We start from the raw sequence: 488,746 nt of genomic DNA on the forward strand, positions 1-488,746 counted from the left end.
AAAAATTATTTAAACTTAATTATATAAAAATAGCTACTAGTTCTATAAAATAAATATAATAAATTAGATTTCGAATAGAATTAGACTAATTATAGGCTAATTTCTCGATTTTTAATAAAGCCAAGAAATATTAGAGATTTATATAATAAATAAGTTCTAATAAAAGCTTAGAAAAGCTAAAATTTTATATATAAAATCAGATCCGGTTAATTTCAGAATAATATATAATAGTTATAAATAATAGAGCTAGTATAGAAATAAAACCAGACTAATTCTAATAAGTAAGTAATTATAAATAATTATCTAAGCCTTTTAATTTCCTTTATTAAATATTTTATATATATTTAGACTAGAATTCTCTTTATTTACTTTATTTTATAATAGCTGCTTTTAAAAATATATAATTTAATTAATTTATATTTCTTTTATTAAGCCAGCTATTTTATAATAATAATATTCTTTAGTTTTTTAAATCTTGCTTTTCTATTCTTTTACTTAATACTAGTAATAACTAGAAAATATATAAACCTATAGTTATTTCTTTTTATTTAAATTAAAATAAAATAAATAGAAATATAATAGTAAAAGCTAAAAGTATATAAAAGAGCTATATTAAAAATAAAATTATTCTAATTTATTTAATCTAGATTATAAAAGTACTTTTACTAATAATAATAATAAATTAGATAATAATTATCTATTTCTTAAGGAGCTTTTTTAGACTATTCTATATCTAAAGGTTTTAACTAAGGCTTTAAAAATTAGACTCATTTTTTAGTATCTAGAATAGCTAGCTTTTTAGAGAACTAGATTATAAGTTAATTAAATATAATTCGAGTCGGATAAATATTAAAATAGAAATTAAAATAAATATATTATTTGCTTTTTATATTTAGAAGTATTTTACTAATTATATATAAATTAACTAGTAATTCTTAATATTAATAATAATCTAGATAAGGCAAATATTAAGAATAAGACTAAAAGTACTTCTAGTAATATTAATACTAGATATTTTAAATAAAATACAAATTTATATAATATTTTTATAATTTTAGAACTTGCTTTTATATTAACTATATTTATAAATATATTCAGACTATAATTAATTCCGGAACTTGAGCCTTATAAATAATATAATATGTTTTCTATTTCTATATAAGCCTAATTCTCCGAGCTATAATAAGATCGGGCTAATTAGTAAGATATTAATAATATTATTCGAAATATATTAATAGAATTTATATTTTACTTCTTTCCTAAGCCTTTTAATAATAGTAATAATAAATAAACTAATAAGGAAAAGACTAAACTAGAGAAAGAACTAGAATTAGCTTTAGAAAAGTAATAAATAAAGTTCTTATTATCTGATATATCTATTTTCTCAAGTTCCTATTTAGTTAAGGTACTATAAAACGAAATCCAGAATTAATAATATAATAAAAGTATTAATAATATACTAGAAAAGCTATAAGATACTTCTCGATATAATATTCTAGCTTAGGACTTTAAATAAGAGTAGCTAGAGATTCGAGTAAGAATAAAAAAAGAAGTTATAGTAATATAATAATAAAAAGAGCTTAGATAGCTAGCTATAGGTTATTAGTAGAACCTAATCGAGATTAATATTACGAATAACTCTAAAAATAAAGAAGCTATCGAGAATCTACTAGCTATATAACTCAAGATTCCTAAGATTAATAAATACTATTTTTAATTATATAATATATAAGCCCGGCAGCTTTTTAGATACTAGATAAAAGTAATCTAATATTGAGTTATATAGAGCAAATATCTAAATAGGTCGGGTTTTTAATTTAATAAAAATAATATATAAATATTAATATTATAGCTATTATACGAACTATTCTTTTAAAGCTTGACTTTATAAATAGAAATATATATTTTCGGAGTTTGAGAGATATATTCTAGCTAGTATAAAGGCAGAAAAGTTTTCAAGTACCTGGTTAATATACTCGATTTTAATAATAGTACCTGGATTACTAAAGATTAGTTAAGAATCTTGCTTAGTCCTATATAGGTTACTAAGTTTAAAGGTAACTAAATACCCCGTTTTAGAAATCTTAAGAAATAGATTACTAATAAAATATATCTCAAATAGCGTTTTCTCTCTATTTCTTAAGTAAAGCATAGTATAAGGTCCTTTTTAGACATTTAGTAACTCTGATTAGAAACAAGTACTACTATATATTACGAGCCTCTTAAGGCTCTTTTACTCTAGCTAATCCAGTACTAGAGGCCGAGCCTATAATACGGAAGTGAGGGCACCAAGATATATATACAGAGATTAGTAGTAATACCTACTATTCTACAAATACTAATAATAATCACAATGCCTATAATACAAGTAATAAGGACTTATAACCTGCAAAGCAATAAAAGCCATACTCAGTGCCTGCCACGACTCCAACTACCTCCCGAGGGCATACCCCAGAGCTCTATATCGGAAAGCCTGGCCCCCTTATAATATTATTGACCGCTATACCTGAGATTAATAATATATAGCCGCAGGCTAATGACTTATCGACCTTTATTAACAAGAGCTAGTACTAAATCTCGCCTTCTTCCCAGAGCCTGTTTATAGTATTAAAGGCGCCACTAGTTATTAAGTATTAGTAGCCCTTTAAAGGTCTCCTCAAACGTACCAGGATTAGAGACGATATAATATATAATCTTGAGTTCAAATTACTATTAACCTCAGAATACTCTTACTTAATAATTAACCCTGTAATATTAGGCATTAATTATAATACTAGTATATATTCTAAGATATATCAAGTACCGTTAAAGCCAAAGAGGAGCAAGGTTTCATAGGTAGAAGACGATCTTACAAGGCCAGGCCCGTTCGAGCACGAGGAAGCACCGCCGATGGTCAGACCTAGACGAGCAGCGTATTATTGTATCGTACAATTTTCCCCCTTTGTAAGCAAAAAGAAAAGAAAAAACCCGTTAACAAAACGCTGCACAATCCTGACTCTCAGTCCTCGCATTCACCTGTGACTCCTTTCCCAATCGGCTGATAGCCTTGTTGAATGCACAGCCTCAATTGGACCACCCAGATCCCAGATGGTAGCAACATCATACACAGTACATACGCTTGGAGCGTACTCCTCCTTCTGTTCCTCCATTGTCCTCACCAGCGACTCGACCAAGTCGGTGAGCACTTTTATCTGCGCATTCGCACTAGCATTCGCCTTCTCGTGTGCCAGCTGATTCGGGGTCGATGTCACTGATGCGGGACGTTCTTCTGCCTTCGCGGTGAGGGCCTTAACCTTCGCCGCAACGATGCGCTCCTTGGGGCGCGAGCTGATCTCCGTTCGTTTTGATTGCGGTGCCGCGGGGGCCTCAATTACTTCAATCGTATCCTCTCTATCACTTGACACCGCTCTAGACCTCCTTTTGTTCCATTCCAATGCCTTCTGCGTCTGGACGCGTTCTCGGGGAAAGACTAAAACGCCCCCTTTCCAGGCGGAGACGCCCATGTTCCAGAGTCTTGTTCGCATTGTGGGGGGAAAACGAAAACGACACTCCCCCAACCCTCCCCCCCACACCCCCCCCCATTCCCCGGTGTCGATTGGGGCAGGGGTATTTAATTGGCTATCTGGGCTCTTTAAAAATCTGAATTAGATTTTTCAATATAAGTCTAAGCTAGTATATTATAACCCCTGTATTGTAATCACGTGCTCTCTAATTTATAATAAAAAGATTCCTTAAAATACTATTTCAATTTTAGGGAGTCTATATACTAATTTATTAAGTTTTAGTTTTTGAGCCCTATAAGGCCTTATAAATTATGGGCTTATAGGGCTCTTAAATCTGGTTTTAGGGACTTTTTCGCTAAATTTCTAGGCTTACTTAAGCTCATATATAGGCTATAAAATATAAAACTTTTAACTTCTTTAATTTAAAGAGCTATTACTAATCCAAATTTTAGAAAAAGTTTATATTTAAATAGCGCTTAATTAGCGCTATAAGAAAACGAAACAAGTATTAAATTATATTAATTTATTATAAAATTAAATTAAAATGAAGAAAAAGCCAGAGTTTTGGTGTTCCTGTCCGAGCGCCTAGCCTGCTCCCAATCGACACCCCTAATCCTGGTAATCGACACCCCTAATCGACACCGGGGGGGGGCGTTTTAGTCTTTCCCCGTTCTCGGCTCGACTGACGTGTCAAGCTTGCGCCCTCCATTGTCCTTCCTCCTATCCACTACCGACTCGAATGCTGGCTGACTTGGATTGCTGGCTGACTTGGATTGCTAGCTGACTTGATTGCTGGCTCACTGCGCCAGACCACAGTAGCGCTCTGATTGGTTCTAACAATACTGCACGTGAAAAAATTGTGGCAACTCAGCTTGACGCCCAACGACTTCGCCCAATTTGTCGTACAGAGCCAAATAAACCTTGGATCAAGGTTTGCTCTGGTCTCTATATCATCGCCTTGAACATTGTGATTTGAATGCGACATACCGAACTTGGCTATCCATCCTTACACACCGAGTTTGTCACCTAAGGCACGCCGACAGACATCGTCCATGTTATCAAAATAATCAAGAGTGAATAATTCCAAATACACGGTGACAAATGGGCCATCCAGCTGTTGATCTTTATGCTAACGAGTGGCCCTTTCCAACCAGAACCTCCACGTTGACCGACACATTTACCGGCTTCTCCCCACCATATCCCTCCCGTCCAACTCCCTCACTAGCACATAGACTCTGCAGTCAACGCAGCTACACCCGCGGCCGTAACGAAAACCATCACGGCGCCACGTACGAAGAAGGAGCATCAAACCCCTGGAACTCAACAACTGCTCTGTCGTGTGTGGACTCTTCATTCCTCCCCGCCCGCCTTCCTGTCCAGGATGGTATACCTCCTAAATGCAGAAAGCAAACGCATCTCAAAATTCTCCGACGAGACGGTCCCACATTATGCCACACTGTCTCATACGTGGGCCTCAGACGACTCAGACGAGATATCCTTTGAAGAGATTCAACAGTTTTCCCAGAATCCCAACCACTTCTCTTCTCTGTTTGACGGCAGAAGTGGATTCAAAAAGATCCAGGGATGCTGCGAGCAAGCTTTGCGAGACAATTTGAAATGGGTATGGGTCGATACATGTTGTATTGACAAAAGGAGCAGTGTTGAGTTGTCCGAAGCCATCAACTCCATGTTTCGCTGGTACAGAGAGTCACAGGTGTGCTATGCATATCTAGTGGATGTGCAAGCTGAAGAAAGACCGGAGGATCCTGATTCCTCATTCCGGAAGAGTAGATGGTTCACGAGGGGCTGGACCTTACAAGAGTTACTTGCTCCCTCGAGCTTGAAATTCTTTGCCGAATCATGGGGCTTTATCGGAGAGCTGACGGATCTATGTGGTGTTATCGAGGATGTCACTGGCATTAAGCACGAAATCCTAACAGGGGACCCCATCTCCAGCGCCAGCATTGCCCAGAGAATGTCTTGGGCGGCAAGAAGGACCACCAAAAGGAAGGAAGATATTGCCTATTGTCTTCTAGGGATCTTCGGTGTCAATATGCCCCTTGTCTACGGTGAAGGCGAAAAAGCGTTCCAACGACTCCAAGAAGAAGTCATCAAGCAGAGTGATGACCAATCCATTTTCGCGTGGGGCTTTGGTCTGCCATCAGGCCTGAACCGTACTGCAAACGAAATCAATCTTCTCGCGAAATCGCCAGCAGATTTTGCAGAATGCGGAGATATTATTCCATGCGACCCTTGGAAGTCGCAAAAAGAGTTTGAGTTGACCAATACGAGACTTTGGATTGAAGTCCCACTCATCACCAGCAAACGAGAAACTTTTGGTCTCCTCAAATGTCGTCTAACTCACGATTTCCTAAACCTTATCGCCATTCCGTTAGAGCCCGAAGTCAGTGGTGTGGAAAATGGCAATCTGAAGAGATCTCCAGATCGCCAGGCGGTCCTATTTCCAGAAATTCGCCAAGCAAGTGCCAAATTCCGCACTGTTCACATAAGAACGGGGAACAAATCCAATGATAGCCTTGGCTGGAATAGCCTCCAATTTCGTGTCCGGTTCAGACAGGCAAGGGCAGGCACTTTCCGCTCTTATTCCGCTTTGATTCAAGCCCACGAAAACCTGTTTTGCTGCTCTCCGTACATCGATACATCCTTGGAATATTTTTCCTACGGGTACAACACCGTTGTACATGAGCGGGACGAGTTGGACGAGTTATATGAATATGATAAGCCGCAAACGGCGTTCTTCCATTATTCGGAGTCTCGTGAGGAACGTGGCTTCATTGTCAGACTGGACTTTTTGCCGGAGACCGCCTGGAGACAGTTGTGGTTCATAAGAGTATGGCGTTTGTTGCGCCATTCTACCTGGACCCTAGATCGAACAGTCTGGTGTCGAGTCGCTAGCGCTCCTAGAACAGAAAAATCAAACTTGCACAACTTCGAATATCTTTGTCGACTTGCATGGGCACCAAGCATTACGGTGGCGGGTTGCAAGGTCGCTGTCAACACTCAACGGAAAAAGGTGATGGGAACAGTCATGTTTGTCGTGACACTGGCAAGCACACCAACAGAGCAACCAAATCTGTCAACATTACTGGGGGACATGTGCAAGACTCTCCGCGACTGGGGCTATACAAGATTAGTCCTACCACGTCTCTCATATGGTGTGACACAGCTTATCAAGGGCCTTTCTGCATTTGTGGTTGGGTTCGTCGTTTTGGTTGTTAACAGTTTGCCCGGACGGATTCCTTTTTACCCTGTGACGAATTCAATAGCTCTCGCTATTGGCGCGGCTTATCTTGCAAAAGCTCAAGCTTACCTCACACCTAATGGCACGATTCGTCAAGAATTTTACCTCTTTACTACGTATGCTTTGGTTTTCATGGTTTCTTTTCTATCTAGACGCTAGCTCCATACTGAGATGTCGGGTCAGTCTGGTATTGAAGATAGAAGGAATTTAGAATACAAGGAATTTAAAATTGAAGCATTTACAACATATGCTCACACAAAAGGCCAAGCGATAGTGCTAACTGTTTAGCTCTGAGACGGGATGGAACTACCATATGAGAGCATTCTCAGCCAAGCGGCCGCAAAGACGCTGCTATCGACCACTACACCTGAGATTGACGACGCGCAGCCCCAGGCTGATCACGGATGTTCGTCGACCTTCGTCGATAAGAGCTACCACCATGCCTCGCGAACTTCTCGGAGTCCGTCTGCGGCATCAGAGACGGCACCAGTTACTGAGTATCATGAATGGCCCTTTCAAGGCTTCCTCAAGCGCATCAGGATCGGGGATGATGTGACGTATAATCTTGAGTTCAAACCGCCATTGATCTCGGAACAACTTCACTTGCCGATTGATCCCAAAGCATTGGACACCTGTTCTAGCAAGGAGGCGCCAGCAAAGGTTCCGACCCATCACAACACTGCTGCACATTCCAAGATATATCAAGCACCGTTGCAGCCTAAGAAGAAGCGGAAGCATGTTAAATGGACAACAGAAGAGGATGCGACGGTGCTCAAGATAAGGGACGAGGATGGCTGCTCGTGGGAAGAGATCTATAAAGAGCTCTCCCACCGGACCCCAGGGACGATCCAGACGCACTACTATACCATCCGAGCGGGTGTTGGTGAAGCCGATATCTCGGGTGGCCAGTAGCAGAAGAGACGGCGAGGCCGGCCCCGGAAGCAAACGTGAGGCTGGGTATCAAGAGCAATGCCGTCAAGCTCTATGTGCCTACCTGTCCCTTTGCATCCGCTGGGATGAACGTCTGAAGGAATCTTGTCCTTCTGTTGGCCAGTCCCCATGCGGGAGCAGGTACGGTCGAGGGAAGCGGCGTACTCAAAGCTATTGGTTCCCGAATGCGGAGACCAAAATTACAGAGACTTGCGTTATATACCTCTCACTTGACGAGTTCGAAAGTGGAATTTGCCTAAACGACGAGCATCGAGGCAAGGGACAAGGTCGGCAATACGCCGCTATTGTATTGTTTTGCTGTCGAGAAAGGGGCCAATAAAGGAAATTCGGTAATCTTATCGTATTAGCAATGTCAATGAAATACACTCGTTGCAAGGTGAGTACAGAGCCTGCACCTCTGATTTCCAATATCGATATCCTTTCACCAGTACTATACTTTTCGACACCTTGACATTGCTGCTTCCTGCATCATCTAATGCTCGTTAGCTTCAAAGTACGTGTTACCACATAGATAAGAGGGTAGATGTACGTTAGCACATGTCCGAGGCTTGTCTTCCCTACTACTATCAAATGTTTGGGACATTAAGTATATTGTATTCCTGTATCGAACGAGCGCCGATAACGAGGTATAGCTAAGTTACACTGATTTGGCGCTGATTTGGCTTGGCACACAGCACGTGCCACTAGCTTTGCTGACCAGTTTGCCAATACCACCAAATCGGGCAACTATAGCCATATTTTTGGCTCCTTGAGTATGTCCTCCACTTTTGCGTTTGAGCAGCCGCGTGCCCCATATATTGTCGTACGGTTCCTAAATTTACCACACGATGCACCTCAGAAGGAAACTGATTCATGGCTCAACTGTACATGAGACTCACTCGAATGGTCCAGCCGGCCACGACCCTATGCAGTTGCTGGCTGCGATTGGATGGGCTGGCGCGCTTGTAGTAATGTTACACTACGTTACAAAGCCGCGAGGCTCTCGTTTAGCTTAGCCATACGAGTACCAAACCTCTATCTAACCTTTACTCCTAACTCAATAACGACATATATACCTAGTCTATGACAAGTATTTAACCGACATTCTTTTATTCAAGTACTCTCTCGGGTCCTATCTAAATCATGCGTCTACTAGAATACAATAACGATAGGGAGTTCAGCCTAACGCAATTTGTCGACGATATTCCTCCGTATGCTATACTCTCACATACATGGGGACTGGAGGAGGTTACCTTCAAGGATATAATGGAAGGGAATGGGACGAGCAAGGCGGGTTTTGACAAGATCCAATTCTGCGGAGAACAGGCCAGACTTAATGGCTTGCAATACTTCTGGGTCAATACGTGTTGCATTAACAAATCGAGTAGTGCTGAGCTTGCAGAGGCTATAAACTCTATATTTCGCTAATATTAGAATACGGTCAAATACTATATCTATCTCCTAGATATGTTAACAAAGAAGCGGAAAGCAAGTAATTCGTTTACTAAGTATACTTGGGAACTAGTATTTCGGTCAAGTAAATAGTTCACGCAAGGCTAGACTCTCTAAGAGCTTATTACTCTAATATTAGTTAAGTTCTTCTTAAAGAACCGGGAGCTTCTAGGTAACAAGAAATCGCTAGAGTAATATATTTGCAAGATAATAAGAATTCCTAGTAAAGCTCTCTAAAGAAGTTCTTTAGCCGGATTTAGTATAATTAAATAAATATTATAGGTAAAAACTCGTTAGACTATTTATATAAAAAATATAGTATATTTATTACTTTATTTATATTAAAGAAATAGATATTAAATAGAAGAGAAAATATTTTTTTAGCTTTCTTTTAACTATTAACTAAATTATATAATTATTTAAAACAAAATTATTATCTTAGGATACTTATTTAAAAAATATCTTTTATTAAATTTAAGGAAAAATTAAAGCTTATAAAATAGTAATATTTACAAGTAATACTTTCCTTTATTTTAATTATATTATTATAGATTATATATCTAAAATTCCAGATATTATATTTTCTAATAAATATCTAGTATTATATTATATATTTTATATCTGAATTCTAAAAAAAATATTATTAAAAAAAAATATATAAAATTAATTTCGGGATAATATTATAATAATTAAAATATTATTAAGTTTCGAGCTAATTAAAAATTTAACTAATATTTATAACTTTAATTCGAATTCTTAAACTATTTATTATAAATTATTAATACTCGAATTATCTAAAGAATTTTAAATTAATTATTCTCGAAATTATATATAAGAATATAATAAAGTAAGTATTAATAGTATATAAATATATAATTAGAAGAATAAAAGTAAAAGTAACTAGAATATTATAAATAAAAGACTTAGAAATTACTTATTAGTATTTGAAATTATAAACTTTAATTTCCCTAAGTCTTTCTTTATTAAAGTTATAAAAATATATATAGTAAAAAAGTAAATAATTAATTAATATACTTATTTATAATAGTTCTTAATAATAGTATTTAATTATATTTATTTTTTATATTAATATTAATCTTATTTATTTTATATAATAGCTTAATAATAGCTTTATATTCTTTTTTAATAGCCTTTAATAGTAGTATTTAGTACTTATTATTCTTTAGCTTAATTTTAATACTTTTCTTAAATAAAAACTAGATAATAGTTTTTTATTTATTTATAATAATATATAATAATAATATATAATTATTATTAGCCTTAGCCTTAATATTAGTATTTTTTAAATAATAGCTATATAATAGCCTTATATTTATTTGAAATAGTATATAATAATAGTATTTAATAATATTTATTTTTTAAGTTTATATTAATATCTTTCTTAAATAATTATTATATAATATTATTATATTTATTATAAAGAGCCTATAATAATATTATTATATTACCTTTATTCTTTACTTTAAGATTAATATTCTTTTTAAATAATAGCTATATAATACTCTTATAGCTATTTTAAATAATCTATAATAATATTATAATATATTAATTCTTTATTTCGAGATTAATATTTTTTTAAATAATAATTATATAATACTCTTATAGCTATTTTAAATAGCTTATAATAATATTATATTATATTAATTCTTTATTTTGAATTTAATATTTATTATAATTTATTAAATATCTTTTAGATATATATAATATAGCTATTTTATTAAAGAATATATTTGAAATATATTAAAGATATTTTAAAAAAATAAAAAAACAAAACTAAGCCTTTTTAGAACTAATATATTATAAAATATATATTTTTTTTTATAATTTCTTATATTCTAGTTTTTTCGTTTTTAGCTTTAAATTATTTTTATAAAAAACCCTTTTATTTTACTTTTTAAGTTCTAAATATTATATTTATAATAGTATTTAAAGCTTATTTCTTTTAATTCTATAAATAATTTCAAATAAACTAATTTAAAACTTTTAGAAATATAAGTATTATTAAAATAATAGAATCTTAGAAATATAAATAACAGATTTTAGAATAATAAAAATAAAAAGTTTTAAAATTCTTAAAAGAATTAGATATTTATATTTTTATAAATATATATTAGTAATTTATTAGAAACCTTTTTTAAAACCCCGAAAATTAAAGAACTTTATATAAAAGCTACTTTTTAATTAAATCCTAGAATAATAAATACTTATAAGCTAATAATCTAACTATTATTCTTAAGCCTTATTTTATAATTTTATAGGCCCTATATATATACTAATAATAAAACTATTAAGGAAAATATAATAAATTAATATCCTAAAATATTATATAATCCGAAATAATATTAATTTCTTTTAAGGCTTCTATTAGTTTAAATTATTTTATTAATAGCTTTTTTTAAATCGAATTTTTTATTAATATTTCTAGAAGTTTTTTTTAGATAAATTTATTAAAAAAAAGGCTTCTTTTTTTATTAAAAAGCTCTTATATATTAATTAGCTTATTATTACCGAAAAATTATATAAATAGGTTAAGGAAACTAATTATTTATTTTTAGATATTAATTCAATTATTATTAGCTATTAGAAAAATATTAAAAAGACTATTTTATATAAAATAAATTATAAAAATATTAAGGGCTTTTTAAAAATATTAAGTTCTAGAATATAAAACTCGAAAAAAATATTAAATATTATATAGCTATAATAAATTAGCTTATAGTAGCTCTAGCTATTTCTATTTTATTTATTTCTATTATTTCTATAATTCTAGCTATTTTAAACTTCTTTCTAAAAAACTTCAAATTATTTCTTATTTATTTCTATTTAGGATTTCTAATATCTTATATTTCTTTTAGAAATACTAGAATTACTAAGCTTTTAGATCTAATTCTCTTTATTAGAAATTATATTATTTTTAATAATTAGCTAGTTTAGATTAAAAATAAACTATAAGAAAATACTAATTTATATTTTTTAGAAAATCTTAAAATTATTTATATTTCTAATAAATTTACTAATAATACTCTTATTTTAATTAACTTTTATATAAATAAAAATAGTTTAAATTAATACTATTAGCTTTTAGAATTATATTCTTATTTAAAGAAATTATATTCTAATTTTAATAAAATATAAAATATAAAATACTTATTATAACTTTAATAAACTTTAAATATATTTTATATTTTCTTTTTATAATTATTTATAAAAATTAATATTAGTTTTTAAAATATTAAATATAAATTAAATAAAAAGCCTTTATTTAAGTTCTAGAAATTAATATATATATATTATAATAATTCTTTTATTAATATTATTTACTTTATTTAATATTATATTACTAATAATTAGTAAATTAAGGCTATATATAAAAAAACTAAGAAATATAATAAAATAAAAGCTATTTTAGCTAAATTTATTTCTAGTATTATATTTTTTTATATTTCTAAAAAATATATTTTTAAAAAGAAATTTAAAGAATTTATATTAACTACTTTTATTAAATATATATTCTTTTATAAATATAAGTAATATTTTATAAAAACCGAAGATCTTTTAATTATTAAATATTATAACTATAATAAATTTAGCTATTATATTAAATATTATCCGGTTAGATATAATAAAGAAATTAAAATAGCTTTTTCTAGAATTAAGCCAGGCTTAGTTCTTGTTTTACTAAAATATCTAGTTTTTATTCTAATAAAATATTTAGAGAATTTAGTATCTAATTCTAATATATAACTAGAAAACTATTAGTTTACTAGTAATATATAGTACTATTATATAGTTATAGAAGTACTATTTATATAAGGTTAGTAAAGTTATTATTTAGAAATAGGGATTATAGTATTATAGTATTAATATATGATTCCTAAATCTGCTAAGCCTAAAAGGGTCTAGTTTACTAGTCGAGTTACTAATAGGATACAAGGTTATATAACTATATCCCGTATTTCATATCTTATTACTTATGTCTTATTACTTATATCTTATATCCTATATCCCGTAACTATATATATAACTCTCAGAGAAATAGCTATACTAATACTAGAAACTCTCTAAAAATGCGAAAAATAGTATTTCTTTCTAATTATATATAAATTCCCTAATCCGGCCTAGTATTAGATTTCCCAAATATTCTATATATTTATATTACTTCTGAGGTTTTGGTTATATATTAAAGGCTATGGCCTTTTATATATAACTTTCCTTCCTATAATATTCTCCTATCTTATATATCTATTTTCTGCCCTATTTATACTTGACCTATTCCTCTATATCTAATTATATAGTATTCGTATTAATTAGGTACTTAAGGGCATTTATTAGCTTTGATTTCGTTATAGAATTGGCAGGATTTAATTCTTCCTTAATCTACTTGATTTCCGCGATTTCTTATTATTTATATACCTGGCAAAGGTATATTATATTAATTATTAGGTATTTTTCTCGAGTAGTATCTAATTTAATAAGGCATTTATATAACGACTTTGAATTCGTATAAATAACTAGTAGTAGTTCTATTTCTAGTACTTTATTAATTATAGATTTAACTAAAGTACTTATATTAAAACCGTAAGCCATACTATAGAGTTCCGAAGCTAGAATACTTCTAGTAACTCTCTTATATTTAGTAGAGAACTAGTAGATAATATTAGTATATCTAGTTCTATTTACTAGAACTAGAATATATCTGATTTAGGAAAAGAGATCTCTATTATTTGTAAATAAAGCATTCGTAAAAACGATTAAATATAAGGACTTTTTTACTAGCTTTATAAATCTTAGTCTTCTAGCGGTATTCTTAATTTATTATTAAATATACTTATTAAATATCTTTATATTAGTTTCCGAGAATTTAATAGCTTAAGTAGTAATTAATAGGTTATATAAAGCTTCTGGTTAATAGACTAATATAATATATACTCCTTTTATATATTAGGTAATATATTAGTCCTTAATAGAAAGATTTTAATAAATAGTACTCTTACTACTTATAGTAGTAACATTTTTTATAGAAATGATTCGGAGATTCTTATACTAGTATTCCTATATAAGAGTAATTCTAGTAGTATTTATATAAATAATACCTCTATTAAATTTGAGATTATAATTAAAAGTAAGGGATTTATATTTCTTAGCCAAGAACTTAGCCTTATAAAGCTTTAGTTACTTTGCCTTTACAAAATTATTAGTTCTAATAAATAGGGTATTATTAGTTTAAAGGCTAATAATTCTAAAGGGTTACTTACTATAAAGTAAACAAGAATTATAAGTTAATTATTTCATAAAAAGCTTATTAATATAGTAGGAATAGTAAGTTTTAAACTAGTAGTTTCTAGCTTCTAATATGCCATATAGTAGTTTTATAACCTTTAGAACAGAATTATTCTTTAGATTTAGTTCTCTAGTAAGCTTATAGGGTGAGTTAATATAGAAATTGCAATTAAATAAGGTTATTAATTAGATATAAGCTTATAAGATATTATATAAATATAATTCTATAGTATTTATTATTATAATAGTAATATTAAGGATAATTCTCTAGCTAATATATTAGATAATAGATAATTATATTAATATTATATATTTCTTACTATTATTATAAGCTTAGATAACTAGTCTTGACTTCTTAAGCTCTTTCTCTATACCCTTATTCTTGATCTCATTAATGAACCGGGAGTTAAAGATATATATCTCCTTTAGTACCTGAGATCTGGAAGTAACCTTAAATATGCCCTTTTCTAAGAGGCTAGTAACTTTAACTTAACGGGAATCCTTATATAGTTTATTGTCTTATAGAAATACCGTAATATCCGGGATCTTATAAGGATATCCTCTGCTATACTTTAGTAAAATAGTAGAAGGAATTATACCCGTATTACTTTTGGCCTTACTATTAGGTTCGGAAACAGGTTTAGGTTTAGGGCTATTAGTAATAACCTTAATATTCCCTATATAAAAGGGCTTTATAGAGGTCGAACAGAAGATAGTATTACTATATAGTAGAGCTAGTATATAGTTCTCTCTATTAATAGCTACTAGCTTATGTAATTTATTCTAACTACTAGATTAACTAGTATTTCCTTTATACTAAATGAGAATATTTGAATTCAGGAATAGTTTATAGATATTAGTAGTACTAGAACTATTTCGGGTATTTAAAGCATTCATAATTTAATATCTAGCTTAAAGCTTCTGAATTTCTACTATTGCCTTCTTAAGTATCGCTAATTACTATAATATAGTAGGTAATAGGGTATTATATTTAGTTATTTAAAATAAAGTACTATAAACTAAAAGAATTAGGATAATACTATTAGGTCCCATAGAGTTATTAATAGCCTTAAAAGTTATTTGAAGTATGGTATTCTTATTAATTCTATTAATTTCGGCCATAATAATAAAGTAGGCATATTAGATTAGGCCATAGTAGTATTCTATAATTCCGACGGAGTTATAAGCTTTTACGGGAATAATCTTGACCTTGGTTCCTATAGTATTTATAAGCTAAGCGAACTTCTTACTAGTAAACTGCTTTCTGGTATTTGCTATAATCTAATTAGGAGGGCCTAAATAGTTATTAATCTAATATTACTTAAGTATATTCCAGGTATATATTATACTAATATTCTAAAGCTATTAGCCGGCTTAATATTAAGTACCTTTATTAATAATATAAAGTATAGGCTTACCGGAAATATAGAAAATATTAATAATAATAGAGTAATTAAAGCTAATATTATTTCTTAGATTAAACTTGAATTATTTGAGTAATTAGCTATATTTCTAGTATTATTTATAGTATTTTATAAGATACTTAAGGGCTTCTATATTAATATTATAGCCTGCTTATTCTAGTATATTTCGGAGCTTACTAATAAATAAATAACTAAAATAATAATATAGATATTATAATTTGATTTTTATAAGAAAGCAGGAATTATAAGTAAAGAATTCGGAAATAAAGCCTTATAATATAGTATTCTAAAGCAAGAAAGAGTATCCGAAATATTATACTATAAATATGTATTTTCTAGTAAAAGTAATAAGATAATTAGTAAGATTATTAAAATAGATCCCTAGCTTGTCTATATTAGCTAAGCTAAGTAAAAATAAAGTCTTTAAAGGTATAATATAGAATTATACTTGCCTAATTAGTATACTTACTATTATAGATCTAATAAAAGATATAGATCTAATACTAAACTAGATATTAATTTAATCTTTAGTAATTTCATTAAGTTTAATATTATTATTAGTTTACTAAAGAGCTTGAAATTAGTTAGAACTAGTAATTAAGTATCTAGAGGCTCCGGTATTAATTATAACTTTATAAAAGTAATAAGTATTATATCTTAATATATTATTAATTATAAAAGTTTAGGTATTTTCTATTAAGGGTTTAATGGGCTTTAAGGTATGGTTTTTGCCTATTATCTAGTATATAAGGGAAAGGGAAGTGAGGTTATCTATAAGAGTATTAGCTATGGTTATTAGTAAAGCAGGAGCGGTAAGAATAGCTAAAAAGCTCTTAACTAAAGTAAAGTAGGAATCTGGGTAGTATTCTTTTTCTTTATCTATTTCTGCTAATAAAGCCTTAAAAGTATTATTTACTAGTTTATTCTTATTACTCTTATTACTCTTTTTGCCTTTAGCTTTAGTAATATACTATATATAAGTATTACTAAAGCATTTATTAAAGTTATAGGTATTTCGGGATCTAAACTAATAGATATTTCTATTCCTAAATCAAGCCTTTTTAGCCTCTTATTTCTCTAGTATATATTTCTATAAATAGTATTCGGGTTTCTTATATATAAAATATGATTTCGGGATATAATTATTATAATTACGGGGCTTAGAGTAATTATTACGGATTCCGAAGTTATAATTAGGTCCGTATTAATAATTTCCGGAGGAATAATAGCTTGGAAAGTTCTAAGAGTAATATTATTAATTAGTAAAAAAAGTTTCGGGATTAGCTTATTATTTGCTTTTATATATAGTAATAGATAACTAGAGCTTATTAATAAGCTAGCCAAGATTTATAAGAGAGTCTGAGATTATATATTTATATATCCGGGAGCTTTAGTAAGAGGTAATAATCTTATTATAAAGGAATTCGGTATTTTACAAGTTAGGTATAAGACTATACTATAATTAATATAGTTTATTAATTAGTAATTAAATAGTCTCAAATATTATCTTTTCCGGAAATTTAGTAATTATAGAAGCTAATATAATAGTATTTTACTTATCTAAATTTCGATATTCGAATTCAGGGCCTTTAAAAAAGCTATAAATATTAATATAAGCCTCTTTATATATATATTAAAAGAGCTAGTTACTATAGAAATAGTCTTGAACTAGTTCCTTTAATATAATAAGAAAAGCTCGTATTAGTACCTCTTATAAAAGCTCTATATATTAGTAAATATTAAGGAAAATAGTAAGTTTATAGTCAAAATTACTATTAGATCTATTATACTTTTACTTTTTAATATAGATCTTGGCAACTTCCCTAATAAGTCTTATAATTAAAGGAAATTAGGGGTTATTCGAATATAATTGCGGTAATAGTAATAATAAGAATATATTATTTATTTCTAGAGCTTTTATACTAGTATATAAATCTGGTAAAGATATAGGATATAGTAGTAGAGAAAGTAGTAGAAAAGGTAATAGTAGTATAGGAATATTAAAGATAATAGGTTCTAGGTACTTATTTTTTATAAGAGTAATAAAGCCTAATAGGATTAGTTCTTTAATAAGATCTAATCTGGCCGCTAATATATTCTCGTTTAATTATATATATTATTTATTTTCCTTTATAATAGTATATAGGGTATTTATAATAATATTAGTACTACTATTCTATTATATAAATATACTACTATACTAAAGAATCTTATATAGGTATAGTATCTCCGGGAGTTCGAATTTATTAAAGTTTCCTTAATAAGTAAAGTTCTTAAAGTTATATCTAAATAGCTCCTAAAGGTTATTATTAATTATTTTATAGAGAATATATTAAAATAGCTTAGTATTTAAGAACTTAGTTATTTTATCTATTTTAGTAAAGTTTAGATTAATTCCATATCTCTACTTTCTTACTAATTCCTTAAAATTATTATTATTTATAGAATAATTAGATTAGATAGATCTAATAAAGGAATTATTTACTATAGTATATTCTACTATTATATATTTTATAGACTCGTACCTAGTTCAAGATATAGTAGTTTATAAGGAGAATAGGTTTATAAGAAGAAGAGTAGTTTATAAGATAGGTAGTTTATAGTAAGTATTATATTCGAGGTAAAAATTTCGTTTATAACAAGAAATTTAGGAAGTGAAATTTAAGAAATGAAATATTAAGATTCCGGGAGAACTTAATAGTTCTAAAGCTCAAGAGCCCTAGGGATTTAAAAAAAGGTGGTTTTTAAAAGGGTTTTATAGGAATTAAATAGAAATAGAATAGGATAGTTAAATAGCTAACCGTTTTAGTACTTAGTAAGATTAAATGCCCTTCTTGCCTATATAACCGAATTATAGGTAATAGAACTAATAGATATTTCCCCCTTTAATATAGTATAATCGGGCTTTAGTAAGATTAAGTATCTTTCCTGCCTATATAACCGAATTACAGGTAATAGAATTAATAGTTATTCCCTCTTTAACTAGAATAATGGCTTTGCCCCTAAATAACCGAATCTTAGGCAAATATAGCTTAATTCTTTCTAATCTATAAGTACTAACTAATTAGTATTAGTTTATTAGTAATATATGGCACCGTTATATAGTTATAGAAGTACTATTTATATAAGGTTAGTAAAGTTATTATTTAGAAGTAGGAATTATAGTATTATAGTATTAATATATAATCCCTAAATCTACTAAGCCTAAAGAAGTCTAGTTTACTAGTCGAGTTACTAATAGAATGCGAGGTTATATAACTATATTCTATATCCCATATCTCATTACCTATATCCTATTACCTATATCCTATATCCTATATCCCGTAACTATATATATAACTTCTAGAGAAATAGCTATACTAATAAAAACAAATACTTTTAAAAAAAAGTTTCTATTTTAGGAGCTTATAATATAGATTTAGTAATAATTAATTTAATTTATCTAATAAAAGAAAATACTTTTATAATATTCTATATTATTAATATAAATAAATTAGAAATCAAGTTTTTTTCTTTTATTAATATAAAACTTATTTAATTTATAAAATAATTTTTAAAAATAAAACTATAACTCTTTCTTTTATTCTATATTATATACGGTTTTAATAAAAAGCTAGCTAAATTTACTAAAAAATATATAAAAGTTTTATTTCTAATTAATAAATAAAATATTAATATATTTATAGTTATTATAATTCTCAAATATCCGATATCTGAAATATTTAACTAAATATTAAATACTTTCTAAATATATATAATATAACTGCTTTATTAAAGAAATATATTTGAAATATATTAGAAATATTTAGAAAACTAAATTTCTTTAAAACTAGTATATTATAAAATATATATATTCTTTTATAGCTTCCTATATTCTAATTTTCTCTTTTTTAGCTTTAAATTATTTTTATAAAAAATCTTTTATTTTATTTTCTAAACCTTAAATACTATATTTATAATAATATTTAAAGTTTATTTTCTTTAATTCTATAAAGGATTTTAATTATATACTAATAATAATAAAATAAAAGTCTAAAGTATTTCTTTAATAAGTTCTAATAAGAAAATAGAACTTAAGAATATTAGAAAACTAATAATTATAAGTTTATAAAAGTAATTTATTTATTTCTTTATAGTTTTAATAATATTATATAATAAAAAATATTAAATATAGGCTTTTTTTTATCTTTAATAAATCAAAAATAATCTATAAGATTTAGTATTTACTAAATATTAATATTAGTAATATATTTTATATTTATTATATTAAAGACTTTTTCTAGTTTTATTTAGTTTATTAGAATTAGCTTATAATAAAAATAAGCTACTAAAAGAAGTTCTAAGGCCCTATATTACTAAATAATAACTATTTAACTAGTTATATCTTAAAGTAGCTTACTAATATATATTATTAACTAAAGCTATATAATTAGATTAATTATATAATAATAAAGTTTTATATCTGGTTTCTATATTATAAAACTATTACTCGTTTTTAAAATTAAGATATCTTATATTATTTCCTGATTTTCTTTAGCTTTAAGCTACTATATAATATTATAGATATTTTACTAAATATATAATAAAGTTTTATTATTATTATACTAGTATATAAATTAATATTATTTCTTAAAATAAATAAAATAAGAATTATCTAGTTCTAATATAAAAGAATTTATATTAAGACTATTATTTCAAAATTGGATTATAATTTCTTACTAGCTTAAAAGAAAAAAACTAAGGTTTTTAAATTAGTATATTATTCAAATATTATTATAGTTTAATCTTTTTCTAAAATACTAATTAGAGTTTATTAAAAGTAAGATTTTAACTTATTAAAATAAGGTTTTAATTATATATAATAAGCTAATATAGTAAAAAACTTATATAATAGAAAATATTACTATTATATAACCTAGAGAAATATTTAACTAGTTATTAGAAATTTAAAAAAAGAAATTTAAAAGAGCCCGGACTTCTTCTAAAATTATAATATACTTTTTTAAAGAAAGAAAATCCGGCTTTTATTATTTATATTTATATTTACTAATATAGCCTCTAGTAATACTATTTTATAATTATAAATTTATATTTATAAAGTTTTATTATAATAGCTTCTTTTATTATTTATATATAATATATTTGAATTATAATATTTTATAGTTTAGTTCTAGCCTTAGTCTTATTTTAAAATAAAATAAAAAGTAAATATATTATATAATAATTTATTTTCTAGACTAGTAATAATATATATATAATATATTATAAGATTCTTAGGTCTTGAAATTATTTTTATAAGCTTATAGTAATATTATAGCTATTATAAAATTATATATTTTATAAATATTTAGATATAATAAAGTTTTATAAATAAGAATTAGAATTAGAATTAAGAAAAAGTTAATTTCTTATTATTTAATTTATATTCTTAAAAACCTTATATATTAGAATAATATATATAATAAAATTCTTTAGAATTTCTATAATAATATAACTATATAAATTATTATTAATAGAATCGAAAACCTATAAGCCCGAGTTTCTTTCTTTTATAATTTATTAATATAAATAATACTAGATAATAAAAAAATATATTTCTATTTCTATTTAATTTAATATTTTATATTTCCTGAAATTTATTATCTAGTAAAAATCATATTATTATTATATTTAGAAATAGCTATTTTATTAAAATATTATTATAGTTCGTAATTATAATAATATTAGTTTCTTTTAATAGTTTTAATAAAATCTTTTAAAATAGAATAATATTATTTAGCTAATAATTAATTATTAAGCTTATATTATTAGTAGTAAATAAATTACTAATTTTAATATAGCCTAATTAAGTTCTAGATCTTTTTCTAAAATTAAAGAAATTATTAGCTAGATTATTTTCTTTTTATTTTAGATTTAATTCTTTATTAGAAAATTAAGTTTCAAGAATTTTAATTCTTTATTATATCTAGAAATAATAATATATTTCTTATTTATAAGTATTTATTAGTCATATTTTAAGTTTAGTAAATTATTATTTATCTTAACTAATAATAGTAATTAAAAATATATTAGCTTAAGAATAATTCTTTTTATAATTATTATTAGAAATAAAATTATTAAAGTAATTATTATTTAAAATAAACTTAAAATTATTTCCTTAGATTTTAAGAAATATTACTATTTGCTTTATTATTATTATTAGAAATAATTTATTAAAAATATAACTAATAATTAGATTATAATAATAATTATTAATATAAATATTATTTTTAATTATTATATATTTACTATTTAATATATATATATATATATATAATAGATATTTTATAATTACTAGATATAAGATTATTCTTAATTATAAACCAAAAATTATAAGCTATTTATTTAATAAACTTTTATTTTTATCTAGAAACTAGATTATTAACTAGATAAATACTAATATTAATATTTATTAGAATATAAATTATTATATTAGTATTAGTAAAAAATAAATAATTCGAAAGTATTAATACTAATATTAATAATACTAGTATTAGAACTAGTTAAATAAAGATCTATTATATCTTTTATATTAGAACTAGTATTAAAATTTTATAATTTTATATTAGATCTATTTCTAAAAATATATTATATATTTATAAATTATATAAAAGAAATAATAAATAGAAATTAATGTATTTATATTTTATATAAATTTATAAAATTATTAATAATATAACTATTAATTTAAAAATATCTAGCCTAATACTAATATTTAAAATAAGCTTATTAGATAATAATAATCTAGTTAAAAACTAAAGAAATCTTTTATAAATTACTAAAGAAATAATAAAACTTCTAGCTAGAGCTATTTCGAAATATTTCTTTAGAATTTTAGTTTTTTTTATAAATTTTATTATTTATTATTAAGATTTTATAAACTAATAAATAAAAAGTACTATTAAATAAATAATAGCTAGTATTTTACTAATTATATATATTCTAAAAGTTATAGAATTATTATTTATAGGCTTGTCTTTTTCTAATTTATTAATTTAAATATTAAAAATAGTTCTAATTTTTATAGTAAGTTTAAAAAAAAACTTCTTATATTAGACTAATAGTTTTCTAATATTTATTTACTCTTAAATTATTATATTTTCTATTAAGAGATAATTAAGAATTTAGCTATAGTATTTTTATTTAGAAAGTAAATTATTATATTAGCTTAGATTAGAGCTTTTTATTAGTAATCTTACCGGAATTCTTAATAATTAAGGCTTTATTATTATTTAGTTATTTAGAGGGGCTCTTTAGAAGTTATTATTTATCTATAATAACTAGAGGAAATATAGAAATTACTTTATTAATTATTAGTTCTATAATAATAATACTATCTAGTACTTTAGGCCAGTCGGAGATATAGTCTGGGACTTTATATACCGGCCAGAGTTATTCGGTTACTAGAGTGGCCATAGTTAGTACTGCTGCCTAGATATAGAATTTGGTCCCTGTCGTTTCGTTGAGTACTGGTTATGCAAGCTTGGCAGTCGATGCGGACGACTCGAGATGTTCTGCGCATCGAGAGGGTGAGGCTGGATGCCTAGTTATTCTGGTGCATACGAAGTATGTGCACATTAGGGGGCAGGGGCAAGGATCAAAATTACGCGATGTTGTAAGGTTACAGAGGTCGCACGGCCAAAAATCTTTCAACAGGCACCAAGAACGAACAATATGGAGTTGACCAAGAATATTCCCCCGGAGGACAAATACATGACACGGAAGACTCCAGAAAATCTGTACTGATCACGGCAGTGATCAACGAGTTCCTCCTGCCGGACGAGCAACTTCCAAGTCACTATGCATAGTCCCCAGCTCTGCCCTACTGGGCGAAATGTCTCACCTTTTCCGCACACCTTTATTACTGTATATGAAATACTGTGGAATAACGGATGTTTAGCCCTCAGTTTTAGGCCCTTAATGAGGAGATTCTGTAGCATTGAGTAATTAAGCAACTTTTGATTCTTCCATCCAATTTCCCGACGAGGTCTGTGAGAGGTAAAGAACAGGGTAGCACCAGGCATTGCACTGCAATTTGTGAGCAACATCAAAAAGTTCCAGCAGGAGGGGAGGAAGTCTTGAAGCACGAGGAGGATATTTCCGGGCTCTCTTTCATTTATTTTATTTATTTATTTAGAGGGCTGCGTAATACTGTAGATATCCCTGCGTGACGGAAGTTATACTACTGTAGAGTACTTCAAGCGCTGCAAAACACAAATATTGTCTTTTCTTGAGTGATTCTGCACTTGCTTCCTTCACTTTAAAAATGATCCGGAGGAATTTCGCAATAAATGCTAATATTCGGGCTTGATTGAATGAGGAGGGCTTCGATTATGGGATCGATTTTGGTGATTGGAGGGTGGGGGGTATTTTGATTGGGACGGGGGATGCAAGATGTTGAGTCCGGAGGGCTGAATGAGGTATCCCGGCGTCTTGGTCTTTCGATTCCCAACGGCTTGAGTTAAGTCAAAGTTGAGCAACGGTGGGTATCGAAGAAGAGGCTCGCTGCGGCAGTTGGAGACAATAAAAAACCTACTCGTGGGGTTGCCGTCGTTGGAAGTGGGGGCCTGTGTTTGGCGTGGTCTCGGCTCAGAAATGCTCCAAATTTATTCCGGCGCCAACGTGCCAACCAAGCGAGGAATCATCCAAAAATAACTTCGGGTTCGCAACCTCCATCATCAACGTCCCAACAATCACCTCTCTTCCCCTCTTCCGCTTCATTGACGTATGCCGCATGCCAGCTCGTATTAAGCTCGAAAGCCAACAACACCCCTCAAACAATCGTATCTCTCGAAAAGAGGCATCTCCTGAAGTGAGACCGACCGGAAGGACACCTTGCCATCATACCAACGACTCCCTCGATGATCTGCAATAAAGCATAAGTGTGGAAGGCTCAATGTAAACCTCCAAGCGTAGGGGCTGCCGATATCTTGCCAATGTGCCAACCATGACCCCGGCAATACCGTTGCGCTAAGGTGCACCGAGCTCTTTCGAGACTGGAAGTTTTGGATCGACTTGCAGTATACTCGGGGGTACCGAACATGGGGCTGGGCAGGATGCTGGATTGAGCTGATATTGGATGCATACGTTTCTGCAAGATGCGATCGTCAAGTGGAGATACCCATTCGGTGATACGAGACAGAATCAGAGTATTATGAGCATTAGGTGAAGTTTAGTGGACAGGCATCTACACGTCCACGGGGAGCGGAGTGAGACCACCGTGCTGCCCATCTCTGCTTTGTCTTCTCTCAGCACATGGTACGATACAGTATGCCCTAGCACTGGTGGTAGGAAAATCAATCCCCTTACCAAACGTAGAGGCGAAAAGCTCCGATCAATTCTTGCGCTGAGTGGTGCGAATTGCGCGTTTCATGTCAAAACTTTCAAGTTAAACGATACTTTAATTCCGAAAAGACAGAATATCAAAACTTGGTCAATATGATAATTAATTTTCCTTCCAAGTAACACACTTTTAGTGTTGCAAATTACAAAGATAAGTTCTTGGTGTTCTTAAAACCCCCTGGCAGTAACAACCGGTGCCGTTACATCTGCTTTTCTTCAAGTTCGAGGTACAGAGACCATTCAGGCCCTATTGGGAGGTCATTGGCAGCTAGTGTTTACAAACTTTTCCCAGTTGAATACGGTATAGACACCTGCAAGTGGAGTTTCAGACTTCTTCCATCAATCTAAGATGCTGTACACATGCTTACATTTCCTCGGATATCATTTTCTGCACAGCCTGCTGTTGTGCAAGTATTGGTTCCTTTCTTGACGCCGCTTGAGAGGAGCATCATACATAGATCAGGGATCAAGATATTTCGCCCGACCTTGGCCATCGCAATTATCGGCTGCAAACAAAGCAACAACAAAATGCAGCTCGATCAGGTGATTGAACAAGGTTCAGCCGCCCAGAAGGGATGTTGGTGGCTGCGCTCAGTGTATTACACAATCAATTGTGGAATGGAGCTTCTTGTCACGAGACGTTCTCTATCACAATACCCTGAGCTAACAAATCATCAAGGGCTCACGGCTCTTCCTGGCAAGCAGACCATGCACAGGCGGGAGCAATCATTCCAGGGATAACTGGGGACTAATTACTTACTCGCTGCTACTCTTTGGTGGTGTTTCGCAATCTGGGATTGAGTCGCGCAAGAGGCGGATAAATTTCGCACAGCACAACCAATTTTTACAGATGGAACAAAATTTTCCAGTCTTTACCATATCTTGGAGCTAATTCAATTTCTTTTCTTGAAGCCTTTGATATTTGGTCGTTATTTTATATACTTGTATCAGCTCAACACTCTTCGTAGAGTTGTTTCTAAGTTTGTGAATTGGTCTGTTGCCCCATCTTAAACCTCTCATTAAACCCTGCTGTAGTTATGGCGAGAATGGCAATTTCCACAAGAGCTGCGAGGATCTAAGGTTTGTCAGCACCTTCGTTTTAAGCGTAATCTCGTACCAAACGTTTGTTTCCCGCACTTCAGCATACGCCGTGGAGAATGGAGTCGCCGCATTTTGCTAGAAATTGCCCAGAAATCGTAATCTTCTGGTAGAGAAGATGGCTCGTCCTGTGCTAGACCTCCCAAGTCTCTCCAGAAGCCAACATTCAGGATCGAGCCTCTTACAACTACTGTAAAGTCCATTTAGTGTTCATTTTCATTACATAATCCTTCGAGAAGGTCCACCAGGTCCCTTTCTCGAAGTCTATCACATGATCTACCCCTCCATCACGTCAATCGGCAGCGCTACCAGCCCCCTGTCGCGACACGCGAGTGGCGCTTGGCATTCCGAAGCATCAGGAGCGGCCAATGATCTTCGCTATCACACTGCATCTGCGGCTGACAGGGGCCCTACCCCACGTACAAGGCCAGTGACTCGCTGGCGGCAAAGCAAGCCAAATCTATGAATAGCTCTCTGCGCGCTATCGCCATCAGATGCTCACTGCTCCGGGACAATTTCTTCTGCAGGCGCTTGCTATTATCGGACGGGAATAACGCACGAGAAGCTAGAAAATGTATAACTGGGTTCCTGTCCTCTGGGCTCGAAAACCACGGCCCAAGTACGGACCTGGTACTCTTGGTAATTAATTGTTCGAGGCAGTATCCGGAATACCTTGCCACTCTTCACCATGTCTGATAAGCCAGTGCCCGATAAGCCGAGGAACATGGGATTATCACTTTTTCCTCCCGAGCCGAGAAAGACGACGAACGCGTCGAGGAACCCGAGTACTCGTCGACACGCAGTCACTCCTCAGTCACCTCCTGAATCCACAGTTGAAAGATCCGCCACGCCTGCATGGCCCTTGGATGAAAGACAATCTGCTCCTGATGGCCGACAGTCAGCGTTGGGAGATCGGCAAACCGCGCAACCTCGAGGCGTGTCTCCCGCTCCAAAAGATACACAACCACAATCCAGTTCAGGGCGTCAGACTCCCCAGAGCAGTCAACAGACTACCCTGAATGGCAGACAGACTCCCTCACAAGCCAATGCGAGCGCAGGACGGCAAACGCCACAATCCTCTCCTCCAAAAGGCCGACAGACTCCCCAAAGTGGCCGAGAGACCCCTCAGCAGGGACGACGACAAGCAGATCAAATCTCTCCCATCACCGTCCCTTCACAAGCTGTTGGCTTGTCGATACCACGCTCCCACACCTCCTTTTCCGAAGCCCCGACACTTGTGCGAAGAGACAGCAATGCGTCAAACACCGAACCCACGAATAATACCACCTATAACACTTTACCGCGAGAGGAGCCTATAATTCGATCAATATTCCCCACATACCATCCTGAGATCCCCCTTGAGCACCAACCATACTTCCCGACCCAGACGAGTCCCGCGCACATCCCCAAGACAGTCATCAACAGAAGACCATACTCTCCGAGTATCGTCAGCGGCAGGAGTGCTGCAGGTCTCCAAAGCCCTTTAGCTCTAGGGACTTCCGCAGGGCGCTTTCCCCGAGGAGTCCAAGATGAGACGATTATGGAACCATCAAGCTCGGAGGAGCTGAAGGAGCTATGGAAAGTCGTCAACGGCTGGAGAGTTTCCGCCTCAGAAGGCCGATCATTCTGCCTCCGAATGACCAGTGCTCTCGAAGAGCCGGTCCATACTCTCTCCTCCGCCTCACAACCGTTCTATACTCTCCGTCTCGACCCAACATCCACTTCCGCACAAATGACAATGACGCGTCAAGATCCCAACAAACCAATCAAGGAGAACGGGTCCCCGAAACTGCCCACATCCTCGAAACCAAACACTGGAGTGGACGTAATGAGCACTACACTTGAAGAGGAAGCTCGGCGCTTACCTCCTAACGATGGGCTAGTAGCGCTTCTCTACCCTCGGGCAGCATCGAATATGGCCATCGACCTCATCAACAAAGCGAACCGCGCAGACGCTGAGCAAGTCCTCGCAGCAGCAGAGCGGGAATGTGGGCGCTTGGTCTGGGACGAAGATAGCCGGAAATACTACCTCGTGCACCCCGCCCTCAGCACTCCCTTCGTCGTATCCATCTCTACATCACCCGCTTGGTCACGAGTGGAATACGTTCTCGAGCACTCTGAATTACCACGCAATCTCGTCCGCTTGGTACGAGATGGAGCTGGTTCGGGATATCTGGAGGTCGATACCGCCGTGGCCAGTCGAATTGACTGCTTCTACGTCGTTGATGTTGCAATTTGTGCCATCATGTTGGTAGTAATTGCAGAAGAGAAGAACAAAAACGTCGAATGGTTCGATGCTCCGCCTTCAGTCGGGCCAGCGTCTCCTCTATCGCCTAAGATACCCAAAAAGGCGAAGAAAGCTGAGAAGAAATCCGTGAAAATGGAGGAATTCGAAATGGACCTGGAGAGTCAGAATAGTGTGAGCTTGAAGAAAGAGAAAATTAAAAAGAAAGAGGGGGATGAGAAGGTCCCAGGATTCTTTGGTCTGTGCTGGATGCTGGTCAAGTGCTTCTTTTGGGTGATCGGGGTGTTTTTCAAGGGGCTGTGGAAGTGCATGGTTCTGATGGGTAAAGGCATGACCTATTGCTGTAGAAGCAAGAAACCATGATTCTCCTAAATTGGCGCTGGGAGCTGGAATGGGTTGGATTTCTCTTCCTCATATAATTTTCGCTGCAGATCTGAGAATGGTCTGGCGCTGGAACAAGAATTGGTCGTATAAAGCTCACCATGCAATTTTCGTCATGCTCTGAGGACCAATTAATAGCATTTATCTCTTGCGTTCTCGCACCTTGAATTTGACTCCTTGCTTTGTGACTCCTCCAACCGTTGGTGACTTCGCCATCTTCGCCCGCTGCAACTCCAACGCTTCTTCTGCATCCGTTAAAGCCTTTAATCTCTCCCTCGCAACTGTGAGTTTGGCTTCTAATTTGTCCGCCTCCTTTTCTTGCATCTTTCTCAGTCTTCTTGCCGCCTTGTCGTCTTCGTCTTGGTCCTCGTCCTCATCCATGTCGACATCTTCCAATTTCCGTCTCTGTTCCTCCTCGTCACCAACAAAAATCATCTTCTTTCCCTCTCCTTGAATGCCCTTACTCCTCTTCTCCAGCTCCTCGACCTCTTTAAGGGCCTTATTCCTCATCGTCCTCACATATCCCAAATCCTGCGTCTTGAACAACCTCGCGGCATTTTGACTCAACACCTCGTTCCCTCTATCCCCGTTGACCGTCCCGGTTCTGTTCTTTCCCATCGTAGCAGGTCCCTTCCGGGACATCATGCCAAAGTAGAATTCATCTGGGTTCTTGTCGAGGACTTTTTGCCGGAGGGCTTTGAGCTTCGATTTTTTCTGGTTGAAATCTCGAGCGCGGGCGGAGTAGTCCTGGGAGCTTTGTTAGCAGGAGAATTGATAGATACTGGAAGGGCATACCTTATGCTTCTCTAGCAGCCCCCATTTCGCTCGTTCTTCAGGCTGCCCACGCTCGCGGTGGTTCCGTCTTTGGACGGCATTTCGCATGGAAGACATTATGCGTTGCACTCAGAAGGTTGTGGGAAGAGGGAGTCGAGTGTCGAATTGGCTGGTTTCCGAATATTTTGAGGCCCGCTTGACTATTTGTGCGGTGCAATCGCCGGGTCGTGGTTATCTTGAAGTTGTGTGAAGAAAGATCGATAGCAGGACGAACTTTCTTCAGCCTCGAGAAATTTCGCGGCGCCACTCCGCCAGGGAAGCTAGTGCGCTAGCCCCAAAGCTTCGCCTCAGCCTCAAAACATCCGACTTCCTACATCTCCACCAGCCGTCAATATCTGGTGCTTCCTTGTGTGGTTATTTGATGGCAGCTATGGCACCTCCACCAGCAGAGGTGGAAGAAGTTCCACGCTTGCCTATGCCCTCACGGAATCCTCTCCCACTTTCCGCTGCACAAGAAGCTCAAGTTCGAGAGATGTATCATTCACGAGTGAGAAGTTACTGTGCTGCTGAGATAAAACGTCTGTATTCTCCATTGCGATTCTCATCCCTGTGCTGAATCTTGTTCATGTAGAATTCGCAGACTGCGCCCTGGGACGAACCTTCACCGCACCCTTCAAATGCCGGCAACAGAATCGCGCCATGAACAATTGTATGATTACCCACGCTACACAAACCGAACAAGATGCAGCGAGAGAAGAGTGGTTCGCGACGAGGTTAAAGAGACAGAGGGAGCGGGAAGCGAAAGAGGCGAGGAGGATAGAGCAGGAGAGGTTCCATAAGGAATGGTGGGGGTTGCCAATTGAGGATCGAGAAGGTGATAAGGGGAGGGATATTATGAAGAAAGCTGAGAGAGTGGGCGGGTTTCCGAAGAGGGATGAGGGCCAGCTGAGTAAGGATCGACATAGATGATATTCGTGGACCTTGGGATGGGCATCGCTGGGAGTTTGGGCATTTGCATGGTGTTCGGGAGACACTTGGGAAGTGTGTTTGTAAGTTAGGGTGTATGAGACTTGTGGAATCGCCTTTCTGGTCAGAGATGGCATTCGTCCTCTATCCATCCTCAATACTTACAAGAGCTTAGTGCCGGCTGCGTCTTGGCAATCCTTGAGGCCCGAGATTGAGACCAAATACTGTCAAGGCCTCCCAGTGGGCAAGGAAATTTTAAGGGAAACGCCAGTTCCCACAATTGAGCAGTCGAGGAACTCGCCATTGCTGGTAGAACAGTTTCATTCCTCGACTTGGCCGTATTCTTTTACTATTTCACCATTCTTATCTTCCGTTGACTCTTGCCTGATTGCCTGCTTTTGGTTGTTGCGGAATCAATTACCCTGCGTTGCGTTTGCGTTTGAAATTGAGACGAAATGCACGCGAAGATAGGTCCTATCTCCCTGCGACCCTGATTATGCTTTGCATTTAAGAAGGCGAGTGTTGAGGGATCCTTGTTGCAGAAGTGCAAGACGTTGGTTCGAACCCAACCGCCTCCACAACACGCGTACGACTTATTGTTTGTGCATCCGGATTGTGGGAAATGAAGCTTCTTATCTTGCAGCTGTTTTTTTGGGGCGGTTGTTCAAGCTAGGAAGTGTCAACTCGAGGACACCCTCTGCCGAAGTTTGGCTCGATTACTGGCAGTCTAATTTGATAATTCGAAATAAGAGATTTTGAGCTTAAATCAATTAGCCGGGGTCGTAGTTAAGTGGCTTAACATGCATGAAAAAGGATTAATCCTACTACTGCCTAGACGTCTCTGAAGCCGACTGGGAGTGGTAGGACTTCCCAAAAAGTGCAAGACGCTGGTTCGATTCCAGCCGATTCCAACTGTAGCCTGTCCTTTCCCCTCCTTTATTTACTTAGTATCGGTTCAAGGTTTCTTCTCTTATTTCATAACTCTATTAAAACTCGCTTATCAATTAGGACAGCCTCTCGATTCTGCAAACGAGGCTTTTTAGTGTCTCTTCGACTCATTGGCTTCTTCCGCTTTTACTCTTCTTGGGTCATGGCCATCTTTTCTAAATTAGCCTTACCACTCCAATCGTCATCTTGCCAGAATTGGTGAGCAATGGTAAGTAAAGTGCTACATGCTGTTGCCTGGCCGCTACTGCATCTTCCAAACACCGGCACTGAGTCTTCATCTTCTCGCAGTTGAGGAACACATGCTAATAGGCTTTCTCCAATAGCTCAATGATTCCAGACCAGTCTGAATCTGCCTCGATGGCTCCCACCGAAGCACCAAACACACCTACCACTCCCACCCTTCGACCTGAGATCCTCGATATCACGATCTCACTCTCCCCACCAATAGGACATGACATTACACCCCCCGCGACACCGGAGGGACATCCAACGTCTCTCTCTCCTGTCCCGCTACGCTACCCGGACACGTTGGGCACTGTCATCGAGATCCGAGACACCGAAGCAAAAGGTCTTGGAGTCTTCGCGCTACGCGATATAGAACCTGGCACTATTCTCCTCAGCGAGGCACCTCTTGTCACCCTCATCGACACCGGCTCACGTGCCGATCCCCTGGACATCGCAGTCAACGCGCTCTCGCCTCCCAAGAAAGCCTCATTTCTATCCCTCCATCACTTCTCACGCAACAAAAACGAATCCGTGAGTCGAAGCATCGTCTATAGCAACGGCTATTCCATCAAGGTTGACCTCGCAACGGGCGTCTTTGAGACAGCATCACGCATCAACCACTCGTGCGTCCCAAACTCGCATTATCTGTGGAAGGAGAGCATTGGCAGGATGGTATTCTGGAATCGATTTAAGTTGTTGGAGGGTGAAGAGGTCACAGTCGATTATGGACATAAGAAGAAGTATTTGGAGAAGATTTATGGATTTGAGTGTCAGTGTGGGGGATGCACTGATTCTGGTTCCGATGCGAGGAGCAGTAGTGGGAGCGAAAGTGGTGGGATTGAGGACATGAGGAGTCTGGACGCTGCCATTCACGAAAGTTTGGAGGGAAAGGACGGGAATTGAGTTGGGGATCAAATGTGCTTGCCCATCTAAATTAGCAAGGCACGAGAAACTTGCACCCCCGTTCTTTCCATTCAGGATGATTCCTGCACTTGGAGTACTGAAAAATTGGGCCTGAGATTGCAGTACAGTCCTTGCAAAACAGCTTCTAGCAGATGCCGAAGACTAACAACATCTGAAAGATAATTCACAAGTGAGACTTTCATCCCGAGATTGGGGATTGGTGAATTGTTTCGATCTCGGATTTTGAGTTTGCCCCGTTTCGCGAGACCACCAACCTCCCTGTTTGCTCTGTTTGCACTCCTCCTACTCTAATTGGTCTAGATATTGTGAGGCATTTCGTCGAATCTCTATTGTCTGCTATTGTCATCTCCTATCGTGTCATCATAATTGTCCCAATTTCTGTTATTGGAATTCACTGTTGTCCGACTTTTCAGAAAGCTATTGTGCTACCTACTCCCCCTTTCCCTATTGTCCCACCTCTATTGCACAATAGAGCTTCAAGAACTATTGTCCCGTCCAATCCTCCAGATGAGTATATAAATATTTGTTTCCTCCCATCCGCTCTCCCTTTCCTTCCTTTGGCATCATTCGAACGTTTACACGGACACTTTTCGTACCACCACTCTCTCCAAACTTCATTCACTCGTCCAAAGATGGATACCACCACTCTTGGTGCCTCGCCAGCACCCCCTTCTTCACCTTCCTCAACAACCTCCTACTCTTTCCCGGGACTGAAGAAAATCTGGGAGAAGAAGTTGAGAGACGAATCTGCCAAGAAAGCTGCTGGATCAGCAGCAACCTCCGCCTACGAACCAGTTATTGATACACAATTCGAATATTCGGGAGATAGCCGCTTGCCTGAAAAGTTTAGAAGAGAGCCTGGTATCCCACGGATGGTAGAGCTCGGTGTCATTCTACGCTATCAAAAGAAGTATTTGCACCATGCTCTCAATGACGCTAACTTCTCGGTGGAACTTCTCCTGGATCTTGTGCATCAAGCTCTCAATCCTCAACCCGGAGATGATCGTTGATTGAAGCAATGGGGAGGGTGGACTGCCTTCGTGGTGGAACCTCTTTCTTGTGGATTTTTTCCGTCACAACTACTATGTAAGTGTTTCTTGTGCAGAAAAAGTCAACCTTGCCTGATACTAACGAGCCCCAAGCACGCGGTCACGTTCTTGATCCAAATCTTCTTTCGACTCTTTGTTTTCAACGTGGTTACTACTTCAAGGTACGTCCATTACGGTTAGTTATTGAAATGTAGACTAACAGGCCTCAAGCATGCCGTTACGTTCTCGATCCGGACTTTTTTCGACTCTTTTTTTCCTTCAAAATGGCTGGTATTTCCAGGTACGTTCTTTGCAGTTAATTATTGAGATAGACGCTAACCCGTGTGAGAGACGCCCTTGTTTTCTCGATTTTTCGACTTTCTTTTCATGTGTACGACTACAACAATTTATAATTGCTTCCGTGTGCTGCTGCTGGTGGTGGATGGACGGATGGATTGTCGCCGGAGCGAAGAGAAAGTGGCGAGACGAACGAGAAGCAGCCAAGGCAAGCCCTCCGACCACCTCCTCAACCTCCCCAGAATCTCGTCCGGTGGCAACACCAGCCTCCAGACAAAAGCCCGGCCAAGGACTGAACGAGAACGACCCAATGGATTGGGAGGACGAAGAATGGGACATGATGGACACTAGGGACGACTACCCCTGGCTGGGAATGGTCGGGTCCTGCCAAGCTGCGTGGTAAGTTTTCCTCCCATCTCGAGACAAGAGAAGCAAGACTGACAACAACACAGGGTTTACGAGAAGATCATCTTCCCCAGCATGATCGCTGCTGGTATTCCTCGCGATCCATACGCCTATCCATTCGTCCGATGAGCACCACCACCACCACCAACTCTTCGGGGAGGATATTTTTTAATAATTTTTCATCCTGTACGTGGTCTTCTTGCCTGCACTCACTCTCGTCTTGTAAATAGTACGATTAGATGACACTATAGTCATCAAAACGAACCTAAATCGGTTGCACTGCAGCGAGAACACTAAGAAGGCGAGGGCTTCGCGAGTGGAAACGAGACCGTCGACCTTCAAATCGAACGGGCGGAAATTTTGATGTGTTTTGACTTACGAAGTGTTGCGAGAAGCGCACGTGATTTTGTTGAATTGGGGGGGTCATATGTATTGAAATAAGCATTTTTCGGGTACAGAATAGGGGGCATGGGGAGAGGAGAGGCGAATAGTTGGCACTGCGTGCCGGCGAAGGCTAAACCATGGTTTCTCGATTTCTTCGGCGGAATCCCAGCAAACCGGCCTCGAGGCATTACAACAATAATCAACTTTCCTTTTTTTTTGGCTTTTTTTGTGCCCTCGCTTGCTGGCATTGACTTGGGGTCGCTTTCGAAAATTTTGCGGAATTCGTTTATTTACTTCACTCCCCTATTCATCTCATGCTAAGCGAGATCGGACCAACACGCTAACATATCGACGTCGCGTCCTGTCAAAGCCTGTGTTCATTGAGCTGGCACAATAAACTTATTTCTCAATCGAAAGATCTTCTCGGAATGTCAATGAGCTTTGTTATGGATCAATAACGAATTAGATGTCTTTAACGTAAGGCGTGCGTAGACCGGATACGCAATATCAATTGTCGAAAAGTGCGCCTTCCCCTAGATTAGTATTTGCCCAGAAGAAACCACCATAACACCACAGACCAACAGCCGTCCCGAGCTTGAACATAGACACAAGTTCCGCATCACTCGCTCCCTCAACTTTCGGCTTAGAACCGCCAGGATATTCCTATACAGGTGGCGGGGTTGCAGTGTTGACTAGGGCAATACGATTTTACAGGGAGGCCCCCTGTGAGAAACAGTACATCCAAGCCCGCGGCAGTATTATTCACATGCAACAAACTTTTGAAGAAGCTTGTGGTGCTACCAAGTCTCCAGGGTCGGGGCTGGAACAGATGTGTATATAGTCAACCAGCATTACTATGGTTATTAAAGTTGGTGGGATGAAGCTGTAGATGAAGATCCTGTCAGGCGTTCCAAAACATGTCAGTCAACTTCCTCGATGCTATGCCGAAATCTAAGGGACGAACCAGCTCATTGAGTTATTCATTCGCAATACTTAATTAGCCATTGCGAGACAGTCATCGACGAGACAGGCGATGATGATACCATTGCAGCCATTCACTTGAAGTACGTCTCTGAGTGAAACATGCGAGGCGCAAACTTGGGAACGACCCCAGCATGCCGTGGCCATCGAGATTGTTGTGGCCCCGACTCTAGGAGGATTAAAGGCTCTGTCTCTGAAGATCTTGATGAATTGTTGTCGGTCAGCAGGTCTTCGACGTCGCCATCGCCGTCAGTCATTTCGAGCTTAAGATTCCGGCAGTTAGCCAACTCCTCCGATGCCTCGAGAGCTAGCTCAATGATCTTACTTATATCATCGTATAGACAGGATATAATTGCTCGCTAATTGACCACGATCCATGAAAGAAGGGGAAGGGAAGTTCGTTCAGATACCTCTCGGGCCTATGGCATGACCGCGTCCGCTATGGCCTTCTATGGATCGACAGGGACAAGATGCATCAATGCTTCCGCAAATGCAGGACGGGCGGTGCACCCTTATGGTTGTGGATGTTTTTTGGTAGCCTCGTCAGCTGGCCAAATTGCCACGTCGGACCCGGTACTATACCCGCGCTGGAAATTGTCGACGCAAGGACTGAAGAGGGCGAGCATAAACAAATGGTTGTGATGGTCACCCAGCTCACGATCAAGACCAAGCATCTGCCAGTCCTGGTTTTGGCTGAATTGGTTGACGAACGTCAGAAAAAGCTCGCCAGAGAGACCTGGATGGCATCACTCAACACCGACCGGCCAGGGAGCGTTCAAGAAGAGCTCCAAGGAAAATACTATGCCGTCTGCTCGTCAGTAACACCTGCGGTGATCGCTAGATGGGCGACGTTCGAAAGACTGCAACTTCCAGCTACCCAGAAGCCAGACAAGTCTGGAACGGCGGCCCTCGACGCGGCCACTGCATGCATACTAGTACACGTTGCGATAAGAAAGAATGTATGCGGGGTCCCCGGTGACTTCACCCTTGGTCATGATGTCTACGAGGTTCTCGTTCTAGAGCCCACAGGAAACAATTCGTTCAGGAGAATAGGTATGGGTATGGTCTTTGATAGGATCATGAAGGACTTTGAGCAAGAATAACCAAGCACTTTCCACCTGGAGTAAGCCGGCGTAATTTTTTGTATCTGGGAAGGCAGGGAGGATGGGGCCTCAACAACGTAGTTGGTAACGTGGCACGGGCAATGAGTCTAAGTCCGCTCGCCCGCACCTTGCACTCTACCATCCAGCACCTCATCGGTCTTCTCTTTCCCATGAATATTTCGTTATACTCCACATCGCAGATCAACCAAGCAAGCCACAAAAATGCAAAGACTTCGAAAATGCGATCGCTCAACCAAGGATAATTATATAGCGGTATTTGACACTTCAACGGCCATTACCAAGCGCAGAGTAGGGATTTAGATATGGAAATATCAAGCATAAAGAGACACATATTAGTGGAAGGGAGTTAAGTTCGGGAAGTTTGCTTGTCGGCACTAACCCGGGATCAAGCCTGGGCCCTGCGGGATGTAATAAATGATAGGTTGCAAGAGGGATCGAAGAGAAGGTATCTGTAATTCATCAGGGAAACACACTCGTAACCAGGTGCTCGACCGATCGATATATCCGTCTCGCGGCCAAATCTTTACCGACACCTGCAATGCCCGATGACACCCATGAACGCCGTCGAATTACTCCAGTTTATCCTCCACCAACAGGCCCCTGCTTCTTCAACTGCATCCGTCTGAGTTGAAGATGCATACTCCTCGCATCATACGATCTTGTCTTCGGATCCCAAGCAGCCTTCACATCGAAGACTAACCAGGCTTTCGGCGAGTCCAATTCCACCAATCCGGACACTAAAATACTTCCTTTCGGTGGGTAGTTCGGTGCAGGCCGCCAGGTTTGGGCCATTTTGGCCTTGAATGCCATGATGGCACGGAAGAAATGTCCGTGAAAAGCCATCGCAGCAGCTGAGATTTCCATTTCGTTTTCGTTTTCTTTTTTCCCGGTAACAGTGGATTTCTCGGCTGGTGTGGCTGCAGTGATCGCCTTCGTGGCATCACCAGCAGGTTGAGGTAGTGCTGGAGGGCCATCCTTTGATGGGATCTGAGACCCTTTCATGAGTTGTTGGTGTCGAGCAAGCAATTGCTCGAGTGAAGGCGGTGGTGGACTAGATCTAATTCCGAGTATCCCTGCGATTCTTTTTACATCGTCGACAATCATGACTTTGGTGAAGCTCCAAAACGATTTGATCAACGCCGATGGCCACAAAGCTTGACGGAGTCTGAACACGGTGAGGGAGTCGACAGGCTGTGTTCCCCAGGTAATATAATCGTCGCCAACTTCTATCCCCGATCGCTCAAACTCGGGAGGGGCATGTTGAGGGAAATCAACATCCAGCCAATACCGCCTTAACTTCATCTGTTTTCCACACCGTATTGCTAGAACTGGATGCCGAAGCGCAACTTGCTGAACATAGTTTGCAAGTTCCTCTGCATTGTGTCAACATGGCCCAGATGCTAGGAAGCCTTCACTAACCTCTGACTCTTTGTGCAAGTTTCTGGTCCTTGCTGAATTTAATAAACTCCTGCCATTCTGGATCGCTTCCACGATATGGCTTTGGCTTCAGCTGTTTCGTAGTCCCTGGAAATGGAATAAACATCGGCTTGTGATCTTCCTCTGTAAGTTCTTCGGGGATATCCTTCATCGCTTCAACGGCAGCACGCTCCAACGGATCAAGCACAACCTTGGAGTAGATGTGATAGCAGACATATACGGCGATGGCAGTTGTAGCGACGGTCCTTGAGGAGAATTTAGCATTTCTTCACGGGTTTGATCATCGTATTGACATACCTGAAGCGGATACGTGGTTTCCGGAACTGGACTCTCTGCACCTGTGAGATCTGGCCCCTCTGTTGCTGCGCTTCCAGTTTCAGCGGCAGTCTACTCATCGAGAAGATGCTCCTTCTCGGTCTGATAAATCGGAACATGATCGGAGGTTGTCCAGGCTCGCCAGCAAGGCGAGCCTTGGATGGGCGTTGGTGGCTCTGTTGGGATGAGCGTGGTTTATACTCTATCGCAGGAGGATATCAATGCGTCGACATGCGGCCGATGGCTCCTAAACTCATAGATATTGTCGCTGAGATTATCCTCGAGGTCGTGGTTCCGGCTCATACATTTTGGGCGGCGACCGGCAGAGTGACCCTTTAGGAAGGCGGTAACCGAGAATAGACTTGCGGCTTCACATCCCGTCAAGCTCAAGCTTCACAGGCAGCAGAGCAAATCCACAACAGTGACGATGAAGCTCTCAACAAGCTTGCTACTGCCAGCCATTGTTGGCGCAGCAGCTGCTTCGTCGGATGCGAGTGTCTACATTTTCCAGCGGGACGAATTGCCCAGGTCCTCGAATCCCCCAACCCTGACCCCGGAGCAGGCAAGATTGGTCTTCGCACAACGGTTAGCCACCTCACAGTATCATGGATTGGGAGATGCGAGCGAATCCACATTATCGTATATCAACAGCTTCGGTGGCCGAAGAGGGTCGTTCTTTGAGGATGCTGCAAACGATACGCCGGCAGAGCTGGTGTTGATTGTGGAGGGTGTATCTTCAAAGACGGCACAACCTCTGATTGATGAGTTGTCAACCATAAAGCCTGCTTTTGCTATTTCAAAAGCACCATCGATGACTGCGAACAAGGAGTTGGTGTCGGATATCAACCAGCAATGTGGACAGGGGAAGAAGAAGTGTGCACTGCAGGACGCTATCAACCCGTTCGATGTGTCCTGCTGGAATGGAAATTTAAAGATTATCCACTTTGACTTAATCAAGGAGAAGGTTAGAATTCTGCACAATAGAAGCCCTATATTTGCTAACAAATCTTCAGAACGGTATCGCGGAGTTGATGTCTGCCAAGGAAAGATTAATTCGATTTGCCAACAAAGGAGAGATGAATGTGGTTGTGGTTCTCATGCCAGAGTCAGCGAGATCAGCCAAGAGCCCATCGAACCCATACGGAAGATACGAAAAAGTCTCGCAGAGTCCAATTGGCCGCAGACAGACTGAGGAGCCGATGATCGATGGTGTTTTCACCCCTCCTGCTTCCCGCAACAAACAAGTCATGGCCTCGAACTCATCGGACAACTCGACTGTTGAGCCTGCTGAGCCCATTACTGGTGTTCCCCCGCTCTGTCACTCCTCTCACGATGCTTGCGTATCAGCTACAAACAACTGTTCGGGTCATGGAGCGTGCTACAAGAAGTATGGGAATGCAAAAGATGTGGGAGATGCTCCAAGCGCATGTTTTACCTGCGGTTGCACGCCGACAAACAATTCCTTCACCTACGCAGGTGGTAAAAAGAAGGGCTTTACACTTGAATACTGGGGTGGATCGGCTTGCCAGAAGAAAGATGTCAGTAGCCCATTCTGGCTGATTACCATCTTTAGTGTGGTTATGATTGGTGTTGTTGGCTGGGCAATTGGCTTGCTTTTCAGCATTGGAGAAGAGAAGCTTCCTGGAGTGATTGGTGCTGGTGTTTCAAGCAAGACGAGATAAGTGAGATGTGTCTGTTGTATGATTTTGACGGAATGGGCTCGTTTCCGTGAGCTTTGCTCTGCGACGGTGGACGGCGTTTAGAAGATTGTACTTATTTTAGGCTTGATGCATGTATAGAAGCGGAATAGGGTCAATGGTATTTTGAGTGTTGCTGATGAGCAGACCAACATAATCGTTCCACAGGCCTCATTTGGATTCTGAATCTGTGGACAACGAAAGCTTTGGGGAGCACGTGGCCACCACCAATAACCCCCTTTCCCACATAGCTATCGCCCTCTCACTCGTCGACGAACACGATGTAATTTCGCCCATGATTAACAAAAATTCCAAATCTCTCTCTAATAGTCACAATCTGGAACGGTATCAGATGCCAAGTAAAGCGGATAAGTCGGTCCAAGCAAGCTTTCCACAATCAACAGACCACACCCCCTTCCCGCGCGCACCCACATCCCCTCAAAGCCAGCATTGGTCAATCCATACGCACAGAGAAGTGCAAGTGCAACTCGCAACTCTACTTCCGCGGTTAATGTGTTCTAGACTTCTAGAAGTTCGTCGAGGAACGGTCTAAAAAGTGCTTGCGACTTTGACGTCACTGGCCGAGGGTCTCGACGTCCCGCTGCACCCGACTCAGGGCATGTTATGATACACACATGCATCCTCCTTTGCTTCATTGTCTTTATGCATTTTCTCTACCAGATCACTTTCTATCATCTACTTTTCATTATACTTGGCGTTTCCCGGATTCACAATTGTATTTTGATACTGGGGATTCCATCTTCATAACACTACCACAACCATCTAGGCCCCGTCCAGAACCAGCCCTTAACAACCTGGAAGCGTGCTAGAAGCCCTCAAAATGGCAACCTCGTCCACCCCCAACAAACCAGACACTGTCCCCACCTCCGCCAAACAACCTAAATCCCGGCCCCCCTCCGGAATCAGAGAACACATCCTCCGGACTCCCTTGCCCTACTACTCCGGTCCCTACAGCGTTGGAGTAATGGACATCGAAGTGCCCGCTCGCCAACCACGATACTTCTCCGAGATCAAAAGATATCACAGGCATCTCCTCGAGCTCGAGACGGTGCTGTTTTCCGTGTTCTATCCGTCGGGATTTGGGAGCGGACACGGCAAGGGTCCAGGAGGGGAGAAGAAATGGAGTCGGCCGACTTGGTTACCAAGGCCGAGGATCGAGGTTGCGAAGGGGTATGGGAAGTTTGCGGGGATTCCTTCCTGGCCTATTGTTGGATGGTTTGGTGGGTTTTCTAAGCGGGATGTGGAAAGGGGAAGAATTGACAGTTTGTAGGTTTAACGACGGCCTTTACCAAGATTCCGGCTTTTCGGAACGCGAAGCTGGCTGAACATTGGCCTCCTGATAAGAATTCTAGGGAAGGCGGGTATGAGACGAAGAATAGTGCCGGGACGCCTCCTCCTGGCGAGCCTGAGAAACCTTGTTTTCCACTTCTAATTTTCAGCCATGGGCTTGGAGGGACGAGAACGACGTACAGTTCTGTTTGTGGGGAGTTCGCCAGCTACGGATTTGTGGTGGTGAGCATAGAGCATAGAGATGGGAGCGGACCGAGGACCTTCATAAATCTGCCTGAAAGGGGGGTGGATCAGGCCACTGGAGATACGGATGTCAGTGACGAAGATCGGAAGAAGGGGTATTCGAGGATGGACTATGTGTTTCCCAAGGACAACGCGAAGGATACTATGCCTGGCAACAAACAAGGGGTTGACGCTCAACTGCGATCTGCTCAGATACAATTGCGACTGGCTGAGATCGAGGAAGCCTACCATGTCATGACACTTATCCATGATGGCAAAGGGGAGGTTGTTGAAAGGGGAAATTTACGGGACCAGGATGAAGGAAGAGTGGGTGGCAGTTCGAGAGGACTGAAAGGAATTGATTGGGAATCTTGGAAGGGTCGTTTCCATCTGCAACAAGTGACAATGCTTGGACACTCGTTCGGGGCTGCGACCACTGTCGAAGTCCTCCGACACAAACACCGATTCCAATACATTGGCCAGGGCATTATATACGACATATGGGGAGCTGCCATCCAGCCTCCAGAGGACGAGCCAGATCGTCGAATCAGTACACCATTACTTGGTATCAATTCAGAAGCGTTCATGTATTGGCCCGATAACTTCGAGTCAGTAATGGCGCTTTGTCGCGAAGTGAAAGAGCAAGACCAGCTGGCCTGGCTCATGACTGTTCGGGGGTCTGTCCACATCTCACAGTCCGATTTTTCAATACTGTACCCTTGGATAGCCAGCGTCTTGCTCAAAATGACAGTCAATCCACGACGAGCCATTGATTTGAACCTCAATGCTTCCCTCGAATTTTTGAAACAGGTCATGGTAGGTAGAGGGAGAAACCACTGTTTCCCTTTCTGACAGTCTCACGATGTCTCTCCCGGACAGCGTCCTGGTTCTCCCGAAGCATCTGTGCCGAGCTATTGCTGACTTTCCTGTTTCCCAGCCTGCTCGAATCTCGAAAATGAATCGTGGCACCAACGAGCATCTCCTTGAAGTTAGCACCTTGGATAAATTGCCCACAGAGCATCGCCCGGCTGACAAGTGGACTGCGGTCAGACTTCATATCCCGCATGAGTTGCGCATCCGCTTGACGCCTCAATTTTTCCGAAGATATACAAGGAACAAGGAGCGGCGCGATGCCGAGAAAAGACTTCCGAGAGATCCAAGAGGCAATGTGCTGGAAGGACTGGAAGATTTGGGGCTTGGCGAGGAAATCTGGATGCACGTTGCGCCAACGAAAGAAGAGCTCTTGAGACACGGGCTCAAGCCCAGCAAAGGATTGGAGACAAACCAGTCCAACGGCATGGTGGAGGTCAGTGGACGAGAGGGAAGAAGGAGAAGCGCCCATAGAGGCATCGAACAGAAATACATGGAGCGCGGCTGATTGAACTTGTGCGGAGAGCGTGCATTAGTGGAGTCCATGAAGGAGGCCCCCCTTCCGTTCAGACCGTCATACGATCTCATGTCCATGGCGAGAAATCGTAGCAGTAGCCCAGAATGGGGCCCTATAATTGATGTGTTAAGCAAAGAACGGTGGCTTCAGTCCCGAGAACGCCTCTAGGAGTGCTTCTCAGCTTTGATGCATGCTGTGAATGTTGGCACTGAGACTATGATTGGGCTTTGCCCCTGGGCGAACGGAGGCGAATATTCCCCCAACCTCGTGATTTCAGATCTCGAACACGAGAAACATGGCGACTCGCTTGCTCGAGCAGAGTCGTCCCATCCAGAGTTGGGCTTGCGATGAAGCTGCTTGTGCTAGCCTCAAACTCTGAGATCAGACAGTGAATGTTCGCGATGCTGGCCCGAAGAATGGAAGATGTTTTCGCTGCGTTTCAGTCATAAAACTAGGAATAAAACTAAGACCGCGTGATGGGGGATTTGTTTCTCCACACAGCCTCGGCCCGCCTCTGGTGCCGTACTGACGATGGGAGAGCCGTCCCGATGATTGATGCCACCGGGCTGGGTGTTGATCTGCGATGGGAATATCCTTGGAGGTTTGGAGCAAAAGCTGGTGCGCTGTACCTTGGCGTCTTTTGGCGTGAGCGCTGCGTTCCCTCCGTTCGAATTGCCTCCCGACACGAACTGCCAAAAGGAAATCCCGTCGACTCCAGAGCTGATCGACATGACAGGTACGAAGCAGCGAGCAGCAAGATGTGCGGCGAAGAATTGGCGATTCCCTCATACCCCCTGAGCCCTTGGCGGGTGATTGGACTGGGGAAAGGAGTTATCGAATTTGAGATGATCGTGGAGATGGCGGCTGGCACGACTCGGCAAGCTGGAGAGGGTGATGGTCAGGGTGAGGGTCTGTCTGGTGCAAATTGCAAATCGTAGACGATCTGGACATCTGGTGCAATGCAATCCATGCCGAAGATCGTCACCGCCGTCAGAGCAGAGCTCGGGCGTCAGCCAGGGGTTGACCGCTGAAAATAGCATCGTGGTCTGTTTCTCTGTCCTGTTCTGTTCGTGCCGTTCCATTCTGGTGCCCACGCGCGCAAACGAACGAGGCCGTGAGCCTTAAACGACCCTGGTGCTGCACGCCCTGGAGCGCCAAAACGTCCCAAAGGACATGCTTTACTCCGTCTTCTCGTGCATGGCGGTGTCCTCGCGTGGTCTGGTGTCCTCTAGTGCCCTCTCTACCCTCTCTACCCTCTCTACCCTCTCTGCCCTCTCTGCCTTCTCTGCCCTCTCACCTCAGCCACCTGGGGCGTGTTCGTCCTCCTGCAGCTGGCTCGCATCTGCAGGCCAGTCAGTTGGCCTTCCCTCGCCACCTTTCGCGTCTGCCAAGACACCAAACACCTGTTTAACAGCTGCCCATGTGCTGTGCTGGCCGCCTCGCCTCGACCTGTGCGAAGTCTAGTCTGCAGCAGCAGGGAGCGTATTCCGATGCTCCGTTGTTGGGGGGAGGGGGCGCGCGGGGCACGGAGAGGTTCGCAGCGTCTTTCTTTGTGTGTCACTCTGGGGCAGCAGTAGTAGCAGCAGCAGCAGCAGCCAGCGGGACTGAGTCGCAGCTCGGTTCTGCAACTAGTACGGCACCGTATGTCCAAACGGACGTACAGTAGCAGCTCTTGCTCAAATCCCCGCCCAATCTATTTTGTTCTTTCTTTTATTTTCTCATTCCTGACTTCGCTTTCATCAGCATCATCAGCATCATTCACTTTCCGCTTTTCCTTTTCTTGCCTTGCCTCTGATGCTGAGCCCCGCCTCGAGCTACAGTACTTGAGGCCGCAACCTCCACAATCTTTTTATTTCAAATACACGCCCATCCCACGCTTCTAGACTTTTTTAGGAGCTCGAACTTGTACACTGGCAGATCTTGCCGGTCGTGCGAACATCGTGGATGACGCCGCCGCTTTCCAGGGCATTCAGTTGCTCTTGATGATCTCCGCGCCACTCCATAGTATGCTGGCGCTGCCAATACTCTGAATATGGGTTCGACCGACCGAAATGGCCGGCCCGAGCAGCTCCTCTCGCGCCGAAACACTTTCCAGCGGATGCTCGACTTGGAGAAGAGAAACAAGGTGCGCCTCCCGTCCTCTCCTGCCAAATCACAAGAAGCAATTATGCCACCCGTCTTGCCAACATTGGGTCTCGGCTGACAACTCCCCTATGCAGGTGAACCGAATGCAAGCCTCAGCCACAGCAACAGCAACAGGTTTTCCCCCAGCGCGTACAAGTACACCGCAAGGCCGAGATTCGAGTCACAATCAGCATCAACAGCTCGAATTGCGGCCGGCGATGCTAAAGCCAACGGGGAGAGCAATGACCACTCCAGCCTTGTCTCTCGCAATTCCTCCCCCGAAAGTCTCCTTCGGCGGGACCACAACGACGAAATACATCATAAGGTCTGATGGAGATGCCGTGCCCCAGGAGGAGGAGGAGACTGAGGAGGACTCTGACGCCTCGTCAATATGCCACTCACCCGGATGGGAAGATGCCGCCAGCAAGAAACGAAGGAAGGAGAAGCGGGAAGCAAGAGAGCGGAGGAAGAAGGAGAAAGCCAAGGTTGAAGCTGCCGCCGCCAAGCAGGATCAAAAGGGCAAGAGTCGACTCAGCAAAGCCCAACCAACGACCGACAAACGACTTAGTAAGATTGCGGCAGTTTCGGTGGATCGGTCAACATCTGAACCTGCTGTGCCAGTAGTTCAACCGCCACCGGCGGTACAGGAAGTAAAGAAGGAAACTAAGAAAGCTACCGAGGGCCGCGCGAGAAGGGGGAGCGTGGACATTGGGATAAAGGGCCTTAAACAGGTCAAGAATGCTATTCCGGTACCCTGGAAGTCCTCCAATGGGACTCCAGTTCAGATCACCCAGACACAAGAGACTGCCTCCCCACGAACATCCTTATCAAAGGGCGCTGGGGCATTCATTGGTGGGTTGAAGCTTAGGCAAGCTGACGAGTCCGCGATCCAGGAAACTATTCGAAGGGTCAAAAATACTTCTGATGATGACGCAAGGGGTCTCCTAGACAGTGACAGGGACTTGACGAAAAGAGGTCCCGGGAATTCCAGCAGCAGTACGTCAATTGCGGAATCGTACAGGCCGGTTTCTATCTATGAAGAGTCGATCCGGTCTCCGGAGCAATGGGACTCGATATACGCCCAAGCGGCTGTGCTGGCCAGGAACAATGGAGCTACTCCTAAGGACGACGATGACAAGACTCCTATCATGGAGAGGAACATACGGAAGAGCCGAAAAACCCATCCGCCAACATCGAGATATTTTCCATTGGCAATTGATCCCGACTCGAGCTCGTCTATAAGAGAGACTTCAGCTGGAAGTACATCGCGAACGTCCATCAGGTCGAGCCAACATAGCGGGGAAGCTCAGGGCCGTCGAGAATCGAATGTCTCGTCGGGCCAGTCCGGTAATACTCGAGACGCTTCTGCAGATAAGCCTGAGGTGAACGAGTCGAATCGGGGCAGGGCAAGCAGTAGTTATGTTCGCCATCAACGCCGACAAAGCGAGGACCAGGCTGCAGCCGTGATCCAGGATCGAGACAAAGTCTCAGAAGCGATGACCAACACCGAGACTGAAGATAGAACCAATTCGTTTCAAAGGTCTCGAAGTCGACTTCGAAGCCTGACAGATAGTATCCAATCCACTGCTAGGCCACCTTCCGGAGATAGCGCCAAGAAAGCGAGTGAGACAAAGTCCGTTCAGTCCTCCCGTGGTGAAAAGTACAAAGCCCCTCCACTATCGCATAGGTCCCCCACAGATGGGAGTTTCAAGCATGAACGAAAACGTTCAAGGTCACGCTCGGCTGTGCGAGGCTTGATAGATCTCAAGAATGCCACCATGGCTGCTTTCTCGAGGCAACCAGCCTCCCAAAATTCGCCAACTGATAGCTTTGTAAGTGCTGCTGAGGTACAAAACTCAACACCACAGAGAGCTCAGTTGGCGCAACGCGCAGCGACTACTGGAGTGATTGACGAGAAACTCAGCAAGGCCGAACGTATTCTCGCGGAAAATTTCACCAGTTCGCCTGTTGTGCACGATTTCGCAATGCAGAACCCTCCCAGCGAGCACCCTCCAGGCCAAGTATCGAACATTGGGATGCCCCATCGCCAGGCAAAAGTTAGAGGACACCATGGCCGAGCTACGCATTCGAGGTCTACCACAGGTTCAAGCGAGGATTACTCGGTCTACGATCAGTCTTCAAGTATTACAACACCGACTGCTTCCAGACCACAGTCTCACAAGGATTATTCCCTCTCAACTCAGCAGCTCAATTCGAAAGGTGGAAATAAAGACGGGGAAAAATTGGCGCAGAATGGATTTGCTATGATGTCTGGTGGCCTTCTCGATGATGGGGCGAGTGGACGTGAAAGTTGGTGCAGAACAGCGATGCCAATGGAACTGACCGAGGACGACACCTCCATGAAAACTCCGACAGCCAAGCGATCCGCTACGGACTTCACGGCTTCCCAACCAGAATTGCCCAGACCGTCCAGAACTGACCCGTCCAGTTCCTCGAGTTTGAAGCGTGAGCCCAGCCTCTCTCGATCCATCTCAACTCCTGAAATGCAAGATCTTTCCTTCCTTCCCACACTCAAACACCAATCGCTTGCCCGCCCCTTGAAAGGAAAAGGCAAGGGAGTTGTTGGCAAAAAAGGAAAACAAGCGTCTGTCTCTAAAGAACAAGAAAGCCACTCTCCCACAGGCCTCGTCAGACCTTCGCCCATCCCTATCTCCGACTCAATCACAAAATCCGAAGGCTCATCCCCGACCTCTCCGCATTCTTCCCAGTACCTACAAAATGCTCGCCTCAACATTCCCCGTGGCTCTCGCTCGCCGATGAAGTCCGCATTCCCACCAGCACACCTCCCCCTTCCACAAACGGGAGGTACGGAGCCGATTGCTAAGATGTTCGTGATATGCTGCTCTTGCAAGTACTTCCATGACATGCCGAGCAAGGTTTATGAGTGTATGGCGAACCCGGATAATATTGTCAAAGACACCAGCCTCGGAGTTAGTGGCGTGATTAGTACGAGTGTGAAGTGTCCTTGGTGTGGGCATGGAATGAGTACTAGTTGTTGTGCCGGTTATGCTTCTGTGGTGTTTCTCAGAGAACGGTTACATTAGGTATTTGGAACGTTTTAATTTTTGGAGTTTAATGGACAACAATTCACTGCAAGGCCAACGAGATTGGATTGCACTCTAGATGGATATGGTAACATGCGAGCATGGATCTATATGGGATCGAAGGCGTACTGGGAGAGCAAAATAAAGGCCCGATATACGAGTCACGTTAGAGTATAATGAAAACACGCAATTTAATTCGATTGAATTTCAGACTCTCCGGAAGCAAAAGGCTCTGCAGTACTTGCATCGAAACTGCTATCAAACGAGAATCACCGTTCCAGCACTGACAACTGTAACCTCACCTCCTCCTTCAATACATCCCGCCAACATGCGGTACCCCAAGTCTATCCTCCCCATTATCCCCAGGCTTCTCTCCAAGCCAATCCAAATAAGCAATCCACCCCTTCTCATGCCACTCCCTCAAATCCAGCCCCTCCTGTCTTGCGTCCAACGTCGCAGCATTAACACTCAAATACCCATTGTCCGTCCCCTCCACCCACGGCTCCTTCGGTGCCCAAACATTCACCTTCTCCCCCTCAATCTCAACCTCCTTCACCTGCGACTCCCCCGTAAACGTAAAACACCGAACCCCACACTTCGGGCAGAAATACCAGTGTACCCGCGCTGCAAAGCACTTATAATCGCTCAACTCCTTCTGCGGATCGAGAGGGGAGAGGAGGCGGAAGTCGTTCACGGGGTCCGGGACGCGGACGTGGAAGAAGGACATCTTGTGGCAGGTCGTGCAGTTGCACTTTCGCAGGCGCGGCGTCTCGTTCGTGGGTGGCTTGGCGGAGATGATTGGCGGAGGCAGCGTGAGGTAGATTTGGTATTTTTGGAAGCCGCAGTGGCAGGAGCCGTTGTACAGGCGGCGGGTTGGTGGGGGAGCTTGGGAAGACATCGTGGCGGTGGGGCCGGTTGTGGGTGTTGGAGGAGACAAGAGAGGACTTGAGGTTGTTGCTTGGGTTGTGTTTGAGTGGTGCAAATGAGTGATTTCTGAATTGCGGTCCGGAGGTCTCAGGGGGAGATGTGAAGACAGAAAGGAGCAGACTTGTTTTGTGAAAGAAAGAGGAGGGGTAGTCTGCGTTATTTATCTTCCATGCTTACATCAGGATCAGCATTGCATGACACGCATTGGGTGCATTACATGACACCCAGCCAATAGTGAAGCCTGCACATTTGCTTTTATGTATATCCTCACTTGCCGAGCTTCTGCCTGCAGCAGGGCGCGAAAGGCGTGGGATATCTTGGCAAAAGTGGGAGAGGGAAGGATAACCCCACTTCGCGGTGCACGAAGGCACGTGACGAAATGATGAGCCGAACCTTTCTTCTCTCAATTCAGCTTTCTCCCAGCTCCAAATTCGAAAGTGTTAAGAAAACACCTACCAATTGGGCTGTGGACATCAAGCGGAGATAACACCCAACTCTAAAAGTCTCCGAGTCCCATGGCTGTTGTCAAATTATGCCGCCTTGACTCTCTCCGCATCCGCCAAGCATCTTCATTCTTTCCGCGACTTCAGGGATCTTTACAAATTTCATATATGTCTAAAAAATTCAGAACCAGGTTGGGGCTAGAGTAATGGCCATCAAATCCTCAAAACATCCCATGGCCGATGCCTTGTCGGTCGGAGCGAGTCCTTCAATGGGAACGACGCAACAAAAGCTCATGCCCTAGTCATCGGAAGTATGGGAATTAGGATGTCTTAACTCATGGGTAACTTAAATCGACTCGATATTGCGGTGTTACTTCTACAATATCGCTTTCTATTTTCCTGGGCCCTGCCTCTAGAAATCGGAAGTCATAGATCTTCCGCAGCTTAGGGGTTCTTTTCTTAAGCGAGCGAGATCTCGGCAATTCAGGGGTTGGCTCAGGGGCTCGTTTAGCCGGCTGACAACTCATCGTCATGTTTACAATGGCCCAGGGTTCCTTTCCCTCCATTCGTTCTCAGTTCAGTATGACCCACCTTGAATTGAATCAAATTGTCTCCCAGATCCGCTGTGATTCGTCTTCAATAGCCATTGGTTCAAAAAGGCCCTTGTTGCTTACGTCGGCTGACTATTTTCATCAGAAGCGGCATTTCAACGTACTCTCCACCTCATCGTTTACTCTGTTCGGCCGCTTGGTTTTGCGGTCCACTTTTCTCCTTTCGAAGGACCTTAATTTTTAACTTATGTCTCTCCATCTTGTCTTGCTCGCCGCCGCCGCCTTTCAGGCTTTTCGCTCGTTCTTGAACTGGAGTACTTCGTAGGCTCAGCTCTGCCCCAGGTCCTTTCCTGGCTGCGATAACAGATATTTGGCGTGCTTATTATCAGTACGATTGCCTTCTCCAATAGAAGTTCCTGTAGTTCCATGAGGAGCAGGACCTATTGTGCGATACGGGATCAACAGTATCAGGATCAGTGATCCGAGTGCAATCAGTGTCATTTATGGGTCTCGGACAGGTTTCGTGAATGTAATAATTCACCAATCCGATAGAAGCAGATCAAGAGTTAATGGAAAGACATGGACAGACTCGTACCCCTTCGTCCGCTGAGACATTGCCAGGCGCTAGCAAGGAGCCTGGCTCAGGGCGAAAAGGAATAGATGACTAATAATTTTATAAGGAAAAGTACGCCTGCACAGTCTGAGCCAGGCCCCCTTGCTAGCGCCTGGCAATGTCTCAGCGGACGAAGGGATAAGACCAGGCCGATGCCTCTCGGGGGTGTGCAGACAACTTTACGGTCGTTTTCTAAAGAAGCGGTGGCCATTCAGTACGAAGATTGCGGCATAAAGTGACGGGATTACAGGGCATTTGTATCGCAAGTCCACTTTCAGGCCACTTTCTACTACACTCACCCACTAAAGTCCCCTATATTTCCAGGCTACCCTCCTGTAAGCACGCTATAAACTATAAACAAGGGGTACCACACCTTTAGAAGGCATATCCCCTGTACTTACAAGGGCAATGTCGCTAAATAGTCCTAAAATAGCTCTCTCACAGCGCCCGAGCGCTACAGTTGCTCCGCCAGCAACACCATAACCCTTGAAGATCTTCCACCACCTTGGAAATGTCTCACAGCCCTTGTTTTAGGGGTTCAGGCCTAGAGTTACAAGGCTTATAGCGGGCGCAGTACCTTAAGCCACACCCTGGAGTCCGCTAAGACCCTTACGCGAGCGTAAATGCCCTGTAATCCCGTCACTTTATGCCGCAATCTTCGTACATCGTCCACACCTCCGAATCCGCCGCGAAGACGTAAATTTTGAGAAGGAGTTCTTTACTATCGAAAGAGCACACAGGAATGGCGGATAGGTAAGTGGATTCCATTCCCCTGCATTTTCACAGTAAATTGGCCGTGGCCGAAGGTACAGGGGCGTGGGCAACAGTAATATCCAGAAACCGTAAAAATTCACACGGGTTCATTCTGACTAGTGTCCACACAGAACCAAAACCAAAACCAGGGCGACAGGAAACTGATGTTGACTACGGATGATGAGGGAAATTGATCTGCTTTGTTTCGCACCCCGAGCAGAACTTGGTTGCAGGACGTTCGGGAGATGATCCGAATGATGTAAAGTGATGCGGTTTTAACGTATTTGGTAATTTCAAACTAAGACGCGAGATAAGAATAATGCCTGCTTATTCTCAGCCTTCCTCCTCTCACCCTACATTTCCTCATGCGCTTTTGTGAACACGAAAATTCCGTACGTCAATCCCTTTTTGGCGTTGTGGAGGCGCAGGATACGGAGAAGATGCCGAGTAGGGCTACCAAAGACCCACAGCCAACTGATGTTGACACTGATAGTGGAAGCTGAAGAATTTGTCTACCTCGTCTTGCACCGCGGGCAGATCTTTGGTTGCAGGCTGACCATTGTTGAGAGGTTCGGAAAGAATGTAAAGTGGCGCAATTTAGTGTATTTTGTCTTTTCAAACTTAATTGAGAAATGAGAGTCCGTACGTTCTCAGCCCGCATTCTTCCGACCTACATTTCCTCATGCGCTTTATCTGAACACGAAAAGTCCGCACAGCATGAAGGCGCAGCATCTTACGGGTAGCAGACGAAACCGTGCAGCGCTATCAATGGCCCCAGCTGGCTGGCCAACAGGAGCTGCAGGCATCGAAATGAAACTCGGTAGAGAAGATTGTGATTGGCAACGCTTCCAGAACTTTCACCCAGGGTGCATTAAAATCCTCTCGATGCCCTGCTGCCTACGTGTCGTAGGAGCATATTGACGCTAATCTGGAAAGTGACACCTGAAAATCGCATTCTTCCACCTACGTTGTTGAACTTCCGAAACAGAATCTCACATGAAGATCACAACTCCAATTGATCTCGGTTCTATCTTGAACCACTGTGGCACAGTTCGTTAACGATATATCGCAAGTTCAAATTACGGAGCTGGTTCCCTTGGGCTCTGTTGACGGGATCGATTCCCCATCATTTCATAGCTCAGCTTTGAACTCACTTATTCCTTGGAAGGAGAACTCTTGGTTAGCACCAACCCCCCTCATGGGAGACGTATATGGCGTAACTGTACTCCACGATCCTGGCCAGCAAACCAGATTTGAGTAAGCGCTCCAGGCTCTCTTCTTACTTTGCCGTAACACAGATCTAATGCCTCCAGCCTCGTTGCTATCCATGGCATCAATGGTCACCCGTTCAAGACATGGACGCATCAAAACGGCGACAACTGGCTGGAATACCTCTTCTCGGATTTGGCAGACACCCGAATTATGACGTTTGGATATAATGCTCAGGTGTTCACATCAAGCAAGGGTTGCGTGTCAGATTTCGCAGAACAGCTGCTACAGCATTTAACAAGCATTAGGAGATCAACGGATAGCATCGTAAGCTGCTTTGGTTAATGTATCCTGACTCTAAAGTCGCACTACATGCTAATGAGATCAAGGAGCGACCGATAATATTTGTGTGTCATAGTTTAGGCGGCCTTGTCGTCAAAAAGGGAAGCAACTCCAAATTGATGCAATCAATATGCTAACAATTTATTTGCAGGCTCTCTTATTAGCACAAGAAGCGCACGATGCGAGCGCTATCAGAAGAGCAACTCTACTGGTGGTTTTCATGGGTACACCTCACAGAGGCTCTCAACTGGCGTCTTATGCCGACATTGCAGTTACATGTGTCAAGGCAGTAGGGTTTAAGGCAAACACAGTGAACCTTCTTCAACTTAAACTGGACTCCGACGACCTTGAGGATTTAGGTTCACAATTCGGGTCACTTTTACAATCAGAGGGACTGAAAGTGCTGGCGTTTATGAACTTAAACCTATGAAGATTGCAGGGGTTACAGATGTTGTGGTAAGTTACGTCAATGTTATTCTACTAAGAACATATGCATTGAGCTAAGATTCGTGCATATAGGTAGTACCTAAGGGTTCAGCAAAACTGGGTTTAGGGCCACCCCTAGAAACTATAATTCCCGTGGACGCAAATCGTCGTCAGATAGCCCAATTCTCCAGCAGGAACTGCAAGCAATATGGGATTGTTAGGTCGAATCTTGCATTCATCCTATCATCACAAATCCAGACCTCACGAAATGATAGTAAGAATCCAAACGAAGTTTTCAACCCCTTCCTCTACTGAAACTTCTCATTTTGTGTCTGTAGTTTCAGAGCCCAAATAACATCCAGCATTCATTTGTTGGCCTGCCGACGCTAACAGTTTATTCAGGTAACTTCTCAAAGGAAGCTGGATGGAATGAGATCCTACTATGGTTGGATGCGCTTCGAAGCCAACCAGGAGCAGTTCTAAAAAAAGAACGCGCCAACGGAACGTGCAAATGGGTCCATGAAAAGGGTTCCTATGAAAAGTGGAGAATCTCAGAAGGCTCCGATAGGCTTTGGCTAATTGGGAAACCAGGTACTTTAATGATTCAACCTCCTAGCCCCTTGAGACTTAACGACCTGATCTAATCTTGTCAATTTAGGAGTCGGCAAGAGTCAAGACCGTCTTATCAAATTATATTTCAGAAACACTGAAATCCCAAAACGGCAAGGTAGTCTTTACTATACACTGTCACTCATATCGATCATTGAATGATCCGGTACACATTCTTGTTCGGGATATTCTTTTTCAGGCTCTTCAAACTCCAGTCTTATCGGCCAGGGTCAAAAAGCGACTTCTAGATCTCAAGTCCCAAACTAACGCCATGTCGGATCTTGCCCTCGAGACCCTTTTGGAGGTAGTCGATGATATATTCCGTGGCAATTCGAGCCTTTACCTAATCGTTAATGGTATTGATGAGCTCAATCAACAATCCTTGGAGCTGGAGTCCTTCTTGTACAAAGTGGGAACTCTCTCGGAACTAGGAGGACCTTGTAAGGCGCTGATCGTGAGTCGCAACGCTCCGTTATTGGAAAAGCTGCTTGCATCCTAGAGGACAATGACAATATCCAGTCACGATTCACTGCGTGATATCACTATTTTCTTGGATCAAAAGCTCGATGGCGCAACTCATCTAGGGCATCGGCGAGACGAAGTTATCCAGAGGCTGGTTAACGGGTCGAAGGGCTTATTTCTTTGGGCAGATCTTGCTGTGAGTGAGCTTGACCATTTGAGGACCTGGAACGAGATTTTGGCGCTGCTTGAGAATGGAAACCGTGGTTTGGACTCGACCTATGCGTCTATTATCAAACAATTGGACACATCCTCTGAGGGACTTTGCCGGATTCGAGCCAAAGCTCTTCCCCTGGTTGCGGTTGCATGCCGCCCTTTTCGTCTGGAGGAAGTTCATAAGCTTCTTGCGGTTGAGGTTTCCAAAAAAATTGTTGATCCTGGAAATAGACTGCTGGGCGGATGGAGCACTTTGTCTCTAGCCTGCGGGCCTTTCCTCCAAATCAATGAACTCGGCATCATAGAGCTTATCCATGTGTCCGCCAAGGATTTTCTGATGTCTCACCCATAGGCACTGTCTTTAGCACGCGATAATCTCATAGGTGGCTCAGCTAACATAGAGATGGCGTGCATATGCCTCTCATATCTAAGTTTTGCTGTCTTTGGGAGGCTTCCAGGGGAGGAAATCGAAGCCATGGATGTCAACAGTCTCACCAAACAATACCCGCTACTAGAATACGCTTCAAATTTCTGGTCAGGTCATTTCCTAAGGTCTGAGAAGATAACAGCTTTACAATTGACTCTTCTAGAGCAATTTCTCAACTCACCCTGCAGTGTCACATGGATGACAACCTTCTACCCGTACTTCTGCCAAAAATTGGGAGAAAATCACAGAAAAATTTTCAGATCTCAACAATCTATTATCGCTAAGCTGAAACAGAAGCTGCGAGTCTCTGGAAATGTTGACCCAACTCTCTATAAGCTTTGCATGGAGAAGTTCGACCGAATCTTGCTAGAGTCGGTGCAGTACTCTTTGCGGATGGAACAATTTGGCTCAGGCCCGCTCGCAAAAAGCACCCTTGAAAAGAAACTACGACTTGCGGAGTGCTACTCTGTTTATGAGATAAAGGCAGCCAAGGAGATTGCTTCCGAAACACTTGAATCTTCGCAGGAGCTCCTAGGCCGTATGGAACCCCTAACCCTGGAACTCCAACACACGAAGCTTCGTACAGAAATGCATATTCAGCAAAGGAGCCCGACAATAGATTCCCGCGATCTCATTCCGAATTTCATCCAATTAGTCGAAGATCACACTAAAGTGTTTGGTCCAGACCATGTTAGAACCCTGGACTGTCGCCATGGCCTTGCGCTGATGCACTTCAGACGCCGGGACATTGCAAAGGCCCAATACCTCCTAGAACCTGTCTATCGAAAGATGGTAGAAATACTGGGTAGCACATCACGGGCGACCCAGTCAGTAGCCAACAACTTAGCATCTTGTGCAAACATGCAACAGCAATGGGACTACGCGGAGAAAATTCTTCAAGCCATTCCAGAGCTTACGAAAGCCGCTGCCGAGCCTTTGGAAATCGATATTACCGGTTTTCATGCAAACACTCTCCATGCTTTATCCATCCTGGCAGCTATCCTTGCCGCTAGAGGTGAAGATCAAAGATCAGAAATACTACACCAGCGTGTGATTGATGGCTTCACGGTTCTGGAAGGCCCAAAGGCGCACAGAATATATGAAAGTGCAATAAACAAGGGCCAGGCCCTACGAGACCAGCACAAGTACGGCCTTGCTCGAAAGCACTACCAAGAGTGGTTGAAAAGGTCAGATCAGCATCTAGGTCCAGAATCAAAGCACTCTCGTGAGATACGAAAAAGGATAGCTGACTTGGACTCCAAGGAGAAGAAATGGAGGGAAACAGCGCAAATCATGAAAGTTCCTATGGTTCAAGCTCTGCCCTTTGGACAGGGAAGGACTATGACTATATTTGTAGCTATTGCGATATTGATTTCGGTGGTATTTTCCTTTGGGGCTACCTATTTTAGGAAATAGACCTGCGCAGTTGGTTTCGAGCCTTGCGGCCATCGGAATGTTGGACGAAACCTTTAAAATGGGACACCTTTCTCAACTGCATTTGTCATGCAATCGCCCTCGTTCTTTCACAGCGACTCAATATCTAAACCACCTTACCGAGTACGTGCTTCATTACATGCTGAAAGCAACGGCAGGCAACTCCTCGCCAAAGCGCTATGGCTTGTACTCGGCGATGAAGGCTGGGGGTGCCTTCATCAATCACAACGACGCCGCGGACAAGCACAGCCTTGATAAGTCGTTCAGTACTGCAGAGGCGCTTTTCCGCGAGCGCTTCGGTCGCGAGTACTTGGTCTGCGTCGATCTTAGTTCTCTGAGCAAGAGCTGAGGCTCGAGAAAGAGCGATTTGTCAAGTACAGAGGCACCGCGCGTGTCAGGCTCGAAGTGCTTGATTTCCAGTGGAACGAGCCAAGAGAGCTCAGTCGAAAGAATGTCGAGAGGATGAAGGAGATCTTCCGAGGAGACAAGAGGTCATATGGGGGCATTTGTCGGCTGGGCCCTCGAAACCATATTCCTGCTGTGGTTGAGCAGTCTGACCTTGACGATGCCATCCTCGCTTCCGAGGTATCGGCGGAAAGATTGCTGAGTAATCCCGACAATGACCCGGTGGGGGTGAGCTGACTAATCCTGTGGTGATTTTCTGCAACGCAGCAAAAGACTGACCAGGTCTTATTTCGTCCCCACCTCCAAGACGAATATACCGTTGATAACCTTTGACTCACGATGCCTCTCTTCTCCGCCCTCACAGACTTCCTCAGCGCCCTCTCCCTCACCCTCTTTATCCTCATTATAGCCTACGTCGCCTTCCTCTGCTTCACCCCGCCGATCCAAATCCCCGATAACCTGAACGAAACCAACCGCAACAGCTTCGCAAACAACCTCCTTGTCTACTACGGTTGCAGCGCCATTGTCATGCTCATCAACATGTACCATGCTTTACTCTGTTTCACGTACCCGGCGCCTCCGTCAATACTCTGCCCGAATCCTTTCAATCTCTCCCCCAAACTCTTCACCTGGAGCCCTCACACAATTCTCTGCATCGCCCTTATCTTACTCTCGGGTCAAGTAATGCTGCTATGCTTCAATCAGCTCGGCCCTATCTCGAACTTCGGACTTACCGTGCCCAAAAAACTAATCACAACGGGTCTATACAGCTGGCTTCAACATCCTTACTACGCCGCTAACTTCGTTATATTCCTCAGCAACAGCGCGTTAATTCAAAGACGGGATGGCGTGGCTGCATGCTGGCTACCGAAAAGCATCGTTGATGGTGATAAATTTGGGATGTTCTTCCAGATTGGATATTTGTTCACGGTAGCCGTTGGATGTTGGGCGCTGGCTAAGAGGATCAGGAATGAGGAATCCATGCTGAAGAGAACATTTGGGACAGAGTGGGAGGAATATCATAGACGGACGAAGCCATTTCTCCCTGGTGTGATTTGAGGCAGCGTGCTGGAATGGTATCGATTATCCTTCCCTTGTGCAATGTCCGATGTATTGCTCCTCTCCTGGAAGCCTTCAAGTGTTGTTGGGACTTACTTCTTTATTCTCTCGTCTGACTAACTTGGGAACTAGCTACTTAGGCGGCGGCATTGGAGGGAAATATATTACGTATATCTTCATCATGTTGCGCCGAGAAAAGGATTTTTTTTTTGACAGCCTGGGAACCGGTTAGATACAATAAGATAGTTTGCGGGAAAGTTACTTTATTTAGGACGATCTCCTGAGGCCTTTTTCTAGGGATATATTCTTCCCATGAAGTAAAGCTACCTCAATTTTGGCAAGGTCCGTCTTGTTGTTGCGTGAATGATGTTCCTGAGAGCATTCTTCCTACAGGCACGTGACCAGAAATTTCAAATATCGGCTTCGCCTGCAACGCACCACAATACGAAGGTATACAACTTCAGGAGAATGGAGGGAGAGAATAGAGGGAGTTAAGTCCTTAGCTGCAATATCCCGGTTTGGAAACTGTATCAGGAGTACTACATAGGAGAAGGAATTTGGAGTCGCGTGCTTCAGGATACAACGAGCAATGGATTCTTGAGGGGCGGGTTAGAATATATTGGAGCATCCTAATTTATGATGTGAATTCATGATACGCTCTGTCTTACTTCCCGCCGCACATGCTACTTTTGGTGGTCAGCTGCGCCTCAGTTTCGGTATCCCTTCGTCCGGTGAGACATTACTAGCGTATCAGCCACAGGGGGCTCTCTGGCTTGGCTGGCGGGGCAGAAAATTATGTGGCTTCAGGAATTTTATTGGGTGCCACAGCTGCCCACGCTAGTAATGTCTCACCGGACGAAAGGCTACCTCTACTCCGGGGTGACTAAGCTCGTTTTAAGCCACGAAATCATTGATGCTTGCGTCTCCGAAGTCACTGAAGCAACAACCGTCCACACCCCATCGAAACTTGAGAGTCCAAAATTCCTAAAAACAATTGAGAAGATACAACTGGCCCCAACATGCTAGATCCATTCTACCCACCTCCGCCTATTCTGGTCAGGGCTATCCAACCCATAGCGGACCTATTAAGCTTGTCGACCCTTCCGCTTCACATTCATGAAGTTGTAATTGGATGGATTTGCTATCATCTCATTTACACAACTATATCACCTATCATCTCAACCTGGCTCTTCCCAGCAATCTATCCTCACCTCTCAGCGCGAACAACAATAAGCTGGAATGTACACGTCACGTCCTTTATACAATCCTCGCTCATAACGATATTCGCCCTGTTCGTAATATGGAGTGACGAGGAGAGAAGTGAGATGGATTGGGCAGGGAGGATATGGGGATATACTGGAGCTGGAGGAGTAGTTCAAGGGTTTGCCGCAGGGTATTTCTTGTGGGATTTAGTAGCCAGCACAATGCACCTCAACGTGCTTGGTTGGGGCTCTTTAGCACATGCCGTCAGTGCATTGCTTGTTACTAGCCTAGGATTTGCAAGTTTTCTCCCTTTTACCCCATCATAACAGCTTGATTTTCTACTAGTCTAAGAGCGTTTGGCTGATTTATAATATAGCGTCCATTCGCAAACTATTATGGCCTCAACTTCATCCTCTACGAGATCTCTACCCCGTTCTTGAATATCCACTGGTTTTTCGATAAGCTCAACTTGACCGGGTCTCGTGTGCAACTATACAATGGCATAGCCCTTCTCACAACCTTCTTTGTATGTCGAGTTCTATGGGGGAATTACCAATCTATCTGCATCTATTCGGATGTGTGGACTGCCTTACACACACCAGGGTTCTATCCTCAGATTGTGAAGGACAATTCTATATTTGCCTACCGAAATATTCCAGGTTCGAGATCGAACTCTGAGTATGGTTTTGGCAAAATGGGCCTACCAATGTGGCTCGTGTATGCGTATCTGGGAAGCAATACGATATTGAACTTTTTGAACATATACTGGTTTGCGAAGATGATTCAAGCTCTCAGGAAGCGATTTCAGCATTCAAATTTAAGCATTAAGAAGGAGAGGAATTCTGAGGTAGACATCGGGCAACATGTAGATTAATTGAGAGAAAACTGTGGGTGGGTGATAAAGGAAGGCTTCAGGAGACGTTTGAAGAAGAGACTTTGCTCGTTGCAATGAATCCGATCTCAATACCGATTCGGTGTTCAAGTTTGCGTGCTCGATTGATCATATTCAAAATATAAATTTACTGAGTTTCTTTGGTCTGCTAAGGGATATCTTGTCAAAAGGAGAAGTATAAGCAATAAGATCCATATACGCCATCACTTCCTTGTGTCGCTCCTTCAATTTGAGATCCAATCCATATACGAAGTACTGCGTTCGCCTCCATATCAAAGCCATATCCTCCTCTGATACTCATCCAGCAAGCCAAGCATGGGAAGTGTGATCACATGACTGACCAATGAGGTTTTAGCCTTCTGTCAAATTCAATATGAGTGAACAAGGCCATCGGTCATTCCCCTTAAAAATGAGGAATAATTTGTGTCCAGTCAGGAGTTCTGTAGGCCGCAATTGGCAGCTGCCTAATGCTGATAATTGCTTCGACAACCAGAAATATTCTGGCAAAAACGTAAGCTATTCCGCAGATCGAACAAAGTGACCCTAAGATGAGGTAGCTGGACCAGTGTGCCTGACGCGCTAAAACCTTGTCCCAGTACGCATCGATCGCTTTCGACTCGTGGGCAAGTAAATTTATCACTAGCCATAGCAAGGCAGATGCGGCCATGTAGATGGACGATGAACGCCACATCCACGCTTCGACATTTGACGGGAAGTAGTCGTTCCACGCAGCAATGTGAACACCTCCGTAGGCCATGCTGGCAAACCATAGCACCATAACCATCACGAGACCTGCGGTTCCTCTCAGAAGGTCCTCACCTGGCCAATTTGTTGCGGACCACGTCACAAGTTCCTCGGTCATAGGCTCGAACCAGTCACAGCCATCCTTTTTTGCCTCTGTATTACATCTCGTAGCGAAGCGTTGTCTTATCGCGGGATACATTCTCACAGCATTAGCAGCCAAGCGCCGTCGATTAAGCTACATGGTGCTTGGACTGTGAGCCTGCTCCGATCTACCTGAAGAGATAAAGCCTTCTGTTGGACTCAAGGGGCGTGGACGAGGTCCAAAATAGCTCGAGTGGAGGCCATTTCCACACTCAGGAATCGATGTGCCAACCACATCGCATATTTGACCGGAGATACTTATGGAACCTTGGCTCGCAGTATCGATAGGATTCTTTTCGTTCTTAGTGTTGTCAAGTTTACCTTGAGATCGAGGCGTAAAGAGTGCAAGAGCTGATAGTTCTGGGTCGACCCAGGTCCGCCGAAGTATCCCAGCATGAGTGCCACTCCACCCACTAACTTGGCTGCTCATGTACATATACGCACACAAAGGCTCGACGCAATCCCCTTCGAGCTTCGTTGATTCGTGTACCAATCGGGGTTTATGCCACCACAAGATGTAGATGACGAGCGCACAAAGGACATGTCCCAAGATATTGACTTCCAGTAACGTTACTGGAAGACCAAGCACAACCCGTGCAATAACTTGCACCAACATCCATCCAACCTGGAGACAGACCAGGAATTTCGCCAAACCATCAGCCTTGCTCTTGTCAGCAATATCATCCTCCTGAATGTTGGGAAGATGGCCACATCTAGCCAGTAATGCAACACCGCGAGCCGACAGTGTCAGACGTTGACTGCCAGGAACGAAAGGCAAGCCCCCATCTGCGGAAGAGACATCCGCCTCGATGAAAAAGCCACCTATTCCTGCATAGAAGCTGTGCACCATCGTCCACGGGTAACTTGACTCCATCGATGCGGATTTGGTTTCCAGTGATATATCCTATGACTGGTGAGCATACTTTACAGATAGTGACGGCCAGTATCGATATCTTGAACTACCTTGGCTCGATTCTCTACTTCGTCTCTTCGTGGTGGCATCAGGATCTCAGCCTGTCTCTTCACTTCTGCATGCAATTCTTTCGCTGAATTGTACTGCCTCCAAGCCGCGAACACCACCAGCTCTGGGCCAACAACTCCTATCAATCCCCATTTCAAGTGTCTCATCAAGGTTTGTGCGGGTAGTTCGTCGTGTGGAGGAATATTGAGATGCATCGCAGACCATACACACAACCCCAAGGTAAGCAGGCAGGAGAAGACGAGAGAAATCGTCCCTCTGCCGGTCGGATCCGAGACCCAGCCTACGGTAGAAGCTGTGGCGTTACTGGTAGCAATAGCAACTGGTGTGCTCGCTGAGAGGATAGACATGGCGATTCCACAAGATAGATCTGGGGTTTTATGCGGATGGTGTTGTTTAGTATTGGAAGTCTAAACATGCGATAATGATGAGGAGAGCCAGGCGACACTGAGAACATTCTGTAGTAGATATGAGACGCTTCAACCCCCTCTCATTGACTTGCGCCATCCTGATATACACAGCTAAAAGACGGATTCCCTGACCTTGCTGCGAATCCGCGTCTGGGTTCGTAAGCCGGCGCCCCGATCCGCTCTCACGACAAGGGCGCTATCGGCGTTAGAGAATGGCTGCAGAAGTGGACTGAACGACTTGTTCACCATAATTTGAAACCATATCCATGTTCATCTTCCAAAGCTTGCCATTTTGTTGGGTTGGAGGAGGGACTTGCGTCCCAAGAGTTCGGATGAGAAAAATTTCCGTTTCGAATGGTTTACGGAAAGCGGTAAGGATCAGATGCACCAGCGGAACTTTTAACTTACGACTTACCCCCCCGCCCCTAATTAAATATAACAGTGGATCAAAGTGCAGGGGTTTTTTTGTCTGGCAACTGGACCGTGCCAGGCTGGTTTTGTGGGGACCTACTATTACATTTATTTAGGGGGGGAGAGTATGACTTATGACTTATGACTCAGCACGCGCATGCTTCTGGTGCTTTACCCCTGTGACGGCGGGATCGAGGCAATGGTACAAAGGCTCAAAGATCCAGGAAAATCCCATGTATTGAGAATACTAAGCTAAGGAGAAGAAGGAGAGAGAGAAGGAAAGGGGATAAAAGGAGGGAAATACTAGCTAAAACCACTGAAACGCCGGCTAGCTAGGTGAAACCAGTCATGTGATAGCCACCCCCCTTTGGCCCCCAGCCAGCGCCGTCACAACCCCACCAAAAATCGCCCACATACCACGCCCCCTCTCCCTATGCCTCTATTACTACTTAGAATATTACTCTCTCTTTAATTCTTATTTATATATATAGGAGAGAGGGGTGGGCGGGGGGTGGGCGGGTGAGGAGGGCGAGCAAGCAAGTTAAAAGTGAAAAGTGAAAAGTGAAAAGTGAAGAGTGAAAAGTGAAAAGTGAAGAGTGTAATGTGTGTTAAAATGAAGCTTGATTTCTTGTGTTTTCTATGAAAGCTCCAGCTTCCTTAAAACTCTGGAAATTACGTCCCCACTTAAAAGTGGACCACAGAGCGCACGGCGCCCTGATTTCAACAATGTGAAATGTGAAATGTGAAATGTGATGAGGCATGCGAGATTGCGAGAGGAAGCCTTATAATTACAGGCTTCTTATCGCTAAATTTTAGGGTAATAGTCGCTAAATTATTACTAAAAAATTGGTACGTAACTGTTTTATACTATAGGGTGCGGCACAGATTTTTAGTAGGGTCCCCTTATTTTGCACTTACCCCCTTCCCCCTACTTCGTATATCCCCCCTCTCTTACCCCTATACTTATAGAGAGAGAAAAGAATTAAAGACAGTAAATATTTTAAGTAGTAATAAAGGTATAGGGAGAGGGGTATAGTATATGGGCGTTTGCGATTTTTGGTGGGGTGAGCACGTCCCGTGCCGAGTCATAAGTCATAAGTCGTAAGTTACTGTAAAAGTTCGCTGGCACATCACGTCCTTACTCGTTACGGCTTTCGGTAGCTGATGTGCGCACAAAACCCCAATAAAGGTGAAACGACAACTTTCCAATAACTCTCCATCAAATATTCTCACACCAGTTAATACACCAGGTCGGAGTTATGGCATCTGAATCGATATTACAGTCGCGCAAACGGGCCTCCCCTCGCCAAGAAGTTAATATTGAGCAAGTCACCATCAAGGCTTGCCCCAGCCGACCTTTCCAGGTTGACGAGATATCGAAGGTACAGGCAGGCAGAAGAGCCCGACTTACGCTCTTACTCTGGCACGAGCTGGGTGAGTACTTTCCATACAAAGGCCGCATCTCCCTCGGTAGAGTAGACAAGCTGAACAAACTGCTCTGAAGCGCCGTGGCAACAGTTAGTCCTTGTGTTTCAATAATCCTTCAAGAAAATGCTCAAAACTCAGCAGAGATAATGAATTCATCATCTCCGGCTACCGGTAGGTCACCCAACACTGCTTACATTCAAGGACCATGATTCATAATGGCACAAACAGTCCTGCATCTGGATCTTTCCGCCAATCCATGAAAAGCTTGAGACACATACATAACGAAACAGGTACGTACCTCTCTTTGGACACTCCCCAGTGATCTAACTAGATTAAAAACTTTTAGTGAATATATACTCCCACCTGTTCGGGGCGGTCCTCTTCGTCACTCTTCCGTTTTATGTATATGCCAAGGTTTATCCTCGCTATGTCAGCGCTCAACTGGGCGACATCATCGTTTTCTCCACTTTCTTCTTTGGAGTGGCCATATGCTTCTTTCTCTCGGCGTCGTATGTCCTTCAATACTATGATTCTCCATTCCCCCATTAATAGATGGGATGTTGCAGCTTCCATATTGTGGCGAACCTTAGTGAGTGTGTAGCAGCACGAGGAAATCAACTTGATTATGTAGGTGTTGTGGTTTTGATGTGGGGATCCACCATTCCTTCCATCTACTATGGGTTTTACTGTGACCCAAACCTCCAGGTACTATACTGGTTAGTGGTCAGTGACTATCTCGTTTCATCTCCCTCTTCTTCTCCGAATATCTGAGGGGTTAAGAACACGGAGGCTAACAAACTGCGTATGTAATGCGCACAGCGGTACAGGTCACCATATTAGCAGCTGCTTGTGTTGCTGCAACTCTCGATCCACAATTCCGCCATCCGCGTCTTCGGCCGTATCGGGCAGCGATGTATTCTGGCTTGGGTCTTTCTGCGATCATATTCATCAGTCACGGGGTTGCGATTCATGGCTGGGAGATCCAGAATCATAGAATGAGTCTGGGCTGGATGGGATTGATGGGTGGATTAAACCTCATAGGCGCGTCAGCTTATGCCACCAGGGTTTGTTGCTCACCTCTTTCGAGTTACATATTTTGACCTAGTCTAGATTCCGGAAAGATGGTATCCCCGGAGACATGATATATATGGCAGCAGTCATCAGATTCTCCATTTCATGGTTATCTTCGCTGGACTGACACATATGATCGGCTTGCTGAGTGCATTCGATTATCTGCATACTCAGATTAGTCCCTGCACATAGGTGGAACATTGGCTGTGGGGAAGATGACTTTGACCTATGCACATTTATGAGCGTCGAGCTCGCCAGTAGACTCATACTTCCGCGGGGAGTATAAGTGACAGGGAGAGAGATAAAGCGTTATGTCGATAGACGAATTCTCTCTCAAAGTCAAAGAGGTAGTCAACCAACTTTCTTCCTGTGATACTAGACCGTTTCCAGTATGGTACCGAGATTTCTTCATAGCAACAGTATTGTCGATTGTAGATACAGGATATCTGGCGCCACTGATTGAGAAAGAGAAGGAGCATGTACAGTGCCCTAGGATGATCTTAGAGGATAGTGCTGCCAAGGGCTTCAAGAACGCATTGAAGCATAAATTCAGTAAGCTGTTTCGGCCAATGTCGAGATGCTGAGTTGTTCTGACCGTATATGACTCTGTAGAGGTCTCCTAGAGACTTTTGAGAGCTGACATGATCAGCGTTGAAGTCGATGGGTCGGAATGATACATTACCAGTTGACATCGCCTTGTTGAGTTACATCAGAGCTGCCGGAGCCATTGTCATTATTGAGATTCCGCAAGCTGAATTCCTCAACACAACATCGAGCAAGAGTCTCTGTTCAAAGCCCTTACTGGCTGGATGCGCCTTCGGTCAGCCTCGAGGCTCGTCCGGAAACTCGCATAGACAATTCTGTACTTCGAACTTCCCACTTCGGCTGGGGGTCGTCATCTCGACCGTCCGCCTATAGAGTACGTGATCCGAGAATGGAGAGTGAAGGAAGAGAGAACATACCAGACAATGAGCACATGGTGTAGTAGTCACCTATACCCAGTTTGTGCAGTTGTAAGTTAGCCAGTACTTGCAGCGCTACTTGTAATACCCTCCTGAGCCAGACATTTTGGACAATGAGATGTGCAAGAAAGAAGACTCAAATAAATGATCAACTGGACAGGACTCTCACGTTACGGAGGGTATACTTGTAGTCCCCATGGACATTCGACCTGATGATGGCTCCCATTCCACAATATTTGGAGCAATTGGCTAGGACGTTGACGAATCCACTCAGTAGGGCTATCCGTTGAGCTGCAGCAGCGCCCGCCCTTCCATGATCAAATATACCGCAAAATTGCAGCAAATCAGAAGCCTTCGATCAGGAATTAGAGATTATGATTTGCTTAAAAATGTCGCTTACATCGTAGCAGGGCAAAATAATATAGCGAGATTAAATTTGCTAGGGTATCCAGCCACAATGGGTTGTCCCAGCTAGGCCATATTGGCCTGGCCCCTCCATTTTTATATTATAAAGCTTCAATTTTACCATAACGCGTCTGCAAAATGGACCATCATCTCATTCTCAATGTCCCTACTCCCAAAGCTAAGAAGCAAACGTCAAGGAATAACCGCTTATATATCCAGACCTTATTCCACTACGCTGGCTTTACCGTCGATTAAATCCTCCTTCAACTTTACAATCTTATGCGCCGACAAGTCGAATGCGCGCTTGAAAATCCTCTTATACCAAAGAAGAATTAACGTGGGCGAAAACCATTCCTTAATATATCTCGGCAAAAGCTCCTTATCGATTAGGTATATGCATTAAAAGTCTATTGTCGAATCCCGTAAGATAAAATACCATTTATATCTGGGTAAGACTGTGGAGTTAATGCGATTCGGGCTGCTTTTAAGAAAGGCTTTGCAAAGCAAGATGCAAGGATAAGGCCACTAATCTCTGAGAAGAACCGTATTCTTTGTCTTGAATTCGCGCGAGAGCATATTAATTGAATAGACAAGCAGTGGGCAAGTGTCTTATAAAGTAACGAGACGTGGGCTATACCGGGAAAAAATAAGAAGACAAAGATTATACGGCGAATTGGCATGTCAGAGCTCTTTTACCTGAATTACATAAAACCATATTAGTAAAGAAGAATCGGGTAAATATTTTGGGGATATATAAGTAAGTTATACGGCAAAGGGCCTTACTTATTCTGGGAGAAGAGCTAGGGGAATATTAACTCGGCCTCTTATTGCGAGTAAATCCTTTATTTATTTAAGAAGTATATGCAATTGCATTCTAGGCTCGTTTTTTAATAAGATAATATAGGAGAACACGCAATTACTATAATAACCTTATAATTTATTTACTATAATATCTACCTGATTAAATAGCTTCCCTACTCTCTAGATCTTAATTCAATTGAGATTATATGAGACAAGCTAAAGAATTATATCCAAGCAGGAAACCCTTTTATTTACAAGTGTAATAGGCGCACGTAATAAAGCATGAGTGAATATTAGATACCGTGAATTTGGTTTCTTATTTTAGGTAATCCTTGCATCGGGATCGCACAAATCGCGCAGGATTATATTTCCTAATTAAATAAAGGGCTTCGTATACTTGGCTAAGCACTAGATGTTACAATTCAGCTTTCCACCTGGTCAGCTGACATAATTGTATAACTGGCATTACCCATATCTCGTTGCCCATATCCCGCCATGTCCCGTTACTTCCAGGTCACATGACTACGCACGTAACACGGCCGCATTGCTAAGGAAACATGCTTGGAATGCACTAGAGATATTTAGAATACTAAGCCCCTTATAGGCTAGTATATTATAGAATATATACTTTTTCTTATAATTTCCTATATTCTAGTTTTTTATTCTTTAGCTATAAATCGTCTTTATAAAGAATCTTTTATTTTATTTTTTAAGTATTAAATATTATATTTATAATAATATTTAAAGCTTACTTTTTTAAATATTATAAAGAATTTCAAATAAATTAATTTATAATTATTAGAAATAAAAGCATTACTAAAATAATAAAACCTCAGAAATATAAGTAATAGGCTTTAGAATAATAAAAGCAAAAGCTTTAAAACCCTTAAAAAAAATTAGATATTTAAATCTTTATAAATATATATTAGTAATATATTAGAATTTTTTTTCGAAAATTCGAAAATTCAAGAATTTTATATAAAGGCTATTCTTTAATTAAATTCTAAAATAATAGATATTTATAAACTAGTAATTTAATTATTACTTTTAAGCTTTATTTTATAATCTTATAAGCTTTATATTAATAATAAAATTATTAAAAAATATATTAAAAAAAAGTATAATAAATTAATTTTCTAAAATATTATATAATTCGAAATAATATTAACTTTTATTAAGGCTTTTAAGGCTTTTAAAGCTTTTATTAGTTTATTTTATTTCATTAATAGTTTTTTTTATATTAAATATCTTATTAATATTTCTAGAAACTTTATAAATAAATTTATAAAAATAAAGCCCTTTATTTTTATTATAAAACTTCTATATATTAAAAATCTTATTATTATTAGAAAATTATATAAATAGGCCAAGAAGCCTAATTTCTTATTTAAAAATATTAATATAATTATTACTAATTATTAAAAAGAATTAAAAAGCTATTATATATAAAATTAATTATAAAAATATTTAAAGCCTTTTTAATAATATTAAGCTTTATAATACTAAACTCGAAAAGAATATTAAGTATTATATAGCTATAATAAATCGATATATAATAACTTTAATTATTTTAGCTTTATTTATTTCTATTATTTTCGTTTTTGTTTTTTAAAATATTTTTTAAAAATTTCTCGAATTATTTTATTTTTATTTTTATTTAAAATTTCCTATATTTTATATTTTCTTTAAAGATATTAAAATTATTAAGCTTTTAAATTTAATTCTTTTTACTAGAAATTATATTATTTTTAATAATTAGTTAATTTAGATTAAAAATAAATTATAAAGTAATATTAATTTTTTTTTTTTAAAAAAAATTTAAGATTATTTATATTTCTAATAAATTTATAAGTAATATTCTTACTTTAACTAACTTTTATATTAATAAAAATAGTTTAAATTAGTAATATTAGCTTTTAAAGTTATAGAAATTAATATATATATATATATATTATTATTAATATAACTATTTTTTTAAAAGTTATATATATAATTATAAAACTAGAAATATAAAATATAAATAATAAAATATAAATAATAAAATATAAATAATAAAATATAAATAATAAAATATAAATAATACTAATTAAATAATTATATTAGCTAATTAAATTAAAAGCTAAATTATAATAATATTTAAAAAGCTAAGCCCTTTATAAGCTAATATATTATAAGATATATATTTATATTTATATTAGTTTTTTCTTTTTTAGTTTTTCTTTTTTAGTTTTAAATTATTTTTATAAGAAATTTTTTATTTTATTTTTTAAGCTTTAAATATTATAAAATTTATTTCTAAAAATATTTATAATAGAATTAATTTTAGAAAAATATTTATTATAAAATTAAAATTAGATTTTAAAAATTACTTTTAAAAAAAATATAAATTAAATATTCGAATTTTAAAAAGTTTTTTTTAATTTTTAATTTTTTTAAAATATTATATAATAGCTTTTAATAAATAATATTAAGTTTATTTTTAAAGCTTATTATATAAAAAAAATCTAATTTTATTTTAGAAAGTTTTTATTATAATTTAGCTTTTAATTTTATTAGCTAATATAATTATTTAACTAGTATTATTTATATTTTATTACTTTCTAGTTATATAATAATATATATAATATAATAATTTTATTATAAAAATATATTAGAAATATTTAAAAAGCTAAGTCTCTTATAAGCTAATATATTAAAAAAAAATTTATAGCCTTTTATATTCTAGTTTTTCTTTTTTTAGCTTTAAATTATTTTTATAAGAAATCTTTTATCTTGCTTTTTAAGCCCTAAATATTATATTTATAATAATATTTAAAGCTTTTTTTTTTAATTTTATAAAGAATTTCAAATAAACTAATTTAGAATTATTAGAAATATAAGTAATAGATTTTAAAATAATAAAAGTAAAAAGATTTAAAATTTTAAAAGAATTAAATATTTTTATTTTTATAAATATATATTAATAATATATTAGAAATTCTTTTAAAAACCTAAAAATTAAATTTTTTTATATAAAAACTATTTTTTAATTAAATTCTAGAATAATAAGTATTTATAAACTAGTAATCTAATTATTACTTTTAAGCTTTATTTTATAACTTTATAAGCCTTATATATATATTAGTAATAAAATTATTAAAAAATAATAATAAAAGAAAAATATAATAAATTAATTTCCTAGAATATTATATAATTTGAAATTATATTAACTTTTACTAAAGCTTTTAATAAGGCTTTTAAAGCTTTTACTAGTTTAGATTATTTTATTAATAGCCTTTTTTTAAATTAAATATTATATTAATATTTCTAGAAAATTTATAAATACATTTATAAAAATAAAGCTTTTTATTTTTATTATAAAGCTTTTATATTTTAATAATTTAATTATTATTAAAGAACTATATAAATAAACTAAAGAATCTAATGACTTATTTAAAAATATTAATATTATTATAACTAATTACTAGAAAAATATTTAAAAGGCTTTTATATATAAAAATATCTATAATAATAATAAAAGCCTTTTTAATAATATTAAGCTTTATAATATTAAACTTAAAAAGAATATTAAATATTATATAATTATAATAAATCGATTTATAATAACTTTAGCTACTTTTACTTTATTTGCTTTTATTATTTCTATTTTTTTTATTCTTACAAATTCTTTTCTAAAATTTCCCGAATTATCTTATTTTTATTTCTATTTAAAATCTCTTATATCTTATATTTTCTTTAGAAATACTAAAGTTATTAAATTTCTAGATTTAATTCTCTTTATTAGAAATTATATTATTTTTAATAACTAGTTAATTTAGATTAAAAATAAGCTAAAAAGAAATACTAATTTATATTTTTTTTTAGAGAATCTCAAAATTATTTATATTTCTAATAAATTTATAAGTAATACTTTTACTTTAATTAACTCTTATATAAATGAGAATAATTCGAATTATTATTATTTGCTTTTAAAATTATATTTTTATTTAAAAAGAGCTATATTTTAATTCTAATAAAATATAAAATACTTATTATAATTTTAATAAACTTTAAATATATTTTAATTAAATATTTCAAGAGTTTTATATTTTCTTTTTATAATTATTTATAAAAAGCAATATTAGTTTTTAAGATATTAAATATAAACTAAACGAGAAGCTTTTATTAAAGCTTTAGAAATTAATACATATATATTATAATAATTTCTTTATTAATATTATTTACTTTATTTAATACTATATTATTAATAATTAATAAATTAAGGCTATATATAAGAAAACCAAGAAATATAAGAAAATAAAAGCTAATTTAACTAAATTTATTTCTAGTATTATTTATACTTTTTTATACTTTTAAAAAGAAATTTAAAGAGCTTATATTTATTACTTTTATTAAATATTTTTTTTTTTAAAAGTATAAATAATATTTTATAAAAACTAAAAATTTCTTAGTTATTAAATATTACTTATTTAAATATAATAAGAAAACCAAAATAGCTTTCTTTAAAATTAAGCCGAGCCTAGTTCTTATTTTAGTAAAATATCTAATTTCTATTTTAGTATAGTATTTAGAGAATTTAGGCTTTAATTCTAATATAAAACCAGAAAATAAGTACTTTTAAAAAAGTTTTTATTTTAGGAACTTATAATATTAATTTAATAAAAATTTATTTAATTTATTTAATTTATTTAATAAAAGAAAATACTTTTATAATATCTTATATTATTAGTATAAATAAATTAAAAATTGAGTTTTCTTTATTTATTAATATTAAAATAAATAATTATACTTTTATTAATATAAAACTTATTTATCTTATAAAATAATTCTTAGAAATAAAATTATGACTTCTTTTCTTATTTTATATTATATATGATTTTAATAAAAATCTAATTAAATTTATTAAGAAATATTTAGGAATTTTGTTTTTTATAATAAATATATTAATAATAAATATATTAATAATAAATATATTAATAATAAATATATTAATAATAAATATATATTTAGTAATTCTAATTTATATACCAAATTACTAATATATTTAAGGATCTTAAATAGACCTATAAATTTTAGCTTAAGCTTTCTTATTTTAAGTTTAATATTTCTTATTAATAATATTATTTAGGCTTTTTTAAAATAGTATTTAGCTAACTAGTATTTATTATAATAGATTTCCTAGTTATTTTATATATAATACTATAAGTTTTTAAGCTTTTCCTACTTTATTTTAAGGGTTTCTAGCCTTTTATATATAGCTAATATTTTTTCTATAATTCTATTTTCAGGATTTTATAGAAATTAAGAATAATATTTATAATATATATAGAAAAATATATCTTATAAAATCTAATATTTTAAGTTATTATATATAAATTCTATAAAAAATAATTTCTTAAACTAGTTATTCTTTTAAATATTATAATAATATTTCAGGTAATATTCTAGGGCCTGATTTTGCCTTTTTATTTAATTATTTATCTAAGAATAATAAGCTATATTCAAATACTATTTATATATTAAATAAAAGTAGAAAGCAGACTAGAACTAGCTAGTAAATACTATTTCTTAATCGGAAATAATTCTATTAGAAGAGTTAAAGATTAAGAAAATATATTTCTATATAATCTTAGTAAGTTCCGGAAAGTTAATTATTTTATAATATATAATATATCTTGCTATTTTAGAGTACTAGTTAATAACTATAAGAATTATATTAAAATCGGGACCTTTTACCGGGTTTTTATATAGTAATAAACCTATAATAAAATTTATAGAGATCTTATCCCAAAGTCTTTTAAGCTATAATAAATTACTAAGCAAATTATATAGTAAATGCCTCTTGGCCTTAATTCTCTAGTAAATATTATATTCTTAATAATACTTGCAAATATTTTCTTTTATATTTTCCTAATACTAGAATCTTCTAAAAAGCTTAAGAGTTTTCTCTATTCTATAATATCTGGCTATTAGGTTATTATAATAAAACTTTATAACTTTTTAATATAAAGCAGGATTATTAGATATAATAATACTTAAATAATACCTAAATAAGCCCGAATTATTTTTCCAGATTTCTTTTCTCTTAATATCTCTCTTATTAAGCCTCTATTTCAAAATATTCTAATATTAAGAATTATTTCTTTAAGTTATTTAGATAATATCTAGAAGGAATTTAGATAAAGAGGCTAGTACTATAGCTCTTTTAGTAGCCGTATATATTTATATATAAAGAATTAGATATTTATAATTATCTAATTTAAAAACTCGAAAAACTAAGAAATCTTTAATTCTATTAAATAATATAGTTATAAATACTTCTATTACCTTAGCTATAGTAATAAAATCTTTAAGGCATTTTTCTATATCTTGCTTCTTAACTAATTCTATAATTAAGGAATTTATAAGATAATCTATTTATTTGTTTTATAATAAATATTTCTTTTTAGCTATTATAAATATAATAAATATTAAATAATACTTATTCTAAAAAGAGAACTCTTTAGATATTTATAAGGACCTCTAAATTATAATTATAAAAGCTTTTTTTAGCTTATTTTAAAAAGCCGGAAATCAAGTTATATTAATAGAACCTTTTTTATAATTAGGCCTTTTACTAGATCTATTTACTAGGTTTAAGGTATTTCTATAATAAATAATATTAAAATTATATATTATAAAATATATTATCTAATATATTTAATAGCTCTCTAGATATTTTATTTCTATAAAATATTAGAAATTATTATAATTTATAATAATCTTAATTATAAACCTGAATTCTTTAAGGTAATAATATTAATATTTAAAGGCTTTAATAATTATAAGTAGCTCTCTATTATAAATATTATAGTTATATTTAATTCCGGAGAATTTCTGGAATTAAAATACTATTAGATATTAGTATTTTTTCTGGCTATTACTAAAATTAACTTATTATAAAATAGTATTAGTAATTGCGAATTTTAATATATTAGTTTTAATACAAATTTTCTTAAAAGAATTAAAATAAACTAAAATAGGTATTATAGTAAAAGCTTTTTTTAAAGTCTTAAAGCTTTTAGCTATTTTATTTATCTATATAAAGAAACCGGATTTCTGGCTCTTTTCTATTTCTTTTAAGAGATTTATTAAGCCTATAATTACCTGAGAGTAATAGTAAATAAACCTATAATAGAAATTAGTAAATCTAAGAAATATTTAAATATTATAAAATAATTCTGGTTCTAGCTATTTAATAATATTATAGATCTATTTAGGATTCGTATAAATATCTTTTATTTTAATAAAAAAGCCTAAGAATTCGATTTCCTTAATATTAAACTTATATTTACTAAGTTTATAAAATAGGTTATTTTTATATAGCCTAGTAAGTATCTAGCAAATATAATTATAGTATTTATTTTTATTTCGGGAATAAATAAGAATATTATTTAAATAAATAATTATAAAATAATTTAGAAGTTCTATAAATATAATATTAATATATATTTAAAATATAATTACTTTAGTATATTTTATAGCTAGCCTAAAAAACATTATAAGATATTTAAAATAGCTATAGCGGGTCCTAAAAGCTATTTTCTACTCGTATTCTTTATAAATTCTTATTTAATAATATATATCTTTAAGATCTAACTTTATAAAAATCTTGGCTTTTTAGAACTAGTTAAAGGTTTTATTAATAAAAGAAAGCAAATACTAATTCTTAATTATAACTTAATTAAGTCTATAATAATTAATATAAAAGTATAGCCTTTTATTTTTCTTAGAAATAAAAAGAATAAGTACTTCTATTAGTTAGGTTTTTAATAAATTATATAAAGGTCTATATAGAATTATACTATCTATATTAATAGAGTATTTAATATTATTAAGATTAGGAAATTCCAAAGCTTTATTAGAATTAAAAACCTTTAAGAAATTTTTATATTTATTATTCCAGAAATAAATAAATACTTCTAAGGCTTCTTTCCGGAAAATATTAATTTATTATATTAAAAACTTCTATTTAGTATTACTAGAACCATATAATAAAGCAGAAATCTAGTAATTATTATAAATATATAAAGTCTATTATTTAGGATAATTATATTTGCCTTTAATTAAGAATAAGACTTGAGATACTAGTTTAGAATACTGGTTAAGCTTTTTATTAAACTCATTTAGTATTAGGATCTTAATATTATTAGGCTATTATAATATAACAAGTTATACTTTCTAAAAATCATATTATTTTAGCAGTTTTAAGATTTTGGTTATATAGTAAAAACTGCGGCCTTTTATATATAACTTATAGAAATTATATAAAAAAGCTAGTTTTTCTATAATTCTAGAAAAGAATCTTTTCTAAGTATTTAATTAATTAAGCTTTTATATATTATATACTATTTATACTTTACTATTTATACTTTTGATTTATTATTTTACTATTAAGTTATATTTTATATTCTAGTATACTTTATATAGGTTTTTGTTTTATTATAGTTTCCCTCTTATATTATATAAGTATATATATCTATTATTTCTTAATATAGTTTATATATTATATAAGAATTACTTTATAAAATTCTATATTAAAGATAAGGCTATAAGAGCTAATATTCTAATACCTATAGAACCAGAGCTTAAAAGAATATATCTCGCTATAATTATTTATAATAAATATCTTAAGATTATATATTTAATAGATTTTAAATTAGTTCTTATAAAAGATTATAAATTCTTAATTATATTTAGCTAAGGTAATAAAGCCCCGGTTTTAAATCTAATTATTATTAAAGAAATTATAATCTAATTCGGTATTATTAAATTTGCTATATATTTTTAAAATACCTATTTCTAGCTATATTAATTTTATTTAAATAGTTATATAAAATAATATACCTTTTTTATTATAGCCAAAATTATTAATATTTAAAATTTAGCTTTTCCTTTTTCTTTTCCCTATTTATTTCTTAGGAAAATCTCCTCTAAAGTATTCTTTTATAGTAATAGTATTAACCTGCTTTTATAAATGCCTTAACTATTTTATAGTTTTGGCCTTATTAGGGTTCTATTAAGCCTATTTAGTATATTTGAAATATTTCGTATTTCCTAAGAAATATTTTTTCTATTTATAAGTCTAATAAACTATATCTAAAATAAAACTAGTATTTTATTAAGGCTTTAAAAAGGCCAAAATACTACCTGAGGATTTCTTATATAGTTTTCGGAACTTTTTCTTTCTTTTTTAATAGCCTTATAAATCAGAATTTACTAAATCAGAATCCTTAGAAATAGAATTACTCTTATTAAACTTCTCTGTTTTTATTTTCCTTAATTTAGAATAAATAATATATTCTACTTTCTAAGCTTTTTTAAGTTATTTAGAAATAGATACTGCTTTATTTTCCGAGAAAATAAATATAAGTATTTAATAAATCTTATAGTTAGATAAAGTAGTATTAAGAGTCCGGATCCGGTTTCTTTTAGAATATAGGTTCTAGTTAATTTTAAAACTAATTATTTGAATATATAATTCGGTAACTATCTTATTATTTTTTTAATAAAAATCTCGGAGTTTTTTAAAAGTATTTTACTAATAGATTTAAGATACTTAAAATATATTAGCTAAATAAGCCTTGAATTACTTCTAATAAACCTTATATAATAATAGACTTTATTTTATTATAGCCTTTTAAGTATTATAAGATTTGTTCTTAAAAGCATTTATAATAAAGTTAATTCTAGAAAAGTATTTATTATAAGTCTAAGATTAGATTCTAAAAACCATTTCTTAGAAAAATATAAATATTCTCTATTTTTTAAGGAACTTTCTATAATATAAGTTAGATATCCGAACTTTAAAAAGCTTTTCTCGGTTTAAATATATCTTTAGGATATTATATAATAGCTTCTAATAAATAATATTGAGATTACTTTTAAAGCTTATTATATTAGAAAAGAAAATAAGTTCTAATTCTATTTCAGGAAGTTCTTTAGTAGAAATTACTAAAAAAGATAAAATAAACTTATAAATAAAGTTTTTATAAAATATAATAAACCGCAAGATATTTCTAAAAATACTCTTATATTATTTTAATTATAAGATATATTAGTTAATTATATTTACTAATTCTTGCTTTTATTAGAGTACTTTGACTTTAATATACAAGCCCTATTTTATAGCTTAGGTAATAATAACTCGAATATTAATCTCGGTATTTTAATTATTACCGGGATTATTTCCGTTATTATTACTAGCTCTCGGAGGCTCTTAAGGGGCTCTATTAAAAGTATTAGACAAGCCTTTACTATTACTTATATTAGAATTAATTTAGTTAACTTTTTCTATAAAAATAACTTTAGTAAAGAATTATATATTTCGCAGATTTCGAGATATAATTATTTATTAAACTATTTTTTTTAAGAATAGAGAAATTAGCTTATAAGGTATTTATTAGTAAATAATAAAATAAATTATAAAACCATAGTATTAAATTTAATATAGAACTAATCTCTATTTTTCCTATAAGGTTTAGAGAAGCCTTCTCTAAATAGGAGGCCCTAATAATATATATATAATTAGAAATTTATAAGCCTAATACTTATAATATAAATAATAATTAGTTATAATATTAAAGAGCTATTAATTTCTCTAATTAATACCCGTAATATCCGAGGTTTATTATATGTCCTTAAGTTACGTGCGACTCTATATATATTATAATTATATAATTCTAGCTATTAGGGTTTTAATTTAATATAATATTCTAAATATAGTTTATATTCTAGTTTCTTAACTTTATTAATTTTAGTTCTTAGAAAAATAAAAAAGGTTTTTACTAATTTAAAGTTATTTATAATAATAGTAGTATTTAGCTTAGCTAATATATTTATTTTTTCGTTTCTTATTATATTTATATATCCTGAAACCTAAATTAGTTCTATATTAGCCCTTTTAGTTTTACGGGCTTTAATAGCTAATATAACTCTAATTTATTAATTTTAGTCTAATTTATTAGAAAAAGTCTTTAATTAAAATAAACTAGCTTAGTTATTTATAAAAATATTAAAAAGCTTTTCTTTTTTTATTATATTACTAGTATATTTAATAGCTTTAATAATGCCTTCTAGTTCTTTATTATAAACTATAATACTAGCTCTTATATTATAGCTTTTTCTATATTTAGCTATAATTAATATATAAGAAGTTTTATAATTATGAATTATAAGCCCTAGACTTCTTTTAGTTTCTTTTTTAGTTTAAGATTTATTTATATATATAAATAATATAAAACTATTATTATATAAAGTTTTTAAATAGAAATTATATAATATAATAGTTTTTTTCTTTAGTTTCTTTTATATAATAATTTTATAAAATACTTTTCTATTCTAAAAAATAAAATAAAAGTATTTTATAGTTTTTAAATCTTTAAGATTTATTAGATTAATAATAGAATTTACTATAATTTCTATTTGAGACTTTTTAATTATATAATCTCGCTTTAGATTAATATTTAGACTATAAATAGAATCTATATCTAAATTCTATTATTTTTGAATTCCTAGATTTTTAAAAGAACTTTTCGAACTCTAGTTTAATAAAGTATTTTAGATTTAATTTAAGAATATAAAAGATATATTAATAATAACTATAATTTAGTCTTATAATAAATAAAATTAAAACCAGTTTAATCTTTATAGAAATAATAGAAGTAGTTTTAAATACTTCTAAGGTTTTCTTTAAAACTAGGTTTTGAATTATTTAAAAAGGCTAAATTTGAGTTTTATTTTTAGTTTTCTATTATAATATAGAATTATAATTTATTATACTAGTAATATAAATTAAATATAAATATCTAATTATAAAAGAAAATAAATTATATAATATATTTATAAGTTTTTATATTCTATAAAAGGCTTGTTTTGCTTTAGAAGCCTTATAGGCTATATATTTCTTAAATCTGAGATTTTTATTAAAATAGATCTCTAGTTATTTAATTACCTTATTAGAGAAAACTAGTTTCCTATTAAATAGTTTTAAACTAGGCTTCTTTTTAGAATTATTAAAGTAAATAAGCTCTATTTTATTTATATTAAAGCTAATAATATTCTTTTTCTTTAGATTAATTATATTTTCTATTTCTTATTCTAAAGTTTTTTTTTTAAAAAAAAAACTATTAAAAGTAATAATAAAAGATATATTATTTAAATAGAATCTGAATTTAATATTTATAAATTAGAAGTAATATAAGTAATATAGGGTTTTTTTATATAAAATACTAGTAAATATAAACTTAAATACCTTACTTTAATATTATTATTAAAAACTAGTTATAATACTTAGTTATTTAGGAATAATAATACTCAGAAAATAAGGCTAATAAATAATAGTAAACTAATTATAATTTATAATAGCCTATTCTTAAATATATAATTAAAAATATATTTAATATCTAGAAAAAGAGTATTAGTTTTTAGCTTATAGAACTTATTAGTTTTTATTTTATTTTATAATAATAAAATAGTATTAATAATTAATTTATATAGCCTGTCTTTTATTTAAAAGAAATATAATAAATTATTAGTCTTAGCTAAATAACTAAATCTCTTAGCTAGTATTTTTTTTAGAAACCTTTTCTAGGTAATTAAATAGGGAAATAATTTAATATATTTTAGATAAAAAATAGTTTAGTTTTTCTAATTTCTTTAGAATAAAGCTAATAGCTTATTTCCAGATTTTAGAATAGTATTTCTTATTAATAAATAAGAAATATAGCTTATAAAAATATCTAAAAAAGCTTTATAAATATAAATTATAATCTTTTAAGTAATTAAATCTAGTTCTGGAGTTTTATTCTTTATTTTAGATATATATATTTATTTTAGTTCTATTTTAAATAAAATAGGCCTATAGTTTATTAGATTAATAAATTTAGTATTTAGAAATAATAAAAAAAGCTTAATTTTAAAAATATTATATTTCTTTTAAAAAATTAATTTTAGTTTTTTATTATTATTTAAAATATTAGAAATAAATTAATATATAATATTTTTATTATATTTTATAGTTTTAAAAATTAATTAAAAGTTTTTATTTTTTAAGAATTTATTCTAATATATTAGCTTAATACTTTTAATAATATTAAAATAAGTATTTTTTATATTTTAGAGTTTTTATTTATAAAAAATATATTTTAAAGCTTTAGATTTATAGCTATAATATAGTATTAATTTATATAAAGTCTTTAAGTTTTTATTTTATTAGAATTTAAAATATAAACTAGTAATAGATTTTGAAATATTATTACTAGCTATATCTATTATTCTATTTATAAAGTTTTTTATTAATAAATCTAGTTTTTAATTTATATTATTAAATAAAAAGAATATATTTTTAAAACTATTAATAAAATAAATTATTAATTATAGCTAAATATAGAAAAAGCCAGAATATAGGAGCTAGTACTATAGTTTATAATAGAGAACTAGAAGGCGTTACTAGAGCTATTAAATATACTAATAGTAAAGTAAAAAAAGGAAAGCTTTTTAATATCTATATAAATAACTAAGCTAGTTTACTAAGACTAAAAACTTCTTTTAATAAACTAGAATAAAGTTAATAAATTAGAGCTATATTAGCTACTAAAGCCCTTATAGCTAAAGGAGCTAATATAGAACTAATCTGGATCCCAGAATATATAAATATAATAGGGAATAAAGAAATAGATATACTAGCTAAAATAGGTACTACTTCTCTTATATTAGAACCTGAATTAATAAAAACCTTCTTTGCTTTTCTAAGAGTTCAAATTAATAAAGTTAAGAAATAAAAATATAAACTACTTTTAGAATCTTATATTAAACTAAAGACCTAGCTAGAATTATATAATAATATATATTTATAAAAAGTATCTAAGAAAATATAGCTACTTTTAGAAATACTAAGGCTACTAGCTAGTATCTTCTTCTAATTAAAGCTAAGTTACGGATACCTAAAGTCTTATTTATATAGGCTAAATATAGTATCTAATAATAAATGCAAATGCGGGAAAACTAAGAATATAAAACACTTTCTTTTATATTATATATTATATAAGAAGGAATATATTAGACTATTTAGTTAATTTAAAAGTAGCTTAAATACTAGTACTTTTAATCTATAATTACTATTATATACGGAAGTTAGAATATTAAATATACTAGTATTCTTAAAAGAAAATAGTATATGAACTAAAGTATAGAAATAGAGAAAGTAGAAATAAGAGAGGAAATAGAGAAAGAAATAGGAAAAGAAATAAGAGAAGAAATAGGAGAGGAAATAGGAATAAAAATAAGAGAAATAGAAATAGAAGAATAGAAATAGAAAAGTAGTAATAGAAATAAAGTAGTAATAGAAATAAAGTAGTAATAGGAATAAAGTAATAATAGAAATAAAGTAATAATAAGAAAGAAATCGTGATTTATATTTATTTTCTTTATTTCCTTATTATTATTATTCTAGAAATATATCTTTAATTATTTATTATACCTATATTAGAAATTGGGCCTATATATAAATTACTAAGATATATACTAGCTTAGTTAGCTATATTATATAGTTCTAAACTAATAAAGTATATTAAAAGAATTTTTTTTAAATTTTACCTAATTTACTTTTTTAATATTAAATCTAATTAGATTTAAACTAGAGCTATAAATTAATTTACTAATAATAATTAGAATCTAAATCTAGTAATATTTACTAGTTTTTAATCTTAATTACTATTTTACTAATAATAAAACTTAAATCTAATATAAAAGAAATAAATATATTTAATTTATAGAAAATACCTTTTTCTGATTTATTTAATAGCTTTAAAAGTAGTTTTCTATATAGCTAATTAAATGAATTATATAAGTATTAAGAAATTTAAGAGAATTTTACTAAAAGATAATATATATTAAAATTATCTAATAATAGTAAGCTATTATAGAAAATAATAAATAAAATATTTTCTTTTAATATAATTAATATATTATTAGAGTTTTTTAAATAAATTATATTATAGAAATTAGTTAATTATATTTTTAATATATCTAGATTTAAGTTTATAATTAAATAATTAGAATTACTTAATAAGTTTTAAGCTAGACTAGCTTATAATTCACGAGCTATATAAAATAAAATTCTAGGTTTCAAAATATTATAATTCGGAAATATTTAAAAATAGCTAAAATATATAATAGAATAATATTTCTGATTATTATTATTTCTTATTATTATTTAAAGCTCCTGAATTACTAGAACTTTAATATCTAATTCTATAACTATTTATAAAACGGTTTTAGTAATAGGATTATTATAGTTTATATTAATTTATAATACTTTAATATAATTATTTATTAATAGTAATAACAGAAATTATAATAGTAATAGCTTGTTTTATTATTAAATAGATTTCATATAGCTTGAAATTAGCTAAATAAATAATACTTAAATAATTAGAGTATTTAGTAATTATATAAGAGTATTTTTTATTTTTCTTTTTATAAATAAAGCAAAAATAGTTCTTAGTTATATAACTCTTATTATATAGTAAATATTTAGGTTCTTTTTATAAATAGAATCTAAATACCCGTATTTTATATATTTAGTATATTATATAATATTAGAAATAATATAGTATTTTACTATTTTAATAGAGATTCCAGCTATAAAAAGTCTATTTTTAATAGCTCTATTAGCTTAAATCTCGATAGAAAATACTATTATTACTAAACTAGCTTATTAGAGGCCTAAATTTTTCTTTTTCTTAAAAGTAGCCTAATAAGATTACCTATAGTTAATAAATTCTAGTTTCTTATTAAAAATCTTGATTTTTTCTAGAATTAAGTTTATTTCTTCAAATATATTAAACTTATAAATAAATATATTATAAATAATAACTTTATACTAGGGTTTCTTTTTTTATAATTACTTCGTTTTAAATCAGAAAATTAGAATTAAACTCAGAAATAATATTTATTATAATATTATTCTTTAAAGAAAGAAAAACTATAGAAATTACTAATTTCTTAATTCTTTTAAAGCAAAAAGTAGAATTAAGTAAATTATAAATAGAAATAGCTAAAAAAGAACTAGCCTGCTTTATATAAGCTAATAGGAAAGTACTTTTCCTAGAGAGGGCTTTTAATTTAGTATTATAAGTATTATTAGTATTATAAATACTATTATTACTAATATAATAGGTTACTAAAAGAGTAGCGAGTCAGGAAGTAATCCAAAGTAGTATTATAACTGAAACTTGAGGAAGTAAATAAGTTATAGGAGGCATAAAGCCTTATGAGCTTATATACGGACTATAGATATATATATATACTTGCTAGGATACTTAGACACTTTATAATACTGCCCTTTCCTTTTATGGCTTACTCTCTTCCGAGATATTCCCGGATCCTAATAAGAAAATAAAAAGGAAAGCATTTTATTCTCTTTTCCTAAGTTCTTATAACTTTCATATAACTTCTTAGTAAAATAAAGCAAAAACCCCTACCCTTAACTTCTTATCTTTTCTAATTACTTAAGACTAGGAACTTAATATTTTATTAAAAGATCCTTAAAACCTATTCCCTAAAAAGCTTCCTGCCAGAGAATTAAAAAGATTATAAGGTTTCTTCTTTCTTATTTCTAACTAGTAAAAGCTAGAAGCGAGATTCCGTAAACTAGAATAAGTATTTCCGGGGCTTTCCGGGGCTTGGCTTAAGATTTATCTAGGTCTAATAAGCTATCTTCTAACTTATCTAGTATAAAGGTATTATTTATTTTAGCTTTATTTACTTTAGCTTCCTTATTATTTATCTAATTATTATCTAATAGGCTTTTAATTCCGACTATATTAATATTAATAGATAATTATCTTAGTCTATCTATTATCTTCTTATTAATATTTATTATTACTTTCCTAAATATATTCTTCTCTTAATTATAGATCTAGAGATCCGTTATTACTTATACTAGTTCTACTATTTCCGATCTATATACTTTATTTAGTATATTTTTATCTAGGTCTAGTATTAGACTACTAGTAATTCGGAGGCTTATTAATAATATAAATCCGAATATCTATTAGGTTATTTAGAGGAAATATATTAATTTAAAGACTTCTTCTTTAGTAATATTATAATAAGTAATTTCTTAGTTCTATAGTCTTAATTCTTGAATTATATATTAAGAATATAATTAGAATTATACTAATTATATTAAGATTTCTTTATTTATTTACTAGTATATATTTATATTATATTTATTATAATTTATAAGTATAATAAGTAAATAGTTACTAAATACTTTATTATCTTTTAAGCAAATATCTTTATTTCTATATTATTACTATTTTTAGTATATAAATTTAGATTTTATATTTAATTATAAAAGAAATATCTTTAGATATACTATTTATTTTTTTCTTTATTTTAGAAAAAGCTTATAGCCGAGCTCTTTTAAGGTTTTTCTAGTCTTTTTTATAACTTTCTACTTTACTTTATTATATATATTATAAATAAAGACTTTATATAAAATACCTATATTAGTAATAACTCTTCTCGGCTTTATTAGTCTTTTTATTAGGCTTACTATAGTATTCTAATTACTTATAAAGATTTCTTATAAGAAGTCTTATTTATCTAGATTTATATATTATTAGACTAGATTAATAAAGTTATTATTTCCGTAATATAGGTATTCTATATTCTATTATATTAGTTATATAATATTTCTAAATATAAATTAATTATATATATTATTATATTTTTAGAATTATTATTATAAGTCTTTTTTATATTTAAAAGCTAGATTAATATCTTATTATAGGATCTTGGCTATTAATTCTATTTATGGCTCTTATACTTTATCTTAACTATTAATATCTATTCTATTATTAAATATATTATTCTAGTACTTAGCCCTAAAAAGTTTCGAATTACTATCTAATACTTGCTTCTTTCCTTTATTTTTATTTAACTTATAAAATTTATTTAGTAATAACTTATTAAACTAATATTAAATCTTCTTTATTTCTTTTAATTCTTTCTAGCTTATTTATATTAGTTTTTTTATAAAGTTAGTAATTTAATATAGCTTCTAAAATATATATTACTATAGGTTAGCTTTCTTTACTTTCTTTTTTAATAATATCTTAGTTACTAGGTAAATAGTATTCTTTATTAATATTACTAGTATAAATATTATTAGCTTAAGTCTAGTTTTTAGGCTTTTCTTTAACTTTAGGAAGATTTATAAAGCCTAGTCTTTTGCCTTTACTTTCTTTATTAATATTAAGACTTTCCTAATCTTTCCCGGATTATTATTTAGGCTAGGCTCTAGTTTCTTTAATAATATTAGTTTCTTTTCCTTTTTCTTACTTTTATTCTTATTATTACTTATCTTATTCTTTATATCTTAGTATTCCGGGTTATTCTTTTATAGCTATTTTCTAAATTATTTCTAACTAGTATAGTATTTTTCTAGATACTAGTTATAGATTTATTAAATAGCCTCTGTATTTATTATTAAAGCTATTATATCTAGGCTTTTTTTTTCCCGAATTTTTCTTTTTTTATAAAATATATTAGAAATCTATAATTATCTGGCTTATTAAAATCCGGACTTTATATAGTAATTTTTTTATTTATTTATTATAGGGCCTTAATAGCTACTTCTTTTATTATTTTATTTTTAAAATCTATATCCGGTTCCGGCTTTTTAAATATACTAAAAAGATATACTATTACTATAAAGTTATTAGATTATATAAATAGTTCGTTTTTTAAGACTATTTAATATAAGAATTATTATATTTCCTCTTATATATAAGGTGGCTTATTTCCTATTTAAGCTATTATTTTTTCCCGGGAAATTTCCCGGTTATTATTCTATTACTTTTATTATCCGGATTTAGGAAGTATTAAGCTTATTAATAGTTCTTATTATAATACTTTATAATAAGTTATAGATTATAGAAATAAAGGTTTATATTATCTTTTCTTTTTTACTTAGCTTTAATCTAGAATTAGTAAAAGTAAAGATTTATATTATTTTCTTTTTATTACTTGACTTTTTACTTATATTTACTTATAAAATTTTGAGTTTTAATTAATTCTTATTTTTAGTATTTTCGGGTCTTTTTTAGAATAAATATTCCCGTCTTATTAAAACTTATTTATAATTATAAGTATAAATATACTAATTCTCGGTATTAGGCCTTAGCTTAAAAAAATATTTCTTATAAAATATTATTACTATTTCTTATATATATTCTAGGTCTTTAGCTTTATACTAGCTATTATAATCTGCTATCTAGCCCTTTTATTATATTAGGTAATATAGTTTTCTTTATTATATTTAATACTAGAAGTTTATAATAGCCTTAATTTCCTATTTCTTAACTTCTTTTCCTTAGTTATTTAAAATAAGTTCTATTCCGGGTTCTTCTAAATTAGTATTCTCTTGCAAATCCCAAGTAAATTCCTAGTACTTTATTAGAAGATTTATATAAAAGATATTATAATATTTCTAATTTTCTAGTAATCTGAGCTAGTATACTTAATAGCTAATTTTCTTATTTACCCTAAATAGTTCTATTTTCTTTAGTTCTAGCTTTTTATAGAATTAGTTTAAGTTTATATTCTTTATATTAAATATTACTAGTTTACTAACTTTAAACTTTATTCTCTTATATTTTATATTATAATACTTTATTTATATATCTTATATATAAATTAATATCTTCTTTAGCTAATTATATATCTTTTAAAGTTTTCTTATTAGGTTCTTTACTAATTCTAATTTATAGTTTTATAGTTTTACTAGCTAGAAAGATTTTATAATCTTTCTATTTACTTTAAATAAAAATAGCTTTATTAATAAAAATAGGCTATTTCCCTATATAAATTCTACTAGATCTAATAAGTCTGTCTAGTTTTCCTAGTTAAAGTCTATAAATATTCTCAGAAAATCTTCTAATACTATTTTTTTTTTTTAGTTTAGTTATTTATTTATAAATAAAATACTATAAAGGTTTTTCTTTTTATCCTAAGAGTTTTTATAAATATCTTCTAGAATATTAAGATAAATAGCTTTACTTTATTTATTATAATATTATCTAGTATTTTATATTTTAAAAATATATAATAAAGAAATATATATATAAATTATTTTAAGTTTATTTCTTTTTAAACTAGAATAAAGTTTCCTTTCTTTATTAACTTATATACTATTACTAGAATTATATTATATATTATCTATTTTCTTTCTTTCTTATAAAAGAAGTTTACTAATTTTTTAAATAATAGTAGGTCTATAATAAGATCTAGTATAATAGAGCCCTAGAATTTTCCTAGAACTAGAAGTAGTTTTAATTTACCTAGTATTAGTATTCTTAAGAACTTATTTCTTTAATATACTAGATATAAGCTAATAAAGTTATTTATATTAGTATTTATATTTATCTAGAATAATAGCCTTTTTATTACTAGAATTATTTTATTTCTTCTAAAATAGCCTATAGTTAGGCTATTATAGAACTTTTTTAAAAGGTATTTTCTTAGTTTAGTATTTTCTAGTACCTATAAATAAGTCTTTTTATAAATTTATAGGCTATTCTCGAAAGTAAAGTTCTTTTCTTCCGGATTTATATATTTCTTTTATATATTTTAGATCTCGGTTATTATATTATTAAATAGTTATTTCTTCTTCTTAATTTCTTCTGGGATTTCTTTTATAAGATTATATATTATATATATATTTTTATAGCTATTACTTTATATTTATATTTCCGCGATTTTTCCTAGCTCCTATAATATTTCTTCTTTTTCTTATTTTACTTATATATAGGTATTTTAAACTATTATATACAGATTTCCCCCCTTAGAACCAGAAAATCAAGTACTCGAATAACACATTATTCTCCGGTTTTTTTACCCCCCTTACTTTCACACCCACACTTCACCCACCTTCAGAACTCACTCAATACACCTTAGCCCTTTGGCCCCAGGCTCTAGAACCTACTATAAGTAGAGCTAGAACAGGCTAAATGGCCCCCCCTGACCCCCCGGGCTCTAGCCCCCCTCCCATCGACTTTCAAGAGCTCGGAGAGCTTCCAGAGGGCCCTAGCGAACAGCTAGACCTACCCACTAGCTCCCCACTAGCTCGGTTCAGCCAGGGAGCTCAATTCGCATTCGATTTAGCTACAAATCCCATCTCTTCAGACGAACTCGCAGCCCCTTTTCCTCAGCCTAATTCAGCTAGTGCGGCTCGACTGAGCCGCCTCCAGAACGGGCTAAAGCGTGGCCCTAGCTTGAGCGATATTAATAGAGATATCGATAAGGAATACCAAAACCACGGAAACCACCACCAATATCAGAATCAAGCTTCGAATAAAGCTAAATTACTAATTCGTCAAGCCCGGGACTTAATAGTCAAAGCTATTACTATTACTCCGTTACATGACCAGTAATCTCGACTACTAGATTTAGTAGAAATCTTCAGAGAATACACTGAATTCGGCCGTATCCGCCATACTAGTACTTTACTAGCCTCCCAGGTAGCGAACCTCGAAAATGCCACTAAACGGATCGAAATTCAGTCAAGAACTCAAGCCAAACTAGCTACTCAAGCTAAAACTACCCCCGAAAAGCCTACTTGGGCTAAAATCGCTACTCAAGAATCACAATCTCACTCGGAAAAGGACTGGACTATAGTATTACATACTAAGTCCAAAAATCAGGGAGGAAAAGGCCCTAGTACACTTACTAGTAGCGGTAGTGCTCGTAATACTAATAAACCACTTAGTGCCCGTAATACTAGTAGTTCTAGTACTCGTGATACTAGCTCGAAATCTACGGCCCTCTCTAGGAAAAGCACCTTCCTACTAGCTTATATGGAGCAGGCTAGCTCGTTCTCTGCTATTTCTACTTGCAATTCGCTTAATACTGCTTTCCGCTCTAAGGGAATCAAGGAACTAGTAATCTCTACGGTCTCTCTTTCCTCGAAGGGTAATATTATAGTTAATACTACTCCCGAATTTAACTCTGACTTTCTGGTTCAAAATCAAGCTATTATAAAGGGAGTGCTTCCCTTAGTTACAAGTATACAAAAAGGAGAACCTTGGTATAAAGTTATTATCTACGGTCTACCTATTCGTGAGTTCGATATACCCGAAGGAATGGACTTAGTCCTAGAAGAAATCAAGACCTTTAATAAGGGACTAGAGCCTATTGGCCAGCCCTATTGGGCTACTTCTAAGGAGAAAAGAGACTCAGGCCTCTAGCGAGCCGGTTCAGTAATAGTGGCATTCCCTACCGAGATTCAAGCTAATAGAGCTATTAAAAATAGACTCCTTATAGCCGGGATCTCTGCTAAAGTAGTAAAATACCATACTATTTCTAGTACTATACAGTATACTAGGTGCGCAGGATACGGGCACTTAGATTCTATTTGCAAAAAGGAACCTAAGTGCTTACTATATAGTGAGGGTCACGTGACTGAGAACCATTTTTGCTCTATCTGTAAGAAGAAGGGCAAAAAATGCCCCCACGTGACTACTAAATGCTCTAATTGCTTAAGTACTACCTATTCAGCTAGTTCTAAGCTATGTGAGGTTTACTTAGCAATTAAAAAAGCTACTACTACTATAATTCCTACTATTACTATTAATGAGTAGCTATATTAAAGTACTACAAGTTAATGTGAATCGTAATAGCTCTACTACTAAAAACGTCTTGCAAACAGTTATAGAACTGGATATTAAAGTCCTAGTAATCCAGGAACCATGGGTAATAGCAAGGGATAGTAATAATCGGAAATATCGTTCTATTATATACTCTAGCTATTTCCAAATACTCCCGAATTACGGTACCCTGAGGCCTAGAACCCTATTTTATATAGCTTGCGAACTGCAAGCTAGTCTAGCCTCAAACTTACTAAGTAATCCTGATTACTTAATTATAGACTTAAGTCTAGGTGTACTAAAAATGCAGCTAATTAATTTCTATAATATAATTCACCCAGAAGACCCTAATAGTATATTAACTATATTAAGAGAGAGCATTTTACTTACTACTCTCTATAATAGCTCTCTATTACTAGGTGATTTTAATATATATTATCCTTGGTAGGATCTCCTTAAACCTCAAAGCAGTTATACAGTTTATTTAATTAGCTATATAGAGAACCATTCTCTAAGACTATTAAATAAACCAGGGGAAGGTACCTTCTATAGACCTAATATGTCCATTCCTTCCGTATTAGACTTAAGTTTTACTACTAGTGGAATAGTAACTAAGATTAAAGACTGGCAAGTACTACCAGACTTAGGTTCTAATTACTTCGGGGTTCTATTTACTATTAGTAAGTCGACTTATAGCTCTAGTTCTAATCTAGTCAGATTTAATACTAAGAAAGCGGACTGGGCTAAATTTACAAGCTACCTTATTAATAGCCTTGAGAATATACCCTTTCCACTTACTAGTATACCTGGAAATCATAAACTAGACCTATTAGCAGAAGACTTTACTAATAGAATAGTAGAAGCAGCTAGTAATAGTATTCCAAAATCTACTACTAGTCCGTATTCTAAACCCTGGTAGAATAAGGACTTAAAGACCTTATATAAATCAATACTATACTATAGCCGTAAGTCTAAAGCTTCAGGGTATACTCTCTATAAACAAGAACTCCAAAATGCAAAAAACACCTATTTTAATACTATTAAGAGTACTAAGCTAGCGTACTAGAACAAGTTCTTAGAGAATAAAGACTCCCAGTCGATTTTTAAAGCTATGAAATATACTAAAGATACTATATATTAATCTATTCCTAGTATCTTAGATAATAGTTCAAATGAGCTAAAATCGACTTTCCAAAAGAAATATAATATCTTTAGAACTGTGCTTTTCCCACTCCCTCCTATTATAGCACCTATTAGTCTAATAGACTATAGGCCTAGCTCAAAGTGGGACTGGCCTATTTTATCTAAAATAGAGCTAGAACAAGCCTGTATCTCTAAGATAAAAGGGAAAACCCCTGAACCAGACTTAGTTACTTAAGAGATTATAGTTCATACTTATAGAGCTTCTCTAGATATCTTTTATAGGCTATACTCCTTATTTATTAATAAGGAATACTACCCTAAAGTCTGGAAACAAGCTACTGGCTTTATTCTAAAGAAATCAGGGAAACCAAACTATTTCCTACCCAAAGCATATTAAGTTATTTCCCTACTTAATTGCTTAGGGAAGGTTTCTGAGAGAATACTAGCTAGGCGACTTAGCTATTTAGCCGAGACTAGTAACCTACTGCACTACTCCCAAATAGGAGGTAGGCTCTATAAGTCAGCTATTAATACTGCTTTACTATTACAAAATGAAGTAGAATCAAATAAGTCCTATAAGCTGAAAACTAGTACTCTCTTCCTAGATATTAAAGGCGCCTTCGATCACGTATCCAAGAATAGGCTATTACAGATCATGATTAGTTTACTACTACCTACTAGCCTTATTCTCTGGGTATTATTATTCCTAGACGACCGAGTATTATGACTAGCTTTTAATAATAGTACAGAAGCATTTAGGTCTATACTTACTGGTATTCTATAAGGTAGCCCTATATCCCCTATATTATTTCTTATCTATATCCGAGACTTATTTAAGTCGGCAAATATTAAATTCAGATCCTATTTAGACGATATATCCCTTACTACTGCTTCTAAAAGTCTTAAAAAGAATATAAAGACCCTAGAACGGGAAGTAAAGGATATAGTTAACTTAGGGAAAAAGAATATTATTAGCTTTAATATAGATAAAACAGAGCTTATTCATTTTAATAATTCCAAAAATAAGCCTAGTCTAAAACTACCTAATAGGGAACTAGTTTCCCCTAGTAAAGTAGTCAAATGGCTAGGGATCTATTTCAATGAAAATCTCAGATTTAAGGAACATATAGCCTATAGGGCTTCCAAAGCAAAACAAGCCTTTTATAGGATATAAAGACTTATGAATATATTACGTGGCTTATCTCCTTTTGTAACTAGACAGCTATATTTAGCCTGTGTTACTAGTATAATAGACTATGGTTCTATACTATAGTGGAAGACTGAAAGCAAAGCTCAAATTCGGCCTTTACAGGCGATTCAAAACCTAGCCCTAAGGAAAACCCTAGGAGTATTCAAAACTGCTCCTATTATTCCTATAGAGGTCGAATCAGCTTTAGTTCCACCTATTATAAGGCTAAACCATAGTTGATATCAATATGCCTTCCGTATCCTTAAACTAAGTCTAAAACACCCTATTAGACTAGAGTTCGAGAAGTCCTTCTAAAGATCTAGAGATTTAGAAGTAATAGAATCTGATATAGACTCTATTTATAGTCTAAATACTAATCTAAAGCGAGATCGCTTAGCTAAAAAGTCTCAAATAGAAACTATAGTAGATTCTATTAGTAATCTAGTAGACCCTAGAGATCTAGAGATTATAAGACACTTCTATTTCGCTCCCTGGAATAGAGAAGTGCCTTATAAAATTACTATATTAAAAGAGCCAAAGAAAGAGACTGCTATATTATATAATTTCTACCTAAAGACTTTATATAATAGTAGCTCTATACTATCTATATATATAGATGGATCTCAAACTGAAAAAGGAATTGGAGTAGGCCTAGAGCTCGTGGTTTATAGTCACGAAACTCCTTATATTCCGGTCATAGCTAAATATAGAGAAAGCCAGAATATAGGAGCTAGTACTATAGTCTATAATGGAGAACTAGAAGGCGTTACTAGGGCTATTGAATACGCTAGTAGTAAAGCAAAGAGAGGAGAGCTTTTTAATATCTATATAGATAACCAAGCTGGTTTACTGAGACTAAAAACTTCTTCTGATAAGCCCGGTCAAAGTCAATAGATTAGAGCTATACTAGCTACTAAGGCCCTTAAAGCTAAAGGAGCTAATATAGAACTAATCTGGGTTCCAGGGCATACGGACATAATAGGGAACGAAGAAGCAGACATACTAGCTAAGCTAGGCACTACTTCTCCTATATTAGAACCTGAATTAGTAAAAACCTTCTTTGCTTTCCTAGGGGTTGAAATCAATAAAGTTAAGAAACTAGAGTACAGACTACTTTTAGAATCTTATACTAAACCGAAAACCCAGCTAGAATCATATAGTAATATATATACGTAAACAATAATCTGCGATAAAAATCGAGAGAGTGTCTATCACTGCAAATTTAATACTGCACCCATACGGGATCGAAATCGACCTTCTATCACTTAGTGATCGATACATCCGGATTACACAAGGGGTATGGTACCATCCAAAAGTAAGACGAAAGACCTACTAGAGATACACTAGTATATGGATGACATATATATCATGCTATACGAAAAAAAAAAAAAAAAAAAAAAAAAAAAAAGAAAATTATATGAAATAATCAAATCTTGATATATCATTGCGATCGATCGATCGCACACAACAAGAGTCATCGATTATATGTCCGGTTTTAGGGTTATATCCACATTATTTATCAACCTGCATGGGATCTTATTTTTGAATTCCTTTATTTTCTTTTTAATTTTTTTTTATTTTTTTTTTTTTTTTTTTTTTTTTTTTTTTTAGGAGAGGATAAGGGATTAAGGGGGAAAAGGGGATAAGGGAAGAGAAAATAAAGGGAGGGGACTAAAGAGGGATAAAGGAGGGATAAAGGAGGGGATTAAAGGAGGGGATGTAAAAGGAGGGGATAAAGGGTGAAGAGAGTCTGAAGGTGCCCGAAGCACGTTATACGTAAAAGAATATATCATTGGAGTCAAAGGAAAAATCTTATGACATTACAAAAAAAAAAAAAAAAAACTATTATATATAGGAGATTCAGGGCCCTATTTAGCTTAATTAGGCTATTTATGTCTTATTTCCCTAAGTTTAGTAGCGGCTTCTAAACTACTACTAGTTCTCTTATATAATTAGGTTTTTTTAATAGTATATTAGCCGGATTTTTTAATCTTACTTTATATATAATTTCGAAATTAATTATAAATAAAGTTACTATCTAATAGGCTTATTATTATAAAATACTTTAAATTATTATAATCCGAGATAATTATAATCTTTTCTTATATTTCTTCTAAGAAATACTTCTAGTATTTAATACTTTTTACTATTACTAATAGTTCTTAATTAAAGATTAAGTAATTAATCTTTACTAGAATAAATTTTCTCGAGTAAAATACTATTAGATATAAATAATAATTATCCTATTTCTATAATATAATTCCTGCTAGTATAAAAACTAAAGTATTATATTTGAGCTATTATTTTAGTACTAGATTAAAATATATAAGAATTAGGGTATTCTTAAATCTTTTCTTTAGGTTCTTAAAAGCTCTTATTACTTCTTCTATTTATTTAAATTATTATTCCTAATATTATTAAGCTATATTAGTAAATAAAATATTTATAGAAATTATAGAAATTTAGGAATACTAAGGTTTTTCTAGCTATTTCCGGAACTAGCTAGTATTAGATTATAATAACTCGGGCCTCATTTATTTTTATTTCTTTATATAAAATAATATATTCGAGAAATTTTACTTCTTTTATATTAAATTCGCACTTTTCTAGCTTATAGAATAGGCTATATTTATCTAATTATTCTAGGACCTTATATATATATTTTATATAAAATTACTCTTTCTTTAAGAAAATTAGGATATTATTTAGATATATAATTATAAAAATATTAATTAATATATATTTAGAATATTACGAGTTTATTACTTAGGCTAAATAGAAGTATTAGATATTTAAATAAACTAAACCTTATTCTAAATACTATTATTTATTTATATCTTTCTTTAATTCTAATTAAGTAATATATATTTTATAAGTCGAGCTTTATAAAAACTATTACTTAGCCAAATTAGTTCAGGATTTCGGAGATTAGTAAGATTAGATATCTATTAGAAATAGTATTATTATTTAGGCTATAATAGTCTATATATAGTTTATAGCTTCTATCTTTCTTTCTTATAAATAGAAAAGATATTATTACTAGTAATTTAGATCTCTGAATTATTTCTAGTCTTAGTATTTTCTTTAGATATTTCTTTAGGATTTCTAACTTTTCTTTTAATAAGTTATAAATTAGTTCCTATAATAGCTTAAAGCCTGGCTTAAGAAATATCTTATAATTAAATCCTAGCTAATAAAGTAAAAGCTTCTCTACTTTAGTTTTATTAAAAACATATTTATATCTCTTATATTTTATAAATAATTTCGTTCCTATTTAATATTTTTCCCGGAACTCTCTAGAAATATTCTTAATTAGGTTTAGAACCTTAAAGTATATTTATAGTTCTTTATTTACTAATAATTTATCCTTAATTCCTCTCTTATTATTTTCTTCTAATAAATAAAGCATATCTAGAGCTATTACTATTTAAGCTAGTATTTCCGAGTTATACTTATTATTACTTCTTATTAGTTCTCTAGTATATTAATTAATCTTCGGATTATATTTCTTTAGCTATAATAGCCCGAATATAATATTTACTATCTTTAATTTTATTTCCCTAAATCTTATTAGTATTAGTATATATATTTAATTATAATTAATATTAATTTTATAAGCCGTAATTAAAGAAGCTAAAGCTAATACTTTATTTTTTATATTCTTTATTACTAGGTAATATTAGCTCAAGTTACTATACTAAAGGGTTTCTTGGAATTTATTATTAATAAAATTTACTATAGCTACTAAATTAATAATTACTTTTACTTATATCTCTTTATTACTTTGGCTTTTTATTTTTAGTTATATTATATAGAAGTTAGGATATGTTTTTATAAGATTAAGTAGGTTATTTTCCTATAAAGCATTTCTTTATAATATAAGTACTTTAATATCTAGTAATTATATATCCCTAGATAGTTCTAGGTTTATAAGTTCCTAGCTATTTAATCTATTTATTTCTCTTTCCCAGATTACTATAAGTATACTATTTTTATTCTTTATTTTTTTATAATTATTTCCTAATAGTAATATAGTACTATTAATAGGAAATATTACTATAGGAGATATATAATAGAAGTTAGAGTTATTAATAATCTAATACTAATATAAGATATATTTTATTAAATTATTAAATAATAAGAACTTCTTCTATACTTCTATTACCTTAGTTATTAGAGAGGCTTGTCTTTTTCCGGGCATTTATTTATAAAATATCTAGGCTATTAATATTTAAAGTATAGCTTTTTTCTCTATATCTTTTTTTTCTAGTCTATAGAAATATCTAGAAATAAGGTTTTCTTATACTTATTATTTGAATTCGAATTTCCTAAGGCTAGTTTTAAGAAGTTCCGAAAAGCTTAAGGTATTATATTTAATTCAGATACTAATAAATTAAATTCTATCCTATAGTTTTAGTAAGATTATATTTATTCCGGTAAGAGACCTGGTATAGTATTATTAACTAGGAAAAGTCTAGCTATTAGATATAGGAACTTTTTTATAATAAAGACTACTTACTTAAATCTAGTATATATTTAGGGAATTATTTTATTTAAGCTAATAAATATTCTTTCGAGAATTAGCTTTATAAGCTTTAATTAGTAGTTTAATTATATAGCCCTTTTCTTATAGTTCTATAATATATCTTATATCTTGAGTTTAAAATAATTTATAAAGTCTTAAACTAATTAGTTTTTAAATATTTTATATTTTTATATTCTTAGGTTAGCTTTAATTATAGTATTTCTTAGTTTATATTTCTCGAATAATTATATTTTAAGTTAAATCTAGTTATTAAACTTTACTATATCTTAAGATAATTTATTAAATCTAGCTATTATTATTCTTAATTTAATAGATTATACTAGGTAATCTCATATTATAAAGGCTTGAATTATTGAATTAGTAATATACTTAGCTACTAAGTAATTCTTTATTTTTATAATTTATAAATAGATATTATTCTTAGGTAAAATAAAGATAAATAGTATCTTGGCCCGGAAGTAATTCCGGGTTATAATAAAGTAATAGCTATAGTTAGTAGCTAGTATTCTAAGGTCTAGTCTAATTATAGTATTAAAGAATATTAAGAAACCTCGGATACTTAATAGTAATTATCTAATTATCTAGTTTCTAGGATATTAGATTTAGGCTAGTAGGTTTTTATTTATAAAAGGAAATATACTATTTAGATATCTGCCTTTTATTTATCTCTATTCTATTACTAAAATTCTTCTTTCTAATTCCCGATTTATTTCCCGAATTACTATAAGCTCTTTTTTCTTTTTTATAATTAATTATAAAAATATTATTAATTATAAAGAGAAGTAAGAAAAGCAAGAAATATAATAAACCTTAATACTTAGTCTGAGAAATCCGGAGGAAGTATTTATTATATTATCTCGGACTTAATTTATACTATTTATATTACTTATTATTCCGGATTATATTATTTAGCTTTCTAGTATATCTTCTTTAAATCCTTTTATTACTTTTTTAATTTACTATAGACTTTCTAGCTTGCGGGTCCTCTGGGGATTTGCTTCCTGGCTCTTTAATTACTAATGCCATAAAGCTAGTATAATTATTCCGAAGTTTATATAACTCTTCTTTAATTTATAGACTTCTCCCTTAATTATTTGGTTTCTCCGGGAAGTATTCCGGGAAAATAAAGTAAATCTAGTAATTTTCTATAATATATTACTATTTATTATACTTGGTAAATTAAGTAATTATATATAGGTACTAGATTACTATACTAACTCTAAAAAGGAAGTTTTAGAGTATAATAGGTTACTAAAAGGGCAGCGAGTTAGGAAGTAATCCAAAGTAGTATTATAACTAAAACTTGAGAAAGCAAGTAAGTCTTGGGAGATACAAAGCCTTATAGGCTTATATACGGACTACAGGTATATATATGTACTTATTAGAATACTTGGGTATTCTATAATAACTAGTAAATATACTAGGGCTTTTATTTCTTTTCTAATTTTTAGATTTAGTATATAATATTATAGTCTAGTTCTTTTTTATATATATAAGTTCTTGACTAGTAATACTAGCCCAAGTAGGCCTAGCTTATATAGTAATAGGCTTAGTTTATATAGCTTTTATTAGGGTTTTTATTTGGGTTCTTATTTAGAATTTAATTTTTTTTTCTTTTAATATACTTTATTAGTTTAGAACTATATAGTATAGCTAGCTAAGCTAGCGCGAGTCTTAGTAGCTTATATATAGAACTACTTTCTAATATAGATATAATAAATAATTAGAAACGAATTCTAGAAACAAAAACTTAAGGAAATAAAGAAATAAATATAAATCGCAATTCTATTTCTAATTACTATTTTCCTTTATTATTTCCCTTCTCTTATTTCTACTTCTTCTATTTCCACGCTTCTCTTAATATACTATTTTCTTATATATATACTAGTTTCTTTTAAGAATACTAGTATATTTAATATTCCGATTTCTATATATAATAGTAATTATAAATTAAAAGTACTAGTATTTAAGCTATCTTTAAATTAACTAAATAGTCTAATTTCTTTCTTTTTATATAATATATAATATAAAAGAAGATATTTTAAATTCTTAGCCTTCTCGTATTTGTATTTATTATTAGATATTATATTTAGTTTATATAAATAGGATTTTAAATATTTGTATTCTAGCTTTAATTAGAAAAAGATACTAGAAGACTAAAAAGCTCTGGCTAGTTTATAATACCTATAATCGTATGTTAAGACTTGTACTAAATCCCCTATATCCCTGCGGGTTTAGTATATATTAGTAATATAGTCAAAAATTAGTAATACGGTTATTTTTTTAGAATACTAATTTTCGGAATTTTAGTAAAAATCAAAGAAAAATATTTTATAGTTTATATAAAGTTTATACTATAATTAATAATTGAAATTCTCTTACTTTCATATTACATATATATATAGTATAAAATACTGGAAATATTATATACTTTACCTTATTAGCAATCTCCCCAAAATGCTTTGATTCTAAGAAATTAATTAATTACATAACTACCATGTCTTAATTCGTATACCCAATAATTATTTCCTTCCCATTAGTAGCTAATCTAACTATATTACTAAAGCTATTATTATAAAATGAAGGGGGAAGGGGGGAGTAGCTTAATAAAACCAAGCTCTCTATCTAGTATTTATTATTATACGCAAATATATGTTGTCTGGTGGGTAGACGTGCTCTCTCCCAGAATCTTATTAGCTATCCCCGTACTCTCTTGAGGTTAATATTATGGCCTAAACAGATTAAAAAATCGATAAACTGCTTTAGGGCATTTTCCTGATTATGATACAGGGCCTTATTAAAGCCCCCTTTGGTATTTTGTGGTAATCGGCCAGCGAGCCGTGCTTTCCAGAGGCGTAATTTGACCCTGAATTAACGCATAATCGCAGATTTTTGATATGTGGGTTCCTGGCATAGAAATCGGAGGCCTGGGCTATCCTTTTCTCTTGTTCTGGGTCGAATTTGGCTATGGTATTAATATTTAATTAATTAAAATTAATATAATAGTAAAAAAAATGACCGTATTACTAATTTTTGACCGTATTACTAATACGCACTAAACCCGCAGGGATGTAGGGGATTTAGTACAAGTCTTAACGCACGATTATTAAGAAAATTACTAAGAAATTCAGGGTAATAAATAGAAAATGCTCTAGTATTTTATTACCTGAAATCGATTTTTAGAAATATAATAATTAAGTTTATTTATATTAAATTAAAGTATATTAAAAAAAATTAGATTATTACTTTATATTATAATTATAATTAAACTAAATATAGCTTTTACTATTTTAATACTTTTTTAGTTCTTAATAAACCCTGCTTTAGAATACTTTATAACTATAAATTAGATTCTTTAATACCTATTTAAAACCCGGTTTTTAGTAATTTAATATAATAGAAAATACAGAAAAATATAATTATAAATTATATCTAATACTTTATATATAAATAATCTAAATATATAATAATTAAGCTATAAATATATAATTTCTTTATTTAGAGATTTAATATTATAAGAAGCTACTTAATAGAATATTATAACTATTTCTTTAATTAAATTAGAAATATATAAAATTACTTATATAATAAAGAAAACTATAGCTTTTTAGAGGCTATTTAGAAATCTATAATTAGATCTTAGAAAGTTCTGAATTATATTTTATAATAATAAGTAAACTATTTAATTAATTATTAGAAAAAAATAAAAGAATTATTATAAAGCTCTATTATATTAATATTTAGAATATATAGCTATATTAAAAATATAATAAAAGCGTTTTTCAAGTTATATATCTTTAAATAAATAGTATATTTATAAATAAATTTACTAAAAATCTATTCTAATTTAAATTCGAGAACTTTAAAGCTTTATTAAATCTTTAGAATATTAGAATAAAAATAGAAATAATTAAATAATATAAAAAAAGGCTTTTATTTATATTTATATTTATAAAATCTATTAAAATAATAGAGCTTAAAAGCTAATAATAGAAGATCTAAAGGTACTTTATTATAATATTAATAAGCTTATATAAAAGGCCCTTTATTTAATTAAACTACTTCTTTTTCTTAGTTTAAATATTAGTAAAAGAGCTTTTATTACTATTCTCTTTATTAGATTTAGTAATTTTAAATATAATATAAATAGAATATTTAAAAGTAAATAAATACTTTAAAAAAATTAGAATTTATAAAAAGAATTAAAAAAAAGAAGCTTATAATATTTTTAGTAATTAGGAGTTTAATAAAAAAGAGCTATATAATAGAAATATAAGAAATCGGAATAATAATATAAAAATAACTAGAAATATATTTCTAATAATAAGAACCTTTATTAATAATATTATAATAAGAACTATTACTTTTACTTTTTGGAATAAAAGAGATTATATTAAGTTAAAGCAAGTTTTAGAATAATATAAAGAACTTATAATAACTTATATAAGAAATCTCTTTAAAACTAATATAAGTAAAATAAGAAATATAAGATTTTTATATAGCCTTTTTTATTTTTAATAAAGAAATACTAGAAATATTAGAAGATATAATAGAGATCTAAACCTTAATATTTTATTAAATATAAGCTTTATATTAATAGTTAAGAACTATATTTATAATAAACTTGTAATAGTAATTACTAAAAGAGTAGCGAGTCAGGAAGTAATTCAAAGTAATATTATAACTAAAACTTGAGAAGGCAAGTAAGTTATAAGAGGTATAAAGCCTTATAGGCTTGTATATAGACTATATATATATATGTACTTGCTAGGATACTTGGGTACTCTATAATACTGCCTCTCTCTTTTATGGCTCACTCTTTCCCGAGATATTCCCGGATCCTAATAAGAAAATAAAAAGGAAAAAATTTCTTCTCTCCCAAGTTCTTATAACTTCTATATAACTTCTTAGTAAAATAAAGCGAAAACTCCTATTCTTAACTTTCTATCTTTCCCGATTACTTAAGACTAGGAAACTTAATATTCTATTAAAAAATCTTTAAAACCCGTCTCCTATAAAAAACTTCTTGCCAGAGAATTAAAAAGGTTATAAGATTTCTTCTTCCCTATTTCTAGCTAATTAAAGCCAGAAGCGAGGTTCTATAAACCAGGATAAGTATTTCCGGGGCTTTCCGGGACTTGGCTTATAATTTGTCCAGGTTTAATAAGCTATTTTCTAACTTGCCTAGTATAAAGGCATTATTTATTTTGGCTTTATCTACTTCGGCTTCCTTATTATCTATCTAACTATTACCTAATAGGCTCTTAGTTCTAACCATATTAATATTAATAAATAATTATCTTGGTCTATCTATTATCTTCTTATTAATATTTATTATTACTCTCCTAAATATATTCTTCTCTTAATTATAAATCCGAAGATCTATTACTACTTATACTAGTTCTACTATTCCCGATTTATATATTCCGTTTAGTATATTCTTATCTAGGTCTAGTACTAGACTACTAGTAATTCGGAGGCTTATTAATAGTACAGATCCAAATATTTATTAGGTTATTTAGAAAGAATATATTAGTTTAAAAACTCCTTCTTTAGTAATATTATAATATATAATTTCTTAGTTTTATAGTCTTAGTTCTTGGACTATATACTAAGAATATAATCGGAATTATACTAACTATATTAAGACTTCTTTATTTATTTACTAGTATATGCTTATATTATATTTATTATAGTTTGCGAATATAGTAAATAAGTAGTTACTAAATACTTTACTACTTTCTAAGTAAATGTTTTTATCTCTATACTATTACTATTTTTAATATATGAATTCGGACTTTATATTTAATTATAAGAGAAATATCTTTAGATATACTATTTATTCTTTTCTTTATTCTAGAAAAGGCTTATAACCAAGCTCTTCCAGGGCTTTCCCGGTTTTTTCTATAATTTTCTACTTTACCTTATTATATATATTATAAATAAAGACTCTATATAGGATACCCGTATTAGTAGTAACTCTTCTCGGCTTTATTAGTCTTTCTACTAGGCCTATTATGGTATTCCAGTCGCTTGTAAAGATTTCTTATAGGAAGTTTTATTTATCTAGGTTTATATATTATTAGGCCAGATTAATAAGGTTATTATTTCCGTAGTATAAATATTTTATATCTTATTATATTAGTTATATAATATTCTTAAATATAAATTAATTATATATATTATTATATCTTTAGAATTATTATTATAAGTCTTTTCTATATTTAAAGGCTAGGTTAATATCTTATTATAGAATCTCGGTTATTAACTCTATTTATAGCTCTTATATTTTATCTTAGCTATTAATATCTATCTTATTATTAAATATATTATTCTAGTACTTAGCCCTAAAGAATTCCGAATTACTATCTAATACTTATTTCTTTTTCTTACCTTTATTTAACTTATGAGATTTATTTAGTAATAACTTATTAAGCTAGTATTAGATCTTCCTTGCCTCTTTTAATTCTCTCTAGCTTACTTATATTAGCTTCTTTATAATGTTAGTAATTCGGTATAGCTTCTAAAATATATATTATTATAGGTTAGCTTTCTTTATCTTCTTTCTTAATAATATTTTAGTTACTAGATAAGTAGTATTCTTTATTAGTATTACTAGTATAGATATTATTAGCTTTGGTTTAGTTCTCGGGCTTTTCTTTAACTTCGGGAGAATCTATAGAGCCTGGCCTTTTGCCTTTACTTTCTTTATTAGTATTAAGACTTCCCCGGTTTCTCCCGGGTTATTATTTAGGCTAGGCTCTAGTCTCTTTAGTAATATTAGTTCCTTTTCCTTCTTCTTACTCTTACTTTTATTATTATTTATCTCGTTCTTTATATCTTAGTATTTCGGATTATTCTTTTATAGCCATTTTCTAAATTATTTCTAATTAGTATAATATTTTTCTAGATACTAGCTATAGATTTATTAAATAGCCTCTGTATTTATTATTAGAGCTATTATATTCAGGCCTTTTTTTTCCCTGAATTTTTCTCTCTTTATAAGATATACTAGAAATCTGCGGTTATCTAGCTTATTAAAATCCGGACTTTATATAGTAATTCTTCTATTTACTTATTATAGGGCCTTAATACCTGCTTCCCTTATTACTTTATTTTCAAAATCTATATCCGGTTCTAGCTCTCTAAATATACTAGAAAAATAGACTATTATTATAAAGTTATTAGATTATATAAATAATTCGTTTTTTAAGATTACTTAATATAAGAATTACTATATTCTCTCTTATATATAAGGTAGCTTATTTCCTATTTAAGCTATTATTTCTTTCTAGGAGATTTCCCGGTTATTATTCTATTACTTTTATTATTCGGGTTTAGGAAATATTAAACTTATTAATAGTTCTTATTATAGTACTTTATAGTAAGTTATAGATTATAAAAATAAAGGTTTATATTATCTTTTCTTTTTTACTTGGCTTTAATCTATAATTAGTAAAAGTAAAGGTTTATATTATCTTCTCTTTATTACTTGACTTCTTATTTATATTTACTTACGAAATTTCGAGTTCTTAAAGTTTTAATTAATTCTTACTTTTAGTATTTTCGGGTCTTTTTTTAGGATAAATATTCTTATATTACTATAATTAGCTTTTAGTAAGAATAAATATTTTCGTCTTACTAAGACTTATTTATAGCTATAAGTATAAATATACTAATTCTTAATATTAGGCCTTAGCTTAAAAGAATATTTCTTATAAAATACTATTATTACTTTTTATATATACTTTAGATCTTTAGTTTTATACTAGCTATTATAATCTATTATCTAGCCCTTTTATTATACTAGGTAATATAGTTTCCTTTATTATATTTAATACTAGAAGTTTATAATAGCCTTAATTTCCTATTTCTTAACTTCTTTTCCTTAATTATTTAAAACAAGTTCTATTCCGGGTTCTTTTAAATTAGTATTCTTCTATAAATCCCAAGTAGATTCCCGGTATTTTATTAGGAGATTTATATAAAAGATATTATAGTATTTCTAATTTTCTAGTAATCTGAACTAGTATACTTAATAGCTAATTTTCTTATTTACCCTAAATAGTTTTACTTTCTTTAGTTCTAGCTTTTTATAGGATTAGTTTGAATTTATATTCTTTATATTAAGTATTACTAGTTTACTAACTTTAAACTTTATTCTCTTATATTTTATATTATAGTACTTTATTTATATATCTTATATATAGATTAATATCTCTTTTAGCTAATTATATATCTCTTATAGTTTTCTTATTAGGTTCTTTACTAATTCTAATTTATAGTTCTATAGTTTTACTAGCTAGAAAAGTTTTATTATTTTTTTATTTATTTTAAATAGAAATAGCTTTATTAGTAAAAATAGGCTATTTCCCTATATGAATTCTGCTAGGTCTAATAGGTCTATCTAGTTTTCCTAATTAAAGTCTATAAATATTCTTAAAAAATCCTCTAATACTATATTTATTCTTTTAGTTTAGCTATTTATTTATAAATAAAATACTATAAAGGTTTTTCTCTTTATTTCAAGAATTTTTATAAATATTTTCTAGAATACTAAGGTAAATAGCTTTACTTTATTTATTATAATATTATCTAATATCCTGTATTTCAAAAATATATAATAAAGAAATATATATATAAATTACTTTAAGTTTATCTTTTTTTAAACTAGAATAAAGTTTCCTTTCTTTATTAACTTATATATTATTACTAGGATTATATTATATATTACCTATTTTTCCTCTTTCTTATAAGAGAAGTTTACTAATCTCTTAAATAATAATAGGTCTATAATAAGATCTAGTATAATAGAGCTCTAGGGTCTTTCCGGAACTAGAAGTAATTCTAATTCACCTAGTATTAGTATTTTTAAGGGCTTATTCCTTTAATATACTAGGTATAAGCTAATAAAGTTATCTATATTAATATTTATACCTATCTAGAATAGTAGCCTCTTTATTACTAGGATTATCCTGTCTTTTCTAAAGTAGCCTATAATTAGGCTATTATAGAATTCCCTTAAAAGGCATTTTCTTAGTTTAGTATTCTCTAATACTTATAAATAAGTTCCCTTATAGATCTATAAGCTATTTTTAAGAGTAAAGTCCTCTTTTTTCGGGTCTATATATTTCTTCTATATATTTTAGATCTTAATTACTATATTATTAAATATTTATTTCTTCTTTTCGGTTTCTTCTAAGATTTCTTTTATAAGATTATATATTATATATATGTTTTTATAACTACTACTTTATACTTATATCTTTATAATTCTTCCTAGCTCCTATAGTATTTCTTCTCTCTCCTATTTCACTTATATATAGGCGTTTTAAACTATTATATATAGGAGGTCCGGGACCCTATCTAGCTTAATTAGGCTATTTATATCTTGCTTCCCTGAGCTTAGTAACGGCTTCTAAACTACTACTAGTTCTCTTATATAATTAGGCCTTCTTAATAGTATATTGGCCGGATTTTTTAATCCTACTCTATATATAATTTCGAAATTAATTATAAATAGAATTACTATCTAGTAGGCTTATTATCTTATAAGTATTCTCGTTATTATAAAATACCTCAAGTTATTATAATTCGAGATAATTATAATTTTCTCTTATATTTCTTTTAAGAAATACCTCTAGTATTTAATGCTTTCTACTATAGCTAGTAGTTCTTAATTAAAGATTAAGTAGTTAATCTCTACTAAAATAAATTTTCTCGAGTAAAATGCTATTAGATATAAGTAATAATTGTCCTATTTCTATAATATAATTCCTGCTAGTATAAAAATCGAAGTATTATATTTGAGCTATTATTTTAGTACTAGGTTGAAATATATAAGAATTAGGGTATTCTTAAATCTTTTCTTTAGGTTCTTAAAGGCTTCCGTTATTTCTTTTATTTATTTAAATTATTATTTCCCTTTAAGTAATACTATTATTTCTAATACTACTAAGCTATACTAGTAAATAAAACGTCTATAGAAATTACAGAAATCCAGGAATACTAGGGTTTTCCTAGCTATTTCCGGAACTAGCTAGTATTAGATTATCGTAACTCGGGTTTTATTTATTTTTATTTCTTTATATAAAATAATATATCCGAGAAATTTCACTTCTTTTATATTAAATTCATACTTCTCTAGCTTATAAAATAGGCTATACTTGTCTAGTTATTTCAGGATCTTATATATATATTTTATATAAAGTTACTTTTTCTTTAAGAAAATTAGAATATTATCCAGATATATAATTATAAAAATATTAATAAACTCCCTAAAATATTAATTAATATATACTTGAAATATTACAGGCCTATTACTTAGGTTAAACGGGAATACTAGATATTTAAATAAATTAAACCTTATTCTAAATACTATTATTTATTTATATTCTTCTTTAATTCTAATTAAATAGTATATATTCTATAGATTAAGCTTTATAAAAACTACTACTTAGCCAAGTTAGTTCAGGATTTCAGAGATTAGTAAAATTAGGTATCTATTAGAAATAGTACTACTATTTAGGCTATAATAGTCTATATATAGTCTATAGCTTCTATCTTTCTCCCTATAAATAAGAGAAATACTACTACTAGTAACTTAGATCTCTGAATTATTTCTAGTCTTAGTATTTTCTCTAGATATTTCTTTAGAATCCCTAGCTTCTCTTCTAATAGGTTATAGATTAGTTCTTATAGTAGCTTAAAGCCCGGCTTAAGAAATATCTTATAGTCAAGTTCTAGTTAGTAAAGTAAAAGCTCCTCTGTTTTGGTTTTATTAAAAACATATTTATATTTCTTATACTTTATAAGTAATTTCGTTTCTATTTAATATTTTCCCCGGAACTCTCTAGAAATATTCTTAATTAGGTTTAGAACCTCAAAGTATATTTATAGTTCTTTATTTACTAATAGTTTATCCTTAACCCCGACCTTATTATTCTCTTCTAATAAATAAAGTATATCTAGGGCTATTACTATTTAAGCTAATATTTCCGAGTTATACTTATTATTACTTCTTACTAGTTCTCTAGTATACTAGTTAATCTTCGGGTTATATTTCTTTAGCTATAGTAGCCCGAGTATAATATCTATTATTTTTAACTCTATTTCCCTAAATCTTATTAGTTTTAGTATATATATTTAGCTATAATTAATATTAATTTCGCAAGCTATAGTTAAAGAAGCTAGAGCTAAGACTCTGCCTTTTATATTCTTTATTACTAGGTAATATTAGCTCAAGTTACTATACTAGAGGATTTCTTGAAATTTGCTATTAATAAAATTTACTATAGCTACTAAATTAATAATTACTTTTACTTGTACCTCTTTACTACTTTGGCTTTTTACTTTTAGTTATACTATATAAAAGTCGGGATATGTTTCTATAAGATTAAGTAGGTTATCTTTCTATAAAATATCTCTTTATAATACGAGTACTTTAATATCTAGTAGTTATATATCCCTAGATAATTCCAGGTTTATAAGTTCCTAGTTACTTAATCTATTCGTTTCTCTTTCTTAGGTTATTATAAGTATACTATTCTTATTCTTTGTCCTATTATAATTATTTCCTAATAGTAATATAGTACTATTAATAGGAAGTATTACTATAGGAAATATATAATAAGGGCTAGAATTATTAGTAATCTAATACTAGTATAAGGCATATTTCGTTAGATTATTAGATAATAAGGGCTCTCTCTATATTTCCATTACCTTAGTTATTAGGGGGGCTTATCTTTTCCCCGGTATTTGTCTATAAAGTATCTATCTAGGCTATTAGTATTTAAAGTATAGCTTTTCTTTCTATATTTTCTTTCTCTAGTCTATAGAAATATCTGGAAACAAGGTCTCCTTATACTTACTATTCAAATTCGAGTTTCCTAAGGCTAGTCCTAAGGGATTCCGGGAAGCTTAAGGTATTATATTTAATCCAGACGCCAGTAGATCAAATTCTACTCTATAATCTCGGCGGGGTTATACTTGTCCCGGTAAAGGGCCTAGTATTACATTATTAACTAGGAAAAGTCTGGCTATTATATATAGGAACTTCTTTGTAGTAAAGGCTACTTATTTAAGTCTAGTATATATTTAGGGAATTATTCTATTTAAGCTAATAAATATTCTCTTAAGAATTAGCTTTATAAGCTTTAATTAGTAGTTTGACTATATGGCCCTCTTCTTATAGCCCTATAATATATCTTATATCTTGAGTTCAAAATAGTTTATAAAGTCTTAGACTAATTAGTTTTTAAATATCTTATATCTTTATATTCTTAGATCGGCTTTAATTATAGTATTTCTTAGTCTATATTCCTTAAATAACCATGTCTTGAATTAGACCTAGTTATTAAATTTCGCTATGTCTTGAGATAATCTATTAAGTCTAGCTATTATTACTCTTAATTTAATTAATTATATAAGGTAATCTCGTACTATAAGAGCTTGGATTACCGGATTAGTAACGTGCTTAGCTACTAAGTAATTCTCTACTTCTATAATCTATAGGCAAATATTATTCTTAGGTAAGATAAAGATAAACGGTGCCTTGGCCCGGGGATAATCCCGGGTTATAATAGGGTAATAGCTATAATTAGTAGCTAGTATTCTGGGGTCAGGTCTAATTACGGTATTAAAGAATATTAGGGGGCCTCGGATACTTAATAGTAATTATCTAATTATCTGGCTTCTAGGATATTAGGTTTAGGCTAGCAGGCCTCCGCTTATAAAAGGAAATATACTATTAGGATATCCGCCTTTTATCTATCTCTATTCTATTACTAGAATTCTTCTTTCTAACTCCCGATTTATTTCCCGAGTTATTATAAGTTCCTTTTCCTTTTCTATAATTAATCTCTATAATATTATTAATTACGGGAAGGAGCGAGAGAAGTAAGAAATATAGTAAACCTTAATACTTGGTCTGGGAGATCCAGAGGGGATATTTGCCATATTATCTCGGACTTGATTCATACTATCTATATTGCTCATTATTCCGGGTTATACTATTTGACTTTCTAGTATATTTTCTTCGAATTCTTTTGCTACTTTTTTAATCCGCTATAGACTTTCTAGCTTGCGGGTCCTCTGAGGATTTGCCTCCTGACCCTTTAACTACTAATGTTATAGAGCTAGTATAATTGCTCCGAAGTTCATGTAACTCTTCTTTGACTACTCGATTTCTCCGGGAAGCATTCCGGGGGAATGGGATAAATCTGGTAATTTCCTGTAATACGTTACTATCTATTATACTTGGCGAATTAAGTAATTATATACAGGTACTAAATTACCGTACTGACTCCAAAAGGGAAGTTTCAGAGTATAATAGTAGTTACTAAAAGGGCAGCGAGTCAGGGAGCAATCCAAAGTAGTATTATAACTAAAACTTGAGAAGGCAAGTAAGTTATGGGAGGTGCGAAGCCTTATGGGCTTGCATACGGACCATATATACGCACGTGCTTGCTAGAATGCTTGGGCACTCTATAATAAAACTTATAAGCTATTTAATATTATCTAAAATTAATAAAAAATAAAATAAGAATATATTTTATTTTAAAAATACCTTGAATTTATAAGCCGGAATTAATTTAATAATAATATAAAAAGAAATAGAACTAGTATAAGCTATATTTATAATAATTAGAAGCTTGAGAAAAGAGCTTTAAAAGAATATTAAAGAAAAGTAGTTTAATTAGAGATTCTAAAGTTAATAGAAAAAAGAGCTTTATATAAAACTTTCTGAAATTTAGTAATTTAGAGAAATAATATATATTAAATCTATTATAATATAGTAAGTCATATTTTATTAAAATTGCTTTATTTTAATAATTTTAATATTTTAGTTATATAATAAAGGCTAGAGCCTTTTATATATAACTTATAGGAATTATATAAGAAAACTAGTTTTTTTTATAATTCTAAATAATACTTCCTTTTCTATATTTAATTAATTAAGCTTTTATATATTATATATTATTTATATTTTACTATTTATACTTTTAATTCTATTATTTTACTATTAAGTTATGTTTTATACTTTAATATACTTTATATAAATTTTTATTTTATTATAGTTTTTCTTTTATATATTTTATAATAAATAATATAAAGAAATTAAAACTTTATAATTAAAGTAATATTTTTATAAAGTTCTAAAGAATTTCTATAAGGCGAATTATTAGCTTAATAAATTTAAAGAAAAAAGAGTTATTATAATATTTTAAGTCTAAAGCTAAAATATTAAGAATATATAAATATTAATATTAATATTTTATATTAATTTCTAATATATTTAATATTTTAAATATAAGTTAGTTATAAGATATAGTTATTAGTATAATATATAAAAGTAATAAGAATAGAAACTAATTATTAAAAGATAATATATATAACTAATCTTTTTTCGGATTTTTTATTCTTTTTATTCTTATTTAAGAACTTTATTTACTTTTAGAACTTATTTAATATATCTAATTTATATTAAATACAGTTATATAATATATTATATATATATAACTATATATAAGGCTAACTAGCCTATATAGATATATATATAAGGTGGGCTTTACCTATTTTCTATTTTATAAGAAATTAATTAAAATCTAACTTACTTATATATATATATTCATTTAATAAGTTCTAAGCCCGGCGACTTCTATAAAACTAAGTTACCTAATTCAATTATTATTTTATAAACGGATAATTCTAATCTAAAGATATTTAGCTTTATAAGCCTCTATATTAAATTAAATTAAGGATATAAATCCTTTAATTACTATTAAAATTACTGAGATATTAGATTCCTTTCTTATTTCAGGAAATAATAAATATAATTCTCTAGATATATTCGGATTTATTTAGTAATCTATATTTTATATAAAAAGAATTAATACGAGCTTTCTCTTATTTCCGAAGCTAATAGATTAATTATTCTTATAAGCTATTTTATTTCCTAACCTCCCGATATTAGAGTTTTCTATTAGTTTAAGAGCTATATAAATACTAAGATACTAGTAGACCTAATAATATAGTTCTAGTAAACCTTAATTAATAAGAATTCTAATATTTCAATTTCTAAACTTATTTATTTCTTTTATTAACTAATTTCTCTATCTCACTTAACTAATAATAGAATAAATAGTTAAAAAGCTAATAGCCCAAGAGTTATAAGTAGTTTTAAAGCGGGTATTTCTTATAGATAAAATATTTATCTTATTAAAAAATACTTGAACTTATAGAATTATTTAATTATAAGATATATTTCTTTTCTAACCTGACTTATTTCCTTATTATATATATATCTTTATTAATACTCTAATTAAATCCTTTAATACTAAATCTAATTAAAACTCTAATTCTAATTATACTAATTTAGAAATTGAATCTTCTTCTTCTAAATATACTTATCTAGATACTAAGGCCTTAAGCTTTCCGAGCCCTAGATCTCTATTACTTATATTCCTTTTTAGTTATTAAGTTAAGACCTGAAATATGAATATATAAGAAAAATTTAACCAAAAAATTATTAAATATTATATAACTTTAACTAAACCAGATTAATAATACCTCTATTAAATACTTTATATCTAATTATTTAACTAAACGAGTAATATTTAGTAATAGCTTTAGAAACTAGATTATTTGCCTCTTTAGCTCTTATTATTATTCCGGAACTTAATAAATTTAACTAGATTAACTAGTATTAAAGAATTAATAATGCCCTTATTAATAAGAACTATTTTTACTAGAAGCTCCTAAATAGAATTCTTTCTAGACTAGTTAGACTTATAGAACCTCCTGCTAAAATATAGGAAATTTACTAAGCCTAATTTAATAAATAAAAGAAACTTTAAGTTTAAGAGAAAAGTATTATAAGTAGTAAACTTAGTCTAATTATTTTCCTTTATACTAAAATAAAAAAAATATAATCTTATAAAAAATACATAAGAATCTAATCTCAAGCTACTTTTTATCTTTTTTAAAAAGTAATTTTACTTATAAAATATTATTACTTTTAAATATCTTTAAAGTAATTTTCTTAATTTTTATTTTAATAATTATACTAATATTATAAAATATAATAATATATTTATAAAACTTAATAATAAACTATTTCTCTTTTCTAAAAGCACCTAATTACCTATATTCTAAATAATAGAGCTATATCTAAATAATCTCCTATTTATATATAATATCTTTAAATTATACTAGATCTCTTATAATAATTTTTATTAATATAGCTAAAATAAATATAATTCTCTCTAAACTCATATAAGTTATATAAAGAAAAAAAGCTCTAATATAATAACTATTTAGCTAAACTATCTTTCTATTATATATAAATTAAAGAGATAAAACAGATATTAAGTATAAATATTAGGGAAAACTATATTATACTAAAATAGAATATATAATTAAGTATTCTTATTTAAAAACTGCCTTTAAGAAACGTTTTAAGAAGAAACGAGAATATTAAGAAAAGAAACGAATAGAATAGAAATCAAAATTATTCTCTAGAAACTAATTTACTCCTAAATAAAAAGAGCCCTTAATAATTACTTATAAATACCTGGCTATTTATAGATATACTATATTATAATTCGAGCCTATTTTCTAATTTAATAATTAGTAATTATAGAAGCTATAGTAGCTCTTCTTATAAGTTAATTATATCTAATAAAATAAGACTATTCTATAGCCAAAGCTAGTAACTAATATATATTCTTAATTATAGTATAAAAACCTATAGACTCGAGCCTATATATATATTTTAGCCCTGCTTTAATATATGGCTTTACTTATATTAGGTATTATTTTACTAGTACTTTTACTAGCCTTAATTATATAGAATAGCTATAAGACATTTTTCTAAGTCTTACTTCTATTTATATAGCTATATCTTTAAATATCTTTTCTTTAGACCCCGGAGTTCCCGCTATTTATATTCTTTAATACCTTAATTATTAAGTTCCTAATACTCTCTAGTAAAACCTACCGAGTATTATAATCTCTTATACTTAGCTTACTTACGGCTGTATTTATCCTTAATAGTAGCTATATCTAATATATATTCTATAAATAAGAATTCTTTGAATTAATTAAATTACTAGATAATAGAGAAATTAATTAAATTACGGGTATTAGTAAATATAGCCTAGTATTATAAGAGAAAGAAATAGTAGTTCTACTAGTTCAGATAATAAAAGGGAATTTTAGATAGCTATAAATACCTAATATTATTTTCTGTTCGGATCTTGAAATAAATTTCTTATTATATCTTAACTTTATTTAGAAGAATATAAAGATATAGCTTAATAAATATAAAGCTATTCTCGAGATTAAAAAGAATAGACTAGTTATATTTATAGCCTCTATCTTATATAACTTCTTCTGCCTTAATATTAATCTCTTAATACTTAAGAAACGAATCTAATAGCCCGGATATAATTAGAAAATCTATAATCTATACTAAAAGTAATAAGCCTATATTATTTATTTTAAAGAAGCCTTCTATTCACTCAAGCTAGTATAGCAAATATTCTAGTATTAAGTACTTATAGTATTTATTATAAAATAAGTATATATTATATAATATAAATAGCTTAGATATTTTAATAAAGAAAATCTAGTTAAACTTAAGAATATAATAAAGAATATAGATTTTTATAAGCCTCTAATACTTTATATTTATAAAGCTTGCCTTAAAAGCCATATAATAAAAATATCTTATAAAGGGTATTATATTATAAAATATAAATCCGAATTACTAGCCAAATTCAAGTTCTTCTAATAATTTTACTATAAATAAATTATATAATTACAGATAAATAATAGGAGAAAATTTATTTTTAAGGCTTTTTAGCTTTATCTTATAAAAACGGGAATCTACTTTAAACTATTTATATTATATAACTCGGAAATAAATAGAGTTATAAAGAGAATTAGATAAATACTATAAACTAGGTATTATTAAAACACTTTTAAAAAGCTCTAAATTCTCGAGTAAATAATAGCCCGAACTACTCTAAACTATAATCTATTTCTATATATAATAACTCTATAGTACTTTTAATATAATACCTTTCTAAATAAAGAACCTCTATAAACTATTTATTAATTACTTTTATATTATTAGGTTCTATACCTAGTTTATAGCTAGTAAATAAAATAAAAAGAAGCCAAAGAAAAATTAAATAATAAAGAAATATCTTATTAGATATAAAGGTAATAATATTTACTAGATTCTTATAAATAATAATTATATATTTAAGGCCCATATTATATATATTATAGAAAAGCGCCCTATATTTATCTAGAAGAAGTTTCTTGAATTCGGGCCTAATATTTATTCTAATATAATATTATATCTATAATTCTCTAAGCCTATAACTAGCTTTTTTTTTTTTTTTTTTTTTTCCTTTTAACGTACTTTATTAGTTTAGAACTATGTAGCACGGCTAGCTAAGCTAGCGTGAGTCTCAGTAGCTTATATGCAGGCCCAAATTCCAATATAGGTAGTAAATAGTTGGGGACATACCCCTGAAATAAAAACTTAAGGAAATAAAGAAAAAATGAATATAAATCGCAATTCCTCCCCTACTCCCTATTTCCCTTTTCCCTTTTTCCCTATTCCCCTTCTCCAATTTCCTCCCCTATTTCCTCCCCAATTTCCTCCCTTATTTCCACTTCTTCCACTTCTTCCACTTCTTCCACTTCTTCCACTTCTTCCACTTCTTCCACTTCTTCCACTTCCACGCTTCGCTCAATATGCCATTTTCTTGTGCATATACTAGTTTCTTTTAAGAATACTAGTATATTTAATATCCCAATTTCCGTATATAATAGTAGTCATAGGTTAAAAGTACTAGCTTCTAAGCTCCCTTTAAATAGACTAAACAGTCTGAGTCGTTCCTCCCTATATAGCGTGCAGTATAAAAGGAGGTGCTTTGCATTCTCAGTCTTTCCGCATTTGCATTTATTATTAGATATTATATTTAGCCTATATAAATAGGACTTTAAATATCCGTGGCCTAGCTTTAGCTGGAAGAAGGCACTAGCTAGGGGCCTAAATGTTCCAGAAGGTAGGTTTATCTTTCTGGATACTTTCCACGGATATATATTACTATATGATTCTAGCTAGGTTTTCGGTTTAGTATAAGATTCTAAAAGTAGTTTGTACTCTAGTTTCTTAACTTTATTAATTTTAATCCCTAGGAAAGCAAAGGAGATTTTTACTAATTCAGGTTCTAATATAGGAGAAGTAGTGCCTAGCTTAGCTAGTATATCTGCTTCTTCGTTCCCTATTATGTCCATATACCCTAGAACCCAGATTAGTTCTATATTAGCTTCTTTAGCTTTAAGGGCCTTAGTAGCTAATATAGCTCTAATCTATTAACTTTGACCGGGCTTATTAGAAGGAGTTTTTAGTCTTAGTAAACTAGCTTGGTTATCTATATAGATATTAAAAAGCTCTCCTCTCTTTGCTTTGCTACTAGCATATTTAATAGCCCTAGTAACGCCTTCTAGTTCTCCGTTATAGACTATAGTACTAGCTCCTATATTCTGGCTTTCTCTATATTTAGCTATAACCGGAATATAAGGAGTTTCGTAACTATAAACTACGAGCCCTAGGCCTACTCCGATTCCTTTTTTAGTTTGAGATCTATTTATATATATAGATAGTATGAAGCTACTATTATATAAAGTCTTTAGGTAGAAATTATATAATATAGTAGTTTCTTTCTTTGGCTCTTTTAATATAGTAATTTTATAAGGCACTTCTTTATTCCAGGGAGCGAAATAGAAGTGTCTTATAGTCTCTAGATTTCTAGGGTCTACTAGATTACTAATAGAATTTACTATAGTTTCTATTTGAGACTTTTTAGCCAAGTAATCTCGCTTTAGATTAGTATTTAGACTATAAATAGAGTTTATATCAGATTCTATTACTTCTAAATCTCTAGATCTTTGGAAGAACTTCTCGAATTCTAGTCTAATAGGGTATTTTAGACTTAGTTTAAGGATACGGAAGGCATATTAATATCAATTATGGTTTAGCCTTATAATAAGTAAAACTAAAGCTAATTCGACCTTTATAGAAATAATAGGAGCAGTTTTGAATACTCCTAGGGTTTTCCTTAGGGCTAGGTTTTGAATCGCCTATAAAGGCCGAATTTGAGCTTTGCTTTTAGTTTTCTACTATAGTATAGAACTATAGTCTATTATACTAGTAATACAGGCTAAATATAGCTGTCTAATTATAAAAGGGAATAAGCTATATAATATATTCATAAGTCTTTATACCCTATAAAAGGCTTATTTTGCTTTGGATGCCCTATAGGCTATATGTTCCTTAAATCTGAGATTTTCATCGAAATAGATCCCTAGCCATTTGACTACTTTACTAGGGGAAACTAGTTCCCTATTAGGTAGTTTTAGACTAGGCTTATTTTTGGAATTATTAAAATAAATAAGCTCTGTTTTATCTATATTAAAGCTAATAGTATTCTTTTTCCCTAAGTTAACTATATCCTTTACTTCCCGTTCTAGGGTCTTTATATTCTTTTTAAGACTTTTAGAAGCGGTAGTAAGGGATATATTATCTAAATAGGATCTGAATTTAATATTTGCCGACTTAAATAAGTCTCGGATATAAATAAGAAATAATATAGGAGATATAGGGCTATCTTATAGAATACTAGTAAGTATAGACCTAAATACTTCCATACTATTATTAAAAGCTAGTTGTAATACTCGGTTATCTAGGAATAATAATACCCAGAGAATAAGGCTAGTAGGTAGTAATAAACTAATTATGATCTATAATAGCCTATTCTTGAATATGTAATCGAAGGCGCTTTTAATATCTAGGAAGAAAGTACTAGTTTTTAGCTTATAGGACTTATTTAATTCTATTTTATTTTATAATAGTAAAGCAGTATTAATAGCTGACTTATAGAGCCTATCTCCTATTTGGGAGTAATATAGTAGGTTATTAGTCTCGGCTAAATAGCTAAGTCGCCTAGCTAGTATTCTCTCAAAAACCTTTCCTAAGTAATTAAGTAAGGAAATAACTCGATATATTTTGGGTAAGAAATAGTTTGGTTTCCCTGATTTCTTTAGAATAAAGCTAGTAGCTTATTTCTAGACTTTAGAGTAATATCCCTTATTAATAAATAAGAAGTATAGCCTATAAAAGATATCTGGAGAAGCTCTATAAATATAGACTATAATTTCTTAAGTAACTAAGTCTAGTCTAGGGGTTTTCCCTTTTATTTTAGAGATATAGGCTTATTCTAGCTCTATTTTAGATAAAATAGGCCAGTCCTACTTTAAGCTAGGCCTATAATCTATTAGACTAATAGGTACTATAATAGGAGGGAGTGGGAAAAGCACAGTTCTAAAGATATTATACTTCTTTTAGAAAGTCGATTTTAGCTCATTTGAACTATTATTTAAGATACTAGAAATAGATTAATATATAGTATCTTTAGTATATTTCATAGCTTTAAAAATTGACTAGGAGTCTTTATTCTCTAAGAACTTGTTTTAGTATACTAGCTTAGTACTCTTAATAGTATTAAAATAGGTGTTTTTTGTATTTTGGAGTTCTTATTTATAGAGAGTATATTCTAAAGCTTTAGACTTATGGCTATAGTATAGTATTAATTTACGTAAGGTCTTTAAGTCCTTATTTTACTAGGGTTTAGAATACGGACTAGTAATAGATTTTAGAATACTATTACTAGCTGCTTCTACTATTCTATTAGTAAAGTCTTCTGCTAATAGGTCTAGTTTATAATTTCCAGGTATACTAGTAAGTAGAAAGGGCATATTCTCAAGGCTATTAATAAGATAGCTTGTAAATTTAGCCCAGTCTGCTTTCTTAGTATTAAATCTGACTGGATTAGAACTAGAGCTATAAGTCGACTTACTAATAGTAAATAGAACCCTGAAGTAATTAGAACCTAAGTCTAGTAGTACTTACTAGTCTTTAATCTTAGTTACTATTCCACTAGTAGTAAAACTTAAATCTAATATAGAAGAAATAGACATATTAGGTCTATAGAAGGTATCTTCCCCTGGTTTATTTAATAGCCTTAGAGAATGGTTCTTTATATAGCTAATTAAATAAACTATATAACTACTTTGAGGTTTAAGGAAATCTTACTAAGAATAATATATATTAAAATCACCTAGTAATAGAAAGCTATTATAGAGAGTAATAGGTAAAATACTTTCTCTTAATATAGTTAATATACTATTAGGGTCTTCTGGGTAAATTGCATTATAGAAATTAATTAGCTGCATTTTTAGTATACCTAGACTTAAGTCTATAATTAAGTAATTAGGATTACTTGGTAAGTTTGAGGCTAGACTAGCTTGTAGTTCGCAAGTTATATAAAATAGAGTTCTAGGCCTCAGGATACCGTAATTCGGGAGTATTTGGAAATAGCTAGAGTATATAATGAAATAATATTTCCGATTATTACTATTTCTTACTATTATCTATAGTTCCTGGATTACTAGAACTTTAATATCCAGTTCTATAGCTATTTGCAAGACGTTTTTAGTAATAGAGCTATTATAATTCACATTAACTTATAGTATTTTAATATAGCTACTTATTAATAGTAATAGTAGGAATTATAGTAGTAGTAGCTTTTTTAATTACTAAGTAAACCTCACATAGCTTAGAACTAGCTAAATGAGTAGTACTTAAGTAATTAGAGTATTTAGTAGTTATATAGGGGCATTTTTTGCCCTTTTTCTTATAGATAAAGTAAAAATAGTTCTCAGTTACGTAATCCTTATTATATAATAAGTACTTAGGTTTCTTTTTGCAAATAGAATCTAAGTACCCATATCCTATATATCTAGTATACTATATAGTACTAGAAATAGTATGGTATTTTACTACTTTAGTAGAGATCCCGGCTATAAGAAATCTATTTTTAATAGCTCTATTAGCTTGAATCTTAGTAGGGAATGCTATTACTACTAAACCGGCTTACTAGAGGCCTGAGTTTCTTTTCTCCTTAGAAGTAGCCTAATAGGGCTAGCTAATAGGCTCTAGTTCCTTATTAAAGGTCTTGATTTCTTCTAGGACTAAGTTCATTTCTTTGGGTATATTAAACTTACGAATAGGTAGACTATAGATAATAACTTTATACTAAGGTTCTCCTTTTTATATACTTATAACTAAGAGAAGTATCTCCTTTATAATAGCTTGATTTTGAACCAGAAAGTCAGAGTTAAATTCGGGAGTAGTATTAACTATAATATTACTCTTTAAGAAAAGAAAGACTATAGAGATTACTAGTTCCTTAATTCCCTTAGAACAGAAAGTAGTATTAAGCGAATTACGAGTAAAAATAGTAGAGAATAAGCTAGCCTACTTTATATAAGCTAGTAGAAAGGTGCTTTTCCTAGAGAAGGCCATAGATTTCGAGCTAGTATTATAAGTACTAGAACTACTAGTATTACGGGCACTAAGTGGTTTATTAGTATTACAAGTACTACTACTACTAGTAAATATACTAGGGCCTTTTCCTCCCTGATTTTTAGACTTAGTATGTAATACTATAGTCTAGTCCTTTTCCGAGTGAGATTATGATTCTTGAGTAGTAATTTTAGCCCAAGTAGGCTTTTCGGGAGTAGTTTTAGCTTGAGTAGCTAGTTTAGCTTGAGTTCTTAACTAAATTTCGATCCGTTTAGTAGTATTTTCGAGGTTTGCTATCTGGGAGGCTAGTAAAGTACTAGTATGGCGGATATGGCCGAATTCAGTATATTCTCTAAAGATTTCTACTAAATCTAGTAGTCGAGATTACTAGTCATATAACGGAGTAATAGTAATAGCTTTGACTATTAAGTCCCGGGCTTAACGAATTAGTAATTTAGCTTTATTCGAAGCTTGATTCTAATATTAGTAGTAGTTTCCGTGGTTTTAGTATTCCTTATTAATATTACTATTAATATCGCTCAAGCTAGGGCTACGCTTTAGCCCGTTCTGGAGGCGGCTCAGTCGAGCCGTACTAGCTGAATTAGGCTGAGGAAAAGAGGCTGCGAGTTCGTCTAAAGAGATGGGATTTATAGCTAAATCGAATGCGAATTGAGCTCCCTGGCTAAACCGAGCTAGTAGGGAGCTAGTGGGTAGGTCTAGCTATTCGCTAGGGCCCTCTGGAAGCTCTCCGAGCTCTTGAAAGTCAATGGGAGGGGGGCTAGAGCCCGGGGGATCAGGGGGGGCTATTTAGCCTGTTCTAGCTCTACTTATAGTAGGTTCTAGAGCCTGGGGCCAAAGGGCTGAGGTGTATTGAGTGAGTTCTGAAGGTGGGTGAAGTGTGGGTATGAAAGTAAGGGGAGTAAAAAAACCGGAAAAAATACTATTAATAATAAAGAGTAAGATATAGTAGAGTAATATATATACTATATATATAATATTAATTATATGTATTTACGGATACTTACGGCCTGCCTTATGAACTATAAATACCAGATTACAGCGGCTTATATTCATATACTTGTCCGGAATAAGAGCTATAACCTTATTACTTATTAGGAGGTTCTTATAATAATAATTAATACCCGATTCAAGAATTAAGTATATTTACAGGTTAAGTAAGATCCGGAAATCGGTTTACTAGCTCGCAAGACGCTTATAGGCTATCTTATAGACTATAATAAACGGATTATAATCCGTAAGCATATCTATAAGCTATAAAAGAACTATATAATCTAAGTAAGAGAAATTAGTAGCCCGTATATTAGTTATAAAAAGCGGATTATAAAAGAAGAGCTATATAAAGAAGGATTCGGTATATAAAGCAGGCTATAGCAGGCCTTAGAAGTAGAAGAGCTTGCTATAGATCTGAAAGTACTAGATCCTATAAAAGAAGTTAATCCGGGTATTCTTCTTATAGCTAATTAATATAAAGGCAAAAGCATAATTATATATCCGGATATTTGTCCGGAAGGCCTAGTAAAGCGGGTTATTACCCGTAAAGAGATAAGAGAGGTATAGAGGAGGCTTACGGATTAGAGGAAGTATTATATTACTCTTCTTATAATAGGCCTCAAAGCAATTATCTATATAGCCAAAATAAAGGGCTCCGTAAGCTATATAGCGACCCGTAAGCAGACCGGTTATATATACGGAAGCTGGCCGGAAGCGGGAGAGGAAGGCAGGAGGCCATATAGTTAGTAGGTCGGCAGGAGGGTCCTCTATAATATAAACTAGGGCCGTAATAGACGGTTAATGGATCCGTCACTAGTATTATAGGACTGGCTCGTCCGCAGAGACGTCTGTAATCGACCGTTATTATTACCGGAAGATAGGGAGGGTATTCGGATCGAGTTCTTGTAAGGCAGAATGCTACTGGATATAATTAGTAGCTAACCGGGCCTATTAACTAGTTAGTCAAGCCAGAAAAAGAGGCAAATACAGACTCGATAGTAATTATAGCTCTTATATACCTTAGCCCGTTCTATAATAAAGTCAGAAGCAGGCCGATTTTGCCTATAGGCAGTATAAAAGCGGGGAGGATCCATAGTAATAAAGAGAGAAAAGAGAGAAAAGTAATATAAGATCAGGTTTCCTTTTCTTAGCGCTTTCTATAGAACCGCTAGCTTAAGATTTTCTCCCAAGCTTTAAAAAATCGTAATAAAAGCCCCTTGCATTCCAGAACTACTAAAATGCAAGGAAAGATACTTGAGCTTCTCTTCTCTTATCCTAAGCTAAGCCCTAAGGATTTAAACGTAATTGCATTCCAATGCGCAATTCCCTAGAAGAGGGAGATTCTGGTATTCCTCACATGACCAGTATTTTTTAAGAAGCCCTGCAAGCCAATCGCTTAAGGGTAGTCCAAATATACGATAATATAAAGAAGTAAATAAGTGAATAAGTAAATATTATTAGCTAATTCTTAAAGAAGTAAAATACTATTACTTTCTTTTCTTATAAATCCGAGACTATAGCCCAGATATAAGTAGCTAAAGAAATAATCTAGCTAAGCTATTTCCTGGTTTAGGCCCTTTAGAAAAAACAGATTATTATAATTATATATTATAATAACTAAGAAATAATTATATTTATAAAAAATAACTAGTTTTATATTCGAATAAAATATATTAATATTCGGGAAAAGTAAATATAAGAGGCTATTATAGTAAAATAAATAAAACTAGAATATATATTTATTAATCTTTAACTAATAAATAGACTTATAAAACTACTTATAAAAAACAAGTTCGAATTCTTTCGGAATATAATTAGTATTAAGAAGGTATTCTAATTATAAATAGTAGAAAATAAAAAGAATAATATAAGAGAATTTATTTAGATACGTGATTTTTATATAATTTTCCTAAATAAAAATAGCTATAACTATTATATATAACCTTATTCTTAATAATTCCGGGTAATTTTTAAAGCTTTTATATTTTACTTTAATTTCTTATAATACTTTATATAAGATCTGAAAGAAATTAAGTATAATAATATTAAGAAAAGGAACTTTTTACTTAAAACTTCATAACCTAACCTTCCTATATTTTAGTTATATACTAATTCCCCTTATATTAGTTTATTACTAGTTACTAAATAATTATAAATAAATATCTCTTATTTTCTAGAACTCTTTCTTTCTTTTAGTAAAACTCTAATTAATTAGAAAACTCCTCGAAAAATTCTAATTCTATAACTTATAAGTCCCTAGCTCTTAAATATCTCAAAACTCACTTCTTAATAATCTATTTTCCTAAAATAGATATTAATATTATATATAAAGAGCTTTTAGTAATAGAATAGTTATAAAAAAATATTAATAATACTAAAAAGGCACGAAATTAGATTATAATAGAAAAAGAGAATTCTAATATATTTACTTCTAATTCTATAGAAAATACTAAATCCCGAAGCTATAATAAACTTAAATCCTATAAATATATTTCCTATAGCTTATTCTATAATCTAAAGAGATTATTTAAAGGCATTAGATATATTAATACTAAAAGGGCTATTTATAATATATCTTAGTAAACCTAATCTAGCTCTTTTTATTTTTACTTTCGGAATTCCAAATGAATTTAACTTTTAATAAGATCTAGGGCTACCTGGGCCTTATTATAGCTAGTATATAAGTCTAATATCTGGTATTTTCTTTAAATAAGTAAATAATATCCAAATTTTAATTATTTAAATAATTCTTTACTTATTAAACCGGTATAAAACAGACTAATTAAAGAGAAAGTAATATATAATACTTTAATATTTTTTTAGCCTTTATTAAATATATCTAGAGAACTAATTACTTTCTCAAGTATAATAATATTAAAATTACTAACTACTTTAGACTTTTTATTATAAAAATAACTAACTAAATAAGAATAGAAAAGAACTATAGTAAGTATTCGTTTTATATATAAGTAATATAGCTCTTTAAGAAAAAGAGGTATATTCGGCTTCTTATTTTTAATTCTAATAATACTAAAGCTCCTAGTACTATAATTTATAAGAATAAGCTAATTCTAACCCAAGCTATTTTTATTAAAGAAATTCGGAAATACTATAAATTAATAAATAATAATAATTTGTTTTATATTACAAATCTCGATAGAAACCCGAATGGCTAATATATGAAACTATATTTCAAATAGCTTTAGAAGACTTTACGAAATAAAAACTAGCGGAATTTCTTCTTAGTAAATAGAGAAATACTAAAATTAGTAATCCGGATTAATATAATAAATAGGGAACAGAAACCTCTCTCTTACTTTACTTCTTTTACTTCTTTCTCTCTTAGACTATAATAAACTCGCTCTAAATTATAGTTCTTCTTTAAGTTCCGCTCTCGTTCTATTTCCCTTATAGGGCTAGCCCCTCCTACTCTTTGCCAGAAAACAAGCCGCCTGAATATTATTTTAATACTAGTTCTAGATTAGGTAAGTAGGAGATATTATAATAGCTATAATAGATAGAAAGTATAAGCTAGTCTCTAATAATAATATAATTACCTATTAACTCGAATAATTAGAAGTAAATATAAAAAATATAAACCTGGACTTACTAATACTTTTAATAGAACTATCCGAACTACTTTCTATAGATTACTTTCCTATACCTATATCTAATAAATCGGATATAGAAGAGAAGATTATAATAGTTCTAGTTCCTGCCTCTCCTAACTTTACTAAAGGCTTATTACCTACTTTGGAAAATCTAATACTTATTTCTTCTTATATTTTAATATACTTCTTATAGCTTTAATTAGTTCTTAACTTCCCTATATCTTATATATCGAGTTTTCCGAGTTCTTTTATTCTTAAAGTACTAATATCTCTAGCCTTTAAATTATTTATTATTAGACCCTTATTTACTAAACTCTTATTTATTATTTCTCAGAGCTCTTTACCTAATATCTCTCGAAATCAGTTTAATATAGAAAGATATATAAGAGAAAGAAATTAGAAGTTAGTAGCTAAATAAGAGAAGAAATATCTAGAGAAGAAGAAAAGAAAGATAATAAAGCAGGCTATTAAGGAAATAAGGAAAGGTATTATCTGAGCTACTTTTATTTATTTTATTTTTATATTCTATAATTAGAATTATTTAAAGATATTAGTTTCGTCTAGTATTATTCTTAAATAGAAGTATTAAATATAGTTATATAATATATCATATATATATAACTATATATAAGGCTAACTAGCCTATATAGATATATATATAAGGTGAGCTCTCTGCCTATCTCTTATTCTATAAGAAATTAATTAAGATCTAATCTACTTATATATATATATATATATTCGTTTAATAATTCAATTAGTCTCAGGCTTTAGAACCTATTATAAGTAAAGCTAAAATAGGCTAAATGGCCTCTCCTAACTTCTCGGGCTCTAGCTTTCTTTTTATTAACCCCCAAGAGCTCAGTAAGCTTCTAGAAAGCCCTAGTAAATAGCTAGACCTATTTACTAGCTTCTTATTAGCTTGCTTTAGCTAGGAAACTCGTTTTATATTTAATTTAGCTATAAATCCCATTTCTTTAAACAAACTCGCAGCCTCTTTTCCTTAGCCTAATTCGGCTAGTATGGCTTAACTAAGCCGCTTCTAGAACAGGCCAAAATATGGCCTTAGCTCGAGTAATATTAATAGTAATATTAATAAGAAATATTAAAACTATAGAAACTACTACTAATACTAGAATTAAGCTTTAAATCAAGCTAAATTACTAATTTACTAAGCCTATAACTTAATAATTAAAGCTATTATAGTTACTATATTATATAACTAGTAATCTTAATTACTAGATCTAGTAGAAAGCTTTAGGAAATATATAGAATTCGGCCATATTTAATATACTAGCATAGTACTTTACTAGCTTTTTAAATAATAAATCTCGAAAATATTATTAAATAAATTGAAATTCAGTTAAGAACTCAAGCTGAACTAGCTACTTAAGCTATTTAAGCTCAAGCTAAAACTACCTCCAGAAAGCCTATTTAAACTAAAATTACTATTCAAGAATTACTATATTTGGAAAAGAACTAGACTATAGTATTATAAAGTTTTATATAATAGTATAGGAAATTAGGCTCGTGAATTAATAGATCTAAAATAATAAGTATATATATAAGTAAAGACTTAATTTCGAACTCAAAAAGAGTTCTAGTTATAAGATAAAGTATTCTTATATAGCCTTAGGGCTTAGTTCTAGGATTTTCTAATAATAAGTTATATATTTACTAATTAGAATTTTCTAGATATTTTAGCTTATAAATAAAAGCTATATGAAATATTCTAGAATTAATAATTACTAATATTTACTAATACTTATATAAGCTTATAGTAAGTTCTAGAATATACTAGAGAGTACTTATTACTAATATCTTTTAATAAGTATTATATATTAAATCCAAAAATTAGAAAGAAAAAGGCTCTAGTATATTTATTAATAATAATAATACTTGTAATACTAGTATAAAATCTATAGCTCTTTCTAGGAAAAGCACCTTTTTACTAGCTTATATAAAGCAGGCTAGTTCGTTTTTAGCTATTTCCGTTCGTAATTTGCTTAATATTACTTTCTATATAAAAGGAATTAAGGAACTAGTAATTTTTATAGTCTTTTTTTTTTAAAGAATAATATTATAATAAATACTACTCCTGAGTTTAATTCTGATTTTCTGGTTTAAAATAAAGTAATTATAAAAGAAGTACTTCTTTTAGTAAAAAGTATATAAAAAGAAAAGCCTTAATATAAAATTATTATTTATAGTTTACTTATTTATAAATTTAATATATTTAAAGAAATAAACTTAGTTCTAAAAGAAATTAAGACCTTTAATAAGAGACTAAAGCTTACTAGCTAGCTTTATTAGGTTATTTCTAAAGAAAAGAAAAATTTAGGTCTCTAATAAACTAGTTTAGTAATAGTAGTATTTCTTATTAAGATTTAAGCTAATAAAGTTATTAAAAATAGATTTCCTATAGCCAGAATCTTTATTAAAATAATAAAATATTATACTATTTCTAGTATTATATAATATACTAAATATATAAAATACGAATACTTAGATTTTATATATAAAAAAGAACCTAAGTATTTATTATATAATAAAGGTTATATAACTAAAAACTATTTTTACTTTATTTATAAAAAGAAAAATAAAAAGCATTTTTATATAATTACTTAAATATTATTTATTTAGCTAGTTTTAAGCTATATAAGATTTATTTAATAATAAAACAAGCTATTACTACTATTATAATTCCTATTATTATTATTAATAAGTAGCTATATTAAAGTATTATAAATTATAATAAATTATAATATCTTTATTACTAAAAACGTTTTATAAATATCTAGTTATAAAACTAAATATTAAAGTTCTAGTAATTCAGAAGCCTTAAATAATAATAAGAAATAATAATAATTAGAAATATTATTTTATTATATATTTTAGCTATTTCTAAATATTCTCGAATTATAATATTTTAAGGCCTAGAACCTTATTTTATATAGCTTATAAGCTATAAGCTAGTCTAGCCTCAAACTTATTAAATAATTCTAATTATTTAATTATAGACTTAAGTTTAAATATACTAAAAATATAGCTAATTAATTTCTATAATATAATTTATCTAGAAAATCCTAATAATATATTAATTATATTAAAAAAGAATATTTTACTTATTATTTTTTATAATAGTTTCTTATTATTAGATAATTTTAATATATATTATTTTTAATAAAATTTCCTTAAACCTTAAAGTAATTATATTATTTATTTAATTAGCTATATAGAGAACTACTTTCTAAGGCTATTAAATAAATTAAAGAAAGATATTTTTTATAAATTTAATAAATTTATTTCTTTTATATTAAACTTAAGTTTTATTACTAGTAAAATAGTAATTAAAATTAAGAACTAGTAAATATTACTAGATTTAGGTTCTAATTACTTTAGGGTTTTATTTATTATTAGTAAATTAACTTATAGCTCTAGTTCTAATCTAGTTAGATTTAATACTAAGAAAGCGAATTATACTAAATTTATAAGCTATTTTATTAATAGCCTTAAAAATATGCCCTTTTTATTTAATAATATATCTGGAAATTAAGAACTAGATTTATTAGTAAAAAACTTTATTAATAAAATAATAGAAGTAGCTAATAATAGTATTTCAAAATCTATTACTAGTTTATATTCTAAATCCTAGATAGTAAAATAAAGACTTAAAAACTTTATATAAATTAATACTATATTATGGTTATAAATTTAAAGCTTTAAAATATTTTTTTTATAAATAAGAACTTTAAAATATAAAAAAAATTTATTTTAATATTATTAAAAGTATTAAGCTAATATACTAGAATAAGTTCTTAAAGAATAAAGACTTCTAGTCGATTTTTAAAGCTATAAAATATACTAAAGATATCTTATACTAACTAATATCTAGTATCTTAAATAGTAATAATAATAATAATAGTAATAATAAATTAAAATCGACTTTTTAAAAGAAGTATATTTTAATATTTTTAGAACTAAACTTTTTCTATTATCTCCTAATATTAAGCCTATTAGTCTAATAAACTATAGATCTAATTTAAAATAGAACTAGAATAAATATATATTTCTAAGATAAAGAAAAAAATCCTAGAACTAGACTTTTTTTTCTTTTAATATACTTTATTAGTTTAGAATTATATAATATAGCCGGCTAAGCTAGTATAAGTCTTAGTAGTTTATATATAGAACTAATTTCTAATATAAATATAATAAATAGTTAGAAACGAATCTAGAAAATAAAAACTTAAGGAAATAAAGAAAATAAATTATAATTATAAATTCTTTTCTAATTACTATTTCTCTTTTACTATTCTCTCTCTCCTATTTCTATCTATTTCCTTTATTTCTTTTATTTCCTTTATTTCTTTTACTTTTATACTTTACTTAATATACTATTTTCTTATATATATACTAGTTTCTTTTAAGAATACTAGTATATTTAGTATTCTAATCTTAATATATAATAGTAATTATAGATTAAAAGTACTAGTATCTGAACTATTTTTAAATTAACTAAATAGTCTAATTTGTTTCTTCTTATATAATATATAATATAAAAAGAAATACTTTATATTCTTAGTTTTCTCGTATTTATATTTATTATTAGATACTATATTTAGCTTATATAAATAGGACTTTAAATATTTATAGCCTAGCTTTAATTAGAAAAAGGTATTAGCTAGGGGCTTTTATATTTCTAAAGATAAGTATATCTTTTTAGATACTTTTTATTATTAAAAAAGTAATTTATAAGCCCGGTATATATATATATAAGTATATATACTAGCTACCCGATTTATATATATAATATATATAAGAGAGCTTTACTTCTTTATTTATATTATATACTTAATATATGCTTTTATTCTCTTAATAGATTATAATACCCGGATTTCTATTAGAACTTAGTTTTTTCCTCTTATCTTATATACTAAGTTCTATTTACTTATAAAAGCATGAAAATTAATCTTTTATAGCTTCTCTTATACTAATTTCTGGTATATAAGAACCTCAGGTATCTTTCCCTTTCGAAAACTATCTCTTGCTTTCGAAATCTGGTATAGAATACTCTATCTCTTTACTCTCTCTATTTTCTCGCCTCACTCTCTTGCTTTGGCCCCTCCCAGCCTCCCTACTTAGTACATATAAATAGTTCGGCCAAAGCTCATTTATAAACGAGTTATATAGACTCTCTGGAGATTAATTTCCTATTCTTCCCTTTCTTTCTATTATATTTTATAAATATAAAGCCTCTAAAAGGCGTTTTTCAGCCTTCTTATTTCTGTATCCAGGGCTATAGGCTTACTAGCCCCGTACCTCTCGGTTACTACCTTATTAAGTACTGATTTATAGGCTCTAAGCTCTCGTATTACTATAGAAACTACTATACCCTCGTATAATAGACTAATTCTCTTAAATTATATAGATAAAAACCTTATTCTTAGTTTCTAAAAGCTATTAATTATAAAGCGAGGCCCTCTTATTAGCTCTTACTTAGTATAGCAGTCCCGGAGAACGTCCGGTAAGCTATATCTTAATTTTTATATTATACTAAAGTAGTAAGAACCTTATTTCCGAGCCTATACCCGTACTTGTATGGTTTATATAATTTATTTACTTAATATTTACTTCCAAGTATAAGGAAACTAGTAGAGAGGAAAGAGATAAAAGGCAGAAGAAATTCTTTATTATTCTCTCTCACCTATAACTTACCAAGTAAACCCTTCTTTAACTTAAGTAATCTTTACTAAATTATTACCTTATATAGTATAATCTTAGCTATTAGTTCTTCTATATTAAGAGTACTATTTAAGATATATTTAATATATATTATAGCTTTCTAGATCCCGATTTCTATTTATTTATATTTAACGGGCCATACTTCTCTATTTCCCTCTCTCAAGCGGATTTCCAAGAAAGTTACTACTTACCTGCGGGTTCTTTAGATCTCTTTAGTTTTACTATCCGTTCTCCTTAAGAGATTTAAGTAGTAATTTCCTTGCGGATTTATTCTTTCTCTTAAGCCTTACCTTCTACTTAACTAACTATTATATAGCCCCGCTTTCCGTTTCTCTTATTAAATATAGTTATGTGACATATCACATATATATGACTATATATAAGGCCAACTAGCCTATACGGATATATATATAAGGTGGGCTCTGCCCACTTCCTATTCTATAAGAAATTAATTAAGATCTGACTTACTTATATATATATATATATCCGTTTAATAGGTTCTGAGCCCGGCGACTTCTATAGAGCTAAGTTACCTAATCTAATTTATTACTTTATAAACGGATAATTCTAATCCAAAAGTACTTGGCTCTATAAGCCTTTATATAGAATTAAATTAAGGATATAGATCTCTTAATTACTATTGAAATTACCGAGATATTAGATCCTTTTCTTATTTCAGGAAATAATAAATATAATTCTCCGAATTTTCTCGGATTTACTTAGTAATTTATATCTTATATAAAAGAATTAATACAAGCTTCCTATTATTTCCGAAGCTAATAGATTAATTATTCTTATAAGCTATTCTTATTTCCTAATCTCCTAATATTAGAGTTTTCTATTAGTTTAAGAGCTATATAAATACCAAGATACTAATAAATCTAATAATATAGTTCTAGTAAACCTTAATTAATAAGAATTCTAATATTCTAATTTCTAAACTTATTTCTTTCTTTTATTAACTAATCTCTTTATTTCACTTGACTAATAATAGAATAGATAGTTAAAGAACTAATAGCCCAAGAGCTATAAGCGGTCTTAAAGCAAGTATTTCCTATAGATAAAATATTTATCTTATTAAGAAATACTTGAATTTATAAAATAACTTAATTATAAGATATATTTCTCTTCCGACCCGATCTATTCCCTTACTATATATATACTCTTATTAATACTCTAATTAAATTCTTTAATACTAAATCCGATCGAGACTCGGATTCTAATTATACTAATTCAGAAATCAAATCTCCTTTCTCCAAATATACTTATCTAGATACTAAGGCCTTAAGCTCTCCGAGCCCTAAATCTCTATTATCTATATCCTTCTTTAGTTATTAAATTAAGACCTGAAATACGAATATATAAGAAAGATTTAACCAAAAAATTATTAAATACTATATAGCTTTAACTAAACCAGATTAATAATTTCTCTACTAAGTACTTTATATCTAACTATTTAACTAAACGGGCAATATTTAATAATAGCTTTAGAGACTAGACTATTTGCCTCCTTGGCTCTTATTACTATTCCGGAACTTAATAAATCTAACTAGGTTAACTAGTATTAAAGAATTAATAATACTCTTATTAATAAGAATTACTTTTACTAGAAGCTTCTAGATAAAACCCTTCCTAGACCGGTCAGACTTATAAAGCCTCCTACCGAAATATAAGAGGTTTACTAAGCCTAATTTAATAAGTGAGAGAAACTTCGAGTCTAAAAAAGAAATATTATAAGTAGTAAGCTCGGCTCGACTACTTTTCTCTATATTAAAACAAAGAAATATAATCTTATAAAAGATATATAAGAGTCTAATCTCAAGCTATTTTTTACTTTTCTTAAGGAGCAATTTTGCCTATAAGGCATTACTATCTTTAATTACTTCTAAAGCAATTTCCTTAATCTTTACCTTAATAACTATACTAATATTACGGAATATAATAATATATTTATAAGACTTAATAGTAAACTATCTCTTTTTTCCGAGAATATTTAACTATCTATATTCTGGATAATAGAACTATACCTAAATAATCTCTCGTCTATATATAATATCTTTAAATTATACTAGATCTCCTATAATAACTTTATTAATATAGCTAAAGTAAATATAATTCTCTCTAAACTTATATAAGCTATATAAAAAGAAGAAGCTCTAATATAATAATTATCCGGCCAAACTACTTTTCTATTATATATAAATTAAGAAAGAGATAAGATAGATATTAAGTATAAATACTATAGAAAACTATACTATATTAAAGCAGAGTATATAATTAAGTATTCTTATTTAAAAACCGTCCTCGAGAAATATCTCAAGAAGAAACGAGAATACTAAGAAAAGAAATAAGCAGAATAGAAATTAAAATTATTCTCCGGAAACTAACCTGCTTCTAAGCAGGAAGAGCCCTTAATAATTACCTATAAATACCTGGCTATTTACAGATATACTATATTATAATTCGAGTCTGCTTTCTAACTTAATAATTAGTAACTATAAAGCTATAGTAGATCTTCTTATAAGTTAATTATATCTAATAAAATAAAACTATTTTATAACTAAAGCTAGTAACTAATATATACTCTCGACTATAGTATAAAAACCTATAGGCTCGAGCTTATACTTATATCTTGGCCCTGCTTTAATATATAACTTTACTTATATTAGGTATTATTCTACTAGTACTCTTACTAGCCTTAATTATATGAGATAGCCATAAGACGCTCTTCTAAGTCTTATTTCTACTTATATAGCTATATTTTTAAATGTTTCTTTCTTAGGCCCCGAAGTTCCTATTATTTATATTCTTTAGTATCTTAATTATTAAGTCCCTAATACTCTTTAGCAAAACCTATTAAGTACTATAGTCTCTTATATCTAGCTTATTTATAACCGCATTTATTCTTAATAATAGCTATACCCGATATATATTTTATAAATAAGAATTCTTTAAGTTAATTAAACTATTAGATAATAGAGAAATTAACTAGATTACAGGTATTAGCAAATATAGCCTAGTATTATAAGAGAAAGAAACAGTAGTTCTACTAGTCTAGATAGTAAGAAAAGAGCTTAAATAGCTATAAATACCTAATATTATTTTCTGTCTAGATCTTGAAATAAACCTCCTATTATATCTTAACTTTATCTAAAAGAATATAAAAGTATAACTTAATAAATATAGAGCTACTCTCGAGATTAAAGAAAATAGACTAGTTATATTTATAGCCTTTATCTTATATAGCTTCTTCTGCCTTAATATTAATCTCTTAATACTTAAGAAACGAATCTAATAGCCCGGATATAATTAGAAAACCTATAACTTATACTAAAAGTAATAAGCCTATATTACTTATTTTAAAGAAGCCTTCTATTTATTTAAGCTAGTATAGCAAATATCCTGGTATTAAGTACTTATAGTATTTATTATAAAAGAAATATATACTATATAATATAAATAGCTTAGAGACCTTAGTAAAGAAAATCTAGTTAAACTTAAAGATATAGTAAAGAATATAAACCTTTATAAGCCTCTAATACTTTATATTTATAAAGCTTGCCTTAAAGGTTATATAATAAAAATATCTTATAAAGAATATATTATATTAGGAAAATACCCGAATAAGCTAATTTATATAAATATAGTTAGCCTCTTATATATAGCAGAGAATAGTATAGAATACTTTATTTACTTCTATTATAATAAGACTAAGAAGGTCAAGTATTATATTATAAAGTATAGATCCGAGTTACTAGCCAAATTCAAGCTCTTCTAAAAGTTCTACTATAAATAAATTATATAATTACAGACGGATAACGGGAGAGAATTTATTTCTAAGGCCTTTTAGCTTTACCTTATAGAGACTAGAGTTTACTTTAAACTATTTATACTATATAACCCGGAAATAAACGGAGCTATAAAGAGAATTAGGTAAATATTATAAACTATTATTAAGATACTCTTAAAGAGCTCCAAATTTGCAAGTAAATAGTAGCTTAAATTACTTTAGACTATAGTTTACTTCTATATATAATAATCCCATAGTATCCTTAATATGATTTCCTTTTAAATAAAGAACCTCTATAAATCGTTTATTAACTACCTCTATATTATTAGGTCCCGTACCTAGTTTATAGCTAGTAAGTAAAATAAGAAGAAGCTAAAGAAAGATTAAGTAATAAAGAAATACCTTATTAGATATAAAAGTAATAATATCTACCGGATTCTTATAAATAATAATTATATACTTAAGGCCTATATTATATATATTATAGAGAAATGCCCTATATCTATTTAAGAGAAGTCTCTTAAATTCGGGCCTAATACTTACTCTAATATAATATTATATTTATAACTTTCTAAGCCTATAGCTAGCTTAAAATACCTAGTAATACCTGATTTACTTAATTTCTTTAAGAAATATATCTATTATACTAAAGCTAGTTATAATAGTAATACAGATACTTTACTAGACTCTTCTCGGCTATTACTATATAAGCTAAGAACCCTATAGCCTACTACTATACTAAATTCTCTAAATCCTTCTCAGGAATAATTCAGGTAGTAGGCCTGACCTACTATTAAGATTTTGCTAATAAGGAACTAACTAGAAGACTTTGCCTCCATTTCCCCTAAACCCTTAATATCCCGTAAATTAATTCTATTATTTATTTCTTTACCAGATAGTTAGGTAAATAAACGTCCTATAACCGAATACTTCTTATTATCCCGAGTAATAATACTAGTTAATAGCCTAATAAATAAATACTCGAAGCTTAATTACCCAGACCCTAATTCTCTAGACCCTATTTCCTTTATAGTACTACTAGTTATATAAGATACTGGCCTAAAGGTCTATAATAATCCCAAGCTTAATTAGCTCTTATATCTTATAGCTAAGGTCTCTTTTATAGAAGCTAACTTACTAGAACTATTTGAGTTATAATACTTTAAGAAAGCTATAGTAGATCCGGGCTCTAATAAATAGATAAATATAATAAAGAAGAAGTTCTTGTTCTTATAAGAGAATAAGACCTAAATACTAGTTGACTATCTAATAAATTAGTAAGTCCTGTCTAGTAAATAAGTATATAAGTATAAACGAGAACTATATAGCCAGATTATCTAATATAAGGCCCGATAGGTAATCCGGGGAGATTAGTAAAGGAAGGGAATTAACTTTAATAAGACCTTTACTATAATTATTAAATTAATAAGCTATAAGCTTATTTTTACTATTATAACTGCCCTTAATTAGGAGATTAATTAAATAGATATTAAAACCGCATTTCTATATAGGAAAGTAGAGGAAATAATCTATATAGAATAACTAACTAGTCTTAAAAACAAATTAACTAAGGTTTATAAGCTTAACTATATACTTTATAGTCTAAAGCAAGTCCCCTAAATATAATATAATATACTATTAGAATTTCTTTAATAGCTCGATTTTTAATTACTAGATACTAATACTAGTATCTTTTATAAGAAAGATATTATTATTACTATTTATATAGATAATTTACTAATTACTAGAAGAAATTATAAAGAAATTAATATACTTAAGTAAGCCCTTAGTAAATAATTTCAAATAAGTAATCTTAGAGCTATTAATTTCTATTTAGATATAATAATTATATGAGACTATTTAAATTATATACTTTATCTTAGATAATAATCCTATATTATAAAAATACTCCGGGATTTTAGTATAGAAGACTATAAACCGGCTATAACTCTAATAGACCTAAACGGAAGTAATTTTATTCCCGTACTAAAAGGTTACCTGGCCTCTTTATTTGAAATTAAGGAATACTAGAAGCTAATTAGCTCTCTTATATATACTATACTTGAATTCTATTCTAATATTACTTTTATAATATCTATAGTTAGTTAATTTACTATAAACCTAATAGCTAAATATATTATTATAGTAAAGAGAATCCTATAGTACTTATAGGATATACTTATATACTAACTTATATATTATAGAAATCTTTAAGTATTAATAGGCTATTCGGATACGAACTAGGCAAGTAATAGGGATACTTAATAGTTAACTAGTAGTTTCGTCTTTAATATAGGTAGTAGTATTATTAGCTAGTTCTTAAAAAAGCAAAATACTATTACTTTTTTCTCTTATAAGTCTGAGACTATAGCCTAGATATAAGTAGCTAAAGAAGTAATCTAACTAAGCCATTTCCTAGCCTAGGCCCTTTAGAAGAAATAGGTTACTATAATTATATACTATAATAACTAAGAAGTAATTATACTTGCGAAAAATAACTAGTTCTATATTCGGATAAAGTATATTAATATCCGGAAGAAGTAAATACAGGAGGCTATTATAGTAAAATAAGTAAAACTAGAATATATTTTTACTAACTTTTAATTAGTAAACAGGCTTATAAAACTACTTATAAGAAATAAGTTTAAGTTCTTTCGGAATATAATTAGTATTAAGAAAGTACCCTAATTACGAGTAATAGAAAATAAAAGAGGTAATATAAGAGAACTTATTTAGATACGTGATTTTCACGTGATTTTCCTAAATAAAATAGCTATAACTACTTAGTTACGTGCCTCGGGATAACAAAATCGGATTTGAGCCTAGTTTAAATATAGTTTAAGTTGAGTTTATAATTTAAAGCTAATTTGAAGCTAATTTAAAACCGATTTGAGTCCGATTTAGGATCGGGTAGTCTAAGTACTTGGTCCGAGCACCAAGCGAATTCCGGAATTTAGCCGAGTCAGCCGCATTTCGGCTTCAGCCTTACCCAGCTACTCGGTAAACCACTATATACTATTTATATATAATATTACGATATATAGTCTTTAGGGTAAATAGTTACCCGTTTTTATATATTATTACCGTCTTATTAGTACTAAAAGTAGACATATCATACTATAAAATCGTATATGGCTAATATATAGGTACCAAGGTATAATAATATATTATAATTAGGTTATAAGGCATTTTCTCGTATTAATTATATAGGTCGGTACCGGGCCGCTGGTATTACTAATAAGGCTTTACCGAGGTTTAAAGTAAGGTATCCAAGGCTAACGAAATTAATAAGGAGTTATATTATATAATAATAGAGTTTAGGGAATATATTATATAATATTAGCTACTAAGGAAAAGGACTCTAGATAAACTAGTTTGAATTAAGAGTTAATATCTATCTTCTAGCCATTTACTAAGACTTATATCTATATAACCGATATCTATAAAGTAATAAAGATACCAAGTAGAAAGCCATAATTATAATAACGCCTGATATAGCCTTTTCCTACTACCTGTAATATTATACTATTTAAGAAAAATGGGATCCCGACTTCTATAATTATATAACTATAATAAAATAATATAAAAGAACAAATCTATAATATATAATATATCAAGCCGCCAAATCCCTAGGCCAAGACGGGTATTAATAATAATATAATACTCAGAATAATTAATATAAGGAAAAAAAACAGCCATAATACTTTAAGGCTAAGACAGGTTTAATTACCCGTATATTAAAAATCTGTAAATAATTAGATTAAGTATCTATATAGGTTAAATTACATATACCAGACAAATAGGTTACTCTAGTTAATATTAGAGAAGTCGGTATAGAAATTATCCTTAATTTTCCTATTACTATCTTTATAGGAATTAATAAATATATAATTAATATATTAAGTAGTACTAGGAATTAAGTCGAGTGAGAAATTACTCAAAGACAGGCGGCTAATAAATCGCAAATAGAGACTATTATAGGTTTATAATATATATTTACAAGTATACTTAGTATATCTCGGCTCCCTAAATATTTTATTAATTTTCTATATCCAAATAATAGCTATTATCTAGCAAGTAATATCTGTTCTAGATTAGCCTTATCCAGATTATGTATTAAGTAATAACTTATACTAAAGCCATTTATAACCGACATTTGAGATACTACGCCAGTTAATAATATCCCGAAAGACAGTTTATAATTACGGAATCCAAGAAATATTAAAGCTATCCCGGATTATATATTAAATCTTAGTAATAGTTCATAACTTATTTCCCCTAAGCTTGCGATATAGTTAATCCTTTGCCTAGTTCTTAATATACTCAGAAAACTTATTTAAAAGAACTAATTTCCAGTTCTTGAAATCTCTTATGGTCTTCTTAAAAGTAAGAATAAAGATTAGATTAGTAAAAGACATATCTATAAAGACTTTATAAGCAGGTAATTGAAAATCTCGGTAATTAAGGCTATAAATATAATAATAGCGATTTTGGATCTCAAGCTAGTTAAAAGCCTCTTACTTGGCTATAGTATAAGTCTCAATAACCGGTATAGCAGAAGTATTAGCTATAATAGCCTTTTCCAAGCAAGCTCCCTTAGATATAGATAACTTCTTCTTTTTAGAAGTAATATAAGTAATTACTTAGAAAAACTCGTCTTCGTTAGTATTATTAAGAGATAAGTAAGAGTAATAGCGAGATAGTCCCGGTAATATAATATAAATAGGAGATTAGTAGTATTGCTTTTGCTTTCTAGTAGACTTAGTACTAGGCTTTATAATAATTAGTATAAACTTGGGATTAGAATTTATATTATAAAGGGCAGATTTGGTAGTCTAGAAAAGCCTTTCTTAGTATATAATTATATAAAGCAAAGAATAAATATACCTTTAACTTATTAACCTTTATAGCCTTTTTGACTTGTAATTTCTCGCCTTTAGATTTCTTATAAGGAAGCGGTATAGGAGTATATTCCTTTTTAGCAGATTACTTATTAGAAAACAAATTATTAAAGTCAAGCTATAATTTGCACTTATTAGTATTTCTACTATATATAAAAGAATTAGTCTCTCGAGAAAAGTCGGACTTATGGCCCTACTAGGAAGTTAGTAAGTTATTATTAATAAGATTAAGTATACTAGCAGGGTAATATTAAAATACTTGTAAAGCCATTATATATTAATTACTAAATAGAGAATATATTAGTATTTAGAAAGATATATTAGATATATTTAAAATAATATTATAATAATATAGTATATAGTATTTGACTTACTATAATAATAGGGTAGGTAGGCACTAGTCTTATAGTCTAGTAAAGTATATTAGCTAGTTATAGTATAAAAGGCGGGGCTTGGATTAGCCTTTTCCAGGTTACTTGCTTATAATTAGCTAAGATTTAACGGGTAATAATTACCTAATACCTCAATAGTCTTACTAATAATAGTCAAAATATTAATAAGCAAGTATAGGTTAATAATAAGCGAAACAAGAAGTAGAAGTGAGGCTTAGATAAAGGAAAGAAATAATAGATTAGTTATATACCTATATAAGGCTATAGAGCTACGAAGCTATAAGGCTCGCTATTACGAGTCTATAATATTAATAAATATAATTCTATAGTAGTAAATATAATAAAGGTAATTTATAAATAACGTATTATACTAGGCTATAGACTACTTATTACTTTTAATTACGGTATAACCTTCTCGTTCTTCCTCTAATTTATTCTCTATTTTTAACTCTAACCTAACTAAATCATAATCTATTATAATTATCTACCTCTTATATACCTATTATATAATCTACTTTCTAGTTATCCGTAGCCATATTATAAGCTTATTACTAGCGGGAGTCTAACCATATATAGTTAGTAAGTTATTATTAACTCCTTTATATTAGCTCTAGAAAAGCCTTTTCCAAAATACACTTTTCTATAATTATAGTATTCTATCCTACTAATATACTACTAATATACTTGTAAACAGGCTTTCCTAGCTAGTAGTACTATAGTAAAGAATAGGAGATTATTTAGTAATGTCCTTATTACTAGTCTTAATATATAAGAAAAGAACCTATTAAAAGGTCTCCCGCCGGCTAATATTTATAATATATATCCGAAGTTAGTATAATACCTTGGTTTATTAATAGCTAATAATATTAAAAAATAGCTCGGTTCGCCCGAGTTTCTTCTTATCTATAAAGAACTCTATAATAAAATCATTATACCTAAGTATACTAAGGGAGACAAATCTCAGAGTCTATAATATCTTAAAGTTTCCGCTATAATTTATAAAGACAAAGCATTTAATAATCGAAAATATAATAAATAATTTTAAATATTTAATATAAATAGTTAATAGGATATAGATTACTATATATTCTGTTTAGTCTCGCTCTGTAATAAAAATAAGCTTTCTTATAATAGTATCTTTTATAAGAAGATTATAAATAATAGCGAGATTAATAGCAGATTATAGAAGGCTATACTAAAAATAACTACTTCCTGTATACCTACTATCTTAGAAAAGAAGTATAAGAAGTAAAAGGAAAAGGCCCAAAAGAAAGCAGGTATATAGGCCTGTATTAATACCGTTTTTTCTATATAATAATCCAAGAAGGCCTCCTTATTTACTAATAATAAAGAAAGTCCTCTATATAATCCCAAAAGACAAAGCCTTAAAGTAGTAATATCTGGTCCGGAAAAGCCTTAATTAGTATTATTATTCGTACTAAGACCCACTATTAGCTAAGAAAAAAAGGAAGAAAGCCTCTTTATTTAAGATAATATACCAGGTATTAAAGATATAGCAAATATAAATATAAGACAAGACTACTATAGAAAGGATCCGGAATAGCCTAAACCAGATAAACTGCCCGTTAGAGACTAGTTTAATAGCATGGAGTACTTATATATAACCCGTAACCCTAATAATCCTATAGATATTACGACTTTATATAGTACTTATATTACTATTCAGAATATTCTATATAACTTTAATAATAAGATATCTCTATAAAGATTAGTATCTGGCCTAATAATTACTCTCGAGATAATTATTTAAGAAATATTAGAAGTAATTTATTTTTGGGAAAAAGAACTAGAGGCAATTATTAATTATATACCAGAACTAGACCTTACTTCCCCTACTAATAAAGATCTAGAATACTATATAAAATACGAAAAGCTTTTTAATAATCCCAAGTACTAGCCAAAGGATTTCAATAGCTCTTATAAGCATCTTTACCTTAATCCAGAATTCCCTAACTTCCTATTTATAAACCCAATAATTAAGTTAGAAGAATAGTAAGTAATAGAAATTAAGAAGATCTGGGATATATATATAAAGAAGCAAACCCGTAATGCGATTTTGGCGGATATTATAAGTTTAGGCAAGATATATTAGATATTTGGTTTCTAGTTATTTATAAGTTCTCCTTAGTTTAGCCTTCTCTAGATAATTAAAAGCTAACCTTTCTTAGTACTACTTCGAGGTTTACCGAGCCGAAAATAAATACTAAGCCGCTCTAATAGCTAGATCTAAAGCTATTATAGTATATAATACTTGGGAAAAAGATCCTAATAATTACGAGATAGCTCCTGAGAAGCTATCTAAATATAAGAATTAGGCTAATCCAGATAACCTTAATTTATATATTATCCCTCTATAATCTCAGCTACCCTATAAAGTATTACCAAAGTTAATTATAGTCCTATCAGAGTTAATTATATAAATATATAACTCCCTTAATAATTTTTCAAGTAATCTCAAAGGCTTAATCTATTATAATAATAATTAGTTAATAAAATCGGTAAGAAAGTATAGGATTAAAAGTCTTTTAAAGAATACTAATATACTATTTAATAGTAATTTTATAAACGAGAATTACGGTATTATTATAACTCTACTAACTCTCTATAACCGCTATAGACCGCAGGCCTTATATAAGTAGTATAAGGAAGTCTTAAATATAACTAGCTAATAAGTAAAGGCAATTTGAAATATTCCAGATCCTAATTAGCCAGGCCTACTTTATAATTACTTCGAGATTATCTATATTAATAAGGCTTATATTATTAAGAATATGGATACTATAGGCCATACTACTATTATATAGATAAATACGGAATATTATCTTCTTATTATAGCCTCGGTATTAGAGAATAGACTAAGTAATTATATTAGCTTTACTTGCCTAATTTAGCCTTTTCCAGACTAGCTAGCTACTAATACCAATTTCTAGTAATAGGGCATTAATAAGACTACTAACTCTTTTAAATTAGCTAATTATTATCCCGGTATAATTTTGTAACTATCTCTTGGCTATATTAATAAGTATATTATATTAGAGAAAAATAAAAACTATACCAAATATAATTTGCTTTATCTATAAAAAGTTTAGAAGCAAGTTCTTATCTATTATACTTATACCTTACTAAATCCTATAAAGCCAAATCAAAATATTAGTCAAGATCTCCCTGGCTTATATACTTAATATATAGTCTATTTATTTACAAAATAAGAGTAAGATATTTATAATAAGTTAGCTAAGCTTCTAATAAGAAAGCTTATTATTAAGCTTCCCTAGACTAATTAACTTATATAGAATTAAAAGTTTAGTAGGCTCCTAACTCTCTTATTAACCTGGATAGGTTAATACTATATAGAAAAAGATTATGGTACTAAGACTATTAAGGAATAGAAAAGCCTGGATTACCTTTTCTAGAGATTCTATATTATATTCTATATTAGAATAAGAAAACAAGGCAAGACCCCTAATTAGGACATTCTAGTAAAGAATAATATTTCTATCTAGCTATTAATTCTATATATAGGCAGCCCCAAGATTAGAGCTATATTAAGAATTCTTACTAAACTTATTATCCTTAATAATTATAAGTTAATTATATAGTTATCTCTGCCTACTAATTAAGTTCTTTTATATACTATTCTCGAAGCTTTAAATATTAGTTATATTATCTTTACTACAGACTTGGATTATAGTAAATAAGATAAGAAAGTATACTAATTTACTGAGAATAAAAGCTATATAGTCTAGAATAGCAAATACTATATAGATAGCTATAATCTCGACTTATAGCCTCAAGTATACTATTCTTGCAAATGGAATAGCCCCCCTATAAAGATATATAAGAATTAGGCTATTAGCTATCTATAATATTTCGGTTAGTATTTCAATATCGAGCATTTCGAGCTTTATATTACTAATAGCTTCTAGATACATATTATTATCTCTACTATAAAAAAGACTATTTCATATACCCTTACTAAATTATTTATTAATATTAGTAAGAAGTATAATAATATTAATAATAAGAATATTAAACTAGAAATTAGTATTTAATATCTATTATCTAAGGGTAATCTTATTTCCGAATTTAATAATAGTATTATAACTCTTCCCGCTACTAATTAAACTTCTCTTTTTCCTAATAAGTTTATTTATACTCTTTAAGAAATAAATAGAGAAGAAGCCTTCTACTTTAAAACTTACTTTTCTGAGATCTGGGAGAATAAATTAATTAATCTAGCTCTGGGTTTACCTAAAGAAGCCTAATCTAATAATTTCTATTATACCTATTATAGCTTTAGGATCTTATAGCCTAATATAATAATTTATCCGATTTATTACTTATACTAAAGAATAGTACTAGTAGAGCTATACTATACTACTCGCCCCTTTTCTCTTATATTAGATCGTTTCTTTAATAATAAAGTATTTTGTCTTTTACTTATCTTAGCCTTAAGATATTACGGCTATTATTTACAACTTATAAAATCTCGCCCTAGCCTGGCTTTCTACTTATCTTAGCCTTGAGATATTATAGCTACTATTTATATTTCCCGAAATCTCGCCTTAGCCTAGCTTTCTATCTATTATATATACCTTACGAAATCTCGCCTATTACCTGACTTTCTATTTATCTCAGCCTTAAGGTATTATAGCTATTATATATTTCCCGAAATCTTACTTATTACCTAGCCATCTTACCTATCTTAGCCTTAGGGTATTACGGCTATAAAAAAAAAGTCCTTTACTATTACTTTTTTGAATAAGCCTTTTCCAGATTAATACCTAGAAATTAAGTTAACGAATTCCCTATAGTTATATCTTTGGTCGGCTACTAGTCCTCTTTAAAGATTAATATCCTTTAGTTAATATTTACTAGCATCCTTTTAGTTATATCTCTTCCTATAAATATTTTACTTACTTTTAGTTATTCTTTTATATTCGTTTTCCTTTATATTATTATTTTTAAGAGACTTAAATAGTAGTATTATAGTATTCCGGTATTTAGGTATTATATTATTAGTAGTATTTAAATTAGGCTTTTATAGATATCTATTTCAGTAGTTTCTCCTTTATATATATAGCTAACCAGATTAGTACTTAATATATTTATAGTCTCCAAATTTCTTCTCTTTCTATTCTATATATATTATTATAACTCTATTACACGTAATTGCCCTTTTAAGCAAAGTCGTATTAATCTACCTTTTTTCTTTCTTATTAAAATACAATACCTTAAAATTTTTCTATATAATATTTAGCCAGACCCTTAGTAATTAAGTATATAGTATAATATAGGTTATTGCAAGCATTCCGACCTCCTCCTGGGCTAGTATAGTACCTCTGGCCGTCTCGTACTCTCTCTAGAAATACCGACAAAATCAGATTCAGATATAGATATGGCTCTCTTATCTTTATAGGCCGGCCTTTTAATAATAGATAGTAACGGGAATATCCAGATAAGCTTTGGGGATAATTTCCCAGGCTACTTTCAGGATAATAATAATAATTACTCTATAAGTACTAAAATAGTAGGAGAAAATAATATAGATAATAATTCTAATAATAACTCGGAATTATAGTTTCTTTATAGTAATATAGGTTAATCTTTAGTATCTGGAAAAGCCTAATCTAACCTTTTCCAAGATACTTCAAATATACTAGACCAGATTAAAGCAGCCCCAGATTATATATACGAAGCAGATCTTAATAGTAAGGATAATATAACTATAATTATAGTATCTTTTATATTTCCTTCTTTTCTAGACTCAGATACTAAGTCCATTAGCTTTATACCGTTTAAGGAACTACTTTCCCTATTCCATCTTACTTTTGAAATATGGCTAGAAAAGGCTTTAATTTCTCGGTTAGAATATAAGTAACTTCGAGAATTATAGATAATAAGGCAATATATATCCAAAGATAAAGGTTCTAATATAGAAAAGATAGAGGATAATTAGTAATAAGAGCCTAAGTACCTCTATCTTTCTCTAGATATTAATATTCTTAAGTACTACCTTTAAAGTTAGCTTCCTATACTATATCTCCTCCGGAGACTAATTATTATAACTCTAGAAAAACAGGCCTTACTTCAGGCCCTGGAAAAGGGTAAACTAGTACGGATAATAATTACTCGAACTACCTAGTACTATTAGTATAATCCTATTAATCTTATAACTCGGATCTTAAATACCTCTAGCCTTAGTTTAAAGATATATTTCGGAATAGCCTAATATATTAACTATCCGAATAAGATTTGGTATTCTTGCTTATAGGAATCCTCTACTTTAATAATATCTAGTAAATATACTCGGACTACTAATAGGGATATTATCTTACTTAGTAATATTATCAGATTTATATTACTTATATAAGGCTTTTCCAAGGGCCGTATTATATTTATTAGTATAAAGTATAGGAATAAAGAGTATTATATTACCCCAGAAAAAGAAGCCGTCTTTATAATCCAGTTAGTAGCCTCAGAAAGTGAATTATTAGACTAATTAGATATTAATATAGAATTAGATAAAGGCAAAATAATCTTAATTAATACTATTATTAATATTACTAAATAAGATATCTGCTATATTATTAATATATTTATATAATAGGAGTATAACCTATTAAGTAAGAAAGGTAATTTAGTCTATCCCGATATTAAGTTCTTTATTAAGAAAATTATAAATCCTAATACTTATAAATAGAAATCTATCCGGTTTATATACCCTATCCATAGTAATTTGGAGATCTCTTACTATAGCCAAGAAATAATCGAGGCATTTATATTTTCAGACAACCTTCCTTATTATTCCCTTTTACTCATTCTTTTTATTAATAATTTCGGTATATATAGAAATATATATTAAGCCTTTAAGGGCTTTTATATTATACCTGTAAATATTAAGTATATTAACTACCGCAAACCTAGTAACTAATTCATACTAATCTTAGGTCCCTATAATATAAATATTAGTAATATTATTCATAATCTGGAACCTGGAATAAGCAAGTATAGAAGAGGTATAATAATTAATATTAATAGTAGAAAGACGCTTATAAAAGCCTTTCCTATTACAATTACCGGGGATATACTAGCCGGTACTAATAATAATAGATTTTACTAATATAATACTAACCTCGGGTACCATATATATAAAATACCACAATTAAAATATAGAAATATCTATTTTAATATTATTCTTAATAGCAGATACTATTTCAATACCGTTTTTAAGAGAGACAAAGGCCAAGATAAGAACGGAGTATAAAAGGCCAAGTTCTTTAAGGACTTGGGATTATATAAAGAACCTCCTGCTATTATTACTATTACTTCTATTCTAGATTTAATTCTTGGCCATAAATATAATATTCCCTATTTAGAATAAAGAGGAATTAGCCGGGTTTTATTTAGTATTCTCTTTAATAATACTCTTACTAAGTATGGCCGGAATAGCTTTATTAAGAAGTTCCAGAAATACCCTTTTCTAGCTAGCTAGTCAAAAATCCAGAGTTCCCTTTATTTCTTCTTATAGTCTCTCTCGGAAACTAAAAGAGCCATAGTTATTATCCCGCTACTACTATAATCTTATATAAAGCCATTATAATTTCTAATACTATATATATAAGTACTATTACAAGTTACTAATAGGGAGAACTTTACCTAGGTCCTAATTAATTACTATAAAGCCATTACCGAGTATATTAGTATAATAAGCTCCCGATCAGATAATATACTAACTGCGGAACTTGCTAATAACTTCATTTATAGGTTCCGTACTATATATAGAATTCTTATTAAAGCAGTAGCTATTTCTAATAGCAGGGTAGATGGTTCACTTATAAAAGAAGACCATAATAAGGAGTCTAGAAAAGTGTTTTCTAATTCCTTAAATATAGAGATTAAGAGGCTTAATACTAATAATAAAGCTAAAAATAGAGATTTGAATAATAATAAGAGTAAAGATAATACTCGGAATAAAGATACTAGTATTAAAGATACTAAGGCAAGTATTAAGGAAAGCCAGCCTCTAGAGATACCAAAGATACTAAAATATTATAAGTCCAAGTAAGAAAAGCTGCTTTGCCTCCCAAACTTCTATATTAGGCTATATTTAGTAAATAATATTCGCAAGTATAGTTATATTATAAATTATAATATTCTTAGTAAAGAATTAATATACGGGTATATAACCTGCTCTGAAACAGCCTTTACTAACCATATTTAGGAAATAGAAAGCTTGGGTAGATACTACTTTACTACTAAACTTAATAGTATATCTCTTTATAAAAGATATTATATAGTAGTCTTTATAACTAGGCTTTACTAGTATATAGGATTATACTAATCTGGACTTGGCCAAGCCTTTAAATATAATTAAGAAGTATTACCCTTTTCTCCTAAGAAGTTTTATACTACTATTAGAGAGATTTGGAGATCTGGACCTTAATAAAAAGAAGCTAGCGAATATTCTAGAAAACCCCGGATATACTTGTATTATTATTAATATAAAAGGCTTTATAGTAGATAGAATAGCCTCTATCAGGTATTTCCAGATAGGTAAGAATATTAGCTTACTTGGGAAATTCAAAGCTTTATTACTATTAAGTATATATTTTCGGGATACCTTTTAAGATAATATATTCTTATATATATTCCCATTTATTACTACTATTTATAATTATTTATATAATATTTACCTAGTTCGCTTAATATCTAGGGGCTTTATACCTATAAAGTACTCGTTTACGTTTTATATATATAAATATTTATCCTACTCTATTTCTTATTTACTACTATAATATATATATAATTATTATAATATGGCTAGTTTAGCTTTACTATATACCTTACAAATCCCAACCATTTTTGCCAGTTACTTTACTAGCTTATAAATCACCTTTACTATTCCATTTTATTAGCTTTACTATTTCATTTAATGAGCTTTATTATTTTTATCTCTTATTAGCTTTACTATTTCATCCCATAAACTTACCCCACTATCCCTATCCGTTATCTGGAGAAGGCTAATTTATATTACAGACTATAGCATTCGCAATATCCTTATTTTTAATCGCAAAGACCGAATCTGGTAGTTTAAGCGATTATCTTATATATTCCCTCAAGGCAAGCGGCGGACATTCAAGATTAGGGACTTCTCCTGTTTTAACCCAGATAATATCCTTTATCGAATCGAGTAACTTGCGGTCATACGGTTCCAGGGAAGGAAATACGCTTTTCTCTTTACTAATAGGGTAGTCGAAACTGGAGATAAGGATCCAGTACTAGACTTAGCTATTTACAGGATATCAGGTAAGACAGCGATATTTGGGTTAATAAGCCTGGGAATAAAGAGGGATTATCTAGTACCTATACCTGACCATGATTCCTGGCTAGATAAACTAGAGGATAGGGATACTAGAGAAGGCTTTTTCTTAGAGTGCAAATGGAGATTAGAGTATTTGTAGTTTAATTAGTTATATAAAGAATATAAGTGGCTTTAATATAAATATAATAGTAGTATTGAGTATATTTTAATATAGACTTAAACGGGAAATCGGGCTCTAGCTAGTTCTGAACCTATTTGGAAACCACTTCAAAACACTAAACCAATACCTGTTTTATTATAGTAAAACGGGTTAAAATCAGTTCTGAGCTTAACTCAAACCTAGCTGAAATCACGATTTAAACCTTATTTAAAACCATCTCAAGCTAAATTTGAAATAGCTTTAAACCAGTTTAAAATACTCTATAGGGCCAGTGAAGTACTATAACCCTATCCTTAATAATTCCGGGTAATTTTTAAAGCTTTTATATTCTACTTTAATTCCTTATAGTACTTTATATAAAATCTAGGAGAAATTAAGTATAGTAATATTAAAAAAAGAGGCTTCTTACTTAAAACTTTATAACCTAATCTTCTTATATTTTAGCCGCATACTAATTCCCTTTATACTAGCCTATTACTAGTTACTAAGTAATTATAAATAGATGCCTCTTATTTTTTAGAACTCTTTTTTTCTTCTAGTAAGACTCTAATTAATTAGAAAATCCCTTAAAAAAAAATTCTAACCTTATAACTTATAAGCCTCTAGCTCTTAAATATCTCAAAACTTATTTCTTAGTAACCTACCCTCCCAAAATAGATATTAATATTATATATAAAGAGCTTTTAGTAATAGGATAATTATAAGAGAATATTAATAATACTAAAGAGATATAAGACTAGATTATAATAGAGAGAGGAGATCCCGATATACTTGCCTCTAATTCTATAGAGAATATTAAATCCCGAAGCTATAATAAACTTAAATCCTATAAGTATATCTCCCGTAGCTTATTTTATAACCTAAAGAGATTACTTAAAGACATTGGATATATTAATACTAAAAAGGCTATTTATAATATAGTAGACCTAACCTGGCCCTTTTTATTCTTGCCTTTAGAACTTTAAATGAATTTAATCTTTATATTACGGGAATAGTATTTAGGGCTTGAAAAGCAAGATAGAAGGTCTCTTATAAAGACAATTCAAAGCTAAGAAAGGGAAAACTAGAATATAGGAGGCTGCGAGGGAGTATATATACCCCATAGTATACTAGTCCCAAAGGGGCTTAGCCTTCTAAATATCTCTAGTATATTCCAAGCCTACTTCCCTAGTAAGGCGGCCGCATCACGTGTGTCTAGGAGGCAATGGGACATGAGTAACGGGACATGAGTAATAGGATATAAGTAACGGGATATAGGTAACTATATTAGCTAATTATATTAGCTAATAAGATTAAAAGCTGAATTATAATATTACTTCTCCCTTCGGAATAAGCTCGTTCCCGAGCTTTATAAAAGCCATTAATTCATCTAATTTCATATTATTTTCCTTCCTAAAATAAACTAGTATCTCGGATATAAACGTTATATATAAAAGGCCAGGGCCTTTACTATATGACTTAGGAGGGTTTATTATTATTTCCGTATAATTCTAGACAAGTATTATTTTTTATATAGTCTAGCTAATATTATAGGTTTTATAGAGATCCTAGTATATTAATATTATTATTATAGAAACTCTATAAAACCAGGAGGCTATTACTTAGTACTAAAGCTAGATACTATACTAGATCCTTATCCTAACTAACCTAATAAATTCTATACTTTAGCTTATTTCTTACTAGCTTGACTATAATAACCCGCTTAATACCATACTCTTATTTGCTATTCTCTAGTATTAATAGGAGCAGTTCCGGATTTGCTTAACCTGGCAAAGAATTCTAGGGATCTTTTTATAGCTTCTCTATATAAAAAACTAGGTATATCTTTATAATTTCCGGCAGTTTCAGGAGAAACAAGTAGTTATACTATTCTAGGATCTCAAATAGGCCTTCTATTTGGTTCCCTAGCTTCCGGCTCGGATAATCGGATTTCTAGTACTTTATAATAACCTATACCTTATTTCCGACTTTGAAATTAATTAGATAGCGGTATTTATTAGCTTATACTATATATTATTCCTGTACTTATTTTATATAACCTTAGGCAAGTTACTATAATTCATATAATCGATTTACTAATACTTTAGCTTTATTCCTATTTAGCTTCTCTTTAAATAAGCTAGCTTTAATAGGAGAGTTCTAGTCCAGAGAGGTATAAGGTTTATAGCCTTTTTTAGTTATAAATAGGGACTAGCTAATAGTTTCATACTAAAGAAAGGCTTATTAATAATTAATTATAGTAACCCATTTGTCCTAGTTATCCTAGTAATAGTTAATATACAAGTGTAATCTCTAATTAAAGTACTAATTAATAATCTCTATTTATTTGTCTATTTGGGAGTAATTAGTTATAGAGAGCTTAAGCTTTATACTAATTCTTATATAGAATTTGCTCCAAAAATCAGATATAAATTAGGATCCCTAATCTAATATAATTATTTCTGGAATACTTACTTAGTATATTATATAAAGTAAAAATAGAGGTACTAGCTACTTGGCTATAATTATATCTTGTACTAGAATTATAATTAGGTACTTAGACAAGTAATTCACGAATATAATAACTATATTATGGGCCGATTTGCTTTCTGGATAGCTCTTAAAATCTATAATAATATATTATTAGAAGTAATTAGGAACTAGAAAGAAATAAAGCAAATCAGGCTTCTTATTTCTAGGTATATATAATCTCCTATAAATATAGTAATTACTATAGTATTAATTAATACTCTTGCCTATAGATAGCTAGTAATATTACTTCTTTAATAGCTAATAAAACTTTATATATCTAGGATATCTAGAAAGGAGTTTATTATATACTTTACGGATTAGGGCAGTTTGCAAAAGTAGTTCGGGAGTTATTTCATTCTCCGTAATATAGAGTTTTCCATAGTATAAAAGGAGGCTATCTTATAGTATCTAGATATTACTTTTGGCTTGGGCTATTATATATAGCTTCTCTAGATTAGGTAATATATAATTATCCTATAGAATCTTATCTATAAGTTATAAACTATTATACTCGGCAGGAGCTTCTAATAGTGCTTTTATAGGAGCCATTATAGCGGAGTCTACTAATAAAGCTTCTAAGAAAATACCTTCTTCTAGGGGAATTATACCTCTAATAGGAATATTTTTCTCCGGAAAGTCTTTAGTATATACTTAGTTTTCGGGGCCAAATTCCGGATTAAGTAAGCTAATCTTATAAAGTATTATTATAAGCTATAAGTTATAGATAATCTCTGGATTAATCTTATTTTTAGAGAGAAGTACTTGAGTTTATAGCTTCTTCTTAATCTGGCCCTAAGTATCTACTTTATCTTATCTTTATAATAAAGTATCTACTTACTTATTTGATTTTCTAGAGTAATATATAAGCTTAAAGTAATAGCGGGATAAGAGCTTAGCCTATTTACCTTAGCTTATTAAAAAGAGAGCTTTTTAGTAATTATAAAATATTCTAAGGTATAGTAATTAAAGTAGACCTTAAAAGAAGCATTCTAAAAGCTCTCTAGCTTAGCTCTCTATTTCTCTAGTACTTATATTATAGTAAGTATTTCCTTATTATATATATTATAATTGAGCTCTATTAGGAATATAGTTTTAGAAAAATAAGCTATAGGATACTAAAGGCCTATTTCCGGGTTTTATTAAGAGAATAGGCCAGTAACTACTTCTTTGAATATATCTATTTCTATTATTATAATTAGATCTGAATTATAGTATTATAGAACTAGGATAGAAATTATAGCTTTCTTTAGATACGTAAAAGCCTCTTAATATTACTCGGACTACTTAAAGGAAATACCCTTTTTTATAAATAAGATAAGAGGTCTAGTAATTCGTTTATATTCTCTAATAAAGTATTTATAAAAGTTATAAAAGCCGAGAAAGAACTATATATCCTTAATTATCTTTAAGAATTACTAGTTATATATTACTTTGACTTTATTAGGATTTACTTTAATACCAGATATAGAGATAATAAAGCCCAAGTACTTTATATATGTGACTTTAAATTCCGATTTCTTAATATTTACTTAGAGGCTAATAAGATATAAATAATCTAGTATCTTTCATATATATTATTTGTACTTTATTAGGTTCTCTAAATAAATAAGAATATTATTAAGATATATTATATAAAAGTTATCTAGATACTCAAAGAATATATTATTTATATAGTATTAATATATAGCCGGGCCATTTATAAGGCCTTTCTAGAGAATATTACATTTATATGCTTTATAGCAGGTATGGAATATTATTAGCTCCTGAGAGTCCGGGTCTATAGCTATATAATAGAAAGCTTAATAGATATCTAATTTGGTATAGATTTTGGCTTTAGATAATTAACTTAAAGTCTTATTAATAAGTAAAAGGAAATATTAATTCTTCCGGATAATATTATTTAGATAGCGGAAATTAATATAGAAGTATAAACCTCTATTTGCTTTCTTTATAAAAAGAACTAGTAAAGTAAAGAGAACCTAACTAGCTTTAATAAAGCCCTTAGCCAGGTTATTTTCCAAGAAATACTTGATTTCTAGAAGCTCTTAAATAGACTATTACCAGAGGAATTAATATCTAATACTCTCGGTTCCCTTTAGGCCTTTAATCTAAATCTTATAATTATATAGTCTATAGAGAGAAAGGATATTAGATTTCTTTTTAGAGAAAACAGAGGCATATTTCTTAAGTTCCAGGAATAATATCCTTTATAGCTACTAAAGCTCTATTTCTTCCGGCTATTAATTCTCTAGGCCAGGGATAGCTTCTTTTTTCCGGGCTTTAAGCTCCTTATTAATCTTATAAATAGAGATTTAACTAATAATATTATCTTCTCTCTTAATTATATAGTTAAATACTATAGAAATAAGAATAGCTAGGTCTAATATTTATTCTTTATTAAGAACCTTTTCCCGCTTCTTTGGCTTTTGCTTGGGTATTATATCTTAATTAGGTTATAAAAGCTCCTTTTCTATAGTCTTATATAATTCCCTCTAGTTAGTCCGAAAAAAGAAAGACCGCTTTAGAATAGAAGGTTTCCAGGAATAGCTTATAATAGAATCTTATTAATTAGTATTCTTTTAATACTTCTTATTGGGTTACTTCTCTAGCTATTACTATAAAGTATTAATAATATAACTAAATCATATAGATTTAGGCTTATTCTTTGGTTATATAAGCCTATATCTTCTATAATTAACTAGAATATTAATATATACTACCTATTTTCTACTAAGAATAATATTATAATCTCTAAGGTTTAGGATAATTATAGGTATATTAATACTTTATTTATTAATTAGAAGTAAGACTTCTATATATTTCTTAGTAAACTCAGCTAGCTTTCTATTAAAACCACATATAGTATAGGATAAAGAAAGAAGTTATAGTTCTATTTCTAAGAATTACTCTATAAGCTAAGTAAGCTTTATATTAATAAAGACATAACTATTAGCTCTAGTATTAATAAGAGAAGAAGACTTAATTCCTAATCTATTTATACTAATAATATAGGATATTATAAGAATATTTCCTCTTATTAGACAAGTCAAGTCAATTTCTATTAAATTCATATTATAAGCCCCTAAAGTAGAGACTTTCTTTAGGGATACTTGTTTCCCGGTTCTATACTAGAATTAAAGCTCAAATCCTCTAAATACTTTACTAGAATAATATATTCCGGTAAAATAGGAACTAAGCCCGGCTTAATTCTAGAAAGAGCTACCTTAGTTTCCTTACTATATAGAACCAGATAATATCTAATATAGTAGCCAAACTCGTTATAGTTATAGTACTTAATAATTAAGAGATCCTTAGTCTTTATAAGATATTACTTGTATTTATAAGGAGATATATACTTAATAAGAGTAGTTAATATAGGCTTCTTAGGCTCTTTCTTAGGAGTATATTTCTTAGGAATATACGGGAATATAGTACTAGAAATAAATTTGGCTAGAATAACTCCTGCCTTCTTATATTCCTTAGTCTTTTTATATATAGCCTTAATCTACTAATTATTAGTAGTATAATATTAAGTAAAGCAAGTAATATTAATAAATAAATTATTATAGTATATATATACTAATTCCTAGAGCTTTAATAAGAGCTTCTTATTTAGTTTATACTTAATGTTTTAAAGACTAATACTACCTTTTATAAATAGTTATAAGAAGAAAGTATAGAACTCCTAAAATACTTAACTAGAGTATATTTAAAGCTTACTAAAGTCGCAATAAGTATTCTATATCTTATTAGGATTAAAGTATAGCTTCTTTAGGTAAAAGTAGAGCTCTAAGAGCTAATAGTACTAATTTGAACTATCTTTATTTATATAAGAATTAGTTAGGGCAAGAGTATTACTAGTAAGTTTACTAGAAATATAGATAATCTTGAAATTCTCTAAAGAATATAAATTAGTATTTCCTTATAGCTTATTCTTAATCTAAACTAGCTAGTTATTAAAGATAGTATAATCTCTAGTAAAGAGAGTTAGATCTAGAAGCTTAGTAACTTTAGTATCTCTAAAGAAAGTATAAGATATAGGGGATCCTAAACGGGAATAAGCAGATAATAGTTCGGAATTCTTTTAAGAAAAGTTCGGAGTAGCTAGAGCGAATAGAGCAGAAGTAGTTAGAGCTACTATAAGCTAATCTACTATGGCCATATAGTATTTAATATTATCCTTGAGCTTAGTATTATAGAGCTTAGTATTCTCGAGAATAGCTTTATTATAATTATAGGTATTCTTATATAAAATAGCTCTTTAGATATTCTCCTAATAGCTCTTTATAATAATATTAATATCTGAGAGCAAGATATTAGGTTCCTTAGCCTATTTATATAACTCTCTAGTAATAATATAGTCTTTAGTCTCTAGAAGCTTTATATTAAAAACAGAGAATTCTATTTCTATAAACTTATCTATAAATTCTCTAGGAATACTAATGAGATATTCGGTTCGGGAAAGGCCGCTAATAGGATAACCTGAACTAATAGGAGCTTTACTAGAAGCCTTGGCGAAAATTAATATAATTCCTAGTTATATAATATTCTAGGAAATTAACCTATTATACTTTTCCTCTACTATATCCTTCCTGGCAGTCTTATTACCGGTATATATATAGGGCCTATAAGATTATAGGATAGGGCTTGAGAATAGTAATTAGGTTACTAGCCTATAAGTGCCTATTACTCTAGGACTTGATTAAAAAGTAGCCTTTATTCGAGATTTTTCGATTTTCGGGTTTGAGAGAGGGTTTCTAATATACTACTAGTATATATTTATAAAGATATAAATACCTGATTCCTCTAAGAATTCTAAAGCTTTTCGCTTTTATTATTCTGGAGTTTATTACTTATATTTCTGAGGTTCCGTTATCTTGGCAGCGCTTATATTACTAATAGTTCTGAATTAGTTTATTTGAAATCCTTTATAGGATTAAAGAAAGTGAGCTTTAAATACTATTACGGGTATGGTATTTAGGGCTTAGAAAGCAAGATAGAAGGTTCCTTATAAAGACGATTTAAAGCTAAGGAAGGGAAAACTAGAATATAAGAGGCTATAAGAGAGTATATGTACTCTATAATATACTAGTCCCGAAGGGGCTTAGTCTTCTAAATATCTCTAATATATTTCAAGCCTACTTCCCTAGTAAGGCGGCCATATTACATATGTCTAGGAGGCAACGGGACATGGGCAACGGGATATAAGTAACGGGATATGGGTAACGGGATATGGGTAACTATATTAGCTAACTATATTAGCTAATAAGGTCAAAAGCTGAATCGTAATACTTTAATAAGATCCAGGGCTACCTGGGTATTATTATAGCTAGTATAGAAGCCTAATATCTGGTACTTTCCTTAAATAAGCAAATAATATCCAAATTTTAACTATTTAAATAACCTTTTACTTATTAAACTAGTATAAAACGGACTAACTAGAAAGAAAGTAATATATAATATTTTAATATTTTTTTAGTCTTTATTAAGTACCTTATACCTAGAGAACTAATTACTTTCTTAAGTATAATAATATTAAGATTACTAACTACTTTAAACTATTTATTATAAAAATAACTAATTAAATAGAAATAGGAAAGAACTATAATAAGTACCTATTTTATATATAGGTAATATAGCTTTCTAAGAAAAAGAAATATATTTAGCTTCTTATTTTTAATTCTAATAATACTAAAGCTTCCGGTACTATAATTTATAAGAGCGAGCTAATCCTAATCTAAGCTATTTTTATTAAAAAAGTTTAGAAGTACTAGAAGTTAATAAATAATAATAACTTATTCTATATTATAAATTCCGGTAGAAATCCGGACAAGTAATATATAAAACTATATTCCGAATAGCTTTAGAAAACTCTATAAGATAAGAATTAGCGGAATTTCCCCTTAGTAAATAGGGAAATACTAAAATTAGTAACCCGGATTAATATAATAGATAGAAAGCGGAAACTTCCCTCTCGTTTAGTATTTCTTGCTTCTCTTAAGCTATAATAAACTTGCTCTAGATTATAATTCTTCTCTGAGTCCTGCTCTCACTTTGCTTTATTTATAAGGCTAGCTTCTCCTGCCTTTTACTAGAAAACAAGCCGTCTAAATATTGTCTTAATACCGGTTCCGGATTAAGTAGGAGATATTATAGTAGCTATAGCAGATAGAAAGCATAAGCTAGTTTCTGATAATAATATAATTACTTATTAACTCGAATAATTAGGAATAGATATAGAAAATATAAACCTGAACTTATTAATACTCTTAATAAAACCATCCGAACTACTCTCTACGGATTGCTTTCCTATACCTATACCTAATAAATCGGGTATAAAAGAGGAGATTATAATAGTTTTAGTTCCTGCTTTCCCTGATTTCACTAAAGGCTTATTATTAGCTTTGGAAACTCTAGTACCTATTTCTTCTCGTATTTTAATATACTTCTTATAGCTCTAATTAGTTCTTAATACTTCCATACCTCGTATACTAAGCCCTCCGAGTTCTTCTATTCTTGAAGTACTAATACCTCCGGCCTTTAAATTATCTATTACTAGACCCTTAATTACTACTTCTCAAAGCCCCTCTCCTAATACCTCTCGAAATTAGTTTAATATTAAAGGACATATAAGGGAAAGAGATTAGAAGCTAGTAGCTAAACGAGAGAAGAAGCGTCTAGAGAAGAAGGAAAGGAAAGTAGTAAAGCAGGCTACTAAGGAAGTAAGGAAAGGTACTATCTGAGCTATATTTATTTATTCTACTTTTATATTCTATAGTTAGAATTATTTAGGGATACTAGTTTCGTCTAGTACTATTTTTAAATAAGAGTATTAAATATAGTTATATAATATATTATATATATATAATTATATATAAGACTAACTAGCCTATACGGATATATATATAAGGTAGGCTCTGCCTATCTCCTATTCTATAAGAAATTAATTAAGATCTAACCCACTTATATATATATATATATTTGTTTAATACCTCTTAGCCCCTTAAGAAGAGGCCCTATTTGAGTTCTTCTACTTTAATTCCGAATTTTCTTCTTTATAAAAGCTATTAAGTTCAGATTCGGACTCTCCTTATTCTCTCCTATAAAGAGCTTCTCTTTTAAAGTTCCCGTTACTTTCCTCTTATTCTCTATAACTTACCTATTTATATTTATATAAGTACTATAAACTATTTGATTTCTTCTTTATTAATACTAAAATTATCGAAATTCTAGACTTATAATTAGATAAATAAAATAATTAAAATTATATTATCTAATAAAAATAAGCTAAATAGGATATCTCTTGGGCTAATTCCTTAGCTTAAGGATAATAGATTAAATTAGTAGAACTTTTTCTATTAACTAGAGGAAATACTTATAATAAAAAGCTTTACGGATATAATATAGTAAGTAAAGAAGTTATATTACCTGCTTTCTTTAGCGGATTTCCTAGATAGTATTATAGAGGCCTAGTAGGTAGTATATCTCGCTCGGTATATGAACTATATCCTGCTTAAGGCAAAGTATAATAGAGTACTCCTAATCTAGATAGAGAAGTAAGGTTATATTTATATAGTAATCCGGAATAAGTATAAGTATAATAATTACTAAAAGGTTAAATTAAAGACCCGGATATATTAGATATTTAATATCCTTCGGGCTAGCTATAAGAAGGGCTTTAGAAAGCTAATAGAGCTTATAACCCGGTTCTATATTCTTTATTTTAGGAATTATAAGAGTATTACTAATTTCTCGGGCTAGCTTTTGCAAATTAATTACGAATTATAAGATCTTTACTTATCTATTATATTCTTAGAGATTTAGTTCGTTCTCTACTTCCTCTAAGGCCTTAGCTTTATATATAATATCTTTATTATTATACTTACCTAATCTATAGCCCTAATTACTTCTACTAATACCCCTATAATTACTGGCCCTAATTACCTCTACTAATACTCCTGTAATTATATTTAATACTATAGTTTAGAAGGCTTATAATAAGAAGAAGTAGTAATCCTCGTTAATTACTAGTACCGGAATAGTTTTTATGGCCTATAGCTTCTTTTATTTATCCGGTATAGTCGACTATTATATTTACTATAATAAGAATCATTATATAAAAGCCAAGTATTTCCTAAAGTACTTATATCTCAAGAAGAATTTCAATAATAAGTAAAAGGCCCGAGATAAGAAATAGAAGCGGATAAGTAAAGGCAGGAGAGACTTTAAGAAGCTAAAGAACTCTTCTTTACCCGAGCAAACTGCGGATATTACGGATATAGGTACCCTAATAATTAATTATATAGCTATTAATAATTTTATATCCGGAAATATTACTCCTGTTCTAATAAATAATTAAGCCTTCTTAGCCCTGCCTTACCTGCTTTAAAATAAGTAGATTATTAATACTAGCTATATAAATTATACTACGGGTATTCTGGCTAATTTCTCCGAGCTTCAGAAGAACTAGTATAGTACTTGCGGTAGTATTAGGGGTAGTATATATTTTAAAGGAATTAGAATAATTAAAATCCTAATTCCTGGCCCTAGTAACTATCTAATACTTCTTTACTTAACTAATATTAAATACTATTTATTTATAGGGCTATTTAATCTTATTTCTGTATCCCAGATCTTTAAGAAAAAGAAGATATAGCCTGTTCTTATAGAAGAGGCTATTTATTAGACTATAAGTAAGGTTAAGATTAATATATCTATAAAATACAGGCTCTGGCTCCTGAATTAAGTAAAATAACGGCCTATCTTTACCCGTTTTACTATAGAAGCCCCTTTTCCGGTTCTTTCTCTAGCCTCTTCTCTAGTTCTATAGCCGTCTATTCTAAACTCTTTCTTACTAAGTACTTATCTATAGTAGTTTTCTTTCTCTATCTTATATTATCTACTAGTTCTATAGATTTCCTTTATACCAAGAGCTTTCCCGGCTATTAAGAAGCCCCCTATTAAGAAACCTACTATTACTTAAGCCTATATAATTCAAACTAATATTATTTAGTAATATAATTATATGAGATACCTGAATTTATAAAATATGGCCCGTTTATTATTTATATATAAGGGTACTTAGTCACGTGCCTAGGAGAAATAAAATCGGATTTAAATATAGTTCAAATACGATTTAAATTAAGCTTTAAAAACTTTTTTCCGGTTTTTTTACTTCCCTTACTTTTACACCCACACTTCACCCACCTTCAGAACTCACTCAATATACCTCAGCCCTTTGGCCCCAGGCTCTAGAACCTACTATAAGTAGAGCTAGAACAGGCTAAATGGCCCCCCCTGACCCCCCGGGCTCTAGCCCCCCTCCCATCGACTTTCAAGAGCTCGGAGAGCTTCCAGAGGGCCCTAGCAAACAGCTAGACCTACCCACTAGCTCCCCACTAGCTCGGTTCAGCCAGGGAGCTCAATTCGCATTCGATTTAGCTACAAATCCCATCTCTTCAGACAAACTCGCAGCCCCTTTTCCTCAGCCTAATTCAGCTAGTGCGGCTTGACTAAGCCGCCTCCAGAACGGGCTAAAGCGTGGCCCTAGCTTGAGCGATATTAATAGCAATATTAATAAGGAATACCAAAACCACGGAAACCACTACTAATATCAGAATTAAGCTTCGAATAAAGCTAAATTACGAAGTCAATTAACTTTTTTTTTTCCGGTTTTTTACCCCCCTTACTTTCAGTTACACACTTCACCTACCTACAGAACTCACTCCATATACTTACTCCCTTTAGCCCCAGGCTCTAGAACCTACTATAAGTAGAACTAGAGCCGGCTAAATGGCCCCCCCTGACCCCCCGGGCTCCAGCCCCCCTAATATCGACCCCCAGGACCTCGGAGAGCTCCCTGAGAGCCCTAGCTCGGAGCTAGAGCTACCTACTAGCCCCCCATTACCTCGATTCCCCCCAGGTTCCCAGTTCGCCTTCGATTTAACCACGAACCCCATATCCTCAGACGAACTCGCAGCCCCTTTTTCTCAGCTTAATCAGGCTAGTGCGAATCGACAGAGCCGCACACTAAACGGGCTAAAGCGTAGCCCTAGCTCGAGCGATATCGATAGCGATATTAATAAGGAATACCAAAACCACGGAAACCACCACTAATATCAGAACCAAGCTTCGAACAAAGCTAAATTACTGATTCGCCAAGCCCGGGAACTAATAGTCAAGGCTATTAGTATTACTACTTCCTATAATCAATAATCTCGACTACTAGATCTAGTAGAAATCTTCAGGGAATACACTGAATTCGGCCGTATCCGCCATACTAGTACTCTACTAGCCTCTCAAGTAGCAAACCTCGAAAATGCCACTAAACGGATCGAAATTCAAGCAAGAATACAAGCAAAAACTGCCCCTACGAAGCCTATACAAGCTATACAGGCTAAGCCTACTTGGGCTAGTATAGCTAGTCAAGAACCCACAAACTCAGCATCGGACTAGACTTTAGTATCACATACTAAGTCCAAAAATCAGGAAGGGAATGGCACTAGTACACTTACTAGTAGCGGTAGTACTCGTGGCACTAATACTAGTACTCGTGACACTAGTCTATATAGCATACGTAATGCTAAAAACACAGCCCTCTCTAGGAAATGCACCTTCCTACTAGCTCATATAGAGCAGGCTACTTCCTTTTCAGCTATTTCTACTCGCAATTCGCTTAATACTGCTTTCCGCTCTAAGGGAATCAAGGGACTAGTAATCTCTATGGTCTCTCTTTCCTCAAGGGGTAATATTATAGTAAATACCACCCCGGAGTTCAACTCTGATTTTCTGGTTTCAAATATTGAGATTATAAAGGGGGTGCTTCCCTTAGTTAAAAGCATACAAAAAGGAGAACCATGGTATAAAGTTATTATCTATAGTATACCTATTCGTGAGTTCAATATACCCGAAGGAATGGACTTAGTCCTAGAAGAAATTAAGACCTTTAATAAAGGACTAGAGCCTATTAGCCAGCCTTATTAGGCCACTTCTAAGGAAAAGAGAGACTCAGGCCTCCAGCGAGCCGGTTTAGTAGTAGTGGCATTCCCTACCGAGATCCAAGCTAATAGAACTATTAAAAATAGACTTCTTATAGCCGGAATCTCTGCTAAGATAGTAAAATATCATACTATCTCTAGTACTATATAGTATACTAGGTGTGCAGGGTACGGGTACTTAGATTCTATTTGCAAAAGAGAACCTATATATTTACTATATAGGGAAAGTCATGTGACTGAGAACCATTTTTGCTCTATCTGTAAAAAGAAGAGTAAAAAATGCCCCCACGTGATTACCAAATGCTCCAATTACTTAAGTACTATACATTTAGCTAGTTCTAAGCTATATGAAGTCTACTTAGCTATAAAGCAAGCCACTACTTCGATTCCTACTATTACTATTAATAAGTAACTATATAAAAGTACTATAATTTAATGTGAATCATAATAGAACTACTACTGAAAACGTCTTGTAAATAGCTATAGAACTGGATATTAAAGTCCTAGTAATCCAGGAACTATAGGTAATAGCAAGGGATAGTAATAATCGGAAATATTATTCTATTATATACTCGAGCTATTATTAAATACTCCCGAATTACGGTACCTTGAGACCTAGAACCTTAATTTACATAGCCCGTGAATTATAGGCTAGCCTAGCTCAAAACTCACTAAGTAATCCAGATTGCCTAATTATAGACTTAAGTCTAGGTGTACTAAAAATGCAGCTAATTAATTTCTATAATGTAATTCACCCAGAAGACCCTAATAGTATATTAACTATATTAAGAGAGGACATTTTACCTACTACTCTCTTTAATAGCTCTTTATTACTAGGTAATTTTAATATATATTATCCTTGGTAGGATCCCCTAAGGCCTCAAAGCAGTTATATAATCTATTTAATTAGCTATATAGAGAGCCATTCTCTAAGGCTATTAAATAAAATAGGGAAAGGTACCTTCTATAGATCGAATATATCTATTCCTTCCGTATTAGACTTAAGTTTTGCTACTAGTGGAATAGTAACTAAGATTAAAGACTGGCAAGTACTACCAGACTTAGGTTCTAATTACTTTAGGGTACTATTTACTATTAGTAAGTCAACTTATAGCTCTAGTTCTAATCCAGTCAGATTTAATACTAGGAAAGCAGACTGGGCTAAATTTATAAGCTACCTTATTAGTAGCCTTAATAATATACCCTTTCTACTTACTAGTATACCTGGAAACCATAAACTAGACCTATTAGCTAAAGACTTTACTAATAGAATAGTAGATGCGGCTAGTAATAGTATTCCAAAATCTACTATTAGTCTATATTCTAAACCCTGGTAAAATAAGGACTTAAAGACTTTATATAAATTAATACTATATTATAGCTATAAGTCTAAAGTCTCAGGATATACTTTCTATAAACAAGAACTCCAAAATACAAAGAATACCTACTTTATTACTATTAAAGGTACTAAGCTAGTATATTAGAATAAGTTCTTAGAGAATAAAGACTCCTAGTCAATTTTTAAAGCTATGAAATATACTAAAGATACCTTATATGAACCGATTCCTAGTATCTTAAGTAGTAATAGTAGAAATAGTAGTAATAGTAGTAATAGCAATTTAAAGTCGACTTTCTAAAAGAAGTATAATATCTTTAGAGCTAAGCTTTTCCTACTACCCTCTAATACTGAGCCTATTAGCCTAATAAACTATAGGCCTAGTTTAAAGTAGAACTGGCCTATTCTATCTAGAATAGAGCTAGAACAAGTATATACCTCTAAGATAAAGGGGAAAACCCCAGGACCAGACTTAGTTACTCAAGAGATTATAGTCTATACTTATAGAGCTACTTCAGATATTTTTTATAGGCTATATTCCTTATTTATTAATAAGGGGTACTACCCTAAAGTCTGGAAACAAGCTACTGGCTTTATTCTAAAGAAATTAGGAAAACCAAACTATTCCCTACCTAAAGTATATCGAGTTATTTCCTTACTTAATTACTTAGGGAAGGTTTCTAAGAGAATATTAGCTAAGAGACTTAGTTATTTAGCCGAGACTAGTAACCTATTACACCCTTCCCAAATAGGAGGTAGGCTATATAAGTTAGCTATTAATACTGCTTTATTACTATAGAATAAAGTAGAGACTAATAAGTCCTATAAGCTAAAAACTACTACTTTCTTCCTAGATATTAAAGGTGCCTTTAATTACATATCCAAGAATAGGCTATTACAGATTATAATTAGTTTATTACTATTTACTAGCCTTATTTTCTGGGTATTGTCATTCCTAGATAACCGAGTATTAAGACTAGCTTTTAATAATAGTATAGAAGCATTTAAGTCTATACTTACTAGTATTCTATAAGGGAGTCCTATATTACCTATACTATTCCTAATCTATATCCGAGATCTATTTAAATTAGTAAACGTTAGTTTTAAGTCCTATTTAGATAATATAACTCTTACTACTGCTTCTAATAGCCTTAAAAAGAATATTAAGACTTTAGAGCAGGAAGTAAAGGATATAGTTAATCTAGGGAATAAAAATGCTATTAGCTTTAATATAGATAAGACTAAGCTTATTTATTTTAATAATTCTAAGAACAAACCTAGCTTAAAACTACCTAACGGGGAACTAGTTTCCCCTAGTAAAGTAGTTAAGTAAATAGGAATATATTTCGACGAGAATCTCAGATTTAAGAAATATATAGCTTATAGGACTTCTAAAGCAAAACAAGCCTTTTATAGGATTTAGAGACTTATAAATATATTATATAGTTTATTCCCATTTGCAATTAGATAGCTATATTTAGCCTGTATTACTAGTATAATAGACTATGGTTCCTTACTATAGTAGAAGACCGAAAATAAAGCTCAAATTAGGCCTTTATAAGCTATTTAGAACCTAGCTTTAAGAAAAACTTTAGGAATATTTAAAACGGCTCCTATTATTCCTATAGAAGTCGAATTAGCTTTACTTCCACCTATTATAAGGCTAAACCATAGTCGTCGCCAATATGCCCTCCATATCCTTAAATTAAGTCTAAATCATCCTATTAAACTAGAGTTTGAGAAGTCCTTCCAAAGATCTAAGTAATTAGAATTAGTAGACTCTGATATAGACTCTATTTATAGTCTAAATACAGATCTAGTTCGAGATCATACGGCTAAAATATCCCAAATTGAAATTATAGTCAATTCTATTAAGGAACTTATAGTCCCTAAGAACTTAGAGACTATAAGACACTTTTACTTTACTCCCTGGAACAGAGAAGTACCTTATAAAATTACTATATTAAGACAGCCTAAGGAAGAAACTACTATATTACATAATCTCTATTTAAAGACTTTATATAATAATAGCTCTATATTATTTATATATACAGATAGATCTCAAACTCAAAAAGAAATCGGAATAGGCCTAGAACTCGTAGTCTATAGTTACGAAACTCCCTATATACCGGTCATAGCTAAATATAGAGAAAGCCAGAATATAGGAGCTAGTACTATAGTCTATAATAGAGAACTAGAAGGCGTTACTAGAGCTATTAAATATACTAGTAGTAAAGCAAAGAGAGAAGAGCTTTATAATATCTATATAGATAACTAAGCTAGTTTACTAAGATTAAAAACTCCTTCTAATAAGCCGGGACAAAGTTAATAAATTAGAGCTATACTAGCCACTAAAGCCCTTATAGCTAAAGGAGCTAGTATAGAACTAATCTGGGTCCCAGGCCATACAGATATAATTAGGAACGAAGAAGCAGATATACTAGCTAAAATAGGTACTACTTCTCCTATATTAGATAATCCCGAATTAGTAAAAACCTCCTTTGCTTTCCTAGGGGTCCAAATTAATAAAGTTAAGAAATAAGAGTATAGACTACTTTTAGAATCTTATACTAAACCAAAGACCTAGCTAGAATCATATAGTAATATATATCCATAGAAAGTATCCAAGAAAATACAGCTACCTTTAGGAACTTTAAGGCTACTAGCTAGTGCCTTCTTCTAATTAAAGCTAGGCCACGGATATATAAAGTCCTATTTATATAGGCTAAAAATAGCATCTAATAATAAATGCAAATATGGGAAGACTGAGAATACAAAGTACCTCCTTTTATATTGCAAGCTATATAAGGAGGAACGAATTAGACTATTTAGTTTATTCAAGGATAGCTTAGAGGCTAGTACTTTTAACCTATGAGTTCTATTATATACAGAGATTAGTATACCGAATATACTAGTATTCTTAAAAGAGACTAGTATATATACAAGAAAATGGCATATAGACCGAAATATAGAAGTAGAAGAAGTAGAAATAGGGATAGAAATAGGAGAGGAAATAGGGGAGGAAATAGGGGAGGAAATAGGGGTGGAAATAGGAGAGGAAATAGGGGTGGAAATAGGGGTGGAAATAGGGGTGGAAATAGGGGTGGAAATAGGGGATATAGAAATAGGAGAGTGGAAATAGGGGATAGGAGAGGAATTGTAATTTATACTTATTTTCTTTATTTCCTTACTATTACTATTCTAGGGGTATGTCCCCAACCATTTATTATACCTATATTGGAAATTGGGCCTATATATAAACTACAGAAATACATACTAGCTTGCTAGCCGTACTATATAGTTCTAAACTAATAAAGTACGTTAAAAGGAAAAAAAAAAAAAAAAGCTAAATTACTAATTCGTTAAGCCCGGGACTTAATAGTTAAAGCTATTACTATTACTCCGTTATATGACCAGTAATCTCGACTACTAGATTTAGTAGAAATCTTTAGAGAATATACTGAATTTGGCCGTATCTACTATACTAGTACTTTACTAGCCTTCTAGGTAATAAACCTCGAAAATGCCACTAAACGGATTGAAATTTAGTTAAGAACTCAAGCCAAACTAGCTACTCAAGCTAAAACTACTCCCGAAAAGCCTACTTGGGCTAAAATTACTATTCAAGAACTATAATCTTACTCGGAAAAGAACTAGACTATAGTATTATATACTAAGTCCAAAAATCAGGAAGGAAAAAGCCCTAGTATACTTACTAGTAATAGTAGTACTTGTAATACTAATAAACTACTTAGTGCCCGTAATACTAGTAGTTCTAGTACTCATAATACTAGCTCGAAATCTATGGCCTTCTCTAGAAAAAGTACCTTCCTACTAGCTTATATAGAGTAAGCTAGCTTATTCTCTGCTATTTCTACTTGCAATTCGCTTAATACTGCTTTCTGCTCTAAGGAAATCAAGGAACTAATAATCTCTATAGTTTCTCTTTTCTTAAAGAGTAATATTATAATTAATACTACTCCCGAATTTAACTCTGACTTTCTGGTTCAAAATCAAGCTATTATAAAGGGGGTACTTCCCTTAGTTATAAGTATATAAAAAGAAGAACCTTAGTATAAAGTTATTATCTATAGTCTACTAATTTATAAGTTTAATATACCCGAAGAAATAGACTTAGTCCTAGAAAAAATCAAGACCTTTAATAAGGGACTAGAGCCTATTAGCTAGCCCTATTAGGCTACTTCTAAGGAGAAAAGAGACTCAGGCCTCTAGTAAGCCGGTTTAGTAGTAGTAGTATTTCCTACCGAGATTCAAGCTAATAGAGCTATTAAAAATAGACTTCTTATAACCGGGATCTCTACTAAAGTAGTAAAATACTATACTATTTCTAGTACTATATAGTATACTAGGTATATAGGATATAAGTACTTAGATTTTATTTATAAAAAGGAACCTAAGTATTTACTATATAGTAAGGGTTATATAACTAAGAACTATTTTTGCTCTATCTATAAAAAGAAAAGTAAAAAATACCTCTATATAATTACTAAATACTCTAATTACTTAAGTACTACTTACTTAGCTAGTTCTAAGCTATATAAGGTTTACTTAGTAATTAAAAAAGCTACTACTACTATAATTCCTACTATTACTATTAATAAGTAGCTATATTAAAGTACTATAAGTTAATATAAATCGTAATAGCTTTACTACTAAAAACGTCTTATAAATAGCTATAGAACTGGATATTAAAGTCCTAGTAATTTAGGAGCCTTAGGTAATAGCAGAGAATAATAATCGGAAATATTATTCTATTATATACTCTAGCTATTTCCAAATACTCCCGAATTATAGTACCCTGAGGCCTAGAACCCTATTTTATATAGCTTACAAACTATAAGCTAGTCTAGTCTCAAACTTACTAAATAATCCTAATTACTTAATTATAAACTTAAGTCTAGATATACTAAAAATACAGCTAATTAATTTCTATAATGCAATTTACTTAGAAGACTCTAATAGTATATTAACTATATTAAGAGAGAATATTTTATCTACTATTCTCTATAATAGCTCTCTATTACTAGGTGATTTTAATATATATTATCCTTAATAGGATTTCCTTAAATCTCAAAGTAGTTATATAGTTTATTTAATTAGCTATATAGAGAACTATTCTCTAAGGCTATTAAATAAACCAGGGGAAGGTACCTTCTATAGACCTAATATATTTATTCCTTCCGTATTAGACTTAAGTTTTACTACTAGTGAAATAGTAACTAAGATTAAAGACTAGTAAGTATTACTAGACTTAGGTTCTAATTACTTCGGGGTTCTATTTACTATTAGTAAGTCGACTTATAGCTCTAGTTCTAATCCAGTCAGATTTAATACTAAGAAAGCGGACTGGGCTAAATTTACAAGCTACCTTATTAATAGCCTTGAGAATATGCCTTTTCCATTTACTAGTATATCTGGAAACTATAAACTAGACCTATTAGTAAAAGACTTTATTAATAGAATAGTAGAAATAGCTAGTAATAGTATTCCAAAATCTATTACTAGTCCGTATTCTAAATCCTAGTAAAATGAGGACTTAAAGACCTTATATAAATTAATACTATACTATAGCCATAAGTCTAAAGCTTTAGGATATACTTTCTATAAATAAGAACTTTAAAATATAAAAAACACCTATTTTAATACTATTAAGAGTACTAAGCTAGTATATTGGAATAAGTTCTTAGAGAATAAAGACTCCTAGTCGATTTTTAAAGCTATGAAATATACTAAAGATACTATATATTAATCTATCTCTAGTATTTTAGATAGTAACTCTAATAAGCTTAAATTAACTTTCCAAGAGAAGTATAATATCTTTAGAACTATACTTTTCCCATTACTCCCTATTACTAAGCCTACTAGTTTAATAAACTATAGGCCTAGCTCAAAATGAGACTAGCCTATTTTATCTAAAATAGAGCTAGAATAAGCCTATACTTCTAAGATAAAGGAGAAAACCCCAGGACTAGACTTAATTACTCAAGAGATTATAGTTTATACTTATAGAGCTTCTCTAGATATCTTTTATAGGCTATATTCCTTATTTATTAATAAGGGATACTACCCTAAAGTCTGGAAACAAGCTACTAGCTTTATTCTAAAGAAATTAGGGAAACTAAACTATTTCCTACCTAAAACATATCGAGTTATTTCCTTACTTAATTACTTAGAGAAGGTTTCTGAGAGAATACTAGCTAGATGACTTAGTTATTTAGCCGAGACTAGTAACCTACTATACTACTCCCAAATGGGAGATAGGCTCTATAAGTCAGCTATTAATACTGCTTTACTATTATAAAATAAAATAGAATTAAATAAGTCCTATAAGCTGAAAACTAGTACTTTCTTCCTAGATATTAAAGGCGCCTTTAATTACGTATCCAAGAATAGGCTATTATAGATTATAATTAGTTTACTATTACCTACTAGCCTTATTCTCTGGGTATTATTATTCCTAGATAACCGAGTATTATAACTAGCTTTTAATAATAGTATTAAAGCATTTAGGTTTATACTTACTAGTATTTTACAAGATAGCCCTATATTTCCTATATTATTCCTTATCTATATCCGAGACTTATTTAAGTTAGTAAATATTAAATTCAGATCCTATTTAGATAATATATTCCTTATTACTGCTTCTAAAAGTCTAAAGAAAAATATTAAGACTCTAGAAAGAGAAGTAAAGAATATAGTTAATTTAGGGAAAAAGAATACTATTAGCTTTAATATAAATAAAACAGAGCTTATTTATTTTAATAATTCCAAAAATAAGCCTAGTCTAAAACTATCTAATAGGGAACTAGTTTCTCCTAGTAAAGTAGTCAAATAGCTAGGGATCTATTTTAATAAAAATCTCAGATTTAAGGAATATATAGCCTATAGGGCTTCCAAAGTAAAACAAGCCTTTTATAGGATATAGAGACTTACAAATATATTATATGGTTTATCTCCTTTTATAATTAGATAGCTATACTTAGCCTGTATTACTAGTATAATAGACTATAGTTCTATACTATAGTAGAAGACTGAAAACAAAGCTCAAATTCGGCCTTTATAGGCGATTCAAAACCTAGCCCTAAGGAAAACCCTAGAAGTATTCAAAACTGCTCCTATTATTCCTATAGAGGTCAAATTAGCTTTAGTTCCACCTATTATAAGGCTAAACCATAGTCAATATCATTATGCCTTCTATATCCTTAAACTAAGTCTAAAATACCCTATTAGACTAGAGTTCGAGAAGTTCTTCCAAAGATCCTGTAATTTAGAACTAGTAGAATCTGATATAGACTCTATTTATAGTCTAAATACCGATCTAAAGCGAAATTACATGGCCAAAAAGTCTCAAGTAGAAACTATAATAGACTCTATTAGTAATCTAATAGACCCTAAAGACCTAGAGATTATAAGACACTTTTATTTTACTTCTTGAGATAGAGAAGTACCTTATAAAATCACTATATTAAAAGAGCTAAAGGAAGAGACTACTATATTATATAACTTCTATCTAAAGACTTTATATAATAATAGCTCTATACTATCTATATATATAGATAAATCTCAAACTGAAAAAGGACTTGGAATAGGCCTAGGGCTTGTAGTTTATAGTCATGAAACTTCTTATATTCCGGTTATAGCTAAATATAGAGAAAGCCAGAATATAGGAGCTAGTACTATAGTCTATAATAGAGAACTAGAAGGCGTTACTAGAGCTATTAAATACGCTAGTAGTAAAGTAAAGAGAGGGGAGCTTTATAATATCTATATAGATAATTAAGCTGGTTTACTAAGATTAAAAACTCCTTCTAATAAGCCAGGATAAAGTTAACAGATTAGAGCTATACTAGCTACTAAGGCCCTTAAAGCTAAAGGAGCTAATATAGAACTAATCTGGGTTCCAGGGCATATAGATATAATAGGGAACGAAGAAGCAAACAAACTAGCTAAGCTAGGTACCACTTCTCCTATATTAGAACCTGAATTAGTAAAAACCTCCTTTGCTTTCCTAGGAATTAAAATTAATAAAGTTAAGAAACTAGAATATAAACTACTTTTAGAATCTTATACTAAACCGAAAACCCAGCTAGAATTATATAGTAATATATATCCGTAGAAAGTATCCAGAAAGATAAACCTACCTTTAGGAACTTTTAGGCCCCTAGCTAGTGCCTTCTTCCAGCTAAAGCTAGGCTACGGATATTTAAAGTCCTATTTATATAAGCTAAATATAATATCTAATAACAAATGCAAATACGGAAAGACTGAGAATGTAAAGTACCTCCTTTTATACTATATACTATATAGAGAGGAACGACTTAGACTATTTAGTCTATTTAAAGGGAGCTTAGAAGCTAGTGCTTTTAACCTATAACTACTATTATATACGGAAATTAGGATATTAAATATACTAGTATTCTTAAAAGAAACTAGTATATATACAAGAAAATAGTATATTAAGCAAAGCGTAGAAGTGAAAGAAGTAGAAATAAGGGAGGAAATAGGAGAGGAAATAGGAGAGGAAATAAGGGAGGAAATAGGGGAGGAAATAGGGGAGGAAATAGGAGAGGAAATAGGAGAGGAAATAGGAGAAGGGAAATAGAGAAAAAGGGAAAAGGGAAATAGGGAATAGGGGAGGAATTGCAATTTATACTCATTTTTTCTTTATTTCCTTAAGTTTTTGTTTCAGGGATATGTCCCTAACTATTTACTACCTATATTGGAATTTGGGCCTGTTTTTTTTTTTCCTTTTAACGTGCTTTATTAGTTTAGAACTATATAGCACGGCCAGCTAAGCTAGCGTGTGTTTCAGTAGCTAATATACAGGCCCAAATTCCAATATAGGTGTAATAAATGGTTGGGGACGTACCCCTGGAACAAAAACTTAAGGAAATAAAGAAAAAATGAGTATAAATCGCAAATTCCTCCCCTATTCCCTATTCCCCTTTTCCCTTTTTCCCTATTCCTTCTCCTATTTCCTCTCCTATTTCCTCTCCTATTTCCTCCCCTATTTCCACTACTTCCACCTCTTCCACTTCCACGCTTCGCTCAATATGCCATTTTCTTGTGCATATACTAGTTTCTTTTAAGAATACTAGTATATTTAATATCCCAATTTCCGTATGTAATAGTAACCGTAGATTAAAAGCACTAGCTTCCAAGCTCCCTTTAAATAGACTAAATAGTCTAAAACGTTCCTCTCTATATAGCATATAATATAGAAGAAGGTGCTTTGCATTCTCAGTTTTACCACATTTGCATTTATTATTAGACGCTATTTTTAGCCTATATAAATAGGACTTTAAATATCCGTGGCCTAGCTTTAGCTGGAAGAAGGCACTAGCTATAGGCCTAAGTATTCCTATAGGTAGGTTTATTTTTCTAGTTACTTTCCACGGATATATATTGCTATATGATTCTAGCTGGGTTTTCGGTTTAGTATAAGATTCTAAAAGTAGTCTATACTCTAGTTTCTTAACTTTATTAATTTCGACCCCTAGGAAAGCAAAGGAGGTTTTTACTAATTCAGGTTCTAATATAGGAGAAGTAGTACCTAGCTTAGCTAGCTCGTTAGCTTCTTCGTTCCCTATTATATCTGTATGCCCTGGAACCCAGATTAGTTCTATATTAGCTCCTTTAGCTTTAAGGGCCTTAGTAGCTAATATAGCTCTAATCTATTAGCTTTGGCCAGGTTTATCAGACGAAGTTTTTAATCTTAGTAAACTAGCTTAGTTATCTATATAGATATTAAAAAGCTCCCCTCTCTTTGCTTTACTGCTAGCGTATTCAATAGCCCTAGTAACGCCTTCTAGTTCTCCGTTATAGACTATAGCACTAGCTCCTATATTCTGGCTTTCTCTATATTTAGCTACGACCGGAATATAAGGAGTTTCGTGACTATAAACTGCGAGCCCTAGGCCTACTCCGATTCCTTTTTCAGTCTGAGATCCGTCTGTATATATAGATAGTACGGAGCTATTATTATATAAAGTCTTCAGATAGAAATTATGTAATATAGCAGTCTCTTCCTTTGGCTATTTTAATATAGTAATTTTATAAGGTACTTCTCTGTTCCAGGGAGCAAAGTAAAAGTGTCTTATAGTCTCTAGATCTCTAGGGTCTACTAGATTACTAATAGAATCCACTATAGTTTCTATTTGAGACTTTTTAGCCAAGCAATCTCGCTTTAGATCAGTATTTAGACTATAAATAGAGTCTATATCAGATTCTATTACTTCTAAATCCCTAGATCTTTGGAAGAACTTCTCGAACTCTAGTCTAATAGGGTGTTTTAGACTTAGTTTAAGGATTCGGAAGGCATATCGACGTCGACTATGGTTTAGCCTTATAATAGGTGGAGCTAAAGCTGATTCGACCTCTATAGGAATAATAGGGGCAGTTTTAAATACTCCTAAAGTCTTCCTTAGGGCTAGGTTTTAAATAGCCTGTAAAGGCCAAATCTGAGCTTTATTTTCAGTCTTCTACTATAGTATAGAACTATAGTCCATTACACTAGTAACACAGGCTAAATATAGCTGTCTAATTACAAAAGGGGATAAACCGCGCGATATATTTATAAGTCTCTATACCCTATAAAAGGCTTGTTTTGCTTTGGAAGCCCTATAGGCTATATGTTCCTTAAATCTGAGGTTTTCATCGAAATAGATCCCTAGCCATTTGACTACTTTGCTAGGGGAAACTAGTTCCCTATTAGATAGTTTTAGACTAGGCTTATTTTTGGAATTATTAAAATAAATAAGCTCAGTTTTATCTATATTAAAGCTAATAGCATTCTTTTTCCCTAAATTAACTATATCTTTTACTTCCCGTTCTAGGGTCTTTATATTCTTTTTAAGACTTTTAGAAGCGGTAGTAAGGGATATATCATCTAAATAGGATCTGAATTTGATATTTATAGATTTAAATAAGTCTCGGATATAGATAAGGAATAGTATAGGGGATATAGGGCTCCCTTGTGGAATACTAGTAAGTATAGACCTAAATGCTTTAATATTATTATTAAAAGCTAGCCTTAATACCCGGTTGTCTAGGAATAACGATACTTATAGAATAAGGCTAGTAGGTAGTAGTAAACTAATCATAATCTGTAATAGCCTATTCTTGGACACGTAATCGAAGGCGCCTTTAATATCTAGGAAGAGAGTACTAGTTTTCAGCTTATAGGACTTATTTGATTCTACTTCATTTTGTAATAGTAGAGCAGTATTAATAGCTGACTTGTGAAGCCTACCTCCCATTTGAGTATGGTATAGTAGGTTACTAGTCTCGGCTAAATAGCTAAGTCGCCTAGCTAGTATTCTCTCAGAAACCTTCCCTAAGCAATTAAGTAGGGAAATAACTCGATATGCTTTAGGTAGGAAATAGTTTGGTTTCCCTGATTTCTTTAGAATAAAGCCAGTAGCTTGTTTCCAGACTTTAGGGTAGTATCCCTTATTAATAAATAAGGAATATAGCTTATAAAAGATGTCTAGAGAAGCTCTATAAGCGTGAACTATAATCTCTTGAGTAACTAAGTCTGGTCCAGGGGTTTTCCCTTTTATCTTAGAAGTATAGGCTTATTCTAGTTCTATTTTAGATAAAATAGGCCAGTCCCACTTTGAGCTAGGCCTATAGTCTATTAGACTAATAGGTGCTGTACTAGGAGGGGATAGGAAAAGCATAGTTCTAAAGATATTACACTTCTCTTGGAAAGTCGATTTTAGCTCATTTGAGCTATTACTATTTAGGATACTAGGAATAGGTTAATATATAGTATCCTTAGTATATTTCATAGCTTTATAAATCGACTGGGAGTCTTTATTCTCTAAGAACTTATTCCAGTATACTAGTTTAGTGCTTTTAATAGTATTAAAATAGGTATTCTTTGCATTTTGGAGTTCTTGTTTATAGAGAATATACCCTGAAGCTTTATACTTACGGCTATAGTATAGCATTAATTTACGTAAGGTTTTTAAGTCTTCATTTCACCAGGGTTTAGAATACGGACTAGTAGTAGATTTTGGAATACTATTACTAGCTGCTTCTACTATTCTATTAGTAAAGTCTTCTGCTAATAGGTCTAGTTCCTGGGTTCCAGGTATACTAGTAAGTAGAAAGGGCATATTCTCAAGGCTATTAGTGAGATAGCTTGTAAATTTAGCCCAGTCCGCTTTTTTAGTATTAAATCTGACTGGATTAGAACTAGGCCTATAAGTCGACTTACTAATAGTAAATAGCACCCCAAAGTGATCTGAACCTAAGTCTGGTAGTACTTGCCAGTCTTTAATCTTAGTTACTATTCCACTAGTAGCAAAACTTAAGTCTAATACGGAAGGAATGGACATATTAGGCCTATAGAAGGTATCTTCCCCTATTTTATTTAATAGCCTTAAAGAGTGGTTCTCTATATAGCTAATTAAATGGATTACATGAGTGCTTTGAGGTTTAAGGGGATCCTACCAAGGATAATGCGTATTAAAATCGCCTAGTAATAGAGAGCTATCTAAGAGAGTAGTAGGTAAAATATCCTCTCTTAGTATAGTTAATATACTATTAGGGTCTTCTGGGTAAACTGCATTATAGAAATTAATTAGCTGCATTTTTAGTACACCTAGACTCAAGTCTATAATTAGGTAATTAGGATTACTTAGTGAGTTTTGAGCTAGACTAGCCTGTAGTTCGCGAGCTACGTAAACTAGAGTTCTAGGTCTCAAGGTACCGTAATTCAGGAGTATTTGGAAATAGCTAGGGTGTATAATAGAACGATATTCCCGATTAGTACTATCCCTTGCTATAATCCAGGGCTCTTGAATTACTAGGACTTTAATATCCAGTTCTATAGCCATTTGCAAGACGTTTTCAGTAGTAGGGCCACTACAATTTATATTAATTTGTAGTACTTTAATATAGCTACTCATTAATAGTAATAGTGGGAGTAGTAGTAGCTTGTTTAATTACTAAGTAGACCTCACATAGCTTAGAACTAGCTAAGTAGGTAGTACTAGAGTAGTTGGCGCATTTAGTAGTCACGTGGGGGCATTTTTTACCCTTCTTTTTATAGATAGAGCAGAAATGGTTCTCTGTCACGTGCTCCTCACCACATAGCAAGCACTTAGGGTCTTTTTTGCAAATAGAGTCTAAGTACCCGTACCCTATACACTTAGTACACTGCGCAGTGCTAGAGATAGTATGGTATTTTACTACTTTAGCAGAGATTCCGGCTATAAGGAGTCTGTTTTTAATAGCTCTATTAGCTTGAATCTCGGTAGGGAATGCTACTACTACTAAACCGGCTCGCTAGAGGCCTGAGTCTCTCTTTTCCTTAGAAGTAGCCCAATAGGGCTGGCCAATAGGCTCTAGACCCTTATTAAAGGTCTTGATCTCTTCTAGGACTAAGTCTATTCCTTTGGGTATATCGAAATCACGAATAGGTAGACCGTGAATAATAACTTTATACCAGGGCTTTCCTTTTTATATGCTTTTTACTAAGGGAAGCACTCCCTTTATAGTAGCTTCGTTTTGAACCAAAAAGTTAGAGTTGAACTCAGGGGTAGTATTAACTATAATATTACCCTTTGAGGAAAGAGAGACTATAGAGATTACTAGTCCCTTGATTCCCTTAGTGCGGAAAGCATTATTAAGCAAATTGCGGACGGAAATAGCTGAAAACAAGCTAGCCTGCTCTATATAAGCTAGTAGGAAGGTGCTTTTCCTAGAGAGGGCTATAGATTTTATACTAGTATTACGGGCACTAGAACCACTAGGTAGTTTCTTAGTGTCACGAGCACTACCGCCACTAGTAAGTGTACTAGGGCCTTTTCCTCCCTGATTTTTGGACTTAGTATGTAATACTATAGTCCAGTCCTTTTCCGAGTATAGTAGTTCTTGAGTAGCGATTTTAGCCCAAGTAGGCTTTCCGGAGGTAGTTTTAGCTTAAATAGCTTGAGTATCTGGTTTAGCTTGAGTTCTTGCTTGAATTTCGATCCGTTTAGTAGCATTTTCGAGGTTTGCTACTTGGGAGGCTAGTAAAGTACTAGTATGGCGGATGCGGCCGAATTCAGTGTATTCTCTAAAGATTTCTACTAGATCTAGTAGTCGAGATTACTGGTCATGTGACGGAGTAATAGTAATAGCTTTGACTATTAAGTCCCGGGCTTAACGAATCAGTAATTTAGCTTCGTTTGAAGCTTGATTCTGGTACTGGTAGTGGTTTTCCGTGGTTTTGGTGTTCCTTATCAATATTCACTATTAATATCGCTCGAGGCTAGGGCCCCGCTTTAGCGCCGTTCTGGAGGCGGCTCAGTCGAGCCGCACTAGCCGAATTAGGCTGAGGAAAGGGGCTGCGAGTTCGTCTGAGGAGAGGGATTTGTAGCTAAATCGAATGCGAATTGAGCTCCCTGGCTGAAACGAGCTAGTGGGGAGCTAGTAGGTAGCTCTAGCTGTCCGCTAGGGCCCTCTGGAAGCTCTCCCGAGCTCTTGGGAGTCAATGGAGGGGGGGCTAGAGCCCGGGGGGTCAGGGGGGGCCATTTAGCCTGTTCTAGTTCTACTTATAGTAGGTTCTAGAGCCTGGGGCTAAAGGGCTGAAGTGTATGGAGTGAGTTCTGAAGGTGAGTGAAGTGTGGGTGTGAAAGTAGGGGGGGTAAAAAAACCGGAAAAAAGGTGTGTGAATTTGGGCCTGTATATAAGCTACTGAGACTTATACTAGCTTAGCTAGCCGTACTATATAGTTCTAAACTAATAAAGTATATTAAAAGGAAAAATAAAATAAAATAAAATAAAATAAATTAAGCTTATAATTTAAAACTAATTTAATATTAATTTAAACTCGATTTGAAATCGATTTAAGATTAGATAATTTAAGTTCTTAAATTCGATTTTAAGTTTAAGCTAGCTTATAACTATTTTAATGTTTTATAAGTAATTTGAAAAATGATTTAGCGGTTAATAAGTAATTTGAAAATGTTATATAACTTATATATATCGTTCCTTCCTCTTTAATTTACCTTTCTAATTAAATCCTATTACTTAAATTTCGCTAGAGTACTAATAATTTAATAAGCCACGCTAGCGTCTTATAACCCTTAAAATCACGTGATTTAGCATAACATATATATAAAGGCGCTATAATATATAAAGATAAAGATATATATTAATTAATTTAAAAATAAAAATAAAAACTAGATTTTTTTAGGATTTTTAAATAAAAGTTTTAAATCTAGTTTAAATCTAGTTTAAACTATTAAGCCAATACCTGTTTTATTATAATAAAATAGGTTGAAATTAAATCTAAGCTCGATTTAAACCGGTTTAAAATCAGGACTTAAACCTAGCTTAAAAATATCTTAAGCTTAATTTAAAATAGTTTTAAATTAGTTTAAAATATTATAAGAAAGCAGTAAAGTATTAATCTTATAGAAAAATACTATTTATTAGATTATACTATTTATAAGATATATCTTATATCTAAGAGCTATTAATTATTATATAATTACCTAATTAAGCCAGGAAAATATAAGATAGACCTAATCTACTCGAATATAGTAGGCCTAATACTTGTACTAGGCTATAATAAGAGCCGGTACCTAGTTATCTTTATATATAATTACTCTAAACTTATAGTAGTTTATCTAATTAAGGCTAAAAGCAATATAATAGATAGTTTTATTTACTTTAAGAAATACTATAAATAGCCAGACCTGGGCTAGGTTATTAAGTATCTCTATAATAATAATAGAAGGAAATATATTACTAGTAAGTTCTAGAAAGTACTTTTTAAAAGAGAAGTCAGGTAGAAGCTAACCGAGCCATATATCTCTCAGATAAACGGTTTCATAAAGTGCCTTAGATAGACTATTTACTATAAAGCGGCCCCGCTCTTTAAGTATACTAGTCTTAACCTCAAGTTCTGGCCCGAGGCTATTAAGTATATTATATATCTTTATATATAGAGCCCCTATTTCAAGATTAAGAAAACTTTATTTAAGGCATAATATGGCTATTACTTATATATTAATTATCTTTATATATTTGGCTTTACTATTTATTATAATAACCCTGGGAGATTATAAAAGCTCATTTGTAATAAGGCTAATAAGAGAATTCTTATTAGATATAAAAGAGATATCTTATATTATATCCTAAAGCCAGATAAACGGGTTTGCTATATTATAATTTTATAAATTATTAAACGAATACTTTAGTAATAATTTAATCCAGAAGATATCTAGGAAAAAGACCCGAATATAGATTACTTTACGGATCTTATAAGACCCGGAATTCGCTATATTTTTAAATATATTAAGCCTATTCGAGTTTTAATTATACTTAGCCTTATTTAAGGAAAGAAATATCTACTAAATAAAAACTAGTTTATTTAACTTATAGCCAAGATATAAGTATTATTTTATGAGTCTTAGCTATATTTAAGGGCTCCTGTCTTATATCTACTAGTTCTAATTAGCTCTGGGCCTCTCCTAAGCTCTCTTTAGCTACTAAGCCTTAATATCTCACCTTTTTATTCGTTTACTAATTAAGGAGTCTGCTCGCCCGTCTAATTATAGGCCATACTATTATTAATTTACTAGAACCTCTAGTAAGCTTCACCTATTTCTTATAATAACTTTTAATACGAGTTTAGTAGTTCTTTTCCCGAGAGAGTAATATATTCTTCTCCTAAACCTCCTCTTATTCTAACGGCTTCAAGCTATACTTCACTTATCCGGAACCCGCTATTAGCTTAGCTACTAGCTCCAGGAATATCTTAGCTATAATTCTCGCGATTCGTATTTATTAAATACTTCCCAGAAGCCTCTCTAGTAATTAATTCTATACCTTCTCGCTTATAGACCATCTATAGCTTTGCCTAGTAAGGCTCATTTATTAAGCTAAGTCTATAGGCTTTCTGGGAAGATATCTCGCCAGAATAAGAGCCTTATTTTCTATAAGCTATTAAATAAGAATACTTCTAGTATCCGGAGCTCGATTCTGACTTTAAGGAACTAGAGAATCCGGAAAACTTATACTAGGCTTCCTTATATCTATAACCTATAGTAGAAAATAAGCTTATCTATAATTTCGAGAATATCTTCTCTCTAGAACTATTTATAAATCCAGACCCTGATTTCTACCTGCTCTTAGAGAATAGGAATACTAATTCTTTTAAGTATATCCGTTACCCAGAACTCTATTTATAAACTCTTCTTTCTTTAGTTACGGATATAAATAAACCAGAACTATAAGCTTATGAATTCTCCTTTTATAAGTTCCTCTATTAAGTATCTAATTCTCCTAACTCTCTTATATTCTATCTTTTCCTAACCTATTTCTCTATATTTAATAAACCTTCTCTTCTTTTATTCTTTAGTTAAGCTAATTCCTATAAGCCTTTCGAGCCACGAATATTATAAGAAGCTAAGAATAATAGATAATAGAAATAGTAGAAATAGGTAATTCAGGAGAAATACTAGTTTCTAATAAAGAACGGGACTTGAATTAAGTAAAACTACCTATTAAATTACTAAGTACTTATAAATAAATAGGTCTTTAAAATCAAGTATAAAATATATAAAGAGATTCTCTAATATAAGGCCCGCTAGGTTATTTATAGGTTTGAGTAAAAAAAGAGCCTGAACTTTTATAAGACCTTTATTTCTATAATTAAGCCTATATCTTATAAGACTATTTTTGCTCTTATAATTATATATAACTAGGAAATCAAATAAATAGATATTAAGACCGTATTCTTATATAAAGATATAGATAAGAATATCTGGATTAAATTCCCTATAGGCTATAGGGTCTTTAAAATAGCAAAGCTAAGGAAAGCTTTCTATAGTTTAAAGTAATTCCTATAAGTCTAGTATAATATACTTGCTATTTTCCTGGCTTTACTTGATTTTAAATCTCTTAATACTAATTCCTCTATCTTTTACTAGAATAATATAATTATTATAATCTATATAAATGATTTCCTAATTACTAGGGCCTCTAAGCCAGATATTAATAGAATTAAGGCCGCTCTAAATAAGCGGTTTAAGATATTAGATCTTGAAATATACTACTTTTACCTTAGGATAGAAATTATTTATAATTATCTATAATAGATCCTCTGGCTCTTATAGAAAGCTTATATAGAAAAGGTATTTTAGGATTATGGTTTTGGCTCCTATAAGTCTGTCTCTATACTAATAAAAACCTCTTCCCGGCTTATATCTATAAATAATCAAGCGGATTAAATACTTTGCTATAAGTATTAGTTTATTATAGGCTCCCTAATATATATTATACTCGGTACTCGTTCGGACCTTGCTTTTACGGTCTTAATAGTCTTATAGTTCTCTTTAAATCCTAATAAGACTCATATAAGAGCCATAGAACGAATTCTCTGATACCTCTATAATATAGCGGATCTAGGGCTGGTTTTTCGCAGTACTTTATAGCTACTTTCTGGTTATATAAACTCGGATTAGGCCGGGAATTCAAATACTCATTAATTAATATCCGGATACGTTTTTAGCCTTAGAAATACTACGATCTCCTGGTTCTCTAAGTAATAGCTCATAGTCTCTTTCTCTACTTATAAGGCGGAATATATTAGTTAAATAAATACTACTAAAGAAGCGACTTGGTTATAAGGTTTTCTTAAATAAATTAATTCGGGAGATCCCGGCCTTAGTATTATAATTATTTATAGGAATAATTAAGGGGCTATTATACTTACTAAAAATAATTAGTTTTATAAACGAGTTAAGTATATTAATATCTAGTACTATTTCATTCGTAAAAAGCTTATAGAAAGACGAATTAACCTCTGCTATATTCCTATATTAGAGTAAGTAGCAGACGGGCTTATAAAGATACTATACCGGGATAAATTTATAGTATTTAGAAAGGCTATAGGAGTGAAATGAGATTATAAGAGCTAGAATTCTCGGTATCCAGAGGAGAGATATAGTAGTTTTACTATATAATATTTATATAATTCGAATTCCGCTCGGATAGTTTAATTTATAGCTATCTAATTAGCTTAGTTTATCCGATTACTTTCTGTCTTTTTCTTTATTATGGTTTATTATTCTTCTATAAATTATCTTTTCTCCTATAAAGGGTTTTAGCTATAGTTTACTAAAGATAGCTCGTTCTATTTATATATAAGAGCTAGTCTCTGCTTTCTTATATATATAGATCTTATAGGAGCTTTTAATTATATAAGAGTATTAAAAAAGTAATATATAAGCCTAGTATATATATATAAATATATATACTAGCTACCCGATTTATATATATAATATATATTAAAGAGCTTTATTTTCTTATTTATATTATATACTTAATATATACTTTTATTCTCTTAATATTTATAAATATATATTATTATATAATTCTAGCTAGGTTTTCGATTTAATATAAGATTCTAAAAGTAGTTTATATTCTAGTTTCTTAACTTTATTAATTTTAATTTCTAGGAAAGTAAAAAAGATTTTTATTAATTTACGATTTAATATAGTAATAGTAATAGCTATTTTAGCTAGTTTATTTACTTTTTTGTTTTCTATTATATTTATATATTTTAAAATCCAGATTAGCTCTATATTAGTTCTTTTAGCTTTAAGGGCCTTAGTAGCTAATATAGCTCTAATTTATTAACTTTATTCTAGTTTATTAAAAGAAGTTTTTAGTTATAATAAACTAGCTTAGTTATTTATATAAATATTAAAAAGCTCTTTTCTTTTTACTTTATTACTAGTATATTTAATAGCCCTAATAATGCCTTTTAGTTCTTTATTATTAATTATAGTATTAGTTTCTATATTTCGGCTTTTTTTATATTTAGCTATAATTAATATATAAGGAATTTTATAATTATAAACTATAAGTTCTAGGCCTATTTCGATTTCTTTTTTAGTTTAAGATTCGTTTATATATATATAGATAATATAGAGCTATTATTATATAAAGTCTTTAAATAGAAATTATATAATATAATAGTTTCTTTTTTAGGCTATTTTAATATAGTAATTTTATAAAGTATTTTTTTATTTTAGGAAATAAAATAAAAATATCTTATAGTTTCTAAATTCTTAGAATCTATAAGGTTTTTAATAAAATTAATTATAATTTCAATTCGAGATATTTTAGTTATATAATCTTATTTTAGATTAGTATTTAGACTATAAATAAAATTTATATCTAATTCTATTACTATTAAATATTTAGATCTTTAGAAAAACTTCTCGAATTTTAGTTTAATAAAATACTTTAGACTTAATTTAAGAATATAAAAGGCATATTAGTAATAACTATAATTTAGCCTTATAATAGATAGAACTAAAGCTAATTTGACCTTTATAGAAATAATAGAAGCAGTTTTAAATACTTCTAAGGTTTTTCTTAGAACTAGGTTCTATATAGCTTATAAAGACTGAATTTGAGCTTTATTTTAAGTTTTTTACTATAGTATAAAACTATAGTCTATTATATTAGTAATATAAGCTAAATATAGCTATCTAATTATATAATATATTTATAAGTCTTTATATTTTATAAAAGGCTTGTTTTATTTTAGAAGCCCTATAGGCTATATATTTCTTAAATCTGAGATTCTTATTAAAATAGATCCCTATTTATTTAATTACTTTACTAGGGAAAACTAGTTCCCTATTAGGTAATTTTAAGCTAGGTTTATTTTTAGAATTATTAAAGTAAATAAGCTTAGTCTTATTTATATTAAAGCTAATAGTATTTTTATTTCTTAAATTAATTATATTTTTTATTTCCTGCTTTAAGATCTTTATATTCTTTTTAAGACTTTTAGAAATAATAATAAGAGTTATATTATCTAAATAGGATTTAAAACTAATATTTACTAACTTAAATAACTCTCGAATATAAATTAAAAATAATATAAGTAATATAGAACTATCTTATAAAATACTAGTAAATAAAGTATAGATTTAAATACTTTAATACTATTATTAAAAGCTAGTTATAATATCCGATTATCTAGAAATAATAATATCTAGAAACTGAGAATATAAAATATTTTCTTTTATATTAGATATTATATAAGAAGAAATAAATTAGATTATTTAGTTTATTTAAAGATAGCCTAGATACTAGTACTTTTAATCTATAATTACTATTATATATAGAAATTAGAATATTAAATATACTAGTATTCTTAAAAGAAACTAGTATATATATAAGAAAATAATATATTAAGAGAAGTATAAAAGTAAAGAAAATAGAAATAAGAGAAAAGAAATAGGGAAAAGAGAAATAGGAAATAGGAAAGAAATTATAATATATATAGGGTCGCATGTGACTTAAGGGCATATAACAAATCTCGGATATTACGGGTATTAATTAGGGAAATCGGAGGCCCTTTAATTTTATAACTAATTACTATTTATATTATAAGTATTAGGCTTATAAATTACTAATTATATATATGTTATCGGGGCCTCTTATTTAGAGAGGGCTTCCCTAGACCTTATAGGAAGAATAGAGATTAGTTCTATACTGAATTTAATACTATAGTTTTATAACTTACTAATTTATTCTATTATCTTATTACTTACTAATAAATACCTTATAAGCTAATCTCTCTATCCTTAAAGGAAATAGTTTAATAAGTAATTATATCTCGAAATCTGCGAAATATATGACTTCTTACTAAAGCTATTCCTATAGAGGAAGTTAATTAGATTAACCCTAATATAGGTAATAGTAAAGGCTCGTCTAATACTTTTAATAGGGCCTCTCAGGAGCCTCCGAGAGCCAGTAATAATAACGGAAATAATCCCGGTAATAATTAAGATACTGAGATTAATACCCGAATTACTACCGTCTAAGCTACGAAATAGGACTTATATACTAAAGTCAAAGCACTCTAACGAAAGCAAGAATTAGTAAATATAATTAACTAATATATTCTATAGTTAGAGTAATATAAGAGTATTCTTAGGGATATCTTATAGTTTATTATATCTCGTAAAAACTCTATTTATAAGTTTACTCTATTTTCCTTATTAATTCCTACTAGGGAACTTCCTGAAATAGGATTAGAACCTATCTCTTTTCCTAATATAATAAGCTTTAAAAGTAATCTTAATACTATTTATTAGAAGCTATTATATAATATCCTAAAGATATATTTGGATTAAAAGAAGCTTTTTAAGATTTGAATACCTGATTTATATTATGGAAAATCTCTTAAGAAATAGAGAATATTTATATTTTCCTGGAAAGTAGTTTTTAGGACCTAACCTTGGATTTATAATAGATACTTTTCTAGAGTTAACTCTATTATAAGTGCTTTTAGGAATAAACCTTATAATACTTAGGAGGCTATAATAAAGTAAAGCCTACTATTATATAAGGTCTATTAGAAGTAATTTAAGGCCTATTTGGCTAATATACTTTAAGTATCTCAAACCTATTAATAAGATATTTTTAAGGAACTTCGAGATCTTTATTAGAAAGATAAGGAGATAGTTACTAAGTTATATACTCGGATAATTAGTCTTAAAGTTAACTAGAACCTATATCCTAAAAGAGACCAGATCCGGATTCTTAATACTATTTTATCTAACTATAAGACTTATTAGATACTTATATCTATTTTCTTAGAAGATAAGGCAGTATCTATTTCCGAATAGCTTAAGAAAGCTCAGAAAGCAGAATATATTACTTATTCTAAATTAAGAAAAGTAAAGACAGGAAAGTCTAGTAAGAGTAACTCTGTCCCTAAAGACCCTAACTTAGTAAATTCTGATTTATAAGGCTATTAAAAAAAGAAGAATAAGTTCCGAAGATTATATAAGAAATTCTTAGATAGTACTTTAGCCTTTTTAAGGCCTTAATAAAGTACTAGTTCTATTTCAGGTATAATTTATTAGACTTATAGATAGAAAGAATACTTCTCAGGAAATATAAAGTATTTCAAGTATACTAAATAGGCTTAGTAGAACCCTAATAAGGCCAAAACTATAGAAGAGTTAAGGTATCTATAAAAGCAGGTTAATACTATAGCTATAAAGAAGTACTTTAGAGGAAACTCTCCTAAGGAATAGGGAAAAGGAAAGGCCAAATCTTAAATATTAATAATTTTGGCTATAATAAAAAAGGCATATTACTTTATATAATTATTTAAGTAAGATTAATATAGCCAGAAGTAGGTATCTTAGAGATATATAGCAGACTTAGTAATACCGGATTAGATTATAACTTCCTTAATAATAATTAGGCTTAAAGCCGGGGCTTTATTATTTTAGCTAAATATAACTAAGAATTTATAATCTTTTATAAGAACTAATTTAAGATCTATTAAGCCTATAATCTTAAGGTATTTATTATAGATAATTATAGTAAGATATATTCTTTTAAGCTCCGGTTCTATAAGTATAAGAATATTAGCTCTTATAGCCTTATCTTTAGTATAAAATTTTATAAAGTAACTCTTATATAATATATAGACTATATTAAGAAATAATAGATATATATACTTATATAGCCTAATAATATTAAGATCCTAATACTAAAAGAATTTAGTAAAGAGCTTAACTAGTATCCTAAACTAGTACCTCAAGTCTTATTCTTAACTAAAGGCAAATATAACTATTCTAGATAGTAGGCTTTATATATTTATAATAATTATTAGATCTCTACTTTATTATATAATTCTAGTAATACTAAATAGGAGTTTTTAATATAGCAAATTAATACCTTCTGGAAAGGGGCCTTAGAAATACCTATTTATCTCCGGAATAATAAATATAAAGATTTCTTAGAGGTTTTTAACTCTAATAAAGCTTTAGAATTTCCTAATCTTAGCAATATTAAATACTCTATTAATATAGATAGTATAGTCCCGTATAAGCCTTTATATAATCTATTAGAGACCTAACTAGAAGTATTATATCTATATTTACAGGATATATTTTATAAATATTAGATAAGGCCTAATAAAAGCCTAGTAAAAATGCCTATTCTTTTTATTTCCAAGAAAAATAAAGGACTATATCTTTATATTAATTATTATAGACTTAATTAAGTTATAATCAAGAATTAGTATCTGCTTCCTTTTATTAATAAGATTCTTAACTAGCTCCAAAAAGCTAAGATTTTTATAAAGCTAGATCTTAAGAATATATATTATTAGATAAGAATTCGTAAAGAATATAAGTAGAAGATAGCTTTTAGGACCTGCTATAGCTATTTTAAATATCTTATAATATCTTTTAGGCTAGCTAATATACTAGTTATATTTCAAGTATATATTAATATTATACTTATAGGGCTTCTGGATTATTTCATAATTATTTATTTAGATAATATCCTTATTTATTCCCGAAATAAGAATAAATATTATAATTATATTTGCTAGGTATTTATTTAGACTATATAAAAATAATCTGTTTTATAAACTTAGTAAATACGAGTTTAATATTAGGGAAGTCGAATTTTTGGGCTTCCTTATTAGAATAGAAAATATTTATATAAATCCTAAATAGGTCTATAATATTATTAAATGGCCAGAACTAGAATTATTCTATAATATTCAAGTATTTCTTAGATTTACTAATTTCTATTATAGGTTTATTTACTATTATTTTCAGGTAATTATAGGCTTAATAGATCTCTTAAAAGAAATAGAAAAGGGCCGGAAATCCGGTCTCTTTATATAAATAGATAAAGCGACTAAAAGCTTTAAGATATTAAAAAAGCTTTTACTATAATACCTATTCTAGTCTATTTTAATTCTTTCAAGAAGATTTATATTAAAACTAATATATTGAAATTTGTAATTACTAATACTATTTTATAATAAGTTAATCCTAGTAATAGCCCGAAAAAATACTAGTATCTAGTAGTATTCTGGTTCCGGAAACTTTCTAGAGCTAAATATAACTATAATACCTATAATAAGGAGCTACTTGTAATTATTAAAGCCTTTAAGTATTAGTATTATTACCTTAAAGAGTCCAGGTTTATAATTAAGATTATTATAGACTATAATAACCTCTAATATTTTATAGAAATAAAGTATCTAGAGAGTTATTAAGTATATTAGGTAATATATCTTATAATATATGATTTTAATATTATTTACTATAGAGGCGCCTCAAACCTAGTAAACGGACCTAGTAAAAGACCTAATTATAAAGAAGGTCCTATTAATATAACTTGGCTTCTAATCTTTTAGAATAAGCTAAAGAAAGCTTTTATAATTATAATTCAGAAGTTCTTATAAATATCTAAAGAGTTTCCTCTTTAAAATAGGTATTATTTAATACTTACTATATTCGTAATAGCTAAGAAGAAATATTTATTATAAGATAAGTAAATAGATTATCTTATAGATTTCTTAATTATAAAATTAATTAAGAAACAAGATATAGGAAGATGCCTTAAAGGCTCTATTACTATAACTAAGGTAATAGGAATATCTATAACTATATTACTTAATAGAACTAAAGATTTCTTAATTTCCCGAGTTTTTAAATTAGATAATTACAAATACCTAATTCCCTGTATATAGATATATATAGCTACTAAAAGAGCCATAGTACTAGCTTCTCTATCTGAATTCCTTCTAGATATTATCTAGATAGCTTAAAGAAATAATTCTTAATATTAGAATATTATAAAATAGAGGCTTAGTAAGAAAGATACTAAGGAAAAAGAAATCTAGAAAAATAATTCGGGCCTACTCAGGTATTATTCAAGAATTATTATACCTAATAATCCCGCTTTATATTAAGAAGTCATAAAGCTTTATTATAATAACCTAATAGCCGGATACTATAGAGTAAAGAAAACTCTCGAGTTTTTTAGAAAGTTCTAATATTAGGAGAATATAGAAAGAGATATTTATAATTATTATTAAGAATATAATATTTACTAGAGAATTAAGGCAAAGAGGCATTTACTATATAATCTGCTTAGTAGTTTATTATAGCCTAAGAAACCCTAGAGTAAGATCTCTATAGATTTTATTATAGATCTATTACTATATAAGAATCCGGTAAGAGATCCCGATTTTAATATAATTCTTATAATTATTAACTAGTACTCTAAAATAGCAAGGTATATTATATATTATAAGACTATTAATTCTCTAGAGCTTATTAAGATTATATAAGAATATGTTTTCTTAATCTTTGGCTTTCCTAATAAAATTATTTCTAACCGAGAAATAGTATTTACTAGCTAGTTCTAGTCTGCTTTCTGCTTTTATTTAATATATAAATAGTATTTAAATATAGTTTATTATCCTTAGATAAATAGTTACCTAAATAAAAAGGCAAAACTAGGCCCTAGAATATTACCTGAGATATTATTATAATACCTAAAAGAATAACTAGTTTAAGAAGTTATCTTTTATAAAATTTATATATAATAACTCAAAATATTAGATTTTATAAAATATATTTTTTTATATATATTATAAATACTATTCTTAATTTCTATAGAATCCTAAAAACAGGATTATAGAAGAAGTACTAGCTATATATAAGAGGCTAGAAACTCTTAAAGTAAAATAGAAAAAGCTTAAGAATTTATAGTATTATATATAAAATAATTAGGAAATCTATTATAATAAGTACTAGTTAGCTAAATACTATTTTAAAAGAGCCTAGATAATACTATTAATAAGAAATATTAAACTTAAAATAGGAAAGCTTAAGCCAAAATTTATAAGTCTATTTAGGATTCTTAAATATATTAGTAATTTAGTATATAAGTTAGAACTATTAAGTATATATAATTATTTATATCTAACTTTCTATATTTCCTTTTTTAAAGAATATATAATAAAAAAGAATTAGAAGCTATACTTATATTTTTCCGGAGAACTTCCGGAATTAGTAAATAATAATAAAGAATAAGAATAGGAAATAAAAGCTATTATTAATTACTAATAAGATAATAGAAATAAGAAGTAATAGTATTTAATTAAATAGAAAGCCTGGTTTAAAAATTATAATACCTAGTTACTTACTTTCCCTAATTTTAAAAATTTCAAGAAACTTCTGAAATTATATAACTAAAACTATAGCTTAGAATCTAAAACTATCTTTTAATAATCTTTTAAGATTAAAAAGAATTCTGGACTACTAAGAAAAAGGCTACTTAAAAGAAAGAGAAAACCTAAATAGCCAAGAAAAGGCCCGGAATAATAATAAAAATACTTTTTTCCTAGATTTTTTATTTATAAAGGTTTTCTAGGGTTTTATTAAGGCTTATAAGAATTATATTTAAATTATTAAAAAAAGATTTAGAATTAAGAAAGATTTATTATAAGTAAACTAGCTATAGGTATCTTAAATAAATAAACTCTAATTTCTATAAATTCCTAATTCCTATAAATTCCCAATTCCTAAAGTAAGAATATTAAATACCGGCCCTATTTAGGACTTAGTAAAGAATTAGCTAATACTTTCCGGAATCCGCTTATTTCTTAATAAGATATAGTTATACTATAATAATATTAGTATTAAGGATATTAAGAAAAGCAAGTAAGGAACTTATAATAGCTATATATATTTTATAAAAAGCCCGAACTTCTGAAATCAGGTCCTAAATAGCTATAAGTATTATATTATTAATACTTAAAGTACTAGTAATAGATTACTTAGTAATTTCGATAATAAGCTTAGTAATAAGATTAATGCCTTAAAGATAAATATTATAATATTTCTTTAAGAAATTAGTAAGTACCTAAATATATTAGAAAAAACTTATTTTTAGGATACTAATTCAAGTAATATTATTATCTATCTTATTAAGATAGGAAGAAGAATTCCGAAGCTTATTAGTATCTTTCTAGTTTTTAAAAACCTAATTAATAGTATTATTCTTATTAGTATAATACTATTTAGGATATACTTTAAGAAATTTCTTAAAAGTTATAATAGTATTTTCCCAGAACTAGTAAGCCTCTAATAAGTAATAAGGAATCTAAAATTATATTAGCTTTAATAGATATTAAAGCTAAAGAACTTACTAATATATAAGACTTAGAACTCTTATTATAATAGTTATAATTCTTCTTACCAGATACTATAATATATAAGATAAAGGAATTAATAAGCAAATACTTGAAATATTTCAAGTATCTACTAGTAATAGGAAAAGAGGCTATAAGATTATCTTTATACTTATTATTATATAAGCGGATAATAAAGCCAGAAGAAGATATTATAAAATTAATTAAAATTAATTAAAGAAGGCTTAGAGAAAAGTAAAAGAAAAGGCTAGAAAGTAATAATAGAAAAAGTTATTATATATATGATTATTAGAAAGAAAGAGAGTATATAATAATATAAAAAGGTCTTTTTATAAAGATAGAGAATTACCTGGATTAACTACTAGTTTTCGTACTAGTCCTAATTAGAAACTAGTATAACTAATTAATATATGCTCTCAGAAGCCCGCAAATAATCTTTAGGACCTTAGAAATATTTATATGGGTTTCTTATATAAATATTTATTAAATTCTTTCTATATAGCTATTTAGATTATTCTAATACGAGATCTAATAGGTAGTATTAATTTTATAGAATAGTACCTTAGTACTTTAGATTAAGCTAATTAGGACGCTCAGATCCCAAACGAAATTGCGATTACTAGCTAGCCCCTATATCTGGGATATAATTACTCTTTCTTCTTGCTTACTTAGCTCTAATCTAATTAGATAATTTTTATATCTATTATCTAGATTATATTAGTAAAACCACCTCCCAAGATACTAGAAGTTTGTCTTAATTAAATAATTAATTAATTAAATATTTACTAGGATAAATTAATAAATTTTGGGGACAAGATCCTAGGAGAGAAGTATAGTTATAATATATATAAGGTTATATGTAACTTAAGGATATATAACGAATCTCGGATATTACGGGTATTAATTAGAGAGATCGGAGGCCCTTTAACTTTATAACTAACTACTATTTATATTATAAGTATTAGGCTTACAAATTACTAATTATATATATATTATCGGGGCCTCCTATTTAGAGGGGGCTTCCCTGAACCTTATAGGAGAGACAGAGATTAGTTCTATACTAAATTTGATACTGTGGTTTCATAACTCACTAATTTATTCTATTATCTTATTACCTACTAATAAATACTTTACAGAAATTATAATTATAATTTATTTTATTTATTTCCTTAAGTTTTTGTTTTATAAAATATATCTCTAACTATTTATTATAACTATATTAGAAAATAGTACTATATATAAATTATTAAAATATATACTAGCCTAGCTAGCTATATTATATAGTTCTAAACTAATAAAATATATTAAAAGAAAAAAAAAATCCAGAAAAAAAAATTAATAAATAGTAATAAACTAATTATAATTTATAATAGCCTATTCTTAAATATATAATTAAAGGCGCCTTTAATATTTAGAAAGAAAATAGTAGTTTTTAGCTTATAGAACTTATTAGTTTCTATTTTATTTTATAATAATAAAGTAATATTAATAGCTGACTTATATAGCTTATTTCTTATTTAAGAGAAATATAATAAGTTATTAGTCTCGGCTAAATAATTAAGTTTCTTAACTAGTATTTTTTTTAAAAACCTTTCTTAAGTAATTAAATAAAGAAATAACTTAATATATCTTAGATAAAAAATAGTTTAGTTTTTCTAATTTTTTTAAAATAAAGCTAATAGCTTATTTCCAGACTTTAGAATAGTATCTCTTATTAATAAATAAAAAATATAACTTATAAAAAATATTTGAAATAGTTTTATAAATATAAATTATAATCTCTTAAATAACTAAATCTAGTTTTAGGGTTTTCTTTATTATTTTAGAAATATATACTTATTCTAGTTCTATTTTAAATAAAATAAACCAGTTTTATTTTAAATTAGGTTTATAGTTTATTAGACTAATAGGCTTAGTATTAGGAAATAATAGAAAAATCTTAGCTCTAAAAATATTATATTTCTTTTAAAAAGTCGACTTTAATTTACTATTACTACTATTACTATTATTATTATTTAAAATACTAGATATTAGTTAGTATAAAATATCTTTAGTATATTTTATAGCTTTAAAAATTAACTAGAAGTTTTTATTTTCTAAGAACTTATTCTAGTATACTAGTTTAATATTTTTAATAATATTAAAGTAAATGTTTTTTATATTTTGAAATTCTTATTTATAAAAAGTATATTTTAAAGCTTTAAATTTATAGCTATAATATAATATTAATTTATATAAAGTTTTTAAGTCTTTATTTTACTAGGATTTAGAATATAGACTAGTAATAGATTTTGAAATACTATTACTAGCTACTTCTATTATTTTATTAATAAAGTCTTTTACTAATAAATCTAGTTCTTAATTTCCAGATATATTATTAAATAAAAAGAATATATTCTTAAGGCTATTAGTAAAATAGCTTATAAATTTAGTCTAGTCTGCTTTTTAAGTATTAAATCTAACTGAATTAGAACTAGAGCTATAAGTCGATTTACTAATAATAAATAAAATCTCGAAATAATTAGAACCTAAGTTTAGTAATATTTACTAGTTCTTAATCTTAGTTACTATTTTACTAGTAATAAAACTTAAGTCTAATATAAAAGAAAGAAATATATTAGATTTATAAAAGATATCTTTTTCTGGTTTATTTAATAGCCTTAGAAAATAGTTTTCTATATAGCTAATTAAATAAATAATATAATTATTTTAAGGTTTAAAGAAATTCTATTAAGGATAATATATATTAAAATCGCCTAGTAATAAAGAACTATTATAAAGAGTAATAAGTAAAATATTTTCTTTTAATATAGTTAATATACTATTAGAGTTTTCTAAATAAATTATATTATAAAAATTAATTAGTTATATTTTTAATATATTTAGACTTAAGTTTATAATTAAGTAATTAGAATTATTTAGTAAGTTTAAGGCTAGACTAGCTTATAGCTTATAAGCTATATAAAATAAGGTTCTAGGCCTTAAGATATTATAATTCGGAAGTATTTAGAAATAGCTAAAATATATAATAGAATAATATTCCCGATTATTATTATTTTTTAATATTATTTAAGGCTTTTAGATTATTAAAATTTTAATATCTAGTTTTATAACTATTTATAAACCGTTTTTAGTAATAGAACTATTATAATTTATATTAACTTATAGTACTTTAATATAGCTATTTATTAATAATAGTAATACAACTTTTTTTCCGGTTTTTTACCCCCCTTACTTTCACACCCACACTTCACCCACCTACAGAACTCACTCAGTACACCTGATCCTTTTAGCCCTAGGCTCTAGAACCTACTATAAGTAGAACTAGAGCCGGCTAAATGGCCCCCCCGGACCCCCCGGGCTCCAGCCCCCCCAATATCGACCCCCAGGAACTCGGCGAGCTCCCAGAGGGCCCTAGCGAACAGCTAGAGCTACCTACTAGCTCCCCACTAGCTCGGCTTAGCCAGAGGGCTCAGTTCGCATTCGATTTAACTACAAATCCCATCTCCTCAGACGAACTCGCAGCCCCTTTTTCTCAGCCTAATTTGGCTAGTGCGGCTCGACAGAGCCGCTTCCAGAACGGGCTAAAGCGTGGCCCTAGCTCGAGCGATATCGATAGCGATATTAATAAGGAATACCAAAACCACGGAAACCAATATTAATTCCAGAACCAGGCTTCGAACGAGGCTAAATTACTGATCCGCGAAGCTCGTAGCTTGCTACTTAAAGCTATTAATATCACTCCGTCACATGACCAGCAATCCAGACTACTAGATTTAGTAGAAATCTTCAGGGAATACACAGAATTCGGCCGGATCCGCCATACTAGTACTTTACTAGCTTCTCAAGTAGCGAACCTCGAAAATGCTACTAAACGGATCGAAATTCAGTCAAGAAATCAGCAAGCTACTCAAGCTAAACTAGCTACTCAAGCTAAAACTACCTCCGAAAAGCCTACTTGGGCTAAAATCGCTACTCAAGAACTACCACACGGAAAGGACTGGACTTTAGTATTACAGACTAAGTCCAAAAATCAGGGAGGAAATGGCTCTAGTATACTTACTAGTAGCGGTAGTACTCGTGGCACTAATACTAGTGCTCGTGACACTAGCTTATATAGTATACGTGATGCTAAAAATATAGCCCTCTCTAGGAAATGCACCTTCCTACTAGCTCATATAGAGCAGGCTACTTCCTTTTTAGCTATTTCTACCCGCAATTCGCTCAATACTGCTTTCCGTACTAAGGGAATCAAGGGATTAGTAATCTCTATGGTCTCTCTTTCCTCAAAGGGTAATATTATAGTAAATACTATCCCTGAGTTCAACTCTGACTTTCTGGTTCAAAACATTGAGATTATAAAGGGGGTGCTTCCCTTAGTTAAAAGTATACAAAAAGGGGAACCGTAGTATAAAGTTATTATCCACGGTATACCTATTCGTGAGTTCGATACACCCGAAGGAATGGACTTAGTCCTAGAAGAGATCAAGACCTTTAATAAAGGACTAGAGCCTATTGGCCAGCCTTATTGGGCTACTTCTAAGGAAAAGAGAGACTCAGGCCTCCAGCGAGCCGGTTTAGTAGTAGTGGCATTCCCTACCGAGATTCAAGCTAATAGAGCTATTAAAAACAGACTCCTTATAGCCGGAATCTCTGCTAAGGTAGTAAAATATCATACTATCTCTAGTACTATATAGTATACTAGGTGCGCAGGGTACGGGTACTTAGATTCTATTTGCAAAAGAGAACCTAAGTATTTACTATATGGGGAAAGTCATGTGACTGAGAACCATTTTTGCTCTATCTGTAAAAAGAAGAGTAAAAAATGCCCCCACATGATTACCAAATGCTCTAATTGCTTAAGTACTATACATTCAGCTAATTCCAAGCTATGTGAAGTCTACTTAGCTATAAAGCAAGCCACTACTTCGATTCCTACTATTACTATTAATGAGTAACTACGTCAAAGTACTACAAGTTAATATGAATCATAATGGAACTACTACTGAAAACGTCTTGCAAACAGCTATAGAACTGGATATTAAAGTCCTAGTAATCCAGGAGCTATGGGTAATAGTAAGGGATAGTAATAATCGGAAATATCGTTCCATTATACACTCGAGCTATTACCAAATACTCCCGAATTACGGTACCTTGAGACCTAGAACCTTGGTTTACGTAGCCCGTGAACTACAGGCTAGCCTAGCTCCAAACTCACCAAGTGATCCTGATTGCTTAATTATAGACTTAAGTCTAGGTATACTAAAAATGCAGCTAATTAATTTCTATAATGCAATTCACCCAGAAGACCCTAATAGTATATTGACTATATTAAGAGAGGATATTCTACCTACTACTCTCTATAATAGCTCTTTATTACTAGGCGATTTTAATATACATCATCCTTGGTGGGATCCCCTAAGACCTCAAAGTAGTCATACTATTCATTTAATTAGCTATATAGAGAACTACTCTCTAAGGCTATTAAATAAAATAGGGGAAGGTACCTTCTATAGATCGAATATATCTACTCCTTCTGTATTAGACTTAAGTTTTGCTACTAGTAGAATAGTAACTAAGATCAAAGACTGGCAAGTGCTACCAGACTTAGGTTCAGATCACTTTGGGGTACTATTTACTATTAGTAAGTCGACTTATAGCTCTAGTTCCAATCCAGTCAGATTTAATACTAGGAAAGCGGACTGGGCTAAATTTACAAGCTACCTTATTAGTAGCCTTAATAATATGCCCTTTCCACTTAATAGTACAAATCAAGAACTAGACCTATTAGCAGAAGACTTTACTAATAGGATAGTAGAAGCGGCTAGTAATAGTATTCCAAAATCTACTACTAGTCCATATTCTAAACCCTAGTGGAATAAAGACTTAAAGACTTTACGTAAATTAATGCTATATTATAGCCGTAAGTCCAAAGCTTCAGGGTATACTCTCTATAAACAAGAATTCCAAAATGCAAAGAATACCTATTTTAATGCTATTAAAAGCACTAAGCTAGCGCATTGGAACAAGTTCTTAGAGAATAAAGACTCCCAGTCGATTTTTAAAGCCATGAAATACACTAAAGATACCTTATACCAACCGATCCCTAGTATCTTAAGTAGTAATAGCGGTAATAGTAGTAATAGTAGTAATAGCTTAAAGTCGACTTTCCAAGAGAAGTGTAATATCTTTAGAGCTGAGCTTTTCCTACTACCTCCTAATACTGAACCTATTAGCTTAATAAACTATAGGCCTAGTTCAAAGTGGGAATGGCCTATTTTATCTAAAATAGAGCTAGAACAAGCATACACTTCTAAGATAAAGGGGAAAACCCCAGGACCAGACTTAGTTACTCAAGAGATTATAGTCCACGCTTATAGAGCTGCTCCAGACATTTTTTATAGGCTATATTCCTTATTTATTAATAAGGGATACCACCCTAAAGTCTGGAAACAAGCTACTGGCTTTATTCTAAAGAAATCAGGAAAACCAAACTATTCCCTACCTAAAGCATATTGAGTTATTTCCTTACTTAATTACTTAGGGAAGGTTTCTGAGAGAATACTAGCTAAGAGACTTAGTTATTTAGCCGAGACTAGTAACCTGTTACACCCCTCCCAAATGGGAGGTAGGCTATATAAGTCAGCTATTGATACTGCTTTATTATTACAAAATGAAATAGAGACTAATAAGTCCTATAAGCTAAAAACTACTACTCTCTTCCTAGACGTCAAAGGTGCCTTCGATCACGTGTCCAAGAATAGGCTATTACAGATCATGATTAGTTTACTACTACCTACTAGCCTTATTCTCTGGGTAACGTCATTCCTAGACGACCGAGTATTACAGCTAGCTTTTAATAATAGTATCGAAGCATTTAAGTCTATACTTACTGGCATTCCACAAGGTAGTCCTATATTACCTATACTATTCCTAATATATATCCGAGATCTATTTGAATTAGCAAATATCAGCTTTAGGTCTTATTTAGACGATATAACCCTTACTACTGCTTCTAATAGCCTTAAAAAGAATATTAAGACTTTAGAGCGGGAAGTAAAGGATATATTTAATCTAGGGGACAAGAATGCTATTAGCTTTAATAAAGACAAGACTGAGCTTATTCACTTCGATAATTCCAAAAACAAACCTAGCTTAAAACTACCTAATAGGGAACTAGTTTCCCCTAGCAAAGTAGTTAAGTAGATAGGAATGTATTTCGACGAGAATCTCAGATTTAAGGAACATATAGCCTATAGGGCTTCCAAAGCAAAACAAGCCTTGTATAGAGTACAGAGACTTACGAATATATTACATGGTTTATCCCCATTTGCAATTAGACAGCTATATTTAGCTTGTATTACTAGTATAATAGACTATGGTTCCTTACTATAGTGGAAGACCGAAAGTAAAGCTCAAATCAGGCCTTTATAAGCTATTCAGAACCTAGCTTTAAGGAAAACCTTAGGAGTATTTAAAACTGCTCCTATTATTCCCATAGAGGTCGAATTAGCTTTAATTCCACCTATTATAAGGCTAAACTATAGTCGTCGTCGATATGCCTACCGTATCCTTAAATTTAGTCTAAAACACCCTATTAGACTAGAGTTCGAGAAGTCCTTCCAAAGATCTAAGCAATTAGAATCAGTAAACTCTGATATAGACTCTATTTATAGTCTAAATACAGATCTAGTTCGAGATCATAAGGCTAAAATGTCTCAAATTGAAATTATAGTCGATTCTATTAAGGAACTTATAGACCCTAAGGACTTAGAGACTATAAGGCACTTTTACTTTACTCCCTGGAACAGAGAAGTACCTTATAAAATCACTATATCAAGACAGCCTAAGGAAGAGACTGCTATATTACATAATCTCTATTTAAAGACTTTATATAATAATAGCTCCGTATTATCTATATATATAGATGGATCTCAAACTCAAAAAGGAATCGGAATAGGCCTAGGACTCGTTGTTTATAGCCACGAAACTCCTTATATTCCGGTCATAGCTAAATATAGAGAAAGCCAGAATATAGGAGCTAGTGCTATAGTCTATAATGGAGAACTAGAAGGCGTCACTAGGGCTATTGAATACGCTAGCAGTAAAGCAAAGAGAGGGGAGCTTTTTAATATCTATATAGATAACCAAGCTGGTTTACTGAGACTAAAAACTCCTTCTAATAAGCCAGGACAAAGTCAACAGATTAGAGCTATATTAGCTACTAAAGCCCTTATAGCTAAAGGAGCTAGTATAGAACTAATCTGGGTCCCAGGCCATACAGATATAATTGGGAACGAAGAAGCAGACGTGCTAGCTAAAATAGGCACTACTTCTCCTATATTAGAACCTGAATCAGTAAAAACCTCCTTTGCTTTCCTAGGGGTCCAAATTAATAAAGTTAAGAAACAAGAGTATAGAGTACTTTTAGAATCTTATACTAAACCGAAGACCCAGCTAGAATCATATAGCAATATATATCCGTGGAAAGTATCCAAGAAAATACAGCTACCTTTAGGAACTCTAAGGCTACTAGCTAGTGCCTTCTTCCAATTAAAGCTAGGCCACGGATATTTAAAGTCCTATTTATATAGGCTAAAAATAGCGCCTAATAACAAATGCAAATGTGGGAAGACTGAGAATGCAAAGCACCTCCTTTTATATTGCGAGCTATATAAGGAGGAACGAATTAGACTATTTAGTCTATTCAAGGGTAGCTTAGAGGCTAGTGCTTTTAACCTACGGATACTATTACACACGGAGATTGGAATACCGAATACACTAGTATTCTTAAAAGAGACTAGTATATGTATAAGGAAATGGCATATGGACCGAAGTATGGAAGTGGAAGAAGTGGAAATAGGGGAGGAAATAGGGGAAGAAATAGGGGTGGAAATAGGAGAGGCGGAATAGGGAAATAGGGAAATAAGGGAATAAGGGAATAGGGGAGGAATCGCAATTTATACTCATTTTCTTTATTTCTTTACTGTTACTGTTTCAGGGGTACGTCCCCAACCATTTATTACACCTATATTGGAAACTGAGCCTGTATATAAGCTACGGAGACACACGCTAGCTAGCTAGCCGTACTACATAGTTCTAAACTAATAAAGCACGTTAAAAGGAAAAAAAGGAAAAAAAAAGAAAGAAAAAATAATAGTAATAGGAATTATAATAATAATAATAGCTTGTTTTATTACTAAATAAATCTTATATAGCTTAGAATTAGCTAAATAAGTAATACTTAAATAATTAGAATATTTAATAATTATATAAAAATATTTTTTCTTTTTCTTTTTATAAATAAAGCAGAAATAGTTCTTAGTTATATAATTTTTATTATATAATAAATACTTAAGTTCTTTTTTATATATAGAATCTAAATATTTATATTTTATATATCTAATATATTATATAATACTAGAAATAATATAGTATTTTATTATTTTAGTAAAGATTCCAGCTATAAAAAGTATATTTTTAATAGCTTTATTAGCTTGAATTTTAATAAGAAATACTATTATTACTAAACTAGTTTATTAGAGGCCTAAATCTCTTTTTTTCTTAGAAATAGCCTAATAAAATTAGCTAATAGGCTCTAATTTCTTATTAAAGGTCTTGATTTTTTCTAAAATTAAAATTATTTTTTCGGGTATATTAAACTTATAAATAGGTATTTTATAAATAGGTATTTTATAAATAGGTATTTTATAAATAATAATTTTATATTATAATTTCTCTTTTTATATACTTTTAATTAAGAGAAGTATTTCTTTTATAATATTAATATTTTAAACTAGAAAATTAAAGTTAAACTCAGGAGTAATATTTATTATAATATTATTCTTTAAAGAAAAAGAGATTATAGAAATTACTAATTTCTTAATTCTCTTAGAATAGAAAGTAATATTAAATAAATTATAAATAGAAATAGCTAAAAAGGAAATAGCCTATTTTATATAAGCTAATAAAAAGATACTTTTCTTAGAAAGAGCTATATTCTTAGTATTATATATATTATATAAGCTAGTATTACAAGTACTAGTATTAGTACTATAAGTATTATTATTATTAGTAAATATACTAATATTATTTTCTTTCTAATTTTTAGATTTAATATATAATATTAAAGTCTAATTCTTTATTAAATATATAGGTTCTTAACTAGTAATACTAGTTCAAGTAGGCTTAGCTTATATAGCTTGTATAGACTTTATAAAAGTAGTTTTTACTTGGGTTCTTACTTGAATTTTAATTCATTTAATAGTATTTTTAAGGTTTATTACTTGAGAAGCTAATAAAGTATTAGTATAATAAATATAGCCGAATTCTGTATATTCTCTAAAGATTTCTACTAGATCTAATAGTTGAGATTACTAGTTATATAATATAATAATACTAATAGCTTTAATTATTAAGCTTCGGGCTTTATAGATTAGTAGTTTAGCTTTATTAGAAGCTTAGTTCTTGAATTAGTAATAGTTTCCGTGGTTTTAGTATTTCTTATTAATATTACTATTAATATTACTCAAGCTAGGGCTATGCTTTAGCCCGTTCGGTATACGGCTCTATTAATTCATACTAGCCGAATTAAGCTAGAAAAAAGAAGCTGCGAGTTTGTCTGAGGATATAGGATTTATAGCTAAATCAAAGGCAAACTAGGAACCCGGGGAGAACCGAGCTAGTAGGGGGCTAGTAAGTAGCTCTAGCTATAAGCTAGGGCTTTTAGGGAGCTCTCCAAGATCCTGGGGGTCGATATTAGGGGGGCTAGAGCTCGGGAGGTCCGGAGGAGCTATTTAGCCGGCTCTAGTTTTACTTATAGTAGGTTCTAGAACCTGGGGCTAAGTAAATTAGGTATACTAAGTAAGTTCTATAGGTAAGTAAAGTGTGGGTATAAAAGTAAGAGAAGTAAAAAACCGGAAAAAAAAGTTATATTAAATAAAGATTATAAAAGCTCCTAAATACTTAATATTCTGATTTTTTAAAATAATTTAATTAAATACCTGGCTATATTATTTAAGTATAAGAATCGGAAGCCCTAGTTCGTCTTTATTATATAAATTACTAGGCTATTTTATTATCTAGATTAATATAAGTTTTTACTAGAAAGCTATTAAAAACTCAATTATTACTAGAATACTTTTAATTTTAGTAATTTTAAAAGCTCTAATATAATTAAGTATCTTTTCTTAATTAGTAAACTAGTATTTTAGGCTTATTTCTCTTTTATTTACTTATAATAGAACTAAACTATATATTTTCCGAATAATAATAATTTATACTATATTTATAGAATTATATTTTATTAATAAAGCCTTAAAAGCCTTATAAATAGAGCTTTATTTATTTATTTTAAATTCTAAAATAAAGTTTATAAGAATTTTTATATTAATTATTTAATAGAACTATTATCTAATTATATAATAATATATTAGCTTATTTATCTAGTTCAATTTCTTGATTTTATAGTTCTATAAAAATACCGAATAATAATCTCTAATATTATCGAATATTATAAGCTATAGAAATACTAGTTTTAATCTTTTTTTAATTATAAGTCGAGTATTTTTACTATAATTTTTTATTTTAACTTAGTATCTAGTATAGTAATTCTTTATTTCTTTTAATATAAACTCGTTAGGTAATTATAAAAAGAGGTTTAGAAAGAGTTATTATATTTATTTTAATTATTTTATTATTAAATAAATTAATTTTATTCCAGATATCTTTATTACTAGCTATTTTATAAAAGTATTAAACTAGTTTATTTAGGAATTATAATTCTTTAGAATAATAATCTTAATTATAGCTTCTAATATAATTATAATTAAATTTATAAAAATAATAGAAATTATAGAAATAATTTCTATTAATTAGTTAATAATAGAAATATAAACTAAAATATAATTTTTAAAGAAATAATTAAATAAGCTCTTAAATACTCTTTATAATATACTAATTAGAAAGCTTATTAGTATAAGGCCAGGCTTATAACTAATATATATATAAATTATAAAATAGAAAGTTATATTAAATAATAAAAGAATTAATTAAACTAGCTAGAAAAGAGCTTTAGTAAAATATAAAGCTTTAGGAAATAAATATATAAATTCTAACTAAATAAAGTAATTATACTAGTTTCAAATTAGTAATTCTTATTATAATAAAATACTATAATAAAAAATATATTAATATAAAGTTTAAAATATATAATAAGGTTATATTTTATATAAAAAATATTTAATAGCTATATTTTAATATAAAGCTAATAAATAAATATTTTGGCTCTTTTAAAATTCGAGAAATTATAGAAATATATAAATAGATATATTATTTGGAATTATTACTATTATATTAAATTTATAATATTTATAATATTTTCTTTTTAGAACTATAATATTTATAAACTAGTTAAAATAAAAATTAAAAAAAGTTTAAAAAAATTTTTTATTATAGCCTATAAAAACAGAAAAGAAAAAGAAAAATCTTATTTATTAAAAGAGCTATTTACTAGTAAATAATATATAGAAATTACTAAATAATCTAGAAAATATAATTTAAGAATTATAAAAATATTTAAAAAAAATATTATTATAATATTATTAGCTAAATAGAAATATAAAAAATAAATGTTTTTATTAAAAATTATTAAAAACTTTAAAAACTTTAATTTCTATATTTTATAAATATTTTATTTTTATAATTAATTTCTATTATTCTTATTAGAATTTTTATTGGAATTTTTTCGAGAAATAAATAATAAATTAGCCTAAAAAACTATTAGCTATTAATAAAAAATAAGAAAGAAATAAGTTTATTTAATACTAAAAAATATTAATTATATTTTTAAGAGTATTTTATATTTATATTAAATTAGTAAAAATTATTTAATTTATATTTTAGATTATTAAAGAAATTTATTAGCCTTAAATAATAACTTTAATATAAGAAATATATAAAATTTAATATTAAAAAAAATAATAGCCTTTTTTTATTAAAAAAAATAATAGCCTTTTTTTATTTAAATAAAAAATAGAGAAAATATTTATATATATTTATAATTAAAAAAAATAGTTTAACTATATTATATATATTTAAAAAACCTTAAATAATATTAGAATAAGAAATAAAAGAAAGAAATTATAATTTATAAAATTATATTTCTTATTTTTAAAATAATAATAATTATATATTAAGTAATTATTATTTTTAATATAAATAAAATTAGGAAACTTAGTAATATTCTTAGAATATTTAAAATAATAAAGGCAAATTAAGATTATAGAAATATTAGCCAAATAATTAATAACGGGCTAATAAGTATTAAGAAAAGAATTTATTTTAATAAATAAAGAAATAAAAGAGAATATTAAAAAGAAGTTTAAAGAAGTTTAAAAAAGGTTTAAAAAAAACTTGAAAAAATAAAATAAAATAAGAAAAAGCTAGATATAATATTATAATTAAAGAAAAAGAAAATAAGTTAATAGAAAAAAAGAGGCCTTTTATAATATTCTTTTCCCGAATAGTAATTATAAATTCGAAACCAGTTTTATATTAGAAATATATAGAAAATTTCAAAAAAAGAAATTTATAAATAAATTAAAAAATTAAATTAACTTTTCTAAACTTTTAAGTTTATAAAATAATAATTTATTTATAAATAGAAACTAAATTAGAATTTATAAACTAATTAGAAAATAAAATAAGTTTTATATCTAATAATATGTATTATAGCTATATTATTTCTATAAAAAGAAATTATTAAAAGTAATTTATAAATTAATTAAATAGAATTAGTAAATTATATTTTTAATTTTATTATCTAATATAATAATATAATAATAGAATAATTATAGAAAGTTTTTAAAGAAAACTAATAATTAGAAAAGTTTCCAGAAATATTTATAAAACTATTTATAATTATTTTAAGCCTTTTAGAAATAAGAACCTAAAAAAGAAATTAATATAATAAATAAATATTAGATATTATAAATCTAGTTTTCTATTTTAAATAAAGCTTATAATTAGAATTATATAAATTATATAAAATTATATTTCCTAATTAAATAAAGAGCTTTATATATTTAACTAAATATTAGGAAATATATAAAGAAATATTAATTAATCTTTTATTAGAATTAATTCTTGAAATTAGTTATATTTATAAGTATTATTTTATAGTTTATTTATTTTAATTATTTATATATTACTTTATTATTATATATTTTATATTAGCTTCTAATAAATATAAAAATAATATATTTTTACTAATTTCTATAATATTCCTGTTTTATTTATATAATATTTCTAAAATATAAATATATATTTAAAAGAGAAATAATAAGAAATTAATTCTAATTAGAATATATAAATACTTTTTTTTAAATAAATTCTAGAATAAATATTTATATAATTAAGAATTAAATTCCTTTTTAGTCTTTTATTCTTATATTTTATAAGCTAATTTTTATAATTTTATTATAAAATAAGGCTTTCTTTTTTGGCTAGTTTTTTAGCTTTTAGTATATATATAAAAAATAAATAAAATAAATATTTTTCTGTTTTTTATTTATAATTATTTAGGAAATGTATTCTTAAAAATATATATATATTTTCTATATTTAATATATACTTTTATAAAGTATTAAAGATATTAAATAAAGTACTTCTAGCCTATTAAGGTTCTAATATTAATAAAGAAATAAGCTTTATATATATATATTATTAATTAATATCCAGGGCTATAATTAGCCGATATCTTAAAGAATATAGGAATATACTAAGCTAAGGATTTAATATAAAGTCTTATTAAGAGAAGGTATTAAAACTATAAGGGGAAAAAGGCCTCTCTTCTCCTAATAGCCCCGGGTTTCTTATCCTATAGTATTTTAGTACTCTTATAAACTTTCAAGAAAGCAGTTTATATTATAATAGTATATAACTATAAGAACTTATAAGAGCTAATCTTCCCTAATAAATAAGATAATACTCCTCTTATATTCTATTATCCAAGTTCTCTTATAACCCAGATATTCAAGCCCGACCCCTTTCCTTATTCTCTTAATACCCTATACTTCTCTTTATATTTATAGAAATACCGAGTTCTTGGGCCTGCCTCTATAAGAGAATTCCTCTATTATATAGCTAGTCCGAGAATAAGGTCTCGTCGAGTAAAAGTTTGAGCTCTTATAGAGGCACTATACCGCTGGCTTATATAAAACCGAATTGGGCAGTAAAAGAAATTCTTCCTATATTCGCTCGTAACTCAATCTTGGCCCTATACTAGAGTATAGGTTAATAGCCTATATTATAAGGAGATATTGAGTTATTATAGGCCAGAAATAAGCTTTGGAACTCCCAGAACTAGTATTTTATTTAGTTAATAGTAAATATAAGCCTTAGTATAATTTTAATATAATTTTAAGCCTAATTTTAAATACTATTATAATAGGGTTTTTTTCTTTCTTATTTTATAATTATTATTATATATCCTATTTCCCAGATATACTAGTACTAGTTTAAGGAATTATATAAGACTTTTATTTATATATATAATTAGCTTTCCTAATATATTAATTTTTGAAGCCTCTTATTTTTAACTATTTATATTATTTTATTACTAGTATTAAGAATCTGAAAATTATTACTTTTATTTATTTAGTTTTTTATTCTTTTTATTTTTATTTATATATCTAATACTTATATATAATCTAAAATTCATATAATAATTAAATCTCTATTATATTAATAATCTAGGGAAAATTCAAATTATAATAGCTAATATTTTTAAATTATATAAGTATTCTTTAGATTCTAAAAATATAATTACTTTTAGTTATATTTATATATTTTAGCTTTAATTATATAAGTTTTCTAAAATTAAAATATTAGCTAATTAGCTATTAATTCTATTTATTTATAATTATTAAAATATATCTCTTTATATTAATCTTATAAATAAAGTAGCTTATAAAACTATTTCTTTTATTATATCTTTTAATTACTAATTTCTTTATTATATTTCTTTATAATATATATATAATTATTAGGAAATATAAAGATTTCTTTATACTAGCTTCTTTTACTAGAAAATTAATAGCCTATTCTAAAGAAATTAATATAAAGTTAGCCTATATTAAGGTTATAGCTTTAGGAATCTATAATAAAAAACCTTATATTTAGTAATTCTTTATATAAATAGTTAGATAATTTATATTTTATATATTTTATATAAAAAGTTCTTTTACTAAAGCTTTAAAACCGGTTTTTAGAATTAGGGCAATTATTTATATATTATAATTTCTTTATAAAATTAAGTAATTATTATAAAATTAGAACTTACTATTTCTTTTTATAATATTATTAATTTTAATTATTTAAACTATTGAAATTACCTTATTTCTAATTATAAAACTATATTTATTACTATTATTACTTATTTTCTTTATTATATAAATTCTTATTTATAATCTAGACTTTATTATAACTAATTTCTCTAGCTTTATTTCTAATTCTAAAATAGATATTATTACTTGCTTTTGAAATAATAATAACCCGGCCTTACCTATAATACTAATAGATTTTTCTATTAATAAAACTCAAATTATATATTTTATATAAATAATATTATTTATTACTATTTCTGAAATACTTTATTTTAAAAGCCTAATATTACTAAATTTCTAAACTAATATAAAAGCTAGTACTAAAACTATTATATTATTAGTTTAGCTATAATTTCTTGCCTTTTCTAGTATTATTATATAACTATTATATAGTATATTTATATAATACTAGAGTGGGTTTTAAATAATTAAATTATTTTTAAAATTATCTTATATTAGAAGTATTAAAAAAAGAATACTTATTAAATAATAAGAACCCGAAGATTTATAAAGGCTTTAAAAAAAAGCTATATTAATAGAATTAACTTATAAAAGTTCTATTAATAATATATTTTCTTTTCTTAATATCTAATAAATAAATATTTATTTAAAGGCTATATTTAAGTATTTTAGTTTCTTAAAAGAATTTCTTTATTCTTTTATAAAAAGATTATTCGGAAATATAATATAAAGCTTAATATTTCTTATATAATAAATTTCAAGGGTTTTATTTTAATAGCTATAAAGTATTATAAGTTAAATTAAGCTAATAAGGAAATAACTTATTATTAAAACTATTTTTACTTTTATAGTATTTTTATTAATAGATTCTAAGCTCAAATAATTATAGAAATAAACTTTATTTACCTTATTTCTATTTATATAAAGCCAGACTATTACTAGTTATTTATTAGTATATAGCCTATAAATACTAAAGTTCTTATATTAGATATAACTAGATTTATTTAAGCTATATAAGTATTAGTACTATTTCTTAGTAATATTTAGAGCTCTTTCCTAAATAATAATATATTTAACTCGAATATATAAATAGTATTTACTAGATCTGCTTTTCTAAATATAGCTTAATTCTTTTAGTTTTATTTACCTGTTTTCTAGCAAGAATTATTAAAACTTACTAGAGCTAATACCGGATATTATTTCTTATATTTCTTTTTTTTTTACTAGTTTATTTAATACCCGGAAACTACTAGTTCTTTATATAACAGGAATTATATATTTTAATTAAATAAATTAGATTTATACTAGCTCTATAAATTCGGGAAATATAATATTCTAATTTACTTTTAGAATTAATAAAATATAGTATATAAATTAGAATATTTATTCTAGCTCAGAAACTAAGGTCTTTTCTTTTTCTTTAGTTATAAAAGCATATAACCTATATATGAATTCTAATAATAAAATAAGAAATTTCACCTAAACTAATAATAAAAATAAATAAGTTATAATTAGTATTTCTAGAATAAAGAAAAAGAAAAATAATAAGCTATATAGAAAACTAAAAAATAGTTATAATTAGTACCGGATATTAAAGAATTATTAAGAGAAAGAAACTAGTATTATTATAATATAATATTTTAAAAATAAGAAAAAGATATTTATTATAGCTATAAATAAAAAGAAAGAAATAACTTAATAAAATAGTTTTATACTAAACTAGCTATAGCCTATTTTTATATATTTAATTTCTTTAAGGAATTTTATTATTAAATCTATAGCTTTACTTATAGCCTTTATTTATTTTCTATTTAATTATTATTTGAGAGTTTAGTATTTAGTAAATAAACTTTAGAATAAGGCTAAATTAGAGCTATTATTAAATAAAATCCTTAATTAGAAAATAGAAAATATTATAATTTAAAAGCTTTTATTAAAGTCTTTAGCTTTTCTAAAGCTAGTTTTCTAGAATTCTTAATATAATTTATTATAATCTGGCCCTAATATTATTATTATTTTCTATAATCTAAAAAAAAGTAAAAAGAATCTATATTATATAATATTTATATTTAAGCTTAATATATATTTTAATAAAGCTATTTAAATTAAAGCTATAATTAATACTAGTACCGAAATTAATATTATAATTCAAGGCCTTATAAATAACTATAGTCTTATAATTATAGGAAATTCTTATTTAATTTTAGTTTCTTATAATAAGAAATATTACTTTTTTAAAGAATTTTATAAGAATATTTAAGTTAAAATTAGAAGTATATTATTATATATCTAGATTTTCCTTATTAAAGAAGCTAATTATTAATTTATTTTCGGGTAATTCTTTATTTTATAAACTAATCTTATTATTAAATATATTTAATTAGAAGCTATTTATATAATTATTTTTAATATTAGATAAAATAAGTTTTTTATAAGCTAAATTATAAAAGTATTCGATTTATAGAACCGGGTTTAAAAGAATATTTTTCTTTTAAATAACTAGAGAATTCTAAAAAAGATATTAGAACTAGAAAAAAAGAATTTTTAAATAATATTTTTATTTCTTTTTTAAGAGTTCGGAAAAGAATTATATATATATTTAATTCGAGACCTTTAATAAATGCCTTTTATAATATTTTTTTATATATAAATATAAACTATTATATTTCTTTATAGTTTAATACTTATTTTTTATATAATAATAAAGTTTTCCCTTAATAGTATTAGTTAATAGGCTATATAAACCTGTTATAAATAAATAAAAATTTGGTTAGTAAACTTAAGCAAGAATATTATCTTAGTTTAGCTTCTAGGAAGCTAGGTAATTAAAAGAAAATACTAGAAAAGAAAAAGGATATTAGTATATCGGGAATTAGATACTTTTTTTTAGTAATTAATTTCGAAGTTTTCTTATATTATTTCAGGTTTATATTTAATAGAAAAGAGAAAAAAGGCTTTAAAAATTAGCTCGGAATTATTATATAAAAAAAGAGATTTATTATTTATAATATTAGATAATAGAGAAAAGGCTCTAGTTTAGAATTTTAGTTATCTAAAGCTATTAAAACCAGAAATATCTCTATTATTAGAAATTTATATTATTTTATATAAAACTTAATAAGAATCTAGCTTTTTAATATTAAGAATATTAGTTCTAGTAATTAATAAGTTTATATAGAAATAACTAGATATAGAAATCTTTAAATATTATAACAGGCTCTATTAAAATCTTTATTTTCTAGTAAAAAAGAAAAAGGCTTTTAAATATTATATAATATAAATAGCTTTATAAATAAATAAGATTACTATTAGAAATACTAATTTATTCCCGAATATAAACGAGTTTTCGAAGTATTTTACTAGTTATATAATTATAAGTTTAGTAAATTACTTTTTAAGTTATAATTAACTTTTTTTAGTTAATAAATATAGGAATATAACGGGATTTATAACTTTATATAGGCTTTTTTAAAGAAATATAAATTCAATTATTTAGTTTATTTGAATTATATATTATATTTTCCGAGATTTAATACTATTAGTTTATATAACTTATTTTAATAATATTAGAATCCGGAGTTCTATTACTATTTATAATAATATTAAAAACTTACTTAGTATTTAAAGATTTATATAAGAATATATTTAAAATTTAAACTAGATTCTTATATTACTAGAATATACTAGATTAATTATATCCGGCCCAAAATTATAATAATATATAAATAGTATTTAAATTATTAGTTATATTTGTTTTTTTTTAAAAAAATTACTAGAAATTCTAAAAATTCTAAAAATTCTAAAATAGCTAGTCTTTTGAGATATTATGTGAGCCTATACTTTTATTAGTATTTATATTTATTATTAAATCTAAATTACTTACTTTATTAAAATTATAGCTTCTATTTATAAACTTTTCCGGAAAATTAGATATTTATCTAGATATATAAATACTAGCTTATAATAAATATTCTTAAAACTCTTTTAATTTCTTTTCCTATATTAATTATACTAGATTTCTTACCGGATACCGGATTAATTATTCTTATAATAAATACTAGTTTTACTAGATAAAATATAGTTTTAATATAAATTAGCTAATATAATAGAAAATACTATTTTATATAATATAAGAGTAATTATTAGAATTAAGTTAAGGTATTTTATAATATTATAAAGTATAAATATAGGAGGGTTTTAAAAGTATTTAAGAAATATTATAGCTAGCTTTATAAAATAAAGTTTCTCTTAGAAATTAATATAAATATTTTAGTTATATAGCTTAATAATATTACTTTAAATCTATTCGAATTATTATTTATAAAATAAATTACTTGAATCTGGCTATTTAATTTTAATATTAAATATATATTAGAAAAGAAATATATAATAGCTAATAGTTTATTATATTAACTATATATAATTATAGAAATAAAAAATATAAAAAATAAAAAGAATATTAAAAACTTTATAAATATCTAATTATTTTTTCTAAGAATTATATTTATTTATATTTCTAGCTTAATATTACTTATTTAAAATATCTATTTTTATTTAATTATTATTATAAGAAATAATCCGAAATAAACTTCTATTTAGAAGGCTTTTATTTCATATATTATTAATAATATATTTACTAGCTTATTATATTTATTTGGCTAGTAAAATAAAGTATTATAAAATATTAATTATTTAAGAATAATATTATTAAGTTTCTTATATAAAATAAAATGCTTTTCTAGTAAAATCAAGATATATCTAAAAGAATTATTAATTTCCTGAAAAAGTAAAAAGATATTAAGATAATAGCTTATAAGATTAGAAGTTATAAGTCTAGAAAGGCTACTTTTTATAAAATTATAAACCGTTTTTAGTAAAATAAATAATATAAAAATATAAAAATAGAAAATAAACTATATTTTATTTAAATATAAGTACTATAATATAAAATAGCTTTAAATATAATTTATATACTTTTATATTCGGGTAAAAATAGGCTAGTACTAGCTAGAAAAAAAGGCTCGGGGTAAGTTAAAGAGAAAATACTAAAGAATACTAATATTTAATTAATTATCTAATTTATTTTCAAAGATATTATTTATAAATATAAAGTTTTTCTAGAGCTAGTTATAAATGAGAAACTAGAAAATAATAATACTATTATAAAAGAGCTTATAATAATATATAAAATCCGTTATATTATTATTTCTGCCTTTAATTTTCTAGCTAATAAAATAATTAAAAAGAAATATAAGCCTGTAATTATTATTCTAACTAAAGCTATTAAAAGTAATATTAATAATTGGGTTTTCTATTTTTTAGTTATATTTTAAACTAATTAAATAATAGCTAAAGTTATTATTAATTATATATTCTTTTATTTTAAAATAAATTAAGAAAGTCTTTTATTAATAGATCTAAACTATTTAACTTGAAATATATTACTATAATATAAAATTTCTTTTATATTTGATTTACTTATTATATATATATAATAGCTCAAATAAAGAAATTTAAATTTAAATAAAGTACTTTTAGTAATATATTATTATTAGAAATATAAAAAGAAAATATTTAATAATATTTATATTTTAAAGCTATTCGAGTATTTCTTTATTAAGAATATTATTCTTTTTATAATACTAGGCTAGAAAATAACTATTTATTAAAGCTTTATTATTACTAGAAAGAATTATTTAGGATCTTTAGAACTAGTTAGGTAATTAATACTTTTATAATTATAGAACTAGATAATATTTTCTAAATAGGAACTATAATTATAAGCCATTTTAAAAAATTTGTTTTTATAATACTATTCTAGAAATATTATATAATTTATATTACTAGAATAAAGAAGTATTAGAATAAATCTATAGTCTAGTTTAAAAGAAATCTAGTATTTATAAAGAAATATTATTTCCGGATATAGAGATTAGTATTTTAAAAAAAGAAAATATTAATTTAAACTAAAAGAACTAGATTATAATTTAATAAGAGTAATAAAGAAAAAAGAAAGAGATTATAAGAGAATTAAATTTATATTTTAGCTAGAGCTAGTTTTATAGTAATTATTAGGCCTTAAAAAAAGAATAAGAAAAGTAAAAAGAAAATACTATTAAGGAAAGTAGCTATATATAAATCAAGTATTTCTTTTATATAAAAGAATATTTCTTATATTTATTATAATCGGGAAATCTTAAAAATAATAGAAGTATTAAAAAAAAGAGATATTATATTACTAGTTAATTAAAATTAGGAAAAAATAAGAAGAAGAAAGAGTTTAGAATTAATATATAAGTATTTATTTATATATATAATAGCTATAAATTGGATTTTATAAAAGAAAGTTAATAAAAAATACTAGTAAATAAAAGATTAATATATTTAATTATTAGAAAATATTATAAGTTTCTTAATTTATAGTTCTAAATTCTTAAAAATAATAAAGTAAGAAATAGTTAAAAATAATATTCTTATTTAGCTCCGTTTTATTAGCTATATTTAAAGCTCTTATATCTTTATAATAGCCGGGATTTAATAGAAAAGTAAATTACTTTTACTAGATACTAATATATAAGAATTAGAAGTTAGAATTTACTATTATTAAAACTTGAATTTAAATAGAATTTGAGAGAAAAAAGTTATATAAAAAAAATTATTATTTTTATAATATATTTAGAAATAATTAGTATAAGAAAGATATTAATAATAAACTTTAAAGTATTAGAACTTAGTAATATTTTAGTATCTTATATAGGCTTTATTATTAAATTAATTAACTTTAAAGCCCTATATAATTACTATATTAAATTCTTAAATATTAGATAAATTATAATTACTATTTATAAAAAAGTACTTATTATTATAATTATAAAAAATATAATTAGCTTTAAAATAAATATTAGAGGCTAGAATAAGATTTATAAATATATAAGATAAGATTTATTAGAAAAGAAAAATTATAAAAGAAAAATTATATAAAAATAAAAACAAATATACTATTTATTTATTTAATATTATAATACTATTATTTATTTTTATAAGCGGCTTATAAGCTAGTAAAATAATAGAAGAAGTATTATTAGGGTTAGTTATAGTAAACGAAATATTAGAAAAAAGAGCTTAAGTAATAAGGAAGCAATAAAAGTAGTTAATAAATATAGAAGCCGGATATAAATAAAAGTATTTAAAAAAAGAAGTTATTATAAGAAAAATAAAAAAATAAAAAAATATAGGAATTATATTATAAAAGAATTAATTTAAAAGAATTAAAAAATAAAATAAATATAATAGAAAGCAGGAAATAATATAAAAGAATTATATAAGAAAGAAAATAGATTATTCTAAAAAGAAATAAAAGAAAATATTAAATAAATATTAGATAAAAAAGAGAAGCTAGATTTTTTTTTAATTTATTATAAAAAGAATAGATAATTCATTAAAAAAGAAAGAAAAAAGAATTAGAAATATATAAAAGACCGGGAAATAAGGGAATAATACTTAATAGCTTATTTTTAAGTATTAGAAAAGAAGTAATAAAATGTTTTTTATTTAAAAAAAGTTAATAATTTTATATTTATTATCTAATATATATAAAAAAGAGTTTAGTTATTTAGAAAAAGAAAGTATTTTATAAAAGATTATTATAAGAAAGAAAGCTAGATAAAGCAGAAATTAAAAAAGAAAAAGAAAAATTATATTATTAGTTAAAAGAAATTAGAGAAAAATAAAAGAAAAGAAGAAATTATAAAGTATTTATTTATATATATAATAGTTATATCCGGGATTTTATAAGAAAAAATTAATAAAACTAAAGAAAAAATACAGAATTAATAAATACTATTATTTTAAAACTTAATATTAATTACTAATTTTTGCTACTAAAATACTAGCTTTCTTTAGGAATAATAAATAAAAAAATACTTAAATATATTATTTCTATCTAGAATAATACTATTTATAAGATTTATTACTCTCGTATTTTTATAATAGCTAGAACTTAATAAAAAAGAAACCTTAAAAGGCTAAGAAACTAAAAGCTTATTTTTCTAATTAGGATTTATTACTATTAGTATTTGGATCTAAGTAGGATTAGAAAAAGATAAGTTATATAAAAAGAATATTTATAAGAGTTATATTTCTAGAAATATTTATTATAGCTAGAACTAAAAAAGTAATATTAATAATATTTATTAAAATAGGATTTATTTTTTTAATAGCTTATATAGACTTAAGTATTAGTATATATAACTTTAAAGCCTATAATAGTTATAGCTTTAAGTTCTTAAATATAAGAATAAATATAATTACTATTAGTAAGCTTATTAGTATTATTATTTCAGGTATTAGGAAAATAGAACTTTTTAAAGTAATTAATAATAGTAAAAGAAATAGTAAAATAATTAGAATAATAATTCAAGATTTATTTAAAGAGAAAAATTATAAATAGAAAATTATATAAAAATAATTAAAGATATACTTGCTATATATTTAGCTAAATAATACTATTTTTAATTATTATTAGAAAGAGAATATTAGGTATTATATTATAAGAAATATAACTAAAAGCGGATTTATTAATTTTTTTAGCTTTTAAAGATCTAATAATATTAAAAGAGGCAAATATAAATAAAGAATAAAGAAAGTTAAGGTTATTATTAGAAGAAAGAGAAAGTAGTTAGAAATAAAGAAAAAAGGCCTTTTTATAATAAAGAAATTTATCTAATATTTATTACGGGATTTCTTTTTTTTAGAAATAGTTATATAAAGATAATTTAGAAATAATTTATATAAAGATAATATTATTATAGAAAAAGTAAGAGAATTAGATAAGATATTAGATAAAATAAAAAGAAAGGCTAGAAGGCAAGATATTTAGCTCTATTATATTAGAAATAGTAGCGTTTTTAGAAAAAAGAGATAAGAGAATTAAGAATATATAAAAGACCGGAAAATAAAGATATTATATTAGAATATTTATTTGAGAAAAAAAAAAAAAAGAATTATATTACGGTTATTATAATATAGTACTAGTAGGGGTTAGACTAGAGCTAGCTAGGTATCTAGTATCTGAATATAATATCTATAGTTACCTAATAGTTATATATAACTCCATACTTAAGTTAGTATATAGGCCCGTATATAGCTTATAATTATTTAGATCCGAGGCTCTTTTGAGATTCTTTTCTCTTTTTAGCTTTAAATTATTAAAATAGAAATAGTCTAATTATATCTTTTAGGCTCTAGATCTTATATTTGTAATATAATTTAAAGCTTACCTATTTCTTAATTCTATAGAGGATTTAAATAATATCTATCTAATTGGTTTTTAATAAGTATATATATAATATACTATGGCTACTCCTATACTAGTTAACTAATATTAAAATAAAAGAAAGCCCTAGAATAACTAGGCAAGAAAGCCCTGGACTAGCCAGGTAAGCGAATAGGCTAGTAATCTTATTACTAAACGAAAACCTATAAGAAAGCAAGTTCTAGAATAACTAGGCAAGTTAGAAAGAGCTATAGTACGAGATACTACTAGTATATTACTAGAAAGTAAACCAGAGTCTCTTATTAAGTTTCCTAAAGGGTCCAAATATTCTATTAATATTTATAATAGAAAAGATTTTTTTTTTTAGAGAGCCGAGAAAAAAGAGAAACCTGTTCTATTAAAAGCAAACTTCTAAGAATTACTCCGAAGCCCAGAGGCTCTATATAAGGAGATTATTAAGCTAATTTTGAAAATATATAATATTCTTATCTATAGCAAGAATTATTATAATTAGCTAAGAGAAACTAAGTAAGCCCTATAAAAAAACGAAGTCATTATTAAGAAGCTTATTATATAGCCTATAGAAATAACTAGTTCCCCTATTCTAGAAAGTAGATATTTAATTAAATTCCCTAATTCTCTTATTTTTAAAGATATAACTAAGAATAGTATTATCTTTAATAATTAGTTAGTTTAGATTAAAAATAAGCTCTATAGTAACTCTAATATTTACTAGATAGAAGACCTTAAGATTATTTATATTTCCGGCTATATAAATAGCTATATCTTTATACTAATCTTTCCTTACCTAAACTAGAATAGTTAATATATATATGAGATTATTAGAGAAGTATATACTTACCTAGAAAAGCTATATAGTAACCCAAATAAGAAGTATAATACTTGGTAAGCCTTTAAGAAGCTATTTATAAAGAAAGGCTAGACTTTTTAGGAGTTTTATATCTTATTCCTAAAATATATAATAGACGGAAATATTAACTTATAGAACCTTAAGAATAACCTAAATAATAAGCTTATCTGGAAGCTCTAAGAAGCTATAGCTATATATTATAATAACCCGGCTATTTATATTATAAAGTTCGTATAATATTATACTATAAATAACTAGTAGATCCGAGCTTATTATAAAAAGAAAAACCAGGTATTTAAGAAAACTAATAAAGATATAAATAAGCCAAGTTCAGGAGGCGTCTCTTATATAAAGCCCGCTCCCAAAACTCTAGTAATAGATAAGCCTATTACCCCGAAGCCCGGATTCTTAGATCTCAAGTACTATAACTATAATGGATTTAGTTATATATCTAGAAGCTATCTAGAGCCTAAGACTAAATATATAAAGTAAGTCTTAGTAGCCAAGCTAGTAGTACTTACTATAAGTAAGCTATCTAAGAATATAGAATAGGGAAATAAAGACTCCTAAAGAAAGTTCCTTTTTTAGAGCTATATTATATAGATATAGTAGAAGTTAATTTAAACTAGCTATTAGGAAATAAAGTATTTATATTTTTTTATATAGTTAGTAATAATAAATTAGGTATTAAGACTTTTTCTCTTATTAATACTAGAGTAAATAAATATACTTTTATTAATTCCAAGTTTATAAGAATAATTAAATAATTTCTAAATATTAAGCCTATTTAATTAGTATTACCCTATAATATAAGAGAGTTTAATAGTAAGTAGGCCATACCTATTACTTACTATATTAAGCTTATACTCTTAATTAATAAGTAGAAGGTTTTAGTATTTGTATTTATTATAGGATTAGGAAAATATAATATAATATTGAAATAATAATAGTTTATAAGTACTAGTATCCTAATTAATTATAAGAATAGAAGATTAATCTGGCTAAATAATTAGCCTAGAAAGAAAAGTTAGGATAAGGTTCTAATTACTATATATAAGAACTTGAAACCTGGAAAAAGTAACTAGTACTAAAAAGATATAAATAGAAGAAATAAAGCTATAGCTATAAATAAGTTCTAGAGACCTTAGCTTATAAAAAGGAAACCCTCTTATTTTTTTCCTAATCCGGGCTTAGAAAGCCATATATAGTAAAAGAATTAAGCTTAATACTATAGAGAAATATAGGTAGCCTTAGGGAATATAGAAGTTTCTCTTAAGCCAGAAATAAGGATATTAAAACCATATTATCTAAAAAAAAGCTATAAGAGCTAGTTAAGGCCTATAATTAATATTATAGATATCTTACTAGCCGCTTTTTAAATAAACCTATAGAAGAAAGAGAAACTTTTTTTTATAATAATGTTTTTTGAGATTAATAAAGAACTAGAATTATAGTAAGAAAACGAATTTATTCCGGGTAAGTAATAGCCAGGAAAGATAAAGCTATAATAGCTAGTAAGAGTTTTATTAGAGAAGTTTAAGGATTTTATAAATATTTTCTTAAAAGAAGTATTAAATATTTTATTCCTATATTAATTATATAACTATAAGATTTAGATTAATAATCCCAAAGGCCCAGAGAGCCTAGAATATTTCCTGCTTTATTAATAGTTAATCTATAAGCTATAGGAGATTAAATATTTCTTTAAAAAAAAATCTCTAATAGGGCTTTATTAAACTAAGCTAGTTCCTTTTTGCATCTCTAATCTTTTTTATAAAAAAGGCTAATAGAGCTCTCTAATTCTATATTAATTACTATAAGCTAAATAACTTAATACGAAAGAATTATTATTCTTTTTTTCTTATTTATAAGACTCTTATATAGCTAGCTTAAGCCAAGGTCTATATAAAGCTAGATATTTAGTAAGTGTTTTATTAGATCTAAATAGATCTAGAATTAGAAGAACTTATTATATTTCGTATGAGATATAGGGCCTATAAGTATAAAGTTCTTTAGGAAAGCCTAACTAATAGCCCTATTATATATTAGAGATATATAAATAATATTTTCTTTAATTATCTTAATGTTTTTTATATAGCTTACTTAAATAATATTCTAATTTACTTAAATAATTCCCTAAAATATAAAGACTATATATAAAAGATTCTTTAGTAGCTATAGAATACTAGCTTTTAAGTAAATATTAAGAAATTAGAGTTTAAGATTACTTATATAAAATACCTAGACTTTATTATTTTTATAGGAAATATTAAAATAGATTTAGATAAGATAGTAATTATTAAGAACTAGTAATTACTAAAGATAATTAAAGAAATATAAGGCTTTCTGGGTTTTTATAACTTTTATTAATACTTTATTATAAAATATAGCCATATAGTAAAGCCTCTAATAGCCCTAATATATAAGAGAGTTTTATTTAAGTAAATAGATTAGTATTAAGAAGATTTTACTAAGCTAAAATAAGCTATACTCTTAGTATTAATTCTATATTACTATAACTTAAATCTTTTTATTATAGTTAAAATAAATATATTAAATAAAGTTATAGCTAGTATTTTCTTATAATAAGATCTCTAGATAGGACTCTAGTACCCGGTAGCGTTTTTCTCTAAAACTATATAGTTAGTAGAGCTAAACTATAATATCTATAATAAAGAAATACTTATTATTATTTTTTTCTTAACTAAATAATAAGCAGAGCTAGAAGGCCTATAGGAAGTATTCTTTATAATTTACTTAGATTACCGAGCTCTCAAGTACTTTATAATTATAAAGAAGTTCTTAGTAAGATAAGCTTATTAGGTAAAGTATTTTTCCTACTATTATTTTAAGCTTATATATTAGATAGGTAAGTCAAATAAATAAGCGAATGCTCTAAGTAAGAAATATAAGAATGTAATTGCCTAGAATAAGGTAATAGTAGCCTACTAAACCCAAATTCTTTTCTTATAATAAAAGATTAATAATAATATTATACGGGATCTCTAGTTAGCCCTAATTGAGATCTTAATAAGCCTGGCTCAGGAAAAAACCTAGTATAATAGTATCTAGCTAGTAGATAAGCTATTAAGCGAGAACCAAAAGTTACCGGAACTAGAAGAGCTATAGGATAAGGCAAGAAATAAGAAGAAAGGTATCTAAATATTATAAAATAGCTTTCTCTTATAATATAGTAAACTATTTATACCTAATAGTATAATAATACCCGAAATACTTTTATATATTATTCTTATTTAGGAGAGATATATATAACCCCTAATAGGATATTCAGGATAAGCTAAGCTTTAATAGCTTTTTTAGGCCCGCTATTACTAGCTAGGCCAAGATATAAATATTAATTAATATAGGAATAATTACTATACTTACTAATAATTCCATATTTCTAGAAATAAGAAGCTAGGATTCTTATATTTATTACTAGTTCCTAACTACTTCTAGTAATATATATTAATAGATTTTAAGAAATGCCTAGAAAGTAGAAATAAGTATAATATAGTAATAATCTTTATTAATTACCTGGATAAGTATTCTATTATAATTCCTATTCGAGATATAATAATAGCTAAAGAGTTAGTACTTCTATTTCTTATTTATATAGTTTACTAAATTAGTATTCCGGAGATTATAATATCTAATTAAGGCCCCTAGTTTATATTAGATTTCTGGAATAAGTTTTATAAGTATATTAGTATAAAGCTTAAGTTATTAATTACTAATTATCCCTAAACTAATAGCTAAATAGAGATTATTAACTAGTACTTTAACTAATAGCTATATTCCTATATGAATTATTACTAGAATAATTAGAACAAATAAGTAATAATAATTAACTACTAGTAGGTAGCTCTAGTCTATAAGACTATAGGCTAATTCCCGTTTCTTATAGAAAAGGGCTATAAACCGCAGATATTATTTAATTAGGAAACTCAAGTATAATTAGATACCCTAAAGAAAAAGCTAAATAGGCAAGAAGTAAAGGCCCTAGTAATATAGCTCTATGAATTATAATAAAAGATATAGGAGAATATAATACAAGTATAAGAGTATTATATTACCTAAACTAATAAGTACTACTAACCGGTAGACTTTGAAATAAGAGATAAGATATGAATTATTACTAAGTACTAGAAGAATAATTATTTGAGCTATAAGTTAGTATACTAAATAGAAGAACTATATGAAATCCTGGAATAAGTAAGATATTCTTTAGACTTAAGCTTCCGGAATTAATAAGAATATATCCGGTATTTTATATAGAGAAGCTATATAAGAACCCAGATAACTTTTTTCCCGAATAAGCAAATCCGGAGCCTCTACTATTAGAACTATAAGACGGGGAAACGGAATATAAAGTTTAAGAGGTACTAGTAATAAAGCTACTTTATAGGAAGCTCAAATACCGAGTCTAGTAGAAAGAATAGAATTCAGATCCGGAGTAATATCCTATATTCTTATTAAATAATAGTATTCTGGCTCTTTAGAGCTTTTATAATAAGAATCCTAAATAGCCAGGACTATTCCAGAACCTCTCCTATTAGTTAGACTATACCAAGAATAATAGATTACCAGAATTATATAATACGAACGGAAATCCTTATAAGTTATATATAAAAGGCCCTGGCCTTTTATATATAACTATAATTTGAGAATTTAATAAGGACTTTTAAAGCTCGGGAATAAGCTTATTTTAAGGAGGAGGGTAATATTATAATTATTATAATATAGTACTAGTAGGGGTTAGACTAGAGCTAGCTAGGTATCTGGTATCTGAGTATAATATTTATAGTTATCTAATAATTATACGTAATCCCGTATTTAAGCTAGTATGTGGGCCCGTATATAGCTTGCAATTATTTAGATCCGAGGCTTTTTCGAGATCCTTTTCTCTCTTTAGCTTTGAATTATTAAAATAGAGATAGTCTAATTATGCCTTCTAGGCCCTAGATCTTATACTTGTAATAAATTAGATATTTCGGATATAGAAAGAAATAAAGCTAATATTATTTCTTTATAATTACTAGAATATAGCTTTTTATTTTTATTATAAGCTTCTACTAGTTATAAAAGATATATATAATTCCGTTATAATTATTATTACTATAGTTTTTATTTTTTTTAGGAGAAAATAGAGGAATAAGAAAAGTAGAAAGGGTTTTAAATATAGGCTATAGGTTTCTTTAGAAACTATTTGAGTTTCTAGGTTCTAATAGGCTTTATATTTATATAGGCTTAATATTTTCTTTATTATAATTAGGAAATAGTTATAAATAATAGAAGGAAGCTATATAATAGGGTTTTTTCTCTCTTGTCCTATAACTACTATTATATATCCTGCTTCCCAGATATACTAGTACTAGTTTAAGGAATTATATAAGACTTCCGTTTATATATATAATTAGCTTTTCTAATATATTAACTTTTGGAGTCCCTTATTTTTGATTATTCATATTATTTTATTACTAGTATTAAAAGTCTTAAGATTATTACTTCTACTTATTTAGCTTCCTATCCTTTTTACCTCTACCTATACATCCAATACCTATATATGGTCCGAAATCCATATAATAATCAAATCCCCATTATACTATATGATTCGTAGCTTTGAATTCCATAACTTTAGTATTCTGGTACTCGAGTGTTTTAACCACTTACCGCCTAAAATCCTGCCCTATCCTGGCTCACTTCTCTAGGAAAGTACAACCAGGTCATAAGGGAGCCAATTCCTACCTATTACAGCGTCGCTGACTCATTCATCACGTGTACTTCCTGGGGTTCGTCGATATTCAGAAATGCAAATCTCGAACTCCTCCTCTTCTGAGGCCTCGATTGGCGGCTATCGAGCCCAAGCTCGTGAGCAATAGTAGGGATTTAAAGTTGCAGCGAGCGGCATGCTTGTATCCTGATTCATTATTAGACGACGATTAAGTGGTGTCGCCAGGTGGGGGTTTTCATACAGAGGCCCACATATGCCCTGATGGGGTGAATGTACTGTTTCGAATAGCTACTGTTGTTCTTGCTTCGCTAATAAAGCAAGGAGTAAGTCGTACTATTCTCGGTGTGGATGAAAGTTCTCCTCGCTGCAGGCATTACAACCGTACTACAATGACTCTCGCTAGTCATTATCAGCGGATTCGATGGATCTAATTAAGTAATGGATTGAGATGTTGTGTAAGGAGACAGATTTCTCTTTGCACAAGAGAAGCAAAGTACAAAGAGACGCGCTTTAGTCGTGTCTTCATTAAGGAAAGGCCGCGCTATCTGAGCACGGCCACGTAACTCAAGTTACTGGGTAATTCGATGAGTTGGCCGGCTGGCTCATCTGCTCGATCATGCCTCGCTTCCCCATTTCTTGCAAGGGCAGCATTCTAATCCCTCAATAGATATCATTATTATAAACAATGACCTGCTGTTTCAAACCTAGACCATAGTCCGAATACTGGTCCCAAGTCTCACTGACGCTCAATCCATTGACGGCGGCTCCACTTACGTGAGCAAGTGTCGAAGTTGTCAGCTCGGTTATGTATAGGCTTCCCCTGTGAGAGATTATACGATGATTCGAGCTCCTCTGGGTGGGCAACACGATCGTGTTTTGTATCGCAATTCTCGGAATTGCGGTGCCAATTGTCGATATATCATCAATTTTCACGGTGAATACGGCATTGAGAGAAGAGGGGGAGGCAATCGATGACCCCAGTAGCCAGAATCGCGTTGGATCTTGGTCAAATGCCAGGTGGATAAGAGGTGCAGTACTGCCGATAGCAGAGGACATGGTGAACCAATCGATAGAGGCGTTTTTGTTGATGCGTCCAAATGTACCCGTGCCTGTAGTCTCGTTACCCAACAAGACGACCCAGACGTTACCATCTGCTCCGGCAATCAGGCCGACGGGTGTGCTCCCTTTCTCTGGAGGGATCGCAATCTCCTCGCCATTCCCTCCATCGTTCTTGTAATGCCAGATCTTGCTACTCAGGTCCAGACTAGCGAAGACGTCCCCACTAGTAGGGTGTACAGCAACAAAGATTGGCTGTCTACTGACAGCCCAGACTTGGTAATCATTCGGGTTGTCGATGTTAATTCTGACCACGTGAGAGCTGTCTTTGCATGATATCCATAGGTTTCCCTTGTTTCCCAATATGCCGTGAGGCCCGAACGCTGGCGAAGGTATGGGGATGGTGTTTATGACCTGCGGTTCCGAGTTGATATCGTGGACTTTCGGGTCAATTTGGAGAATAGCATTGTCGAACTGGACAGTTGCCCAGACGGTGGGGACATGGCAATTTCCTCCGGATCCCCGGTATAGTGCCAGTCCGTGTAGACCGGACCATTGATTTGTTGGGGTCCATTTGTGGGCATCGGTAGGTTGTCCATTTTTGTTAAGCGTTACTTTGACCAGACTCCCATCAGTTTGCTGAGAGATGAATAAAAGCCTATCGCCCACAGCGAGGACCTCGTGGGTTTGGGCAGCAGGTGGGAGAGGATATTCGACGACAGCTTTGACAGGTAAGGAGCTCGCCATGGTGACTGGGAGAGGACATTCGACGACAGCTTTGACAGGTAAGGAGCTCGCCATGGTGACAGCGACCCAGTAGCGATAATTGCAATTGTAATACTGTAAGAATAGACAAAAGTGTGAGACAGATCTTATATTGAATCAAGAACAATCTCTCAGGTGCGGGATTTTCATTTCATCTGTGCAGCTAAGACGCAAGGCGAAGCGCATACACGTGTATCATTACGTGTGGTTCTGTGGTTTAGGGTGTATATAAGGGAAAGACTAAAACGACCCCCCCCCCCCGGTGTCGATTAGGGGTGTCGATTGGGAGCAGGCTAGGCGCTCGGACAGGAACACCAAAACTCCGGCTTTTTCTTTATTTTGATTTAATTTTATAATGAATTAATATAATTCAATACTTGTTTCATTTCCTCATAGCGCTAATTAAAGGCTATTTAAAGATAAACTTTTTTAAAAAATTGGATTAGTAATAGCTCTTTAAATTAAAGAAGTTAAAAGTTTTATATTTTATCCGTTCCGCTGCCGCCAGGGACGAATTGGTCCGTGCACACTGGTTTTCGCTTAATTATGGCCAATCAGAGGGCTGGATTTCCCCCTCAATTGCTTCAATTCTACCTCTCTCTATGAAATACATCAAAATAACCACGATTTTTACATAGGTGGACATCGCATTACTTGCACCCATAGAAGCTATCTCTCCTATAGCTCTCTCGCCCCTAATTGGCCGTAATCTGAGCTAGTGTAATTCGTTTTTGTGGCCGGTCCCCCTTACAGCATATACACTTCCCAATTTTACTGAGCTTTACTCGCTCATGCGATTCCACAGGCACCTGTTTAGCTCCCTGGCTAATCTGTAATATTCTTCTCTTTGGACAGATCTCACTGTCTCTCCCTTTAGCTAGTAAAGTACTGACTAGCTATCTTGTAAGGCACTTAATAGCAGGGTAATATATAAGTAGTCAAGGTAAGTAAGCTATAGAGTAATGCTTGCAAGTATAACTAATTCCAAGAATTAATTCTAATAAAAAACTAATTAATACCCCTTTCTAAAGCTAGAAGCGTCTCCTTATATATTTCCTAGTACTTAGCCAAGCCTATAAAGTACTTTACTTAACTAGAAAACACAATCTCATATAATTTATATAATTCCGATTACTTATATAATTCTAATTATAAGCTTTACCTAAAATAGAAAACTAGATCTATAATATCTAATACCTGTCTATATATTATTACGTGTGCCTATTATAGTATTATATCCTTTTTATCCGATTTCTAAAGATTAAGAAGCTCTTTAATAACTCCTCTAGTTATTTTATAAGTTCTAGTAATTATAACTTCCTAAATACGAATATATTAGATAAAGCAAATAGAAATAAAGAGATTATTAAGGTAAACGTAATATCCAGAACCTTTATAAGGTTTAGGTAATTTTTTAATTAAGTATAGAACTACTACTTATATCTTATTTCTACTATTTCTAGCCTTAATTATTCTACTAAGCTCCCTGGAAATATATATTCCTATAGGGCTATTTCTTTAGCCAGGAATATACCAGTTTCATATAAGTAAGAACCCCCTCTAGGCTGCTTTCCATATCTTATATCTAGTAAGTATAGGCTTATTTGAAATAGTAATTATTTCCTTTAATTAATCTTTAAATTATATAATTATCTCGTCTATTACTAAGTTCTTCCCAGGCTTCTAAATACTTAAATTAATTTCCTGGATATATATACTAAAAGCTTCTACTTACTCGGTAGTTTATTAGCTAGTTTCAGGTAAAATAAATAGAGATCTGGGAACTACTTTTATATATAGGCCTTATTCCTGATTTCTATAGAATTACATATATATAGAGCTCCTGAAACCGATTCCTATTTAGAAACTTTGTAATTAGGTACTCAGGAGTTATATTCTTCATATTCTAATAGTCTGTAATCTTATTCTCTATATATAAGCTTATATATATCCGAATTATAAGATAGATATATATCTTTCTATAATATATTAGATACTAATTATTTGCTCGTATATAAGGAGTAGAATCGTCTTGAGGTTTTCGCAGATAGGTATTCGTCTTCTCGACTATTAGATTAATGATTTCGGAAGTATAGTATATAGTAAATAAAGTAATAGAATTATCTGGAGAGACGTCTTTAGGTAAGGTAATTTCCCAGCCAAATGGGGGTAATTGCATAGGCTTAAAAGTACTTCCCTGCTTGCGCAGTGGATCCTCATTAGGCCAAAGGATCCCTTTATTAGTGGAATCAAATACAGTAGCGTCCGGTATCGTGGTTATAGTATAATTAATCAATTTGGTGGTTTATTTACATGTAAATATTAAAGCGTGGTTTTGGTGTTCCTCCGGAATAATAGTTATTCCGGCCCCGGAAATTCGTCCCTGGCGGCAGCGGAACGGATAGCCTATAAATAAGCTTAAGAAAGCCTAGAAATTTAGAGAAAAAGTCCCTAAAACCAGATTTAAGAGCCCTATAAGCCCATAATTTATAAGGCCTTATAGGGCTCAAAAACTAAAACTTAATTAATTAGTATATAAACTCCCTAAAATTAAAAACTATTTTAAGGAATCTTTTTATTATAAGTTAGAAGGTACGTGATTATAATACAAGGGTTATAATATACTAGCTTAGACTTATATTAAAAAATCTAATTTCAGATTTTTGAAGAGCTCAGATAGCCAATTAAATATCCTTGCCCCAATCGACACCCCTCATCGACACCCGGGGGGGGGGGTCGTTTTACATTTTCCCGAATCTGGACCCATCATGGAAGGTAATAACGCCCCTGAAATTGTCAACGATTGGCGTATGTGTGCCACGTATGCGGGATCCCGGGCTTGGAGCAGAAATGCTACAACTGCTACAACCAACACCTGTTCTGCGCTGGTGTGTGTCAGCAGTGGCGCTGGCATACCAGAGAAGAAATGTGTGTAGTTGATGAACGGGAGAACGTGAACCAGAGCGACACGGAATGAGTAGCCTCTGCATACCTCAGATTCTCTCAAAAAAAAATTATACTAACGGCGAACCATTCACTATTGGCAAGAGCAAGTGAACACGCATAATTTTTGGGTTTGTTGGTTCTCATAACCTCAGTTGTTGGAGAGGCAAATACGTGCCAAGGCCGACTCAGCACGACCATCACCCCCAGAGCGGAAGAGTTTACAGAGTTTACAGAGCTGCTTTCATTTCTTTCGTAATATCATAGAGTCATCTGCTTATTCTATAGTACACAAAGGCCCTATTCGTCCCAAGAAGGGGAAGTCAATAACCAGACCCATATAGCACCCCGATCTTACAGGGAGGATGGGGATTTATTGCTGAGTGGCATCTGTCTCAACAGATCTACCAGCCATAATGGTGGCATACTCTGCAAGCGAGCTGGTTGCCGCAAGCAGACATTGGTTTGCGTCGATGAGAGCAACAATGGCCGCGGTGTTGGTGCCTGCAGCCTAAAACACGGAAAATTGGATCAGCATTGCACAGAAACGAATGACTTGGGAGTAGAGACAGTATAACATGAGTTACTTGCGCCCAGGGCTCGCTAGGGAGTAAGAAACTTGCAAGAAACGCGAGAGAGAAAATAATGTTCCGAGAAACTGAGACTTACCAGAAGACTCTCACCCACAGCCTCAAGAAGAAGAGAGACACGGCTTCTCGCCTCTGCATCACCAATTCGTCTAGCAACCAATGTGAGCAATGATATGATACGTTGTCCTTGGGTGTGAAGCTCGTTGAGTTGGACATGGAATCCGGGAGGGACGGCCATAGCAGTTTGGCGTAGCATCTCCAAATCGCGGAGCAACTCCTGTTGAGTACTCCCATCTTGTTGCTCGCTCTCATCAGAATAGTGTCCTTGTGGACCAGCACGAGTAAGATGCGGGGTTGGTGGCTCGTCGCCACCCTGATCACAGTCTCGTTGCTTATTAACTGCCCCACGAGCATGACCAGTATTAGTTCCGATGCGGTTCTCTAAGGCGTAGACAGCTGCAGCCCGATGCTCCTTGTTGTCCCGCTGCCTTTGTTGAAGGGCAACCTCGTCAAATTGTCCGCCCTGGGCTACTGTCAGTTGTCAACATTTGAAATTGGTTCGTAGGGTTTCCTACCCTGAGAGTTACGTCGACATCGCCAATGAAGCCGGAAGGCAGCAACTCCGTGCCAATATTCTCGGAAGCGGAGAGCAGGCCGCCATCATTTGCAGAAGATCCATGATTGGCATTGTCTGCGTTGGCCTCGACGGAGGCGGTGTCCGTGCTCTTCGACTTGTCAACGGAGCCCGGGACACCAAAACGGCCACGAACGGGGATTATGGCAGAAAGACGACTACCAAACTTCTTGACCGACGTCATAGTACCGGATTTGCCCAATGTCTTGGAATTTGCTTCGGCGCGCGCAGCACTGGCTTTGGTTGGACGAGCTACGCGGGATGCAACCTCGTTGGGCGATACTTGGAGCGACGAACCGCGGGGAGGATAGGTACCTTCTTGTCGCATATGAGTTTCGTTCTTTGAGCTGAAAACCTAGAGTCAGCAATGGATTCTGTCAGACATGAAGGCAACACTGACATCTGCTGCTTTGAGGGGCCATCGGTGCTACGAATAACAGAAGTTAGCCTTCAAGATCTGGCTGCAATTACATCTACCTACATTGCAACTTTAGTGGAAGTGCTGGCAGATTTGTTCAACGAGTTAGAACTGTTTGTGGTTCATTAGAGACACGATTCCATCTTGACATACAAAGTAACTTACAACGACCGATCTCCCATGATGATTTGGTGAGCATCCTTGGCATATTTAACCGTTGGGCCAATGCCGTAGTCTTGGTAGCGCCGAGCGATGTCCTCAATTCGCTGCGGGCTGCCAAAATCGGAGGAGTTGGCCGAGACTGCACGGAAGACATCGTCCACGACTTTCGCCTCTTGCTTTACGCTGGACTTGATCTGTTGGACACGTTTAAGGGACCCATGTGGCGACTTGAGGGCACCCCGATTGCCATTGAATTTGCTCTTCGGGAGGTGCTTGGAGACTGGGCTACCAGTTCTCATAGAAGCAATTTGTTCGGTAGTGGGAAGATGGCGAGCAGGGTTTCGTGGCTCAGTAGCCTTCAGAGGAGAACTGGCTTGATCGAAAGCAAGGTGACCGGACGTATCGGAAGCGGTTCTAAGGTCTGCAGCGGTTGTTGAAACCTTACGGGTTCTGACAACGGTTCCAACTCCAAGCGCGGGGCGAGTATGTAGATCGAGGCGTAAAGAAGGGCTCGTTTGAAAACCGACCTCATCACTTACAATCGAGCTGAGAGATACAGTATCAGGAGGACTTGGCAAGAGGACAGGATATTTGACTTTGTGGGAGCCTCCATCGAAGGCGTCTGAAGAGCTATTAGTATTGAGCAACGTGGGGCTGAAGAAATGAGAACCTGAACTCACCATAGATGCCACGTCTCTCCGGAGACTCGGAAAATCGAAGGACTGGCTTTGGGGGCAATTCCTTGTCCAAAGGGGACGAGGCAAAATTCTGCGGGTTCTACTATCAGTCTTGATTGAACCTGAGCAGCGTGATTATGAGGAATCGCTGAGAAGACGCGCCATATCGTGCTCCTTGACATTTCGCGCGTTGGGACTAGGCACTGGGAATGCGACTTACAGAAGCAAAGCAGTCAGCAGTGGTAGAAGCCATGTTGATGAGATCAGTCGCAGAAATCTGCTCCTGAGAAACGGTAGAAGTGTCGCGAGCAGAAGCAAAGCTGTTGGGAGTGGTCGAAGCCTCTATGCCGACTTCAAACATAGATATCTCTTCCCGAGCAACAGTAGGAGTGTTGCACGTAGAAGCAACACCGTCAACGGAATTGATTGGGGTTGGAGTGCGAGGAGCCTCGATCGGAGGGGACGAGGGAGCTTCTTGTACCGTAGCCATTGGCGCAAGGTTTGAATTCTTCCGGATGACTTGATTTTCGTCGATATAGTAGCCCTTTAGTGCCAGTAATTTTGTTCGGTGAGGAGAGGCCAGCACGCGGAACGGGGACAATTTGTCACACAGAGCGAGGCTTCCCGCCAACGGCTGAGTCTGATGCGACTTCACTCGAGAAGAATTAACACTGATGTCACCAAGACCTCCAGTGTGATGGACTCGCATCATAGTGAACCCAGCCATTGTGAAGTCCCCAGCCATCGTGGGGTCTGATGCTAACTCGACACTTTGCTACACGGTCAAGATCAATATAATAGCTGTGAAGTCAGTATAGACAGGCAATTGGGACAGGAAAGGTACGGTGTTCTGGGTGTTCTGACAAATTGGCTCCAGCTGGTCACTGCGAGCTTCTCGGGGCTATGCAAGAAAGTATAGCAGACGATGCTATGAAGTAGTAGTATGGTGCTCAGAAGACAGATGGAGCGGAAGATAAAGATTGGACCAGATGGAGGCCCTATTTTAGCGTCTTTAATTTACTGTAGACTCACATGATATTGTTCAAAACTCGGAACGGAATTAATATTCTTAGCTTATAGGTCTATCGATAAGGATCCCAGGTAGGGCTTGTTCCGGGCAATTCACAACTGTATGAGATAATTGAGAACAAGGGGAAAGTGTCCTTTACTTTAACCACAAGCTTGAAAAATGATTTAACAGTGAAAGTCTAGCTAGACCAAAGAGCTGGAAACAATGAGCAAACGAGGATGAAGTCATCTGGATACAGGACAAGTAAACTGTAGTCTCCAGGCCCAACGTGGCGGATGCTCCTGGAAAGTTGCAACAAAAATTTGGTACAACTCCACATTTCCTAAAGCAATTGTCTTTTGGCTATACAAAGCAGGAGTGCCGGAGGATATCTCGGACACTCTTCACGAGCCCTCCCCAGTGACATCTCAACCTGCATCACAAGGCGTACCTGGAGGAACTACTCTTTTGAAGTCCTGATTCTATGTGACAGCACTCAAGACGTAATATCAAAGCGCAAGTGAGATGTCTTTTTTTAATTGCATATGGAACTGGACCTCAAAGGATGGATGCAGTCAAGACAAGAAGAGTACAACCTTGTTTGTGACCTGGACATTTGAAATGGCTTGCGGCTCAAGGCATTCACATACTGATCAGCAACTTCACAGTGTAATGATTTATTGGATGATATCCAAGGAGAGAGAGAAGCACAGAGAGGCAGAGTGAGAGTGAGGCAAAACACGATTGAGATGTCGTTGGAATGTTAGTCAGCACAACACTTGCCCACTTTGGGGCATCCAACCGATGCTGCAGGGGTTTGTCTTGCCCCCATTTCGCCCCTTTCTTCGCAGCTTGTAGCACAAAATACGTACGTGTATGGATGGACGGATTGCTGCTTCCATGGACAAACACCTCTCGACGCCAAGTCAAGCCAGATGCAGGGCCTGTGCAGATTTGGGGCCCTGTTGTGAACTCTCCGACCTTCGGAACAGAGCAACGCCCCGAGTCGGCACGAATACCAGAAGAGGGGGACTCTGAATGCAGCCTGATTTATGGACAGTGTGTATCACAGGACCAAAGGACCTTGGGTACATATTCGAAATGCTTTCTAAACATCCAACGAGAGATGCTACCGAGTCCGCAAATCTGGCTTCACTCTGTCTGCGAGATCGCGCAATTCATCACCCCGGATGCGCGGCACAAGAGAATCAAGGCATCAGGCGATACCAGAAAAGCCTACCAACCTCGGTGCAATCTATGTTCTGCATCAAGCCGTGTCGCATCAAGTGATGCACTTTCCATTTCGAGGTCGAGGTTGGAGGACTTGCGCCATCCGGTCCCTGATATTTTCAATGCAGTATTTTTTCAGCTTCTCCGAGCATTCTCAATCAAGCAATTGCTAATTTCTCGTTACTCAGCTCGTCTTATGGCACCTTGCCTTTGATCTTCGAGTATCTCGACAGCCTCATCACGCAAGAGACCCGTAGCTACTTCCTCAACGAAGTTGATGGTTCGGAGTCAAACGATCGCATTCTAATGATTGGCTCAATAAATAACCTAAGCAAGTTTGACCCCTCCTTGTCCAAACGACTAAGCCGTTTCGATCACAAGTATCACTCTAAACTGCCAAACGAGGACGAGAGAACTGCATATTGCCAGTTCTGAGACGCAAGTGGGTCAACGGGTCAATAATGATGCAGTTAATTTTCACGAGAATCTTTGTCCCATTATTGCGAAGCTCTGTGAAGGATTCAGCTTTGCGTACTTGGTAAGCGCCTAGGGAGGAATTTTTACCAGTTCTAGATCACCTATGACTTTCTTTATAGACAATTTCCTAAAGTCTCAAATTGAAACAGAGCACAGATGATCGAGCAGTTACTGACTCGAACGTTTCGACAGAAAGAGTTGTCCGCCATCCCGCTGCCAGTCATTGCCCCTGGTGTTTAGATTGAGGAAAAGGAAGATCAGCAACAAAATGAGACAGGAAAGTGTCAGCCGAAACCCAAGCAATTGTGGTTGAACACGAATCTATCATTCAGACTAGCAAGACGGAGAAGCCAAAAGCAGCAGCAAAAAGAGTCGTACCAGATGTCAAAACGCCGGCACACCTTAAAGATAATCTTTTGTTGAGGTTGTGTGTAAGCAGTTGATACTTTTGGATGAAATGGATAACACGAAGGGAGAAGATTGGCCATTGGAGAGGATCCCCGTACGGCAGTGTGTGGTTTTCATTTATATGAAGACTACCGATGTTATTAGTATCTAGAATGAAGAAGGGCTCTGTTGTATCTCTGATTTACAAATGGCAGAATCGTACACCAGTTATGAGAAGGATGCTGAAGAGAAGGCACCAAACACGTAATATTAGGTTATTTGAGGTTGGTTTGGTAACCGGGCAGGAGAACACTCGCTGGTAGTTGGATAATTTGCATGCATTCATTCATCAAGTTTATTTTGCCATCTAACCAATCTCTTGCCTTCTCTAATCCTGAATGCCTACGTATTCCAGAGAAACCATAAATGCCACAATCTGAAGCTATCACTTTGTCGTGTTCTTCTCCACAATTCCCATCGCAAACTCACCAAAACTGATGCCCTGCTCCGAATCGACAATCTCCCCCAAGTTTGGCTGTGTGAAGACTGCAAGAGTGTTACGGGCAACAAGCCCTCCCTGATTCTCCTCATCCGTCACACTAGGTCTAACACCTCTGACAAAGTGAGGAACAGCCTTGAACTTTCCCTTTGTGATTCTTTCCAGTGCCTCTCCTGTCTGAAATGCAATACAGTCTCTAGGTATCTTGACTTGAACAGTCTCCCCGCTTCGAGACTGGATATACAGGCCTGCTGTTGGGTCTGGTGATGAATCGAGTTCACCCAAAACGGGGAGATACTTGGGGCTGTACGCGTATCCCATGGGTATGGCCGGAATCTGACGCCGCTCGTTAATGAACATTGCTGAGGTCAGCCCAGTGAGACAGCTGTCCAGTCAAGTCAGCACTGCAACAAAAATGTTTAAAGGATCCAAGAAATTCGGAGCCGTTTCATCACCTCTAAAAATGACAAAGGGGGGTTATAGCGGCTCCTGAGGGAGTCCCTGACTCTCGGCTCCCTTCCGAGAAAACAGTAAATTAGTATGAGAATAAGACTTACCCGTGGTCGAGATGCGTTGCACACCAGTCATCATCGGTCTTCTCATCTTGCGCAGTCTCAACTTCCACTGGAAAGTAATGGAGCAACCGAGCTTTTGTGGTTGTCGATGTCTTGACTACATGCTCGAGGTAGCCGGATTTGTATTCTGGTATCTCCTTTTCAGCATATTTGTCACATGCTCGAGCCACGAGAACCGCAGTGTCGATGATAAGACGACAGAGATCCTCGAAAGTGTCCTTGAAGCCGGGAATAGTCGTGTCAGAAGGCCAGATGTTAGGGCTAAGATACTCAGGGAAGTTCTCGGGCGAGAACTCCGCTGTAGGTTTGGCACAAGAGAGCGAGGGGTCAACGTAGAAAGCACAATTTGCGTAAAAGGAGCCTTTATTGGTGTCGACCTGGCCATTTCTGAGTGCCTCCTTGCCGCGGGACCAGCCGGTTAAGTATTTTGCGGCAGCATTCTCGATTTTTGCTATTGGGTAAGCTTTATTTTTGAGGATAGGAGGTGGAATTACCGAGTCGGAACTCAGGGAGGTTTCCAAGGTATGAGGAATATGAAAGTAGTCGGTGTCTCAGTTGCACGAACTCAGGAGCGATATTTTTGACAATTATGATTCCCAAAGAATTGGGTCCAAAGGCTTCTTCCAATGTCGAAAATGCAACACTTCCTAGAGATTTGATCAGCAGATCATCCCTTGAACATGTGATAGGAGAGTGACCATTCTTCAAGTCATCAAGACTGACAGTCACAGCCGTTGAAGACATCCCAACTATGCGAGATTGTGAAGGAGTAACCGCAATGTCGAGTGCCTTTACTTTCAATTTCAGAAGCAGTTTCCTTGAGGATCGGACGCTGCCGAATAGAATAGGGGAGGGGTAAAATAACCCCTCGGCTTTATACACCGCCCGGCAGAAGATTTTTGGGTTTAGCTCCATTACATCAAAGTACCCCGAGCTTCTTCAAACAAAGTCGTTACCAAACAGATCACTCCCAAGAAGCCTAGCGACTTCCCAATATGGTCAAAGCATTAACATTCAAAGGCGACAAGAAGACGAAGAAGCGGAAGCGAGTCGATGTCGCCGAGAAATTCGGAGAGGATGAAGGTTCGACTTCGAAGGAGGTAGCAAAGACGGAGAAGGAGGACCCCTCAGTCGACGATGATAGCTGGGTTACGGCAGAAGCTGTAGGAGATGTAGTAGGACCTATTGTTATCGTCATGCCCTCTGAACCACCAACTTGCATAGCATGCGACACGAATGGCAAGGTCTTTCCAAGCCTGCTGGAGAACGTCGTCGACGGCAATCCCGCGACTGCGGAACCACATGATGTAAGGCAAGTTTGGGTTGCGAACAAGGTGGCAGGGACAGAGACGTTTAGCTTCAAAGGTCATCATGGAAGGTCAGTCAATACGCATCTCGAATAGACGATTCCACTGACAACCCCAATAGGTATTTGAGCTGCGACAAGTTCGGCCAGCTATCTGCCAATACAGAAGCCGTTTCTCCCCTCGAATCATTCCTCACAATACCCACAGCCGATGCACCTGGGACTTTTCAGATACAGACCCTGCGCGACACATTCTTGACCATCAAGCCATCGACGTCTTCAAAAGCCAACGCTCTGCCCGAGATCCGTGGTGACGCGGAAAGCATTACATTCAATACTACATTCCGAATACGAATGCAAGCAAGATTCAAGCCAAAACTCAAGGCATCAAAGGAGGAGAAAGCGAGTCAAAAGATCAGCAGGAAGGAACTCGAAGAAGCTGTCGGGAGGAGGTTAGACGATGGCGAAGTTAGAAGGTTAAAGAAAGCTAGGAGAGAAGGTGATTATCATGAAGCACTGTTGCTCATAAAGGTCAAGAATAAGCATGATAAGTATAGTTGAGCGGAGAGCAATCGAGGTGGGGGCTCAGCCACGAATAGCATGGCGTTGCATATTTGGCGTTACTGGTTGTGGTAAACTGGGAAACTGGGCGAAGCATCAATGATGAACGGTAGACGGTCATCAAGCACTGGAAGAACCTGTCAAAGTTAGGGCGTTCATCATCTTAAATTGTCCGAAGCCGACGCAGTGGAGATTCAGTCACGTGATCACAGACCTAAGGAAGTCTAAGGTATGTGCCTAGCTAAATGGGATATGAGTTCGTGTTATTCTTTAGAGAATGACTCACGAACCGAAAAAAAGACTGAGGAAAGGCAAGAAAGAAGGCCCAAAATTTGAACTCTGGAACTTATATTCCGGGAACCCAAATTTGCAACCAAGAAAATCTTTCTCTTTTCAATACCACACCAGAATTCTACCTTCGCTAAAAATGTACGCATTGAATGCCGTGGACGCATTCCACATATCTGAATCGAAAGATACCTACGTTTACGACATTGTTCCTCTTGCAGCCGGCCTCGCAGCAATCTCCTCCGACGACAGCCTTCGGCTGCTTGATCCGCTGACTTTGAGCGGCGCACCTATAAATTCGATCCGGCGAGTCAACACAGAGGTTACTTGTTTGAAAGCTATCAACAATACGACGGAACGAGGTGCGTTGCTTGTCTGTACTGCAGGGAGGGATGGAAGGGTCTGCTTGCTAGATCCTAGGACTGCGGTCAAAATCGGCGAGGTTAGAACCGGTGAGTTACGTCGGCCTGAATTGTGCTCTTGCAAGGTTATTTTAATATTTGCAATATCCTTGACTCCATTTTTCTTGTCTTTTCGTGCTTCCCAGAAGTCTGTCGTCTCGTTATCCAGGGAGGCAGAGGACCAAAATTTCTCATATATTACCCTGGTTATAGAAACCGAGTCTTGAATAAAGGAATGCTGACCTACTTGTAGAGCAGAATGCTCCGGTTTTATCTTTGGCATTCTCACATCCGTACGCTCTCGCGGCGGGAACAGAGTTGACCAATCATCAAGCTTCTATTCTGATATGGTTGGCACCCTCTTCCCCTTTCTTCAGCAACTATCCTAACTTTGTCAAGGGACATGCGAAATTTTGGCGACCCAGTTGTACAGTATATTGAGAGTCATAGTGACGATGTCACTGAAGTAGGTAACTCAACTACTTCATTATCTGCTAGCTACTGATGTCTCCCAGCTCCAATTCCATCCCTCTCGGCCTCAAATCCTGCTCTCAGGCTCAACGGATGGCTTGGTGAATATTTACAATACTACCATCATGGACGAGGAAGAAGCACTGCACCAGACCATCAACCATGGTGCATCAATCCACCACTCTAATTTCCTCAGTGACGTTGACATCTTTGCTCTGTCTCACGATGAGAAGTTTTCCATGTATGAATTGGTGAGAAATCCTGAAGAAGGGGTTGAGGAACCTGCCCCAACTCACTTTGGAGATATGAGAGAGAAACTGGGAGGGGAATACGTTGCAAATGTTCTGAGGAGGCCGGATGGTGGCTCAGTTATTGGCGTCGGAACCCACAGGTATGTTCTCACCAGCTTGAGATATCAAAGACGGTGCTAATGGTGCTAAAGCCGAGAAAATTTCGATTTGATCCAATTCAAGAATAATCCCCCTTGGTCTTTTGCGCTGGACTCAAAGGTCTCTCTGAGAGGCGCCCATGGATCTGAGATCGTACGGTCTTTTTGCTTTTTAGATTCTGTAAACCTGTTGATTCAACTTGTTTGATGACGAGCTAACGAAATACAGCATCAAACTGTGTTGACTTGTGGAGAGGATGGGCAGATCAAAGCTTGGAGAGGGAATTGATGGTAAGCCAGGCGTGGAGGGCTGCACCAAAGTTGCATGGGTTGAAGGTCTGAAAGACAGAAATGCGATATTTTCAGAGCACGCCAATAATTGAAAACATTGTTCGAGCTCTTCATGCTAATTCGTACCTAAGAATATGTGATCGAAGTCAAGGAAGTAATTTGTTAAGGGCAGGTGCTGCGGAGGTCGTCAGCAAGCTCGGCTGAGTCGCGTGTGGGTCTCTGCTTCCCGCCGAAAGGACAGCTTGGAAATCAGTCATTTGAACAACTTTCACAAAAGCTCTCCACCACCGCCTCAAACTCGATGTGACCGGGCCTGTATTCATGAGACGATGACTAGGTTATTTCCAGCTGCTTCTTGGACGAAGTAATTGCTACTGCGCAACGCTCACAATATGAAGTACTGGGGCAAACGGCTCTCGTTCCTGATCTGTAAGTCCATGTTGCCAGACTCCATGGGCCATAGCTAATGGTCATCACGAAAGTTTCCTTGCAAATTCTGCTTGCCATATCGTATGCGAAGATCCAGGATGATACAGAGGCGACTTTCAGTGTGGAAGGGAGTCCAAAGCCATCGATAGCAGCACAGTCTCCCACACCACAGCAACCGATTCGAGAACAAGAGGACGGTCGGAGAAGGATAGATGGTAAGAACTAGAAGCTGTATTTGTACCAATATACTGACATTTCAAAGGTACGGAGCAAGTCGACAAGGCTCTCTTCTTCCTTCGCCGATACGAACGTTTGAATCCACGCCCTTCTCGAAAACCATCGGGAATCTTGGGAACAGCAGGACACTATGTCTTGGCACTCCTTCCACGGCTGTACATTCAAGGTCCACCAGAGGAAGCGTCAGGAAGTGAGGCAAAGGAACACAAGCAGCTGCCAGGACCAGTAGCTGAGGCGGTGCGGCTTTTGGAGGAAGCTGCACAGATCAACAATCCCGATGCGATATTTCTTCTGGCCGAGATGAATTTCTATGGCAATTACACACACCCAAAGAGCTATTCTGAAGCTTTCAGGAGGTACCACCAGCTGGCCTCGTTGGATGGGAATAGCTCTGCGCAACATATGGTCGGATTCCTGTACGCGACGGGAATAGGAGAGGCTGTCGAACGCGATCAAGCAAAAGCTTTGCTATATCATACTTTCGCAGCCGAAGGTGGCAATACGAGATCCGAGATGACTGTTGCGTTTCGATACCACACAGGCATTGGGGTCGCCCGTAACTGTGATGTCGCTGTTAAGCATTACAAGAAAGTTGCCGACAGAGCAATTGAGTGGTTTCGATCGGGTCCTCCAGGAGGAATGGCTTGGGTGTCCGATTCGTACCGACTCGCAGATGATGACGGTGGTGTGTACGGCGAAGGTGCGAGTTATTCCAGCTCTGGACAAAATGCGAACAAAGCCAGCCCAAACTCCGATGCCCATGCAGCACTTGATGATGTTCTGGAGTACTTGGACTTGATGTCCAGGAAGGGCGATTTCAAGGCCACATTTAGCTTGGGGAGGATCCACTACGATGGGCAAAGAGGGCTCGCACGAAACATGAAAAGTGCAAAATGGTACTTTATGAAGGTTGCAAAACTCTACTGGCAGAGAGAGGGACGTATCATTGAGAGCGACAAAGCAGGACTGGAGAAGGTCGCGACCAAAGCTGCTGGTTATCTTGGCCGGATGTTTATGAGAGGCGAGGGCGTGGAACAGAATTTCGACAAGGCCCGGACCTGGTTTGAGCGAGGGATCAAGAGTGGCGATGCTGGCTCTCAGTATGGACTGGGACTTATGAACCTGGAAGGTCTGGGCATTCCAAAGAACACGATAAAGGCGACGGAGTACTTCAAAGCCGCCGCTGATCAAGACTATTCGCCAGCTCAGGTTGCCTTGGGCGCCCTCTACTTAGATCAAGGCACCCCCAGTGATATAAGCGTTGCGAACCGTTATTTTGAACTTGCAGCAAGATATAGCCATATCGAAGCCTTCTACTTCCTGGCAGAGCTCATCGATCAAGGCATTGGACGCGATAGAAGCTGCGGACTCGCTGCAGCGTACTACAAAAACGTCGCTGAAAAGGCCGAGCCTCTTCTTTCATCCTTCGCTGAAGCCAATCAAGCTTATGAGGAGGGCGACCACGAGCTTGCCATGGTTGATTACATGTTTGCCGCTGAACAAGGCTACGAGAAAGGCCAAGCAAATGTGGCATACATGCTCGACAAACAAAAATCAAGATTGGCTCTCTCTTCATGGCTTCCATTTTCCAATCCCCGCCCACTATTGCTGCAAAATTCTGCTCTCGCTCTAATATATTGGACAAGATCGGCCAAGCAGTCAAATATTGATTCGTTAGTCAAGATGGGCGACTATTACCTCGAGGGGATTGGTACGCAGATGGACTTGGACAAAGCTGCTTCCTGTTACACAGCGGCTTGCGAGTATCATCAGAGCGCTCAAGCTCTATATAATTTGGCTTGGATGCACGAGAATGGAGTCGGTCTTACTCAGGACTTTCATCTTGCCAAGAGATACTATGATCTAGCCCTGGAAACAAACGAGGAGGCGTATCTACCAGTGACCTTGAGTCTACTAAAGTTGAGGCTTAGAAGTGCTTGGAACACGCTAACTCATGGGAGAATCAATTCGATCCAGGATGAGCCAGGTAAATCCCCCATATACCATTCCTATTACCATCTTGACACTTTAGTAGCACCGAAGAAGCAGTGGTCCATGTCAGAATGGATCAGCAACTTCCTCCGAGACGATCATCTGTACTATGGAGATAATGGCTATGACGATAACTATCTTCCCGAAACTGATCCAATGCCTGGAGGAGATGTCGACGGTCTGTATGAAGACATTATTGACGACGGGATCTTGGAAAGCATCATCATTCTTGGATTGGCTGCGGTGTTGGTGGTCCTCATATACTATAGGCAGCAGCATCAATTAGCACATAGGAGGGGCGAGGAAGCTGCCAGAGGACAGCAAGTAGACCAGGCTGCGCAAGACGGGCAACGACAACAGCCCCCGCACGAAGATAGGGGCGTGTTTCCCCAGCCTGGAGACCTCGAATTTGGGCAATGGGTTGCTGGTGGGGTAGGACATTGAAAAGATACAAATGAAATTTAATTGAGCATGTAAAAGAAACCAGAGGGATGAATTGACTTCTCTCCGTAGAAATGATAATAACGATAAAAATCATTTTCGCCTTCCTTCCCCACCCAAATGCGGCCCTGTTCCGCATCGTCATATCTCGCGAGGTGAGGCTACAAGTTCCTCCATCCAACATCAACAATGAGATGCCTACGCTAATTGATACATGACTGATATCTCAACAGCACTAACACAATCACAAGATGTCTACTCCAGCTGCCAAACGTCGAAGAATCGATACCGCTTCCCAAACACTCTCCAAGCCCTTTCGCTCGCCCTTTAAGACGCCCTTAAAGTCGCCAGAGAAGACTTCAGCATCGCAAGACAGTACCTTGACAGCAACCAAGAGCAGCGTTCCTCTCACGCATAAGAATACGAACTCCCTCCTCTACGACCCCTCAAAAACTACCAGCCTCCCAGCTCCGTCAACCTCGTTGGCAACGCCGAATCGTTCAAACCGAGCAAAGAAGATCTTCTCATCGCCTGTCCAAGCTGCTGCGCTTAATACCGACCCTGATATAGCTCCACTATTACGCGCTCAGAGAGAAATGGAAAAGCAATTACGCGAGTTGAAGGAAGAATTAGATACTGCCGAGCAGGCGGGGAAGATTGAGGCTGATAGTGCGAAGAAGGATCCTAGTGGAGAGATTGATGGCGAGCTGGTAGAGCTGATTGAGAAGTGGAAAACTGCTAGTCGACAGGCCGCAGAGGAGTTGTTTGGGAAGGTCAGGGATAGGGTCAATTGGTTGGTCATTTCATGGATCTGGTCGAACACAAGGCTAATCTGATAATAGGATGGGTGGCCCAAGAGCTTGGAAGGAGATGCAGAATAAACAGCAGGAATTTCAAAACAGTTGGGACCAGGAGGAACAGACGAACAATGACTCCCAAGATGACGATGGGGAGGGGAAAGATATGGAGAAGAGGGATCTCTATGCGGAGTATGATATCGAGCCTGAGACTGAGAACGAAAAATCACAGCGTGCCAAGGGAGTTGGTGATACCGGAGAGTTGCCTGGACAAGAAGACGTACTCCATGTCCATTCATGCCTCACTGTCAAAGACTTATACTGATCGTTATCAGGAATTTACAATGGCTATGATGCTGAGAACACTCAATGTGGATTTGGACATCATTGGTTATGATAGAGAGCAACAAAGATGGATTGACTGATAGACCCACGAAGAAGAGAGAGGAGTTGAGACACAGTATACCGCGGGGAGCTTTGCAGCATAGCTGAAAGATTTCTCCTTGCATCTTCACGACTTGATACCCACTTTTGTGCACATTGCATTTAGAGCGTAGCTGCCATTACAGAAATAAACCAAAGATTATGTTGAAAGCAGTACTTTTGACGGCCATTCTTGAGTTCAATAGTCACGATCCCAACCAGCCCTCCCTTCAAGGGCTTTCGAAAGACACTTCGGGAAAGCTCTTGCTTGGCTTGTCTAACAACGCACTACTCTCTCCTTTCATCACGAAATCAAAGAAAGCCTCCACATAGGTGGTGATAACCTCGAAACCCCGTGCTCCACCAATTGTACCTAGCAAATCCGTAGCTTCGGGAGGTAAACTTCTTCTAATGCCAAGTACATCAACCACATCAGGCAAATCGGTGAAGGTATTATGGGCACTTCCTGCCAGCATCAGCTCCCGCTTCCAACCTGTGAGGTTAGGCCATATTGCTTCCCAAGTGGGATCAATTTTCCCCTCGTGTGCTAGCATCAGAAACGGCTTATCCAAACCTTTCTGGATTACGTCGCCCCAGAAAGAGCCGTCGAGATTTATTCCCGCGATGAAGCGGGAATCGCGGAGCATTGCTGTAGCAGCAGTAGCTCCGCCCAGCGAATGTCCAATGATTCCCGTGTTGGACACATCCAGTCTGCAAGCGAGGCTTGGAATGATTCTTGCGGTTGTGGAAGGCTCGGAAAGCTTGTCCAAGACAAACGAAACGTCCTTCACTCGAGCATCGAGATCTAGCAGAATTTGTGCTTCTGTCGTAATGTTTGCTGCTAGTATGGTTGAATTGTCCGGGAAGGTAACAATGGAGGCATCGTACGCATGGTCGATTGTAACGACGGTGTATCCTCTGCTCGCGAGCTGCTGAGCAATGGCGTTGTAAAAAAGCCGGGTTCCAGCCAACCCAGGAGAGAACAGAACCAGTGGATAATTCCGTGATGTTGAAAGATGGTGGGGATTTGCTCTGGAATGGCAGACTTGGAGGTCCAGCGACTCGAACGTGCCTGGTTGAACACCAAATTGCGCAAGTGCGGCGTCTTCGAAGGCGGCCGTGATGGGGTTTAAATCTAGAGTGAGGTACGGGGAGCATTCGGCTGGAGAAATAGGGTGAAAGACGGAGATCATGAGCCTTCTTGGTTGTTTCGTCGGAGCGAAGGGGTCCAGGCGAGCATCATCGGTGAGCTCTGATATGAGAAGCGTGGTGTTATAAGATCCTGTGGGTGGAGGGAATGGGATTGCAGTTACGAATTGAGCAACAAGTGCCAGAAAGAGGCAGGCTTTAACTGGAGAGGTGAGCATATTGAGCTGCAGATTGAGTTACGAGGCTGCATATGCTGCATGTTGAGGCACGTTACTCTTATATGCTGCTCGAGAGTCCCTCGACGGAGTCTCCTGCTCGGGGAACCGCGTTATCGGGTCAGCTTTATTTTATTCTGACCATAGAACGACGTTCCAGAGATGAAGTTCTCCCGGAGAACATGGATGGAAAAGAAATTTGCTGATTCATGAGATTTGGAAAGACGTCAGAAGTTATACGATGACTGGTCAATTTTATACGGCCACGATATTGGGCATGCAATGGCTGTAGTTTTCCTAAAATTGGAGCCATCGACTCTATCAGCGCACCTGCGCTCAATCGCTTCCTCATTGGGAATAGCAGTGGAACAAAGCTGCCGCCTAAGAGCCCTACCCGTCCACGACCACCTAGAATCAACAAATAAATGAGCCTTTGGATCCTCCACGCATTTTGAAATATGATAGTTTTATGCAAGTTGTGCTGGATCTGGTCACAGTCTCAAACTCACGATAGTTGCTGTATTCATTCCGGGCGATGCAGACTTCCTCATTATCAGCTTGAATTTTGACGGATGAAGCCGAATCCGTGAGTAGGTCCTTGGACTCGACCGGTATGGTCCTGGGCCCTCTTGACAAGCGTGTTCGCAAAAGCCGATGCAAAGCATGTGCTAGGAGACGAATTAAGGTACCAGAGCTCAAACATGAAGCCTCTTGATTTGCTCAAGCCTTACTATTTACAGTGCGAAGGCGGCTCTCCTTGTCTTTACTGCAGGAGAAGGAAGTTCACGTGTACGCCTCAGTTTACAGAAAGTCAACCAAGCTTAATTTTCGTAAATCAAGCTCCGGTTGTCGATATTGAGCAACCTCCGTCCACGTTGTGGCCAAATGTACCTCAAGACACCATAAGCCGGTTCGCAAATCATTTCTTCACAACCTTCCTAGTCCACAACGACTTCGCGGGAGCAAGCTTGGATTTAGACGCCATTAAAAGCCAATTCCAGTCAACCCCGAGCTTTTACCATGCTGCGATTGCAGTTGGTGCTCTTGATCTTGGCAGTCCCCATCCGTCTTCCATTGTACGGAAGGGGACATCCAGATTGGAAGCCTTGAATGCCTATCGAGCATCCATAGTTGAATTCCAGAAGGAAATCCAAGGCACAGCAAGCATAGAAAGCAATGCATGTTTATGGACCACCTTCTTCTTGGGCCTTTTCGAGGTTTCAACTTCCTTTTCTCCTCTTGGAGCCTCTGACTAATTATGAGCCAGTTAATGTTTGACAACACAGGGGATGGCTGGGTGAAACATATCTTCTATGGAACTTCCAGGATCATGCAGATTCGTGGTCCAAAAGCACATCTGACGGGCCCTGGGCGTTCATTCTTCTTGACCGTTCGGCTATTTGAGATCTGCCGCTCTTTCTTCTACCCAGAGCCCACGTTCCTTGGAGAGGCGAATTGGATCTTGCTCATGGATCGAATGTGGGAAGGCGACCTAGCAGAAGAATGGCACCCAAAGGAGAATCTTCTGGATCTTATGACTTCTTGTTCATCACTGAGCCATCGGTGCGGCCTCTGAGAGATCCTCGTGTGCTTTGCCTGCTGACTTCAGGTAGTATGGCTGCTCTACTCAACCCAGGCTCAACTCGCGACCAAATACCGGAGGAAGCTCTTCTTCATCTGGCTTCGGAAGGCATCGACTTACGCAACGCTCTTTTTCGATGGTCGGAAACCTTTGCGGCGTGGCGGAATCTTGATTCAACACACAAGGAAGATGCACGCTCAACTTTAGCAAACATATACTTCCACGCCATTTCGATCTACCTATCAGGACTATACGACTACAGATACCAGTTCAACCAGATCCTCTCGGCATCTCTACCATCAGATAACATCCAAATTCATGTCTGCGAAATCTTGCATCATACCGAGGACGCGATGAAAACGACACGCCTCGCTGGGATCCTGTTCTTCTTCCCGTTAAGAGTCGCTGGTGCAAGAGCAAGAACTTCGGCGCAGAGATCAGCAATTTTATCAATGTTGGATAGAATTACACAAAGAAGTTTTGTGGTTGCACAGGCCTTTTCTCAAGTCCTAAAATCTCTATGGGGAGACAAGGCATTGTAGCAAACCCCCGGGAATTAAAGTATGACATCTCGCTGTTATCTTGGGCGTATCAATTTATCACTTCAAAAACAGAATGTGGGTGACTGCGCAAAGCCCGTATATGCGTATATACCACTGGGACTGATACTGAGGGATATGGATAAATCAATCCGTCGATCTGACCGAAACGTCTCTGATCATCTTTCCTTTCTCACATCAATAAACATAGGCGGCTTGTGTCAGGGGCAAGCTAGTTGCTGCTTCGCAGGTAGCATGCACTCCATCGGCCTCCACCCGATAGTTTTCTGGATCAACTTTCATCTTTGGCATCACGTCATTGAATTTCATATCCTTCTTCCCAATCTTGCGACAATTCTTGACGGCTGCAATCTTCTTCCTCAGCCCGTACGAAGCGATGTTGCCCGAAGTGATTGAAGCTTCAGAGACGAAGAGTACGGAGGTGGGTGGCACAAGAGGTGCGAACATTGGACGAGCAATGATGGGCTGTACAGTTGGGATGGAGGCATTGGGGTCACCCTAACGAGAAGGTTAGCCGAGAATGAAAGGAGAAGAGGGGCTCGGCTACCATCTGTGCCCACGCGATAAATCCGCTCTTGATAACAGTCATGGGCTTTGTTCCAAACCAAGCTGGATCCCAGACTACGAGGTCGGCCAACTTCCCTACCTCGACGCTTCCAATGACGTGGCTCATGCCTTGCGCAATGGCCGGATTAATAGTATACTTGCTCACATAACGTTTGACACGGAAATTGTCAGCTCCTGTGCCCTCGTCTTCCTTCAATGCTCCGCGCTGGGTTTTGTTCTTGTGGGCTGTATTCCAGGTTCGGAGGATCACTTCTCCGCAACGACCCATGGCCTGCGAATCAGATGACATCATACTGATGGCCCCAAGATCGTGGAGAACGTCTTCGGCGGCGATTGTTTCAGCTCGGATACGGGACTCGGCAAAGGCAACGTCCTCGGGAATATTCTTGGACAGATGGTGACAGACCATAAGCATATCAAGATGCTCATCAAGGGTGTTCCTAGTATATGGTCTTGTTGGATTTGTCGAAGATGGAAGAACATTCGCATGCTCAACCACGCTGATAATGTCAGGTGCATGGCCGCCTCCAGCACCTTCAGTATGGTATGTGTGAATTGCTCGGTCTTTGAATGCAGCAATTGTTGATTCGACGAAACCTGATTCGTTGAGAGTATCAGTGTGGATGAGACACTGAACGTCTAGCTCGTCGCAAACTGTAAGGCAGGAATCAATGGCTGACGGAGTAGTTCCCCAATCCTCGTGGAGCTTCAGACCACAGGCGCCAGCGATGACTTGCTCGCGTAGAGCCAAAGGAGAACTATCGTTTCCTTTCCCCGTGATTCCGAGGTTGACCGGCAAAGTATCGCAAGCCTGAAGCATATCACGCATGTAATTCTTGCCGGGCGTGCAAGTTGTAGCACTCGTTCCAGCACTGTCAAACATTAGCAGGAGCATCTTTGCGGGGGAAAATCGTGCCTTGGACCAGTTCCACCTCCTAACACAGTTGTGATACCAGATGAGATAGCCTCGTAGACTTGTTGAGGGCAGATGAAATGAATGTGGGTATCAAAACCACCCGCAGTGATGATCTTGCCTTCTCCGGCAATCACATCTGTGCAAGATCCGACGACCATATTGGGGGAGACCCCCTCCATCATATCAGGATTACCAGCTTTTCCAATCCCAACAATGACACCATTCTTAACACCAATATCGGCTTTATAGATACCACTCCAGTCTACAATCAGGGCATTCACAATTGCCAAATCCAATGAAATTTCATCAGATACGCCGGTCGCTTGACCCATGCCTTCTCGGAGAGTTTTCCCTCCACCAAACTTGCACTCGTCTCCATACGAAGTCAAGTCTTTCTCCACCCTGATCCAGAGATCAGTGAAACCCAACCTGATAGTGTCTCCTGCAGTCGGACCAAACATTGTAGCGTAGGCTGCCCTATCCATCTCAAACATATCGATATGTGCTGCATCGCCGTGTGGGTCCTGAGTATGTGCGAAGCCTGCTTGTTGTAGCTTGGCTAGTATCTCTTCTGCGCGAGACAGGTCAACCCGGCCAGTTGCCAGATGGTTTCCACCACGAATGACTTTGTGCCCACCAATTGCAACCAAGGTGACTGCCTTGGTGTCTCCAGGCTCGAAACGAACAGAAGTTCCAGCAGCAATATCCAGACGGTAGCCGTATGCTTTGATACGATCGAATTCCAACTGAGGATTTGTCTCGATGAAGTGGTAGTGAGAGCCAATCTGCCACGGTTAGAGCTTTTATATCACGACGAAAGACTGAATGTACCTGGATTGGTCTGTCTCCCTTGCTCGTAACCTTCAGCTTGATCCGCTTCCTGCCCTCGTTGAGCACTATCTTTCCCTTGACTGTAACAACGGCTCCTGGCTGCTTCGTTGGCTCATATTCCTCCCTCTGTGGCAACGGGAATATCTCTTTGTCGGGGATGGGCAAGAAACTGCCGTATAATGCTTTCGCAAGATCACCGTCATCGCTGCTAATCGGGTGATGCACTGTGACAAGGTAGGTCCCTGTTGGAAAGGTACCTTCCACCATTATTTCCGTGAGAGTTGACGAGACAGAGGGAAGGACATGGCGGCGGCCGAGCATAGTGGCCCCAATGGACATGAGGTCTGCAACGGAGTGGTTTCCATCGCGGATGAGCTTGCGATTGTCAGTGAGGATTGGGAGATATTATGGGCATAGCTGAGACTTCTTGAAGGTTATTTGCAATCAGAGCCTATCTCAAAGATTAGTACAGATTCTTCCTTCTACGGACCGAGCCAGCATACGCAAGCTTCAGAGTGATTGAGCTTCACCCCACGAGCAAGTCGTCTCTGGGCGAGAAGGCCGACCTGGGAGATGACCAGCTTATCGAGCTGTTCGGCAGTGTCAGTTACATCGCCCAGCGCAATTTTCGAGTTCAGGACACACTTCTTTCGGTACGAGATGCATCGTGGATGGGCAATTGCTATTGCTCGTTGCGGTGGAGAACCTGAGCTTGAGCCTGAGCTTGAGCCCGGCGTGCAACTGATTTGATCTGATCTGATCTGGGGGTGAAGGTTGGATCGCGGAGCACAACCCCGCAGCGCCAAAACCGGCCGTTTCCCCAGCGATACAGTAAGTGGGCGCAAGATAAGACGCCCCTGCCACTGCCCCTGCCACTGCCGCCACCAACCGTTTGTCCTGCGCCCTGCGCCCTGTCACCGTGCTGTCAAAGTTGGGTAATTCAAGCCAACGCATGTTTTTGTCAAGGTAAGAATGTAATCGTCTGCATTCATCCATCTCCTTCCATGGTCGTGCTCCCACTCGAACCGGAAGAAGTTGCCATAGCTATGGCTATGGCGATGGCTACGCTGCCACCATCTATCACCAACATATTCATGCATGCATGCTCCTGCTGTGAACGCCGTCCATATGCCAAAATGCAACCCCGCAAATGCCCCTTCCGATTCCGTGGTATATGTAACTCCGACTTAGATCCCTTCCCAATGCAGCGCTAAATGCAAAAATATATATCAACTACTAGAAAAATCCAGGAAAGACTGCCAGTAGCGTTTTCTTCCCTAACAAGTGTGTAAGCACGGCCGTCTCCGCATGAATGGGAGCTTACAATGTGGCCGTTCACGCTCTTGAATCACGTCCGGATCTTGAATTGGAACCCGTGTGGTTGCCAGTTCTCGGATCCTTTGCTCGACTAATTCTTGTCGAGCCGCCTCCATCACCTCGGCTGTTGCGTCGTCTTGTACCTGAAAACGAGATGGCATGGCGTTCGTCATGAAGACTGGCTGTGGTTGAAGTGGCACTGTATAAGAGATTGCAGCTGGCGGAGGCGTTTGGCTGAAGAGATTTCTCTTAACCCAATTTTGCATCCGTGATCTGGTACGCTCACTTTCTGCGTCCAGCTCCTCATCATGTACCATAACCGTCGATCTTATTTCTCTGAGGTTCCGCTCCGCGCGAACCATGGCGTTGGTGACCTTGGTGGGGCAGTATCCGATGGGCAAGGCCGACTTCTTACATAGAGGGCAGAGCGAGCTGTTGCTGCCTAGAAAGAGATCGATGCATTCGGGATGGAATATATGCCCACAGGGAATCTCGCGGATTTCGGTTGTCCCAGGCTCAAAGTTATCAAGACAAATGGCGCAAGTTGGCTGGGTATATGGCAAGAATTTATGAACAATGAAAGAATCTGGGTTCGACGTGCTGTCATCAACCATGATGATTTGTGCTGTTGGATTATTCAGAGGCATGTATGATCCGTCACCCGTATGACGGGTCCACACGGACGACCCTCCCTGGCAACCGGGCTGTCCGCTGATAGTTTCTGTGGGCTTCTTCTTTGGCTCTGGAGATGCTGGCGGGGATTGCTCCTCTGACGTATAGATGAACAACGGTAGTTGGTCAATGAACTGTTGAGGCACAGTAAGGCGTTTGATCCCTAGGGCTTCGAGGTTGACCTCTCCACTAGCCACACGTCGTTGCAACGATTTTCGCCGGGACCGTTGAATCAGATGCATTGATGCCGAAATAGTTCCAAGCGTGAGAACAGCTATCACCAGAACGACCACCAAGAATACCCATAAGCTCGGAAGGGTCGAAGAATTAGACGTAAGAATCCTGGTGTATAATCGAACGTAGTCCCTCGGGTCTATCTCAGGCAGCTCTGATATTTCATGACCCCAAGGAACGCTCGTCATATTTCCGGAGTATAAACTTAACTCGTGCACCAACCCTTTTCCTATCGCGCCAGGGACGGCATAGACCGGGTATTGGAACTTGGACTTCCAGGCGCCGTCATCATTAAGGACCCATACGTCAGAGTCTGCAGAAGGAGGTTGGGTAGTGTTATTGTCCGGAAGATAAAATATTAGAGCTCGGCACGGGTCCAGACGCGCAGCAGCTAAGTACTCTAGGGTGCATTGGGTGTTGATCCAAGGCACAATGCCTATCAGGGTGAAGTCCTGGAATATAGAGTTAGCAAGTTGATAGACTAGTATTTGTAGGTCGAAGCAGCGTTTCAGGAGTCAGTTTTCTTGAAAATAGTCATAGAACAGACAGTTCTCGAGACATTAAAACCCGGACGAGGCGCTTCGGGGCCTAGGAGAGTACATACTGTTGGGGGAAGGTTGGCTTGCCGAGTAACATTGGCTGGAATATATTGCTTGGAAATGTTGTAGCATTCATCGTTTTTGAGGAGGTCCGGGACATAGAGAAAGCCGTCGATACGCCCATCTTGGTCAGAATTGTGTGTAGAGAGTGTTTGGAGGTTATCTTCGAGGTGTTGCGAGAAGGAGATGTTTGACTGCGGAGGCCTAATCAGAATCGGGATCTGATGCAAGGCGGGGAGACACCTACGCTCAATCGTGCAACCCTGGCATTGTGCTGCGTCGCGGCGGTGGCGGCGTCACTCCATTCTTCGTTCTGGACGAGTAAACTGTGCAACAATCAGTATCCACTTGATGGACTGTCGTGGCCACGCGTGCGAGATTCTCGAGTCGCGGATTCGATCGATGGTGGGACGTGACCGCGACGACGGTACGGTTGGGTGGGAAGAGGAGGGACAGAACATACACGAAAGTATTTATGTCAGTCACCGCTGCACGGAGGGCCAAGTCAGCATATGTATATCCTCGGCAGGAGCGCTACGATGAGGGCCAAGAAGGCAGACAGCTGGGCGCCAAGAACGATGACACTCATCTCAATTGGCAGGCAATGGAATGGGGTGAGACCTACACATTCTAAGGAGCGACCGGCGGTGCGCCGAACGGTCGTGCACCTGGCAACAGCCGCCTCGCGCAGACCGAGTCGTGGATTAACATATGTACAGACAGGGTGGGAAGGGGAGGAGAGTTGTGATCTCTCGAACAGCGCTGGTCTGTGAGGGCTGAAGATGGGTGGAAGAGAAGCCTTTGCCAAGAGATTGGCGGTTGGGGGACGGCTTCTGCTGGGACCGCGAGATCTTGGCAAAAGCTTGTGCCCAGGGCTGACTCACGTTCAGTACTACTTGTACTCTTCCGCCCTTGAATAATTACGGTACAGTACGAGTGGGTCCTTTGGTAACGCCACACTGAAACTTCGTTAATATCCCCGAATTAGGAAATATCAGGGTGCTTTTGAGAGCTACGATTCGCTATCCCCTTGATTGCGTGCCTTTAGTTGGGTGTAAATCGTGGCATGAGTGTGGCGAATATTGGACCCACCCGTAATTATTCAAGGGAGAATAGTAGTAATTTACTACGGTACTCTGTGGTATCCAACCCGAATACTTACTCCGTACAAGTACAGTGGGTCCTTTAGTAACGCCACCATGAAACCTCGTTTATAACCCCCAACTAGGAAATATCAGGTGCTTTCCAGAATCGCTATTGGCTACCACCCTTGAGATGGCCAGTGCTTGGGTGGTGTTATTCTTGGACCCACTGTAATTTTTAAAGGGGGGAGAGGAGCAGGGGTGTGAGGCGTGTCTCGAACAAAGTGGACTGTGCTGGGATTTGGGCCGAGGGAGCTTAGTGGAAGAGTGAAAATACCTTACAGTACTGTACGAAAGGGAAAACCAAGAATACCCCGTCCAATTTGCGGGGAAGGGAAGGGAAGGGAAGGGGAGGGAGGCCAGGCAGATTTCGGACGGTGGCGCTGGCCTGAATACTTACAGGATTTTGAAATAGCAAAGTCACGAACTTTGAATTGGATCTGATAAGACATGGCCGTGACTCGCGGGTTGAGAGTGAATTCTGAAACGCTTTGGGGGGGAGGGCCGATGCCGACTTGCGAGATACGCACTAGCGGCATGTTCGTTCCACATTTTGAATGGAGCTTTTCTATCTGCTAAGGCTGAACATAATTACTGTCCCAAATTACTCCACCAGCCCAGTCATTTCTCCTTGCTGTGAGCTGAGCAGAGCTGCAGCAAGAAGGGCCAGGCGAGGAACAGCTCGCGGCGTTCGCCGCCGCTGAAGCAGCTACAACAGTGAGAAGAAAGGAATAGGTAGACGAAGAAAAGCATAGGTGTATACCGATTGGGCAAGGACCGAAAAGCGCAAGTCATATCTACTGTAATATTCTGCACGCACCAGCAGCGACACCAGTGGCAGCCACCACTAACTCCGGAATCAGAGACAGGATCACAAGAAAGTCCGGCACCCCAGGGGCTGTTGAATCTTAGTCAGCGACAGAACCAAAGAAACATCACTCATTGCAATTCAACACTCACAATCCCCACGAACACACCCTGTTCACCAACAACGCGCGATGCCTCCTCTTCCGAGTCAGAAGAGCCAGAAAGGCACAGGCAAGAAGGGCCGCGATGTGCGCCAATCTCGTAGTCGCAACACGACCCCGAGTTTGGTCAGCGCAGGTGCTCAAGGCGAAGCTGGCTACACCGCGTACCTCGAGCTACCTATTACGCAGTTTCGAACAGCAGATGACATTACCGAGCATTACGGAAGTGCGATACCCAGTTCCAAGGATTTGGAGGCCCTTCTGGATCGACTGAAGCGGCTGGTCGAGGTGGTTGAGGGTCGTGGTGCGGTATGCGACAAGGGCATGCGGATGTTAGCGCAGATTCGAAAAGAAAGAAATGAGGAAATTGAAACCGAGAGGAGAGACGAGGAGCGGAAAGTGAGGGACGCAGCAGAGGAGGAAGAACGTGGCAGAAACAAGGCAAATAAAGTGAAGAAGAGAAAAGAGCTGAGTTCGACGAGAGAAGAGAGACCTTTGACCCATGGAGCACATGGCCTGGCACCGCAAGACGGAAGCAACATAGGTAAAAAGAAAATTGATCCTACCCATCATGCTTCCGCGCACCACTCGGTCCCCAAAGCTGACGGTATACACTCAGAGCCCTCATCCCCTGCGCGAGATAAATCAGCACGGAAGACGTCCCCTTCACGAGACAACGATTCTGCTAGCTCATCGCTATCACCAGTCGCAGTCGCAACACCCGCTGCTACAGGCATGGACATCGATGAGAAGGATGCGGCAGAGGATTCTGATTCCAGCATGGATGAGCGCCAACCCCCTCCGGCACCCGCAGTTCCACATCTCCAGATATTCGGGGACGACCCTTCCACTTTTCCAGATCCGACGGTCTACGAGGTTCCCGATACCGAGACCACGAAAGACTTACCTCGATCGAGGAAGAAGGAGATTTATTCAGTTTCTTATTTCCCAAAGGAGGATCTAGAGGACCTGATTCCCGGCACGCCTCCTGACAAAGATTTCAGCAATGCCAAGCCCACCAATCAAGTACAAGCCAACACCTTTGCAACCTACCTCGAGCCCTACTTCCGCGCTTTCTCCGAGGAAGATCTTGCATTCCTTCGGGAGAGAGGTGACCGAGTTACCCCATTCGTTATCCCCCGCCGTGGCAAGAAGCATTATACGGAGATTTGGGCTGAGGAGGATGGCGCCTTGTCGGTCGACACCCCGCAGCAAGCTCGTGACAGACTCCCTGCGAATCAAGCCCGTGGTGATGTTGAGTTGATGGACGATCGCATCGCGGAAACAGACCAGGTCTCAGCTGGCCCAATTCTCTCCAGGCTTTTGGCAACGATGAGACCAGAACATAGGGCTCCGCCTGCAGAGGAGAGGCCAACTACGAATGGTCTCACCAACGGTGAAGCCAACGTAAACGGTGAGGCTAATGTTGATCTCGGTGACCCATCCCAACCTCTCAGTGATGCTCCCGCTCCCATCCCACCTGCGACTTTCATGCCAGAATCAAATTCCGAATCGTGGAAGAAGGCCACACACCCAAAGCTTGACCATGCTCAAGTCGATGAGCGAATCAAGCAAGAACTTCGCCACATCGGATTCCTGCCTCCTGATACTGAACCTGACTATGACGCCCACTACGACGACGAAATTGCTGCTCGCTTGCGCTACCTTCAGGGCAAGCTCAAGGAGACCTCTATCAAGAATGGTGCTCGCAAAGCTAGACTCCAAGAACTCGTCAACGAGCGAATGGCCCACCAAGAGTACAGTACGATTTTGGAGGATCTCGATGGCCAGGTCCAAACTGCATACCTCAAGCGTACACGTACCCTAGGTAAGAGCAAGAAGACCAAGAGGCCTGGTGGGGCCGGTGGAGGAAGCCATTTCGTTGGTGGAGTGAACACTGGAATGGCGAGACCCGGTATTGGTGATTTAACGAAGACAGTGATGGAGAGAAGAAGAAAATGGATTGATACTATTGGTGGTGTTCTAGATAAGGATGCAAACCAAGTTCGCCGGAACAAGGATCCAGGAAGCTCTATTTTCAAGCCGGAGTGTATGTCAGATTTCATCAGAAAGGAAAAGGAGAGCTGGGACGACGATGCCGAGGAGGACTAGATGTCTCAATGGCTTGATCATCTGGCATTGTTAGCTGGCAGAGACGGGGGACAACTGGAGGGGCGATCATGAAACCTCCAAGCTTCTTGGATGCAAACTCGTTATTGCGAGGAGCGAGTTGCGCTACGCACGAAAGTCAACTTCACACATATTACGAGCCATGTCCATCGAACCGGTCTTTGATGATTGGACCGATGGTGCCATTACGGGTTCGCGGGTTCGCACCTGTTTCATACTTTACTGATCTTGAGTAGTCGGCATGTTGGTCTTAGGTGATTTGCATAGTACTGAACAGGGGCGAACGAATGTGATTACTCCCCTTCCCAACTTGTGCAGAGTACCATTTCCTTGATATGATCCTGAGCGGTAGCAAAGACAGATCAATGGGGCAGGGGGGACGATTGGTGAAGAGATCTCTTCGGGGATTGAACCACGGGCAACGCACCGGTTTGCATGACCTAGCCATGCCTCCTCATGCACGTTATGGCCCTTTCAAGGTCATCTATACATACCAGTGTAATCTAGATGATAGTAGGCCACGCTGTAATTGAAGCATGAAATTGACTTTTTGTCCTTCTATTGCCCGAGTCATCCAATCTCCTTGTTGAAATAGAAGGCTGCAGAAGTTCCTACTTTTGCAGTTCCGCTCCTGATTCCTTTGTAGTTCCGTGATTTAAGGGTTTGAGCTCAAGAAATTGCCCCTGTTTTTGCCCTATGAAGATACTTCATTCATCCGATGCAAACAGATGGCTTCAGCCAGTGTGCAATCCCATCCTAAATTTAAGAAGCTGAGCGGAGACATTTGAGGTGAGGCGAGGCTTTGCTTCAGTTCGTGCTCTTTGTGCTGCTCTCGCTTCGCTGTCCGCACCTTCCAAACTAAACAACGAACTCCTCAACTTGAACTAGGAGCAACCTTGATCTTTCGTCCCACGTCGAAAGGCCGATATTGCGCTCTCACGAGATTGCCTATTCCCCGTGTAAGTACTGCATACGCAGGTTCAGCCATTGATTTACGCCGAGGTTTCCTCTGTTTGCTTCAACAGCTCTGGGATATATCTTCCCACATCGTCCGCACACGTCCAGAAACACCCCCCTTTTTGCTGGTTTGATTCTTCTTCCAGCGTCCACAGGGCAATAGTTTTCTCCCACGAGTGCCAAGGATAATCATGCTAACGATGTCGCAGTCGCGAGGGCACGGAAGATCACAGCGCCGCCACCTTCCGAGCAGCGCTCTCTATGGACGCCAGCGAATACAAATCCCAGCAGCAAGCCATCTCCCGCAAGGCAGAAGAGAAGGGGATTGCACTCGACGTTTTGAATGCCGTGTTCGATCAGAAGATCGACGCCATTGTTAAAGATTACCCCGGGACGCGTCCGAGTTGGAGACTTGGACGCGCTGAATACTTGTAAGAACCTCCCCCCACCCAGAACTCAATCTTAGAGATCTCTTCTGACGGGTGGTTACAGAGTGTGGGCGCATTTTTGTAAGTGGTAATGGGCGGACATTATCCAGCAACTTACAAAGACATTGCCAGTTCCCAATGAGCCGTTCCCTGGCAGTTTAATCCCATTGGACAGTGAATTAACCAAGATGGGCCCGAGCATTGAGAAAAACACTGATAGTTATCGACCGAAAGAAAAGAGGGATATGACCATGGATTGGGTCCACGACAAGTATCGAGCCGATTCCCCCGACCACAAGGGGGAAATTGTTGAGAGCAGGCGCGGTGACCACTACGATGGACCGGGAAAGAGGCGAGTGCGCTCAACCGATTCTTACAAGCCGGGTATTGGTGATTTCAGCAACCACAGAGGCGACAGCCGGGATTCGTACAGGCCATTGTCCAGGGATAGTCATGAACACCCTAATGACGGCCGTCATGGCGTCCATAAATCCAATGCCTACTATCAGTCGGTCCTTGGCCATATGGTTGACAAAGCGTTTGCTGCAGGCATAACTGCAGAATCCTTCTGCGGTGCTTATTATCGGTGCGGTGGGAAGGTTAAGAAGGACAAGCCAGCCGCCAGCGCCTACTGGCTCTTGTGGAGACAGGAATGCATGATCTGGAAGCAATTCTGTATGTGATTTGAATCAGCTTGCAAGTCGAATACTGATTGTTCTGAACAGTTCCAAGCCAAGGGTTTATTGGAGCCGAACCTAAGCTTAAACCCACAACACGGGACACAGAACCAACCAACTTTTCCTTGTTGGATGGTTCGAAGCTCTGGAGTGTATTTAGGGCATCACCGACCTATGGGAGATTGACAAAGGAGACCCATCTTGGCTCGTCTATTCCGGCTGACGCATCCTCTCTTCCCAAGAAGCCTCAGCCTATCACGACGGCGTCTTCTTCTTCTACTCACGAGTATAAAAACAATCCGCAGCACCCTTCTCAACCGGCCAGTTCAAGCAATTCTACCCACAATGACCAGAACAATATCCAGATATTGGAACTACTCAAGACTAAAGCTATAGCTCGCAAAGTTTCAGCCGGGAATCTTCAAGCCATTTATCAAGAGAAGCAAAGATTAGCGAAAGACCACTACTCTTCAGACCAAAATGAAGAATGGCAGAATTGGTTCGTAGAAGCTACTGTATGGGGTCGTCTCTGTAAGTCAACTTACAACTCATTTTGAATGTACTAACTTCGAACAGTCAAAGATGTTCCGTTCCCAGGTCGAGAGCCTAGATTTTATCATCGCTCTGGAGACAGTGGACAAATCGCAAATCCTGCACTTGACAAGCATTTTGTGTTTTTGTATGCACCCCAAGAAAAGGTGATGGAACAGATGGCAATCAAGCGAGGCATTAGGAGGGAATTTTTTCAGTACCTCAACAGGACCAGACATGATGCCATAGCCGTCCATCCACTGTGTACCTGTTATGCTCGGAACTTTCTCGCTGACCGCCTCACTTGGCGCAAATTCTGTAAGTTGTTTTCTTCCATTGCATACTTTAATAACTGAGATCCAGTAGTCAAGGAACAATTTCCAGTCGCCTGGCCTTCCCAGGATCACAGCAAAGAGTGCCCTGCCAATGCCCAAACTGGCCCCTCCCCCCCCCAAACACAGGCCATCACGGCGCCTCCAACGTCGCCGACTGTAAGAGTTAGAGAACGCGAAGCTATGGCTCAAGGACTACAGCGCCACGTTGCTACTATCGAGCTGCCTCCGAAGTCAACAATTGTCGAATCTCAAGAGCCGGTAGCTGTAGTTCTGCCAACCCAAAGCTCCACCGCTATTGTCAAAGCATCGGCGGAGTCCCAATGTGCCTCTTACTCGCCGGGCTTTGCTTCAACTCAAGCCCCGGCGCCAACTTCGAACCCGCAAGGTCAGAGAATCAATATCACAGTCCCGCCGGGAAAGCCGTCGCAGCCGCTCCAGGGTAAAAGCTCAACTTTGGCTGGCGTACGAGTGGGAGAGAGCCAGGCTGAATCCGCCCCAAGGGAGGTAGCTGCGTCTCCAGCTCGAGAATTTCGGGAGATACCTCCCCCAATGAGCGTCCTGACCGCTTTAGCCCAAGCGAGGAATAACACGCAAATCCCGGATGGTGCTCTGGTGATGCAAGATATGGATGTGACGATTTGTAACAGTGAATCTGTAGCGCAGATGTTCCGATGTTTGCAGGCCGAGAATGCTGCTTCTATTTTATCCATCAGTGATGGCTTGAAGTGCCACTTCCGCTATAGGCGACAATGGAATGGTGACCTCATACTCTGGATTGAGCCATATATGCTTGGAGATACTGCTGCTTTCTCTGGAGGGCATTTCTTCCTCAAAGGCTGGGTACAACGCAATCTAGGATTCGGTGTTGTGCAACCTTCTTTCTACCGGAATGAGATCTACAGCCACCTCAACTTTAAGCAAGCGGCGACGGCTTCAACCCGAGTGCACGATGGAATGTCTCCCATCAATTCTGACACTGGAAACGGCATATCGTCAGCCAGGAATATCGACGGTGCTACGGATAACACAGAGCAGAATGTTAACGGTGTCCTGATTGTTCGAGGTGCTTTCCTCGAAATTGTGCCTTGCTCTCGTGCGGCTCTCAAGAATCTGGCCTATTCATTTGTCATCGATAGCTCCAAGGAAAAGGTAGAGCAGGGATTACGATGTTCATTCTCTTTGAACGAATCCAAAGGATCCAACAAGACCGGCGGAACGGAGCTCGACCTTGCAGTGAGGCGACCTGTGAGCACAGAAGATAAGGATTTTGAAAAGGCAACACGGTTTCTACGAGCTTGGGCGTTACGTGCGATGCAAAATACGCCATGCAAGCCTTCCACGTTTCTAGTCTGTCCCGAGGGCTTGTTTATCCTAGGGAAATCACCACCTGTCATACCAGCAAATGACGTCTCGGAAAAGCGTTCGGGCGACCGAGAAAACACTCGGTCGTCCTTCAATGCCTCCGATCTAGATCTTTTGCTTAGTGAAGAGACTGCCAAGGTTTGTCCCAGCTTGTTTGTCAAGTCGAACTTAAGTACTGACTGGGTTTAGGCAGAAGGATCTTCACGTCTTGTCCTGGACGAAGTCACTGGCGAAGTAGCCAGCCTACGAGAACTGCTGAAGAAGACTCTTCACAGAGCCTCTGCTAAGATATTAGAGTCCTCGACCATAGTCGATGGCGAGGACGACGATGAAGAAGAAGAGGAGGAGGTAAAAGTGTTTGGTACAGATGGACAAATGAAGGATATGGGAGGAGGAAAGTTTGTTGTGGTCAAAACTCAGAAATGTTTCGAAGTTGCTGGTGTTGTCAGTGGAAAGCGTAAGATGGAGGAGGATGCAACCTTCGGCGAGTGCGCTGAGAAGAGGGTCTGCACCTCTAGCGACACGGTTCCTGAGTACCAGGATTCTAGCGAAGGTATGTTCGTTACTCGATCCTTCACTTACATCCTCTAACAAGGTCCTATAGGCGTAGTTGTAGCAGTGGAAGGTGTTACCGGAGGAACAAAGCAAAATGGCGTTGATGAGCCTGCCACAATCCCGATGAAGAATCACTCGAGGGCCGTAGAGACCTTTGAGCTTGCTAATGGGAAGTGCAAGGCTGAGGAGGTTTCGCTGGAGGACCATGCAGAGCAGAACGGCGTTCATGAGTCTGCTCCGACTCCTTTGGAGAATGGCTCTGGGGGTGTTGAGACCTCTGAGCATGCCAACAGGAAGCGCAAGGCAGAGGAAGTTGAGCCGGAAGACCGCGACGAGAAGAGAGTCTGTGTCTAACTCGTCTCCTTGCCCTTTTCGGGAAAGATGACGGGCGATGGGATCTGCACGATGTGTATCACGGAGAAGACATTGGACGTGACATTTACGTTAGCTCGCATCAGTGAGTGGATATTGAGAGAACGATTAGCCTGTAGAGTAGATGATTCTGTTGAGATGATCCTTTAATGTGATCGGACGGTGCTGGACATAGCCTCCACTCATCCCTCAGTCCAGACACACAATAAATACTAAGGAAGCAGGGTAGAAAATTGGTATAACTCATCGTTTCATTTCACATACGTATGATGCTGCCTACACCCTGCGATTAAGCTCAACAAATCAACTCCATGCAAGCAAAGCATAGAATATCGTAAGAAGAGCCCAATGCAACCCGCCTGCCCGTCTCCAGGAACGGCACAATCCTCATTAAGTCCATGCTCCGCTCCATGCTTCAAACCATTCCCTTGCCTTTCCATGCGAAACCCCCATCTAGAAAACAACTATCCCTAAGCTCTTTCTGTCTTGCATGCCCATATGTACCGTCATCAACGCCAGTTCATCTGCTATCCACAGCTACTACTTCCGAATGCAAGTTTGAAGCCTTTTTTCCCGCAAATAAAACATGACTTTAATCATTCAAAGCACCGTATCAGGGGGTTAAGGAAATCATCGATGATCGCGATATCTGATCGCTGGAACGTAAAGCCCGGTGGAACGCCTTGCTAAAACAACGCCAGTGTGTAAAACAACAATAAGCAATGGTAAATGGCCCAGCCAGTTCTTCCTTTCGTGCATGAAAATTTCGCCGCTTTCCGGAACCCGAGTAGAGAGGAATCAAGAACTGCTGCCTTGTTGGGGGGTTCTTGTCAAACTTAATCTGACGCTCTGATTTGGAGTGGTGGTGGAGCTTGCAGGCATGGGACGCCGCGAGAATTGCTCTGCGAAGTGATTGTCGAGTCTTGATACCATTCTTGTGTCGAGTCTTCCTGTAGAGCTTGTGGCTCGGGCGCGAGGACTCAGGCTTGGTCTTGAGAGCCAGGGGGAGGTTGTACTACTCGTTGGGGTGGACGAGGTGGACGATGTAGCTGCTGGTGTCGTTGGGGTAACTGCTGCATCTTGTGTACGACGGTTATTGGCCTCGATGTTTTGACGAACAATGTTGTGCAGGAAATCGGGAATCTGTTGCCATTGGCCCAATCTCGCCGCATTCAGTAACCTGGGGTGCATGGCTGGGCTTTCTGTGGCAGGTCTCGTGCCCGGAATATTGGCGTCTGGGGAGAGATCTGAGGAGAGGAATGGTAGACCACCAGCCTCAACGGCTTCCTTCAGCCATTGCTCCCATTCCTCATCCATAACGGTAGCCACATTGCCTGCTTCTCGTTGCGCAACAGCAGCCCGCAATCGCTCGTTCAGCTCAACACCCACGCTCTGGATCTCTACGTCCGAATCATCACCGTCCTCATCCATTTCATTGTCGTGCCCCTCAGTCTCTGCAGCCTCCTGAATATCTTCCATGTCCTCCACATCGGCACGTTGTGCTTGAGGAGCCGCTGGGACTCGCATTTCAGGGGGAACCCAGGGTTCGATACCATCCTGCCCAGCAAATTAGCACTATGAACCCGGGGAGAGAAAATTCAAGGGTTGCTTTGGCTTTCAAGACACAAAAATAATGGAGGCCGCAGCAGCCCCCGAAACGGATCCTGGGCTCTCAAATCTCAGAGAAATGCAGGGGAAAAAGCTCACGCTAGTAGTATCCCGAATAACAATTCCCTGTTCTCGCTCAAACCTCTCCTTTGCCCAACGCGTACCCTCCCATTTGGTCAAGCTGGCGATCTCCGACTTCGTGAGGCCCAAGTTGTCGAATGCGCGGAAGAGTCTCCGGTGCCAGGTGTAACGCGAGAGGCGAACCCGATGCGGTTGATACGAGTAGTCGAGGCCGGGATACTTAGCTTCTTGCGAGGAGAGATGTCCATAGAATGCTTGCGTCTCGAGACGGACTTCAGGAACGAGCTGGCGTTGAAGGAGTCCTTGGAAGTTTTGGGGGTCGGTGGCTTTCGGCTTGGGGAACATGCACGCGTAGACGAGCTGATCAATTGCTGGGGCCTTCATCTTGTAGATGGGCAGTTGTATCTGCAAGTAGGTCGTAGTGCTGTGTGACGTAGAAGGTTCGAGTTGAAGGTAGAGACCTTGAGTTATAGTGAATTCGTATTCCCTGGCCAGCTCCCCCTTTATGGCAGTGAATTCGAATCCACTGGCTGCGAATCAGCGTGATTCACAACCATGCAAAGTGACAGCGTCCCCCTTTCGTTGCGCAGGTGGATTGCACGGAATTCCAACCAACTCGAAGTCTGCTCTCCTGGAAACTCCGAGGGTGAAGGAACACGTTGGTTGGCAGCAGGAGGCGCGGCGCGGCCTTCTAAATGTGCGGCGAGGGAGGAAGGAGAGAGGATTCCGTGGTGGCGAGGACGGAGGGAGGTGAGGTCTCGCAAGAGGACGTGGGATGAAGTGTGGGTGTGGTTGTGGGTGCAGTTGTGGTTGTGGTTGGGTTGTGGTTGCGGTGAGCGTCGTGGTCGAGAGCGTTAATGGCGTCGGCACGGTCTGGTTTCGCCAACGGGTCAAGGACTCAAGCCATCACCGAACTCCAGAATTAGCGGGCCGGCCTGGGACGTATGATTGTGGGCCGGAGAATCGAGTGCTGTACGTACTGTATGTCGATTTGCGAAGCGTGGGCTGGAGCGAGTGTTACAAAAGAAATGAAGAGCTGCCCGGCAGGTCCTTGCTTTCTTCTGTGGCTCTGTCGCGACTCGCGGAATCTTGATATTCCTCCCCCCCTGGTTCAGACTGCCCTCCTTTCCTTCCTTGGATCGGCCTCCTGGATCGGCCTCCTGGATCTGACAGGCCCAGCAAATGGGCAGCTGCGACTCTGGGCCACTCAAACCGTTTTTGGGGAATGCTTAAACTCACGCGAGATGGTTCGACTGCGAGAAGGGGGAGGGGAGTGGAAGGGGGCAGAAATATGCGCAGCGAGCCTGCGTTTTGTGAAAGACCGACGACGCAGAGTCAGCAAGCAGCTTGGTCCGTCGTCATCTCATCACTCCCCTCTCACGCATGGCATCCCCAGCCAGAGCCACATCCGCAGTGGCCAGACCGCAGCGTGTCCGTCCAGGTGTACATCGGAAATGCACCGCCAATGCATACAGAGAACCTCCTGTGATGACACGTCGTGACCGCTGACCCACCAAGCGTCCCCTCAGCAGCGCTGTCTGCTCCGTCAATATCCTCCTCTTCACTCCTATCCTATCCCGGGAGATCATCCAGCTCTCCGCCAGAAGCCCCTCCGAGTTTCCCATCTGCGTTCCAGCTGACTTGGAGAGAAATCCGGATGGCTTCAATGCGAGCCAATCCATCGCCTTGCAAGATACCAATGAGAGGCATCAGCCTGCAGCCTCTTCCACTTCCATCACCCGCATCACCCCCCTCCTGCACAAGCCGTCCAAACCCTGGGCCAATCGTTCCTGGGCCGGATTCTGGGCTGGAGACCCAGCGGACGGCTCCCTACAGCACGTAATCAGAGACGAATCGACGATTCGCGACGTTCCTTGCAGCCGGGGAGACGAGCCTGTCAAAGCCCAGCACTTCCCTGCCGCCCAGCAGCTGGCCCCTATGACTGATTGGCTGCTGTTTTCACCGAGGAAAAGGTTAATATATCGACGCCTGCCACAATGCAAAGTTCCTGGTACAGTACGAACATGTGCCAGCGCATCTGAGTATATCTTGTTTATTGTCCGTCCATCGACCATGCTAGTTTCATGAAGTAATTGTTATGATGAGCTAAAAGTAACAGCAAGGTCAAAGCAAATCCCATGGGTATCTTTGGTCATAGTAACTCCCCTTGAATGCACCGATGTCATAACCATGCAAAGCAGCCACTCGTGCCCCAAAATCCGTTTGAAACCTCCGCTACAACTCTACCTCTGGATGGGTATGGTTGTCCTGAGTGGAAACCATGGTAATGTTATGCCACCCATCGACACTGCTTGCAGCCTCACCTGCTTCCGCGCTGTCCCGGAGCCCGCCAGTGGTGATCTCTGACTCCTGAGATTGTTCCCGCGCTTGAGAAAGGACGAGTTCCGTCACAATGGGATCAGGAACACTGACATCGATAGCCACCATCCCGTTATCGTCGCTATCCTCCATATCTGATCCGCTATTGTAGTCAGATCCAAGAACGTCCCTCCTGAAGTTATCATATTCCTCGGCAAGACCGCCGTAGTCATTCAGAAGCATGGTATGTGTTGCTTGAAGCAGATTGTACTGTTCCTTCCAATTTGTCTCTCCATTACTTGACGACGAGTCATCAGGTGTGTCGGAGTCTGGTTGAGATTCATCATCGATAAAACTGTCTTGCTCGTCATATGCTTCGTTGAAATGTTGGTCTGCCTCGTCTTGCGAATCATAGGCCGATGAATCGTCATCGAGGTAGTTACCAACGACGATTCTTCGAGCGGGACCTTCGATCATCTCTTCCGAATGCTCGGTCGCCGAGATCGCGGGGCGGGGTCCGTGAGCCTCTGGATATAGCACCTCAAAGTATGGATCTGTGGCTAGCCCATCTCTGCAGTATCCCTTTTCGATGCCAGTGCAGAAGCCCTCGGACGTCCAAATCTCATGGCCACAGTATGCACAGCGAAGGATCTGATCGTCGTAATCGAAGAATGTGTATCTGCTACCCACCTGAACCGGGTTGTCCTCAATGTCAAATATTTCAGGTTCTGCATCATCGAGAGCTACTGAAATAGCTGAACTCTGATCGTCCGGGACTTCATAACCATCGCGGTCGCTACCTACCTCCGAGCCTGGGCCATGGTTCGGCACCGGCGTGTCTAAATCGAAATCCCCACGATATTCGAGTACATTTCTGTTTTGAAGAGTCATACTGCTGTGTTCGCCAGAGCCCCCCAGTGGTGATGAGCCGTGGCCGTCCACTTGCATCCGCGCACGCTTCGCATCTCTTTCGCCAAGACCATCCAGGATGGCTTTGCGGCGCAAACTTTGTGACTCTGAGCCCGGTGAGACAGCCGATATGTTTCGCGGTGGCGTGGCCTTTCGTGCCACTGGTACTTCATTTCCAGAAGCACCAAAGGGTCCCAGTAAGCCCTGAGAGTTTCGCCGGACAGTCACGCCGGAAGCTGGTCTGGGGGGAAGGGCGGCAGTTCTGTTTGTATGTTTCAATACAGGGCTTACATTCGGGGACGACTGAGCACTGGCAGTGGTGCGAGTTTGCTGGTCCTCATGATCGGATGAGTTCTCAGCAATAATCATTCGCATTTCGAAGTCATGCCGGAAGATCGAAGCAGAGCAATGCTTGCCAAAGAGGTTTCGGATGCTGACTCCTGCTCAACATAGATCAGTAATCGAATCTGGGATAGATTTAAGACGGAAACAAACCCTCGTGCCAAGTATCTGCGTCCACCGTGCATGCATAAACATCCTTTGGGCGGAACACTCTAACCAGGTCGCAGAGTTCGGCGTAAGAAGAGTGGCGGGAATATGGAAATGTGATAACGCGAGGAAGACCTTGCTCCTGTTGCTTGTTCTCGGTGACCTTGGCATTTCGCTTGTTGGTTAATGATCGCAAGATGATCTTAGCGAGTTCCGACAGAGACAGGTCATCTTCTTGACGGTCAAGTCCCATGTCGTCAAGAGATACAGCTCGGGTAGTCGATCGAGAACCTGCCTGAAGCATACTTTTGATATCATTCAAGATGGCGTCCTCGATATTTGCAAATCTGCAATGGCTTCAGACTTTATCCAAATTTTAATTTGCGAAACTCACAGGTCAAGAAGCTGATCGATAGCCAAGTCGCTGTCGACTTCCAGCTCCGGCCGTTGTGCTAAATCGCCTCCTCCCCCGCCAACGCCAACCTCAGCAATCTCTCCGCGCTTTGTTCTGGTGATGATTGGCTTAATCCAGACCGTCTTCTTATTTGTAGTAGGACAATGCATTCCCTTCTCGCAGCTGTGCAAGCGAACGTTCTGGTCGTCTGTAAGACATCCTTCCTGAGGCGTATTTCCACATATATAACCAGCCAAGACTGGACCTTCGTGCGCAAGGAAAGCAGCTGAAGTTTTGTCCTGCTTGGTAGACTCGCCTCGAAGAGATTGGTAGAGCCGCAGCTTGTATCGATCGACGTGGATCTATTGCACTATTAGTGTGGGTCGTAGGATTCTACAAAGGGGATATACTGGAGACTGCAATGCTTTAGATAGAGCCATCCAAACTTCCTCATAACCGAAAGTCCAAGCCGCAAAGTGGAAGACTGTATCCTGAGGATACTTAGATACCTTCTGCAAAAGCTCCTTGATTCCGTCGGCTTTAGTCGGGAACTCGATAGGCGACGTGTTGCTCGTGTCCAGATAAATACAGTCCAGGGTCTTCAGGTCACTTGTATACTCGATTAAAAATGGATTCCGTGTCAGTGAATTAACAAACCATGGCTCTGATCTGATGTCGCCAGTGTATAGCACCGCCTTTCCATCACCCTCGAACACTGGAATAACGTCAATAATTTGACCACAAAAACGGGGCAAGATATACAGACAGAACATAACTGCTCCTGTACAGTGATTTGCATCAAATAACGTGACTTGGATATCCTTGCCAGGTTGCAGCTCGATCCGAGTTGGCGTTTCCAGAGGAACCGGCTTCAAGAGCTTTTGGAGATGCTTATACGTCTGTTTGCGGGATTCAAGAATACCGAGCTCGAAGTTGAGTCTATGCGGATATCGCTCAAGCCGTAGAAGAAGCTCTTTCGTTGCCGGGGAGCAGAAGATACTGTCCACGTGATTAGCACGTGAAAAAGTAAGAGCATAGGAGTCGTACAATGGAGACTTGAACGACTCAAGGCCAGCCAAATGATCGCTGTGGACATGACTCAAGAAGCATGCAAGAGGCGGGCGATGGCCTAGAACAGGTCGGAAGAAGTCAACTGTGATTCTCGTCAGAACTGTCCATCGTGGTGTGGCAGGATGGCAAACCTCGAACGTCAGGAAACTCCACCATTACTCCCCCAAAGGTTGACATCTTGTCGCATGCTCAACTTAAACGTCCACGATTGAGACAGTGCCTCGCGGGTTGGGTTCTCAAGGTTTGGAAGAGGAGGGAAGAAGCTAGAATGATAAGGTTGAGGTTCGTAACTTGCAATATCCGGCGCGCTAGCGACGCGTGACCACGTGCTTTGCGCCTTGGAAGGAAGGAAAGACCGGCAAGGTCACACACAGTACTTAAGCAGTTTCTGGCATCATACTTAGGAGGAAAGAGACTTCTGTGGACTCATGAATTTTTGAGTTCTAATTTTCTGGGGAATTGCAGCGCATTGTAACTTGTCTTCTCACGACCCAGCAAGTTCTCCCAGCTGATTGACAAGTACCAGACAGAAATGAAGGATCGAAAGTATTCGTTGATTGAAATTTAGGGAACTTTATTCTGAGGGTCTCTTTTTATGATCTAATACTTTCATGATAATTCAGCGCATTTTACTATTTACTCCACGTACGCCAATCAAGCCAACCTTTGTCTCACAAGAACTGCATGGCTCGAGACTCGATCCAACAGTCGTTTAATATTGTTGAGAACCAGTGCAAAGTCATAAAGACAGCTCCGCCACCATCTCAGAATGAGCCCTGTATATCGAGATAGATCCCTTCAAAAATGAGGTACATTTCGGGGCCTTTGTCTTGGCCTTCGGGGAACCCTGGCGCCCTCCGCAAGGTCCCGGATGGAACACTTCCATTCATCTATTCCCTAGAAGACATCCGCGCTTCCAATGTTGTAGCCACCCAGAATTCCAATATCTTTTACACCCACCGGCAATCGTCACCATCTGAACTCCGCCACTCTAACCGTCTCATCCGTGCCTCGGACGTAGTGAAACCTGGACCATCGTTGCTCCGGATGAACAATCTCATCAAGCTGCCTCACTCTCGCTCTTGCTGGTATGTAGTCCATCTCAACACCTTCCTCCTCTAGCTCCATTGATTTTGTAGCCAATGCAGCGTAGTATTGCTCGTCATGATAGCCCTCCCTTGTCCTGAACATATGCATAAGTGATATAGCCTCACGCCGAATCGTCCGCTCTCTGCAAAACCTCGCGACTGTGAAAAGAACAGAGTTGACGATCAAGTCAAATGAATATTGCCAAGCAGGATTTTGTACTTTTCTATAAAGAATTACGTCTCTCTCAAGATCAAGTACTTCCTGGAAAACAGAGGTGAGGTGGTCGCAGGAGCAGTTGTCCGTGTCGAGGCTCACCGCAATGGTAATGTCGAAGGCTCTGGTCAAGGCAACTAGATCGGTCAGTAATAACTTAATACGGATTAATTCGAAAGATCTGTGATCTCGTCTCCGCAGAGATCGTAAGACTATTAGAATGAAAAAGATATTTCTTCCCCACTACTTACTAAGTGATTTTGCTGCAGCTTGTTCGCGCTTGTCGGTCGACAACATAATTCTCTCATAAAGACCAGAAAAGGCGGAGCGCCACCGAGAGAGCTCCAACGAACACTGCCCTTGCTGGACCGCGAACGCGTATGGATCTGCTACTTGAGGCTCGGGAGACTGGTCTTTCCCGGGTGAAATTGACAAAGCAGACACCCCTTCTTCGAGAATTTGAAAGTTCGAGTTTGTAGAAATTCGGCCATCTCCGGCAAGTTCAGCAACTTCACGAATAGAGTGAATAATTCTCCTGAACATGAGCATGGCGTAACGATGAGCGTCCCTCATAGTTTCAAATTTATGGGGCATGTGTGCCATCGTTTCATCGCCTTCATGTCGAAGCCTAGCATGCTCTGACGCCGGTCTTGGATCAAGGTATGCTGAGACCTGACAATTGAAAAAGTTGGCAGCCTGGATGATGTCGTCTTCAATCAAATGACTTGCTGGGGATGCGATTCCAATCTCGAGGGGGTTCTTGTAGGGGTGTTGGACGAGCCACTGCTCAAGGAGTCTCTGCCCGCTGATGGCTGCTCAAAACATTAGTACTACAAATCCTGACAGGTGTGAAGGGCCTGAAAGCTACTGGGCTGTCACCACTTCCTAAGACAAAAAGCCAGAGAAATCATGACGGTCCCTTAGAACGTTCTCAGGCTCTCTGATCTTACAAGAAATATACCAATTTGACACGAGAATAAAACGTACCATGGGCGTGAGCAGAAGCCGTGTTCCCCACAAGACTTTCAAAACAACACACCAAAATACAGCCTATTAGGGCCTTCCTGCTGTCTCCGGCCTTTTCCAGGGCATTCCTCATCTCTTGAAGCGCTTTTTGATATTGCTTGTACGCAAACTCGGTCTGCTGGGCGACGATGGCACGATGAGATGTATCTGTATCGGTATTGTGTAAAAGCTTCTTCGAGGTGCTCATAGCGGCCAAGGCCGTAACCACCTTCTGCGTAAACGGCTCCTCGACACAGGCCTGTAAAATGAGGCGATGCCAGAATGAGCTGTCGAACCAGCCTTCGAGCTCTGCTGCTGTTTCGTTCTGAAAAGTCCTGAAGTAGCGTTCTTCGGTCTCATCTGCGAACTTTAGTGGCGAGGAAGGGACAACCATCAGTTTGGGCCGCGCGTAAGGCCCGGCCAGGACTTGGGAATAGTTCGGTCTTTCTACTATTGCTGTTGAGGGTATGACCAAAATTTTCGGGTTTACGTTCTTTTTCGGAGGAGGCGGATAGCCATCGCACTTGATACCGAATTGGATGCACCGTAGGCAATTTGCTGTTTAGCAGTGAAGTCAGCAATTTACGTGATAAAGATTGTTCAGGTGGGGATGCTGCTGCTGCTGCCGCCTCGTGGAATGCTCATGGCAGATCACATAAAGAGTCATGGGGTCTCGTTTCCACTACCTACGTCGATTTTCATCGCATTTGACCCGTCGCTTCCTTCATTGTTCAAGTTGGTTAGCAAGCTGGAGTCTCCTTCCCCTTCTCCTGCCTGGCTTCATACTTGCAACAGAAACAGCCCGTCCTCGTCTTCTTGGTGCCACGCCGTGTGTGAACCTTCCTGAATAATTCTTGCCCGAGACCGAACCCTATCTGCGGTTTGCTGGCCATAGTAGCCATCCTCGAGGTCTGGCGCAAAATGTCGTGGGGCGAGAGGAGCGTGTCGTGAAGTGGACGTTGTCTATTTATGATAACGCGGCTATGATCTACTCGGTAGGATAAAAATGTCGGAGCCTTGTTCTTACTGCAGATAATGCTCCGTTATCTGATTGTGATTGGAGCCCTCGTAAAAGTATCCATGTTTTTATCCCCACCAAAAACGCCCGTGGTAACGTCGGGGAAAGCCAACTTGACGAAGGCGGCTAGATTACTGAGAACTTGAATTGAGTTCGAACCTGGTAAAGCTTCTCTGGTAAAGGTTGTAAAACGCTGTTAGGAGTTGTGAACGATAGCAGCTGTGGGTGAAGTTCTACTGAAGCATCTAATGTATCCTGGCCACGGCGTCTGCCCAGTAAGCGAGAGCTCGGCAATCCCGAGATCATTTCAGGGGTGTCACGTGTTTCGGGGTGTGCTTAATTACCATGGTCCCAACATTCTTAGTTAACGTTTTCACAGGAAAGCAGTTGAGAGTCTTGCGAAGGGCATTTACATTCAGAGGATTAAACGCCTACCGCTCACCGCCATGCCAGACTAACCCTCCAACGCCACGTGAATTCCACCCAACCAAAGATGTTCCCGGCCAAACGCCATTCCCATATAAGCCGAAAACTCTAAATCGCCATCATCTCCCTCTACCGTCCTTCTAAGATTCCAAATGTGACCATTCGGGGATGGTCTTGATCTGCTGCCACATGTACTTCTCCAACTTGTTGGCACACTTGGCATACGGTGTAGTATCATTATTGTACTTTCTGCAGTTGTCGAAGATCAGCTTCGCATCCCTGATGAAGTCTTCAGGTGTTGCGTAATTGTCGGCTTCTAGCTTGACCTCCATGGTGGACAGATCCATGGGTTCCTTGATCACTTCGTAGTAGTCGGCCACATCGTCCTTGTTAACGGGCGTCAAGAAGGGCCAGGAGGATTGGTGATTTTGCATATCGTTTAAGAGGTGTAGAAGTTGGCTGTAGTTAGGGCCATGACGAGGCTGTCTAGCCAGCTCGTCCATATCACGGGACCAGCCAGATGCTCGAATAGCTGGAATAGACATCGGATCGATCTTGCAGATGCCATTCTTCCACTCCCTTGGTGGTTGGTGGACTTGGTGACTCTTGCTGAAAGCCCGAATCTTGGCGTGTACGGCTTCCTTCTGCTTGAGTAACATGCGGCCCATCTCAAGATACCTCACTCGTGGGAGCATCGAACATTGCATTATTGTTCCGCCCTCATAATCCTTAATATAGCCCATCCAAACTGGTTTGTCGAGAGTGATATCCTTGGTGAAGCCTTGTTTCTTGAAGTACCCGATGGCATAGTTGTCAGCATAGGTAAGGAAATGCATAACGTCGGAAGTTGCTTTGACATAATCTTTCAAGTGGGACATGAGATGTGCTCCATAGCCCTTGACCTGCTGGTCAGAGGAAATGGCACAGAAGACGATCTCAGCGAACTTGCGACCTTTGAAGGGGCGGTATGTGATTCCTCCAACGACCTCAAGGGGCTTTTTGACAATAGCCATTGACAAATGTGTGCGATCGTACACCAGGCGGGCTATATAGTCCTTGGGCATCTTGGGAAGCTGCTTCTGAAAGATACATTTGAGCCCTGTAAGGATAATAAGACTCTCTCGTTGGTTGTCATTGTTGACCACGCGGAATTCGATCTCGCCATTTCGTTCCTCGATAACTGCGGGCTTCTCAGGGAAAGGAATTGCTGGAGCCTTGCTTATCTTCGGCGTTGGCTCTGGCGAGTCGCTGCTTGTCTTGATTCTCTTTCTGTCGGAGGGGGTGTTTGGTTCTTCCGTCGCCTTTCGCTTGGAAGCTGGACAAGATTTAGCAGGGCGGGGTAATACTAAAGCGGGTCGTGAACTCACAGTTCTCTTTTATAGGGCCCATTCTGGTGGGCGTGCTGGGTGTCCGCGTGGCGAAGTCGCTGCTCGATGCTATCGTGTTCTCCTCTTCAATCCCTTCGCTCGACTGACCAGAGGCGTCGCTGCTGTACTTGCGGGTACGACGTGTTGGGCTTAGATCGCTCCAATACCTCCCAGGACTCTCGAATCTTAGCTTCTTGGGAGCGGCCATGTTAGCTGACACGGAACAAGAATGTGACGTATAACGATAGGTGACTGTCATAATGTTGATTGAAGACTTACCAGCTAACCTCTAGATGCAACGCAGGACCAGAGTCGTGCCTGCCCCTCTGGACGTTGTGAACTTGCGTCGTGGTTTAATTAGGTTGTGAGTGATGTCTGAAAGATGGGGTAAGGGCAAGTGCCGCTTCAGGCGACGTTGTCAGCCTCACCAAGAAATATCGGAGCTCTTTTCGCCGACGCTACTCCATTTTTAGACCCCTGTCAAAGAGAAGGCCAGCGAGGCCAAATCCGCGTGCACCTTCAAAACTCACAATCTCAAAGCTCGACTATTGCACCTTCCAACACAACCTCCATTTTCCTCCACGCAGTAATTGAACCCATTCGAAGCTTATGGAGTCACCATTGCATCAGGTCTGGGAGAGTGCCGTTGGCAATCCCTTCGTACCAACTGTTGGAAAAGGCAGCCACTTCTTCCTGGGCTTCACGTTATTAACGATTGGACTTCTGCTCAGTGGCCTTTTCGGCCTCAGTACGTCCTCCCTATTTTCATTGATGGAGCCATAGCTGATTACCGTGATAGACCGGTCCATCGCCAACATCGGAGCTCTTGGAATACCTGCTTCGTTAGCCATTGCGTAAGATGAAGCATGCTGCTATTCTCCCGCTTTCACTGATATTCTGCAGGTTCGGTGCGGTCTACATGATCTGTGCAGTCGGCGTTTATGTATAAGATCTCGATTCCCCACGAATTTCTTTCCACCGCATAAAATTGTACACTAGTAGGAGCATATAAAAGCAAGGCGTTCAGATTCTCCCACTGTTGGAAGAATCATTCAAGCTCCATATCAAGACGAACAAGCACAAGACCAAGTGATTTTACCTGCCGCAGAAATTCTCCTCTCCTTTCGATCGTCCCTGTCACCTACTTCTACAATGTCTACAATCGGCGAGCTGGACCATGGTGCACCTATCTTCAAAGCTGTGTCGAGTTCCGCCAGACAGCTATTCCAACTTCTTAACTGCATACGTTTTGCACCAAAGGCTCAGGTGCAGATCAGCAATGAAGGACTTCGGTTCGCGGTAGAGGAATCGAGAGTGATGCAAGGTATGTTTGCTGGGCAAACAAGTTATGGCTCAAATAGTAATGTGCTCAGGGATTGTCTTTCTCGATAAAGCACTCTTCACCACCTTCAATTGTACTCTTCCAGGACCGGAGCCTTCTGGCGATGACCCTGATTCTGCCACGGCCGACCTTCCAAACTTCTCTATCTCTCTCTCCGCTCTCCTCGAGACTCTTCAAATCTTTGGTGCAGCAGATATTGCCACTACTCGATTCTCAAAGCCCGATAGTGATGCTTACGGGAGCAACATCCGTCCCGGCCGTCCAAACGCTTTCAGCAACCAAGCTCTTGGCATGGCAGGAGTGTGTCGACTGTCCTACGCCGGCATCGGATCACCCTTCAGTATCATTCTTGAAGAATCGGGGGTGACGACGACATGCAACCTCAACACATATGAACCAGAAGGTGCGGAGGAGATCCCATTTCAACGAGATGCTATGCAAGTGAAGATCATTATGCAAGCACGTTGGCTTTTCGATGCCGTCTCTGAACTTTCGTCGACATCGCCCAGTCGGTTGGATATCACAGCTCATACAGGCGCTCCGTATCTAAGCCTCTCCGCTGCTGGGCCACTTGGCAGTGCTAGTGTTGAATTCGCCAAAGGCAGAGACCTGTTGGAGACCTTTACCGTGGCTGAAAAGTGGACGCAGAGCTACAAATTTGAGATGATCAAGGCAGCTGCAGAAGCTATGAGGTTGGCGAGCAAGGTCAGCGTCAGGGGTGATGAACAAGGTGTTTTGAGCTTGCAGTTTATGGTTGAGGTTGAGGGGGGTGGGATTAGCTTCGTTGATTTCAGATTTGTTCCCTTTATCCGCGACGAGGATGAGGAAGATGAGGGTAGCAGCCAGGAGGAAGAAGAGGATTACGAGGATGAAGACGCTTGAAACAAATATCTGACCTCGCCCAGTATTTTTCCTTCCAATTATAGCTGCTATGCTTCAAAGAGCTTCCTATGCCCAATTTCACAATCCAGCAGGTAATTTGCTCTCACAGTATTTGCATATTACACCAAGGGAGTTGAGATCGCTATACAGTCTTTGGTTCTTCCCTCACAGTCTAGACTAAGTCTTAGTGGCGTTGCAGATCTGATAAATGCAGTTCCACAAACAATCATCCCTCTTATGCTCTTTTGAAAAAAGGTCCAGCCAATTGCCTAGGAAGTTTTGGATAGCTGTAACGTTCCGGATTCTTGGAGACAAGAAGAGTATACAGAGTGTACTTTAAGGAGTCTAGACGAATTAGTTGAGGGGGGGGCGAAATCACTCACAGCAGCTACCCGAACGCAAAGTCAAATATCATCCGAAAAGAGGGAAGAAGAGGCAAACGAAAAGTATCATAGAAATCAAATTCAAGAGCTCATGGTTCTTTCCCACTTTCCAGATGTGGATACGCCTTCGTTCTGAAACCCGAAACATACCCAAACGGCAGCAACTCATCCACAGTTGCAGTCCTCAACCCCTCACTATCCTTAATGATCACCTTTATATCAGGGTAGTAATCAAACATGAGCTGGCGGCAGCGCCCACAGGGGGTGATTACGCCTCGCTGGTCGTTTGCCACGGCCACGACGTGTGTCAGCTTTGCTCCATCTCCAATTCCTGGGCTTGAAGCAGATGCCACTCCTGCCGCCTAGCTCAAGGTTAGTGTAGTTTGAGGAGAAATATTGAGTTTGGGGGTGTATACTGATGCGTTTGCAAATGCGACGTTCTCTGCACAGGGGCCTCCTGAGAAATGGAAGACGTTGATTCCGGTGAAGACTCGCCCGTCAGAGCAGAGAGTCACGCACCCCACAGTATGATCTGTTATTCTTCGCTCGGCTGTGCCTCTGGGAACGGCATCGATGACTGCGTTTGCAGCATCTATGAGCGAGTTTTCGGCTGGAGTGAGTGGCATCTTGAGGGGATTTGCGGCCAACAGCGTGCAGGTCACGGAATCAAATGTTCCAATTTATACAGGCATTTTGAATCCGAAGAGTCGTGATTCATTTCTTATTTAGACAGTGTGCTAGCATGAATTTAGGCAGCATCCTGAGTCATCACCGCACTGTCCCCACTTTCCGCCCGTCACATTGAAAATCGAGCCTTCCTTTTGCAGAACTTGCACAAGTCAGTACATTGTACTGTACAGAGAGGCTCCAGAAGAAATGTAGACAGCTCACAGTTTGATATCACAGTCCTCCGCCAATGTTCCTCCATCCTCACGTACAACCACCCCTAGCTGTGCTTCTGGCGCTTGTGTGGTGGTTCCTCCTCATTATCGGACCATATTGCGTCGTTGTCTTTCTCGGCGAAGTAGATTGGGTTGTCCGGATTCCAGTCAGCTTCTTCTTCTTCGTCTTCCTCTTCGGTCAATGGTCGTGGCGTGCTCGTCGGTGTAGTTGCAAGAGTCGTCAAAGTCAAAGCTGGGTTTGTGGTTGGTGTAGAATCAGACTGTATTGGTCGAGTAGATGGGCTTGGTAATGGTGCCGAGGTGTCCCTAAAGACCAGCTTCTCCAAGTGGTAGTTTTCGACGATCTGGGGACATGTATAGATGAGGGAACCCGTAGCTGTATCGAGCTCAAGTTTCGGTCGGAACGGGAACGGAGGGTTCTTGAGCCATTTCGCGAGTTGAGGATCGTTCTCGAGCTCTTTTTTCACTTGCTTGAGGACGAGTATCTGAGATTTGATGCAAGCAGCGAGGCGCTGGTATGGAGTGGCTGTTTCTTGTTGGAGCTCATGAACTGCCTTCTTTTGTGGTTGTGCTCTTGGTGAGGGTCTCCAGGTAAGGGGGATATGTCTCTTTGGTAGTCGTTGTGGTCTTGATGATCCTCTCCAGAATTTGTCCTGATGTTTGAAGCTCAGGATGCGTGCAGCCAATTCTCCGCCAAGTGCAGGGGTTTGACTTGGAAGACAGTTCTTCCAGATCTCGTCGCGCAGCTCCCAGGGGAGCGTGGGGAAGCCTGGGAAGGTGGTAGCCATAGTTCGTGGTTGATGTACCGAACGTACGTAGGGGAATGTACCGTGGGTTTGTGTAGCGTGCGTAGTAGCAAAGTACGAGATGTGTTCGGGGCAATGAGGCGCACTAGCGAGCGTCGTTGCAAGCGCAAAGTATAAAAGGCGTCAGGAATAATGCTCAGAATTTCATCGTGATTGTTCCACTTATGCTGGGAACAATCACGTTTATGTGCGAGCGCGGTTGGGATCTGGACTGTGTTGCACTGGGACCGAGCTAAGGTTAACTCGGAAGTTGAACCAGACGCCAGCAACTTCACCAAAGAATAAGTTATTCAAAGGAATTCTCATAGTTCGAACTATCACGAGAACATTCACAATTTTGCAGTTCTGTTACGTTACAGCAGGAGTGGTATGCAACTAGGACATGGCAGCTAAGCTAAAACAGAGAACAAAGCTTCAAAGGAGATTTGCCCATATCTAGAACTTGACATCACAAACTATATATAACACAGGCAAGTGGTACATTTCACGCTCTCTTAATGAATAAGAATGAATTTTCAAATCTCCAGCTGACATCTTTCAAGTGAAATTTAAGCATATCCTGTGAAGCTGGAGTGCCATGACACGTTATACCACATCGAAAGCAGGAGCCAGGAGTCTAATAATCTAGGGACGGCCCGTCCCGCCGCACGGTCCACCTTCCCGACCCTGTTTTCATCGTTTCTTCTGACTTTCTTTAGAGTTTCCCGCTCTCAGATATTGATCTGCTACTTTGAAGCTTGGGAAGCAAGGACTCGGACGTCCCTTTAGATTGTTTGAGCTTGCATCAATCACAATTAACGGGAAGGTGGAATGAGGTCAAGATCAAGCACGCCCTTCAAAACAAAATTGATTACTGTTGGTGTCCAAATCAACCGCGACTATCCGTACGCAACCCAAGTAGCGAATTTCTCGCCACTTCTATCACCCCAAATGGCTTCTTAGACCCTTCACTGTCATGCGTAACACCCCCATTTTGGACCCCCTGTTCTGTCTCGCTCTTCATTGACCTCCCCTCGGATCCCCCGTGAAAAGTCTCAATGCTTTCTATTCTATCAAACCCCGAGTTTCGAGCACTCTGCTCAAGCCGCCCTAATAATATTGAGTGTGGAGAGAAAGTGGTGGGGGATAATGGATCTTCTTGTGGTTCATCGGCTTCGAAGTTGAAGAACATGCGACAACAGGCGCACATGATGCTATGAGGATGCTGTAACTTTCGATCCTGGAGGAAGGAGTTATCGGTCAGTTGTGTTGTGTATAATGGGTTTAGTGCGACTTACTTGATCCAGAGAGTGAAGGGGGCAAGTGCCCCTAGAAAAGAATTAATTTGTGATCTTTTGATTTGACAACGGACCTACAAGTAACGTCTATGGTTCTGGGCATTGTGCCCATCATTACCGTCTTAATGATTGAAGCAGCTCCTGATCTGTAATTCCAGACCGTCATCAATAGTTATTCTCTTTGTAATCTTGTGAAGAATAAACATACAATACGAGAGGGCCGCCCAAAGTTGTAGTCTGCCACAGCCTTCTCTTTATGAACGTAGGATTCATGTCTCGAAATTGATCTTGAATAGGACATGGTTTACGTTTCATCGCCATGATTGAGTATTGCCAGATCTCGTAGGTTTCAATATATGCAATGGCGAAGTCGGCAAACGCATTGAAGGCTGTGAATTATTAGCTGCAGCAGATTCTCCGTCCAGAGATACTTGCCTCCCGATAAATATCCAACACCCGAAGTTGCCACAATGAAAGGCTGACAAATGGTCGAGCCGTCTTCTGGTGGCCCTTCCCAAGCATAATGGGGATATAACAACCGATTTGAAGGTCGGTAAGGGTTGGGACCGCATTCAAGAACTATTTCGAGCATCATAGTGACGTTTATGAGGAGATGAAGAATCATGCTGCCCATGAGGAAGAATCGGACTTTGTCATTCCATCTCCCATAGATCTTGTAGAGGAACCACATCATACCAGTTCGCGAGAGAGTGGTTGATGCAATGACTATCATTGATCAGAGAGGTATTCAAGTTCAAGTAGAGAACCTACTCAATATTTGGGGAGCCACCTGCCACTTAAGAGCTTCGGAGAACTGTGGACGGCTAAGGAAATAAAATGCCTCCCAAAACCAGCATTATAGGATTTCTGCAGGCATGCCATGTGAGCAACGTCGAGAACCTAGAGTGTATTCTTAGCATCCACCAGATTCAGGGACGGAGTGGACAAACCCATGCAGCAGCGAAGAGACAGTCTTCAAAACCCCAAATTCGATCAGTCGCTTTAACTTTGGGAAAATGAAGTGATACCCAACCCTTGGCGGAATATCGGAAGATAAGACATAGTCCGGTGATGGCTGTACATATCCAGCAAGCAAGGACGATCCCGGTTGCTGTGAGGTTTAGAAGTTAGATAGTCCCATTTTCGCTAGGTCAGTGTGAGCAAATTTGTAAGAAACTTACCACGGTCAACGTCTGCTCCTATCGGAACAGGAATATCCATCTTTAGTCAGAAAGAATAGTTTAATCTGGTTCAAGTTTGTCATGTGACCGTGCTCTTTCAAATCGAAAATCTCGTTCCGTCCCCAAATTAGATCTCTCAAGGACGCTCTCTCCTACCGTTTCGTTACATCAATACACATTCAAGATTTACCCCCTTCAAATGCCTAGGAAGTTCTAGAATTCTAGAGTCCTTCCCCTCTGAGTTCGGAGAAATGTCAAACTGTGACTGGATATTGGGAATCGGTGGCCATGTTCTTATCTAGCGAGTCTGATTTTCACATATACAACCAACTTCAAGGTGACATGAATACTCTTCCTCTAAATCCATAGTTAGGCAGAATTGTAAGTGTATCTCCCAAAGAATCTCCAATCACTTTGAATCTTCCCCTTCATATCGATCATCAAGACTCACTCCCCAATAAGTATCATCACTAGCATAGAATTCCCTCCCCGCAAACTGCAAAGTAGCAGCCCCAACATCAAACAGCGTAACTACATTCTTCTGAAATGTATCCCCCAGAATAAACACATCCTCCGTATTGCTTGACCCACCATCCATCCACCCACTTATACAGATCCCATCCCCAGCATCAAGAATCATGTCCAGCGGATTAATCGCGAAGAGCGTGCCTGCGATATCGATGCTAACAGCAGGAGCCTTGGCCGTGCAGGATACAATGTACACGCCGTCAGCGGAAGAATAGGTTGCGGCTGGGGAGAAAGCTTTGTTGATTGCGTTGGCGACGGACGCGGGGACGTAGTTTAGAGTCGTGCCTGAGTCAACGATATATTCTACTGCTGAGCCGCCGGAGTTTGAGATGGCGACACCGTTGAGCTCCATGGAGACGATGTTGATAGTGTAGAAGTCGTAGCTGTCAGGATAGCCTTCAATCGTGGTAGTGATAATAGGCGTGGAAGTGAAGTTCTGCGTGAATGCAATATCTGGAACACCACCGAAAGCGAGGTAGCCGGAAGGTCCTGAGGTTTGTCGTTCGATGAGGAGGGAGAAGTATTCATTGGCGATGAGACCTTTGGAGTACATCCTAGGGAACGGAGGAGTCAGCAACTGCCCAATACAAAATGTTCCAAGGGAACTGCGGACACTGTCTCGGAGAAAATCATGAGATGGTTAGAAGTAGAAAGGGGCTTCTCCCCAAAAACCCACATGGTGAAAATTGGATTGTAGACTTCTTGAGTACTTCCCTTGTACGCGCTCGTCCTGAGACAACGTCAGTTTCAATATTGCCTGAGGCTTGGTTGAGAAAGAACACTGACAGAGCTGGGTACGCAAGACCCATGAGACCAGAGGTTGTGCCATCACCCTCCCAGGCGGCAGCAGTCACGAGAGCTACCTCTTGATCGACTGTAATCCCCGCGACAGTGACTTCCTCGGTTCCCGTGATTCCAGTAAGATACTCGCCATCCCCATATTCAATGGAGAAGGTTTCACCAGAAATCGCCGCGAAGGTGCTTGATTTGGTATAATATGGACCGAAGTCGCAGTAAGCTGGGTACGGAGAATCAGCGATTGCTGAGTGATGGTGGTTGTCCCAGGAGATTTGTGACGTTGGAGTTCAATACCTTCGGTTGTCGTCTTCCCCGTATCGAGATCTGTGCAAACAAAACCGGCCTCAACGACCCACGTATCACTGGACCCAGTGTCAACAATCATCTCAAAAGTCTGCGTGCCGAATTCGACTTCAGCAGCAAATTCCTCGCCGGTAAAGAGAGAAGTAAGAGTGGTTGTGCTGCCATTGGCAATGAGGAGTTTGCTGAGACGTTGACGACGTGCTGCAGAGGCACCGGTAGCTGCCATTTTGGTCAGGGGCAGGACAGCGGTGGTAGCTATGATTTTGCTTGGAGCACGCTTTGCAACTGCCTTTCTGCTGAAGATGGTGAGGCCATTGTCTCTCTTGACATAGCGAGCTTGGGATCCAGCAGCCAAGAAGCCAACGGCGGCAACTGTTGAGAGGGTAATTTTGGGGTTCTGCAAAAGAGTATATAATTGATGGAAAAAGCTAAGGTTTACAAGTGCCCAAAAATCAGAGTTTTACCCTTAGCGCCATCACGTGCAAAACAGCCCTTTCAACAGCAACTAAGGACGAGAACAACATCATGGGGTATGAAAAAGTTGGGCTTGTTGATCCGAAAAGCTTGAGCACGAGGGGAACGGGGATCTGGGGAGCCAAGACGAGGAAATATATACTTCTCGTGCATCTTGCGCGTGCCTGTCTTCCCCATCTCTTGACCCCTCTTTACCCTCTGCCTTGCAGAGCGCTCCGAGATTTCTGGGTCTGGAGTCGAGCAGCCCCACTGCAGTCACGGCATTCGAAGCAGAAGAGGAATGCGAGCAGGAGATGTATACCCAGCTGCTGTTTCAAGCTTAGGATCATCGGAGATGGAGCTCAATTGCGGGGTTAGTTCAGATAAGACTGCATAAGGTGTCGTCTGCCCTGGGGATGGCGCAACGTTTTTGCGGGTCCCCGTTATCTCCAACGGATAAAACGCCCATGCTCTGGCCTTCCGCCCCACCAAAATACAAGAACAGACAGTAGTGAAAGCTTGTTGTTGCGCCGTGGCTGGCAGTGAAGTTTATCAAGTGCCACTTCGTATGTGTGATCGAGCGAGAAACTTACAGCAGGGAAAAGGAGCCGAGCGGCGGACACGGGTGCGGGGCTGACGCCTTCGCTTGTCGACCCCCTTTCTTAGCGAGAACATCCAGTACAGTAACCAATCACGAGGGCAACGCGCTCGCTCGCTGTCTAACCCTTCGAGATTTCGCGGCCTAGCTCTTGATGTCCCGAGAGCTGGGAGTTCAAAGAATTTTGCAGCAGAAAACCGAAAAGAGAACCGAAGATGCACAAAGGGCAAACCCCCGGGGAAAATATTACGATTGCAATTGATATCTTTTCCCACCACCTAATCATCATAGATACGAAACCCAGAGCTCCATCCACCTCTCCGCCATTCCACAACCAGTAGATTCGGCCACAATTCTTTCATCCTCTTTCTTTGCGATCACTCGATGCTCGGTATATGCTCAGGGACGGGCTCAAGCGAGAATTCGGTAAGTCCTCCACACATAGAGCGCCCCTCGACCGCCTAACGGCTTGGAAAACGAATCATGAAGTATATGAAGGAAATGATAGGAAGCAAGATTTACACGCCTGGGAGCGTAAAGCCAGGGAGCTTAGGCCAGTTTCCTAATTGTGCAGGATCACCACCAATGCGGACGAATACACCAACAGATGGTGTTGGGCCGTTCAAGATGAACATCATAAACCATCCGGGAGGGCTCGTATGCGCATCGGGGGGTGCGGTGACCGTACAGGCGTTGCCGTTGCATGTGAATGCTGGGAAGATTGTTCTTTGGCCCATCGAGTTGCCGTGGGTCGAGACTGTTGATCCGAGGAGTGAGACCTTCAAGTTTGCCGTTCCGCCAGAGGTCACGGTGAAGGCAACGGTCTGACCATAGCTCCAGTCCTTGTTTGTGATCGTGAAGGTTGGGCGGGCGAGACCAGACAGCAGATATGGTGGAGTGAAGACTTCCATGCGGTATTCTTCTGGCCAAGTTCCAGCTGGGGTGGGGTATTGTCCTGACGGATCAGATCCAGAGACGAGAACACGCCCATCAAGGAGGGTGGTGGCTTCGGAGTGATACAGGCGAGCAACAGTGGTGTTGGCCATAATACTCATGCGCTGATTGACGGGCTTGGCAGGATCATAAAGGACTGCGTTGAAGTTCGGGACGCCTCCAAGACCGAATCCAGCGACACCGTGTTCACCGCCATTGAGAATGAGATAGGTGCCATCAGGGAGACCAGCCATGCAAGGCATGACACGTCGGGAAGGCATTCTCTCGATCGTCCAGGTTGGGTTTGCCGCACCAGGTTGTGTTGAAATGCAGTTGTCGATAGCGTACCCACCGCCTTCCGTCGAACCGCCGCAAATCAATACGCCGAGAGGAGCAGAATATGGAGCGTACTGGGGTAAGAGGACCATCGCTCCTTCCAACTGATAAGTTCTTCCACCATTGGGGTTGTTGACCGCACCAGGCATGTTTGGTAGAGTCTTGATCGTGGCAAATGTCTTCTCATCCAAAATACGTGCTTCGTTGTAGTATGCAATGAAAATACCTTGAGGAATAACGGCTATGAAGGGATACAGATTGAATGGCCATGTTCGTGCAAGGAAGTCCAAGTACACTGTCGTGTTAGAATAGCCGCTTGAGGTAGTCTTGGTTGGCACGCCAGTCGCAGGAAGAATTTCCAGTGTAGGTTGCTCGGCTGCGTTCTGTCCAACCTCGCCGCCTACAATAAGGACGGACCCGTTTGCCATGATCAAGCCCGAAGGATACCAGCGCGGGACCTGAAGCTGGAGATTAACGGTGTCCTCGACCCATTGATTCGTTCCATTGACACCTGCGGAGCCATCTGGGATATAAAGTCGGATACCATAATTGGATTCACCAGCCCAGCCTCCAGCTGTCAATTGTCGTCCTGCCTTATCGGGAAGGGTAAGCCCCGCGGCACAGAACACATCACTTTGAAGACCGGTCATCTCTCTCCAGGCGTGCTTGTAGTCACCTACGAGAGACAAATCCAACTCATAAGCACCGGTTCCATTAGCTTCACCAGTTCCGTGCTTTTCGAGGAAAGAGACCTTGCCGTTAACGCCTTGAGAGACGATCAACGGTACGACTACACCACCAATCAACAGGGAGTAGGATCCTGCAGCATTCCCGGTTGGCATGCCGAAATTGTAGAGAGGTGTGGCCCCAACCCAAGAGTAGTAACTCAACAAATTTCCAGCACCGCAATAGTACTGTGGCATGCCCGCGCAGGGGACGTTGCAATTGCCGTCTGCGACAATCTGAGGCACAGCACTTCTGGTGTAGCGTTGGATTTTGGTTGGATCCGTAAATGTGGATGGAGCCGACGCAACATAAATGTTTTGGACATCACCACAGAAACATTGACTGCCATATTCCAGACCAGCCGCATTGAAGCCGAATTTTTGGCATTGAGCAATGCAAGCGGATGGATCGTTCAAGGTTTGATTCTCCGAAACCATGTAAGGAAATGTGTTGAGCATTTCTCCAGGGTCTTCTTTAGAAGCAATGTTGTCCCTGATAAGGTTAGTTTTGATCTCCGGAAATATACCGCACACTTACTGAAGACAACCCTGGTATTTCCAATTTGCCGGCAAGCCACTTGTTTGAGGTCCAGGTGGTGCATAGACTGTAGGCATGCCAAATGAGTACATTGATATTCTTCCTCCAGCTCCACACATCTCAGTTGGTGCGCCTGGGCATGGCATGTTACAATCGGCTTGGTTCGTTGCCAAAACAGCGCCATTGTAAACGAAGTTGTCACAATAACATTCCACGCCGTATTCAGTTCCAGCAATTGTATAACCGGCAGCCTTGCAGGTGGCAACGCAAGATTGCAGACTATTCGTGGTCTGCTGATTTGGCTGTTGGTGAGTCAAGATTTTGCCAGCCGCGCCATCAACCCAGCATCCTTGGTAAGTCCAGCCGGTAGGGAATCCTGTCTGTGCAGGGCTGGTTGTGACAGAGACCTTTGTCGTCGTGGTTGAGGTAGTACCCTTGGTCGTCCCTTTGGTCGATGATGTGCTGCCGGTGACCGTGCCAAGCTTGTAGACTGAAAGCCGATTGCCCGCGCCACACAGTTCGGATCCCTGGGGAGCAGGTAGTCAGTAACTGCCCAGTTAAAACTTTCGGAGAAGTGGAGCATTGAATTTTGAGAAAGGTCAACCCAATGTCGGACTTACATCTGCTGGGCAGGGGAAACTGCAGTCAGCTGGGGGAGCAGCAACTGATCCTGCTGAAAAGCTGTTGCCGCAATAACCTAGAATGATTCTTAGCCTGGTTTAGGAGAGCAGGGGAGAATACACATACACTCGCGTCCATACTCAACGCCGAAATAGGTAAACCCGGTACAGAAGGCCTGACATACTTCAAGAGTCATTGTATCAGCCGCGGTGGATGTACCAGCAAGTGCTCTGGCATTGGTTCCTTCAGTTTGGCAACCAAAGTACGAGTATGGTCCGACAGCTGGCTTATTCGCTGGGCCAGTCGAGGTTGGTCGAACCGAGGTTGCTGTAGATGTCGGTTTTGTACTTGTGGCCGCGGTGGTCGGTTTCGTAGATTTGGCTGTTGTCGTCGGTTTTGTCGTCGTCGTAGAGGTTTTGGCCGAGGTTTGAGATGTAACGGTTGTGTATGGAGGCAAAACGACTTTGCTGTTGAAATCATACACATCTAATCGACTCCCGGCCCCACAGAATTCGGACGCATTGCCGTTGCAAAGCATATTGCAGTCAGACAAACCTCCTGGAGCCAGTTTGCCGCCGTTCTGAATAGCATTGTCACAATAACATTCTCCGCCGTACTCTGCACCTGCGAGGTTAAAACCCGCAGTCTGGCAAGCTGAAAGGCAGTTTGCGATGGTGAGGTTGGCTGCTCCCCCAGCCGTAGCAGGGGCGATGGTAAGCGCGCGTCCGGTTGTCCCCTCGCTGTATATCCTATCAGCAGTTGCATAACAGCATGCTAAATCCACTTACGCATAACAACCACTAAATTTCCATAGACCCACACCGGGATTTGACTGCGGACCAGATGTACCACTCCAAAAGAGATTCAATCTGCTGGGGCCACCACATGCCTCTGTAGCATTTCCTGTACACGCCATACTGCAGTCCGCCGCAGGGGCTGCAACGCCGCCAGTGGCAAGAGTAGCGCCACAGTAACATTCTTGAGAGTACTCAGTGCCGGCGTAAATGTATCCAGCCTTCTCACAATAAGCAATGCAAGACTCATCAGTCATTGCAGTGGCCGACGTGTAGCCACCACCGGTAAGTGTGCGTCCCACGTCTCTTGAGGCATGTCAGCTGAGGGTCTTTTAACAGTGTTTGAGGACTTACACATAACATCCTTTCGACACCCAAGTCCCTGGGAGTTTCGACGGAGTGACGAGAGCACGCTCTTGGATGATTGCAGCTTCAATTGTAACGAACTTTGTTTTTCAGCGCGAGCACCAGGGAAGACAAGCATCAAACTCACTGAACAGAGCAATGCTCTAAGAGCAGAGCCGAATTTTCGAACCATTTTTGCAGTTTGAAATTCTTAAACGAATGTGATGACGAAAACGTCGATTAGATAGATTATTATTTACTGGTACATAAAGGGCCACTAGGTCCTGAACGAGCGACAGCAGTGGGAAACGACAGTGTGGGTAATGCTGGGCTTCAAGGAGCGAGGGAGCAAAGCTATAAGAGAAAACGGAGAAAAAGAAGGTGCCTTCTATCGACCAGGAACCAGGGGCAGATGCACGACTTCGGCTCTGAGGGCTAAAATTTGCTATCTTCGTATCCCTGGGTGCCATGCCGAATGGCCAGATGCTGACCCCAAAGCTCCGATTCTCAGCACACCTTGCCGTCGGCCGAAAGACCTCTGGTCCCTTTGAGCCGCCAAGAACCCCCCTTCGCTTGGTAGAGAAATCGTATGAGGGACTAGGTCATCAATACGCGAAAGGCGTTTCCATCTGATAACGCGAGTGGCTGCTCTAGCCCGGGCCTCCAACTAGCCCTGCAGGAACCGTGTGCGCAAGGGCTGTAAAGCGCCACCAATGTTAAATTCTGCGCTCTCCTGAACGCTTTGGCAAGAAGCTTGCCCGTGTTGAGGCACCCCTCGTGTGGGATAGCAGCAATGGGCTTAGCAAAGGATCAAAAACCTCATGGGGCTCTGCCAGGCTGCTACTCCGCAATTTGCAAGGGATGTTGGAATCGTGAGACTTCGGGACGCTGGGAAAACGTGGGCATTCGCTGGAGAACCGAGATTCCACGGGTCTTTTCGTCGTATGACAAAAGCCATGGCCCCTGAGAAAGCTTCATCGAGGAGGGTGCCCACAAATAACAGCATTGATGGGCAGCAAGCATCAAAATAAGCTTCGCCAATCAGCACCGCGCCAGGAGGGGTGAAAATAACCTTCGCTGTCTGCCAAGGGACTGACCCGCGATATCGAAATTGAAGTCGGATCTTGGTATTTGGCGCGCGCAGATCAGAAGCAGAAACACGGTCTAGCGTTCCATCCCGCCTAATCCAAACGCGCTTGTCTTCCTCGAGCCTCGAGGGATGTGAGGGCTGGAATTCGGACAGCCAAACACGGCTCGACCACGCCATGCACTAGCACAATACAATGATAAATAATAATGCGGCAAGACGTCGAGCCGCTTCTGCACAAATGTATTGGGGGTGAAGTGTGTTCTGGTCCCTCGATACGAGGCTCTGGGTCGAGACTCGGTGCATTTGCGCGTTAAGGTGCTGACTCTGCAGTTGAGAGAGACGTTTGGTGGCTGGATGCGAACGCGAGTCATTTGGGGTTGGCATGCGTTGGAAACCCAGAGGTGGAAATTGAGAAGGTGGAGGTGGAAGTGAGACAGACGGTGGAAGAGGCGCGTAGATAGCTATTGTTGTTACTTGACAAATGTGATTGCAGAAAGAGAATAATGGAAGGGTCTGGAATTTGGGTTTTCTGACATTTTTTTGACAGCTGTAATGTTGAGTCAACATTGTTGACCCACACTATCGAGAGCCTGCAGAAGTGTCGAAGCCGGCTCGGGGGATTGCTCCGGTAACTATCTAGGCACCTTCATTACTTACTCACGTGGTGCCCTCCCTTATGTAGGTATTTGCTTTTTTCCAGACCTGGAAGAGCCAATGTGTAGCAAGTGAAGAACTATATCTTCCTCCTACATCAACTGCTTCTGTGAATGTATGGATCATGTATCACCACATGTCGACCTCGTATCAATACCTCGAACTTTCAAGAACTAAGTTGGGTTTGTTCAATAATGGGCTTCCCCTTAAGAGCCAAGCACCAGGTTGTCCTCAATTATTCCATTGCCTGTTTGGGCATCCGCGTCGTACGACTCGTATCTTCCAGCAGGCCAGCGCTACTCAATGAACCCCTGTCTCGAAGAATAATGGGACCATTTGATGGTAATATACCCGCTCAAAGGTTCCAGCCATCTCGCTTTCTATCGTCCATCTACACCCGCCTCATCCCGCTCTCCTTTGGCCTGGAAATTCTAACTCCCGGAAGCGATCTCTTCCGTTGAAAAGGGAAGACTAGCCAGAAAGCTAGTTGCTCATTGAGGCTTTCATAGTCAACCACACACTTGTGGAAGATCGACATTGTTGCGCGAGGCACACCACAATGGCTAGTTCAAGAGGGACTTGGGGGTCTTCTCTGAAACATAACAGTAGCAAAGAAGTAATACATTCGTAAGCACAGGGTTTTGTTGGTACATAAGGAACCTGCCCCTTTCTCTGTGCACGTCGTTAGGCAGAACAGTGCTCAATACCTATTCCTTTCTTGTCGCTGCATCTCGTCCCTGAAATGGTTAGCCCTCTCCTCTGTTGGGGTGCCAGCCAGGCTACCCAGCGCATCTGAGTCCGCTCTCGCATGCCCAAAAGGCCGTTCCCTCTCCTCTGGAAGTGGTGCATCTCGGTATTCGCCTCCAGCAGTCAACTCTTGATCTCGCAACTGAATTGCCCCATCCTTCTTCTTTCTCAGACCCAACCGCTGACGCCTAGATTTGCCAACTCCATATCCGTTTCGTCGTCCCATTACGTTCCCAAGACCAATCTTCCTGTGCTTTCGGTTGATTATGGCCCCACCACAAACACAAAGGATGATAAACCCAAAAACAGATGGAAGAGCGATATACAGAGACTGGCCCGTTGGCACTGGTGTCGGCGGCGGGTGATAATACTCTGCGGGTTTATTGGTCACCTCAAGGTTCAAACCTCCCAGGCTATGAGGCTCGCCATCGATGGGATTCAAAGGGTTCATCCATAGTGTGACACTGTTAGAGGATAGCCCTTGCAGCCAATCTTTTTCAATGGTCCAAACATAAAACCCTGCCGCTGCGCCAATGATTTTCGATGAGAACGCAACCTGCCCCCCGTTTGAGGAATTAAAATAGTTAGCGACTATGATGACGGTGGCATTTTTCTCTGCGAAATACGCCGAGTCCCACGTAACTGTTCGCGGTTAGAACAATTGCTCCTCAGACCTCCAATCAGATTCCTACCATAATACGTCTGTCCCACGTATATCGCAGTGCCATTGTCGGGTTTACACATGGGGGCAAAATGCCCATCAAGGTTGTGGCAGACTTGAAATGACCCCCCTCCCGACGGCACGGATGTTTCAGTCGGCTTCGAATCGCTTTGCGATGTTGTTGTGGTGGCAGTCAAGCTCGCAGGTGCCGCACTAATAGTAGTTGCAACTCCATTTACTTTTGAGACGAAGGGAGTAATCGTGGCCACCGGGTTTCCGCTGGCGTCGACGGATACCCATGGATCGAGAGGCGATTCAGTGACTAGGCGCACAACGATGATTAGAATATCAACCGCCACATATTAAGGAGGGAACCTTACCAGCTCGGCGAATTGCAGGTCCCGCACATAATGTGTTCCTAAAAAGAAGGGCAGCAACCGCGAGGAGGCTGCTGGCCCTCGACGCGTGCATTTCGTGTAGCTCGTTCGAGACGGCTGCGCGAATTGGCGACAAGAGGAGGGATAGATTGCAATTTGTTTGAGAAAAGACAGGACGGACAAAGCCTGGAGGAGAACGTGTGATTGAAAAGAGCGTTTTGGTTTCACGAAGTCGGGAAACGAAATACAGTGAGCTTGGATGAAAGCCAAGCGGAGGATGCGGAGAAAGTGCAGGGATCCACGATGCTGCGCTGTGATTGGCAGCGTCAGCTAAGGGGAGCTTAGTGGACGATCTCCAAGATGGCGTGCCAGGAAACTAATTCTGACAATGCACATTTCGAGCTCCCCATTGATTTGAATAATTGGAGAAGAATTGAATTTAGGGTCCTATTTCAGGAGAAAAAACCGAGGAGATGGATAAGTTCAAAGTTCAGATGATTTTCCAGTCTCGAGAATGTCGACACGGGAGGGTCGCGACTGACAAAGTCAGTATGTCAATATTTACATTAGGACCTGGCAAGGCCGACTTTCACTTGACAATAACACACCGAATTGTTACAGTATACTCTACATCATCCAACATTTATTCAAGAGTATTATTGCCAAGTCCTCGCGCGTTTTAGGCTGCCTGCCTTCCCAGTGACTAGAACGGTCAGCCCGATCTCTCTCCTTGTATCTCCCAACCGCGGTTCAATGACTGTCCAGCGGACATATCTCGCCCCGCCAATGTCTCTCGGAAGTATTGACGACCTCCGATAACTAGAAAACGTCGTCAACTGGAAGCTTCCTACGCCGTTTATCTCTCGAGCAAGAGCAAGAGCAAGAGCCTCCATCTTCAGTCATGGCCTCTTCAACTACGTCGACAAATGTGGCCATGGGCACGAACCAGCCCCCACCGATCCTTATCCCGCTTCTCCGAACTTCCTCCCGAGCCCCGAATTCAAATCTGGGAGGAGGCAGCCCGAGCGGATGTACGGATTTTCGAAGTGCATTGAGACAGGCTATTTGGGTTCACATTCCACTGCCACCCACCTCTCTGCCTAGCAATAATGTTCCTGGGGGAGGAGACCCAATAGCGAAAGAATTGAATGTCCTAGGACTGCCTGGGGCACTTGTCCCTGGGAGACAAGTCAAGATAAGAGGGCTGAATGTACCAAGACAGTCAGGGACATCGAAGAGGAGAGTTGAACAAAACTCGAGCCTCCTCCTACGGCAGAAAAAGCTAGCAGTGTTCCCTCAAAGTACCCCAACTCTCCACAAAACTTCTGCTTCACACACCCACACCTAACCCATTGCGAGAGGACAAGTCCCCATTCACCCCAAGATTGGAATTCTCGCTCAAGAGGCCGTAGGAAGCTCGTTATAGAGACGTCTCTCAAGCTCGAAAGAAGAGTCTCTGAGAATTCGCGTTCGCTAATTTGGGAGAATTGTTGAAATACCGTCAATACTTTTGAATATATATAAGAAACCAAATTTCTCGCAAGCCACGTATCTACGGTTCGCCTGACCAGACATCGTCAGCAATCGCTCTTACCAGCGCAAGCTTATTCTTCATATCCTCCCATCCCAGCAAGTTCCCCTCCTCATGACTAGCAAATCCGCATTGAGGGCTGACACCCATTCGTTGCAACGCCTGCTCTCTTGTCTGGCTGGCTCCTTTGGCAATCACGTCTGCTCCAGCGAGGATCCGCTCTTTCATTTTCTCTTTGTCCTCGAGCTCGGGGAACTTGGAGGTGATGACGCCGAGGATGACGTTCTTGTGTGGTTGTGGGGGGGTGGAGCAAAAGGGCTCGAAACCGCCTGCGCCGGGCGGGGCGTGTCGTATTCCAGGTAGTAAATAGCGGAAGGGAGTCTGATACACCAAGTTTAGGAACAGTGGCGGATGGAGTCTGATACACCAAGACGTTTAGTTTTTGGAAGAGCTTGATGGCGATGCGGTCGTAGCCTCCTTCTGAGAAGTGGCGGGAGCCCATGAAGTTTCCTGTGGGAAGTTAGAGGTGGGAGTTGCAAGCCTGAGGATGACATTTACCTCCGCAGATGTGGAGACCAATGTGCATCTTCTCGGAGTGCTGGGCAGTGCTGTCATTGTAGCATTGGATATATGCATCCAACAGCTCATCGGGAGTCTTCTTATTTGACTTGTCTTTCGCCCACCCAGCCAACATCTTCTCGGAGCAGAAGTCTGAAAGTCAGCGGTGGCGCCGGAGGTTCTCGAGACTCACAAGCAAAATTTGGGTTATCAAACTGAATGCTCCTCACTCCAGCGGCATACAAGATATCTAGTTCCTCGCTGGCAGCCTTCGAGATATCCGCCAAGTACTCCTCATCGCTGGCATAAACTTCAGGAGGAAATGCCAAGCCATTCTTGTACCGTAAATGATACCATGGAGGAGCAATCATAGTCAACCTGATTTCTCCCCATCGCTCTTCTGGAATTAAAGTCTTCAGGTACTCGAATTGCCCAATCAAGGTGCTCTTCCCCTTATGGCGAATCTTCCCAGTGCAGATGCAAGACTGCCCAGGCTTGTGTCCTTTCTCAATGAAGCCTGCAATATCTGGAACATAAGACCGGAAGAGATCCATGGGCGGGTTTCTGATCTCGGTCATGCCTTCTAGCTCTTCAAAGAAAGTCCCCCAAAACACAGCGCGCCTGGAATAAGCATATCAGAAATAGTGGGGATGGTAGGGGGTAGCTCGCAGAGGATTTCTCAATTCTCACCTGTACTCTCCATCTGAGACAGCACCAAAGCCAGAGGCAACCTGGACTTTGACAACCTTGTTAACTGCCTCGTCTTCTGCCTTGGTGCACTCCGCCTGGCTCAATTCGTTCTTCTCGACTAAAGCGCGCTTTTGCAGAAGCTCCTTGGGTCTGAGCAGACTACCAAGATGCTCGGCGCGGAACGGGGGATTGTGGTGGATATGCGTCATTGTGAAGGAAGCTCTGCTGGCGTAGTTTGAAAGGATTTATTCCGATCTCAATTTAAGAGAAAGAAGACCGAAAAAAAAAGAAGTGTGAGAGTGAGAGGAAGGTGGGAGTAAGTGATGCTTGCCGCCCCGCTCGGCCGCTAGTTCAATACCCCACATTTAGGAGAGGACCCTTGTTCCACCCCTTAACCATCAAGACTCTGAAGGTTTAGGCTAATTCTGGTGCCAACTTTTCCAAGTAAACGTGACCGTGAAAACCTTCATCTTTCGCACTGTTTATTGTGTTGGTGGCTCAACTATCGAGTAGGAGAATCCAATGACGGCTTTCCACTTAGTGGTGGGATGTGCGGGTCAATTCAAGAACATCCAGTTCTCTTCAAGGAGGAGCGGGATAGACTTTTGAGTGCCTCTTCCAATTTTCTGAGATTTAAGCATTCCTGTTCCTATTTTTGGAGCCGGACGCTTCCAGCCAGTGCTGCAAAGAACAAATTGCACCCGCCACCCTCCTCTGCCGTCCTTCACTCCCGCGCTCAGTGGCGTATAAACCTCCTAAGACCTGAACTATCATTGGAAATCCGTTCTATCCTTTCTGCATTAACGGTACCGCCTAATATGTTTGACATTTTTCAAAAAGTCTAGAACTGCAGCCTGTTGCTGCATCTGCTGGTACGTGCTCCTTTCCAATCTCGGAAGACATGAAATGCTACAACCCATTTTCTCAGATCATCTCATCTGATCTGATCTTGCTGCCTGCTTGTTGCACATCGCACTCAGAGATCTCCTGTGGGATCTATTAATTTCAATTGATAATCTCAGAGGGGCTGATCGGTGCGTGGCTGTTTGCCAACTAACAAACACCAGACGTTGGGTTTCTCATTTTCTCCGCAAGACAATAACCTCATCATCCTTGGCTCTGTATATCATTATTATGCTGTATCGTTATTTCCCTAATATTCTAAGTCCATTCCTTGAAGTTTGCAACTCCATAAAGATAATTTTTGGCCCCGGAGGTCAAACAAAACATTTAGGAGGAATTGTCATTCTCGACACAGAATCCTGGTTCTTCCAATTCACACACCAGATGGCTTCTCCAAAACAATTCAGCATGTCTCCTCACTTGTCAATCAATTCAAGAAAACGCATTCTTACACGTATCTCCCCCAAATAAAGCATTCATGACTTGTCAAAACCCTCGGATCTGGTTATAAATATGCACCCCTGACTCCCCACCAAAACAAGATATCCGGAACCAAGTAGTTTCCATTCTCACAGGACCAGGATAACTCAAGGCGTCACTCTTCACCTCACATGATTCGATATTCCCGGAGATGGATGGAGAAGCTGCGAACCTTGGTGCTGAAGTTCTCCAATAGAACGTGGTGTGGATGGGACTTTTGCTAGCGGTGAGCGGGTGAGGACGTGAGGAGGATGAGGCAGTGGAGGCGTTGGGATTTTTTCTTTTTTTGATTGGGGCATATGTTGCCCCAAAGGATGAGCACGAGGTTGTACTCATGCTTACAAGAAGGAATTGATGCAAGGGAAATATAATCAAGCTGGAGATAAGGAAGTGTCGGTAAGGGTAAGACATCAGATACCTATGAGAATCTGGACCAACGTATGTGGATGAGACAAAGAAGAAAAGGATACAGGTATTTGTACTTGACGTCTTCTATGGGCTCTTGGGTATATAAATATCCCTATCGTTAGTACATAGCCTTTACTCGTACATTTCTATCAAAGGAGAACCGCCCTGTGGGGCGGCAACATTTTAGTCGGTTGCGGACTAAAAATTGAAAATTCTAAATCTCATTATGATTACTATTATACATAATTGAAAGCTTCTCAGGTACGCGTTCAGGATCGACATTGCCAAAAGGCCACAAAATCTTAGGCGCCTAATATTTGCACGCTCCGCTCCGCTCTCCATATTCGATTCCTCCCCCTTTATTATAGCCCCACGTAGCCCCACATAGAAACTATCCCTCCTCTCCGTAAGGCAGTAAACGCAACACCTAGCAGGATAGGAAAGAAAGAAAGAAAGAAAGAAAGAAAGAAAACAAACATGGCGCATTCGATATACAAGGAACACACCCAAGACGCTAATCCATCGCCAGAATCCCAGGATACTAGGAAAAGCCTCTCGCCCTAACCAATCCCACCGGTTTCTGAACCCTCCTTGAGTGCATCAGGAACAGTGGCCACGTCGGCTTTGATTTCATCATAAGTCCCGGAGAGCTCTCGACTTGTAGCCGAAATCTTTACCAGAGTACATCGTGTCTCGTCTATCTAGCGTGGATGACTTTGGCCCAGGTCCCGCCGCGATACGATTGAGCTTTGCAAGGACGGCTTCAGGTTCGACATATGCGCTCTGCTCCGGGACTTCTGCTCCCTCGTCGTCTGGTTTAGGGGGATCCGTGATCTCATTCTGGATTGCACCCATGGATTGTGGTTTACTAGATAAGCTTGGCTATAAGACCTCTGCGGCATTGGTAGGGGTAGATGGAGCCTCTGGTGAAGTGTTGAAATCATTCGAGCTTAGGGCTCCCTCATCATCTGCTTCGTGAGTTTCTGCGGCACTATTATGGAGCCCAGTAACGTCTTGTAGCTCAACAGATGAGCCTTGCAGCGCGTCTTCTTGAACAGCGATCGAGGCAGGTGATTCACTCGGTGGTGTAATCTGCCCAGCTGGCGAGGTCTTGGCAATGACGGTCTGCTACGACACTTCTTTGGCATTGTTTGAAGCAGATCTGCCCGGAATGAGTGGCATTGGCGACAGTGGGCTTTGAAGAAACTTGCTCGAGTCATGGTGTGCTTGGCTGGGACCTTTCTTCGCTGATTACAGACTGGGCTGTGCGTACTGCTACTGGGAATAGACAATGGAGCGTAGTGGAGATGATTAATTTGGAGACTCAACGGAGACGTTGACCTCAGCAATTCGATTTGTCTCGCTCGATGAGCTCCAAGTGCCTTTGGGATTCCCACTCCCACCCATCGAACAGTAATGTGACTTGTCATGAGATCTGGTCGAATAGAGAGGATAGCCTTCTTGGTACTGGCAATTTTCTGAGTGACACTGACAAATCGGAACCCTTCCCATGGGTGGAGAGGCAGGAAGTTTTTCTTGACCCTTTGTTTTACTAGCTTCCCTTCTGAGGACGGCAAGTTCCTGATGGTGCAATAGTAGGGCTAAGGCGCACCCTGCTTCGGTTTGTGGGCAGAAGGCTTGCAAATTGTAGAGCTTCTCCCCGGTCAATTGCCAATCTGTCAAGGGCTTGGAAACTCGGCCTGCAAGGCGATTGAGAATAAACTCCTTCTTCTTATTACTCCAAGTCGGTTTTCTCTCCTCTGACCTTGATTTGATCCACTCTTCCGCCCAGTCGCTTTCACGTTCCACATGCCGGACCTCGGGGATCCTGTCGAGGTTGAGTCCAGGTCTGACGGCTGATATGAAATATCGGGCTGCTTCCAATGCTTCGAGAGGCCTAGAAAGTCGGTCATTCCCATTGCGTGTGGAGTTGACCAAGAAATCCAACCACGGCCCAAATTCCGCAGCGCGTTTGTGACCTTCCTGGGTAACCGCAGTTACATCTGTAATCTTCATTTCCGCCACTTGTGACATCAACATGAGATGCCCAAGCTTGCCACGGATGTGACATGAGAGCTTGCTCAGCTGTCTTTCGGTACATTGATGACGCTGGCAGAACCTTCGGAGAGACATTGGTGAACCATTATTGAAAAACGCCATCCTTGCATCGTAGAATTCTTCTGTGCGTGGGATGTCAATAATTCTCTTCAGGTGGTGCATCCTTGTGATCCAGATCCAATTTCTTTTCAGCAAATGGTTTCTCAATATGTCCTTATTACCATTCGCATGTAATGCTGAACCCGTTTCTGGCGGGGAACTCAGCATCTCAAAATCCGAAAGGATTGGATGGTCGTCGTCAATCCAAATGCTAGCACGATCAATCATGTTTTCAGAGATAGCCGGACCCCATGAAAGTCTTTTGCAGCCGCCCCAATCTAGATCATCAACCGCCATGATTGATTCTGGAAATTGGATCCCGACAAGGGGTTGAGGTCCATGCAGTTTCCCGCCGCTGACAATGATTGCGTCGAGAGTTGGGTATGAAGCGGCATAACCAACATCCGCCCAGGACTTTTGAATGGAGTCGTGAAGGGTTGCGATATTCCTGAGCCTTTTCATTCCTGCCTTCTTCGTGAAGTCATTCCTCTTGTAAATTATCCGGAGAGAACTAGAATTCTCGTTGGTCCCCCTCGGAAAGCCTTGAAGGATCACCCGATCGAGGCACAAACGTGTAACCCTCTTGCTGAACTCCAAGCGGCCATCCGGGAGGTGCGTCACATGGTCCAGGAGAACGTTCAGCTCCGGAATAAAAGCTTGGAGGTCTTTTTTGGGGAGTTGTGATGAACGAAAGAGACAGACTGGCGAACGCCGAACAGTTTCAATGCCAGGTGGTGGTGTGGGTCCTGATTGAGGGGACTCGTCCGAGAATCGGTGAGTGAGCTCCTCAACAAACTCGCTTTCTCGGATGCTCTCTTGGAGCGTTATCTCACTTTGGGGATCGTTCAGATCCCATGCTGGTTGTAGCTCCCGGAGCACTCGAATGTTTTCTTGGATAGTCATCTCACGAGGCGGGCTCTTCGACTGCCTTGCTGGTTGTCACGCTGGAAGTCCGTTCGGTTCACCGTGTGATCGATCCAATTTCAATACATGACGACGAGCTCTGGCAAAACAAAATATATTGCTAGAGCGTACGAATATCAAAATAGCTCTTGACTGAAGTACAAACGATGACTGGCAAGGAAGAATATGCGTGTCGACGAACCAGTTGAGGCCTTTTCGGTTTTCCTAGAGACGGCAGCGGTGGGGATGGAATAATGGTAGTTGCTGAAAGCTTAGCCAGAAGCATATCCTTAATGGATATTGCGCAGTGCGACAGGTGACTTGGAGATAGTCTTGAGCGGGAAGGTGCAAGCACTGAGGGTCCAGGTGTGGCTCACGTGACCATTTGTCGAGTGTATCGAGGAAGAGTTTCGCACCAACAACGTAGTGGATAATTCTGTGTTCGGTTAACTCGGGAATTGAAATTGACCTGGGGGGAGATGGAGAAGCAACATGGCTTTACATGCTAGTGTGAATGGTTGTGGGAAGAAATGATATACAAGGACTCGAGTAGTAGTGAGAAATCCCAGGGAAGGAGCAATCAAAGAATAGATTTCCAATTAAGCATAATATGGCACTTGCTGGGGAATAGATGCATACGAAGGACTTGAGAAGGTTCTGGAAGATGCAAGAAGAGGCAAGGTTGAAATGAAGAGGAATGTGGGAGGCGAAGGAAATTCAGAGAAACCGTTGTGGTACGCGCTTTTTGATTCAAGATATCGAGCCTCCATGCACCGGTCGTTACTTCGTCATAGTTCAAACGCCGGACCTGAGAATGACAGCATGACGCCTGTCAACTGAATCGACCGTTACTCACCACTAACTCCCTATACAAGCCTGGGACCCGAAATATTTAGACCATTTATCCGTCGATCATAGTGCCTTCAAGACGACCCCGCTCCAGAGTCCGCCTGATATGCTCGTCCTCCAATTTGCGAGCATTCTGTCGACCTTCCTCCAATCTCTCAACACCTTTCTGAATATTCTCGAGGTGAACAGACAATGGGATGTCAATGCGGTCACGCAATAACTCAGGAGAACCAACACGTTCCCGCAAATCCTCGAGACCAGCGCCCATGGCCTGTAGGCGAATTATGGTCCCAGAAACATGAGCGTAGGCGTTCTTTCTGTAAATGCCGACTTGCTGCAGCAAGTTAAGCTGTCGGTCCATCTTGTTTAGCTTGCCTCGGTTGCCACCGACCATGGTCCAGAGCTCGGAGAGGATCTCATCCTTCAGAGCTTTGGCATGCATATCCTCTCTAGTGGCGATGCCGTGAATTACTTCTAGCCTGTCTTCGAGGTTATTCAGCACCAGCAAAAGAGCTTGGGCTTCGGCAATCAACTTGTTAATTTCTTCCTCGACAACATGAGTATGCTGGATATATTGGTCCAAGAGGATACTTTCAGTGAACTTTACTGGCTGAAATGGTGCAAGTACTCTATCATTGATGAACGCACTGATAGATCCCCGCGATGCGTCTCGTTCTTGGATCCCATCGAGGACGCGGGTAGTCCAACGAGTAGTTGCTATTACGCTGTCCACGGCCTGCAGTTTTTAGTACTTAGCTCTTGGGCCCAGACACCCACCGCTTCTTTCTGGAAACGACATAGAAGTAAATGTAGATAGAATCAGACTAGACTACGCGAATCAGAAGATGAGACTTACTCGACCAACATGACTACTGAATTTCTGTAGATCGTATGACGCGATCCGGGCGGTCTCGATGAATCCGTCAAATTCGAGCACCAACTCGTTCCTGATGATATAATCAGTAACAAGACAAAAAGGAAAGGTCTAAAATCTGCAGTCGAATCGACTTCCAGGATATATTCTAACTCACTTCGAATGCAGCTGACTGTACCGAACAAGCTGACGCAAGTCTCGAATAGATGCCTCTCCCCGTTTCATATCTAGCGGCAGTGAAACGCTACCAGCGCTCTCCTCCAAAACCTCCTCGAATTTCGACTGAACCACCATCAATTGGTCGAATTCGACGGACGGAGGTGGCCCATGGCTGGTATCCACGTTGTAGACAGGGCAGAAAGGCAGATTGAGCAACGAAACTCCTGGAATCCGGCAAACAGGTGACAACGAGGCGTATATTGACGTCGTCACAAAGTTCCGAACCACGACGAGAAGCCCAAAGAGCAGCCATATGGCGAGAAAGTAGGACAGCGGTGTCTTCAGAACTTTGAGGGCACCACCAAGTACATCCAGGAGCCACGACAACATAATCGTTCTGTGGTTAATATCAACGTCCAAGTTATCTTGAATGCCGTTGGAATCCTCCTGGTAAGTTGATTGAGGTGCATTTCCTGATGAACTGGTCGTATTCACCTTGGTTCGGACGCGTTTCTCTGGACTTCCGTTGCTCACGCGTACGCTTCTTCTACGCGCCTCGGGTGCCTTTCCTGAGGATCGCGTTCCTATAAATTTCGTGTTTCTGCTCGCTTCCGCCCATGATCCATTCAGTGAATCAAGCTCTAAAGATGGCGAGGGCATAATGAGTTCCGGCTCAGGTGATCTCGTACTCCCCCTCGTTTGGCGTCGTGGAGGGGTAGCTCTCGTCGTTGGAGGCCTGTAGTCATCGTCCGTCGGCGAGTGCTCTGGGCTCTCACTTTCTCCTTCCACCACCCAAGACTCGCCCAGCTGCAATTTGCCCCTCCCAGGAGCCATGGCACATGTATGTTGTCGGTGGTAGTTGTGTTTGAGATGACGCGTAAATTTTGGCTGGCAACGGTGGAGCGGAAGCATTTAAATTGGGGGAGGACCGTGAATACAAAGCAATTTGAAGAAGTTATTCACAAGGGGGTAGAACATATTTATAGAAGAGACAACGCAGAATACTTGTCACAGGGGGGGGGCAATGGAATGACGCCCCCTCGTGATTCGATCCTTGTTCCCCCACGCCACGGGCGCCTAACCTTAACGTGCGCCTTGCTTCTCAATTCGACAGGGATTCATGAAATGCGAACCATTTTGGGCAATCAGCTGCAGACAACACTCTCAAGCATCTGCAACAGTCACGACGCCATGCGCTCGTCGACAGCCTTGCGATTACTTCGGACCAGTTCAAGGGGGTCACATGCCATCTACAGAGATCGTCGAAAACCGCTGCTTCTTCGCAATGGCTACTGCTCAGCATGCGAGCCTGCAACCGCAGTTCCGCGGACAGACAGTGCAGCTACGGCGACCACAAACCCTCCGGTTCCTCCAGCCGATCATCGACAGCTAGCCATCGAGCAAGAGTTGTTCATTACATCTAAATACAGTCCGGGATCACCTCTCTTCCTTCCTAATGGCGCTAAGATGTTCAACAAGTTAACGAATTTTCTGCGGACTCAATATGTGGACTTCGGATTCGAAGAAGTCATCACGCCCACAATATACAAGAAGTCTCTCTGGGAGAAGTCAGGCCATTGGGAGAATTATGCAGAAGACATGTATGCCGTCACAGGGCGAGGAGCGTCTGGAGAGAAAGAGGGCCGACAGGCCGGGGAGGATGAGGAGTATGGATTGAAGCCCATGAACTGTCCAGGGCATTGCTTAATTTTCGCCTCAAAGAAGCGAAGTTATCGAGATCTGCCAATACGATATGCCGACTTCAGTCCGTTACATCGTAATGAGGTACATGGCGCATTGAGTGGGCTCACCAGAGTTCGGCGGTTTCATCAGGACGACGGTCACATTTTCTGCCGACCCTCACAGATCCAGGAAGAAATATCGAGGACGCTGGAATTCGTGCAGTTGGCGTACAAAACATTTGGTCTCGGCCCATACAGACTTGCTCTGTCAACACGGCCAGTGGATCATTTCATTGGGACCGTTGAAGAGTGGGACAACGCTGAGGCAGCCTTGAGGAAATCTTTAGTCATAAGCGGGCAGCGTTGGACGGTCAATGATGGAGATGGAGCTTTTTATGGTCCAAAGATTGATGTCATCCTCAAAGACTCCGACGGCAAAGAACATCAAACCGCCACGATCCAACTCGATTTCCAACTCCCTAAGCGATTTGAATTGGAATATCAAGCACCAGCCCCAGAACTCGAAAGCCGCGGCCGCGCCACCACAGATCCTGGCTTACTTGAGGTTGAGGGTCCCGTTACGCCTGTTCTCATTCATCGAGCTGTCCTAGGTTCAGTCGAAAGAATCATGGCTCTCCTGATCGAGCATTACAACGGCCATTGGCCTTTCTGGTTAAATCCTCGACAAGTGATTATTATTACAGTCAACGACTCTCAGCCAGTCATAGATTTCGCGGAAAACTGCCAAAAAATCATCTCGGGCATGAGGCAATTACGGGGCCAAAAGACGGCCATACCGCCATACGAACACATCTCAGTCGACATCGATGCCAGTCCTCGATTTTTGACGAAGAAGATCGCGGACGCCAAGCGAAAGCGATACGCAGTAATTGCCGTAGTTGGCAACCGAGAAGCTGCCGCGAACCGTCTGATCATTGACTTTACTGCTTTCCCTGACTTCGAAACAAATCTTGGCAAGCATCTCGCTGTCCGGCATGCTTCTGTGACCTCGGAGGGGAGCAAGTCTGAGTCTGCCGATGAAGGTCGGCAGACAGATCAGACCCCGTACTTGACTGCCAAAGAATTGAAAAGCTTAGCTGTCAGCCCCAAGACGCTGGCTTCATGCCTTGCTGATCTTCAGAATCTGTATAAATAGAACAGCTGTAAATTGGGCCCGTTGCAATGCTAGAATATACCTCTGTGGCGCAGCTCAATTGGAAACTCTCCTGTGAGATAAAACTTTTGGTATCGGAGAAGATTGCCTTCCACACCTCCATTGAGCTCCTCGAATTCAAACCACAATTGCATAGCTCCTTGACCTTGCGCCCATAACTTTGTGCATCGTATCCATATCCATGCTCGTGAACCGTACAATAAAACTGTCCACAGCGCCGCCAATTGTCGTCACCATCATCGCCTCATTCCATCCTCAACCTGCCCGCCCAACTCATCAAGCCTCCCAACTAGTCTCCTCCTCTCGTCAAGTTGTGCCCGCATATAATCAACCGTTTTCTTCAGGACAACGCTTTCGCTTCTGCCTTGGCCTTCCAATCCAGGGACCAATTCGGTAAGTCGGTCGAAGCCTTCGCGGATTGCTTGTCTACGTTTCTGCTCTGCATTGCAAAGTTAGCTGCAGCCAGACCAGATAATATAAGGGGCAACGGAGCCGAGGGCTTCTTACCAGAAGCAATATGATTCGCCTTCTTCTCATGCTCGGAAAGCCTTGGCTTCTCCTCCAATCCATTTGACGATCCCGCGTTCGCAGACCCTTCACGTGGAGAAGTAGACATCTTGAATTCGTGCACTGGAAGCGTGTATCATTCGCTCAACAGTAATGCCAAATACATGACAGCGCACGAGGTTGTTGTCCCCCTTCTTGTGATCGCCCGTCGTCTGTCACATGCGCCGGCTGATGCACGAGGCTTTGGCGCACCGTTGACCTTCCCCGTTTGAGACAAGCCCAGAAGCCCCTGCATTTCAGTCAGCCTTGCCGTCTCCAATTGCCAAGTATTTCAACCTCAACTACATGCTAAAGACGATCTATTGATCTTCAAGATGTCTGAAAAACTGGGACCATTAGCCGGTGAGTATTTGAAGATTGCTCTGCCAACATACGAAGCGGCTGCAACTCAACATGGTGCCCTCCCATCGAGGAGTGGCCCACCAACTCCAGGGTCAAACCCCCTGCCTCGCGGCCCATTTCCCCTCAATATTCCAGTGCTTAATCAGTTGCGAGGCAAAAGAGTAATTCTCGCGTCTGCAAGTCCTAGAAGGAAGCAGATACTCTCTACCGTATTCTCTCCTGCCCCTTTCAAGCCAATGTCTAACGCCACCAGATTGGCCTTCAAAACCTCGAAATCACTCCTTCCACAAAACCAGAGAATCTCTCGAAAGAAGAACTAGGACCATTCGACTACGTATTACAGACCGCTGTTCAGAAATGCCTAGATGTATACACAGTTGCTCTCGAGAACTCGTTGAAATCAATCCCTGATCCGGCACTTGTCATTTCCGCCGACACGGTCATTGTTACGAATACTGGGAGGATTCTAGAGAAGCCGAGGAGCGAGAAAGATCATATTGGGATGCTGAAGATGCTGAGAGATCAGAAAGTGCACAAATGTTACACTGCCGTGGTTGCTTTGGCGCCGAGGGAAGATGCTAGGGCTCCGGGGTATAATATTGAGACAACAGTGGAAGAGACAAAGGTTATATTTGCGGCGGATGTGAGTGATGAGTTGATTGAGGCGTATGTGAAGACGAGAGAGGGTGTGGACAAAGCGGGAGGTTATGGACTGCAAGGTATGGGGAGCTTGCTGGTGGAGAGAATTGAGGGAAGTTGGGATAATGTGGTTGGATTGCCTTTAAGGGCTACTTTAGCTTTGATCGAGAAGGCAGTGTTGAATCAAGAGGACCTGGAGATTGATGAAGACGAGGATTGATACGCATGAAGGGCAATTGGGCATCGTTGCAGGACAAATAAGAGAGATTTGGATTGCGCAGTGCCATCCACAAGTATATAATTCTTGTGAAAGTTTACAACAAATTACATTGGGAGAGGAACAGACATGCACTTTTTGGAAAGGTCGATCATGTAGACTTTTCGACAGTGGTTCGTGCCGGTTAGGCGCTTTGATGGTGTAGAATTGGGGTATGCACAATCTCCCAAAGCAGGTGCGCATAACCAGTTGTTCAAAGCAGTTTCATTCTGTTATTGATATCTCTTTCCCACCCTGACTTCATTTTATCGATAAATCACGGGTTCCCCCTTCGTTTGGAAGATCCTTGATCCGTGCCGATCGCTACGTTGCCCCAAAGAGGCATCGCGTATTCGGTTCGTATCTAAACGACATCAGGGGCTGACCCTTTTTTTCGACAAACAATTGGATACTTGCACAATGATCTCTTCCTTTCATATGTTCCCCATGCTTTCAACCGAAGTCCGGATCCAGTTCGGGACTTTTCCATAGTTCTAGGCCACTTTCCATGTATAACCCCGTTGTCCTCACACACGATGAAGGTGACCTTGGCAGCAACGAGAGGCACTTATTACCCTCTCAGAACCCCAAATTCTTCATGATCGAGTTAGAGAGGCCCCGGAGATCCTACGTGTCTATCAAGAATCTAAGAAACTGTGGTTGGAATGGTACTCGCTGAGGTTTCGATTCTCCCACTTGCTAGGTCAGTTGGATCATGATCGAAGTGGTCCAGTAAATTCAGCGATCAAAGGGGTATTTTATAATAACTCGAAAGATCTGGTTTTCTTAGGTGATTACGAGAGGCTGTATTGGAACTGTGTCAGTGCTGATTTCTTCTGGGGTGTTGCCTGCGGTCAAGTCAGCCTCGAGTTTCTCGTTCGCTGAAGCCTACTCTGGTTGACATACATATCTTTGATAAGCTGTTCAATCCCGACTAGTGGGTCTCCTTATTGCCGCAAGCGTACTAGTTGTTGCTTCTACGGCGGAGGACCGTGACCATTTTACGGTCGCTGAAGTGGCTCTGGCTGACTTTGCCTCCGAGTGCAAGGTAGGAGAAGCCTGGTGAAGTAAGGATATTCTACCAGGCCACGTGAACAAATCTCTTGTAGTCGCAAGACCCCGTGAGGCCGTATTGAACTCTCACACCCTTTCATCGACAGAACTGTGGGCCGAGTCGGCGGATCTTGATCATGATATCTTGGACGCTCTGGACGGGGTGGGATGTCCGGAACCGCGAAAGCTTTCCATCGAGCGGCACTGTCTGGGTCTAATGGTTAATATTGAAGCTGCGGGTCTTTTCAATACTCCGGTGTGCCTATGGTCGCTGCTTTGAGAAAGAGGCTCGTGTATTTCTGGGACATCCAGATCCCGTTGCTAAGAAATTCTAGCGTTCTATTCTCCTTTCCTTCTCATCTAAACCAACCTAAGCGCCCCCTCTTCATGAATCACGGGGAACACGCGAGTTTCCGGTACACTTCCGCCTTCGGAGTAGCACCCCTCCTTCCCCCTCTTCCAGAAATACTTCGTTAACCTCTCCTCAACCTTGCGATCCTCAACTTCCACAACACAAAACAACATTGCACTTGCATCACTTGCAACGATGCCATTTGCAGTGGATCATGAAGGCTGGGGATACGAGTCGCACCTGCCGCTCCTGTACGAGTTGCTAAGTCGCGAAACACCTAGTCCTCACTTCGTCCGAGATGGTTTGACCTTCCTTCAACGAGAATTCTCGCGAGTTCTGGATGGAGTATGCCAACAAATGATGTCTAACTCGGAATGCCTCCGTATGCCCTCGGCTGTCTTTCAGTACTACCTTGAGCTCGACATGTGGGCAACTTTCTGTAAGAATTCTCTGTCTCTCTCCTGACTGCGACTAATTGATCAGATGACGGGTTTTATGACTTTCCTGGCCAATTCCCCGAGTATATAGGTCATGGGGTCGAAGAATCTGATGAGGTTAACCACGGGGAAGAAGATCAGGCTCCTTCTGTTCAGCTTCCCAGCATCAAGTCCATCGGGCAAAATTCCTCATCGCAACCCTCCACCCCTAGACCAACCCAGCAGGTTTTGATCCCTCAGGGCTCCGCAGTAAATTCAATGAATCTCACTGCTACTGAGCCAACCAGCGCTCCAGCTTTCACCCCTCGAAAAGGTATCCCTACAGGTCCAGCAGCTATGAGAAACAGGCTCCACCAAAAGCCTATTGCTCGCAAGGATTTTTTTCAAAAGAACCACCTTCAAGGCGCAGCAGCTGTGCAAGGCAAGCCTCACCAAAAACCTATTCTCCGCAAGGATTTCTATCCGAAGGACTTCCCTCAGGGTCCAGCAGTCATGCAAAACAGGATCCACCAAAGGCCTAGCGCTCGCAAGAACTTCCACCCGAAGGCCTTCCCTCAAGGTCCAGCTACCATGCAAAGCAAGTTCCACCAAAAAGCTGTTCCCCGCAAGGCCTTCCATCCGAAGGACTTCCCTAAAGCCCCAGCAGGTCCCATCAGATCTACAAAGCACGCACACGGGGTGCGAAAATCCTCTCGACCTTCCCCGCCTTCGAGCCCCATCGCCAACAAGTTCTCTCAAAGCGGTGCAGCACTCAAGATCATCAACCCGGGCCGGAACTCTAATGCACCAAGTAACAACTCACGATTCTCTCTTGCCCAAAATCTTCATCCACGTGGCCCCGCAGCTTTCAAAAACTCGGCCAACAACACTAGCTTCTCCAATCTGCAAGTTTCCATATCCCCCAAATCAGTCCCAAAAGGACCCGCAGTTCTCGGCAACGCGGTACTTGTAAGGATGACTGGATCCGTTCGGGATGAAGCTATTCGCGCTATTCTTCACAAGAAGGGAGCTAGCTACGTACCATCGCACGGTTGGGACAACGACGGATTGCCCAAGTACTCGATCCCCTGCTTTGCCATCAACGGACTTCAGGCTCTCCTAGGTGTTGACGGTATGGACAACTCTTATCCGGCAATCCGAAACGCATTCCCAAGTTTCAAGATCATGTTCCAGAAAGTCAGGATCGGTCTCAGTAAGCACCCCTTTGTCGCATTGCCCCTCCCTACAATATATATTCCTTCGAGTTACTTCCGTTTACATCATGTTTGCTGTAAAACTATTTGGAAGTTGCGGTATCTCGAAATATCACAAGTAGTATATACTAACTGGGCTTAGTCATTATTTGGCCGGAGGTGAAAGGCAATAATGGTAACGCTATGCTGGCTGCCAGTGATGAGCTGTGGAAAGAGTTCACACGGTGCTGGAGATTCCTTAAGAGCTGGGCAGATCAAGGCCGATATGTCAACGATATCGTCACATTCATGAAGAATTATAATGATGATGATGCGAGGGCTATTGTTGACGCGTTCAAGCTTGAGCGACCTACAGTTAGGGCATAGTGGTGAGGGATGATGAACAGGCAATGGCGTGTTAGACTATGTTTGTTGAGTTGGAGAATGCTTTTTTGTGAGTGCCTTGCAGTATCAATGAAACGAGTGGAGCGAGTGGGCAGTCTATTAGAAGGTGCAATGTAGGTATATCAACTCAATTCCTCCGACTATAAGGAGAATAGCAATGTATGGTCGCACTTTAAGTCTTTAATTGTTGATGTGATTGCCATATAAGTATCAGTTGTTCCGTTACACAATTGTATATTCGTAGGCTCGCTCTTATCCAACGTCCCTGAAGTTCTCGAACATGGAAATCCGCCCTACCCAGTCCAAGTCAATGTTCTACGTGATCGGCGCCCCATTGACATTGATAGAGTACCTTTCAGTGTTGTGGACCTGAAAATGCATCTCTTCATTCCGGGAGTCTTGCTGTTGGTATGCTGTGGGAACGGTTCACGGCATGTGAAACATTGAAAAGAGGGAGTTCGTAATATTGTGATGATCCTTGGGAGCATTGATTTCACTCTGTTGTTTGGAGATCTTGGGAACTTTATGATTTAACTCTTCCGCAATGTAGGTATCTCCCTCCGCTCCAGCTGCTCTACGCTATGGGAATGTTCTTCAGTCTGTTGAGCCTTGAGAACGAGAGTTTTCGTATAACCTATGGGACCACGGACATGGCTTAATTGTTCGGAATCATTGGAACATGGCATTATCCAGAGCTATTAGAATGTTCGAAGGTGCCGAAATTTGGAGAACATCAGAAAGAGAGACTTTGTAAGATTAAATCAGCCCATGGGTACACTGTGGTCAATAGATTCTTCATTGATCCTTGAGCATTGGAAATTCAGCTGTCACCAATGTCTTAAGTTTCCTTGGAACCAGTCCAGGGGTTATCACATTCCCCTCTCCAGGGCAGGGTCCAGAGATATCAACATCTGCCAAAGCAAGGTAATCAGTGCCAGAAAATGCAGTCACCCCAACCGTAGTGTAAATCCAATCCAGTGCAGCTGAAAGTGCGTCGACTGAGCACGGAGTCGGAGGCTGATCATGTACGATGGACAGTTTCAGTTTTCCTGGTAGAATTTACACCTTAAAAGCATTTCCCAATACCATGTCCTCTCAAATCATGCTTGCCCAGTTTCCTCAGCGAAGTAAATTTGTGATTGTACTTGAGGTCCCGCCATGGTTCATCACCCTGAATTTGGCCGACTGGCTACCTTATCACAAAAGAATAAACAAAAATCGAACATTAACAATCCATCAACCTCTGTCATATTCCCACAACACATACACACCACAACCACATTGAACCACGCATCCAAGAACAGCGGCGCTTATTTGCAAGACAGCCTATGACCAGTGGGTGAGATAGATCGCCGAGCCAGACTCAAGATTCGGTGTTCCCAACGAGACAATGTAGTGACGGTAGACTGTGTGAACCAGTCCTACTCGCATTAGGTCGATAAGTTCAACGACTGTGAGAGATGGAGACACCGTGAAGATGCAGTGAAGAAGAATCGAGTGGAGAAATACGTGTGGAAATGCCTTTGTAAGATCAAACATCTTTGAATACCCACCTGTGCTAAATGGTTGCAGACAGCATTGACACAGTGCCATTACTGGTTGTGGGCCAAGAGATCGCCAGGATCGAGGCAATATTCTCCGAGGAACCCAGATTCTCTGCGGCAGCACAGTACCTCAGATGAGCAGAACTCCTCCAGTGCAACAACAACGCCTCTCTGCAGCTACGCCACAGGCTTCGTCATTCGCCCAAGCTGATGTGGAAGAATTCAGTGCCAGTAGCCGAGCCATCATTCAAGGCCACGCCGAGACCTTGCAGATGAAACGCAACTCAGTGGACGCAGTTGAGAGACAAGTTGCCGTGTCGAGGAATAGTGCAGTGGAACAGCAGCGGCTTGAGGTTTCTCAGGGCGAGGGGAATGTTCCGGTATGCCACGTTCAATGACATTCGTCTTCATACGGGTGCCAGCAAGCTAACGAGAATCCTTTGCAGGATCATGTGCGGGGTGACAGTGCAGAAGACCTCATCACCTTCTCGGATGACGAGGATCCAAAGCTCGGATGAGGCTCCCTTTTCTTTGTTTTCCCTTTGCACTGTTGTCCATCCAGCTGAGCTCTATCTTCGTCACGGTTGTGACCCCAGTCGTTGTTGCGACCTCTCCTCCAACCTTGTATCTGTCACTGTTGTGACCCTTGCATTCCATCAGAGAGAAAGTCGCTGTTGCGAACCTGGCCGATCCATGGAGGCCGCCACCGTTGTGGTCCCAACCACCTGTAAGTTAGACAAAATGGAGACTCTCCTCCTGCCCATCTGAGCGTCTCATATGGTACATAGCCCCTCGAGCTTACTTTCCAAGGCCTGACGACAAGGCACTTTCCCCGAAGTCTGTCACCATCGGAAAAGGCAAGTGCATTCATCACTCGTTCTGCGTGGCACATGGCGCAGAACAATACCTGTCCCTCCAATTTGCAGTCTAAGCAGTACAACCACGCACTTGAATTCAGGTGGCAGCGGGAGGATTCGCGGGAGACAATTTGCTCGAGCCGCGTGTGATCAAATGGAGTTGGTTTCCATCTGACGCCAAACTTAACAAATTTTGAGCTACATGCAATAAAACCGACAGTTCTCCATTGACATGACTCAGACTCGACATCTGAACGGACGCGGCTATCCTCGGCCATTCAAAAACTCGAGCTGGAGATTCGAGGAAGGTGCAGCCCTGGCGACTCATTCTCCCTTTTACTTTGCTTGATCATAGAAGAAACGGGAAGAAAGACGAGGTTGCTTCTGTCAGGCATTCCGAGCCTTTGCCGCAAGATATCCATAACACACTAAACACGCTCCTTCCACATTGTGAGAATGCATCAAGAGCAGGAGGAACATGTACGGTACAGGACAGGAACACTAGTCCTCTCAATAGAAATTAAATCCAAATGCGTCACATATCATGAGCGGTCAGCATCAAACACACTCATTTCTCAGCATCCAACCTCATCCATTCTCTCCTCAGAGCAAGCACCTATATACTTGTTCTCCTCTCCCTCACTTCACTCCCCTCCCCGCAACTCCTCCGCCATTCTCCAATAATTACACATCTCAAATGATAGCCGGCCAATCGCCGCCATGCCGCAAAGTAGAAGGGTAGAGAGAGAAAAAGGGTGTGCGAGCGATATACACATCCCATGTCATGTTGTCCAAAGCACAAAACGCCATGCCCATCCGTATCCCTCGTTCTCCTCATGCACATGCTAATGCAACACACGCAACGCATCTCAAAGCACGAAAAGGGCGATTAATCGACCCCGAAGCTGACCGATGCTGGCAAAAAACACAGATCCGCTATGCAAAATAAAAATTTCCTGGTCCACTTACTCTCGTGAAGGAATATCTAAGGTCATGAGAAATCATCATCCCCACTTCTGCCACCGTTCTGCTGTTCCCCGTCAATGACATCCACTCTCAACACCAGCTCTTTCGTCTCCCGTGCGATCTCGAACGCGATGGGTGGCAAGGATTGATTCCACTGTCTCCACGTCCGTTCGCCCTCGTCGTCTTCTCTTCCTTCGTTGGCGATTGCTCGGCCCTTCTCTCCTGCGTCGAGGATACGCTGTCTTAACGTCGCTAGTTTCCGCACGATTGGCTCGCCTTGATTTCTTAATGATGAGTTGCCTGTAGATGACATAGCTGTCTCGGTCGAGGACACGACGGTGCCGACGACATCAGCAATAGCGGTGATTTGGGTGGAAATCGCTGTAATCCCTGCTTCTGAGCGGATAGATGAGACAAGTGACTGGATATTCTGGACCAACAAGGCTGTCTGATCGTCGAGGTAGATCTAAATCTGGTCAGAATATGGAAAGATAGGGACTTGATGATGGTATCACCTTGAGTTCTTCGACATCACTGTCTTGGGTTCTGATGCCGAAACCGACGCCCATTGGTGCAGGAGGCAGGTTCTTGTTCACTCCGTTCATCATACCATTCTGGCCTCGAGACATGGAACGATTACGTCCGGCCCAAGACTCCTTTCCTGAGCTTCTGGGTCGCATATTTGTTGATTCACGGGGCGAGTTTACGGGGCTGTACATTGAAGAGTCGGCGCTGATGCGGTTGCTCCGCAGCCCTTGGAATGGTGGGGGAGGGTTGTCTTGTCTTGGATCACGGACAGGGAAGAATCCTGTTGTGTCTACAGGTTCTAGTTGTCCATCATCATCATCTTCGAGTTCTCCCGCCGGGGTAGGCCGTATCTTGACAGTTCTGACGAGCTCAACCACTGCTGCCGTGAGATGCGAAGCTGCAGCATCAAGCAATGAAACTGGAGAAAGTCCACTTGCTGCAATGAAATTCTTCGAGGCTGTGATTAAGTTGTTTGCCGTCGCTGACACCCTTGACTTCAGTTTAGCTTGCTGCAGAGCCAATTCACCGCTGCTGGGTGGTGCTTCGTCAATGTCTTGTGTTATCCTCCGTACATTGACAATAACAGAGTTCATGAACTCGTTGACTCTCCCCGGATCATCGGTGCGTGCTGTTCTCAAGAGCTCGTCGATCGAAATCTGGAATTTAGTGACATGGACATCCTTGACCATACCGTCATCTTGGGTGAAGCCACTGTCCTTGGCGTACTTCGCCACATCTTGCTGAATCGTGAGACCAATGGACGATGCCCTTAGAGAGCGGAGTTGCGTCTTCGTCCTGGCGTACCGATTTCTCCAGTCCTTGACTTCCTCTTCTAACTTGTTGACAGTATTCGAGAGTTGATCCTCTCTTTCATACGACTGTCCACTTCGTTCTGAAAGAACACGCATTTCTCGGAGAAATTCTTGAGCTTCCTGTCGAACTTCTTCAGTCACTCTTTGTTGTCGATCAAGTTCTGATCTCAGCTCGTCATTTTCCCGTTCCAGATCAGCGTTGCCGCCCATGCCCCTTGATCCAGCCCCACTAGAACGAAGATCCTCTAATTGTGCGCGTAGTTCCCTCTCCGTATTCGTTTGTTGCGTTTGAGTGCTTCGGACTCGATCTAATTCTGACTGCAGAGACTCGTTGAGATTTTGTGCATCCGCAAGCTTGTTCTCCAGGTCCATTCTCATATCTGACCATTCCTTCTTTTCCATATTGGCTGCCGTTGCTCGACTTCTCTCACCATCCAGAACGCTGTTCAGTTCGTCATCTTTTTGCTTGAGCGAGTCTTCCATGGCGTCGAGCTTTTCTCGCAGCTCGGCAACCTGTTGTTGGTAATCATCAATGAGCTTCTTGTCGGTCTGAGCATGATATTAGCAAAATTCAGAAAAAAGAGACCTTCAGCACATACTTCAGAACCTCCCGTGCTCTTCTTCCTTTCCCTATTTTGCGCAGCCCCTTCTAGGCCAAAGGCATCTCCATCATCGTCATCATTATCCTCCCCACCGGTCTCATCGTCTTCCACCATTGTGCTCTTGTTGGGGACAATCGTATTACTCTGAAATGTCTTTGGAGTTGGTCGGCCGTAATCATTAGGAGGCATTCCAGGGGACGGTGGTATGCCCTGTCCTCCATTCCCATTCAATGGAGGTCGTGGCCCGTTTCGTGATTCGCTTCTCATAGAGTATGCTGCTATAGAACTTGCATCTGAAGGTCGGCGCCGTCCTCCCAGCCCGTTAACGGGAGTTCCATTTCCATTTCTACTCGGTGGTCCTCGCATAGATGCAGGGCTTCCCATGCGACTCATATCTCCTGCTGCAAAGCGCGGGAATCTCCGCTCCAATTCATAGAAGACATCAGTTGCCAAGTCGCGAAACCTTGGAGGTGGTAGGGTCGAGAGCTTTTGTCTGGCCTGGTTCCGCTTTGGATGGAATGAATCCTTGGGTAGGAGATATGGTGGTGGGCCTCCACTGTTCCCATTTGGCGTCCTCCTTCCACTGTCTTGTCTCCGCAGCAACTCGTCGAAGACGTCTGTACTCAGTTCTTGGAACTGGACAGGTGATAGCCGTAGCAGCTTGTCCCTTGCTTTGTTCGGCCTCGGGTTGCCCTTCTCATCGCGCAGCGACGCTGCCAGATATCTCTTGAGCGCGACATAATGTTCTGAAAGCGTGGCTTCGAATGATTCGTCCTTCCTGCTCCTTCCACTCTCACTCTGTGCGTATAATCCCGTACCAACACTCGATCGCGCTATCGAAGCTGGGGGTGAAGGTCCTCCTGGACTCCCACCAGAATCTCCTCTGGGAGGGAATCCGTTCATCGTGCCGTTGGAGCCACTCGAAATTGGCGGTGAAATAAGCTGTCCACGGTTGTTGGGAGAGTAGGGAGAGTCGTCGCCGTTCTGGTATTTTGAAATACCTGACCATTCGCTCCCTCCTCCTACAGAAACAGGCGACAAGGGGCCATTTCGACCATTCATTGTAGATGTCCCGAGGTATGTGGTGGCTTTTCGACTAATTGCTTTCTCCTCCACCGCAATCCTCGCTCAACGTTATTGAATGCTGGGCCCTCAGAACATTCACCAGAATTGGACAGGATAAAGTCGAAAGGTTATCGTTCGGCGCATACAAATCTGCCGCAGCTTGCAACGACTTAGAGTCCTTGAAACCGTGAAACGTCGAAGGACTGGCAGGGTTGTCAAAGCGAGCGCCAGCGGTTCGCTCACCGTGCGACTGGGCCGTGATTAAAATTATCGTGGATTATTGTACTTTCGTGAGTATGGCTGGTAAGGACCGTGGACTGTGATGCTGCACAGTTGACAGTGGTGAGGCTGGAGTGGGAGATGCGCTGTCTGTTGGATGCGTTTCCTTGATTCCCCCTTTGAGGGCTGTCGGGTGGAAGCGGCGCGTAGAAGTCTAGGATTCGTTTAAAGGGGAGAGCCAGGCCCAGGCAATCGATAAGCTTTTTTTTCCAACGGATTTACGCTTTTGATCGCAGGCAGCATTGAAACGGGAAGGGATCGCCAGTGAAGTCAGTCTCTCATTGCCTCAATGTCGTTGGGTGAGGAAGGAAGAAGTATAGTTTGAACACTGAAGGAAGAGCCGCGACTTCCTTTCAGCATGTAGTCAGTTCACTTAGCAGCATTGTTCCAACCCAGCATACCTCATCTCTCCCAATCCAAATTATCACTGGCGTCAAGTCCTAGTCCGGCGTCCGCAAGGCACAATCGCTTCAGGGGGTAATTGGCTCAGAGTGGCTTTGCGTCGCAACCAGCCCACAGCGATTGGCCAGAGGCGCTGAGCATTGAAATATCATCTCTGTCAAAAAGAAGCGAGAGTGATCTTTCCGCGCCCATGACGACGATAGCTTCGTGAGCATCCTGGAGCGTCGTTACTCTTCGATTTGGCATCCCGATGCTGTCATATGGCGGGGACCTGCGTTGGCGTTGGCCACTTGGCAAGCCATCACCCGAACGTTTGCATTCTGTGACCTTTCGTCGGGAAATGCTGCTTCTCGGCTTCCGGGCTTCTGGAATATTCAATTCAGGCGGGTCCAAGGAGTGACCCCCGGACTCCAACAATTTCCAAGGATCATCGGTCAGAGACCATATTCATCTGCTCGCCGAGATTCTTAGATTCGCAGCCCTATGCGGCTCACAGCTCACACGACCTGATGTGTTGGCATTAAATCGCCAAGCAAGGGCACAGTACCATTTATCACCTCGTAGCCTCATGACTTCCCCATTGAGACATTCGCTAGCACTTACTGTCTTAGATAAATGGGATAATGCCCCTTCCCGAGAACTTCAACTCCTTCCTTTGAATGGGTATCCCGGACCAGAACGCCAGACCATGATGCAATTCCCATGCAATTTTCAAAACCACGCCAAAGTCCATACCGCTGGCAAGTTTGGCCATCTCTCCTGCCACTCTCCAATTATCTCCGGTACTCGCTCATCAAACCCAGATCTACTAGCCGCGTTTCCACTGTCAAACCCTACCGGGTCCAGAGTTCTCTCTTCTGCCGCTGCCTTGTTCAAAGAGTCTGCGAGGTCAAGAATGGCCCGGCCTCCGGTCAACGCTTCCTCATGATTATCCTTGATATCGACATTGATGACATGTACTGGTCGATTCAAAGGGGATCCTCGGCTGAGAAGATCGTCGATGACAGCGTCCCAGCATCTTTCTTCACAAGTAATGACCACATCCACAACCCCTCCTTCCACGCCTTCGCTGCCTCTGTCTGCACTGTGCTCCAACCTAGGCACCCCAATCTGCCAGTCCTGCCATCTTTCTGGACCCCATTTGACCCCTCTGTTCCGCCCTAACATATTCAGTATACCATTCGCCCGGTATAGACGTGGGTCTTTCGCCTCTAGTTCCTTGTACATGCTGTCGTAGGAAGTTTTGTTGAATTGGTAGACATTGGGCTGGGAGATTGAGGGTCCCGGAAGACGGACTAGAGATCCTGTACCAAACGAAATGACGGGATAATTCGCTGCTGCAAGTCGGAGATGCGATTCCATAGATCTGTAGCACAAAGTCAGCACTTTGCCGGCAGAAGCGTGCCATGCAAACTGACCTGTTCTGATTGCTGGCACAGACAGTGCAGAACTTGAGCTTGAATCCACCTTGATCTGGACCACTTCCATTCGATGAAGTGCCATTCGCTGCTTGTGCTTGTGCTAGTGCTTGAGCCATGATTGCCGGTGTTGTTTCGTGGATGTTCGAGATATGCTAGTTGGGAAATCTACGTGTTGCCTCAGCAGGACGTGGCTACATTCGCAGGCAGTCTGTGGTCTTCGTCACCGTGGCGTAACTTCTCGTAGTCAGCTCTCTGTCAAAGTGAAGGTACGGTGTGAAAGCGAGGGAGCTTGACAGCATTCAGGAATATAAGTTGCGTAAAAAAGATTGTGTCATCACGAAGAATAAGACAGCTCCAATAAATAGTATTCATCACGTTGCGGGTTGGAAGGAGTACAGGAGGTGAGTACGTACCAGGCGTTACTTCATGGCAGTCATTGAATTTGTGAGGGTTGTTGTTGTGGGCCCCAAGCTTGAAGTTGCACGAGATGTTCTTGGGAGAAAAGGCAATTTGTTCTAGAATTCGCTTAAGCACGACATCAAAGCCGGCTCGTTTACCTAGACAAGCCATTTGTGCATAAATATCTTTCAGCTGGAATGTTTAATAATCTTCACAATGGAACTATGAAGCACAGTGATCTATTCATCAATGAGACGAGTGTATATCAGAAATTCCTTATACGCTTCTTGCAAAACGTCACTTCGTCGAAGCAAGCTTCTCAGGAAATCCCTCACGTGATCGACCGTATTTCCACGATATTGCAGGATATGTTTGTAGAAAGAGGGTTTGCTGAACAATTATTGAATTCCATTTCTCAAAGGGAAACCCTCGGGGCATCCGCCACCAGACAGCCGACCTCAATTTCCATCTCGCTAGCGTGCCGCCCCCTTTTCTCCTAGTTTTGGCAATCGGATGAAAATAGGGCAGGTGTGCAAGCACGAAGCCGATGATTCTTGCCCCTAAGCCTGTCAACATGTGCTAAACTGACCAGCAGACCTACGCGGCGCTGACGGCTTTAAAGTTTCCCACTTGTGCATGCGTTAAGGTTAGTCGTCGGGAGGGTTGTAGGGTGCATGATATCGAGCTAAAAAAGGGACACCAGGGAGATCACAATACCACGAAACTTAGCACGAGCGGATGGGAAAATTCACTTATCTCATTAGTATTGATCTGATCGCCGTAGTAAACATTTGAAGGTTACTGTATTCTCTTGTGATTTTTTGGGGCGTCCCCCTTGCAGCCGTTTCTGGCCCGTTGGTTGTTGGGCGCCACAGCAGCCCTGCAGAGAAGCACAAACAGAGGCCTCTCTTGATTGGCCATGCTGTGAATCGTCCGCATGTGTCCTGGATTGTTTCAAGTCCTGGCCGCCCCATTCTTCTGCGCCGTAAATAGATCTTGGCCTGGATGAGATATTGCAGCCCGTCCCCAGAAGCCGGCCAGGGATTTTCAGATCGTGGGCTTTATGAACTCCGCCCAGTCGCCAACAGAGTCCCATTATCGACGAAGGATCTCCCACGTATTCCTCCCTTCCTGGCCAGCACCCTCTGCCGTCACGTGTGCTCAACCAAACAGACAGACAGAAAGAAAGAACAGAAAGAAAGATACACGGCCACAGACGTCGGCGCGCCATCGCTCGCTGCGGGGTCCTTCCCTGTCCATATCGAAGACTTTGAGGCGCTTTGTGTGTCGGGCGCTTGCACTGCACCCACGAATCGAGGAACGAGAACTCGAAGCTGCTCAAGCGACCTGAGCGCGTTCCCAGTCCAGTTCAGATTCTTGTCGATTCACCGCTGAAGAACACCCCCTAGCGTCTGACAGAAGGGGACCCATCGCTGGTTCTCTTGCCTCTCCGAAGCCCATTGCGTGCTTACCATTGGGTGCAACGGTGGCCGTGGGGTCAGCGTGCTCCTTGGTCTCTTCGAGGATCTGAATAATCTGATCTTTTCGTGTCCGAAGCGTCAACCTGGTTGATCGACTCCCAGCCGGCATCGCCTGCTAATCCTCGAATTTGCACTGCCTTGGCCGGATTCGTCTCGAAAGCGCGTCTGTCGCGCCAAACTGAACGTCCTGTCGCAACAACATTCAAACATTCATCACCGAATCCGAATAATCGCAGCTGCCCAGTCACCGCTGATCAACGGCTCCACGTTGGTCGATCTCGAGGCGCAGCGATTCGAGCTGTCTCCGAGGGGTTTCGAGTGCTCTACAACAACTCTTGTGCGAGCGTTTGCACTGGTGCAATTCCCAAGGCTTGCTGGCAAGCTTCCGCCAGTTGGTCATCATCGAACGAAACAACATCAGTTGACACGGACCTTTCGCGCCTGTTATAGAAGATCCCCACAAGCCGATTCTCCAAAATGGCAGCGGTCATGTCGCCGACGATGGAGACGGTCTCTCCAGCGACTTCTTCATCACCGGTATCCTCCCCGTCCTCGAATCCAAACCATCCGCCATTACCGCCGCTGATCACATCACCGCCTTCGCGCCGGTCAATCTTGCAACGACCTACCTCATATGCGTCGAAAAACAGATTATCACAATATTCGACTAATTCCATCCCTTCAAGATCACGGCCACCATCGCACATATTCCCGGTGTTCCATTCGAGTTTACCTTACACAACCGTCCGAGACTTTGCCTATCCAGTAACACACCCTATGCACTATGGCCCGCCCCCAGAGCCATCACAACCGCAGTCTGGTTTCTCGACACCCGCGAGCGAATCGAAGCGACTCTCGGATCCGCCAACTCCATGGGATAGCAGGGGCGGCTGGGCAGCTGGCCCATGGGGAAGTGATGATCGCCTCTCGAGAGGGGAGCAGTTAGCGCCTATACATTTTGGCGACGGCCCGCCATGGAGTGAGGATGAAGATCTTCAAAGCCCTGTTGTTGTCAGTTCGCGGCACAGAAAACACAAATCATCAAGCAGTGCATTTGGAGGAATTGGCCAGGGACGCGGTAGAGGACGGGCTCGCAGAGAAGACGGGGAGAGGACTGCGAGTATGCTGAGCCAAGAAAATTATGAGCATGACCGAGGCTACTTTGTTGGTACTGGTGGCGACGGCAGCGAGAGATATTACGTGAATGAAGGTGACGAGGCTGATGGACCAGGAGGGGATATTGTGACATATCCTCCAGAACAGGCTCGACACTCCACACTGGCGCCATATAATGTACCAGGACAGCGAGATTCACATTTTGCTACAACGCTACCAAGCAGATCCTATACCGATGAAGCGGGTGTCGAGTTTCGATCAGAATCAGAGACCTCGAGCCAAGCATCTTCTCCAGGATTAACACGTAATGATGAGTCTCGATACTCGAGGGATTACCAATTTACCATTGCATCACCCGACGAAGAAATGCATGGGAAGGCTGTGGCACTTTTCGATTTTCAGCGAGAAAATGAGAATGAGCTCCCATTGGTAGAAGGACAAGTGATCTGGGTATCTTATCGACATGGTCAAGGTTGGCTGGTGGCTGAGGATCCAAGAACTCGAGAAAGCGGATTGGTCCCAGAAGAATATGTTCGATTATTAAGAGATATTCAAGGAGGATTGAATAGTCTGGTGGCAGCTCAACCAGGAGAGCAGTTGTTAAGCCCCGTAGGTCCTGACTCTGGAACGCCTACACAAGCAGAGCATGGCCAAGCACAAGCACACACACCAGACCCCGAGCAAGCTCAAGCACGCGGGCACGCACCTCAGCCTAGTAATGGGGCAAACGGATATCAGCAGCCTATCGTCTCTACGTTTTCGACCTCTTCTGCGGATCTACACCCTTATCCACAACATCTGTTGGGCACACAAGCCGGCCAAGCTCCCCCTCAAGTTATCCATTATCATGGGCAACGCGGGGGAAGCCAAGCCAACACTCCGACCCTACCAACATCTCAGGAAGGTTCCCACGATCGAGCCAGCAGCCAGGACCCAAAAAATCGGAGGAAAGATGACAGCTCTAATACCACGCCTATTGCCACTCTTCCAGGTGCCAAACTGGAAGCCACAGCTTTACGAGAATCCGACAGTCCGGAAAGTGATACAACTGGTGAATCAGTGGGGGAGGAGAAAGAAGCTGCGACATCCTAGCCAGTTCATGCTCTAGTATACGAGAGCGCACGAGAGGGGAGGAGATCTCATTTTCAGCGGGAGGGGTTTGGGGTCTGCGTTTTGCTCGGTTATTGCATTTCGAATACCCATTCATCGTCGGTTTGTTGCATTTTCAGGGGAAAGATACACTCGCTTGATACACTGTTCCTGAACTCCATTGTATTATTGGGGCATGGGAGGGAGCACTTTGTACGAGCTGCATTGGGTGCATATAAGGTTGTTATGAACTCAATGACGGGTGGCATATTTTGCGTTGGTGGGGGTGTTATTGGGTATATTGCATGATTGTACGAGTTGACATTGAATATTATGAGCGAGTATGACTAGAATGGCGGTAGTCAATAAATAGGAGACTGGAAGAAACGATTGAAAGATGAAGCTTGTCTTCGAAGGACGCTATGTCTCCGGGCTCACCATACGTCGATACCTTTACCAAGTGGTAATTTAAATATTGGCAGAGGAGAGGCTTCATCTCCTGGGATTCTATTTCTAATTTGCACAGTGAAGCTCTATTCCAGCATTTCGGGAAGGGCTTCTCAGGTACCTCTTCTGTACATAGATAGATGCCTTTTCTCGAGCACTTGTGGAAAGGGTGGGTAAATACCGCACCTGATCGGGAACGCAGATCTCGGCGAGCCCAATCAGGACAAGCTTCACTCTCACGTTGAACATTATTTCATCCTCCCGAATTTCATCCCAGCTTCAACAGCACCTTCAAAGTACGATATCCGTACACCCTCAACCATCTTCCCAGATATCAACAACGGGTCAGCTGGGCCCGTAGAAACAATACAGTCATGTCTGGCGCCACCCCCACAAGTGAAGCAGTGCCCAGCCAGTTCAGAGCCATCTTCTTCCAACCATGTCAAGGACCTCTCCCAAAGAAACCACCTTGGCTGCGAGACCTCTGATTTTCTTAATTTATTTCCTCCAGAGTTAAATCTCGATCCAAGCAGCTTATATGTCACTTCTTCTGGACCCACTAATGGAACCGACATATCACCCTTCGAGTGTGTTGAACATGATTTCTTTGGGGATTTTAATCCCCTCAAGTTCGATATGTCTTGGAGCCCGTGCCCAGCGTACAACATGACGTCCAATTATCTTCCAATGGAGGAGCGTCTTCACAGCGTTTCTCGTCCCAACGACCTGTTCCGACTCGGGTCTTCAAAAGACGACTTAACCGGAGCTTTATATCCTCAACCTAACCCTTATACGAATCCAGAGAGCCGAGCTCTAGCCCATCTGTCTCAAGGTGTGTATCCAACTGCCCTCTCAAGCCTTCTCTAACCCAATTTAGATCATCCTACCTACCCTCAACAGCCTTTTACTTCAACGCCCTCCACCTCCATCCACCATCCACCATCCCTCTCTCCTCCCACGAACGCCCCTCCCTCGCGCATCCAAAAACGCAAAGTCAACACCCTAGCAGCTCGCAGGTACCGCCAGAAACGAGTCGATCAGATGAGTGACCTTGAGACGAAGCTGAAGGAAATCCGGGCTGAGAGGGATGCATTGAAAATGAAAGCTGCAAGGTTGGAGGGTGAAGTGGAGGTTTTGAGGGTGTTGGTGGGGAGGTGAGGGGTTTGGAACTGTGTTCGGCTGCGCTTGAGGGATGACGGTAGAGAATGAGGAGGGTTAAAACCGTCATATTTCAGCCGTTACGGAATCATGTGAACAATTTGTACTCCTTTCTTTCTTTAGTTCAACAGTCTTGATGTTATCTACCGCTCCTACATCATCCATCGCTTCAGCGCTCAGCAGATCCCTCCATCCATTGCTCTCCCCAATAGCTCATACTCTCTCCTAGCCACGCTACCCACTCCACTCATCAGCCATCCTGTGCAAAACGCTCCCAATCCCCCCGAGCGTAGAATGCTCAGACGGGGAGAAGTATCTGCGTGCATAGCCGCCCGCCACGTTTGAATCGCACTTGCGACGAGGAGGAAGACCAAGCGAGGAGGTTGTTTACCTAGTGTAGTGCTCGTGCCTCTCACGTGCTCCGCCTTGCCCTTTTTTGTGGGTGTTATATAACCAAATAAGCGATTTCTGTTCAATAGAGGTCTCCAGTCACAAACTCTAAGTGAGTTTGAGTGAACGCAACTTGTAAATCCTTGCACTAGCTGCTCAAGGTTAAGGATGTTAGTAACGCCCTATGTAACCGCGAGGTTCGACGATAGGGAAAGGCGGCTTAGAAGAGATATGCTCTGCCACAAGTAAACCAAGCGAAAGCTGAGTTTCTTGGTCCGAAAGGATTTCTTTTGCTTCTTGATTCTTCGTTTGTGCTGTATGTCGCATTTTACACTTGTTTTTGCCCAGAGCTCGCGAAAGGGGTTGGATTCGCTAAGCGAGGCCATGGTCGCATTTCCCAATTTCTGCCCAACATTGAACACACTAGCTTGCTATTCTTTTACTTTCACATGTAATACGGGGAAGGCAATTGGGGTTCAGCTATTTGTGTTCTCGAATTTCAAAAATGGGGCAGGCAAGTGACAAGTGCCGTCCACAGAGTGGAGAAAGCCTCTACAGCCACGACGGTACAGAGAAAGGTGATATCCAGATCAAGCAGAGTTCCTCTTCTTCCAGGTTCCCATTCTAGAATCTAAGCACTTTTCAATTCAGCTTTCCCGGTCCTGGTCTATTCACGGATCTACTCTGTGCGCTCTCTCATTGAGGCTGGGGGAGATCGCAGCGATTGGGCCAACTTCTCTCACAGCCTGACCTGCTCTTTCAACCAAGAGTAACCCCAGGGGCCATGCCTCCTAATGCCAGGCGAGAACTTGCTTGAGATCTTTCATTGAACTAACAATACAGACCTAGGGTTCGCGAGTCTCGAGCTCAAAGAGGCTCGCGGTAAGCCATAGCAACAAGAACAAAAATTAACCCTTCTTTCTATCCTTCAACTCCCCCCTCTCCTCCACAGTCCTTGCAACCAGCTCCCCCTCCTCCGTCCCCAGCTTCCTAAACCCCTCAACCACTCCCCTCCGATCCCCTCCCGCCAGCTCCTGACTCATCTTGAACTTCCCCGCCAACCCCGTAACCTCAATCTCAATCCCAATAATCGCCTTCTTCAACAAGTTCACATAACTCTCCGGCGCCTCGCCTACATTCCACGCTTTCTGTGCTCCGTCTTTGCCTGTATATCCAAAGACTTCCTCCTCACTCTGCTTGGAGAGATCGTTGATTTGCTTAGACAAGAACTCCTGGTGTTCAGGGTTTGAGGAGTCGTGGAATATGGTTGCGGTGCCGTAGACCTGGACTGCGGAGTAGTCCCATGTGGGAACTACTTTCCCGGTGCTTGGTTTGGTCTCGATGTAGAATTTTGGTGTTACGTAATGGTGAACTGGGCCGTTGAAGAGGACCATGATTTCATCTTGGAATTTGTTGGAAGAAGATTTGGTGGCTGCTTCTATGAGGGCTTTTGTTTGGGGATTTGCTCGCGCGAGGTGGCCTCTGAGTCTAGCTCTTGGCTCGTCGGTTGCATTTTCTTCGTCTTCGACATCGAGCACCCACGGCACATGACTGCTTTGGATGGTATGATAGTTGGGGGAATGGATTGCTGTTGTGACGATACCCAGCGGATTGCTCCGGATGAACTTGTATAGTGTCGGGAAGTGAAGATCTGTGTGAACAGGTCGTAGATACATGATGGAAGTTTGTTTTTGAGAAGGGCCGCAACGTTGCCGGGCACCTTACCACGTCCAGGACCAAAATTTTAGGGAGAAGGTGACGCTGAGATCCCAAGACAGGAAATAATTGACATTAAATATGTGAAAGCTGAAAGGTGAAGCCGAGGCTCAAGAGTGCTCTTGAGTCACGAAAGAAGTGTAATCAACTTTGACTCGGATCATTTGCAAAAAGAGTGGAGGTCCACAATCTTGTGTGGCTGCGCCCTGTCGGTTGGACTCTCCACTTTAGGAACACTAGTTGTGAGAGTCATTGGGCCACTGCTGTAAGTGGAGGGAGGAAGTCAAGGGGCGGCCGCATCAAACGACAGGTCGTAAGGTGAATTTTCTCATACAAAATGACAAGTTCATTCTTCAGGAACCTAGTCATTACTATAAATTGTAGACTGTTGCGACTTGAGGGTTCTCGCCAGATCACATCTCCTCCCATCGAATGAACCTCACAGCCCTCCATCCTAGACTCCATCTTCGGAGTCTTGCTCCCCAGAAAAACATTGGGATAGCAAGGAGCAAAACAAAAGCTGTAACAGCAGCCATTTCGCCCAGTGCAACATCTTCACCAGCACCTGCGATCCAAGAATTGGTCGTTGCTGAGAGCCCGAAGCCGATGATTGCTAGATGAAATTAGAATGGTGGAGGCTTCACTTTGATTGACGGAGTGACTTACACTTGAAAGCAAGTTGTGCAATTGTTACTTCACCTGAAACGGGCCCATAAGCGTCGAGGGTGTAGACAAAGGAGATATTGATTGCTTGGCCAGCAGAGAAAGACACTCTTTGTATTAGCAGAGAGCTGCAGTCTATTGACGGGGCTTCATACCTAAACCCAACCCGATAATTGGAACCATGAAGTGCAATTTGTATTGCAAGCCGGCACCATAAAGGATCAATCCGAGTGGTGCTGTGATGACGGAGATGGCAATCGCAGGCAATCTGAATTCAGGTTCCCTGATGCCACGATTTCGAATTGTGAAATAATTCGCAACAGCCTCTCCAACAGGGCCACCAGCAGGAACTGCGATACTTGTGAGACCTCTGCCCCTGAGAATATCGGATATTACTTACTGGCAAGAATTCCACCAAGCAGACTTCCAAAGAACCCTAGGCCGGCTTGAAAAGGGGTAAAGTTGTAAACTCTTTGGAAGTCATTGGCAACTATGGGAGACGTGTGAGCGCATTCCATTGAACGATCACCAACCCGAACAACTCACAGGCGGAGGATAGGGCCACTGAAAATCCGATAAGGGCTGACATGACAAGGGTTGCCCAGAGAACTGGTGGAAGAATGATCAAGCCAAAAGGTCGAATGAACATTTTCCACAATGAGTCTTGGGTGTAAACCTGTCCAGAAAAGAGGGAGATCGTACTCCAATACGACTTCTTTGACGAGAGACCAGATGATAGTGGGGAATATTGGTTGTTTCCCAAGACAGCAGCTTCGAGGCGCCGAATGCGTTCTTCCATTCGTTGCATCGTAGAAGTCTCATTCGGGATTTCATCCTCCGGCAGTATCTCCAATCGGTCACTTCCCTGGTAATATCTTGCGATTCGAGCTTTCTCTTCGTCCTTCAAAATGATCGATAAAGACAATCTAAACGGGTTCTTCTTGTCGTCAATGATATCGCCTTCCTCACTGTCGTCATACGATCTGTTGTAGGCCGTTTCCGGAATCGTGAAGATGATGAGAATGATCAAGAAACCAATCAGAATCGCGCCGGCCCAGTAAATGACCCGCCATGAGTTGTTGAGAGTTATTACGCCGCTGATTATAATACCGATCGAGACACCTGACCCAGTTGCAAAGTTGTACATTCTAAAATATCTATCAGTAGGCGATAAGCAACGGCCTGCAATCGACCTACGCCATCGCCGTTCCTCGTTCATGAAGGAAGAAGACGTCTGTAATAGTTGCTGGCCCAAGACATTCTCCAGCACCGGAGAAGAAGCCAAGAAGGATCCTTGCAATAAGCTCACTGGTGTATCCGGTGCTCAACCCCGACCAAATGGCTGTGAAGAGGTAACCTGTGAAAGAGATGATATATACCGGTCGCCTTCCGTATTTGTTGATCAGTGGCTGCCACAACAGATTCCCAGTTCCTTGAGTAAGTGCTGATGTCGTAAAGAAGAATGAGACCTCAGGGATTAGGACTGCTAAATTTGCCGTTGGTCCTCCACCAAAATCCATTGCGATCTGAACAATTGCAACTGTTGGGCCAGCCGCGAGGAAAGTGCACATCAGCATGCCAAAGCAGGTTACAATGGCTACATAGTATTTGAATGGCGTAGACCTGTATCGGTGAACAGTCATACAGTGAAACTTTTGGGATCACTGACCAATTCAAGGGATCGTCTGGACTGTTCGAAGGTTTTGGTACTAATATACGCTCACCCGACTCCGTGAGGAGTTGAACCCGCCCCAAAGACTTTTCCTCCACAACATCGCCACCTTTGGTCGCCATCTTAAAATTAAAGGATGTATTGGGCTCTCACCAGGAGGCAACAAGAAAGATATGAGTGAAAATGAATGAGCTTGGTAACACAGGTCACTGGCTTTGCATCAAAACATGGTGTAATGACGAAAGTGTCGACATAATGATATCTCTTTTGAAAGTCCACTTAACGTTTAGAGTATCTTCAAGGCTCGGGACCACATAGTTAAAACTCCACCACGACCCGTAAGGCAATTAGGTGGAGATGGGGAAGGAGGAAGGAGGGAAGGATTCAAAGGCCCGACTTGGACTGAGTCCTGCTACTTTCAATGTCTGCCCATAAGACTTGGCGACCAAAATTAGTACCATTGAAAGAGGCCAAACAACGCTGAAGCCACATGGTGGCCGTTGCAGTGAGTTGATATCCACCATTTAAGAACATTGAGCCTTGCCTCCACATCATCGTTTCGGCAGTTGTCCACGCGTCCCCTTGAACACATCGAAAGGATTTATGCCATGGATGACCGATCTGTGTCTTGCAGTGCCGTTGTTTCATTGATGATCGCGGGTCGCCCTCTCACGATTGATGACCACTTTCCGCATGAACAACCTGAAACAAGCTGATGTTGTCGCAAACTCGCAGATGTTTTGGGCCTTGGCAGAGATTGGTTGACGTCCATTATGGACTCTGAATGACATTGATGCTACGGCATCCAAAGTCGACATTAAAGCCTTCAGTCATTGGTGAACCTTCTGGTCAGATTCAGTATCCACGGGCATCCTGGCTCGAGGTACATAAGGTGTGCGTCACTTCTCGTGACTATCAGAAAGCCTCTCTAACGAAGCAACCATTCCGAGGATTAAGGTTAATCAAGGAATTAAGCAACCCGATTATTAAGAGACCTGGGGAAGATGATGTCAAAAAGAAGGTTCGTGGAGAGAAGCAATGAGTTGCAATTAAGTTGCTTTAGCGAGCCCCGGCCCCAACTTTCCGGTTTTGCCCAACTTGGAAAGCCTAAGCGGCCCCCCAGCAAGCGACTTCTTCACGCCCTTCACTTCACAAGTTGAAAATCTCAACCATTTCTAGAAGCATATGGCCTTCAAGAAAAGATCCATGTACCTGAGCAGTTGCATCAATGGAAGGCCATGACTCATAGTGGAGACGAAGTCTGAAATGCCAAATTTTCTTGTGTACTCCGGATCGAACTCCGACCAGTGTCAGACAGAGGTGGAGCTTGTCAACCTTTATCTCTCTTTTCTCTAAAGAATCGGATATAAGCTCATCTTCTCGGGATATCAACGTCTACCTTTTCAGAAGCACAAGTTTCCACTTCGTCGTCATACATTGAGAAAAAGGGAAGAGCGGTGTGACCTCTCGCTGGACATCATCGGCATCTTCCTCCTCAGATCAACTTATCACGAGTCACTTCACCTCTGCAACCCCTCAAAATGACACAACCAACAAAGCCAAAACCACAAGTCACCCTCCGCCCAGCCCTCCCCAAAGACGCACCCCAAATCGCCGCCCTAGGCTCCTCCGTCTTCTCCACCAGCTTCGGATACTCCATGCCGGCAGCAGACCTACAAGCCTACCTCGAGTCCGCCTACAGCATCCCGTCCCTCTCTCGGGACCTCTCAAACCCCTCCGTCACCACCATCGTCGCCTGCCCGACCTCCGCGCCCGACACCGTCATCGGCTTCGCCCAGCTCACGCGCGGGACTTCCGAGCCCTGTCTAGAAGGATGCGAGCAGCCCGTGGAATTGCAGAGACTGTATGTCTCCCCGGATTTTCATGGGGGAGGTGTAGGCGGGATGTTGGTTGAGGAGATTGAGAAGGTGGCGAGGGAAGAGGGGTTTGTTACTCTGTGGTTGGGTGTTTGGGAGGAGAATTTTAGGGCCCAGAGGGTTTATGAACGCATGGGATTCAAGAAAGTGGGAAGCCATGATTTTGTTATGGGGAGTTGTGTGCAGACAGATTGGATTTTAACGAAGAGGTTGTGATGTGAAGTGTGGTCCTGGGATGGGTTGGGGTGGCGTTTTAGAGGGGGGGGTTAGAGGGTAGAATAATATTTTTATACCGGTGTTTAGAACGGTGCTGATGTCCAATTTTCCCATGAGGTTCACATGCAATAAAGTGAAGTAAAGTCGGGGTATCTCTTCATACTCAAAACTATTTGATCCAAAACAATTTCTAACAGCCCAACTCTAAATATCAAAAACCAGTCATTACACTCTTTTTACACAAGGCAGCACATTTACCGTCCGAAGTGCTTCTTCTCAAAGTATCTCAGTACAGTGTACGAGGTAGAAGCGAAGCCGAAGGCCAACTCGAAGCCAACATCTCCGCCGTACGTTGTACCGCAAAGCTTCCCAATCGGTCCAGTGAACCAGACCTGAGCCATGCCGAGAATGGCACCCATGATACCGAAGCAGAAAGCAATGATGGCTGCGATTCCCGGGGGAAGCTTATCCTTGTCCATGTAGATGCTTGGATCATAGCCGGTCATGCCACGTTTGTAGAAGACGTGCTCTGAGACGGCGATACCTATTACTCGTTAGTCAAAAAGTTCATGAATGATTTGAAAGAACTGGTAGCTTACCCTCATAGATAGCCAGCCAGTAAGCGATGAGCAGCATGAAGTTCTCAAGGACAGACTGGAAATGGCCGTAACCGGGAATGGCAATGGCACAATAAATGAGGGTTCCAATAAAGGTCCACACGAAGCGGGGAACGCGCTGGGAGACGCGAGCAAGGAGTTGGAGGGAGAGCGAGACGGAGTAGATGTTGGGGCAGTTATTTGCGATAATCGACAATGCGAGGACGACAAGGCAGAACTGTCCGAATCGGCCCAAGGGAGGGACGATAACGGCTGCGAGAAGTCCACCGATGCCAGAGGACTGGTATCCGTCATTGTAGACATTGTTACCGCCATTGGCAGCCACTGCAGTCGCGACCGCTGCACCGAGCATCTCCGTGAAAAGGAGAGGGAAGGCGAGACCGGCGTAAGTCCAGATGAAAACCGATTTTCGGGATCGGCTGACCGGTTGATAGACGGTGTAATCAGCAGCATACGAGGTCCAGCCAGTTGCGAACCCGAAAACTGAAGCAGCGAAAGAGAGAGCAGATCCTGCCTCGGAGAGTCCGACACCCATTGGAATGTTCGAGAAATTGCCAGAGTGGGCAAACTCGCCAATGACGATCAGAAAAATGATGAAGCAGGGGATCCAGGAGTATCGCTCGTAGGTGTGGACAACCTTGTATCCGAAAAGAGTGATCAAGAAAGTGGCGGCAGCGATCAAAATAATACCGGCCCATCCTGGCATGTTGCTGTTGACGGCGTTGAACAGCTGAGCTCCCACAATCACATTAACTAGAGATGGGTGGATTAGAGAAGAAACTAACAGTACAGGATAGGATAGCTTACCAGCAGACCAACCAACACAGGCGAGGATGTTGAACACAGCAACGACCTTGACACCGTAATATCCGAAGAAGAATCTCGAGAGAACCATCTGTCTCAAACCAAACCTGGGACCGAAAGTGCTGAAAAAGGCGACGGGAATTATACCTAGCAAGTTGATGAAGAAGATGATCAAGATAGTATCGACGAATCCAAGGAAGAAGATGGGGTAGGCCAAAGCACCAATGGCGAAGGAGCTGACAACCATGTTCGCTGAGAGCCACATGGTGCCGACTTGCGAGATGTGTGCTGTGTCACGCTCATCGCTGGGGACTCGCTCGATACCACGTTGTTCGACACCGAATTTACCAGCAAGTCTCTGTGTCTTCGCATACCAGCTGTCTCCAAGGACGAAGGTCTCGGCGGCGACGGCACCTTCATCGGGAATGTATTCGCCGCTGTCGTTTTCGGTGCCATATACAGGCTTTTCGGATGGGACGGCCTCGACATCGGCCTGTTTCTTAGAGAAGGCACCCATCTTGGGTGAAAGTGAGTTGTTCAAGTTGAAGTTGAAGCAGACTATATTCGTCGAGGATGGTGGAGAGATATTAAGGATATTGAAAGGCGAGAATTGCGAAGCTCTAAGGTCGGCGACTCGACTCAATGTCTTGCTTGCCCTGAAATATACACTGGGTAGACAGATGGAGGTATATATGGAAATCTGAGAGCTCTCGCAAGTGATAACGGGAGCTGCAGGGATTAGGGACAAGGATAGCTCTCATGGTGGTGGGCGACAGATCCCGACTGCGGGCGACGCCGATGAGGATGTCTGGAAGGGGCTTGAGTGGAGTGGACCGCGAAAATCCAAACCCCAAATGCTTAACCCAGCCAGTAAGCTCGGCACCATGGGCTTTAGGGCTTGGAATTAGGTCTTAGTCACTGATAAGAAAAGTTCGCGACATGCCTGGGCGACCAGTGTGGATATGGCACGCATCAGACCCAGCGCACGGGGGCAAACTCTCTCGGGAGCTAGAGAGAAGAAAAGGCCACGAGAACCCGTCACGGCTTGGAGTAGCCTCCAGGCCATGGCCTTGCCGCTCTGGACTGCAATGCTGTACAGTAGATACCGTCGAAAGCTCGTGGAGTTCTGGGAGTACTGCCCATCTGCCAGGTAGCTCAGAGGCGAGAGGTGGGAGGTGGGAGGTGGGAGGTGCGAGGCGCGAATCGCCTCGCTTCCTATTGTGTTAGCCTCTGCTGCCCCTGCTACCCCTGCTGCACGCCACCTTCTTGTCGTGTGCCCCCCTGCCCCTCACTGACAGCTTAACCGAACAGGATCGCTCCCAAGCCACGCTGTGCGTCGTCCAATCATGGACATCAAGTCTCGGCTACCCCACGACAGTGGAGGGCGACGATTCGCCATGCCCTCGAGATGTCTGATGGACGGCATGGTCGTCGCCGACTTTCACTCAGGAAGAATGCGGTGCCCGGCGCTTGAACTGCCAAGAACACAGCAAAAGGAAAGTCTGCATTTTATCTCGGTCTCGAGCTTCTTTTCTGACGACCCATGCAGAAACGCAACCAATTCTCCGGCTCCTTTCTTTTGTCCGTAATCTGTGGAGATATGCAGGTTCACGCGGCTGTCATGTGTGCAAGGAAGGCCTGCCAAATGTTCGAATGTTCCTTGGTGCATCGAAGAAAGAATCCTTGTGGCTCGAGCTGGGGTTCTGGATGCAGGTCTGCTGTTGTGAAAAGTTGCAGCGGATCTCGAGCACCGATCTGTGCATCACCAGAATGCTGGCATCCGCGCGATCGAGTTCCTCGTGACGCCGACGTGGTGTATCTGCCGAATTGGTCCAGTTGGGGAGATGGTCCTTACTCGTTACTCGCAGAGCTTCTTCGAGATGCGTGTGAAGATAAGAAGGAGATGACAGGAGCCAATGACACTTCACAGCTAGCCGAGGCTGAAATTCAAGAAAAATGCCGTCTTCCCCAATTGGGCCCAGTGTTGCATACTGCTCAACATGGTTGTGGGAGATCTTTTTTGCTCTCCTTCTCATCTTCCTCGAGACATCTCGATAAAATCTCATGGGTCTCGGAGCTCAGCATATCCTCGTCCGCTCAAAGAAGAAGGTACCGATCCTCTCCCTGGGGGATGGTGGTTCTGCAGGCCGGCTCCCGCAGTTGCGGCAGCCTGCCTGTGTTCGAAACTCCCTTTGGCCAGCATTAACTTGACCGGACGCTTCCCTCCTTCCTCGAAGAGGCGTTTCACGATCCATCCCGTCTCATCAGGCGAATCAAGTGAACGGTTCGCTTCTCAAGTGAGGGCGACCAATGGCTGCTCCAGCATTTGTTTTTGCTTTTTCCGCGCAGAAAGTCAGAAGCGGAGGCTGGGCCCGCCTTGTCGGAATCCGCCGATGACAACTTGATATTTCTCTTTTGGCAGCATTTCAGCTCTTAAGATCCAGAATGCTTGAATTGGACGTTACTTTGACCCCATTCATCTTTAGTATGTGTTGGCTGTTGTCTTTTGACTTCATGGCTTGCGTAAGGCTGCATGCATGTCCTTCGGTGGCACTCGACTGCTTACATTCGGGGTACCAGAGATCTAGAGCATTCGAGGCTTCTTCCATGCGTTCCATGCTTCTCCAGCAAAGAGAACTTCCTGCACCTATCGGCGAGTACTCGATATTCGACGAATACAGCCGTTTGTGTGTAACACGCCTTGCTGCCAGAACCCGTGACAGCAGGTAGAGTTGTACTTGTGGTAGTTCGGATCGGATGGTGATGCGTGTAGAGGTCGTGGCCGTGTTGAACAAAGGTGAAACTGTTTCTGAAGTGACTAGGGTTCGAGAACCAATTTTTACTGAAGTCCCAAGAGCTTCGATTCTTCTCACCCCTGCAATGCTGTGGTCCATGAATTAGGGATGTCACATTTCCAATGATACAAGATGGTCGGAAGTTTCCAACATCCCATCTGGGGTGAAGCAGGAGCCGACCTCGATTTGGCCGTGAATTGAATACTGCCGAGTAGGCTTTCTGACATCATGGAAGTCAAATGTTGTTCTCGTCTTTGCTACGTTACAAATCCAGATTGAAAGCTTCTGCTTCATCGCGTATCCACATCTTTGTCACACCATACCTGATTACTCGTCTCTCTTGCAAGTAGAGACAGGACGCCCGGCAGCTCTCCAAAATGCCCTGGAAGGTAATCTACGAAGTCATGTTTCCAGTGACATATCAGACACTTCAAGTGGATGTATGGTGGTGGTGGTTATTATTTACGTCCGAGAGACCTCCCGAAGGGTATGAGGACGTGCTAAGCTAAGGATCTCGTTGAGAATACGAAGTCCTATTTACAAAGGAGCCAAAAACCACAAGGGGCGAAAAGACTCCTTCCCAAATAGCCCGGGGTCCCTAATCCCGCGGTGTTACAGTGCTCTTGCCTTAGAAAGCATTTCATGCCGAAGCGTATAACCGCCTAGTTACTCTCTTTGCATAACTAGCAGGGCCTTTGGACTGCTCCCTTCCCGGACAAGTGGGATGGAAGCCAGGAAGTGTATGCTATCCGTAGAGAGGTATCTTAAGCCCCTTAGAGCTCGAATCCAGGTGACTTAACGTGAGATAAAAGCCTCCTTATTAACTCTACGCAATAGAGCTATAGACCTGTCCTCCGCGGTAGTGTGTGGGCGCGTACGAAGGCGCAATATCGACCTCTTCCCCTACCCCTACCTTCCCCCCCCTCTTCCTTATAACCATAGAGCGCCCGAGGGCGCGGAATTATCCTCCTGCGGCTCCGCCTAACGCGTCCCCAGTTCCCTCTATCTCTGTATGTGTATATTCGGAGGGCGCGGCGAGAGGACACGGTGGTAGGATCGAAAGGTCGACAGAGGAAAACCTCTTCGTACGGTGGTATCGCCAGTTTGAGACTCAATCTTATCCCTGCAGATTCTCAAAAGAGAGCTGACACCTTAAATTTTTCTTAATAGGTCGAGATAGGTTGAATAAGGGTCCTCTGCCCAAGGACCTGAGTGCATGGCATCATGGTGAACCGACAAAGTTCTGATAACTTCCTTGTATGCCATGGAGTAATCTGGTCGAACAAAATCCTTACAACAAGAAAGGCTCAAACTCCTGAGGCCAAATATTTTGTCTCGGGTGTCGAAACACAACGAGTCTTTGAACAGATCTACCAAGTGGTGTAACGGTACCAGATGGTGATCGGTATTCGCAAAGACCGCCATTCGATGTTCTTTACGCCAGATCTCTAGCCTGAATGGAATAGAAGATACGACGGAAAGTTTTGGCCCCGGAGAACAAAATCCGGTTAAGTTTTCCCGTAGGTAATGAAAGACATTCGAGAGCTCTTCCCATTGGAAAGACAACGGTCCGCATTGGATGAGCAGGTCACTTGCGAGGAGCACCTCTTGGATAATCCAAAGACGAAACCAGTAACTCCGCGTACACAAACTGCTCAGAGCTACCCACTTGCCTCTATGTTGCCAACGTTGGCAATCACCTCCTGGCGGGCAGTACCTCTCTACGGAACACGCCGTCAGCTCTGATAGAAAGGCACAGCCTTTTCTCGCCTCGGAATCATCCTCTCCAATCCAGGCTACAACCCTGGCAGCCTGTGAATAGATATCCCCCATTCTCGATACTTGACAGTTTCTCTCATGGATATCGTCTTGGTTGATACAGAGCGCGTCAATCCAGAGACTTCTTGGCTCTCGCGCATCCCGGAGGTTGTACAAGGCCCGCCAAAGATTCTCTCTCACGGAAAATAGCCTTTCATTGAGCCGAATGGTGTGCTTCTTGCTGGATGAGCTGCCCCATTCATATGACAAGGCCTCGTATGAGGGGGCTATCTCCAGATCTACGGTGATGAGATCACAGGTGATGGGTGACTCTGTTCGCATAGGACCGGGATGGAGGCAGACGACCCGGATCTCATCCTTCGGTTGATCCAGTGCGATGTAGTTGAAGATTCTTAGTTGCTTGTTCCTTTGTGGGTCCACGAAGTACCAGCCAGTAGTCTCGCCCCTCAGCTCATCCAATACTGCTTGCTCGTAGTTCATTGATTGCTCGGCCATCATATCTTGCTTGTATGCCATTGATTCTTCGTTCGCCATCAACAGCTCATCCATCGTGGATACTTCGTCCATTATCAATTCCTCTTTCGCGATGATCAATTCCTCTTTCGCCATCAGCAACTCGTCCATTCCCCTTGCAGTTCTTGTGGACAAATCGAAATATTCCTCTATTTCCAATGCCTCGTCCAATGCCTGGTCCATAGCCAATGCCTCTTCAGTTGCCCATTTTTCGGTCATGATGTAATTTCCGTAAAATCTCAGATCTTCTTTCTCCCACTCGTTTTTCATCACCCTCCATGCCTCGTTCTTGTGTGGAATCCCTTGCTCTCCCACCATCTCATCCATTATTGATTGCTCGTACGTCAACGCTTCATTGTTCATGGTGTCTTGCTCGAACGCCATTTTCTCCACGTCGTACCTCAATATTTCGTCCATCGCCAACTCTGGATCCTCATCCCTCTTACGTTTCCCCATCTCAAGTCTCGTGACCTCCTTGACCTCTTTGCGATGGCTGGGCCGGAGAGATCTAAGTCGGCATAGGATAGAAGCCAAATAAATCTTTTGCAGTCTTCAGGTCCTAACTTGCGTCGCCGCCGGTGACCTTTTGTGGGACGAGGGAATCATATTGTGAAGGGGGGAAGTCCTGGGTGTTTAAAGATCATGAAGGCGGCTCCTGGTACACGGGAAGTCTGAGCGTCCAATCAACTGCACTTGCTCTGCAGGGGTTGAGCGTGAAGCGCCCGGCATTTCGGTATACCAATATCACGTCCCTGGGCTGAAGACCTGGTCTGGTAAACAGCTCTTTTTGGGTGTGTATGTAACATCTAAAGAGAGAAGAGAGGAGCGGGGAGCTCGAGCTAAGTACAGGGTGCCACGCTAGGGCCAGGTCATGTGACGCTGACGTCACAACAACCAAAAAGGTGGTTCAACAAACTTGCGAAAATCTACAGAATATGACTGGAACATGATTTCTTAGAGGACTTCCGACACAAATGTAGTTAACTCTTTCGCCTTCTTTTCACGGGCTACATGAACACTTGCCGACCCTAATCAGGAAGGTAGTATCACAATATCAAGTGCCTTGCCGACCGCTTTTAGGCTCCCCTATTGGACGGAGTCGGCATGACTCAACCTTTCGTCTTGCATTATCTTACCCGTCAATTCTTGGTATTTTCACTTATAAATGCCCTCAATGCCCTCAATTCTCCCTACACTAAAACATAACCTTCCCCTCATCCCACATTTCGCAAACCTCATTCCTCCTCCGTCAAACCCGCCAACATGTCACTAACAGCCAACGGCAAAGCAACCCTCACCACCGCTGCTCCCCAAGAAGAAATCACCATCCGTCGTGCAACACTACTAGATGGCCCGGACGTAGGCAAGGCCGCCGCAACAGCCTACTTCTCAACGCCCCTTACATCCTGGATATCTCCTCGCCGCGAGAAGTACCCCGCAGCCTACCAGCGCGGCTTCTTCGAGCGGGCTGTAACCCGGATACTGTCGCCTCGCAACGAGACGTACGTTGCCTGTCTCTCTTCCCCCGAAGGGAAAATCGTTGGAGCAGCACAATTCGTGCGCTTAGGTGACGATGCGGGCGCTAGGAAGATGATCCGTGATGTTGGGCTTGTGAGAAGGGTCTTGTTTTGGGTGCTGAGTTGGGGGTTTTGGGCCTGGTGTCAGGTGTGGTGGTTGTTTCAGGGAGGGGATAAAAGTATTGATCGAGAGGCTGTGGAGACGTTTGCGGCGTGGTGTAGGGTGGATCAGGGGAGGTTTTGGGAGGGGAGGGAGGAAAGGGTGAATAGGTGGCACGCGCAGAGTGTAGTTGTTTTGCCGGAGTGGCAGGGACGGGGTATTGGGAAGAGGCTGATGGCGGAGGTTTTGAGGAGGGCGGAGAGGGATGGGGCTATGGTGGGCTTGGAGAGTAGTGTTAAAGGGGAAGGGTTGTATAGGAGGTTGGGGTTTGAGTTGCTTGGGAGGTTTACTACCCAGGCGGATGCGATGGAAGGGGGTGATAAAGGCGGTGTTATGGCATGGTATCCTGAAGGATGGAAGGAAAGGCATAGTGGAGAGAGCTGAGACTAGGAAAACGAAGGAAGATTTTTACTTTGAGGAGATTGAGAGACGCAAGGACCAGGCCAGAGGGGATTCCATTTTCCTTGGCGGCTATGTGTTTGGGAAGGATTCGTTCAATTTGAAGATTGCCTAGCTATCAGGCTGTTTTCAAATTAGGTGGAGAGCATCAGAATATACTAAAGCGAGCTGGAACTTTAACCAGAAACTCATCGAAATCACCCAGAAGAATTGAACCTTGAGCGGAGAAGCCAAATCTTAGTGTTCCGCTTTCAAGTAGAACATCGATAGGTAGAAACGCGCAAATGAGTTGCAGCAACGAGGAAACGTAAAAGATTTCAGTGTTCCACTTTTGACTAAATAGTGACTAGTATAACACGCAGAATCTCCCAAACGAGTAAGGAGATTGAGGGAAATAACCATCTTAAAATGTTCCGCTTTGGAATGGAATATTATCGAGTATTAGATTTCTGACTGCTTTAAATTGTCTGGGACATTGGGGAGACACAATGAATTCGTTGTTCTACAGATATAAGGAAGGAACTTTGGCAAGTGAAAAACCACGATCTTCTATAGTGAACATTGAATATATCGCAATTTCGCAATTTCGCAGGCTTTGTTAGAACATTGTCTCAGCTCATCATTAACAGGTAAGCGACTTGGCCCTATCCACATCCCTAGACAAGCATGGACAAGGCATGAGGAGGGACAGGGGATAACAAGTTGAGTTGAACGTCACACGTCTAAATAAATTGTGCCAATATCGTCCGGTTCAATGTGCGCCTTCCTTAAATTCCCTAGCAAGGAGCGGCCCTTGCTATGAGAGCCTGAAGGAGGAGAGCACTGCAATTGCAGGAATAGCGGATACTAGCATCGATCACTAGACAATAACCACCGCCTTTTCCTCAAGTATATAAACAATGTCGTACTGGCTGCGGCTGCGGTCGGAATAGAGAATTGAGATATAATATGTTCTTATGGGAAGTGCAGGGCGCAATTCAGGTTTATCTATGAACACTTGTGCGAAGAATTAAACCTTCCTCGATCATCTTTCTCTATTTCCTCTATTAAGACCTTAGGTTCTTACAGTGAACACCTTCCCGTTTTTATTCTCTGTCAAGTTGTCACCCGTGGTCAAATCTCTTTTTGTCGTTAACTTGCTACCCGCCGTTAGTCGTCCTAACTCACGCGATCTGACCCGTGCTTGTGGGGGGGGGTTTGAGCTGCATACAGATTGCACATAGAAAAGTGACAGTAAATGTGCAAAAGAAAGATCTTCTAGATAGGCAATTGAAGAGTGTCGCAGTGAGAATCACTGAATTGGGGCTAGCGCGATCGCTCCGCTTAGTCAGGATCTGTGCACTCACTTCCTGAAGCTTCACACTTCACTCAAGCTCTTTTCTAGCTAGTTCAATCAACTCTTTTACCATTCAATGCAACTCCCTACTCTGCGATCTTTACGTGCATTAAAGAGTAAGACAACGAAGCCGCTTGTTTATATGCGGCTCAGAAGTTTCTCTGAGCATTGAGCTATTGGTGATACAAAAACGCAATATATTGCAACGAAAAGACAACAAGATTAACACCTAAAAGAGAAGGAATAGACTATACCCGGAGAAGTGTACCCCGTATCACCAGCGGAATCCGACTCTCCCATATCCTTTCAATTGACGAATGTCGTTATAATGCCGTATTCGTGACGAATGAGCAGAGCAACGACCCCGCCAGTGCTAAGGTCGAGATGTATTGGGTGGGAATCAGTAGAGCCTTGTACTATATAAGACGCCGACTGAAATTCTTCTTTGTTTATACCAGGCTCGTCCCACTAGGCAGCAAGCAAAGGGAGAAATCCCAGGACATAGAGCTCTGCTCTTGTGGATTTTTTTTGTCAAACACTTCGTTGCTGTCAAGTCTCCCCTCATTGTCATTTCGTCTGTCCTTCCTCCCTTTCCTGCTAGCCCCCCCTCCCTTACCCCCACCGCCTAGAACAAATCAGACGCTCATTTGTTAGACCCTGATATAAATATTATCACACCCACAGCGTGCTACTTCCGTTCCTCCGTGCCTACTTCCTCTGGGAACCAGCAAAGCCAAGTGCTTGCTATGTGCTGAGAAGCATAGCTCGCTGCTCATGTTTGTACTTACACTAGTTCGTTCATTGCGTACTAAGAGGTGCTACATTCTCGGGAGGAAAGAACATCTCTATTGCCTGCCATCACCGCGGTTTCCCTATGAAGGAAGGACAAGACAATCCAGAGCAAAAAGCCACTCAGCCCAGCACCACTTGAGCTCGAGGCAAACTTATAACCCAAATCCTTTCCTTACCAGGCCCCACCACACAGGAAAGAGGGCCACACGAACGTTTGAGGTCCGGTCGGGAATACAGCACCTAGAATTGCAAGAGTGCAAAAGAGGTCCCACGGCGGAGTACCTGAGCAAGAAACATCTTGCTGCTGTCAAGTTTTGGTCTTGTTGTCAAGCAAAATCTTACTCAGTGTATTTGGCAAGCAAAGTACTCCTGCTTCTACTAGCAAGCTCGAAGTCCCCTTGCAAACGAGGGGGAACTCGTAGTGGTGGAAGGATCCTGATTCTCCTCGCGGTAGAGTAGATCAAGCCCTCACCCATCTTCTTCTTTCTCCGAGTCATGCCTGCAGATTTGCGCAGACTGCTCCGCTACACTTTTATAGAGAGAAGCTCCTGCAGAGCTTTGACCCACTCGGACAAGTTTATTGGAAACTCTATGTTAGACTGCCGGGCTTAGAAAACATCTAATGCATTCTTCAGTGCTATCTAATCGCTTTTTGATTTTGATTGTCGTAACGCAATCCAGCTGCCCATGTATCCATCATCAATAACCGTGCTTTTGTTATGAAAACGCATCACTCCACCTCCAGGGTGTTGAACATCATAGCATCTCGTCCCCAATCATATCACAAACACATCGCGTCTCCCATTCCCACAACCGAGGGATTTCTTGATGTTTGGAATCAAGAGAACCACCCACCACCGCCCTCCTCACGTCTCTCCTCTCTGTACTCCTCCTCGCGCTCTTCCTCTCTCTCTTCAGCAACTTCTTCTCTATACTCCTCTTGCTCGCGTTCACGCTCACCCCAACCAGCTTCATTGCCACCGTATTCTTGTCGAGGGGGTTCCCGGTATCCGCCTCCAAAGCCACCACCACCCCCGTACTCCTGTCTAGTCGGCTCCTCAAACCGCTCACGTGGAGCCTCCTGGAATCCACCGCCAAAGCCTCCACGACCACCGAATTCCTCTCGACGTTCTTCATAGCGCTCACGAGGAGGTTCGCCGTATCCACCTCCGAAGCCTCCCGGAGGTTGATACTGCTGTGGCCTATCGTTCTCATCATCGCTATCATAATGCTTCTTATGGTGCTTGCCATGCTTCTTGCGTCCAGAGTCATCACTATCGCTGTGTTCCTCGTGGGCTCTAGCCTCGTGGTAGCGACGGCCATCGGCAGTTTGGCCTTCTCTCCAAGTCTCAGTGTCGACTTCACCGCCTGGCTGCCTGTAGATACGTTCATTGGTTTGTTCGTAGCCGCCTCCATAACTGGGTTGAATCTGGGTGCGCTCTTCGAAGCCTGCTCCACGTCCATCCCCAATCTGCTGGAAGCGCTGATAATCGGTTTGACGCCCACCGCCCGGGAGTTGCGTCTCAGAGTACTGAGCTTGTGCGTACTGATTTCCGCCGTGCGCAACCTCGGTGTATTGCTGTTGGTAGCCGCCTTGAGGTGTATAACCTTGATTGACGTAGGCTTGGGGTTTTGGTTTCTCGTCTCCGCCGAATACACCGCCCAACAGAGAGCCACCAAGTCCACCGGCCAAAGCCCCCACAATCCCACCGACAGCTCCGCCTCCTACAGCTTCCCCGGCGAATTTTCCAAGGCCGGAGTTGCCACCAGACCCACCTCCGAATCCTACCCCGGAACCATATTGACCACCACCGAGTGCCTCGGAAATACCACCCATCAAGGCGCCAGCCGCAGTGCCAGACGAAGCACCTGTAGACTTTGCCATGCCGAGAGGTTTTCCGCATCCGTGGCCAGTATCGTGAACGCCCTCCTTATGATTCTGACCGTTCATAACACCGTCACGGCTCAATTGCTGGCGAAGCTCTTGCTGTTCGTACGGCTGCTTCGAGCGCCACCAACCTTCAACGACGCCAAACATGAGGCGTCGACCATCGACAGCACCATCCTCGCCTTGGTTCCTGAGAGCTGGATGATGAAAGACGCCATTGATGATTCGAGTGATGGTACGATCGGGATCGACCCTCTCGTCATCCCAGCACTGCATGAGCTGTGGAACGACCCACTTAAGGACTTGAGAAGCAATCTTTCCGGCAACCTCGTTCAAAATCTATCGAGGTTAGAAATACCCAGCTCGGGAGGGAAGGAAAACATACATTGGAGAAATGGTCCTTGGCAAGCATGGAGTGCGTGGGATCAGAAGAATGATCATCATGGAAGACAATCAGTTGCTTATCCTTACTACTCTGAATAATCTCTGAGGAGCCGGTGTTCAACTCGGTCTTGATTTGGTTGATGATTGGTACTACGAATGGTGCGAGGAGAGAGAAGACAAAGATATTGATCTCGTTCTCAATGTTCTCAATAAGATCAGGCAAGACGGGGATCTTTTCAATTGCTTCGGTGATCGATTTCATGACTTCGTCGTGCCATTCAATGATTGGGTAGATTTGTTTGGCGACTCCCTGCATCTGGCGTGTAAAGGCTTCAGGTTGACGGGGAGAAACACGCATTTGTGACATCTGGGCTGCTGCTGCGTTTGTCTGGAGCTCACTTACTTTGCCAGCCTGGTCCTTGCCCCCAAAAAGACCTTCGGGTACAGAGCTCAGAAGTTCTTGGAGGACGCTTGTGTTGGCCTGGCCGCTGTTTTGCATGGTGCCTTCAAGATTTTGAATTTCGGATTGTGTGGCCTTGTCGTCAAACTCGCCCATAACAGAGTGAAGGAAGTCAACTCCACCAAAAGTGCCGGTGATCACAGGATAAACAGGATGTTGAGCACCTTGAAGTCGGATCTGAGTTTGACGGCCGACATGAGGGAATACATCACGCTCTCCCATTTCGATAAGAGCAAGTTCAGAGTAGTTGCTGTGAGCAGAATAATCTGGTAGGATTAGAGCTGCAAGCTAACCGGGGCTGCAAACGTACCTTCGAGGCAATGAAGTCCAGTACCCAATAGACGAAGTGCTTCGTAGAGCTCATCCTTATTTCTGCTACGAGCATATGATCGTCCCAGCTGAATAGATCTACCAAACAGCTTGCGGACATGTAAAGCGGAGGTCATGATACCAACATTCTCGTTTGCAATGAAGTTCTTCAAGCCGGTCCTAGGATCAATCGCCAACTCAACACGTTCATCGACTGGGCCACGAAGTCGGGTATCATATTGCGTAGCATCGATGTTATCAGCGTAGTCCTTTGGGTTGTCGATGTGATCTTCCGGACGGTAGCAGCCAAGACGTTCTGAGGTGACTTCAAATTCCTTTGTGCCATATCCGAATGTCATGAAACCAAGGACCCAAAGGAGGATTCGAATAGCTTCTGCGGAGACATACTTGACGGTACCGACATCGATTGCTTGGGCTGTGAGAGAGACGGAATTAGCTTCAATTCTTGCTAACAACTACTCTCTCTATCTGGGCAGCCAGTGGGAGAGTACTCACAATAATCTCTGAGCCAGTTGCCAAAATAGACTCTCGCCACGTTCATCTTATCAAACTTCTTTCCGCCAGCCGCTCTGGACATAACCAGCGTAAGTAAGGTATCTTCGATGTCTCCATGGCGCCCTGGATCACTGTCAGCGGTGGATCGAGCTTGCGGGACACGTAGACCTACAATTCAGACCCTCGATCCTAGCAACAGAAGCAATGTTACCAGCGCCGAAAGCGTGAGCTGGACGTGCTAGGATCAGCAGGATGGCAATGGTTAGGACAGAAGAGGAAATGCTAAAGGAAGGCATGTTTGCAGCAGTGAGTATGTGAGTATTGGAGGGTTGTAGACCTTTTTAGGAGAGCACGGAGAGATGGAATGTTAGTGGGCTGAGACGGTCAGTGGTTTTGTAGCAAAAGTGCGCCGCCAAGGGGCTTGGAGGGGTTTCTTGGTGAATGCCAAGAGCTGTATGAGCTCTGCCGACCGAAAGGAAGTCGTCGCGTAGCGGTCACCAGGAGGCGCCAAGGTGTTTTGGAGGCCCCTCTGTGCAGTGCAGTGCAGTACCGGACAACACGACGCCGTCGATCACCAACTCGGCCAGTGGTTGGTGGGATACGACAGGCTTAGAGGATGCAAAAGAGAAGGGTCGAAAGAAGCTTCAGTCGCCGAGACCGCCCGAAGCTCTGGTGTTGCAAGCAACCCTGTTCCTGCTCAGAAGACGTCAACGGAAGAGGGGAGGTCACGAAGAGGCCGCCGGGAGCCGGAGGCACTCTGGCAGGCGGTGACCTTTGGCAGCAACAGGCACCAGTGCGGCACATCAGTGGTGAAAGGGTGGTGAGGTGGTGAGGGTGGTGCGGGTGGGAGGTCGCTGGTGCGTGGTGGTCTGATGCTGTGATAGGCGCCGCGAAAATCGGGGGGCTGGGGCTGGATGGAGACAGGCGGGGGGGTGAGGGCGAGCACAGTCGATTTGGAAGGGCTGGCTCTGAAAGCGTGATACTGTCTGTATCTCGAGGCCATCCTCCAGCACGATATTGGTACCACGGCCGCAGCTCAGCAGAGCAGTTATCCAGCATCCCGAGTGCAGGCTTCACCAGGGGCATACGTCTATACTGTCGCATATCTCATATCACAGAGCATTACTGATGTACTGATGTACAAGTATAAAGCCTTCTGAGCTCGACACCGTAGATAGCAGTGTAATTAACGCAGTACTATACAATGCAGGCAGACCACGGATCTGGCAGCTCCAGCAATCAGAATGGCCATCCCCAAGTCGCACAGTGCCCGCCAGCGCCCGTGCTGCCCAACCAGCCTCCTGCATCCGTGTGTGTGCGGCAGCGGCAATTGAGAGAGATCCTAGATGGCGGGGCATCGGGGCATCGGGGCATCGGCACTGCTGTTGTGCGTCGCCCTGCGCGCTTCGCCCCAGGTCTTTTTCGATCGCTCTACAAGCGTGCACAGCACCGCAGGGTTTGCGAAGGCCTACAGAGCTTGCTGATGCGGGAATGCGGAGGCGCGACGACCGCTAAAAAACCAGAAATCGTATATGAAGAGGCGTGGCAGCAAAGGGGATCATGGTACGAAAAGTACATCCATTCACTGCATCTCCGCAGCCAGAATTGGAGGGTCAAGCACGCTCTGCTCTGTGCGCGTTGGTGTGCGTGTTGCTCCTGCTGCGCCAACGCTGGCATCCGGCATCCGTCAGGACCAGCCTCGCGTAATTTGGCCTCGAGTAGGCCGCAAAATCCAGCGCTGGTCTGCTGAAAACCCTGAAAACCCTCGTCTCCCCGCCCTCGAACACCAAATCCTCAACTTCACAGGCCTTTCAGCGAACCACCGACACCCCAAACCATCAACCCTCACCGCAACAACACCTATTCCATCACAATGGCCCGTCCCAAGAAGGCTGCCGAAGAGAAGCCCAAGGAGGGAGCAACGCTTTCAATCGACGTCGACAGCTTTGTGCGCACCCGCGATTCGGTGAGTCTCATTCCTGTTCCTCGCTCCTCCTCGTCCTCGTCCTCATCCAAAGACGCGGCGCATACGGCTTCGTCGATGTTGTCGCTGAAGAAGACCCGCCACCACCATCATCATCATCATCCTCCCCCCCCACATCTCAACAACCATCCGTTCTACACCCTCGGTCGCCTCGATTCCCACATTCCCACTCCTCCGCGACCCTATCCCCAGCGCATCATCGTCGCGAGCTCGTAGTTGACCTCGTTGCACGAACGCGCCTCCATTGTTTACATTAGCACCCTCGCGTCCCGATGGAGCTATGACAACCCCGCGCCAGCTTCATAACATTGATCTCGATGGCTACTACGTCTCGCAACAAACGCTAATGTGGACAAAGGTCGTCACCGGTCTCGCGACTCTCCAGGATGCCATCCAGACACTCTCGAGCGCTTACATCAAGCACACCAACGCGGTCCTCGGAGAGCACGGCGCAGGCCTCGATGTTGAATCGGCCCTTGCCAAGCTCGGCGAGAACCCTCTCCTCAAGCTTGGAGAATTGAATCGTGGCATCAGTCCCGCGGGTAAGTTTCATGCCGCCGGAGATCCTGCTGCCAGCGGAAAGAAGGAGCGCAAGAAGAGGCAGCATGACCCTAATGCACCAAAACGTCCTTTGACTCCGTTCTTCCTCTACATGCAGACGGCCCGCCCGATCATTGCCAACGACCTCGGAGCTGAAGCTGCCAAAGGAGCTGTCAGTGATGAGGGAACGAGACGGTGGGGCACCATGGCCGCGGAGGACAAGCAAGTGAGTGATCATCGGCCCCCAACCCAATACTCTATACTAACAGTCATAGCTCTGGACCAACGCCTACAAAGACAATCTCCGCCTCTACAACGCCCGCATGCACTCTTACAAGGCAGGCAATGGGCTGGCCAAGGAAATGAGTGATGATGATGCGCTCATCTACGCCGACGAACATAATATCAGCGTTGAGAACACCGCAGATGCCCAACTGGCAGGCGAGTCCGCTGCTGCTCTTCATGATGAAGATGCAGAAGGCGAGCCAGACAAGGAGCCTACTCCACCACCCAGGACTCCAAAAGCTAAGGGTGGGCGTAAAGGAAAGGCCACCCCAGCAACTGCCCCAGAGAGCATCGTCCCCCCAGCAAGCTCAAGCATTGTCCCTCCCAAGCCGGTAGAGAAGGAGAAGAGCCCCGACAAGAAGAGAAAGCGAGCCAGCAAGAAGTCAGACGAGCCTACCCCTACCATCGAGAAGGAGGACCTGGCAGTTGAGACACCCAAGAGCGCCCCCAAGCCAAGGAAGAAGAAGGCCAAGGGAGAGTAAGCTTGTTGATTTCTGCCTCGGCACCTGACTGATGTTATTACGATTGGGCTCTGCCGGAAGATGAGGGTTGTTCGTAGTCTCTTGCTTTTTGCTTGGCCTTTCACGGCGGAAAATACATGATTGATGGATGGGCTTGATCGTTGCTTTACTGTTGGACTTGGACTTGTATGAATGGATGGACAGGATGGATGGACCTTGGCTTTATACTGGACGGTTTGCTCTCAGTTTATAGCTGGTAGCGCATATGTTTGATCAATCAATTTCCTTGCATTCCATTCTCCCTTGTGATAAGGTTGAGCACATACTGAAAGCTGTGCATAATTCCTCGAAATTTGGAAATAATTGATGAGTATCAATGCTTCGAGACTCTCCGCTTTCAATTGAGTCAATCAATGGATTAGACGACAGAGACACTTCCTCATCTCTTGCTTCCCTCCACTCCCACTCCACGCTTCCTCTCCTTCTACTCTTTCTAAAGAAACTACAGCTTGAGACGAGCACTAGGCTGCTTCCTACCAAGAATGACACGGGAATGCGTTTCTTCCCCCCTTCTTTCCAGACACCTGAATAGCTCATCTTCCCATCTTCCCACGCGGTCCGGTCCACGACCTAGGATTTTAAGCGAGAACCCCTAATTCCCAAAATATGGGGGTTTGCTCGAGGTTTGCTCGAGCACAGGTAGCGTTATGCTTTAAAAAGCTCAAACAGAGTAGTAGAATTGGGCTTCGAGGGGAAAGAGTGGCTATGAAAGAAAGAAAGCGTTTTTCAGCTTCGTGATATGCAGGAGGGTTCTATTCTGTAAGTTCAGAGGATTTGTTGACAGGGCGGAACCTAACTGAACTGGCTAAGAGCTTTGGCAAGGAAGAAACTACCAAAAGCAAGGTCCCACGCAGATGAACCCGTTTCGTTCTCTACTTCCGGAACCGCTACACCGACGTTTCGGTGGTGAACGCAGCAAGTTCCCTCTCCGTAAACTCCCACAACTTCCGCGCCAGCTCCATATTCTCATTCTCCCTAGCCCTCTTCCCCCTCACCCCAACCGGCGTATAGAACCCGCCATTCTCGGTCGCCTCCCTGCTGCTCGTCGCCCCCCCCCAACAAGCATTACTGCTCATCTCCTTCTCATCCCCAAACCTGCCTGCATTCGTAACCGCGATAAACGCCCGCTGTCCCCACCCCAAATCGCCTACCAACCCGGTCTTGAACACACCCTGGTGCACACTTACCGCCAAAACTGCCTGCCCGCCGTACCGCGTCGCGAGTTCGCGCGCGTAGAGCAGCATGGCTAGCTAGCTTGGATTGTCCGTACCGCTGCCACGGCCCCAGAAGTCCGATGCCCGACTGCGAGGTCTTGAGGTCTCGGAATACGGTCCCGCCGGAAGGGTGGAAGGCGTAGCCTTCGCTGGTCAGAAGTACGATCCTGACATCCGCGTTTGGCTGTTTGGCTGTCGTGAGCATGAGAGGCAGCAGGAGCTTGATGAGGAGCGCGTGCGAGAGGATGTTGGTGCCGGATTGCATCTCGTAGCCGTCGGCTGTGAGGCCTGGGGGGAGGGCCGTGATGCCGGTGTTGCAGATTAGGATGTCGAGTTTAGTGAGGAGGGCGAGGATGCGTTTTGCGGAGGCTTGGATGGGGGGTAGGGAGGCGAGGTCCGTGGCGATGAATGTTGAGGTTGTGGTGGGGAATTGGGAGTGAAGGGTGTTGGTTAGGGTTTCTGCTCGGGCGGCGGAACGTCCGGTGAAGAGGATGTGAGAGGGGGAGTGAGTGGCGAGGGTGAGGATTGTTTTTTCTCCTAGGCCGGCTGTTCCTGTGAGAAGTTCTTAGCTTGGTTGGCAGCAAGCTCGTGAAGCAGAAGGATGGGTAGCCTGGTATGGGATTAGATTCTTAACGAATAGACTCCAGATGATATAGTGGAGAGGATTTCAATTATAAGGCCAAGACTCGTCCAACCTAGGCTGGAGTATATAAAAGTGCTGTCGAAGGGAGGAAGACTTACCTCCAGTGACCAGGATGACTTTTCCAGAGAGGTCAGGAATATCTTTTTGGGGGTCGTATTTTGGCATGTTGAGTAACTTGGTAGAAATTGCGAAGTATGAAACTCGTGAGAAGTGGAAGCGCAGCAAGTTGTACTGAGGCAAGACTGGAAGAGCGCCGGGGAAAAATAGAAAAAACACTGCAGTGACAATCTAACTCCCAAAAAGTATTGGCTTGCGATGTCGAATTTCAAAAATCCTTGACAGAGAATAATGATGAAACTTGGAAATGATGGAGGCTGAGTATTGGAAGTGGATCTACTCTGGGCCTTTATATACTTTGGGGAAATCATAGAAAAGTGTTGACTGCTTGTTACGCCAGCCAGAGTCGGAGGAACTTTTCCTTCCGAACGAGTCAATGGGAACCAAAGCGATCTTATACATGACTCGCAACGCGATACAACGGGACGATTTGATCCTATGAGAGGCATTCGCTGCTATCGGCATCTTTCTAAGTGCGTTGATGAGTCCGGAGAGGAGTTGGAGGGTGCGGGAAGGTGAAGGTTAAGAGCCGGGTAGAGATGAGTCGGCTAGTCACGTGCAGGGAGACGCTCGCTTCGCTCGTCGACTTCAACTTCCATCGAGATCCTCCTCTGTTCCCTTCTTCTCTGCGAAGCATACACCAGCATTCCCGCGAAGATGTTTCCGGCATACACTCAGTCGACAGATTATCCCTTTGACTCACGATCGGCGTTGCTATCACTTGCTGGGAGCGTGGTGCCGACGACCGCTCTTAAGAGCCATGTTTAAATACCAACCGCTTGATGCCTCGCCGAATGAAGTACGATTGATTACTGTCTTACCACGACAGAGAATACAACGATGGAGTCAGCGTCACGGAAAACCTGAAAGCCGCTCTCCAAGAAATGTCAACTCAAAGAAATACAATCAGAATATGGATAGATGCTCTCTGCATCAATCAAATGATCTCCACGGGCGTGCGCATGAGGTCGAGCGCATGGCAGATATTTATCGGGGTGCCTCAAAAGTGATTGCTTGGCTGGGTCTCAAGACCTAGGAAACTACCTGCGCATTTGAGGTGATAGATGGCATTGCAAGTGAAACCTGGAAATGAACCCGGAACAGTCGCCAAGCTGAAGATGGACTTTCAGCATTGTTGGATTCTATCCGGACAGACCAATCTCGATATACAGACGGCCATTGGAGTACCCTTGGCGTGTTCCTCGAGCTTCCCTACTGGCGTCGGGTCTGGATAATCCAAGAACTTGCGGTGCCGAATTACCAAGCTCTTATTGCCTGAGGAGATGAGATCTGTGAGTTGAGGGATCTTTCCAAAGCATATTTGGGAGTTGGCGGACATGATTGCACTAAGAATTTGCCAGGCTGAGGGAAATCCGAATTTGGAAGACTAATCCTCCACGAGACAATATTTTACTTGGAGATAATTTTAAACCTCCAAAGGGACGGTAGCTTTCGAAATGGATATACGAGATTGGCGTCCATACTGGATCTCGGCCGTGCTGCCAAAGCCTCTGATCCCAGGGACCATGTCTATGGATTGATGGGCATTTTTCAACCAGATCTTTCCAAACTCGTAGCACCCAATTACGACGATTCGATTTCAGACGTGTTCCGAGATTTTGCCTTGTCTGTCATCGACGTAAGTGGCCAGCTTGACATGATTTACCATGGTCGAAAAGGAAACGAACTCGGAAAGTTGGATATACCGTCGTGGGTGCCAGACTGGTCGCAAGAGCCCAAAGACTACATTACAATACTCAACCCAGTTGTTCAAGCAGCCGGAACGTCAAAACCAATTCGAGATGGTTCCGAAAACAAGAATCTTCTAAAGTGACGGGGCTTTGAAGTTGATTCTATCGACGGACACGGGTGCAATTGCTCCCCCGGCAAGAGCGATATTCATGATGTTGCTCAACCCCTCACTTGCTTCAACCATACAAGTCACCTGAAGAGATCGAGGACGCCCTTTTGAACGCAATACTGGGAGGCAGAGAGGAACACGATATGGAAGAGGAAACTTATAAATTACTAGTCAACCCCCTTTGGCTATCTCGTATATTTCTTGACGGACGTCTTAAAAATGCTCAGCTTTGGTTGCTGGACCAATTTCAACCTTGCAACCGAACCGTTGATCTCGCAGGACAGACGCTCCCGGCTTGATTCCCGGCCTTGACGCCTGACTTCGAATTCCCCGCTGAGCTTTTAGGTGCTGCCCCAAGTGTCACGCGCGACGTTTCAGATATCGTTGGGAGGTTGTCAAGTAGGAAATTGTTTACGACTTGGAGAGGATATATTGGTATGGGGCCGCCGAATGTTCAGCAAGGAGATCGCATTTGTGTACTTCTGGGCTGCAGTCTCCCGGTCGTTTTAAGGCCATGCGGAGATAAAAATGAGAAGTTTTTCTAGTTGGTGGGAGAATGTTACATACATTCGATTATGCACGGGGAAGCGCTTGAATGGCTAGAAAAGGGGGATTGGGGAGGTATGGAAGTGGAGACAGTGACGATATGCTGACGCCCCCAAGTCAGTTTGGCTTAATCAAGGCAACAAAACCCGCTCGGAACTAAGGAATATGTCTGTAGTTACGAAGAGATTGGATCAATGAGAAGGCAGAGGATCTGTGGAATGGGATCGCGGGACACAAAGACGAGTACGGCAAACAAGACGGGATCCAGAACTAAAAGGCATGGGGAACATAGCAATGTCTCGTTTGCGTATCGGAAAGATTCCTGCTCATTGGTATCCTGAACGGTTTCAGACAATTTGTGGGTTGGGGAGTTCTTGACTGTTGTTCAGCTGCGTCTTGAAGGCCTCCAGTAGCAGCGGAGAAGAGCCTATTGCCAAGAAAGTGGCAGCATTGAAGCAGCTGAAGCGAAGATGGGGCGTCCGGAATTGACACTCACCTCTAGAAGAAGCGCGGGGAGTCCCCAGCAGTGAGACGTGTTTCCAGCAGAAGCAACCCAATCGGCACTGCCGATGAAGCCCGGATATGCAGTCTCAGCCTACAGCCCTGAGGCTGCGGGGCCAACCTTCCAAACTGATAAGATCAAGTACATCAAGTTGCTTTTCCCCTGATATTGGCACTACCAATCTCAGTTGAGAACGTGTTACAGCCAGCCACAATTCAAAATGGCAACACGTGACCGTCCAGCTCAACGTCATAAAGCCAACCCTTTTCCCGCTGAATCCGCAGTAGCAGATATCCAACAGGATAGTATCCAAACTCAATGGCCTCTTCGTTTCCTCAATTCTCGCTCCTTCCCGCCGAGCTTCGTTTCCAGATATGGAGGCTGGCTCTTCTCCCACCTCCAAAAATCTCAACCATCACCCTCTCCTACACCCGATGGGATCCACTTGACAGTCAAGCCTACGATGGGCCAAGTTTCGAAGTCGTCCAAGGAAATCTGTGGTATTTTGCATTCGCACCATGTCAATCCTTGCCACCTATCCTGTTCACAACTCGAGAGGCATTCATCGTCGGTCAACGTTACTACCACATTGCCCGCCAAATCGGCCATGAGATCGTCGACAATACCGTCATCACGGACTTGACAACAGTCGACAAAGAGATCATCGTCGAAGATTACAGCAGCTCCATGCCAATAATAATCCGGAAAGAAAGAGCGATCCCTCACTCAATTAACGACCTTGTCCACGTGACGATCAACCCAAAAGTCACTATCGAGAACGATCTCCCTCTCTCCTATCACGCAATATCGGACCTCCATCCATTGACCTTTCAGGGGATTAAGTATTTAGTCATGGATGCTATGGAGTTCCACAATCGGATGTACGTTATGAACTCGAATTCACTCGTGTTCTCTGGTCTCGAGGTGCTGTTTCTTGTAATGGGACGGTATGATGGAATTCGTGATGGGGGGTGGGAGATTCCTAACGTTGGGGCTATTGATATGTGGGAATTTTTGAAGCAGTGGGAGAGGGTGGATCTCGAGGCTGGGACGGCAAAGTGGAGGGTTGGGGAGGTGGTGTTTGTGAGGAGTGTTGAGGATGCGTTGGAGGGCCTTACACGGAGAGGTGTTTGAGTTTTCTTACTGGAACAGCTGGGCAGGTTGAGACATTTGAATGTGTTTTCGGTGAGTCCTGCTTTAGCACATTTTTCTTCGGCCTCGTCACCTATTTCGGGGACGGGCTAATTAGAAAAATCACAAATATGTATAAATCAAGACGTTGCATCTCTCCATCTGGAGCTTAGATATCCCCCTTCTTGTTCCCCTTTTCTCTAAGCGATACGGGAAGCATGAGCTTATCACCTATTGATATTTCGAGACCCATTAGAAAATATCAGGTGTTGATTTAGAGTTAGATCTGTCTACCTTTCTCTTGTGCAACGAGACTGATTTTTGTCTCAACTTTGCACTGCGATGGTTTTACACTTCGCATCTAATGGTGCAAGAGTTCTGAGACATTTGGATTCTGGTAGAAACGGAGCGAATCCGAGAAGCCAGGTGATTTTATTGCACAACGACTCAATGATTGAGAAGGCTCTGGTATATTGAGATTTAACATTGGACTTGGAGTGAGTGTGGGGGGGACGAAAATGTACTTTGCGTCTCACTGAAGTGCATAAGATCTGGTTTCCATCCCACTCAATGTATCGGGTACGACGCGCTCGCTATGTTTTCTATGTTGAAAGTTTATATGTGAGATTTGGGCAGCTTCTGGCTTCGCGGAATTGGTTATGGACAGACTGTGGGATGTTTTGAAGGGCCCACAAGATTAATTAAATGTAACATGGTACTCTATTCTAGGAATCTCTTTAGTACGACTTCTTCAAAGTCACAGGACATTGATAGAACGGAAGGAGGGATCTAGTTTCAGGGGTCAAGCGAGGGTGAGGAGGAGTGAGAGATGTCCTCACGAATAGGAAGATATTTTCAGACTCAGCAAATATTGGAACGTTAAATAATGTACCAAATCTCTCCAAATTAAATCCAGGGACCCCTGTATTTAAAATAGGTCAAATGAGAATACAGTTTGGATTGAAAAGATAATCATGTGACCATCCCCTGCCTCGATATTGGCGGGGTGTAGCCCAAGCACGCGAACCTACATCTCACAAAACACAAACTGATCATCATCACCAGATCACTATGGCGACTAACAATTTCAAGCCCGCACTGATCATTGTAGATCTGCAAGAAGACTTCTGCCCACCGGTACGCCTCAGCTTCCTCTTCGGCTTTCTACCACTGACAACGAACAGAACGGTTCACTTGCAGTGACCAACGGCCGTGACATAATCCCCACCGTTAACAAGCTCCTTGACCTTCCCTTCGTCATCAAGATCGCGACCAAAGACTGGCATCCCCAAAACCACATTTCTTTCGCGTCAAACCATGTCAACAAGAAACCCTACGTCGATTTCACAACCATCATCAACCCCTCCAACCCCGCAGAGACGTACGAGACAAGACTCTGGCCAGATCATTGCGTGCAAGGTACCAAGGGCGCGGAGCTGATTCATGAGCTTGATATGAGCAAGATTGACAAGGTTGTGGAGAAGGGACAGGTCAAGGAGGTTGAGATGTACTCTGCATTCTACGATCCGCTTGAGAAGCCGAGGGTTAGTGATAGTGGTCTTGCTGGAGTCTTGAGGGAGAAGGGAGTCACGGATGTTTATTGTGTGGGATTGGCTTTCGATTATTGTGTCAAGTGTACGGCGGTTGATGCTGCGAAGGAGGGGTTCAAGACGTATGTTGTGGGCGAGGGAACGAGGGCAGTTGATCCGTCGGTTTGGGAAGAGATTAAAGGGGAGTTGAAGGGTAAGGGAGTTGAGGTTGTGAACTGTGATGGTGATGAGGTTGCTAGGGTTGGGAAGGTCTAGGTTCTAATCAGGACTCCCCCCCCAAGCACCGAAGCTTGTCAACATTCACAGTGCCAGGAAGGTCGGCTGTCACTTTTTTGTGGCTGTGCTCAACTTGGCGATACGAGTAGCTCGTAGCTACCCCACCTCATGAGAATGTGTGGGGATGAAACTGCCATACACAGCTTGCAAGACTGTCATCGAGGGTCACGCGATATGATTAGATAGCACCCCCAGAGAAATGCAACTTGCTTGCCCGGTTTCTGCATCTCTCTATTTATCTAAAGACATCCCTATGGGACTGTCGGGACACAACAATCAAAAGTTGGAGTTCTGAGAAATAAGAAAGCATGGATAACAACTCAACTACCCTGGAAGCCACGCTGCCCTTAGGACAGGATGAATACGGATGAACTGGAAAGCAGGCAACCACTTCTGACTTCCTGGACTCGGGGAACGTTACTGTATGACCCGGACGCTCGAACTCGTAAATGCAAATGCACCTCGGGTTGCCAACAATCCACCACTGTGGTCCTGAACAACGAAGATCTACAGCACCTGTCCAGCTGAAATCTTCGCTCAGGGACGCGTTGATTGCCACCGGGATGCTTCAGGCCCGGTTTCGACACCCCAAAGTTGCTTCGCCCACCGAAGCCAAAGGGGTTCCATCGGCTGTTCGGCTTTTAATTTGCTTGAAAATCGCCAAGAAGACCCTGTTCTGAAGGCATGATTTGATGGTGATGGATTTGACATTCTCGTAACAAGAATCGCGAGTCCTCGATGTTGGTCAAAGTAGGGATGCGCTAAATTTAATAATTTAATTAAATAATAATGGTCTAGCAAATATTTTTTAATAATGGTCAAGCCAAATATTATATGCATAATTTTATACTACTTTTGTACTAGAATTATACCAGGCTAATACAAATATAGGATAATTCTAAAAGAAATTCTCGAGTTATGTAAAAAATCCCAAGATTTATTCAAGCTTCGGGCTTACCTATTTAGGAAGCCCCACGGGCCCACTTTAAAATAATGCTTAATGGTCAATATACCATTATATTTAATTATACTAATGGCCAAGCAAAATCCTTAACTAAGCCATCCCTAGGTCAAAAAAACTCGGGAACAATATCGGGCGTTGTCTAAAATTCTCCAGTATCTTCTACAAGTGGAAGACCCGGAGAGCGTTGGAACGTCAACGACGTTGACTCAACGTCGCCTTTATCTCACTGCAGGTGCGCCTTGCCGTTCCTGAGCTAGCGGCATTAGCGGATGTCACTTCGAGGTTGATCCATTTCTCGCACCAGGCCACCGCCTCCACAATAATTTGATTGTTCGACCCATTCTGTTACCTCCTCCTCCTTTCTCCTGGTCAATTGATCGCTTTGCATTTCGCAGTGCCAACAACCTGCGTTGTCTCCTCGTGTTCAACATCACAGGCTGCACTCGACATCCCGCTCACCGTTGCTGACAGTTCTCGCTTCACCGCAGCAGACACCACTCAGTATGTGCCCCCAATTGCTCAACAGCCCAAAGCAGGCAGCCATACCTTTGGGGCATCGCATATGCGAAAACTCCTCATCTGCGATAAGCTTGGAAATCCGAGAAAAGGGGAATTGTGAAGAGAGTTCTTCCAATTCCGCATTCACCATTTCGAGATTTCACTCCAATGGACGACCCCGAGCTTGGGATGCTTGTATCTCTCATCCACCTCTAAATTTATCCTGCGAAACAATTGTTCTAGGGCTATTAGGAGACTCGAAAACTAACAACTGTTTTTCTAGCTTCGCAAGCAGCACGCCCCTCCCTCCGTCCGTCGATGGCTTTATAACAAAAAGCCTGCAGCCTCTCTTCCATACCTCAACACTATGCTTGGCTCTTCCTTACTCCCCAGGAGGCTTCGAGGCACTCCAGCTGCAGATACTGCGGCCACACCGATTTGGTTGAACAAGAGGGTGACGCCCTTCCTCCAGGCGATCTCGCGCCCAGCAAGTCTCCATCCTATACATACCATTGTCATCGTTGCCGTACTGGCTAGCACAACATATATGGGCTTGATAGAAAGCAGCTTATTCAACTCTGTCAAATCCAATACAGCTGGAAAAGCAGACTGGCCGTCTCTCCTCGAAGGGAGCCGACAATTGAGAGTGGACGCAGACACAGATTGGAAATGGCAGAATTCTGATACGGAGAGTGCGATTTCTCACGGAGTGGACCATTTGGCTCTGCTGACCTTCGTCTTCCCCGATTCGTTGGCTGCCAACTCACCGCAAAATGCCCCACTGGCCGATACCTTACCCCTTCCCCAAAATCTCTCGGTCACGACTTTACCGTCAACCTCGAATCCACTGTCTGCAATTTCCCAGGATAGCACATTAGCATATGCTGTCCCATATAGCCAGGCCCCGGAGTTTCTTGCTCGGGCTCAAGAACTCCCTAATGCCGGGACAATACCGACAGACGAGAATGCCCGCCATGGATATGAAGCGGAGCCGATCAAAGAGCAGAAGAAGTGGATTATGAAAGCTGCTAAAGCCGATGTGACGGGAGGAAGCGTGAGAAATTGGGTCTACAACGCCTGGACTGAGTTCGTGGATCTGTTGAAGAACGCCGAAACTCTGGACATCATAATCATGGTGCTGGGCTACATCTCCATGCACTTGACGTTCGTGTCCCTCTTCGTCTCTATGCGGAGAATGGGATCCAATTTCTGGCTCTTTGCAACAACCCTGTTCTCCTCTGTTTTCGCATTCCTCTTTGGTCTTATTATGACTACCAAGATGGGTGTACCATTGAACATGGTTCTCTTATCTGAAGGCCTCCCTTTCTTGGTGGTTACCATTGGCTTTGAGAAATCGATCGTTCTGACAAAGGCCGTCCTCTCCGCAGCTCTTGATACTCGACGACCTCGCCCACAAGACAGTCCGAAGTTAGCGGCGCAAAATGTTGGCGTATCATCGACATCTATGCAGTATGCCGTTCAAGTTGCAATCCAGGAGAAGGGCTATGAAATTGTTCGGGATTATGCAATCGAGATATGCATCTTGGCTGCAGGAGCTGCTTCAGGCGTCCAAGGAGGTCTTCAACAATTTTGCTTCCTGGCTGCTTGGATTCTGGTTTTCGACTGCATTCTACTTTTCACCTTTTACACGGCCGTCTTGAACATCAAGCTCGAAATCAACCGCATTAAACGCCACATCGCCCTCCGGCAAGCACTGGAAGATGACGGAGTCAATCGACGCGTTGCCGAGAATGTAGCTCAGAGCGACGAGTGGCCAAAGGCTGACAAGTCAAATAACGAGACCAATATCTTTGGGCGCAAAGTTCGAGACAGCAGCGTGCCGAAATTCAAGGTTCTAATGGTCTCTGGCTTCATTATTATCAATCTTCTCAACCTCGTCACAATTCCATTCCGTGGTGGAAAAAGCCACGCTGAGCCTCTAACCGTATCTGGACTTTCTGGACAAGGCCTTTCGAGTGTCACGACACTACCCCCAATGGACCCTTTCAAAGTAGCGTCGAATGGGCTTGACTATATTTTTGAGACAGCAAAGTCTCATGATAGACCCACCGTCGTCACTATTCTCACTCCGATCAAATATGAGCTAGAGTATCCCTCTGTTCACTATGGAAAGCCTTCAAGGCGTCCCAATGGCCATGATCATCTGGACTTTGATGATTTGGGAGATTATGGAATGAGTGGGCGCGTCATGGACAGCTTACTGCGAAGCCTAGAGGATCCAGTCTTATCAAAATGGATCATGGTTGCTCTTGCACTGAGCGTAGTCCTCAATGGATACCTCTTCAATGCTGCAAGATGGAGTATCAAGGAACCACTCCAGATGCCTCCTCACCATGCTGTTACTCCAGCAGAGCTCGACCAAGCAGAAAGGTTCAACAACGCTGCTGCCCCAACGTTAAAGCTGACCGGAGTTGATGGCCAAGTCCAGGACAGATTCCCTCCTCCGACACCCGCGTCAACGGACGACGAAGAAGATGGCTTGACCATGCGAACGGCTCAATCGGATACACAAGTCACTACCCCACGCCCGCGGACTTTTGCGGAGATGGACCAAATGCTTAAGGAAAAGAAAGGACGCTTGCTTACCGACAGGGAACTGGTAGAACTTTCAATGAAAGGCAAGATCCCTGGCTATGCCCTCGAAAGGACGCTCGGGGATACCACAAGGGCTGTCAAAATCCGAAGAGCCATTATCTCTCGAACACCTGCAACTGCCGAAACGACCAGTCTCTTGGAGTCCTCACTACTTCCATATGAGCACTACGACTTCGATCGTGTCTTGGGTGCCTGCTGCGAGAACGTTATCGGCTATATGCCTCTACCCGTTGGTGTAGCAGGACCGATCGTCATTGATGGACAGAGCTTTTTCTTGCCTATGGCGACAACAGAAGGTGTCTTAGTTGCTAGCACAAATCGTGGTTGCAAGGCTATCAACGCTGGAGGTGGTGCAGTTACTGTTTTGACTGGCGACGGCATGACTCGAGGACCTTGCATTGCATTCGAAACGCTTGAGCGTGCTGGTGCTGCCAAAGTTTGGCTTGACTCCGAGGACGGCAAGAGAACCATGACCAGAGCTTTCAACTCCACCAGCAGATTTGCCCGACTACAATCAGTCAAGACTGCCCTCGCAGGCACGTACTTGTACCCTAGATTTAAGACGACTACTGGAGACGCCATGGGCATGAACATGATCTCTAAGGGTGTTGAACATGCTTTAAATGTCATGGCTACAGAGGCCGGATTCGAAGACATGAACGTCATCTCAGTGTCTGGCAATTTCTGCACTGATAAGAAACCAGCTGCAATCAACTGGATCGATGGCCGTGGCAAGAGTGTGATTGCAGAGGCGATTATTCCAGCTGATATTGTGCGAAGTGTTCTCAAGACCGATGTGGATTCGATGGTTGAGTTGAATCAAGCAAAGAACCTTGTTGGGAGTGCTATGGCTGGTAGCATTGGTGGTTTCAATGCCCAGGCTGCCAATATTGTTACTGCAATTTTCTTGGCGACTGGTCAGGATCCTGCGCAAAACGTTGAGAGCAGTAACTGCATCACCCTCATGAAGAAGTAAGTTAATTGGGTGCTCCGATTTTTTCAGCTTGCTAAGCACTCTGTCTAGTCTCCGTGGAAGCCTTCAAATTAGTGTCTCCATGCCTTCAATCGAAGTTGGTACATTGGGAGGTGGCACAGTACTTGAGCCACAAGGCGCCATGCTTGATCTGCTTGGTGTCCGAGGTTCACATCCAACAAATCCTGGTGACAATGCTCGCAAACTTGCTCGCATTGTCGCGGCCGGTGTCCTTGCTGGAGAACTGTCATTGTGCAGTGCTTTGGCTGCCGGCCATCTCGTCAATGCTCATATGGCGCATAATAGAAGCGCTCCAGCCACAAGAGCAAATACACCAGCACCGAGCGGTGCACAAACGCCAGTCACGGCTGCAGTTCAAGCAATGCAAGAAAAGGCTGGGTTGGTCATGTCGTCTGCAGCTGTTCAGAGAGCAGCAGAAGCGAGGAGGTAGAGCTGCTAGTAAACATTTATCATTGCTTGGAGTTTGGGATAAGTCTTCAACGTTTGAAAGCACAAGCTCGCGATAGGCAATTTGTTGATGCCTACATAAAACGACGACGCTGGCCTTGTTCGTCTCCTTCCTCGGTGGATCATGGAGACAGTCAAATACCTAGACACTCAAGTGTAGACTAATATAATAATGAGAGTCATTGATCTAGATAATAGTGGCATCCACATCTACCTGACAAAATAATAGAGGGGGATCACATTGTGGTTCAGAGAGGGAGGCTCGACACGTGACTCACCGCCTTCGGTTCTGCCAGACCCCATTTCGAAGAGCTTCTAGAAATTGATCGTTTAAATGGTTGTCTGATCCCCCAGCTCACCTTCACCAGCACTTTTACCTGCAAGATCACAAATCAAATAAAAACTACTCAAAACTCTCTCCACTAGCATACTCACCATGGCGGACGCACTCAAAGCCGAAGGCAATAAAGCCATTGCGGAGAAAAACTTCGACGAGGCTATGTGAGTTGAACCCCTCTGTTTACTTTCTACCCTGACTTTTCTCGAGTCAATGAGCACACCTCCACATCTGCACACTACTCTTAGATACTGGCTGACAACTCCAAAGTGGCAAATTCACACAAGCCATTGAAATCGAGCCGACAAATCACATTCTCTACTCAAATCGATCCGCTGCCTATGCCTCTAAGAAGGACTATGAGAACGCACTCAAGGATGCAGACAAGGTCACCGAGATCAAGCCAGACTGGGCCAAAGGATGGGGACGAAAGGGAGCTGCGAAGCATGGCCTAGGAGACCTTGTTGGTGCTCATGATGCTTATGAAGAAGGTCTGAAGCTGGATCCGAACAACGCCCAGAACAAGTCTGGCCTGGCATCTGTCAAGCGTGCAATTGAGGCGGAAGCCAAAGAAGGTAAGAATGCTAGCATCTGAATGAGATCTCAGGAAATATGCTAAAAATAATTTTCAGATGGTGTTACCGGTGATCCTATGGGCGGCCTTGGTGGCATGTTCAGCGACCCCCAACTTATTCAGAAACTGGCCGCCAATCCTAAGACCAGTAAACTTCTTGCGGACCCAAGCTTCATGATGAAGCTCCAGCAGATCAAGAATAATCCCAACGATACCCAGAGTATATTCCAGGACCCGAGAATGCTGCAGGTGCTTGGTGTATTGATGGGTGTGGATATGGACATGATGGCTGGCCCTGGCGGCATGGGAGGTATGGGTGGTATGGGCGGCGAGGGTCCCCCAGGAGGACCGACTGAAGTAGAAGAGGATGTTCCTATGCCCGATGCTCGACCAGCTTCTGCTCAAGCATCTCAGCCAAAGAAGGAGGCTGTTCCTGAGCCAGAACCAGAGCCGGAGGACGACGAGGCTGCTGAGAAGGCCAAGGCCAAGGCTGCGGCTGAGCAAGAGAAGAAGCTTGGTACGGATGCATACAAGAAGCGAAGCTTCGACGAGGCTATCAGCCATTACAGCAAGGCATGGGAGCTGTTTAAGGATATTACCTACCTGAACAATCTCGGTGCCGCCCACTTCGAGAAGGGAGAATATGACGAGGCTATCAAGGCCTGCGAGAAAGCTGTTGAGGAAGGCCGCGAGATCTACGCCGACTTCAAGATGATTGCCAAATCATACGCGCGCATTGGCTCCGCCTATGAGAAGAAAGGCGACCTGACAAACGCTATTGCCAACTTCCAGAAGTCTCTCACCGAGCACCGCACCCCCGAAGTGGTCAACAAGCTCCGCTTAGCCGAGAAGAACAAGATCGACGGCGCGAGACAAGCATACATCGACCCGGAGAAAGCAGAAGAAGCCCGTGAGCTTGGTAACCAGAAGTTCAAGGAGTCCGACTGGCCTGGCGCGGTTGAAGCGTACACCGAGATGACCAAGCGTGCTCCCGAGGACCCGAGAGGCTACAGTAACCGTGCTGCTGCGTTCATCAAGCTTCTTGAGTTCCCTAGCGCTATTGAGGACTGTGACAAGGCTATTAAGAAGGATCCCAAGTTCATCCGTGCTTATATCAGGAAGGCACAGGCCTACTTCGGCATGAGGGAATACTCGAAGTGTTTGGATGCATGTACCGAGGCTTCGGAGGTTGATTTTACGAAGGCGAATGCGAGGGAGATTGAGCAGCAGCAGCAGAAAGCTTTGCAGGCTATGTATAGTGCGCAAGAGAATGAGACGGAGGAGCAGACTAAGGAGCGGATTCAGAGAGACCCCGAGGTAGTTCTGTTCTTTAAGTGTGGTTGAGACGGTTGCTAATGATTTTCAGATTCTCGGCATCATGCAAGACCCTATCATGCAGAGTATCCTCCAGCAAGCACAAGGTGACCCGGCTGCGCTCCAGGAACACATGAAGAACCCTGGAATTCGAGCAAAGATCCAGGTATGCTTATTCCCCCAAGCCTTCCTGAATCTTACACTGCTAACTCGCTGCTCAGAAACTCGTAGCCGCTGGCGTTATCCGTGTCGGACGATGAACCAACCCCTAACTCGAGAAACCAAAACGGGGTGAGGTAAGTGAGGGTTAATTCGTGAGTTAATGGAGATATGAGCGAGGAGTGGGTACTGTAATTGATGATGAAGCGTGGGCAAATGAGCTTAGCAACAAACGAAACTAAACAAGCAAAATTCCCCAATCGAAATGGATGTACTTTAGGCCTTGCTGAGTTTTAGCGTAATCACCAATGCATTGTGACGTTATCAATCAACACTTTTCAGACTTATGACCCACCAGTATTTAAGACGTGCTAAAGGCCTCCCAGTTCGGTGCCATCAAGATTCCTTCTTCAAGCCATTCAGGGGTGGCGTGACTTGCTTCGGCTTCTCGACATCTGTGACAAAGGCTCCTGCTAAATCTTAATTAAACCAGAAAGTGGAAAGACGTCGCTAGCCTTATTTCGTTAACGGAAGGTCTAGTGTTATGTCCTCAAGCCTCCACTGACAGTACTTGCTTTGTTGACTACAAAGAAACAATTGGCAATACTTGAATCCATGATAACGCGAACACGCCCAAACGAGAACTAAAGATAATTCAACAGTATAGCAGTGGGTATGTACTTTCGGGGGCTGAAAGGTGACACTTATGTCACTCCGTTGTGAAGCCGAATGGATTGCTAGGGAGGGGATGTCATCCAGGTTGATCATAGTGGCAGACTATGGTACAACGTTGCAAGCCATTCATGCCCATTTAAGCTGGTAGATGAAGTTGAGAGCTACTCTGAGCAAGTCTTGAAAAGGGGAGAGGCGTGAGGGAAAAGTTCAGGCAAACAAACTTCTCTACCCCTTTTCGCTTCACTCCCACTTCACTCCACACTTCGCTGGCGAGTCACAATCAATCGATTAGAAGTTGTTAGTGAAACTAATATGATTTTACGCGCCGTTATCTATCATAAACGCCCACCTTGCGTCCCCTCAGTAGAACCTATTCTGACAATTTCCCGTCTCTCAACCCAAAAGATCATCCAGTCCTCCCAATTGTGGCTGACCCTGAGCAGGCTTCTGCTGCGGCTGCATAGGAGTCGAGCTAGAAGATGAAGTAGCACCCCAGATTCCAGCACTGGCCTTCTCCTTTGCCAATTGGCCGAGAGCAGGCGATGAAGTGGGTGTGCTTGTCTTCTTAATTCCGGCGCTGGCTGTGTTCCAGAGAGATCCAAAAGCATCGCCACCAGCTGCTGGCTTTGCACCAGGTGATTTGACGGATGAAGCTCCGGATGTTGGTTTCGATTGTGGGGCAGGAACTTGAACTGATGTGAAGTAGTTTGGTTGTGAGCCTTGGTAGGCGGTCGGTCGAGGAGGTTGTTGGGCAACGGCTGGAGGTGAAAATGCGGAGTAATTGACGGGAGTGGCAGTGTTGCTGGTCGCCGGCGAGATTGAATTGAATCCGACTAAATCACTCAGATTTGCTGCTTTCGGAGCAGACACGGGTTGTGGAGAGGCGTATTGGGTGCTGGATGTTGTGGTTGCTGTAGGTGGAGCGATTGAAGGGAATGATGGAGCTGAGGGTTGGACTGACGGAGTAGCGGATTGGAAGTCATCAAAGTCATCATCATCAGCTGTATGTGAAGTTGTGGGCGCTGCGACGGGAGCGGAGACTGGAACCGGATCGTCGAATGAAAACAAATCAACCTCTGGCTCTTTCTTCTTCGGTGGCTCTGGTTTCTTCGAAGTTCCTTCTCTAGTCTTCCGCCGGGCCGAGACTGTTGATGCATCTACTTGCCTGTTTCCTGGTGCAGCAACGGCTCCTTCGTCATATTCGTCGTATTCCTCGAATCTGTCTCGGCCGCCTCCGCCAGAAGCTCCACGGCTTCCAGAATCTTGGAAGTCACCCTGCTGGCCACCGAATCCGCCCCCGTCTCCATATACGCCTCCACTGTACCCTCCGTACCCTCCACCGCCCCCGCTTCCGGATTCTTCACTACCGAAACCTCCATATCGGCTGCTACTGGACAGACCGCCTCCCATGCCTGCCCCTCCCTCAACACCGGTATATTTGTTTCGTGTAGTCCTGGCTTTCTTTCGCTCTGCTCGTATCCGGTCCACATCACTGAGAAGTTCCGCAAGTTCCTTGGCTCTGTTTCGGACATTGACACCTTGATCTTTGCCATTCTGGTCGATGAAGTGGAATTGCCGGAGCATCTTAAGCAGTGTGAGGTGTGATCGTGCATCGTCGATGACTCGTTCTGAACCATTCTTGATCAGAAATTCTAGGAGCTGGAGCCCTTTGTAGATTTGCCTCCATTCTTCGGCGGCCTTTTCAGTAAACCGCTTATAGATCATGGGCATAATTTCGTTCAGCAATTGGCTGGGGGAATGTCAGCAGGAGCAAATCTATCAATGGCTGGGGTACTGGCTAGTTGTATGTTCCATTGGCAATTTCTTGCATTAGACTCGAGCTGGCACCCTATTCATAAAGTCAGAGGCTTGGTCCGAGGGCAGCAAGACACAATTCCACGAGATGCCCTCGAGGAGATATACATAACCTAGGGTCTTAGTGGAGGCTGAATTGAATGGGAAGAACGGACCCAGGGTTCATTATTTGTAGCTTCTCTAACTTTGGCCTCCATCTCGGTGTAGTTCATCACAGCTGAATATCTTCTGTGAGCGGAATAACAGCTGGCGGGACCGGAGAAGCCCTACCATTTTGCACCTTCCGTACGCCTGCCTTCAGGTCATAGAGGGTAAGATTGGCCGCCGCCTCCTTCAAGCTGGCGAGATCCATGGTGAGGATGGTAGATGTGAAGGGATGGTGAAGTTGTGAAGATGCGCGGGGGATAATTAATTGTGTTGCACTGGTCGACGCCCAGAATGTCCAGCCGACCGCCAACCGCCAAGGCTGATCCCTGAAACAGTCACGTGACTGGAATGAAAATTCATCTTTTAAAAAATCTTTGAAATTGGGCCTGCAAAGAAGAACATTGTTTATGATAGAGCTATCCGTCAGTGGATTTGGAATTCGATAGAAAACATAATAAAACAGGTCACGAAGGCGGGGTGGGTGGCTCTGAGCTTACCTACCCCTGTCGACCAACAAACGAAAGAACAGAAAAATCAGAGAGCATCGAGACCTCCTTTTCATCCCATCAAATCATCATCGATTCTGTACCAACACCACTAATATCGACCTGCATTTAGAGCTGATCTTTCAATTCCTCTTTCTGTACTTACATTGTACTTTACGGCCTTCATACCTTGTTTTTGCAAGCAATTCCCCTCCTGAACAGCTAAGCTCATCCTAGAGCTTTCGTCCGTCCTTTCCAGGTATGTAACGAACTGCACGAGCCTGCTTGCCCTTCTGCCACGATCGGTGTTTGGGGAGTTGGTTTCTGCGTGTGCATGATGCGGTGTGGATCACAGCCAGCAGCTGAACCTGCAAGTTGATGGGCGTGGCCATGATCAAGGTCCAAGCTGTCCATCTGGAGCTGTTGTGCCGCCGCGGGAGCTCCCTCCCAGCAGCGGCTACTGGGCATAGAAGAAGCTCTCGAGGCTCGCTGAGCGTCCTGCCTCTAGACGACTCGAGAGACGTCTGAAACTCGGAGCAGCAAGCAGCCAAGGATGCAGCCAAAGATGGGCTGAGCATAGGCGTAGCCATGCATGCTCTGCCGGGTCGGCGCAGCAGCAGCAGCAACAGCACGCAACGCAGTGCAACCCCTCCTCCTTGCGCGCCCTCACCCTTCACCCCCTCCCTCCCCACGCACTCGCCGCTCTTCCAAGCCCCCCCCTTCCTCCCTCCCGTCCTCAGCGCCGAAAGTGTCGGATCCCTGATCTCACCCCGATTCACACCCCTTCGCCTTCGCAAGCCCTGCACCTGCCCTGCTCCCCTCGCTCTCTCACCTTCTGTTCGGCCAATGCGGTCAATTTCTGGCTTACCCTAATGTGCCTTAGCGCCACCGTCACCACAACGACACAAAATGCCCCACCTCGCCCGACCCCTCCTTCGATCTTCTTCCCTGACAAAATCCTTCATCTACAAATCCACCTCCACCTCAAGAACCTTTCACGCATCAACCGCAAACATGACCATCAAGACGTATATACTACCATCAATGCCGTGTCGACTCGATGCTAACTTATGATAGATTCTTCGACGTTACCTGGGAGGGCCCAGTTCTCGATGCCTCTGGCAAGCCGACCTCTAAGGTGCAAGGTGAGCTTCAATTACCTCATTTCTCCTTAGCATAGGCCACTTCCATCATCAAATCCATCTGTATTATCTCCTATCATTGCGTGGATGCCCATTTGGCATACGCAGACGTTCGCCATCATGATTGAGCTCTTCGTTGAGCTTGTTGACATCGTCATCCGACATATGCCTCGTACCGCCAGACAGCTAACAACCTTCTTCTACAGATCAACAAGGCCGCATCAACTTCAACCTCTACGATGATGTAGTCCCAAAGACCGCTGAGAACTTCCGTGCTCTTTGCACCGGCGAGAAGGGCTTCGGATATGCTGGTTCTGCCTTCCACCGCATCATCCCTCAATTTATGCTTCAGGGCGGTGACTTCACCCGTGGCAACGTACATCCTCTATACCCCCAAAGCTATCGCGATCGAGGCTTATGATTACATAGGGCACTGGTGGCAAGTCTATCTACGGTGAGAAGTTCGCCGACGAGAACTTCGCCCGCAAGCACACCAAGCCAGGACTTCTGTCCATGGCCAATGCCGGTCCAAACACGTAAGCAAGCACGAACCCCCATTCCAAAACACAGCTGACAGCTCGTCCCTACAGCAACGGCTCTCAATTCTTCATCACCACCGTTGTCACCAGCTGGCTCGATGGCAAGCACGTCGTCTTCGGTGAGGTTGCTGATGAGCAGTCGCTGATGGTCGTCAAGGCTCTTGAGGCCACTGGCAGCGGTAGCGGTAAGGTCAATTACAACAAGAAGCCTACCATTGTTAAATCCGGTGTCTTGTAAATTTTGATCACTTGGGGAAAGACTGCAAATCATGCTGGACATGGTCACTCGTGGTCCTAAGAGGTTCACTATGAAACTGGCAGGGTGGGGGAAGGGGACGAAAAGTTCATTCATGATGCATCCGAAATGAATTCTGATTCCGTGCCATTTTGATATTCCCACAAATGTGATTCAATGCTATGCGACTATCCCTTTTGGTTCCATGGTATCTTGCCAAACTCCAGTATCTACCCACGCTATGCATCAATTCCAAATTTTGCCAGCCATTTCCTCACATGCTAAGCCAGTCAGCAAAATACTCGCAATTGCTTGGCCCAACCGGCCCTCCCTCTTCGCAAAGATCAAAAACCGGACATCGACCACAAGGAGCTTCAGTGAGCACACTGCTTCTTTGGTCCTCGTCAAGCAAACTCTTCCTCAACGCCTTATACGACACACCCTCCGCTCCAGCAATGACCTTTTCAATCCTATCATCAAAACACATGATATCCAACAACGTCTGGATATCGTTCGCCGTCAGAATCTGCGAAAAGGCTTTCGAATCCTCCACAAAAAGGGTAAGCTCATCCAAGCCCGGATACCCCTGATACCCCGCCGGCATAGGAAGCATACTCTCATACTTCATTCTCTTCGCCGTCCTCTCATCCACCTGTCCAGCCTCTACACCCCTAGGACCCAACCCCTCATTCCTCAAGGCCTTCGCCTCCTTGACTTGCTCCGGCGACATCTTCCTCACTACCTTCTTCGGGCTTCTCTGTGCCTCCCTCAACGCACTCTTACTACGATAAAACGTCCTCGTCGATATATAATTAAACAGGACCGTCATCGCTGCATTGATAAACTCCTCATCAAGCTCTCCATCCGTGTACCAAGGGCCACCTGTTGCTCGATCAGACGGCGAGAGGCTGGACTTGATGTACATTTTTCGGGTAGGGTGTTCGACGCTCTTCATCTCCGAGATCATCGATTTGGAGCTGAGGTGCTTGATACATGATGTGAAGGTGGAATCGTGCAGGTTGGTTTTGGCCTTTATGGTCTTGGACCAGATACCTTCATCGCCCGCTTCATCGATCAGGGAGTAGACTGCTTCTTGCTCTACGGACAGGGCGCGGTATCTGCCAAGCAGAGGAAACATTAGCCCTCATACGTCCTCGCAGGGTTTGTAATTGGGGAGAAACGTACTTCTTTGCCTCGTCTACAGTGCGGAGCTTCCATCCCATGCCATCTGAATCGTGCACTACCTTGAACAATTTCTCATTGAGCAAGGATTGCGCGACATCGAGGAGGGTCTGGAGATTCCCGTTGGGTATGATGTCCAGATCGAGGATATCGGCTTGTCTCAATACGATTCTGGGGTTGTCCTTTGCAATCGGGACGCAGGCTTCGTAGACCTCATCCTTCAAGGCTGCGATTTCTGCTTTGGATGCCATTGTTGCTGGCGGCTTTGCGTGACAGTTATTCCAGAGCCGTGCTATCGGGTTGGGAGTGTCATTGAGAGGTTCCGGAGTGGTCTGCCTCGGGAAATGGTGGTAGAGTCACAGTTGTATTTTGGTGACGGGAAATAAATTTTTGGATGGTGAGTCGCGTGGATTTGGCGAGGCGGCACGAGGCTGCGAATTCGATGGAGGTCTGAACTTCACGTGCCTTTTTCCCTCACTCACCAAAGTCAAGCACTTAACTCTTTATTCATGCTTAATTCTGAAACTCGATACAAAGTTATGCTTACTGGGCGCTATCGTATTTCATCTCTGTGGGGCCTGACAGCGTCATCACACGTCTGACTATGAGACCAGGTGAAAGGACCAGGCAGGTCAAGACCTGTCTGCAACCTCACGGCAATTTCCCGCCATTGTCCCAAACTTCAACATGATCCACATCGCATACGAGTGGCCTTGGATAGTTTCTAGGCCATCAATGCCCTCCAGGATTCGTCCAAGGATGCGGAACTCCTCATAGGCTCCTCATCTTACGCCTTTACCGCGCTGTCATCTCGTTGTTTCCAATGCGACCCACCAGCGCGCCTACTTTACTCAGCCTCCCCATTTCTCAGCTCTCAAACAAGAATAGGATCGCGGCTCAATGCTCTTGTCTTTGGTCGTACCCGAGGCCGCTCGTTTCTTTTACCGCGAGGCTGGCGAGATCCAGTGGTCTCGGAGTTTTCAGTCAGTTGTTGAAGCGCTGGCCGCGAGAAGGTCTCAGGCGAGGCAATCCGTTCCATTGGACAACTCAGCGCGTGTCACAACACTCGCCTGTATCAACAATTTATAGAGTCATGACTTTTCTTTGTTACTGAGGCAGTAAGACTTGGACCGATGATCTGATTCTCAGGTCGGCAATGAATATTTAAGAGCTTTGAGTCCGCGTATTTGCTTCACTCTCCATCTCATCTCATCAGTTCCTTTTCAACTACAAAAACGTCTCTTCTCTTTCCTGTTTCCTTTTTGAGTTCTTCTTCTCATTCAAACTGTCTCATTCAGACATTGGTCATTCTTTTGCTGCTAGCTCAGCTCAATCTCGATCTCAATCTCTTGGAACAATCGCCATTACGGCCGCTCAACCGTCGTTCACTCCGTATAAAGGCGCAGTTGTGATCAACGGAATCTTATACTGCCCTTATTCGCAAAACTCTCTCTTTCCGGAAAATCAAAGTCGCCCTGTCAACCCAGCACCTCCAGCTTTCATTACACCACCTCCTCCAGCATTCTTTACACGCGTTCCACCTCCACCAAAACCATCTTCACCCAAATCATCCTCAGCCGAACTTGAACCTGAGCCAAAGTTCAAAGCTCCTGAGCCAAAGCCTTCCCCGCCAAAACCAAAACCAGAACCAAAGAAGCCATCCCCACCACCCGTCAACATGCCAGGCCCAGCATTCGGAGCTCTTGGAGCATCTTTCACCGTTACCCGTGCTATGCAAGCCATATGCCTCATCTCTATCATCGGCATGACCGCAAACTTCATCGCAGAGATGGTAGCATCCAATCAATCACCACCTCGCGTGCTGATCGGGACACTCTCCGTCGTAAGTCTCCCTTCCATCCGCTCTTTTTACAAACACTAATAGAATCACAGACCTGCATAGCTGTCCTCTATATAACAATCTCCTACATCCTCTATTTCGACTCCCTGCTCCCATTCCTGGTTTCCACCGGTCTGGACTCCGCGATCCTAATTGCCGTAATCGTCGTTGCTGTCACAGTCGGTAAACCTCTCTCGTACCTCGACTGTGCCGCTCTCCCCTCTTCTGGCGCTACCTCATCATTCCTCGACTCCGTAGGCATCAATATGTCTAAGGTTAACTATTGGGTCTGGGCTGGTGCCAGTAAGACGACGTGTTACGAGATGAAGGCCATCTGGGGCCTGAGCATTGCGCTTTGTATTCTGTTTGCTTTTAGTGGGGTGATTAGTGTTTGTCTTTGGAGGAGACAACAGATGTTTGCGCCGGGGAAGGATGTGGAGGATAACTGAATTGTTGAGCAACCCTGTGGTACTTGGGTGGGAAATAATTTGGGTTGGGAAATGGGTGGGAGGCATCAAGGGGGGATGCAAAAAACCACAGAAGCCTCGACAGCAAAATCACGGTCTTTGAGTTTGGTTTGGGAATTACCTGGGTAATACTTGCTGTTTAAAGCTTTTGTGCTTGGCTTGGTCACATGTCCTTAATGAAATAGACTCGCGTTGCTCTTCATACCTTCGTTGAATTGATGTGAAATTGTGACTTGAGAGGATTAGATGTAATTTCGATAAGGTGGCAATTTTGAAGACAGATTTAGTGATTCATTCGTTCTTCTACCCTGATATTCTCCAAGCGACCGGTCACCCGGAAGTAGGGGTAGCGGGAACTTCGGATATGTGCCCCCAACCCCTTCTGGCAAGTTCGACATCTGAACTATTTCTTCCTTGACCGACGATTTTCATTTTCGTCACAAATATCCTAACCCACCCATCAACGCAACCAAATCTTCCCTCACCTCTTCAACATCTACGCCCACTCTACCCGCCACTTCACTCTTCCTCTGACTCCCCAGCTCCCCCCACCGCATCAACATACTCCCATCGACCACTGTTCTGCTCCCTACCATCCCATCCGGCGCATCGCGATCCACTCTATACGCTCTCGGATTCAGACCACACGCATGATACAGCGTATTCGTCAAATGACTTGCCAATGTACTTAATCTCCTGTACTGGGACTCCGAGAGAGGGGAGAGGAGCGAAATGGAACCTGTAGTGCTGGTAATGAGGATCTCGTGTTCTGGGATTGTGGCATCGGCCGCGATGTCCATGGCGTCTGGGCTGGGTGGCAGGAGGGATGGGGCTTTGGTGCGGGGGAGGAGAGTCATTGTTGTTGGTAGGTGGCCGCCTAGGGCGAAGGTGGTGCGGTGGAGGAGGATTTGCCCGTGGAGGGATTTGGGATCTGAAATCAAGTTCAGTTAGTAAGGAAGAGAAAAAGAAGTGATAAGGAGTAGAGAGACATACGTTCAGGATCGTACTGCAAAACATGCAAATTGCAGTTCGAGTCCGCAGCCACGATATGTAGTTCCTTCCCGTCTGGCAACAGATCCGCGACAACGATCTCCATGTTCTTGCTCGATTTGCCGAATAGGATCATCTTATAGGGTTCTTCGGTATAGCCGGCGAACCATATGCCTTTTATGATGTCTCCAAAAACGCAGAGCCCGGTGCCAGGGAGCTCTTTCATGGTCGTTACGTAGCAGTTCATGTCCATGAATGCTACAGGTAAGAGGCTATTGTCTTCTTTCAGACCTCGCACCATGCACTTTTGGCCTTGAGCGACCAGCATAAATCCTTGGGTGCCGATTTCTGAGACTGCTGTTACAGCTCCTCGAGGAATGTCTTCCCGGGCTATCTCTTTCAGCTTCTTGTTCGTTTCTGGCCGGTCTGGCTCAGGGATGACATTGACGATATCAAAGACATAAATCCGCCCCCTTGTTGCCAGATCTTCGCCTTTCGTAATGGCCGTCCCAACCGTCACTAGTTGCCTTCGCTCATTGGTGGTTTCTGAGACCTCGAGATTAAGAGTCTTGACACACATGACAACCTCGGAGGGATCCAGCTCAATGGTTTGGATAACTGTCCAGTTGATGGGATTAATCAACTTCAGGAATCCCTTCTCCATGGTTGGCTTAAACACAATATCTTCTTGGGCCCATTCGCGGTGGTAATCGATGTCTTTTGGCAACTCGAATTCGGCTGGGCTGCTCGTACCTACAACGTAGCATTGCATTGGAGGATGGTAGGCGATAGCATGGACATCTTCATGAAGGGTCATCTTTTGAAGAGATACTCCAAGCTCCGCGAAATTCGTATCAGGAGGCAATTGGGCAACTCGTGCGATTCCGTTTACGTCTGCGTAGATGAAACCTCTCTCACAGCCCTCCGTATGAAAGCTGCTCATTCCTCTGACGCCAACACCTTGCAAGTTGATAACTTTAGGTGTGCTTTTAGAACTTTTGAGGATAAAATTGGGCGATCCACCCGGCAAGAAGACTGCACTGTAGCTGCCTAGGTTCGCAACAGCACGCATTGGCTCATTCATCGTATTTTGTGCCTCGTCCACAATTTCTTCAGCAGCGACATCTGGGTTCTGGGCTAGATGTGAATTATGGATCTTTAGAAAATGAAGCGTTGATGAGAGTGTGTTTGAGGTTGAAGAAGAGTTCATGCGGAAGGGCTCATATATCGTTAAGTCGTCATTGGAAGGTCGTAACTAACACCAGTCAGTATTGTCACATAGAACGCAATGTCTAGACTCACAATCAGATATGGAGATGTTGAGATCTCATCGCCAAGATCAGCAACGAGGATCTCGGTCAGAGTCTCGCGAGCAGCAGATCGTCTGGCGGCATAATCTGCCGAGAGAACCGGAGGTACGAAGCATAGACCTTCAGCTACGTAGACCACTTTGGAAAGGTTGGGCAGAGCATAAATCTAGCTTTGTTAATAAAGTACCTTTGCGGAAGTAGATAGGAAACTGACGTGCAAAGCTCCTCCAGCACTAAGCAAGAACATCATCACACTCTCTTTTGCCTTGTACCCTTTGTCGGATTGCACTGGTGCAAAAGCACCCGTCGTATCATCATACAAGCACCCAGTCAGCCACTTGGTGGCGAGCAAGGCGTCGTCTTCTCTCTCAATTTCCTCTAGCTCGTTGTTGTCATCACATTGAGCAACAAAGATGCTTGAGTCATCTCTAAATAGCAACAGATACGGATCTGCAAAGCTCGCACTGACTATCTTCGGCTCCGCCCCGGTGTCCTCGTCATACATGGGCAGTATTTGGGCCAAGCCGAGATCTAAGATATATCTCGGGGTTAGCTCTGGTCGACAAGTGAACTAGCTAGCTATAGGATGATATGTCGGGACAATGGCACATGATGTGGATGCATAAATGTTGTGATGGTAAACACTTTCATTGATGCTATTGGACATTGTATATTCCCAGATAGCTCCTCGGAAAGCGAATCAACTGGATGATATTGGTAAATCCCAAGAGGGTGGCAAATTCTCCACCATCACCATGACTCACATTTGATTCAATTAGGAGGAAGAGCCTGGAAGAAAAGAAAGACTTACCACCATCATAACTTCGAACTTCAGATTTCAGTACCTGAATGACACGCATGCCATTACCCAATGTTCCAGCTTCAATTGTCGGTCCAGCAGCAGGTTCAAACTCAGTGCCTGTAAGCGCTTCGAAATTCGCCGAAGTTAGCGCATAGACGTCCGATATTTCGTTTCCGTCAGGCAGAGCTTTCGATACTATCATTAACCTATCATATTGTGCATCCGCACCATAGTCACCACTAGTTGCGGATTTCTCTTTGCTGGCCTCGAGGCCCTTTTCTGTAGGTCTCTTGGCGCTCATAGTCCATATCCCTCGCGCTTCAGGAAATTCAAATTTGCCAATGACTTTCGGTTCAATATTGCGGTGAACAATAGCAACTGCTCCAGCTTTGTCTCTGCCAACTGCAGCCGCCAATTCCAGCTCGCTTGTCACACCTTCGAAGTTTGATTTCTCCATTTCATCGGCATAGACGTTGGAGCTGCCTAGCGTTACATCTGTTATGGGGCCAATGTTCACCAGAGAGTCGTGCATCGAGAAGATGTAATCCCCTGCTTTTGTGTTTGATGGATCTGGTTGACTTGCGCCATTAGAAGCTTGTGTTACTGATGGACCATCTCCATATAAATCATCGTCAGCATCTTCATCGATATCCTCTTCATCCTCATCGTCATCTAGAACGTCATCCTCATTGGCCAAGTCTAACCTGGATTTCCGGCGGGAAAGTTGATTCGATTTCCGGGTCCAGCCGAGGACGATGGAGTCAGCACGCTCGCTTCCAATAAAGAAACTGTTCTGACCAAGAGAGCTTATCGACGAGACACATCCAGGAATGAGCGAGCCTCCTGCTTCGCTGGAGACTCGGCGAACGCTTAGACCAGAAACAGACCGCCCGTCAACATGGAAACTCAGTATTGCCAGCTCTCCGGTCTGCAGGATAATTATCATTTCTCCGTTCTGGATCGAGAGTTGCCCTACTTTGCATCCTTCTAATCGCATTTGGAGATCTGACTGATCCACAAGTGCAAAAGATGTGCTCTGTTTGGCAAACATGTTCACTCCGACCCCATTAGCTTTTCCAGATTGGTCGATATGTATCAATTCGTTGTAGCCAACAAGAAGTGCTCCACCGACGGGTGCCGGTAGTGGAACAACTTCAAACAAGTCATAGGGCAAGCCACTCACCGAGAGAATGGTCGTCGAGGCCCTTTGATGAAGATCCAGGGTGAAAACCATGTATGTTAAGTTGTCTTTCCTCTCGTTAAGAAGCGATGATGCGGGAGACGTTGCAGAACAGATGATTCCAAAAGTTGGTTCCCGATATTCGTAAAGGAATGCCAGATGAATGGGATGAGTAAGATTGGGATCAAGAGCCGGAAGTCGTAACACAAATGAGGAACCATACGGCGTCTCCTCCTTTTTGCTATCCCCATTCATGGTTTTGAATACTGTCTTGTCCCCAGGCGGAGGTCCATCCATCTCTTCGTCCCAGTCATCCATGTTGGCATCCTCTTCATCCTGTCTGAAAGGCAGAATGGCCAGATTTCGGGCTCCGAACTTGAGTGCAGCACATCTGCTTCCAGGATCCGCTGACAGGTAATTGACACAATCTTTAAGGCTCGGTGCCCACGGATTGCCCTGAAGATCATCCTGCTCGTAGTAATGGATAGAAATCGTTGATATGCCAGGACGTTGCGGGTCCCATTCCACCAGACTGAGCTTTGCATCCCTAAAACCAACCAGCAAAGCTTCACCCCCTGATTTAGAAGACAGAGTTTTGATCCGTACGAGTGATGTTATCGTTCCAGAGAGTGTGTATTCGGCGACCAGAATGAGCTTCGTTTGCTTTGTCCGATCAACACGCATCGCTGAATCCTCGCCCAGGAAAGAATCTGCCAGTCCATCTTCATCGTTGATCGTTGGGTCATATGCAATTCCCCGCTTTGCTGCATCTTTAGCTGCAGGACCTTCGACCTCAATCGAAATGGTTTTCGTGGAGAAGATTTGGAGTAAGGAGGTTTTGGCGACGATAAGATTGTTCGAAGTCGCGGAAACAAATGGCAAGCTTAAAGAGTGTGTGACAGCTGTAGGAGGTGTCAGCTCCGTATAACATTGCATTATCGAAGGTGTAGAGGATCGAGCATCCTCGGAGCTTGAAGGTGAAGGGTGTTGAACTCAATTGTCGTTGTCTCCAGTTTCGCTTTTTGAGATCGCCCTTTAGCGCGTCGGCAGCATTTTGGTGCAGGGATTTAGCTTCACATCCCTGTTTGTTAGCTTCTGCCCCGAGCCCAGCGCAGCTACGTCAGAGAATCAGTCCATCCGATGCCGACAGCATCAAGGCAACACACATTCCTTCTCTTTCTTCGAAGTACACAATATTCCAGCCCATTACCCTGGCCTGTAAGTATTTTGGAATTTGCGGTGCATTGCCTCTCATCCTTCCATCCCTCTCAAGTGGACATAGCTAACGACGCGTTCTCAGCCCACGAAACAGTGTCTATCATTCGACCCCCCTAATAAGCGGCGCAAACATGGCGCTCATTCAAACCGCCTTCATATGGGTCGCATATGCAGTGGCCTTAGGAGTCGTGGCGCTCATCGCAGCCATTTTCACATACATATACCAAACTCCTCGAGACCGATCCGCCTTGGTCTCAACCGTTACAATCATCACATTAACCTCCTTGCTGGCCACGGTCTTACTCTTGCCCGTTGATATTGCCTTGGTCAGCTCGACCACCTCGAAGTTAGGAGCAAAGAAAGATTGGGCAACACCGGAAACAGTTCATCACCTATTGTTGACACTCAAGATTGTCTACTATGCACTTTACAGTCTGGATGCCGTTCTTTGCCTGCTGGTCGTTCCCTTCACATATTTCTTGTATGAGGAATATGATGATGTGGAAACAGAAGAGGGCAATCAGACCTTTAGCAAAAGATTCTTGGGAGCGTTGAAATATACTTTGATATTTGTCGCTCTAGTTGTGATCTTATTCCTCGTTGGATTCTTCGTACCAGTCGCGAGAAATCGAGCAGGAGGCCATTTTGATCTCGATTACTTCAAACGTCTCTTGGCGGAGAATCAAGGGGAGCGGGCTCTGACCTTTGCTCTCGGTCTACTAATTTCACTGGGTACTCTACTGTACATCCTTTACACAGCGGCAGGATTTGCACTTCTGCCAATATCTTTCATCAAATCCGCACCCTCTATCAGCGCCCCTCAGCTATCAGAGACTACCGCTACAGCATTGGAGCAGAACCGAGAAAGACAACGTCAGATCGAAGGTCGTAATGCAGGCCGAGAGGTAGGCATGCCACCCAAGGACCAGCGCGAACTAGAGGCCTTAGTTCGTGAGGAGAGGACTCTGGTTAGACGAGAACGACTCGCAGCAGAAGCTCAAGGAGAAGGAAAGAGTTTCATTGTGAAGGCGTGGACTAAAGTCTGCGCCATTTTCAGACCACTCAAACTCATTGGTGGAATCCTCCTCCTATCACTCTCCGTAATAATATGGGTGTCGATGTTGATCACCGGCATTGACAAAGCGAAGAACTCGATCTGCAAAGAGCATTGTGGTTACATTTTGGGCAGGTTAGTAATCGAAATTTCCGTTATACTGTGGCACCTGCTTATTTTTCACAGCATCAACGTCTTCCAACCCGTCAATTGGGTCTTCGTCCAAGCCTCGAGAGTGTTCCCGGTTGATTATGTCTTGATGGCGCTTCTGGTCCTATTCTTCTTCAGCAGCTCAGTGGCCGGAATTGCCAGCATTGGAATTCGATTCCTCTGGGTGAAACTCTTCGAGATCCGGAAGGGTCACACCACACCTCAAGCTATGCTTGTCGTGACTGTGATGCTGACGTTAATCATGCTTGCAATCAATTACTCGATTGCAATGATGGTGGCTCCTCAGTACGCCACTTATGGCGCCCAGAAATTCTGTAGCAATGCTCCCAAACATCCAGGCGAGCAACCGGATTGCACGAACCTCCCCGACCTCGTCAAGTTTTGTTCGGAGCTTTCGAAAGACCATGCCTCTAAGGATGTCTGCACACCTAGTGTGGTGTCCACCTTCCTCAACCGGGTCACATTCAACTTCCCTTTTTTTGGCGCCCTTACTTTCTGGGCACAGTTTGTTTTCATGGGAGTGTTCTTGATCGTATTCCTCCTCTCGTTGTTCAGGACTCCGAAACTCAATCTGAGCGAAATGGATGAGGACGCTGAAGCTGATGAGGAGGAGGGACTTCTTGCCAGCACTGGTCGCCGCTTTGGAGCTACTTGGCAAGATATTCGTGGAAAGGCTAAGAAGCCAACCGGAGGCGCAGCTGGGCGAGGAATCCGGGGCGATGATTCTCATGCAGAAGAGGACTGAAATTTGTGGTTGAGGTTGAATGAAATTGAATTGTCACTGTGCGATTGTTGTATTCTGTTGGATGTTACGGGTCTTTTGAAATTTGGGAGTTGGGGAATACCACACACAATGGGCTCCAAAAATGAACATGTTATGGGATGGGTCATGAATTACACTGTATTACTTCATTTCAAATACGTCTTTGCTGCTTAGAACGTTGCCTCGTAGCTGTTCAGGTGTTTTCATCCAATCTTGACCCCAATATATCCGGGCTGTGCATCCTGTCAGCACTCTTAACAAGATACTAAATACATGTGAAATTACGTATATAACTATCCACACATTTTCTTTCACGATGTCCTCAATATTCAAAGCTACCCACACCACATCCGACAAATTGTTCGCCCAACCCTCCGCCTACGGCTTCGGCGCCATCCCCATCACAACCGGCCTAAACGCCTTCAGGTTTCGGTCACGCCTGGAATCTTCCTCAAGCTTCCTCCTCCCTAACGAGCCCATGGCTTTACGCCATTGCGGCACGAAACTTCAACCTAGACCTCGTCGTGCCGGTTCTTGGGTACCTCAATGATGCTCGAGCTATTGGGGTTGTCTCTCTTTGCCCTTGCGTGCAGGGGCACTTTGATGTTGCTATTTCTGCGAGGAATGGACCGAAAGGTGCGTTTCGGGGGCATTTGATTGGGACTGCTGTGCTTTTTTGTATAGGGTCGTATCTCTTGTTTTGGAATGGTGTGTGGGCGGAAAAGCAATAACTTGGGGTGAAGTCGTGTGCAGACGGTGACAAGGATGGGAGGTGGAAGAACAGACAGGTATTAGTGTTGTGTTGAGTCTGCACAAGGTTATGACTTCAAGAGCTGGTGTAGAGGTGTTGGAGGTTGCATTTATCCCCTATCAATTGGGTTTCTTAAACTTTGTCCACTTATGCCCTCTCTCTTCCCGGCCCACATCAGGTCCCATATGCCCTTCTTTCCAACACCTAGCACAATACAAGTCTCCATCACAGCCTAGACACTTCACCGTGGCATCATCCTGACAAATAATACACCAAGAAGCAATTTCCTCATCCGTATACTTCTTCATCACCCCCTTGACCGGCTTATCAAGCGGCTTGAACGTCGGTGCCGAAGGTAGGCCTAACTCGTTTGTTGATCCCAGGCCTTTTAATACTGCCATTCGTGCCACGATGTCCGATTCAAAATCAAGTGATTTCTTGCTGGATTCTGCCCCTGCCGGTGGATCAGGAAGTTTGGATGGTGCTGAAGGAAGTAAGAAACTAGGCTCCTCTTCATCCCCCTCTTCAGGCTCATCTGGGACTGGTTCTGAGTCCTTGGGCTCGTTTGCTCTCTCGAGGTTGACTTCATCCAGTAGTCTTGCAACAATGTCCTGAGCTTCACGTGATTCGTACTCCAGATTTGACTCTCTTCCCTTTTCCTTGTTATCGTCATCGTCTAAAGCAAAGACAGACATATCGAGATCGCTGGTCAAGCAATCTTTGTCTGGTTTCTTTCCCTGCAACTTTGACTCTTCTTCCGTGTTCTCAGTACGAGAGGTCGGAGGATGCTCATCGTGGGGTAAAGCTTCCCTTGCTTCATCCATGAGCTTCTTGATATCGCCTGGATCATCAGGATTCAGCGTCCACTGATCTTCGGGTCCAAGATCGGCAAGAAGTTCGTCGAGAGTTTTGTAATCTGGACCCAGAGGGTTACGCAGGGGATCTGGATCATCGACGGGGGCTACTGGAAATGGCGACGGCTCGGCGGGCGCCGATGATTTTGGGGCCGGGGAGGGAGATAAGGAGCCATTTCTAAGGCTTCTAAGACGGGCTGAGAGATCTGATTCTGGAGTCGAGGGTTTTGCGAACGTGTTAGACTCGGGCTGCCGTCTACGGGATTCAGCATCTGACATGAGAATCGAGTGGAGAGGATTACTTTGAGGACTCAATTTGTATGCTCGACTTTTTCAGTGCGTTTAGACGGTCTAGAAGATGTTGGTCGTAACTTGGAAGACCAGGCATTTCGGTTTTGATTTCAAGTTTTGGGTGAGATGTGGAAGATATATGAGTGACATATGGATTCAGCTTCCCTTGTGACATTGGCGGGAGCTAAAGTATGCAAGGCTGCGAGCCAGCCTCGTATCAACATTTCCATTCGCAACCCGCAGCCCTCACTCTTCATATCTTTGGCAGTCTCTCAGATACAGCTTCCGTCATACCGAGTCCCTGCTATTCTGCGGGAGGAAACCCACCGCAATTACACTTGACAAATCTGCAAATACAGTTCCTTTGACCTTTCATGGCGAACTTTGCGGGGAGTCTATGTGTAGATCAAAGCAGTTCTATAGGCATAGAATTGTCAGCAAAACTTTGGCACATACCAAATGTAATTACTAAGAAGGAATCAAAGTCTTTCAGAGAGAAGATTGTGTTTCATCAAAGATCCAGCGTGGAGCCAGACGCACAACACAGAGACAGCTGGGAGGGCAAGAGACTTCCACCAGTTTCAGACTAAGGATGACGATACAATGGTTTTCATCAGATGACTTCTGAAGTATGGGAGCAATAGACTGATATGCTTACCGGGGCCGGTTTGGGGGATAGATTGGCTGGGTGTTGTGAAGCTTGCGATCCGGAGCTGGTATCAGCTTCGAATGGTAGATCTTTGTCGTCTTCGTGGCAGGCCGACTCAGTCATCGTCGTAAGAAATTCGCCTTCTCTGTATCAACCTCGTTGAAGCGGCGCTAGAGTCGCCTTCATCGTAATCCAAGCTCTCAAGTCCGGTGTCCACCTTATCCCATGTTCTCTTCCTCAAATCCGGCTTAATATGTTGCTTGAAGAAGCTTTTCTGTTTTGCCGTTTCGGTCTTCTGGGCCTCCTTCCCCCTCTTCTTGGATTTCTTGCCCTTCGTGGCCGGTGAAGAGCTGGGCATCTCGGTAGTCGGGGTCTCTGCCTCTTCATCGAGCTCGCCATCCTCAAGCATCTCTTCCCCTTGGACTTGTTCCTCTACAACAGCCTCCTGCACTAGAATACCTTCTATCTGCACCTTTGGCGAATTCTCTTCCGTCTGGTTATCTTCCTTGTCTTGTTTTGCTTCAGCGGCGTGTCGTCGATCTCGCAACAGGGCCTGAATCTCAGAGTGCCGGAAGATTGCTATCTGCTCATCCGTCAAGGTGCGTTTGGTTCCATCTTCATAGTACCCCAGGCCATCGTCCTCCAAATCCTCTAGGTACTCTTCCTCCTCGACCGGACCAAGGAACTGCTCCACGAAATGGGTCGTGGAGCTCGTGGAGAAGTGAGTCGCGTGGAAGGCAGCAAGATCTTCCTGTGAACAAATTAGCTAAGAATGAATATTCACAGCGCTTCAGTACTTACAGGTGAGACCGTTGGTGCAGCCATGCTGCTGATTTGGTCGAAGGTCACTGCTGTTGTGCTCACATTATTCCTGATGTTTTTGGCAAGCCTGTCGCGCCTAACATATTGCTGGCTCGGCAGGCTGAAGGCTTAGCGAGGCTATTTCACAAGGGACAGGACCTTCATCTTCTACAATTGTTTTACAAAATAGCAACCGAATCTGTCCATCTCAAAACATCACAATAAACCTTTGATCTTCTTTTCATTTACTCTGGGGAATTGGAATTTCTTATTTCTACGAAGTTGTCTGCCAGAAACCCCGAAAAAAACCTCAGCGGTCCGCAGAGCTTTTGACTTCGAGAACAGAAACACTCAAGTTTGGCAAGGAAAAGGTGAAAGTTGCACCAGCCCCAGCAACCAAAGTCTGTGTGGTTGTCTTCAAAATGTTGGTCCCAATAACATTATTACTTGTCCCAGATGGTGCAGTCAGAATCGTGAGCACAGCGGTTGCTCCCTCGCTCGCTGCTGCAAAAATGACTATCATCGACAGTGTACCGCTACCATTGTAGACCGCAGTCTTGAGAACATATGGGCCGGCTTTGGACTTGAAGCCGGCCACCCAATATCGACGCCTGAAACCGTCGCCGGTGACGGGAAGTGTGTTGGTTATTCGAGAGCTGGATAGAAGCTACAAGAACGTCAGTGTCGATTGTGGGGGTTGAAGAGGAGTCAACCGCTCTACTTACACTGACCACGCTGTGGTTAGTGCTGCGAGCTGTTTGGGCGGGGTCTGCTGTAAACCCTACAGATTATCAGCACGTATTCATTCCACCGCTCCGAAAGACTAACCTATCAAGTCGGGCAGCTATTGGTGACTATTCAGGTTATAAAGCAGAGGTACATAGATGCCCCGATCATTACATCTGAATTTCTCTCTGCCCCAGCGGTATATAACTTCACTGACAGCTCCAGTCCACCATGGAAAAATAAGGTGGGCTATATTTCAGTCCACACCTGGGTCCCCCTTGGCGTCTTGCTCGATATTTTCATACTCCCCTAGCGACAGCAATCTTAGCTTGTGATAGGAACGAAGCTTGTAGCGACGACCGAGGCCTACTCTATCAAACTTTTATGGCTTCTCGAGGAGTGGTCGAAGTAGTCAAACTGGTTTGCTAGAAGATTAGGATGATTATACACATGGTAATCCTGTCCGGTTGTGCTAGGCAAGGACATGCCGGCATAACTCGCAATAATTGTCATATCCGAATACTTGGCTTTGACTGCATTGTAGAAAGCGGAGAATCGATACAAACTATACGACGCCTGGCCATTATTCAACTTGTCCTTATTGCCAATTCCAACATAGTTGATTTTCCAAGGATTCGGGTAGCCAAGAGAAGTCCGGAGAGCTCCATTATTTGTACTCGTTAAACCCATCAGAAATTCAAGCTCGTCAATAAACTCATCAACATAAGGCTGAAGTGCAGATTGACCGACAACGGCCTTTGAGAGGTAGAGGCCACTGAATGTTGCAAGTACTTCATTTCGTTAGCTTACTGCGGTCAGTGGTCCACGACTTCATTCTCACTCACCATATCCATGTTAAGGTCTTCACACCAATGAATGATCTCCACAAGTCCAATACCATCTGCGATTTGGTAGTTCCAAGTACCAGATCTCCCTGGTCTGTTGGCGAGTGGTCTAATAGTGTTGCTCCATTTTCTGGAGTCAGGAACATTGTTCCCTCGATAATGTTTCCACAGGGAAGCGAAGAAAAGACTGTCAACGTTATTAGAGTCTCTCAGTCAGAAAAGAGACACTTACTCCCAATGTTCCAAGTCAAAACTTGGGCATATAGCAAGGATTGGGGTGGGTTTCCGTTGGCAGAACTCACCGGCTTCAAGTCTGTTAAGGCTTTCCATAAGATCCTCACGCACTCCATTTTCTCGACTCTTGGTGGGGAAAGGCTGGTCAAATTGAAATCCAGTCATCCTCCTGACACACTCTAGATTCTGAGAAAGCCCTTTTCCTTCGAGTCAATTTTGACTATTTACTTACTAAAGCATCATAAGTGATGCTCAACGTATTGTTGGAAGTCGTCGCTGCTTTGGTTGGAGTCAGAGTAAAGTTATGTTGGACTTAGGAACCCATTGTTGCTATTGAGGGGATTTGCATTTTCCTTAGGACTGTGTTTTTGGGGGGGTACAAGGGTGCGGTGAAGCTCCCGGAGTACGATCCTCTGACATGAGAGAACCCCTATACGGTTGAACTTTGACACCAATGCCCCACCATCCAGGATTGGAGAATACCACCGTCCTTGAGCCACCAGTTACGTCCATCGACTTTGGCAGAGGGGAAGAAAGTGGCTGAGACAAGCTTTTCAAAAGAAAAAGTTGCTAGTCCAACTGCTGCCGTGAACGGACTCACAGGTGAACCCCCTTGGAATACCCTGTTGCAAATCAATTCAGCGTACATGCCCCCATCTCCACTGTACTTGATATCCTGTATTTTGTCAGTACTCCTCTTCATCCATTCTTTTGACCGGGGAGGTTGTTGGATATCTCAGCAAAGCTGTTCCTTTGTCACGTACTTCAAACATAATTCCGTACATGAGCAGAGATGAAGCATTTCCACCTGAGGAAGCCACATTGAGCTTGACTGCACCACTCCAATGCCACACATGTTAACGAAACATAAGTAGCGTGCATCAGCATCTTGTCGAGTACCTCAGAGACTGCTTGATGAGAAAAGAACCACACATGATTTCGGTCGGAGGAGAAATACCTTATTCACTTTCAAACAAGATGATCTCTGCTGCCTTGGACGATTCTCGAGGGTCTCACCCCAAGAGATCTTGTCAACCTCGCTTCCGGCGAATCTCCAATTGAGAACTCCAGCAACAACCTGAATCTCATCACGCCAACCCATGCGGTATATCCGAAGAAGAGTCAAGACGATGCGCCATACTCAGTCGATGAGAACAGTTTGAGATCCGCAGTCTACACTCCGTCGACATTCACATATGGAAAAAAAAAAATATCCTCCCGTCTTATTCATTCCTGGGACTGGAGTTACTGCTGGCGAGAACTTCGCGCCCAATTTGGGGAAGCTGTTCGCTGGCTCGGATTACGCAGATCCCTGTATACGTCAACATCCCAGGAAATCAGTTGGCAGATATCCAAGTTGGTAAGTTAAACGCCCTGATTGTTATCACTGAATCTAATTCGATGCCCAGAATCCAAGTATGTGGCGATGCAATCAGCCATATCTCAGCGATCTCTGGCAATGAGAACATCTCCATGCTCTCTTGGCCAGAAGGCTCTCTTGACGGTCAGCGTACTGGCCGTCGACAAGATCCATTGTATCAGACTTCATCACCACCAGCGGAGATTTCCATGGCACCACTATTGCGTATATGGTTTGTCCAGGCTTCCCACAGCGAAAGTGCCCTCCTACTGTTCTTCAGATAAGCTGCAAGAAACCGCCCGAGTTGCAGAAACTGACAGAATTTCTCATCACAGCAAGAGTACAACTCCACTTTCGTGGCTACCCTCAGAAATGCGGGCGGGAGCTCAGCATACGTCCCAAGAACTTCTGTGTAAAGCATCTTCGATGAAATAGTCCAGCCTCTGGAAGGTAGTGGTGCATCCGCGTACATTCTTGACCAACGCAACGTCGTTGTCACGAACGTCAAGCTGCAGAACGTTTGCACTCGCCCAACCAGCAGGTACCCTGTCTACCCACGAAGGAGTCCTCTACAACCCACTTGCGTTTGCACTTGCTAAAGATGCACTCACGCATAACCGCCCTGACAATCTAAGCAGAATAGATGTCGTATCCGAGCTCCAGAAGGTTGTTGCGGATGGGCTGGGTCTTCCTGATTTGTTGGCGAGTGAAAAGGATACCCAGGCTTGAGATTCAAGGAGGTTCAAACCTTTATGTGTTGGAAGGGTTGGCATTTTTTGCGTGCCAACTTAGCTAGTTTGTGGCCTTCAGTAGAAAGATGAATAAACAGAAACGAATTCATGACCTCGCGAATTTGAAAGAAAATGGTAGCAATGTGGAGCATAATTTGATATTCCCTCTCCACTTCCAGGGAAATCTGAATGTACCAGAACTTGTGGAATGTTGGAGCGATATGCAACAAGTTCTTGACTTCAAGATTCACTCTCAGCTTCAAAGTTCACTGTAGCAAAACTTTTGGAACATTTGAGAAGAACGGGTCTTGCCAAACCATCGAATGTCCCGCAAGGTTGAATGGTGGACTTTCGCCTTTGTTCAACGATGCGAGATAATTTTTTTAGTATGAGGATTGCAGTCATGAATGTAATGTGATATCCCCAGAAACAGTAGCTCACTAGACACGTAAAGGCAGTCCTTTCTATCTCTTGTCATTTCCATGAAGGTGGCAGGACCTTATCAGATTGCCCAGCCAAACCGTGAGGTAGAAATGCCAGTGGGGAGGTGTTTTGATATCGTAGAGCTCGTGCTATCGTTCATGGGTATATGTCGAACACGTAGCCAATTATCCTTTGGGGACCGGAGGCAAGTCCGTGGGTAAGGAGATCTTATGGGTTGGACAGGATTGCCCTGCTAAATAATGTGATGGACTCGCTGGTTGGAAGATTTGTTTAGCTAGCTCCAGACGGTACCAGGTAGGAAGTCGTAGGCCATATGGTGGTGGTCAGAAAAATAGCGACAGACAACCTCATCAACGACGCAGTAACTCGAGAGCTTTCTTGAAAGCATCCACGACCTCAGTATCTTTCACTCGGTCAGCTCGTTGTGACGCTCTCAATCACGAATATCACTTACAATGCTTCTTTTTCTCGTCCAAAGAGGCTTCTCCAAGACGTACGAAGTTCTCGCGAGTCTTTAGACTATGCAATGTTAGTCTAGTGAGAAATAAAGGGATCAAATAGCTTACCGCTTCGCTGCTCTCTCATTGTCACGGTTTGCTGACGCTCCCCCCCAGACAGAGAAAGCCTGCACAAAATGTCAGCACAACTCTAACATCCCGCAAATTTTGGACCCTTACGTCAGAGAACTTGTAGAACTCCTCCAGAATATCTTCCTCCTCCTGATTGACGGCTTGAATGGCTTTTGTGTATCGACGCCGGAGGTCTTCCCAGTCAAAGATGGGCAGGTCTGAACTTGCACCCTCTGAACCCACGCTATCCGACTCGCTAGGAGGTCCCTCAGCATCTTTGGCGTGTTGGGCTTCCATTTGATCAACCTTATGGGCTTCATCTGGCTTGTGGACTGATGCTGCCGTGGGTGGAGCAGTGCTGGGAACTTGAACCACTTCTCCAGGATTTCTTGGCGGATCTGCATCCACATGGGCAACGACCTTACTGGATCCGTTGACTGGTGTGTCTCGTAGAGGGGTCCCCGGGGTAGTATTCTCCTTCTCGACTGCCATAGCTGCTTCCTTCGTTGGTGATACTGGCAGAGACGATGGAGAGCCAGGAGAAGATGACATGGTGGAAGGAGACCGTTGGGACGAGGTTTGATTGTGGAGATCTTTGATGAATGTCCATGCAACTTGTTGATCAACTGGTCAGATACTAAGCATCTTTTCAGAAGGAGGAGTTGCACGAGGACGTCGCGACCAACCACGCGACTTGAACCATTCCGAGCACGAGATCACGTGTGTCTCCGATAAGGTGAAGCGAGGGCTTATCGCCGAGACTTGATCCTCGACCAGCAGCCTTGCCAGTCCAGAACGACAACAGCCACGACCACGATGAACAACCTATAAGAACCTCACCTCTCCCTCCTGATATACTGCATCTACGATATGTATGCGCTTGACCATTCAAGCTTCGCCACAACTCCCTTTGCTGTGTCGATACAACCACATTCCCCCGACCGGACTCCTCACGACGAGTCATCCCCATAGTCCTTGACGACATGCAGTGCGACATATGCTTTCGCACTGGCGGATCGAGGCTTCCATTCTTATGCCCTACTGACGCGCGGAACCGCCTCTACGAACCGCGAATCCAGAATGCTCGAGTCCTCCTCGAGAAGGACGCGCTTGATCAGCAAATAACCACCCTCCTGTCACCAAAAGCTCAGTCCACAGGCGACAAAGGCAACTCACTCCAGGGGCCAGCAAACGGCCCAAATTGTGCCTCAATACTTGCTGAGAGGGAGCGGACGGTAGACCGGACTCAGCAGATTATCACACAGGCAGATGAGTTGCGAGCTAAGGTTGAGAGTGCCAGGGAGAAGATAGCCAAGAAGAAGGCTCTCCTTGCTCGCAGGAAGTCAGACTTGGCATCAGCATTAAATGGTGTCGACTCTCGGAGGACTAGGCAGGTTGAGGATGTAGAGAAGGGTCTCCGCATGACAAAGTACAAATGGAATCAAGGGCACGGAACGACTGCTGCCTCAAGGGCCTTCCTCTGCGGTGAGGCTGCCAAGTTGTATGGCCTCAAAAGGGCCGGAAGAAACAGTGGCTCGGAAGAATATAAAATAGGAGGAGTAAGTATAGTTGATCTGAGGACCATGAACAGTGAGTTTATCCCAGGCTTTGTGAGAGACAATACTGATTCGGTTCCTGCAGCTGCGAGTCCGGCACAGATCTCAACAGCCCTGTCGCACATCGTACATCTTTTGATGCTTTCAACACATTATCTAGCAATTCGTCTGCCTGCTGAGATCACTCTGCCACATCGAGATTACCCGCTTCCAACTATTTTCAATCTTACTTCCTCATACAAACACGCGGACGTCCCGTTTCCAGGGACATCTGGACAGTCCTCGAACACTAGCCCTACTGCCTCACGACAGCCCGAACAACCGAACCAACCACGTCCTCGTCCGCTGTTCATCAAGAAGCCTCTTCCTTTACTTGCGACAGAGGACCCTTCTGGTTATGGTCTCTTCCTCGAAGGAGTAACTCTATTGGCATATGATGTGGCGTGGGTTTGCAAAAGTCAAGGTATACCTGTGGGTGAAGATAAAGAGCCCAGCTTCGAGGACATTTGCAACATTGGGAAAAATCTCTACAACCTCCTTCTTGGATCTCGGCCGCGGCCCGCACCTCCCAGTCGAGTGCCATCGGCTCAAACTACTCCTACAAAGGGTACCCGAGATACAGAAACCGAGACCGAGGATAGGAAGAATGCTCCTGCAGCAACCATGGGCCAATATTCTCACGGTTCAGCACACTCGTTCCTAGGGAATGCAGAAGGCACGTACTTCATTCGAAGCTGGAAACTGCCAAACCCTATGAAATTAGCGGGGGAGCTCAAGCTAAAACTCTTGAGCGAGGTCGCTAATGCAGAATGGGAGGTGTTGGATGAAGATGCCTGGCACGTGGAGGATGAGATGGGTGACGACGGAGTCGTAGTGGGAGCAAGGAAAGAGGGTGACAAAGCGCCCGGCCTAGGCATGCAGAGCTTCATGAGCATGAGAACTGTCATGGAGGCTGTGGAAATGGTTGGCGGTGATGGAGCAAGGAAGCCTGGCATGAACGGCTGGACGAAGTTGAAACCTAGATAACCGTGCATTCTTAATCCCAGGTGTCTTGATTGGAGTTCGACATCACCGCATAGATATAGGATGGATAGAATGGGTAGTTCAAGATCTCACTGGAAATTTCTATTTACAACTGTGTTGGTTCGTGTGACTCGAAAAAGACTTCCTCGTCCACAAGTTTGAGAAGCTCCCAAGATTCAAGTGTCTACTGGTGGTGATGCAAACGATTGCTTTGTTGTTACTTGGTCGCTGTGGTCACCTCGATGTTGGTCATGCTACCCCAAACAAATGCGACCATGGAGTCCGCCTCAATCAATGCAATCTTGCCTACAATTCGAGAGGCTGAGTTGAACCTTCTTTCTTTGTTTGATCCTTCAAAAATAAGCTTGTTTTGACGTGCCTCTACTTTCCTTCGCGAGCGTGTGAATAACCGCCGAAGTGGCAAATGAACGATCCCACAGCACATCTGAACCCACGAAACCGTCTGACTGGCTCATCACTAAACGAGTCATAGCTCTTTGTGAATGAACAACTGCTGGAGGCTGAACCACATGCAAAAGACCTATTAGCTGGCCACTTGCGAACGACACCCTTGTGTTCCGAAGCCATTGTTGGGGCCGTTGACGCTGAAATAGAATTTCCAACAGGGACGCAAGAACGGGCTCCCAGCACCACGGACAGACAGACACATGTTTTTTGATCTTTGAACGGCCGCAGACGGCCAGGAAACTTGGAACAAAACGAAAGGCAAAAACGACCTCAGTGAAAAAATCACTCTCACATGAAAAAAAGCGAAGAACAACTTTCCCCTGCTTTGCCAATCCCCGTCTTGGCCCACCAGTGTCCATCCAACACGACAGTTTCCTCGAATCCTGGCTCTGCAGGTACGTATGCAGGAACACCACCACGTCTCCCAACAAACGGGAACAAGCCGCCTCGGGTCCCCGACTCGAGAAAACCGTGGGAAGGCCAAGGCAGCGAAGCGCATGCATGTCGAGTCGTGTTCTGTCCCGTCAAGAAAGAAATCGCCCAATCCGGAACGTTGTGAAGGTCAAGAAAGACGTGAATCGCAACCCCCAAGCTTGATCTACCCTAATGCAGCACAAAAAACTCTGCCCATGCACAAAGAATCACAAAGTCTGCACAAGCTCGCCCAATCCCAGGCCCCCCTAGGGAGAGAGATAAGCCATTTATGCAGCGAGTCTCCATAATTATCCAAGATTGAAGGGAGGATCATAAATCACGCACAAAAGAACTAATTAGGTCGGAGCGCACAGTCAGCACGGGTTGCAGGGGGCCTCAGCTCTCGCTTTCGGGACCGCTATGCTTATTAGCTTTCCCTTGGCGAAACACGCGGCCGTGAGAGTGTTCTGGACTCTTTTTGATAGCACGCTGAAAATCCTTCTTGCAGACTTTTAGTCCAGATTTTGCAGAAGCTTGAGGGGCCGAGGGCGCCCACGATCCGCAACGGGATGGATTTTACTCCCGAAGATCATCCCGGCCGAGCCCGTTGCCCAGGTGCTGGCTGCGAAGTCGCGGAGATCACGAATCCTGATTGCCGGTGGGGTTTGACATTGCTGCTCGGGTTTTTAAATACAGCAATCTCAGTGGGCAGATGAGGTCTTGGGGCGAGTGCTGGAGTGCTTGGCGTTGTGAGACTGCCGGCCGTTCTGGCTGCAGCTGTGCAGTGAGTTTGTTGACGTTCAAGATGGTGGCCGGGCTGCCAAAAACGCAAGATGGCCACGTACTTACTGTACGAAGAAACAGGTTCTTTTTTCGGCGTCGTGGACTCGTGGCGCGAATCAGGGATTGATGATCGCCTTGCCAGCGAGCGCTGCTGCTGCTGCAGCCCCGAGCCCGCAGGCTGAAATCCGCAGGAACAGCCCGACTCTGAATGGAGGCGTTGATGGCCGAGATGGCTGAGATGGCTGAGATGGCGTCGCCTCAGTCGCCGGAGGGTCTTGCTTACCCTTGAACCTGCGTACCAGGAACGCCATGTGGTGGCCACTCACGGGCCTGGGTTCCCATCTGGCGTGCAGGTACGCGTTCTGAGTGGGTCGTGCCCTACCTTTGCTTGCCTGGGCGTGTCTGTCTCGGATATCTCCCCTGCCCCATCCCCTGCTCATTCCCTGTGCACTCTAATGAGCTGGTTCATCTCAATTTTACCCCTGCTCTCGGCGTCCCTTTCAAGTTTCCACGCTGCCCCCATTCATATCCCCCCCCAAATTAGCCCACCCACACCCATGGGCACCCGCGTAGAGATTACTTGAGACTTGAGAGCCCACTTCCTTCCTTCTTCTCTCTCCCTTCCATCACCACCACACTTCATAGATGACAGAGGCTGTCGTCGATCGTTCGCTCGCATTCTTCGATATCACTCCTTTATCGTTGACTGAGCAACACAGCCCTTACACACTCCTTTGATTCCACCACCTACCATCTCCCGAAACCATATACACCCCCTTTTTGGATACCTCGCTTCGCGAATTGTTTGGAAACATCTGGAGTTCTGCGATTTATATCTAGACCATTTCGAAAATGCGTTACTCAACATCTGGAATGATACTGGCCGCCATGACCATTGGCGAAGCCGTGGCTGGCCCAACTCATGCTCATAGGCATCGACACTTGCACGAGAAGAAGGAGTGAGCAGGACTTGAACCCGGAAACCTTGTTTCACTACTGACATTTCGTTCTAGCCTCAGCGACGTCGACTGGTCGGCTCTCCACTGGGATGATATGGGAATCGACTGGGCTTCTGCTTATGCTGCTGGACAACACACATCCACCTCTACTACTCCGGTCGCCACTCCTCCTGTCGTCACCCCAACTACCACTCCCGCCGCTGCCCCCGCAGCAACGCACACAGATGCCCCGGCCGCAGCAGCCGGAGCAGTCTTCAGCGAGGTTAAATCAGCCTTTAGTGGCTTGGTCGGTATGGCCAATGGCCTCACCAAGTTCGGGTCAGCAACCCCGCCGTCAGGAACCGGCATTGACCACGTTGGAAACATTGGCGACACGCAAGGGTCCAATATGATCCAGGTTGCTAGCACCGCCGGCCAAGACTTCACCGTTACCTTCATCAACACATCTGGAGCAGCCATGACCGTCGTTATCTGGAACAAAGCCTATAAACCCGATGGTGGAGCTACCCAAGCCAACCAGGGTGCTTTTATGGCACCCACGCACCCCGCCCTGACTATTAATTTGGCTCCCGGCGCAAGCGGAATCGCTGCATTCATGGCCGAAAGTCAGGGTTGTTTCGCTCAAGCCACTGACCGAATTGCCGCATCAGGAGCCTATGCAACAACCTGGGGAGAGTTCAACTTCGTGCCCGGTGGATCTGGATATGACATGTCTGCTATCATGAACTCGTTAGGCAACAAATACAGCATGACGATTACGAGTGAAGAGGCTCCTCAATGCACCAGTGATCCAACCCAGAACTACTGGACAACCGATACCGGTTACCCAGACGGTACTCCAAAGCCAATCGGAAATAGTGATGGTAGTTGCTACATTGCTCAGAACACGGCTCATTTGACAGTGAAGATGGGAGGTGACATGTGATGAGGAAAGGGAGTCGGGTTTTGGGGTTTGGGTACATATGCATGACAATTCCTAGTGTATAAAGTAAATTGATATCCACCTTTGACACAGACCCCAAGAGTGCCTTGCACCTGGAGTTCGGAGAACAAGTGACTTCACCTTTGAACAGCAGAAACTGGCCATGCCTTGCACCTTGAATCGCAGCGAGTGGCTGCAGCTTCAAGAAATTATGACGCAAAGGAGACAAAGCCATGTTGTGACTCCAGCAACATATTCAGCCGTCATGATTCTTTGAACGTTCCATTTGGTGCTTATGATATTCTCCTTAGTGGATTGACGTTCAAATAAGTCTGTCGGTTAGTCAGAGGGGCCCAAAGTGACGGGTCACCATCGTGTCCTCCCATGCACCGTGCCGCAATGCAACTTCCCTTTTGCGCTCGGCTCCTGCTAGCATCCGCCTTATCGGGCTGTGAATAATGCGGCAACCATTATCGGCGTCATCTTTGATACTTGTTTCCCCCGCACACGTGACTGCCGAATTCGCCAAATGATGTTTGTAAATACCATGTGTACTAGAACACAACCCCTTTCCTTCCAACACCACTCTTTGACTCCTCCAACATCCCTTCTTGTATCCCTGTTGAGCAGTCCGCTGCTCCTGACAGTCCTTACAATCATACTTTGACTCTCCTTGACTCCCAACCGCGGATTCACAGGTGTTTGTAGACATAGAGTCGCGAACGGCCCGACCTTGTACTCCCAAACCCAACATCCACCGAAAAAAATCGATACTCTACATGATTTAAGAAATCACGGCCCGTAATGAAGAAATCGGCGCCCGTTGTCGCTCTCGCGGCCCTGCTGTCCGTTGGCAATGTCCTTGCTGATATGTGTGCCATGGGTCCAAAGCAAGAGCTGAATGGCAACTGGTTCTGCCAGCCTGTCAAGGCAATTCAGTACTCTAATGTTGGCTCTTCCGGCTCGTATAAGCAAATTACCAGCATGAACAACCAGACTGGTTCGTGCGAATATCAGATGAAGGCATTCTCTGGTCCTCTTGCACCGTTGAATGAGGAGGTGAGCCAGCCCAGATCGAGGATAACTCTACGCGACCGCTGACATATTTTGCTTGCATAGGTCTCTCTGCACTTTCGTGGCCCTATCCACATCAAGCAGCTTGCGGCCTATATTCCTTCGAGCGCTAAGTCTGTTAAGAAGGTTCGAGACACCAACGTTCACCAGCGAGCCCATCAGCATGTCCATAACCGTCTCCAAGCCAAGCACAATGTTCATGCCCAGAACAAGCGTCAGGAGGAGGTCACTGCAACCATCGACGGTCAAGTTGTCCATTGGGTGAACAATTACCCCGGACCCTCTCCATCGTCCTGTATCCCTCCGGCTATGGTAACTGCAACAATTGACGGCCAGGTTCAAACTTGGGTCAACAACTGGTTTGGTGGAGGGCCTGCTCCTACTTGCACCGCCTCCGATACTCCAGCTCCAGTTCCAGCTCCAGCTCACAATCCAGCTCCTCAGTCTGCTGCAAATCCTCCCACCCCTGCCCCTGCCAAGCCCAGCGAAGGTTCGTCTTTGAAGCAATTAGATAGCCTTTGATCGCTGCTAACGATCGCTAGTTCCTCTCCCAACCGAGGCGTTGATGAATCCATCTACCCCAGTGGCCCAACCAGCCAAGGTTCTTCCCGCACCGCCTGCCGGACCGGGTATTGCCCAAGGTCAGCAGTATGAGAGAATCGCGTACTATGATTCGGTTTCCCAGACAGTTGACAATTTGGTATTCCTCGGAAATCATGGTGGCCAAGGATCTGGAGTCTTTTCCTAGTAAGCAGAGGCCGCAACCTCACTTTGCACCCCCGCACATCTTCAATACCCTTTCTTAGTAACATTTTCCAAATTTGTAAACTTCTGAAGACTGATGAGTTTAAACCACTGCTAACTTATTGACAGCGCCTTTGGGGCTTCGCTTGCATATGTCAACAGCGCTGGTACTGCTGGTGCATCTTCTCCTCAGAAGCTCACCGATACCATCATCCCATCTGGTTCTGAGATTACTGTCATGCTGGGCCAAGCTTGCAGTGCCAATGATTGTGGTTATGTTCAACCAGGATCCGTTGCGTATCGTGAGTATTCGCGCTCCTTTCAGCCATGCGAGAACTAATAGATTCATAGATGGATTTGACGGTGCTGATAAAGTCTTCCTCATCGAGTACATGATGCCCATGGATTCAGGTACTCATGGAGGCTTTGAGAGTGATATGCCGGCAATTTGGATGCTTAATGCTCAGATTCCACGCACAACACAGTATGGTCCGGATACTTGCAATTGCTGGACGAGCGGATGCGGCGAGTAAGTACTCCGAGAGTTTTGATAGAATAATGCTGATCCCGGGGGGTAGGTTTGACATCGCTGAATCCCTTTTTGAAGGATCCACGTACCTCAAGAGCACTCTCCACACCAACAAGCCTGGCGGAGATTCGGATTACATTGAGCGCCCGACTTCAGACACTATGAAACTTGCGGTTGTCTTCAGCTCCAGCAGTTCCACGATTCACATCCAGGTTCTGCCGGCCGACACAGACTTCCCCTCAACTCTCGCTGCCAGTGACATCAATAAGATGTGTCAAGCTACACCTGACAACCAGGTCTCCCACTTCTCTGTCACCTAAACGGCCAGGCAACTGATTTCTTGCTGAACCTTTGCTCCTTTTTAGGATAAGGACACAGTAGGATTTCGTGTGCTCTGGATCGTGTTTCCGTTAAACTGCAGTTGTAATTTGGCAGCTCTTGTCTCCAACTCCCTGCTGGTGCGAAGCCCTGCCAATTTCTTCTTTTCCTTCAATGTAAACGGGGCAATACTGGGCAGGACTGCATCGGCAGCGGCATTCGTGTTTCGGATCGCTTCAGCGGGGTTTCTGTGTACATACAGACCTATAAATACGAACCAATGATGTCCAAAATTGACTTCAATCAATGAATGAAGTGATTGATCCCGCCATTGTCTGATATGAGAGGCTGAACAGTGGAGATGTTGCCATGTCCAGTGTCAAGTGACATTTCATTCGGGCTTTCGAATCTATACCAGGGGCCGCATTAGCAAGTGCAAATGCAAATAGTAAAAGCCAGATTTTCTCTCTTTAAGAGAGCGCATTCTTTTAATACCCTTAGAGGTAAGATAATAGTCTTTAATCTTAGGGGGGACCCCCTGACCCCCCCTTAAGCCTCCGGCTACCGGTCAAATATTTCTCTAGGTCATGTGACAGTGACATTTTTCTATCACGTGAGTTTTTGCCACACCAGCCCGCCGCGCGTAACCAAAAAAACCCCAGCTTCCGACAAGTCTAAATCAAGCTTTTAATAAAGTTCATATTTTCAAACGTCAAACCCGGGAGCGGGGTTGGATAGGGGCTGAAGTTTAGATCCCTGGCCGGAAATCGTGTCAAGTGGCAGGTGCGGTTGGTAAACGGAACCTCCAGCCCGTGCCTCGAAAAATGGTCCTTGGTGGCCACTGCGAGCCGGCGAGTCCTGCAAGGCAACCTTCTCGCCGTCCTCCCGCTCTTGTATCGCATTTTCATAGCCATCTAGCGATGCCATATTGCGCTCCTTTCCTCAAAGGCTTAACCTCCCCGTCAACGCCGAACCCAGCCCTCTTAACACCTGCGTCCCCTCTCCCCACAAACTCGCCAAACCGGATCTTCAGCTCCCTGAGCTCACGCGGCGCGTTTTCGTCTCCTCCCAGGCAGCCCCCGGCCGCAGCACGGTCGAGAGCCGCGCTCCCAGTGGACGTGGCGATGATTTGCATGAAGCCGCCGTCGGTGGCGGACACGCCGTTGCGGATCAGCGCTGCGAAGCCCAGAATGATGAAGGGGAGTGCTGCTGCAAGGGTGATGAAGTAGGGGAGGATGAGGACTAGGGGCTGCGAGAAGGAGTAGACGTTCACGGAGTCGATGACTGTGGCGTTGACTTGTGTGGACCATTGGTTGTACGCCATCATCACTGACATAGTGATGTTTATCAATTGGTCATTGAGAGTTGTTTGGTTGACGATGAATTGTGGCTTTCCTGAGTCGGCAACTGGCTGGAGATTGTCGAAGGCAGTGTTGAAGCGGGTCCGCTCGATGATGACCCCTTGGATACCGTCGGCTCTAGCTAGAGAGAAGTCAGAGAAGTCTTTGATTGCGTGCTTGGAGTATGGGGTACTTGCCTGGTACAGATGCTGTGCCACTGACGGAATTGCTCCATCCAATTCCTTCCATGAATCCTGGCGTTGTCGTGCTGTTCATGGTATTGGCAGTTGGAGATGGATAGCCTGTGAAGTTCCCATCGATGTAGTATAGCATAGAATCGATGATCTGGCAATGCTGCAGATCGCGATATACAGCTTTCGCAGAGTCGCTCCAGTTTGCTGGAGTGGTTCCGAAGTCGAATCCTTTGGGAAGCCCAATCCCAGGGACGGATATCGTGTTTTCATAGGTGGGGGGAATCAAATTGACGAGTTTGTCGATTGGTTCTGCGATGATGCTCCTGGAGTGCACGCTGTTGATGTATTGGTGGTTAATAGTGTACTTGGCACGCTGAAAACTACATTTCACGTTGTCTGACAGGGCTAGAACGGATGTGTTTGAACTATCGGTCAAGGCGGCTTCGTTGGCCAACAGTGGGTAAAGTGTCGTGCCGTTATAGTAGTTGGCAGAGTAGGTTCCTTTGTTTGGAAGAGGGGGACCTGGGCCGGCAATTTTGCCAGGGTCATAAACAGACGCTTGGTAGATGTTCATACTCAAGTTGCCCACCAGGCCCACATCAGTTTCGTAAAATGTTGTGTTGTGCCAATCTGCCGACGTGGAATGCTCGCAGCCAAGGTATGGACCTTCAAATTCCATTATATAGCTGCAGTTGACTCCACAGATTGACGGCATTGGAAGAGCCTCCCCGCTGACCATGACTTGGTATGTCATTCGAAGGAGGAGGTTATCGTAAGCTGCATTAGCTATGCTACTACAAACAAAGCATCAGCAAGCCTTCTTTCTCAGTGGAACACTGAAGGAATAAATTACGCTCTTCTGAAGGAGTTCGTGTCCTCCCCAAGTTCTATTGGCATCAATGCGAACTTCTGCGCCTCAACTCCAGAGCCATTTCCCATCTATCACACACAACAGTCAGTACCAACCCCAAGAGCTTCAGTTTGAGCGGCTATTTCTCCACAATGCTATACATACAAAGGATGCGTTGAATGAGGGAGCCGGCATGACCTTATAGTGGATCGCCTGGCTTGTGATCACACTGATGGCACCTGGGGGAAAGCCTGTCACCACCTGCGTGCCCCATATGAAAATCGCCAAAGCACACAAAGAGGGAGTCGCTGCATATGCGGTATATTTGAAAAGGTGGACAGGATTTGTCCGCAGGCAGAACAGTAGCTCAATGGTCGATACCTTCATCGAGTAGGCTCGTAGGAGATGCCAGAGATACTGAGTGAAGGCAACGGCCATGGATCCGCGAATGGCAAATCCGAAAGCATTGGACAGAATGTTAGAAGTGGTTGCGACATATGATTGACGGACCAACGGGTGAGCCCCGTCTGCAGGTTTCCGGTCGATATAGTGGAAAAGAAGGTAATGAGCGACAGCGATCCCGAGAGCTGCTTGGTGTCAGCTCAAGACACCTCCCGGGCGGATTGTTTTTCATACCAAAACAGTAGTTTGCAGTCATCAAAGCTGGTATCTTCCATCCGATCCCCCAGCTGGACGTGATTAAAGTAGGTTCATTCTGTGCTGGGCCTGAGCCCGCTATCTCTCTCGATATGAGGGAAACATTGCTGGGGTAACTCTCTGTCTCTAGAGGGACTGTGCGGTATTTGATGCCGTTCTTCTCATTTGGTAAGGCCCTGCTACCCACAGTCTTCCTTGGAATGGGAGAAATCTCGCTGATACCAGTTGTAGTCCGTCCAGGAACAGGATTGTACCTTGTCCCGTTTCTCGACATGTTTGCCAACCGAGCTCATATGCGCAGGCGGAGAAGCATCACACCCGAAAATTGTATTTAAAACAAGACAAATCTCAACGAGACGAAAGCAAGATCTTGAAGGCCAGCAAGCCGGAGGCCAACTTTAAGATAAAGCTCGGCCACTTGGGTTTTAACCGCGACATCCATGTCACTTGTTGTTGTACACACAGGGTTTCGAGAGCAACTCATCGCAAAGATGGCGAAGATCGTTCAAGAGCAGCTGGGGTTTCATCCACTGATTGGACGAGTATTCTTCCTGCATAGAATCTTGCATCAAAGTCTCCTTTCAGAATAAGCGAGCGAATAAAAGGCATATCTTGCCGCGAGCAACAGGAACAAAAGCGAGGTTCTGGGTCCTCGGCCACTTCAGTGATCGATGTTCCAAAAGTTCAACATTGAGTACAGGCAAAGTTCGAGGTCACACGGTATGGACCCAGGGCAACGGTTCGTCCCGGAGGAGAACGGCCTTCATTGGAAGAGCAATCGCCATCGAGTTCGAACATCTTCTAAAAGCACTACGGGGCAATCTCAGAACGGCTCGAGATGGTTCAGATCATCAGGGAATCGCAGACTTGCAGCTCTTGAAACACGATACAGGCGATGGGGTCCAAAATAGAAATTAGGCGCTCTTTCCTCGGCTAATTGGATTCTTGGACCAGGGTCGGGTCGTTCTTTTTCAGGCATTTCGTATGCGTACTTTAAACAAGTCATCGAGCTTCGGAGAAGTGTTGGCCGTCACGTAAAGCTTCAAGATCAAACACTTATTGCTTGGTCAGCCAGGGTGCAGACCTCGCCCCGTCCATGCATTTGCAATCCACCCAATCAGCATCACAAACGTCATGATCCACTACTCGAAATCTCGGTATCATCCAGAGGCGGCAGGGAGGCGGCAATATTTTGCTTATGAAATCGGGGATCCTCGCGGATTCGGTCTCGGTGTTGGGCGCTACTCTGGAGCCCGAAGTCCCTTTCATTGGCGCAATTCGCCTTGAACCCCTCTTCGACATCGCGGCCTCGCAACTTATTGCTCGCGACGTTTCCATGACCTAGATGGCGTGGAGGCTTGGTGAGCTAACGATTTGTAAGTTGCGCATGCTCACTCCAAATTCGGGAACGTTGTCCCGCGAATCTGCCTGTTGAGGGTACAGATGCAGTGGATTCAAGCCTTTCAAGTCCAGGATCAACCGAGCACCGATGGCTTGATACTCAAGAGAAACCAAAGGTATAAGTATCATCGTCGTGCTGTTCCTTAATACCTCTATTCATCACTCCCATCCTTCTACATTTCACATTTTCCTTCAGTCTTCAACAGCTCTAGACCAACTCATCTGTGACATAAAGTCGATTTCATCATCCGAACCCTCAAACCGATCATCAATCTCAATAAAACCACCATATTCCTAAAGCCTAGATCCTTTGCAATGGCAACCAAGAAGATTCTTGTGGTTTTTGGAGCCACCGGTGTTCAGGGAGGCTCAGTCGTCAAGGCAGTTCTCGGGGATGCCAAAATGAGAGAGAGCTGGACCGTCCGAGGAGTAACCCGTGATGTGTCAAAGCCATCCGCCAAGGAGCTGGAGTCACTGGGTGCCGAGACAGTAGCTGTGAGTTGCAAAGTTCAAAATTCGGATCCAGGAGCTAACCCCATGTTCTACAGGCCGATTTGAACAATACTTCCACGCTGAAAGGCGCCATGAAGGATGCTTATGCGGTTTTTGCTGTTACCAATTATTGGGAGAGCAGGAGCGCTGAGGTCGAAATGACCCAGGGAAAGGGTATGGCAGACGCTGCCAAGGTATGAATTTCAACTTTCCAATTTCGGAAATATTTATCTAATCAAGCCCGAACAGGAAGCTGGAGTTCAGCATTTCGTGTGGAGCAGCTTGCCTGAGGTCAAAGAGCGTAAGTATCACCTCGATTTATTCTGGACTCTACTGACCCTCGCAGATTCTAAGGGCGTTCTCGAGCACGTCGAGCACTTTGATTCCAAGGCCCACATCGAGCAGTACATCCGGATATCGGGGCTTCCTGCATCCTATTTTATGCCTGGATTCTACATGTCCAACATTCCGGGTGGGATGTTCAGACAAGCACCTCCCAACAACGACTGGACATTTGCTCTCCCAATTCCTGGCTCTACACCAATTCCACTTCTTAACACCGCCGATGACACCGGGAAGTTCGTCAAAGGCATCTTGAACAACCGCGAGAAGACACTCGGAAAGCGCATCTACGGTGCTACAGACTATTACACCATTGACGAGATTGTGAAGGAGTTCAAGGAACAATATCCTGAGGCTGGAAAGACCGCAAAGTCTGCTGAGTTACCTCATGACGTCTTCAAAGGCATCATGATGAAGACTGGAGCCCCAGAAAAGAGCGCCGAAGAGCTGTTGCAAAACATGAGGTTGATGAATGAATTTGGTTACTACTTCGGAGCTAGCTTGGATGAAAGCCATTCTGTAAGAGAAGATTGTCCGCAGCAGTTATGAGAACAGAGTGCTGACATTAACTTAGATCGTGAGCGATAAATTGACGACGTGGAAGGAGTTCATGCAAATGGCTCCAGCTTTTGCTGAATTGAAGTAAGGAGTGCAATGCGAAAAAGAAGAAAAAATACAATATTGTATGAATCTATTTGATCTTAATCAAAGTATTTTCGAAATATCTTCAAGTACTCTGAGTCACGTGCTGGAAGTGCCATTTTAAAGCTGGACACCGTCTCAAGCACTATGATTTTTAACATGATGCAAAGCTCTGAAATTCACTAGACGGTTCCAGTGTTGGTTCTTTCACGGGGTGGCCCGGATTAGAACAGGATGGTGCGCTTTTCGCATCCAAATTTCAAAGCCGTAGCTAGAGGGCTAGACTTGTCAATTGATGCTTCAACGGTCACAATTTAAATCGGCTATCCTTCTCGACGAAGTTTGTAAGTTATGATCATCTCCCTCTATTCAAGGCATGTCTTCACATTGATTCAAACAGAAGCCACAATGCCATACGTCGAGTTCAAACCGGTGCGAGGACAAAGATACTCCCAAACAGGACTCCAGACGAGATCAAATGTTCCCATTACGAAATTACGGAGGTTGAAAGACAAATCAATCTTTCCGAATCTACCAAATCCTACATCTGAAAGGTGAGTAGTCATCTTTGTTTACTCCGGCTTGCGAACCTGAGAAACCATGATCGTGGATGCCACTTTTTGTACAGTACAGAGACAAGGCTGAGCACGAGCTTTCTTCCTTTCCTCGAAAAGATTCCACGCGCTACGAAGAGTTAGTTTCCATCAAAGAAAGGCTCTGCAAGGTGATAACCCTAATCATTTTTTTGCGCTACTTTGTCCAGTTCTCTCCGAATTCTCAGCTTCGTTCCAAAGCACTCGCACTCGACAGCTAAAAGAGCATGGGATGCACAACGAAGTGTGGTCCTCCACCCCCAAAACTCTCCACCACGAGTACCACGACTATCGCAATCAACAAAGTGTGTCCCGCACTATACCTCCTCTGATCGAGATACTCTGTTCGGTCACTTGACGGTCCTTCCAACAACTGCTTGGCTACATCTCAAACTTTCATACCTGCCCTTTTGATTTCAAGATTATCGAGGAGCAGCTCTGGGAATATCGATGCACGAATACCAGGGATCTAGTGGAGGACCATTGGGCGGTCAGTCAAGGTTTCCTGAAGATAGTTGCAAATTCGGAAGATATTGTGAAGGAGGTCTTGCCCGCCATCGAGAGATCGCATGATATCTATTCCGAGGTGGTGAGGGGGCGAATGGCGAATGGAGGTCAGGGCGATGCGTTTCTGAAAGCCTATTCTTGTGCGAGACGGGACCAGAGCTCGGAAATAGACATGGAAGAATGATTAACAGGAGGAAAATTTAGAACTTTCTATGACAACCCAGAAATGAGAAAGTGATTGGTATCGAGTTAACCCTTCGAGTCAAAGTCGGCAAGCAAAGGCGTTGGTATCCTCACATCCCTTGCAAAAAGAGGCGCGAATTGCTAATACTTGATTTAGAAGACAATGGAGCCATGGTAATGACGGATATCGAAATAGCTTATTCGTTCTACAAGGTATGCAGCCCGTTTATCTACGATTTCACCCCGAACTCAATTCTCCGTGGCGCAGTGGAGGTCGACTTCTCAATTTCGGGCCTCCACATTCAGATCTCGGACTATGCGTAGAGTTAATAGTGCTGGCATTATAATGTTCGCTTTGTTAATGTACTGCGCCACGATTTAATACGGTGTGTAGTCTCAACAGTGACAAATAGCTGGGCACGTTTCAATCATCCGGCGGCTGGAGACACAAATCGTATTTAACCAACTTGCAACATCACTTGGTTCGGCCTGGAGTGGTGAATCCTCGGGATTTATAGGCTTCTCTGCACCTATGTGAGATGAAATGTGTCTACAAAAGCCCCTATTCCAACATTATCGAGTCGCACAAACTTGAAAAGAGAACCAGATCAGCACATCCAGTGGGCTATGGGGAAATATAAATAAGGATAGCCCCCAGAATTCTTTCTCCTCTAAGTGGCGATGCTTACAACTTCCAGGATCAGCCTTGGAGTGAGATATTCCATCAGTCTTCGAAAATACGGCATCTTACTCTCGGTTGTTTCTGGGCTTTCGTTACTCACACGCTCGCGACTGTCATTCCTCGAGATAATTCAACCTCTCTGGCAACTTCTTTAGCAACTTTTTCCACAAAACTCGTCTGTCTCATCAGAAATGCCAGCGACAACGGTATCTTCACAAACGAGTTCAACGTCATTACCCTTCTGCCATCCATCTCCATGCATACCCATGTGTCACTGGACCCCCGGTCCGACATGCACCATGGCACCAACGATTTCTACCTCTCTCTCCGCTGGCGGCCCTGCCGTGACCGCTGGAGGGAAAACATACTCTCTGGCTTTAAGGTGGATCGTCAGCCATTATTGATGGCTCAACCGAAGCTGTTTCACAAATTGAAAAAAGCCATGTGATGGTATACACAATCGATTCTCAAAGCCTGATAGCTGGGGGGCCGGCTACTACTGTATCTGCATCGGGGGTGAGTCTTGGCCCTGATGGACACAGCATTGTTATTAGTTGTAGTGTGACAAAGGATGCGAGTGCGTGGTTAGGAAACTCTGGAGCCTCTGGTACCTCGAGGAAGAGTGGCTCGGCTTCTGCGTCGCGAAGGTGGTGGAAGAGCAGAGGGAATACCATCGAGTTTATGGTTAGTGGTCGTATTTATACTGCTTAGAGTTGGGGAAATTCTATAAGAGATATATGCTGTAGCAAATACTGTGGTTGTAAGGCGGTACAAGTGCATGTACAGAGAGCTTAATCACGCTCGGATGCGTGCTAAAAGAGTGAGCGTTCAGTCATGTGATGCTTTGCACGTGACAAGGCATTGTTCAAATAATTCCTGAGACAATAATACTTAATATATAACAACACTTTATAATGTATCAACTATAAAATTTGGCTATTTCATTAATAAGAAGACCCAAGGATTTGAGAAGCTAGGATTGGTAGTGGCGGAAGTATAACTAGTTTTTCCAACTTTTGCTTCTGTAAAGTGCTAAAGCCAGGAGGCCTATTGACAATCAGGAGGCAATAATAACCGACGAGAAATGTCAGATGAAATGTATTCCTCACTTTATCAAGTGTGCTTGTCCCAAGATAGTCGCGGCATTCCCACTTTTTGACATCCCCCATGTGGAGGTGCGATTTGAGCCCCATTGGCCGAAGCCGAGGTCCGTCGTTGCCAGCCACAAGGGGACATTCGAGATGGACCACTGGCAAAAAGAAAATAGACTGAACTTCATTTTGAAATTCTCCTTGTGAGCTCACCATAATCAGTTCGTTTCTCCTTAGAAATTTTCATTACAACCGGCTTCGATTTCCTACAGTGGCGGAACTCTGCAGCAAACCCCGCAGAAATTGTCACATCCAAAGGCTCGGCTTTCGCCTCTTAACGTCACGAGCTTTCTAGTCGCAAATCATCACAACCTCAACAATTCAACCTCCACTCGACGACACGGACGACAAGTCTCGAAGGCCCACAGAGGCCACTTAGCAGAGGATAGAACTGCACCTCAGAGGATGGCGACAACATCACCGCCAAAACCTTGGGAAAGAGGTGGAGCTGCGGGCGCAAACACAGGTTTGTTATTCTCCCATCAGCCTGTGATATTCACGTCCGATTGACAAAAGCTGACCCTGCAACCAATTCTCTAGCCATGTCATCTTCAGTAGCTTCCTCTACGGGCTTCTCAGCATCAACTCCACAATCCTCTGCCTTATCATCCTCCTCGACCTCATCGTCGGCGCCCGCTGTTCCCGAACGGCCCTCGACTCTCACATCTGCTGTCAACAGAAACGCCTCGGCGTACTCTCCTTACGGTACCCCTGGAATTGGAGGCATGGCGTCTCCTTACGGTGGGATTGGCTCTGCATACACTTCTCCATACTCCAGAATGGGAGGCTACGGCGGCTACGGCTCTGGGATGTATGGAGGGATGGGTGGGATGGGTGGAATGGGAGGGATGGGAGGCTATGGCTCAATGTATGGAGGTGGCATGTACGGTGGGGTGGGAGGGATGCAAGGAGATCCAAACAACCCGAACAGTTTAACCCACGGCTTTACGCAGAGCACGCAGGCGACTTTCCAGATTATCGAGAGCATTGTTGGCGCTTTTGGAGGGTTTGCGCAGATGTTGGAGAGCACATACATGGCTACGCATTCCAGCTTCTTTGGTGAGTTGCTAAATCCAGCCAAATATGATTCCACTAACAATTGTAGCAATGGTATCCGTAGCCGAGCAGTTCGGTAACCTCAGAAATACCCTTGGATCGATTCTAGGAATATTTGCAATACTGCGTTGGATGAGGACTTTATTCGCCAAGCTCACAGGACGGCCACCTCCAGCAGACGCCACAGCATTGACACCCAGTGCCTTTGCCAAATTCGAAGGGAAGAAGTTTCTCCCGGATGGCTCCCCCGCCAGTCCTCCACGACCAAGCAAGAAGCCTTTCTTGTTTTTCTTGGCCGCAGCTTTTGGCCTCCCATACCTGATGGGTAAACTCATCAAAGCACTCGCGGCATCCCAAGAAGAGGAGCAGCGAAGATTAGCAGCCGCTGGTCAGATAGGACCAGACGGTCAACCTATACAACAAATCGATCCTTCGAAACTGCCATTTTGTAAGGTGTTATACGATTTCACGCCTGAGACAGGAGCCGCTGTGCAGGGTGTTGACCTTGAGGTCAAGAAGGGTGACTTTGTTGCTGTTTTGAGCAAGAGTGACCCAATGGGCAATCCGAGCGAGTGGTGGAGATGTCGAGCCCGCGATGGACGAATGGGATACTTACCAGGAGTCTACCTTGAAGAAGTCCAGAGACGACCAGGGCAAGCAGTTGCAGAGATCAAGAGTGCGAGTCAGAGTGGAAGTCGGACGAATAGTATGACGAGCCAGAGCGCGAAACCGCCGGTGCCAGGAAAGGCGGGTGATATGAGTGTAGAGAGCTTTCAGAAGAGTCAGTTCTACTCGTAGGACTAGGGATTGACCTTTGGATTTGGAGCGGGTTCGGCAAGAAAAGGATGGGATCTGGAAGGTGTAGAGGCGTTTGTGGATAGGGTATTAATAGTATACTTTCAACGGAGATCTTACCACTGCTAATTATGTGCTGCTGGGGTTGTGACTGCTATCATTTGTGTTTGGTTCGATTGTGGCCATCGTGATATGAATGCCTTCACTGGATTCTTTAATGGTGTACGTTACAGCCCTTCCGAAATCAAGAGAACCTCGTTACTACTCAAGGTCCCTTAAGGTCGAACACCACTCAGCTCTGAATATCCTCTCACCCCTTGGTTCATAGTGAACTTGAAGTTGAACATAAAATCGAGGTACCAATCGCCACAGACAGCGCAAACTTATGGTTCAACTTTTCTATCTGATATGATATCGCTCAGGAATGATGAGACCCTTCCTTTCCGGCACATATTTCAGCTCAATCGATCTCGTGAACAAGATACCTCTATTTTGAAGATTCCATACATATTTTCAGTGTTTCCCTGCTCTCCCAATTGCTTGTCAGAATATCAAGAGCTGTTGTGCACCCGTCTAAGGTGTCATAAACAGCGCCTTGCTCCGGTAACTTCGATTATGCGAAATTCTAATGGGAAAGCCATTCACCTTCATATAGCAAAATAAGCATTTTCTCGTCAGCTAACAAACGAGCACTGGCGTGTAAGTTTAAATACCTACTCCGCAACGAGGGCAAACTTGCTGAAATACCTCCACTGCTTGCAATGGTTGAAGCCGGCGGCTCGTCCACCGAAAAAGCGTACAAGCTTTCTCCTTCATGAAGTAAAGAGCCTTAGTAGTAGGGGTGTCACCACTCGAACCACCTCTGCGAAAAGAGAAAACTAAACTTCCTACGGTTTCACGGAAAAAACAGTCCGGCTGTTTCGCTCAGCGACCACCCTCCGGGCTGGTCGCCAGAGTTTTGTTTCGCTCTTCTAGAATACCATGGTATTCTAATTATTCTTTTTCGATATGGGTCTTCAGCTGCCCGGGTACGGGCGCTATCAATTCATTGATCATAAAGCCTTTGCGGATAGTGAACTTTTTTTGTCGTCTTGAGCCTTTTTTTTGTTTTTTTTGGAAGACTCCTATTTACGAAGATTGCGGCATAAAGTGACGGGATTACAGGGCATTCGTACTGCAAGTCCATTTTCAGGCCACTTTCTACCACACTCACTCACTGAAGCCCCCTATATTTCCAGGCTACTCTCCTGTAAGCACGCTATAAACTATAAACAAGGGGTACTACGCCTTTAGAAGGCATGTCCCCTGTACATACAGGGGCAGAGTCGCTAAAGGGTCCTATAATAGCTCTCTCACAGCGTCCGAGCGCTATAGTTGCTCCGCCAGCAACATTGTAACCCCTGAAGATCTTCAAACGCCTTGCAAATGTCTTACAGCCCTTGTTTTAGGGATTCAGGCCTAGAGTTACAATGCTTATAACGGGTGTAGTACCTTAAACAACACCCTGGAGTCCGCTAAGACCCCTACGCGAGCGTAAATGCCCTGTAATCCCGTCACTTTATGCCGCAATATTCGTAAGCGAGGACGGAGAGCTAACCCCTATCTCCAAAGCACTCGGTACCGGTATCGTGTTTGGTCGCGAGACACATACTTCGCATTTCCAACAAGATGGCAAATACGGATGCCTCAAGCCTCCTTCACATCCCCCACAAACCGCAAACTCGGCATCTCTCCTCTCCACTCCCCCGGCCACTCCTCCATCTTCTTCTCCAACTCTTCCACCCACTGTCCCTCCGTCCGCGCCCTCCACTCGGACGGTAACATCTTCTCTTTCTCTCCACACACCAACACCACTTCTCTCAACCCTCTCAGCCTAATCAAAAACCGCGTAGGAACCCACCACCCATCCTCCCCCCACCTCCTCCAATACTGAAAGCGAGCTGATTGCCAAAATTTATACGGGGGCATAGCAATATCGATCTGTATCACTACTTTTCTGACCTCCGGGAGCTGGGTAGATAGGATGGATGCAAAGAAGTGTACTTGCTGGACATCGGAGCGACACGCGACATTTACGTGGAGGATAATTGTGTCGAGGAAGGGATTGATGATGAGGCCTGTTTGGGGGAGAAGTGTTGATGGTGGTGATTTTACGAGGAGGGAGGTTGGATGCACGACCGGGACGCCGCGAGTGGAGTATTCGGATTCTAGGCAGCGGATGTACTGGCCCATGAAAGCTTCTCGGCTTTCGCGGCAGGTGGAAAGGAGGGGTGGTAAGGGGAGTGCGTGGGTGGATGACGGGGGGTAGTATGTGCAGCGGCATGGATGTGCATCAGTGCAAGGCGTGACGACCATGTGATATGGTTGTGGATCTGAGGGATAATCTGGATTGCAGGATATTTCGCCCCCTTCCTCTTCTGTCATGGGGGTGAACTGGGGGCCATCGAAGGGTTCGGCCAAGCTGGAGTGTTCGGGCCAATCTGGGGCGTAGCTTTCATATCTTTGCTGGTCGTTCAGCCATGATGGGTCGAATTTGTGGAGGTGAACAAGGAGAGGTCGGGGCTCGAGAGCAAAAGCCCAGATCTTGAGTCGTAGTTCGATTGGAAGTTTGGAAAATTGAGGAAATGAACTAGTAGAAGGAGAAGCCTGAGTCTGGGCTTGAGAGGAAGCAAAGATGGTCGTCAAGGTTGAACTTGCGCTCGTAAGGAGGCCCATTGTGGATTCCAGGATCAATGATGAATTGAAAAATTGAGGTTTATGAGCTGTCTCGTTTTGATCACGAATTATCAAGGTACGGCGGTACATTTGTGAAGATGTAGGAAAACATTGTGACAGTGACTCGTCGCGAGGCAGCAGTCCCCTCTCGAAGAGCTGCGCCACATCTACCAAGATCCGATTCGACGACGAATGAGAGCCCGCCAAAGAATGCCGAGCTTGCAAATTTTTGAATGTCAGAATGCCACTTATAATCCTGATTGAATATTCAAGATATTGTTGAAATCCTAGGGCATTCGCATTACCCATGCAACACGGAGAAGTTCGGATATCTTGGCGGATCAGAGTGCTGATTTAAGAGCGGCGATGTTCCTCTTCTGAGGCACCTTCACGCGATGAGATTGGCGAAAGTCTTGCAATAATTGAACCACTAACTGTTTGTGGAGAAATGCTATGGATTTTTTGCTAATCTGCTTGTCAGTAGCTGACAACTTTGGGGCCGAAAACTACTTGCAGTCTCCAACAGACTATCCAAATCTCAAATTTTGACATTTGGGAAAGGGGATAGAAGTACTAAGCTCTGTGATGGTGACTTCATTAGATATTAACAATCCTATATAAGCTGTGAATATCAAAAGATTCCGCTGGGCAAGGCAGCAAGAATCTAAGGCATGTGTCAAGGATAGATATGGCTGTCAACTTCCGAACAGCCCTTTCCCGACAGAGACTGCCTTTGGTAGCGGGATATTCGTGACAGCATTTCCCACCTTCGACTTGAGTTCTCCAATTTCGATCTGGATTTGATCGAGCCCTTTCATGTGATCTGTGGCTATTGCTTTTGTGAGCTTCAAAAGATCAGGGTCGGGTGATGTCAAGGTCCAGGCTATGCTGATATGAAAAGCATCAGAAAGATCTTCCATACCAGCCCAGAGGGTACTCGGGAATTTCTTGGACGGAGATTTCCCTGTGGAATTCTTGGTATTCAGAGGAATTTTCGTGTAAAGCGCAGGCTGGCCGTATTCCTGGACGACTTTGTTGCTGAGATGGAGAAGTTTGTTTAGTCCGTCAAAATCAGGTCTTCTCAGTCGCAGCACTAGAAACCAGCGTGTCTTCTCAAAGTTCGCGACCCAGTCAAGGCCAGCTAAGGTGATGTTGAATCTAGAAAGTTAGTTATGCGATCGAACTACTTACGGTGATAGCGACTTACGGTCGAACACCGGACGACTTGATTGCCCTTTGAAGAGAATCAACAAATGCACCCTTCTGCTCGGTAGCAAATGCAATTGGTCGGGAGAGACTAATGTGAAGTGGCAGGGGTGCACCAAGATCGCTGATCAGAAAGGAGCGGATCCCTCCTTCTGCACCTATGAGTGAACATTTGTCTTTCAGAGTTGAGATCAAGCTAGTCAACGGGACATATTCTGCAGCCGAAGGATACCCTCGATCGAGTCAGCAGTGTTCTTGTGCGACGAGATACTAAGCAGAGGATTTGGCCATACACTCGATATAGAGATGGGTCGGCCAGTTGCCCTCAACATGTGGGGTCACTCTCTTCCTCCCGCCATGCAAACTTGGATCATCTCGTGTACTGACTCTTGTTGTCGATGCATACAAGTCATGGAACTTGGAGGGCAGTGGAGGCAGATCTGACGACGTCTCGTCGCGTTTGCGCTTCAAGCTGGAACAAGGAAGGTCCTCCACAGCTACGCTCTCATCCTCGTCGGAGGAAGGGTAGTCGACTAGAGCCATGGCTATTAAGCCCCTTCCGTGGACGTGATCAAAATCTCGAGGTACCCGCGATAAACAGTGGGGAACGGTCGTTTGCCTTGTTAACATTCCGCCGGTGCGAGGCTAGAACGATCGAGGTTGGGTCGCTCGCTTAAGATTTTCTATTTTGGGCGTACAGACAGCAGGTCACCGGAGGCTAGCTTCGAAGTCGAAGGGGAAATCCAAATTCAACGTCAGCTGTGGGTCACAGAACAGCAACTCGCGTCGAGTTTGTTGTCTTCTCAGGGGCTGAGGTGTGCACGCCCGAGTGGGTGGGTGTACTCCGTCGAAGGTGCACTGGGCGAGACGAAGCTTCCGTGGATCCGCTCTCATCTGATTTTACTGTCCAGTACGCGGGAGGCAGCTGCAGCCAGCGAATGACGTAGCCGGCCCCCTGCAAATCGAAGCCGAAAGGACGACCCCTGTTGCTCTTGCGTGTACCACCACCAGCACGAGTACAACTCATCCGGAGGTCCCAGGCACCTTCTGTCTTTCCTTTCCACACTTTTAATTCCTGGTTGTCTTGCTTGTTGGATTTCAATCTCACAAAACGTCGATTGCTTCTTCCAAAGTAAACAGAAATTAAGCAAAGATGGAGCCTCCGTCAGAGGACAAGCGATGGGTGAGTGTCCCTGCGAGCGAGCACCAGCAACACAGCAAGGATCCAAGCTTGATCGCATGCTGATCAACATCATTCGATCCTTTCTAACTTCCCTTGAACAGGCTTCCAAATACCTTTTGGACCCTTTAACAGCCCCAGAACCAAGTCAAGAAACGGGTCCTGGAAGCCATTTCAACCGACCATCATCCACTTCCAAAGGGCCAGCAGTTGCAAGCACTTCAAAGACTCCTTCCGTATCTGCCTATCCAACACCGCCGACTTCTGCAAGCCCCACCAAATCTTCGTTCCATCCGTCCAATCCATACTCATCGTCCTCATCTTCCGCTCACAGACAGGCAGCTTTTGGAGCATACCCTAACGCCGGACCCAGCCGGAAAAGCATTGACGAGCCGACTGGAAACGATATTGGACGAAGGAGGGGCAGTTCTTTGGGGGAACGATTTCCAGGTAATGATGCTTCCTTGGCATTGAAACATATTCCAAGAAGGGATGAAGCCGAGAACTTTAGCTAACTTCACCCAGGCGACATGTCTCACCGACCCCTTGATCAGCTACGCAAAGAAGCCAAAGCGGCCAACCGTGCTCCCCATTTGAAGAAGAAACATCTACCAGGAGCTGATGTGATCGATGTACTGGACAAATCTGTACTTGGAGGAGCTTATCACCACGAAGGGCCATATGATGCAACGCTCTTGGCACGAAACACAAGCTACCAAAGCTCGCCAGTAGAAGCTACGAGGGGAACAAACGCTGAAGCTATCAGAGCAACACCGAGAGAAAACATCAAAGATTCGCTGGACAAGCATGTACCATTGCAAGGAACAGCTATCATTCCGCCCGGAATGGAGGGTTATGATGGTAGGCCAATGACTTACGAGGAAGGAGCTGATTTGATGAGAGAGCTGGATGCACCGGGTGGTGCCTACAAGAGATGGGCAGGCATTGTGGGTTCACCGACAAAATCCTTGAGCTTAGCTAATAAGCTATCAGAAATATCTGCCAGGAGACTATAAAGGAAAAGGAGAGCCCTCGTACTCAATCGAGAAATCCTTGAAAGATCAGAAGAGCGATCACCGGCGAATTCTTTCCGATGGTAATTCCTACGAAATGCAACCACAAAATGGATCCTCAGCTTCTCGCCAACGAAGTGCCAGCGGAAGCCACCCAGGGAACGCCCTGAACTACTCGGAGTTCGAGGGCCAAGTGCGAAGAAGCAACACGACGGGGCGACGAGTAGGTGAAGGGCTGAAGAGAAGGTTTGGGAGTTTGAGGAGGAGCAAGAAGACTTCGGAAGTGAACGTTTGAGGACAGTGGTCTGTGAAACGATGACCTTACCGCACGGACGTCGACGACAGCGACGATTTCCAAACTCAATAATATCAACTTGTACATTATTTGGCTTGGGAAATAGTAAGGTAACTGTAATTAACGACAAGTCAACTACATCTAAATATAGAATGGGGTATTTGGGCATCAAAGCGCCAGAATGCTGCGATTGCACACCTATATTTTCCTTCTCCATTCCAAAGTTCAATGTCGTTTTCCAGCTCAGTTGCCTCTCCCAAACCTCAATGCCAGTTCATATCCAAGCCGATATCCTGGTGCAGGTTGTGCTTGCAATGGTATTTCTTCTTCTTGCGGACCTTTTCAACTCAGTCAGTCTTCTTGCAAGGGACAAACATGGTTCCCACTGTGATGCCCACGCCGTCGACGTCTGTCCCTGGTCAACCGCCAAGTAGCCCATGCCAAGGTTTTACTCAGAATGCCAATTATCACTGTGAGAATTCCGATGACGAGGTTAATGCCAACATCAAGGGGAACGCTTCGAGCGACTGTTAGATTTTAGTCAGTAAGACTGACTCCAGAAATTCATGATGCATGTGGTGTACCCATAACTTTCCGTTCTTTTTAGGCCTTCTTGTCGAATGATTGAGATGTGATCTGCTTGTGTTATTTGATGTGGTTCTTTGGTAATGGATGATGAACAATGTTTGTCTAGGAAGGATGTCTATTTAAATGTTTGTTGAAAGTCTAGCTCATCAATCAGCCCAAGGCAGCCTTGAAGCTGTTCGTCTGCTCCACATGCGTCTCACATCAATCCATTCACAGCTCTTGATTGTGAATCTTTTCGGGGCTGAAGACCGGCCGCTTTATGTGGCCCTGTTGCTCTGAACCACTACACATCCCTAGCGTCTCGGTACCCCCCGAAAGGCATTGGCTGTCCTGGGGCGGGTCCAGGTTGAGGCTCTCCCCCATCATCGCCCAAGTCAACTTAACGCGGGTGGGGTGTGCCGCCCGCATATATTGCTGCACAGTCAAATGCCACACACATAGGATTTCAGAAACCGCCTATCAGTCGTGGCGCTCTCCAAGGAACCCCAGAGTCCAAGAGTCAGGCATATTTTGTGATCTTTCAGCCCCATTCTTATTTTGGGGAGGATGCTCTACGCAGGGGTATGGCCATGTGCCTTTCTGGACACTTCACTCTATTCAAAAAACAAATAGAGCATATTAAGCAACGGGCTCGCTGCACCGATTTTCAACAAAGATATCATCTCATTGGCTATCCTTGGTAAGTTTTATGCCACCAATTTATTGCTGGGGAACGAAAAACTGGGGACGGAGAGGCGTGAGAGGTGAGGATACGGGAGGCATTGGATGATCGTTAATCAGCAGGCTGGGAGTAAAGATACCTTGCATAAAATTTCCTCATAGGGATAGGGTGTAGATTACCGATGATGGAGGAGTTCCTCATAGGCAGTGTTTTTGTAATATCCATGATGGAGGATATTCACAGGGGAAGGTGCCATAAACAGAATCCCGCGCAACTACTGTAGCTGGGAAGCACGGTAACTTCATGCAACCACAGTCAGGAGAGTCTTTTAGTTCCACATCCTCAGCCAATGCGTGAGAGTGCTGGCCAGGGCGGAGCCAGGAGCAGCGTGAGGGAGCACAGGTCTTGAACTTGAGTCTGAAGCTGTTCAACGAATGTTTCTCGTTTGATTTTTGATATCCGGCGTATGGCTCTCGAAAGTCAGATTACTTTTAACAACGCGACGTATCAGCATGTGGCCTTCCTGTCCATTCGCCAGCGTCCTGTGATAAAGCGGGGGATTCGGCCGTACGAATGAAGGCTACGTGGAGAAATATACTTTGGAGACCGAGACGTCGACGGCGGCTTCGAGTAAATCGCCATGTTGCCCACCCAAGCATTCCACTCAAAAGTCCAATTACCTCGGCAAAGATGCCGGCGATGAGATTTATGCGACTGTCGACCGAGATTTCGTTAATCGAGATGGTTCCGGGAGATTTAGAGCTGCCTGGAAACCTCGAGTCAGATAGACTGACGAGGGAAAAAGGTTAAGATGCCCCGAAATACCCATTGTCTTCCTTGCCGATTTCGTAAATGATTCAACTCGGGGGTATTCTTAGAGAACTATGCGTAGACTGCTTCTTGCGATCTTCTAGAGATTTCAAGTGAGTAATCTATTTAAGATGGACCAAAACGTTCAGTTTGAATGACGGGAAACAGCGGCCGGATGAAGTGGCAGTCATAATGTAGTTTTATCGCAATTCGGGTCCTCAGCGACTAGAAAGAAGTACTCTCACGAACCACTTTATTATAATGTTGAAGAAGGCGTGGATTTCTATCTAAAAGTGAGTTGATATCTTTTAAGCAGTGCTCAAGGCTCTTAAGATGACCAGAAGGGAGCCACGTCTGCTTACTGACATTAATGGCCAACAGGACTGCAAATGGCGAGAACGAGAATACAATAGCTGGTGCTACAAGAACGGGTTAACACCCGAAACGGCTCAGGTCCTGCAGAACTTGGATCTCATTGGCGCACTATTGATCTCTCTATTGGCACCAAGTTTCAAATTTTCAGTCGAGGCTGTGAGAACCGAGGAATAGCAGATTCATAAACACATAACCTTGCAGGCCGGCAAAGATTCGAATAATCCAGATGATCAAGGACGTGCAGATCTCGCTCCGAAGACCCTCTACATATCTTATTCGGGAAACAGCCATGATGTGGGAGTACAAAACAGTTTCAAATCTGCTACCAGGAAAGTTTTGCCAAATGGAGCGTTTGTAAGTGATAAGGCTATTTTGACCTCCATACAAGTTAGGCCCGAGTGCGGGAAGCTGCATGTTGGAAAGAGGCTGAGCTGCAACATGCTGGTAGTCGGGTCGTGAATCCTACGCAGACTACCCACATCTCGTAGCTCTACTACAACACCCCAAACACAGGGTAACATCATGAGCAAACTTCATATCAAGAATCTCGGGGCAGCTTGCAGCACCGAAAAAATCGTGAGTTGGTTGGTGAGGTTAGTACGCGTCCGGATAGGAAGGAAGGTTTTCTCTCACACGACTCGTAGCCGGGGAATTACTATATGAACAGATGGCTTTGAAGAACGGTGGAACATTTTTCGCTGCTAGTATGGGGCGGGGTGACTCCGTAAGCACTCACGCAACACAACGATGTGATTACAAAACTATCTCAGACTGGGCACAAACTGTCTATGTAGCGCAACCTAAAAACTCCCGATTGCTAATGCGTATATAATCCTGACCGCCAGACTTGATCAGACGCTTCAGAGCTCATCGATATTCGGTCGTTTGATGTACCACGACCTTGGACTGATGGGCAATCCGATGTAGAATTCCCAAATTCTTGATGCCTCTATGACGAAAATTCGCCATCTACGAAAAAAGTTAGTTTCTAGACATGGTGGTAGCAGGAGGCAACTTACAATCTGGCTGGCAAAGTCACCCAGCCTCGGACCACATATTTGGAGACTCTCCAGATGAGATCTAACTCGGAGTAGAATTCCTCTTTGAAGGTAGCATTTTCTGGAAGTCGATTCCTTCGCAGGGCCTCTTCTCGTTCGTGGTCCACGTAGTCTTCTTCAACAGAGTCTGAAAATGGCTTGTCGGGGACGACGTTGTGAGGTTTCAGGACCCGAGCAGGCATTACATGGTGATGACCTTCGCTCTCCTCAGCGGTTTCTTCGTCTTCAACCATTATTCTAAAGCTGTTGATAGCCTCCAAGGAGCTGGAAATCCGTGCCAGGGTGTTGAATAGGGCTACTAACTCCGTTCTTTTCAACATCGGGATATCGTCTGAGTTATTGTCAAACTCGAATAAAACCTTCAAAGCGGCTCCATATCCAGCGGTCTGCAGTTTCCCCCAAAGTCGGCACTTGTCACATCCAACACAGTCCATGATTCGACTGACGTTCCTGAATCTGTTGCGGAAGTCTTCCTTTAGACTCGGGCCTTCGCCGTTGACAAACATAAGGCTCTCATCAAAAATTTGGGGCGCAGTACCAGCTTTGGAGGTAAGAGCTTGGACCTTCTGTTTGGTGATACGATCTTGCCATGGATCTCCCGAGCAGAATGTGTAGTCCTTGAGGTAAGGGCCGAGTTTTGTTACGGCTCGGAGCACAAGCGCATAATTGAAGTACAGGTTCGAGACTCGTTCTGGGAAGCCATGGAGTCTGTCTTTGTAACACGTGAGATTTGGTCCCCACTCGCCAGTGGTTTGGTTCAGGTAGTCCCAACAAAGATGGGTGCTGATAGACGTGTGCATGCCCGAAACGACTCTGTAAAATACCCGTTTCTCCAAGCATTCATCTTCATGCTCAAGGCCACTCTCTGTGACGAATGGTGTATTTGGTTCCCGTTTTTGCTGCTCTTCAAGAGCCTGTTGCCTGCCATAATCTCGCATGACAGATTGAAGCTCATTAGCAGCCGGTCCGCGTTGAGGAAATGCTGAGGTTCCAAGGGAAGCCGATTTTGGGAAGGATGCTTTTGAAAAGCAATTCTCTCGATAGATGGCGTCCCAAACTTGCTTGGTGCCTTCTCCTGCATATCCGGTAAATCGTTCTGGGTTGTCAATCAAGCTCACATAATCCCCCTTCGATCCAGCGCTCTCGTCTTCTGGGACACAGTAGTCTCGTTCGTCGCACTCATCATCGTATTCTACAACGCAGCTCTCTCCAACGTCTTCACCCAGCATTCCTTGCAATGGCTTCTTTGGCCCTCTCTCTTCTTGCAGTCGTTTCCCTGGATGGCCTGCCTTTGGTCCCTCTAGCTTTCCCAGTTCCTCAGCTCTCCATATTGGTGGGATCTCGTCCTCATTGTCTAATGTATTAACAGCACACGCGATATTACCGCACATGCCATTCTCATCACTCCAAAACGGACATTCCTTCCCAAATAAATTTAATCGATAGTATGAGAAGAAGTCGGTATTTCGGGTGATATCGACGAGCGACTGCCGAAGCTCCCGATTGAGTCCATCGAGGGTAGAGTAGGAAGCGCATGCGTCAGAGACAATTGCCTTTGGGGAGATCTGAGTAATGGCATTAGACATGTATGCCTGGTAGAAAAGAAGAAGAGCGTACCGCGCAAACATCGGGTCCAGGAGACTGGGACTTCGATGCAGCTTTGGAGGCTGTAGCGTGAGAGGTCCCTAGTAAGGTGAACACAGCAAGATAAAATACTCGCGCAGCTGATTTCATTGTTCCTTTCAAACACCTGGCACTCGGACTTTATCCTTGATATTATGCGATTTAGCCACTGTTTGAAAGGTGAAATAGATGGAAGTGTGGGGCCCGTGTCTGAGCAGTCTAAAGAAGCTGGAGTTTATTGAGGCCTCGAACCATCCATGTGCTGAACAAAGAAATGGCAAGAAACGGAACAGGCTTTATGTGCAGGGTATCATATGATCGTAATTGAGTAATTGTACAGACTTGGCACGGACGGGATCGGAATTTGTACAAAAGATGATTGCAAAGCACAGAGGGTTTCGGTATATCTGTCAGTTTGAAGTCGTGGTCCGATTACAATTCCACTTGCGGCACGATAGCGCGAGCTGGCGCCACCTGAGCCACAGCCCTGGCGAGCGCCACTGGTTCCTGACGAGATCCCCATTTAGAATGCCATCTTTCCCGCCCTCTCGGCGGGCAGCTGCGGGGCTGAAGGAAACGTGATGTTGCCGCATGGCGTCGTATCTCACAGCATGATTTCCTGGCATGTAGATTGCCATTTGATTGAAAGCTTTTAGGTCCGGCTTGGATGAAGAGTTGTCCTTTGCGAATGGCACCATTTTCAAGAGGAATGCGGAAACATTGTTTTGACAGGCCCTAGAAAGAAAGCCCCCCTTTTCTCTGGCAGAACCTTAATATCGCACGCATCTTGAAGAAGTTTTCATGCATTTCTTGAGTTTATCCACATACACCAAAGTCATATCGTACAATGACTCCACTCTTGCCGATGATCAAACAACTCCCTAGAAACCCCCCAACAACACCAGAAATATCGAAACAAGGGGCCTCAATTGATCCTAATCTAGAGCATCGAAGTAGAGCTGGAGCCGCGAAGTGGATGTATCGGAGAGACATAAACGTAACATCATCAAAGCATACGCCATGGCTCGGAGGTTCTTGTGCGGAGTAGAAACGCTAGCAAATTCAGATCAAGCAAAGATTCCACACATCCTCTATTGGCCTGGTGGAACATAGTTGATCGGTCTCCTATGACTTGCGTTAGAGACGGCGAAGAAAGATTGAACGTTTAGGGCTTACTTGAAGAGAAGTATGTGGGGTTCCGGCTCGTGTACTTCATAATGTTCCCATCCAAGACTCTAGGGGGCAGATAGTTAGCAGCGTCCCATAATAATTGGATACCTTTTTCGCACCTGTGTAATTCCCAACGCTCGCCATTCTTCCTCCCACAATAGCTTTAGTGTGCCTTTCGATGGGTCGTGGTAGTCTTTAGGAATTGCCTTCAGCATATTCTTCGGAAGCTGAACATGGCGGTACTCGTATTCGTTATCAGAGTATCTGGAAGAGTCAGCACTGATCCGTGGGACATGGAGACTGCTGCCATTGCTGTAGGGGTTTGAATGGGGCACCCACCTTGCAGAATAATGAATCGAATCAATGAATTCTTCCAAACGCGCCTTTTCTGATTCCGTAAGTTGCCTTGGAACCTTGTTCCGTCGATTATAGTCCAAGTCCGACGACATGTTGTATAGGTGAACTGTAGCCAGGCTCGCCCGAGGACGCGGATGAGCGAATCGCGGGGCAGGGTAGCACGCGACGTGAATGTTCTCAATCCTCTGGAATTTCAAGGTTGTTGAGTATTCCAGAAAAGGTCAGGACAGGCAAATCAGATCGATCGGTCGTACGGGGGAAATAAAAGCGAATGTGGGGAGAAGTCGCAGTAGGGAAGCTGTTGGTTCTCTCTCTGCAGGGTGTCGACGATTGATAGTTTCTGGAATTGTCTAGAATCGACTTTAAGAGGTAAAGAAGCAAGTGGAGGAGGAACGAGGGTTGGAGTACGATGAAGGGGGCCTTGCAGTAGCGAATTGGTAGCAAATCGTGTTCGTAAAGGTCGTGGTGTTCGTGGAGGTTGATCGAGGGGTGGGAACAATAATCGGAGCAAAACGCGATGTTTACAAGATGGCAGCGGCAGCCTCGCCTGGAAGACTGGTCACGTGAAAGAGTTGACCCTAACTTGACTGGGGTCATCGAGACCAAAGTTTGGCAGGCACATTCAATAATACATTGTCCTTAGATTGTCCGGCGCATTCTCACGACAAGTGAATTAATATACATCGCAAGGTGCGGCTCTGAGCAAGCACCTGCGGATACGTTCAGTTGTACAGCAGTCTCGACACTCTCATTTTCCTCCTTGGTTAGATTCTCGCCAACGACAAGGATCAAAACCTCCACGCGCAAATCAATCGCGTCCCCGTCGCCCACCAACCATCGTCCGATCACATAAAATCGAGAAGTCTGGGAGGGAATCTATCGCGCGTGCGATTGTCGAATTGAGAAAGAAGTGTGGTGCCGTGAAGGCCAGGGAAGGATGGACAAGCGCAAGGTCAACGGCGGGGGAGCAGCTGAGGACTTGGACGAGCGCGCATCGAAGAGGAGAAAGCTTCCTAATGTAAGTCGTCTGTCGAGCTGTTCATCGGAAGTCGCGATCGTCTGCGATGGGAATTGTGTTTTTGGTACATTGGCGATGGTCCGCAGGGTCCTGAAGCGGCGCGCCGAAGGTTCATGGCACTGCACCACCCGTCGAGACCTCCGCATTTGTTCAAGACGGCAAGGCTGACAGTCAACAAGGACCACGTTGATCTATCGCAAGGCGAAACCCCAGAAACCACTACAACGATAGGCCTGAGATTGCTGGAGCAATTCAGGAAGACTATAGACAAACAGTACGTCGAGCCCTCTTTTTATATCCTTTGCGACAACTCGATCATTACCAGTAGCCTTGTGGACGGGTACAAGCCTGCAATACTCTGCACCTTCCTCATCTCTCAAAGCTTCTCCGGTTCTGTAGATTCACCGACCTGCTTCTTATTCCAGGCAACTAGTGAACAATGACTGACACTCATCCAGTGGACGACTCATCTCTACGAACTTCCTCACGCTCCCCAACAAGCGACAGCTTCCCGACTACTACAGAGTTATTAAGATGCCCATTGCTTTTGACACCATCGAAGCCAAATTGAACCGTCGGGAGTTTCCCCATTTGACGAGCCTCGAAAGCTATTTCAAGCGAATGATCTCGAATGCAAAGGAATACAACGAGAAGGGATCAGAGATCGCCGAGGACGCTGAACGATTTAGGAAAGCGTTGAGCAATTTCATGGTCAGACACAATCCAGCTTACAAGACGCCTGGATACGTGGCCTTCCCAACGCCGATACCTGGCACGCCAGACCGGACCGATGGGGTTGGCAGTGATATGGACGCAGATGGCGAACCCGACAACGAAATTGAAAGCCAATCTGTTGCTAAGAGGCAACGGGGTCGTCCTAAAAGTTTACCAAATCAGGTTCGGACGTCGAGTAATACGCCTGCCTTATCAGAGCCGCGATACTCCGGAATCAACTTCTCAGGGCTTACCTTCCAACAAGCCCAAGAGAAACTCGTAGAGGAGTTGATGAACGTTAAGGAATTCGACGAGTGAGCAAGCCCACAATTCCTTGCATTTATATTTTACTGACCAACCATGCCAGGGACGAATTTTCAATGTTTCTGCCGTTTCTGAAGCTTCCAACGCGGGATGATCTTCCTGACTACTACAAAGTGGTTTCAAATCCAATTGATCTCACGAGTCTCCGCAAACGTATCAGAGGCGTCCGGGGCAAGCAAGCCGCCACTGGAATCTCCGAATTCAAGACCTGGGCTGCCTTTGAAGAGGAGTCAAGCTATTTATGGCGAAATGCATTTCACTATAACGAAGATGGCAGTGACATATTTGTACTGGCAAAGGAATTACAGGTTAGTTACAAAATGTTTACTCAGAGGGCTAGTTACTGATAATCCCAGTCTTCCTTCAAGAAACTATTTCAAGAGGCAAAAGCAGTTGTGCCAGAGCCTGCCGGTCCGAAGATCAAGTTGAAGATGCCAGAACCTGGTCCCAAGATTACTCTCAAGTTTGGAGGGAGCAGAGCAAGTCCCGCCGATTCTCCTGCTCCACAATCAGCACCGCAAACAAACGGCTCTAACGGAGTTGCACTGAATGGTCTAGGTCGTCGAAACCCTTTCGGTGGTTCTCATTCGGCTGCCACCCCCATTCCCAATTTAGATCAGCTTGAGCGGGCGCGAAGCATGTCTGGCTCCGTACCATCGCCAACACCCTCAAATTCTGGATTGGTCAAGAATGAAGATGGTGCTCGCAATTCCCCTGCTGTGGTACCGGGTTATAATGGCTACCGAGGAGGCAGCCAAGCTGCCTCAACTCCTGGTCTGTCTGGGAATGGTATGCCACCACCCTCGACACCAGGTCTTCAGAACATATTTTCACAAGGAGGAGGATATGCGCAGTCTTTTAACCACCAGCCTCAGTTCCAAACCCCAAACCCTAGCTTTGATTCAAAATGGAGACAGCCTGGTAAAAGTAAGCAATCTCTTGAAACAATTCTGGTTAATGTCTTGCTGACCACTTGCAGCTGCTTCCGATGCCATGATCACCAACCTTAGCCTAGCAACCCATCCAGGTCTCAACATCTCTCACCATTTCCGAATGGATCTTCCTCCATCTCCTACAATGGCCCAGCAGTCCATTACCATAAACCTTCCATCAACTCACTATTATCTTCAGATCAAGCCAACAATTGCAGCCTCGCTTCTCGAACGTCAACACAAACTGTTTGTCACTTGTGGAAATCAAAGATTGCATGCTATGCCCACTATTCCTGGCCATTCAGTCGATCAACGACACCCTCTCTTCGAGGCCCGACTCCTACCTGGTGTGAATCGAATCGAAGTTGAACTGATTGCTGCACTTCCTAAAGGTGCAGCTAAGCCTATTAGCGGTCAAGAGGTTGAGTTGGAGAAAATCACCGTGTTTGCTAATCTTATGCGGTCTTGAGTTGGTGGTACTTTGTACATATGGCGTCAAATTGGTAGGGAAAGGCCTCGGCGGCGTTACATGGAGGAGGGCAGTGGTCCAAGTCACAGAATGTGGCCTCGGCCTACCAGGCGTTGTACACTAGCAGCATATTGTGTTTGACTTAATTTCGGTACACGGACAGAGCGTTGAGAATGTGATGCTAATGTATTATACTTGAGACAACCTCGAATCTCACTTTCGCTTTCTTGAGAAGGGAGATAAATGTGACTGTGAACGAGTACCGAGCCGCCTGTGGTTGTCTACCACATTCCGCTGGAATACAGCTCATCGGCTAGTTCTTCTCCCTTGAACGCCGTCGCTATGTGAGAAAATACTCCACCTTGATGTCTTTGATGGCTCACCATCTTCCCTTTCATCAAGCGTCGAAACGCAGATTCTCTTGATGTTGATTTTCTGTCCTTCGACTTCGTACATGCCCTTGAGGAAGCATCTGATACCGCACCTGGGGCAAAAGCTATGGTGAACCTTATGCGTGTTAAACGTGTAGTCTGTGAGGGCGTCCCTTCCCTCAGTTGGAGTGAGCAGTTTGAAGGACCCTTCTTCTGGAGCGACCAAGACAGCGTTTCCCTTCAAGCAGATGCTGCAATTGCACTTTGTGATGATGACGCTACTAGAAGAATTAACAACATATTCGTTCGACGAGAAGTGAGCCGGGAGGACGTCTCATCCTCTCAGCTGGTGCGAGGAGGAACCTTTGGCGTATGATAACATGGAACAGGTTCTGGACTTCATGGGATTTGGAATAGCTAAATTGAGACGGACGGAGTAGGTGATGAAGCCGCAGTGGCAGGAGCCTTTGTAGACCAGGTGCTCTGGTGGGATGCTGGTGTTGTCTGCAGTTGCACTCATGATAGGTGTTGAAAATTTGACGTGGAGTAATGACCAAAAGCGTAGAGGATGGTGATGTATTAGCTTTGCCTTTTCAGTAAAGCACGGAAAGGTTGAGTCAGAATAACAACAACTCGAGAGAGAATTTCCTCGGTTAATGTTCCCGTGGTACTGCGCTGGGATAGGGGGCGGGGAGTGGGCAAACTTGATGCCTCATCAGGCATGAAAACGCTCGGGTTGTCGCTTCCCAAAAAATGGAACTAAAAAAAGTTCCACAATCTCGAAAAGTTCATCATCCCGCCAAAGACCCTCAGTCTTCAAATTTCTCAATCGAAATCAAAAACAAACACAGCAACTATGGCTGAAGAGGTCTACGAAGGCGCGATCGGTATCGATCTTGGTACGTTCATTCTCGCAGCACAAATGCGACGAATCGTCGAGCCAGATCCTAGCTAACTTTTTTTCGTCGATAGGCACCACATACTCCTGCGGTACGTTCTCGAAGCGCTGCGCACATCAAGATATGAATACAACGTGAGATACAGGTTACTGACGAAAGCAGTTGCCAACTATGAAGGAACCAACGTGGAAATCATTGCGAACGAGCAAGGAAGTTTTACCACTCCTTCCTTCGTCAGTTTCACCGACAAGGAGCGCTTGATCGGCGAATCTGCAAAGAACCAGGCTGCCATGAACCCTAGAAACACCATCTTCGATATCAAGTAAGTCCTTGGTAGTGCTCTAATTTTTGTGCACTGGAGAATTACAAACTAGGGAATGGCAACTAATCCGAGGCTGCAGGCGGTTGATCGGACGCCGCTTCGATGATCCCACTGTCAAGAAAGATTGCGAGAGCTGGCCCTTCAAGGTCATTGACCAAGATGGAAGCCCTATGGTCGAGGTTGAGTACCTTGGAGAGAACAAGACTTTCTCACCTCAGGAAATCTCATCCATGGTTTTGACTAAGGTATGGCTTTTGCGTCATCAGAAGGGAAAATTTCACTGCTAACACCCCATTTCCTACAGATGAAGGAAGTTGCCGAGGTCAAGCTGGGTAAGAAGGTTGCCAAGGCTGTCATTACCGTCCCTGCCTACTTCAACGACAACCAACGTCAAGCTACTAAGGATGCTGGTGCCATCGCCGGTCTTAATGTCCTCCGTATTATCAACGAGCCAACTGCTGCCGCCATTGCTTACGGTCTGGGTGCCGGAAAGTCCAACAAGGAGCGAAATGTCTTGATTTATGATCTCGGTGGTGGAACTTTCGATGTGTCCCTCCTCAACATCCAGGGTGGTGTTTTCACCGTCAAGGCTACTGCAGGTGATACCCACTTGGGAGGTCAGGATTTTGATACCAACCTGCTTGAGCACTTCAAGAAGGAATTCCAACGCAAGACCAAGAAGGAGTAGGTGTTGGGGGACAAGCCCTTTCCTATTTTCGACTGTTTCACGAGATTCTACTAAGACAACCCCCCTCCCGAAACATTCCTAATCGAGCAATGGCTGACTCCCCCGTTACCCAGTATGTCCAACGACCCACGTGCTCTGAGACGTCTCCGAACTGCTTGCGAACGCGCCAAGAGAACTCTGTCCAACGGTGCTCAGACAACTGTTGAGATTGACTCTCTTTTCGACGGAGAGGACTTCAATGCCCAAATCACCCGTGCTCGATTTGAGGATCTCAACTCAAAGGCGTTCAATGGTACCCTGGAGCCAGTTGCTCAGGTTTTGAAGGATGCAAACCTCGATAAGAGCAAGGTTGACGAGATCGTCCTTGTTGGTGGATCCACCCGTATCCCACGGATACAAAAGCTTTTGAGCGATTTCTTCGATGGCAAGAAGCTTGAGAAGAGCATCAACCCTGATGAGGCCGTTGCGTATGGTGCTGCAGTCCAAGCTGGTATCCTCTCCGGAAAGGCTACCTCAGCCGATACCGCTGATCTTCTTCTTTTGGATGTCGTCCCTCTTTCCCTCGGTGTTGCCATGGAGGGCAACATCTTCGCCCCAGTCGTTCCTCGCGGTCAAACCGTCCCAACCATCAAGAAGCGAACCTTTACGACCGTTGCCGGTCAGTCATTCTCAAAACCCATTGAGACTTCCCCAAAACTCTTCACAAACCTCCCAAAAGAAATAATGCTAACTTCGAGTTCCTCTGCAGACAATCAACAAACTGTCCAGTTCCCGGTCTTCCAAGTATTTTTTCCCCCGGAAATCCCTCTTCCAAGAACCTAAAGCTAACTCCCATTCTAGGGTGAACGTGTCAACTGTGAGGACAACACCTCTCTCGGAGAGTTCACCCTTGCACCAATCCCGCCAATGAAAGCAGGGCAAGCTAATTCTTTTTCTTCAAAAAGTCTACAATTTTGAACAACCATTGCTAACTCACTTGCTTTTTAGCGATGCCGTTCTTGAGGTTGTTTTCGAGGTTGATGTAAACGGTATCCTCAAAGTTACTGCTACTGAGAAAACCTCCGGACGCAGCGCCAACATCACCATTTCCAACTCTGTCGGAAAGCTTTCATCGAGTGAGATCGAGAGCATGATCAATGGTTAGTAGAGATCGCTTTGCAAAGATATTGTACTAACATATGACTAGACGCTGAGAAGTTCAAGAATAGCGACGAGGCTTTCAGCAAGAAGTTCGAGGCCAGACAACAACTTGAGTCTTACATCTCGAGAGTTGAGGAAATCGTTTCCGATCCAACGATGTCGCTCAAGCTTAAGCGTGGAACCAAGGATAAGATCGAGTCAGCACTTAGCGATGCCATGGCCCAACTCGAGGTGGAAGACTCTACTTCCGATGACTTGAAGAAGAAGGAGTTGGCCTTGAAGCGCGTGGTCACCAAGGCTATGTCAACCCGCTAGATTACCTCTACACCTGCTGAATAAACGGAGCAAATGGGAAGGTTGTTGATGCATGATTTTTTACGGCATGGATGGCCCCTCTGGTTTCTGGCTCTTTTCGCCTGAGTTCACAAAAAGTCATTTGCGAGTTGATGATCTGGCTACTTTATGATCCAGGTATATTTCCTTCCTTCTACGGGCATAAAGCGCGCTTGTAGAACAGGGAGACCGGTTTGTTAATCAAATTGAATCAAATTTGTCAAAATCTGTTGCCGTTTCCTTCAGTGACTGCGAGCCCTCGTCATGGGGTTTCCAAACGTAAAGCAGGCGTTCTCCTGGTATGGACGAGAAATAGGAAATTTGGGATAATTAGGAAAGAGTTGAAAAGATTGTTTGTCTATGATAGTTGGTTCAGATCACCTGGATCAAATTCTCATCCTGCTCATCCCCAGATTTTTCAAGCAAATAACTGACATCATTACCACTCCCCGCATCCCAACCGTTCCTCACCACTGCGAATTGACCTTCCTTCAAAGTCGCCTTTTCCAAATACGGATCCCTCAAGACCCTTTTCAGCTTCCTCCAACTCTCGTACTCCTTTCTGATGTCATTTCTCTGGGTTCCCAGATAATGGCCGCCGACACTCTGATCCCGGACCACGACTTCCAACTCTCTCAGCCGTCCATTGAGGATACAGTCTTCAAGAGCCGGAATTAAAGAACGACAGAAGAAATCTTTCGTTCCCCAGCGCACAATCAGAAGGCGTAAGGAGCGGATTTGGCGTCGGTTGTCGAGGAACGGTGGTGTGAGGAGGTGGGACCAGGTTTCGTTGCGGCGTAAGATGGTTAAGGAGAAGGCGTTATTTGTGAAGTAGAGGGGTCGGAGTTCGTGGTATATTTGTGTGCAGGTTAGGAGGAGGGCATGTGGAAAGTGTGTGTGTGGTGACATGTAAGTCGAGGAGAGATCGATGTGAGGTTGCGGGGAGCTTGTCAATATTGTGTAGATCTTGTGCCGTAATTCGGGGGCGAGGTCGAGAAAACGGAATGGTTTCGAGAGCTTCTGTTCATGGGAATCCATTTTGTGTTGATTGATGGGAGGTTGAGAAGATGTGTGGCTTCTTTCAAGGTATTTGTGTTGGTGTTGCCACACATGCTATTTAGGGAGAAGGCTGATGTAAAATGCAAGGCGGTTTGGCCGCCTTGTCAATCGCGAAATTTTGTTTGCAGCTCCTGATGCAAGCTACAAACACAACAAACCATGCATACACGACTCTTAGTGCGCACAAATACGCTGAAACAGCTACTTCCGAGGGCGTCAGCTCAAATAGAATTCTCACGGGCGTAAGGATCCAAATATAAATTCAATTGGCGTTGCTGACACTTTCGTAGCATTCGAGCCGCCTCATTATCCACCTCGTACCTCCCAAAACCTGCCTCAAGCTCTCTCAGTGGTCACAGAAATTTCTCAAGCAACCCCATCCTCTTCAAAAAGAAGACTCGCGCAGAACGAGAAAAGGAAGAAGAAGCCGCTGAAGAAGAAACCGAAGTCGAAGACCCGCACGATTTTTCAACACTCGAAGAAGGGATCTCCAAAGCTCTCGACAAGCTCAAGAATGATCTCTCCAAGCTTCGGACAGGAGGCAGATTCAACCCAGAAGTGTTAGAGAACCTGAGGGTGCATTTGATCAAGGATAGTAAAGCCAGTGAGAAGTTGGGAGATTTGGCACAAGTTCTGCCGAAAGGGGGAAGGAGTTTGATGATTTTGGTTGGGGAGAAGGAGGTGAGTTGATTGAAAGTATGGAAGTTAAGGAAGGGTTGTTAATGGGAGAATAGCATGTGAAACCTATTATTTCTGCGATTCAGGGGTCGAGGGATCTGAATCTTCAACCGCAACCCGATGCTCAGAATGGATCTCAGTTGAACGTTCCAATTCCACCACCAACGAAAGAGTCTAGGGATCTGGCATTGGCAGCTGCGAGCAAGGCTGGAGAGACAGCCAATGTTGGGATTAGAAATGCCCGAGGGGCAATGCAGAAGAGGTTAAGAGCCATGGAGCTGAAGAAGGCGGTACGACCGGATGATTTGAAGAAAGCACATAAAGAGATGGAGAAGGTTGTGGAGAAAGGAGTGGCTGATGTCAAAAAGTCTGTGGATGCTGCACGAAAAACTATGGAGCAAGCGTGATATTGTATTCTACAAGATCTGTACATTATATCATCTCCCTGTATCATACATCTATACAATCATAGAGAAGGCCTACCAGGCCCCGCCCTGGGCTTGGCTGTTGGCTTCCTTGCTGGCAAGAGTGATCTGAGCTTCTCTTGAAACTTCCTTGTATCATCAGGGAGATACGTCTCGTTCCTTCTTGCATACCCTGCCACCTGACCCAATACATCTCCCTCTTCTGCCGGCTTTGGGAAAACATACTGCCCTGCAACCCACTCCTTCATCGCTCTGGCTTGGCCCTTCTCGGAGAGTTTTCCAAATTCGTTCAGTTCTGGCTCGTAAGGTACACCCATATCCTGCGCCTGCTCCATTCCTATCTGTTGACTGTACGCTTCGATGATCGCCCTCTGTTCATCGTTTTCAAACAAAGTACCGGGTCCATGCTCGACTCTCTGAAGATGGTATCTGCCATGGTCGAACTGAGCCCCCGGGAAGCTCGTAGCAACTTGCATCTTGTACACGATCGACTCCACGACCCCCCTCGGACTCGAAATGACAGGTGGGCCGTGCCTGCCCAAGGACTCTGCCGTGAGAGTGGGTTCATAAGGCCTTAAAAACCCTTGTTCACTTCCAGCTTGATGTGCAAGCTCTGCTAGTGTCATAGGTGGCAATACGAAATCCTCCAAGTCTTCCTTATTCTGAGCTTTCGCTTTCTTTCCGCCTCGCCCTCGACCACGACCACGACCACGTCCTGCTCCCCGTCCCCCTGGACCGCCTCGGCCACGCATCCCTCCACGAGTACCTCCACGGAATCCACCACGCGCCCCCCCACGAAAATCACCACGGCCTCGGCCACGATAGCCTACTCCTTCTCCTCTCGGCTTGGAGTCTTCAAAAACTCTCGTGATTTTGAGTCCTTGCGGTGGTTTTGCAGCTAGGGAACGAGCATCGACACCACGGGTTGGTGTTGAGGCCAGATCGGATGCGATATCAGACACCTCTTTGACGGCCTCTGCTGATCTTTGGGACCGTGATATTTGAGGGCCATCTGTAGGCGTATTAGTATTCATTATATAATAGCATGGTATTCATGGGTTCTTAAGAGCATTCAGGGGAAGTCGCATACCATCTTCTTCCGCTCGCTTTGATACCGAAATGGAAAATTGCCTCAATGAAGCTGCAATTCCATCCGCGACTCTAGAAAAGTCATGTGCCACAGGCCTACCACGGCCAATTGCCGAATGAACATGCCATTTAAACATGTTGTGTTGTAGATATGAAGAAGGCAGTGCTGCTCAAATAGTTCGATGTCAAAAAATCCCAACCGGCTGACCGAAAGCTGTTGTGGCCTTGTTTTCTGCCTCACAGCCTCGTGTCAACCTCGAATTCACGCGTCTGCAATCCTGTCCATTTCTTCATCTTACAGACGAGTCCGACATCGATTTGCAGGACTCGAATTCGATCTCCATCCCCCAGATTCATCCTTAAAAAAACCTCAGCCCACCATTTCTCCATACTCCCGCCGCGCTTCATCCCCAACAGCAATCATCATGCTCCGCCGCAAGCCAACCTCAATCACCTTAACGACGGAAGACGTCGCCATCTACGAAGACTCACGCGCCCGAGAGAATCACCTGCGCGAGCAAGCTGCCCTCCAGGCGCAGATGCAAGCACAAGGCACACCACAGAAGAAAAACCAGAATATCAGGGATCCGAATGATGAATTGAGACCTCTTCCTGGCGACAGAGCGAGGGCACAGCACGTGAAGACGAGGGATGAGAGGTTGGGTTTGATGGGAGGCGGTGGGGGCAGTTCGAGGGCTTGAGTGGGGGCTTGGTAAGGGACTCTTTTTTTTATTTTTTGAATGGTAGCAAGGGAGGGCGGATACGGTCATGAGAGGGACGGGTCACAAACGGAGCACAACATCATCAAGCGCAGACCTGAATTACGCTGAAGATCTCGCTCGATTCTTCACGCTACATGCGCCACGAGTCCGTAGAATCCACTGCGGGCAAAGGTGCCGCATGTCTATGTCCCCCTCCCTCGAAATCCAAGGATTCATCGCCACATTCCTATGTACGATTACAATACCCACTGGCAAATGACCTTGTCGCCACCCTGGCGACTTCCGATTACTCCTTTTTCGCTAAATGCCAATGCAATCAAATACCACCGGGAATGGAAACAGGAGATTACTGCTGGGGTTGAGGTTGAACTGGAGAGGCCACCGCTGGTTTGGTCTTGAACTTTATCATGAGTTTTGGTTTCGGTGCGGGAGATACCACCTCGACGACAGGTGGACGAGGCACTGCGTCTGGGAGTGGCTTTCTCTCTCTAGGAACTGAGTCTGGAAGAGGCTTTCGTTCTCTCGGAATCGAGTCGGGCAACGGTTTGCGGATCTTAACTACTTGTGTAATACCCACAGCAGCCGATCCTGGAGGTATAGGTAGTGGTGGTGCTGGGGAAGTAGAGAGGGCTGTAGGCGCTGAACTGGCTGATATAGTTGAAGACGCACTCGGTGCGGGGGATGGTCGCGGCACGGGGGAGGAGCTTTTTGTTGAGGATGACTTGGACCGCTTGACAACTGGAGCTGGATTAGGGGGAAAGCTGAGAATCTCTTCAACCTTCTGCGATGAAATTCTTAGTCTGACCATCTTGGTGGGACGTTCTTCAGGGTGTGGGGTTGGCTCCTGCGGAAGTGGTCGCTTGGGAGGTCTCATTGCTCCTGCTCCAATTCCTGCGCCATTGAGGGATATCCGGACTGGTTGAGCTACTGGCTTTGGGAGGGTTGGGGGCGGCAAAGGCTTATTCGGGTCTAATATCACCTCCAAGGGCTTAGGTAGCCTCATCCTAAGCTTGAGTGGTGACTTCTTGAAAGACAGAATGCCCTGCGAATGTTAGTATTTGGGAAAAGAAAGGATCAACAGATAAGATATACCTTGCCCAGGTGATGGACCTCCCAGTAGAGGGGATACTGTAATTTAATGACCCAAGTATCCTCGACATCGCAAAGAACATAGCAAATATCCAGCAGATCTGTTTGCTCGTGCACCTCGATGACTGGTGACTCGATGGACTTCCACAAGGCGTCCTTCAAGCTAGAGTTGTCCTTAAGCTCCTGCTTCAGTGCCGCTAAAGCTCCTTCAATAGTTGTAGTCCGTGCGATTTGGGCTTTTCGTGCATCTAGATTCACGTCCTGCTCCACAATCAAGCCACCAACCTCTCCATCGACAGCCATATCATCAGCTCCGTAAAGATCGCCTCCACCCATAACAACGTCACCATTTGAGTTGCCGTGAATAGGTTTCGGCGGGACAGGATCAGCAGGCTTATCCTCCCCAAATGCAATAGTCGCCAGACCAAAACAGAGAGTCCCCCATAGATGTTCTCTAGTGTAAGGGGAGGGATCTGTGCTCAAGTGATTCAGAAGCAATGCTGCCACCGACTTGTTTGTCATGTATCCGAGTTGGATCAAGCAATCAAATGCCTTGATACGAACAAAGTCCGATGTCCCGTCGTGCAAGTATCGAGCAAACTGGAGAGGGTCAACTGGCATTATCTTAGCTTTCATCAGTCGAAATTTGCAATCCAAGGCAGTAACAGTCAGGATATTCTGATAAGAATTTGCCCACTCATCCATGTTCCGATATCGATCGAGCTCGCTGAAAACCTTTTCCTGAAACTCTCTGGGTTCGCGGTCGTCCAATTCCTCGTCATTCACGTCCTTTGCATCCTCTGACGGGATCAACGAGTCGGTGAGACAGGTCAAGAGATTTGCAATCTTGAAGTAGTCGACATACTCGTTGTTAGAGTTGTCGTTAAAGCGTAGCATATCAAGAAGGAAGTGTCTGGCAGTCTTTGTGCAGTGCCCTTTCTCGTCTCGAATCCGAGACAGGCCTCTTGGAATAGCCATTTCGATCTTGTAAGCTCGCTTGTCTCTGAAATCGTTCGGTCGAGGCATCTTCGTCGTGTCAGGATAGCAAAAAAATTCTTGATAAGCCTTTTTGAGCTGTTTGAATCCCACCCAGCTGCAAACCTCAGTTGCGTGTCGGTGCATTTGCTCTGCAGCCATGACACGGATGCCGTGAAAGTACCGGGTATCCATCAATGTACGAATCAGAAATGTGGATACGAGTGGGTGAGATGGCGCCTGGTTCTTCAAGAAGAGCATTGACTCTTGTTGAGCAACGACATCTCGGTCTTGCTGCAGTTGGGACACGTACATGTAGGACGGCATCGAGAGGAAGGTCTTTTCGCAAATCCATTCGAAGTCTGCATCAACTCGGATCCATTCGTAAGACTCTTGGTCCATCTTTGCCTCAGTGTCTTGGTCCCACTCATTCAATGACCAATCCTGAATTTCGGCAGGAGACTGAAGAACATCTCCTAGACAATAGTAGAGAGCATCCTCACCCCCTTCTGCGTTCAGATCCACTGCGCCAGCGTTCATCCTCTCCTTTTGGCGGCGGTTTCGCTTCAATCGCTTGTATTTGGTATTGTAGGGAATGTCGAACTTGGCGTAGCCTTCCCGAATCTCCACAACATGCTCATAAGGTGTACCATCTGCTTCGTGGATTCGGATTGTCATTGGACCCGTAAACGCATTCTGTAACTCCCCAGCATATATTCCGTGCACATCTTCCTTGAACTCTCGCATAAAAGACTCCTTCTTTAACTTACGTTGAGAGGGAAGTGTATCCTGCGTCTGCCTAATCGCTAGCTCGACGCATAAGCGCTTCTTATTGAACTTCTGGGTTATAGAGAGTCTTGGACAGCCGGCTCCTAAGACCCATTGGTTCCAGAAAGGTTCGGTTTGTCTGTACTTTGTTGCTTTTTCACAGGATTTCCGAAAGCCTTCAGTTGAGACCACACTTTCAGCCACAGTGCCGGTGTTTGCCGACATAACCATTCTTGATATGACACGCGCAAGACCGGAGGTGCCTGATGCTTTGATGATGCGTTTATCTAGAATAAAGAGAACAAGCGGAGCTTTCAGAGTCATGAAGTCCAGCTCAAACTGTCCCAGGTGCAGAGTTTCGCCAAGAGCATGAAGTGATGGTCTTTCAATATCCAACTCCACAAGGCGGTCTGAGAGGGTCTTCTGACGGAATGAATACTCGTTGTTCCCACAAAGAGATTTCATAAAGAGTCCAGTGATAAAGTGGGAGAGACCGATGGTGATCCATCTATCACTCTTCTCAGCTGGAATAATTGAAACTCCGATCCACTGGCTGGCAATCGCGTGGACAAGGATTCTGGTGTTCTCATATTCTGGATCTATCATCTTCTCGCTAAATAAGAGTCGGGTGCTGCAAATTGAGAGAGATGCTGTATGTTCAACGTCTCTGAGCTGATCATCCACAAAGACAAACCGGCATTCGTTGAACGGGTAGACACCGTAAGCAAGGAGGAAATGGTCGAGAGCATGAGCCATAGGTGTGCAGGTGTGTCGAACCTCGTCAGCGCGTCCAGGTAGACAGTAACCCAAGACGGGCAGAGTCTGTCCTTGTCCAAGCTTCTCATCATCCTCATCCTCGCGAAACTCTGATAAATCAACCTGCTCAAAAGGACCGATGGCAAATCCAATGTGTTGCGGACCCACACTCCTCTGACAAGTGAATGATACAGTCTTCTTGGAGCCATCCTCCAGATCGGTTGTCTCGGACTCCAAATCCCCAGAACACACGACGGTCATTTCTAAGAGTTTCTCCTCATCACTAAGTGGGACTTCATGGTCCTCTGTAGGTACGACAGGGTGGACAATACCATTGGTAAGTCCTTTCTTAGCAAGAAGGTGGTGAAGCCCTTTGTGGTGAGGTCTAACAGCTGGACGGCGCTTGAGAGCACCTCCCAGAGTCCTTGAACATGTGATATGAATATCCCACGTGCATCTCAAGGCCGGGTCATCAACGCAGGGGAAAATGCAAGAAGCAACTCCTGGGTCCATCGAGTGCTTTGTATAGACATGGGGATATCGTTGATCAGCCTCGCTGCAGCCCACAAAATGCAGTCCATCTCTGAAGTGTTTTATGGAGAATGGTATGCTAACAGTCATAGGCTGATATCTCGGAGATTGATCTGTAGCCGTCTTCGGGGCGAGATTTGACGTGGCTGAGAGGGGTACAACTCCATCAAGTACGATAGATGCTGACCGTAAAGGAGCTACCGAGCCCCGTGGTGTAGGAGCAAGTGCAGAGTTCTCGGAGAGCCCATCCACTTCTTCTACTTTGATACCTTTCGGGATGGTGACAACTAGCGATCCTCCAGCAGCGTCCCCCGTCAACGGCTTCAGCCTGTCTTTCTGCAAGTCAAAATGTCCAGAGCTCCAGTCAAACTGTTTCGGAATCTCCAAAAGCTTCATAGGATCCTCATAAGCAAAATCTGCAGCCTTCTCGTTCACTTTGACGGTGCCGGCCTGAATGGCGCATTGTCTGGCATCGATCTTGATCGTGCGCAGGTCCTTGGTCTGAGGCAGGATAATGAGCTCACAACACCCAGTCAAGCTTTGGGTGGAGAAATCGATGTCCAGGTGGACCGTCTGATGCGATACGACAAAACCATGGTCTGGCGCCTTTGGAGGAGGCACATCCGGAGCATCCATCTCGAGTAGCACTCCAGGCATATCTTCCTCTGGTGTATTGAACTGCTGGTCAGAGCTCGAGGTCCAGCTGCCTGGCGCGACGATGCACCTCCTATGAGCCTCTCATCCGTCCGCCAGAGCTTCCCGCTCTCTTGGTCCTTCTCGATGATATATGCTCAGTAGTCGTGGGGGAGCAGGGTAGTGTGGTCGCTGCGACGGACGAGGGTTGTCGTCGAAAGAGTCACGGTTCGTAGCTTCAAAGGCGGGCAGTGTTTCTTGGTATCCAGAAGCGGCCTGCGGTGAATAAAGCTCGCAGATTTGCACAGTTGATGGTACGTATCGGTTTGTTCTTTGCAGATGCGGCGAGTTGGTTTGTGCGGCAAAGGATGTTGTCAAAGGTTTGAGGTGGACTCCAGGTTTAATTTCGAAATGTGAATGACGGAGTCTGGGAGCTACCACCTCGGCGTCGATTCTGGCTCGCCCTGCAACATGCACTAACTACGACTGTTACTCCTTATATTCCTGCAAAAGTATTAAGACACTCGAGGCTTCTCATATGTTCTGCGGTTGAGCTGATCAAATGCCGCGTTGATGTTGAAGTCAAAGTTGAGCCTCGCGACAGAAATGGCTTGGCATTCGGTGCTTCGGGTCACATGATTAAGAAATGTCTCGCCGCCTCAAAATGACATTCACAATTCAAGAGCACACATTTCACAGAGGAGAATTTTGTTAAAGTCACGATTCTTTGAATTTGAATTCAGCCGCCGCTATTCTGCTTCCATGGAAGCCCTATGATACAATCCTGAATACTCTCACACGCATCCCCAACGCCTCCAGCAAGTCCTGCTTCCGATCCCCTCCCAATGATGCACCAGCAGACCAGACGATGCCAAATGAAGCACTTTCAATTCGGCCCTGTATAGTTTTTCCGCCCATATTTTCATTCCACATTCGATCTTCTCAGCTTTTACTGACCCTCCTATCTCTCCTTTTCCTCCTAGCATGCGCTTTCAATGTATCCTCATCCCGATACTCCTCTGGCAAATCGAAATCAACGTCCGTTACATCTGGAACAGGATGCCCCCATGCCGCTACACTTCTTCCGCTGCGTCGATGCTTTCCGAGTGCCGCCGCTCGAAGATATGGTTTGGCGAAAAAGGACGTGAATTCCTTTTCAACCTCGGGGATCGCTGGTGGTATAGGTTCCACCTTCGCCTTCTTCTCAGAATGCTTTGTAAGTGGAGCTGATCGAGCTATTGCCTCTTCGTGCAGCTGTCGAGCAGCCGAGGCATCGACATCGCTATAGTCCGGCGGATCGCCATCGCTGATATATCCTTCTTGTTCCTCTCCTTCATCTCCCTCTTCTGCCTCCTCCTCCTCAGCTGCCTCTGCAGCTGCGGCCTCCTTCTCCAACTTCCTACGTTTTTCTTCTTCCCTCCACAGACGGAACTTTTCTAAAATGGCTTCACACCCTTTGACAAAGTGCTCACGCGCAGGTTCATAGTCCTTCTTCTTGGACTCCGTTATGCCACTAACACCCATCAACTTCAGCCAGTCATGGCCTTGCAGGCCTTCCAGCAACCTTATAACTTGATCCCTTTCATGCTGGGCGCGACCTTTATCCGAATTCCGAATGGCCTTTTCCTGCCGTTCGGGCTTTCGGTGGATCGACTCGAAATATGCATCGGTCAATGGATCCTCTCCCCCTTCCTCCTTGTAATGCTTATCTAAGAACGAGAAATCTACTCGCTGCGCATCGTGAAGATCGTCAAAAAGGTAATCGGGGAATTCTTTGAGGGGATATTCGTGCTTATGGCCGTTCGACTTTCGTGGTAAGGCTGGCTGTTTATTGGTTGTCTTGGCGCTGTCGATGATGATTATGGGCGTATCGAGATTCAAAATATCTTTAAAAATCAGCCATAAAGTCAAAGCGATATATAAATTTGGAAGGGGGCTCACGATCTTCCTTAGGCTCGTTCCCAATCACCTCGTCATACTCCGGGAAGTATGCCGACAGTTCGCTCTTGAACCTCGTCCCCTCTTGTGACCGTAGTTTGCGTTTCTCAGCCTTGAGATCTGCAGAATTAGGTTGTAACCTGTCAAGCTCGTGTTTAATGCCATTGACGACCTTCTGGTGGTGATTTGTAGGCTTCGGCGGGGGCGGTGGTGGAGGTTCTGTCTGTGTTGCTGTCGGCTTTGCGTGTTTTGGTGGTGATGCGGAACGCTGGGGAGCGGTCTCCGCCTTCGCGTTGATGACAAGAGATCTGGTTTTTGGCTGTGCCTTTGGCCGTGAAGTGATCTCTATTGAGATCCTCGCCTTCTTCGCCATGATGGAGTCGTCCCCGTGGTCTGCGGGGTCTCTGGGACGCTTCTTGCGACCGATATTGGGTTGATGCGGTTTGTTGTGGCTGCCTGGGTTGATCGCGACGTTGTTTCTGGTGCTGGATCTCGTCGTGAGGCCTTCACTTCTTCGAGAAGACCGGGTGAGAGGAGACGCCATTGACCTTAATTGGATCGTAGGTCATGATCTGCGAGGTCAAATCGATAATTTTACAGTCTCTTTTCGATGATGAAAGTAGCTTGTTGCAGGCTCTCTTCGCGTTAGCGACAGCAGGGTCGTCACCTTAAAAGGCACGGGTAGCAATGAAGCTGGGACTCTCCATAATAATTTACGGCATGAAATTATAATGTCTTTGTTCCATTTTACCTCTTCAATTGACAGCTAAATATTTGTGAATTCTGCCAGAGTTCACTTGTCAATCATTAAGTAGCTTTATTCAGAGTGAAGCTTACTGACTCGTGAAATTCGCAGAACGGTGACTGACTCAGCCTACAGCCATCGCCAATAGGCTCTCGATCTCCACTGTATTTTTAACTGTCCCCAGAAATCCATATTCAACTTCGGCACCACTATTTTCGTCCAGATAATTGACAGTGTTAAAATGTGATCGAATAGTTTACTTCTTGAATATTTAGAAAATCAAAATTTACTGATGCAACGCCGTTTATATGCCGAAATAGCTACAGTGGGTATTTATCAACTCTCATAAATCATGAATCATCAAACATCGCGAGTGCCTTCTGGTGCAATAGCATTCTCGGGGCCCGTTCCAGGAGCCTGAATATCAGGATTTTTCTCCTGCTCCCTTGTTTCTCCCTGAGCCACCCTTTCCTCGTTCTCTCCTTCATGCCGCGGGCTGGGGGTCTTGATCCGGAGCTTCTCCAGCAATTTAACATTGGCTCTGTTCAATTCTCCTTCCTCGTCCGCCTTTGCTTGCATTTCAAGGAATCTTCGTTCTTTCTCTGCACTCTGGCTCTTGTCCCTTTCTTCTTCCTCACGCTTGGCAGCTTCCTCTGGAGACAGGATCTTGTCTCTATGATGGATGAGTTTCTGGACGAGCTTCTTCCCTTTTCGCCGAGTTTTGACGTATGCTTCTAGACCAACGAGAACGGCGTATGAGCGAGAAATTGATACATGGCTCATGTCAGCCCCCGCATCTTTTAAAGAATGTACGAAAGCCCTGAAATTCGATACTGTTGCCTTTGTCAGCAAAGAAAGCAAATGTCATTCGAGGGATATGCGTACCTGGAGGTCTGTAGTGACCAGAAAGAGGCGAAAGCTTTGAGATTCTGCCGTTCTTGATTTTTATGAGACCAGCAGCTGATATTCTGGAACCGTGCAAGAACGACGAGTGCTGGAAAGAGCCAGACTGTTTTATTCCAACATACAACCTAAAGGCGGTATCGGCACAGAAGATCCAAGTGTTCTTTTTGACAGTGCCCCGGAGCAATTTGTTGAAGATAGTAGCAGCAGAAACGTGCTTCACTTTCTTGATTCCCTTCGCTTGATCTAATTCAGGGGTAGCGTAAGTTTCTGCACGCGCATCAACATCATCCGAGTTGTGCTCTGCAGATTCGCGTTCAGACTCGCTGGTGGTAGTGCGGTCTTGATTCCCGGTTGTTGCCTCTGCGTCAGGAGCTCTGAACGCTGGGGTGGTGTCCGTTTCGGGAACGATGCCGTGTATCGAGTCTTTGTATTCTTCTGTCGTATCGATGCGGACTCCATTCTTCGCCCAGCATAGCCGGCCCTCTTTGTCGATTTTCACCAGGTAATCCAGCCTTTCCTCTTTTGAGAGATATCTAACTTGCTCTCGATCAAGCTTCTCCCTAGGGCAACCTGCACAATCAATGAAGCGGCCCTCCCCATAGTCCAGCCAATAAAAGAAGTTCTCTTTGGTGTCTGATTTCTTCCACTCTCCATGGTATGTTCGTAGATTGCTGCCGTATCGGTGCTTTAAGTCGACCATCTCCAACCAGTACTGTAGATCCATCATTTTAGCGGCCTTTTGCCGCTCGCTCTTTTGCTCATATCGACGTCTCCGCAGCTTCTCCTTTTCTTCGGCGGTCAAGTGATTGTCACCGTCGCTCTCATCATCGTCCGAATCCTCATCACCTCCAGCTCTTTTCGCGATAAGTCCAGCCTTCTTCCAGTTCCTTCTTGCAAGATCCGATGCCGCCCCATCCAACCCCCCATTCGGCCCAATGCTGTCAACACTCGACCTTGGTCCATCTGTGTTCTCTCGGGCCCTAGGCTGGGTCAAGTTTCGGTAACGGGCCTCCTTGATTGCCTCCACCCATCTCGTGCTTGGATCTAAACTCATGCCCGCCAGTATCCGCCGCTCCCGATGCCCTCTGTAATTCCTCTGTATCAATTCCGCCGCCTTCTCCCTTTCCTCGCTGCTCAATTCCCCATGATCTGCACTCAGTCTCTTCTTGATAGTTTCAGCCTCCTTTTTCTCTTGAATCGAACTTATCCTCTCAACCATATCGTGCGTTGGAGTTTGCAGGCTATCCAAATATTCTCTATGGCTCTTCACCGACGACTTTGTAGTGATTGACACTTTGGAGTCGCACTTAGTGTGCTCCTTGTTCAAATTTCGCGAGGTGTTTAGGTCGGCGTTCGAGCTGGGATCGGAATTGGGATTTGAGGTTGGACTTAATGTTGCGGCAGCTGTTGATAACGGCCGCGTCATAATTGAAGGATGTTGCCAAGAATCACACACACTGCGGCCGCAACGCAGGTGTTTGAAATCTTGGCGTATGAGCGCGTTTAATGTGAGCTGCTAAAGTACGAGATTGCCGATCCAGAGTGCCTCTTGTTGACACTCGACGTTTAGCGCTAGTGCAGGTTCGTGAATGGCTTGTGTCTCCTATCTGCTGCGGTTCCAAAAGTGAATCTGAGAAAGAGAAATATGTGAATAGTGTTCAAGAGAGCTTCTGTCTGAAGATTTCGGCGTCGGTAGAAGAGGCAAGTCTGATATTTCGCTCTCTGGACGCGCAAGTCCTTGTGCAAGCGCAACGGCAACCGGCTGTGCTTGCCAGCGCGCTTACATTTTCAAGATGTTAGGTTCAGGGGCCGCGGCCCTGAAACGCCAACCAGAGGGGATGCGCCCAAATAATCAAGCTTTTTGAAGCGCTGGAGCATCTCCTTGTTACGCGGCAGAATGGCGTTGTTTGGGACAAGCCGAGAGACCCGCGTGTGAACTGTGGCGTAAACCCCGCCTGGCCACGAAAGGCACTTGGCGAAAGAGCCACTGGGGGTGACAAAGGCGGTGCGTTGAGGATGAGTTTATTTTTAAATCTGTTTGAAGGTACATGCTAACTACTCGTGGATTTTCATAGCCATGAAGTGAGTATTTTATTTGATGCTATGGTCCCACTCAAGAGGAGAATGTCCCAAGTTTAAATAGAATATCGTGTCCTTTGAACGTTCTTGTGATGAGGCAGTCAGATGATAATATCATGCACTAGAGGTAAATTCAAAAGGTCTACCATGTGTACAAAAGATCACAAAACCGCGCTCAAAATGCCGCCAACTTGCTCTCGACAACGCCAATCCCATGCTGAAAATGTTTTTCCTCCCCTCTCCTCTAAAAGCTTCCTCCAAGCGAAGGAGGGCGAGAGTCTCTTGAAGCGCCCATTATGATAACCAGTTCCTGGCTTCTTTCGAAATGTGGATAAATTATCTCCAAGCCAAGTGAAACACCTCGTAACGCTCACTCCACGAGCCCGTCGGAGCCCGTCGGGGCTCTGACTCCAAATGCAAAACCAAGCACTACCCCCTCAATCCGCCCTCTTTTCGTTTCCATAACCATTAGCAGTCTTGACGCCGCCATTAGCAGTTTTGGCTTTCTCCTGGTTCACGACTTGCTTGCTGTGTGGGATCGTCAAGCAGTTGATGCCCAAGTAGGAGCAAATACTGTTGATGACTAGGAATGCCCAGCGGAAGTAGACGATCAATGCAAAAACAAGATAGCCTCGGAGGTACCATAACTCAGCAGCAGCGCTGATCTGAGGGAGGCCAATACGAGGTAAATTGCCCAAAATCGCGCCCCCAACAAGAGGTGTCAGCATGACGGTCCAGTATGGGAATGGCTGTCTAGTCAGATGGGCAAGAATGATTTTCGTTGTCATTCTCCCGAAGACAAAGGACATTGTCAGACAGAAGAGAACCAGGTGGTTATCAGCCATCAAGGTCGAGTAAGGCGAGTAAAGCCAGCTTCCAATGGCCAAGGTATAAACAGTCATTGGCGTCCATTCCAGGAAGACTGGCAAGACCGGGAGGTTGTCTCGTTTTCGAGCCTTGACTACATTGAGCACACAGAAAGGCAGATGTGCTACAAAGAATGAGACAAGGAGGATAGGCACCCAGAGATCTCGTACAGAGTATGTGCCAAAGAATTCGTGGTATCCGAAGAAATAGTGATGTCCGACGAGATCTGTAATCTTCTGGGTCCATATTTGGGGTCCGTAGTATCCTGAGAGGATCATTAGGGTGCAGGCAAGAATGAGGCCTTCGGTAGGCCCATTGAAGACTCCCAGATAAAGGGTATGTGTATGGTACGTCTCCCACGTCGAGAAGAACATAGGCAGGCAGGGAATCAAGGCCGTGAATATCCCCGCTCTTGACGTGCCCAAACCCATCGCTGCAGTCTCGCACAAGCTTGCCAAAGTGCAATTCAGAGAGTCGATACCGTGGTCGAAAAGTTCTCCTAGACCGCTGGATGTTCCTGTCCTTCGCGCCTGTTTGCCATCCACGTTATCCATAGTCGAATACATCCACAGGCCAAATGCGAAGCTGTAGTAAAGCCAAGATGGTCCCTAACAGGCCGGAAAATTAGCATCCAGTCGTCACCACCTGTGGGGAAGCAAAACTTACTGGTCCTACTAGATCCGGCATCCAGATCACTAGACATATCACATTCGACAGGATGAAAAAGAATCCCAGCAATGTGACCATATTCGGAGCCAGCCATAACGGCAGAAGCTGTACGAAGCCATTCCACTATGTCTTTCAGCAAAGTTCATGGTTCCATCTAAGAAGTGTGAGAGCCTACGTAGTGTTTCAGGATGTAATTCGATATCAGGGACTTGTCGACGCTCGAATATTTATAAGACTTCAGATGAACCAGGGCCTCCTCGGACACGCACTCGTGCGCGGCTTGCTCTAGCAGAGAACAGCATTAGCAGAAATCCTCTTGATTCAAGGTAGATATGTACTTTTGCTTGGCGTCATTGGAGTATTCGGTGTGGTAACAGGAGGAGGAAGTAAAGCACCCTGCGGCTCCGTGTTCACCGCAAGCAAATTTAGAGGACGAATGGTGGCGTGGGACAGTCGGGATTGCGCTCCCAACCTTGGCGAGAAGGGTTAAATAGGAATTTCGTGGGAAGCAGCTTTCTTAAAGGTCACGGAGCCATTGTGTTCCACAAAAGGAGAGAAGTTGTGGTAGCCGCGGCGGCGTGTGAATTAATTCTGCCCCTGTCAATTGTCGATTGTGCCCTGTGGATTCGTCATGGTTCTCGCACGTGAAAGTATCCTGGACAACTGCATCCCTTCCTTGAATCCAGGGCGCAATCTGCAACCCCTATATTTTAACCATCAGACGAAAAGACTTGCCTATGGATCGGTATTTTCCCAGTTGTCCAAGATTTGACTAAAAGTTCTAAAATTTGTCAAATCAAAATTCAGTTCCAAAGGTACCAAGGTGCCAGTGCACGAGGAAGCTCGGCCCGTGCGCCATGAAGCTGAGTGGTCATAAGTTCACAACTCGGTTGACACATGTTGCACTCAAGGGTTACCGGTCATGTTTGAAAACTGCTTTATTTGATGCTTTTGTGCCTGGTATTTGTGCCACCGGCGGGGACAACCTTTTCTTCACTCATTAGAGTATTGCATTAAGTAGAAAGAGGACCAATCCTCTCATCTCCAATCGCTATGTGCAAGAACCGCTCAAATGCTAAGGGACAGGACGTTTTCAAACCGATCGCTACGCCAAACATCATGGGGGAGGCGTGTAACCCATGCGTCCAAATACCCCAATAAGACGATCAAGATTTCGTCTTACATGACCAGGGCAAATCCAGCGAAGATACCGCCGAATATGACAGCAAGACCATAGTTGCGTCCAAGATCCAGGGCAGCTTGGGCGCCGCTCTTCTTGTTGGAGCTCGCACCTGTGGTTGCCGTGGCTGCAGCGCCCCCACCGAGCCCAGTGTAGACAACGCCACCCGCTCCGGTTGTAGCACCAGCAGGAAGTGTTGTTGATGCCATGGTGGAAGACGACGTGGAATTGACCCTGGTCGGGTTCTGGGCACCGCAGGGGTGCTGGTCTCTGCAAGCACTCTGGCATGTTGTGACCCCATTGCATGCTGCCACGCATTGGTCCCCATAGGTCTGACATATGAAGTACGGAAGAGTTTGCGAGTATTCTGAAGCATTCGGACTTTGGCCATTCCCACAAATGCAGTCATATGTAAGGTCATTCTATCCGGGTGTTAGAACGGGAACGCATCGAGGTAGGCATAAGGTTACTCACAGGATTGCAGTCATTAGTAGCTGTTGTAGAAGAGGAGCCCGGGAGTTGCAAGCAGAGCAAAGGGCAAGATGTCTGCTGAGATGTACACCATTGTTCTGAGATGTCTTAGCCAGAGTTCCCTTCTTGATACCAGAGCAACATACGTCTTGTAGATAATGGCACGCTAGTTGGGTCGATCCAGTATGTGACTTGTGAAACGCTCATGGAGAAGAGTGCTGTGGCCAACACGGCTGCCGATAGTTTGAGGGAAGGCATTTTGTGATCGGTTTAGAAATTGATTAGCGAGGTCAATTGCGAGGGATTTCGAAGAATATCTGTCCGCCATTGTCAGTCTTATGAATGATACTTTTGACATCTTTTTGCACATGAATCTGACTGAGGGCAAGGCGGGGAGGAATGTAGTGAAGGGAGGGTTGCTCGTGGTCTCTTACCTGCAGCGAATACGATGTGGCCGGGAACGAGCGAGCGATGTTCTCAACAACGAGCGTCGATATTAAAAAATCATATCAGTACAGAGGTAAAGCGAGGGTCCAAGGTCAGCAAGAATACCGTAGAAAGCAGAGAAGAATTGAAGTCGAGGAAGGGAGGTTAAGAATCCCCAACCCCAAGACCGCCGACCACCTCGAAATCAACAGAAAAGGCCGGGGTCCAGAAGTCGGCTTGCGCTAGCAAGCCATGTCTGCCACCAGACTAACTAGAGATCGTTAGTGCTCCAATTCCCAGCCAACCGGAGCAAACCCACCCTTGGCAGACTAACTCAAAGCGTGGAGAGGGTCTCACTTCAACACCACGGTCCGTCGTGAAGGTCCAGGATTAGAACTCCCGATGCACATCCCCTCGTATTGGCAAAACTTGGTGCATGAATATCGTCCCGCCTCCATTTGTGTTTTCAGACGTCTTGCCCTCTCCTGGGGAACACTGACCATTCTGGAAGCACCATTCCCGCAAATCAGAAAAGGAGACCAAAAGAATGGGATCGAATATCGAAAATGAATCGGCAGCCGAAATTGGTGAGACTCATTGGCACTCGGTCCCCTAGGTGGCTTGCAGGGACAAGGACCTTCAAAATCATAACCAGCCCGCTGCAACCGACTGGGGTAATGATCCACCGGAATTGGCCCATGCTTTTTAACATTTTTAACATTTCCAAATCACATATGTTTCATTATGAAAGACATCAATTGATTCACTGTGAGTGTTTCCAATCAGCTGATCTTTTCAGCCACAGCTCAATCTTCGCCGCTGAGTGTTTGGAGGAAACCATCCCATTGCTCTGGTTCGAGAATTCTTAGCGCTTGGACCGGCGGCTGTCGGCGTCGGCATCGGCATCTCTTATCATCAACATCAAACCTCACTCGAACTCTAGAGCTCTCGATCATCTCTGCGCCTTCTTGCGCAGCCACTCGCAAATGGATGGAGTCGGTCCTACATCCACGTTCCAGCAATGACAGCCCGAAGAATGAGCTTGTCGGAGCCAAGTATCCACTCAATACGAATACATCACCACGAGGATATGAGGAACCGGGCGGCGAATCTCCTGTGACATCCCCCATCACTTCACCGCCCTATTGGGTGCAGTCGCACCAAAGATCAGCCTCGGCCATATCTATCGATTCGATACCGAATGGCGCCATAACATTACAAGACAATACAGATGGGGCAGATGCGAAGAACAAAGCGTGTTGGGCAAAGAGTGTATATATTGAGGACCATGTCGTTATCAACGGCAGCAGAACCGGGATTGGCGCATTCGTCGTTTGGAACATCACCGTGGAGACTCTGCATGTAAGTTCTCGATTTAGAATATAGAGAATACGCCTGATAGTCATAGGGTGGCACCATGCGCATTCGAAAGCGGTACTCCGAATTCGACGATCTGCGAAACAAACTCCTGCAAACCTTTCCCTTCTCCGCAGCGGCTATGCCACCTCTACCTCCCAAGAGCGTTATCTCGAAATTCCGACCCAAATTTCTCGAGAATAGAAGGGCGAAATTACAATACTTCCTTAAGTGGGTATATTATCTGGCCAGTCGGTGCATGGCTGATTGACATAGTTGCATCCTACTTAACCCGGAATTCTCTGGGTCTCCCGTACTAAAGGAGTTTTTATTCTCATAGAGATAGTTGGAAAGCGTTAAATCTTCCGTCCTCCAGGAGTCGTGTCCTCGAAGAGATACTTGGGACCTTGTACACTGGATATATATTGGTCATACAAGGATTCAGACTGATCCGAAAGGGAACCTTTCAGAGCCGGCCCTTCTAACATACTACATAATGATAAGCACTATACCCTAGCTTCTGCAAATCAATTGGTTCGTACTATTCTCCATTGCTACAACAGACACAAGTCTCCAATGTACCAGCCGAGCCAGGTTGGACGATATCTACATCCGTTTCCAACGCCCAACAGACAGGTATTCAAGAACACGTTGAACCAGTTTCGAATTGTTCCGAATCACTTCCCGATGAGCTTTCGAGCCTGACGTCCTGGAGAACGCTCCAATTTTGGGAAGTGGTCGGGTTGGTCAATACGAGAAAAATGCACGTGAACGGTACACGTGCTGATAAGAGCTTGCTATCGCCTAGCGAGCTTGGCGGGAACGTCATGAGCGATTGTGTGATCCACCGAGGGTCTCCCGTCCTCTTTCCGCTCTCTTGTACCTCCTAGATTTTCGACTCTCTTCCTATAATCGATAAATCATTGAAAATTTGAGATGGCCCTCGCACCCAAGTTCGTCGGGCAGAAGTTCACTGCCGCAACTAGTGCTCCTACCCTTCACACACTAGAACTCTACCTTGATTATGTTTGTCCCTTTAGTCTAAAAATGTTCAACACAGTTTATGCTTCTGTCTTCCCATTGATCAGACAAAAATATGCTTCGAAAGTTCAGATACTCTTCAGGCAGGTAAGCTTATTGCGATTCCAAATCGCTGTTTCTTGTTTGAGAGCTCAGAGTCTGGGAGCTTCACGGCAGCTTGCATGCGCGTTTGTCTCGAGAGCATGGCTCCCCAGCTCCTGATCTTTCTCATCTATTTCAAAAAACTTCCATACTCATTCGATGAATAGCAAATCCAGCCTTGGCATCCTTCCTCTACCCTGACGCATGAAGCCGGAGTTGCCGTGCTGCGGATCGAGCCAAGCAAATTCTGGGAATTCAGCAAAGTATGACGAAACTTTCCTCCTTTGGTAACATATGAAATCAATTGCTGATCCAAAATTCCAAGGCTCTCTTCGACGACGCAAAGTCCTTCTACGATGTGAACGTTGTCAACGAGACCCGAAACCAGACTTACCAACGCCTTTCCAAGATTGGTGCCAAAGTTGGGCTTGATGAGCAAAAGATGTTCGAGCTTCTAAAGATTTCCGACAAGTCGGCTGAGGATGGAAGCTTAAATATCGGCAATGGGGTAACGAATGATTTAAAGGTTCTTGTCAAAATGAACCGCATGCAAGGGGTTCACGTCACCCCAACTGTGGTGTTTGATGGTGTTGTTGAGAACGGCATCAGTTCAAGCTTTTCCGCGGATCAGTGGGAGGAATGGTTGGAGAAGAATGTCGTTTGACTCAGTCCTCGCGGGATCAGAGGAGAGAGAAACTATGAACGGCACGCGTACAAAGCTGGCTGGCATTTCCGGTTCTCGAATTTTCGAAACAGTAGTGAATAGAGGATTCACAATTCCGCAATCAGATCAAGAAACGAGTAGCATCGAAACTGAAGTCCGGCAGCTATTTTCGCACCAAATCTGCCCCAACATTTTGCAAGTGTGATCTGTTCCTGCAGGTATACTAGAAACTCCTGCAGCTCCCATTATCGGCCTACCCACCGAATCGAGCGACTCCCAATGAAAAATACCCATCAATTGCGTGTATAATGTCTTTCAAGAAGTACGAGGAAGCTCTTGATATTGTGTGGAACAGGGCAAGAGAAGGGAAGTCCCCGGTTGGGTAGAAGTATTCCTATCTATTTCGTTGGGTTATCTCATTCCGAAATCCGGTAGACGAGATGGTTCCTTTCCCCGAGTACTGCCATTTAATAAGTGGATGAGAGGGGCAAGACTTGACTTAGGCTTCGCTTCGTACAAACCGTGACAGCAGTTGCGTCACGCAATTACATCTGCAATTCCGCAAAGCGCCGGCAATACATGAGTCTCTCTCGCGATAGGTTCGGAAGTGTCCTATAATTTGTGAGTTTGTGACAGGCCGAATTTATTCAACATCATCGCGAACCGAGATGGCCATCAGAATGTCAATGTCGTTAGGGTTGACACAAATCAAGTGATACACAGGGGCTCCATTGGAGTTGTTTATATTGATTCTGAAATCCTTTATATTGCAAACTCGTCTTCCACTCAGACTCGTCAAGGATATGGTCTGGTTTTTCCCAGGTATTCCACGAAGTGGGGTATTCGCTTTTGTAACGGGCGGGATTTCATATGATGAAAGACGAATTAAAATAGTACGATACTTCAGAAACATTTTTATCAAGCGATCTTCTTCCCAAAGTGCACGTGGACGCCGCGAGGGTATCTCTTCCTGGATTCGAGAGCAGCAAGGTCCCAAGGAATTCCTGAAATCAGAATTATACACGAATGTTATGTCGTTTTCATTTCCAGAGTGGGTTTTGGTTGTGGGCTTCTAAAACCCCTTACTAAAATACATTATGCTTGCAGCCTTCTCTCTTAACTGAGCTTGACGCAAAACAAAATATTGAGACATATTTAGAGTCCTCGATGACCCTAAGATTGACATTATCCTTAATGTAATTTTTACCCAGGTTTTTACTGTATGTCGGGATTCACGGAGCTCCGGTATGTCAACATGCGATATGCCTGTTCACCTCGCTCGTCTCCCAATCTATCGAGGAATAAACGAAAGAGGAAACTTTATCACACTACTGAACCGTTGATTAGTGTAAATGTGACATGCTTCTACAACTGCCAGGGGATTTCCCACCTACACCCTACATCGATTGATCATCATATGCTCGGGTCTTCCACGTGCGGGACCCCAATAGGATAATTCCGATCTTCCATGCACCACAGCTTCGCAAGATGCGAGAAATGCGAGTACGAGATAGACGTAAGGAGGGCTGGAGTATCACATTTCTTGGCAAGCTCGAAGTTACAAAATACCCAACACCATAAAGACGTCCCCTATGTTTCTTAGTTTCCATTCCTAAAGCTGCTCGACGCAGCTGCACTGCATGTCGGGGCTGATAAGTTATACCCTACAGTCAGTTCCATTGGTCCTGAATTTTGGCTTCACACAAGACTAACAATTCTCTAGCTCACAGCGGCGTACAATACAGCTGTTCCTAGCGATATTTTTTATGTCTTCCCCGGGACCTACAATGAGCAGATTGTGATCGCCATAGACAACATCACGTTCCAAGGCTCCTCGCATCCTAGTCTAAATACTGCTGAAAATAATGCAACAATCACGAACGCAGTCACTGCAAGCGACGGAGGCAATGATGCAAGCTGTCTGCACTACCTTATCCTCCCCGCTAACCACCCCGCAGCAACGCTTCTCGTCACAGCATCCAATTTCAAATTATACAACATAAACGTTGAAAACACAGGCGGACAAGACAACCACGCCGCCGTACTTTCCTCCCTTGGGTCGAACAACGGCTTCTACGCTTGCAGCTTCAAGAGTTGGCAGAACACGGTGTACGCGCATAAGGAAAGCGAGTTCTTCTCAAGGTGTTATATTGAAGGTGCCGTGGACTCCGTGGTTGGGATTACGGGACAGGCGTGGCTTCAGGGATGTACGCTGGCGGCGTTGAGGGCGAAGGGGTGGATTACGGCGCAGGGATGGGCGAGCAGTGATTCGACGGGATTATTTGTTTTTGATAAGGGCTGAGTTGTGATTTCTTCCTTGCCGCTTAGAAGAGCGGATCGAGGATTGGACGCGTAGTGGAGGCTGACTTATGATGGGTAGTGAAATCACAGTGGGACCCAGTGCAGCAAGTAGAACGAAAGGGAGCACGTACAGTACCTAGGGAGGTCATGGGGAGACTATGTCCGCGCCGTTTTCCAGAACAGTGATCTGGGGGGTATCACTGCTGCTGCTGGATGGGATAGTACGCCTATTCTATTTTCTGTCTTACCCTAAGCTTACAGAAGATAGGCATGACCGACGATCAAGTCACAACGAATGTCCTGTTTGAGGAGTACAACAACAAGAACGGTGCAGGTGCCAGGGTCTCACGGGCAAAAAAATTAACAGCCCCACAGTTGATCTCCTCGATTCTGTGCTCAACGTCTTTGAATTAGGTGGATGCTAAGTATGTGGACTTGGGTGCTGCTTGATTTTGGTGAGGTTTGGGTGGGGGCGTGAGCGAGCCCCTTTTCACCTCGCTCGCTTATTGTGGGGGAGGAAAGGGGTTGAAATTGTAAATATTCTCCATAATTGGTCAACACCTCCTCCGATTGTGTCTCCGTCTTATAAGCATATGCATTAGTGTAAGGTGGTGCCTTTCAAACCCCTCGCTTCGTAACATACTCAGACATGCACTTTGATTTATCCTTGCAGCATGCTCAGGGGATTGTCCAAACAAGTTGAAGCATGGGTATTATTCTTGCAGCCAGGAGAGGCAAACCTCTAATTTTGCGAGTTCTAATAGGATTTCTGTAGTGATGAGCCGTGCGTCAAGGTGAGGGTTGAACATTGAGAAATAAGCGACATGAATGCTTGCCCCCTCTCATGGCCATGACTTCAAGTGATTCGCAACATTCGCGGTTGAATATTTTGAATTTAACGAGTAACGTCTGTCCCTGCGTAGCGAGACGCACCCTGTCACGAGACGAATCTATGGTTTTGGAACCATAAAAATTTTCTTAGCAAGTCTACGAAGTTGTTATTAGTATATTACTTTCTTTAACTAATTCTCCATAAGAAGACTACTTAGCAATAGAGAAAAGACTATAATTGATCATACTACTGATTGTGACGGCTGGTGTCACATGGTTGATACGGACATGGTTTCAGCCAAAGGGGTTGGTTTTAGCTAAGGTTCCAAGCTATGATTCAAACCAAGCTCGCTTCCAAAGCTCAGCGTTTCAGTGGTCTTGGCCGTACCTACTTATCCACTGCCACACCTCACTCCTTCTCTCCTTAGCTTTAGATTCTGTAGGACATTGGAATCATAGATCTTTGAGCATCGTTCCATTGCTTTGTTCCTGCCGTCACACTGATCGTTTTAATTACACCACCGATCGCCGCTTTAGCTATTACCCCCTGCTAAATCGCGACTATTAGAGTCTCTTCAAAATTCGGAGCACTTAGGGAAAGGTCCTATAACGAAAGAATATGGCTCCAAATTTTGAAGACACTCAAAAGGGAAAAATAATGAAGTCCGGGAGTTACTCCGGTGTAAGGAGAGGGGTATAAACGCCACATGTTTTAGCTTCAGGGTTTAGTGCTTATTAATGTGCATTAGCCTGGTCACAATATACTGTATAAATCCAGGCTCGCTATATTTTACTCGGCCACTATTCTTAGGCCTGGTCATGTGCGTGGCGTAGTGTAGCAGGTTTCTCGAACTTTCCATGGGCAGGTGCGCGGCAGCAGGAGAGCGCTCTCTCGTCTTCTTCCGCATCGCCATCACAACGGTAATATGGACAGAGCCAGTCAAGTATTGGCGTTCCGAAAGTTTCGCCGTGGAGAGGGTTGATCCGAAAGGCAGTGGGTCTTGGCGTGAAGATTTAGTGTGCTTATATAAGTGTATTCAAAATAGAGAGGTAAATTTATTTCAACACTCACTATTCCGTAACTAGTCCAAATGTGGCGTTTTTCTAGAAGGTTCTATAAATAAACTGGACCCACTCGTCCATTGTTGCCTAAAACTACGTTCCTTTTTCCGCAGCTGCCGGCAACCCCGCACTGCCATCCTTGCGTTGATAAGCCTCATTTACCAAACCCGTGAAGAGAAATAAAGTGTTTTTGGCTGCCGTTCTCATTACCGGTCTATGAGATACTGCTTTATATGAGCTGACAGAGCATTTACACCCACAGACACCGCAGTCGAATCGCTAGGAAGCATTTGTACACGGATTCTCATGATACCTACTTGATACGATGCGTCTCTTGGAAACCCTACCGAATGGCGACTTCCGCCTGACTAAACAGTCCCTCGACAATGCGATCCCTCCATATGCCATTCTCTCTCACACATGGGGAGATGCAAGCCAAGAGGTCACCTTCGAAGATATGGACCATGGTTCAGGCAAAAACAAAGCAGGATATCAAAAGATCAGATTCTGCAGCGAACAAGCCTCTCGGGACGGTTTACAGTACTTCTGGATAGACAGCTGTTGTATCAAGAAGTCGAGTGATTCTGAGCTTTCGGAATCCATAAACTCAATGTTTCGATGGTACCAGCGTGCCGAAAAGTGCTACGTGTACCTGGCTGATGTCTCAACAACCAAGCGAAAAAGAGGAACCGAGGACGTGCAAGATACATGGGAGCAGGCGTTTCGAGAAAGCCGATGGTTCACGAGAGGCTGGACGCTCCAAGAGCTGGTCGCTCCAGTTTCAGTTCAGTTCTTCTCTCTAGAAGGCGAACCACTTGGTGACAAGAGACTGTTGGAAAAAGAACTCCATGAAGTAACGGATATTGACGTTCGAGCTCTTCAAGGCGATCCCCTACCGAATTTCACCGTTCCTGATCGGATGTCTTGGGCAAAGAAACGCCAGACTACACGTCAAGAAGACAAAGCATACTCCTTGCTTGGCATTTTTGGCGTCCACATGCCTCCGATCTATGGCGAAGGAGAAGAAAACTCATTCAGAAGACTCCGAGAAGCCATCAGAACAGCGAGTAGTGAGCTTTGCAATTTCCATATCAAGTGATAGAATGTCTAACCTTGGCACAGATGATCTGCCGTCGAATGCTTCACCCCTAGACAATGTGCCTCGGCGAGAAGTCGCTCACTTCGTTCCTCGTGTGGAAGAACAGAAGGTGCTGAACGGCTGGCTTCAGAGCAGAACGCCGTCGCAGATGATTGTCTTGCAGGGTATGGGTGGCTCGGGCAAGACACAGCTGGCACTTCAATGTTGCCAAATAGCCAGAGAGTCTGGCTTCATAGCTACGTTTTGGATAAACGCCTCGTCACCGGTCACCGTGGCACAGAGCTATCGATCCATGTCACGCATCATTTCCCCTGGAATCGATGTTGGAAATGATGAAGGCGAGGCAATTTCTCTGGTCCAGATTCAGATGAAGAAATGGACTGGCAGGTGGCTACTTGTTTTCGACAACTATAACAATCCAAACTCCTTCCAACAGCGGCCTATTAGAGATTACATTCCTGGCCAAGGTGGACATGTGATCTTTACTAGTCGACACAAAGATTCATCTCGCCTGGGCCTTACAATGGACCTCTCTAGAATGACTGAAGATGAAGGCATTAGATTGCTATTACACTTCATCCCCGGTTCCAAGAACTCCGAGGCTAGCGAGGTTGTTGCCCTGCTTGGTTACTTAGCTTTAGCAATTGATCAAGCTGGAGCATATATTCATTCTCGCCTCCTTTCCCTCAGCCAGTTTGTCTCACACTACAAGAAGCGGAAGATGAGAGTCCTCGAAGAGATCCCGGACGAGTGGGAGTATCATGATCTACAGGATCCGGACCATATGCGACGTCTTAGTGTTTTCACCACCTGGGATATTGTTGAATTGGTACTAGCTTACTAGTCCTTCCAGTACCAGGTTCAACTACTAATATTAGCTTCGCCACTCTCATTTATAATGGTTTACTATGGAAGCCTATGGAATAGCTCACTATGGAAGCTCAGGGAACGCTCACTAATATATATGAGTCATCTGATTTATAATATACTGGAGGAAATCGCCACCCACTAGTGGGTATATAAGAACTGTACTTTAGATTCCCTCCTCTCCTTTTTTACTCTTCACTCTCTTGTATCTAGTCATTCTGCAGACTGTCAACCTCCAATATATCGATTTATCACCAATATATCGATCACTTTCCAATAGATATGTCTTTGGACCTGATTAAGGGGAACGAAGAAGAGAAAAGCCAGAAACTCCAATTTCTTACTCTGGCTTCATTTATGGATCCATATCAAATATCAGAAGTTTACTTTCGGTCGTACAGCGCCGGCAACGACGTTACCTGGATGGAATTTTTAAAGACTGGCGGTCAGTGGGACACCGAAAAGCTGGCCGATGTGCTGGTGGAATTCTCACGACTTTCACTTATACAGTCGTTTGACCGTCGCGAGAATGACTCCTTATTCTCAATCCACCCACTGATTTGCGATTGCATAAAATTTCGGAAAACTACAGACGCAATGTCAACAGTGACCGAATTAACGAATATGCTGGCCACATTTCTTCGAACTCACGATATTGACTATCTGCCTCTGGGGTCGAATCAAGAGACAACTCGTCATATCAATGCATGGAGTGAAGTCAACGATAACATTCTTCAAAGTTCTTCCGAATCCATGCCCGCTATGAATAATGAAGCAGTTAAACTTTTTACAATGGTATATAAGTCCCAAGGGCAGTACGACGAGGCCGAGAGACTGTGCAATCGGGCGCTGGAAGGGCACGAGGAGAAGCTAGGGCCGATGCACCCCGACACGCTAAACACGGTCCAGAACCTAGCGATCATCTATCGGAATCAGGGCCGGTACGACGAGGCCGAGCAGCTATACGGGCGGGCAGTAGAAGGGCACGAGGAGAAGCTAGGGCCGATGCACCCCGAGACGCTAGGAACGGCCCAGAACCTAGCGGTTGTCTATTGGAATCAGGGCCGGTACGACGAGGCTGAGCAGCTATACGGGCGGGTGCTGGAAGGGTACGAGGAGAAGCTAGGGCCGATGCATCCCGAGACGCTGGGAACGGTTCAGAACCTAGCGGTTGTCTATCAGAATCAGGGCCGGTACGACGAGGCTGAGCAGCTATACGGGCGGGTGCTGGAAGGGTACGAGGAGAAGCTAGGGCCGATACATCCCGATATGCTAAGAACGGCCCAGAACCTAGCGGTTGTCTATCGGAATCAGGGCCGGTACGACGAGGCCGAGCAGCTATACGGGCGGGTGCTGGAAGGGTACGAGGAGAAGCTAGGGCCGATGCACCCCGAGACGCTAGGAACGGTCCAGAACCTAGCGGTTGTCTATCGGGATCAGGACCGGTATAATGAGGCCGAGCAACTATATAACCGGGCGCTAGAAGGGCACGAGAAGAAGCTGGGGCCAATACACCCTGATACGTTAGAGACAGTTAATGGCCTAGCGACTCTCTACCAAAAGCAGAGCCGGTATAATAAGGCTGAGCAGCTATACCGGCGGGCGCTAGAAGGGCGCAAGGAGAAGCTGGGACTAACGCACCCCGATACACTAAGAACGGTTAATAGCCTAGCGAATATCTACCGGGAGCAAGGCCGGCACGAGGAGGGCAACTTGTTAGGTATTTCTTAATCCTTAGTCTGACTTGCGTGGTAATGTAGGTAAATTGCAGCCTGCCTCCAGCCCGCCTCCTATGTGCTATAGCAGCTTATATACACAAGCCCTCTCAGGCTCGTGAGTAACAGCAGTAGGTAGAGTAGATTCTAGAAGGCTGAGTAATTACAAAGTAATAGATAGTTGGCCACGTGAGGATAGCCACTAGTTCTAGAAAGTTCGTAGGCGTTTGGTTTGAAATTGCAAAGTTGATACGGCAAGAACTAATTGGGTATATTAATGTGAACGATGGCAATATCTTCTAGGATATTCATCCGATGCAGAAGATAGCAGACACTCAATCGCAAAAAGCCTTGAACACAATTTATTTCCACAAAGACAGTGTGTCTGTTACGTGGATAATGGAGGTCACGTTACCGTGACATGACGTAAGCGATACCTTAGAAGTAGCGCTTCCCTTATATAGTAATGAATCATCTTTCACACTTCACTCAACTCACCCCTCTTGTGTAATAAGTGGTAGCAATTATCGGATTCGCACATATTGTAATACGACCTGGGAATCTCTTCATTTTGGTAGCATTTCCGCCCATAATTCGATAACCCTGAAGGGTACGAGCCGTATTCAATAACGAGTTCGACCTTCCTATAGGACTTTATTAACCTCGCTTATTAATTCAATCAGTTTCGAGCAACCGGCCATCGATTCGCAAAGAGAACGCAGACTATTAATAATATTATTGACCGCCTGGTCCTATAATATCCCGCTATAGTCTCGAATACGATACAAGTTGGTCGCTATAGCCGGTCAGCCTCGGTCGACAAACTCGTAACTATATAATAACCTTCTTACCCAGCCCCACCGAGTATATGGGCCATTAATAGATCTGTATTTAATACTGCTATTAAGAAATTCGCCCTTCTTATAGACAAATACTTCCCGCCCCAGAATGAAGGTATAGCCAAAACCGGAAGGAGTATTGAAAACAATAATCACTATACCAAAACTAGTACAGAGCCTTAACTAAACAGCCGCTAACCTTCCGAACCAAATAGTAATAGGACTAAAGAAATTCCTAGAATAAATAATAATAGTAGTAATATGGCTAGTATAGCCCTAGTATAAGAGTATCTTCTTTCCCTAGAAATAGCTACTAAAATAGCCATACTTATTATATAAATACTAGATAAATGTAATAGATACTAGAGATACTAGTTACTTGGTAGTAATAGAGCTAAAGTAAATAATAGAGGTAATAAAGAAAATAATAGTTTTAATAATAGAAACCAGAGCTTTAGTAATAGATATAATATAGTTAATACAAGCGGAATTTCCTTAAAATAGAATCCAGAAAATATTAGTTTTTTTAAACCTAATAATTTCGCAAATATAGAAGATTATAAATATTAAGAAAAGGCTATAATCTAGAGAAATATATATCTTTTTATTAATGCCTTTTAATTTAATATATAAGAAGAATATAAAAGTATTATATATATAAATTTATATACTTGCCTATATAAAGTAGCTTAGAGATAATATATAAAAGAAATCGAAAAAATAATAAAACTTACTTTTTAATTTATACTAGAAGAAGTTATCTTATAGGCAAAATACTTAATAGACTACTTTAAAGACTTTATACCTAAAGTAATAAAAAAGCTCTAAAATAAAAAATATACTATAGAAAATATAAAGAAAGGTTATAATATTTATAGATATATAATAATAGTTATAAGATATATAAAAACTATAGAGATAAATAAGCTATACTAATAGTTCTCTTATATATATAATAATCTCAATCCGGAGCTATAACTATATATCTTTATTTTAGATAAGAAAATACTAGTATTAGAATAACTTAAAAACTTAACTAATAAATAGGAAATATAATAAGATATAATTATAGTAAAATATTCCTGTAATACCTTAATTTAACTAGTTTTATACTTTAATACTAGAGATATAAATCTCAAATATTCATAAAACGGTAATTATTAGGATACTATTTCCGGATTCCGCCCTTACTAATTCCGGCTATAATAATAGCTATACTAGTTTTAATAAAGAGATAATACTAATTATAAGCAAAATACGAGACCTTTCTTATTACTAAAACCCAGATATCTCCTTACTATAATATATAAAGAAAATAAAGAAAATAAGACTTATTTTAAAGAAAAGTACTTTAAGTAAGAATATAATAAATAATGGTTTTATTAATATTACTAAAATAAAAAAGCTAACCTAGTATCTAATTATATTAATATATTAGAAAATTATAGAAATAAATATAAAAAGAAATTAGAAAATAGTAAATATATTATTATAGAGAAATTTATCTTTTTAGACTTTCTAGTAAATAATATATAATTCCTATAAAACGAGTTCTATTTAGCTATTTCTAATAATATTAAGTCCTATATTTATAGAAAATATAATAATATTTTCTTATCTCATTTCTAGATATTTAAATATATTTATATTAATACTTATAATAAAATTAATACTAATACTATAATAATTCCTAAATTTATAAAGCTTATTACTATAAAAGTTATTAAAGTAATTTCTTATAAAGTTAAATATAAAGCAAATAAGATTTCTTATATATATATAAAAATATATATATAATTTGGATTAGAAGGGCCTATAAAATTAACTTATATTAATATGGGATATATATATCCTATTATAGGCCAGAAATAGCTAGAAGATTATAGAAAAGTTTCCTATAATATTTTCTAATTTATATTTTTTAAAGAAATCCTAAATAAAATTATATTTATAAAATAAGTAATTTTCCTTATATATATACTTAATATAATAGATAGCTAGAGATACTTTAGTAAGATCTTTATTATAATATAGGTTATAAAATAATTAGAACCAGACCTATTCTTTAATAATAAGTTTCTTTAGTAAATATTCTTAATTATTAATTACTAGAATTCTATAATTATTATAGAAATATATAATAACCTAGTTATAAATATTATAGTTCTCTATTATATTTTTAAGATAATATATTATATTCTTATAGCCAGAAAGGTTATTATTTCTCTAAAATTAAGAGTAATAGTTCTAATTTAGTATATACTAGTTTTAGAGAATAAAATATATTTCTTTTAAGGAAGCTATATAGATATAAAAAATATAATTCTGAATTATATTAATTTTATTAGTATTATTAATAATATAAATATTATAAAAATAATCTTAATAAATATAAATCTAGACTAATTAATAAATATTAAAGACTAAGTATTTTTTAGAGCCCTAAGTAACTAAAAGAAAATAAATCTAGTAATTCTATAGAAAACTAATATAAACTCGAAAGAACCTTAATATAATAAATAATATAAGTTCGGTATTAATAAGCCCTAGAATATACTAGAAATTATATATAAGAATAATATATATATTTATAATAAAAATATATAAATAGTATATATTCTATATAATATTATTACCGAATTCCAAGAATATTAGATTAATAGAGGCCTAATTAATATACTAGAGAAGAACTATATAAGAATTCTCCTTATTAAAGACTAGTAAAATAAGAAAATTATATTAAAAAAGTTCTTTTTAAATTAGAAATATAAGAAGATTATTAATAATATCTTTAATAGATTATATTAATAAGATTAAATAAAATAGGTTTATAAACTAACTTCTTTTATCTTATTAGTATTTATAATTATAAAGAAATATCCTATTATTAATTTCTATATTATAAATAAATTAGCTATTTTAAATATATATTTATTATTATTATAATTAGACTTAATTAAAGTATTATAAGAAAAGAAAATAATCTCTATTATTAATAGCTTTTAATTCTTTTACTAATTCTTTATTATAAGAAAGTATTAAGATTACTTTATAATTATTAGCTATTATAGCTTGAAATACTTAAAGGTTATATTTATAGGTTTCCGAAACTCTATCTAATATATTTAATAATTTATAAATAAGTAGCTATATAATTATACTAGTTTTACTAGGAACTTTATTAATAATAATAATATTTTTTCGGATATAATAAAATAGTACCTCTAATACTTTTATATTATTCTTGAGCTATTTACTAAACTATAATTATTTTTATTAATAAAAAAGTTCTTTATAAGATACCTATTTATAAAATTATTAGACTATCTAGTAAATATATTTAAAATAGTAATAATATAAGAATGAGTTTTAGTATTTAAAAAACTTACCTTTTCTATTATATTATAAGCCCTGAAATAATATATTAGAATAACTAGATAATTATAAATATATTTTTTAAGCTATATTTATATAATTAAACTAATATAAGAATAAAAGACTTAGTTACTAGAAACTAGATAGAAAATTAGTATTATAAAAAGAAAGTAAAAAGGCTATTATATTAGAATAAAATATAAGCCTATAATTCAGGAACTTATAGTATTTAAAAAGCTATAAAATATATTTATAGTTTCTAGATTCCTAATTTATTTCTTATCTAATAAAGTTCTTTTACTTAATTCGGATATATTATAGAAATAAGAGTTCTTTATTATAGCTTTTTATTTAATATCCGGATTAGTACTAGTAAATATTATTAAGAAGCTATTAGTATTATATATTTAGCTAATTCTCTTTATAAGTAAAGTATTAAATATAGTAAAAAAATAATACTATATAATAGAATTAGAGATTATATACCTAGTATAAACTTATTATAAACTCTAATCTATAATCTAATCTAATATAAATCCAGTAGTTATTCTTACTAACTATAGAACTATAAAAGGAATTTATAATTAAATAAGCTTAAATACTTCTAATATAATAAAAGCTAATATAAAATTAGTTTATATTTTAATATATTTTAGTTAGTTTAATTTAGATATCTATTATTATCTGAAATATTTAAATATTATACCAGATATACTATTATATCTTAATATTATTAAGAAAGCTAATATTTTAAATAATAATAAGCTTAAATATATTATATTTACTATTAAGATAATAATTAATCCGGAATTTAAATAAAAGCTTATTACTAGTTTCTAAAAGAATTCGAAATTTATAAGAGCTTTAAAAATACTAGATATAAAGAAAAATAATATACCGGAAAAACTATTAAAAATTAATACTTTTTTCTAAATAAAAGAAAGCCTCTTTTACTATATTATTAATAACTAATTCCGATTTTATATATCTAAAAAAATAGTAAAAAATATTTTATATCTTACTTATAATAAGTTTTATTTTAGTATAAAATAAATCTTATATAAGCTAGATAAATTCTATATTTCCTAATTAATAAAATACCTTAAAAATTATATTATATATTATCTAGCTTATTTTTTTAATAAAATATTAAGATAATATTCTTATAGAAAACTATAGCTAATTCGAATATTTCTAATTTTATATTATATTATAGTAATAGACTTTATTCTAATACTTTTTATTATTTTAGTTATTAGTTCTTAGAAAATTAATAGTTTTAATATCTTTAATTATATAATAATATAATTATATAAAGCTAGTAAGAAAATATTATTAATATTAGAAAATAGTAAATATAAAATAAAGAAATAGGTTATTATCTCTATAATAATATAATTATTTTATAATTAGGGAATTTCTAAAGGCCTAATATTAGACTATAATAGAAAATTTATTTCTGATTTCTGGAAATATATTTTTATAATATTAGATATAAAACTACTTATATTAATTATATAATATTTCTAGATAAATAAAGTTTCGGAATAAAAGAATTAGACTATTAAGATTAGCTTTTAATATTAAATTATAATATATTTATTTCTAGAATAGTTAAGCTTTATAATTCTATTCTAAGCCAGGCTAAATAATATATATATAATAGCTATTTAGATATTTCTAAATAAGTTTATTAGGGGCTTTAAACTAGTAATAAACCTAATACTATTTATAGCTAAAACCTAATAGGAATTACTCGAGATTATTTATAAGTTATATTAATAGGATATTAAGATTACTATTAACTTTATAAATAATATAGCCAGAAAGTATTATAATATAAAATATAAGCTAATTATAATAGATATTAGTAACTAGGTATTCTTAAGACTTTATTAAAAATATTATTTTTCTAGTAATCTAAATAGGAAACTATTAGAATAAAGAATAGAATTATTTTATATTCTCTATTAAATAGAAAAGCTTATATATAAATTAGAATTACTAATTAGCTAGAAAATTTATTTTATTATTTTAATAATATATTTATAACTAGTACTAAAGAGCCCTAATCTATTTAGTAAAGATCTTATTAAGAATATATAACTTATAGAGAATATTAAAGGAAATAATAAAAACTAGAAAAGCTAGAAGCTAGAATATATAATTAATAAGAGATATATTTATTATAATAATAAAAAGAATCTAAAATATCTTATTAAATATTTGGGTTAGAATAATAAATATAACTAGTAGTTTTCTATTAAGCTATTAGGAAATATAAAGAAATTAGTATAGGAATATAAAACTAGACTAATAATAAAGCTAGCTTCTTATTATTATAATTATTCTAGAAAATAATAATAATAATAAGGTATATATTATTATTAAATATTACTTTTCTTATAATTACTATATAATATTATTATTCTTATTATAAGATAGCTAGACCTAATTTAGTAATTTATTATAATTCTTTATAAAAATAAGACTATTTATATATTTAATTTTTAATATTTACTAATTTATTTTATATATTATAATATATAAGTATACTCTAATATTTTCTTTTTCTATTATTAAACTAAAACCTTATATAATCTCGAATATATTATATTAATTATAAATATAAATAATAGCCTAGCTATTATATAAAACTTATTAATTCCGGTTAAGCTTTTATTATTAGTACTATATTATTATATTAATAATAAGTTAAAGTCCGGTTTTATATCTAAGTTAGCTAATATTAAAAAGTATTTTAGTTTTTATAATAATTCTATTAAGTATATTTCTTTTAGTAAATATTATAAGCTAAATACTAATATAAAGGCCTAACTTAACTAGATCTGCAAATACTTATATATTTCTATTATAATAAATATTTCTATTATAATAAATATTTCTATTATAATAAATATTTCTATTATAATAAATATTTCTATTATAATAAATATTTCTATTATAATAAATATTTCTATTATAATAAATATTTCTATTATAATAAATATTTCTACTATAATAAACCCGGTACTAGTACCTATATATAATACCCCTATAATAAGATTAAATAAGTATAAGAGTAATTATATTAATATTAAGTAGCTAAATCCTAAGAAATAAGAATTAGGCCGATTCCTAAAAGCTAAAAGTAAGATTAATAATAAACTATTCTAAAAAACGAAATAGATTACTTAATAAATTCTTAATATAAATATATAATTTACTATTTATATAAAAAAGGTATTTTAAGTTAGCTAGAATATATTATTTATTTATAATATATTAGCTAATAATATAAATAATCTTATTAGTATAATAGAGAATAAAAAATATAATAATAAAATTAAAGAAATTATTTATAAAGTCTAAAAAACTTATTATAATATTATTATTAATAATATTATACTTTTTTTTATAAAAAGAAATAGACTTTTTTCTTTATATAAACCCTTATTTATTTAGTTTAGTATTAATAATAAGACTATTATTAAGATATATAATTGGGTTTTATATAAGCTTATATTTAAGTAAGATAATAAGGCTTTAGTAAAATAGTAAGATATAATTATAGAAAACTAATAAGTTATACTATATTATTAGAATATAATTAAAGTTATATTATATTATTTTTTATTAATTCCTAAAAAGCTATATTATTTCTTATTAATTCCTAAAGAGAATAATAATAACTATAAGAATAATAAAAATATTCTAGCTAAGAAATAATTATCTAGTTAATAAGCCTAATATAATACTATTATTAGCCTTTCTAATATAAAGTTTATTAAGGATATAAAATAAGAAGCTATTAAGAATACTAAATAAAAAACTATTAAGGATATAGAACTAGTTAAGGAAATTATTATTCTAAAATATAAATATTTTAAAGTATTACTAGAATATATTAAGATAATAAAAAGTAAATTTAAGAATAAAACTATAAAAAAAGTATATAATATTTCTCTGGGCTTTATATTAATATAAAAGAACTTATTTATAAAGGATTCTAAAAAGAAAAAGAAGTAAATATATATATATTCTAATTAAATTATTTTAAATCTTTTTTTTAGAAAACTATTATAATATCTTTATATCTATATTACTATAATTATATATATATTATATAATACTTTTTCTAGTCTTTAATAACTAGAGTATATTAGTAATTTATAGCCTTATATTCCTAGTTTTTAGTAATTAGGTAAATATATTTATAATATCTAGTTATATTTCTAGTTTTTAGTAATCTTAAAAATATAATTATATAATACCTGTAATAGCTAGGCTCTAGTCTTAAATAATTAGAAGAATAGTAGAACTTATTATAGTAATTCTTTTATTTAATTAATTATTCTTTTTTAGTATTTATTTTATTTTTTATTATAATAAGGATATTATAATATATATAAAATTATATATAACTTAAGAATATATAATAAACCTCGAATATTATAGGTATTAATTAGGGAATTCGGTATTTTTTAATATTTTAACTAATTACTATTTATATTATATATATTAGTATAATAAGTATATATAATAGTATATAGATAGGTATTAGATATTACGGATCTAGTTTCCTATTTTGGATATAGCTTATAATTAAAATTATATGAATTATATAGGATTTCCTAATTAAGTAAAGGGCTTTATATACCTGGCTAAATACTAGGGAATATATAGAGAGATACTCCTAGCTTTAGAAAGGGATATTAATTAGTTTTTTATTAGAATTAATTCTTGAAATTAGTTATACTTATAAGTATTACTTTATAGTTTAATTATCTTAATTATTTATATATTACCCTGCTATTACGTGCCTTATATTCTAATTAATCTAATCTTTGGGAAGTAGTTTATTATAAGGTAATTAAGTTATTAATAGATAAAACTATTAATAGCTAGAATATTAACTAGGAGAAGTGCCTTTACTATTACTAGGATAACCTAGTTAGGTACCTAGAAAAGCGCCTAGTTAGCTACTCTAGCTATTACCTAATTAGAAAAAAAAAATAGAACTTAGATATCCCCAGAACTAGCTAGTAGGATAATAATAATAGAGAAGCTAGTAGTAGCTCGTTATTATATTACTGAGTTAGAAGTAAAGATATAATAAAGAGAGAATCTAGAGAAAATAGAAGCTTAGATTTATTATCTTAAGAATATTTAGGTACCTATTATAGAACCTATTATACTACTAGTAATACGTTTGGTTTATAGGGCTCTAAAAACCCGAGAATTACTAACTTATAAAAAGAAAAGTATTAAGAAAGCCCAGGACTTCTTTTATTAGGTAAAGCTAAAATAATATAAAGATAATAGAATTACCTGGGCTATAGATATAGTAAAGGTTATATATTATACTTCTTGCTTTAAGAATATAGCCAGGGATATCTGGAAGTATAAGAAGTAATTAGTAGGTATTAATACTATAAATTAGGAGACCTTTATTAAGTTTATAAAGAATTTTATCTTGGATCCGGAGAATTATAGTAATGATACCCTTGCCAAGTTTAAGGATATAAAATAGTAACTAGATTAGAGTATCTAAAGCTTTATATCTTATTTAGATAGCCTATTAGATAACTTGGGATATACGGGTTTACTATAAGAGCGGGATAACTTATTTAGTAACTTGAGGTAAGAGATTTGGGACAAGATTAATTACTAAGGAAATACTTTATAAGAAAGAAAGAAGCTTATTTCTATAGCTATAAGGGTTAAGAATAACTTAAACTAGTCTACTTAACGGGAATATAATAATAAGCTAATAGGTTAATAAAAGGAAAGAAATTAAAGAAAGGAAAAAGGAAATAATAAAGGGAAATAAAAGAGAAGTATATTCCCGTTATAAGATTCATATAACCGGGATAGTAAAGATATAGTAACGGGATCTAATATAGTACCTATATTAGGATCTATAAGACCAGGTATAACTTGCTTTACTTACTAGAAGGAAAATTACTATACTATTACCTGCCCAAATCGGGAAAAACCGACTTATTATAACTATAATAAGTCTGGCTATAAGGCATATAAGTACCTAGAACTAAAGAAGCCAGGAAACAGGTATGTCCCGTAATAGTTATATTTATTTATATTATAAAAAGTAAGGTTCCTAAAACGAAAATAGTAATTAAGGTTACTATTAAGATAAGGAAAAATAGGCAAAGGATTAGAATATTAGTTAACTCGGGTATAGAGGCTAATTATATAAAAAGAAGGCTAGCTTTAGATATAAGTATTCTATTAATATTAAAAGTAACTTCTTTAATCTTACTAAAAAGAAAGAGGATCTATTTATATAAAAATTATATTCTTGAGATTACTACTAAGAATATACTAGGGAACTAAAAAAAGGCTAATATATACTTTATATTATATGATTTTAATCTGAATTATATTAATATAATACTTGAATTTCTATAACTTTACTAGATTAATTCCCTAATTTCCTTTAGGGAAATAATATAGAAATACTAGATTTAATTATAAAAGATTAAAGTTCTAAATACTAGGAAGTTTACTAAAATAATAAAATATAAAATATATGTTTTTCTATTAATTACCTATTTTATAATAAATAGCTAAAGAATTATTACTATTATTATAAACGGGATAGCTATATTTCCTAAGAAATATTAGAACCTTTTCCGAGTATTCTCTATAAAGATTATAAGTATATTACCTAATTATTATATAATAGAATATTATATAGATCTAGAACCAGGATCCTAATTACTATATAGTCCTATATATGTTTTATTAGAAAGAGAGCTTAAAGTTCTTTGGAAATATCTTAATACTAGCTTAGAAAAGAAATGAATTCGTTATTTTATTAGCCTAGCTAGTACCCTAATTATATTTATTCTAAAGAAAAGAGATAGCCTATATCTATATATTAATTACCGGGGTCTAAATAGAATTACTATTAAGAATCGGATACTATTATTACTTATTAGTAAAATAATAAATAGACTTTATAAAATAAAAATATATATAAAGCTAGACTTAAAGAATACTTATTATTAGTTATAAATCCGGGAAGATAATAAGTAAAAGATAGTATTCCGAATATATTATAGATATTTTAAATACTATATTATATTTTTTAGATTTTCTAATACTCTAGTAATATTTTAGGTATATATTAATTATATATTAGTAGGCCTTATAAATATTATTTATATAATCTATTTAGATAATATTTTGATTTATTTAGAGAACTCAGAATAATATATAATAGTAGTCTAATATATACTTAAGTAATTATAATAATACTAGCTTTTTATAAACTTAGCAAAATACGAGTTTAATATAGAAAAAGTAAAATTCCTGGAATTTATAATTAGCCTAAATAGTATAGAAATAAAAGTAAGCCGGGTTATAGCTATTAGGGAATAGCTAGCCCCGAAAAATAATATCCGGGAAATCTAAGTATTTCTAGGTTTTACTAACTTTTACTAGAGATTTATTTATAGATACTTTAGAATAGTAAAAGAATTAACTAATTTATTAAAAACTAGTAGAAACTCATAATATTATTTTAGTTAGATAAATAAAGCAAATAAGGCTTTTAGGGAGCTATAAATTATATTTATAATAGTACTAATTCTTTATTATTTTAACCTAGCCTTAAAAATTTATATAGAAATAGATACTTTAGGATTTATAATTATAAGTATAATTTCCTAGCTTTTTAGTAAGAGGGCAAAAGTCAGGTAATATCCTATTACTTTCTATTTAAAAAAAATAACTATAATTAAGAATAGGTATAAGATATATAATTCTGAACTCTTGGCTATTATTCTAGTATTTTATACTTAGTAATATTACCTAGTATATACCTAATATATTATTATTATTAAAATAGATTATAATAACTTAAAATACTTTATAACTAAGAGAAAACTAAATAGTTAATAAATAAGATAGGTAAAGAAGCTAGCTATTTTTGACTTTATCTTGAAATACTAGCCGGGGTATAGTAATTCTACTAATAGGCTATTAAGAAAGCTAGACTTTATAGCAGGTATAAAAAAAAAAACTTTATTACTTATATTTTATAATAAGCTATAGAATATAAAATAGAGAACCCTATAGGTAATAGTAATAAAACACTATATTATTCCTATAATACCGTAATATAAGGCCTAAAAAAGAGAAAATAGATACTTTTTAATTAGTAAAATACTAAGGAATTCCGAAAAGAAAGTTTATTTTAGTAATAAAGTAATACCGGAAATATTATTACTTGAACTTATTACTAGTATAACTAGTTATAAATAGTATATATTACGGATTCTAGCTATATGAGTAGCTAGGTCTGAAATAGTATATAAGGAAAGCAGAAAGATATTACTTAAACTACTATTATAATACTAAAGACTTAATTTATTAGTATAATACTAGTAATATAAATAGTTCTTAAAAAGGACCTTTACTAGAGCTATTAAGACTTGGGAACTTAATATATCTGGGTTATTAAGATATTAGGGTACTATCTATATACTAAATAAGCCGGCTCTTAAAAAAGAATTACTATAAGCTAATTATAATAATCCTATAGGTAAGTATTTTAGTACTAGTAAGATACTAGAGATTCTTTAGAGAAAGTACTTCTAGTAAAATATAAGAAAGAATATAAAAAACTATATTAGAACTTGTCCTATATATTAATAGACTAAGGTAAAAAGATATCTACTATATAGTATATTTAGTTTATTTCCCCTTTTTTTTAAGCTATAGTAAGAAATTACTATAGATTTTATTACGGGACTGCTTTTTTTTAGGTTTTATAGTAAAATATATAATTTTATATTTATTATTATTAATAGATATATAAAAATAATATAATATATTCCGATTACTAAGGAAATCTTAGTTCCTGAGCTAGTAAAGCTATTTATATACTATATTATTAAAGACTTTAATATGCCTGCAAATATAATCTCTAATAGAGAATCTGTTTTTATAAATAAGTTCTAGTTAAGTCTATACTTTTTACTTAAAGGTTTAATAATAGCTAAATATAGTATTTTACTTATAAACTAATAGATAAATAAAGAATTTAAACTAAATTCTAGAATAATACTTGAGGTACTATACTAGCTACTAGTAGGATAACTAGATAGTAAAGCTTATTCTTATAGAATTTATATATAATAACTTTATATATTTAATAATAAAAATATTTCTATTCTATATCTTATATGAATTCTATTCTAGTATTAAACTATATATTAAGGATAATATTCTAGAAAGAGAGATATTAGTAATATAGAAAAGAATATAAAGGATTTAAGTAAAACGGGAAATACTAGAGAAGTAATAGTAAGAAGTAATAGATATATAGAAAAAGTACTATAATAAGAAATATATTAATAAGAAATTCAAGATATATAATAAAATTATGCTTTATATAAAGAATATTTAATAGCTATAACTTAGTATAAAGCTAGTAAATAGATATCTTAGCCTCTTTAAAGTTCTAGAAGTTATAGGAATATATAAATAGGTATATTACTTGAAATTATTACTATTATATTAGATCTATAATATTTTCTATATTTCTCTTTTAGAACTATAGTACCTATAAGCTAGTACTATAGTAGAACTAGAGCTAGTCGAGATTAAGGGTAAAGAGAAATTCGAGGTAAAATCTATTATAGCCTATAAAAAAAGCAAAAAAGAAAGAAAATATCTCGTTTATTAAAAGGGCTATTTACTAGTAAATAATATATGAGAATTACTAAGTAATCTGGAAAATATAGCTCAAGAATTATAAGAATACTTGGAAAAAAGTAATATTATAATATTATTAGCTAAATAAAAATATAAAAGATAAATACTTTTATTAGGAAACTATTAAAAAACCATATATTTATTCTTGAAAAAATTATATAAAAATTATTAAAAACTCTAATTTCTATATTCTATAAATACCCTATTTTTATAACTACTTTCTATTATTCTTATTATTATTCTTATTAAGATTCTTTTAAGAAATAGGTAATAAATTAGCTTATAAAGCTATTAGCTATTAGTAAGAAATAAGAAAGAAATAAGCTTACTTAATACTAAAAAATATTAATTATACTATTAAGAGTACTTTATACTTATATTAAGCTAGTAAGAATTACTTAACCTATTTTTTAGATTATTAGGGAAATCCGTTAGCCTTAAATAATAGCTTTAATACGAGAAATATATATAGTTTAGTATAGAAAAAGAATAGTAATAGCCTTTTCTCTTTTGGGTAAAGAATAAGAAAGACGCTTATATATATTAATAGCTTAAAGAAAGTAATTTAATTATACTATATATACTTAAGAAATCTTAGATAATATTAGAATAAGAAATAAAAAAAGAAATTTATAACTTATAGGATTATATTTCTTATTCTTAGAGTAATAGTAATTATATATTAAGTAATTATTACTCTTAATATAAGTAAGGTCAGGAAACTTAGTAATATTCTTGGAATATTAAAGATAGTAAGAGCAAATTAAGGATATAGGAGTATTAGCCAAATGAGTAATAATAGACTAATAAGTACTAAGAGAAGTATTTATCTTAATAGATAAAGAAATAGAAAAGGAAATTAGAAGGGGACTTAAATAAAGCTTAAATAAGGCTTAAAGAAACTTAAAGAAGGCTTAAAGAAGAAAGGCAGGGAATAAGGAAAAGCTAGGTATAGTATTATAATTAAGGAAAAAAAAGGTTAGTTAGTAGGAAAAGAGAGGCCTTTTTATAATATTCTTTCCCCGAATAATAATTATAAATTCGGAACTAGCTCTATACCAGGAATATCTAGAAAATTCCAAAAAAGGGATTTATAAATAAACCAGAAAATTAAATTAACTTTTCTAAGCTCTTGGGCCTATAAAGTAATAATTTATTTATAAATAAAGGCTAAGTTAGGATTTACGAACTAATTAGGAGATTAGATAAGCTTTATATCTAATAGTATATACTATATTTATATTACCTTTATAAGAAGAAATCGCTAGAGGTAATTTATAAACTAGCTAGAAAGAATTAGTAAACTATATTCTTAACTCTATTACTTAGTATAATAATAGGGTAATTATAGGGAATTTTTAGGGAAAGCTAGTAGCTAGGAAAGTTTTAGGGAAACTTTTATAAAGCTATTTATAGTTTTCCCAGGCCTCTTAGAAATAAGGGCCTAGAGAAAGAATTAATATAATAGGTATATATAATAATATATAAATAAATATTAGATATTACGGATCTAGTTTCCTATTTTAGATATAGCTTATAATTGGAATTATATGAATTATATAGGATTTCCTAATTAAGTAAAGAGCTTTATATACCTGGCTAAGTACTAGGAAATATATAGGGAGATATTCCTAGCTTTAGAAAGGGGTATTAATTAGTCTTTTATTAGAATTAATTCTTAAAATTAGTTATACTTATAAGTATTATTTTATAGTTTAATTACCTTAATTACTTATATATTACCCTATTATTACGTGCCTTATAATTAGATTTATAAATTACTAATTATATATATACTATTAGGGCCTCCTATTTAGAAAGGGCTTCCCTAGACCTTATAGGAGAAATAGAGATTAGTTCTATATTAAATTTAATATTATAGTTTTATAATATATTAATTTATTTTATTATCTTATTATTATAGTTATTATAATATATAATACTAATAGGAATTAGACTAGAGCTAGAGAGATATCTGGTATCTAAGTAAGGTATCTATAGTTACCTAATTATTATATGTAACCCCGAGCTTAAGCTAGTATATAAGCCCGTATATAGCTTGTAATTATTTAGATCCGAAGCTTTTTTGGGATTTTCTTCTCTCTTTAGCTTTAAATTATTAAGATAGAGATAGTCTAATTATATTTTCTAGGCCCTAGATCTTATATTTATAATATAATTTAAAGCTTATCTATTTCTTAATCCTATAGAGAATCTAAATAATATCTATCCGATTAGTTTTTAATAAGTATAAATGTAATATACTATAGTTATTCCTAAACCGGTTAACTAATATTAGAATAAAAGAAAGCCCTAGAATAACTAGGCAAGTTAGAAGAAGCTATAATACGAGATACTACTAGTATATTACTAGAAAATAAACTAGAGTCTCTTATTAAGTTTCCTAAGAAATCCAAATATTCCGTTAATATTTATAATAAAAGAGACATTTTTTTCCAGAAAACAGAAAAAGAAAAGAAACCTGCCTTATTAAAAGTAAAGTTCCGAGAGTTACTTTGGAACCTAGAGGCTTTATATAAAGAGATTATTAAACTAATTCTAAAAATATATAATATCCTTACCTATAGTAAGAATTATTATAATTAGCTAAGAGAAACCAAATAAGCCCTATAAAAGAATAAAGCTATTATTAAAAAGCTTATTATATAGCCTGCCGGGATAACTAGTTTCCTTACTCTAGAAAGTAAATACTTAGTTAAACTCCCTAATTCTCTTATTTTTAAAGATATAACTAAGGATAGTATTATCTTTAATAATTAGTTAGTTTAGATTAAGAATAAGCTCTATAGTAACTCTAATACTTATTAGATAGAGGACCTCAAGATTATTTATATATCCGGCCATATAAGTAGCTATATTTTTATACTAATTTCTCCTTACCTAAACTAGGATAATTAATATATATATGAGATTATTAGGGAACTATATACCTATCTAGAGAAGCTATATAGTAACCCGAATAAGGAATATAATACTCGGTAAGTATTTAAGGAACTATTTATAAAGAAAAGCCAGACTTTTTAGGAATTCTATATTCTATTCCTAAGATATATAGTAAATAGAAATATTAACCCGTAAGACCTTAAAAATAACTTAAATAATAAGCTTATCTGGAAGCTTTAAGAGGCTATAGCTATATACTATAATAACCCGACTATTCGTACTATAGAGTTTATATAATACTATATTATAAATAACTAGTAAATCCGAGCTTATTATAAAAAGAAAAAATAGGTATTTAAGAAAGCTAATAAAGATATAAATAAGCCAAGCCCAGGAGGCGCCCCTTATATAAAGCCCGCTCCTAAGATCCTAGTAATAAATAAGCCTATTATCCCGAAAACCGGATCCTTAGATCTCAAATACTATAACTATAATAGATTTAGTTATATATCTAGGAACTATCTAGAGCCTAAGATAAAGTATATAAAGTAAGTTTTAGTAGCCAAGCTAATAGTACTTATTATAAATAAGCTATTTAAGGATATAGAATAGGGAAACAAGGACCCCTAAAAGAAGTTTTCTCTTTAGGGCTATATTATATAAATATAATAGAAGTTAATTTGAGCTAGTTACTAGGAAATAAAGTATTTATATTTCCTTATATAGTTAGTAATAATAGATTAGGTATTAAGACTTCTTTTCTTATTAATACTAAAGTAAACGGATATACTTTTATTAATTCCAAGTTTATAAGAATAATCGAATAATTTTTAGATATTAAGCTTATTTAATTAGTATTATCCTATAATATAAGGAGGTTTAATAGTAAATAGACTATATTTATTATTTACTATATTAAGCTTATACTCTTAATTAATAGACGGAAGATCCTAATACCTATACTAGTTATAGGGCTAGGTAAGTATAATATAATTTTGGAATAATAGTAGTTTATAAATACTAGTATTCTAATTAATTATAAGAATAAAAGGTTAATCTAGCTAGATAATTAGCCTAGAAAAAAGGATTAGGATAAGGTCCTAATTACTATATATAAGAACTTAAAACCTGGGAAAAGTAACTAGTACTAAGAAGATATAGATAAAAGAGATAAAGCTATAGCTATAGATAAGTTCTAGAGACCTTAGCTTATAAAAAGAAAACCCCCTTATTTTCTTCCTGAGCCGGGCTTAGAAAGCTATATATAGTAAAAGAATTAAGCTTAATACTATAGAGAAATACAAGTAGCTTTAGGGAATATAGAAGTTTCTCCTAAGCCAGAGATAGGAATATTAAACCTATATTATCTAAAGGAAAGCTATAAGATCTAGTTAAGGCCCTTAGTTAATATTATAGATATCTCGCCGGCCGCTTTCTAGATAAATCTATAGAAGAAAAAAAACCTTTTTTTTATAATATTATTTTTTGAGATTAATAAAAAGCTAGAATTATAGTAAGAGAATAAGTTCGTTTCAGGTAAGTAATAGCTAGGAAAGACGGAGCTATAATAGCTAGTAAGAGTCTTACTAGAAAAGTTTAAGGATTTTATAGATATTTTCTTAAAGGAAATATTAAATATCTTATTCTTATATTAATTATATAACTATAAGATTTAGATTAATAATTCTAAAGGCCTAGAGAGCCTAGAATATTTCCTGCTCTATTAATAGTTAACCTATAAGCTATAGGAAATTAAGTGCTTCCTTAAAGAGAACCTCTAATAGGGCTTTATTAAGCTAGTTCTCTTTTATATCTCTAATTCTTTTTATAAAGAAGGCTAATAGAGCTTTTTAATTCTATATTAACTATTATAAGCTAAATAACTTAATATAAAAGAACTATTATTCTTTTTCTCTTATTTATAAGACCCTTATATGGCTAGCTTAAGCTAAGGTCTATATAAAGCTAGATATTTAGTAAGTATTTTATTAAATCCAAATAGATCCAGAATTAGAAGAACTTATAATATTCTATATAAAATATGGGGCCTATAAGTATAAGATTCTTTAGGAAGGCCTAACTAATAGCCCTATTATATATTAGAGATATATAAATAATATTCTCTTTAATTATCTTAATGTTTTTTATATAATTTACTTAGATAATATCCTAATTTACTCGAATAATTCCCTAGAGTATAAAGACTATATATAAAAGGTTCTTTAGTAATTACGGAATACTAGCCTCTAAATAGATATTAAGAAATTAGAGTTTAAGATTATTTATATAAAGTACCTAGGCTTTATTATTTTTACTAGAGATATTAAAGTAGATCTAGATAAGATAATAGTTATTAAGAACTAGTAATTACTAAAGATAATTAAAGAAATATAAGGCTTTCTAAGTTTTTATAACTTTTATTAGTACTTTATTACGGAATATAGCTATATAATAAAGCCCTTAATAGCTCTAATATATAAGAGAGTTCTATTTAAGTAGATAGATTAGTATTAAGAAGGTTTTACTAAACTAAAGTAAGCTATATTCTTAGTACTAATTTTATATTACTATAACCCGAATTTCCTTACTATAATTAAGACAGATATATTAAATAAAGTTATAGCTAGTATTCTTTTATAGTAAGACCCCTAGATAGGACTCTGGCACCCGGTAGTATTCTTTTTTAAGACTATATAATTAGTAGAGCTAAACTATAATATTTATAATAAAGAGATACTTATTATTATTCTTTTTTTAACTAAATAGTAAGTAAAACTAGAAGGCCTATAGAAGGTATTCTTTATAATTTACTTAGACTACTAAGCCCTTAAGTACTTTATAACTATAAAGAAGCTTTTAGTAAGATAAGCTTATTAGGTAAAGTATTTTTCTTGCTATTATTTTAAGCTTATATATTAGATAAATAAGTTAAATAAATAAGTAAATACCCTAAATAAGAAATACGAAAATGTAATTACCTAGGATAAGGTAATAGTAGCTTATTAAACCCAAATTCTCTTCCTATAACAAAAAATTAATAATAATATTATATGAGATCTCTAGTTAGCCCTAATTAAGGCCTTTATAAACCTGGCTTAGGAAGAAACCTAGTATAATAGTATCTAGCTAGTAAATAAGCTATTAAGCGAGAACCGAGAGTTACCGGAGCTAGAAAAGCTACGGAATAAGGCAAGAAATAAAAAGAAAGGTACTTGGATATTATAAGATAGCCTTCTCTTATAATATAGTAAACTATTTATACCTAATAGTATAATAATACCCGAGATACTTTTATATATTACTTTTATTTAGGAGATATATATATAGCCTCTAATAGGATACCCAGAATAAGCCAAGCTTTAATAGCTTCTTTAGGTCCGCTATTATTAGCTAGGCTAAGGTATAGATATTAATTAGTATAGGGATAATTACTATACTTACTAATAATCCCATATTTCTAGAAATAAGAAGCCAGGGCTCTTATATCTATTACTAGTTCCTAATTACCCCTAGTAGTATATATTAGTAGATTTTAAGAAGTGCCTAGAGAATAGGAATAAGTATAATATAATAGTAATCTTTATTAATTATCTGGGCAAGTATCCTATTATAATTTCTATCCGAGATATAGTAATAGCTAAAGAGTTAGTACCCCTATTTCTTATCTATATAGTTTACTAAGTTAGTATTCCGGAGACTATAGTATCTAATTAAGGCCCCTAGTTTATATCGGATTTCTGGAGCGAGTTCTATAAGTATATTAGTATAAAGCTTAAGTTATTAATTACTAATTATTCCTAAATTAATAACTAGATAGAGATTATTAACTAGTATTTTAACTAATAGCTATATTCCTATATAAATTACTATTAGGATAATTGGGACGAATAGGTAATAATAATTAACTACTAGTAGGTAACTCTAGTCTATAAGATTATAGGCTAATTCCTGTTTCTTATAAAGAAAAGCTATAAATTACGGATATTATTTAACTAGGAAACCCAAGTATAATTAGGTACCCTAAAAGAAGAGCTAAATAAATAGGAGGTAAAGGCCCTAGTAATATGGCTTTATAAATTATAGTAAAAAATATAGGAGAATATAATATAAGTATAAGAATATTATATTACTTAAGCTAATAAGTACTACTAACTAGTAAACTTTAAAGTAAGAAACAAGGTATGAATTACTACTAAGTACTAGAAGAATAATTATTCGAGCCATAAGCTAGCTTACTAAATAAAAGAATTATATGAAATCCTGGAATAAGTAGGATATTTCTTTAGGCTTAAGCTTCCGGAATTAATAAAAATATATCTGGTATTTTATATAAAGAAGCTATATAAAGATCTAAGTAACTCCTTTTCTGGATAAGTAAATCCGGAGCCTCTATTATTAGAACTATAAGATAAGAAAACGGAGTATAAAGTTTAAGAGATATAAGTAGTAAAACTACTTTATAGGAAGCTAAAATACTGAGTTTAGTAGAAAGAATAGGACCTAGATCCGGAATAATATCTTGCTTCCTTATTAAGTAATAGTACCCTAGTTCTTTAGAGCTTTTATAATAAGAATCCCGAATAGCTAGAACTGCCCTAGAATCTTTCCTATTAGTTAGATTATACTAAGAATAATATATTACCGGAATTATATAATATAAACGAAAATCCTTTAAAGTTATATATAAAAGACCCTGGCCTTTAATATGTAACCTGTAACTTGGAAATTTAATAGGAACTTTTAAAGCTCGGGAATAAGCTTATTTTAAGGAGAGAAGTAATATTATAATTATTATAATATATGGTACTAGTAAGAGTTAGACTAGAACTAGAGAGGTATCTAGTATCTAAGTAAGGTATCTATAGTTACCTGATTATTATATGTAACCCCGAGCTTAAGCTAGTATATAGGCCCGTATATAGCTTGCGATTATTTAGATCTAAGGCTTCTTTGGGATCCTTTTCTTTCTTTAGCTTTGAATTATTAAGATAAAGATAATCTAACTATATTTTCTAGGCCCTAGATCTTATATTCGTAATACTTATTACCTACTAATAAATATCTTATAAGCTAATCTCTTTATCCTTAAAGAAAGTAATTTAATAAATAATTATATTTTGAAATCTATAAAATATATAACTTTTTACTAAAGCTATTTCTATAGAGGAAATTAAATAGATTAATTCTAATACGAATAATAGTAAAGGCTTATCTAATACTTTTAATAGGGCTCTTTAGGAGCCTCTAAAAGCTAGTAATAATAATATAAATAATTCTAGTAATAATTAAGATACTAAGATTAATACCCGAATTACTATTATCTAAGCTATAGAATAGGGCTTATATACTAAAGTTAAAGTATTTTAATAAAAGTAAGAATTAGTAAATATAATTAACTAATATATTTTATAATTAGAATAATATAAAGGTATTCTTAGGAATACCTTATAGTTTACTATATTTTATAGAAACTTTATTTATAAGTCTATTCTATTTTCCTTAGTAATTCTTACTAGAGAACTTCCTAAAATAGGATTAGAATTTATTCTTTTTCCTAATATAATAAGCTTTAAGAGTAATCTTAATACTATTTATTAGAAGCTATTATATAATATCCTAAAGATATATTTGAACCGAAAAAAGCTTCTTAAGGTCCGGATACCTGACTTATATTATAGAAAGTTCTTTAAAGAATAGAAAATATTTATATTTTCCTAGAAGGCGGTTTTTAGGACCTAATCTTAAACTTATAATAGATACTTTTCTAGAGTTAACTCTATTATAAATATCCTTAGGAACGAATCTTATAATATTTAGAAGGCTATAATAAAGTAAAGCCTATTATTATATAAGGTTTATTAGGAGTAATTTAAGGCCTATTTAGCTAATATATTTCAAGTATCTTAAACCCGTTAATAAAATGCTTTTAAGAAACTCCGAGATCTTTATTAGAAGAATAGTAAAATAGTTACTAAGTTATATATTTGGATAATTAGTTTCAAAGTTAACTAGAACCTATATTCTAAAAGAAACCGGATCTAGACTCTCAATATTACTTTATCTAATTATAAGACTTATTAGATACTTATATTTATTTTTTTAGGAAATAAGATAATATTTATTTCTAAATAGCTTAAGAAAGCTTAGAAAGCAAAATATATTACTTATTCTAAATTAAGAAAAGTAAAGACAGGGAAGTCTAATAAGGGTAATTCTGCCCCTAAAGACCCTGACTTAGTAAATTCTAATTTATAAGGCTATTAAAAAAGAAAGAATAAGTTCTAAAAATTATATAAAAAACCCTTAGGTAATATTTTAGCCCTTTTAAGGCCTTAATAGAATACTAATTTTACTTTAAATATAATTTATTAGATTTATAAATAGAAAGAATACTTCTTAGGAAATATAAAGTATTTCAAATATATTAAATAGGCTTAGTAGAACCCTAATAAGGCTAAAACTATAAAAGAGTTAAGGTATTTATAGAAGCAGGTTAATACTATAGCTATAGAGAAATACTTTAAAAAAGACCTTTCTAAAGAATAAAGAAAAAGAAAGGCCAAATCTTAAATATTAATAATTTTGGCTATAATAAAAAATATATATTACTTTATATAACTATTTAAGTAAGATTAATATAGCTAGAAATAAATATTTTAGAGATATATAATAGATTTAGTAATACTAGATTAGATTATAATTTCCTTAATAATAATTAAGCTTAAAGCCAGGGCTTTATTACTTTAGCTAAATATAATTAAGAATTTATAACCTTTTATAGGAACTAATTTAAGGTTTATTAAGCCTATAATCTTAAAATATTTATTATAGATAATTATAATAAGATATATTCTTTTAAGTTCTGGTTCTATAAATATAAGAATATTAGCTCTTATAGCCTTATCTTTAGTATAGAATTTTATAAAATAATTTTTATATAATATATAGATTAAATTAAGAAATAATAAATATATATACTTATATAACCTAATAATATTAAGATCCTAATACTAAAAGAATTTAGTAAAAAGCTTAACTAGTACCCTAAGCTAGTATCTTAAATCTTATTCTTAACTAAAAGCAAATATAACTATCCTAAATAATAGGCTTTATATATTTATAATAATTACTAGGTCTTTATTTTATTATATAGTTCTAGTAATATTAAATAGGAGTTTTTAATATAATAAATTAATATTCTCTAGAAAAAAGCCTTAGAAATATCTATTTATTTCTGGGATAATAAATATAAAAACTTCTTAGAGATTTTTAATTCTAATAAAACTTCGGAATTTCCTAATCTTAATAGTATTAAATACTTTATTAATATAAATAGTATAGTCTCGTATAGGTCTTTATATAATCTATTAGAGACCTAACTAGAAATATTATATCTATATTTATAAGATATATTTTATAAATATTAGATAAGGCCTAATAAAAGCCTAGTAAGAATACCTATTCTTTTTATCCCTAAAAAGAATAGAGGACTATATTTTTATATTAATTATTATAGATTTAATTAAGTTATAATTAAGAATTAGTATCCGCTTTCTCTTATTAATAAGACCCTTAACTAGCTCCGAGAAGCTAAGATCTTTATAAAGCTAGATCTTAAGAATATATATTATTAAATAAGAATTTATAAAAAATATAAATAGAAGACGGTTTTTAGGACCTATTATAGCTATTTTAAATATCTTATAATATTTTTTAGGCTAGCTAATATACTAGCTATATTTTAAATATATATTAATACTATATTTATAAGGCTTCTGGATTATTTTATAGTTATTTATTTAAATAATATCCTTATTTACTTCCGAAATAAAGATAAATACTATAATTATATTTACTAGATACTTACTAGACTATATAAAAATAATCTGTTTTATAAACTTAGTAAATATAAGTTTAATATTAAGGAAATCAAATTTTTGGGTTTTCTTATTAGAATAGAAAGTATTTATATGAATCCTAAACGGGTCTATAGTATTATTAAATAGCTAGAACTAGAATTATTCTATAATATTTAAGTATTTCTTGGATTTACTAATTTTTATTATAGGTTTATTTATTATTATTTTCAGGTAATTATAGGCTTAATAGATCTTTTAAAAGAAATAAAAAAGGGCCGGAAATCCGGTTTCTTTATATAGATAAATAAAGTAGCTAAAAGCTTTAAAACTTTAAAAAAAGCTTTTATTATAATACTTATTCTAGTCTATTTTAATTCTTTTAAGAAGATTTATATTAAAACTAATATATTAAAATTCGTAATTACTAGTACTATTTTATAATAAGTTAATTCTAGTAATAGCCTAAAAAAATACTAGTATCTAATAGTATTCTAGTTCCGGAAACTTTCCGGAGCCAAATATAACTATAATATCTATAATAGGGAACTACTTATAATTATTAAAGCCTTTAAATATTAGTACTATTATTTTAAAAGGTCCAGGTTTATAATCGAGGTTATTATAGACTATAATAATTTCTAATACTTTATAAAAATAAAATATCTAGAAAGCTATTAAATATATTAGATAATATATCTTATAATATATAATTTTAATATTATTTACTATAAAGGTATTTTAACTCTAGTAAACGGACCTAGTAGAAAACCTAATTATAAAAAAGGTCCTATTAATATAACTTAGCTTCTAATCTTTTAGAATAAGTTAAAGAGAACTTTTATAGTTATAATTTAGAGGTTTTTATAGATATCTAAAGAGTTCTCTTTTTAAAATAGATATTATTTAATACTTATTATATTTATAATAACTAAGAAGAAATATTTATTATAAGATAAATAGATAGATTATTTTATAGATTCTTTAATTATAGAATTAGTTAAAAAATAAGATATAAGAAAATGCTTTAAAGGCTCTACTATTATAGCTAAAGTAATAAAGGTATCTATAATTATATTATTTAATAGAATTAAAAACTTTTCGGTTTTCTGAGTTTTTAAATTAGATAGTTATAAATATCTAATTTCCCGTATATAGATATATATAGCTATTAAAAGAGCTATAGTACTAGCTTCTTTATCTAAATCTCTTCTAGATATTATCTAGATAGCTTAGAGAAATGATTTTTAATATTAGAATATTATAAAATAGAGGCTTAGTAAAAAAGATACTAAAAGAAAAGAAATCTAGAAAAATAATTCGGGCTTATTTAGGTACTATTTAAGAATTATTATATCTAATAATCCCGCTTTATATTAAGAAGTTATAAAGCTTTATTATAATAACCTAATAGCTAGATATTATAAAATAGAGAAAACTTTTAAGCTTTTTAGAAGATTCTAATATTAGGAGAATATAGAAAGAGATATTTATAATTATTATTAAAAATATAATATTTACTAGAGAATTAAGGCAAAGAGGTATTTACTATATAGTCTACTTAGTAGTTTACTATAGTTTAAAAGACCCTGGAATAAGATTTCTATAGATTTTATTATAGGTCTATTACTATATAAAAACCCGGTAGAAGATTCCGATTTTAATATAATTCTTATAGTTATTAACTAGTACTCTAAAATAATAAGATATATTATATATTATAAGATTATATAGGAATATGTTTTCTTGATTTTTGGCTTTTTTAATAGAATTATTTCTAACTAAGAAATAGTATTTACTAGCTAGTTCTAGTTTACTTTCTATTTCTATTTAATATATAAATAGTATTTAAATATAGCTTATTATTCTTAGATAAATAGTTAAATAGAAAGATAGAACTAGGCCCTAGAATATTATCTGAGATATTATTATAATACCTAAAAGAATAACTAGTTTAAAAAGTTATTTTTTATAGAATTTATATATAATAACTTAAAATATTAGGTTTTATAAAATATATCTTTCTATATATATTATAAATACTATTTTTAATTTCTATAGAATCCTAAAAACAGGATTATAGGAAAGATACTAGCTATATATAAAAGGCTAGAAACCCTTAAAATAAAATAGAAAAAGCTTAAGAATTTATAATATTATATATAAAATAACCGGGAAACCTACTATAATAGGTACTAGTTAGCTAAATACTACTTTAAAGAAACCTAGATAATACTATTAATAAAAAATATTAAACTTAAAGTAAGAAAGCTTAAACTAAAATTTATAGGTCTGTTTAGAATTCTTAAATATATTAGTAATTTGGTATATAAATTAGAACTACTAAGTATATATAATTATTTATATTTAACTTTCTATATTTCTCTTTTTAAAGAGTATATAATAAAAAAGAATTAGAAGCTATATCTATATTTTTCCGAAAAACTTCCGGAATTAGTAAATAATAATAAAGAATAAAAATAGGAAATAGAAGCTATTAATAATTACTAATAAAATAATAGAAGTAAGAAGTAATAGTATTTAATTAAATAGAAAGCCTAGTCTAAAGATTATAATACCTAATTACCTACTTTCCCTAATCTTAAAAATTTTAAGGAACTTCTAAAATTATATAATTGAAACTATAGCTTGAAATCCGAAATTACCTTTTAATAATCTCTTAAAATCGAAAAGAATTCTAGATTACTAAGAAAAAGGCTACTTAAAAGAAAGAGAGGATCTAGATAACTAAGAAAAGGCCCGGAATAGTAATAGAGATACTTTTTTCCTGGGTTTTTTATTTATAAAGGTTTTCTAGGATTTTATTAAAACTTATAAGAATTATATTTAAATTATTAGAAAAAGATTTAGGATTAAGAAAGATTTATTATAAATAGACTAGCTATAGGTATTTTAAATAAATAAACTCTAATTCTTATAAATTCCTAATTCCCAAAATAAGAATACTAAATACTAGCCCTATTTAGAACTTAGTAAAGAATTAGCTAATATTTTCCGGAATCCGCTTATTTCTTAATAGGATATAGTTATACTATAATAATATTAGTATTAAGGATATTAAGAGAAGTAAATAAGAAACTTATAATAGCTATATATATTTTATAGAAGGCCCAAACTTCTGAAATTAGGTCCCGAATAGCTATAAATATTATATTATTAGTATTTAAAATACTAGTAGTAAACTATTTAGTAATTTCAGTAATAAGCTTAGTAATAAGGTTAATATTTTAAAGGTAAATATTATAGTATTTCTTTAAAAAATTAGTAAATATCTAAGTATATTAAAAAAAACTTATTTTTGGGATACTAACCCAAATAGTATTATTATTTGTCTTATTAAAACGGGAAGAAGAATTCTAAAGCTTATTAGTATTTTTCTAGTTTTTAAAAACCCAATTAATAGTATTATTTTTATTAGTATAATACTATTTAGGATATATTTTAAGAAATTTCTTAAAGATTATAATAGTATTTTCCTAGAATTAGTAAGTCTCTAATAAGTAATAAGAAATCTAAAATTATATTAGCTTTAATAGATATTAAAGCTAAAGAACTTACTAATATATAAGACTTAGAACCCTTATTATAATAGTTATAATTCTTCTTACTAGGTATTATAATATATAAAGTAAAGGAATTAATAAGTAAATACTTAAAATATTTCAAATATCTACTAGTAATAGGAAAGAAGGCTATAAGGTTATTTTTATACTTATTATTACGGGAATAAATAATAAAGCCAGAAGAAGATATTATAAAATTAATTAAAAATAATTAAAGAAAACTTAGAAAAGGGCAAAAAAAGAGGCTAGAAAGCAATAATAGAAAAAGTTATATATATAGTTATTAGAAAAGAAGAGAGTATATAGTAATATAAAGAGGTCCTTTTATAGAGGTAAAGAATTACCTGAATTAACTACTAGTTTTTATACTAGTCTTAATTAGAAACTAGTATAACTAATTAATATATATTCTCAGAAGCCTATAAATAATCTCTAGGATCTTAGAAATATTTATATAGGTTTTTTATATAAATATTTATTAAATACTTTCTATATAGCTATTTAGATTATTCTAATATAAAATCTAATAAATAGTATTAATTTTATAGAATAGTATTTTAGTACTTTGGATCGAGCTAATTAGAATACTCAGATCCCAAACGAAATTATAATTACTAGCTAGCCCCTATATCTAAGATATAATTATCCTTTCTTCTTACTTACTTAGTCCCGATCTAATTAGATAATTTTTATATCTATTATCTAGATTATATTAGTAAAACTATTTCCCAAAATACTAGAAGTTTATATTAATTAAATAATTAATTAATTAAATATTTACTAGAATGAATTAATAGATCTTAGAAACAAGATCCTAGAAAAAGGATATAGTTATAATATATATAGGATTATATATAACTTAAGGGTATATAATAAACCTCGGATATTACGAGTATTAATTAGGGAATTTGGTATCCTTTAATATTCTAACTAACTACTATTTATATTATATATATTAGGCTTATAAATTACTAATTATATATATACTATCGGGGCCTCCTATTTAGAAGGGGCTTCCCTGGACCTTATAAGAGGAATAGAGATTAGTTCTATACTGAATTTAATACTATAGTTTTATAATATACTAATTTATTCTATTATCTTATTACTTACTAATAAATACCTTATAGATATTATTAGTATTTCCGGTAGCGGTAATTATTATATAAATAATAGAGGTTATATTACCGTAATATAATATAAGTAATACTTTAGAAATAGTATTTCCCTTATATAATAATAAATTATCTTTTATACTTTACTTAACTTATCCTTCTTATATAATAGTATTAAAGAATTATTTAAGTTATTTAAATTATTTATAAATAATTCATAAATAACTTAAATAGAATATAAGTAATAAATATCTTAAATAACTTAAATAAAATAGAATAATTATTTATAAATAATATAAATAACTATAAATAATTATATAGAAGTTATATAGAAATTAATTAATTATAGTAAATTAATATATATTTAAATTTAAAAAAAAGAACTAAGGTATTTATTAAGTAGCCTTATATAAGCTAAGCTAATACTTATATAAGTCTACTTAAATACTGATTTTCTATAATAAATAAACTAATTATCACTAAGGTTCGATTCGCTTACCAAGCACCACTACTACCTGATTAGGTAGCGAGGTAACGCTAGGTGCGGGCCCCCCCGAATCCTTACCCGATTAGGCTAGCTCAATCACGTGCGCAAATCACGTGCGTTATTCAAGTTATTCATAAATAACTTGAATAATATATGAATAAAATAAGAGTAACGGGTTTTTAGCTTGAATAAAATAAGAGTAACGGCTGTTATTCTATTCTACTCTATTCATTTGACACACTGTACAAAGACTTGGCAAATCATTTTGTCAGGCTTGACTAGGTAAACATGCTTGGACTCAGAGCTAGTCCGTTCAACGAAATTCTTACCAGTTTTGTGAGGAATAAGGATCTTTTGGAAGCTCTTTCGACAGAGACGAAAGATATTCTTAGTCAGGAGATATATTATACTCCTTTTGACAATCTGACGACATTATCTCAATATAAGAAATTGGGCAAGGCCCCAAGCACCGAATTCTCGGCGGGGCAACACACTACGATTTCCGCTTCTTCGAAAATCGCACCGTGGGGCTTACCGATCAGGCGTGCAAGCGGTCTGTGATGTTGTGGCGACGCTGTACAGGCTCAAGCGGTCCTTGTTGGTTCTAAAAGGCGATTTCATCGGTTCTGCCAATAATGAGAGCGTCCACAACAAGGAGGCCTGTCAAATTGGTGATCTAGGATGCGCAGCAAAACCGATGGTTGATGAAAACAGTGAATGTGAAGCGGCTCGATGTTTACTAGCAGCATATGATGGACGGTCAAGTACGAATCGTGAATGGTTAGATAGGGTGCGTCTCGGCACGCAGGGATAGACGTTAGTCGGGAACAATGAGAAGGACGGTACAACAACCCAAATTTTTTGAGGGAGCAAAATGTTCCAAATATAGCAACAGGCGCCACCCCCAATTCGGCCGTACGTTACACAGATCTCATAAGGTCTCGGCTATTGTCCCATGGATGTTGCCATCGAAAAACGAAAAAAAGCCATCCTGCTTGCCCCACTGTCGTCATTAACGACACGGCCCTGGTCCAATCCACGAGCAACATGTCAGGGACCCATTCTTTGAATTGCTTCTTTGATTCTTTGCAGGACGCTCATGATTACTGATCCCTCATAATGAGACCACTTTTTCGGGCGCATTCAGAAGAAAGCAGGCAAAAGAAATGTCCGGACAAGCGCGCAGGAATGAGAGGAATCAGATGGATCGCGGTCACGGCGAAAGAAATGGCATGGACAAACCCCCATTCCCAGCCGGGGCGATCTCCGATCGCTTCGCTGTATATCTGATCCCACTGCTGCAAGTAGGGATCGAGGTTGGGACCCCTGCGCCGGACACAGCACAGTACAATCGACAGGTAGACTTTGATCACAACGAAGCTGCTGGCCCCGTGTTGACTTGACAGACCCATAGTCGAGGGAGCTTTGCGGGACGTTTGCTCCTAAAAATCGCCCCCGGTGCTGGAGCTTACTTGGCGGCCCGAGAATTGTCGCCTCCATAGCTCTCTAGCCCTCCCCGCGACTGTCGATTCACAGCACCCCCTCTGTCATCTTGTATCTATCCACATTTGAAGGGGGCACTCCATTATATCTCCAAATCTGACGCGCCGTCTAGACCGACCAATATAATACATGGCATCGACGTGAAGCCCCGCGCCCACAACGCCTTGTTCAACCTTGGAACGCTGGCACCCCGGTCGAGAGTCGAGACAAACGTGGTCATCGGCGCACCGTTTGCAGCCGCCCCATTCTTCGAACACCACCGCTCCTCGTGAACCCTCCCCCTCTTGCGCGGAGGGCCCCGCAAGCACTTGCCCTTGCGCCGGCCCAGGCCCGGGTCTAAAAGTGCTGCCACTTTGACTCCTGGGGGACGAGAACTGTATTCTCCTTGCACTGTCCTGCTGTATCTGGCGTCCAGGCCCCAGCAGGCGACCTACAACTTTCCAAGGTCGTCTTCACAAGGCGAGAAATATCGCGTTTGGGACGCAAGGTTGTCTAACATTCATGAGTTCTAAGCCCAAGTCCATTTTCACATCCCAGAAAGAGCTACGCCAATCATCTCTCAAGCGGAGCACTCCTCCGCACACCGAACACACCCAACCTCCCTACCTCACCAAGCCCATTGCACCTCCGTCTCCATGCCCACGAGACGGCAACATTCATAAGGGGACGGGCTTGGAGGCG

The 488,746-nt window shown here is 38.8% G+C and overlaps 112 protein-coding genes and 1 non-coding gene across 114 annotated transcripts; 58 read left to right on the forward strand and 55 right to left on the reverse strand.

Annotated features, from left to right (window-relative positions):
- Positions 1 to 2,570: 2,570 nt before the first annotated feature.
- K444DRAFT_662404 (uncharacterized protein) lies at positions 2,571 to 3,524 on the reverse strand (the record flags this gene model as incomplete). Its single annotated transcript, XM_024886707.1, has 4 exons — positions 2,571 to 2,595; positions 2,734 to 2,746; positions 2,853 to 2,899; positions 3,016 to 3,524. The coding sequence occupies 4 exons, from the start codon at positions 3,522 to 3,524 to the stop codon at positions 2,571 to 2,573; spliced, it is 594 nt and encodes a 197-aa protein (XP_024738202.1).
- Positions 3,525 to 4,595: 1,071 nt separating this feature from the next.
- Positions 4,596 to 7,117, forward strand: K444DRAFT_367131 (HET-domain-containing protein). The gene has a single exon (XM_024872238.1). The coding sequence runs from the start codon at positions 4,885 to 4,887 to the stop codon at positions 6,922 to 6,924; it is 2,040 nt and encodes a 679-aa protein (XP_024738203.1). The 5' UTR covers positions 4,596 to 4,884; the 3' UTR covers positions 6,925 to 7,117.
- A 22,001-nt stretch (positions 7,118 to 29,118) lies between these two features.
- K444DRAFT_642398 (U3 small nucleolar RNA-associated protein-like protein Utp11) lies at positions 29,119 to 29,859 on the reverse strand (the record flags this gene model as incomplete). The annotated part of the gene is made up of 2 exons (XM_024884735.1): positions 29,119 to 29,724; positions 29,773 to 29,859. The coding sequence occupies 2 exons, from the start codon at positions 29,857 to 29,859 to the stop codon at positions 29,119 to 29,121; spliced, it is 693 nt and encodes a 230-aa protein (XP_024738204.1).
- Positions 29,860 to 30,135: 276 nt separating this feature from the next.
- K444DRAFT_587299 (uncharacterized protein) lies at positions 30,136 to 30,956 on the forward strand. The gene is made up of 2 exons (XM_024878023.1): positions 30,136 to 30,329; positions 30,383 to 30,956. The coding sequence occupies exons 1-2, from the start codon at positions 30,173 to 30,175 to the stop codon at positions 30,718 to 30,720; spliced, it is 495 nt and encodes a 164-aa protein (XP_024738205.1). The 5' UTR covers positions 30,136 to 30,172; the 3' UTR covers positions 30,721 to 30,956.
- A 537-nt stretch (positions 30,957 to 31,493) lies between these two features.
- On the forward strand, positions 31,494 to 31,628 carry K444DRAFT_t19. Its single transcript has one exon. It is a non-coding gene; the product is annotated as a tRNA-Phe (tRNA).
- A 169-nt stretch (positions 31,629 to 31,797) lies between these two features.
- K444DRAFT_611549 (SET domain-containing protein) lies at positions 31,798 to 32,987 on the forward strand. Its single transcript, XM_024879968.1, has one exon. It carries the CDS (start codon positions 31,993 to 31,995, stop codon positions 32,791 to 32,793), a length of 801 nt encoding a protein of 266 aa, XP_024738206.1. The 5' UTR covers positions 31,798 to 31,992; the 3' UTR covers positions 32,794 to 32,987.
- A 459-nt stretch (positions 32,988 to 33,446) lies between these two features.
- K444DRAFT_628364 (uncharacterized protein) lies at positions 33,447 to 34,673 on the forward strand (the record flags this gene model as incomplete). The annotated part of the gene is made up of 6 exons (XM_024882907.1): positions 33,447 to 33,724; positions 33,831 to 33,900; positions 33,957 to 34,024; positions 34,066 to 34,143; positions 34,194 to 34,538; positions 34,592 to 34,673. 6 exons carry the CDS (start codon positions 33,447 to 33,449, stop codon positions 34,671 to 34,673), a joined length of 921 nt encoding a protein of 306 aa, XP_024738207.1.
- Positions 34,674 to 37,612: 2,939 nt separating this feature from the next.
- On the reverse strand, positions 37,613 to 38,865 carry K444DRAFT_526012 (uncharacterized protein; the record flags this gene model as incomplete). The annotated part of the gene is made up of 3 exons (XM_024874510.1): positions 37,613 to 38,406; positions 38,453 to 38,715; positions 38,768 to 38,865. The coding sequence occupies 3 exons, from the start codon at positions 38,863 to 38,865 to the stop codon at positions 37,613 to 37,615; spliced, it is 1,155 nt and encodes a 384-aa protein (XP_024738208.1).
- A 324-nt stretch (positions 38,866 to 39,189) lies between these two features.
- Positions 39,190 to 40,599, forward strand: K444DRAFT_559240 (uncharacterized protein). Its single transcript, XM_024876859.1, has 2 exons — positions 39,190 to 39,749; positions 39,799 to 40,599. Exons 1-2 carry the CDS (start codon positions 39,213 to 39,215, stop codon positions 40,465 to 40,467), a joined length of 1,206 nt encoding a protein of 401 aa, XP_024738209.1. The 5' UTR covers positions 39,190 to 39,212; the 3' UTR covers positions 40,468 to 40,599.
- Positions 40,600 to 41,132: 533 nt separating this feature from the next.
- K444DRAFT_652089 (uncharacterized protein) lies at positions 41,133 to 43,393 on the forward strand (the record flags this gene model as incomplete). The annotated part of the gene is made up of 3 exons (XM_024885762.1): positions 41,133 to 41,723; positions 41,774 to 42,831; positions 42,953 to 43,393. Exons 1-3 carry the CDS (start codon positions 41,324 to 41,326, stop codon positions 43,391 to 43,393), a joined length of 1,899 nt encoding a protein of 632 aa, XP_024738210.1. The 5' UTR covers positions 41,133 to 41,323.
- Positions 43,394 to 44,955: 1,562 nt separating this feature from the next.
- K444DRAFT_367269 (uncharacterized protein) lies at positions 44,956 to 45,369 on the forward strand. The gene has a single exon (XM_024872239.1). It carries the CDS (start codon positions 45,046 to 45,048, stop codon positions 45,283 to 45,285), a length of 240 nt encoding a protein of 79 aa, XP_024738211.1. The 5' UTR covers positions 44,956 to 45,045; the 3' UTR covers positions 45,286 to 45,369.
- Positions 45,370 to 48,901: 3,532 nt separating this feature from the next.
- Positions 48,902 to 49,489, reverse strand: K444DRAFT_526512 (DUF636 domain-containing protein; the record flags this gene model as incomplete). The annotated part of the gene is made up of 1 exon (XM_024874548.1): positions 48,902 to 49,489. The coding sequence occupies one exon, from the start codon at positions 49,487 to 49,489 to the stop codon at positions 48,902 to 48,904; it is 588 nt and encodes a 195-aa protein (XP_024738212.1).
- A 3,691-nt stretch (positions 49,490 to 53,180) lies between these two features.
- Positions 53,181 to 53,566, forward strand: K444DRAFT_526216 (uncharacterized protein; the record flags this gene model as incomplete). The annotated part of the gene is made up of 2 exons (XM_024874523.1): positions 53,181 to 53,414; positions 53,477 to 53,566. Coding segments are annotated over 2 exons (324 nt in total), but the record flags the coding sequence as incomplete, so codon positions are not given.
- A 129-nt stretch (positions 53,567 to 53,695) lies between these two features.
- On the forward strand, positions 53,696 to 54,862 carry K444DRAFT_367440 (uncharacterized protein). The gene is made up of 4 exons (XM_024872242.1): positions 53,696 to 53,885; positions 53,949 to 54,129; positions 54,258 to 54,446; positions 54,514 to 54,862. The coding sequence occupies exons 1-4, from the start codon at positions 53,856 to 53,858 to the stop codon at positions 54,624 to 54,626; spliced, it is 513 nt and encodes a 170-aa protein (XP_024738214.1). The 5' UTR covers positions 53,696 to 53,855; the 3' UTR covers positions 54,627 to 54,862.
- Positions 54,863 to 55,431: 569 nt separating this feature from the next.
- On the forward strand, positions 55,432 to 57,363 carry K444DRAFT_367419 (uncharacterized protein). Its single transcript, XM_024872241.1, has one exon. The coding sequence runs from the start codon at positions 55,543 to 55,545 to the stop codon at positions 56,980 to 56,982; it is 1,440 nt and encodes a 479-aa protein (XP_024738215.1). The 5' UTR covers positions 55,432 to 55,542; the 3' UTR covers positions 56,983 to 57,363.
- Positions 57,340 to 57,594, forward strand: K444DRAFT_485580 (uncharacterized protein; the record flags this gene model as incomplete). Its single annotated transcript, XM_024873098.1, has 1 exon — positions 57,340 to 57,594. A coding segment is annotated over one exon (255 nt), but the record flags the coding sequence as incomplete, so codon positions are not given.
- A 150-nt stretch (positions 57,595 to 57,744) lies between these two features.
- On the forward strand, positions 57,745 to 58,464 carry K444DRAFT_526388 (uncharacterized protein; the record flags this gene model as incomplete). The annotated part of the gene is made up of 1 exon (XM_024874538.1): positions 57,745 to 58,464. The coding sequence occupies one exon, from the start codon at positions 57,745 to 57,747 to the stop codon at positions 58,462 to 58,464; it is 720 nt and encodes a 239-aa protein (XP_024738217.1).
- Positions 58,465 to 59,407: 943 nt separating this feature from the next.
- K444DRAFT_611557 (DUF887-domain-containing protein) lies at positions 59,408 to 60,692 on the forward strand. The gene is made up of 2 exons (XM_024879969.1): positions 59,408 to 59,963; positions 60,044 to 60,692. The coding sequence occupies exons 1-2, from the start codon at positions 59,484 to 59,486 to the stop codon at positions 60,539 to 60,541; spliced, it is 978 nt and encodes a 325-aa protein (XP_024738218.1). The 5' UTR covers positions 59,408 to 59,483; the 3' UTR covers positions 60,542 to 60,692.
- A 270-nt stretch (positions 60,693 to 60,962) lies between these two features.
- Positions 60,963 to 62,773, reverse strand: K444DRAFT_642407 (uncharacterized protein; the record flags this gene model as incomplete). The annotated part of the gene is made up of 3 exons (XM_024884736.1): positions 60,963 to 61,503; positions 61,543 to 62,348; positions 62,408 to 62,773. The coding sequence occupies 3 exons, from the start codon at positions 62,771 to 62,773 to the stop codon at positions 60,963 to 60,965; spliced, it is 1,713 nt and encodes a 570-aa protein (XP_024738219.1).
- A 1,666-nt stretch (positions 62,774 to 64,439) lies between these two features.
- Positions 64,440 to 65,056, forward strand: K444DRAFT_367546 (uncharacterized protein). The gene is made up of 4 exons (XM_024872243.1): positions 64,440 to 64,678; positions 64,749 to 64,761; positions 64,814 to 64,962; positions 65,019 to 65,056. Exons 1-3 carry the CDS (start codon positions 64,504 to 64,506, stop codon positions 64,845 to 64,847), a joined length of 222 nt encoding a protein of 73 aa, XP_024738220.1. The 5' UTR covers positions 64,440 to 64,503; the 3' UTR covers positions 64,848 to 64,962; positions 65,019 to 65,056.
- On the forward strand, positions 64,878 to 65,935 carry K444DRAFT_642408 (Hly-III related protein; the record flags this gene model as incomplete). Its single annotated transcript, XM_024884737.1, has 5 exons — positions 64,878 to 64,962; positions 65,019 to 65,181; positions 65,239 to 65,395; positions 65,500 to 65,736; positions 65,783 to 65,935. The coding sequence occupies 5 exons, from the start codon at positions 64,878 to 64,880 to the stop codon at positions 65,933 to 65,935; spliced, it is 795 nt and encodes a 264-aa protein (XP_024738221.1).
- A 119-nt stretch (positions 65,936 to 66,054) lies between these two features.
- On the forward strand, positions 66,055 to 66,661 carry K444DRAFT_628374 (uncharacterized protein; the record flags this gene model as incomplete). Its single annotated transcript, XM_024882908.1, has 2 exons — positions 66,055 to 66,295; positions 66,393 to 66,661. 2 exons carry the CDS (start codon positions 66,055 to 66,057, stop codon positions 66,659 to 66,661), a joined length of 510 nt encoding a protein of 169 aa, XP_024738222.1.
- Positions 66,662 to 89,393: 22,732 nt separating this feature from the next.
- K444DRAFT_525847 (uncharacterized protein) lies at positions 89,394 to 90,599 on the forward strand (the record flags this gene model as incomplete). The annotated part of the gene is made up of 3 exons (XM_024874490.1): positions 89,394 to 89,650; positions 89,744 to 90,110; positions 90,207 to 90,599. Coding segments are annotated over 3 exons (1,017 nt in total), but the record flags the coding sequence as incomplete, so codon positions are not given.
- Positions 90,586 to 91,524, forward strand: K444DRAFT_526526 (uncharacterized protein; the record flags this gene model as incomplete). The annotated part of the gene is made up of 2 exons (XM_024874550.1): positions 90,586 to 91,024; positions 91,085 to 91,524. Coding segments are annotated over 2 exons (879 nt in total), but the record flags the coding sequence as incomplete, so codon positions are not given.
- Positions 91,525 to 107,453: 15,929 nt separating this feature from the next.
- K444DRAFT_471846 (uncharacterized protein) lies at positions 107,454 to 107,657 on the reverse strand (the record flags this gene model as incomplete). The annotated part of the gene is made up of 2 exons (XM_024872888.1): positions 107,454 to 107,522; positions 107,544 to 107,657. Coding segments are annotated over 2 exons (183 nt in total), but the record flags the coding sequence as incomplete, so codon positions are not given.
- Positions 107,658 to 162,608: 54,951 nt separating this feature from the next.
- On the forward strand, positions 162,609 to 163,376 carry K444DRAFT_526523 (uncharacterized protein; the record flags this gene model as incomplete). Its single annotated transcript, XM_024874549.1, has 2 exons — positions 162,609 to 162,816; positions 162,886 to 163,376. Coding segments are annotated over 2 exons (699 nt in total), but the record flags the coding sequence as incomplete, so codon positions are not given.
- A 61,864-nt stretch (positions 163,377 to 225,240) lies between these two features.
- On the reverse strand, positions 225,241 to 226,982 carry K444DRAFT_611566 (uncharacterized protein). Its single transcript, XM_024879970.1, has one exon. It carries the CDS (start codon positions 226,839 to 226,841, stop codon positions 225,645 to 225,647), a length of 1,197 nt encoding a protein of 398 aa, XP_024738227.1. The 5' UTR covers positions 226,842 to 226,982; the 3' UTR covers positions 225,241 to 225,644.
- Positions 226,983 to 230,121: 3,139 nt separating this feature from the next.
- On the reverse strand, positions 230,122 to 232,974 carry K444DRAFT_719508 (uncharacterized protein; the record flags this gene model as incomplete). Its single annotated transcript, XM_024888460.1, has 8 exons — positions 230,122 to 230,259; positions 230,418 to 230,861; positions 230,914 to 231,319; positions 231,373 to 231,399; positions 231,454 to 231,501; positions 231,556 to 232,182; positions 232,233 to 232,444; positions 232,582 to 232,974. The coding sequence occupies 8 exons, from the start codon at positions 232,972 to 232,974 to the stop codon at positions 230,122 to 230,124; spliced, it is 2,295 nt and encodes a 764-aa protein (XP_024738228.1).
- A 1,103-nt stretch (positions 232,975 to 234,077) lies between these two features.
- Positions 234,078 to 235,014, forward strand: K444DRAFT_367622 (uncharacterized protein). Its single transcript, XM_024872245.1, has one exon. The coding sequence runs from the start codon at positions 234,119 to 234,121 to the stop codon at positions 234,680 to 234,682; it is 564 nt and encodes a 187-aa protein (XP_024738229.1). The 5' UTR covers positions 234,078 to 234,118; the 3' UTR covers positions 234,683 to 235,014.
- Positions 235,015 to 235,657: 643 nt separating this feature from the next.
- K444DRAFT_611569 (Clavaminate synthase-like protein) lies at positions 235,658 to 237,226 on the reverse strand. The gene is made up of 4 exons (XM_024879971.1): positions 237,105 to 237,226; positions 236,901 to 237,053; positions 236,389 to 236,857; positions 235,658 to 236,216 (listed from the first exon to the last, which is right to left on the reverse strand). Exons 1-4 carry the CDS (start codon positions 237,148 to 237,150, stop codon positions 235,778 to 235,780), a joined length of 1,107 nt encoding a protein of 368 aa, XP_024738230.1. The 5' UTR covers positions 237,151 to 237,226; the 3' UTR covers positions 235,658 to 235,777.
- Positions 237,227 to 237,401: 175 nt separating this feature from the next.
- K444DRAFT_526334 (actin-crosslinking protein) lies at positions 237,402 to 238,273 on the forward strand (the record flags this gene model as incomplete). Its single annotated transcript, XM_024874531.1, has 2 exons — positions 237,402 to 237,784; positions 237,835 to 238,273. The coding sequence occupies 2 exons, from the start codon at positions 237,402 to 237,404 to the stop codon at positions 238,271 to 238,273; spliced, it is 822 nt and encodes a 273-aa protein (XP_024738231.1).
- A 427-nt stretch (positions 238,274 to 238,700) lies between these two features.
- Positions 238,701 to 240,110, forward strand: K444DRAFT_526055 (WD repeat-containing protein-like protein 89; the record flags this gene model as incomplete). The annotated part of the gene is made up of 6 exons (XM_024874511.1): positions 238,701 to 239,013; positions 239,216 to 239,312; positions 239,362 to 239,428; positions 239,478 to 239,824; positions 239,876 to 240,002; positions 240,051 to 240,110. The coding sequence occupies 6 exons, from the start codon at positions 238,701 to 238,703 to the stop codon at positions 240,108 to 240,110; spliced, it is 1,011 nt and encodes a 336-aa protein (XP_024738232.1).
- A 257-nt stretch (positions 240,111 to 240,367) lies between these two features.
- K444DRAFT_662419 (ubiquitin-protein ligase-like protein Sel1/Ubx2) lies at positions 240,368 to 243,244 on the forward strand. The gene is made up of 4 exons (XM_024886708.1): positions 240,368 to 240,541; positions 240,595 to 240,756; positions 240,804 to 242,765; positions 242,814 to 243,244. The coding sequence occupies exons 1-4, from the start codon at positions 240,505 to 240,507 to the stop codon at positions 243,212 to 243,214; spliced, it is 2,562 nt and encodes an 853-aa protein (XP_024738233.1). The 5' UTR covers positions 240,368 to 240,504; the 3' UTR covers positions 243,215 to 243,244.
- A 154-nt stretch (positions 243,245 to 243,398) lies between these two features.
- On the forward strand, positions 243,399 to 244,616 carry K444DRAFT_611572 (uncharacterized protein). The gene is made up of 3 exons (XM_024879972.1): positions 243,399 to 244,004; positions 244,054 to 244,288; positions 244,344 to 244,616. The coding sequence occupies exons 1-3, from the start codon at positions 243,463 to 243,465 to the stop codon at positions 244,431 to 244,433; spliced, it is 867 nt and encodes a 288-aa protein (XP_024738234.1). The 5' UTR covers positions 243,399 to 243,462; the 3' UTR covers positions 244,434 to 244,616.
- Positions 244,499 to 246,038, reverse strand: K444DRAFT_611573 (PAF acetylhydrolase family protein). The gene has a single exon (XM_024879973.1). It carries the CDS (start codon positions 245,796 to 245,798, stop codon positions 244,662 to 244,664), a length of 1,137 nt encoding a protein of 378 aa, XP_024738235.1. The 5' UTR covers positions 245,799 to 246,038; the 3' UTR covers positions 244,499 to 244,661.
- Positions 246,039 to 246,408: 370 nt separating this feature from the next.
- Positions 246,409 to 247,919, forward strand: K444DRAFT_527147 (uncharacterized protein; the record flags this gene model as incomplete). The annotated part of the gene is made up of 4 exons (XM_024874613.1): positions 246,409 to 246,480; positions 246,536 to 247,012; positions 247,063 to 247,358; positions 247,409 to 247,919. 4 exons carry the CDS (start codon positions 246,409 to 246,411, stop codon positions 247,917 to 247,919), a joined length of 1,356 nt encoding a protein of 451 aa, XP_024738236.1.
- A 195-nt stretch (positions 247,920 to 248,114) lies between these two features.
- On the reverse strand, positions 248,115 to 250,917 carry K444DRAFT_642416 (urease; the record flags this gene model as incomplete). Its single annotated transcript, XM_024884738.1, has 7 exons — positions 248,115 to 248,435; positions 248,485 to 249,376; positions 249,421 to 250,205; positions 250,252 to 250,626; positions 250,676 to 250,702; positions 250,755 to 250,817; positions 250,897 to 250,917. The coding sequence occupies 7 exons, from the start codon at positions 250,915 to 250,917 to the stop codon at positions 248,115 to 248,117; spliced, it is 2,484 nt and encodes an 827-aa protein (XP_024738237.1).
- A 211-nt stretch (positions 250,918 to 251,128) lies between these two features.
- K444DRAFT_367864 (uncharacterized protein) lies at positions 251,129 to 251,497 on the forward strand. The gene has a single exon (XM_024872246.1). The coding sequence runs from the start codon at positions 251,256 to 251,258 to the stop codon at positions 251,463 to 251,465; it is 210 nt and encodes a 69-aa protein (XP_024738238.1). The 5' UTR covers positions 251,129 to 251,255; the 3' UTR covers positions 251,466 to 251,497.
- Positions 251,388 to 253,297, reverse strand: K444DRAFT_719521 (uncharacterized protein; the record flags this gene model as incomplete). The annotated part of the gene is made up of 2 exons (XM_024888461.1): positions 251,388 to 252,926; positions 253,079 to 253,297. Coding segments are annotated over 2 exons (1,617 nt in total), but the record flags the coding sequence as incomplete, so codon positions are not given.
- Positions 253,298 to 255,213: 1,916 nt separating this feature from the next.
- On the forward strand, positions 255,214 to 257,295 carry K444DRAFT_526561 (uncharacterized protein; the record flags this gene model as incomplete). Its single annotated transcript, XM_024874554.1, has 2 exons — positions 255,214 to 255,727; positions 255,803 to 257,295. The coding sequence occupies 2 exons, from the start codon at positions 255,214 to 255,216 to the stop codon at positions 257,293 to 257,295; spliced, it is 2,007 nt and encodes a 668-aa protein (XP_024738240.1).
- Positions 257,296 to 259,690: 2,395 nt separating this feature from the next.
- On the forward strand, positions 259,691 to 262,770 carry K444DRAFT_368052 (uncharacterized protein). The gene is made up of 4 exons (XM_024872248.1): positions 259,691 to 260,224; positions 260,273 to 261,741; positions 261,793 to 262,156; positions 262,208 to 262,770. The coding sequence occupies exons 1-4, from the start codon at positions 260,077 to 260,079 to the stop codon at positions 262,510 to 262,512; spliced, it is 2,286 nt and encodes a 761-aa protein (XP_024738241.1). The 5' UTR covers positions 259,691 to 260,076; the 3' UTR covers positions 262,513 to 262,770.
- A 596-nt stretch (positions 262,771 to 263,366) lies between these two features.
- Positions 263,367 to 264,603, reverse strand: K444DRAFT_642418 (uncharacterized protein; the record flags this gene model as incomplete). Its single annotated transcript, XM_024884739.1, has 3 exons — positions 263,367 to 263,480; positions 263,602 to 264,087; positions 264,238 to 264,603. The coding sequence occupies 3 exons, from the start codon at positions 264,601 to 264,603 to the stop codon at positions 263,367 to 263,369; spliced, it is 966 nt and encodes a 321-aa protein (XP_024738242.1).
- A 280-nt stretch (positions 264,604 to 264,883) lies between these two features.
- Positions 264,884 to 265,824, forward strand: K444DRAFT_367975 (uncharacterized protein). The gene has a single exon (XM_024872247.1). The coding sequence runs from the start codon at positions 265,164 to 265,166 to the stop codon at positions 265,719 to 265,721; it is 558 nt and encodes a 185-aa protein (XP_024738243.1). The 5' UTR covers positions 264,884 to 265,163; the 3' UTR covers positions 265,722 to 265,824.
- A 433-nt stretch (positions 265,825 to 266,257) lies between these two features.
- Positions 266,258 to 269,640, reverse strand: K444DRAFT_559284 (uncharacterized protein). Its single transcript, XM_024876860.1, has 7 exons — positions 269,533 to 269,640; positions 269,378 to 269,483; positions 269,097 to 269,329; positions 268,741 to 269,045; positions 268,331 to 268,692; positions 267,943 to 268,283; positions 266,258 to 267,887 (listed from the first exon to the last, which is right to left on the reverse strand). The coding sequence occupies exons 1-7, from the start codon at positions 269,576 to 269,578 to the stop codon at positions 266,455 to 266,457; spliced, it is 2,826 nt and encodes a 941-aa protein (XP_024738244.1). The 5' UTR covers positions 269,579 to 269,640; the 3' UTR covers positions 266,258 to 266,454.
- A 1,094-nt stretch (positions 269,641 to 270,734) lies between these two features.
- On the reverse strand, positions 270,735 to 272,254 carry K444DRAFT_368113 (uncharacterized protein). Its single transcript, XM_024872249.1, has 2 exons — positions 271,691 to 272,254; positions 270,735 to 271,515 (listed from the first exon to the last, which is right to left on the reverse strand). The coding sequence occupies exons 1-2, from the start codon at positions 272,100 to 272,102 to the stop codon at positions 270,947 to 270,949; spliced, it is 981 nt and encodes a 326-aa protein (XP_024738245.1). The 5' UTR covers positions 272,103 to 272,254; the 3' UTR covers positions 270,735 to 270,946.
- Positions 272,255 to 273,100: 846 nt separating this feature from the next.
- K444DRAFT_559289 (Bromodomain-containing protein) lies at positions 273,101 to 274,899 on the reverse strand. The gene is made up of 3 exons (XM_024876861.1): positions 274,799 to 274,899; positions 274,520 to 274,712; positions 273,101 to 274,467 (listed from the first exon to the last, which is right to left on the reverse strand). The coding sequence occupies exons 2-3, from the start codon at positions 274,539 to 274,541 to the stop codon at positions 273,293 to 273,295; spliced, it is 1,197 nt and encodes a 398-aa protein (XP_024738246.1). The 5' UTR covers positions 274,542 to 274,712; positions 274,799 to 274,899; the 3' UTR covers positions 273,101 to 273,292.
- A 138-nt stretch (positions 274,900 to 275,037) lies between these two features.
- Positions 275,038 to 275,618, reverse strand: K444DRAFT_368141 (uncharacterized protein). Its single transcript, XM_024872250.1, has one exon. It carries the CDS (start codon positions 275,368 to 275,370, stop codon positions 275,146 to 275,148), a length of 225 nt encoding a protein of 74 aa, XP_024738247.1. The 5' UTR covers positions 275,371 to 275,618; the 3' UTR covers positions 275,038 to 275,145.
- Positions 275,619 to 275,671: 53 nt separating this feature from the next.
- On the forward strand, positions 275,672 to 276,743 carry K444DRAFT_526947 (Rad1-domain-containing protein; the record flags this gene model as incomplete). The annotated part of the gene is made up of 2 exons (XM_024874597.1): positions 275,672 to 275,843; positions 275,893 to 276,743. The coding sequence occupies 2 exons, from the start codon at positions 275,672 to 275,674 to the stop codon at positions 276,741 to 276,743; spliced, it is 1,023 nt and encodes a 340-aa protein (XP_024738248.1).
- Positions 276,744 to 277,215: 472 nt separating this feature from the next.
- Positions 277,216 to 277,752, reverse strand: K444DRAFT_525820 (cytidine deaminase-like protein; the record flags this gene model as incomplete). The annotated part of the gene is made up of 2 exons (XM_024874484.1): positions 277,216 to 277,488; positions 277,543 to 277,752. The coding sequence occupies 2 exons, from the start codon at positions 277,750 to 277,752 to the stop codon at positions 277,216 to 277,218; spliced, it is 483 nt and encodes a 160-aa protein (XP_024738249.1).
- A 320-nt stretch (positions 277,753 to 278,072) lies between these two features.
- On the reverse strand, positions 278,073 to 278,816 carry K444DRAFT_628391 (uncharacterized protein; the record flags this gene model as incomplete). The annotated part of the gene is made up of 1 exon (XM_024882909.1): positions 278,073 to 278,816. One exon carries the CDS (start codon positions 278,814 to 278,816, stop codon positions 278,073 to 278,075), a length of 744 nt encoding a protein of 247 aa, XP_024738250.1.
- An 842-nt stretch (positions 278,817 to 279,658) lies between these two features.
- K444DRAFT_611586 (uncharacterized protein) lies at positions 279,659 to 280,251 on the reverse strand. The gene is made up of 2 exons (XM_024879974.1): positions 280,112 to 280,251; positions 279,659 to 280,053 (listed from the first exon to the last, which is right to left on the reverse strand). Exon 2 carries the CDS (start codon positions 280,021 to 280,023, stop codon positions 279,703 to 279,705), a length of 321 nt encoding a protein of 106 aa, XP_024738251.1. The 5' UTR covers positions 280,024 to 280,053; positions 280,112 to 280,251; the 3' UTR covers positions 279,659 to 279,702.
- Positions 280,252 to 281,559: 1,308 nt separating this feature from the next.
- On the reverse strand, positions 281,560 to 283,472 carry K444DRAFT_559296. 2 transcript variants are annotated; one of them, XM_024876862.1, is made up of 4 exons: positions 282,913 to 283,303; positions 282,607 to 282,838; positions 282,497 to 282,550; positions 281,560 to 282,374 (listed from the first exon to the last, which is right to left on the reverse strand). In XM_024876862.1, the coding sequence occupies exons 1-4, from the start codon at positions 283,145 to 283,147 to the stop codon at positions 281,702 to 281,704; spliced, it is 1,194 nt and encodes a 397-aa protein (XP_024738252.1). In that variant the 5' UTR covers positions 283,148 to 283,303; the 3' UTR covers positions 281,560 to 281,701. The 2 variants fall into 2 exon arrangements, with proteins under 2 accessions (XP_024738252.1, XP_024738253.1); XM_024876863.1 differs by having other exon boundaries at positions 282,283 to 282,550; positions 282,607 to 283,472.
- A 1,018-nt stretch (positions 283,473 to 284,490) lies between these two features.
- On the reverse strand, positions 284,491 to 288,706 carry K444DRAFT_652108 (copper radical oxidase; the record flags this gene model as incomplete). The annotated part of the gene is made up of 8 exons (XM_024885763.1): positions 288,413 to 288,706; positions 288,274 to 288,365; positions 287,914 to 288,225; positions 287,252 to 287,865; positions 287,125 to 287,201; positions 286,505 to 287,031; positions 285,922 to 286,459; positions 284,491 to 285,891 (listed from the first exon to the last, which is right to left on the reverse strand). Exons 1-8 carry the CDS (start codon positions 288,455 to 288,457, stop codon positions 284,491 to 284,493), a joined length of 3,606 nt encoding a protein of 1,201 aa, XP_024738254.1. The 5' UTR covers positions 288,458 to 288,706.
- Positions 288,707 to 290,407: 1,701 nt separating this feature from the next.
- Positions 290,408 to 292,032, reverse strand: K444DRAFT_611592 (uncharacterized protein). The gene is made up of 3 exons (XM_024879975.1): positions 291,797 to 292,032; positions 291,448 to 291,738; positions 290,408 to 291,397 (listed from the first exon to the last, which is right to left on the reverse strand). The coding sequence occupies exons 1-3, from the start codon at positions 291,885 to 291,887 to the stop codon at positions 290,709 to 290,711; spliced, it is 1,071 nt and encodes a 356-aa protein (XP_024738255.1). The 5' UTR covers positions 291,888 to 292,032; the 3' UTR covers positions 290,408 to 290,708.
- A 1,313-nt stretch (positions 292,033 to 293,345) lies between these two features.
- On the reverse strand, positions 293,346 to 294,824 carry K444DRAFT_662434 (UROD/MetE-like protein; the record flags this gene model as incomplete). The annotated part of the gene is made up of 5 exons (XM_024886709.1): positions 294,573 to 294,824; positions 294,076 to 294,503; positions 293,883 to 294,035; positions 293,752 to 293,834; positions 293,346 to 293,705 (listed from the first exon to the last, which is right to left on the reverse strand). The coding sequence occupies exons 1-5, from the start codon at positions 294,779 to 294,781 to the stop codon at positions 293,346 to 293,348; spliced, it is 1,233 nt and encodes a 410-aa protein (XP_024738256.1). The 5' UTR covers positions 294,782 to 294,824.
- Positions 294,825 to 296,523: 1,699 nt separating this feature from the next.
- K444DRAFT_368307 (uncharacterized protein) lies at positions 296,524 to 296,956 on the reverse strand. Its single transcript, XM_024872251.1, has one exon. The coding sequence runs from the start codon at positions 296,847 to 296,849 to the stop codon at positions 296,562 to 296,564; it is 288 nt and encodes a 95-aa protein (XP_024738257.1). The 5' UTR covers positions 296,850 to 296,956; the 3' UTR covers positions 296,524 to 296,561.
- Positions 296,957 to 297,490: 534 nt separating this feature from the next.
- On the reverse strand, positions 297,491 to 299,873 carry K444DRAFT_368312 (uncharacterized protein). Its single transcript, XM_024872252.1, has one exon. The coding sequence runs from the start codon at positions 299,421 to 299,423 to the stop codon at positions 297,675 to 297,677; it is 1,749 nt and encodes a 582-aa protein (XP_024738258.1). The 5' UTR covers positions 299,424 to 299,873; the 3' UTR covers positions 297,491 to 297,674.
- A 279-nt stretch (positions 299,874 to 300,152) lies between these two features.
- Positions 300,153 to 302,296, reverse strand: K444DRAFT_611597 (uncharacterized protein). The gene is made up of 3 exons (XM_024879976.1): positions 301,304 to 302,296; positions 301,129 to 301,219; positions 300,153 to 301,008 (listed from the first exon to the last, which is right to left on the reverse strand). Exons 1-3 carry the CDS (start codon positions 302,137 to 302,139, stop codon positions 300,325 to 300,327), a joined length of 1,611 nt encoding a protein of 536 aa, XP_024738259.1. The 5' UTR covers positions 302,140 to 302,296; the 3' UTR covers positions 300,153 to 300,324.
- Positions 302,297 to 302,590: 294 nt separating this feature from the next.
- Positions 302,591 to 306,111, forward strand: K444DRAFT_652112 (class II aaRS and biotin synthetase; the record flags this gene model as incomplete). Its single annotated transcript, XM_024885764.1, has 4 exons — positions 302,591 to 302,670; positions 302,736 to 304,030; positions 305,068 to 305,279; positions 305,324 to 306,111. 4 exons carry the CDS (start codon positions 302,591 to 302,593, stop codon positions 305,927 to 305,929), a joined length of 2,193 nt encoding a protein of 730 aa, XP_024738260.1. The 3' UTR covers positions 305,930 to 306,111.
- Positions 306,112 to 311,449: 5,338 nt separating this feature from the next.
- On the reverse strand, positions 311,450 to 312,152 carry K444DRAFT_368380 (uncharacterized protein). The gene has a single exon (XM_024872253.1). It carries the CDS (start codon positions 312,061 to 312,063, stop codon positions 311,560 to 311,562), a length of 504 nt encoding a protein of 167 aa, XP_024738261.1. The 5' UTR covers positions 312,064 to 312,152; the 3' UTR covers positions 311,450 to 311,559.
- Positions 312,153 to 312,776: 624 nt separating this feature from the next.
- Positions 312,777 to 315,755, reverse strand: K444DRAFT_526616 (uncharacterized protein; the record flags this gene model as incomplete). The annotated part of the gene is made up of 3 exons (XM_024874558.1): positions 312,777 to 313,217; positions 313,267 to 314,640; positions 314,691 to 315,755. 3 exons carry the CDS (start codon positions 315,753 to 315,755, stop codon positions 312,777 to 312,779), a joined length of 2,880 nt encoding a protein of 959 aa, XP_024738262.1.
- A 1,065-nt stretch (positions 315,756 to 316,820) lies between these two features.
- K444DRAFT_611603 (Ssu72-like protein) lies at positions 316,821 to 318,347 on the reverse strand. The gene is made up of 3 exons (XM_024879977.1): positions 318,274 to 318,347; positions 317,858 to 318,094; positions 316,821 to 317,805 (listed from the first exon to the last, which is right to left on the reverse strand). The coding sequence occupies exons 2-3, from the start codon at positions 317,974 to 317,976 to the stop codon at positions 317,151 to 317,153; spliced, it is 774 nt and encodes a 257-aa protein (XP_024738263.1). The 5' UTR covers positions 317,977 to 318,094; positions 318,274 to 318,347; the 3' UTR covers positions 316,821 to 317,150.
- Positions 318,348 to 320,217: 1,870 nt separating this feature from the next.
- On the forward strand, positions 320,218 to 321,948 carry K444DRAFT_526788 (uncharacterized protein; the record flags this gene model as incomplete). Its single annotated transcript, XM_024874573.1, has 1 exon — positions 320,218 to 321,948. The coding sequence occupies one exon, from the start codon at positions 320,218 to 320,220 to the stop codon at positions 321,946 to 321,948; it is 1,731 nt and encodes a 576-aa protein (XP_024738264.1).
- Positions 321,949 to 322,686: 738 nt separating this feature from the next.
- Positions 322,687 to 323,583, forward strand: K444DRAFT_368438 (uncharacterized protein). The gene is made up of 2 exons (XM_024872254.1): positions 322,687 to 323,224; positions 323,270 to 323,583. The coding sequence occupies exons 1-2, from the start codon at positions 323,029 to 323,031 to the stop codon at positions 323,548 to 323,550; spliced, it is 477 nt and encodes a 158-aa protein (XP_024738265.1). The 5' UTR covers positions 322,687 to 323,028; the 3' UTR covers positions 323,551 to 323,583.
- An 875-nt stretch (positions 323,584 to 324,458) lies between these two features.
- On the reverse strand, positions 324,459 to 325,795 carry K444DRAFT_611605 (transcriptional regulator). Its single transcript, XM_024879978.1, has one exon. The coding sequence runs from the start codon at positions 325,614 to 325,616 to the stop codon at positions 324,849 to 324,851; it is 768 nt and encodes a 255-aa protein (XP_024738266.1). The 5' UTR covers positions 325,617 to 325,795; the 3' UTR covers positions 324,459 to 324,848.
- A 179-nt stretch (positions 325,796 to 325,974) lies between these two features.
- On the reverse strand, positions 325,975 to 328,113 carry K444DRAFT_652118 (MFS general substrate transporter; the record flags this gene model as incomplete). Its single annotated transcript, XM_024885765.1, has 7 exons — positions 325,975 to 326,269; positions 326,323 to 326,427; positions 326,475 to 326,669; positions 326,720 to 326,809; positions 326,866 to 327,467; positions 327,517 to 327,942; positions 327,989 to 328,113. The coding sequence occupies 7 exons, from the start codon at positions 328,111 to 328,113 to the stop codon at positions 326,070 to 326,072; spliced, it is 1,743 nt and encodes a 580-aa protein (XP_024738267.1). The 3' UTR covers positions 325,975 to 326,069.
- Positions 328,114 to 329,165: 1,052 nt separating this feature from the next.
- K444DRAFT_611606 (acyl-CoA N-acyltransferase) lies at positions 329,166 to 330,186 on the forward strand. Its single transcript, XM_024879979.1, has one exon. The coding sequence runs from the start codon at positions 329,533 to 329,535 to the stop codon at positions 330,082 to 330,084; it is 552 nt and encodes a 183-aa protein (XP_024738268.1). The 5' UTR covers positions 329,166 to 329,532; the 3' UTR covers positions 330,085 to 330,186.
- Positions 330,187 to 330,338: 152 nt separating this feature from the next.
- On the reverse strand, positions 330,339 to 332,022 carry K444DRAFT_526584 (uncharacterized protein; the record flags this gene model as incomplete). The annotated part of the gene is made up of 3 exons (XM_024874557.1): positions 330,339 to 330,628; positions 330,684 to 331,454; positions 331,509 to 332,022. 3 exons carry the CDS (start codon positions 332,020 to 332,022, stop codon positions 330,339 to 330,341), a joined length of 1,575 nt encoding a protein of 524 aa, XP_024738269.1.
- A 3,856-nt stretch (positions 332,023 to 335,878) lies between these two features.
- Positions 335,879 to 336,436, reverse strand: K444DRAFT_512516 (HET-domain-containing protein; the record flags this gene model as incomplete). Its single annotated transcript, XM_024873492.1, has 2 exons — positions 335,879 to 335,973; positions 336,031 to 336,436. Coding segments are annotated over 2 exons (501 nt in total), but the record flags the coding sequence as incomplete, so codon positions are not given.
- Positions 336,437 to 337,557: 1,121 nt separating this feature from the next.
- K444DRAFT_611609 (acyl-CoA N-acyltransferase) lies at positions 337,558 to 339,014 on the forward strand. The gene has a single exon (XM_024879980.1). It carries the CDS (start codon positions 337,856 to 337,858, stop codon positions 338,651 to 338,653), a length of 798 nt encoding a protein of 265 aa, XP_024738271.1. The 5' UTR covers positions 337,558 to 337,855; the 3' UTR covers positions 338,654 to 339,014.
- A 2,346-nt stretch (positions 339,015 to 341,360) lies between these two features.
- Positions 341,361 to 345,014, reverse strand: K444DRAFT_662450 (Het-C-domain-containing protein). The gene is made up of 5 exons (XM_024886710.1): positions 344,526 to 345,014; positions 344,354 to 344,476; positions 343,839 to 344,273; positions 343,070 to 343,794; positions 341,361 to 343,023 (listed from the first exon to the last, which is right to left on the reverse strand). The coding sequence occupies exons 1-5, from the start codon at positions 344,647 to 344,649 to the stop codon at positions 341,635 to 341,637; spliced, it is 2,796 nt and encodes a 931-aa protein (XP_024738272.1). The 5' UTR covers positions 344,650 to 345,014; the 3' UTR covers positions 341,361 to 341,634.
- An 866-nt stretch (positions 345,015 to 345,880) lies between these two features.
- K444DRAFT_559340 (uncharacterized protein) lies at positions 345,881 to 347,919 on the forward strand. The gene is made up of 3 exons (XM_024876864.1): positions 345,881 to 346,319; positions 346,636 to 347,103; positions 347,153 to 347,919. The coding sequence occupies exons 1-3, from the start codon at positions 346,227 to 346,229 to the stop codon at positions 347,642 to 347,644; spliced, it is 1,053 nt and encodes a 350-aa protein (XP_024738273.1). The 5' UTR covers positions 345,881 to 346,226; the 3' UTR covers positions 347,645 to 347,919.
- A 506-nt stretch (positions 347,920 to 348,425) lies between these two features.
- On the reverse strand, positions 348,426 to 349,705 carry K444DRAFT_652124 (NAD(P)-binding protein; the record flags this gene model as incomplete). The annotated part of the gene is made up of 3 exons (XM_024885766.1): positions 348,426 to 348,865; positions 348,954 to 349,449; positions 349,639 to 349,705. The coding sequence occupies 3 exons, from the start codon at positions 349,703 to 349,705 to the stop codon at positions 348,571 to 348,573; spliced, it is 858 nt and encodes a 285-aa protein (XP_024738274.1). The 3' UTR covers positions 348,426 to 348,570.
- A 593-nt stretch (positions 349,706 to 350,298) lies between these two features.
- On the forward strand, positions 350,299 to 351,059 carry K444DRAFT_611614 (uncharacterized protein). Its single transcript, XM_024879981.1, has 2 exons — positions 350,299 to 350,949; positions 351,019 to 351,059. Exon 1 carries the CDS (start codon positions 350,418 to 350,420, stop codon positions 350,691 to 350,693), a length of 276 nt encoding a protein of 91 aa, XP_024738275.1. The 5' UTR covers positions 350,299 to 350,417; the 3' UTR covers positions 350,694 to 350,949; positions 351,019 to 351,059.
- Positions 351,060 to 352,884: 1,825 nt separating this feature from the next.
- On the forward strand, positions 352,885 to 353,700 carry K444DRAFT_628415 (uncharacterized protein; the record flags this gene model as incomplete). Its single annotated transcript, XM_024882910.1, has 1 exon — positions 352,885 to 353,700. The coding sequence occupies one exon, from the start codon at positions 352,885 to 352,887 to the stop codon at positions 353,698 to 353,700; it is 816 nt and encodes a 271-aa protein (XP_024738276.1).
- Positions 353,701 to 354,768: 1,068 nt separating this feature from the next.
- K444DRAFT_526888 (isochorismatase) lies at positions 354,769 to 355,502 on the forward strand (the record flags this gene model as incomplete). Its single annotated transcript, XM_024874585.1, has 2 exons — positions 354,769 to 354,834; positions 354,882 to 355,502. The coding sequence occupies 2 exons, from the start codon at positions 354,769 to 354,771 to the stop codon at positions 355,500 to 355,502; spliced, it is 687 nt and encodes a 228-aa protein (XP_024738277.1).
- A 1,850-nt stretch (positions 355,503 to 357,352) lies between these two features.
- K444DRAFT_526756 (uncharacterized protein) lies at positions 357,353 to 361,025 on the forward strand (the record flags this gene model as incomplete). The annotated part of the gene is made up of 2 exons (XM_024874570.1): positions 357,353 to 360,573; positions 360,626 to 361,025. The coding sequence occupies 2 exons, from the start codon at positions 357,353 to 357,355 to the stop codon at positions 361,023 to 361,025; spliced, it is 3,621 nt and encodes a 1,206-aa protein (XP_024738278.1).
- A 3,345-nt stretch (positions 361,026 to 364,370) lies between these two features.
- K444DRAFT_662457 (ENTH-domain-containing protein) lies at positions 364,371 to 366,410 on the reverse strand. Its single transcript, XM_024886711.1, has 4 exons — positions 366,187 to 366,410; positions 366,072 to 366,133; positions 365,901 to 365,950; positions 364,371 to 365,851 (listed from the first exon to the last, which is right to left on the reverse strand). The coding sequence occupies exons 1-4, from the start codon at positions 366,266 to 366,268 to the stop codon at positions 364,495 to 364,497; spliced, it is 1,551 nt and encodes a 516-aa protein (XP_024738279.1). The 5' UTR covers positions 366,269 to 366,410; the 3' UTR covers positions 364,371 to 364,494.
- Positions 366,411 to 367,562: 1,152 nt separating this feature from the next.
- On the forward strand, positions 367,563 to 368,467 carry K444DRAFT_628420 (peptidyl-prolyl cis-trans isomerase; the record flags this gene model as incomplete). The annotated part of the gene is made up of 5 exons (XM_024882911.1): positions 367,563 to 367,576; positions 367,626 to 367,693; positions 367,897 to 368,066; positions 368,120 to 368,226; positions 368,281 to 368,467. 5 exons carry the CDS (start codon positions 367,563 to 367,565, stop codon positions 368,465 to 368,467), a joined length of 546 nt encoding a protein of 181 aa, XP_024738280.1.
- Positions 368,468 to 368,738: 271 nt separating this feature from the next.
- Positions 368,739 to 369,897, reverse strand: K444DRAFT_642446 (RNA polymerase Rpc34; the record flags this gene model as incomplete). Its single annotated transcript, XM_024884740.1, has 2 exons — positions 368,739 to 369,582; positions 369,650 to 369,897. 2 exons carry the CDS (start codon positions 369,895 to 369,897, stop codon positions 368,739 to 368,741), a joined length of 1,092 nt encoding a protein of 363 aa, XP_024738281.1.
- A 1,427-nt stretch (positions 369,898 to 371,324) lies between these two features.
- On the forward strand, positions 371,325 to 371,935 carry K444DRAFT_527080 (uncharacterized protein; the record flags this gene model as incomplete). Its single annotated transcript, XM_024874604.1, has 2 exons — positions 371,325 to 371,489; positions 371,540 to 371,935. The coding sequence occupies 2 exons, from the start codon at positions 371,325 to 371,327 to the stop codon at positions 371,933 to 371,935; spliced, it is 561 nt and encodes a 186-aa protein (XP_024738282.1).
- Positions 371,936 to 372,157: 222 nt separating this feature from the next.
- Positions 372,158 to 377,217, reverse strand: K444DRAFT_611624 (uncharacterized protein). The gene is made up of 5 exons (XM_024879982.1): positions 375,065 to 377,217; positions 374,468 to 374,784; positions 374,246 to 374,419; positions 372,947 to 374,198; positions 372,158 to 372,884 (listed from the first exon to the last, which is right to left on the reverse strand). Exons 1-5 carry the CDS (start codon positions 377,169 to 377,171, stop codon positions 372,391 to 372,393), a joined length of 4,344 nt encoding a protein of 1,447 aa, XP_024738283.1. The 5' UTR covers positions 377,172 to 377,217; the 3' UTR covers positions 372,158 to 372,390.
- Positions 377,218 to 377,584: 367 nt separating this feature from the next.
- K444DRAFT_527011 (putative lysosomal cobalamin transporter) lies at positions 377,585 to 379,423 on the forward strand (the record flags this gene model as incomplete). The annotated part of the gene is made up of 2 exons (XM_024874601.1): positions 377,585 to 378,642; positions 378,694 to 379,423. The coding sequence occupies 2 exons, from the start codon at positions 377,585 to 377,587 to the stop codon at positions 379,421 to 379,423; spliced, it is 1,788 nt and encodes a 595-aa protein (XP_024738284.1).
- An 888-nt stretch (positions 379,424 to 380,311) lies between these two features.
- K444DRAFT_526328 (uncharacterized protein) lies at positions 380,312 to 381,434 on the reverse strand (the record flags this gene model as incomplete). Its single annotated transcript, XM_024874530.1, has 2 exons — positions 380,312 to 381,302; positions 381,349 to 381,434. The coding sequence occupies 2 exons, from the start codon at positions 381,432 to 381,434 to the stop codon at positions 380,312 to 380,314; spliced, it is 1,077 nt and encodes a 358-aa protein (XP_024738285.1).
- Positions 381,435 to 382,101: 667 nt separating this feature from the next.
- Positions 382,102 to 382,811, reverse strand: K444DRAFT_628426 (uncharacterized protein; the record flags this gene model as incomplete). Its single annotated transcript, XM_024882912.1, has 2 exons — positions 382,102 to 382,737; positions 382,788 to 382,811. The coding sequence occupies 2 exons, from the start codon at positions 382,809 to 382,811 to the stop codon at positions 382,102 to 382,104; spliced, it is 660 nt and encodes a 219-aa protein (XP_024738286.1).
- Positions 382,812 to 383,097: 286 nt separating this feature from the next.
- Positions 383,098 to 385,694, reverse strand: K444DRAFT_662464 (glycoside hydrolase family 51 protein; the record flags this gene model as incomplete). The annotated part of the gene is made up of 10 exons (XM_024886712.1): positions 383,098 to 383,454; positions 383,513 to 383,568; positions 383,781 to 383,836; positions 383,884 to 384,288; positions 384,359 to 384,545; positions 384,591 to 384,611; positions 384,661 to 384,733; positions 384,825 to 384,868; positions 385,076 to 385,268; positions 385,551 to 385,694. The coding sequence occupies 10 exons, from the start codon at positions 385,692 to 385,694 to the stop codon at positions 383,098 to 383,100; spliced, it is 1,536 nt and encodes a 511-aa protein (XP_024738287.1).
- A 1,296-nt stretch (positions 385,695 to 386,990) lies between these two features.
- Positions 386,991 to 388,345, reverse strand: K444DRAFT_662465 (uncharacterized protein). Its single transcript, XM_024886713.1, has 4 exons — positions 387,805 to 388,345; positions 387,694 to 387,752; positions 387,582 to 387,646; positions 386,991 to 387,530 (listed from the first exon to the last, which is right to left on the reverse strand). Exons 1-4 carry the CDS (start codon positions 388,246 to 388,248, stop codon positions 387,478 to 387,480), a joined length of 621 nt encoding a protein of 206 aa, XP_024738288.1. The 5' UTR covers positions 388,249 to 388,345; the 3' UTR covers positions 386,991 to 387,477.
- Positions 388,346 to 388,487: 142 nt separating this feature from the next.
- Positions 388,488 to 390,406, forward strand: K444DRAFT_587433 (uncharacterized protein). The gene is made up of 2 exons (XM_024878024.1): positions 388,488 to 389,286; positions 389,338 to 390,406. The coding sequence occupies exons 1-2, from the start codon at positions 388,680 to 388,682 to the stop codon at positions 390,276 to 390,278; spliced, it is 1,548 nt and encodes a 515-aa protein (XP_024738289.1). The 5' UTR covers positions 388,488 to 388,679; the 3' UTR covers positions 390,279 to 390,406.
- Positions 390,407 to 390,439: 33 nt separating this feature from the next.
- K444DRAFT_369047 (uncharacterized protein) lies at positions 390,440 to 391,524 on the reverse strand. The gene has a single exon (XM_024872256.1). It carries the CDS (start codon positions 391,244 to 391,246, stop codon positions 390,629 to 390,631), a length of 618 nt encoding a protein of 205 aa, XP_024738290.1. The 5' UTR covers positions 391,247 to 391,524; the 3' UTR covers positions 390,440 to 390,628.
- A 1,268-nt stretch (positions 391,525 to 392,792) lies between these two features.
- On the forward strand, positions 392,793 to 393,824 carry K444DRAFT_526001 (uncharacterized protein; the record flags this gene model as incomplete). Its single annotated transcript, XM_024874509.1, has 2 exons — positions 392,793 to 392,899; positions 392,954 to 393,824. 2 exons carry the CDS (start codon positions 392,793 to 392,795, stop codon positions 393,822 to 393,824), a joined length of 978 nt encoding a protein of 325 aa, XP_024738291.1.
- A 582-nt stretch (positions 393,825 to 394,406) lies between these two features.
- On the forward strand, positions 394,407 to 396,776 carry K444DRAFT_611635 (uncharacterized protein). Its single transcript, XM_024879983.1, has 6 exons — positions 394,407 to 394,880; positions 394,941 to 395,385; positions 395,438 to 395,642; positions 395,769 to 395,941; positions 395,991 to 396,168; positions 396,218 to 396,776. The coding sequence occupies exons 1-6, from the start codon at positions 394,626 to 394,628 to the stop codon at positions 396,486 to 396,488; spliced, it is 1,527 nt and encodes a 508-aa protein (XP_024738292.1). The 5' UTR covers positions 394,407 to 394,625; the 3' UTR covers positions 396,489 to 396,776.
- Positions 396,777 to 396,939: 163 nt separating this feature from the next.
- K444DRAFT_369098 (uncharacterized protein) lies at positions 396,940 to 400,075 on the reverse strand. The gene is made up of 5 exons (XM_024872257.1): positions 399,507 to 400,075; positions 399,036 to 399,457; positions 398,874 to 398,959; positions 398,024 to 398,814; positions 396,940 to 397,968 (listed from the first exon to the last, which is right to left on the reverse strand). The coding sequence occupies exons 1-5, from the start codon at positions 399,799 to 399,801 to the stop codon at positions 397,391 to 397,393; spliced, it is 2,172 nt and encodes a 723-aa protein (XP_024738293.1). The 5' UTR covers positions 399,802 to 400,075; the 3' UTR covers positions 396,940 to 397,390.
- A 1,168-nt stretch (positions 400,076 to 401,243) lies between these two features.
- K444DRAFT_642456 (putative NmrA-like family domain-containing protein 1) lies at positions 401,244 to 402,408 on the forward strand (the record flags this gene model as incomplete). Its single annotated transcript, XM_024884741.1, has 5 exons — positions 401,244 to 401,423; positions 401,477 to 401,614; positions 401,670 to 401,721; positions 401,767 to 402,281; positions 402,337 to 402,408. 5 exons carry the CDS (start codon positions 401,244 to 401,246, stop codon positions 402,406 to 402,408), a joined length of 957 nt encoding a protein of 318 aa, XP_024738294.1.
- A 3,517-nt stretch (positions 402,409 to 405,925) lies between these two features.
- Positions 405,926 to 407,374, forward strand: K444DRAFT_525990 (uncharacterized protein; the record flags this gene model as incomplete). Its single annotated transcript, XM_024874507.1, has 3 exons — positions 405,926 to 405,986; positions 406,079 to 406,579; positions 406,626 to 407,374. 3 exons carry the CDS (start codon positions 405,926 to 405,928, stop codon positions 407,372 to 407,374), a joined length of 1,311 nt encoding a protein of 436 aa, XP_024738295.1.
- A 1,234-nt stretch (positions 407,375 to 408,608) lies between these two features.
- K444DRAFT_611643 (uncharacterized protein) lies at positions 408,609 to 410,158 on the reverse strand. Its single transcript, XM_024879984.1, has one exon. The coding sequence runs from the start codon at positions 410,084 to 410,086 to the stop codon at positions 409,058 to 409,060; it is 1,029 nt and encodes a 342-aa protein (XP_024738296.1). The 5' UTR covers positions 410,087 to 410,158; the 3' UTR covers positions 408,609 to 409,057.
- A 623-nt stretch (positions 410,159 to 410,781) lies between these two features.
- K444DRAFT_628436 (uncharacterized protein) lies at positions 410,782 to 411,835 on the reverse strand (the record flags this gene model as incomplete). Its single annotated transcript, XM_024882913.1, has 3 exons — positions 410,782 to 411,244; positions 411,294 to 411,525; positions 411,586 to 411,835. 3 exons carry the CDS (start codon positions 411,833 to 411,835, stop codon positions 410,782 to 410,784), a joined length of 945 nt encoding a protein of 314 aa, XP_024738297.1.
- Positions 411,836 to 412,303: 468 nt separating this feature from the next.
- K444DRAFT_611646 (uncharacterized protein) lies at positions 412,304 to 414,060 on the forward strand. The gene is made up of 4 exons (XM_024879985.1): positions 412,304 to 412,475; positions 412,577 to 412,922; positions 412,998 to 413,419; positions 413,466 to 414,060. The coding sequence occupies exons 1-4, from the start codon at positions 412,446 to 412,448 to the stop codon at positions 413,778 to 413,780; spliced, it is 1,113 nt and encodes a 370-aa protein (XP_024738298.1). The 5' UTR covers positions 412,304 to 412,445; the 3' UTR covers positions 413,781 to 414,060.
- A 2,799-nt stretch (positions 414,061 to 416,859) lies between these two features.
- Positions 416,860 to 419,297, reverse strand: K444DRAFT_559390 (endoplasmic oxidoreductin). The gene is made up of 3 exons (XM_024876865.1): positions 418,890 to 419,297; positions 417,234 to 418,837; positions 416,860 to 417,183 (listed from the first exon to the last, which is right to left on the reverse strand). The coding sequence occupies exons 1-3, from the start codon at positions 419,004 to 419,006 to the stop codon at positions 417,075 to 417,077; spliced, it is 1,830 nt and encodes a 609-aa protein (XP_024738299.1). The 5' UTR covers positions 419,007 to 419,297; the 3' UTR covers positions 416,860 to 417,074.
- Positions 419,298 to 419,540: 243 nt separating this feature from the next.
- K444DRAFT_587457 (putative cell cycle regulatory protein Cks/Suc1) lies at positions 419,541 to 420,910 on the reverse strand. Its single transcript, XM_024878025.1, has 4 exons — positions 420,405 to 420,910; positions 420,185 to 420,329; positions 420,072 to 420,130; positions 419,541 to 420,020 (listed from the first exon to the last, which is right to left on the reverse strand). Exons 1-4 carry the CDS (start codon positions 420,512 to 420,514, stop codon positions 419,987 to 419,989), a joined length of 348 nt encoding a protein of 115 aa, XP_024738300.1. The 5' UTR covers positions 420,515 to 420,910; the 3' UTR covers positions 419,541 to 419,986.
- Positions 420,911 to 421,041: 131 nt separating this feature from the next.
- Positions 421,042 to 424,177, forward strand: K444DRAFT_611649 (Bromodomain-containing protein-like protein). Its single transcript, XM_024879986.1, has 6 exons — positions 421,042 to 421,440; positions 421,620 to 421,714; positions 421,899 to 422,468; positions 422,522 to 422,786; positions 422,835 to 423,405; positions 423,458 to 424,177. The coding sequence occupies exons 1-6, from the start codon at positions 421,360 to 421,362 to the stop codon at positions 423,877 to 423,879; spliced, it is 2,004 nt and encodes a 667-aa protein (XP_024738301.1). The 5' UTR covers positions 421,042 to 421,359; the 3' UTR covers positions 423,880 to 424,177.
- Positions 424,178 to 425,106: 929 nt separating this feature from the next.
- On the forward strand, positions 425,107 to 427,614 carry K444DRAFT_628442 (putative Hsp70 chaperone; the record flags this gene model as incomplete). Its single annotated transcript, XM_024882914.1, has 9 exons — positions 425,107 to 425,149; positions 425,223 to 425,240; positions 425,312 to 425,471; positions 425,551 to 425,716; positions 425,776 to 426,155; positions 426,333 to 426,817; positions 426,928 to 427,000; positions 427,147 to 427,298; positions 427,346 to 427,614. The coding sequence occupies 9 exons, from the start codon at positions 425,107 to 425,109 to the stop codon at positions 427,612 to 427,614; spliced, it is 1,746 nt and encodes a 581-aa protein (XP_024738302.1).
- Positions 427,615 to 428,004: 390 nt separating this feature from the next.
- On the reverse strand, positions 428,005 to 428,670 carry K444DRAFT_527101 (uncharacterized protein; the record flags this gene model as incomplete). The annotated part of the gene is made up of 1 exon (XM_024874608.1): positions 428,005 to 428,670. The coding sequence occupies one exon, from the start codon at positions 428,668 to 428,670 to the stop codon at positions 428,005 to 428,007; it is 666 nt and encodes a 221-aa protein (XP_024738303.1).
- A 90-nt stretch (positions 428,671 to 428,760) lies between these two features.
- Positions 428,761 to 429,806, forward strand: K444DRAFT_369470 (ribosome recycling factor). The gene is made up of 3 exons (XM_024872258.1): positions 428,761 to 428,933; positions 428,982 to 429,372; positions 429,426 to 429,806. The coding sequence occupies exons 1-3, from the start codon at positions 428,851 to 428,853 to the stop codon at positions 429,774 to 429,776; spliced, it is 825 nt and encodes a 274-aa protein (XP_024738304.1). The 5' UTR covers positions 428,761 to 428,850; the 3' UTR covers positions 429,777 to 429,806.
- Positions 429,807 to 429,835: 29 nt separating this feature from the next.
- K444DRAFT_628445 (uncharacterized protein) lies at positions 429,836 to 431,020 on the reverse strand (the record flags this gene model as incomplete). Its single annotated transcript, XM_024882915.1, has 2 exons — positions 429,836 to 430,806; positions 430,885 to 431,020. 2 exons carry the CDS (start codon positions 431,018 to 431,020, stop codon positions 429,836 to 429,838), a joined length of 1,107 nt encoding a protein of 368 aa, XP_024738305.1.
- Positions 431,021 to 432,561: 1,541 nt separating this feature from the next.
- K444DRAFT_559405 (uncharacterized protein) lies at positions 432,562 to 436,381 on the reverse strand (the record flags this gene model as incomplete). The annotated part of the gene is made up of 2 exons (XM_024876866.1): positions 432,562 to 432,979; positions 433,076 to 436,381. 2 exons carry the CDS (start codon positions 436,379 to 436,381, stop codon positions 432,680 to 432,682), a joined length of 3,606 nt encoding a protein of 1,201 aa, XP_024738306.1. The 3' UTR covers positions 432,562 to 432,679.
- Positions 436,382 to 437,073: 692 nt separating this feature from the next.
- K444DRAFT_652149 (uncharacterized protein) lies at positions 437,074 to 439,000 on the reverse strand. The gene is made up of 2 exons (XM_024885767.1): positions 438,299 to 439,000; positions 437,074 to 438,243 (listed from the first exon to the last, which is right to left on the reverse strand). The coding sequence occupies exons 1-2, from the start codon at positions 438,837 to 438,839 to the stop codon at positions 437,300 to 437,302; spliced, it is 1,485 nt and encodes a 494-aa protein (XP_024738307.1). The 5' UTR covers positions 438,840 to 439,000; the 3' UTR covers positions 437,074 to 437,299.
- Positions 439,001 to 442,447: 3,447 nt separating this feature from the next.
- Positions 442,448 to 444,161, reverse strand: K444DRAFT_369559 (sn-1,2-diacylglycerol cholinephosphotransferas-like protein). The gene is made up of 4 exons (XM_024872259.1): positions 443,900 to 444,161; positions 443,737 to 443,846; positions 443,559 to 443,684; positions 442,448 to 443,500 (listed from the first exon to the last, which is right to left on the reverse strand). The coding sequence occupies exons 1-4, from the start codon at positions 443,913 to 443,915 to the stop codon at positions 442,463 to 442,465; spliced, it is 1,290 nt and encodes a 429-aa protein (XP_024738308.1). The 5' UTR covers positions 443,916 to 444,161; the 3' UTR covers positions 442,448 to 442,462.
- Positions 444,162 to 444,519: 358 nt separating this feature from the next.
- K444DRAFT_611658 (uncharacterized protein) lies at positions 444,520 to 445,833 on the reverse strand. Its single transcript, XM_024879987.1, has 4 exons — positions 445,647 to 445,833; positions 445,359 to 445,529; positions 445,216 to 445,310; positions 444,520 to 445,163 (listed from the first exon to the last, which is right to left on the reverse strand). The coding sequence occupies exons 2-4, from the start codon at positions 445,468 to 445,470 to the stop codon at positions 444,741 to 444,743; spliced, it is 630 nt and encodes a 209-aa protein (XP_024738309.1). The 5' UTR covers positions 445,471 to 445,529; positions 445,647 to 445,833; the 3' UTR covers positions 444,520 to 444,740.
- Positions 445,834 to 446,192: 359 nt separating this feature from the next.
- K444DRAFT_611659 (Phox-like protein) lies at positions 446,193 to 447,544 on the forward strand. The gene is made up of 3 exons (XM_024879988.1): positions 446,193 to 447,000; positions 447,047 to 447,225; positions 447,271 to 447,544. The coding sequence occupies exons 1-3, from the start codon at positions 446,629 to 446,631 to the stop codon at positions 447,332 to 447,334; spliced, it is 615 nt and encodes a 204-aa protein (XP_024738310.1). The 5' UTR covers positions 446,193 to 446,628; the 3' UTR covers positions 447,335 to 447,544.
- Positions 447,478 to 448,843, forward strand: K444DRAFT_369604 (uncharacterized protein). Its single transcript, XM_024872260.1, has 3 exons — positions 447,478 to 448,122; positions 448,284 to 448,379; positions 448,442 to 448,843. The coding sequence occupies exons 1-3, from the start codon at positions 447,931 to 447,933 to the stop codon at positions 448,778 to 448,780; spliced, it is 627 nt and encodes a 208-aa protein (XP_024738311.1). The 5' UTR covers positions 447,478 to 447,930; the 3' UTR covers positions 448,781 to 448,843.
- Positions 448,844 to 450,401: 1,558 nt separating this feature from the next.
- On the forward strand, positions 450,402 to 451,582 carry K444DRAFT_719684 (carbohydrate esterase family 8 protein; the record flags this gene model as incomplete). Its single annotated transcript, XM_024888462.1, has 5 exons — positions 450,402 to 450,449; positions 450,504 to 450,699; positions 450,739 to 451,064; positions 451,194 to 451,302; positions 451,350 to 451,582. Coding segments are annotated over 5 exons (825 nt in total), but the record flags the coding sequence as incomplete, so codon positions are not given.
- A 1,533-nt stretch (positions 451,583 to 453,115) lies between these two features.
- Positions 453,116 to 455,385, forward strand: K444DRAFT_652154 (HET-domain-containing protein). Its single transcript, XM_024885768.1, has 2 exons — positions 453,116 to 454,044; positions 454,097 to 455,385. Exons 1-2 carry the CDS (start codon positions 453,300 to 453,302, stop codon positions 454,915 to 454,917), a joined length of 1,566 nt encoding a protein of 521 aa, XP_024738313.1. The 5' UTR covers positions 453,116 to 453,299; the 3' UTR covers positions 454,918 to 455,385.
- Positions 455,386 to 455,693: 308 nt separating this feature from the next.
- On the forward strand, positions 455,694 to 456,671 carry K444DRAFT_526930 (TPR-like protein; the record flags this gene model as incomplete). The annotated part of the gene is made up of 1 exon (XM_024874592.1): positions 455,694 to 456,671. One exon carries the CDS (start codon positions 455,694 to 455,696, stop codon positions 456,669 to 456,671), a length of 978 nt encoding a protein of 325 aa, XP_024738314.1.
- Positions 456,672 to 488,746: the final 32,075 nt, after the last annotated feature.

The sequence above is a fragment of the Hyaloscypha bicolor genome (assembly GCF_002865645.1).
Source record: "Hyaloscypha bicolor E unplaced genomic scaffold K444scaffold_56, whole genome shotgun sequence".
Taxonomy (NCBI): Eukaryota; Fungi; Ascomycota; class Leotiomycetes; order Helotiales; family Hyaloscyphaceae; genus Hyaloscypha; species Hyaloscypha bicolor.

Coding starts and splice junctions, on each gene's coding strand:
- K444DRAFT_367131 (XM_024872238.1), top strand. CDS start 4,885: ATGGTATACCTCCTAAATGCAGAAAGCAAACGCATCTCAAAATTCTCC.
- K444DRAFT_587299 (XM_024878023.1), top strand. CDS start 30,173: ATGGCAGCTATGGCACCTCCACCAGCAGAGGTGGAAGAAGTTCCACGC. Junction 30,330..30,382: donor CTGTGCTGCTGAGATAAAAC/GTCTGTATTCTC, acceptor TTGTTCATGTAG/AATTCGCAGACTGCGCCCTG.
- K444DRAFT_611549 (XM_024879968.1), top strand. CDS start 31,993: ATGATTCCAGACCAGTCTGAATCTGCCTCGATGGCTCCCACCGAAGCA.
- K444DRAFT_559240 (XM_024876859.1), top strand. CDS start 39,213: ATGAAGCTCTCAACAAGCTTGCTACTGCCAGCCATTGTTGGCGCAGCA. Junction 39,750..39,798: donor TTGACTTAATCAAGGAGAAG/GTTAGAATTCTG, acceptor ACAAATCTTCAG/AACGGTATCGCGGAGTTGAT.
- K444DRAFT_367269 (XM_024872239.1), top strand. CDS start 45,046: ATGTCCAAACGGACGTACAGTAGCAGCTCTTGCTCAAATCCCCGCCCA.
- K444DRAFT_367440 (XM_024872242.1), top strand. CDS start 53,856: ATGAAGATTGCAGGGGTTACAGATGTTGTG. Junction 54,130..54,257: donor CCAGACCTCACGAAATGATA/GTAAGAATCCAA, acceptor CAGTTTATTCAG/GTAACTTCTCAAAGGAAGCT. Junction 54,447..54,513: donor TTGGCTAATTGGGAAACCAG/GTACTTTAATGA, acceptor TTGTCAATTTAG/GAGTCGGCAAGAGTCAAGAC.
- K444DRAFT_367419 (XM_024872241.1), top strand. CDS start 55,543: ATGGCGTGCATATGCCTCTCATATCTAAGTTTTGCTGTCTTTGGGAGG.
- K444DRAFT_611557 (XM_024879969.1), top strand. CDS start 59,484: ATGCTAGATCCATTCTACCCACCTCCGCCTATTCTGGTCAGGGCTATC. Junction 59,964..60,043: donor TTGTTACTAGCCTAGGATTT/GCAAGTTTTCTC, acceptor TTTATAATATAG/CGTCCATTCGCAAACTATTA.
- K444DRAFT_367546 (XM_024872243.1), top strand. CDS start 64,504: ATGGCATCTGAATCGATATTACAGTCGCGCAAACGGGCCTCCCCTCGC.
- K444DRAFT_611566 (XM_024879970.1), bottom strand. CDS start 226,841: ATGGCGAGCTCCTTACCTGTCAAAGCTGTCGTCGAATGTCCTCTCCCA.
- K444DRAFT_367622 (XM_024872245.1), top strand. CDS start 234,119: ATGGACGGATTGCTGCTTCCATGGACAAACACCTCTCGACGCCAAGTC.
- K444DRAFT_611569 (XM_024879971.1), bottom strand. CDS start 237,150: ATGTCTTCAACGGCTGTGACTGTCAGTCTTGATGACTTGAAGAATG. Junction 236,858..236,900: donor CCTCCCTGAGTTCCGACTCG/GTAATTCCACCT, acceptor CTTACCCAATAG/CAAAAATCGAGAATGCTGCC. Junction 236,217..236,388: donor GCAACGCATCTCGACCACGG/GTAAGTCTTATT, acceptor TTGACTGGACAG/CTGTCTCACTGGGCTGACCT.
- K444DRAFT_662419 (XM_024886708.1), top strand. CDS start 240,505: ATGAAGTACTGGGGCAAACGGCTCTCGTTCCTGATCT. Junction 240,757..240,803: donor CGGTCGGAGAAGGATAGATG/GTAAGAACTAGA, acceptor GACATTTCAAAG/GTACGGAGCAAGTCGACAAG. Junction 242,766..242,813: donor TTCGATCCAGGATGAGCCAG/GTAAATCCCCCA, acceptor ACACTTTAGTAG/CACCGAAGAAGCAGTGGTCC.
- K444DRAFT_611572 (XM_024879972.1), top strand. CDS start 243,463: ATGTCTACTCCAGCTGCCAAACGTCGAAGAATCGATACCGCTTCCCAA. Junction 244,005..244,053: donor GTCAGGGATAGGGTCAATTG/GTTGGTCATTTC, acceptor ATCTGATAATAG/GATGGGTGGCCCAAGAGCTT. Junction 244,289..244,343: donor AGTTGCCTGGACAAGAAGAC/GTACTCCATGTC, acceptor GATCGTTATCAG/GAATTTACAATGGCTATGAT.
- K444DRAFT_611573 (XM_024879973.1), bottom strand. CDS start 245,798: ATGCTCACCTCTCCAGTTAAAGCCTGCCTCTTTCTGGCACTTGTTGCT.
- K444DRAFT_367864 (XM_024872246.1), top strand. CDS start 251,256: ATGGTCGTGCTCCCACTCGAACCGGAAGAAGTTGCCATAGCTATGGCT.
- K444DRAFT_368052 (XM_024872248.1), top strand. CDS start 260,077: ATGGAACAGATGGCAATCAAGCGAGGCATTAGGAGGGAATTTTTTCAG. Junction 260,225..260,272: donor CCTCACTTGGCGCAAATTCT/GTAAGTTGTTTT, acceptor GAGATCCAGTAG/TCAAGGAACAATTTCCAGTC. Junction 262,157..262,207: donor GTACCAGGATTCTAGCGAAG/GTATGTTCGTTA, acceptor AAGGTCCTATAG/GCGTAGTTGTAGCAGTGGAA.
- K444DRAFT_367975 (XM_024872247.1), top strand. CDS start 265,164: ATGATTGTGGGCCGGAGAATCGAGTGCTGTACGTACTGTATGTCGATT.
- K444DRAFT_559284 (XM_024876860.1), bottom strand. CDS start 269,578: ATGTCAACCTTTGGGGGAGTAATGGTGGAGTTTCCTGACGTTCGAG. Junction 269,330..269,377: donor GAGTCGTTCAAGTCTCCATT/GTACGACTCCTA, acceptor TCACGTGGACAG/TATCTTCTGCTCCCCGGCAA. Junction 267,888..267,942: donor CGCAGATACTTGGCACGAGG/GTTTGTTTCCGT, acceptor TATGTTGAGCAG/GAGTCAGCATCCGAAACCTC.
- K444DRAFT_368113 (XM_024872249.1), bottom strand. CDS start 272,102: ATGGTTGTCCCTTCCTCGCCACTAAAGTTCGCAGATGAGACCGAAGAA. Junction 271,516..271,690: donor GGCTTCTGCTCACGCCCATG/GTACGTTTTATT, acceptor TGTTTTGAGCAG/CCATCAGCGGGCAGAGACTC.
- K444DRAFT_559289 (XM_024876861.1), bottom strand. CDS start 274,541: ATGGGCCCTATAAAAGAGAACT. Junction 274,468..274,519: donor GGGCCCTATAAAAGAGAACT/GTGAGTTCACGA, acceptor AATCTTGTCCAG/CTTCCAAGCGAAAGGCGACG.
- K444DRAFT_368141 (XM_024872250.1), bottom strand. CDS start 275,370: ATGGCTAACGAAGCAGGTATTCCAAGAGCTCCGATGTTGGCGATGGAC.
- K444DRAFT_611586 (XM_024879974.1), bottom strand. CDS start 280,023: ATGTGCGCCTGTTGTCGCATGTTCTTCAACTTCGAAGCCGATGAACCA.
- K444DRAFT_559296 (XM_024876862.1), bottom strand. CDS start 283,147: ATGGCAGCTACCGGTGCCTCTGCAGCACGTCGTCAACGTCTCAGCAAA. Junction 282,839..282,912: donor GGGGAAGACGACAACCGAAG/GTATTGAACTCC, acceptor CTCCGTACCCAG/CTTACTGCGACTTCGGTCCA. Junction 282,551..282,606: donor GGTCTTGCGTACCCAGCTCT/GTCAGTGTTCTT, acceptor ACGTTGTCTCAG/GACGAGCGCGTACAAGGGAA.
- K444DRAFT_611592 (XM_024879975.1), bottom strand. CDS start 291,887: ATGCACGCGTCGAGGGCCAGCAGCCTCCTCGCGGTTGCTGCCCTTCTT. Junction 291,739..291,796: donor ACCTGCAATTCGCCGAGCTG/GTAAGGTTCCCT, acceptor TTGTGCGCCTAG/TCACTGAATCGCCTCTCGAT. Junction 291,398..291,447: donor CGTGGGACAGACGTATTATG/GTAGGAATCTGA, acceptor AACCGCGAACAG/TTACGTGGGACTCGGCGTAT.
- K444DRAFT_368307 (XM_024872251.1), bottom strand. CDS start 296,849: ATGCGCCATGTTTGTTTTCTTTCTTTCTTTCTTTCTTTCTTTCTTTCC.
- K444DRAFT_368312 (XM_024872252.1), bottom strand. CDS start 299,423: ATGACTATCCAAGAAAACATTCGAGTGCTCCGGGAGCTACAACCAGCA.
- K444DRAFT_611597 (XM_024879976.1), bottom strand. CDS start 302,139: ATGGCTCCTGGGAGGGGCAAATTGCAGCTGGGCGAGTCTTGGGTGGTG. Junction 301,220..301,303: donor TACAGTCAGCTGCATTCGAA/GTGAGTTAGAAT, acceptor TTATATCATCAG/GAACGAGTTGGTGCTCGAAT. Junction 301,009..301,128: donor TCAGTAGTCATGTTGGTCGA/GTAAGTCTCATC, acceptor TAAAAACTGCAG/GCCGTGGACAGCGTAATAGC.
- K444DRAFT_368380 (XM_024872253.1), bottom strand. CDS start 312,063: ATGGCCGAGGATAGCCGCGTCCGTTCAGATGTCGAGTCTGAGTCATGT.
- K444DRAFT_611603 (XM_024879977.1), bottom strand. CDS start 317,976: ATGGCTCAAGCACTAGCACAAGCACAAGCAGCGAATGGCACTTCATCG. Junction 317,806..317,857: donor TGTGCCAGCAATCAGAACAG/GTCAGTTTGCAT, acceptor TTTGTGCTACAG/ATCTATGGAATCGCATCTCC.
- K444DRAFT_368438 (XM_024872254.1), top strand. CDS start 323,029: ATGTCTTGGAGCCCGTGCCCAGCGTACAACATGACGTCCAATTATCTT. Junction 323,225..323,269: donor TCTAGCCCATCTGTCTCAAG/GTGTGTATCCAA, acceptor AACCCAATTTAG/ATCATCCTACCTACCCTCAA.
- K444DRAFT_611605 (XM_024879978.1), bottom strand. CDS start 325,616: ATGTATCTACGACCTGTTCACACAGATCTTCACTTCCCGACACTATAC.
- K444DRAFT_611606 (XM_024879979.1), top strand. CDS start 329,533: ATGACACAACCAACAAAGCCAAAACCACAAGTCACCCTCCGCCCAGCC.
- K444DRAFT_611609 (XM_024879980.1), top strand. CDS start 337,856: ATGTCACTAACAGCCAACGGCAAAGCAACCCTCACCACCGCTGCTCCC.
- K444DRAFT_662450 (XM_024886710.1), bottom strand. CDS start 344,649: ATGCCTTCCTTTAGCATTTCCTCTTCTGTCCTAACCATTGCCATCCTG. Junction 344,274..344,353: donor CAACTGGCTCAGAGATTATT/GTGAGTACTCTC, acceptor TCTCTCTCACAG/CCCAAGCAATCGATGTCGGT. Junction 343,795..343,838: donor TGGACTTCATTGCCTCGAAG/GTACGTTTGCAG, acceptor TAATCCTACCAG/ATTATTCTGCTCACAGCAAC.
- K444DRAFT_559340 (XM_024876864.1), top strand. CDS start 346,227: ATGGCCCGTCCCAAGAAGGCTGCCGAAGAGAAGCCCAAGGAGGGAGCA. Junction 346,320..346,635: donor TTGTGCGCACCCGCGATTCG/GTGAGTCTCATT, acceptor ACCCCGCGCCAG/CTTCATAACATTGATCTCGA. Junction 347,104..347,152: donor TGGCCGCGGAGGACAAGCAA/GTGAGTGATCAT, acceptor TAACAGTCATAG/CTCTGGACCAACGCCTACAA.
- K444DRAFT_611614 (XM_024879981.1), top strand. CDS start 350,418: ATGTTTAAATACCAACCGCTTGATGCCTCGCCGAATGAAGTACGATTG.
- K444DRAFT_662457 (XM_024886711.1), bottom strand. CDS start 366,268: ATGGATCTCGCCAGCTTGAAGGAGGCGGCGGCCAATCTTACCCTCTAT. Junction 366,134..366,186: donor CGTACGGAAGGTGCAAAATG/GTAGGGCTTCTC, acceptor GAAGATATTCAG/CTGTGATGAACTACACCGAG. Junction 365,951..366,071: donor CTACAAATAATGAACCCTGG/GTCCGTTCTTCC, acceptor CTTTATGAATAG/GGTGCCAGCTCGAGTCTAAT.
- K444DRAFT_611624 (XM_024879982.1), bottom strand. CDS start 377,171: ATGCAATGTTATACGGAGCTGACACCTCCTACAGCTGTCACACACTCT. Junction 374,420..374,467: donor GTGCTGGAGGAGCTTTGCAC/GTCAGTTTCCTA, acceptor TAACAAAGCTAG/ATTTATGCTCTGCCCAACCT. Junction 374,199..374,245: donor CAACATCTCCATATCTGATT/GTGAGTCTAGAC, acceptor GACTGGTGTTAG/TTACGACCTTCCAATGACGA.
- K444DRAFT_662465 (XM_024886713.1), bottom strand. CDS start 388,248: ATGTCATCTTCTCCTGGCTCTCCATCGTCTCTGCCAGTATCACCAACG. Junction 387,647..387,693: donor AATGAGAGAGCAGCGAAGCG/GTAAGCTATTTG, acceptor AACATTGCATAG/TCTAAAGACTCGCGAGAACT. Junction 387,531..387,581: donor GGACGAGAAAAAGAAGCATT/GTAAGTGATATT, acceptor ACCGAGTGAAAG/ATACTGAGGTCGTGGATGCT.
- K444DRAFT_587433 (XM_024878024.1), top strand. CDS start 388,680: ATGCAGTGCGACATATGCTTTCGCACTGGCGGATCGAGGCTTCCATTC. Junction 389,287..389,337: donor TGATCTGAGGACCATGAACA/GTGAGTTTATCC, acceptor CGGTTCCTGCAG/CTGCGAGTCCGGCACAGATC.
- K444DRAFT_369047 (XM_024872256.1), bottom strand. CDS start 391,246: ATGCATGCGCTTCGCTGCCTTGGCCTTCCCACGGTTTTCTCGAGTCGG.
- K444DRAFT_611635 (XM_024879983.1), top strand. CDS start 394,626: ATGAAGAAATCGGCGCCCGTTGTCGCTCTCGCGGCCCTGCTGTCCGTT. Junction 394,881..394,940: donor TTGCACCGTTGAATGAGGAG/GTGAGCCAGCCC, acceptor TTGCTTGCATAG/GTCTCTCTGCACTTTCGTGG. Junction 395,386..395,437: donor CCCTGCCAAGCCCAGCGAAG/GTTCGTCTTTGA, acceptor AACGATCGCTAG/TTCCTCTCCCAACCGAGGCG.
- K444DRAFT_369098 (XM_024872257.1), bottom strand. CDS start 399,801: ATGTCGAGAAACGGGACAAGGTACAATCCTGTTCCTGGACGGACTACA. Junction 399,458..399,506: donor GACTGCAAACTACTGTTTTG/GTATGAAAAACA, acceptor GACACCAAGCAG/CTCTCGGGATCGCTGTCGCT. Junction 398,815..398,873: donor ACGAACTCCTTCAGAAGAGC/GTAATTTATTCC, acceptor CTTTGTTTGTAG/TAGCATAGCTAATGCAGCTT.
- K444DRAFT_611643 (XM_024879984.1), bottom strand. CDS start 410,086: ATGGGCCTCCTTACGAGCGCAAGTTCAACCTTGACGACCATCTTTGCT.
- K444DRAFT_611646 (XM_024879985.1), top strand. CDS start 412,446: ATGGAGCCTCCGTCAGAGGACAAGCGATGG. Junction 412,476..412,576: donor CGTCAGAGGACAAGCGATGG/GTGAGTGTCCCT, acceptor TCCCTTGAACAG/GCTTCCAAATACCTTTTGGA. Junction 413,420..413,465: donor ACAAGAGATGGGCAGGCATT/GTGGGTTCACCG, acceptor ATAAGCTATCAG/AAATATCTGCCAGGAGACTA.
- K444DRAFT_559390 (XM_024876865.1), bottom strand. CDS start 419,006: ATGAAATCAGCTGCGCGAGTATTTTATCTTGCTGTGTTCACCTTACTA. Junction 418,838..418,889: donor CTGGACCCGATGTTTGCGCG/GTACGCTCTTCT, acceptor GCCATTACTCAG/ATCTCCCCAAAGGCAATTGT. Junction 417,184..417,233: donor GTGACTTTGCCAGCCAGATT/GTAAGTTGCCTC, acceptor CTTTTTTCGTAG/ATGGCGAATTTTCGTCATAG.
- K444DRAFT_587457 (XM_024878025.1), bottom strand. CDS start 420,514: ATGTCGTCGGACTTGGACTATAATCGACGGAACAAGGTTCCAAGGCAA. Junction 420,330..420,404: donor TCGATTCATTATTCTGCAAG/GTGGGTGCCCCA, acceptor TGACTCTTCCAG/ATACTCTGATAACGAATACG. Junction 420,021..420,071: donor CCCCACATACTTCTCTTCAA/GTAAGCCCTAAA, acceptor CGCAAGTCATAG/GAGACCGATCAACTATGTTC.
- K444DRAFT_611649 (XM_024879986.1), top strand. CDS start 421,360: ATGGACAAGCGCAAGGTCAACGGCGGGGGAGCAGCTGAGGACTTGGAC. Junction 421,715..421,898: donor AGGAAGACTATAGACAAACA/GTACGTCGAGCC, acceptor ACACTCATCCAG/TGGACGACTCATCTCTACGA. Junction 423,406..423,457: donor ATGGAGACAGCCTGGTAAAA/GTAAGCAATCTC, acceptor GACCACTTGCAG/CTGCTTCCGATGCCATGATC.
- K444DRAFT_369470 (XM_024872258.1), top strand. CDS start 428,851: ATGCATACACGACTCTTAGTGCGCACAAATACGCTGAAACAGCTACTT. Junction 428,934..428,981: donor CAAATAGAATTCTCACGGGC/GTAAGGATCCAA, acceptor ACACTTTCGTAG/CATTCGAGCCGCCTCATTAT. Junction 429,373..429,425: donor TTTTGGTTGGGGAGAAGGAG/GTGAGTTGATTG, acceptor ATGGGAGAATAG/CATGTGAAACCTATTATTTC.
- K444DRAFT_652149 (XM_024885767.1), bottom strand. CDS start 438,839: ATGGCGTCTCCTCTCACCCGGTCTTCTCGAAGAAGTGAAGGCCTCACG. Junction 438,244..438,298: donor GAACGAGCCTAAGGAAGATC/GTGAGCCCCCTT, acceptor TGATTTTTAAAG/ATATTTTGAATCTCGATACG.
- K444DRAFT_369559 (XM_024872259.1), bottom strand. Junction 443,685..443,736: donor ATTACATCCTGAAACACTAC/GTAGGCTCTCAC, acceptor TGAAAGACATAG/TGGAATGGCTTCGTACAGCT. Junction 443,501..443,558: donor TGCCGGATCTAGTAGGACCA/GTAAGTTTTGCT, acceptor CCGGCCTGTTAG/GGACCATCTTGGCTTTACTA.
- K444DRAFT_611658 (XM_024879987.1), bottom strand. CDS start 445,470: ATGCCTTCCCTCAAACTATCGGCAGCCGTGTTGGCCACAGCACTCTTC. Junction 445,311..445,358: donor CGTGCCATTATCTACAAGAC/GTATGTTGCTCT, acceptor AAGACATCTCAG/AACAATGGTGTACATCTCAG. Junction 445,164..445,215: donor CTACTAATGACTGCAATCCT/GTGAGTAACCTT, acceptor ACACCCGGATAG/AATGACCTTACATATGACTG.
- K444DRAFT_611659 (XM_024879988.1), top strand. CDS start 446,629: ATGGAGTCGGTCCTACATCCACGTTCCAGCAATGACAGCCCGAAGAAT. Junction 447,001..447,046: donor TCACCGTGGAGACTCTGCAT/GTAAGTTCTCGA, acceptor TGATAGTCATAG/GGTGGCACCATGCGCATTCG. Junction 447,226..447,270: donor AAATTACAATACTTCCTTAA/GTGGGTATATTA, acceptor TGATTGACATAG/TTGCATCCTACTTAACCCGG.
- K444DRAFT_369604 (XM_024872260.1), top strand. CDS start 447,931: ATGGCCCTCGCACCCAAGTTCGTCGGGCAGAAGTTCACTGCCGCAACT. Junction 448,123..448,283: donor TTCAGATACTCTTCAGGCAG/GTAAGCTTATTG, acceptor TTCGATGAATAG/CAAATCCAGCCTTGGCATCC. Junction 448,380..448,441: donor AATTCTGGGAATTCAGCAAA/GTATGACGAAAC, acceptor CAAAATTCCAAG/GCTCTCTTCGACGACGCAAA.
- K444DRAFT_652154 (XM_024885768.1), top strand. CDS start 453,300: ATGCGTCTCTTGGAAACCCTACCGAATGGCGACTTCCGCCTGACTAAA. Junction 454,045..454,096: donor AGCCATCAGAACAGCGAGTA/GTGAGCTTTGCA, acceptor ACCTTGGCACAG/ATGATCTGCCGTCGAATGCT.